The sequence below is a fragment of the Cavia porcellus genome, unplaced genomic scaffold (assembly GCF_034190915.1).
Source record: "Cavia porcellus strain 051 isolate PalLab524CR breed Dunkin Hartley unplaced genomic scaffold, mCavPor4.1 scaffold_8, whole genome shotgun sequence".
NCBI classification, from domain to species: domain Eukaryota; kingdom Metazoa; phylum Chordata; class Mammalia; order Rodentia; family Caviidae; genus Cavia; species Cavia porcellus.
The window spans coordinates 64,919,836-65,496,551 of record NW_026947491.1 but is presented as its reverse complement, the minus strand read 5'-3'; the positions used below and the strand labels follow the sequence as shown (position 1 = coordinate 65,496,551).

The following is a 576,716-nucleotide window of genomic DNA, read 5'->3' as shown; positions in this document are numbered from 1 at the left end:
AAGTGTTAAAGAAAAATGTGTTAATTAGCTGGCGAGTAGATCAGTAATGGAAGGTCCATTGCCTAAGGAAGGGCACAGTACCTACTTCAATAATATGGTCTTTTCTATTGCTTAAGGGGAGTAGATAATATTTAATAACCTGGCCATTCTTTTAGACATTAGTTGAATGCCTTCACCGAGTAGATATTTATTGACTTTTCACAGTGTCTGTAAAAGGCTTATTATAGAAAAAAATATTATGCCAAACAAGTAAGAGTCTTCACTTGGTTGCGTAGAAGAAACTCACAGTAAAATAATGCATAAGTTAATTAAAAACCATGTTCTCTACAGAAAATAATTTAAGATATAAAATGGATTTGGGCATTAAAATGTTGGGTAAGGGTTCAAATGGACCTTTCAGAAGTAAGGCAAGGAAACCTTGTTGTTAAAATGGGAAAGGAGCAGGAAACAGCTATGAGGGTGTCTAAGAGAAGGTATTCCGGGCAGAGGCAGTGACAGGTGGGTGTACGCTGAGGTGTCAGAAGAAATGATAGAAATGTAAAATAGCTGGAGGTGAGTGAACATCCTGAAAAGTGGCATATCTGGCTTCAGAGGAAATAGGAAACCGGTCTTCTAAAGCTTTGCTTCCTTTTCTTCAAGTGGGTATCAGAAGAATGCTTCCTGCCTAGAGTATCTGTGAATATGCCACAAGACAATAATATCATATTATTAGTTAACACCAAGCACACAGTAAATGCTTAAGGAATGTTCTGTTATTGTTTAGTATTTTATAGAAATGAAGTCAAATGATCAGATATCTGAATAAGTTAAGTGACTCCTTTTACTCTGACTCTACAACTGTGAGGAAACCATTGGATTATAATTCCCTTTTTTTTTTTAAGAAACATTTTTTTCTTTTTTTTCCTTTATAGTTCTGCCTACCGGAAGAATTTGAAAGTATCACTAATGTGGGCATTCTGATGTTAGATGACAGTGAAAGTTTCCTTCCTAAGTTGACAAATTTTAAACTTTGCTATTATAAGTCTAAGTGAAGTGCATTTCCCCCTGAGAATTAGTTCAACTTTCATTCATTTTATTTACAAAATCAAGTTACTAATTAGATCACCAGGCTCTGCCACAGAAGATTCCCTTAAGGTAACTCCACTCAGTGAGCCAGCTCTCAAGATGGTGCGAAATCTCAGAGACTCCCGGCAGCAGAACCTTTCTTCCTTCTCTATCTGAACCTGGCAAACCTGCCTAACCACTATTTTCCCTTACTTAGCGCTACCACTGTATCATCTCTGCATTTTCAGCAGATTTTTTATAAGTAGCCAAAACAGCAACTCCCACTTTTGCCATATAAATACAGACCTGAAATATCAAAAGATGAAAAGATAAATTTGGATCCTGAACCTCATTCCTCAAAATTCCTCATCCTGCATTCCTTCTGTCATTGGAAACCAGGAAACTTGAGATCCAGCCCCCTATTTTCCACTCTTAGATATGTGACTCTGAAGTACTCTATCTCTTTGGGTCATAAGTTCCACGAGAATTTGGACCAAAAACACCTAGAATGTTCTCTTAAGAATCTTTGGTTCTTAAAGCAATAGTGAAACAAACAAACAAACAAAAATTAACAGGACATTGCAGAAAGAATTTAAACTATTCCATGAATTAACAAAATATAAGCTACATTTGAACAAAAATACCTACTACCTGTAACCACTGTACAGTAAGCTAAGGATTTGCAAGAAACAGGAGATGAGCTGGCCCTGCACATTACCCAAGTAAAGGAATCCCAAATGCATTGACAGTTATTTTATTTTATTTTATTTTATTTTGATAGTGGGGATGAACTCACAACCTCATACTTGCCAGACAGGTGCTTATGCCTGCTGAGCTAAATCTCCAGCCCTGAATATTTTTCTTTTGTTTGTAAATATTGGAGTTATTTCATTGAAAAAATAAATCATTAATAAAAGTAGTTTCTAAGCAACGAGAATTCTAAAAGCCTGAGCATTCTAAAAATTACCTATTTAGAAAATCATGTGTTTTCAGTTCTTTACTTTTAGTTACATGTTTCTTGATGTACCCAAGCAGAAAAATTTTCACACTAGCTACAGCAATGTCGCTGACCTCTTCAGATGCCACCATGAAACCAACATGGTCTGTGCTGGCGACTCCTGTCTACTATCCCTTGGATCATTGATCTGTACTTTTATTGGACATATTAAAGAAGTCTTGTGGGCTTTAGTGGTCCAAGTCCTCCAGTGCTTTTCCAGCCTGTCATATTAAAAAGAAACTGCAGTGCATCATATGAAATCAGCCTCAATGGTGCTCTGAAGTGTCAGGGAGAAGGAGGCCAGTCAATGCCCCTCAAAAGAGATGAAATGCATTCTGGAAATTGGCTGCCTGGTCATAAGTCATCTGAATATCTCATATATTTTAAGAAAATACACATTTCCTGCACTCAACTATACTGATACTTTAGTTAAATACATACATTTGGGGCAAGGTAATTGAAAGGATCACAAATTAAATACACCTGTTTCAAATCAACATAGGACACTCCTTAGTATGCTGTACATAAAATGCCATTGTTTACAGCAAGTATATCTGTTCACTTAAAATCAGATTAGGACCCTCCTAGGGAATGCTCACCTATTTCTTAGAGAATACACACTTCTGTATCTGCACATAAAACAACACTGTCTTTTGATAGCAGGCTTTTATTTATATCCCAGGGAGGGAATGACCTACATTGATTATTTACTGGAATAATCCTGAGAGCATAAAAGAATATGATTCACACTAGTACAAAGAATAACATCCTTCATGCCTTTGGCATTTGCAAATTCCCCTCCCTTCTCTTCCTAGGAAGCGAGAGTCACTCAAACATCATTTAATGATTACACACTTTGGATAATCAAAATGGATTTCAAACATTCATATAATAAATGAGCATATGGAAGTCGCAGCAACTAAATTAGTCACTTCACTGAATTTCACTGCTTTATCTATTTCTGAGGTTTACTAAAATGAAAGCTTTTCTAACAATCTGTTTCTTACAATAGTATTTTAACCTTTTCCTACAATTGAATATGTATAGCTATTTTATATTCAGAATTTTCCATTTCTTTATATTATTAGGTTAAATCTATTTTCCAGTGAATTTCCTTTGAAATGGGTTACTAACAATTTCAGATAAATGGAACAAAAACAGGAATACCCGAGTAATATCAATGAAATACATTTACTGGGTACAGTGGTACATACCTGTAATCCAGTATTGTCAGAGGTTGAGGTAGGAGAGTTCCAAATTCAAACTCAGCCTGGGGAATTTAGCAACAATTCATATCAAAATATTAAAACAAAACAAAATAAAATGGGCTGAAGTTGTAGCTCTGTATCAAGGCCCTTTTATTATCCCTAGAATTGCAAAAATGAGAAGTAAAAAGTGAATTTAAATACCTTGTTAATTTCACATACATTTATAACAATAAATAAATTAAAAGAAAAACAATAAAATAAAAATATCATATAAGCCTAGTTCACATTAATAGAAAAAGTTAATGACATTTACATAAAAGTAGCCACAGAAAATTTGAGGGACCAAGATATAAAGTGATCTAAACAAAATCCACTTGCCCAAATCCAGTGAAAAGCAGTTGAATTAAAGTTGATTCAAAATGAAGACTAGATATAACAATGTAATAATTCAGAAACATACATTAAAATCGTGTATTCAGTAATTTTAGAACTAAAGAAGATAGTTTCCAGTATATAGTACAATAATATTATAAAAGGAACTTGATTGACATGAGTGTGTAACGCCACTTCCATTTCTCCTGTAGAATAAACATACTAAGTGAGATGGGCAATGGAAATGTCACTGGAGAAGAGGGACAGACCAAAGGATCACAGAATTCATGGTATCAATAAATTTAGAGTTGAAGAATTCTGTGCGCAACTCCTTGATAAAGGTGACATATGTAATTGTTTGGTTAGAGGAAAAGAGGCACAATTGAATAGCATGCTTCTTTTGTATTTCAGTACTTAAATTCCATATTTTAGGGCTCAGAGAAGAGCAATTCTTTTTATCAATGTTTCCTAAATGCTTGAGATTGAACTCTATCATTGCTTGTTTATTAAATCACCCATTTAAAAAGTCTATTAAAATACTCTGGGGATTATACCTATTAGTTTTGATTATTTAGACATCTTTGAGACATCTCAGCACAAAACCAAGATTAGCATTCACTGTTTTATTATCTTGAGATACTCAAAAATATTTATATTAAGGAAAAAAATTAATTCTGCTCTAGTGGATTATCTCTCCAAGAGTTTCTTGCTTTCCATCACAAATATGTATGTAAGCCACTGGGTATTTACTTCTAGAATATATGCTTTCCTAGGGAGGTTATTTTTAAAATACAAAATTAAAATGACTTTTGGTTTTCTTGTCCTTAAAAGACTGTTCACAAAGCACAAGTCTGAAGCAGTAAAGAACATAGAGAGAGAAATATGTGCTACTAAGGGAGTTTTCACTCATGTTCTGGTCATGTAGACAAGATTTACTGTCATTCTTGATTTACACCATATATTGTAGTTAAGACGGTAATTGCTATATCACAGTTTATAGCATTTCTAGCACCTCTGAAAGATGTTCTTTCTAAAATGACACTGTACATTAATAAGGTTTGGGGCCATTCCTGTTTTAGTTATTTTACTTTTTATACAGTGCTTTATTTTTAACAAATATAATTATTTATCCCTTGAGTTATAACAATCCAATCCTTTTATTAAATCATGTCAAAAATTCACTAAACTATCACAATGCAAGTATGGTTTGAATCTCGTACAAGTTGAGTGCTGCATGCATCCCTGAGGGATCAGGAATGAACAAAATATTTACTCTGCCATTAAAAAGATTCTATTCTCTTGGATGGTAAGTACAGGCAGAGAGGCCATTATGTGGACAGCTTCGATGTAGTAATAACGTAAGTGTAATGTGTTTTGGAATAATGCATAGAAACATTAGAAAAAGTCACGAATCTATCATGAGGCTTCTGGAAGAGTTCACTGAGAGAAGATAACAAAGTTACAGAAATAAAAATATTACCAAAAGATGGAAGTGCATATGCAAAGGTACAGGGGAGGGAGAGAAAAGTATGTCTGTTTGAGGAATTAAAAGTAGTAGGAATTAAAAGTAGCTCAGTCTTCTTGAAGCATATAGCATGGGATAGATGAGTCATTAGCACCAGATCTTAAAAGATCAGAACTTTACATTGAGGATAATGAAGAACTACTAGAAGGTTTTATGTAAGATACCTCTGTATGCACCATTATAGATTCATTTTAACTGAAATACTGACCATTTTTTCCAGCATCATGTATGAATCAGTTATCTATTACATTCTGACAAATTACCCACAAGATGTTGCAACTTAAAAAATAGACATTTATCTTACATAAGTGACAAATTCAAACTCAGTTCAACTGGGGGGCTGTGGTTTAGGGTCCCTCATGAGGTCACAAGTAAGCTGTCTGTCACAAGTTGCCATGACTTGGTGCAGCTCTCAAACTTCCTTGGATGGGGACCATGAAGGGTGACAAGAAGGTGAAGAAATAAAGATGAGACACAGGAAGCTTGGATCAGGTTCTCTGGACTCTCTCCAGATGGGAGGAAAGGAACTACTTGACCTCCAGAGCATGTTTATTTACACACTCAGGAGTTTGATGTCAATTTCACCTTCTGCTTTGCAACCTCAAATGGCTCCCCTGAGCACATGTTCTCAGAGCTGAAACAGCTTGTTTATTTGGCTGGTCTCAGGCTCTCCATGTTTTCAGGGCTGACCTTGCATTACCCTCCCCTGTGCAACTGACCTCTTGCCTCGGCTGCTCCCTAAAACAGGTAAAGCTTGTGAATCTGAAGGCTTCACTGAGACTAGAGGACCTTTTCTAATTCATTCTCTGTGTCTAGTCATAGAACATATCACTTTCTTGATTTTTGGCAAGGTGACTAAGTTTCTTGCCATAATCCTGTCTCTGTAGAGCCACCTGTGTATCCTATGACAGTTGGCCTTACTAAGAGCAAATGATTCAACAAAAAGTCACTGGACATTGTATTTATGAGTCTTAGAAGTCATCAGTTACACCACACTTTATTAGAAGTGAGACACTAAATAAATACAGGCCACACTGAAACAAATGGAAAGTAACTCTACCTTTTGAAAGTTAAAGTATCAAAGAACTTCTGATTTTCTGAATATTTAAACCACCACAGCTTAAAAGCATAGAAGACTTTGACTGTAACTAATATGCATACTCTTTCTTTCTATGGTTAGTTCAGCCTCACACCTTGAAGTGGCCCCCTGTGTACCTTTTAAACATCCAAATCACACATTCTACATTGGTTCACCCCTCCTACTTACAGTACACTCTTAACTAATTCTCAACTTTGAAGGTGCAAAAACCAGTCTTATGATCTGTCATGGAAGAGAAGACTACAGAAAGTGGTCTGTACAATTAAGGAAATTCACTGAACTGCTTGCACAGAGCATTGCAGGGGTCGACAAAGCCCACAAGATAGTTGGAGAAGGTGGACATGCATGCTGAGTGAGCAAACATGCAGGGTAGGTGATTTTTCCAGATTCCTTAGACTTTCTGTGTGTGTGTGTGTGTGTGTGTGTGTGTGTGTGTGTGTGTCTGACTGAAAGTACAGTTGAGAAGGAAGAGATTGGTATGGAATCTTATAAATTGTAGAATGGCCTCTCTGCTTTCGTTCAAGAGTGCTTTCATTCAAGAGTACTATTGAAGAAAACTTTGATAGATATAGAAAAGAAGGTGGAAGATATTTTCTCTCGCTGGAAGAGTGGCACTGTGCCTGTATCTCATCAACCTCTGCCATCCCTGACGCTAATAGGCAGCTGCTTCCTGTCCCAAGTGTTTGCCAGCTTTCACCCTCACTGGCTCTCTTTTTCTTTTTTCTTCATTTTGCTTTGTTTTTCCTTCCTAAGAGCTGATCTATACCTACATCCCTTAGTATGATTTAACAGATTATTTCTTGCCTCAGGCTTTGCTTGCTAAGGCCCTATGTTACAACAAATTTTGTACAGAAAAATGACATAATTGGATTATTTTCCTAATAAGAAAATGCATTCATTCATCTATTTAACAGATAACTTTAAAACCCTGGAAGATAAAGGTAATGTTTAAAACAGTGAGGATAAATAAATAAGAGTTATGGCCCTGCTTCCAAGAAGCATCTAGGCTAAGGGGAAACAGAACAGCAAACTGGCAGCTATGATAGAATTTTGCATGTGCTGAAGTGGAAAATCACAAGGCTCCTTTGGAAAGCAAAAGTGGACCATCTGACCTATTCTTCCAGGACAATGGCAAGGTTCCCGAGGAAATAGGAAGGGTGGTGTCTTCCATCACTTACACTCATCCATCCTCTTGTCTTCCCATTTATATATCCATTCTGTCATACTCTCCTTGTGCCAAGCACTCTCACATGTATATTGTCCCTTTGATCTGAAATATTTCTGCACTGTGTTCTTCTCCTACAGATTAATTCAGCTCCTTCTCCATAGAACTGATAGACAATTCTAGAGAATCAGATAAGGTCAAGACAGAGAGTAATTTATGTGCCCCAGTATTTGGGCTTCACCCTGTAGGGTGAAGAAACCTGCTATAATATGCTTTCGTAACTTTGGAGAGAAGATGGTGACTGTACTATGGTGAAATGGAGTGAGAGGCCTGGGGACAAAGTCCCAGGGAGCCTGACGTGATAGTCAGGAGAGAGAAGAAAAGTTCAGCTGAAAGCCTTGGTAGTGAGAAAGCAAAACTGAAGACATTCAAAAGAGATTTTAACAATATAAAGGTTGAGAATAAGTGAAATAAAAGGCAGAAACCAATGAATTAACCCAACGTGTCATTGGATCTAGTTTGTAACCTCGAAATCTGAGAAGGTATTATTGGGCAAATTAATGCCATCAGAATTACCACATAAAATATGCATTCATTTTCCTTATTTATTTTTATTAATAAATTTTGTAGCACATAATGATTACATTCCTCATGAGCAGTTGGTACATGTACATGAAACATTTTAATTCTTTTTAAGTTCACTTCCCTCCATCCACATCTCTTTGTCTCCTTCCCTTTTGCAAAAGGTATCTTTTTTTTAGTGTTTCATCTTGCACTTTATTAATATTTTGTGTTTTTCATATAAGAGAAATCATGAAATATTTAATTTCATGAAATATTTATTTCATTTAAAAGTACAGTCTCAAGGTACAACCATTTCCAACAAATTACTTAAGTTTATCTTCACAACAAAGTAGTGCTCCATTGGAGATAAATACTATATTTTCATTATCTATTCCTCTATTGATGGATGTATTGGGTGATTCTGGATTAAAAAAAATTTATTAAGCTTGGCAATCACAAGTGACAGGAGACATAGAGGATAAATTGTGTGTTTTGGGAAAAAAAATAGTTACCATGTCTACCATTATAGCTAGACATTAAAATTTTGGAATTTTGAAAATGATGATTCATTTTTCTAAGCTTCAGACAACTGAGGACAAAAAAAGAGCCGAGTATTAAAATACAACTTCTGATTAAACTTATGAGATCTTGTAGTGTAATGATACATAGCGATTCCAAAAGTAAAAGATCCACAGGGTAGAAAACTGTGGACTGATCCAATATATATATATATATATGACAGTATTTCTTGTTTTTCACTTCAGACCACTGCTTCTGCATTTTACAAATGTAGACCTTTGAACATAGAGTATAATCTACACAGAATGTGCTTATCCCTGTAGGGTAGTGAGAATAGATCCTGTTGTTGGTATTATCAACACAGAGAAACACACACACACACACACACACACACACACACACACACACAGGCACACACAAACTCATCCAAAGTAATATTTTAACATAAAAATGCATAAAACTTTAACAATAAAAGACTGTGAACGGAGAAAGTTTTTGTAGCAGACAAAGTTTCTATCCAGATTGAAATTAACAATGGACATGGGCAGCATTAGACAAAATTAGTAACGGTAGGATCAATAGGACACAGCATAGGGTTTCAAGGACAGAAAGAATCAACTGTGCTACCAAACCTGAGTGGTAGATAGGACATTAATTTATGGAACAAATAATACAAGAGACTTCAGAATTGAAAAATGGAAATCAGTTCTTATACACTGTACTCCTATGGGATGTGTTGCATGAAAGGCTCTTAAGAGACAGTCAAATTAAAACGTCCAGATAGTAAACTCAGGAAGTAAATTTCATGAGATTGCTAGTGTGTGAGGGTACATGAATGGATGTACGTGTGTGTACGTGTGTGTGTTGCATGGTCTAGAAGATGTATTTCTGGGAGGGTAGCGGGCATGGCAGAATCACTGAATTAAATATACTGAAACTCATTTCTCCATAGATTTATGGAGAACAAAAAGCTGTTCAAACTAAAACTGTATTCCTTGCCCTTTACTACAAATACCAATGAGCATGTGCCAGATGTTATGTCCAGTAAGGTATAAGAAAACTTGAATCTTCTTTCTCTTTCAGTTACACCTTATAGTGTCTAGAGTTTGAGCTTAAAATACTTGAACAAAAAATATTAGATGCTACTGATGATATAGCCTAGAAATACAATGTCAAGTGCAGTATAATCCTGCCTTGCCTTCTTCCTCAATTTTGTATTTAAAAATATTATATCCTGTTTTACTTAGTCCAAATGTGTGTCTGTTTGTTTATCACTGTAGAGTGCTTTTTTGTCATGTGAAGTCATGGGTTTGATCCATGTCATCACAGAAAGAGAGAAAATAAAGAAAGAGAGACTGGCAGAGAAGGAGGAGCAGGAGAAGGAGAGATGACAGAGGGAGAAGGAGAAGAGGCACAGAGGGAGAGGAAGAAGGAGAGCAGGAAGAGGAGCTGGAGGGAAAAAAGGAGAAGGAGGAGGGTGGGGGGAGTTGCAGAGAAGAGAGATGGAGGAAGCAACCTTGGAAAGTGTGGCAGAACTGAGTCATGGGGAAGAGAGCATAATACGCAGCAGAGAGTGATTCACCGCATAAATGGTGCACAGAGATGAAGAAAAGATTCCAGAACAGTTCCTTAGATTTAGCAACTAAAAGCCCATTACTGAAGAGCTATTTCAGCAAAATATTGGCAAAGGAAGCCATTTTATGCAAGTAAAAGTGTGAATGGAAGATGAAAAAATGGAGAAGAAAAAATTTGCACGTCATTGTTAAAGGTTTTTCTGTGAAGAGGAGAGGAAAGTTCAACAGCTATTGGACATCAGGCTAGTGAGAATTTTTCTAAAACATATGTACCCTACCTCGTGGTTAAGCATTTATTTGAAGTTCTTTCAGTGCTCTTACAAAGGCTACTCAGTGAACAGAGCCTCGAGAATGCTGTAGCTAGGCAGTTACAAGCTGCTGAAACATGTCTTCTATGAGAAAATAAATATTAGATTCAGATGTTGCTTTTTGTAATATGTCATAGGAGGTTGAAGATTTCCCTTCCAATAACATGTAAGAGGTGAGAACACCTGAGAAGACTACTAGAAAATTAAAGGAATAAGAAATATAAAATATGGAGATTTGAATGAGACTTAAAGAAAAAGTTGCTGAGTAAAAAAAAAAAAAAAAAATGAATTTCTGTATGCAACTAAGAAACTGCTCCCAACTGTAGAACACACAATTATTTATAAAAGCAAATATCTATATGATTGCAAAGTTTTGTCAGTGTGTTCTATGCTTCTTGAACATGGCTTGTACTCACTGGGATTAGGGGCCTGCTGCGATGTTGTTTGAAGCACACTGAAGAGCATTGTCTGGAGTACTACACACCATTATGCATGAAGTGATGAGCATGTTGGTGCATCTGTAACGGAGAGGATGGGCTGGGTTGGTAATAGAAAAGTTGAGAAATGAAACTATGTGATTCTTAAAAGGTGTAAAGAAGAGATAGGTTGGAACTCAAACAGAAAGTGAAATAATTTTGTTTATGAAATATGATTTAGTATAAAAAGGGAAAGTCTTTTGAGAAGTTCTGAAGGAAGGGCTACAGTTTTTATGATACTTAACAATTAATTGAGGTTTTGTTGTATGATTTTCTTAGCACACTACCTGTGAGAAATTGAGTTATATCTAGACAGCCTCCTGTCTACAAACATAAATGGTAAGTAAAATCATACCCACCAAAAGTAGGAAATTTATCAATTGCATTTTATGAGTTTTTTTTTTTTTTTTTTTTTTTTTAATTTGAGACATGATCTAGTTCAAGCTGACTTTGAACTCACTAGATGACCTCGGCTGGCATCAAACTCACAACGATACCCCTGCCTCAGCTCTCAAGTGCTGAGATTACAAGCAGGCACCACCACATCAGGCTTAAAAAGTTTTTATGGTTCTTATGACACCTAAATTTTTGTGACTGTGCATCAGTTCACATTAAGTAATCAAGATGAGTTAATTTTGGACATTGTAAAATGTTACAAAGAGCTTCTTTGGAGCCCTGTAGACAAACCTGCCAGATGATGTTTACTATCATATAAAGATGTCCCAGAAAACTCTCCCCATTCCTTGATTTCCTCCAATTCTTTTTTTAATTACTGATAAACATAAATAGAAAAGCAATTCAAACCCAGAGAGATCACTACTCTTATCAAATCAGATTTGCCTGGCAATGATTGCTGCTCTGACAACTGCTATAGATTTTTTAACCCACCACAGTAATTTTTCTAACTTTTCTAGAAGTTTGAAAATATATTATTTTTCAATGAGAAAATCATCGATTTGTGAAGATATAGACAAGCTAAGCTGGTTTGAAACTTGGGCAGCTGGACAGCCTTCATTTTCACTTATTACATGCCTGGCGTTTTATCAAAGGGAACACATGGAGACCTACAAATTATGTGTCAAAGAGGGAGGTCCACACGATATGCCTTCTGAGATACTCTTTTCTCACTTCTGATGCTTTGGAAATTCACAGGGTGAAAGTAAACAACTTATTTTCTTCCTGCGTGAAGTAAGAGTGAATTCTTCATAAAAGAACTAAAGAGACTAATACTGTTTTTGCTTTAATTACATTTTAGCAAGCAAAGCCCTTAGACCACTTTTGAAGACTTCATTCACTTTCTGAGGGTACTAAATGGTGCTTTAATGTTCTGTCATATCCAGAGAGCCTAAATTATAGACATTAATTATGGTATCAGTTTTTGAGGGCTATATATTATATAGAGAATATCTACACCTTTAACAGTAAAATCTTATACATACTAGTTTTGTATGTCAAAACATAATTATCCATATATCTGCTTTTATCACAAATTTTAAGTATTTTTAAGTGGCAAATAATTTTTAAATAGCTCAATTATATGTATGACTGGTGAGTGGGAAAGTTTGTTATTTTAATGGTCATGTACTGTTAAATTTTTCCCCTTTACTATTCATAGGTGCTATTTTTGCCTGGTTCCTAACCAGATGAAAAACACTTGAATTTTTTAATATGAAATAATCAAAACTATCTAATATGTATATTAGGATTTGATTTTAAAACTCACAAGCTGGTTTTATAGCACAACTTATAAGAAACCTGAGAAAAATTATAAGAAAAAAACTTATAAGAAAAGCTGTGGAATTTCCTTTTGTTTATAGGGTTCATATTTAGCTGGTATCCACTCATTGGTTCTTCACTCTATACTCAGGAAATCATTTTTATAGCATGTAAGAACTAGATCAAATGATTAGTCAACCCTTTTGCTTGAGAATGAGGGAGAATTTTCTTCTCAAGGAGGTTTCAAAGTATTTTACACACTTGAACTACCATAGGCTGTTTTAACGAGCTTCTGATTAATGATCATAATAATATAATCTCAGTTTACATTTGGAGAAGTTGATATTTGAAATCTTCACTTAGTGAAAAATCTAAAAATAAAAGTACTAAAAATTGGAAATCTCTACCAATCAAGTTAAAAATCCAACACCAAACTTTAGGTCTTCCAGGTTTCCAACCCATCAGAATTCAAAAAGTTTACGCCTGCTGTGTTTTTGACTATCGTTACTCTTTACCAATAATCTATTAAATGAACCAAAAAAATATGAAAAACAAACCGCCACAAATTATTAGCCATTTTGCCTAAACCTTTTCAGGGAAAAATGTACATTAGTGAAATGGCCTACATTGACTGATGGGCTTTAAACTTGAATCGTTAGGATACTCTATCTGAGCAGTGCATATGAACTGAGAAATGCTTGAAAAATGTTTACTATTTCAATATTTTGACAAATCTCTAAGGAAAGCAATGTACCACACAAAAATGTTCTCACTTCTCAGAGAATAGAAGTGATATATGCCCAATTTTGTCATTTGACAGAAAAATGAGACATTTTTCTCCTTTTCTTGAATAGCAAGGAAAATCAAAACAACATTTTTTTCTTGGATCAAAACAGGTAAAGACCCTTGTAAATCTCGTCTCTGCTATTAGAAAAGAGCTTACATGGATCACACAGCAGATAATTTGACTCTGTATTATGATGTCCATGAGAGCTGCACATTTTTGCTCTAGTTCTATAAAAGTATTGCTAACAAAATATACTTTGTACTTCTTGTTATCATTTTGCATCAATTTTTTTCCAGAAATGTATTTCATATAAAAAATATGTCATCTGTAATTCTCTATAATTTGCTATAACTATAAATAAATAATACAGTTTAATCCATGGAGTTTTATTTTACCTTGATTGATATTTACAAACTAGTGACATGTTTGTATTTTATTGTAAAAAACCACTTATTTCAGATATATATATATATATATATATATATATGTATATTTACATAATGTACCTCGATCCATTATCCACTTTTAAACTTGTTGCAATATTCCCCTGAAAGGACTAGCATTTTCCTTCCCAGATTCCACCTTAATGGTGAAATGGAGTAAGAACTGGTTTTCCCTAACCACCTCCATGGTCCATTATCATTAAAAAGAAACCCAAGTGACTCTGTGAGTTCTTCTTTACCCAGAGTACCCTTTCCCCATTACTGATGTCTTTATAAAAACGTTGAGAGCCTTAGAAAGATGAAGCTTCTAAATATTTTATCCTGACTAATGGCTTCACTAAGACAAAACAAGTAGTGAATTTATTAGCGTTCCATTCACCTGTCTCTATTTAATAGTTAATCTTTGTGAGTGGAGAATGCATACATCCTTGACAGAGATCCAAGTATGGAAATAGTGACTAAACAAAAGTTTGAATAAATTTTAAACTCCCACATGGATCAAACACATTTTCATTTAGAACCTTGAGTATTATAATGAACACAAATACTTTACAACAGTAAAAAAGAATGAATCGCATCATCATTCGTGAATATTCTTACAAAGTGTGCTCATAAAATACTGTGAATTTTAAATTTAAAATATCACAGTAAAAGAGACATTGCCATGAGCCTCCCTCAAAATACCCTCCCCATTTAATTATACATCTCATCGTTCTTACACTTTTTGAAGTGTATTTTCCTGAGCGGTTAGTTGTGCTCTCGTGTACCTAGATACGCTGAACTGATTTAAAATGTTTACCTTTCATGGCCAGATTGACTTGGAGGAAGACCCAGAAGTTGCATGCTGCCTGATCTAGTTAATAAAATGGAGACACATAGTATTGTTTTTACATAGCTGCCTTTCCATTGGGTGGAACATGGCAGTAACAGTCACTATATATTTTTTTACAATATGTAATAAAGACACTAAAGAGAATTTGCAGAACTTTTTCAGAAAATAGCAAGAATGAAGGCATAAATGTGTTTGAAGTGAGGAGGATATAAGGAGAAAATAATTACAATGTATCTTTCACTGTAATTTTTAAATACAAGCATTTGCTATATAATTTGATCATACCATTTATTATTTCTTAATTTTGACACTTATTGATGTTTCAGCCTTTTTAGATGATTCTTATTATACTAATAGCTTATGACTGATATTACTCTTTAACAAAAAAGAAAGTTATTTTCCTGCCTATTAATATTCAAACCCATTGCAAGAAACTGATAAATATAAAGCTCCAGCAATATAGAGCCTTTTCAGTAGAGCAGATGCAAATAAATTAATCTTTGTATTGTATCTTTTTTCACAAAACTTGAGCTTGTTTAAAATACCTACTGTAATGACAGTACCATACTATTACAAGATTTGTCTCCTAGGTATGTAGGTATGACCATCACAATTCTCCTACTAATGTATGAAGATAATTTTTATTCTATGTGATTCAGATGTTTCTCTCATATTTTTTTTATTGTCTTAGCACCTACTCATTTTAACTGTAGACATCTGACAATGGAATATGTACAGATTCATGGGCTTCAGAAACTTTTGCTTAGGGTTCTGCTATAACCCCAATAAGACAGAGTTTACCTAACAATTTCCAACATTAGTTTCTTTAGTGACTTCCTGGAATCAAAGCATTTTCCTCTTCACTGGCACAGTGGATGATGTGAGCTGAATCAAAAAGTAAAGTATGAGGGAAGGATGGCCACCATGTAGGAGGTGTCAGTGGGTCTAGAGCTCTTATAAGACAACAAAGGACTCCTGCCTAAGACTTCAACTACACAGAGAAGCTGGAATCACGTGTTGTGAAAATAAAAGCGTGCACCACAAAACATGGAGGTACATTTTAAAGTATTTCTTATTTTGTGAAAAAACTATGAAATTATATATCCCTATATTTTCAGCAAAATAAGTTCTTTTTTCAATGGAGCATCACTATGAGCCTCTTGACCAATAAACAGAATTGCATTTTGCTAAGGAACTTAGAAAACTTCAAGTTTATATTTAAGTGGCTCAGTGGCATAGCAGTTACCTGGCAAGTTCCAGATTATGAGTTCAATCCCTGGTACCTAAATAAATAAATAAGTAAATAAATAGCTGTGATAAAAATAAAATCATCCATTTTCAAATGTTCAAGACAGATGAAAACTCTACATACACAAGAAATATAATACATGCAAAGTATATTAAGTGTCAAAGGAGTTTTTGTGTAGATTTCATGTATTAAATATGATTATAAACATTTTTATTTTTTCTAATTTAAGCTAAGCGCTCTTATAGCTTATGCTAATGAAGCTAAACACAAAAAACGTTTATTCAATGAACTGAGGAGTAGTGAACATCTCCATGAGGGAGATGATGCAATAAGTTACAACGATTACTATTTTTTTCTTTAACATATGCAATTTTACTTGTTATTTGTCAAAGTGAACAATAATTTTTAGAATTTTTGAGTTATTTATTATATGGATAGTGACTTCTGTAGGGACCAATTATAAGACAGTGAGCAAAATTTCACAGTAGCAGTCTGAAATCACATTGGAAATTGATACATAAATACTGATTTACTTGACTACTTATACATTATCTCTTGTGGCCTCTGAACATTCCATTTCTGCAAGCAATATAGTGTCTCTGAAGCCATAACAGGACTCACAGCTCACAAGGGAGAGAGCCTGTTCAGAGACTGACTTTGCAATCAAGACTGTGTGACAAAAATCAGCCAGTCACGGCTCTCTTGTTGCCTAGTGAATTTGATCAACTTAACAATGAAAGTGAACCACAAGATTTTGCCAGTTGATGACACAAATATTAAGAAAAGTTATCTTTCACAGGAAAAGATTTTAACAACTGAAATATGACTTTAGGGGATAAAAGGGGTATTTGGAATTTTAGACAAGCAAATAAAGGGCACTTAACTCTGTCAGTATGAGTTTAGTTAATTTCATTTTGCCTCTCTATTAGTTCTCTAACTGAACTTATAAGCATTCATATTTTCTTTCAGAAATAAATGTAATAAACTTATTTTAGGTCAGGGAAGAGACCTTTAATTTCCATTACGAGAAAAAGAATTGGGTCACAGAAAGGAAAACAATTTGCAGCAGGTCTTGAAATTTTCTGCTTTTGCTTCTTATAAAAGAGCTCTTCTTTGTAATGTGCATTTTCTCTCTGGAATAGTAATCATCAGCCACTTACAGATTTGGGAGCTGGGATGAAACCAGTGCACCCTCCCAAGAAAAAAGCCAGCAACTGATTTTCCGGGAAGTTCAATGACAGTGATTTATCTTTCCTGTTATCTAAGAGTGCAGTGACTCCTGACAGCTTCCCCTGGTCCCCTGTGTCTTGTTGAGCGTTCATTTCTGCCTTGGTTTCTCTAAGAGGCTCTCTCTTATTTACTGTTCCTTCCTGGACTGAGGACCTGCACTTGAGGAGCTTGGTCTCACTGCTTGTTGGGGCAGAACTAACAAAAGGAAAACCATTTTGTACATTTTGACAATTTTCAGATGTCTAGCTGTGGCTATTTCAGCTGTAAACTTGAATATATGTGCTTGCTTTGCACTGCAAATCAAAACTGTTTCTCCAAATTGTCATTAAAACACCACGATTTTCTACCAAACTCTATTCATCCCAAAATATGGATAGTTTATCTTTTGAGAGTTGATGGCTGCTTTTATTTAGTAAAAATCATTTCCTTTGTTCCCTTTCTTTCTGTCACATTATTCAAGATAATAAATACTCTACAGCAGAAACTGCTCCTAAGGGAAGTTGCTTTAAACCCAATTGGGGAAATACTGAACTTCATATATTCAAAAGCTTTTTATCATCCAACATTGTAGTGTCTTGGCTGATTCATGTGAATTATATGTTCTTCATATCTAAAAAGGTGCCAGGTAAAAGTCAAATCTAGAGCATGTTTTAATTCATGTATAAGAAAATTTGAGCATTTTGCTAAACTTTGATATGTTTTAAATATCAGACCTAACAGGATAAAAATTTTCCAAGTCAAGATCAAAAGATAAAAATGTACAATTTCACTTTCTAAATTGATTGAGTTTGCAGCTTTTCTGGTCATTAACCATCTCTTGCTGACCTTTATGCCTTTACCTTGAGTAGAAATGAGTGAACTGAAAAATCCATGATTTCTATGAATGAAATAGGTTAATTAACTGTACAAATCAGTGTGAAGAATTTATGGATCATTATAGGAGATCTTTGCAACACATTAGAATTGGTGCTTTTGATTGCAAAATTGGAGGAGGCTTTGTACAAATTACAGGAAATATAAAACCGATTAACTGAATACGACAGTCAGATCATGAACTAGTTAATAAAAAAATGCAATTTTCAGCTTTTTACAGAAATTAAAGCTAAATGAACTTCATTGAACAATGTTCTTCACTCTTTGACTTAACAGTCCATTGACTTCCTGGGCCTTGTATTCACAAAATTTTGAAAATTATAGGCATAAAATTAAATATAAAAGAGTAACCAATACTTAAAGAAAACCCACGGTTGAGGATCTTTCACCCATTTGCAAATACAGAGTGACCTTATTCCCATTTTAAAATGTCAGTGTGGGGGGCTGGGGATTTAGCTCAGCGGTATAAGCGCCTGCCTTGAAAGCAGGCAGTTGTGAGTTTGATCCCTGGTACCGATAAAAAGGAAAAAGACAAAAAAAAAAAAAAAAAATATGTCAGTGTGAACTTGCTACTGATCACTGAGAAATTCGTAATATACTCATTAAGAGTTTCATAGTGGAATACAACTTTACAAATTTATGATAATTCTCCAGTTCTATTTGATTAAAAACTAGATTTTAGAGAATATAATAATCCAAGAGAAATTTAAAAATTAAAATTTATTATTAGAAATATTTTCAGTAACATAATTATATGTCAGAAATAATGAGTACCTCACATAAAATTAAATTATGAAGTGGATTTATGATTTTAAAATAAAAATATTTTCCAGCTATTGCTGCTTTGAAACAAACTACCTTCACATTTGGAGACATAAAACTCATTTATTTATCAGATTTTGTACAACTGGGGTTCTGTTCAAAAAATCTTTGCCTGTGCTTATGACTTCAAGAGTTTTACCTACTTTATCTTTCAGCAGGTTAAGTATTTCTGTTTTAACATTTAGATCTTTGAGGCATTTAAACTTCAGTTAAGTATGGTGGGAGATATGCGTCTAGTGCCAATCTTCCATGTGTGAATAATAGGTTATTCCTGTATCATTTACTGAACAACAGATCTTTTTTCCAACCTGTTTTTGACCCATTTGTTAAAGATGAGATGGCTGTATGTGTGTGGGGTTGTTTCTGTGTCCTCTTTACTGTTTCATTGATCTATGTGTCTGTGCTACTGTGTTTTTAATCACTATAATTTTGTTATATAATTTGAAATTCTTGCTTGTGTTACTTACTGATTTGCTTTGGTTACCCAGAATCACTTTTGCTATTCTGAGTTTACTCTGGAATCATGTGGGTGCAACTTGAATTCACAATGAAATAAGGCAAAATAAATGAGACATGCAAGACTAAATATCATAAGGTTACTTTATGTGAGAAACCCACAGTATAAATAAACAGCAAAATAAAATGTAGACAATAGTAAATGAGGAGCTAGATCTTTCACAAAAAATGAAGGAGACCAAGAGATGTTGAGAGGGAAAGGTAAGAGAAAGGGAAGGGGATATAAAAATAATTAATACGTACCAGTAATCACAATGAATGTTCAGTATGTAGCATGTACCTTAAAAAGAAACACCAGCCATGGTTTGCGGGTTGCTTCATGTACAAATTGCTAACATTGATGGTCGAGGACTGGAATCATCAAATACCCTTTCATTTGTGTATCTGACACTTACCTGAGACCTTAGTTTCGCTTCTTATTAGAGTCTCCATGTGGACCTCCATGATAATCTGGGTTTCCTTACACGACTGAAGCACCATGACTTCTTACACGGGGTCTTAAGACAGAGAAGACAAAGCTTAAGTTTACTTCTGTAAGTTGAGCTGCACAGTGAAGTCTAGCCCAATTACTTTCCTTCAGAAATGTGAGTAAATAAATAATCACTGTTTCAGACCACTTTCAAAGGTGGAAGATTGTTACATAGCAAAGTTTCCTTGATTTGTAAATCAAGAGAATCTTTAAAACTTAGTATGGTAACTCTTCTTACCCAAGGTTTCACTTTCTACATTTTCAGTCACTTGAAGTTAACTGCTGTCCATAAATATTAAGTAGAAAATTCAAAAAATAAACAAGTGATATACTTTAAGTAATTTGCATTTCAGTAACTTTATAACTGTCCTATTTTACTACTATATAGTATACTTAATTTTTTACTATGTTCATTTAATACATTAAACTTTTCCACAAATATGTGAAGACAATAGGAAAGATGGTACATATAGGACTAGGGCATCTGATGGTCATACATCCCCTGGGACTCTTGGAAGATATCTATTGTAAATAACAGGGGACTACCATATGTAGTTATCGATTATTAAACAATTATCGAGTATTAAACAATACTCATTACAGGGAAAAATAGAAGCAGTTTACTTTCACCAGTCAGAGAGAGCCAAACATTTCTTAATCTAACTTTAACTTTAGATATATCTCAACCATTGTCTTTTTTTGTCTTAATAGAGTCTTCAGGGAATAGATATCTGGCTTCTCTGTGGAGTATCAGTGAAATCCACTTTATTGATTGGACATAGTGAGCAGGAAATAACAAACATGCTAACCGTTCTAATGAGATACATGAAATCCAAATTGTAGAAAATTAATCCCAAATATAATTGAGGCTTTTGTCACACTGGAAAGTTTCTAAAGATCCAGTGGTGTGAAATTTAAAAGTGATACTTTGAAACACTTAATACTAAGAAAAACAACACAATAATTGTCAGTCTTTCAATTTTGCAGGTAACATTTCCCACAGTGTTCTGCTGTATCAACCTACTAATGGAAGTCGGGGAGCAGAGTAAGACAATTCTTTTACAAGTCCAGTGTCTTCCAACTCAGTAGACCACTACTATTAACAAAAAGTTGAAGGGCCCACCAAACTTCCAGACACACTGGAATAGGCTCCACAGGTCTCACAGGCCTAAGTGGACCACCCACAATGACCTTCTTTCAACCGGGGTAGGTGAGGCTGCATGAGTTGATTTCCAGCGCAATGGCATAGGCCCAGGAGAGTTTAAGACCATCTTTCCCAGAAGGTTAAGTGCCTGTCCAGCTTCCAGACACACTGGACTAGGCTTGGGAGGTCTCATGGGCCCCACAAGACCACACTCAGCGATCTTCCTTTAATCAGAGGAGCTGAGGGCACTCAAGGTGAGTTCCAGTGCTCTGGCGCTAGCCCAGAGAGAGCTTTGGACCATCACCCAGAATGTTTAGGAGCCCACCCAGCTTCCTGGAACACTGGAGGTGCACAGGAGGTTCTGTGGGCCTGACTGGACCATGATCAGCAGCCTCCATTCAATCCCAGGAGCCGAGCGCACTGGAGGCAAATTCCAACACACCCAGGGGAGCTTTGGAACATCACTTGAAACACAGAAATATAGGAAAATGACAAGATGAAACAACAAAATGCAATCTCAAACCTTCAGCCCATCCTAAGAAAGCCTAGGAGCCACATACATAGAAAGAAATATAAGACATACACTTGAAATGCCTGAAATAATAGCAACTGAAATAAGGAAGAAACTCCAGGAAGCTATAAAGCAATTCAAATTAGAAATAATCTCCCAGGTAAAAGAGAAATGATAAAAGCAATGAAACAATTGCTGAATACATCTAAAGAAGACACAGTTCAAAAATTAGAGGAATAATGCAAAAAGGTAGAATCCCTGGATGAACAATATAAGAAACAAACAGAATACATGAAGCAGATTCAAAGAGATACAAAAGAAATCAAAAATTCCATTGAGAGTTGTCAAAACCACCTCAAGAAAGTGATGGTAGAATTTCAGACCTTGAAGACACAATTGAAACTAGTAAACAGGAAAGGAAAGATCTTTTAAAAATAACAAGGAATCAGGGAATAACAATTCAACACCTGCAAGATGATGCAAAGAAAAACAACATAAGATTGATAGGGATAGATGAAAAAGAAGGGGACAACACAAATGATATCAAGAGGCTATTTACAGAAGAAATAGCTGAAAATTTTCCAAACATGAGAATGGGAACTGACATATAGATTAATGAAGCATATAGAACTGCAAATAGCCATAACCAAAATAAAACTGCACCCAGACAAATAATAATCACCATCCCAGAAATCCAACATAAGAATAGAATATTAAGAGCTATTAGAGAGAAAAGGCAGAACACCTATAAAGGAAAACCTATCAGAATCACAGCAGACTTCTCAACACAAACAACAAAGTCACGAAGACCATGGAGCAAAGTATTTCAGATCCTAAAGGAAAACGACTTCTAACCTAGATGTATGTACCCTGAAAAACTGTCCTTCAAAATGCATGGAGAAATAAAATACTTGCAAGACAAAGAACCACTAAAGAATTTCATGATCACCAAACCAACCCTGCAAAGAATACTGAAAGACATTCTAGATACACATAGGAAAATACCACTAAGCAAGGTGGACAATTAAACAGAATGGAAAGGTAAAGCTACAACAACAGAAAGATAACATGTCAAAATAAACCAATATATAACAGTTATAACCATTAATGTAAATGTTCTCAATTCACCAATTAAAAGAACAGACTGGCAGAATGGATCAAGAAACAACATCCAACTATATGCTGTCTATGGGAAACCCATCTAACCCAAAAGGAAACCCATAGACTGAAAGTCAAAGGATTGAAAACAATACCTCATGCAACAGGAACCCCCTAAAAAAGCAATGGTAGCTATTCTGTTTGCAGATAATGTGATCTTCAAACCAAGAATGATCTGAAGAGCTAAAGAAGGTCACTACATACTAGTTATGAAAAAACTTCAAGAGGAAGAGATAACAATCTTGAATATATATATATATATATATATATATATATATATATATCTGTATATACCAAATTTCAGAGCACCAAGCTATACAAAGCAAGTATTAACAGAAATGAAAAATTAAATAAGCAATAATGCAATTATAACAGGACAACTTAACACACCATTGACACAAAAGGACAAATCAACCAGACAGAAAATCAGCAAAGAAATAACAGAACTGAATCACACCTGCAAACAAATGTATTTGATAGATGTATACAGAGTGTTCCATACAACAACATCAGAATATACATTCTTCTCAGCAGTTCATGGAACATTCTCTTAAATAGACCATATACTAGATCACAGAACATATTTAAGTAAATGCAAAAGAGTTGAAGTTATCCCATACATGTTATCAGATCATGCATCATGAAACTAGAAATTAATGATAAAAGAAACTGGAAAAACCTCACAGACACATGGAAATTGAATAATACACTCTTGAGCAATAAGTGGGTCACTGGGGATATTAAATAAGAAATTAAACAATACCTACAAGCAAATGAAAACTCAAATACAACTTAACCAGAATTTGTGGGGTGCAATGAAAGTAGTCCTCAGAATAAAATTTATTGCACTGAGTTCCCACAGCAGGAAAACAGAATGAATACAAATAAACAAGCTGATGCTATACCTCAAACTTCTAGAAAAAGAAGAGCAAGTCAAGCCCAAAGCCAAAAGAAGGGAGGAAATTATAAAAATCAGAGCAGAAATTAATGCAATAGAGATTAAGAGAACAATCCAAAGAATCAATGAATCAAAGGTGGTTCTTTGAAAGAATAAATAAAATTAATAAACCCCTAGCCAACCATATTTTAAAAAGGAAAGAAAAAGCTCAAATTCCTGCAATAAGGAACAAAAAAGGTGAAATCACTACAAGCTCTGTGGACATACAGAAGATCATGAATACCCATTTCAAAAAACCTCTACTCTCATAGTTTCAATAACATAGAAGAAATGGATAGATTTTTTCCTAGAAACACATGAACTACCAAAGCTAGGTCAAGAAGATATAAAACTTCTGAATAACCCAATTTCTATTAATGAAATTGAAAATGTAGTTACGTCCTTACCAACAAAGAAGAGCCCAGACCCAGATAGATTTACTGCAGAATTCTACAAGAAATATAAAGAAGACTTAGTGCCCACACTCCTCAAACTCTTCAATGAAATCAAAAGGGAAGCAGTTCTTCCTAAGTCATTCCTGGAAGCAAATATTACTCTAGTACCAAAACCTGAGAAAAACCCAACTAAAAAACAGAACTACAGGCCAATCTCCCTAATGAACATAGATGCAAAAATTGTCAATAAAATATTGGCAAACAGGATGCAGCAAATCATCAATAAGTTTATACACCAAAACGAAGTGGGATGCATCCCAGGCATGCAGGGATGGTTCAACATACGTAAATCAATAAATGTAACCCACCATACCAATAAAGCCAAAAGTAAGAATCACATGACCATTTCTATAGCTGCAGAAACAGCTTTTGATAAGGTCCAACATTCATTCATCATAAGAACCTTATAGAAAATTGGGATAGATGATCTTTACCTCGATATGACAAAATCCATCTATGACAAACCAACAGCCAGCATCATATTAAATGGTCAAAAACTGAAAGCCCCCCTAAAATCAGGAACAAGACAAAGATGTCCCTTATCACTGATCTTATTCAACATAGTACTGGAAATGCTAGCCAGGGCAATTAGACAAGAGGGAGAGAAGTAAAAGGAGTAAAGATAGAAAAAAGGAAGTTAAATTATCACTATTTGTAGATGACATGATATTCTACATAGAATCCCCAAAATGCCATTGAAAGACATTTAGAAATAATAAATTCAGCAAGGTAGCTGGATACAAAGTCCATATTGAAAAATGTATAGCAGTCCTATACACTAACAACAAAATCACTGAGAGAGAAATAAGAGAAGCCACACCCATCACACTAGCATCCCCAAAAATGAAATACTTAGGAATTAAACTCAAAGAGAAGTAAAAGATCTATATAGGGAAAATTATACAATTACAAAGATATTAAAGAGGACCTCAGAAAATGGAAAGACATGTCTTGTTCATGAATAGGAAGAATAAATACTATGAAAATGGCCATTTTCCCAAAACTGTTATACAGATTCAATGCAATCCCAGTGAAAATACCACTAACATATATCACAGATCTAGAAAAATCACTCCTAAAATTCATCTGGAACCAGAAGAGACCTAGAATAGCAAAGACAATTATAAGCAGCAAAGGCAAGGCAGGAGGCATCATAATCCCTGACTTGAAGTTATACTGCAAAGCTACTGTAATTAAATCAACATGGTACTGAAATACAAACAGATCTGAAGATCAATGGAATGGATTAGATGATACAACCACAATTACAAACACACTCAACACTTTATCTTTGATAAAGGGGCCAAACATATTCACTGGAAGAATGACAGTCTCTTTAATAAATGGTGCTTGGAAAACTGACTCTCCATATGCCTAAAACTAAAATTAGGCCCTTGCCTGTCACCATGTACTAACCTAAAATCTAAATGGATCAAAGATCTGAATATTAAAACAGAAACACTAAATCTGTTGGAAGACAAATTAGATAAAAATCTTGAAGACATAGTGGTAGGTAGAGAATTCTGAATAAGAATCAAATTGCATGGGAAATACTTCTCAGAATTAATAACTGGGATCATGTCTTATTAAAGAGTTTCTGCATGTTGAAAGAAATCTCCAGCATAGTGTAAAGAAAATCCACAAACTTGGAAAAAAATCTTAGTGAACCGTCCCTCAGACAGAGGACTTCCATCTAAAACATAAAAATTAAAAAAAAAAAAAAAAAAATCAGACCCCTGAAGTTCAAAGACCCAATCCAAAATGAGCATCCAAAATGAATACAAAGTTCTCAGATGATGAAATACAAATGGAAAATAAATACATGAAAAAATGTTCACCATCATTAGTCCTTAGAGAAATGCAGATTAAAACAACACTGAGATTCTTTTCATTCCAGAAACAACGGGCAGGATCAAGAAAACTACCAACAACAAATGATGTGGGGAAAAAAGAATACTTTTGCACTGTTGATGGGAGTGTAGACTGGTGCAGCCACTGTGGAGGTCAGTCTGGAGATTCCTCAAAGAGCTGGGATTGTAAATTCCATTTCACCCTGCTATTCAATTTCTAGGCATATTCCCAGAAGAACTGAAAACATCATACCACAGTGATATATATACACCCATGTTTACAGTAGCACAATTTGTAATAGCCAGACCTTGGAAACAACCTAAGTGTCCATCAACTGAGGAATGGATGAAAAATTTATGGTATTTTTATACCATGAAGTACTACTTAGCTATAAAGAATGATCCATTGATATTTATAAATAAATGGACATAACTTGAGACCATACTCATAAGCGAAATAAATTCACATGTGTAAATACCATATAGTCTCCCTAGTATAAGATATAGTAAGAGTACATGAGATTTTATGGTAATCATGATTCCTCATTACATTGCTTTGAAGCCTTATAATGTTTTCATTCATCAGTTGGAATGGTTTTATTCTGTTTTGTTTGATTTTATTATGTGTGATGGTATGAACAGGTTTTTGAAGAAAACAAGACATTATGGCAGCCATTGATGATTTAATATCATCTTGCTTTGAAGTCCTACCATGCTTTTGATGTTCTGTTTCCATTGGTTCTATCATGTTGTGTCTTATTGGATATTAATATGTGTGATAGTATGAACAAGTTTTCTATGGAAAATGAGATAATATATTAGCCATTGTTCATTTTGTGTTATTTGGTTCTGAATGCCCTGTAATACTTTAATTCTTTTGAATGGTTTTATACTATTTTGTTATTTTTGATACTATTGTATGTGAAAGTATGCTCAACTATTTCAAAGAAAGAGACATTACGTTAGCTATTGTTAATATTCGGTTTTCTTACTGGAAATGCTGTGTTGCTTACTTTGTTTGCTCTGATCTTTGTTGTGTCCTCTTTCGTCTTACTCTCTTTAAAATAAAAAGTAAAAAAAAGTTATATCCTCATCTTCTACTAAGTTTTCCTTTTAACATTGTTCTGTATTGATACTGGCTTTTTACAGATAATGAATACTTGGCCATAGAACAACAAGAGACATGAACCTCTTGCAATCTACAATGAACTGGGAGTTGTTTGATTTGTTTATCTATAAGTCTCAACACAATAGATATGCTACATATGGTGTGGACATTGTGCCAATCTGAAAACTACAAGCAATTAGCATGAATAGGTGTCTTAGACATGTCATGCATACTCCTTCTGCATTACTAACATTCTTTAGCACACAGAGATGACCTCATGAGTTCCCTATGACCAGTTAGAGGGAAAAATGACTTCGTTTACAAAGGTCCTTGCAATAAAAAATGTCATTAACTTAAAATGGTATGCTGCTGACTTGTATCCCAATTCAGCGATAATCTAGAAAGACAACAGTGAAGGGAAATCCCTTGATAGGCAGATTTTTGAGCAGTAAATCTAGATGTCCTTTTTGCCTAGAAAGAAAAATGTCAAACTTTAGACCTACCTATTCATAGACATTTGCTCACTAAACAATATCCACTGCTGAGTGAGCACTTAATAAGTAGAAGCCCTATAAATATCAGTCAGCCACATTCTCCTAATACCCTGCTGTTGCTCAATGGACCATACGCAAAATAGCACTGCGGTAAAAAAGATTCTGTGAAGAATCCAATGACTTGTACTTCTAGTCAAAGTTAATTTATATTTCACTGCTGTTGAATGTGCAGCCTGCTGGATGCAGAGGTCAACATGCCCACAAACTAAAGGCATTATATCCTTGGAGAACTAGCTGGTTTCCTGATGGTGGTTTGCTATTTAGAAATCTGTTTCATGGTGGGGGGCAGTGACAAGCCCTTCTTAGAAAGACACTCATTCTGATTATGGATTTGTCTTTATTATCTTCTACTAGTATGTCATGAGGACCACTCATTATGCAACACCTTGCATCACAGATACTACACAAATATTTTGTCCACATACTAAATGCAGCAAAATGTCTTATGTCTGTGGAATATATTGAACTTGTCAAATACATGATTAACTACAGGTAGTTGATCTGACAAAATGATAGAATAAATATCTGAAAAAAGTCAATTGCAGTGCCACCTACGAGAAAAGACTACAGAATTGGAGTTCTGTCCTATTGCATGCAATGTATGTTGTGATTAATGAGCAAATAGATGGTGTGGTTTCTACCATGAATAGAACACATAGAATTTTGAAACAAAGGCTTGGAAAATGGGGTGGCTCCTCTCACTACTAGATCTGCTAACACAAAGCAAAGCACCCAGGTTCTCATCTGTGTAAACTTGAGTTCTTTTGTTCATAGATCTTAATTCTTAATGAAACAAAATTTTCACGAGTTCTGTGGAATAGAAATTGAAACTAATGTTTTAGATTTCCCTTCTCTTTGAGCAGTAATCTAACAAAGAAAAGAAAGAGAATGGAAGGAAAGGGAATGGGAGGAGATTTGGGGAGGGAAGGGAATGAAAGAGAGGGGAAGGGAGGGGAGGGAAGGGGAGCGGAAGAGAGGGAAGGGGAGGGGAGGAAAAAAGAGAAGGGTAAAGAAATGCTAGGGTAATTAATATGTAGAATTTTAGTACCAAGGAGAAATTAGGCTGCTACTAAAGAAAAAGAAAAAAAAAAGATTATTTCTAGAATCCAATGTGTTAATTTGATCATTGCTAGTATGTCTACTCTATTAGGCAAATTAAATGGAACATTATAGAAACTCAATAAAAGTAAGACTCCTCAGGACACAGAACTTTAGTCTCTCACCTCCAGATAAAGAACACTGGCTTTCTTGCTAAACTGATTTTCATACACATTTAAAGATTGGAGAGTTCCTGGGCAAAACTGAGTTTTAAAATAAAAGACAGCATCACACCATGCCTATAGATCTCAGTATCCTAGGGTTTTCCCGAAGTTGCTGAGTGTTCTCTATAGTTTCTAGTTCCATTAAGCACTGTTTCTTGTGAATGCATTTTATGCTCTTGAATTCTGGTGATACTTTTCACTGCTTAGTCTGACGATTATAGCATTTTCCTATTGTTGCTAATATCTGAATTGGTACAATATTCAGCATTTGGTTTTTCTGGCTCTCCCAAAATTTTAGAGTTACCTCCTAATACTACATCTTACATATTTGATTATATTGCATAGGATCTCTTTTTCTAAAAAGACCGATAAAATATTAGAAATAGGAAAATTCTCCAGTTCTTTATTTAAAACCTTTATTCAACTTTATCTGATGTCACCCAGTTAACAGTGACTAAATGCCTGGCACAGTAAAACTGGGACTTTGCCGTCCCATTTTCTCATGATCCTTTTGTGTTTATTGACTAGGTAAGGGGTCAGAGGTAAGCAAATTTAGAAAACTGGGAAATCAAAACCTATCCCCAAACCTTTTGCAAAACGGAAGCCCTTAGAAAAGACAGTCATGACAACTCTTCAATAATACACACAAAAAGATATCATATTCAGTGAGATTTTAAACAACAAAAATTTAAATATGCAGTGTAATTTCAGCCTAAGAATTGGAATTACTTATTATGCCACATATAGACTAAATCCAATGCCAGATTTGCATAATTACAAATATTATTTAGTGTTTTGATCTATTCTAAACTTATTTTATAATCATATTGTTTTTATGAAATAGCAACTTCAAAATGTAATTATAGACACGTTAAATATTTTTATACATCTAAATATACAACACAAATGTATTTCCAGAATTATTGTATTAATTTTCCTTAAAAATATTGTGATATTCATACTTACAACATATGATTGAATATTTATGTATAATATTTTTATTTTCACAAAATTTGAAATAATTCTACTTAAATTTTACGTATATCATTGATAACATAAACTTTTAGAATTTTATTCTAGTGGTAGTAATTAATTGTACTAGTTACTTTCCAAAGGACAAATGAGTCCTAATTCTTAGTTGTAGAAATTATGGCTCATAAAAAATGTTAAAATACACTTCTAAATTTATATTTTGGGAAAAGAGCCATGACTACACATAACAAATAATTTGTTTAGCTTCTATAGAAAGAACACCCTACATGTAAAAAGTAGGAAAAAATGATTTGAATGACCTGCTTCCCATAACTATCATTTTAAATCTCTCATTATTTCATAAAACAAAAACAAGAAGTTTCCTTTTTTCAAACAAATTCAATATAAATTTCATTATTCTACATTAGTAATGCAGTGTTAATAGGAGATTTACAGAGTATTTATCCTGATAGTTTAAGGATATTATCTGTAAATGTTGTCATTTAAAGAAAGCACAATCATTTTTATTATGATTGTATATTTAAAGCATATTTAAAGAACAGTTTAAAAGGTTGTATGAATATGATTTCAGCTTGTGATTTCCTACTTGTTTTCTATATAAACAAAGAAAATAATGCATTTAACTTTTTTATTTCCATACTTTAAGCAACACTTGTGTAAAAATCTAATTTTGTAGCATCAACAATTAAAAAGGAAGGGAAAGAACTTCTAAAGGAACAATTTTATATGTTATTCAAGATAATCTGGTAAAAATTAAATTAGAACTTTATGATGTTGCATATAATTTCATAAAATCATAAAGAATATACCTAGAGGTTGTATACATAAATGAAATGAAATGAAAAATAATTACAAACATATTTTTTTTTCCTTTTCCTTTTTATCGGTACCGGGGATCGAACTCACGACTGCCTGCTTTACAAGGCAGGTGCTTATGCCGCTGAGCTAAATCCCCAGCCCCTCAAACATTTTAATATAAAAAATCAAACACAAAAAATATTGATCTAGTAAATGAGGGATAAAGACCTGTTAAAACCTTGAAAACGAGTAGCAAAATTATTGTAGCACCCTTACTATCGATAATTATTTTCAATGTAAATGATTTAAATTTTCCAATCAAAACACAGAGACTGGAAGAATGAATGAAGCTAGAATTTATTGAAGGGTAGGGTAGAGTCATATAGTCTACCTAAATCTAACATTTGTATTTTTAATGAATATCTAGAATATTCTTAAGATCAGATAGCTTTGAAGTCTACTCTTCTAGGCTTGAATCCCAACAAACACAAAAGATCAGATTATATTTTTATAAAGCACTTCTTTTGAGTTAACTTAGTTTGCTATCTAAATTATGAGTATGTCTTTGCCTATAAAATGCAAAAGCATACAAATTATAAACCTTTCAAAATAGATAAACAGTGACACACTCATTTTTGCACACACCTCCCACATTAAACGGACAATTACAGCTGTCCCAAGCAGTACAGATTTCCAGAAGAAAAACTGTGTGCATGCATGTGTTTAAACAAATATTTACTCTTGCCTTTTATTTTAATTGCAGTCGCTTATCCCAACAAGTGGTTGTTTCACATAAAAGGCAGAAGTGATGCAGGCATGAAGCATGTCAGACTCTGAGAGTGTAACAATGAAAATGCAAAGTATTCTTAGCATTGAATAATGACAATCTAATGAAAGACACTGATGATGAGGTTGTCCACAATATCGCTTGGTTATCATTAACAAATCACATTATCTTCCCCTTTTCTCTATAGCAATCAGCCTCTTGAAGCAAAGTACACGGTAAATTCTTTTGACAGAAGGCAATTCCATTTCTCCATTTCCTCCTTAACTCCATAATGAAATCCTAATGAATACTAAAGGTTTCTCCTAGTAGTACAATAATCACCTATTGTATTACTGATTGAAAAGAACTTGCTGCATATTCAGAGAAATATAAAGAACCTGATTTTCAAACAAATAGTTTTGATAGACAGATCCAGGACAAATTTAAACTGTATTTAATTATGCTACTGTGCAGAGCTCTTGTAACAGTTTCTCGCATGTCAAGTTAATAGCTTTAATATCTTTAAGAACTATTCTAATATGTAGAATCTTTTTCTTGATTATCGACATCCATTCTAATACCATTTCTACATATCAGTACTCTGGGAATAATGGCATAATAGTCTAGAAAGTCAAAATATTGTGTTACATAAAATCTTTAGGGACAATGTTTCAGTACACGTGTTTCTATGAATATGGAGCTTTCATAGTATTAATTTGAGACCCTTTCTAAAAAGTGAAAATATTTTGCTTTTTATGTCCTCGTGGTTGTCTCCAGGTTTAAACTGAATTTCAGAAAGCAAGGTGATGTAGCAGTGTGACTGATTGTTGTGGCAGTCTCGACCTAATGGATGACAATATGTAACGACATGATTCAGGCCTCTAACCTGAATATTTTTACACACATATCATCCTTTATGCTCTCTGTAACTTGGCAATGTTAACAGAAAAATGCAACTATATGTAGAAGCATTTTACCTATTAGAAAAACCAATTTTTAAAAGTTAAATTTCTGAACAAACTCATGGAGAACTGCTGTCACATTAGAAACATTTTTGCATGCATTACAGCCTATGTCCTTATTTTTCAAAAGGCTCAATATATAATTTCCTTAAATGCTCAACTTTTGGTGTTATTTCCATTTTTATTAGCTCTCTCTTAATCCATCTTTTATGCCTGATTACATATTTGTTATTTGACAATTACTTTTTTTCCTCCAAATAATTGCAACATTTAAAAAGACTGTGAAAAAACAAAACAGGTCAAGAACCCAGTGGGAAAATGTTCTGAGTTACACTACTTAGCGTTTCATTTTTAATTGTTTATTTAACATGCAAAATAAATAACAGATTGTATACATGCCTGGACAATACTAGTTTATGAAGATACAATTTTAACTTGATTTTGTGATTAACTTTTTTATTCAATTAATATTTCCTAATGTTATATCTTCTGTGATTATCCAAATTTGACAATTGACAAATTCTTAGGTCAAATGATGGACTTTATGCAAGAAAAATGTTATGAACATTATTTTAAAATTGTGTTCCCTAAATAATTTGATCAAATTTGTAAGCTTTAGTAGAATTTATAAAATGGTATATGAGAAGAAATAATATAAGATAACTTTTAATGGTGGGTACTAATATGCTATATAATTGTTAAGACTAAGGGACTAAAATTCACTATACAAGTACATGAATTATTAGATACCTGAAGAGATTAATTACCAGTAAAATATTATTTTTAAATGTAAGATCGTGAGTTACACAACACTGAAGTACAATCAAGGTGATGAGAGTGTAATTTCTTCAGTTAGTACTAAAATATGATTGTAATTTAGAAAGGTAGAGCCCAATCAACTGTATTATGAACTACCAAAAGAAAGAAAGTATTTAGAGGAAAATTCATGAAAAAAAAATTCCAAGATATAAAAACACAAATGACTAATGAATAAAGTTAGAAACATAACAATTAAAATAATAGTGATATGCCATTTTATCTACTAAATTGTTAAAAATTATCAGTAGATTAATACCAAATGTGTGTAAGTGTTTAACAAAGGAAGTAATGTCATAGTTTTCTGGTGGAATGTAAATTTCTGCCTCACTTGAAATATAATTAATAAAAAGATGTCTACAAATTTTAAATATATTTACAATATGTTTGTGAAGTCAAATTTTAAAAAGGGGTAAAGTGACTCAATGATTTAGAAAACCATAAAAGAAGTTGTTCATTTGTAATTGTCAAAAATAAAATCCATCAATAACTTAAATATAAAACATAAGATATTAATGAAATACAGTAGCTAACATTGTAAGTTATTACCAGTCTTTAAGTATATTTTTGGAGAGCTTAATGTCATATAATACAAGTAAATCTAAGTATACAAACATAAGTTTACTATTCAATTGTTTTCTTACATACATTTGCATGTATAAAAGAAAAACTTAGTTGGGAATATGGAAATTCGGAAGGGTAGATGAGATGATGTATTCCTGTAACCCCATCTCAAGAGAATCATTATGAGTTTGAATTGAGCCTGGGCTACCTGGTAAGTTTAAAGACACCTTTACCTACAAAGCAAGACCCTGTCTCAGCAAAAAGAAAACAAATCCAAGGTTGTTATATTCACATTTTGAAATTTTGATTAATTTCATTTGGATATTTTTTGGCATAACAAATCACCCAAAAGTATAGCACTTTAAAAAACTACTTAATAAGTCACATTCTGTGGGTCAAAAACTTAAACTGAACGCCCAGGAGTAACACTTATGCTAATTTCACTGTGTATATGTATAGATCTATAATCAGCTTATGAGTTCATGTGGAGTAGGTTATCTAACAACGGCAGTTCTTCAAATGTGCAGTGATAAACACTATCTGATAGGATGTGATGGTTGTCAGCTCAGGATAATAAGGTTAATATGAATGTGTTTCCAAGCAAGTTGGCCTGGGTTTGTCCATAGTAGTAGTTTCAAAGTTCTCATGAGCTACAGTAGCTTTTGTACTTGAGATTGTACTCATGACCTCACACTTTCCAGGCCAGGTGCTTATGCCACTGAGCTAACCCCAGCCTACAATAACTTTTTAAGTTTGCTAGTGTCCCAAAAGCCAATTGACATGGCTGTGTCGCAATTCAAATGCAAATGTGCTCACTATGGATGTAGATTAAAGGAAGGATAAGCAATATTTAGAAATATTACTTCTAAAATCTCTATTCTCTTCTATTTTACTTCATATACAACACTAGTTATTCATGTTCCTGTCAACATACATTTAGGTGGTTTTGGAATTAGTCTTTATGTGGTGTTATTCTGAATGCTTTTGTACATGTCTTTTGTCCATAGGTACCAGAAATTCTCTTAGATACATAACCAGCATAAAATTGTTGCTAATTACGTAAATGGAAAATCAAGTAGCGTAATGTGATTTTCCTCCTTTAAAATTATTCCAGTTAGATTTCCACTGAAAACATGAAGGATAAATAATTGAAACACATCAATGCTAGTACCTATTTTGAAACAACACTTCATCTTCCTTATTGTAAATGTAAGCTGTATTGCAAAGTAACAAAAAAATTGATTCACATAAGGATGAGGCATGGTCTTTGCCTTCAAATCTTACAGTTCATTATCATAACTGTTTGGAAAAATTAAGCATTAACATGGATAATTAACACATAGAGTGGCTTAGTTACTTTTTTTGCTGCTGAAACAAAATATCAAACACCCAGTGTTAAAAAGAGGAAAAGTTTAATTTTACTCAAAGTATATAGAGGTTTCAGTCCATTGTTAGCTGGCTGCAAGGCAGGGTGGGATGACAGAAGGGCATTGAGGAGGAGAAATAGTCCATTGCAGGCAGGCAGATTAGAGCACACTAGCCCTATTTCTGTCTGTCATTTATATTTGATGGAGGTTATTCACCGTAGGATGGGTGTGGCACTCATACCTTTAATCCTAGCCAGAAGTATGCCATACCAATCAGTGGATTGATTTAGAAATTACCCATCTTTTATCTAATCACCATGCAATCTATATCCAGTCACCTGTGAAAAGACCGCCCTTTGACTACATAAGGCTTTGGGGGACCATCTACATACAAAACAGAATACAGAACTTTCAGTGTTTCAAATGGCCCAAGTTCTTGACAGATATTAACTCCATATCTACAGTAGTCCTATAAGAAGGATATTATTATTTTTGTTGTCTTTCATGGCAGCCAAGGGAGTACATGAAGATGGCTTTGTTTTACTACTGAGGCATGTGAATGGCACCCCAAGTATTGTGAAACTTGGCTGCCGCTTAGGTAATTTGCAGTCCAGGGGAATCACAATCCTGTCAGTTCACTACTTGTATGACAAAGCATTGTTTGTTTATTAAAATATTTTAATAGATAATGTAGTAAAAAATATTATAAGAATTCTATGCATCAGATATATATTCATGGATAACAGACTAAAGGTAATAGTTAAGGTCTAAGTATATTATATGCTATGGTAAGACAAAAATTAATCATCTACCTATTTGATCCTTAATCTTTTTTTTCCACATAAACACTGAGCTAGATTATATCTATCAGCTCCCTGCATTTACGTGTGGTCATACGCTACACTCTGGATCAGTGCAATGAGGAAAAAGTGTGGTACCCATATCTGGGACTAATTGAAAACCCTTCTTGATGTTCTCTACCTTCTTCCCTATTTTATCTGTCACTGATTACTGACTACTAGAACAAATTCAAAGTAAAATGAAAAGTTGGCAAATCCTTCATAAATCCTGGTTGAGTTGAGACGATGGCCACTGGTACTCCTTATTTCCTCTACCTGAACGCTGTACCCCAGTTACCCATAAATTGTATCACTACCCCTGTAGCTTTCTTCTTAAACACACCCAATCAGGAAGCCCTTAGTCTGTGCTCTTTCTTTCTGATCTACTTTTTCTATGACTTTACATTCTTGCATTTTCCCATGTATTGTGTACCCCTGTCTATACCTAGTAGAATATATGTTTTAAGAAAAGTGAAATTCTGTATTCAATCAACATTGTGTACCTAGAAACAAGAAAATCTATAATGAATATTTGTTGAATGAATGAATAAATAACTGAAATATTATTCTTAAATTTTAAAGACTTTATTAATAAATGTAAGTATGATGAAAAATAACTAGGGAAATCTGTTCTTAGAACATAGAATTAGAATCTAAATACAAAAAACTAGACTGTGAGGGATGATGGAGAATAATTACCAGGAAAGTTCAAAGGCAGACTGGTTTAAACAGTGCTTGCAAATTGTCTCTATTTTGATTAGCTAGTGATTCTTGCTCTGTCGAATGGATTACAGAGCAGGGAGAAAGGTGAAGAGAGAAAAGAAATACCAGACACTTAAATTATAACCCAGCAAAAAGGTCAAAGAAATGCTGGTTAACACTTTTCTTCTTAGGGTAGATGAAATATTAAGAGAGCAAGTAGCTGAAAAATAGAAAAGTCTTTGCCATATTCATGCCAAATTCAAATTGGTGCCTGGAGGAATAATAAAAATGGCATTCTTCTAGCAAGCCTACAAATACAGAAACATAAACATAATATTACAAATAAAAAATAGACATCACTATGACTAAGTGTCCTTTTTGTGTCCCTGCTTCATTGATTGTTGTGGTTTCCAACCAGTTATAGTGTTAAATAGCACCTAGCAGATGAAAATTCAATAGAACAGCAGCTCTAGCTAACTTGAAATTAGTCATGACAATGTGGAAAAAGAAGTTCTGGAGAGATCCCAAACTTCCTTTATCTGAAAGTTTTACGTTTCTTAATCTACATAATTTTTTAAGGTCTAAGCAGAAAGGTGAGAAAAGAAAAAGAAAAAAAAAAGAAATACAATTTTCACCATTTAAAATTTTCCTATTACTTTTATGAAAGAGAGGCAAAAATAATGGCAAAAAGCACATTATATGAGGCTGCAAACAGAAAAAAAGCAGTACAAATCATAAATGACATATAGATTTTTCTATCCTATGCTTGTACATAATACAGGGTAACAGATTGGACTGATATAATTTCCCACCATCTCAATAAACTTCAATTAATCTGTTTAATCCCACATCACATGTCCACCAAGCAATTGCTCGGGGCTCTGTTCTGGCAGTTTCTTACAATCAACCATACACTAAAATGTTGCCAGTAACCATAGCAGATAGGCAAAGTATCAAATCACACAGATGACATGTAACACTTCTACCTATGTTTTATTCACCAAAGTGTATACATTTCCAAAGGGTCAGGAAATTCAGCTAGGAGCATAGAAAGAAAACTAGAACTATTTGCTAGACAGAATTAGATCTGCTCATTAAAATTTATTTGAGTAATGAAATTAGCATCACGGAAGTTACATAACTTATTCAAAAGAACTAGAGATAGGCACATGATGAATTCAGAGGCTTGCTAGGCTCTGCAGTGTTAATACTATTCTCCTGCAAGTGTTGTCTGGACAATGTTATCAGGAAGTTTGCTGGGGGCGGAGGGTAGCTCAGCGGTATAAATTCCTGCTTGGCAAATGCAAGGTCCTGAGTTCGATCCTGACAACAATAAATAAAAAATTAAATAAATAAATATCCATTACTACTCAGGCTCATGGTAGAATCCACCTTTCAACAAGGTGTCCTGGAGATTCACATGCACTTTAAAGTTTGAGAAACGCTATCTCTGTGCAACATTATGTCTCTTCATCACTGACCACACATTAAGTCACACTGGAAATAATCCATCACGGTTACCAGCTCCAAGTCTATAGATATCCACTTACGAATTAAAATACCCTACTTTTTCCCACTGTCATTCAGTCAGTTTGGGAACATGTGTATGATAATACAATAAACCTATGTGTATTTTGCAGCACACACCTCCTTATTTTTTATAGGCTAAAATCTCCAGATAAAATAATATAACATATATATTCTAGTGTCTTTGTCAGGATTCAGAAAATGAAATCTCTAGAAATCATGCTAGAATTAACCATCTAGTTTCCCCAGCGGACTTACTTGTGCCAAATTCAAATGTTTTTGTTCACATACAGCTGACCTATCTTTTCATCGGAGTGAACTTTTCAAATGGTTCAGTTGAACAATAGAGTATAAGAAATAGAGATTGTGAAAACAGAGTGCTTCTCCTCTGTTATCCTTGCAATACTCTTTTCTCTCCAATAACAGTAACCACCAGAAACCATGCACACCCCTCACATACCTCAGCTCACTAAACAAATATGGAAAACTTACCATTCATATCAAACCATATAAATAGCACTCTGGTAAGAAATACTGCAAATGAGCAGAGATTATCTCGTATAGTTCACAAATCATATCAACATTACCAAATGGAAAAGTAAAGCTGAAGAGTTTTATTTAGGTCAGTGTCTTCACTTCATACTACGTTCAACCCAAATGCAAAGAGGATGCTGTCCTTGAGTCCCTTGAGATTTTTCTGCTAAGCGTTTTATATGTATATTTTGTACATTAAATTTTATCAGAAGTTCCATAACTAATAAAATAATAGTGATGAGGAAAAGAAAAGAAAAGCCAAATAATAAATGTTAATTAAAGGATAGAATACACTACATGAAATACAAATATAATTGAATTCTCCCACACAAGACATGATTTCTTCATTTTAAAAACAAATTCTTGTCAAAAACTTGGTCAAAAATGCCCATCAATGTTACATTTTCCAAACCATATGATCGTGGTTCAGCAACTCTCAACTCACATTCCCTTTTGTTTTGTTATTTTTAAAATTTACTTTATTTATTTTAATTTTTTGAGACGAGGTCTCAATATTATTGTAAACCCAAATAAAAAGTTCAATCATCCGAGTATTGTAATCCTCTTTCTAGCTTTCCTCTCAGTCCAAAACATTATATTTGCAATCGTATTGAGATGTTATTAGAATCCAAGCAAGTTAATTCCAATCTACCACCATCAATGCAACCCATGGTGAGAGTAAAGTGAAAGTTTCAAGGGCAGCCAAGGGGTCCTAAATCCAATCCTGTGAAGACATGCAGACAAAGGCTTTGATCCTAGCCCTCTCCCAGAATTTATTATCTTGTCAAGAAGAGGGGGGGCTGACTCAGGGATGAGTGACAGTGAGGATGGTGGGAATTACATGAGTAACTGGAGTTGGCTGGCCAGTGCAAGAATGGCATCTCTGTAAATTATAGAAATAAAGATATGCAGAAGGATCAATTTACATAATCCAATTAAGGTAGCAATGGAATTCTTTAGGGAGGCTGCCTCTTAATTTTCTGATATGCAAACTCTTGTGCCCTGAGGAGTCATAGACTCTTTATTTTGAGGCTAGTGCCCAATTGACATTCCTGGAGCTATTTGCTTTAACATCTCAGGTGCTCATACCCTGTACATATTCTATACAGAGAACACTATGAGAGGAAACAGGACTGTCTGTTGGCTTCAGAAATTACATACCAGCACTTCGGCTAGCCTTAATTGCAATGCTTTCAGCCAGTTGACGAGAGAAGAAAATACCCAGCCAGTTTTTTACATATCAGTATAAGGAAATGAGTCTCCAAATAATCAAGATCACAATAATTGCTTTGCATTCAAGGGAAGTCACTGGAGTTATCGCCCACAAAATATGTGATTCAAGTTGGCCTGGAATTTCCGATAGCCCAAACTGGTCTTGAACTCACAGTGATTTTCCTGCTTCAGCCTCCTAAGTGCTGGAACCACAGGCATGTACCACAAGGCCCAGCTCAGGTCATATTCTTTTTTTATTTTTATTTTTATTTTGAAGGTAGTAAAATACAACAGAACAAGACAGAATAAAGCCAACTGAGACAGTGCAGTAAAATTGGTACAGAACTTCACAGCAGGTTACCAGGATAACTGTAATAGGTATTGATAGAATTGGAAAGAAGTATGAAATATAAATGACCTTTACTTTAAGAATGCGGAGAGAGACCCCCCCCCCACCCACCCAGTGGGGTCCAGCATAGTCCCCAGGGGCTGGCATTCTCTCCGGGGTCTGGCAGTCTGTTCCTGGGGGTGGCGATGTCTCCCCGGGTTGGGGATGAGTAAGGGCATACATGTAGCTTAGGTTTGGGGTGGAGCCTAAGGGGCATTAGGGATGCACAGGTAGCCCATTGGTATTCATTTCGTGCCAGAGGCAAATTCCTAGGGGTGGGGAAGATGGAGCTCCTTGGTTCTGCCTCCAAGGCTTGTCTGGGCCAAAATCCTTTCAGGTATCACAGTACATCTCGTTATCACAGTATATCTTGTTATCTTCTCAATAGTTCTTTCAATCTTGTATACTAAAATAAAATGAAATACAGAACATTATAGAACTTATCAAAACAGAATATTGAATAGAGCAGTGCCATTAATTAGACAAGCAAAACAGTAATAAAAATATTTGCATTCAAAGAGATGGTAGAATGAAAACCCCCTTATTTGCTATGGTCAACCTCCCAAAGATGCTTAGATTTCTGGTTCCCATTTCTGGTTCCCATTTGCTAATGGGGGACAAGAGAAGGCGGGTAAGGGAATTGAAATGATTGACTCTCAGCATGTGCACCACTGGCTCACTATTGCTTAGCAGGGAGGGAGGCTGCTTGCTTGGTTTCCCAGTGCCCTAAGTTCCAACATGGTGCAGATCTCAGGAGACACTGGTGGCTCTTTCCCTGGTGTGGCCACAGCCTGTCAGGTCATATTCTTAAAAGGAAATTACTAATTATTTTTCTTTCTTTCCAAGCCTGGGAATTAGCAAAAAGTGGAGCAGTCACCTTGAATCCAGGATGGAATTTGTGCTAATGGTGAATAAGCAAATTTTTGAAATCTGATTAAATACCAACTGATTTTCATATAGAAGAGTAATAAATTTCTCATATTTAATTCACTGCTAATTGATCTCTTAAAGCATTTGAATTCATACTTTAATACAGGATTTAATTAAAAAACTTTCAACAAAACCCAATCTCAAGTACAACAGCTATAACAAAAGCTCTTGCTTTGCCTACTGAATAAAAACTAAAGACAACAAAACTACACAAAAGAAAACTAAGACAGTTGCATTTATGACTTTAAAAAGTAATTTTTCCTTTCTAAAAAATGAATTTGGAGAATAATGTTAAAATTTTCATATAGAATATCAGATTTAATTATGAACATTCTAACCTGTACTTGAGTGAAGACAATTTAAGTCTATAGTTTCTTTAACTTTTATTTGATTAAATGTACCATGCAGATATTTAGGTCTCATCTCTGGATTTTCCTGTGTCTTTAAATGTAGTGATAATTTTCTCCAAGTCTAAACCACCTTGCCAGTGTTTATTCTTCTCTTCTCTGCCATCTTCTTAGTAGCTGGTTTGTGGATTGTTCTATGCTAATTCTTTCTGTTTTAGTTTACACCTCTACCCAAAGACTTTTCCACTTCTTCAAAAGTTATTGAAATAATCATCTTGATAACATTTTTCAAGCTTTACTGCCTCTCACCTCTTGGCTTACTCTTCTTCCAGTTCAGAGCCCACAGCAGCACTTTAAAAGCTATTCATTCTGCAAATCATTCCCTGTTGCAAACACCTTCAAAAGATACAATTTTCCAAACTTCACAGATTGTTATAAGCTGCTCTTACAATCTGTCCTTTATACAATCCTCTGTGCTCCATCCAAAGACAACTATTCTTTATTCCTGAATAAAGCCTATAATTATACTACTTCCTATACTTACCTGTTCCACTGTCTGCCTGAAAAGCATTTGGGGAGTATAACATCCCCTAATACTCACTCTTCCTGAAAATTCCATATGGCCCCTATTTTTTCCTTAAAATTTTGTTCTGTAATCTTAGGACCAAATTCTGTGCTTCTGAATTTTTAGGCTTCTTATTAGCTGTTGCGATCATTTGGTCCTTGTAATTCTTTCTCATAGTGTCAACAGCAGATGCCAACCACTGATATCAAATCCACAGCCCAGGAAACATGACTTAATAGTGAGAATGCAAACAAATAAGAGATATGGTCACTTGATAGACTTCCTATTGTAAACATGTAAAAAGACATTGTAACAAAAGGTCATATGGAACTCTTGGGAGTTAGACATACAACACTTTTAAGGTTATGTTGCTTGTCTCAGTCTTTAAGGATGCTTTTATTTTGTTTTTCCTTTTCCTAAAATTAATTACTTGAAATCACATGGAAGAATGTGTATTGAAACTCCTGAACTGATGACAGTTTAAAAGATTTAAAGTTTTGATCACTGCCCAGGTGAAAGCAAAGCAGAGGTTACATAAGACAGGGCATGACTTTCTCTCAGAGGCAGGTCTCACACTTGTTCTGGTGGAGTTAGTGTTGCCTGACCCCGTGATTTCTATTCTTCTGTACCCTTTGGGAGTCTCACTCATTACTTGCTCTTACAATATGTTTCCTATAGCAATACAAATTAATTTTGGCGTTTGCGTATTCTCTCTTGACTTCTAGACACTTATGCCTTGTGTCTAGCTTCTCAGATGAATTCAGGTGCACACCTGGGGTGAGAGTGGAGGCTGGAGAAGGCAGAAACCTCCCCATAGGAGCAGCTGGAACAGGACCACACAGTGGTCTCACTTGTCTGTGTCCCACATCTGCTCAATGGGGGAAAACGTTGAATCTCTCCTCAGAAAAATAATGAAAGAATAGGTTCATGGTACATATGCATTCCACTGGCTCATCTCTCACCGTTAGATTCCCAAGGCATGTGTGTGACACTGTGTTGTGCAGTTCAAACTACAACATATCAATTAACTTTACCAGATTTAACAAATGAAATGTAAAGCTGCCAATCAAATTTGAATTACAGGTAAATGAATGACTATTTTTTAATGTAAACATGCACTCTGCAAAATTTTGGATATACATTTACTAAAAGGTTATTGACTATTTTCCTGAAAGTCAAATTCAATTTGTGTACTCTACATCTTATCTGAAAACTCTGTTCCTAGACTTTCAATTGATGTCCCTCTCTTGTCTTGAGATACAGAAGGGACTCCTCCAGTTCTCTACTTTGAGAACAGATCTCATGGCTCTATCAGTCCAGCTTTATACAAAAACTCTTCACAAGTCTCTTATCAATCTACACTCTTTAAAATATTTTAAATAATCTACTTCACATATCAAAACTTTTTGCAATGATTCCTCTGAAAAATTTAACCTTGATTTAATGGAGATGTTGAATAAATTTACTCATGAATTTCTAGTTAAAAAATCAGTTCTTACAGCTATGTTGCATAGAATTTGATGAAAATCTATTAAAATAAAAATTACATATACACTTTGGAAACCTCTCTACTGAGAAAAATTCATTGTGTCTCTCTTTTATACAGCTCTTTATATGGATATAGCCATTCTGAATTACATGAGTAAAAAAAGATTTCATTGCAAGAACATTATACTGGTTCAAAGAATCAACAGCAAAAAGTAGGAGAGTCAAGTAGGAAGGAATATTTTAGAAAATGAGCATAACAAAAAAGACTGAAAACTGTACATGTGATATTAAAATACGTATTTATACATTTATTAGATATAAAGTAAATTATTTTTTAAAATAACATTTTTCAGGTCGTGATGTTTTGCCTCCAGTAAAAATTTCTTTTCCAATGTAAATATTCTGCTTCCAAAGGCTCTTTTACAACATATTGATCCTTTCCATTAAACTAGATCTAGATCTAGCCTTTACTATTGATTTTAGCATACAACCTTTACCCTAAGGCTCCAGGCTAACTCTGTGTAAGAAAATTGTTCAATTATTAAAATACTTTAAATACCACAGATAGTAGTTTTAGTTATTTATAGGTGAATATGGTAATCAAAAAGTAACTCCACTCTAAATCTTAAAAGGCAGATAAGCTGATTTTAAGTGAAACAATAGTAAACAGAAAATTGAAACCATCCAACAGGAACTCCTTGAAATTGTTCCCACAAAATACAGAAGTTACAAACCTACTCATGCTGGTATATTATATATTATTCCCTCTTGTTATACTAGAAGAAATGGTATCTGCCATCTGAGTTCAGTCCCCTAGTCTGTGTTTGGAATCTATTCACTTTGGAATTTTGAGGACCTTGATTTTATTAATTATTGCTTCTAATTCTTCTTTGTGAACCTATTCCTTTCATTTAACCCTTGTCATCCTTTAGCTTCATGTTTGCCTGTGGCTTATCCTGCTCTTCTCTACCTACATTGAACTTTAGGAAAGGGTTCCTCATAGTTTTTATGTCCATTTCCAGGTACTCTTCAGTCTACTCCAAACTGGCTTTGTCACCTTTCTATAGTGAAAAATATTCACCAAAATCATCACTGGTTTTCATGCCACTGAAGACAATGAACATTTTTCTCTCCTTATCTTATTGGATATTTTCTTAGCATTAGATAATGTTGACCCCTGTAGTATTTATATTCCCTCTGAAGCTGTCCTATTCCTTTCTTTATTTCTTACAAAAACATAGACTCACTTATCAGCTGAAGGGTTTTTTTTTTCTCTTTTTAATTTCCTTTGATGTCTATTCTTCTCAATCTGGTTATTTAATGTTGTAATTTGTCATGATGTATATGCCTTTTCTTTTGTCTAAGCTCTCACTCAGCAAACAGGCTTGCATTCCTAAGTATGATCTATGGAAATCTATTACAGTTCCAACTGGGCTTCTTCTCTGGGCCATGAATTCAACTGCCTACTGACATATTTACTTGGATATCTAAAGTATTTCAAATTCTTCATATATAAGATTTGGTAGAATATTTTCCTTCCAAACCCAAATATACTCTCACTCATGTACAGCATCATCACTCTTTAGATATATAAATCAAAAACTGGGAATTTATTCAAATTACCTCTCTCTTCATCTTCTCTTATTTGACTGATCTTTAAATCTTTTAACACACTCATCCTGTATCACATTTCCATCTCTGTGAAAGTGCCTGAGAAAATCTACTTATAAGGATAAAAGTATTTATTTTAGCTGGTGATTTCAGAGGTTTCAGTCCACAATCTCCTGTTCATGCCTTCCTTATCGCCTCTTAGAGTTTTCACCACATTCAAACAGAGCTATCAGCTGAGGAACAAGCTTTCAACATATGAACCTCTGCGGGACAATTAGGATACAAACCATAATATTCTGTTCCTAATTCCCTCATATTAGTCTCACAAAGCAAAATTCAATCAGTCCATTTCCAAGAGTTTCTAAAATCTTAACAGCCAGTGTCCCTCAAAGTTTAAATCAAAAATGTCTTCTGAGATGCAAGGCAAGCTCAGGTGTCAGCGCATGTTAAAACAAAGAAAGAAAGAAAATAAAACAAGTTACATAGTTCCAAGTTACAGTGACACAAAGTAAACATTCTCATTGAAAATGGGAGAATGAAGGATTTTAGGATCAGGCCAAAGTAAAACCAGAAAGCAGCATAGGAAACATTAACCCTGTTAGCTGCCTGTGCTACATGTCCAGCAGATAGAGCACATGGTGAAAAGATGTGAATCCAAAGGGTCTGGGCAGCCATGAAGGTGAGGCCATGAGGACAGTCTCTTGGGCATGCTCTGCTGGTTCTGGATATTGCCTATAGCTTCCACTAGGCAGGCAGTCCGTGTTCCTGGCACCTCTAACGTCTGGAGGCCTTCACTGCGCATTGGATTCAGCCTTAAGGTTGGATTACCCCCCTTTCACAGCGAGGATTATTCTCTCTCTCAGGAATACTTGCATATATTCTGATGCTGTCACGTATTGCTTGGTTACCAGACTTTTCTTAAAATGTCAATGGAAGCCATTGTAACACTCTAGTCAAAGCAAAATCTTTGACATTAGTGTACTCTTTTGTGTCCTTGAGATTGTGTTCAACCTTCATGATTTCCGAGGGTATCTTTTCCATGGTCTCTGGGCAGAGTACATAGCTTTTTTCTAACTATACTAATTTCTTTACCAAATGCATCTTCCTTGGCCATAACTAGAAATATGGTCAAACAAAGTTTTTCATATCTTTTGGCTCAACTTTTGATTCTGACTTTCACTATAAATCTGACTAAAATCAGCCAGCAATACGCACGTTATCTGAATGCTATGTTTCCTTGAATTTCCCCCAACAGATTAATTAATCCACCTTAAAAGTTAGCCTCCTGCAAAGTTTTAAGGCATGGAAAAACTGGAGACAAGTTCACCACCACAGCATAACATGGATGGTCTCTAGGTCAGTTTCCATCAGTCTTCATTTCCATTGGAAACCTCATGAGCCTGGCCTGACTCCCTATAATCTGACTACTCTGTTGGTCTTAGTCTTCCCCAGAATTGTTCACTAAGCTCCACTTCTGGAATTCAACACTGTCTTGTCTGCTTTTTCAAACTTTTCCAAATTCCTCTAACAAACCAATTCTAAAATCATTAGAAGTACATGGTTTAGACCATGTCATAGCAGTGATCCCATTACTCAGTACCACTTTGTGTGTGTGTGTGTGTGTGTGTGTGTGTAACAACTTTAAGTTGCTGTAAAAAAACTTACAAAAAGGAAAGATGTATTGTTTCACAGTTTTGCAAGTTTCAATGTGTTATGATCAAAGAGCAAGGTGGAAGAAAGTTTCCCACCACAAGGAGTCAGGGAACATGGGCGAGAAAGGACAAATTATGATCTCCTCCACTCAAGCCCTACTTCCTAAGATTTCCACCGCATCCCAATAGCCATTAACTTATCAATCAATTGATGACATCAGAGCCCTCATAATCCAGCCACTAACCAAATTCACACACCCCAGCACTGCAACATGGCAAGCCAGAACTTCATCACACGAACTTACAGTAGGCACTTAAGATCCAACATGTAACACTTCTTTAGAGATGAAAAGTTAATGTGTAGATGTGAGTAGCTTGTAAGAAGGCGGTTCTAAGCTCAGAGAAAGTTTTCTCAAAGCAGTAGTTTTTCCAAAGGCTTTTTACTGCATAGGGTAACTTTTCACTAGGGCTACTAATTTCCACTGAGAAACTCTCATAGCTCCGGGGGACAATTTTGTGTTTTCAAATCTATAAAACTTTAATAACATAGTTTTTGATAGAGATTTTAGTCAACTGCTTTTCCAAAGGCTATTGACAGCAATCATATGTGCAGCAACTTAATTATAGCCTGCATCTTATTGTAAACAAAAAAGGTGAGTGTAAAACAGTAACAAAGTAATTTTTATCATTAAAGTAATGATCTTTCTTATACATTGAAAAAATGTCTGAAATGCTTGTGATATTAATAGACAAGAATTCAATTTATCCAATTAATACTAGTGAATAATCCACATATATATTTGTATGTCAATAACATATTGGTATTTTTGCACTGCATATATTTAATTCATTTTCAATTTTTCTTTGTTTTCATTGGTGCTTTTCACTGTGACAAAAATTGCCATTTTAACATTGAGAACTGTCAAATTCATATGTATATATTTATCCTACAAACTGACAAAATTAAGTGCCTAATTTTGACAAGGATCTAAAGTTTTATAATCAATACCAGACTCATAAGCTTTCTCATAATGGTCATTTAGTAGTAGAAATTTGTTGAAAAGAAGAAAAATAAAGATAGGATAGAGCTGAAGACTGTTTTGGAAATACATCGGCATGATGAATACATGGATTTGTGCAGGTAAAATGCCTTCTGGGATCATCTTTAGAATGAAGTGATGGAGACTTCCCTCCCCCACCTTGCAATTTACAGCTAATGTTATGGTGACAAGCAAGGGACATGCTGATTGAATAACAGAGAGAAAATATTTTGTGTAGTTTTTATCTTGCTCATAACCACTGCAAAATTTTTAAATAACAATATTAATGATCCAGAGAAGTAGCATCTAGTTAGTCAAAGCTTTATCTGTATTTTATTGGTCCATAGAGAGCAACTAGACTTACATTTATTTTAAACTACATAAATGTATAAAATCACTGCAGTAGATAAGGAGCTTTTTTAATTGGTATTTTTCAAATAATTCATTATATTCTTCAACCACTTGCCAAGAATATATTTGAGTAAGTTGAGGGGTATATGTAAAATTTTTTTCTGCAAGTATACCTCTTGGAAAGCTTAAATAGAATTGACACTACACTTCTACGTTTCTAAAACTTTTATTTTACAGTTAAGTCCCTGACGTACAAGAGTTTGTAAGTCAAATTTGTTTACAAGTCCAACAAAATAAGTCTTATCCAACTTTGACACATAAACAATGTAAAGAATAGAAAAAATGCACAGAAATACTATCAATAAACTATTTTTTTACTTACCTTAAAATGTTGGTACAGTACAGTATGACTCTAAATAAGCCAGTTTTATTTTATAATTGCCTTAAAAATGGTGGTACGGTAAGATACAACCGGTAAACAGGAGATTTCAAGGAATGACCTGACAGGAAGAGAGGAGGGAGTGTGGGGGGCACTGACTGGAGGAGGGAGTGTGGGCGGGAGATGGTGGAGCTGAGGGATCAGCAGCAGAGGTGACACAGGCAAGATGGAATTTTGCACATACCTGATGCTGATGACACTGGTTTTTTGGTGGATTCAATTCAGTTTACCTTCTTGAAAAAACGTCTAAATAGTAGCTCTTTTTTTTCTCATCATCAGTAATTCTGCAGAATGGCATTCTGACAGCTGCTGCATTTGTGTATTGTTCTACTCTGGGGTCCTGTATCTCAAAAACTAACAGGTCTCTTCAAGTAAAGGAAATTTCCTCGCCATCTCCTGTGTTATGAACTTCTCTTTCTTTAACTGCATCTTTCTTTCAGTTCCCTTTATTTATTTGCTGGGCCTCTCATCCCATCAGGTCCTGGTTAGTAAGCTTCTCCTGGTGAACAGTAAGGAGCTCAGTGAGGCCATTTTCTTGCAGATTTAGCTCCACCTGGTTGCGAAGAGTCACTATATTGTTGAAGACCTCTTTGGACGCCTTACTCAGCTCCTCAATTCCATGACATTCATGAAAAGAGGACAAAGGCTCTTCCAAAGCCCATTCATGATGACAGCCAAAACCTCACACCAAGTAAAGTTGATTTTTTTCATAGCCTTGTAGATGTTACAGTACTTCAGAAATCATCATGAGGCTTTTCCTGTTCCATTAATTGCCTTCATCAAAATGTGCAACCCAGATAACATTCCTTGGAAGTCACCAGAGGTTGAACGAGTGCCATAGTATTTAGTGGCAGATACAATATTTTGACATTGGTGGGAAAGTCATTCATGATTTGGAGGTGACCTGGTACATTGTCCAGCAGCAAAAGAATGTCCAATGGGCATCTTTCTCCAAAAAATATTTCATTATCTCTGGAATAAAGTGATAGAAAACCCAGTTCTTGAAAATGACCTTTGTAACCCAGAGTTTGTAGCTAGGCTTCCACACAACAGGTAGAGCTGCTGGCTATGCTTTTGAGGACTTTTCCATTCTCTGAGACAAGCAATGCCAGAAGCATTGCCACCAACAATAGACTAAGTCTCTTCTTCGCTACTTTGAAGCCTGAAATGGACTTTTTTTCCCCTTATGTAACTCTATTCTTTATCCTCTTCTAGTACAGCCCTGTCTCATGGGCATTAAAAACCTGTTAGTGTAAATAAGGACCTTCAACAGTAATTTCACTAAGTGTTGCTGGAAATCCTTGGGTAGGCCTGGTGTCTGCACTTGCAGCTTTACCCCTTTCTTTTGTCCTGTGAAGACTGGCTCTAGCCTTGAATCTGTTAGGCCACCTGCGACTGGCAGGAAAGAATAAACCCTGTTCACCCAACTGTTTGCTAAAGTCTCAAACAGCTTTTTGGGTTTTCCTTGATTAAGCATCAAGATGAGTGGGGCTCGATGCTGATGCTGACCCTGCACCCTCACACTGAGAAGTTTCTCCATCTCCTCTATCACCTTAGCATGGCTTCTGGAGATCCTTGTTTACTTCACTGGCACAGCAGACTTCACATGCTCCATGACCTTGTGCTTGTTCTTTAGAAATGTGCCAGTGGCTGAATGATTCGCTTTTTAAGAATGAGCAAACACTTTTCACCTTGGTCCAATCTCAATTATTTTTACTTTTGCTTCCATGGTTATTGCTTTGTACTTCCTAGCATCCCCTTCACATCACCACAGCTTTTCCTCTCACTTCCCGACGTCTTGGGCTCTGATTGAGTGCTGTACTGCTGTACACAACGGCACTGTGCAGTGAACACACAGCAGCACAACTGTGACAATGTCTGGCAGACACTCGACTATTTCAATGGCTTCTAGCATCTACCCTACAAATATTTGTAATTTGAGGACCATTCATATCTGTGAAGGTTCACAAATCGAATGTTCATAAGTCAGGTACTTACTGTGTTCTTTTTTTTTATTCTTATGAAAATAATATTTATCTAGATATATTTTAAGCAGTTTTTAACCAAGAAACTTGTAAGATTAGGAAATCTGTAGAACCTTATTGAAAACAAAACTAAAAAAAAAAGAGTTAAAATTGATATGATGTTTCATATAAAATGTTTATAATTATAAATGTTACATAATAGATAATGTACAGAACATGTAGGTCATGATGAAAGCATGAGGTGGCTTGAATACTTTTGAGAATGACAACATAGTCACTTTTATTTGTAAATATTGAGTAATATCTTATTCATCTTTTTCATCTTTCAGATGAGAAAACAATAGCACACAGAAACCAAGTTACTAGCCTGAGATAAAAAATCACCAATTACTAAAATATTCACCCCTAGAATCAACATTTCTTGATAAATTTTATAGCAACATTCTAAAGTTGTTTATTTTTTTCAACTAAATACTTCTTATTCTTCAGGGATGTTATAAAGAAACATTAAGTAGGTTCAAAAAGGAACCCATGTCTTGCCTATAACAAATAAATTTTATTTACTGTTTTAGATAAATTGAATCTACCATTCAATGGATTCTAGACAACCTACCAGCAATTTCTGAAATGTGTGTATATTTTTTAACTCATATTTTACTTTTAAACTACAAACTGTAGCAAAACATAGAAAATTAATTTTGCCAAAGGCAATAATGTAAAAATCGAATCAGATCCTATAAAGTATTTTCTCAAAATTATAATAGAACATAAATATCTAACAGTTAATAATGCCTAGGCATTTACTTTTTGTTTTCAACAGTTATTAGTCCAGAGGTTTTCTACATGCAGCATTTAGAGAGCAAACACAGATAATTTTCTGATTCTGATATGTCAAAATATGTTACCTGAACCAACAGTATGGCACTTAACACTACAAAGTACCTTAAAATTCTGATTATATTTTTTTAAAAATACATAATTAAGGTTGTGAGTAGATGAGACAAATTTTCAGGGACTGTAAACTAAGGAGGAAACAGAAAACTACAGTGACAAATGATTGTAAAATGTGTTAGAACCAATCACAGTGAGCTTCTCTGGCAAGACAAAAAGGATTCGATATTTGAATTAAGAGAGCATTGAAATTAAAAAAAAAAAAAAGAATAAATATAAAGAGGAGAAAAAAGCCATACGTTGTGGCAAACACTCATCCTGTAATCCAAGAATGCTGGGAAGCTGAGGCAGGAGGATTACAATCTCAGCCTGGGATATTTAGTGACTTAGGGAGATCTTGCCTCAAAATAAAAATTAAAGGTGGGAGATGTAGCCCAGGGTGAAGGCCAAAAATTCAATTCCCCATACTGCAAAAGAAAAAAAAATGTAAAGACAAGAAGATATCAGACAGTAATGGAAGAGTATTCAAAGAGTGATATGACAAAGAATGGATTATCATGTTAGACTGAGCAATCAGGGTCTCAGCATATTCCCTTTATTAAAACATGAAAAGCAGGAAAGGAGATAGTCATACAAAAGTCAGAGTAATGAGCATGTCAGGTTGGGACAATAATAATTATCCATCATATTTCTGTAATCATTAGAAGAGAAAAAATAATCAAAAAACACTCAAAATAAATTAGATTTAAAACTCACATTTCAAAAATCAAAATATGCATAGTATGATAAAGTTATATAGAGAAAAAGAAATATGCAGAAGCAAAAAATGATTGAACACAAAAATAGTGCTTTTAGTGGTTATAACTTGGAAGGAATTATAGATAATGCTTTATGCAATAAGTTTTACAATAAGCCTGTATTGTCTTGGAATAAGAAAACAGTTAATATTAAAACAGCACATCATACCTAAAATCAGTGCAGGAACACCACTATGATCAGTATGTCACTTTACAGCCATATATTGCCCACATCAAACCAGCATGGCCTTCCTTTCAAAACTAGAGTCTGCCTTTTTTTGTTTTTGTTTTTGTTTTTTGGATTTTTTTTTTTTTTTTTTTTTTTTTTTTGTCTTTTTCCTTTTTATTGGTACCGGGGATCGAACTCACAACCGCCTGCTTGCAAGGCAGGTGCTTATGCCACTGAGCTAAATCCCCAGCCCCTAGAGTCTGCCTTTGAGGTGTGAGTGATTAAATTAAGATTGCAAGAATGAGGGAAGTGTTTCTGTGGTAATCTCGGTAACTGTGCAACAGTTACCTGTTCCTGATTTCCTTATTAAACTTTCCAGAAATTGAAAATTAACTGACTACGGAATTAACACTAGTGACTCACAACAAGATGAGGTAGGAGTTTCCTCGCCAGCTGCTTTAAGGCCATCTCCCCACGCATGACACACCATTCATTTAAGCGCACAAATGACAGTCATTAAGGAGTGATCCAGATGTCCTAATAGGTACCTTTTATTTTCAGAATGAAAGCAAATCTGCAATTACTAGGAAGCATAAGCTGACTTACACTGGAGCAGGAGTTAAGAAATGCAGAAATCTGACCTATTTTGTTCTGGGAGGGTGCAGCTTGTGCATGTCTCTTCTCTGTCTCCGGGCTGGTTCTGCGTTGCTCAGGCTAGAGAGCTAGCCTGATAGTGAACATTGCCTCGCTCCCTGTCTCCTAATTTTCTCCAGGTGTATGTTTACAGGAGACTGATAAAATTGCATGGTACCATCTATAGTGACATAGAGAACATTATTTCTTTAGATTCATGGGACCACTTGCTAAGGGCGAGACTACTCACTTGTAATGTGGCTTGTTTCTGTTTTCTTGGGAGTCTCCCATGCTCAGATGAACACACCTGGGAAATAGTCCAATAACCTGCAGAATATCTATGAAAATGCTATTATTCTTTCATCAATGTAATATTTTCCTTTTCTTTGTTATTTGTTTCTGTTTCCTCTTGAGGCTTTTCTACAAGAATTTGTATTTCATCATTTCCATGACTGTTTCAACATTGCTATTATCTGCATAGAGGTTCAAGACTAAAGCTTTAATTTTCTTGATGATGGCAAAAACAAATTAGATCTTCATGGATTCTCTTTATCCATCTTGAGTACATACCACATATTCTATTTCCCAGCCTCCTTTGTATTCAGGTTAAGGTCAACAGATGTATGACACAAAAGTAGGCATGATGGACATCCCTTCTGAATCTGGTACCTAAAAATGCCCAGGTAAAGCTTTAGTCCTCTCTCTCTTCTCACCCTGTGTGACTCAAAGTGAACACTGAAATGGCTGAGCCTCATTGTTGCAGTACACTGCATCCAAGAATCCCTGCTCAGAGGAAATCAGGCAGTAGAGACTCCTGAACTCTTTCAGACTTAATGAAAACAAGACATAGTCTTCAGACTAGCGAGTTAGGTTAGGGAGGGCTGAGGAGAGCTTCAGGTAGTGCAGTGTCTTAACATACTGAGTCTGAGTTTTCACATCTATAATAGGAGCAATGTCATAAACACTGCAGGCCAACTGTAAGTATTCAATGATGTATTCAAATATATTCAAACAAGCATATCATCTACATTAGTGTGGTCAAATAGCCCATTCTATGAGATCATGACATTGTCTGGCTTGGTAAAAAGATAAGGATTGATTCCCCCACCCCTCCACTTCAGATCTTCTTTAGGTCCCCTCCAGTCACAAGTGTCACATAAATAAAAGCACCCTTCCCATCTTTTCCATGCTTTCCATCCTTCACTTTTTTTGCTTAAGATATTTCACTTTCAGACAGCTGGTCCATTAGAAACATTACTTGCAAGGCTTTAAAATTAACTTAAAAGGTAATCTTACCCAGGAGGCATTTGCATTTTAATGAACAGAGCTTAGTGATTGAGTGGCCTTTGAGACAAAAAAAAGATTGAAGTTCTAATTTTGTAATTTGAAGCAAGAAACCTTTGAGTACAGGGTAATTATAACAATTATATATTGAGTACTACCTATGCACTGCCTCTGAAGTACACATTTTGCATTTACTATTGCATTTCATGGTCATAGTATACCTTTGAGATGGCATAGCTAAAGGTCACTTTCTCAGAGCAAAAGCTGAGGCTGACTGTGGTAAAGAGGCAGACCAGAGGTCACATGGCGAGTAGGGAAGCTGGAAAGAGAACAATGTTCAAACTGACTGGCCAAAGGTCCTGTCTTTCATTTCCTAGACTGCTTCTTGAGATTTGGAGTTGACCATTTATAAATATTAATATTCCTTAGTCTTTTAAAATATTTTCCCTCTGTTCTTAATAAGTACATGCCCCCCAGCTCTGCATTGTAATGAGGACTGTTCTGGGGCTTGGCAAAGGGAATTTATGTCAATTTTGGCTAAGAGTTACAGAATTTCATCCTCTCCTATACGTGATACAAAACATCATTGTAAGAGCTGCCTAAGAACATACTTGCTTTTTTATAAAGTAATTTCCCAGACACCATTATTGGGGAGATATAATTAAAAACAAAATATTCTCCCTACTCTGAATATCTTTCAACAAAGACAATGAGAAAGCAAATAAATTTGTTTGTACAAGCATTAGCCAGGAAAATGAGGGATATTGCAGACAATCCACTAAGAGATGAGAAAGACAGAAAATAATCAACCCTTTACATTGTCTTGATACTTAAGCTGGACTATCAGTTTGATTGGTTTGAGAGTAATCTAGAGAATTAGCAAAAGGGTGTGTCTGAGAGAGTCATGGAAATGTAACATGGAATAGCATAGCTGGTGTGTGACCCCCTTCCTTTCCAGGGCTGGTACCATAATATATTTCTTGGCTGCCATGAGATAAGCAGCTTTAGTCTGCCATTCTCTTCTACCATGATGTGCCTGTCTCAGAGCCAGGAATCTCCTGAAACTGCCATCCAAATTAAAGATCTCTTCCTTTACGTTGTGGGTGCTGGGTATTGTGTCCTAGAAATGGGAATGGTGACTAACACAACAGCCAATAACTCACTATATACATATTCTCGGGATAAACAATACCTTCTCCTTAAGTAAGGGGACTAAGCATTATCACTTACTTATTACACACAGTTTATCCTATATTTATCTGGTAACTAGAATAACTGTCTCTGTTAATTGACTATACAAAGGAAAAGCAAACTCTTCTTTCTTTATAGTGGAAGATAACATTGAAACTTAGAGAAGAGGGCCCATAGAAATTAGTCTCCTACAGATAGTAGGAAATATTGGCACTATTTTGCTTCATGTTTATATTTCAAAGAGATGTCCTCTAGGTCCTTGAGAATGACATACCTGAGTTGTAAAATAGGCAAAGGTTTATTTAGCTATTAGAAGGATTTACATATATTTCAAATAAAGGGGAAATTACTAACATGTTTTCTAAAGTGAAAGCTCTAAAAAGAGAGAGGGCAATCTCTTTGCTCATTTTTTACATGGAGAAATAAGCTGCTTATTTTTACTTTGCATTTTCCAATTCATCATTCACCAACATGAATTGAATAATTTGCTTAATCTGGAACCAAGGACTCTGAATTCTGCTGAAAGTAGCATCTGAGATCGGCATAGACTAGTCCATCACTGTGCATGGCAACTCCCCAAACATAGATGTGAGCAGGAACATGATCACTTGTTGATTCAAACGACACACTCTCTAGTGCGAATTGTAATTGTGTCACAGAGAAGTTTGAGTCACTAAACTGTTCTGACAACCATTGGCACCAAGACATCAGCGTTACCGGGGCGAGGGTGCAGAGTGAGATCTCATGTGTATTACTTAAGATTTGAGAAACTGAAATTCAATATAAACCAATAATTTGCAAAATCTGAGAGAGGATTAAACAAAGTCATAGCAAGAATGAGGGTACAGCTCCCTGAATACTTTTATACTCTTTACATTTTTAGTGCACTCTATCCCCTATTGCTGTCATAAGGCAAAACGAGGGAAAAATGATCGACTGGTTCCATTAGTTACACCACTTTTAGATTCAGTTTATTATATATATGGCGAATAAAAGCAAGACAAAAGCAAAAGCACCAGCCTCTGAGACTTGTGTGCTACCCACCAAAGAGCACAGCACTGAAGCAAACATTCAGATAGTGGTGAGGAGGGTGGAGAGAAACCGTGTTTCTGAGAAACTGACTGTAGATTGCAGTGTTTACACCTCATATCACTACTAGTAGGGACACAAGGCAGAGTGTGCCATACCTCCTCTGAACCAGGAAGAAGCTGAGAAATTGGCTCCTGGCAGTTCCTTCCAGGCCCCTTCTTCTCTCTGCCCTGAAGGATTGCAAGGCATTCTGCCAAGACTTAGAACAGCAGCAGTTCAAACATTTGTCTGTGTGATCTGTGCAGATACAATACATGAAAGGTCACCAGGCACCATGATGGAGTCATCGCCCTATAACAGTGACAAATGAGTCCTGTTTTATAAGACCTTATTCATTCACTGGAAAGAATTTGATCTAGAAGCATGTTTATTAAGTCTATTTTGAAAACAAACACAAAATAGAAAAAGAAACTCATCAACACTGCTCAGTTAGGTACTCACAGTTGGACCAATCAAACTCTCACACTATACGCATTGTTCCTGGTGATTTAAAAGAAGCCTGGAGTGGGATAGAGGTAGAGAATATCTAGCTCCACACTCTTAAAACTCCAGTCTCGTTACTCCTAATTCTGCTTTCATTGTATGGAAGAGTTCCTGAGCACTTATTGAATAGAAATAAAATCCAAGTATCTTTAAAGAAAATTAGTAAATCCAAAGAGAACTTTGGCTTTTCCTGTTTCTCTCTGGCTCATGAGCCCAAACATGTAGAACTCATGAGAACCATTGTAGAGATGTTGTATTACAATCAGCAGCAGACACTGTGGTCTTAGTCGTAGATGGATGAGGCCTAAGTTTTTGAATCTCATAGACCATCCCAGTACTGGGATTAAGTGCAGGAAAGATTTTTCAAAAACATTACTCAATACTTTTGGGTTGAATTTGGGAACCAAAGAGATCCTGATATTCATCCAGAAAAGTCTTAGAATAGAAGGTTCCATGAAAAGTCACACAGCAGAGAGTCTATACTTCCGCTGCAGTGGGTCCCTTATAATGAGAAAAAACTCATGTAGAACGGCATGCCTGCTATGTTTAGGCCAGGAGTGCACCACTAGAAGACAAAAGCTGGAATACCCAGGAGGCCAAGAAGTAGAACACATCTTCTAGAGACTATATTGTAGTGCATTCTGTAAGAGGATATTGAAAAGACCAAGAAAGACAAATCTCTTTGTTTCAAGGACACCACTAATAATTCAAATTTTGAACATAACCTATGGCATGGAATACATTTGGGAAGACAACATATTGCACAGAGGCACATACACACATGGACACATACATATTCACTTTCTTAGAAAATCAAAAATTCACAAAATAGGCATTATCCTGCTGGAATAGTTATATTCTGAAATTTTCTAGTTCATTCTCTATTGTGTGAAATTAGGCTAGACTGTTTCATTTTAAAGTATTCCTAAATTCAATTAAATTAGATCTATTAATTATACTCAGGTCTTGGCTTTCTGGTTTCTTACACATCACAAAGCACAAAAATATTGGAAAGAAACAGTTAAGAGAAATAAATCAGAAATTTACCTTCTGTAAATGTACAGAGTTTGGATTCAAAGTTTAAACAACAGATTAACATGATTTGTTACTGAAGTGGAATTCTTTCCATCTTTTTTAACTTCCCCACAAATTTAGAAAATGTATGGCTTCTGTTCAACGTATTATACAGGAAGAGTGGGCAAGACATAAAGACTTAGCCCATTGGAGAGCAATATTTGAAAAAATGAAACAAAGCCGCTTTCTCTGGATCCACAGTGTTGAGCCCATGAATAAAGTAGTTCCATAACAATAGTTCGCATTTGAAAGGCCCTCCTATGTAAAATCTTTACAGGAGATAATCCTAAAGCATTCAATAAGAGGAGTCAAATGTTTCCAGTTTGATTACTTCTGCTTTGTTTTTCCCATTCTCGAGGCATAATACTCAGAGTCAACAGGTAGAAGTGTTTCTGACACAGCCAAGAAACAGGGAAAAGGAAAGAACAAATGCCCTAGAGTTAAGGGCTCAAAGACTTTTTTGTGATAATAGGAAAAAACAATGAGGAGATACTTTGAGTTGTGGTTCCTGCACATGAAAGTGGAACCTTACATTGTATGAATACTACCAGAAGTTAAGTACTTTCCTTCATGGGGTTCAAGAAAATCATAATGGGTGGAAATTGTATTGAAGTTAATTTTAGTTACATGAAGAGTTTAAAAATCTTTGCCAGCTGTAATAAGGGAGAGCCTGTACTTGAATTCCAGCTGAATCTCAAGGTTACACTACTGCGATTATTTTCATTTGTAGATAATACTGGATTTTTTTTTGGAGGTTGGTGTGTGATGTTTATGCATCAAAAAGTGAAAAAGTAAGGAAGCATCATCAGGATAAGGTGAAAAGCGATATTGTTATACATAAAAATCACTTGGAATCTCCATGACCTGGGTGAGAATAGTAACGTATATGAAATATCAGTTCCTTCCAGCTGTGAAAACAAGAAAATACTACAGGAAAAATATCTCTTATCCTTCTCATGAAAAAGTATACAGTGATAGAAACCAACATGCATAGAAAGGACTGATAATGTGCAAATTAAGAATTCTAATTTCTGGTAACAAAAGAAACTCATATGATTATAAAGCTTACAAATTTGGCTGCCCTTGTTACTTAACATGGTACAACATAAGTTCATTTACTACCCTAAGGAATTCTGAAGAGCTTCTTCAGTAATATTTGCTTTGCCACAAAAATCATCAGTACATTTGTTGACAAAACCTACATTGATTGACTCACTATACTTAAAGAGAATGCCTTGTTTCAATGTTTGTTCAAATCTATTTAAGATCCTGTTAGTGCTCAGGAGCCCTTCCTTAAGAGCACACGGGTAGACAAATGTTTCACTAAAGGCTGGGGGACCAAGAGCTACAGGAAGTTTAGAGAAAGAAAGAGAAAGGGAAAAAGAATTAAGATGTATATGTTCATGTACCATCTCCTTACAGTGAATGAAATCATTATGTACTGTAAGCATGTATTTATAAAAGTAAAAAATAGCATTTCATGTAATTTTTAAAAAATGTTTAGGTTGGTATAACTCAGGATTTAGATTATTAATACAACAATGTAATCCATTTTATAATCAGCTTCAAATGCTCCAAGAAAAAACTCAAAATAATTCCATGTCTGCTGTTCTGCTCTATTGCAGTAAAATGTAAAAATAAGAAACAGCTGTCTTCTCGTCAAAATATCTCTAGAATATTCAATGCAAATTAATAGAAAAGGAACAAATGTGTGAATAACACAGAAACTAGTATATTATGTCAAAATTTCTGGACACAAGGACCTCTCCATGTATTTTTGGAAAAGAAAAATGATGTAAAATTTAAAATGATACCTTCAAATCTGCCATTAGAATTTTACCTAATGATAACAAAGTCAGCTATAGTTAGCCTTTGTTGAGATCCAGGGTTAGTTGATGCTGATGTGATAGTCATTTTTAAAACTCAAACGTCAGTTAGTCAGAAAATGATTTCAACAAAGAAAACAAACAAACTTTCCCTTACAGTTTTAAGACAAAGGAAAGAATGAAAGAACAGAAAAATCTTTTAAGAGTTTTGTGATGCTATAAAGGAACATGCTGAAATTGGCATGGTAGTGGCACACTCCTCTAATCCCAGCACTGTGAGGGTGAAACAGAAAGATCAAAACTTCACAAATTATCTAGGCTCTGGGTCAAAAGTAAGAACGGCCTGGGAATGCAGCTCAATGTGAAGGTCTTTGGTTCAGTCCTCAGAATCACACACACACACACACACACACACACACACACACACATAAATAAATAAAATAAAATAAAACATAATGCTTTACATTCATTTATTTTTAGCAGGATATCTTTTCATTCTCCCACTACAAACAGAATACACAAAGATATTAACTCAAAATTGCTTACAATAAACAAAATTTAAGCCACAAACTTTCCCTTACAGTAATAGGTTGAATTCAAATAATTCTTATCAAAGTAAGACTAAAATACATTATACATTATTATTCTAATGATCCTAGTTTGTGTTAAATGATTTGATTGCTATTCTCTTGATTTTTAGATAATTTGATTTTTAGAAAAATAATCATTTCTTGAAATGTTTTGAAACTGTAACAGTATTTATCAGTATTATGGATTGTATTTGTATTTACTGGCATTTGATATTTTTCATCATTGTATTTTTGTAGGAGCTCTTTGGAAATATGAAGCATACAGAAGGAAAATCTAATTTTTGAAAATAATCACAGTAAGGCATATTGAGAAATTTCAGATATAAGAAAAACTTTAGAGATTATATACTCTATCTCATTTCACAAATAAAGAAAGTGAGATTCAAGAAGTATAAACGAAATTTCTTACCTCATTCACCTGAGATAACACAATCACAACAATTGCAATGGTATTTCTATTATTCCATATTGTCATTCTTTAAGAAATATCTGATTTTATAGTATTTTTCTTTCAGTTATATAGTTGATCTTGTGAGGAATGATTCTATCATTAAAATCATTTATTTATCTGTCTTGGTTGGGTAAATTATAGCTTTCAAAATTGATTGGGAGCTACCTAACCATGTAATTCAAGTGTAAATATCATCTTAATTTTTTTTTTATTTTAAAAAAGGTAAAACTAAACATAAAAAAAAAAAAAAAACACCAGAACAAAGCAGATCAGAAGCCAAACAATGTAAGTGACACAGGTTTCAAAGCTAGACAACAGGAGATCTACAGTGGCTACCATAATGTCTCTTGTTTTCTTCTAAAGAGGTGTCTATATCTTCACACACAATGAACTCATATGAAACAAAATAGTATAAAACTGATCAGAACAGAGTAATGAAGGCATTCCAGGCCTTCAAAACCAAACAATAGGAATTTTTTTTTTTTTTTTTTTTTTTTTTTTTTTTTTTTTTTTTACTGGTACCAGGGATTGAACTCACGTCCTCGTGCTTGCAAGGCAGGCACTTATGCCAAGTCCCCAGCCCCAGCCCCAGTAATAGGAAAGTTAACAATGGCTGCCATAATGTCTCTTATTCTCTTCAAAATAGCTGTCCATACCTTCATGTATGTTGAAATTAAACAATACAAAACAGGCTAAAACCACTCTGAACAAAGAATAGAGCATTATTGGATTTCACAGCATGATGGCATGGAATCAGCAATGGATACCGCAATGTGTCTTTTTCTTCAAAATAGCTGTTCATAATGCTGTTCATTTCATCATTCATAATACAATTGATTCCTATAAACTGTTTAGAAGTTCTAGATATGCATAATCCTCTACATATTCTGATATGTATAAGCCTCTACATGTACATCTATCCTTTCTACATTAGAGGGAAAAACAAAATAAAATGAAACAAAACAGATTACTAGAAAAATAGGAAACAAAAAGACAAATAACAATATCAAAGAGCTCAAAACAATGATAATATAGGCTTTCAAAATACAGTGGTAGGAATAAAACTAAGGTTGATATTTTACATAGTGATATTCAAGAGTTCCTCAACTGCAAATAATATTAATAAATTTTAATGATTATGTTAATAATCAGAACTTCTAAAATGACAGATTTTTTGTTCCAATTAAATGTAAATACTTTATGACAGTTTTCATAAAAGGTATAGCCTTTTAAAATATATATTATTATAGAATATCTATTATTGCCTTATAGATTGCTACTAAGTTTTCAGACTGTTTAACACATTGGATAATGTTTTTAAAAATTAGAATTTTTTTCTTTGTCTTTTGGAGACATGCTTCCCTTTGCAGTTAGGGCTGGCCTTGAACTCACAGTGATTCTCCTGCCTCAGCCTCCTGACTGCTGGAATTACAGACATGCGCCATCACAACTGGCCATACAAGTTGGAATTTTGATCTCAAATTTTATCTTATATCTATTATTTTAATTGTATGAGAAACTTTTAAACCATTTATTTGTAAATGATAATTTAATATATGCACATCTATTTTTCTATATTAATAACTTCAAGTTAGATCAGTCAAAATAGTCTAACACTAAATAGTAACAAAATAAAAGCACTTTTACTCTAGAGAATAATTTAATTCTGTGACTCAAGTTAGTGATGGTAAACAAATTAGCATTAGCTAGAAAAAATAGAATTCAAATACAGTAAAAAAAATCTGTACATAAATTCAGATTTATTCACTACACATTTTTCCAATTGCAAAGAAGGATATAAACTGTGCATATATGACCTACATAAAAAGATCAAGATGTGTTTCTAGTTTTTGCATGATTGGACAAAATACTAATGGATGACTAAAAAAAGGTAAAAATAGAATAACAAATATTTCTCTAAAAACTGCAAGTTAGAGCATGGTCAAAACTTTCAAGCTGTAACCACAGAGTGACATTCCCCACAATGTCTTTATTTGTAGCAATAACTCCTTTTATTAAACAAATACTTACTGAGTATTCTATTGTACCAGCACTTTCTTGATGCTATAATGTAGTAATGAAATTCTGTGTCTTCTTGAAGCTTTTATTTTATTGAAAGGAATAGGTAAAATATGATAAATATTGAGGATATAAAAAGAAATGTGATAAAGGGATCTTGGCACTGCACAAAAAGATGCTGTATTTCATAAGGATGTCTAGAGAAAATCTCATTGTTGGGTAATATTTCTGAGGAGTAATTCATGAAGATATCGGGAGAAAAAACTCTCTAAGCAGAGGAAATGACACATGCAAAGACCATGAAAGGAAACTGATTTGATCAATGGGAGCAACATCAACAACCCAGAATGCTCAGAGTGTTAGAATTAGTAAGTTAAACAGACAGGTGGTGTACATGAGATCAGGAAAACAGCTTGTCCGTTACACAGAGGGCCTGTAGACTAAGACTTCAGATTTCACTCTGGGTGAGCCAGAAAGCTTTAGGGGATTTTTAAGTACAAAGTTACAAAAATATGTCATCTTTTTTGAGATGAACCCTGTTGCTGTGCAGAGAATAATCCTTAGAGGCAAGAAAGAAGACAAGACCAATTAAAGGACAGAGGATGACCTTGGCAAGAGACAGTGGTCCTGAAACACAGTCAAACAATTTATGTTTAAGAGAAATGATGTAATTCTGATGTATTCAGAAAATAAAGTAAACAAGTCTCATTGTTGGTTACTGTAGGTAGCACATGTAGAAAAATTTGTCAATACTGAAAAAATTAAGTGGGATCAAGTTTCTGGGAAAACCAAAAGAACAGGATGAAAGACAAAGCAGATGGCTAAAGTGAAAGCTGGAATTTACTTGAAGCTTTGATCCTACAGGCAAGATGTGGTAAAATAGAGGGAATCAGTTGACGGTAAGGAAATGTTTGTCCTGTGGTCTCATAATTGGGACTACAACAATAATAATCATAGTTTGACTAAGCAAACATCTCAGCTTTTATCTAATGTCTTGAACCACTATTTTGTTGGCAGCTGAAGAGATAGGGTTAATGATCTACTTAGAAAACAATGGCTCTGAGGATCTCAAATCCAGAAGGAACTAATCTGAAGTCAACCAGAGTGGTAGAGATTAAAGATTTAGGTAGATTGTATTTGTTGCTGAATCTGTGACTGATTCTAGAATTCACTGTGCTTCTACACAGAGATGGGTAGGAAAATGGAAGAGCAATAAACATAATTATAGAGTTGAAGCTGGGCATGATGACACAGACCTCTGATCCCAGCACCCTGGGAGAGTAAAGCAGGAGAATGTGCCCAGCCTGAACAATTAGAGACTTGGTGACAACCTGCCTCAAAATAAAATATAGATAGGGCTGTGGGTATAGCTCAGTGCAAAGATTTAGAATCAATTCCACAAGACCAAAACAAAACAAAATCAAAGAACCAAAAACAAACAAACAAAGGAAACCCCACCAGAGCTGAAATTTAATTCTGGAAGATAAAAGGAGTAACAGAGTTCAAAGGAAGAAAGCATAAACTCCCAGAGATTCCTGAAAACCTCCTGTTTTTATTCTTCCTTGCAAAACTGAAGCCTTATGCAGCAACAGTAGAAGCTTTTCTGTTGTGTGCTGATCCTCAGGCTTCTTTGTATTGACTGTGTTTCTTTTCACCATGCTCAGAATGGGAGTTAACTTTATAAACTTACTAGGTGATTCTCAAACTATTCTTTGAAGAAATTTGTCATCTGGCAATAATTTAAGTTTTTCTTTTTGATGTATACCAGGCCTTGTCTTATATAGAATATTGAATGCCATTACAATGGTCTTATCAGAAAGCACAGCTTATTTAAAATAAATAAATTTTCAGATTGTAAACATAGCAATCGACACACATCAGTATACTGCAGTTGCTGCCCAGTTCAGTGTCCACTGCAGACATATGAAGTTGCTACCACTGAAAGTAGTAACCAAGGTGAGGAAACTGAGGCACTTGTACCTTAGGCACAAAAAATTAAGAGAGTGAGAAGTGTTGCAGTAATCATGATAACTAATATTGCCACATTTTTAGAAAGTCAATACAAATTGGCATTGATTGAGCAGATATAAAACTGATCGGCAAAATATCAAAATTTTAAATCAAGATTTTTTATTCTATTTAAAATCACTGATCTAAGAAGTTAGAATGTACTGTAAACTGCGTATTCACAAAAATTTTCCAGAAATAAAGAAGTGTGAAATGCCGTTATGACAATTAACTGCTAAAATTTGTTTCAACTGAAACTGTCAAATTATTTGCTCATTAATAAGTCACCAAATAGTTTGGAATCTTAATTTCATTTATTTCACATTTGTACTTATCACTTGTCTACACGCTTCCAGCACTTTCAATGGAACTTTGTTTTCTTATGGCCATGTCACCTTCAACATGCCTGATCTCACCATGGCACACTTTTGATATGAAGATTTCATAGATTGTTTTTCTTAAAAATGCACTACCTTTAGAACTATGGGAAATTTTTAAATGCTACCGAGGTATAACTTTTGAAGCAATGAAAATAAAATATAACTTAGTTATTAGGTGTTCACCACTTCTGTATAATCCACCTGGATCTCTCTAAACCCAAACTGACCCATAAACTAGCCCTAACATTTTCAAGAAAGCTAAACTCAAAGCATGTGTTACAATGTATGATGAATCACTTTGCACAATGCAGAGTAGGTCACAATCTCAGACTTGTCCTGGATTCCCTGGTTTTCTTCTAGCTCTAGTCAGTCCACAGACCATATTTTTCCCTTGATGGTTTCTGCTAGAGTAGGACTTAGGTTGTCTCCTCCTTCTCTCCCACCCTTCATGGCTTTGTCTCCTTTCCTTTTGCAAAAGATCTCCCTATCCTATTATCTATCTTTTACTTTGCTCTTGATTTATATTTTGGTTTCTCATAAAAGACAAACCACACAACATTTAAGCTTGCGCGTCTGATTTCCTTCCCTTATCTGTGTGGTTTCAAGGTGCATCCGTTTTCTCTGTGGCAGCACAACTTGCCTTCTTCTGGCAGCTGACTTACGAAATATGCTTTTAGCAAAGCAGACCACTTTTCCCAAGCAAACTTTGATATCTGTTTCCCAAAAGGTAAATATTAAACTGCATGGTTACATATTCCTAAAACACTGAATTTACATCTGATTTTCCCTGAAAAAGTGGCCCTCTTCTCTAGAAGACAACAATGCATATGTCAACCCTGGTCTCTCGTTTAAAGAACATCTCTTTGGCTACCCACTCATCTAGGTCTCGACAGATTTCCTTCTCTCTACTTGAACACATTTCCCAATCTAGCCAAAAGATTCCCTTGGCTGCTATTTCCTTCTCCAATGTCAGATTATAAAGAAGCTTTCAGGGATCCAGGAAGGAAACTACTTCAGTCTCTAACCACCCCACCCTGAGACATTTTCAGTGTTTCTTTCTTCTCAGGGTACAGCCTCATGCCTTATATAAACTCTTACAATTTCAGTGAACTACTCCAGAAATTTTTTTCCTAAAACAGGAGCTTTACTAAGATCCATGCTTCTAATTTTCCAACATTTACTACTGAACAACTAATTTATAATTATCTTTAGGGATTCACCGTCTCTTAAGATTACCATTCTTGTTCAACTCTGCTTTCTTTTGCTATACAAAATTCTAGGAATTTATCTGTATGTTATTTCTAAATCTACTCCCAAATTCAACTTTAGATCCCTATGTATTAAGACTTTAAGGCTTAATGAATGCATTGGTGCTATCTGCCCTAAAAATCAATCAGTTGTGCTAACTAGAAGCCAGACAGATAACCTAATCTCTGGACCATTCCCCCAAAATCTTCTGGGTAATGTCCAACAGAGGCAGACTATCTGGTCACTTATGTTCCCTGAGACTCTGCTTATATGTGACTGGACTCAGGAATCAGAAATTATTCTGGCAGTCCTCTCAGATTCATTAATCTGCATTGTTGCCCTCAGTTAAAATTTTAAAACTTCACTCTTCCAATCCTTACTTCTTTAGGAGTAATTTCTCTGCCATTCTCCTTTCCCACAATTTGCTACTAACAGTGAGAAATTGAGGAATATTCTGTACTTTCCTGAATCGTAGTCTCTTCGTTAAACAGTCCAAGCACAGATTTTCATTCCTGACATGATATTTTACATTATAATCCACAAAATTTCTAATCAAAAGGTGCTCAAGTCTCATATATATCCTAAGGTACTCCAAGTAATGGGCACATATAAACATGATATATAAATCTCAGCATCTACTTATATTTTTGATGAATTTTGTGACTGGTGCCAGGCATCCTATTTTTGAGGCATACATGGTTTTGACCTCTTTCATCTCCCAAGTTTCTACTTATTGCATAAACTCTCAACCAGGAACCCAAGTACAGGCTCTAGTTGCATTTTCAATGCAGTCTGATTAGAGTTAATAAGACCAATAGAATCTCTAAATTAACTCAAATATGTGCACAATATACTTCCTTTTTTTTTTTTTGCTTGACACATGCCAGTGTTCTAAGACATTATGTCAATCTTTATTTATTCAGAAATTTATAGTCACACACTTCATAGAGCTCCATTCTAAACAACTCACAAAACACTGGATGCATGAAATCCTCTCAATTAAAATATTTCATACCTAATCATGTATTGTTATAAGGGCTTTTCCTAAGCATTCTTTTAACTTTCAGTTTCTTTACCAAAGGCTAGCACTGTTCATAGAAGATCATTCTTCACGTCCCACTTCATGAACCAGGAGGAGCAGGCACTAGAGACTCTATAAAGAGTGGCAATTTAATCTGATAGACATCTAGATGCCCTTAGTAGATAAAATATCTCAGAAAATTCTCCAAGGTCCAGTTATCAGATACACACTTTAACAGTACAGGTTATCTATTTTTTTCCACTACCAATCCTGATTTTAAATTTGGAACGGATTCTTCAGTTCAAAAAATATTTAATCACATCAAGTATATTGAATCTTTTTGCTCATTTTAGCTGAGGTGAAGGATTATAGGGCCATGCCATTTATATTAATTCCTTAGCCCCATCCATTGATTCTTTTCCCTAACTTTAATCTTACCCATATGCAGATGCTGAGTAAGCAGTGAGCTACATCTGTCTGGTATGCAAGCAAGTTCTTTGAAGGGGACGTACATATTTGGAGATTTGCAATTTCATAAAATACAATAGTTAAAGCCCCTGAAGGATTTTAAATTTATGAATTAAAGGAAAAAAGAGAAACAACAAAAGCAAAAAGAAGCAAGCAGTCATTATGAAACCTGAAGCATGTGCAAGCCAGTGAAAATAATGTTTAAAGAAAGACAGCATTGGCAACTGTGCCACATAAAATTACCACCAAAGACTAAATAGGGTGAAGAATGAGAATTAACCTTCAACTTGACAATAAAGATAGGACATCTCTGGTTATCCTGACAATAACAACTTCAGTAAAGAGAGGCAAAGTCCTCATTGGAATAGACTCAAGAATCAGGAGAAGCCAGAGGCAGTGACTGCACACCATACTTTCTAGGACTTTCTCGGTAAAGTGAAGCAGGGATGAGATAAAAATCAGCATGGTAGATAAGATCAGTGTAAGGTTTATTTTTCATAATTAGAAAAAAATAACAGAGCTTGCATGCTTATGAGGGAAAATAAAAAGTTATAAGCTAAAGGGGGATTTGTTGGAGTAGTGGCATTGAGAAAGAAAATAAAAATGCATTTGTGTATCAGAGAAAAAGTGAGCCTTTACCAGAAGCAAAGATAGTATAGCTAGAGTAACAAGAAAGGTCCAGTTCAGGAGCCCATACATCCATATTAGATTTGGTGATGAATATAAGTAGTAATTCTCCTATGATAACTTGAAAATTCTCAGTGAAACACTATCAGGAGCTCAGTGACTAAGAGAATGGGAAGTTGAAAATTTAAGAGGAAAAACAAGGATACAAAAATTATCAAGGACAAGACAAAAGTCTATGGAACAGGAATCAGTATTATCTGAAACCCAAGAGATATTAAAGAGTCATTTGAGTATAATATTGTAATCACAAATTTAAAGAGAGAGTTAGCTATATTATCATTCAGCTTGATCAGTTGTATGAGCGAATGCATGCACTAAGGCAAGAATTTCATTTAAATAGAGTTGTGCTTTTCCCAGGTAAGTATCACAAAGTGAAAACTAACACAAAAGTTGAAATTGTCATGCAGTATAGTGACTAAAATGAGGGAGTTTCAATCATAATAAAAGGATATAAAAAGGCAGATGAGAGGAAGTACAGGAAGAACTACCACTTGATTAGAAGCCTGCTGAGCACTGTTTTTCATAAAAAAGAATGGTGATGAGTCATAATAATAGGTAGATTGCTGGATTGGGACAGCAGAGAAGGAGTGAGGTTTAAAGTTGAGATTAAGGATGAAGTTTGCTTTCTGGCAATGAGAAGGTCTAAACAGGACAACAGGAAAGACAGATGAGGAAATCCGTATGGGCAAAGTCACTAAAGGGAAGAATGTAGAGCAATTACATTATAAAACCATTTATAGAGATATTGAACTTATCAATAATTAGGAGTCAAGAAGAAAACACAGTGTATGACAAGAGCAAATACCTTCGGGGGATCAGAGAAAATGACATAAGCATTTTTCAGAAAACCAGTCTTTTCTGATCTGCTAACACACATTGATGAATTTCCTCCTTATTATCAAGTAATGATAAAATACAACAAGCAAATACAATCAGAGTATAATGAGCTGAAAACTACTACTATTGGCTGCCTACTAAGCACTATTTATTATTAGTCTTTCTCTTTATCATGTGAACACTGATTTTGTTCAGGTAGCCAAGCCTTGTTTGTGAAATCATGTGCTCCAAAGACTGTTGACACCAATTCTGATCTACAGGTAATATCAGGTTTAGAGGAATCATATGCTCCTTACCAAGGATTGGTTAAGAAATTACAGGTGATTGGCATAGATTTTTACTTTTGTTCCCGAAAGGGTTTCCAACAGTGACAACAACTTTTACTTTCCAGTTGTTAGTGTTTATGAATATGAATTTTGGGCTCTTTGTTATCATTCTGAGGATAAAGCAAAAGCAAGGAGAGACAAAATGAAGTAATCACAGGTTTTTTGTGTTTACTCTAAATCTAGTACTATGAAGAATTTCCATTTATATGAGCCAATAGATTTTCTTATTCTTTAAGGATAAGCCCCTTTGATAGGAATTTTGTCTTACTGCACTTGAATAAAATAAGATGCTCAATACATATGCAAAGAAGATAAATGTTGATAAAACTGTTTCCATCAGAAGCACAGAAATAAAAGTGGAAATACTGAGAAATCTCCTCTTGAGTGAGTCACACATTTGATGATATCTAATTTGATTATCTTAATTCCCCAGAAAACTTGCAAGTTTTATATGTGCTTTACTTTATGGAAGGAAAAATGTTCCCTAGTTTTAGAAATTAAATTGAGAATATTTAATTTTTTAAGATATGAGATAATTTTTGAAATATCAATCTGTCTGTAATCAAAGTAAATTGGTTGAGTACATGAGTGTATCTGGAAATCAGTGCTGATTATCAGAAAGTTTTCAGAAAATCTGTGTAAAAGTTTTGCGAGCACCACATCCATGATAATCTCATACAAAGGAATATAGATCCAAAATAAAATATTACTAGTAACATTTAACTGACTACATTTATTCCTTAAAATTAAGAAATTATTTGAAAGTAGATTTTTGGCTATGTATGTGGCTCTCAAAAGACATGTCATAAGAATATGCTATTAGAATTAATCAGTGATTAAAATAAAGTATAAAAATAGGCATAGTGAATAGGAAACCAAACATTACAACACCACAATCAGAGTAAACACAACGAGAGCAGAAAAAATGCTTTGGAAGATAAAAGTGAAACTGTTTTTTACATATATTCATTAACGTTATTAGACTACTAATCTCAGTTATTTCCCCAAGTGCAGTGAAAGGATTAGCTATCACTGCCAATCACTAGGTTATCTAAAGAGTCCTTCCATGTGATGCCAAGTAGGTCAATTAAATAGGAAGTAAAACTTATACAAAAGGGCTAGAAATATTATTAGGCTTTATGACTTTACTTTTCTCTGTCAAAATGGTAGGATATCATTTAAAAGAACATCTGGAAGCCAGCATGAAGACAAGGTGGATGATAAAGTCAAAGACAACCAAAGCAGATTCACAAATAAAATCAAAGATAATCTATATCAGAATAATTTTCAGCCATTTATTATTGCAGTATGACCCTACAAACATAGACTAATACAATGTGATCAATAACGTAGATATTTATAAGATCTAAATCATTTTAACAATTGCAAGAAAATCTAAGATAGCATCAACAAAGGACATACGAATAAAAGATCTGGCATTGTACATATAATGAATGGGACTAGCATTAGAGTCATGTTATAATCAACAATAAATATTATTTTATCTGCCCCACTTGCTACTCATCCTCCTTCTTCATGTAAAAACTCCTTTCTAATATTTCTGGAGATACATCTGGAGTAGAGGAAGATGAAAGAATAGTCTCCTGGTTATCACGCAATGACTATAATTTTTCTTCTTTTCTGGCTCAGTTTGCTGCACAGATGTCTTTTGTATCTGCCAATGTAAGAATGATTATTCCCATACTAGTTCTCACCAGGGGCACTGTCACTGCTGTTGGTATCTCCTGGAGTCTATGCTGCAGCTTCTGATGCCAGCTAACCAGGGTGCTGATGTCTGCAAAAGCAGCATGATCCATGTCCCTGCTAAAGTGACAACTGCTAAATAAATGCAAGTACTGAGTCATTTGAGCCCAAGACAGCAGATCTCCAAGAAATGTTGCTTATTATGTTCTCTCTCTCTCTCTCTCTCTCTCTCTCTCTCTCTCTCTCTGTCTCTCTCTCTGTCTCTCTCTCTGTCTCTGTCTCATGCACTTCCCTACCATAGGAAACTGATAATAAACCACTTCTAAATAAGTACCTTGATTCTGTATTCAAAGTGATCTATTGCCTTCCTTGAAACAAGACAAACTTATTCTTCAGGTAAGACCTCAGTCCCTTAAACACCTAGATCCTTGCCTCAAAGACCCTCTCATGAAACAGATATATTTTGAAATTCCACTGTATATTGTAAAAGATGATACATGGTGGATATAGGTTGATAACTAATAACTCAATTTCTTGATCTTAGAATTTAAGAAGCTTACATTTTAGGAGCAAAACCAAAAAGTAAGGAGAAAAATTTAATTGAGATAATTCTAATGCATTACAGGGGCTTAATTTTAATATGTTACAGTAATAAACTAGTGTTTGAATCAGGGGTTCCTGGAAAAAGTTTTGTCTAATCTGAATTCTAAGACATTAAGAGATTCACGCCACCAAATAAGATGGATAGAACCGGGACCTCAGGAGGAAGTTTATTTTGAAAAGCTAAGAATTGCGAGAAAGTGAGATCAGGTTGGAGAATTGATAGTCAAGATGCAAGATACAAGAAATGGCTCCATGTAATGTGTACATTCTGTGAGGACAGGACATTGTCTTCCCTGTACTTCTCCTATACACAGTAATTACTGACTAAGAACAAATGATTAAATCAATGTAGACTGTGGGGTTCTGAAAGATATGCAAGACACATGGCTGGAAAGCTTCATGGGGTTATTATAAGGAACTCTAAGTATTTTTACATACAAAATTAGTTGATAATGATTTCAGGTCTTTAATAATATGGAAGGTAGGGTTTAACTGTATGGTTATTATATTAAAGTTTTAGAGTATTAATGATTATGAGAAAAAAGGTCTACTTAAAGATCATTACACTCATCAATTAATACACATAATAACAAATCATTGTTTTATCTTTACTATGATAAACTAGACTAATGTTTCAATAATTTTCTCATGTTAAAGCTCAAAAACCTCAATGAGACAAGTAATACTATTTTGTGTAAGAGAAAACTGAATCAAAGGCAGGTATAGCAATCTGCTTACGATCACAGAACTAGGTAGTAGGTAAACGGACCAGGGCTCAAAACCAGACACTTGAGATTCTGTATTCTCAATTACTTTCCTACCTTATACATTAACAGAAAAATAAGTGATAATACTATTTTTTAAATATATCAAAGTAGTGGTGGGTATTATGTCTTAGAAGGATGCTAATTTAAAAATTCAACAATAGTTGAGTCAAATGAGTAGGAGCTGAACAATTAATATAGAATCAAGAATAAAACCCAGATTTCTGGTTTGAGTAAGTGGAGAAGCACAATTTACAAAAAGTGAACAATGGATTGTAATTGTGATAAGATAATCATTCATGAGTACTTGTTAGAAATCATGTGGAAAGTTTGGATGGGTAGTTAAATTATTGGTACGGATGGCAATCTGCAATGAAGTTTTAAATTTCACTTCAAAAGATCATAGAAACTATCTGATACACACTTATTCAAAGACTTTTTATAATGAGAGAAAGAGAAAAAAGAATATAATCTTGTAGGCCATGAAAATTTAAGGCACCCACAAAATAAACGGATAAAATCAGTTCAAGAAATGTGACAACATTCAAGCCAGAATAATCAAGTACTTCAAGGAGAAAGCAGAAGTTAACAGTATCAAATACTTCAGAAGATATCTGCTAAGCAGACTGAAACTATCCGGTGAGTTTAAACAAAAGAAGATAACTTAAGACCGTGAAAAGAAAAAAAAAAACTCAGAATCTTACTGATAGTGAGACATTTTCAACTGATACCAGTTTCTCTAAGAAAGGCTGACTTTTACAAAAATGCAATGAAAGGATAAGAAAAATCCAGTTAAGAACAAAGATAGACTTACATATCTTTCTTGGTTTCAAGAAATAGAAATCCATTTCAGCTAACTTAAAAGCATAGTGGGATTTTTTTTTCATAAACCTGAAGTGTTTCAATATAATCCAAGACACAAATGCAGCCAGACCTCTAGAAGGCAGCAGTGAATTGTAGGCAACCTCCAAAATAGCCTCTGAAGATTGCTGTCTCCAAAGATTCCTAGCTTTTTAATCCTTTCCCCTTGAGTGTAAGCTGGATTTTGTGACTCAATTTTAATAAATAAAATATGAAAAAGTGATATAATGTCATCTCCAATATTAAGTAACAAAAATACTGTGACATCTGGTTTGAGAGATTCTCTGTCTCTCTGTCTTGTCTCTTTCTCTACACACACACGCACAATCTCACACACACACACACACACACACACACACACACATCTACACACACATGCACACACACTTATGGGGAAGCCAGCTGCCATAAGAAGGCATAAACGTTCAGTATATGAGAGTAAATAACTGTACTCTTTAATTTTGCATATATACAGATCCATAGATAACAGAAACTATAGTTGAGAATTAGTATTAGTGTCTGAACTTGGTCTATGTAAAAGGCTTCTGGGTTTTGAAGATGTATTTTAATAGAGTGAGGCTTTGGAGAATCTTTGGAGGGGCTGAATCTCTTTGAATATTGTAGGGACATGAATTATTGGTAGCTAGAGGGCAGGTTGTAACCACAATCAGTAAAGCAGCACTTAGTGATGTTCCCTTCCTTGTATTTATGCATTTGGGTAATTGCTCCTTCGTGAATATGGGCTGGCCCTAGTAACTTTTTTGTAATAAATAAAATATAGCAAAAATGATGATATAAATTCCAAGGTTAGGTTACTAAAAGACTAATTTTCTTTTGAACCCTCTCTCGCTCCTTCTTTTTCCCTTCATGCCCTACCTTTGGGAAATCAGATCTAGAGAAAGCAAGTAACTCTGTAGAGAGATCCATATCACAAGGACACAAATATCTCAGACTAACAGCTGTAGAAGGCCTTCGGCCTGATAACCATGATATAAGTGATCTTGAAGTGGATCTTCAGCAACTGAACAGCCTTAGAGCATTCTTAGATTTTCCCAGCATGAGAGACCCTGGAAGACACCCAAGTCAGATCCAATTTGCACTCCAGGTCCACACAGCCTGTAGGCTATAAAAAGTATTATTTTATTAAGTTGTCTTTTGAGAAGAAATTTGCTACCATTGATAATTAGTACAAGAATCAGGGAGCAAAACTGTGATTACCTTTTCTTTTCTTTCCTTGTCCTCTGCATTGCTCTCTGTGTTTGTATTGTGGTAGAAAACACAGACATTCTTGAGGACGGAATTCTTTTTGAAATGACTGCAACACTACAAAGGGTTGTCTGCTCATTTTAAACATGGTCCTGTTAAAAGTTTTGGAGTATTAAAATAATTGGTCACATAAAAATAATGTTATAGTCTGAAAAGGCAAGAATGGTCAAAGGGGCAGGGTAACATTGTACATCACAGCTACCATTCTCTAAGGACGAAAGGAGGGACAGTTAAGTGAGGTCCTAAAGATCCAGGCATGTAATGTGACAATATGTACTGAGAAAGTTCCGTCTGGGTTTTCCCAAAGGCCTGTTTTTACAGTTTATATTGCAACCACCCCCAAATATGCATTAGGTTCAAATTTCTATATTTCCCCAACACAAAAACTCCTATCATAAAATTTAAACCATGTTAAATCATTCAACTATGTGGTTTTTTAATTGCTTTTGCATGCCTGGGGAAACTCTTTCTTGAAGTCAGAAATTATCGTCACTTTCTAAAATATTTAATATGAAGGAATATTAATCACTTCTGATCTGAGTTTCAGCCAAACACTCCCTAGGTAGCTTATATGGAAATAATAGAAAAATTAAAAGAGAAATACAGCCTTTCTCATGCCAATGGTAAGAGAATACTGGAAGGTAATGACTTATAATTATTTTAATAATAAAAAAGAAAAAGTTTCTGGAAAATAAAACTAAGATATGCATAAGATTAAAAAGTGCCAAACAAGCTCATTTTAAACATGATCCTGTTAAAAGTTTTGGAGTATTAAAATAATTGGTCACATAAAAATAATGTTATAGTCTGAAAAGGCAAATACTTGATTGAGGTAAAATCTTACTGGTTCTCAAACAATTAGAGAAGCAGAAAAATAAATTCTTAGGTGTAAAAAAAACCCTTAATATTATTATTATAAGTTAGGAGAAGATTTAAAAAGGCAAAGAACAATAGGGAATGTCAAAATGTTAGAAATAATTATTTTAAAATTAAAATGAAATTTTTATTCTTTTAGATATTACACATTGTACTTATTTACCCCATATACATTAAAGCCTTCTTTATACCAAGACTTCTAGTAAATTCTGAACAAGATAGGTGCTATACCTTTCCTCTTAGTATGTTAGGTTTTATTGTGATTCAGAGTTGTGTGGTTTGTTGAGCTTGAACGCTTTCTGAAGTTTTTCTTAAAACAAAGAGCGAGATTCTGAAAATTCACCAGTCCTGAGCAAAAGGAAAGAAACAGAATTTAGGCAACACATTTCTTAATGCAGAAACATGGCTTGGATTTCAGAGTCCTTCTCTCTGCTGTAACACTGATGGCAAATTTCCAGCGCACAGTACATTAGAAACTGTGAATACCATGATAATTACTGAGTTACTCTTAGAGTTTAAGTACTCAAGAAACGCTGCTGCTTGTATTTAGAGGATGTTCCAGTATTTGCTAATGGAGCTGACTGAATCCTGTTTTCACTCTGAATAGACAAAGCATTAATACGTAACCTCACATTCACAAACAGATTTTAAACCAATTTTTACTTAAATGGTTTTCCATTTGCTTTTAGCATAGTAGTGTGTATATTCATTTATTTTTTGACACAGAAGCACTCTGATACACAAAGAAAATAAAAATGATTTGAGTTAGCTGCCTTTGTGATAAATTATGCCACTCTTTTTTCTTCCTACTTGGAGGTCCATATTTTAAGACTTTCAAATGCCAATGTGAACTGAAAAGATACATATCCCTGAATATGCAAGAAAAAAAAGAGGAAGGTGTGCAGGAGAGGAAATACAGGAAATCAGAGAAGGGACATGTGACAAAATATATAGATTAACATAAGATTTCATAGGCTGTTTAGAATTTATTGTTAGAATACTAGTAAAATATCACGTATGATATTGTCATCTCCATTATTATCTTGTGGCGAAAGGTCATTGCTCTGAACTAAAGATTGATTACCCTCCCCCCAAAAGAAATTCTTATGTTGAAGTGTAAACTGATGTGCCTACATTTGGGGAAGCAATCAGGTTATGAGGATGAAGCCTTCAGAAATGGAGTTAGTGTCCCAGTCTCCTCTTCTCTGCGTGCATACCAGGGTTAGTAGGTGAGGGTCTCACCAGGAGAAGGTCTCACCAGGAGTACAAACTGGCAGCCCAATCACAGAATGTCCAGTCTCTAAATCTGTGAAGAATACAGATTTGCTGTTTAAACTGCCTGACCAGTGAACTTACTACAAAGCCTGGGAACCAACAATTTCAGCCCAAGTAATGCCTGCGCTTTCTAACCACATTAATGTGCTGGCTGTCTGTGTTCTTTCGTGTTGTTTGTAGTACTGTCATTCTCCTCTCTTGTTTGGTTTATTTTACAAACCTCCTTTGTTCCTTATTCAGTTGCTTGTAGCATTGATTTAGCATTTTTCTGTACCCAATTTTTTGTTCTCTGTGTTTTGTTTTGCTTGTCTTTTTTTGTTTTGTTTTTGTTTTTGTTTTTGTTTTTCATTTTGAGGTGGGTAGTGAGGAGGAAGCTAAGAACCTTCACACTGAGATATGTATCCAGTCATGCTTTTTTAAAATATTGTTATTATCATTACGATTATTTTATCTCAGTAAAGGCTTTCATTAAGTTGCTAAATTTCCCAGGCTGATCTCAAACTTGATTTTCTCTTGCCTCAACTTCCCAGAATGCTGAAATTATAGGCATGGCCACAATGCCTGTCTCCTGATTTTATTTCTAAATAATTTAATGTCATATTTTATTGCCCTTCAGTTCTTTACTTAGTCCTATTTACTCTTTTTTTTTTACTCTTTTAACTTCTTCAATTACAGTGAGAATGTGAGACACCTGCTATATATCTTAACCATCTTATTTATAGGTTCATTCTTTCTCCCTAATTGACTTCTTATTCTACTTGATTTGTTATTAGCATATATCTTTGCCACTCCTACTCTTTTCTTATTTTCTAACTTGCCAATCTGAATTTGGAAAGATTCTTTGTCTATTTTTGTTAATTGCTGTCAGCCCAGTCACTTTTCATGCTTTTCACAAGTTGGGTGAAGTGTGTACATGTATGTGCTTCTCTGTATAAATATATACATATACTTATACCATATAAATCTGAATTATAGAAACTTTTCTGAATAGATAGTTTTCTAATGTGAGTCCTTTGTAAGCTATATTGGTTTTTTTCTTTATGTTGCATTGACTGTTAATATGCTCAATATATGGGTCCTACATCTTTATCTCTAAGTGAGGGCACCTACTACTCCCTCAAATGGAGTAGGTATGTTCTACCTAATTCAGTTACCTGTTGGACCTGAGTATCTCTCATATCTCACATTCAAAATGAGTAAAGCTGGTTCTTATGATTTTACTCTATTTAAAAATCTGCAAGAGCAAAGGAAAAAGCTAAAATGGGTAGCCCCAGTAATGAAATTTTATAGCTGCATTTTCTCTATGTATGTTGAAATTCTGCCTAAGTGTAATGTTTTACCTACTGAGTTGGTAGAATGCACTGTTAAATGAAAGTAAATTATAAATCTAATTCCTGTCTTTGGACCTTCAATGAATAGTTTTTGAGAGATGCAGATCCTTTTAAGTGATACAAGTCTTGCCCTAAGATCTTTTCCCCTTGTTCATCTTTTGATTAAAAATGGATGTAACAGGTTTTTATTCAGCCCTGACTTATACCCATGCAGTGAATTGAGTAGTAGCTCCCCCAAAACAAAGTCGATCCACAAGCTTGTGAATGTGACTTTATGAGTAGTCTTTGCAAATGTAATTAAAATTAAGGCTAAACAAAGATTAAAGTTAAGTACCCACAATCAAAGGAGTCTAGAGCCAATAGAAGGCAAGAGATGCAAGAAAATATTCTCTTGACAGTTTCTGGAGGGTTCTAGTTCAGTGAACACCTTGATTTCAGCCTTCTCACTTTCAAACCTGTAACAGCATATATTTCTGTTTCTGTAAGCCATCCATTTGGTAGTGAAGACTGCTGGGGAAGAAGAGAAAATTCCCTAGTTACATGGATTCTGTTAGAATCCGTGAACTAAAATGTTACTATGACTTCAATATGACTTCAGGAGAGGAGTGTCCTGGTGGTGTGTCCCCTTCTTTCCTGTGTCTGCTCATGCTGTCCTACCTTTGCTGCAACAACTCAGCACTCTTGTAGCTTCATGTGTACAATGGCATTTGTGAAAATCTGTATTTCTTCAGTTCTACCTTCATATTGTTGCAATTTTATAAACCTGTACTTTGCAGTCCTAAATTTTTGAGAGTAACTTGTTTTTGCTCTTTTCTTCTAAGAAGATGGCGGACATACTGGCTAATTATTCTTCTTAAAGTCAATTTTGACTAGTACTTATATCAGTATTAATATATGTGCTATTAAATATAAACACAAATATAAATAATATAAAAATTTTGTTTTGTTTTGACATTGTTCATTGGCACTGGAAATTGAACCAAGGTCTTTATGGTTGCTAGGTAGGCATTCTTAAACTTAGAATATCAAGCCCTTATAAAATACCTGTGCAACTAACATAGGAAATCGATAATAACATAAACTTTAATGGTTCATTGCTTATTACACATGCCTATGATCAGAGTTTCTTTATGCCTCCCATATGTCCACTATGACTATCTCAACTTGTCCTACATTCTACATAGTTTGTGCTTTTTATATAATGTTGGACTTCATAATACCAATTGCTTGCTCTATCCAGTTCAGATGGTAGTGCATGGCTATACTCCAAAATACTTATTTCATCAAACTGCAGATTGCCACCTCCATCATAGAAGAGATATCTAACAAGATGACATACTATGTGCTCTAAGTAAAAGCAAAGTATTTCTTTAGCATATTTCCAAATGGTATATTTCCAAAATATATCCATTGCTATAGTATTTCAAAAGGAATGTGCATGGATAGAAATGCTATGCAGAAGGTTTTCCAAAAGGTCCCAATGGAACTTGCGATAAAGCCTGATCTGTTATGATTTAACCTCTTCATTATTGACCTGAGAAAGGGTGGGAGTCAACAGCACATTAGTTAAATTCACAGCTGTTTCTTAATTGAATGGTAGAGTATACAGCAACAAAAGGACAGAGACTCTGGGTTAAAAACAGGCATATAGAAATAAGCAATAAAATAACCTAAGAACCAAATTCCATGAGTTAAAAATGCATGGTAGAGAGTTCATAGTTTAATGACTATCTTATCAAAGATTAGAGTTCAAGTATGGCAATATTATGATGCATCTGATATGGATAAGTATCAATTTTAGAGAGAGGAGCATCCAGAAGGATATCATACTTACAGAGATCCAAATAATATCTTAAAATAGGTGTTAATCCCATTAGTGTACATGTAACATTGGATGTGCTTTTTAGAAAGTAAAAAGAGAGTATAGATGAAAGGACTAATGAGTTGTAAAAGTAAAAATTTATGGATGGTTCCATAATTACCTTGAAATTGCATAGGGAGTGGATCAGAGCACATGATTTCAAAGAACACACTTACTTCATAGGTGAGGAATGTAACATTAAGAAAGTTTAAAGTAACGTCTCAAGATCAGAGAGCAAATGTGTGACAGAACTTGGTCTGGAGTTTCATCCTCTGACTTCTCATCTCTACACTGAATACTCTCCATCTTTGTCAGGTTTAATTTAACTTCGACATCAGAATCAAGGACACAAACATATCCTGGTATTTATACAGGAGATTCCTGGTAAGGAAGCTTTAGTGAAAATTTAAAATTCCATACCAATTTCTTGGAGAAATAAAAGAAGCACAGAGCAGGTCTTTCCGTCAGGGTGAATCCAAGAGTGGTTATTTGTGGTCATTTCTTCTCTGTGGATCATTTAGTGCTATGTGTCCAATTGACTTAGGAGGCACCGAAAGAGTACCATAGTCAGAATCAGACAAATTTCATTTGAAACCTTGGACATTTATTTCAATACTGTGACTCTCAGCCTCCAAATTTGCAAATGAAGGTTAATATCTGTGTTAACCTCTTAACAAGGCTGCAGCGAATATCATTTTTTTAAAAGTTATATAGAAAGGATGCTGTGAAAAAGAAATGCCACATAATTCATGACACAATTTGCCTGAATGCTGATTCAATAATTTCCTCTGACATCCTAGAAAGGGTTCCATTCAATGGATCCCATAAATCTGAAGGAGGTTTTGCAGAAAGTCCATCCAGGGTGGGAGCATACTCCGAAGTGAGCTAAAGGAAGTTTAAAGAGATGTTATCCACTACAGTGCACATTTCCTGTCTCCAAGCTAACCCTGAACGTAGTGGATTGATACTCTGCATGTGTACAATTGAAAAGAAAATGAAAATGCTTTTAAATTTATTGATCAGTATAAACATGCAGAAGAAATCGACTCTAGATTTAGTACTCAGCCTCTAGCAAACTGTAAAGAAAATGGCACAAAATGAGTCTGAACAATTGGTGCCTGAATCCCAGCTTCATTCTTAACCCCTCATGGAAAGTATATCAAGTTTAATTTGGTTAATTTATAAAATAAACAATGAATATTATTTACTTTTAAAGTACAATCATTAAAGTACAAGTAAATTCTTTACTACAATGCTAAATTGATATCATAATAATTATTATACATTTCTAAAGCAACTATGTACACTTTTTGTCTAGATCAGGAAGCATAGTTATGAATTTCATGGGGGTCAACTTACAGAAGATTTTATTTCAAACATTAAGATATAAAGTAATGATAAAAAGATATAAAATAAGCCATCAATGTACAAAACAAGGAAGGCAAAAGTCATTGAATATGCTTAGTTTAATCCTATCAACAATATATAATAATAGTATGAGAAAAATCTTGCCATTTTACGATGATAATATTTGAGATGATTTCATAGTCTGCAGTACTGATTCCGTTGTCTGTGATTTTCTATTAAGGGAATAATTCAAACCTATGCTGAGACAGTTAGAAAAAAGATTGTTCAACTAACCTTTTGCTGTGCTATTAGTTCCATTAAAAGCATCTTATTAAATATAGGCAGGTCAGGTCCAGAGAACAATGAAAATTAGAAGTAATGTGTCAGATCTCTTAGGTAGTCTGAACTACGAAACAATCAGAGCCACGATTTTCCCAGAGCTAACTATTCATTTGCACCCTAGCACTTACGAATCATTATGTTATTGTTTTCCTCTTAGTGTCTGCTATGCATCAATGGTCATAATGGAAGGAGATTGATGGGGAATTGAGACTGAGCAACAACTTAGCAATTAAAATGCTCAACTGGTCTTTGTTCTAGTGTTCCCTGGTGGATATGGTCCTGTTCATTAATCTGCATGTTGATTACAGCCACTGTGTGCTATTGATCTGTGTTTCCCAGCTCTGTGATATGTAAGAGTATTAAGTTGCCATAGGCATCTCTAACAACTCATACCTCTGAATTTAATGCTTCTGATAATTAGGCAATGAAAAAATTATAACCACCATTTGTTCTGACTTGATGATAACTAAGAAAATTTCCAAATAATTTTTTAATTATGTTAATAAGGTAAATTCAAGGCTTATCTCATTTTAAGCAAGAAGTGGGTTTTCAAATTGTCTAGGTTATAACAGCATCTTTTTTCACTGACTTAATTTATGAATTTCAGTTAAATTTTGTTTTTGTATTCAATTATTAGTGACTCCATTGCATTAGTTCTGAATTTTTCTCCTCTGTTTCCAACATTTTCCTCTCTGTCGAGTAGCTAATGATGTGTAAACTAGCACTTAGGTTTGCTGAGAGAGCATGTTATTTCAAGGAATGTGATCATGAATCGTTTTGTGAAACACCTTTTAAAAATGTGAACAATTATCCTGAAATATATATGCTTATATTAATTTCCTTGAAGGAGAATACACTCTAAAATATGATGATACAGAGAATGAACCTGTTTTGAGTGACACACAAAGAAGTCTTGTTTTAGAACACTGTGATTGAGAAGAATGATTTTGTAAAATGTATATTTAGAAAACCTTAGTTATATCACACATGCTAAACATGAATATGTGAAACACTGATGAACTCATCAGCAGAACCTATAAATACTTCTACTTAAATATTTACTTTAATCATTTGTGGATTTTAACAATTTAGATATTTTCTTGGGTCCTGTTTGAAGACCAGTGTTAGCACCCACTCTTTCTTTCCCGGAGATGTAAGATACATATATTAGAAAAGATGAAAGAGAGTATTTGGCTTTTGAAAGTAAAATTAATTTTTGTTTGTAGCCAAAATAATGAACTTATATTAACATGATCATATGCCACTTAAAACAACTATCCTATACCTTTTGTTCACCAGAATTTGCATGTATCTTTAAGTTCTACTTTGTCTACTTCTATAGAAGGGAAAATAAAATAAATTAATACCTTTTAACATACTGAAAAAGTGGATACCAGGAGAGCACAGTTTGTTAATGCTGTGTGTGGACCACTAGCACAACAATTTATCCCAATTATTTCAAAAGTCATTTTGCCAAAGTCCAGTATCTAAACCAAGCTTCTCTGTTAGAACTAAAGTTTCTTTATAAAATTAAGGCAGCACAGGTAACAATTCACATTTTTTGACACTGCTTTATACTTACAGAAAACCACTTGACTAGTCTAAATCATCTTATTGAATTACCTCATGTTTCTGAAATATCTTAGATACTTTATTTACTCTTGAATATGTTACTTAGAATTATTTTTATTAGTTTTTCAATTAAATGATGATACACACTAAATTTTGGGTCAGCAGGATGACCTTAGAGTTGCCTGCATTTCAAAGACTTCTAGTATGTGTCTCTGAGATAGAGTCACCTGGAGATACTTTAGAAGCAATGTTGAATAGATTGGAGTGGAGTAACAGTTCCAGGAAGACATAATTTCAGAGGCATCTCAAGGTTTCACTTTTCAACAACCAAACAATCACCTATTTGCATGGCATTCTCTGAAACCCTCCTTTCATATCAATAAGCATAATTTCTTTGGCTTGGGAAATTTTGTCATAAAAAAGATTCATGCAAAACTAAAATGTTTTCCTTGGGCAGAGACAAAAATTCACAACTTAACACTAATTAGTCACGAAAAAGAAAACAGAATATGCACAGGTGAAGAGAATTATTATTGTAGTTGTGAAGAAAGTTGAGGATGGAATCCTAAACATTCAAAGAACCAGTGGGTAAAGGTATAAACAGGTGCCTAGGAAAAGTAACACATGAAATATTTGAAGGTCAAGAAATGCAAGAACTGAGGCATAGAATTTAATGTTCTGCCTAAAGCGTTTTCATTGTTTTGTATTCTTTCCAAGTGACCCCAAAGTTATATCAGCCTATATTTCTACATTTCCCAAAATAATCAGAATGCTAGGCCCTTAAATATCATTTAAAGCATAAAACACTTTATTCTTGAGATTTATACTCAAATTTCAACTATTTTAATATCTGTTTCATTTTTAACTGTAAGTAATAATGTTACACTATAATTCATTTACTTCAAAGTAATTTTAGTTTTAAGGTTTGGGATAATCCACTGATTTTAAAGGTAATAAAGCCTTCTTTGGTCTATAAATCAACACTAATTTCAATAATAGTTTAAATTCAGAAATCAACAAAATTAGAACTTTAATTCTTACTATTTTGTTTCTTCTTAGAATTTAATTTAAATTCTTTCATAATAACTTAATGAAGATTGGTTTCATTTGTATAAATTCAATGTTAATTCACATTTCTGTCTCAGAATTTTTATATACTCTTTAATGTAATATTTCCTTTTCTCATTTATGTAGCATTGAGAAGCATAAGTCAAAAAGATTGTTCAGCTGTATTGTAACCTCAAAACCACTTGATTTATAATAATTTGCTCCATAAAGTAATATGCATCTAACCCACTCCAACAAACATCCACCTCCTGTTCTCCCCATCCAATCTGTTGCCCACTGCACAACCAAAAATGTCACCCTGCAAGATCTTTATTGATAACACCATCAGATAAAAAGAATTAGAGCTTCTACTAGTCATTTTTCATCCAAAATCCCTATAGTACCTTCTATCATAATGTCCCGGTAATCAGGAGCAAGAGTTTTCTTTTCCTCTGCCTCTGGGTCCCAAAACTTACAGACATTATTTCTCTTGTTGAAAAGATACTCCTTTTACAATTATTTTTAGGTTTTCCCTAGCAAAAAGAGCCAGTTTAATTGTCCATAGACTCTTTGTTCCTCTCAATATTCTTCTATACAGCTGAATAAACTTTGTAGCATCCAAACTGTCCTGTCTTGTGCCTAATGTCTTAGCAACATTAAACAAAGACTAGCTGATTATGTTCTCTCATTTCTTCTGGACACCATAAAGACCCCATTCTTTTGGTCTGTGCCGACTAAAATATATGATTTGTATTGCACTTAATGTAACTTCAGCAAGGATAAATATGAACAAAATTTGATAAGGGATGACAACATAGACAATTATGCCTGCAAGTTGTTCCCCTTACTTTGTATTGTACATTGTCAATGCTACATGAGTCCTTAATTCTTATGAACCTGACTCTGCATGTACAGACTGCAGCTGTGTAATGTAGCTTTTCTTCTTAGTAATTGAGTGTGAGCCTTAAAGCAGAGTAATGAAATGGATGGAAAATAGAATCTGAGTTATACAGCTGCAAGCAAGTATTCAGATAATACAACTCATACAAAATTCATAAGAGAACTAATATAGCTAAAAGATAAAAATCAGATCTTAAGTATTCTGTGTAAGATAAGTATTTTCACTGAAGTCACATTTTTAAGAGGCATTAGAAGATCTAGTCTCTTAGTTGGCAAATTCAAAGGAAATGGAATAATGGGTATTAAGAAAGTAAGGGAAGGGATCAATACATGAGAAATTTAGAATAAATTTATTATATTGCTTGGCAAGACACTAGCCAAGAAAAAACTTGAAATAAGATTTTTGAGAGAGACAAGATACATGCAAGGCAAGATATCAAACAAGTTTTACAGGCTAGCTGAGCAAAAAGTATCCAGGAAAAGCTGATGATAGACTTAATAACAGAAAAGAGTGTTTGAAATCATGATGAAAACTCATACTGTTATCAAGAGACATGGTCCTAACCTTGAACAAGTGATTATTAATAAAAAATGTAATATCATCCTAAAAGTTATATTTTCCAGTGATTAAAAAGAATAAACCTTTACAGGTAGAAAAATTTTTCCAAGAAAATATTAGCAACCAAAAATTAAATAAAAATAATTAAGTATGACAGATTTACTAGTCAATAGGACAGTTTTCATCATCAATATAAATCTGATATGCTCCTTGACTGAGATAGACAAGTGTATCTGTTAAACTACTTATCTTCATAAGAAACAATGCAAAATATAATAGTGTGAATCAGAAAATATTTGTATGTGAATCAGCTGATCATTTCTATTAGTCAGGACCAGATTCAGCTGATCAAGGCCTCCACAAGACTGCGTTCAGCTGCTCAGGAAAGCCTCATTTGGAGTTACTAACCTCTGCTGCATGACTTGTCTCATTTTCCAGCAGAAGATGGAGCCAGGTTTACTCACAGGTATCAATGGGGCTCCAAGAGAGGTATTTAACACAGGCAAGACCTCTGCAGCCTACGGGTACAGTGTCAAATCCATTACTTTCATGACTAAATTAAGTCATTAGTCTATTTTGGATGTAAAAAGAAGGTAATATGATTCTGACTGCAAAATCACATCTGGAGGAAAGGGACAGTGTTACATTATAGAGGCCTGAAAGAACGTGACATTCAGAAACATTTAAAGTTTCTAATGATTGAAGGTTTAGGTTGAATAAAAAAGAGATAGCATGGTAAGATGGCTTGACTGTATCCTTAAAGAACTGTAGATTCTGTGAGAAGAGAGGAATTGGGGAAAAACTATGAAGTGGAAAGGCTGTAGTTTAGAACTGAGTTTCCTCCAAAGGCTCAGATGTTGATCGCTTGGTCCCAGGCAGACTCTGTCATGCAGTATTGAAATCTTTCAGAGGTGGGGCTTCATCATAGATCATCAAACCCCTGGTACATTCCCTCAAAGTGGGTAGTTGGACCACTGTCACTGCTTTCTCTCTTTTGCCTCCTAGTCTTGTTCCGCCAGGTGTTCCCATTTCAATGGGCTGCCTCACCACAATACCCAAAACAATTGGCCCAAGCAATTCTGAGCCAGAACTTTTAACACTCTGTGCCCAAACAAATCTTTTTTCTTTATAATTTGATTATCTCAGGGATGTGTTATAGTGACAGTATACAAACAATAAATAAAGAGACACTGATAGGAATCTGTTACAATACAAGCGAGAGAAGACCATAGCAGAAATTATGTGTCAGACTTATAGAGAAGTAAACAGTTGAATCGGATGTCTACTTGCATAAGTATTAATGGTTATTCTGAGGTTTCAGGTTTAGAAAATTGAGTTGATATATTTATCAACAAATTTTGCAGGATGAGTCTCTCTCTCCATCTCCTCTTCTTATTCCAAGTGGATAGGAAGAGAAGCTAGTAAGAATTAATAGAGTTTTGGAAATATTACGTATTTCCCTGCCTCTGATAATGATGTATTTCAATAAGGCAGGATAATTAGAAATCAAACTTCAAATTAAGGAAGCATTCGAGAGTTAAGATACCATACATAAGTTTTTTTTTTCTTCTGTGATGCTTCTTTGAAAAGATACAGAGTTGTAGAATATTGCTTTTAAAAAGAAGATGAAAGACCAAAAGAAAAGGATTTTTTTCTTTTCTTTTCTTTTTTTTTTACGTTTTATAGTTTCTTTGTTTTATTTTTAGGATGGAAAAGGTATCAGCATTTTTATAGGTTAGAAGAGAGGGAGAAATTAAATATATAGGTGTTGAGTGGGTTGGGGATAAGATACACTTTTGGAAATAGCAGGAAAAACAATGTTAAATGAATGTGCATCATACGCTTTTTTATGTGGCAAGATGAGGAGTTGAGATTTAAACTTCAACTTTCTCTTTTTTCTTTTCTTTTTTGCTCAGATAGTTTTGTTTGGTAGAGAGTAAGGCTAAGGAAATAAAATACGGAATTGCTCCTTTAGGAAATTTGTAGAGAGCAGCCAAGTAACTGTGAAGTAAGGTTGAAACACTCATAAAGGACGAAGCTTTATTTGCATTGCTAGGAAACATGATTGGCCTTTTCACAGAAGCTACTACACTGGAGTCTTTCATCAGCTCCTCCAGATGCAGGTAACCTCATTCTGCACATGTAAAAATGAAGGTTCTGGGTGGATAAATTACCTGGTGACTGAACATAGAGGATGAAGGAGCAAGGCTTTGAATCCAGGTTTGTTGTTCTCAGAAGGTCTTTCCGTCTCATACTTCCAAATTCATCTTCCATCTTTTTCCATGATAATTTCTCACACTGTGCCTCTGCACAGAAAGAGCTTCATTCAATATCACAAGCACAAGCCCAGATTGGTACCTCCTAGGGAATCATTTATAAAGATAGAAAGTTGCTGCAAGTCAGGAGGCTGCGATTTCATTTCCACCATCACGACCCCTGAGGGATCAGACTTGTTGATCTGCTGTCTCTGAGTACGTTCAGAAGTAGAAATTGCAAGACTGCATTACACAGCGACAGTGACCTAGCATGCATCCTACACTTTGGCACAGCAAATCTAAAGTGCTTTCTTTAGAATAACGGGTTTCTATGAAAAGCAACTCAGATTACACAGTCTTTCTATTATCTGCCCGAGATATTGTCTTCTGGGGAAGCAGATCTAAGAAAGAGCAGATGACAATATCAGAACATATTGCAGAATACTCCTTCCCTATTCTGGCAACTCTTTAGCAGTGGATTTTATTCAGAACCCCTGCGGGAATCCACCCATTTATGCAAACGTCATGGACACTGGGCACTCCACAAAAGAACACAACTATAAAAGAACAACTTCCAGAGCTAATCTAAAGAGAGAAAATCTGTTTTACAGAAATTTAAAATTAAAACTGTAGCCTGGAATAAAATAGACTATACTTTTCAGAATTCAAACAAAGCAAAACAAAGCTTAATTTTTTTTAATATGTTTAGTAGCAGAAATAAAAGTATCCATGGTTAAATATAATGACTGGAAAAAATAAAACCAATAATTTTTTATAGCCCCACTAAAATCAACTTCAGTGATAAACAAATTGCATGAAATCATAAGAAGTTAAAAGGACTCTAGAGATGGTTTTTTATATGATTTGATAACAGCTTCAGTGTTAAAATCAAGCCTAAAACCTCATCACCTTAGAGTGGTACATGTGATACAGAAAGAAGACGCATCCTGGCTTTAATGGTAAATGGTTTCTATGAGAGTTTTTTTTTTTGTTTGTTTTTAGTATTTTTCTAGCTGAACATTATCTTTTTACCATAGCCATTAGCTACACTTTAAGAAATGGTTTCTACATCTTGTCTACTTTTCTTGGTCTCAGTGTTTGGTCTTCACAACCAAGTACTACAACAATTTGTATTTCATGTAAAAATGTCTTTTCTATTTCATTTGTAACATCTAGATTTCTTGCATTTAAATTAGAAAAAGTTAATTATTAATCTTCCATTTCAAACTGGCTCTTTACTCTGATTTTTCTTTTCTGGTTATAGTTAAAAGATTAGATGGGCTGAAAGTCCTTTCAATGGACTTGAGGATGGCCAGAAATAGGCTCAGAACTCTCTCTCTGTCCTTGATTCTTGATTCTGGTTCTTCACATCAGTACTGATTTTTGAATACAATTTTTCCATAATTCATTATTTTTATAACTAACATCCAAATATCTGAAAATATTAATAAGTATAGTTGTTGACAGAAACAGAATACTGAGTCCTTTAACCATATTAATTGTAGCCAGGCCTAGGCATCCTAAGGAGTTTAGGAAAATAAATAATTCTTCAATGAAACCCTAGTGCTTCAGAAAAAAAATGGTAAAATATTGATATGGTGCCATAGAAAAACTACAGATCTTGGAAGGAATTAGATCTGAGTACAAATTTGTATACAGCCTATTGTTTTCATTTTGTGCACAAATACATTATCTTATAGTATTGATATTCACATACAAATCAGTTTCCCCAGCCTCAAGCCAAAGTGTTGATAGAATTTTCTTCTTTCCAGAAGATTTAGGGGAGAACCAAATGCCTTCAGCAGGTTCCCAAAGTTATCAACATTACTTGTTAGTAACTTTTTCTTTTTTTCTTTTTACTTCAAAGTCGGGATTCTAGTATCTCCTCTCCTACCTGATAACTGCTTTCACTGCTTTGGATAGAATGTTGGTAGAAATGTGGGTGTTTAAAGTGCTATTCGTGAGGGCTCAGAAAAAAGTGAAGAGCACCATAGAAGAGTCCATAAATTTTGTAGAATGAATGTATCATCTCAAAAAGAAAGCAGGGAGAAACATAAATGTTTAAGGCACTGGTAGTGAATGCTCAGGAGGAAATTAGGAACATAGTTCAGATATGAAATTAAAGCAATCTTGATACCTGGCAAAGAAAACTTGACTTATTGGTAGCCTGCATTTGTGTGAAAATAGAACTTGAAAGCAGTGAACTTGGATACTTAACTGAGGATTTTAAAAAAAAATCTTAAAGCTATGACTGTGTTTTCTTGTTCCTTGTCATAAAATGCTAGAGAAAAGAGATAAATTGAAGAAAAAAATAGTTCTAAAAAGGGAGGAAAGCGAAAACTGAATGATTTAAGAAATTTCCACAGTATCATTTTTGGGAAGAAAAAAAGCAAAAATTAGAAAACTCACTGTCAGAAAAGCATATTTTAGAGTGAAAATTAAAGATACAGTAATATGTTCTTTTGCTAGTGTCTCAGCAGTACCAAAAACTCAGATTGTACTATCACAGATGAGGCTTTTGAGGAAATTAGATTTATAGGTCTTCTTTTACATTTTTATCAGAAACAAAATACAAGATGTGATTACCTAGTAAACATGTGCAGGAGCTGCTTGTTTAATAGAGACGATTTCTGTGATGTGTATTTGAGATTCATAAATGATGAATGTAATATCTACAAAACACTCCGACAACTTGGATTGAAAGGGACAGAAAAAGAACAGAGTGAAAGAAATCAGATGAACTCCCAAACTTCTATAGGCAGGAAATAGTACTATAAAATAATATACCTACAAATGTGTATTACTCAACTATGAAACAAAGAAAGACAACCTAAAGGAATGAGCTGTGATTCAGAGAACAACGCGACAAGCCAAAAAGGATTGTCTTCAACAGTTGAAATTTAATGGAGTCATCTTGCTGGGATTTCAAAATTGCTTGTAGCTGACAACTTTTTTTCCTTTCTTTTTCATGTTCTCTTTTTTGAATGGAGGTGTCTATAACTGCTATCCTGTGTCCTTCTTACCATTTTATGTTGGAAACAAATGCCTCATTTTCTGGTTTCACATTCAAAAGATAGAAAGGAGTTTTGTCCCCAGGTGGATTTTGTCTCCAGTCTCACACTGACTTGATTAAATGGTGAAATTTGGGACATTTGGGCAGATAAGACATAAATGAATCTTTCAACTTGAGTTAATACTGAATAGCTGGAGACACGGGAATCTTGGAGTGAGGAGAACATATTTTCATGTGGGATATATATAAATCTTTGGAGGACAGAGGTTTTTAGCATTTCTTTCATGATTTTGATGTTATCAGGTGCATTCACATTTAAGATGGTTTTTGTCTTTTTAAAATTAATTCAAGTTCTGAGATAAAAGAAGCAAAAAGAAAAAAATCAATAATAAGACCAAAACAGGACTTATGTGACAGATTTTTTCCCTAAAAACTAATATTTTAAAAATAAATACGTAGTTCAGTAATCTGTCAAATTATCTAGAGAGAAATTTATTTTACATGTCAGGTTGAAATTTGTGTCACAAATTTAACCTCACTGTTATGAATGGCACAAATGCAGAGGAGGAGTCAGCGAGGTTCATTCATCAAGATACTTCTGGAAAGAGTTCCTTCTGAGCCACACTTCAGGCATTCTCTGTGTATAAATTGGCTCAACTGTAGACAGAGCTGTGCCTGGCTAGAAGGGGATGACTGGATTCAGTTTTATTTAGAGAAAGCATGTAAATTACCTCTTCAAATCTGAGACAAGAGAAAACACTGCAGAAGAGAACTGATGAGTAAACACTGGGACACAAGTTTTCTGACCTTTACAAATACTCTGTTTTCATCATATATAGATCTGTCTCTGCCTTACGTACAGTATTTTATTTATTGTTTGAAAACTTCAAAGGCAACCTGGCCAATTATATTCCCGGGAGGCTGGTTTGCCATCTGCTCAAGCAATAAAACTTCATAACATTTAGTAAATATTAGTTGCAGGCTCTGTCTACGCATTGCAAATAAAAGAGACAGACATAATACTCTAAATGTTTTTGGTTATCCAAATGGATTTTTGGTTTAGTATACTTTTAATTTTATTTGTGATTAATAAAATATGTTGTGGGGCTGAGGGTTTAGCTCAGCGGCATAAGCACCTGCCTTGCAAGCAGGCGTCGTGAGTTCGATCCCGGTACCGATAAAAATGAAAAAGACAAAAAAAAGAAAAGAAAAGAAAAAAGAAAATATGTTGTTAGTACCTCTCATTATTACTTTCCTTTTTCTTATCAAATGTGCTACGTATTGATGTTGTGTAACTAAAATGAGTTTATTAGGAGACTTACCCTGAATAAAGTTCATGCAAATAAAACTAATTGTATATTTATGTGTCAAACATATTTATTGTGCACTTATCATGTATCAGATAGAATTATGAACATTGGGATGTAAAAATAAAAAGATGAAATAAAATCCCTTCTTTCATATTTGAATGCAAATATAGTCAATAAGCAAATGAATGTAAAATGTCAGTTATATGAGCTAGTGGGTTAAATAATGCAGAAATATTTTGAGAAAATTTTCTCTGAAAAGGTGACATTTTAAAAGAAATATGATTAAAGCAAAGAAGTGAACTAGGCAGCTCTCTGGAGAGAAGCATTCCTGGGAAGATGCTGGTGCACATTCACTGAGGCAGAAACAGAGAGGGAGGTCACTGTGGCTCATGCAGTGAAAGTAAGGGACACTGGTAGCAGATAAACTGCGAGACCCCTGGTATGACGTCATGCCTTTGGGTTTTATCCCAAGTGTCACTGGAAGGCAGCATGGGGCTTAAATAAGAGATTGATTCGATGTGATGGATGCTTTGAAAATGTTGCTTAGGAGAGTGAGTGGGAAAGAAAATTCTCCACATGGGCGCAGCTGCTAAACTACCAGTTAGAAAGATACAGCATAGGTCAAATTTGGAAAAATGATGGGAAAATAAATGATAAGGAGCAGGTTTTTGGTTTTTTCTTTTGAGGAGCTTTTGATGGTATATGGAATATGGAAAGAAAGAAAAGAAAAGAAAGAAAGAAAGAATAAAGAGAAAAAGCATAAAGAAAGAAAGAGAGAAAGAAAAAGAAAAGAAAGCAAACTTAAATTTCTTGAGCATGATTAGGTCGACACTGGATAAATGGTTGGGGCAATTATTGAAACTTGGAAAATTGAAAGAGGATGATGGAATAGAAACAGAGGAAGATAAACAATTGAGATTTAGCTTTCACAAATGAGAAATGCTTATCATATATTTAAATGAAAAGTTAAACAGGAAATTTGTTCAATTCTGAAATATACTTTACAATAAATTCAGCAGTTAAATAGCAGCTCAGATAAACAACACATATATGAGCATATATCTGCTGGGATTTTTTGCTGTATTTAGCGGCAAAATAAAAGTCATTTTCTTTTTGCTTCTTTTCTAGATTATCAGTGTTGTGGGTTGCTGATGTATATAAAGAAAGCAGCTAATGATGTGGCTGACTGATATATTTAGATGTAAATCATTAATTAAGAAACTAATGAAGATATCGCTCAAAATAACCTATTTCTGGCTGATTAAAGAAAAATCATTCTGAATGTCTATTCTTTAAAATTTTGAATATTACTTTGGCATGAAAATTATTCAATGATTATAAATGTGGATATCCTCAGTCTAGACTTAACATAGGTGAAATTTTGTTTTTCTCCTCTATTAACAAAACTAAACCCTAAACACACTATCTCTATCTTACAAAAGCCAGTCTTTGTGACTTAATTGCTTAGACCTGACAGTGAGAGAACAGTATTAATAAATGGGGTGTAGTGGGTTGTAGAAAGAACAGATGTGAGTTTTCTGCTCCACTGTACAATGAATTAATTCTCTATCTCTCCATTTATATAATTCAGGACCTATGGAAGACCTGTATTTAAAAGACTGTATTGTGCAGTATTATTCATATCATCTCCACTATTTCAAAATTCTCTAGTGACACTTAAAATTTCTTCTTTATGATGTGGCCCTTTTTTACAATGTCGGGGTGCTTTCATTTGAAATGTCACTGAAATGCAACTTTTGTTTTTAGTTACACTGAACTACATGTTTTGGGAGCCCTACTGTACTGCCGGAAGAAACTAGAACTATATGACTACCTATAACGTCTCAGTTCAAAGTGTAGTCAAAGTACATTTTGTGATAAATATTGATTTTTATGTTTTCTCTGGCTCAAAGGATGACTGTCTTTCAGTTCCTAGGAATGTAGCATTAGTTTAGGGCTCAGAAAATTGATCTGTGAAACAAATGCACATATTTAAATACCACAGAGAAGTAAACACATACTTTTGTCATGGATTTCATTATTTGTTGTCAAATGTCATGTAAATCTGGTGGGTATTTACTGCTTTGCTGGGTACAGACCAAACATTTGTGTATTAAAAATATTGCTGAGACGTTTCTGTCTAGTAATCAGAAAAAATAAAGAATATTTGTTCCAGCTCCCTTTATGGTATATTCTAAGCATTATGGTAGGTATTCTCACAATAATGTACTATAATGATGAGGGGCTTTGTTTACATAGCAGTACTCACTTGAATAAAACTCAGTTTCCTCAAAAAAGATTGATTGCAGGTATGTTATGGCTTATATCTAGATGCCTCCCCAAACCCTCACTAGGTCATATATGGAGATTTTCAAAGGTGGCAGAATTAGGGTGTATGAATGTAGATTAAGGTTATTGTATTAGTTATTTTTTACCCATTGCTGAGACAAAGTATCTGATGCCCAAAATTGGGAAAGGAAAGGTTTATTTCTTACAGTTTTTGGAGGTTTCAGTCCATACTCAGTTGGCTCCAATGCAGGGTAGGATGGCGGGGCTGCAGTTCATGGAGTCTGTGAACAGCAAAGTGAGAATGGCAAGAGAGCAAGACACACCTTCTTCTTGCCATTACATTACATCCTGACTCCACCCCTAAGTGGGTGTAACCTAGACAAGTTACACCAAGCACTAGACAATGAACCAATCACAAATGCACAATGCAAATTCATGAGGCTTGGGGGCCACCGACTTAAACCATGACAGGTATGTATACCCTTAAGAGAATGTACAAATGTGGATTAAATTAACAGTATGTATAATAGAAACCCCATTCTGGGCATAGGTGACACAAATCATTAGACTTTTAACTTGTACTGTAAAGGGACAGAACAAAGGCTTGCTGGTGCTGGTTTGCTGCTTTGTTTTATTTTGTTCATTTTTTCTCTGTAATTCCCAGCTTGTGCCACCTTATCTTAGAGCTAACTGACTATGGACTGAAACCTTTACAAAATGTGAGTTAAATAAACTTCTCTCCCCTTAATTTCTGAGTGTTGGGTATTTTGTGACAGTAATGAAAACCATAACTAATATAGATTTTGGTACCAGAGAAGTTAGGTGGTTGCCATGACACTACTTTGCCTTGTGTGTTTCAAAAGTCTTTGGAAATGGCTTTTGGAAAGAATTTGGGAATATTTGGAAATGCTGTTCAGAAAAGCAGCCTTGAAATGCTATAAACTAAACTTGACGGGAGATACTGGTCAGAGCTCATTAGACCAGAATACAGATAAATGTGGCAGACTAATTAATCTGGTAGAAGAAATTTCATAGCAGTCTAATGTTAAGGCAGTGGCATGGCTATTGTTGGGGGCTTCTAGCCAGATCTATGCTGAGAATCAAGAAGCACAAGGCCCAGCAGGATGATTTAAAACATTTGAGTTTGGTGGGAAAGAAAAGTCTGGTAAAATTATCATCTAAAAAATGGAGCAGAGAAGAACTTGGTTGCTAAGAAAGGACAGAACAATAGAAAAGATGGTATGAGGGCATCACAAGAACCACTAGGTCTCCTCTTCTTGCAGTTTCAAGGTTGCAAAGGTGAAAACTAGAGTCCAGACTAGAGGAATCCTAGAGAATTTGTTTCTCAGGATTGGCCTCCTAATCCAGGCACTTGTCCCCTGCAGCTGAGAGAAGAGAACCTGGCTACTGCTCCACCTGGGGGAGACCTTGATGTCACATACATATTTCTAGTTCTAGGTGTGTGTAGCATGCAAGAGTTGTAAGGACAGGGAAGTTTACCTAGATTTTAGGAGAGGATCTGGGAGGCAAAGGCAGTGTCCCCCTGAGAGGACATTGTGTGAAACTGTGAGTCTGAAGCTGAAAATACAGGGGAAACCCAGAAAGTTGGAGAAGCCACAGATACGGATCATCAGAGGAAAGCTACAAGAAGTAAGCAAAGTCAGCCCAGGTGAGACGTGGTGGGAGCTGGAACCTCCGGCAATGTCATAGGGGTGAAACAACCCAGTCAGTCCCTTTGCAGGTGACATCTTGGCACAGATTACCCCAGATTTATGTTTAACTTTTTAACTTATGTTATTTTTTTTTTACATTTTTTAATCCAGAGAAAAATAAAATGGTCTCTACCAACATAAGCCCATGCCAAGGTACCTCATTTCTTTTTAACAAGATCATATTCCCACTGATTATTTTTCTAGGTAATACTGAATGAGAAGCAAAGTAAAATAACTAGAAATTTAGAGATAATATTAGCTACTTTACACTAAAAAGGTAGTGAGGATAAGTTATGATAATCTTAAAACTCTGACTAATTCCAAAGGACAGCTTGAGTGAACTAACATTTCAATGCATGATAAACAACTGGAAATTTTAGGAGAATATATTCTCTCAGTAATCACACTAGTAAGTATTCACACTTGTATATCTATTTTATTTTTACTTCTATTATTGTTTAAATACATTATCACAAAACTTTATTCTTATACATGGCTGACAGCATGTGATACACAACATACCACCTCATTTCTATTTGTACATTTCTGTCTTACTGTTCATCATGTTAAAAACTCAGGTGTGGTATATAACCGCCTTACAGTGGAAGAAAAAAAACAGAAAAGGTCTTCTTTCTTGTCAGCTTTATCATCATTGGGACAGAGTACTTCACACAAACATTTTAAATCTAACTTTATTTTGATTCATGGTTTCACTGGGTTCAGCCCATGGTTGACAGGCTCTAAAATAGAAAAAACAGAGTAGAGGTGCCTGGTGTGAGAAAGCTGGTCATCCCATATTAACCAGGAAAAGAGATAATGGAGAACCTAGTTACAAGAATAATTCCTTCCAGAACACATCTCCAGGAACCCACCTCTGCTTTCCACGCTCCGCATCCCCAACATATAATACTTCTGGGGATTTTTTCAGTCTAAACCATAGCAGTAGTAATAGGATGAACATATGATTAAGAAAACATGATACTATAAGACAGATTGGTGTCAGATTCAGCTCTGCCACTGACTCATTGTGCATTCTTCAGCAAAATATTAAATCTGCCTCAGCCTGTTTCCTCACTATTAAAATGGTAATAATAATTCCTGCCTCTTCTTTATGGCTTGTGTTTTAAGTGAGATTACACATATAAATAATTTTGGACAGAGCCTTATGCATAGCAATACATTTTTAGTCAAATAATTATTGTACTGATTGCACCAGTTAACATACAGCTTTTACCTTGTGCAAAAATGCTTTAAAAAGCTTTATTTCCCTGTGCAATTTTCTTCACCTGTACATAATTGAAGTTCAGGTACTGCCTAAATATGAGATGAGAAACAAAAACAGTTTTGTTCCAAGGGGGGTTAACACTAGAAGATGTGGAAAATTAATGATTGGTTATTATCTTTTAAGCTTTGAAAACTGCTAATGCAGGTGAAAGTTGGCAAAACAACTTCGTATAAGGTGTGATAAAAATATGAAGCTTAAATTTCTACATTGGCATTAAGATTTTTCAATATAGTCCCCCTTATTTCAAATGTGCTAATTCCCATTATTCTTGCCACTTGATGAAGAACTTTTGTAAGTCCTATTCATAAGTAATGTTGGGTTGTGCTGTCATGACTCGCTTGACATCATGAATCATTTCCAAACATTTACATTTCATGCTCATTTTGACTTCAGGATTGACCGCATATCACACGGTGTCAGGTCAGGTGAATAAGATGGAAGAAGACACACTTAACATTTTTGAGTTTTTCTAGTACATGGTGCTTCACAGCAGAACTCAATGTACTTGTCATCACACCTTAGAAAGTCAGTTATAATTTTCTTTGGAACTCTTGCCACTTTCCAGTTTAATTGGTCTGAATTGGGAAGCAAAAGAGAATTGGAAGGAAAGGAAAATGAAATTTGTGGAATTGCCATAATTTTTGGCTGCATCCAATCAAAACATATAAAAGCCAGCCAAACATCCACCCCTCAGCATCCAAACTGGTCTTGGTATTAATTGCTAGACGAAAACCATCTTTCAAAATGTTACAACTAAAATTAACCATTTAATTATTTTGCATTCTTATGGTTTCGATCTAAATTGTCCACCCAGAAATTTCCTGACTTCACAGGTGAGGCCCAGTCAAAACTGAGTCACTGGGACATGATCTGGAGTGATACATTTTTGTCATTGGATCCTCTTTCCTCTCCCTTTTGTCCTGAATCCCATGAAGTGAGCAATTTCCCACTGTGCCTTCCTACCATGAATTTTCTGCTCTGCATTCAATCATGTACCAAAATCTCAAAACCACAAGCCAAGTTAAATCTCTCCTTTTTTGAGTTATGGGTGTTGGGAATTTTTTGTCCAGGCAATGGGAAAGTAAGTAATTAAAAAAGTTGGTCTTTTACAAGTGAGGCTGTTGATAGGGTTTATACAAGTCCATATGAATCAGAGTCATTTGGGACTAGTTTATGGAAGGAATTTGAATTAGTGAGCTAAAGAAATCCTAGCAAGTTTTAAGTAATGGTTGATAGGTGATACTGGTTAGAGCTGAGAAAACCAAAATATTCATAGGAATGCTGACAGTTAATGATCAGAGTCATGAAGTTTCATTTGGGAATAAAAACTTTAGGGGCTGGGAATTTAGCTCAGTAGCATAAGCGCCTGCTTGCAAGCAGATAGTCGTGAGTTCGATCCCTGGTACCGATAAAAACGAAAAAGACAAAAAAAAAAAAAAAAAAAAGACTTTAACAGAAACTATACTAGAGGCCATGTGTGTGTGTGTTTTTTTTTTTGTTTTTTTTTTTGCAAAGACTTTCTCTATGACTTGCACATGTATTAAGAATTTTTAGAATTTGATTTATTTTTGATGTTGTAGTTGTTATTTCTGTTTCTTGTGTGATTGCATTGGCTAGTACAGACTTCACTAACATTCTGAAGATGAATATCTTTGTCTTATTTCTGTTCCAGGGGGAAATGCCAAGGATAGTTTATGCATGATTTTGTTGTTAAGTATGCTATCATTGTTCTAAAGCTTAGAACACTGAGGCTCAAAGAAAGTGAATAACTTGTTCATTTCATCAAGTCACCAAGTAACCAGGATCTTCCTATTCTGTAATTTCTGAAACTTCCTTGTACCACGGGTACCTCTAGGACTTAACACAGGATGTCCATCAGACCTATGGCTGAGTTATCTTTTAGTAATGATGCAAAGACTAAATTCAAATTTCTAATATTAAAGCCTGAATTTCATATTTTTTTAGCTTTCCATAATGATTCTAATCATCTGACAGCCAGTTGCTGATCTAGAAGCAATTTGAGTGCAGTTTACATCCCAGGGGAGCCCAGAACTGCTTAGTTTAATATTTGTATAAGTATACTTCTAGTAACCCTAATTTAAAGGAAAACACACTCAAATAATTCCAGTGGATCTGTCTGAAAATCTGCTTTATGCAAAAACAGCTTCTGTACAGAGAAATTATTTTATATTTTTACTTTTTTCATTTTTAAAATTTTATTTTATATTAATACACATTTGTGAAAAATGATGAATTTTGTTTGTGTTCATTATTTTTCACAAATGTGACAGGTGTTTGGCATATGTATATTTTGCATCTTAATCCTTTTTCTGCCCCTTCCCTACCCTAAATCCATTTTCCTCACTAGGGCAACCCCTAGTTTCCCTTTCCATCCGTAAAATGTCTGCCTCCCTCTTTCCTATAATCTGTCTTTTACTCTGCTCCTTAAATTACTTATACTTTGGGTTTTCCACACAAGAGAAACCATGAAATACTGAAACTTGTGTGTCTGATTTATTTCATTTGCATTATTATCTCAAGGTGCATCTATTTTCTTATACACAAATTTATCCTTCTTTATGACTGAGTAGCACTCCATTGTGTATATATACATTCTTTATGCATTCTTCAGTTGCTGGACCTACAGGCTGCCTCTGAGATTTAGCTATTATGAACTGTGCTGCTATGAATGCTCACGCGTGCACACACACACACACACACACACACATACATACATACATGTATCACTCTAATATGATGTATTTAACTCGAAGGAAAAAATTCTGCGATTCTAATTTTTTAAATTTTTATGAATCTCTATAATGTTTTTCATGCTGGTTGTCCTAGTTTATATTCCCACCCATAAAGAGTAGTTACATTTTACCCCAACAGTAGGATGAAATTGAAACAGTGTAGACTAATCTGTCAGATTTGAAGGAAGTCCAATGTTCAGGCGGCAGCATGATAACTGCTGGCTGCTTTTAGCTACATTTACAGTGATATCAGGATTAATAGCAGAGGGCATAATTAGCTGTAAAATTTGGGCCAAGGATAATATAGTTGCTGAAAAAATTAGCATTGAAAAGAAGCCAAGAATTTTGTTCAATAGGAAATGAGCTTTGCAGGCATCTCTAGAAATGGGCAGATCATACCCATCACAGGCTCAGTGATACTAAAGGATAAACTCCTTTGAAAGATTTTGTTTGAGATGAAAATCCCAGGATTCATTGATCATTCAGAGCCAACTAGCAAAAAATATCCTCAAGTTCTTTCATCCAGGTATTCCATTGCCTCTGTAGCCAGCCGTAGTTCAAGTGGTCCTGGTGGTAGACCTTAGCATTGTCCACATGGTGCTAGTTTTCCAGGCATGCAGACTGAAAAAATTGTGTCCTGGAGCCTTCCATACAGATTTAAAAGCAATGTTTATAAAAACAGGCAGTTTTCTACTGAGAAGGCAGCATATAAAGCTGTGAGAGTGAAAAGCCAAATGTGTGGAGGAGACCATAGGAACCTGGAATTGTCTGTAATATGAATTACAGCTGAGAAATCTGTAGGCATTGAGTACGTCCTGCTCAAGATGGAAGCTGTGTGGGATGTAACCATCATAGTGCTGGGACTACTTAAGATCTTTGAAGCACACATCTCATCAAAACTAGCCTCAGGTATAGACATAGAGATTCAGAACTTAATGTTTCCCTGATGAGGTTTCATCCAAAGTGCTCCTCACCCACCCTACCCCAATGTTTTCACTTTGGAATAGGAATGCTTACCATGTTCCATTGTATGTTGTAAGAATTTAACTTCCTTTTTGATTTTTAGACTGGCTCACTGCTAAGAGGTAGCAATGAAGGTTAGAGGACACTTTGGATTTGAACTTTTCTACAATGCTTGAATAATTAGATTTTAGCAACTCTTACAATGAATTAAATACATTTTATAATGCAAGATAGTCATGAATTGAAGACCACAGATAGAATGTTGAGAATTAAATCTAAAATGTCCTCCAATAATCTCATATGTTCAGAAATGGAGATTGGTGGGAAGAGGTTGGATTCGTAGGGTCGTGACCTGGAAGGGTGTCTGTTTCTCTCTGGCTCTTCCTTTTCCTCTGAATTCTGGCTGCCAGTAGATGAGAACCTTGTTCCCACCATGCTCTTCTGCCATGCCATTTTTGTCTTGCAAATGTCTGGTCATGGAGTGAAAAATTAAGGACCACAAAATTATGAACCAAATTAAGCCTGTCCTCATTTAAGTTGTGGGTATTGGGTATTATGTCCCAGTGACAGGTAAGTGATTCATATATTCATGGCTTGGTATGTTGTTTAGGATCAGCTGACTAGAATTTATGTTCACTGTAATATGAGTAGTGGTGCTAATCAATGAAGAAATCAATTGGGCTGTACTATGCAATATGACATAATTAATTTTTGTCTTGGCTAGTTGATTAGCTAGAGCTATTGTCCTGATTACCTGCACATAGCTACTGTATGTGGAACAGATGTTTCTTAGCACAGCTGGCTTCCAACTAGATTGTACCAATAGCAAGTGGTTCAAAATGTCAAAATGAAAGCTGCTACTCATTAAATGCTAGGGTAGAACTTCTAAAATGTCACTCCAACCACCTTTCTGTTGGTGGAGCTGTCAAATTTAAGGAATAGGGAAGTAAATTCCAAAGAAGTTACCTCTTGGTGGAGAGAATTCTGAAACAATGTGGTAATCTTCTATACACTCCTGAACCATCAGCGAAATGTGTAGAGAAGGTAAATGAGCCTATCATGGAAATACATGATATTGTTTCTGGTAGCACTGGGTTAGGGACAGGGAGCTAAATGTATAGATACTCAAATTTCTTTTAAAGAAGTTGGCATATGTAAATGTGAGCTCTGGTTAATAAATCTTAAATCCATAAAACACCACTTGTCCTTTACAGAAAATAATTTAATAACTAACCAAGCCTGCCTTAACATTACTGTCGGTCAGACTATACTTTGGTAGATATTTTTCCTTATCATGGGGCCTTGTAGTCCCTTTACTTTAAACTAGTACATTCTTTTTCTGTCACTTTCAGATGTAAATCTTTCACAATTCCAAGAATATATTTTTTCAAGACTTTTGGAACCATTCTTTGAAATGTAATCATCAAGAACAGAGGATCCTTATCTTCTAGTATCTGTGAAAGGATAAAAATCTGCAATAAATCCCACTTAGCAGACATAGATGACTTAATCACATTGACTCACTAATGTCTCAGGACTTTTCATTACCCCATTATGTAACTATCATGCTTTTTATATCAGTGTACTTGGGTTCAATTTTTGTGTCTTATAGCAATAGTCTTCAATAAAACCATCTTTGCTAATCTAACAAATCTTTGAAAATTTTATGCAAGATATCAAGGTAGCTTGTTAGTGTGTACTGTGCTTTTGTAGTTTGAAGTTTTCCTGGAGTGGTTTATAAAGTCTTCTTTACCAGGGTTTTTTAGTCCTACTAGTAAAATATAGTATGCTTGGGTGGCCTTTATTGACCATGTTTTATGCAGCAGGAATATACTTCTCTGACTGGTTGGAAGTTGAGCTTCTCTCAATCTTCTAAGCTCTGGAAGTTTTTCAGTTAAGTCCTGGTGTTCATTCTCCATGTGAAGTGTCCTCATTCATGTGCACAAAAAATTTCTAATTAAATACTCAAATAGATCCTAATATGGATTTCTAGAGTTATTGATCCATATAGCTCCCTTCTTTTTATGTACTTTGTTCTGCAAAATTTAGCTACCTTTATCTTGTTTCTGACCCTTAAATTCATTGAGACCAGACTCCGTCTGTTTCCTGTTCCCCCCACCCTACATCCCCATGTTGTTACCTGGAAATCTTCCAACGGAAACACATGATAGAGTAGTACTCACATGATTTGATTCCCTTTTCTCAAGAAACATCACGTCTTCTGCTCAAGCAACTGAAAATGTTACTTGAAATGTGCTGTTTTCATTCTAGTATTTGTTTGTTGTTGCTTTTATTATTATTGTTGTTGTTGCTTATAGTGGAAAATGGGTCAACACTCTTTTCTTTCCTTGATAGACAGAAGTGCAAGTCCTAAAACATTCCATACTTTGAAATGGCAAAAGATATGCACCACAGAGGAACTCATTAGAATTTCCCGTATCCTGAAGTGTTCATGCAAAGTATCCATTTTTTCCATTATAAAAACATACATTCCTGTATTTAAATGCACACCTGGTCAATAGCTTATAGTGATGATATCAAATGCAATTTTATATAAATACTTTTATAAATTTCTAACAAAGACATGGCATGTGCTTTGGAATTACACAGAGAACATTTTATAAATGTCCTTTTAAATATTTAAATTTATATGCATCAAATAACTATCATTTAAATCTAATAATAAATATACCATAAGAATACTAATTGAATGACTCTGAAGTTTTCAGAGAAGCATTTAAAACCTGTAAATATGTAAAAACTTATTTTTCTTAACCTCAAAGCCATCCTTAATGTCACTTTAACTGCCAGATTCTGTAATTCAAATAGAAAAATAGAACCAAATCTTAAGATTATACCTAAGAGCCAGAGGGGTGGTGGATTAAATGATAAAGCTAACAGCTTAGTTCTTATTGATAAGGTTACTACAGTAGGCAAAAATGCAATGATTTTCTTCCAGATTCAGACCTCTAGTGCAGTAACAGAACCAGAGCCTGAGTGCTAAACTGCAACCCAAAACCCCCTTGCTTATCACAAAGTGCCAAGATTGCAATTAAATCATAATGCTTGGCTGTGGAGCGATGCTGGGGCAACTTGGTTTGAGTGCCACCAGTGAGGGCTGTGTGTGCCTGCTGTGGCATACATGCCATAGGTTTGCCACCATTGCTCTAGTATATATGCACAGTATAATCCTTTCCTTTTGAATTTGGAACAGATTTGTGAATATGGTTGATGTCAATCCTGTGATTAGCTGGTTATTGTGAAGGAATCTGATGGATATACTAAACACCCATGAGTTTAATTAGGCAAAATGGACCTGACTTTATCAAGTAAACCCTTTATAAGTGGGATTTGGCCTTCCCTGAGGTTAAGTTTTTCAGTTATCCTATGAGAAACATGTTTAAGAAAACTTGTGAGAGGTGCACACTTGAAGGAACTGTGAGGAGTAGCTAGTAACTGAGGTTGGCACCTGGATGAAAGTGAGACAGCATCTCACTTCTACCCTAACCCACAAGAAAGTGAATTTAGGGGGCTGGGGATTTAGCTCAGCGGCATAAGCACTGGCCAATACCTGTGCAAGCCTATAACTGGATCCTATGCTACAGGGAGAATGCAGACTTTACTGCCTGTGAGACTTGAGTTGAAGACCAGTTATGCCTTGTCGACTCTTGGCCTATAAAATTAATGAAAGAAAATATATCATTTTAAACCACTATGTTTTTAGTAATTTGTTATGTTACCATTGCAAACTTACAACGTTCACTTGGTTAGGAAATTGTAAATCATCTACAAATTTGAAGCCAGTGTTACCCTAAACTCCTGAACACACTTCCACTACCCCACCTGGTAGGAGTCTGTTGCTGTTCCTGGAAGTATAATATGAGATATGTTCACAGCGTAGCAACTAAAGTATTAACGTTTGAAACCAGACACAGCTGCTAGAGATTTTCTTTATAAATATGACAGTTTCCTTTCTGGCTGGCCTAGGATCAGGTCACAATAGTTTAAGTATTTTGAATATCATACTTGTTCATATATCACAGCATTTAATGTCAGTTATATCATACAAATGGAATAATAATATGATATATTTTATATATCTAAAAGAGACTTCAAACAGTGGTAGAAACTGTAGAGAATACAACAGCAAAATCCCTCCTTTCTTACGATTTGCCTATGAGCAAGGGAAAAGCAAAGAAAGGAAAACCAGGCTAACAACTATGTTTTCTGACAGCGATCAATACTGTTAAGGAAGTAAAAAGTGTCTGTGACAGAAACATCTGCTTTAATGCCTGGAGCTTGCCAAGTGAATTTCATGAACTTCTCTTTTTCTCTCTTTTTTTTTTTTCATTTCTTCTTCTTCCTCTTCTTGATCTCTTTTTTTATTTAATGATGATATGATGGTGAAGATAAACTAGCAAAAACCACCAAAGTATGCATCCAATGATTTTTCCATGCCAGTCATGACAACAGTTGCTTTGTAGTATTTCATACAGTCCATACAACTCTGTGCGTTGAAAGTCTTTAAGTACTTGTTAATATATAGTAATATGTATAAAGTAAAATATCTAACACAGTGTGATACTAAAAATCAAGTATGACATGATTATTAACCAGGAGAACTCGTGGAACTTGATTAGCAGAGAAATAACTTCTCAAAAATGTTAACTTTGAACTAAGTCTTGAAAATTAAAATGGAGTCAGCCATGAAACTAACTGTGAAAGTCGATGTAAGAAACTTAACCTAGATCAGTTTATTTAAGACCATTCACATTCTTGTAAAGATAAGAAGTTTAATTTTTTACATAATAGATCGAGGTTTTGAAAGATTTTGACCATGAAAGTGACATAATGTAATTTACTTGTTTAAAAGATGCTGCTGCATCCTGATGCATTCAGCTCCCTGCATTTAAAACCACTCCATGTTGCTAGGATCTGCATACAGGGAGCTCCTTGAGAGCTCTTCTCTCTACCCATGCTACTAATACTCTCTCATAGCCTTGTAAGTGGGCAAGTTTTACTTAACTTCCTCATGCCTATGTCTTTTTTGATACCTTAGAGGTCAGGAGAGTTTTAAATCAAGTCACATAGCTTTAGTATATGTTAAATTTCTCAGTGTGTTAATGATCTGTCTTATTAGTAGAACCTCATGCCTTTAGTTCTTGGAGAAGCTGGATAAACTTTTTCACAGCTGTAATAGAGGAATTTAAGCTGAATTAATACATAGTGTAGCTACAAAAAAGTGCTGCCATATTTTACATCTTTTTCATGTCTTCAAAATTAATGTAGTGTTTGGATGAGGTCACATTTTTGACTAAGATCTAAATCATACACATTGTTCTAACCCAGAATGGGTCAGCAGATGAAACAAAAAGAATTGTGTTTAATGACCAGCTTAGGCTAGGCAGTGTGGGTGACAGTTTGAGGCTATGTGCACTCCTCCTGATTCATTATTAGCCTGGAGCAGTATCTTTAAGGATCTTTCTTTCGCTGGCAGCGCATGCTGAGGTTTGCATGACAGAAACACCTGCTTCATGCCCAAAGTGCGCCAGTTTGGTTTCCTAAACTGCCCTATTTTGTCAGTGCTGCATTACATTCCCCTGAAATTCTTTCCTTCTTGGCCTATTTTCTAATTCCCTGGTGATGACAATGATTGCTACAATGATAATACAATAATAGCAAACAGCAGTGTGTATTCTGTTTCCTCTCTGCTAGACATGGTGAAAGTTGCTTAGCACATAGCATGCAAATTAAACCATTGAACAGCTATGCAATTTAAGTATAATTTGTAAGCTCAGAGAAGAAAACTGAGGCCTAAAGGTTTGAATGTCAGTAGTTTTTGAGAAGCACACTCAGAATCCACCCAGAATCCTTTGTAGCCTGAGATATGTCTGCCCCTTCCTTCTTGGGCTGTTGAGTGTTTTGTCCCTTTAAGTTACAAATGATGACTTAGTTCGAGGCACTCAGAGTCCAGTAGATAATGATGCTTTCAGCTCTATCTTGCCCTGGAAAAACCTTTCAGCCTGTTAACATTTGAGTAACAAAGGCATGTCCGTGGATTTAACATTGTGAGTTAAGCACAATGCTTCTTACCATGTTTACTCAAGGTCATTTTTAACAGCACACAGATCAAATGGAACTATATTATGCAAATTTCATAATGTAAGAAAACTGAATTATTGAATTACTTTGTAAGGGTTGGAAAGCTTTTGCAGGAACCAAGAAGTATATTGTGTAACTGATTAATACCACATTTTTCCAAGAAAGGATTTAAGTTATTAGAAATATAATTTTAATATAATCTGAGGTTCTTTAACAAATTGCTATAAAAAGTTTACAGAAAATTAGTTGAAATTTACGCTATTAAGTAATACTGTTTAGATTTTTACTTGTCTGAAAAGCATGGTATATGTATTTCTTAGCCAAGAAATACCTGATGGATTTTAAAATATTTTTTCTATAATTATGTCAGTAGTAATAAAATATTTTTCCCTTCTACATTACTCTGCATTTGGCCAGGATTTGTACTTAAATATAGGAAAACCTTCTCTCTTCACTTTTGAACTGTAGTTAAAACACTTTTCAATTTTCATACATGACTTGAATTTGCTTGTATGTTAAATATTGATTTAATATCTTTTTCATAATTATCTTACTTTGATTTTTGTTTTGTTTGTCTATTTGCCATTGGGTAGTAAGGCAAGACAATTTATGCTTCTTAACAGCAGGTAAGATATATGATAGAATTTTTGGCACAGCTAAAAAGATAGAAATATGAAATAAAAGTGGCCTTTATTTTAATAATATGGAGAGAGACCCCCCCACCTCCTTCCTTCCACCCTCATCCCCACTACTGAGGTCTGGCTTTTTTCTCTGCTGGACACGTGGTGTGGGGGGCATACATATAGCTTAGGTTTGGGGTGGTGCCTAAGGGACATTACTAATGCACAGGTAGCCCATTGGAATTCATTTTGCTCCACAAGTAAATTGTCTAGAGGCGGGGAAGTTTACCTCAAGACAGTGCCCCTTGGTTCCGCCTCTCAGCCTCCTACTGCTGCAGTGTTTAGGGCAAAATCCTTTCAATATATTTTCTGGCTACTCTTGTAATGGATGTAGACTTGAATGCAACAAGATAGAAATATTTTTAAAAGTACAAGTATTCATATATCATATCCTCTGACTAACCAGAGTACTCCCACTGAGCGATTGTATTGTTCCAAATGGGAAGAATTCTTTAAGTGATGCTAATAGCATCAGAGGATAGTATAAGTAGTCAAATAATTTTCAATACTAACTTTTCATGTTTTGATAGCATGTTAGATGCACCTTTTTACACACATATACATAAAAGAAGATAGACCTGAACATTCTCATCCTCAGAAATTCCTTTGTAAATAAATAGATCATTTTTTCAGCAATAGCTTTAGATTTACAAGTATGTAAATTAAAATGTTAATTATTGAAAATAGAAAACATTTCAAAATATTTTTTCCTATTAATTGTTATGGATTAAAAACTGATGGTCAGCTTAACACCAGCTGGATTACATCAGCATGGTACTAAGCGTAGATGCTTCATCTGAGGAAAGTTGCCAGCATAAATAGAGAGGTAGAGAAGGAAGGCATTAATGCATTACTGCATTGAGGCATTGTGAGTTCTCCTACGAGTTGCTGTTTGAGCTATTGGTTCTTCTAGAGAAGCACTGGTGCTCACATAGAACATTGGTTTCTGACTCCAGAGAGGAAAACATGTGCCATTTGGTCTCCAAGATGAACTTGTCACGCTGGCTTCCTGGCATGTACTCAACTGTGCTTGTTATCAGAAGAGTTTGGGGTCTCCTTGTCACTGAGGAGGCTGTGATGTTGTTCAGGACAGCCCCGCTCTTTGTTGTGAGTGTGACTTCTAGGCTCCAGCCTAGAACCCTCATCCCGCCAGCACAGCTCCTTCCTCCTGCTGACCTAGATTTCCTAGCTTTCACAGCTGACATCGGGCCTTCCCATCACGGATCCGTTAAAGAGACTGGTCTGAGTCCTTGTGAGCTATAGACCTCCAGTTGGACTCATGCGAGGCATTGTCATGAGCTCTGGGTCTTCATCTGGACTCATGTGGGACATTGCTGTGGAATTTAGGCCCTTGACTAAATGTTCGATGTCTTTAGTGTTGTGGATAGATTTCCTGCATTTTCTCATGTTATGGCGGAGTGACCATCATAAAACAATATTATAAACTCCATGTCCTGATTCTAATTGTTCTCTGCACAACCCCTGACTACAACATTAATAATGGCAATAATACACTTTGAATGAATTTCTAACACATCTTTAAATGTTTTCCCTAAATTCTGTAAGTTCAGTGCATCATGTGACTGTTTGTCTTGCTATTTTATCTCTTAAGGTACAGGAGTAGCTACATTCAAAGAATACTGTGAATGGATTATCAAAAACAAGTTTGTTTTTATGTCCCTTTGAATATTTGTGCAATTTTTCAAAGATATGTTGTTAGTAAACACACCATAATGAATATGATAATTCATGTCTAAAAGAGAGGGTTGTGTAAATATTTTTAACGTACTGAACAAAAGAAGCATGTGCTAATGATAGGCATAAAATGTTCTGACAGATATTAATTGATTTTGTACTAATCTTATCAACTGATGGAATCCATATAAACAAATAAAATCAAATCTAAGATCATTCTCCTACCACAAAAAAGTAAATCAGAATTTTCTAAGGATACAAATACAGTTTAATTTTAGTTGCTCAGACATGTAGATAATAAATAAGTTATCTATAAAACAATATTGATTTTGGGGACTATGGTGCCTCGCACTTAAATAAGTTTACTTTTCCTACTTGTATATACATCTATTCAGTGTTTATTTTTTATTAAAATACACTATATTGGATTTTTCTCAGGCAACCGTACAGTGATCCAAGAAAGCTGATGCACATGAAAAATGTTAAGTATTTGATGAAATCCCTGACTCTCAGGATAATTTTGCTTAAAAATAAAAAATCGGGCTAAGCAAATTTATGGCTAAAATTAAAGAGATAATTGTGCCTATTTCCAGTTCTTTTGTGATCCATTTTCTTCCTCTGGAATCCTCATAAATGAACTGTCAAGATGGTTTATATCAATTTTTCTAGTTATTATTCACTTTATTCTATTTATTTCTCTTGAGATCCCAAATGCTGTTATACATTACAGTTATGTCCAATTATCTAATTACTCCTTATTTTTAAGAACTAAATTAATAAGGGCATCTGCCTAGTGGTCTATTAAAATTTTGCCAACTCCTAATTATTGATACAGCAGTAAAGCCTTTATACAGACAGTGAAATATTACCCAGGAGTGTCTGAAGTGGTTTCTGGGAACCAGAAGCTGTCTCCTAGGCCTCTAGTTGCCACAAATGCATATGCATAAATACATTAGGCTACAATGAATGTCATAAGAAGATATAAAGGCAATACAAATTGCCAAATTGCAGTAGGCAAAATTGGAGAGCCAAGTAGAAAGTTAGAAAAGTCTGATTTAACATACTGAATAAGATGCCAGAGCTCTGTGCCCAGACTCTCTGGACTTGAGCTGTTCTGCTACGTCTAACTGAACAAACCTCTTAATTTCTCTGAGTCTAAAATGTAAAGATCATATTAACCTCTATCTGACCGGGTACCATAAATTCTGGTAGGCACTACAAACATAGCAATGACAAAGTATAACGTCTGACTTGGGAGAGGTAATAAATAAATAAAGATCTAATTTATTAGAGATTTGTTTGAACAACAATAACAGGATACCAGAAGGAAAATAAAAAGGCAAAAATGATGGAGGCGATTAATATTTTTAAAAGGTAATCAGGGAGTAGAAATTGAAAGAAATATGATAACAGATCATTTATTTTTCTGAGAAAAAATATTCTAGGTAGGGAGTCCTGAGTAAAGAACATCCATCAACAGATGAACGGATAAAAAATGTGGTATTTGTATACAATGGAATATGCCTCTGCCATAAAGAAGGAGAAACGTGAATTATTTATAGAAAAATTCATGCACCTTGAGGCCATAATATTAAGTATGTCATACATATAAACTTAAAACTATCCCATGGTTTCTCTTATGTGTAAAGCCCACAATATAAAGAACAAAATAAAATCTTGAGGTTTCTGTTGTCTCTTACTGCCTGTCTGTAACAAATTTGCTTTGTGTGGCTTGCTGCATAGGAATGTATTCAGTCTCACCAGACAAATACAAGTTGATAGCCTGGCCCAAAAGCCTTGTATATAACAGCTCAATAAATATTAGCTAGTATTTCTTTGTACAATTGATTTTTATGTTCCTATGGAAAAGTAAATGTTCCTTTCTCATATTCCTTCTCAATCTCTTTCCTAAACAGTTCTAGGAGCACACAACTCTTTAGAAGATAAAGAAAAAGCAACTATCATAGTTTATGTCTGTGGCCCCCAGGCTTCATGCATTTGCATTGTGCATTTGTGATTGGTTCATTGTCTAGTGCTTGGATTGATGGTGTCAGTGCTACACTCACAAAGGGGTGGAGCCCAGCACATAATGTGTCCAGGAAGTAGGTGTGTCTTGCTCTGTTTTGCTGGTTTCTGCCTTGCTGTTTGTAGTCACCATGAACTGCGAAACCACAATGCCACCCTGCCTTGGAGCCAACTGAGTATGAGCTGAAACTTCCAAAAACTATAAGAAATAAACCTTTCCTTTCCCAAATTTGAGCTTCAGGTATTTTGTCTCAGCAACGAGTAAACAGTAACTAAGACAGCAACTTGACTTGAAATTGATTGAGGACAACTAAGTTGAAGAAGGAAATGTAGATAATTCAAACTCTATATTTTTCCATGAATTTCAAACCGCTGCATCTGACATTGTTAACCACGTCCTCTTTCATAAAATTCTTGAGTATCTTGATTTTTGTGACAACTCATACTGGTTTTTACACCTCACTGAGTATCTCTCTAAACTATTTCTTTCATCAAATACAGATTTTTTCCCGATATTCTGTCCTCATCCTTTGTCCTTTGTTTCTCCCTTAATGATATTAATATTTGGAGACACTTTTAATTCTGAGCATATACAAACTTCAATGCATTTTATTAACCCTGCATTATTTTTCTTACTTTGTCATTGTTAGAGTTAAAAATGTTATAAAATATTGTCATTTTTTTCATTTTCTTTCACTTATCCCTCCTTGTTAGGCCCTGCAGCTTACATTCTTATGTCTACTTATATAAATTTCATCTAATCCTTATGAATTTCAATGCTTTTACCTCAAACCTTGTCTTTTTATTTTGTTTGTTTGTTGGCTTGTTGTTTTCAGATTTTTTGCTGTAGCTCAAGGATATCTACAAAAAAAAGAATCTGATTACATCACACAGTCCATGATAATTTAAAGATCCAAATAACCAGAGAAGCTTTCTTTTTCTGGCTCAGTTTAATGTTAAGGTTCTGACGTAATAATGCAATATGTTTCAGAATTCAAAGTTGTCAAAAATACTGAGACTCAGTGGTTGACTAAAGGCAGTTAAATTACCAGGCTCTCTTCTATATTTTTTTTTGTATGTTTGGTTTTTGTTATTGTTTTCAGCTGAGGTCTTATTATGTATTTTGGGCTGGCCTTGAACTCATAACATAGCCAGGTTGGCCTTAAACTTGTGGTGATTCTTTGCCAAACATGCTGTGACTGCTCCTCTCCTTTGATGCTAGATTCAAATTTCCACCCATTGCCGAATCATCCCCTCAAACTTTGCATATCTAAACCTGTAATTCCTAAGGATTCCCCAACCCAGGAAGCATTATCTCCATTCAGCTGTAATTTCAGTTTTGTACTTCATACAGATCATTTTAAAATTTTTCTTACATGTTATACCTAATTCATCAGTGTATCTTTTATTCTATTACCAAAATGTATCTCTAAAATATCTTAATTCTGACCACTTGTCACCATTATCTTTCCTCTAAACTGCTGAAATAATCTGTAGACTAAGTAATCTCTGCAGCATTTTTGTTAACCAATGTTTGATTCTTTGTAAAACATGTTGTTCTCCAACCACTTGTGAAGTTAGACATGGACACATGTTTTGCCTTTGCAAGTATGCATACAGATATGATTTCAACTCAAGCAATTGCCATTGCTAATTCTTTACGTCTTTATCTTCTTCAGCAATTATATAAGCACTTGTTATGTGGAGGTGCCTTCACTTGAAGCAACCCACAATGTGTGACAACTTGCTTTGAACTATAGCACTCTTTGCATGTGTAATTACCTAGTTTGTGACTGATACAAAATATCCACTGATCTCCTTGATATCTCTCTTAGTTCCCTGAGCCTGCAGACCATTTTTAACAAAGCAGCCAAATGCACACATTCCACATAAAATGTATCTGTTCTCTGCTCCAAACCTAATGGCTTCACATCATATCTTGAATATAATCCAAAAACTATGACCCATACCTACAAGGCCATTCATATGTAGTTTTTTTTTTTGTTTTTTTTTTTTTTTTTTCCTGTCTGAAGTCTTTTGTACCTATGCTCTCATTCTTTACCCCAACTTGACCTGGCTTCTTTACTTCTTCAACTATGACAACATAATTTCAGAAGGCAAAATAGCATCCCTCTCTCTTCTGCCTTTCATTGTTTGGTCAGTGCTCACCACTGGCAAAGTTTAACCAAAACTCAGTGAAGAAATTTAAGAAATACTACTTGCAGACTTACAGTTCTAGTAACACAAACAAAAGTCTAGATTATCAACTGTAAGCTAAGAGTCATGAACAATAACCAGTGCCCTTTGCATAACAGAAATGATAAGACAAATATTTATGGGGAAGATAATATGGGTTCATTCTCTTCTAAATTTTGGCTATTAATCAGCACCTGGTTATAAAGTTATTGATAATACATAGAAACCTAGCTAATAACACTAGAGTTGGTGAGCAGAGAGCTGTACAATAGACAGATACAATATCCCCAAAAACCTTTACATTAAGCAAGTCAATATGAGACTCTTAGAGATGGAAATTGTATCAAAGTGCCTCAGATTAGCACTATTAATAAGAATTTCCTCATATGAAAATGTTGTATAAATTTGATTTAGTCTATCATAAAGTAAAATTACAATAAAATTGATTAAATATCTGATTGACTTTTATGCATGATTCATGAATTGGAGCCATCTCCACTCTTTAAAATAGAGAAGTTACACTGGGAGATACATAACAGTAGATTTTGTAAAGTAGAAAAAAGAAATAGAACAGTCAAGGGAAAATTATTGGCTAACATCAGATTACTTCAGATTTCTTTTCTTTTAAGCACTAAAAGCAGAGGAAACGTTCCTACTATGCTGGCTCAAATAGAATGAATACTTTCTGATTGCTGTGACTCTTCTGATTTTAGGAAAAATTTGTTTCCACCTGCCTCCTCCATAAAGCTTCAGTCTGATTATATAGCACTCCATTTTGGTTTTGTCTAGTCTATTGGGTCACAGCGAAGGAGTTTAATATGAATCAATAATCGCCTTAGGTTTTTTGTGGAAAAAAAATCTAGAAATCTACATATGAAAATTTGGGGGAGATGACATGGGCATGAACTAAAGCAGAAATAATTAATGATAACCAGAAATAGGCAGTAGTTTTATGAGGCTAGGTAGTAGGATAGCAGATGGGGAGCTTTCAGAAGATGTACGGTCCTGGAGCATAACAAGCTATAGTTCTTTGAAAATAAGTGTCTCTTTAGTCTCTTTGACACACAGTGAGATTAGGGAAGAACATGGAAGATATAAGCTAACCCAGTGAGACTCTAACTTCTAAGCACTGTGTTAAGCAGTTTCCAGGAATGCATCATATAATTTGCAATTCACACCTTCCCCTCCCCACAGATTTACAACTAAGAATAATGAAACATAGAGAAATTAAAACTCTTTGCCCAATTCACCGGAAAAAAAGAATGAACAAAAGTTAAATAACAGTTTGTTTTCATAGCCATCATCTTTTACAGTAGCAATATTTCTTGGTAAAACTTCCTAGTATTAAATATACACCTGTTTTGCAAGCACGATGCCCTGAGTTTGAGTCCTGGTATATATATTACTGTGTATATATATATATATATATATATATATATATATTACTGTATATATGTGTATATATATATATATATACACACAATAGATATACATACAACATTTCATCACTAAGACGAAAAATAATCAGAATTGCCTTTAGAATATACATAGTAAACTAATCTTTCTAATTAAATTTTCAATTTCTTAATATGAAGTTAATATTGAAGTACTTTCTTCATGCTCCATTTTTTGTCCAGCAGCATAGCATAGTCTAAGCCAAGTCAGAATGAAGGAGCACTCAAAAGATGTTGGCTACTAACAATAAACATTTGTGATAATAAGCAGCAAAACAAAGTACACATGGCTAATTGAGAGACTTCATTTTCCTACTTTTGTTTTATCAAAGCAGTGAATCATTTTGCATTAAATTCTGATTGATGATAAAAAATTCCATTGGCTTTTCATCATTCTTACAAAGAAAAAATCCCATAAGTTTGCACTTTTAAATTCTATTGTAGGGACACTGCAATTAGATGCTATTGAACCAGTCTTTGTAAATTAAAAACAGTTGTAGAAAAATACATCAGTTTATTTTCCACCTTTTCATCCCTTTCTCAGAGTGTAATGGATTTAAAACAATGGACCATCTCTGAAGAAAAACCTGGAATGTACCATTTAAATCTTTTAAATGTGCTATTTCCATCCATATTTTCTAGCAAGGTTCAAGAAGAAGCAATATAATCAAGACCGAATTCTATAAATGATTTAAAGATATAATCAGAAAACTAATTTAAAGCAGTAAGATATTTTCCTCACTCCTTACATCTTAAAGAAAGGTATCATTTCATTAGAAAATTGTTTTGTGTTTAAAAGCTAATATATGCAGCAATGATATGCAATTATTTCTCCTCAAATTTTTGTCTTCTCTGATAAAGTCCCACATTCTTTACCAAAAGTACTACCTTTTCTTCCCTTCCTGATAGCAGTGCTGATACCTCTAAGCCACTTTCTTCTCTCCTCTTCAACCTATTTTGATTCAAAACTGCCAACTATAGAAACTGCTCTTCCAAAATCTCTAGACTCACCTAAAGAGCACTTCATACCTCTTATCTAATGCACTTCTCTGAAACACTCGGTATTATTGAACATTACTTCCTCTTCAAAATTTGAGAGAGAATTCAACTTTCTCTCATTTTTTCCCATGACTCTCATTACTATTTCACACAATATTTAAGGGCTCACCATTTTTCTTTGTCAATACTGTCAGTGTTGATATTCAATAACATTTATTTCTCAACTCTCCTTTATAAATACTTTGGTTTGGTTTGGTTTGGTTTGGTTTGGTTTGGTTTGGTTTGGTTTGGTTTGGTTTTGGGGAGTTTTTTTGGTACTGGGAGTTGAACTCATGACCTTGCACTTACCAGGCAGGCACTGTGCCTCTGAGTTATATCCTCAGCCACATACATTTTTGTGATCTTCTCTACTCTTAATGATCATTTTAAGCTAGCACATTTCTAGCTTTGACCTGTCTGACAAGTTCTGCAACTGTTGACCGTATTGTATGCTGAATAATTTTGATTGTCTTTGTATCAACAAAACTAATCTATTTTATTGACAAATGGCCTACTCTTTCTCCTGTCTTACATTTTTATCTAACATCAGACCTGTATATATAGTTTTCCTACCATAAAATTTGGGACATATGTTTAGGCCTTCATTCACTTTCAACATCCAAAATATGCCAAGAAAAATGAGCACCTTTTTTTCCCAGTGGAATTGAACTCAAAAGTCTTCACACTGAGCTACATTTGCAACATATTTATTTTTTTATAAATTTTGAGATAGGATCTCTAAAATGCTAAATTCAGCCTGGGTTCTAACTTGCAAATGTTCCTACCTCAGTCTTCCAGAGTACTGTGATGTGAGTACTGTTGTGTGGCTCCATGATTGATTAATACTACAATATTATAATACGTGCTAAATATATCAAGTTTCTTTGACTTTATTACCTCGCTTGTTTTTATTTTAGCTGAATTACTATGATTGCTGTTTTTCACTTTTTGCTAGATTTTGATTTTGTTTATCCCTAAGAGCTCCTATATTTATTTGCAGTAATCTTTTCAAAATCACTTCTCATCATATTACTGTCCTCTTTATTATACCCCTTCAAGTAATCTACCTAGATAGCATATTTCCTGCCAAACTCTCAGGCACTGGACACCAATTCAATAAACTGACCCCAAATAAAATTGTTAGTGTCATAGAAAGAACCAGTGTATAGTGATTACCACTGAAAAGATAGGTCGGTCCAGCAGAGGCTCATAGGAACCAGAGAGCATACTCTATTGCAAATCTGTGAAGGAGATGTGCACTGACTGCGTTTATCACTTGCCTTGGTATGCTACTATGCCCCCTTTGAAAAGGAGGGGGAATTATTGATGTTGAGTCTTTTTGGTGTTTGTGAGTCCACAATTTATCTAAGTATTCTTCAAAGTTCCAGGTATTTCTCCTACTCTTGTGTGATATTCTATTTTAAAAAATGAATGGAGGAATGGGGTAAGGAAATGGATATTGAATGTGCTTTCTGTACATTAATTTTACAGAGTATTTCTTCATTTGCACTCTGAGTTTGAAAACTGGATAGGGTCTAGGACAAAGAATTGTGTTTTTCTATTACAGAAGTTGACATTAATCTTCTCACTTGCTCTTGACCTTGGATTTTTTAGGCCTGAGGTCAGCAAACATCTATAAAATTCTGGATAATAAATAGTTTATGGTTTTGCAGGCCATACAGTCTCTGCCCTTAGTTAATGTTGGCACTACAGCATGAACAGTCATAAACAGTAGGTAAATAGATGGATTTGACTGTGTTACATGAAAAAATTACTTGATATGACCCACGGGCTATAGTTTACTGACTCTGGTATATGTCAAGTAATATTATTTGTGGTGACCTATCTAGCTAATTTCTAGTTTCATGTGCTATTATACAGGATGGATCTCCAAAAGTAACTACATGCATGTCACTGGGACTTGGATTCCCATCATGAGATCTACTATATCACTGTTTTTCATTAAAGTTAGAATCTTTTTCAACAGTGAAATCCACATCACTTTATTAAATAAACATCTTCAGAGTACTACCAGGAAACATAGTCATATGGTAATTTTGATTCATATAATACATTCATACTAACATAATCAATTCTGAGTTTTTCAACACTTGTAAAATACTCTGCCAGGGTACCTCTAGTAAGAGAACTTTATTCACCGTGGTTATTCCAAGCTTCAAAGACTCATCTCTATTTTGAGAAATGCAGTAATCATATTTCCAGAATATTAATCCTGATTTATAAGAGACTATTCCTCATACCAATAGTCTCCACTCTCTAGTCCTATATTCTATTTTCTCATTCTCTTCCACCGGTATAATATTTTAAGACTCATTCCCAGGAATTCCCCCCAATTTTTGCTAGTATATTTTAGCCAAATCCCACTGATCCGTTGGTAAGCCCTTCCAGTCCTCCTATTGCTGTACAGTGAGTGCTTTACTACTTGGTACATACAGAAACAAGTCTATACATTTGCCTAAAGACACTGAAAGTAGGCAGACGAAGAGTGAGAAAGATAAACAGGCAAAGAGATGTTTGTGATGGTAGAATAGGGAACTTTTGTCCTAGAAAACTGACCTAAAAAACTCAGGTAAATGTAGGAATTCAGGCTTCCCAAGTCCACTCACCTAAATATCTTCATGTACCATTAAAAGTCTTCCTTCTTCAATTTGATGCAATATGTCTATAAATTCAATTTCTTGCACAACAGCACCACATTTAAAATCAGGAATTTCTAATTTTCAGCAGATACTGTACAATTATATGCAAGATTTATGATTCTGTTTACTAGGCACAGATAGAACTCATAACTTTTACTCAATCAGTTTGTTAATTAGGAGTTCTTTAAGGCCTTCTATGGCTGTTAACAACAGACAATCAAATGGAAGATTCATATATTTCTTTTTATTTTTTAATTTTAAACAGAATAAAACTAAAATAAAATAAAACAATAGAACCAATCAAAACAAAGCAGTTACAATGATACAGGACTTCAAAACAAGATAATAGGAAACCAACAGTAGCTATCATAATGACTGTTGTTATCGTCAAAGTAGCTGCCCATATATTCATACATAATAAAATCAATCAAAACAAAACAGAATAAAATCAATCTAAGCAAAACAATGAAAGCAACACAAGGTTTCAAACCATGTTAATAAGAAATTAACAATGAGTACCACCTTCCCTTTGTAGACATTTCCTCCTCTTTCACTTTTATAACATCTATTGTACATTTTGGATCCCACTAACTCCTTCAGGTTTTTACACTAGAGAAACAACACCATGTTCACTTAAGTGAGTCTGAACCAATTCACCCATGAACATGATCTCAAGTTGTATTTATTTACCTACAAGAGCCTCATGATATAGCTGAGTGGCTTTCTATCATATAAAAATGCCATATCTTATCCATTCTGTGGTTGATGGGCAATGTACACCTGGTTTTTTCAGGTTCTCTATTGAACTGAGCATTGTTTTCTCTCCTTTGAATTTCAGTCTTTGAATTTCCTTTCAAGTTAAATGCTCCTTGTATATCGCATATTGAGGGATCTTGTTTCTTGATCTACTCTGCCTAAGCTTCTTTTTACTGGTGGATTAAGGTCATCTCCATTAATGATTATGACCAGAATACACTGGTTCATATCTGCCTTGCTATTTCCATGCTGTTGACTCTCTTATTTTTCTCCTTCACTCGGTTGCCTGGTCTCCTCTTTGATCCACATCTGCCATAGTTCCTGGAACTATGATCATTTGTAACTTTCTCCAGAATGTCCTTCAGTGATTTTTGTAGGTTGTTTTGGTGGTTATGAATTCCTTCAGTTGTTCTTTGTCATGAAAGTATCTTATTTTTTCATTGACTTTGGAAGATAGTTTTGCAGGGTACGTTGATCTGGGTTGGAACATGTTTTCTTTCAGGTCTTGCAATACTTCACTCCAAGCTCTTCTTGACTTGATGGTTTGCGATGAGAAGTCTGTCACAGTTCTGATGGGTTTTTCTTTCTGATGACATGTTTCTTTACTCTAACAGATTTTAGCATTGTGTTCTTGTGCTGAATTTCTAGAACCTTGATTACTATATGTTTGGGTGTAGATTTATTTTGGTTATGGCTAGTTGGAATTCTATATGCCTCAGTTATATGTATGCCAAGTCTTTTTCCCACGCTTGGGAAGTTTTCTGCTATTAATTCTGTAAACAGTCTTTTATGTTATTGGTGTTGACCCCTGCCTTTTCACTAATACCTATCAATCTTTAATTATTTTTCTTTGTGTCATCTTGCAAATTGTTTGCAAATTGTTATTTCCTGATTCCTTGTTACTTTTAAGAGATCTTTCCTTTCATTGTTGCTAACTACAATCCTGTCTTCAAGATCTGAAAATCTATCTTCAGTTTCTTTCAAATGCTTTTGCCAGCTTTCAGTGGAGTTTTTGATTTCTTGAATATCTTTTTCAGTCTGTCTCATGCATTCCAATTCTTCCTTATATTGCTCATCTCAGGTTTCCCTCATTTCCTTTGTACCTCTTTTTATTTTTATTTATGTCTTTGTGTGTGTGTGTGGTACCAGGGATCAAACTCACACAATATCAGGCAGGCATTTACACTGCCAAGCTAAATCCCTGGACTCTAAGTCTTCTTTAGATATGCTCAGTAACCCCTTTATTATGCTTGTTGTTTCTTCTTTTACCTGATATATTATTTCTGATCTGATTTCTTTTGCAGCCTCATGAAGTAGTTTCTTTACTTCAGTTGGAAACATTTCAGAAATTTTAAGTGTATGACTTCCATTTTCTTCCATGTATAAACCTCCCAAACTGTTCTGTGTGGGCTGGAGGCCTGACATTGTCTTTTACTCGTTCATCTTGACATTTTCCTGGTTTCTTCCAGGTGAGCAGGTTGCGGGGTTCCAGGCAATTTCTGCATTAGCTACCTGTCTGCATTGCAGGGAAATGGGTCAGGAGCATGAGTTTCCTATCCTGAGTTCCCATGGAGGTGGTGGGGGATGGGACAGGATTTTCCACACATGTGAATCTTCTCTGGGGTATGGTTAGCTGGTTATGCCTGCCTGTGCTGGCTATAGCCTTTTGGCTCACAGGGACAGCGTGGGCTACTTCTCCCAGCCAGTGCTGGCTATCCCCAGGAGGGTCCTGATGGCAGCCTGTGTACATGACAGGATAGGGCCTGCTGTTTCTTCTGCTGGCCCACTATGTCCCCCATCAGCTTCCCTGCTGGCTCATACTGTTTCCTTTACTTTAGTCTTTTTTACTCTCCTATCGCCACCTGTCCATCATGTGCACTCTAGCTGGGGTTCTACTGAGTCTCTGGCTTTCTTGCTTGCCTCTGGTTCCTAAGTCCTATCAAGGGAGGGATTGCCCTGACTCAGATCATTTTCTAATCAGTTCAGTAGCTGCCATTCAATGGCAGGAAGAGGTGCCATCTCACATTCCTTTCACATCAGTCACAGCAGCTCCTGTTCAATGGCGGGGAGAGGAGCCTGTTTTAAATCTTTTCATACAATAATTATTACTCCCATCACCCCTCAATGTATAGAGTTGTACCATAATCCAACGTATCTGTCTTTCACCTATGTCTCATTGTAACTCATCACAGGTAAGATCTTTAGATTGTGCTACTGTGCATGACCACAGTATACATCTATCAGTTACCAAGCCATGTACTGTTTTCCAATGTTTGTTATTTCAGATCACTTTTTTTCTTGTGATATTTATTATGAAATTTACTGAATGAAATTTTCCCCTTTGGGAGTTATTTTCCCTCACCACTATCTTTTGGAGCTACTTCTAAGTGGCAGTTTTATGGGAGTAGAACTACTTCTTTTTGCAACAAAATATCAAGCAAACCATTGATGATCTAGGCCCAAGTGTTTTTTACACTTCTGCTAAGTCCACTAAGGATTACCCTAAAAGTTTATCACTAAGATCTTGAGGATATTTAGTGCTGGGACTCATTACCATCTGAGTAGAAAGCTCTCCAGTCACAGAATACCCAATCTAGAGCCATGCAATACTGCATCTTCCCACCCATCTGAAGTTGATTTCCTTTTATATGTATATCCACAGACACCCCAAAAACTTGAAGATAAGCAGTTTATTTAAGAGCAGTTGCCAAGAAGTACCACCAGGGGAAAGAGAAAACAAGATGCTTAAGGGAAGGGAGTCTAATCAAGAGTGTGGTATCAAGTTCCTGATGTGAGCTACTGTAATGCAGTCTTACTGTGAAACCTTTGGAGACAATGTAAAACATGCTTCAAAATTATCCTTCCTAGCAGTAAAGAAAGCTAAAGTATTTTTCTTCAGAATCCAGTTCATTATAAATCAAGGATCGTTCCTAAGGCGTTAACTCCCTGGTAGTTCCTGATGTGAAATGAGGAAAAGCTTTAAGACTGAAAATGTACTGTGCTGGCATTGCAATATGTACTGACAGAGTGAGAGCCAAGGGGGTTTGGGGCGGATGCAAACTGCACATAGAAGGAGAAAACAGTTAAACCGAGAAAAGACATGTTTTGAAAATATAAAGAATAAAGTAGAACTTGAATTGTTAATATGAAATAATATCTAAAACATTAACATAAAAGTAAATAAAGTCTATTTAATGCAATCATGTCAGTACAAATTAAAATGTATATGCATACAAACGTACCTAAATAAATTTGTTTATGCTTACAATTATTTTAAGAAAGATTGTTCATAATGGTGAGTATGATGAATAGAAACTTCTGGTCAGGAGTACTTATGAGAAAAATATTTTACTTTTTAGATTTTTTAACACTTTATTTTGTTCACACACACTTAAAAATCATTGATTGAAAAATTTATTGGACTAAAAAGACAAATGAGCTTTACATGTTTTAATCATGCAAGTAGAGCTGTGAACCATTTTAAAATTCCTCAGTGTTCACTGCAGCCGTCTGTCTCTCATCAGTTGGCAGAATCATTGGATTATAACATGACAGAGCTTCATTAATATGAGCAAAGTACTCTCTCTTTTTCTTCACTCTCCATCAGTGCTATCTGACTGACCTCAATCCAGTTAGAACAAGGCAGTTCCAAGTTAGCATGCATCCATTCATCCATTTATCAATTCATTCATCTCCTTAAAATTTCAATTCAGAAGGAGCAACAAAATCATTAGAAGCAGCTGATGAAAATATCATGATGGTGATGGATGGTGGAAAGAGAATTTCTAGACACAACAATGCTTGGGAACAGGTATTTGAATTATTTAAGGAGGCTCATGCAGCTCTCGCTATAGTTGGTACACAGTCTTGGCTTTGTTCCCAAAATCTTTTATTCTTTTTTACATCATGACACCTTTAGAAATAATGATCTCCTGGCAGTAAGTATCGACAAGTTGAAACGAAGATATTGATCAATAATGATTGCTTTTAGTATAATATATCTGTATGTGTTTTTTACCATAACAAAACTTCTATTTCTTGGTAATAAAACTATAAATGCTGTGGTTATTTTTACTTATTAGGTAGTTCATTGCATCCTTCCCCCCAAAGTGGTCATATTTGACATAGACTAATGCAGTTAGGTTTGTAGCCATTTAAAACATCACTTCAACCCTAATTTTGTATGATGCTTCTAATAAAAACACATTTGAGCTGTTCTATGATACATTGTCATGAAAATAATTGAAGTATTTATTCCTAAGAATTGGTAGAGAGATCTCCCATCCGAGCTGAAAGAATGGACAATAGCCAGTTCTGCTACACTGCAGGTCTTCGGTGCTTAGTGTTGAAGTAACTCATCATCTGTTCGCCTTTACCTAGAATCTAAAAGGCTTGGAATTGAATCACAGCCACATTAATAGTTACCAGGATCTTCTGCAAGTTTCATTAATTGTAAAAGGTAGTGCTCATCAATACTGAAGGGTTAAAATAGAGAAAAATGAATGTCATTAAGTGGAATGTGTGGTCTTTTTAAAAAAGTGGGTATGTCTCTGGTGAATATATATTTTGACATAATACAGGAGAAAAACTGGCCAGTAATCATTAATACAGAGAAAGAAAACTTGAGTTTCAATGTCTAAGTCTGAGACTTCCAGCCTGTGACAGGATCAGATCTGCCCTTGTCTCATTGTTCTTTGGGGTCAGACCTTACGAATTCCATTAATAAGCAGTTGAAGTCTGAGGTGTCATTTTGTAAGACAAGTAGAGCTGGCAGCTGTGACTTATCTATTAGTACTCTATTACTGCCTTAACAAATTTTCAAAAACCTAGTACCTCTAAATCCTAATTTATTATCTTGAAGTTTCCATGGGGCAGAAGTCTCTGCACTATATGTGACTAAGCTGTTTTGTGTTAAGAAATGTACACAGAGGAAATGAAGGTGTCTGTAAGTTTGCACTTTATTTTTTCTCTGGACTCTGAAGAAAGCCAGCTACTTCATTCAGATTGTGAGCCGAAGCCAGTCCTTATGTTTGTAGAGATGAGATGTCCTTGTGGACTGAGTTTCTCCATTTAGGTTATATGGGCAACATTAAGGTGCTTGTGGCTACAGGGATGTCATATTTTGTGCTTGCTCTCAGTAAAGTTACCATCACCCCATATCCCACTCCCTAGCTCCATCTACACAGTGATCCTTCTGTATTCGTACCAGTAATTGGGGATGTCTTTTTAGCTTTGAACATCTCTATCTTTCACTTTCCCTTATTTGAATTTTTTAAATAACTATCTACTTTTTTATCTCATTTTCCATAAAAAATTTATTTATACTATCACACATATTAAAGTCCAATAAGATACAATGATAGAAACAACGGAAACAAAAGCATGGTAGGACTTCAAAGAATGATGATATTAAGTCAGCAATTCTATCATAATGTATTGTTTTCTTCAAAATAGCTGTTCATAACATCACACATAATAAAATCAAACAAAACAGAATAAAACCATTCCAACTAATGAGTGAAAACATTATAAGGTTTCAAAGCAATGTAATGTGGAATCATGATTACCATAAAATCTTATGTACCTTTACCATTTCTTATACTAGGGAGACTGTAGAGTATTTACACATGTGAGTTTGGTTAATTTCACTTATGAGTATGGTTTCAAGTTGTGTCCATTTATTTATAAATATCTCAATATGATCATTCTTGATAGTTGAGTAGTACTCCATTGCATAAAAATACCACATCTTTTTTTTTATCCATTCCTCAGTTAATGGACACTTACGCTATTACAAATTGTGCTGCTATAAACATGGGTGCACATATATGTGATGTTTTCAGTTCTTCTGGGAATATGCCTAGAAGTGGAATAGCTAGGTCAAATGGAACTTCCAATCCCAGCTTTTTGAGTAATCTCCAGACTGACCTCCACAGTGGCTGCATCAGTCTATACTCTCACCAGCAGTGCAGAAGAGTTCGTTATTCCACCCAGACGCTCCAGCATTTGTTGTTGGTAGTTTTCTTGATCCTGACCATTCTTTCTGGAGTGAGATGGAATCTCAGTGTTGTTTTAATTTGCATTTCTCTAATGACTAATGATGGTGAACATTTTTTCATTTATTTGCCATTTGTACTTCTTCATCTGAAAACTCTGTATTCAGTTTGGATGCCCATTTTGGATTGAGTCTTTGAATTTCAGGGGTCTGATTTTTTTTAAACTTTATATGTTTTCGACAGAAGTTCTTTGTCTGAGGGACAGTTCACTAAGACTTTTTTTTCCCAGTTTGTGGGTTTTCTATTCACTGTGCTAGATATTACTTTGAACATGCAGAAACTGTTTAATAAGACATGATCCCAGTTATTGATTCTGGGAAGTATTTTCCTTGCAGTTTGATTCCTGTTCATGAATTCTCTGCCTACACCTATGTCTTCAAGATTTTTACCTAATTTGTCTTCCAACAGATTTAGTGTTTCTGTTTTAATATTCAGATCTTTGATCCATTTAGATTTTAGTTTAGTACATGGTGATAGGCATGGGTCTAGGGTTGTGTTTTTGTTTTTTTGTTTTGTTTTGTTTTGTTTGGCATATGGAGAGCCAGTTTTCCCAGCACCATTTATTAAAGAGACTGTCATTCTTCCAGTGAACATGTTTGGCCCCTTTATCAAAGATAAGGTGGTTAAGTGTGTTTGTAGTCATGGTTGTATCTTCTAATCTATTTCTCTGATCTTCAGATCTGTTTGTATTCCAGTACTATGTTGATTTTATTACAGTAGCTTTGTGGTATAACTTCAAGTCAGGGATTGTGATGTCTCCTGCCTTGCCTTTGCTGCTTAGAATTGCCTTTGCTATTCTAGGTCTCTTCTGGTTCCAGATGAATTTTTGGAGTGATTTCTCTACATCTAAGAAGTATAATAACTATCTACTTTTAAAACTCATGTAGTTAGATGAAGACTACAAAGGCAATATAGGCTAATCAATTTAAGGCCTCTACCGAGTACTTGCAACCTAATTTTATATACACACATTTCCTGTGTGATTAGTGTGGAAGTTTTATTGAAGGCCATTATTCTGCCAATCTCAGTTTATTTTCATTATGGAAACTGGAAGAAATGATTTAGTTGTGGTAAAAGGAGAGGAGAAAGCATGGCAAAAGGAGTTGACAACAGGAACTGTGACTGGTCACAAAGAAGTTTTATGTTTGTTGTTGATGCTTTACAACTGAATTTTAATGCTTCTAAGGAATGACATGTTTACATTTAACAATTTCTTACTTTTCCTCCTTACAGAATTAGCTTATGTCCCTGGCTGTGACAGAATCTGTGTTTGCAAAACTGTCTAAAGTGGGTTCTGTGGGAGAAAAATAGGAGGAAAAGAGAAACAAATACTAGTTGGCATTACTTGGTTAAAGGCCAACAGAAGTGTCATAAGCCTAACCTTCCCATCCCATAAGAATCTGAGACCACTAATAAACCATCCTTTGTAGAATATTTTACAACCAAAAGATAGTTTTCTTCCTTGAGTGCTTCTATCATGAATTCTCCTGAGACCCTTCTCCTCTAGAAAGGAAATAGCATACTCGAGCAGAGGAGAACTAAAATCTCTCCCAGGCACAACTAACTAGTGTATAGTAGGAGTCATTAAATGTCTATTATGAGTTCTATGAATCTGTGGGTTTCTTCATGAAGTCATTCCTTTATTGTTCACTAAAATGACTACAAATGAAGGTCCCTGTGCTTAGTGTCTATCTTATGAACAAATCGCAGCATGAGTAAGTTTATAAAAAGTGATGCAGAGATGCAATAGTTGAGAACACAGATGCTAGAGCCAGACTGACAAGACTGGAGTATTGGTCCTAGAATTTATCAACTGGTTACAAGGTGAGAAAATTATTTAACCCACTGTAGCTCACTTTTTCCATTTTTACATTAGGAAGAGTACTTATTATCAAGGATTTGGGGAGCAAGGAAGTTAGTACATATGAGATCATTTGATATATAGTACTACATAAATATTGGCAATCATGGTTAAAACCTCTTGTTTTATAATACCTGTGATTCCTTAAAAGTGTAATGTATTTGTAAAATAAATAGACAATTTTTAAAATACTTTGTATTTAGTATTTTCTTTCTAAAAATCCCCTGGCTTCTCACAAGGGGCTCAATGACCAAGCAAGATGTCAAAAGGAAACTATATTTATGGGAAGTGGCCAAATTGTCAATGCTGGAAGTACTGGACAAAAAGAGAAGAATAAATATGAATATTTAGAGAAATGAAACTTCACAGAATTATATCTTAGACATTTTGATCTTAGAGATTTTTGATGATAATAATGAATATCAAATTTTGGTAATTTTTTTAGTATTAAATTGCTATGTTTTGAATAAATTTTACTCATCATAATGTATGCTGAGTGTTCATAGCCAGAGTTGTAGCATGAAGAGGTGGAACCTAGTGCTAGGTATTTGAATAATGGTATCACCACCCTCTTGAATGAATTAAACACATTCACTTTTGCTAGACTGGATTAGTTAAATGGAAAGCAGATTTCTGGGAAGTGAGGATTCTTCCCAAGTTTTTCCTTTTCTACAGTTGCCTACTTTCCTCTTTCTCCTTTCCATCATGGGTTAAGGTAGCATGAATCCCTTATTAGCATCTTAGGAGAGATCAGTGTCATATTCTTGAGTTCTAAAATTATGAATCAAAAAATGTAATTATAAATTTTCCAGTCTCAGGTACTCTGTTATAAATACCAGAAAGTACATTAATAAAGGGACCCTTTGGAAACAAGAAAAGACATAGCAATACATGAGCCTAGTTTAACACTGATAATTTGGTAACTATTTTATTAAAGAAAGCATATCAGAAAAAAGTAGTCAGGTCTCCCCACATTTTATCCTGCTTCTCAAAAAGTATAAGGAATAAAAATTTGAATTATTTTTTAGGAAAATGAATGCACCTTGGATTCATAATGTCAAGTGAAATATATTAGATATACAGCCTTAAATTTCTATGGTTTCTCTTATATGAATGCCCCAAAGTGCAAAAAAATCAAAACACAAATAAAAGACATTAAGAAACAGTGCCATAAAAAGACAATTAGAAATAGTGTGAAAGAGCTGAGAGATGCTAGGAGGATGAAAGGGGAGAACAAAAGAGGTTATAGAGAGAGTTAAGATGTGTCATGAACATGTACCAGCAATACACATGAAGAATATGTCTACCATATTCTGCAAACATGTACTAAGAAAAAATTGTTCCAAGTGACTCTTTCTGTAAGTCTCTTTGGTAAGGAAATCTGTTCTATGTTAGGCTTATTGACCGGAAATACTCAGTTTCTCAAGCCATAAACCTACTTCTGACCAAAATTTCCTCCCCTATATCAATCACATTTAATAGAGGTTACATCTTGGAGTTTCTGCTTCCTAAAGATTTCAAGGACATTCTCTGTTCTCCATATTTGCTGCCATATTTTGTTTAGAGACTTACCTGCTTTTATTGAGTCCAGTGGCTTCTTTTGCAGGTGATGTCAGAGCCTTCACCCTCACCATTTCTGCCCTCCCTTTCATATTATCACTGTAAAATTCAAATATTCATAATATTCTATTTTATATAGCCCTTCAAATGCTTTCCACCTACTGTAAGATAAAGCGTATTTGTTGAAAAATTAAAAACCATCATAATCCAGCCAGCACCTCTCAGTATAGTCCATCTATGACCACTTGCTTCTTGCTCACAGGTGGAATGCTGAATTATTTATTTCCCAATATTTTCTCCTTCTTCCCAATGACTTTTTTGCCCATATTCTTTCATTCTTTTTTTGTCTTTTTTCCTTTTTATCGGTACCGGGGATCGAACTCACAAATGCCTGCTTGCAAGAGTCAACTATTTTTTATTAACATTTAAAATGATATTCTTAGAATTAGGCCCTTTCCTTCATGTGACCAATGTTTTTGTTTATAACTCCTTTTTGATAATTATATTTTATTTTTCCCATTAAAATCCCTAAGCCTAGCACATTTCAAGAAGATGGCATATCTTAATAAAATTTTGGTGAAGAATTTTAAGGAGTCAGATAGGTGACTAGAGATAAAGAAATGGTTGCTTAGAAATTACTCAAAAATAAATCTTGCCCTTTCTAGCAATATTTCACTACATGTGTTATTAATAAGAGTCTTTTCTTTCTGTATTAATCTCTTGAACACAAATTAAAAAATATATTGTAAATATTTAATTGTTTGAATATCATTGGCAAGAACAATGTAAAACATACTCCATTTGATGAAGCTAGTAAGGAAGCTAGAGAATGATCACTAAACGAAAATAGGGGCAAGCACAAAATAACTCCTATTCAGGGACTGGAGGATTCACTTCTTTCATCCTTAAAAGTACTGAGACAGGTTAAGGAACACAATATGAAGCTCAGAGAAGTTCTCATTGTCATTCGATGTTCTCAGTGACTAATCTAATTTAGATTGTTGTTTTTGCAAGGTTGGAAATATATATTTCCTATATTTGTGTTGATTTTGAATGTGTAGTTTGGGATCTGTGCAAAACATTTGTGGATATAATTTACTGCAGGAAGATTGCAAAAGAAAACTTAAAACTATTTCTAACTGCAATATAAACAAATATTAAACTAAAAAAGTAGGAACTTTAAAAACTTAATTCTTTTAGTGTTCTTTCTAAAATCCCATAATTAATTATGAAGTAAAAATAAAAATCAAATACTTTTCTTTCAGACATCTACACATTACCACAATAACGCATACAAATAGACTAAACTGAATAAGATACAATCAGGTTTTATATGTACATGCTAAATGTAATAATTAGTTCATTGAAATTTCTTATGTTTCTACATAAATATATTCTAAAAGAAATATATTTTGTCAATTTATGTCTCTAAAAATCTGGCATTCAATTCAACCTAAAATTGCAAGCATAAAATTAGCATATTATTGTAAATTATGCTGACAGGGACATGAGCCCAGCACATGATGAAATGCCATAACAGAAAAATAGGTTTTCTTCTCCAGGACATATTGGGATTTCTCTCTTCTTTATTATTAAAGAGGAAATAATCATTACCATTCATGCTTTTTAAGAACCACTTTTGATATTCCTTGCCAAGATTCTTTTCCTCCAAGTGGAGGTAGCAAATTATTGCCACTGAAATTACTTTGAATTGATATGAGATCACACTTCCCCAGGTCAGTGGTGCATGAGCTGCTATTTAGTAACTGTATAATTATGGTTTGAACTGTATTATAACTGTTATGTTAACAGTTACTCATCAAGAGTTTCATAGAAATGATTTAAAATCTGCACAATAGCTTTAAGTGCCCAATATTACTATCTTCAATTTCTCCAGTTGATTAGGCTAAGAATGTTCAAATTGTGCAAGAGTACACACTTAGAGAAGGTGTACAGCCAGAACGTATTTCAAATCACAGGCTTCCTCTGATCCAAAGGGTTTCATTTACTCTCCAGAGAAAGCTTGATCCCTTTTTTTTCTTTCCATTAGTCTTGTCATCAGGAGCATTTTGTTCCCTAAAACTCCCCACATCCAACGTAAGAATATTCCTTCCAATTCTGCACCCTAAGGAGGAAAACAGCTTGTCAGTACCCTCCATAATCTTAACTGATTCAGTGGCTCAGTAATTTTTCTTGAGAGATTTTTAAGCCCCTAGAGAAGCAAGTATTTACTCATAGAAAAAAAAATCTACAGTTAACTAATGCTAAGAACATTTCCCTACCATCAAGGAATATAGGTATGATTGATTGAATCAATAATGTAAAAGAATCAAAAGTAGAGATATTTTCTTACTTTTTTTACTTAAGTGTGTTATAGAACTTGCAGACTGGTGACAGAGAAGTTGATAGAAACTCAAAAAAAGGTTAAGAGAATATCTGTGCAAATATTTTCAGTGTTCACACATCTCCTAAATTTACCAAAAATTAAAGCATTATTTTAAAACATCATTACAAAAATATCTGTATTTCAGGTAAAATCCTTTTCCTATTCATCATCACCAATCACTTTACAATTATTCTTATGCTACAAATATTTCTGCTGGATTTGTATATCAGCTCCCTCCTCAGGCTCATCATCACTGTGGCTTTACTCATTAATCTTTGCCTCCTCCTCAAAAAATAATCTGCATCTAGTGACTGCCTTATGTAATATGCAAGAAAGCAGGACTCTCCCGTATGTTACAAGAAGAGCAGCATGAACACATGTCAGGGCCTCTCTTTGCATCAAATTCCATGCATTCAATCACTAATCTAGGAACATTCCTCATAGTGACAGCGGAGATTAAAATTCCAAATTATTCTGCCATTTTTCAAGGGATTACCAACATCACGGCAAAGATAAAAGTCATTACAAATTAAAATAAAAGGTGAATTAAAAATATATTAAATCACTCTGTACAACAAGCAGACAAATTTCTATGCTGGCACTGAAATCACCTTGAATTTTAGGTTTATTGGTGGCATCTTTTAATGTTTATAGTCTTGATGATGAATTCAAAAAGTAAAATGTATTTTCGTTAGCATAAATAAATGAGCTTCTGAGACCTATCCAATCCAAAGTGATTGGATTGTTTGATACATAACAAATTAACTCTCAAATGAATACAACAGAAAATAAAAACTGTTCAGTAAGGAGAAAAAGAATAAAATTCATCTTAGTAGATAACTCAATCATAATAAATGTTTAAATAAATGGATCACTTGATTATGATCCCAGTTTGTCTTTCTTTACTCCTTGGTTTAAAATTTTCAGAGAAATAAGTTCAGAGTCCATAGAAGAAGTTCTTGTGAAATGCAGTGCACTGTCCTAAAGTCTCTTTCTCAGTGCCACGCACTAATCTGCTATGTAGCTACTTGACTAAGGCATTAAACTCCTACTATGTACTAATCTTGGTAAATCATGAAGATATGAAAGTTGATGCAAATAGTCATTCCTTGTATAGTCCTAGTGAGTTCCTTCTCACTAGCAAGGAGAAAATAATTAAATCATTCTTCTTTAATGAGGGAATTATAATGCCTGACATATGATTCATTGTGAAAGCACAGAAGAAAGGTAACTATTCTCGTCACACAATTTTCACACACACACATTATAAACTCTTGTCATTTGACTCTTAAACATCTATGCATGATTTGCATACAGGTGATGTGTCAGCAAATATGGTGAATATTTAAATTAGGAAAAGATATTACAATCAAAGATGCATTGTCATTAATACCCCTCAGAATATTGTTTTTTTGAACACATTTGTCCCCTCATTTTGACACTTTCTTAAGTGGTTCTCAATATCCAGCAGTGAGTGCCTTTAGTTGCATAATCATGACTGCCTCAGTGTCCTGAATCAGTTCAGAATACTTACTTTTCCTGACCATTTTGACTTTGAGGAAGAGACAGAAGTTACATGATGATGTCAGACACAGAGCACACAGTGGTTAAGGGCATGTCTTAATGTTTTACCACACAAGCTTTCTTTCCATTAGATGACACTTGGCAGCAGTACCGATGCACTTTAGATAAAACTTTTTAAAGACATTTATGAAAAGAGGACTCCCACATAATTGCCTTAGAAAGTGGCAAAAATAATGAAATAAATGTGTTCAAAGCAAGGTGGAGTATTTTTAGAAAGATCAATGGCAATGGGTCTTTTGCTGGAATAAGTTGATTTTAATTAACGTAGTATATATATTTTGATCACATTTTGTATAAACTTGGTTTTAAAAAACTGTCAAATTCTTTCAGCTGAGTTCTTCCAGCTAAACTTTATTTATTGTTTAATTATACCCCAGGTACTTTTCTAAATTATTATGTGATAGCTCAGTTGACTTTCCCACTTCCCTATGTTAAGTATCATTGATTCATTTCATAGAAGAGCAAAGTAAGGCAAGAGAATATAAATTTCAGGACCACAGCACTACAAGGCAGAACTGAAGTCTGCTTTCACTGTCTGGCTCCAGATACCATGTTCTTAAACACTGCATCCCACTGCTTTCCAGTAATACAAAGTACAATAAAGTGAAGGGAATTTGGCTAAAATTTCAGCTAAGGACTTTATTAGATTTTTGATTTTAGGTGAGAGTCTCAATTTATCAACTTTTATATTTTTCAGTATAAAATAATGATTTATTCCTCTGTAGCCTTGAAAGTGATTCTAAAATTCTTTGCCATTACTTCCTACAAGAGGTGGGGCTGAAGTTTTTTACCTTATATCTGTATGCCACAACTCACCATCACAATTCACTAAAAGTGATAATGTCAGAGCTGGTCCTTAAGGAACTGCAGTTGCTATTTCTTCTTTTGGATAATCTTGGAGTAGTTTGAGAGGAAGCTCAAGACACGAGAAAATCTGTATATAGGTAACTCTAGTCTACCTGCCAAGCTGTTATTATAGGAGAAATGATATTTTGTATGAAAATCCTGGATCAAGACGTACCCATGCAGCAGTAATCTCTAGCAAACACACTTCAGAGTAATTGTAACCAATAAAGGAAGTGCCCACTATACTTGTCTGGAAGAAACTAGAAACATGACAAGAGGAAGAAACAAAAGGAAGTCTCCAGCATCCAACCCAAAGAGTACTGGCCCAAGAGAGGTAAACACAGAAGAGATCAGGGGTTGCACACCTGCAGTTTCTGAAGAAGCAGCATCTGATGTAAAGAAATATCTTTGTGACATTATAAAAGAAATCAAAACAGAAATATCAATACAAATAAAGGAAGATATAAGAAAAATAAAAGAAATACTAAACACTCTCAAGAAGACACAGATGGAAGAATGCAGGAGCAGAGAAAAAGGAGGAAAACCTTCAATGGAGAATATAAAAAGATCTAGAATACATGAAACAAATTCAAAGAGATTAGCAGGAAACGAAAAGTTCCATTGAAAGCTGGCAAAACTGCTTGAAAGAAACTAAAGACTAGTAGACCTTCAAGACAGATTTGCAAAATGTGATTGTGAAAGGAAAGATCTCTTAAAAACAACAAGGAACCAGGAAGTAACAATGCAAAGGCTAGAAGAGGGTCCAGAATAAAAGAATAAAATTTTTAAGAATAAAAAACGTGAGTGAAGAATCAGGGAAAAACACAAATGAAATACAAAAGCTATTTACAAAAATAATTAAAGAAAAATTCCCAAGCATAGAAAAAGGAAATAATATTCAGATATATGAGGCATAAAGAACTTCAGCCAGCTAGAATCAAAATAGATCTACACTCAAACAAATAATAATCAAAATCTCAGAAATTCAACACAAAAACAGAATATTAAAAGCTGTCAGAGAAAGGAAATAGATCATGTATAAAGGAAAACCCATCAGAATCATGACAAACTTCTCGACACAAACCATCAAATCAAGAAGAACTTGGAGTGAAGTATTCCAAGCACTGAAAGAAAATAACTACCAACCCAGATTGATGTATTCTGAAAAAAATATCTCTAAAAATTAATGGAGAAACAAGACGTTTTCATGACAAAGAGGAACTGGGGTAGTTTGTGACCACCAATCAACCCTACAAAAAGTACTGAATGACATTTGAGAGAGAGAGAGAGGGAATAAAAAGATGATAGTTGCAAGAACAGCAGCAGAGGGGGCTCAATGAATGGGGCAGACAGTTGAATGAAAGGGAAAAGTAGACAACCAATGGCAGAAAAATAGCATGGCAGAGATGAGGCCGAAGGCTGGTCATAATCGCTAACATGGATAGCCTCAATACTAATAAAAGAAATATAGGCAGAGAGGATCATGAGATAGGGTCTATTAGGATGCTCTATAGAAGAAATATAATTAACCTGAAAGAGATTTTATGGACTGAAAGTCAAAGATGAGAAAATAATGCTCTATGTGACAGGAAACGAAAAAGTCAGAGTAGCTCACCTATCAGCTACAGATATAACATCTTATACAGTGGAGAACTGCTTAGCTATAAGAAAGGAAAACCTTGAGGCTCTTGTAGGTAAATGGATACAACTTGAGAGCAATCTCAGAGGTAATAAGGTTTAGAACCACTTAGATAAATAGCAGGTTGCCGCCCTAATCTAAAAACTAAAGGAGTTAGTGGGATACAAAATGTACAATGCACCCTGTGAAAGTGAAAGGGGAGGAATTGTCTAAAAAGGGAAGGCAGAGGACATTGTTAATCTTGTATCATAACTTGAAACCCATATTGTTTTCATTGATCTGTTTAGTTTGGTTATATTCTATTCCAGTTTGTCTACTTGTACTATATATGAGGGCATAGATAGCTATTCCAAAGATAGCAGTATATACTATGGTAACCATTTTTAATTTCCTATTAACATAATCTGAAGCTCTGTATTGTTCACTGTCTTGTTTTGACTCATTTTATTTGAAACTGTTTTGTTTGATCACTGTCTTAACTGATTTTATTCGAATCTGTATAGGCAGCTACTCTGAGAGTATAGGTAGCTACTCTGAAGGCAATAAGATTCACCATGATACCCACAGTGGTACCCTCTTTTGAAGTCCTATGATGTCTCCAATGTTTTCTTTTTATTGATATTATTCTGTACTGCTATGTTCAATTTTACTATGCCTGATGATATGGGCAATTCTATTGAAATAACAAGAGATATCATGGTAACCATTGTAGATTGCCTTGTATTGTGGTTTTAAATTATGTACTATGTCCATTCTTTGGTTTTGAATGACAATATTTTTTTCTCATTTGGTTTTATTCTTTTCAAAATAAAAAATATACATAAAAATAAAAATAAGCACCTGTGCTTAGTCAACAGCATACCCATAAGAAATAATTAAAGAATTATTAGACTGCTTTGAACTTCTGTGTTCTGTGTTATATAAATGTAAAGAAATGATATTTAACTTTGTTAAGTAGATATAAGAAGACATGGACTTATAGGAGAGTACAACATCTCAGAGATATAACTGTTCAATACCAAGATGATTTGTTAATTTAATTTAAATCCAGTGGATATTTCTTAAGTGAGTCATACTTAGAGTGGCTTCTAACATACTTAGAAATATGTTAGGTCCCATGAAAGTACAAAAACCAGGAGTATTCAAGAATAATAACATTTGAGAAGCATTTTAAAACTAAGCAATAAATGAAAGGAAGTATTTTAACATAAAGATTTCTCACAAACAATGTTTTATTCCCTAAATTATTTATCTTATCTATATTGCATAAATTTTGGATTATTAAAGTACAATTGCATATTAATAGTGTAAGACATTGTTGTGGTTGATTTAAATGTCACCCCCAAAGCCTCATTTAGTCATGGAGGCAACTAAATCTAGCATTTGTGATTGGATCATTGTGGAACACTCAAATTGTTGGTGTGAGTGTTTCACTCACTCAGGGTGGAGCCAGTGTAATGGTGGGGAAAAAGTGAGTCTTTCTCTTTTGCTTTTGTTTTTGCTGTTTGCTGCAGCCTTGAATACCTGCCCTACCATGCCACACTGCCTTTGAGCCAACTGAGTATGGACTGAAACCTCCAAAAACTGTAAGAAATAAACCTTCCTCCCCTAAATTTGGGTATCAGGTATTTTGTCTCAACAACAAGTAAAAAGTAACTAAGATAGAAATTGGTAGCAGGGAAGTGGGGTCATTGCTGTGTTGTTGCCTGGCTATGTGGCTTATGAGTCTTGAAAATTAATTTGGAAGGTTTTTGAGAAACTGGCCAAAAAGACAATCCCTATATGTTGTAAAGTATATTGGAGATTTTGGTCAGAGCCAAAAAAGTCAGAGTACTAATAAAAATGCTGCTGGTTAGGAGAAAACTCAAGAGGCTTCTAGTGAGAAAGACTGCTTCAGCTGCTGGAGTCCAGGTAATATGCTGTCCTTTGGCTGAAAGTTGTTCTGAATTTTTCTTGTGTTTAGAAAAATTACTTAGGTGGCAAAAAAATTTGAGTGCAGTCCACTGTTGGGATGGTAGTATGGTTACTTCTCTTGGTTTTGACCAGATCTACATTAAAAATTTAGAGCAAAGAGCTAATAGAACAATTTAAAACATTTGGCCAGAAAGAAGGTTCCAAAAGAACTGTGGGTTTCAAAGATAAAAGATAGGAAAATATAGTTGTTTAAAAAAAAGACAATTAAAAATAAACTACTTTCACCTAAAGATAAAAATATATTTAAATTGCAGGAGATTCTTATATTTTAGTCTTGCCACGCCATGTTAAAAGTTAACAAAAGTCAAAGACTGTAATTGTTCTTTTAGCTTGATTTTAATATGTTTTTAACCAGATTAATTAATAAAAGTATTGTGTTTTAATGTTAAACATTGGCCACCCTTTAAATATTTTGTTTTTGGTACAGGAATAAATATAAAAAATTATATATATGTATATATATATATATATATATATGTAATTATATTAATATAAATCTGAATAGATAGGTTAACTTTTACAAATCTGCCACTAAAGACTAATTTAAGTAAAGGTGTGTAGTTATTAGGTTGAAAAGGAGTGGAATGTAATGTATTAAAAACTGGTGGTCAACTTAATACCAGCTGAATTAAATCATATGGTGCTGAATGTTGATGGTCCACTTGAGGAAAGCTGCCAACTTAAATAGAGATGTAAAAAAGATGAGCTAGGTGATATGGGTTTTCCTAGATGTTGCTCTTTCAAGCCATTGGTTCTCTGGGAGGAGCTTGTCATGACTAGCTTTCCTAACATGAGTCCAATCATTATCATCCGAGGACCTCAGGAACCTATTGGTGAGAATGGCTATGGTTCACTTTGGGGAAGCTCTGATCCTTACATTGAGCATCGCTTCCTGGCTCCAGAGGGGAAGATGTGTGCTGTTTAATTTACAGGAGAAGCTTGTCACACTGGCTTTCTGGCATGTACTCGACTGTTCTCATCACTGAAGGAGCTCGAGACCTTTGTATCACTGAGGATGGCTGCAGTACTTTTCAGGGCATCCCTAGTTCTTATTTTGAATGTGACTTCTCAGCTCCAATGTAAAATCCTAAACCTACCAACACAGCTTCACCCCACTGGCATAGACTCTCTAGCTTCCACTACTGATCTCTGGGCCTTCCCAGCACAGATCCATAAAATAAACGGGCATGAGTCTTTCTTGTGGGCTCTAGATCTCAAGTTGGACTCATGGGAGGCACAGATAAGGGCTCTAGGTTTTCATCTGGACTCAGGCAGGACATTGCTGTGGGATCCAGAGCCTTGGATGAACATTCTGGATCTTTAGTGTTCCGGACTGATTTTCTTCACTCTCTTGAGTTTAACTCTGAGTGACCATCATAAAATAATATTATAAATTGTGTGTCCTGACTCTAACTGTTCTTCTCATAACCCCTGACAACAACAGACATACAGTGATATGACTAATGGACAGCCCCCATGATAACTGGCTATTCTTGGTTTTGGTTTCCATTGTGAATTCACAGGCAAAGTCCATCCATAAATTTAGTTGGCTGTCATCATGGCTCAGAAATATGGTTGAAACCTGTATTTGTTCTTGCAATTCCTCTTTTCTCTGTGGTATCACACCGTATCAACAAATCCTGTTGATCCCACTTGTTAAAGTACCCTGCACAGATGCTTTTCATTACCTCCATCAGTACCAATCTGGCAAAGTCACCAGCATCTTTCCTGGGACTTATTGTACTAGCCTCCTATATACTAATGTGTAGGTCTTACATTATACAGTGGGTTACAACACAGACTCAGTGGATTACAACACAGAAATTTATTTTCTCACACTGTGAAGACTAATAGTCTAAAAACAAGGTGTCAACAGGGCTCTGTTGTTTGAGGACTTAACAGAAAGATCTGGAACCTCATCTCCTCCCAGCTTTGAGGTTGGCAGCAGTCTTTTATCATGCTTTGCATTAAGGCACCACCATATCATTCTAATTTCTGTCTCTGTCTTCATGGTGGCAGGCTCTAGTCCAGACAATTTCACTCTTCTTTTAAGAATGCCAGTCATTGATTTAGAGATTACCCTCACGCAGTATGATGCCCACTTCTTTGTTTGTTCACATCTACAAAGACTCTTTTGTAAATCACATGGTTTTCACTGGGATGAGACACAAGTCAACCTGTAAAACTTTCCACCTAGTTTCCCTGCTTTGCCTTTTATCTTTTTAAGACTATTTCCCTCAAAGAAACCAGAATGATTTTTCTGTTAAATTATGTTGCATCTCCACTCAAATATTCTAATGATGTGTCAGTTTCTTTCAAGGAAAAAAAAAAAAGAAACCAAATTTTAAAAGAAGATGAAAAGTCTGCCATGATCTTCCAACTCTTGTCAGTGCCTGAAACCAGTGCCATTGCTCACAACTTCTCTCCTTAGAACATGTTCCTCTCCTTAGAACATTTTACCTACAGCGGGGTGGCTTCCAGTGCTCCTGCTCATGCCTGCAGAGTTTTATATTTCACAGTCTCTGTGGACAGAATTCTCCCTTCTCCTAATGCTCACTGACTCATGACTCGCTGCATTTCTACCTGTTTCTACTTAAATACACCTTGCCAAGAGGCATTTCCTATTGCCTTAGAAATTAGTATCTTGTTTTGTTTTCTTCACAGACAGAACACATCTTTAAAACAATAAAGAAATTTATTTGCATAATATCATATTATTCCTAAGCACATGTGCACACACATACACACACACAATCCAAGAATGTAGGGATTTTTGTTTTATTATTGTATTCTCTGTGCCTAGAATGGTGTCAGCAAATGATAGATTATCTGATTGTATTACAAATGATTCTTGTCCGCTGAAATGCAAATATTGTCTCATGGAGATTTAGTTGATTATTGCCTTATTGATATTGACCAGCTTCACTGATATTTCCATATAAGTAAATTTATATCAGCATCCCTGGTGTGGTACTTAAGAATTCCTTTAAATTTATGACACTTTACTAATTCCTTTAAGAATCAAAATCCATATTGATAATATTTCTGACAAAAGGTAGCTGTAAATACAGTTTCAGAATGTGTGTACTGGAAGAGAATAGGGCAAAGGACATAAGGAACTTCCCAAGGCAAAGATGGCAGTGACAACTTAAATATACTAAATCCTGTCAATCATAACTTTAAAATGGGTAAAACTGTGTCTCTAATGAAAATACAAAATGAACCCAACTCAACAATTTTATACCTAATAAAAAATGAAAAAAGATAGTTTCAGTCTTCATAAGACCAACTAATTCTTCAAACTGACAGAAATGAGAATTACTGGAGTTGTTAAAAATGGAAAACATCTATATTATCATCAGCCTTTCAGAAAGTTAGTTCCAAAAGTGTACAAATACAACAGATGAAAACAACCCCAAATTGTGCACAACATAAAATAACTCCTGGGGAGTACTTTAGTTAACATTGAACATTCCTTGGAAAGGTTGCCAGTGACTTTTTTCAATAATCTTTCACATTTTACTAAAAGAATCCAAGTGGTGTAGATCAAATAACATGCTTATATGACGATTGTTTGATTGGATGAAGATGTGGTTTATTTGGTAGAAAATGATTTTTGCAAAGCAAGTTAGGATTTACATAACAACTTATGGGAAATTTTTCTAAATGCTCAAGCAAAGGGATGACTTGAAAAAATATTTAAAGGAATCTTTTTAGCGAAGATGTGCAGGATGAGATTTTAGAATTAGAGGAGAAGCATTGAGAAGGAAGGAAACAAGACACTTAGAAATCTTTGGTAAGAATTCAAAATAGAGGTTTGGCTTTGGATATTCAAATGGTCCAGAAAAGAATGTATAGTGAACATTGGCCTTTTAAGGCTAAACCTGAGTTGATTTGAGAAAGAGTCATGCTTCCTTGAATTTTACCAGACTATGGAAAGACTTTATATTTCTAAAATGTGTACTTGCTAACATTGACTGTTTATTTTTCTGCATTTATATTACCTTTACTTTGTATGCTAATAAGCTACTTTTCTTTTGAATTCAAAATATTGCATTCACCTTTTATTTGAGCCTTAGACTTTTGCACAGTTTGCTTGTCTAAAATGTTTTCTTCCCCTATCATTTGAGAAAGGCATACATGTATAAATATTCAAATGTATCTATTCCACCTCTGTGAAAGTATTTGTAATGTCCTTTCCATAACAGATGTTATGTAAATGTCAATGTCAACTTAGTAATATAATTTCACTAAAATTCATTTAATGCCTTATTTAAATGCAGTATTGAATGCTAATTAAAAGTAGTACAATACGTTCAGCCAGCTTACAGAAATCTATCTTCTCTTTGTAAGACAAATACATCTCCTTTTTAAATCAGTAGTTCCGTTGTATTGTGTGTGTATGCATGCTTGCATGCAAGGGTGTGTGTGTTTTACTAAATCTTAGTTGATGTGCAAAAACATTTTAAAAACATTCTATTCTATGCTAGAAAGGAAAACAAATCATCCAGGTCTTTCAAATCGGGAGCAGCATGTTTGGATTGTTGGGCTTATTAACAACTTTTGGAAAATTAAGTGCCAAGGAATTGTCCAATGATAACTGCAACTAAATCACTGACATACATGCCATGCTTCTGATCTTGATTTCAAGATGTTGTCTTTGGTCACTTGGATTTGTAGGTATTAAATAATGCTTTTTAATGCCTTCTTTGTAGCTTGACATATTCTAAGAAAATACATACCTTCTAAAAATGCATATCCAAAGTTAACCTTTTGAAAATTCACACTGTACTGAGGACATCATAAATGATTCACCAATGACAGACATACGAGTAATTTTATGACCTGAACCATGAATTGTTTAGCTCTTGATTCAAGTGACTAGTTATCACTATATTGAGCCACGATTCAAAAATAAACCTTCTGCTGAGAAGGAGATTTACAGAGAACAAAAAAAAAAAAAAAAAAGAAAAAAAAAAAAGAGCCTGAGTCAACTATTTATCTCGACTGAATTCTGTGAACTAAGCTTACTTCAAGCAAGAGAGGCTTTCTAAGCAGTTCATTTATTTTAATATGGTACAAGCATTTTGGAGTTACACTGTAGCTTATATTTGCAGTAGTCTGACAAAAGAAGAGTGGAAAGGCCTGGAGGTAACATTTCATGCATTCTTAGAGATAAGAATTAAGCACCTGCTAGAAGCAAAACTCACCACCTCATGCTTGGCAGATGCACAAGACCTACATTCCGACAGGCATAGATCTGTGATATAAAGGATATAAAACAAGTGTGCAGGTCATTATGTTATAATATAAGACAGAATACTATAAATACTATTGGAAGAGTAAAAAGCAAACATTGTTTAGAATTTCAATACTGAGGAATTATATACGTTTTCTAGGAGAATAAGAAAGACTTTGAAGCATTTGAATAGAACCACGCTTTTCAAACTTCTCCTTGCATGAAAGATGTCTGGCAAGCTTATTTACATTTGGATTTGGGAACCATCCCTGGAGCTTCTGATTTATCTGATCCACATTTCTAGCCAGCAACCCAGGTGACAGAGAGCACCATAAAGACAGAGTACCATACTTTAGGGAATATGTGTTTAGATCCTTAAATGATAAAGAGCATTGAGAAGTAGTGAAAAAAGGGAAAGAAAAAGTATCAGGATTAAAAGACTAATAGAATAAAAAAGGGAGTTAGAAAGGTGAAAATACATTTTCTGACCTCCACAGAGGGATTTGGAATCCCTTCTCCCACTCAGATCAGCACATTAAAATATTAATGGTTTTCTGAAGAGTAGTTCTTAAAAAAATGTAAAGACTTACAGTTCAGCAACAAATTTAACTGCCTTAAAGTTATCCCTAAATTCCTCCAAATTGATAAAGAGTAGAGTATCTAGAATATCTAGAATAAGTGGTCCTCAGATTGCAGAACAAGTTCTGAACAGCTACAGGACTCCTGGAGGGAGAGCAACCCAGGAAGGCTCACACAGGGAGGTCAGCTAAGTGTGAGGGCTGTTTCTCACCAGCGCTTGGTGTTTTTGTTTGTTATTGTTGTTGTTGTTTGTTTTGTTATGTTTTTGGCGGGGAGCCTGGCTCAGCTAATCCTTGCAGTCAATGGGTAGTGGTCATGAATGTGTGCTAAGGATCCTCTGAGAGTCCAGATCCATTACCTTCTTCCTGTATTCAGTTGTAAGTGATTGGAAGTTTGCTGCGCTCTTTATCTTTGCTTGAGCAGAAACTCTGACTTGCTCATTTACATTTTACTCTCACTCACAATCCTACTTTACATATTATCTGCCCTTGCACAATGTGTTACTACAGAAAAGGGACCCAGCACTCCTTATCTGTGAAAGCACAGGGCTAAAGCCCGGCTGGGACTCAAGAGAAAACATTGTATGTCGGGTAAATAGCACACAGAACCAAATCAAGCCTGCGGCAAATAAGAATTTGTTCAATGTCTGTCATCACAAAAAGCTTGCAAAAGAGTCAAGAACACTGTTGCCAAAGTATGGTGTAGAGCAGAAAATGAAAAGCAAAGAATAAACAGTATACCCAAAGCAAATTATGAAAAAGTCTTGAATGGTAGAGCAAAAAGCACTTTTTCAACACACCAAAGAAAATCATTAAACATGATCCAAAATGTGCTGTAGAAAAGTATGAACAAGCCACAGTGAGAAAAATATGGAACCGGTTAAGGCAAGGCAAACAGGGATCTGTAAATAGAAATACAGAGTGAGGATTGTTCTTACATAATCTGTTCCTCAAAACATCCCATCGTGAGCTGTGGAATAAATGCTTTTTCTCTAATTTGTCTCTTAAAGAGTTTTCACACAATACAAAAGCAGATTCACAGAGATCTTATGCTCAAATACTAATTTCAATGGTTGGAATAATTTTTAAAATACAGTAATGGAATATAATCTTGAAATATTTTATGTATATATTTTAAATTTTCTCTTCTGCTATGTAATTTTGTCTCTCATATCTTGATGTTTTTCTATATTTTAGATTGTCCCATTATAGACACTACTTCCAAAAAGAAAACCTCAAAACAAAATAGTTTGTCTTTATCAGATCAGATAGAATTAAGGGGAAACCAGGTAGAACCTTTATCTAATCTAGGTGGATAAAGAAAACAACCAGGAGAGATGTACAAGATCTTCAGTTTTCTGCATCATTATGTTTTCATCTTTCCTAGCTTTAAAAACCAAAGTTTTCATTGATTCTCACCAAAGCCACACAAAATAATGCTTTTTCTCCAATTCCTTTTTTCTACAATGGTCTCACAATGAGTTCATACATAATAGTGGACTGAAAACATTCATCATTGCTTTCCTATATTCTCTTATGACATGCTATTTCATCTATAATTGTTGCTCATTCAATCAGAAAAATTTCTTTCAGAGCATGAAGTATAATTTATATTACTTTAATGCCGGCACAGCATCTAATCTAGGTATGAGTCCACTATTGTCGATAAAAATTTATTATATTAATCTCATAGTGGTTATAACTTAAACCTTTACCATTTAATGAATAGTAAAAAGCATAATAAAGACATGATAAACAGATAGTTATATAATTTCACCTGCCTTTCCTTTCATGTTAAAATATCAAAAATAAAACAGCACAGTTCCCAGTTCATTCCAATATCTTGCAAAGATTTCCAAAGATATAGTGGCATTATTTTCTTGATAAACTACCATGCTATGGCAATAGGAAAATACTGTGAATGCTTTCAATACAGGGATAATTTCCAAAGGTAGCATATACACAAAACAAAGTATATTGAAGTTAGTGATATATTAAAATTGTGGGGTTTTAAAATTACATAACTTTCTTCCTTATTTAATAAAGTCTCTTTAAAGATAATATTTAAATCACACTTCTTATTTTACTTCTTGAGTTAGTTCTGTTCATCTAGAATGTCATTCTCCCTTGTGTATTTTACAACCTTTGGCAGCTTTACTGTTGAAAAGCCAAGGCACATTCATAGTTGTACCACAGTAACATGCATTAATCATTGACAAAGGATCCATACTATAAATGAACGACCTTAATTGATGTGTCATGAAATAGTACCTTGCTATGCTGCTCTTCTACTTTCTCTACCAAGCAGGTCAAAGTAGACAGCAAGTGCTACTCTCAAGTGATTTTTTTTAACAAATTAAAGGTATGGAGTGAGTTTTACAGCTTTAGCTTTGTAATACTTTAAAATGATTAACACCTTTTACTATAGCTATGTCTCAAGACCATAAAAAAAACTTCTTGCTTTGTGATGTTTTGCTTGTAACAGAAAGTTATTATTTTATTGTGACACTGGGCATTCTCAATGAAGAAAATGTGATTGAGAATTTATTATATTTAAAATTGCTGTCAAAATAGAAACAGAGCCATCTCTGTCCTTGAAGAATGTGTAAACTAGTTGAGAGGTAATGTTTTTCTATATCACATCACACATTGATATAAAATATCAAACAAATGTGAATCAAAGACATCAAAAAGAGAATCTGTTCAGAGAAAAATTAAAATAGATTTTTAAAGTAGTAAAAAATTCAGTAGTATTTAATAGTATAGTATATAATTTATTTCATACATTATAACCTCTAATTTTAATTACCAGTTGGTTTTGTTCATCTGTGTTTGAACACATTAGAAGATAAAAAATCCTCATCCCACCCTAAAAAATATTTGGTAGAATATTAGAGTGAAAAATATTTTTGACTATGCAATATGTTAATAGCTACCACTTCTATGTTTCTAAAGTAACTTGAAGTGATCAGAAATACAGAATAAGCATAATGTGTGCTGTTACCATGTTGACTCTCTTACTGAACCCTGAAGAAGACAAATGTTCCCTGCAAACAAATTGCAACCAAAAGCACAATGGCAGGTCTACTTATCTAACCAAGTGAGAAGCCACCATCACAATCTGCTGGTGCGTGGAGTAGGGAGTCCTACTGGTCTCATTTCTTGAAGTAAGTGAGGTCAGTGATGGAATTCTAGGCAGACTCAGTTTTATAGTGGTGGCAAGATACAAATTTCAAAAAGTTTTATGTGAAAACTTTTTTTTTCTTTTTGCACCAGGGATCAGACTCAGGACATCATGCTTGCCAGACAGACACTTATGGCACTAAGCTAAATCCCCGGCTCCAATATATGACAACTTTTAACAAAAACAAAATATTTAAGTAAAGGTGGGCTAGACAGAATTCAAAATTTGGATCTTTAATTGAGTCTAAGACCTATGTGAGTTAAGATAATCGTTTCAAGAAACTCTAAATTTAGACATTATTCCACATATAATACCTTGCTCAAGACAAGTGATAATTTACTCACTTCCAATTTGGTCACTTTAGAGAAGCTATGCATTAAAAAAATAAAATATGTCAAGGGGTAAGGACAGTAAAACTGTGGATTACTAGTAACTTCTTTTTTTTAATGTTCCACAAGACAAGCAAAATTTCTAATAAATTTTAATAGACAAGTGAGGTCTTGAAATACGAGTAATAAATGATGCCAAACTCGCATGATCACAACTGAGCCAACAGACCCCACCATCACCACCATCACCTGTTCTCTCTTTTGAATCATGAGTGATTGTCTCCTAGCACTATGGAGGAGATCTGTCTATAGAAGAGGAGAAAAAGATGGAGGAGTCACTCACTTTATGGCATTTGGGAGATGTGTAAAATATAAGAAACTACAAAGTTTTGTAGAAAAGCACCACCCAAGTAAGGCTGAAGAAAAGTGAGTGATGAATCTCTTTAACAAGGAAGCAATGTCAGATTCCCATGAAATTCTCAAAAGGAAACAAAAGTACATGTCATTAAATAGGTTCCTTGTTAAAACTAAGCACAAAGATTCTGTTGAGCCAATAGACAACAGCAATTTCCTTAGTGATAAAATTGCCCTACATAATAAACCTCTTCTTGTCTCCCTCACACCAGTCACTAATGTTCTCAAACATAAACACAGGTTAATTATTTTGTGTTTTATTATTTTATGTTACAATATTTTAATCATTTTATAAGAATATTTTTTGGGTAATAAAACAAATTATCTGAGTTTCCATTATTTCTTATAGGCAATTTCTGTTGATACAAGTGCTTCAGATTATAAGCATGTTTCTGGATTATGCTCCCAAATTAAAGTTTTATGATATTTTAAAGTAAGTTTCTACAGTCAGAAAAGCAAATGAGGTATATGTGTCCAAAATCTACACAAAGCTTTTGGCTTCAGTCGAGTTAATCCATGAATAACTAGAAACCTAACATATGGGAAGCACTACTTTGAAATGTCTGTGACAGAAGAAAATGCTCATAATCACCTCTAACTTTAGAGTTCTCATGTTTTATTACTAATTAAAGAGGGAAAATCTTTTTTTCCAGTTTCATTTATCCACTAATAGATTTTGATACTTTTTTTTTTTTTTTTTTTTTTTTTGTACTCAAGATAACACCCAGTTTTCAAGTACACAGATAGTTACTGAATCTTATTTGCCAGGTCTGGAAACTCATGTCGGTTTCTATTGAGCCAAAATCATATTAACTTCAGCTTAATGGCCCTTTCTGAATCACCAGCTGTTTATGTTACCATGTTTCCATATGTAAGGTAACTATTTTCAAACTACTAAATTGATTCAGTTGTGTCTTCATGTTGAAAAACTTTAATATTTAACATGAATCTTTAATGATTTTTCCTGCAGAAATATGCAGGATTTAAAAGATGTGTCAACCATTCTCAGCCTCTCTTCACTCTCTTCTTCATTTATACAACACACCACACACACACACACACACACACACACAAAAAAAAAAAAAAAAAAAAAAAACTCAAATACTATTTTTCTTTGTGTAGTATTTGAACAGGATTGAAATTAATATTTATTTTGGAATTTTTGTTTAGCATTTGAAACATTCTATTTCATATAATTATTTCACCCAGGTAATACTGAAAAATATTTGCATAAAGGAAGTACCAGAACAATGTTTGCCTCTGAAATACCTTTGCGATGCACCTGAACTGCCTGTAACTGCTTCCCTACCTGTAGATCCCGTGCATGTTTTTTTTTTGTTTGTTTGTTTTTTTTTTGCCAAAGCCGATGTCTTTCCTAAATGTTGAAAGTCTCATTTCTCTAATCTCTTCTTTTATGCTAAATTTTGGTCTGTGTCTGCCTAATAATGTAGGAATTCCTCTGTTCCTATTATTTCAATTTTAAGACCTCTACCCAGATCCGTGCTCACTAAACTGTTACACTTTGCACAGCACTTACTGGAATTCTTGGGTAGACCTAAATTTGTCTTAAATGTCTCCGTCATCCTAAGAATTATGATAACTGACAATCTGAAATGGCACAGAGAAAATGAGACAGATAAGAAGGAAACAAAGGAGGAGGCCTTTAATGTGAGAATGGGCAGCCTCACTGGGCAGGGGGTACAGAGGATTTCAAAGGACAACAAAGAAGTGGGACTACTTTTATCAGTTTTGGCTAGGGAAGGAGTTTGGGAGTTGGGTGAAACGACTGCTGATTTGAAGGAGCATCTTCCCGTGTAAAATAAGGACAGAAAGCATTTCTTGGGGACTGGAGGTGGAGGTTTGGGTGGTTGTGGAATCTTGGGATTGCAAAGGGCTCAGCACATGAGCAAAAAGGGAGCAGGAGGTTTATTTCTAGAATGAGGAAAAGGTAGAAGTTACTCTTGGAGAGAGAAGTTTTTCCTCTGGGTCTGGTACCAAGTTGGAAGGATGTAGCTAAACCCCAGGTAGCAGAACCTATCAATAGCAACGATAAGCTACTAATATGGAAGGTTTCACTTCATAGAAAAATTACTTTATATAAAAATTATTCCTTGCTCAATGAAACTGGGTTCATTGTTAAATTCCATAAAGAAAATGACACACACTGTGAAAGAGTATGGAAAACAGCAAAACTATGGTAATCAAATTGGGTGTTATCATTATTATATTATATATGGCTCAAGGATTATCCAATTAAACCATTCACCTTCCACGAGCTTGCTAAAATGTTCTAGGGGTGACAACATTTCTAATTCCCTTTACATGAGGTTGCTGGGACAGGAATAATTCAGTATTGAAATTTCTAATTAGCAAGAGATTTTAGGAAAGATGACGAAATTTTAACAACCCAAGGGAGGCCAGAAATAAAGGGCTGACAAATGAACACAGACTCAGGAGCACAACCTAGCAGTTTCAATGTACCAGAATGCCCTTTGGGTCCTGTTTGACAATCCCAGGAACACATGTCACTTGCTATTATGCACACTGATAGAGAACAGCTCAAAACTTTTACTATTCTTCTTGCAATGTCAAGTGAAAAAATAGTATGTGTTACTGAAAAAGACTCAGTGCTAAGCTGGCAGGTCACCTGAGAGAGAGAAACAATAATAAAGGTTAAAAAAAAAAAAAAACAAGAATGAGAAAAACGAATTATCTCTCAGATGACAACAGAACCTAATAATAGTTTATGGTGTGTTTATCTTCCTGCTGTAACGATTTTAACATGTCATATGTGATCATGAGTTTCAAGCACTTTCAAGATGAGCAGCAATAGAAGGATTTTTTTTCTGTTCTGTAGACCACAGGGTGCAGTTGTTGAATAGATAGGCTTTCTAGTGGACCTCTTTTTCATTTAAAATAAAGAAATTAAAGTTGAGAAGTTGTTGACACTGATAAGACACATGGCTATAGTTATCTACATAGGATTTAAATGAAAAAAATATAAGACAAATAGGTGAGGGAGGCATATCTAGGTCATTATACAAGGAAGAGAAGTCATCCACATCAGTGGCAAAGGACGACTCTTAGCTGTGCATTATGGTAGTGATATACCAGGGTACCAAAGTCAGCTATTTAAACTTCCTGTTTGTTTTCCAATATTAAGCTAATTGAGGATGTATTTTGCTAACATATTCGACAAGAATGTCAAAAAATACTAATGACTTCCTAGATTTCTAAAGTAGGTACTTCCAGCAGAGTTCTATAGCTAACAAACTACTTTATGTTCAACCTCTTCTGTTGGAATCCTCATGAAACTAAAAACATGCTGCTACTGAGGCCTCATGTCTCTTGATTCTTTTTTAATTGATTCAGGATGTAGCTGAAGCATTAACATGTTTGAAAATCTAATCAAGTGAGTCTAACAGAAAATTAGGATACGAATCATTGTTCTAGCCAATTTTTCTTAAGTGTATTATGGATGGATTGCTCAAGACAGATTCACTTACAAATCTTGTGTTCCACATGGAAATTGGAATATTAGAATCACTCAGGAGTTGGGTACCAGGTTCAAATTGCTTCTAAATAGGTTCCCTCTAGATTGTTGGAATCCTTGCTAGCATGCCAATGTAATTAAGCAATTGTTTGACAGTTACTGCGTATAAAGATGGTACCCATACTCCATACGCCAACATTTTGCACTACTTTCTAATTTACATGATAGTTTTTCAATAAGTATCATTGAGCAATGAAAAAAGATATATATCTGTACATTCCTGAATATATGTGTATATATATATGAATATATATAATTAACATACATGGAAAACTGTATTATATGAATACTATATAACATACATATTACTGGAAATATATATATACATATATATGGACTTTATCCTCTAGGAAGAGTACTCTGAATGCTTTCTTGGAAGTCCTACATTTCTTGCATTAATGCTCATAGCATAAAAGTATTACCTATGACTGTATAAAGTATTTCTCATAAAACTCAAATGCACAGCTATGCAGTTACTTCTAATGTTCTCTGACCAATTCTTAGAAAGAAAAAAAACCCAGAGGCATTGAAAAATACATTTGAGTACTACTTATGAGCCATGATTATATATATTTTATCGTTCTGTTGTTACTGAAAACTGTTCTTGAAATTCAGGAAGCCTGACAGTCTGTCAAATGCAGAAAACCTATTAAAAAGCAATCTGAAATGCATTTCAGGTGAAATCACTTTTACCAAAGTACAGATCATTTCATTTATTCTAAAGACATATAATTAGGAAGTAGGCTGAATTGATATTTTTTCCTACAATATAGCACAAATACATACTTCTTTATTTTAGCTTTACCATTTGTATTTTTTTAAAAGCCCATATCAGAAATGAGTGAATTTTTTCTGTTTTCATGGATTTCTACAGTGTGTTTATGCAAAATATGTTAAATGGATTCTCAAGTGAAAACAGACATGTAATTAAAAAGGTGGAAGTTATTGTTTATCTTAGTCTCATCTGCATGTTAAGAAATTAAGACAGTGAGGAATTACACATTACTGTACTAAATTTTATCATAGGCAAAATTCAAATGTGTTCTATTTAAAATACAGAAGACAAATTTTCTCATGTAGAAAAACCTATTATGTTAGCATTTTGTCAAAATGAAATAAAAATTTCAAGTTGAATATATACTGATTTAATTTTTCCTGAGTAATTTGAAATATATACTATACCATAGAAAACATTCATTAACTAAACTAAAACAAAGTTATTTATTTAGTTATTTTTTGGGGTTTTTTGTTTGTTTGTTTGTTTGGCACTCGGAAGCAAATTCACAACTTTGTGCTTGCCAGGAAGGTGCTGATGCCACTGAGCTAAATCCCTACCCTCTAGGGTATATATTTAATGAATGCTTTAGTACTTACTAGAGTTTTTAGTACTTACTAAAGCATTTGTGTTTACTAAAAGAGCAGTTTTTTAAAATTCTCCAATCAAAAATATTAGAAAGGGGAAAAATGCTTCCTGTGGCATGTTTTAAATACATGAGTTGAGTTGAAAAATAGATTTAAGAAAATAAACATTGTTACTGAATAAAATCAAGTTCATTAGATATCTGCATAGTATTTTTGAAATAGTATCTATTGACTTCAATGTTGTAAAAAAGTCAAATATGAAAATTTAAAGATAAATTTTCTCATTGTTCAAGTAACTGAAAAATACATTATCATAGCGCTAGTCTATTTTAGTTTTATAGTCCTAATATTTTCAAAGATTACTAAAAGGCAAAAGGGACAAATCATTGCAATGCAAAGTAGCAAACATATTCTCATATGGCAATGTACAGGTAGCATTTAAATAATTATGTGAATCTGCTATTAAATACTGTTTTAAAAACCAGAATCCAACATTGCAGAGAAATTATTTTTAAAATGTTTTGCATTTCAGAAATAACAGCTAATAAACCATTTTTAAATGAAGTTAATATCAAAACATTAATGAGTGTCTCAACCAGTAGGTCATAAGCTATGTGAAGGTGAGGACAGAGTTGTGCCTAAAAGTAAAAACAACAGTGTGAATCTACAGGAACAGTAATATGAGCTACTGAATGATTAACTTAGAAAGCAAATGCACGGTACTTTCAAGTTAAATGTTTTTAACTCCACTGTAATATTTTCTACAAAATGGCTTATTCATTTACTTAGATGACATAAGAAAAATGTGCACCATTACAAGCAAGTTGACCTGTGCAGGAGTAAGTCAAAGTAGTTATCTTAGTTAACTTATCAACTTAGTTATCTTGGTTATCTACATGCAGCAGGTCCACTGAGAATGTAGCTGCGAGTAAATTAAGCAATTGTAATCCAGCTATTTATAAGCAGAAAAAGAGAAACACTTCTTTTCCCTTCTCAATGCAAGGAAAGTCCTGATTAGACAAATTTGTCTCTTGTACATGCAGAGACCTAGGTGTAATCTCATCTTTGTGGTTCACTGGTGAAGAGCTGTGTAATCTTTCTATGTTTTCACTTATTTTTCATGGCTCATTGGTTGTTGTATCTGTTAAATTTTTGTTATAATTTAAAATCCACTACATAGGGGCTGGGGGTTTAGCTCAGCGGTATAAGCGCCTGCCTTGAAAGCAGGCAGTCGTGAGTTCGATCCCCAATACCCATAAAAAGGAAAAAGACAAAAAAAAAAAAAAATCCACTACACAAACACATGCATGTAAAATAGTCCCTGTGAAAACTTTTTATAGATACTATGAGGTTAGCTTGTTAAGAAATGAGTGGTAAATGTAATAATTAACAATTCTTTCAAATAAGCCAATCACAATGAGAAAGTGAAGTAAGATGATACAAAGATGGGTCTGTAGGGATAAATATGTTTTCATGAAGGCTGGAGGCAGACTAATTACTAATTTAAACCATAATGAGGTTGCTTTGGAGAATATTTTCAATACCTTTCCTATGAGTATTTAAGATAGTTTTAAAACTTTCTGTTTCTAAACTGCAAAATAAAATTTCATAAAATAAAACCAAAAATAAAAGCTATTACATTGTTAGATTTTTTCTCAATTTATGTCACATTAAAAATATTTATTTTATAAACTCCATTAATTAATAGCAAATGAATTGAATGCTATATATGTATGACTAAAATCTGAAATTGTAGAATACTTTACAAGAACATTTTGTAATCAAGTGCATCTATGCTAATTTGCAGAAATATATTATTTTCAAAGATAGATAAGTACTGTTGAGCCTGCTATAAAGAATGTATGACTAACATGCAATTAACAAATGTTAAATATGCAAATATCCTAAACCCATTTATGGAAACTTGAACTATATTTTTATAAGGAGATTAAGCATTTTCTCTGTAATTCATTAGGCAATATTGCTAAATTACTTATACAACTTTACTCAAGAATAAATTCTATATCAATTTCTGTTTCAGATATTGTCATTTTAACTGTAGGATTTTATTAAAATTTCAAATTGTTACATATGTCCACCAAACACAAAAATTGTGAAGTCAAACAAAAATTATACTAAAGTTTGAGAACTATTGTACAAAATATTTGAAATTATCTGTACCCAAAATGATTCACCATTTTTATAGTATGTAATTATTTTTCATATTGTCACTATTCTTGCTTCTTCATAATTTCTTTGGTTTTCTTTTTTATATGTGAATTCCTTTATCTCATTTTCTGTACCTTATTAAGTGCCCAGCTTAATAAAAAGCAGTCAGTAAATATTTAAATTGAATTATATCAGCATATAAACACCACTATAAAATGATTATTTGAGTATGACCTGTGATAAAAGAAAACTCAGGTGAGAAAATCTGAATTTCTAATTATATGTGCTTTTAGGACTTCTTTCATAAGTATTGTGATTACTTCATTGGTGTTCTCAGGACACCAGCTACTTTAAGTTTCTCCAACTTCTTAAAAGAGAATCACTTAAAATTGCAATTGATAATAGATTTAAATTAAATGTATTGTATGAACATCTTATGGAATCCCTTTATGGCATCTAATTTAGCACAATAGTTGCATAACAATGTTTTTTCACAATAGAGTCTACATAGACTTATTAACATTTTACTGATATTATTTTCAATGATTTAGATGGATAGTGTTTTATCTGCATTTGGACCATCTGTTACTACTGTTAGTGTGATCAGGGAAGTTTCCGTTGAAAGGAAAACAAATTATCAGTGTTTTAAAGTTATATTTAAACAACACTCAACAAGAGATTTTTTTAAAAAGCAAAATAACTCCAATTAACTATATTATTTCTTCCAATATTTGACTACTTACATTGACTGAAGAAAATACTGATTAAACATTTTTATATAGTCCTTTTAGAATACCACAAATCAAACAGTCTTTAAAAATATAATTATTGCAGATATATTTAATTATGTATTTTGGTGCTGGAATAGTATTTGCAAGATCTCCAATTAATGGTGGAGAGAGGTATGTTGAACATGTATTTATAATGGAAATCTATACTGAGAAACCTAAGTGATTACATCCACTCCCAAAATAATTACAATTCTAAATAGTTCATGTTGCTGCTCTAAGCTTCAGTTTCATCTTCAGGCTATGGAGCCAAATGGATGATGTTTTTGTGGGGAGCCAACAACAAAATAACACAGCATGTGTAACAGTTCTTGGAAAATGATATGCATTTTATAAATACACGGGACAAACTTAATAACCATGTATGATATTACCATGATAATATTTGTAATTGTTTACCATAAAAGTCTCAGTTCCATGATATAACTATTTTGGATATAAGATAAACTGAAGTGAACTTAAGGCCTTGAGAAAAGTACGTTACTTAAATTCTAATAGAGCTAGCAATGTACATTAGCCTTAAAAGACGAAATTTTCAAAATTTCAAAGATTATAGGGACATTTTAAGGAAAAATGTAAAAATGTCAAATCTTTTTTATTTATAAGTCATCTGGAGACAGTTAATATTCAGGGTGGTAGATAACTAGGTCTTTTCTAATTGAAACAATGGTTTGTTGTCATACATACACTGGCACAGTAAATTTTTAAGACTAAATGTCGGACAATTTCATTTGTTACTTCATGCACATATATGATTTGTAAAATAGACAAAGAAGAGAGGAAAGATAAAAACTCTAAGTAGAAAATATAATTTTATAACTACATTTTACAGAATATTCCAAGAGATATCATTGGCTCTTTTATTATTTTGAAAATATTACTTATTCAAACAACTAAAAATCTTAAATTTCAACATCAGAAATGATAAATTATTGAAAAATATGTAGAACAAAAATGTCATTTCAATGCCATTGGTGTCACTATACTGTTGAACAAGTACTATATGAGGTATTGAACATTGCACATGATTACACACTTAGGATTTGAATTGGAGCTAAACCAGTTGTTCAAGGCCACTAAAATACTGAAGAAGATTAAGATTATTAACAGTAGGGAGGATCAGAACTAGAAACGTTTATCTAACACAAAATTAGAAATAGTAATTTCACTAAAAAGTTGTAACTGCTAAGAATATTAATAATTTAAGACACAAAACAAGACGTCCACATCTAACTTTTTATCCTCTATTACATGGGCAGTGAAACAGTGACTATCTGGGACGTGCACAGTAGTATGGTACTTGCTATTGTTATGTAGTAGAACTTGCCCTTAAAGACCGTGTAACTATGATACATAGTAATTGTATTTCATCACTTTTGATGGGTGGCATAACCTCTACATTTTATACTAAGCATTAATATGCTTGATTAACACCACAGAAAACATTAAAATTTATGTATGAAAATACATAAATGAAAAGCATTGAAAGTGTGAGCAATATGTACTCATTGCTTAAATGTTAAAACTTATTTGGCGGTGGTACTTATAAATTCAATAATTAAGAAATTGCTCTTTTTGTATCAAAATCAAATAATTCTATGGCTCTAGTTTCATCCTAGTTTTCTTCAGTATTGAGTGACATATCTCTCAAATACATTCCTTTCAGTGATTTGCAAGAATTATAGCGTGAAACAACTCCAGAAAATAGTGGTCCATAAACATAGTTTAAGAATCATCGTTGCACTGTTTATAACAGTAGCTTAGACTATATCCAAGTATGACTGGAGACCTGGCCTACAAAATGAAAATATCCTTGTAAAATTCTCATGTCACATAACATAACCATGAAAATAGCTATGTACAATTCCTAGGTAGAATAAAGTTGTGAATGCCAAAAGAAAGACTTTGTAGATTAACAAAAGTAACTTTTTAAGGGATGGCACAACTGGCACAAAAGTTCTTTAAGTAGTAACAGACCCACTGAGGTATGGTTGCTGAATGCAGGACTAGAATAACACAGACACAAAGACCAACACACAAAAGAATGTTTAACTCTGTACCACCGAATACAGGGTGGACAAACACGATGAAAAATAAACTTTCTAAGTACTAATAATCATACATTTACACAACTGCTTTATGCAATGTGAAATTTGACCCAAACGATGACCGAATATATATGCAAAGTTGCCATTGACTCAGAAGAATTTGAAGAATGGTTGTTTACAAATAAATTTTGTTAAAATTCATCATGAACTACAGTCAGTTGGAAAGTAGATGAAAAATAAGGTAAGTAGATAAGAATTTAGGAGTTAGAGGATAATGTTGAGATAAACTATTTTAAACCTTTTGAAAATGTCCATTCATTTATAAAAAGAGATAAATTTTCTTTGATCTGAAGAGATTTTCAGCACATGTGCAGTGTATAGCATCCTATTTACATATGGCAGTCCCTATGTACATATGTATACACTATCTATATGCCTTTTAAATGTATACACAGTTTTAACTCAAAGAAAGTGAGTTATCAATGCAGTAATCATTGTTGGACAATCCAAGGGCCTAAATAAATAACAATGATCACTTAGAAAGCTAATTTACCCCTCCATCGTCCTAGACTGAGAATAAATTCTTTTCCAGTTTTTCTTTCATTGGAACACTGATTGTCATCAAAAACTGTTGTGCTTTTGCATAATGCCCATCTTGGATGTAACATATATTCACATAAAACATTGAGCATTTTCAATAAGCATGCTGAACACAGGCAGGACCATACATCCATGCACAGAATATTCTGAATACGTTTTTTCAAATTGACTGCAACATTGACATGCACCACTATTTGGTCCTATACAGCAAGGAATGTACAGCTGAAGCAACCACAACCCTTCACTTGAAAGGGTTTTTTAGACAACAGGGAGCAGAAAAACAAAACAGAATGACTGAAACAAATACAAGAAAAAAATCTCCAAAACCCAAAAACAAAGGACAAAACTGAAACAGAATTCCTCCCACATGTTAATACTGAAAATCTGGCCATTTTCCTCCTTCCACATAAAGCAGATCCTCTCACAAAATTCTGAGTTTAAATGTTTACAAAAGACATATATTAGTGCCTTAGAGCTTTCCTCAACCACTGGAAGAGCTCTTCTTGATAGAGCATTTTCCAGCGCACATTGGCTTCAACGGTTTCTACAGCTCGTGTGAAAGATGCAGCAGCCACCCCATCATAGTTCTTCATGAAGTTCTTTAGCTAGAAATAGAAATTTAAAATGATAAATTTGCATGTCTTAAAATGAGCTCATGTGCAATATGTGTAAGAATCTATTTGAAACAAACTGCCCAACTGTAAAGCTGAACAAATTCTTTAGCTCTTAAGTTACTTGCTTTAGTTAACTTTTTAAAATTTACTAGTACATATTTGCAGTACATGCATTTTGCAATCACCTTGGGGAATTGACTCTTGTACATAACATAGCTTGTTCCTTTTTTTAATCCTCTTCCCTCTCCCTCCCCTTTTCTTCTTCTAATTTTCTTTCTCATTTTTTTCTTATTGATATAACTTTAGTTCACATTTATAGCTTAAAATGTCCACATTCATTGAGTTTGTTAGGATCCTGTACCTGGCGTATCATTACTTTATATATTTCCTAATCCCCTTCCCTAGCCCCTTGTCTTTGGTCCCCTGGATCTCTTCCTGTCTCAAGAGAGCTTTTTCTCTATTGTTTCTTTATTTTTCTCCTAGCAGAGCAATACATGTATTATTAGTCTCCTACCCATGTTGCTATAGATAGCACTTCCGATGTGTAAGTCTTTAGGTCTACATTACATTTCAGAGACTTGAAGGATACTTGTTCAAACCACCTACTCTTTACCTGGGATAAAACATATTAATGAGTGACTCCTTCATATCCAAAAACCAAAAATTCCACCATCACATCATGATAGTACTGCGTTTTTCTGTACATACATCTTAAGAAGAATCCTAAGAGCTAAGACGGTTGATCACACTCAACTGATTATTTCAGATTCAGACACCTTTTCCTACATTGTAACTCATTCCATTTTTTTTTATCACATTAACACACGGAAAATCTGAGAGTCGGTTGCCCCAGCATGTTCACTTGCAGCCTCATGAAGAAATTTTCTTCTTTGTACAACTCATCATTCCAGAGATTGGCATATTATTTAGTAGGGAAAATGGGCCTAGTTTGATTTCAGTAGAGTAGATATAATATAACAAGCAATAAAAATTAGGTATATTACCATTTGAAATGAAAAGATCCCCTCTCCAAAAAGAGTGAACATCACATTTGAAATGGGTCTATACTTAGCTTCTTTTTTATGACTAGTGATTAAAAAAAATTTATCCTCCAAAATAGTTGGATGCTATTGTGACACAGACCAGTTAAAACTGTAGGGCATACATAATGTATGAAATAGCTTTTAAAAGTGAATATAAAATTTAAAGTTCACTTTTTGGTTTTAAAGAGAAAATTATTCTTCATCTTCTACAAGTAAATAATATAGAGTTTGGCACTATCATTGATGTCAAGGGATTAACAAATTTATTGGGCATTGGAAAAAAGTAATAGGCCTATGAAAATCAGATGATTAATGACATTGCAATCATCCGAGTAACTAGATTTAGAAAGAATGAAGGAGAAATATGGGCCTCTTTAGCTAGAGAATCTGAACATTTAAGTTACAATTTTAAGTGCTTTGTCATAATTTTTATTGACATGAGATTTTATATGAAGAGTTCACAGAATCTAGGAACATTCAAGCATTCCCCTCCCAGGAGTAAATACTAGCACTTTTTCTTTCTGCTCATGTGTCTTAAGAAACTGGCAACCAACCAGCAATTGCAATGCTAATAGACAAATGTGAAAAATCAACTTGCAAAAAGGAAACATTATGCGGTGTAATTAGTGTGGGATGTGATTCATCACATGGTGGGCGCCACATGGAAGATATGCCAGGAAAGAAATGTAGTGCATCAAGATAAGCTCAGGAGCAGGGAGAGGGGGTAAAGGGTATTAAAGTGTTTAATTATGCCTTTCTAAATTAATTTACAATGTAGTTCAGGGATAGCTTTGTTTGCTTGTGACAGTGTTTCTCTGATTACATGGTACTGACAAATTTTCTTCAAGTTTTTCATCTACTTTCTTAGAAAACCCTGTATCTGGCAACATTAGCAACTGATAATCTCCAAAATCATTGTACTTTTATCACAAACATGCAAAATACACAATGTATAACAAACAGTTTTCATTGTTTGTCCTAAAAACTGATCTGACCTTCGACAAAATGTACACATATTAAGAAAAAAGATTAAAAAAAGAAAAAGAAAAGGTAGGAATGCATTTTATATCCCAATACACGAGGCACTGACCTCCCAATACCAACAAGGAAGTCTAGAAGGTACTTAAATCATAAATCAAAAATTAACTAATTACACAACAATGCATTTGTATTGCCATATTCATGTTATGACTTTTTCAGGCTATATTTATAAAGCCAAAAACGATGTATTTTTCTATATTTTGATTTTTGCTTCATTACAGAAACATGACATTAGGTGTCATTATTTGCTACACTGTATGCCAATCAAAAATATACCTCTTCTTTTAAAAATATGTTCTGCATTGCATTTTTTGTAGACATTCACTAAATATTCCAGATAGTGATAAATACCCCTTTGGCAACTTTAACTCCATGGAGCATGCTCTTGGCCTCTTTGTGAAGCCAGCCTGAACACATGAAATAAAAGTCTTAAATCTTCCTTAAAGGCAACCTCTGAGTTTGAATATGAGCATATTATTGTCACAAGGATAGTAGGTCAGATTATCTTGCAAATGAGCTCTCATAGACAATGTAACTGGTTGGTCTCTAGAGATTCATTTCTTAAATCATTATTTAAGGGCATTAAACACTTCCCTAGTAAGCTCCGAGAGCCTGAGGTGACTCATGCATCTTAAGAGCAGCTTATCCATCAGAACACATCTGGCCCACATTGCAGGGTTGCCATAAATTGATGTGATAGCTCATATTCCTCTATGGCTCTCTCAGTGAACATGTGGTTCTCGCAGCCATCGAAGCACTTCTAGAGCATTTTTACAGCGCCTTGCAACCCCTGCTTAGGGCTTGGGGTAGATGGAATGCATTTAGCATTCCTGTTTGCTTTCGTTTTTCAATCTTTTGTAGGTTTTCTACTGCCGTTCAATTTAAAAATAATTATTGCTTCCAAGATATTTATGCTACATTTTTGCATTTATTGTTTAAAACCTTGAACACTTAGACGTTCTTGTAAAGTAACATTTAGTAAAATATTGGTGTTGTTTGTGCACTCTAGTTTTAACGTAAGAGTTGTACATGTTTAATTGATTAAAAATGTTTCAGTATTTTTTAAAAAATCTCTTATTTCAGTATACTCTAGACCCCAACATCGTAAAATTTTTTAGAGTAAACTGCAAAACACAGTACACTTTGTGAAATAAAAAAATTGGCTATTATCAAACATGAGGAATGAGTCTTCAACATTAAAAATGTAAATGGGATGCCTGTGCTGCACAGGACCCATTTGATCCTACAGCAGTGTTGTATATTCTGCTATTATTCACATGTCCCAGAAATAGGTGCATGAGAGAACTGCTTAACTGACATGAGAATGGAAGCTGGCCAGGGCCTCTGAGGTCCCATGAGGTCAGACCTGCATTTAGTAAAATTAAGTAAATGATGGATTGCTTCATGAGCAAATATTGTTCAAGCTGTTAGAGCCCTTCAATGAAAAGAAATTCAGTTTCAGGTAGAAGAAAGCAGGTTTGGGGAAGTGAATACAGAACAATATGAGTTTATCTCTTCTACATGTCACTAATGCTAATGAAGATCATTGAAATAGCAAATGAGTTTTCAGAATTCATAAATCTTCCAATTTCATTTTAATTTGTGACCTCTGGAAAAAAAGAATATGCTGTACCCCAAACAAGTACTTTGGATTTCCTGTTTAGGTTTATGGGGAACTGGGACTGGACTTTCTGTCCATGGTTTGGGGAACCAGCACTAGATTTTCCTTTGTGCTTTGTTTCAGGAAGGGAAGTTATGATCATTACAAATTAATGCAACCACCCTATTTATTTGAATATATTGTCCCCAACCCTATAGAGAATAAGGTTAGATGATGAAAGCATGAAAATGCCTCTGGCAAAAGTAGTTAAGCTAGAAAGCCATAGCAAGTCACTCTGTTGTGAAGGGATTTATCACTGATTCCACTGAGAGCTTGCATTGTGACGCTAGCTGCTTTGAAGACAATGAAACAAAGACACAGTTTAGCTTTAGTTTTGAAATTATACCTTCATGATGGAGGCACCTTGGGACATCTAAAATGACAATTAAATAAAAGATTAAAGTTGTATAGATAAAATGTAAAACAAAATAGTATGTGATTAAATCAATTAAATGTTGATTTAAAAGTTTTTCATGACGGGTATTTTCAAGTCAAGGAAAATATGAAAAGCAAACAGAAAAGGCATGAAAAGGGAGAAAGGATAGGAAAGAGGTATGAGGAAAGAGGACAGAAGGGAAGAAGAGAGGAGAGAAAAGAGAAGAAGGAAGGGAGTAAGGCAAGGGGGGAAGGGAGAGAGAATTTTCACTTCTGTTCACTTGATCTGCTCAGGGTGTGACTAAGCAAGACTTTTGTTCCCAAAGCATTGAATATAAATATCAAGACATTGAAAGTACTGTATTTAAATACCAAGAAAATTAGAAGCAATCGTCAATTTAAATGATTCTTTCTTCTGTTCATCGTGGTTATGAAAAAGCCCTTTCCATTTAGCTTTTTCTATTTGCAAAAAATAGCAAAGAAAAAAAAAAAATGCCCTGAAATTTCCAACCAAATCCTTCAGGCTTGGGAACACACATAGCAAGGATAAATACTGAATTTCAAATCACTACAATCAGAGCTGTGGCTTACTTTAGCTTACAGTGTGACAGCATCCCCCAAGTTAGCACATGGGGGATCATCTCAGGAAACTGGGCATTATTAGAAGATAGTGAGGCCAGGCTTGATGCTTCAGGGAACGAGGATTGATGGGATTAACTCTGAGTTACAGCAAAAGGGTTTCTATCACTGAGAACCAAGTAAAACATGATTTTCAATAATAAATAGCAGCTGTATTTTATAATGGAGAAGGGCAACAAAGGAAAGGCAATCGGTCTTTGAAGCTCAACCAATTATAGTCAATTAAAATAATCTAAATCCTGTATTTCTATCCTACTTCATAATTCTCTCCATCCTACATTCATCTCACTTAGAGTTAATGGAAATGGGGTGGATTTTTGGCTGCCAGCTTTGGAAATGATTGCATTCAAACACTTTTAAGATATTCAGTTCTCAATATATTAGAAATACTTTGCAAACAATGAATTGAGAAAACTCTTTTACATAGATGTGGTGATGGTAGTGGTGGTGGTGGTAGTGTGTGTGTGTGTGTGTGTGTGTGTGTGTGTGTGTGGCGTGGCGTGTGTCTAAAAGGGATTAGTATGAATCTGATGGAATCAAATGGAAAGAAATAATTTAAGTAAATGTATACTTACATATATTTATAAAAGGAAATAATTAGAATGCATATCAACATATTTACCTCTTTGAGTTCACCTTCAGTATTAAGAAACTCTGTAACTCCACTGATAAGTTTGGAATTCATAAATAATGCTTCTCCATACCTCAAAAGATTAAAGAAAAAGCCTCAGTCATTATTACAGGTAATTATTTAAGAAATATTTCTATAAATCAATAGTTCTACTGACCAAGAATATCTAGTTTTTCATTTGGATTGCATAAATCTTGTATTATCACACACTTACTTCATTTATGATTGAAGACAGTGAATGATATGAATTGGTGAGTAGAAAGAGTTCTCTTACCAATTTGTCTCTTTTATGCTAAGAATTTCTCTCAAGAACACTACTGCATCATATTGCTATCATACTTTAAGAAACAAGATAATTATACAATAATAAGACTGAGATTTTGGAAGCAAAGGTTAAACCACCTTTACAAGATGTTTCCTAATGCTTCTCTAATATAGGGCATGATAAGTAACTTAGCTTTTGAAGAACTTGGCTTTTTATTCTGTAAAATGTGGGGTATAAGTAGATGACTGATATAATTTCTTCTCATTCTATTATTTATGGAAAGAGCTAAAAACAAATAAGCACTCAATAACAATATCAGTGACCATACATAATCAGTATGTGGTTACAGAATTAGCCCACTATCCATTAATGAAAATAATTATTTTTTCTAATGGAATGTCAACTGTTTTTCATTATGCTCTCAGAAAAGATAAATAAGGCATAATATCTTTCTTGAAAGAGTTTTATTATCTAGTTGACTAGTTAAACATATAAACAGGTAAGTCCCACTTAACATAACTAAATGCGGCATTGATAAAGTTCCATGCAGGATTCAGAGCTGGTATGTACCTGCAAGGTTTTGGGAATGGTTTCAAGGAAATGACACATCTAGACTGAGTACGGGAAATTCTGAGAAAATAATTTTAGGTGTGTGCAGGGAATTATAAGCACTGATAGTTGTAAGTAGTAGGCATGAGTTCATAACTGTTAGCCCAGAAAGAGAATAATGAGAGGCTGATAAAGTTCTAAGGGGCTTAGATTTTAATATGGCATGGAACTATGGGAAGTTTTTTTAACAAGGGAATAATTACACTTGCTTTTCAGAAAGACTCTCAGAACAACTGCAAGAAGTTAATATATGTGTGTGTAGTCGTGAGTGTAATTATAAGTCAGGGAGACAGAAGACTATTGTAAGAGTATTGCAAGAGATAAAATCCTGCACTGGGAAAGGGGTAACAGGAAAAAAAAAGGAGGAACTCAACAAAAACTTTGGAAGTGTTAAATTTGAAAAGCCTCAGGACTAACTGTTACATAGGGCAAGGCAAGAGGGTTGCTCCTATAGATTTCCAGGTGTGGAGATAATGATAGATTGAGCTTGCAGGTACACTCCAATAAAGAATCGCAATGGGAACTTGTCTACCACAGAATGTTACTGAAATGAAATATTTGAGGCAAATACAGATTTGGGAGTGACTGAAACAAGAAGAGTAAATGAACACTAAAACAAGGAAAACCTTGCAAAGAAGAAAAGAGTATCTAGGAAAGGACTTCACCATACAAGGACTGAGAGAAGAATTGGAGTAGATGAAGAAGACAGTCTCTTTTTGTCAAGATAAATACTATTGTATTTGCAGCTACAGTGAAACTTCATACTTTCTAACTTCTCCATAGAGATCATGAACTCTGAGAAACAAATTAATCATACTAGAAACTAAATATTTCCGGTGGGCAATAAACAGTGTACATGTAGATGAATTCCACTGAACCCCTGATCTATAAAACCAATGGAGCTGTGTACATATTGGTAGGCATTTGACATTGTTTTGAAAGTGAACTGCTCATGTATGTCAATTTCACCTTATCAGCCTATTATATGGATGAGAATAAAGTGAGAATAAAGTGATTGGAAGATTAGATCTTCCAATCTTCCAATCTTCCAATCACTCCAAGTTCTGAACTTAAAATATAAAAAAAAAAAAATCAATGCTCTTTATAGGAATATTGGTACATCTGTGGATAGAAATACATTTAATATGACACTATTTCTAATTGAAATATAGTAGCACTATGCCAGTGCTACTGATAAAATGTGCTTAAGTATAATATTTTTATTAGTTTTTAAGACAGAATAATAATTTGGCTTAGCATCTGGGAACATTTATGTTTGAAAAGAACATCCAGCATTTACATACTCTGTAAGAAATTTAATTTTAAAATACTCTAGAGATTACTTGAGAAATACATTAGCACTTATTATAATATATTTAAATACATATTGAAATATTTTATAAAATTGAGGCTGAAGAATTTTCCCCATGAAACAAGACATCTTGGAAAAGAATTCTACTGCAACTGAAACCATACAATGATTCAAATGATTAATGTTTCTTCTCTGTATCGTGGCTTCATTTATGTCTTATGATATTTATATTTAGAGGAAATTTAAAACAATTATATAGAAGTACAGCTTCTTATTCTAACACTACTTATATCTTATTTATAAATAGATTTCTACGACATGGATGGAGAAGTCTTAGGATAAAATTTCCTCAAATGAACATTTTAATGAAATTCTTAGGAAAGTGACTCTACTAAATATTTTGTACTCTCTACATGTTCATATATAATTAATCAAGGTTATCAAAGTATAACACATGAATAATGCTATGTAATTGTCAAAATAATTCTGAATTTCAGAGTGGAATATGCATCTTGTTTGACTATTTTAGAAATATTACAGTATTATTTGAATCTTAGCTATAACATAAAACTTGGACTTCTTCATATGTATGTTTTAATTTATTCATTCAGACATGAATGACTGAATTCTTATTTCTACCTGGTATTTAATATCTTCCATTTATCTCGGAAAAACTTCCAGGCAAGATCTCGGCCATGTGGATTTCGAGCTACATGAATTATGACATCAATTGCATCTTGGTCCAGCACAACCTCTGAATTCAGGGACAGATTTAGAAGCCTGTAAGGGTAGAATTGTGGAGAAATTCTTAGGCAAAAACAAGTATATTTTATAATTTCAAAATTAAACAATCTTATTTCTTACACTCTTTGAAAGAATAGGTCAGTGCAAACATTCCTCATGAAATTTTAATAGAACAAATTTCTGTTAGGGGGTCAAATTTATAGTTTTTTAATTAAATACATTAATTTAACTCTAAAAGCTTCTACGGGACAGGGAATTCACAAGTTTGTTCTGAGATTGAAAATTCCCCTTAAATTTTTTTGCAGTAAATAGATCGTTTCTTAATGAAATATTTTCGTAAAAACATACATAAATTATGTAAAGTAATTTGTCATAAATGTATTCATCATCAAGCGAGTTTAGTAGTGTTACTAAGGAAGACCTCTTTATCTTTAGATTTCCTTGAGGGAATACAAGGAATTTCAGAATAGTTTGATTAGAAAATATCTACATTAAAGAAACAAATTTAAAAAATTAACTGACTCACCTATTTAACAAATTCCTGTCATCACTGCAAGTTAAGGCCTCCAATAATATCTTCTTTTCAGAGATTGCTGTGGTGGAGTGGAATTTCATCCATATGAATTCCCACACATCCTCATCGAGCAGTGACACTCCCGTACAGTAGACGATGTCTCTAACATTGAGCGGTATTCTGAGGAAGCAACCCATGGTGGTTTTCTATTAATTAAGAACTTCATAGTGCTGACAGTAAGTATCTTATTTTGTATATCTTTTATAAAGAAGTTTTCATCAATTGGCTTTTGCCCATATGAGAATCATACTGTGTAGTATTAATACTCAAAAAATTAGTGACCTGATGAATAAAAAGTCTTTTATTCAAAAGAAGTTCTGAAAACAATTTTTGAGCCCATTCTGTTGTTCAACTAGTTTAACTGATGTGTTTCAGATATACTTAATGATAATATTCATCATAGGGTTTCTGTATCTGTCCATGATGTATCTTAGTGCCTCATTTTTCTACATTCCTTTCCTCTCTCTGAAACTTCTCTTCCCCTCCTTATTTACGAATGTTTTATTTTCCTTTGTATCCACACTTGCAATTATATTTCAAGATGCTGGTGTCTCTCCTAATCTTTCCTTTCCCAGAGAGAAGAAGCCAGTGGTACTTTGCTCTGTTTTCTCTGTATAGAGGGAGGCAGGGGCTGTTGTGTGTAAGAGTTCAACCTTTTGTCTCTTCTCTGTTGTCCCCTGGGTGAGTAGACTGCATTGGATCCTTCAGAACTTCAAGGCTTGTAAATCAGATGTTGGTCATTTGGGAATCTCAAGAGAAACTGGGTGCTGGATGCTCAGATGCACTTCTTTCCTTTCTAAGTGAAAGCTAAGACCTGAAATTTCACCATAAACCCTGTTTGCTCTGTGCTGAACATTACGGAGGATATGTGCCACCATCTGGCTCAAACTGTCATCTCCATCTCCTCTTAGGAGGACTCACTGGACAGACCTGAGGAAGCTCCAAGACTAGGGAGTCATGTGCTGAATCTCTGGATTGTTTTGGAGAAGGTGGGATATTAGAGAGATGAATAAAATTTTTCTTTCTTAGGATGTATTTAAAATGGGTTTTTTAAATCTTATTTGACACTGAACAAAGAGAGAATCTATGGTCTCAAAAGTTCAAGTTTCTGTCTCCATTCTCCCGCAGGTGGAGAGGCTGTGTCTTTTCAGAGCTCAGGAGAAGGCAAGATAGCCATCCCTCTGGAGAACTTTCTGAGAAAAGTTTGAGTGTGTTAACCAGTCCTTTTTCCCCATTGAGAGCCTCTGGGACTTAAGAGTGTCTCTTTCTGGCCATGGGATGCTTTACTAGAGAAATACATATCCAAATATTATCCTGAAACTCCTACTGGGTTTGAAATGTCAGGCTTTACATTCTGCAATAGTAGAGGAGTTTTTCTCGTATTCTCTGGGTTTCTCAAAAGTATATTTGTCTGTGGGGTACTGATAAAAGTGCATTTGGGGGGAAGAGAGGGTCCAGAGCTTCCTACTTTACCATCCTGCTACATTACTTCCAGATTATCCTTTAAGAGAATATCATTTCCAGTCCTGGAGCCTAATCACTGATATTAGTAATACCAACATCTGATCAGTGATACAATAACACAAATTCAGCCAAAATCTAGTGCTCTGAGAATTTATCTGGCCACAGATACGGCCTTTCAGCCTTTTATAAATTAATTTTTAAAGCCAAAATTGATCATCGTTGTGTGATATTTGATTTTGGCAAGACTGGATTACCAATAAATGATCTTTAAATTCTGCTTCACTGAGGTGATACTTGGAGAAACACAGCTTCTGGTTGAATGAAAAGGAGATAAGTTAGCAGTAAACCTAAGGAGCTCATGTATGGGAAGATATAGAGGAATAAAATATTGATAATAATGACCAATATACTGAAAAAATTTAGCTCAGTTTTCCTTGGAAGGCCTAAAATAGGAGGATTTTCTCCCTCTGTGTTTACAGCTGTAAACAAAGAGAAAGACTGAATTATGCAATCCATCATTTGGATGTGCTTTGCACAAAAGTGTTGGTTGGGTTTGTCTTCTTAGCAGCAGTTCCGTGCCTAGCATGTGGGAAGCCGCCTATGAATGGCCCCCATTTCCTGCTTCCGGGTTCTTCCCGGCCTGAACAAGCCCGCCAAATTGTCATATCTGCCCAGTTACCCGTGACGCTAGCCTATCAGCTTGTTAGGCGCGCTTCTCTGTGATTGGATACTGCTTCCCCTTATAAGAGGTTGTTCCTGCCCCCAACGGCGGAAGAGGAAGCAACACTGAGGGTGGCGGACCTTGTCAGGTCCGGTTCGCTGTACGTAATAAAGTTTGAGAGCTGATCCTGCTCGAGTTTGGCCTCCTGTCTTCCGCGGCTCCGGTCATCTGGTGGCCGCCCGTACGGGGAAAAAGGTAAAAGACTCAGCGACGTGCCTCTTCGGCCGGGAGGTGCGATTGCTGTCACCTGCGGTACGACGGAGGACCTGGCTCAATAACAACGGAAGGCCGCGAGCGCCTCTTCTCTTCACCCTGATCAGCTACGTGAGATACAGCGGTTCCCGGGACAGGTGAGTACTGGGTCACCTGGGTTGGGTGGACGCACCTAACAGATTTTGAGCGCCACACGGGTGGACGCCGGTCTTTTTTTTTTTCTTTTTCCCTTTGCCTCTGTTTTGCTTTCGCTTCGCTAATACAGCCCGACAGGCTTTTGATAGAGCTCGATCGGAATGCTCAGAGGAGCCCGGAGCCACTGCCGATTGTGGGTCTCCGGAGGACCCTCAGGGCTCTAATTCTGATTCTGATTCGGAAGGTTCAGAAGAGGAGGTTGTCTTCGCTAAACAGGACCCTCCTGCACAGCTTAAAGAGGAATTCAGGGCTCGGGAAGATAAAAAGGGGAACCAAACACCCACGATCACCCCCTTCAGGGCGCCAGGCCCCACTAAGCCCTTCTGCCCTTTGGCAAGTTCGCGAATTCAGGGCTCGGGAAGATAGCACCGCTGTGGCCGGAAGAGGAGTTGCTCCCTGGGCTGCCACCACAACCTATGGCACCGCCCTGGTTAGAGGGAGAGCTACTTCCTGGGTTGCCTTCTGCGCCCCCATCTGGGGAGGGAGGAGGACGTTCCTTCCACCAGAGGGTATGGTCGCGGCTTCCCTTTGAGTGTTCCGGTCTCCATGCATTCCCGGTACAAGTAGGAGGCAGGGGAGGAGGAGGATATTATGAGCCCTTAGAAATTAAACAACTTAAAGCTATCAAGGACGCAGTTTCAGCTTATGGGCCCAATGCACCATTTACCATGGCGCTTTTAGAGGCATTGGCAGGTCTGCTTTTAACTCCTGGAGATTGGACCCAGCTGGCATGCGCCTGCCTCTCCCCCGGACAATATTTAGATTGGAAGTCCTGGAATGAGGAATTCTGTGTAGAGCAGGCGGCAGCCAACAGGGAAAATAACCAGAGAGAGTGGAACAGGGATATGCTATTAGGGCGAGGAGCCTTTGAGGAAGATCAAACTCAATACCCTCGCCAGGTTTATGAACAAATTAGCCGCTGTGGCCTCCAGGCCTGGAGACGGCTGGCTGGAAAGGGAGAACATACGGGTCACCTTACAAAAATTATACAAGGGCAGGGAGAGCCATTTTCAGACTTTGTGGCCCGCATGCTTGAGGCCGCTAACAGGATTTTTCCAGATGCTGAGGCGGCTCACCCTCTCATAAAACAATTGATTTTTGAACAGTGCACTAAGGAGTGCCGTGATGTCCTAAGAACTAACAAAAATAGGTCCTTAGAAGAGTGGACACGCCTGTGCCGTGAATTGGGTGGCCACGGCCTAACGCCCAAAGGAAGAATATCATTGGCACTCTTTACCATAAATTTTTTAAATCTTAATCACAGTAATCATTCCCCTGCCATGGAGCACAATAACCCGTCCCCGGCCGACAAAGGGCTGGTGAGATGGAAAGATGTCCTTACAGGACAATGGATGGGCCCGGATCCAGTGGTTAGTTGGACCCGAGGTGCGGTTTGTGTCTTCCCACAGGAACCAGGCTGCGAACCGCTGTGGGTCCCGGAAAGATTGACGCGAGCAGTAAACTCCCCACCAGTTCCTGATAAAGCACAGGAAGATAAGCCCGCGGACACAAGTCAACTCGACCCTTCTGGGACCGACGCTCAGCGCCGGAGACCATCTACAAACTAAAATGTCTGGTTTGGAGCTTTTTCTATTCTGTGGGTTCCTATTAATCACCCCTGTGATATGCTCAGATTCCACAGAACCACCACAATATCTTTGGGGTCCTTGGCACCACCCGCCCACATTGGCACCTTTTTCGGCGGCCTCGCCCGCCTCACCCAGGGTTTACACCATCAATCAAACAGTCCTTGATTATGCTAATTGCCATGGCTATCCTAGTAGGGCTTGTGGTTATTAAATGCTTGTTAGATCGCCTCATACAAACTCAGCAGCAGGTTAAGATCACAGCTATGGCAGCCATGCAAATGGCAGCAGGCCGCCGCATATCTCCTTCACATTGCAGAACATCAGCTATAAGAGCTGAGTGGGCAAGCCAATGACGGGTAAGACGGGAAAAGCCCTCCCAGTCAACCTAAGACAGGCTCCACTCAGATATATATGGCCTATAAGGCCAGGGATCCCTCCCGGAGTCAAATTATTGGCATTGAGATGCGAGACCAAGGGTACTGCAGTGCCATCCGCCCCAAAGGTTGGGGGGAAGGCAGGAATGAATGTCTATATGCATCCAGGTTCGGTTCACAAAAGCCTGGCCCTGCGAAAAAATGAACCACTCACCTTGAGCATGGTCCTGGCGCAAGGATATGCACAAAACAGGGTGATGCACAGCAGGGTATAGACCTCTACATTCTCTCATGCCTCGGCCTACAAGGTAGGCCCACTCCTAGGTGTCTAACAACAACAAGGTCATAGACACCTTGGAGGGACCCACAGACCATCCTATTTTAATAAATAAAAAAGGGGGAGATGTGGGAAGCCGCCTATGAATGGCGCCCATTTCCTGCTTCCGGGTTCTTCCCGGCCTGAACAAGCCCGCCAAATTGTCATATCTGCCCAGTTACCCGTGACGCTAGCCTATCAGCTTGTTAGGCGCGCTTCTCTGTGATTGGATACTGCTTCCCCTTATAAGAGGTTGTTCCTGCCCCCAACGGCGGAAGAGGAAGCAACACTGAGGGTGGCGGACCTTGTCAGGTCCGGTTCGCTGTACGTAATAAAGTTTGAGAGCTGATCCTGCTCGAGTTTGGCCTCCTGTCTTCCGCGGCTCCGGTCACTAGCAGATGGGTCAAATTTGATTATTATGCAAATTAAACACACATATGTTTATATATATAACCTCAAGTCTATTGATACTACATTGAGAAATACCTGTCAGCTTTAGGTACAAATCCCCCCAAATCTCAGGACAGAAATGACTGTATTAACAAGCTAGGAAATACAATTGCAGAGGCTCATATGGCTCCTTAACTATGAACTAAATAGCATGTTTCTTCTAGCATCTCTTCCCACCGCATCAATTTCTCATCTTTCTTACCCATCCACTAGACAAAGAATTAATGTACAATTCACAAGGTCGTTTTTAGTCATCACTGAAAACAAAACGAGATTGGTAAGCATTAAATATGCCTCAATTCCCAATGACTTCATTGTTAATGAAACCCCCTTTTGTTACTAAGTTTGTAAAGATGTTCTAATAACATTTTAGCAAAATGATTGCTCTGGAGAGAGTTTAAGATCTCTTTATATAAACCAAAGTCATTAGGAACAAATGAAAATGCTCATTTGTTTCTAAAGCATGAGCTAAGAAACCACAGAACCCATAGTTATGAACAGTACAAATGAGTCCTAGGAGACACTTGACATCAGAATTACGGAGAAAAGTGTCCCACCTTAGTGAATATGAAATTTGTTTATGAGGATGTGGGCATCTCAGTGGTCATTTCTTTTTAACTGCTACCTCAGAAGTATATCCTTTAGTGGAATTTTATCAACTGGAAAGGAAACCTGTGCTTATTTTTCTCTAGGCATTGTAAACACATGAGTAGTCTACTGGTCTTTCCTAGCCACTCTCATACATGATAAACAGGGTCATGCTTAGCAAAAATGAAGTGCCTTAATCGTTCTTAAGGTAGTAGCCCTACAAAAATTATTACCTAATTAATGTAACTCATATTATGGTCTTTATTCCATTCTTTCTTTAAAAAAGGATTAGGATAGTTTATTTACAGGATGCTAGTGCTGAAAGCACAGATGTTTGGTATATCATTTTGAAATAATTTATGTAAACTAAATGTTTTGGTGGCATATGTTAAAAATAAGTAAGTAGGAAAATAATGTTATCCATCATTCAGAATTTTTTTTACTGAGTTTAAAAACAATGATAGTTGCCTTAGCACTGCATTCACAAAGCACAAAGCACAGAAATTTGTTTCTCACAGTTCTTAAAGCTGCCGGTCTGAGATCAAGGTACCACTAAGGTCATCCAAGGTCATGTTCTAAACAATTTCTTCTTTAAGGATCCATATATGCTGCTGGTTTCTTATTTTGTCAGAGATGGCAGAAAGAGGGCTGGAGGGCTCTCTAACATGGTTTTCAATAAGGGTATTGAGATGAGGGTACCTTATGAGATGACTCCTTCCTACTGACTTCCTAATTACTTTTCAAACATCACACCTAATACTATGACATTATCGGTTTGAATCTTACCTTATGGATTTGGGGGATGGGGGATGCACAAACATTCCATCCATAATAATCACTGACTGAGACTAAATCATCAAGGTTGGTACTTCAGTTAAGAAATGAACATTTTGCAGTGTATTGATTGATTAAGGCAAATAACTAAAATAACTTCCTAAATTTACCTATAAAAATTTTTATTTCTGTATTATTTTTTAACACAAAAATTCTGGACTCATCCAAAATACCACCAACAAGATACTGGTTGAAGTTATGATACAAATAGGAGTTGAGCATAATATCATAGAGTAATATTTAATAACATGATAATGTTTATGTTTAAAGATAGAATACAATACATATACAAGCCTACAATATGTATAACACTGCTATGTGAAGCTTAAAAACTAACATGTTATTATGTTCTTAGGAAAAAAAATGAAAGGATGAACAAGAGAGTGTTAATATTTGCCTTAAAGTTTGGCCATTATAGGTAACTAGGTAACTCATATATTTCAAGTTTAGTAATTTAGTAATTGTTATTACTACTTTGGAAATAAACATATAATTATATTTATAAATATGAAATTATTTTAATAAAATACCTTCAATATATAGAAATATTACTGAATAATATATTAAGTGCCTCATGATAAATATCAAATACTTTCTATAAAACAATACTTGCTGAAGGAAAAAGTACACAACTTTAAGATATAAAGCTTACTATTTAATGTAAGTTTATTTCTAAGAAGATTCCCATTGGAAGCGATTCATTTAGTAACGGCCGATAGACCGACTCAGTCAAGGACATGGCTTTGGACTTCATTTTTTCACCCTAATTGAGCAGGGATAAAGTACATGAGTTCTAACGTCCTTTCTTTCTCTGTGAGTGTAAGATTCTTTTCATTGGTAATTGTATTAACATTGAAATGTGGATTTAATTATTTTCAAAGACAATGAGAAATATTATTCAAACCACTAGCTGCTTAAGAGTGCTCTTTTTTCAGTGGCACTGTACATGCCATTGATATAGAGTGGGATCTAACATTTAATTAATTTTAATTAATGTAAGATTAGTTCATTCATTTGAGAGATGGCTTGCCTACTCTAAACATTAAAAGCTTTCACTGAACTTTTACTGCCAGTGCCCCAAATCTTGTTCTGCCTTAATACTTACACTCTTTCCTCTTCTAAGACAGATAATCTATGACTTCAAATTATAAAACTAAAAATCTTCTTGCACTAACACAGGTTGGTGTTGTTCGTTGTGTCTTCTACCCATCCCTCTCCAGATGTTTTATTCAGGCTCTCCTCTGCTCTGAGAAAGTCATCCTTAATAAGACTTCAAGCTGCTTAGAAAGAACCTGTGACTTTGCCTCAAACAACTAACTTGTTTAGAAAAGGAGGATAATAATTTTTTATAGATCTGCTACCATGTTTGCGATAATCTTTCCACTGTGTGGCATAATGTCTGGTGCATTTATACACAGATTTAATCGTCATGGTATGTGGTCAAATGCTGGGGTCATACAAAATTATTTTGACATGAGATCATAAACTTTCTCTTCCTCGTTACGATTATTATTAGTATGAAGTAACAATCGATATTCCTTTCTAACCCAAATAAGTGGAATTCTTTTAAAAAATCAGTAGAAAATGTTTAAACAGTCTCACCAAATGTGAATGAGTAATTTATTTAAAAGCATGACTGACAGTGCAACTTCAATATAAAGTCTTAAAATAGAATACACTGTAATAAACCTACCTAACTTCATTGGTATAATTATCAATTAAATGCGTAACAATCCTTGTAACCAGGAGAAATATTATTTCCAGGCATCTCTACAATGTCTCCAGCAGAGGGACAGAATTCCACGTGAAATGTGCAGCCAGTGAGCAGAGGAGAGGTCACCAGGCAGCAATATCATTAGCAAGGCACCTTTCATGTTGCAACTAGGTTGGCTCCATTGCTGGAGGTTTTCTCACTTCATACACAGCGTTTGCTCATTGTCCCTGAAGCTTAAGTATAACATAAAGGAATACCAAAGCCGCTGAACAAAAGAAAGGGCAGTTCAAAAAGAGACTCCATGGCCCTTTGCAGCTCAAAGCTAGAGGAATGTGATGGTGAACAGAAAAACTTAATGTAAAAATAACTGAATGTGTTATGAAAGGAGGTCTGGTCCTTCTTGAAATTGTAATTTTGCATGTTTCAAAGTGCATAGGTTGCTCTTTCTGTGTGAAATAAAAGAGAACTGCTGCTGGTGCTGCTAATTTATTTAGGAATTTAACTCTCAACAACCTGAACATACCAAAAGGTTATGTTTTAAAATGACTGGACTCCCTTTAAGTGATTTAAAATTTAAAGTGAATCTGCTTTGAAAAAGACATTCAGTTTAAATTGAAATAATACAGGCAAATTTCTTGTTTTTGATATTTAAGCCCCACATGTGGAGTAGGTATATTTACTAACAGCTGTTCAACTTGGTGATCATGGAGAAAGAATGGTAATTGGGTTAAGTATCTGGGTTATAAGTCACTTTAAAAAGTATAATGTCTAAAGCACTAGAGTGTAAGAAACAGAGTGACCCAGGTAACCTTAAGAAGAGCAGAACAAAAAGGAAATTTCAAAGAAAAGTTACACAGAACAAAAAGAAGAATACACAAAGCCCAAGACATTCAGAGTGAACGACAGAGCCCTACAAAAAGGTGAAGTGGATAAAAGAAAATAACTGGAGGAGAATTTATAACGTATCTGAAATTGTTCAGTGGTATGAATTTTAAACTTATCTTACTGAAAAGCTTAGGACAAAGGCATTAAGCATCTAAAACCTTAGAACCCTTAAGACTTTCTTGAAATACAAACAGAATCAACTGTAACTATGAGAGCTCAGAAAAATGCTTTGTAACAAAAGTAAAAAAAAAAAGTTAATATATCTATAATGACTTATTCTAAAACAGTGAGCAGCAAGCTGGGGATAGAACTAGCTATAAAAACACAATCGAATTTAAATTTAAGAAGTATGCATAGTAGAAGTTGTTAAATGCTTGATAAATTGCTCTTATGGACATTTGTGGTAAAAATGAGATAAACAGCTTTCTGATAATCACTTGACTGTTACCCATGTTTTTTCAATTTATCTGGTCTATCATAGTTGAATATGTGGCTTCTTCTTTACTCATCTGGTCAGGGCACTGTAAATCTCAATGTCTGTTATACCATGAACTCAACAAATATACAACAGTTAATGATGTTGTCTGGATTACTCTAATTAGAGCTCAGTTTTTTTCGCTTACTTGTTAAGATGAAAGATAAATGATGAGTGTGGCACACCAACCTCAAGAGTAAATACATAAGCACTGTCATTCAAATCATGACCCTGACCTGAGTCTATGAACACTCCCTTGGATTACACTGGTCTCCATGTCAACAAATAACATCTACTTCCTTGGAGTAATTTATAGAAAAGTCATCATCTTTTCTATTTTTTACACAAAGTTTGAAAAATTGCAGAGATTCCTTGTGTTCATCAAAGTACTACTTCCATAATATGAGGGATTGTGGAATGCAGTTTACCTTCATTGTTCATGTACCATCCTGGTCACTGAGGCTAACTAGACTGATTCTCCAGTCTGGGAAGACTTGACTATCAGAACTTAATATTTTTGGAATTATGTATTACTAAGCTGTTAAACAAAGGCAGTATTTTTCTCACATAAAAGGTTCTAAACCAAAAATAGATTTTATTTTGGCTAAAGTAAACTTTACTATTTGTGTGCATGCGAATGTATATGCAAACATATATTGCTCAAAATAAAATTTTCAGATGCTCATGATTTTAAAAATACATTGTATTTTTAAACTATAGCATGATACATAAAAATAATCTGTACTTTCTAAAAAGAAGTATTCTTGTGCACATCAAATCTGAGATATTCTAAGAAATATTCTTTGACTTTCCTATTATCTTTTCATGCAAAGAAATCAGATGCTTGATAAACCTAAAATGCCTGTGTATTTTGAAGAATAATTGATTCAATTAAATTTTTAAAGGATACTCAAAATAGCTAGGAAAAATTTAGTTATGCTATATGAAGTGATACAAAATTATTGCAAATAAGCTGGGTTCTGATGAAAAAGAGAATGATATAATTAGATAAGGAAGTTATAAATTGGGGAAAAGACATTTTTCCTCTGAGAGGTGATATAACTGGGAAATCACATTAAGTTCTATTGTATAAGAGATGCTGTGAAACAGAGTAATTGTTCAAAAGGAAAAGGGAACTCGGGGCGGGGGGAATATCTCTTGATATTCTACCAAAGAAAACACTAAATATAAAGCAAATCTTGAAAATAAGGCAGAGACTGAAGTAACGCAGATTAGTTTCCTAATACTACCATAAAAAATTAAACAAGGTGCCTTGAAAAGAAATCTATTTTCTTCCACATCTCCTTGCAGAAGTCTGAAATCAAGCATGATTGGTTCTTTGTGGAAATAATGAGAGGGAGAGTTCACTCCATGCTTTATCTATTTTGGTACAGGGAATCAAACTCATGATCTTGTGGCTTGCCAGGTAGGTGCTGTGCCACTGTGCTATATTCCCAGCCTTCCATGCTTCTTTAGTCTGGTAGCTCCAGTAATATTTGGTGTTCCTTGATTTTAGATGTATCACTCCAACTGCCACGTATGTCTTGCATCACTTGCTCTCTCTCTCTCTCTCTCTCTCTCTCTCTCTCTCTCTCTCTCTCTGCCTTCTGTCTCTTTTAAAGCTATTTATCATTAGATTTAAGTTTTTCCCTGAATTTAGGATGATTTCATGTTGATATCTGCAATGGCCTTGTTTCTAAGTAAGATTACATTTCAAGTAGGGTTTAGAATTTTGAGGTATGTTTTACAGGCCACTATTCAACTCATGAAACCGTCTGTATGTACTTTTAATTTTCATGCTATCAACAGGAAATGACAAAATGTTGAATTCTAACTTTCTTACCCATATATATGTAAAGATATATGTAAAACAATAGGTTATACTTATATATTTTATGATTATTATGTTGTGAAATGTTACGCTATCATTTTAGAAAGAACATTAACATGAACTATTTTCATTTGTATTTGAAATAGAATGTATCATCTGATAGAATTAGTTCTAGACCTTAATTACAAGAGAAAAGTCTTTTAAAATCAGGAAATGTTGATATTGTTGAAAGTCTCTCCACATGGAGAATACTTTTAGCAAATTGTACAGAAAAATGTTATTGTAGTTGATAGTCATTGTAATGAGCTTTATAGAACTCAATGAATGAATTTGTAGGTATACTCTACTTTACTGTAATTAAGAATATTTTGGAAGCTACAAGGTTTCATATATATACATATATTTTTTTTTTACTTAGCCAATGTAGAAATATATATATATATATATATATATATATATATATATATATACACACACACATATAGGCTAAGTAAATGATAATGACTACTATTATAAGCTCAATCAGTATAACTTGTAAAGTTATTCACATAAATCTATATTCATTTCACACTTTTCTGATAAAAAGGCTTTTACTAAGCAGAACTCAGCATGGTTTTATTATACATTACCATTATTGAAAGCAAACTATTCAAAAAGTTTTATATAGATTAAAAACAAAACCTTGCAAACATATTATGTGTCTGTATACAGACACATAATATTTTATATTTTACAATTATACATATTTACAAGTGTACTATTCAAATTATTTTACAGCTTACCAAAATGAGAAGGCAATTTTAGAACAGTAAATGAATGAAGCTTTTAAGTAAAGGTATTCCAAAACTAATCAATAGGCATATCTTGTCGCAGATGACATCAAAGTCTAATTATATTTTGTCTGAAATTTGAAAAATACTATGCAAACAATATTAGTAAAATAAAAAAAATTACCACATGCCAATGTAGGGGAAAAATTATAAAACTCAAGAAAAAACTTAAATCACTTTCAAAAACCAACCTTTTGTAAAAATTAGAATATTCTTTAACAGTCATTGATTATTGCCTCTACATATGGTTAGCAAAATAATACAGTATTTTTAAAGAGTAAAATGTTAGAATGATATTTACTTATATAGTTTATAGAAAATGATCCTGTGGTAATGTACTCTAATTGTAAAAGGACTCTAATTTCAGAATAGAAATCCCTAAATGTGTTGGGAAAATGAAAATAAGTGTATTATTATTTTTGCATTTGAAATTAAGAGATAAAATCATTAATGCACTTAGATTAAAATCTAAATATAACCATGTAAGAATAGAAACATATACTTACTACATTTATATAAGTTTTATAGGAAAGTCAAGTCCCTGACATAAGTAAATTAAAAATATAACCAGATTCATTAATGGCTCAACAAGATGATTCAGTCAAATATTTATCCCATGGGGGACAAAATAAGTAAAAAAATATTAACTTCTCCAAATATCAAGGAAAAGTAACATTTTCAATGTGATTTTGGATAACCTTGAGGTAAAACTGACTTAATTCCTTTAGTTATCAGATATAAAAACTGTTTAAGCAATATTAATATAAGAAGAAATATAAAGATGCAAAGTGTGACTCAGGTAGTGAGCTAGCTAAAAAAAGATTTTCAATAACACAAAGGCACATGAAATAGGATACTTACTACATTCCATATGTTGTTTTTCTTCTTTCTATGTGGTTTATAAAAACGATTGTGTAGTAATGTACTCTAACCTTAATTTCAGAATAGAGATCCCCTAAACTTTTGATGAACGATTGTAATCAACTCAGATTTTTGTGCCTCTCAGCAAATAAAGCCAAAAATAACTAAAAAATAATTTTAAAAAACCTTATAAAACTTTTAGAGTATGTTATTGTGACAATATAGATTCTGCCCAATAAACTAAATTTTTTAAAGTCCTAAAAACTGATCTTGGAAAAGGACATTGAGAAGGAAGAGCATGATGCAAAGTGCTACCTGCCCTTAGGCCTCTTCCTTTCTACACCTGGGGAACATGCATTTTTCCTGTAGCCTTCAGGACAGTGACAGCCTGCAGGAAGGTCACCCTCACCAACCGGTCTAGTTGTCCTCTGCTTGATCTCCTTCTACCTGGCTACCAACCACAGTTAAAGTCTGCCATTATGTGTACTATTTCTCATTATACTGATGAACCCCATTAGATGGTAAGGCTGGAGCTATTTTGTTTGTTCAAGATCATCTCCCCGATGCCTTTTAGCAAGAGGCCTGGAACATGACAGAAACAGAATGTATTTGCTGTCTTAATCAAATATCATCCGAATTTTAATTAACACAAGTTAAACTAAGTAGATGTATGACTATGGAACATTATGCAAAGTACCTTATTTTATTCTTCAACAGTATCCTGTTACTCAAATGAGGACAGGGTACCTGGCCCTGCAACACTGTAGATGCCATAATGAGGGATATACTATGTTAAGAGTTTGCCTCTCAGTCTTAAAGACTATGGAGGGAAAAGTTGATAATGAAGTTTCGAAAATGATTATTTTAGATTAATCATAAAGTTTTGAAAATGATTATTTTAGATTAATCATTAACAGACTTAAGTTTGTATGTTATTTAGCAATTTGGATTTTTATAGATACATGTTTGTGGTAAATAACAAGTATATTCATCTTGGGAAGCTGCTGTGTATATGCAGCACACACTAATCACTTTAACTTCTCCTTCTCATACTCCCATTTCTTTCCAGATCTCTTTCCTATCTGCAAAAAGCCTACTTTCCTCTTTTCTGTCATCTATCTTTTTTGTTTTGCTTTTAAAATTATTTATATTTTGATGTTTTCATATGAGAGAAATCATGTGTTTAGCCTTCTGAGTCTCATTATTTCACTTATATCCAACTGCATTGCACTATGGTCTGATAATACTCCTGGGATAAGGCATATTCAATGCCTTTGCGTTTACATAAGCAGGTCCTATGGGTTTGTATATGGCCTATTTTGGAGAACAGCCAGGCATGGCTGAGAAGAATGTGCATTCTGATGTTGTGAGGTGAAACATTCTGTAGATATGTTGATTTTTTCACAGGTTTAGATCAATTCTGATATCTCTTTGTTGATTTTTTTTTCCTAGTTGATCCATTTGTGACAGTGGAGTAATGAGGTCCCCATTACAATTATGTTAGACATTAATATTTATTTTATATAGTTCTTCTCTTCAGTATTTGGTGCATATACATTTATGATTGTTATCTCTTCCTCTTGAACTTTTCCTTTTACAAGTATGTAGCAACCTTATTTGTCTCCCTTGATCAGTCGTGGGTTGAAGTTCACTTTGTCTGCAAATAGAATAGCTACCCCTGCTATTTTCTAGCTTCCTACCACACAGAGTATTATTTTCCATCCTTTGACTTATAGTCTACGAATTTTTTTAAAATTATATGTGTTTCTTTTACGTAACATGTTGATGGATATTTTTTGATCTATTCTGCCAGTATGTTTCTTTTGATTGGTGAGTTGAGACCACTTACTTTGCTGATTATAATTGGTGTGCATTGGCTTATCCTGGTACTATTTTCCTTTTGTTGGTTTCCTGTCTTTCCCCTCTGTTTACTTGCTTTCCTTGCTTGGTTAATTGTTTCTATCGGTATTCTTGGAATTGTACTTTTCATTATTTCATTTGGCATTAGGATGAGAACTGTGAATGCCAGCAGTTCCCATAAAACTTCCTGTCCTCTTTTAAGATTCTCATTGTGAGAGACCACCAAATTGCATGCCCTTGAGTAATAAGTCCCTTCCTTCCATCTTTACCTGACGTGTATTTCAACTATGTTTATTGAGATATGCAGAGCTGGCTCTTGGAAGATAAATGTTCCCTTAATTGGCCAAAAGAATGTGATTGAGTCCAGCCAAGGTGCCAACATGTCCAAGTGCAGCAAAGTGGGTATGAATCCCCATCCGACCCCATGCCAGCCCCCCACCAGCACTGACACAGGAATTGAGGCTTGATCAGAATCTGTTTAATTCCAGATATGAGATATGAAATAGCAACTCAGCTGAGGCCATGTGACTCAAAAAGAATTATATCCTCCTGGCAGTAAAAGAGTAAAGGTGCAGTGTTGCATAAATCAAGTTATCTGCTGCATCACTAATTAGGGAACCTCTGTGCCTGGTGCAAGAGTGCTCTGTTTCTCCCTACAGCCATGCCTGAAAAGTTTCTCTTCTCATGCACTGTGACATGACCTCTACCGACCTTCCTGACTGGTTACAATAAAGGCCATGAGCACTCTGACTGCTGGCCTTTTGTTCTACCAAGGACATTGGGTCATCCAGAGTCCTATCAACTGCAGATTTTTCTCTGTCTTCTTTTTCATCCATCAAAGGGTTTTGGGTACTGATGGCCAACTTCTAAGTCTCTGTGCTTTGGCTATGTGGACAACAATTTACAACTAGATAACCAGTTGCATTTATGGAAATCTACAATTTATAATGCAAAAAGGTAAGAAAAGAAAGATAATTTTCCTTTTGGTTTTTCTAGGCATATAATTCAATTAAACAAAAAAAAGTTCTCTAAGTTTTTCACTAACAAAAAGCAGATAGTATTATTTAAATCTACATTACTAGTACAGTTATTGACTGCATTTTGCTCTTCACCTCAGTGGACATGTTATGAAGCATGTTTAGAGTGGAACTTGCACATACAGGGTAAAATAAGGAATCTAGACACTGCTCCATATTGTGCAAAGTATGAAACAGAGACTAGCCAAACAAAATTAGTGTAGGGTGCTGTAGTACTTCAATTACAAGGAAAAATATGAATGAGTAAGAATATAGTTTAGTTTTAAGATATTTAATGTAATTGACTAAGAATACAAACACTTGGTAAAGACTCAGAAAGCTCTAAAAATTAAAAAGTAAATAATTTCTGATGCAGATAAAACACCATTTTCTATGACAGAGGTCAGCAGGAGATAAACTATTGCATAAATTAATTTATAAAAGCAGTAGTAGTAAAATAATAATGTTTAAACGTGTAAACAAAGCATGAAAAGTAGTTATAAATTGCATAAATCAAGTTATAAGTTATAAATTGCTTCCTTTATAACACAAATTAAGATAAATGGGTTATATATTCTAGGTGAAAATGAGTAAAGTTAAAATGAATAATTGCACAAAGTCCCTGAGAATGTCTATAAAAATAAATTTTAAGCAAAATAAATTCTCATCATACATAATATTTTCATATTAAATGTATCTATAGATGTACTCATATCTTTAAAGCTAGGTAAAAATCTTTGCATTTTTGTGAAAAGACAAATTAAAAGAATAGAGATTTATGAAGATTGAGAGAAAAATAAAACAATTTCAGAGTACTCTATAAAGGCTAAGTTTCAAAGGTCATAATGTGTACTAGGCTATCTGGAGCTACTCAAAATTATGATTATCTAACTCTTGGTAGTGAATGTCTCTTTTTATGTATATCCTTTGCTTGGCCAGTCTGTTTTTCTTGATTCTACCACTTAACAATATATTAGACTTCAAAATAAGGTGTTCATATCTCTGAGGGTTAGGAAAGACTTTCCAAATATTGCTCAAAAATATAAATTTTATTAGAGAAATCAAGTTCCAAACCTTCTTATGGACACTTTTTAATAAAAACCTTCCTAAATTCTCTCATATTGCAGTAGAAAAGTAGAATTCTCACTCTCTTTCATCTACCAAGGGTCATATGCTGTACTTCCAGTGGCCAGGAGAAAATTCTAAACATTGGTGTTAATGTTTAGAAAATGAGATTTTGACATTTTTAATTCTTTTTATGAAACTGGATGAATGACCTAACCACATTTCTGGATGAAAGTGGGCATAATGTGATATTTGGCACAAAACTTGGAAAGATTGTGATGAAGTATGCCACATTGATATAAAAACTCGTATGCCCATCTTATTTTCATCTCTGATTTCTCAGTCTTTTAACAGAAAATATTTTATATTTAACAATTTCCAATTTTATGTAAATATTATTTACAAGTTTAATGATTTAATTTACAAAAAATTAACAAGGTTTTTAATGACATGAAACTGATTTTCTTCTCATATATTTTTGTTTATATATTCTTTTACTGCAGGGAGGTATTATAGGGAGAGCCATAAGATTTCCAAGCAATACTGTATTAGAACAGAAGTAGGGAAGAAAGAGTATTGACACAAAATCTGTGACTATAAATGGGGCTAGGAGCTGTGGATATACCTAGCAGCACAAGTGTCTGCGTGGCAAGTGTGAGGTTATGAGTTCGATTCACAAAACAAAAAAGAGAAAAAGAAAAGAAAAAATGGAGCCAGTAAGGATGCACTTGTAGTCCCAGCACTCTGGGAGTCTGAGGAAAGAGGGTCACAAATTCAACTCGTCTTAGTAACTTAATCTCTTAGGAACACTCTGTCTCATGATAAAACATATTAAAAGGGATAGGGATATAGCTCAATGCACAGATCCTGATTCAGTGTACAGTACTAAGAAAAGCTGTGACCATTAAATAAGAATTAAGCATATTTTTAAATTAATAGGGTAAGCAAAAATTACAGCAGTGGTGTCTAGATTCCATGTGATGCATTTAGAAGACTTGAAGGGATTTTACATTAAAATGTCTGTTAACAACGTACAAGTAGTTAAAGATTTACAATTCTTATTTAAATGCATGGTAGAAAATTTTGGATGTGAATTCAAGCATATTATTTTAGGGTATGTATGTGCATAAACTTTGAGGCAGATTGAATTATTCTATTGAACTGACCTTAATGTCCTCCTTTCTCTCACTGAAAAATGCAGTCATTAACTCCTGTCAGTCTTCATTCCTCAGTAATGCTCAAATATCTTCATTTCTTTATTCCACTACCAGCTCACAGACCTAGATGTTTTTCTTGGTATCTTTGCATTGATCAAATTTCCCTATAAGAGTCTTTCAGATCACAGACCTCTCATTGATTGTACTTATCTGAATTGCATTTTTAGTTTTGTGTAGCCATTTTGAACTTTTGTCTCCTTATCTTCCCCCACTCCATGCTTCAGGAAATATAACGGCAGGATCTATACATTTTAATACCTACCAAGTATCAAGGGTAGGCATTCATTGGAAGAATAATTGCTGTATTCCAAGTGTCTCTTAATGTGTCTGATACGTAATAGTTGTTCCATATGTCCTTATTGAATGCATGAAAAATGAACATACACCCTTTGACTAAATAATCAAAAGAGAACCACAACTGGACGTGATATAGGGGAAAATGTACGTATGTGTTCACACATAGCAAGTATGAAAATTGGGGCTGCTAGAAACAATGTAATTACGTGAGGTTGGAAGGAAATTTCTGCATTTTTGAAACAAGCTGAGATTCTCAAGTTAACTGACTTGTCTAAAACCACATCTGCTTAACAATAAAAGTAGAAGCAAATCCTCTTCCTTGCCCCAGTTCACTGGAAGTCTTAGCAACCCTGTGGTTTTCATTGCCGTACAAAAACTCCCTACTATGTTTCCTCCTTTAGAGAACACTTATGCTGGTAACAGACACTGAACATGCAAGGCCAAGCTAGTGTTAAGAACTTTAGGCTAAAAACCTTTACGGTGGGACAATTTGGAATCAGCAGAATGCAACAGAAAATATCATTAATAACTGAAGGAACAGGACTACAATACCTTGGAAACAAGAACAAAAAGAATCAGTGTTTTAGTGGAGGAATACAACAGGTTTCTGATTTAGATTTATACAGATGCTAGAGAAAGAGACCTTTTCCACCTACACTGTTGCATAAGAAAAGCAAATATTGATAGTCAAGTAGTCCCACATACATAAATCTGTTAGCAACACACACTGTCAAGAGGACTTAAAATCTGTTACGTAGCATTTGTTTATTTTTTAGCCCTTTTGAAAAAAAATGCTGTTGCTCATATACAACAATTCTATATACCAGTGAACCTCATGCAGTAAAGATGAGGCACAGGGAGGTGGGCGGGATGGCTGCAGGGGAAAGCTCTGGGCTACCACCTGTGGTTATGTAATCACAGCAGACTGCATCACCCTCATAGTTTAGGATTGTCTTTAGCAAAAATAGAAATAAAGATTATGAGATTATACACAGAAAGAAACAACAGTGCCTGAAATGTAATAAATATCCAATAAAGTAAATATGGTTTTGTGGCCATAATTAAAGCCATTAATATTAGTAACATTATGATTAGTTGCATGTATATTGAAACTTATGAATTATACATGCTGCAAGCTCCAGAGACACTCTTCTACTTATGACTTTTATTGTAGAATGTTCCTAGTTTTTTCAATTTCAAAACAAACTTCCAATTGATTTCAATTCAATAACTATTTGTAATATAGAATACACTGGGCTGTTTCACGGTGTTTCTAAAGTACAACAAAGATTCCACTGTTCATTAATATTCTAGGAAAAGGATATCACTATCTATTCTGTAAAATTTTAAGTTAAAGAAGTGAAATCTTTTCCCTTTATTGGTTTAAAGCTTTTGTTGTCCCTTTAACTGACACTTGAAAAACAATCCAGTATTGTAAACACACATTTAATTTCATTTTAAATTTATTTCTTACAGAAAACCCCAAAATCCCATACCATAACCTCGGTATAATCAAGTATACAGTTTCAATGGTGATTTAATACAGAGATTTTCAACTAGAAATTCATCTGAAGTAATAGTACATCCTGTATATTTTACTCAGTGAAATTTAGGGCCATTGTTTTTTTGTTTACCTAAATCAACAAATGAAACAAACTAGTTTCTATCCCTTAATTATGTTTTTTATACAAGTAAAGACTATCATCTTTTCTTTTTTCCCACTTTCTTTCTTTCTTTTCTTTAAAACAAAATTCCAGGCCTTCCAAATTTGTTTCTGTAGCTCATTGTTGTAAGATCTTTTTTATCATTTCTATTGTCCTACACCAAGTGCTTGGCAATTTGTCTCTTTTCTGAAATGTGGCATTCTGCTAAACTTACTCTGCAAACTGTAGCCTAACAAGACCTAAATGTAGCTCAATCTGCTTTTATGCATGATATCACCATTACAATTCACCACACTGTAGCATTTGAATATTTTAACAGGAATCAGAATGTCAACTCATCCTATTTATCATCCACGGTTAACTCTTGAATTTTTCTCTGTTGCTACCATCTGTAGCTATTCAATGCACTACACAATTCCATTATCATTCTTTCTACTAACTTATGCATCTGTTCTGTATTTCTCATTCTAATGTGTCTGATCTACCTGTTGCCCCAATATATCAAGATTATGCTTCACAGTAGCTCTCAGCACCCAAAGATTTGCAGTCCCTACTTCCATGACACATTGTCCTGCAGACTTTTTTTTTTTTTTTTTTTTTTTTTTTTTTTTTTTTTTTGGTACCAGGGATCAAACTCATGACCTCACACTTGCCAGGCAGGCACTTTGGCCACTGAGCTAAATCCCCGCCTATGTCCTGCAGATTTATTAGCATTAGCATATATGTTCCAAAACATTTTATAAATTTAGTACTATACTACTCCTAATGTTCTCTTTTTCAATTACTTTTGCAAATCATTATTTTAAGGTTCAAGTAAAACAGACAAAAACAAATGCAAGGTCAGTGAAGCAAGCAAAACCAAAACCAAACAAACAAAAACCTTTTAAAAAATGACTAGACCTGTTCCTACAAGCACATTTAAAAAGAAATCTTATTCTTCTCTTCATTGGCTTAATTTAAAAACATTGAATTCAGCATCAACTACATGATGCCATTGTCCTATTATTCATATGTCATCCACAAAATAAAGATTAAATCCCAACACATAGGTATCTTGGTGAGTATCATATGCCCCTGCTACAGGAACACACTCGTTACATAGGGAATGTTAGATGGTTGGCTAAGCAAGTCTTAGAAAACACAGTTTGTTTTATTTAGCATGTTTGTGTCTCCATTTACCAAAGAAACTAAGCAGATAATATAAAAATAATGAAGGAATAATGAAACAACCTTCAAGTGTTTAGCCTTAATTTACTTATTTTATCATGAATAAATGGCAGAGCCATCGAAATCAAAATGACCTGATATGTTATATATGAATTAGTATTTATAAAGAAATTATGGATGTGGTAATTATTAAAGTTTATAATTTAAAAAATCATAACATTTGTGTGTGTATGGTGCATGCTTGTAATCATAGCATTCTGGGATGCTTAAGCAAAAAGAACCCAAATTCCAGTCCAATTAAAAAGACCCTGTCTCAAAATAACAAATAAAAGGTTAGGATTGCAGTTCAGTGCAAAGGGTCTGGGTTTCATCTGAGGTACCACCAGAATCCTCACTGTATTTATCAAATTAACAGTGTGCTTTCTGCTTGGAATCCCCATCCAGCCTCCTTGCATTACCTTACACAGTCACTCCTGCCTCTAGTTCAGCCTCTTTGATCTAAAAATGTTCTGTGTATCCTCCATGAATTAAAATGAGATTCCTCTAGGAGAGAATCCCTTCCCTTCGTTGTGTTCACTATCTTGTGTCTTCCTTCAAAATAAAAGTCTTTGTTTATAAAACTGTACCTTCTATTTGCAGTTACCTTTTCTTTTACCTTTTAGCTTGCAGCTAATATTGAGAGTTACTCAAGAAATCTTGTTAAATAGCTGAACTATTTTAAAAATAGCATATATTGAAGAATTATATTTTTAAGACATAGGCCTGATACTAGGCTTGAATGTTCTTTAGAGAAACTATGATAATACATTGATATAAATTTAATTTTAACAAAATGATAGGAAAATGTGTCTACCTGTGTAAATTCATTAGAGTTAAAAACAGTTAAGAAAGGGCAATGTTTATAAAAAATATAATAAAATGATGGTATAGAACATCTTTATTCTCCTACAAATACATACATTTTAATAAAATTTTAGAATACTGATTTTACATAAAACATTTCAAGGTGCATTTATATGTGGCAGAATTAAAGGAAATGGTAAAAAGAAAAAATAAAACATGCTATGATATATCCAGGTCAACTGCAGTACTATTGAGAAGACTTAGCAAAAAGGAAAATCATCAATGAAAAATTTTAAAACGAAAATATTTAATTCTAAACGATTTATGGCAGATTTAATTACTGTCTTCTAATACATGATGGAACAACTGACAGATGATAATGATAAAGTTTCCCTTCTTAGCTTTGTAGAAGATAAGAAACAACTAACAGGGCAAGTTGGAAAGTGTCACAGAAGGTGAGATAATAGGACAAATTACTAAATAATGCAGTGAGAGATTTCCCTCAGAGGCCTTTAAAATAGAATAGCTACTCTTTGATTTGTAGTCGGTAAAATGTTAAATTCAAATCCAAAGAACCCCTAACAAGACAAATACCGATTCATTGCTTAATTCTTACTGCCTGTGGTTCTCCATGCTTATCCAGAACAAGTCTCTTTCTTGTCCATGGGGTCACTGCCACCACCAACCTCAAGGATCAGACCTTTGTGGCATATAAAAGGGCATCATCTCTCCAGCTTGCCTGCTAGCTCCTCTTCCTTCCCCTCTGACTCTAGCTCATTAAAGAGGCCAGAAACTGGAAAGGAATATCAGCTGCCCAAAGTATACAAAGAAACGGAACATTAAAAATCCTTGGAAATACAAAGCATGTTAAGATAATTTAAAACACTAAAGTTAGAAAACCAATGACCTTTACTTTTTGTTCTTAATGTTTAGTATTCCTTTCATTAACATGCGACATTTAGTTACAAATTTTTCTCGAGTAGTTCCATTAAATATATTTTACCTCTTATTTGTATGAAAATTATGTACTATAAAAATTCTAAGATAAGGTATAAGTTTAAGGTCATCGTCAAGGGTCACGGAAAGAGCAAAGATCTCTTTTCATAACCTTTGCCTTTTAGTTTTTAATATTAACATTCCTTTTCCTACTTGTTTATAACATAGGATGGTGTTTTATGAATAAATACCACAACCTTTTTGAAGAACCTCACATAATTTGAACTGAATTTAATTATTTCATTGTTATGAGATGGCAAAGCTACCAGACTTGAATTAAGGTGATGTCTTACCTATGTGGATAATGAGGGCCTGGACTTGAAAAGTTATTTTAAAATTTGAGGAAACATCCAGAGATAAGTGTATAGAGGTTTTCATGTTGCTCCCTTATTATCTGTGAACCTGAAACAAAGTTTTGTTGTCTATCCTGTTGCTCTTTTTTTTTCAATTGAAACATGAAATGCATTATATCCACCAACCTGCGAAAGCAAAATGAAATAAATAACAGAAACGCAGTCTTCATTTCAGCTTACCTGTTCCTGTTGCTGGAAATCCAATCTGAAATAAGTGTGGACGCCTGTTGGTGACAATGCTTGTTGCCAAAACTGCAGGCCAGCATTATCACTTCTCTGCGTAGCTCTCTAGACAGCACAAGAGAAATTAAAGAGCACTGTAAATATCTGGAGAGAAAGGGTCATTCATTACATAAATACTAGATAAGTAAAGTATTACACAAAATAATTGTTAGATATGAAATTTCTATGTTACAGATTAAAAGAATTAATTAGACAGGTTGGAAGTTAAGCATTATAAATATTCCTGGGAGAGAGCATTCTACTGAGGGGCATGTGCTCTGATCTCAACATCACAATAAAGGCAGATCTTAAATTAAAACAGAGCAAGGAAATGCCTTTGTTCTTACAATCAAGCAGTAGAAACTGTGCCACCCAGCAGCAGTCCTCCCAAGAAAGTGAAATACAAAATGCAGAATGAAAGAAAGACAGTTTCATGCTGCTAGCATCACAATGGTACTAGAAGTATGTTATTGTACAACTCTAGGTGAAGAGAAGGGAATAAGAAAATAAAATAGTACTCATGTTGGTAGGAAGCTTGAACAAGAGATCCATTAAAATTATTTTTTGGCCATCCAAGCTTGATGTATGTTGTTGCAACTTGTTTTAATATATATTCCTAAACGAGGAATATAGATAGAATAAAAATGTCAGTTTCAAATTTCTCCATTCTGATCATTAAATTCTGTAATATAATAAATATTTTAAATATGTCTATTTTTAAAAATAAGTAAAATTATAGGTACAGTAATGTTCTAGTTTTATTCAACTTAGTATTTCAAATATAGAAAATAAGGATAAAATACTACTGGTAAGGAAAAATGTACTTTTTTCCCCTATCGAATGACTAAGTAATTTGCACTATTAAATATTTTAGATGACAATTTCTGCAACAAAATGAGGAAAATTAGGAGTATTGACAATGACACTAGGCATACATTTGTAGAAATGTGTGCAGGTACCCTTTATGAAAATGAATGGCTAATACTTATGCATTTCATGTCAATACAGTATATTTAATGCAAAACTGTTATGTTGGCCCAGCCAAGAGCCTAGAGCTATTGAAGATGAGGTACACGGAACACTTCTGTGTAATGATATGTTATTATGAAGTCAACAATCTATTCAACCAATGATATATTTTAAACTCAATACAAATGTAAGATATGCTCTCCTTCACTTTAATGTGGGCTTTGAATTTGTCAAAGGAATGAAAGCACTGAAATTACAGTAAAAAGCAATTCATAATACACTAAAAATGAGGTATCTGAGATGATGCATTTTTCTAAAGTACAAATAGACAGAAAATGCATTTTACTTTTCTAGAACTTTCATATTACGTTATTTCTGTGTTGGGAGGGAAGAGATGTGTAATAAAATTTTCTATAGCAGCTAAAACTTATAATTGCAATGACCTATTTCTTTGTATGTCTGCTGGAAGAGTTTAGACAAAACTAAAAATGTACAAGCAAGTCAGGGTATTTTCCATAACATTTTTTTTGAAAATAGTTACTGTTCTAGAGGTTTCAAACAAGAAAAAGGGAAGCAGCTGTGATGCCAAAGGCTCTAATCAGATTTCATATCATGATAATCCAATTTTGAGGAATTCCAAATGTTTGTAGGTTAATTAGCAGAGTCAGTATGTCATAAAGCACAGAGTGATTTTATAAAACAGAAATCAGAATCCAAAAACGAAAGAAAAATAGTGCACAAAATTAGTAGAAAGAACAGTGATAAGAAATGTAATAATCAAAAGCTCATTAGTAGTTCTTAATCCTAACATTATTCAAAAGGGTTATTAAATCAGATTAGGTGGTATCAACAATGCACTTGTGGTTTACCAGGTTTTGAGTTTAGACAATCTGGTCAGGTAAAATTTGGGATGTTTGTCATGTCTTTATGTCTTTTCGGATTATCTGTTGTTTGCTTTCCTCTATCCCCTTGGACCCAATTATGAATGGGCTTTTGCCTCAGTGTTGATCTTATCCTTGTTAATTAAGGAAGTGAATTGGATTCACCATGCCGTTTTGGGTAGAAATAATGACCAAGAATCTTTATTGAAACTGTCTATTTTTTGTTAAGATCTTTGGGATCCCTGTAACCAAGTTAAGTCCTTTGTGAACACAGAGCCCTTTAACTCTTGGAAAGTAAGCTTGAACCTTATGGATTTTCCATGTATTTTTCTTCTTAAATTCTGAAGCATTTAAGCTTACTTGACACTTTTAGACTAGAACAAAAAGTAACTTGTATTAAATTTCTTTAAATAGTCGTCATTGGTGTTACATAGAAAATTAAGACAAAAATGATAAAGTAAACTAACAGAAATGGCTAAAATAACTCAGGGTTAGTTGCATATATTAGAAAATGGGAAAACGGCTTATCATCTGAAAATGAAAAAACAGAAAATACGCATTTTTACATTGAAGACATTGTAGTTTTCCATGCGGTCCAGTAATTTATCTAGAGGATAAAGAGCTCGGCTGGCAGCATGCCAAGGAAGAAAATCTTTCTCCTCAGACAGGTATCTGATCATCTCCAAGGGGATATTCTGAGGCAAATAGCCAGCTCTGCATAGTCACAAGAAAGTTATTGTTAAATAGATGCAGAAAAGCTACACGATGATGCAAAAATGAAGATTTTATTCATGCAAATAAAAGGCAGAAAACAAGATTCATCTCAGTATAAAGAAAGCATACTCAGAGCTATAAAAATAAAATTACCCACTTTTTAAATATAGTACCACTTCAGATGCCAATGGCCCTCATTATATTCAGCTAGAGAGCTAAAGATTTGTATGAATACAAAAACACCAGAATGCATATTTATCTAAAAAAGGAAAGAGTTATGGAACTTTAACAAAACCCTAGGTCAGTGATGGCAAAACTTTTAGACAACTAGTGCCCAAACTGCAACACAAATAGCACAGTGCCAGTGCTGAGATTGAACCTGAGTGCCCCGCTCCTGGGACAGTGCGGGGGTCACTTGGCTGGCTTGAAACAATGAAAGCTCTGTGTGGCCACCATGCCACATGTGCTACAAGTTTGCCACCATTGCCCTATGTATTCTATGTATTTTCCTTCACAGAAATTCTTCAGATGTAACAAGCAATTGGAAATAATTTATTATACAATGTAACTTCATTTAATACATTTCCTCTTACTTTTTATGTAGTCCTGTGGAATAGTATTTCATCGTTTTCAGCAAGATGATCACACGGTCACTTTACAACGCTGAGTATGTACGTTAGATAACAACATAACCCTTTTTTCAAATCCATTTTAAAAACTTTCTCAAAGCTTACAAAAATCAGATTTAGGTTTTAATAAAGTCCAACTAAAAAGGCTAAAATATCACTCTTCTCCTTTTACTATAGATGTTGTGTCAACTGTGAAATAATACCAGATTCTTTAGAAAATAATAAAATGTAGTTTCTAAAAATTATCTGAATACATGTTAGTATTTTAAGAGGTCATATCTCAAAAAAAAAAAAGCCAAAAATATGTGTATATCTCTATTCTCCAATACATTTCATATGACATTCTTACAAAAATAAAAGATGATCTTAGCCTTAGTGTCTCTGCCTCATACACTAACATTAAATATTTTGGTGGATTATTTGACCTTAATTATTGCTACAGTCCAAATGTTGGCATCTTTTCAAAAATTATGCTTTAGAAACTAATAATTAATGGGATTAAGAGGCAGAGGCCTCTGGGAAGTGATTAAACCATGAGGGCTGCAATCTCATGAGTGAGATAGTGCCTTGTAAAGTAGGCTCAGGTCAGTTCCTCTGCCCTTTTCATTCAGTGCCATGAGGGGACACAATTAGGAGTCCAGCAAGTCCTGACCAGACAACCAATCTACAGGAGCCTTGATCTTGCAGTCCCCAGCCTCTGGAATTGTGAGTAAAAATGTTCTATTATTTATAAATTACTTAATCTAAGGCATTTTATCATAGAAACTGACAAAGAGAGACCATATTAAATAAGTGCAGACTTTCAACTACCCTGATTATCAATACATAGAATTAAAAGTTCAAGAGAATCAGATGACAAAATCTGAAACATTGGAAGCTTTTTTATCTTCTCTTCCCACATGCCATGGAGCTACACGATCTTATAATTAAAGATTTCTTTAGAATCCATTATTTTGTTGAAGTAACAAAAGTAATGTATTTTGTGAAAAGAACCTTAGTAAGTAACTAACTTGTTACAGATCTTAAGTAAGTGTCGAAAATCTGAGAAGTTTTTATCTATTTTCACATAGACTTAGATATGACAGCCTTGTATCAATCACAATTTACTGCATTTTACATCAACTCTGTAAATGGGTGAACATTATTTAATGACATGCTTTGTGAGCAACATGACTGCCTATAAAAAGTCATAACAAATAATGTTATGAAAAGAGGTTTGGGCTTGAGAAAGAGCCTGTATCTGACTCTCTGCACACTCCCTGCACTGCTAGGGAAATATTTCATCTCTCCAGCCCTCCCATTTCTTCTCTATAAAATGACAAGGTTTTACAGTCATACTTTTAAGGTAATTCTTTTTAGTGCCACAAATGATATATATATATATATATATATATATATATATATATATATATATACATATATATATATATACAATTTAAAGCTGATGAGCAGTTTTTATATCATGGGCATAAATTATTTTTTAAAAAACTTGAGAATATGCATCATAATATAGTTTTCATTCTTTAATTGTTTAATATATGCAAGCTAGGTGGCAGGGCTTACATGTAGGTTTTATAAGATACTTGGCATTGTGTAAAGAGGAATGTAGAAGCAAAGTAAGCATGAGACATGCTCCAAATAATGCTAAAGCATGTAAAATACTCATTAAGTAGAGAAACAGAGCAAGGTCTGTTGTGAGTTCTTATAGTAGAAATTGGTAACTGTTCACCAAATTCTATGCTTTCCACATCCTAAAATAGATTATAAATACCAATAGAACTGGAGGTGAAATAAGGTCGGGTAATTAACACATAGCCATTAAAATATGAATATCTCACTGCCAGGGTTGACAAAGACATCTCCTATGAGCTGCTCTACATTCTTTTTTCCTAAAGGATCTTCTGGGTATCCTTAGAAGTCTAGAACTGAATATATAAGAAATTTACCTGGGTCCCTATGTGACTGGACAGCCAAGTCTATTCCAAGCTCTGTTCCATCCATGCAGAGCAGAAAATAATTTCCATTGTATTTGGCCAAAAAACATGTTTGGGTCTATGTCCTAAAGCACTTAACCTTTTCTGATGCAGTTTTTTAATAGAATAAGAAACATATACACAAATTGCCCTAATTTTGCTCTATTATCAATACTTGTAAGTAATTACTCACTACATAATTCAATATACTTGCATTTAAGCCCACTGGATATATGTAGCTACACTTAATTGGACAAAAGGATGATCAGCTACATTACGAAGTTAAGAATCGTGGCAATAATGTTAGAGAGCAACTTACCTAGCTTAGATGTGTTTGTGTAATTGGCTGGTAATGAAATCTGTGATTACTACAACTGATAATGCAATCAATATAGGGCATGTGTGGATTCCACTGAATGGAACACTATATTAATTTAATCAGTCAGATAGGAAACTCATTTGGGGTCTTAGTGCTGAAATGTACTTTCCTTAAGTTTGTATCATCACAGGGAAGTGTTGCTAATAATGTGAAACAAAGAGAAAAATTTAAAGTGTATTCCACATATAATTGTGACTTATTGATATTGTAGGAAAAGGTTGTATATGTGATCAGTATTCTTCATTATTGTGAATGAGTTGGGCATATGAAATCATTTAGAAATTGAAGAACAGACAATGAGAAAGAGAAGCAAATGAAGACTGTTAATGATAGATCCTCTTTCTTCCTTTTCCTCTTCCTTATCCAATTCAATGGAGCTTCCACTGAAATATATTTTAGGCACACATGAAAGTATTTTTAGAAGATTAATGTCAGACTATATTAGGTGATGCTGAAATGCTCTGATCTTAGCTGGATTTGTTTGCATCTAAGATCCAAGACTGATTTTTAAAAGTTATTCTGAATTCCTGTGAAAGTTAACTTTTTAATCTACTGTTATCAGTCTTATTCACAAATAAATCATTTTACTGTGAATTTTCTTTTAAGGGAAACTATTCTTAGATGCATAAAGGTTAGGCATAGAAAGTAAAATATTCAGACTCTTCAAACAACCACAAACCAGTATTCATTAGTTAAATATTCATTTTAATCCAATAAATAGTCTGCTACATATTTGACAATGTATGCAGAAGACACTATGCCTGTTCCTTTGGCATAGATTTTTCAAACATTTGCTGGAATGCTTAATTTAAAATTTTACTAGATTTTATCTGCTATTCTTTATTGTATACTGTTTTAAAAGGCCTTTATATACACTCTGTAGGAAAAACAAGATTACTAATAGTTCTCAAAATATTATAGAACAATAAAGGGAGAAACATGGGGGAAGTAACTTTGTTAAACACTGGTACATTTGGTCAGTTTCTACACAAATAAAAAAAATGATACTCATACCCATGTTTATAACTACAATCCATTATAATGTACCCATTATCAGGGGAGTGGACAAAGACAATGTGGTGTTTATACACAATGGAATATTACCGTGCCAAAAGAAAGATAAACTTGAGTCATTTGTAGGAAAATAGATGCATATAAAACCATAATATTAAGAGAAATAAACATATGCTGAAAAACCTTATGCTTTCTCTTATATGAATAAACCAAAAATATAATAAAAAGCAAATTAAAAATAGATAATAGGAATTGGGGAAAAGATATTTCTCAAATGGGAAAGAGATCAAGAGATGCAGGGATGGGGAGAAAGAGGGAGAAAAGGGAAAAGGGATGAAAAAGGAATTAAGGTGTATTCTGAGCACTCCACACAAGGAATGTAGATACTACGCCCTGCACACACATACTGATAAAAATAAGAAAACACACAGTTTGTGTATTTATGAGCTATTGTCCCAAGAGATGAAAAGAGAAGCTATTTATTCTTAGCCCCGTAAAACTGGGGGCTAAATGTTAAATGTTGCACAGAAAATAGGTCTCAAAGGTTCACCTCCTCTGGCAATTTCCCTTTCAGGAAAGCCAGTCCCAATATTGACGTAGTCAGCTATTTTATGTGTGTAAGTCACACCATGACAAACCTCTAGTCACAAATTAGTATGGAGTTGGTAAGGATTTTATATTATAATTTTATCATTATATTTTTGTCTTCCACGGGAATTAGATCTTTAGAAAAGGAAAATGTGGCTTACTCATCTTTTCATCTACGTAACTCAATGCAGAACCTAGCAAGAAAATAGGCACTCAATCAATTTTCTTTAAATTTAAATTAAATTTCAGCAATAATTTCATAGCTCTTTAAAATAAGAGTGCATGCTGGGTTCACTAAAACTTAAAGACTAATCATAATTTGTTTGAAATTAGGCATTTTGTAGGCTAAAAGCAGCAGAACAAGAAAATCCTATGAGTGACTTTTATAGTAAGCTTACTCATCTGCTTTACTATTGATACATACGTAGACGATAAGTCTGTTGCTCTCCAGCCAAGAGCTATACATAAACCAGTCCCTGGCAAAATAAAATAGTTTCATAGCCACTCAGAAAGTAAAAGCATTATGTAAATATCTCTACCCTTTTCTCTGATTAGTAAATTACTTCCCTAGAAGGAGGACTATTATTTATATTATGAATTTAAATAATTTGATGGAGGGCTTAGAAATGTGTTTCTTCTGCTCAGTAGATTTACAAGGGAGGGCTATTTCATTTCTCAAGTCTCTTCTTCAATCAAAAATTTAATAATTTTTTAAAAATATGCATTTTGGACAATTTCTTCCCCTTTTACTTTCACAACTGGGATGAGAGAAAGGAGAAAAGAAAGAAGGGAAAACAGTATTTATATTATACTCTTTATTTATACTATATATGATGTATGATAGATAATTATACTATTGATATCTATTATTTTATCAAAGAGAACACTTTGTGCTTCTATTGTTTTGATTATTTTTCATGCTTATATCTTGTAATCTGAGCAATAGCTTTGAAGACAACAATATTAGCTATTATTAATCTCTTGTTATTTTGTTTAGGAATTCTGAATCTTAAAGTAATTCTTGTTGTTTTTGAAACTGGTATGATCTTACTTAGGGCAACACAACCAGCTTCTTCCCTTCACACACCCTCTTTTATTTCCAAACATAATTTCACAAGATATAAGCTGTTATATTAATACAAAGGGTCTTTTAAGTATTAAAATGTGTTAAGAAACAGCATTTGATCATTAATTGAAAAAGTTAATAGATGCCAATTATGTGGATAACAAGAGGTCCAAAGTTTAGTATTTACTTTAACTTTAGTTTAGTTTAACTTTAGGTCCAAAGTTAAGTATTTTTAGAGATCAATTAAAAAGCTTTACACTGTCATATACTGAGTACTTACTTTGTACCAGTTATCATATCATGGGAAAAATGGTCTATATTTGTTTCAGTTTACTAGCCTTAAGAATAATAATACTAAGCTTCAGGATCAGTACTGTGTATTAGATAAAGAAGCCAACAAATATAAGTACTTTGCCAACTCACCCAGATAGAAAGTGGCATAGATGGAATCTGATGCCAGGACTAACAAGAAAAGCTCCTGCCACATGAAGTTTCTCTTCAAAATACCATTTTGAATTAGTTTTAAGGGCCTTCTTTGTTCCTCCTTTAACATCTGTTTACATGTCACTTTCATAGCAGTTATCACATTAGACTCCATAAATAAATAAATACATGATGTGATACCAGATGCTATAAAGGGAAAGCAAGTTAGGCACAGAATTACAAGAGGAATGATTTAAATGGGGCGAGAAGGGAAGGCCTCATTTGCACAAAATGACAGAACGAGATGAGTGGACCTGGTGGGAGGAGAATTCTGCCCGAGGGAAAGCAAGTTCAAAGTTCCAAGGCAGAAACCAACTTGGGATGTTGGAATAATATCGCATTGTGACCGATCCGGTGGCAGCAAGATCAGAAAGGAGCTTAAATATTAAGGAAAGTCTTTGAATTATTTTTTTTCTTTTTTCTCTTCTATCCAGAAAATACATTCATTACCAACAGTGAGAGAAAAGATGCCAGTATTTATGATAGAGGGGACATTGAATACATGAGCTAAGGATCCTTTACGTTGATTATAAAGTGCTGGATTTACTGATGTAATCATAAAGAGTAAAAAAGGTGCACTCATTTTTGTTGTCTTACTTGCATAAATTAGTAAAGCTAATAATAAGTTAAATTGTAATGACTTTTACATAGTCAAAAGAGAAAAGCAGCACACACACAAAAAATAAGCCAACATGCCACAGCCTAGATAATTCTGCCCAGCACTGTTGCCCCAAGATTTATTGTTTGCATTTTTCCTCTTTCTAAACCAGTTTACTTAGCCAACCCCAACGCCTCAGGTTCATGAGAGGAGAGATTCACCAAGTGATGAAGACAGGTGAAAGAGAACAATTTTGAGAGTTAACAGAAGTGAGCAGAAAGTACGGAAAGGCAGATAGCACTGACTGTTTTTTCCAAATGGTTGCTGATGAAACTGTGGTGTGACCTACTGGGTTCACTCTCCTGGGCCTCGTTTCGATGGTCCTGTCTTTAAATGTGTTATTTTCTTTCTAGGAGAACAGAAGTTCTCCCTCTGGAAGCAAGACCAAAGGGGTTTAACTGCTTGATAGCATCTTGCCATTCCAAGCATACTCTGCTCTGAATGACGGACACACTGCCTGTGCTGGACGGCCAGAACAGAGCAGCAGAGGATCTGCTCCTGCGGATCAGCAGCCTGGATAAACTCATTCTCCTTGAATTTTGCTTTCCCGTTTCAGCAGCCTTCTGGTGGGGCATCCGGGCCTATATAGAACTCTGAGTTCTCTCCTTCAGTTTAATCAGTTGCCCTTCATAAAAAGAAATTCTGCCCAGTATTCTTAGTCACTTGTTCTTTCTCTCCCATCTGTTTAGAAAGGTGTTTGCTTTCAACCATTCCTCCTCCTCTGACATCCTCTCCAAAGAACACCTCATTAGCAGCTCTTTCCTGGTCCAGTTCTTTGTTGTGCTTTAGTTAATTCTAATTTTCAGATAATTTCTTGACTTGTTCCAGTGCCAGCTACTTAACCACTCTTTGCAATTCTTTAGTTTTAGTTTGTTTTGTTTGATGTTGGAAATGGAACCCAGGACCTTTTACATGATAAGCATGTGTTTTACCACTGACCTACAATCCCAATTCTTCAAATGAAACCAATGCATCACTATGGCAGAATTCCACAAAGTCTTCAGATTCAGTGGAGAGGATTCCTTGATTGTATCAAATCAGTCTCTGAAAGGTAGATGCACTATACAAAGATGTTTCATCGTTCTTTTCCACCTCGAATGTGACTTGGTGGAAGTGGCCCTCTCATGGTTCCTAGTTCAGACCCAAGATGGCTTCAGGCCCACTTGCAAACCCACAAGTGCAGAAGCAGACTTTTCCATTGCATAGCAAGATCCTGGATTGTTTATGTGTGATGGAAAGCCAAGGGAAGGTTTCGAGCTGGAAATGACATGATTTATGACTGAAGAGGAGGCCTGTGGCTGCTGTGAAGAGCAAACTCAAATGTGTGAAGTGAAATATTATTTTTAAGCTGAGCTTCTCTCACTGTACATACTATGCTTATGAGAAAAATATAAACTCAGGGAGTGAAATGGATGACATAAAAACAGAGCCTGTGATTTTTTAAGATAGAGCATGCATAAAATTTGTTATAGAAAAATTTTTATGGAGTGATACAAAAAATTGTAAAGCTCCTCTATGCATTATTTATTATTGCTTAACTCTCAAAAAGCAACTGTAGCTAATGTGGGGAAGGTCACTGATAAATCATTTAAAATAATTTATCATTTTAAATATCATCATTAATAAATTTAAAATGACTATATATCCTATATAAAGGGAGCTGTACATTCTAATTGGGTTAATTAGAGATAGTACAGAATACAGAAAAGAAACTGAATTCAATGCAAGAATATTATCTACAAAGCTTATGACATCCCTAGAAAAATACAATTCTTAAAAATAGCATGGAATTCTGCTTATTCGGCAGTGAAGTTTTCTAATGATCTGAAGAGCCCCATGGGAGCAAAAGGAATAAAAATTTCCAGCAGGATTTTGCCGAGGTTAGGTTTACTGCCATCAGGATATCAAATAATTAACCTACAGGTCTATAAATCAGTGAAGCTTCTAAATTTCTATATGGCTGCTTTATTAGAGAAATGTGATGATAGCAGGAAACTAAAGGAAAAAAAAAAAAAACACTTAACCCTAGCTACCAGTATATCCCCTCTAGTCCAAAGTATATGCCACAAGTCTTGCTTTTTATAAAGCTTTTGCTGTACTACACACAAAGGTTTATGTATTTAAATTATAATTTTACATGCTATTAAAGGATCACTTTTAACACTATTCTGTTGAAAAGATAAATCTAGTTAACTATCATCCTATATTTTGGTTATATATATTTTTTCAGATCATAAATAGCAGGGCTATGAACACTTGTGCACAATGCTTTTATGTGTCCTGAATTATTTCTTTTGGCTGGAATAATCAAGTTATAATTATCAGGGTAAAGATTATCATATGTTGTGATTCTTGGCAAATCTCTGACTGCATGTTTTCAGTCTTTGCCAAATAACAACTTGTCATAGACAAAGGAAAAGAGGGTCTTATGCAGATGAGATGGTTGCTGTGAAGGCCAACACAGATCAGTCGCTTTCTGTGTGCCAGTCTAGGTGCTGAAGCTTTACATGAATTGTGGCATTAATTCCTCAAAATAGTCCTCTGAAGCTGACAGAATTACTATCACTATTTTATTGATCAAAACTCAGGCTCAGAAAGGTTACCTACTTTCCACAGGATCTTATTGCAAATAAAAGTAGTCATTGTATTAGAACACAGCTTTCCTGTACCAAGCCTGTGATATTCTTACCATTGTTCCTAAACAGGTTGGCAATAATTCTGAATTTCCTTTCCCATAATCTAGTAATAGGAAAAATGGGCAGAGGAACATGGAAGATATCAAGAGAGCAGACTCCATCGGACTTCATGAGACAAAAATAAGAGCCAGGGATGAGGAATGGTTTGGCCCTTAACTGCGACTGAAATGGAGGTCTTAGTGGACTCTTTGTAGACATATTTTTTTGGGCTTAAATCATGTTTTTAGCTAAATCTATCAAGAACACTTTTATTGTCACAGATCCCTATAGCTAGGGATCAGGGTACCATTTAATATACATAAATCAGGTAATATCCTCAGCCAAGACTCTGGACTAGGGAGACTGACTCAATTAGCAACAGTAAACATACCATGAAGAGCTCGCACTACAAGAGCACAAATGTTTCAGAAATACTGTTGATGCAGGGAAACCAAAAGAAAGAAGACTGGTATGTGACACAAAAAAGAGAGGCAAGGTAATTATCATTAATTTGTATAAAAGGAATTGCTTCAAACAACAGGAACAGTTTTCATCCCAAGGTCCTATAATAATGGGAAAAATCAAGGCTGGGTGGTGGCTGTGAGTCTTATGTTCCAGAATGAAATAGAAAAGAGAAAGAATTCACAAAATTGTACATAGGGTATAAGGGTAATTGTTTCCTGGACACAACTGTAAGATATTTGGACCTGAAAGAAACTAAAAGATAATCAACCTCACTTAAAAATCTCAGGAAAAAAAATTCTCAACAGCAAGGAAGTTCTAGTTTACCTATAAGAAATCAGTACATATATGAGACCATTATAAATCCCTACACTTTTTTTTTTAAGTACAGCTAAGGTCAAAGTTTTAGAGTGAAATAAGGGTTCATAATCAAGCAAGAAGACAATATAAAAATCCAAAAGGCAGATACATTTTAAGAGAAAATGATTTTGCGAGTGCATCTTAGCAATGCAAAGGGAACGATGCCAAAAGGAGAAAAGTTTTGGGAAGGCAGCCAAAACAGAGAGAGGGAATCCAGCAACATCAAATCAGTGTGGTCATGTTTAATCACTTTTAGAGACATACAGTGACATCATTTTTATAAATTCATTTGGCAGCTGGAATTTGCTTCTTTAGGGTCTGGATGGAGACCTGGATGCAAAAGTAATTACATTCTTAAAATTTTATATATTTTAAAATTCATCATAATAAATAAGTAACAAAACAAAAACTATGTCTTAAATATATCCTTAGCCTATGTGACAAAACTTTTAAATGGTATACGCTTCGTAATAGTTTCTGAAATAAAAATCTTCAAGACAGGCAACCTCTCAGTCTTGATTTTATACTTTATACAATAAGAGTGACATTTACCTTCCAGAGTCATTCTGAAAGTTAAAAGACAAGAAAAGTAAGAATATTTTATAAACTGTACATTTGTGTCACACAAATGTGGAAAGCTTTAAGATCTAAGACCCAGTGCTACAGTTCAGCAACCACATTCCACATCTGCATTCTGACCTTGATTTGTTCCCTACATCCAGCTACTAAACTCATGTACAGATCCAAGCACATTCATTTTCCCCTTAGGGACAAAGTACCAAATGGTAGTGTAATTGCCAAGGGAAAATTATTACTCTGTTCTGAATTATTTCTATCATAAATCCAAAACCAGTCAAACAGGCTCTGTCACAAAAACGACAGGGTTGCTGTACAGTGATGAGATTCCCACATACAAGTGCCCCATAAATCCATGAGTATCGCAACCCTCCAAAGTCATTCTGAGTCATGTGTTTAAATCAGAAAGGGGAAGCCAGGCTGGCAGCATGTTGGTCAACACTGTGGAAAAAATGAAAATGAGGTGATTTACTCAGCCATCAGGTAGAGAAACATCCCATCATGTGTCTCATATGGATTGTACACCACGTGAAAATGACTTTGGTCTTTCCTTTAACATTTTTACACTTTTCTACCAGATCAAGTAAAACATTAGGACTTCTGTGTTAGTAATGATAACAGACGGTCATTCACATTGCTCTTAAATTCAGTCATAGCTGCTGTCAAAGACATTAGACTACAGCATGTCAAAGACACAATTTCAAGCAGCAATACATAACAGAAAAGGAAAATTGCAGCAAACATCTTTTTTATGTGCCATGCATTTTCTCTTTCTCTAATCTCAGTAAAATATTCATCTTTCCTCACAGAAAAATGAAATATCATCTAATTCTTCGTAGGTTAAAGTGATATTTTCTTGCCTCTCAGAATGTTATGTTCTATTCCAAATTAGAGTTAAAAGCCACTCTATACCATTGCAGATGAAATGTGGAAAGCAAAAAATACTTTTTATTACAAAGAGGATAGAAAATGGACTTCAACTATATAATTTACTGCATAGGAAAAGAACTAATATTGTGAATCACCTTTAGGGAAGCAGCCACGTTAGTTATGTTTTGGGTACTTTTGTATCCCTCACAACAGTACTAAATGACAGCTTCAAAACATAAAATACAAAGGTAATACAGCCCCTAAAGAATGACATCAAATAATGCTAGAAACTTATTTGAGAATTAGTACTTAGAAGTGTTTTTTTTTTTAAAGAGATTAAGACAAAAGAGGTCTTAACAAAGCAGATCAGAACAATGTAAGCAACACAGTGTTTCACCACAAGACAACCCATAATTAACAAGTAGCTACGATTTGGTTTGTAGAAATATTCAAAGTTTAGAGTTAATAATCATTGAAATCTTTTTGCAATCAGATAACAACTATTGTATAAGACAACACTGGAACTGTTTTGTTTTTTTTTTTTTTTTTTTTTTTTTTGCACAATAACTTGCAGATGATTTACAAATACGGGAGAAGCAGCTGCTTCTAATTACTCTTTATGTCTTGTATTTCTCAATTTTTTTCTGTACCTCCTAGTACTATAAAATTCAAGGCACATTATTTATGTAAAAATATTTAATAAATCCAGAAGTCGCAACTCAGAAACCAAAAACCTTAATTTTTCCTTGATTTTCTTTAATGCTGATAACGTTCAAATAAAAACTTAGGAAAAGTCATGATAGTGACATTCTAACTCCTCAATGATGATTAACAAATAGAGGACATTAATGGTGCATAAGTTTACTGTGTTCTTAGAGCAACACTGATTAATTTTAATAAGTCTCACAGTTGGGTTCCTTTCTACTGTCTAAAATTTTATCGCTCATTACTGCTTGTAAGAAGTGATTTTCTAAAGTTGAGCCATCAGTGAAATTACAACACCAAAAGTTTTAGTCAATTCAAATCAAGGATGTATATATATATATATATATATATATATATATATATATCTCCAAAATATGACCAAAATAGACCAGTTTTACAGGAATTATAGTTTAGAATAATTTATACCTTGCTCAAATTATCACGTATGGCTCAATAATATTACTGAAATTGAAAAATCTTCAATTGAAAAACACCCATGTATCTTCAGTAAGAGAATCGGTATTAGAAAAAACTCTAAAGTCTTAATAAAAAGCTTTATTGTTATTATTAATAGTAGTAGTAGTAGTATTTAGTGTTCAGCACAAGTAAAACAATAATTTTGTTTTGTTTTTTTGGTACCAGGGATTGAACTCATGGCCTCTGTGCTTAAATAATCCCCAGGAAAAAACCAATAATTTTCATAAGAGCAACATATTTAATATTAAAAGGTAAAAATAGGATCAAATAAAAAATGATAAAATAATTTTTAAAATGAATATTTTCAGAAAAATGACAAAAAAGAAACTGGGTATATTCCATGTGACTAAAATGCCCATGAAAACATTTATTCCAGCTACTTTAACAAAAGGAGCCTTATCTCAATTATTTTAAAATAATTTTTCTTATAGATTTATCTGTTGTTTTATCTTTTTATTAAAATCTCCTGCTAGGATGGCTGGAGAAATCAGCACACTTATTGTTTATACAACCTCTTCAATCCTCTATCAATTTTCATCTGTTGAATTATTTCTAAATTTTTCTGGATTAAAATTTTTCCTTTTATTTTCAACCATAATTTTCTTGTTACTTTTCCTTTGGTGAGACTCACTATCATCTTTCTTTTTTGTCCTGAAAGGAAAATTTGATTATAGAGTACAACTTTAAAGTCTACCCACTGGAGTATTTTTACTTATAAAAATGTGAGCTGGCTTGAATTTTCTATTTTCTAGACAGCTTACTTTGTTTAATCCTTAAATCCTAGGGTATTACCAACACACTTCTCAATGGTGATTTCCTTTAACAAGACTTTTTTCTAAAACGTAAGTGTCATTTCAATCTACGTACTTACGTCTTTAATAAAACAGTTTACTCCTCCAGTGTACTATATTTCTTTTCTTTTCCAATTTTTCTTCATCATGAATATAAAGTAAACATATACACAATGGACATCTCTTTTTATCTTACAATTTTCGGGGTTTTTTTCTGCAACTTACCTTAACGATCTCAAATTCACACTCTCCTTTGCCTGATGATGCTTATGCCTGTGTCTCTGAAAATATAACTGCTTCTAACACAATTTCATTCCTTTCGTGCCAGATTACTTAATTCTTTTTGTTGCCTTAACTCGCTATTACTTTGTATGATTCCTTCAAACCTTTCCCTTACAGGAGCCACACTTCTTTGTTTCAATATACATAAATGGATGTCTTTCATGTTCTGATTGATAACATTCCTCTGATGCTACTGCAATTATTAACTTTTCTTGTTATCTTTCTACAGTTCCAGCCCTCTCGTTCTGAGTTATGCCTAAATATAATTCACTGTTGGGTAGGAGAGTTTATAACATAGAAATAGTTACTAGTGGGTTAAGGCTAAAGAAAAATTGTAGTGAATAGATTGGAGCAGAAGCAGTTCACGTTTAGTGATGTTATTTCAGACTTGGTTCTGATCAAATCAGTGGTTCCATCTGTTTAGGGGCATATTTCTGCTCCATAGTCCCATTTCTGAATATGCTGAAGAGTTATGTGATTCACAGTTCAACCTCGGATATTGCAAGTTTTCATTGTGGTGATTTAGCATTTAATTGTATCATCCAGCTGTCTCAATTAAGTTTGCCAAGCCAGTTTCCAGATAGATGAGATGGAGATGGAGACAGGGAGATAGGGAGACAGAGAGAGAGAGAGAGAGAGAGAGAGAGAGAGAGAGAGAGAGAGAGAGAGAGAGAGACAGACAGACAGACAGACACAGACAGAAACAGACAGAGACAGAGAGAGACAGAAAGACAGAGACAGAGAGAAGATAGAGAGATCAACTGATCTTTCTATGTATCTATTTTCTCCAGCCCATCACCTCTGCCCTCTGCTTCCTGCAATACTTTGGGGTTTGCATTTCTTCCCTTTCAGGCTTAAATATGTGTCATTCTTTTTCACATGGAAAAGAACTCATCAATGTAACACAACATGCTTTCAGATTTCAGTATTCCACAGAAGGCGGTCTCTTCAGGGCTACAGCTTTTATTTTATAAATTTCTTTGTCCCACAAAGGATCTGTAAATGTGTTTATCTACATGGCAGTAATGCTTCAACACAGGTAGTGTAACTGAGGAGCAGAATCTAAAAGTCCAGCTCTCCTGTCTCAGTAGGTGAACAATTTAAGACAACTCTCTATGTGTGAAAAAACTATAGAATGTTTGAATGTCAAGTCCAAATAATTTTGGATGTGACTATTGCCTACAGAAGAACTACTAAGTATTTATGGAAGTTCTCCTGCCAAAGAAGCTATCATTTTATACTGAAAAGAAATGTGTCACTTGCTACGATCTTGAAACAATCCATCTATGTTCAATTTTCTACAGGCAGAAAATGGGACGATAAAGCTACCTGGCACCAGAGGAAGGCACATGCCTGATCTCCTATGTGTCCATGGGGAATGGTGGATAAGGAAGAGTCTCTCAAGGAGAAGCTGAGACTAAAACTGACCAGAGTCTAATTAACATACATTACTCATTGCATGAATACTTTACAATGACTTTTGGATCCTCAAATTTCCTGTTTTGAATGGCAGTTATTTTATTCTCAGCCCCACAACATAAAATTGATTGCCTAAACACAACAGTTTGCTAATTCAGAGGTTTCCATAACCGATAAAGAGACTATGCTTTACTTAAAAGTACAGAACTTTGAGCTTGGACTTTGGATTGTATTCCAAAATAAAAGTGCAGAAGGTATGATTTATATTCCCAGTTTGATGGCAAAGAATATAAAATAAGCACAGACAAGTGGGGCTTCATTTATTTAAAGGAAAACACAAATGCCATTATTTCCCTGAAAAGATCTAGCTAGCAAATAATCAGAGTTGAGAAGCAGAGATAACAAACCTCTGCCCCAAGCAGCCAATCTTGGCCTCACTGTCCTGCAGAGCAGCTACCAAGCAAGAGATAGCAATAGCAGATAAGGCAAGAGTAGGATGATACAGAATGCAATTTTGATCTCTACTTGTCAAAGCTGATTATTTTCGAGTTAGGTGTTATTTTTGGAGAAAGAGGATGAAAAATCTTATCTATTTCTTCTACTTTAGCAAATTTCTTTAAGATTTTTTCTAAAATTTCCCTAAGACTTTCTATAATGCAAAACATAATTTAGATGGAAAATTCAGAAATCAAATGTTGATAAAGTCATTAACTGATTCTGTTTCTCTGTGTTGCTGTCTCTTTCTCCATTTCTTTCTTCTTGCCTCATAACAGTATGATAATCATGAAAGAAAGTATAGTTTAAATTTTCTTATATTGGTTCAGATAATTTATTATGTAGTATTTGGTAAATTTTCTGAGGCAAATTGTGTTTCAACAATACTGCATTTTAAGAAATACAGAGATTTAAATGTTTTCCTTTCCTCATCAGTTATGACGCTGTATATGGAGAAATAATCTGGTCATCATATGGTTTTAAAGAACAAATAATTTTACAATACAAAATTTCTATTTTAAGCGTAAAAAGTATACACATGATTTTAGAAAAAATATATCTTCCTTTTTATAATCAAAGTACAAATTGATTTTACTACTAATTCAAGTCAAAAACGACCATGAAACTACTAATAAATGATTGCTAAAGAAAATGCATACACTAATGTTCTAAGCATTGACCCAATACTAAAGAAACTCTACGATCATCAGTTCAGTGAGATCTAATGGAGACAGACATCTGTATTTCCACATCACTGGTGAATTCTCACAGAGCTGAACCGAACTAGAGATACTCTTCAGTCTCCAGAGTGACAGTTTAATTGCCTATACTGCTTTCACATTAATGACATAATTGAGACATATATGGTTTAAATCTCAATCACATAAAAATTGCAACTTGGCAAGGGAAATATTCTAAGATAGGCTTCCTATTTTAGTAGGTCACTCTAATGAAGTAAAGCAAAAATCTGTGTATCTTCTATCATTTTGGAGACATCATCTAAGTATATTTCTTAATCCAAAATTGATAATATATTTTCAAGCTAATGATTCCTTCTTTATTTAAATTAACAAAGATTGTATCATCTTATTTGCATTAACTTATTTTTTCATGTTTGCTTCTCTTTTACTTGTATCTGTTCTAATGATTTTGAGATTTCTTTGAAAAGAAAAACACTAGTCACAGCCAAAGAACCTGGAATGAGTTACCAGTTAATACTGGATACAGGTGGCATTATATCATTTGCATGATGTTAGCTGTTTATTTTTTTCTAATCTCTTTTTCAAAGTTCAATCTAAATTCTCAAATGACACCTCTCCTGTCATGCACTAGAAAACTGTCAGTAACCTTTTCAAAAATGATGACTTCTTCCTCATTTAAATTTTAAACAGCCTAACATTTATATTAGATAAGCAATAAATAGACAAATGTATTTATAGTAGATAATAATTAGCATTAGATAATTGGGAAGTTATAATAGCCTTATAACTTCTAAGGCATTTGAAGATATTCTATGAAACTTTGCAATATTTTCAGAGAAAGAGTTGCAGTAGATCCCTCATAAATACTGACTTAGTGAATGAAAAATATATGTCTAATAAACATTTTCTAATAAAAGTGTGGTTTGTTTATGAAAGTTGTTTTAAGAGGTTCTTTACCCTCAACAGTGTGAGGGCACACTTATCCAGAGATTTTTTTAATCTCTCTTATTTATTTATCAGAAATATGAAATCTTATGTCAACATGCAACTTTCATATTTAAAATTACACATAGTTCTTTGAAAGTATTATTCTAGATTATAATATTTCTTATCTATATTTTATATATATATATATATATCATACTATGACGTAAAGAAAGCTAAGTTGAAGGAAGTGCTGAGAAAATGATTAAAGTATGTTATAGACATGTACAAGTCTGCCAAAATAAAACTCATTAATCTGTATAAACCATATGCACTTATAAAAAGGAGGGATGGATCAAAAGAGAAATTTATCAGAAGAAGACATCCAAACAGCGTACAGGTACATGAAATAGGCTCAATGTCACCAGTTAACAGGGAAAAGCAAATTAACACTACAATATCTGCCTTACCCCAGTAAGAATGGTTATTACCAAAACGAAATATAACAAGTGCTGGCCAGCATATGGAGAAACGTACAATGTTGTTGGAACTATATATGTGTAAATCCATTATGGTAAACAGTATGCTGATTACTCAAAAAATTAAAAACAGAATTAATGAATGGTCAAGAAGTTTCAATACTGGATAGATATTCACAAGAAAGAAAAGCAATATGGGAAGAGACAGAGAACGCATCTCTCAGCTCTACCTTCTATGATTAATCCCTGTACCACACATTATTAAAAAGATTTTTTAAAATTCAGCTATAGTAAAAAGATTTTAATCAAGACTAGAATTGCTTCCCCAAAAGCACTGTTTACATTTCTAACACAACTTAGAAAATTATCTGGAAAAATAAAGGGAAAACAAAAATTAATAATAATAAAATTCTACAATGTAATATGCAAAATCCCAAGAATATAATTTAAGATTAACTAATTTATGAGAAATAAAGAATTTAGGAAACATCAAAAGAACACAAATTTATTTCCTCCACCACTGAAATGAACCAGTATTGAGTTAACAAAAGCATTTTAAAGATGGCTATTATAACTATTCTAAAGAACCAACACACCATATTTTCAAGACATGTAAAGCTCAAAAGAAGAATAAGAAATCTCAGGAGAAAAACAAAAAGAGATCAAAATATCCAAGTGGTAATTCCATATATTAAAAAAAAAGAAACAATTGCACTGAATAGACAGCTGGCTGCACATGAGAGAAAGGGAAAAAAAAAACTTTATAAGAGATCTACAGAAATTATCAGTGGAAAAAGAGAGAAAAAATTGTGGATAATACCTAATTGTTTGACATATATGTACTTGAAATAATAAAAGAAAACAAGATATAGAAGACTGGTAGAAAAACAAAATTGACAAAATAATTGCCATTATTTTCCAAATTTAATGAAAAACAGAACTTACAAATAAATGATGCTAAAATATACCATACAGAATAAATGCAAACCCCATGCCTAGGTACATCATTAGGTAAACTGTTGGAAGTCAAAAATAAAGAACATATTTTCAGTAGAACAGGTGTAAAATATACATTATATTGAGAAACAATGGGAAATTAATGGCTAATTTCTCATTAAAAATCCTGAAAGCCAGAAGAGAATAAGGAAAAAAATGTTAAAACTGATAAAGAAAGAAACCATCAACTCAGCATTCTATCAAAAAAATCCTTCACAACTGAAGACAAAATGAAGAAGTATTTATATAAAAGAAAATAAAGGCAGTTTTGGGCGGCAGAATGTACTATAGGAGATGATAACAGAGGAAAAGAAGATTTTCAGAAGGCAATTAAGAGCATCAAAACTGGCAAATATCAAGGTGTGTAACCATTTTTATTATTATGCTGTTTTTCTTAATTTTTAAAAATAGTTATTCTTATATAATACATGTAACATACACAATTATAATGAAGATGAAATGCTTGTCCCCAAATATTTAAAGAACTCTAATGCTTCCTTAATAAAATAACCTAATGTTTCAAAATGGACAAAAGTTTTGAACAGATTCTGCACAAAAGAGGACCAAAAATAAGCCTATAAAAAGATTTTCAGTGTCACTGACCATCAAAGCAGTTTAAAACCAATTACAATAAAATAGACTATGTATCCAATATAATGGCAGATGTTTAAAAAGCATGCGTAGTAAGTGAGGGTAACAGGTGAGGCAGTTAGGATCGCCTTCTAGCATGTAAAGTGGTACATCCACTTTGTCAAGCTGTATTTTAGCATTTTATAAAGTAAGTTCCACAAGCCTACCATATGACCTAGCAAGCCCACTCTTGGTTACTTACTAAAAAAAAAGGAAAACTTACATGTTCACTTAAGTGTATTTACAAATCATTATACCAATATTATTCATAATATTATAAAACTAAAGCATCCCAAATATTCATCAAATAACGAATGGATAAAGAAATTACAGCATATTAATAACAAGTGGAGAAATCTATTAATACATGTAACAATTTGGATGAATCTCAAGAACCGTCTTCTACATAGAACTAGTCAAGAAAAGATATTTACTCTGTAAATTCATTTATGCAAAATTTGAGAAAAATTAAAACAATAATGAGAGTAGTTGATTCAATTGTTGCCTAGGGTCAAGAGGGAAGAAATTGGAATGGGCATGGAGAAACTTTTAAGGAAAGACAACTATTCAACACATTGATTATTTAGTTGTACAATTATACATAAAGAAATATATTTCATTGTGAGTGCATAGTACTTTCAAAAAATGTTTCAGTTTTAAAACAGTCTCAAGAATCAATTCTTAAGTCAGAAAACTAAGCAAAAATAAAATTATGGAAAGAATACTCATCAAGTATGCTTGTTGAGAAGAGAAAATGTAACAAATAGAGGAAACTGCCACAATTTTTCTTGCTGTTGTAAGGTAATGAGTAACTTTGCCAGGAAAACACTTCCTGGTTGTGTGTTTTAGGCAGTCCGATAGGCTGGACTTCAACCATCGTATGTGAACCTCTGTCACTCAGGAGGCTACCAAGTGCTGGGCACCAGCTCCCTGCCAGGTAAGTAGCCATGGTATGGTCCGCAGTGTCTCTGGATTTCGTGACAGATCTGTGCTTCCACAGCGTTTCCCCTCAGCGTATTCTTAGCAGAGCAATCAATGATCTTTAAGAAACATACTTTTGACCATGTCACTCTTCTCTTCAAAACTCTTCACTGGTTTTTCTCTTACTCCAAGTAAAAGCACTAGTCTCTTGATAGTCTATAGGTACGTGCATACTCAGAGACCTCTTCTTCCTCAAACTCCTCTAAAGCTACATGCACCTATTTTTCTAATTGACACATCCAAGCATATCCTCACTCAGCATCTTTGCATTTACTGGTCCTCTGTCTGGAACACTCTACTTAGTCTCCTTATTTATTTATTTCAGATTGCTTCTCAAATATCTACTGGTAAAGATAGTGTCTCTGACAATTACATTTAAAATATACTCCTATGTATCCATTACTCCCATTTCTTACCTTCCAGTTTTGACTCTGCAAGTACATATACTTAGTTATTTTCTTCAGGTTCTCATTGTGATCACTCTCGCCTGTAATGTAACGCCTGTGAAGACAACGTTTTTGACTTATGCACTGCTGTTCACTTTACTGCCTACTACAGGGAATGGTACACAATGTCTCTTTAATATTTGCTGAATAAATGAACTTTAAATGTGGGTAGAATATTTTGGGTTACACTTTACTTTCCTTTCTACATATATTTTTAGTACTTATGTGTTTCGAAATGTACAATGCTCTTATGCAGCAGAAAATATTGCTGACTATGTTTATATTATAAATTTGTCATGTGTGGATTATTCTTACAAATGGGCATTACAAAATTAAGCTAAAAAGGTTAGCCCACCCATTCTGAAGTGCTTTCTATGCTTTTCATTATTTTCATTTTTCCTATCTGTAAAAGATGCTTTCATATATTGTATCTGTAGATGATTAGAAGAGGACAGCTCATTTTAAGAATTTTTTTTGTCTTTTTCGTTTTTATCGGTACCAGGGATCGAACTCACGACTACCTGCTTGCAAGGCAGGTGCTTATGCCGCTGAGCTAAATCCCCAGCCCCCGGACAGCTCATTTTAATAACATGCATATATTCTTTACAAACTGATTACCTTATCTACAATAAACATAGATATTAAATGATGGTAGGATTTACAAATCATGTAATTAAATATTGAAAGATTTTCCTACTGGCTATTACGTATTTATATGTTTGACGAACAGACCAACAAATAAGGAACACCTATTTCTCCCTTATTTTTAGTTTGACATACCCTTTAAGTGACAGAATTTTTACATTTATAATTTTATATTGTTACATGTGACTTATATAATTCATGGATGTAAAACACCTATGAGTAATATCTTACTATGAAAATGTGAATTTATTTCAAGTAAACATCTTTCAATATTTTATCACCTAGATACTCTCATTTTAAAATTTATATTATTTTTCTCATATGATAGCATGACATAATGATCTTTTTAGGACAAATATGGTGATTTTCATTATAACGTGAAATAAGCATCATAGTTCTGTCTTTGTCATCCATTTATTTCCAGATACAGGTAACTGGTTAATGGCTGTGAATGTTCACATTATATATAGAATTTACTAAAACATCCTACATATTATTTCTGGATCAAATTAAACAAACTTTAACATAAAATCCTCAACTCTTCACATACTTTATATGCAACTGCTAGTCCATCAATATCAAAGTTCAATACAATTTGATAATATTTAAAAATGGAGACAGGATACCTAAGAACTCTCCACAAAAGAGTAAATTAGATACTACTATAAGATAGGAGGCCACCAGCTTATGTGCTCTGCACAGTAAGTATACTTCATACTAATTTTGGCCTCACTAGCTGTTGAAGAAGGACAATATCTCACTTGATGTGACACAAAATTTGTGATCTGCCCTGAGATTGTGCAGTGAACCTCCAATATATTTGAACATCATGAGTGCAAAACCAACAAGTTTCACCTGGAGGCCTTCTATTTGGCATTTCTGACGGCACTGCTATGAATTCTCCAGTAATGTAGGGTGTTCTTAAGTGAGTATTTACATAGAAACTCTGATTTTCAATAACTACTTTCTTCAAGGGCTATTAGCCTTTCTTGAATTTGTCGAATATAAACCTCAGAACTAAAAACATTTTTATTTTTTGCAGAAACTCTTTTCTCCCGTTTTTGAGGAAAGTGTTAAGCAACCAGAAGTTCCTGCCTTTAGTGTCATAAATCAACTGCACTCCAACAATTACAGTTTAGAAAGGAAGAATCCAATCTGTGATTTAAATGTTCTGATTCCAAAGACCCGGAACTACTCTATAGATTCTGCATTGATCTGTACTCCTCTCTTTAAATAACATTAAATAGTCTTTGGCGTAGTTGAAATAAGACAGCTTTCTATAAGCTGATGCTTTCTTACATCCGAAGCAGTGAAGGCCTCTTCACTGGTACCCCATTCTACATAAGGACATTTGAAGAATTCCACACGGAGTAGTTGAAATTGCATGCAATTAAGGTAGAACATCATGTGTTTCAAATCAACTCCCAAGGCTTTAAGATTTGCCACATAAGCAAATGCGTGTTTTCGTTATATAAAACATTGAAAAATAAATTTCCTTTCCTTTCCCTCTTGGCAAGACATTTAACTCTTCATACTTAGAAATGGAATCATCTATATTTTCATGACAAATTGAAAATAATTAAAAATATTTATTTTGCCAATATCTTTATTCTAGTTTAGTTATAAAAGAAGTGCTGCTAGTTTAGGTAAATGTTGAAGTAAAAAAATAGATTTGATGAGTTTTGGTAGGAAAAATCTATACACTGCTTTTTTTCTACTGGCTGATTAGGTTATATTTGTCAAGAAAGATTTCTATCAGAAAAATCACTGTTAAGAAGTGAGAAAAATACATGACAATTTAAAGTAATAAGTAATTACCCTAAGATAAAATCTGCATTAGTACATATACATACAATATTCTATATTAGTACATATACATGTATTCATATATTTCTTGTTCTAAAGATCCCATTATAATTTAATGCATCATAATAAAGAAGGAAAGAGGGGCTAGAGATGCAGATCTATGAAGGAGCGCTTGCCTAGGATGTAAAAACCCTGAGGTCCATCCTCAACATGAAAAAAAATTAAAAATATAAATAGGATGTTCTTAGAGAATCAACATTAATTTAAAAAAATCAGAATTCAAGGAAAATGAGACTTTTATATTGGCAGGAAAAATGTCCAAATATAGTTAGCTAATTTTTTCACAGATAAGATACACCTCAAGACTTTCAATTTCTTCTCTGTGAGACTAGCATATCCATTTTGTCTGGGTCAGACTTCTCACATTAGTTGAAAAGAAAGAAGCTTCCATCCTCTAACAGAAGTACAAATGCCTATGTTTTAGCCAGTTCCATTTCCTCTTAGTGTTGGCATTAAGATATGTGGAAAGATGTGGATTAGCACAGGTAACCAGTAAAAAGGTCTGTGCATAAGAAAGTCAACAAATGTAATGAAGATATGCAGGAAAGAACTACAATATCTAGTTGTTACAGAATGTTGTATGTGCATGATGATAGGAAAGGAAAAGAACAGAAATAATACCGGCTGAGGTCTACTAATTTGTTATGCTAGGTCAGTACCTATCGGATCTCCTTTAATCCTCATAAAAAATCCTAATCAAGCTGTTTGTAATTTATCAGGTGGGAATTCCAATTCTATCTTGATACTCAAGGTACTTACACATTAAGAAGAGATTTCAAATTAAACAGATTGGGGAGTGATCAAAATGCAAGACAAATAGGAAACAAGAATAAATTTCTAGAATACAAATAAATTCACATATAATCTTTTAAAGATTAAAATATAATAAACAAAAAAAGATTTTATAGAAGATATAATCCCAAACTAACCAGTTCCAAGCAATAATCATGAGTTTTATTCCAGGACACAGATTGGTCCTGGAATAAAGTGTAGGATTATGCAGGTGATAGTCGTCTGGTAAGTAGCAGAAATGATGAAGAGGCAAGTCTTCTCTCAAGGTGGGACCCTGAATTATGATGAGTTGATCAGATTTTCTAACTGTAGGAGAATACAAGGATAATTCACTCTTATCTTTAATCTAATATTATGATGGCTGGTAACATTTTGGGGACTTCTCTTTTACACCATAATTAACATATTTATTCTACAATATGTCAATTATAGTTTTATCTTATTATCTACCTTATCAAACATATATTGATCATCCACAGGGTCCTGGCATATTAAAACTAAAGAATAATCTCAAAATACTGCCTGTGTTAGTCAGCTTTCCTTTGCTGTGACAAAATACCTAAAAATAATAACCTGTTATTTTTAAAAGTTTATTTGTGCTTCTAGTTTCTCAGTTTCAGTCCATGGTCCTTGGACTCTACCTTTTCGGGCTAGTTTGAGGCAGGACATCATGGCAGGGAGTACACAGGGGTGAAGCAGATCACCTAGTGTGGAATAAAGGAAGTAAGGGGGAGGGACAGGAAGAAAGCAAAGCAGAAGACAGACAGACAGACTGCACTGGTGGGCTCCCTCCTATGTCTACCTTTGTCCCATCCTTACCCTGTTCCTGGGATGGCATTGCCTGTCTTCAGAGTGATGGCAATCATAGCTGGAAGCACTGTAGGGCACATGCAGAAATGTGCTTTACTAATCTCCTAGGTGTTTTTTAACCATCACATTTCTGCCTTTGAATAAAGGTACGATTAAAATAATACCCCAAAAAGTGAAGTTCTAAGATTCTATAGTATAGAACTTGATTTTTTCTTTTAGTTTTATTAAGGGTAACTCAGAGTGATAAGAATAGAATATTGGATGGGTTAATTCCACCTCCTATCACCAAACAGTTATGATATTCTAGGACAAATCTGAAAGAAAAGATTGCATCCCATTCATTTCAAAGAAGTAGTGTGGAAAAAAGATTTACGTAAGTTTAAAATGTGATTGAATTCTTAGTGACAAAGTAACTAGTAACACAAGTACTCTGATCACATCTGAAAGTAGAGAACATTTAAGATCAACCTCTAAATCTTCAGAAAACCAAAGGAATTGCTATCTACACATTCACACAACCGATGTGAATGCGAATGTGTAGATAGCAAGACCAGGATTTGACATTAATACACGCTTACCAAAACAAAACAAATGTAATCCAATAGACTTTTAAGAGTGTTAACAGTTCTGCAAAACACTAACAAATTTTTTTGAAATTTTAGGTTTCTAAATCACCATAATTCACAACTCCCTTTACATTGAAAATTATTCCTTGCTGGTGTAATCTATTATTGTTTCTCTCTTTCATCTTTTGAAGTTCCTCGGTAATTGCAGCTGATGTGGTCTGAATGCAGTGTCTCTCCAAGGGTCCATGGTCTAAGCCTTGGTCTCCAGGTAGCACTATTGGGAGGCGCTTATGTTCTTAGGTCTTTGAGATTGTCTACCTAAAGGAGATGCTAAGACCCCACTTCGGTTCTTTAGTGTCTCTCTGCTTCCTGACTTGTTATGTGGGCAACTGCTCTGACAAATGCTCCTGCTCTCAAGGACCACCCTGGCCAGAGGCCCAAATTAATGGATATTAGACTTCACTGTCTAGATAAATGAGACTTTGCTATATAAATGTGAGCTGAATAAACCTTTTCTCATATAGATTGATTACATCAAGTAATATTAATTACATTAAGTAATATTTATATTATAGTAATATAAAGCTTACTAAAATACCAGCATAGCCACGAAGTTTTAAAATGTCTTTTTTTCTTCTCTCAACACTTAATCCATGTAGCCAGACTGGCACTCCCTGCTTGTGTAATGAACACACTTGCAGGTTATTCTAGGCTTAGCAGCCAGGTTACCTTACAAGAAAATGTTGTCATGTCTTCCAAGGCACACTAATGAACACTTTACAATTTCGTATGTGGTTGATATGTGCCAGTCTGTTCACTGGAACGTGAAGGTGTTCCCTAATTACATAAGAACCCCGCCACTATATTTCCACATTTGGGAAAATTTCTAAGGTTCACATACTATAAGTTTTGCTTAAACTATCAATTGGAATATCTGAAATGATAACATTAAATAATGACATTTTAAAATATTTTGAAATACAACTGATTTCCTGATGTTCTGATGGTTGAATATTCAACATATGAATCTAGGACACAAACAAGTCACTATGGCTTTTAGAGAGCCATGTACATCCAAATTGTACAAAAGGTTTAATAAATGTGGATTCTCAGGTATCCCAAGGGGTATACAATTTTAAAGCAAACATTCCAGGTGATTCAATTGGTCAAAGAAGAACTGCACCTGAGTATGCAAAATATGTCTAGCAAGCAGCAAAATGAATAACTTAAATTCATGAAAAGAGAAACAGTAAGATAGAACTGTTCCCATCCAGGAATGTAAGGTCAAAGGATTATTCATATTTTTATGTTAAAAGTACATCTTACATGTCTCTTCCTGTGAAGTTGTTGACATAAATGTACATTTTGGAAGGAGATAAGGTTAAAGAAATTATTTATGAACAGATATCTCAAATTCTTGGAAAATTCTGAACAAATTCTTATGAAATCTCAGGTTTGGATGTCAAAGTAATTAGAGATACCAAAAAAAAAAAGAATCACAAATCACACACTTCATGACCAGAGAATATACTCTTACAATGTTATAAAATTATTTCTCAGATTTGAGATGCTAAAGGACAAATACATTGACTTACTTAAATAAATTTCTACTTGCCCTTACAAATTTAAACTATCTATTCTCACTAAAAGAGTGGTTAAATGCAAATCTATAAAACCTACATACAACGCCTGTGTTTGTAACTCAAGTGTAAAGGCTGTTTGTTATGAAAATGGATCAAACCTACCAAAAAGAAGTCCAAGTAGCTTTCTTTTACTTCCTTTTCAGAACTGTCAAGCGTCAGACATTAATACTAAAACATTTTCTTCTGTAGAGCTAAACACAAATTTGACTTCGCGAGGTTCCTACTTTGCTTTTGATTTAATGCAGCATGATTTAAAAATCCCTAAGAAAGTTTGCCACACTCCAGAGCTGCAGGCCTGCCCTTAATGCCTCCAGAGATTTGTACTTCTCAGAAGAACCGAGTATAGTTGTTCCTCATAAATCCTCATCCCAAGGACAACATCTGTGACTCCACCCTGAACAGATTTGTAAAGACAGCTCAAAGGAACATATTAACTCGGCCTCTAACCTTGAGCAAACCAGCATATGCCTGCAGGAACAGTGGAACTTGAAAATTCAGAAATATACTATAAGGTTTTACTGGTTTATAATAGAAAGAAAGCTGAATACTCCTGGCTTGTTACAGTGAAATGCCCTGAAAATTCTTTCCGACTATTTTTAACATTTTTCTGTGGCAAAGGAATGCAAAAATTAAAACTTACTTAGAGACCTTTTAGATATACATTTTAAAGTAATTGCATGCAAGAAGTTATATGAGAGGGCTTCAAGGTGCCTTTTTTTTTTGGTATGTCTCAAGATGTGCATTTGTCACTGATGACAAATAGATAATTAGAATCCCCAGCTTCAGGGATGTGAGAAATGTGATCTTTTGGGGATAGTCATGAAGCTCCTGGAATGATTCTCTGTGAGTCAGTGTGTGTAGTACAGAGCTGTACACACTGGTAGAAAGACTGAAAGCATGTAAATGTGAGCTAATTTTAATCACTTGGTCAATGGCAGAAGACTGGAAGCATATAGCCAACAGTAAATCTTCATTTACAATAAATAGTCTTGTCAATTTCAGGACCTCATAAATATTTAATTGTAATTCTTTGAACATATATTCTGGTGCTCTAACAAAAATAACAGCATAATCATACATAGACTTCTCCCAAATGTATGTAACACAAAAAGCTAACGCATCATCTTCCTTTCTCTGCCAATGAGTACAAACAACTTACACTAGAATAAATGCTTTGTTATTATTAGTATTTCATGATTCCGTTATACAAAACAATAAAGAAAAATGTTAACAATAAGGTTTTATGGTACTTTAAAAAAATGGGTACTATAAAAGCAGAGAAAATCCAGACTTCCAAGGCATTTTAAAAGAAAGGTTTCTCAGTTGCTATATTCATTATACATTTAAACAACAGAAATCAGAGTATAAATAGAAGCTTCTTGTCTAGCCAGGTTAAGGGTGCAGTCATTTTTCAGGCATAGCATTACCCTATTTTCGGCAACCAGCAATGAAATGGTCAACACATTTTACATGGAAAACTTTAAATAAGCTACAGGAAAATCATTCAAAGGACAGAAAAGAACTTCTATAAAAATTGTGCTGGAGAAGTCCTTTAAGGAATAGATTATTATCACATACTTTGCAAATACTGTTAAGGTTATTTTAAAGGTCTTTTGCAAACTTCAGTTGGAAAAATAATGTATTAGGCTTTTGAAACGTTCTAATACTTTTCTCATTCATAATTATATTTCCAATAGGTATTATGCCAAAAATATAGTTTTTAAGATATATCGCAGATTTAAAAAGCTGTGAAAGTCAATTTATAAAGTATACTAATTTTTTTTTTGTCTTTTTCCTTTTTATCAGATTCGGGGATCAAACTCACAACTGCTTGCTTGCAAGGCAAGCACTTATGCCACTGAGCTAAATCCCCAGCCCCTAAAGTACTAATTTAACCTATATATTCATACATATCGTACATTACTGATTTCTGTTCACCAATACTCTGAGCAGTTCTAAGAGTCCTAAATGAAATCTCGATATGTGCAGCTATACTTGTGTTTAAAACACTATTTCAAAATAACCGCTATCATATTCCTTATTAAAATTTGCAAACTGAATTGTAAGAACTCGTCTTATTAAGCCTTTGCAAATAACTGAATTTGTCACAGGATAGCTTATTATACTAATTATAAAAGTTATACAGCCTAAAAGTAAGTTATGATATTTAGAACACAGTAAATTGACACATTCTGCATAATGAATCTCAATAAAACTAGAGAGTAAAAATATCTATATCAGTGGTTCAGGACAAAAAAGAAGGTGAAGATAATGATTTATTTATGGAACTCTTTGAGTATGTGCAAATTTTCCAATCATTTTCATAAACTTTTAATGATTTTGATAAATGCTACTTGACTCCATAATCTAGTAAAACACTTTTATAGATTGTTTAATTCATATTTCAAGCATGCAAATAACATTGAATATTCAATTTAGTGAATATATTTCCTTTTATTATTTTTCCAAGTTTCCAGTTTCAATCATATATTAAATATATAATTTAAATAAAAAGTTTACCTTATCTAATATCCACTAATTCTACTCCTTACATACATCAAATTCCTTCTTCACTCAGTTGTCACCATGAAATTGTAACAGTCCTGCCAAATTTATATCCTATGATTTATATATTTCTTCTGGTCTGATTCTCTAACTTTTTAAATGCATTTCATAGCAAACTTTCACTTTCCCAATGTCACTTCCCATATGCTGTTTTCCATACTCTTTCTAGGCACATTAATACTTTAGTCTTTCACAGTTTCGTGTTTCATAACATTATATTCTTAGCCCTTACAGCCTGAACTTAGCTAATCACCCCCCATGCATCATTCCCACTACACAGGAAGCTCACCTGAAAAACTAGAGTTTTTTTTTTTCCATTTTATATCCCTCAATTGAACAGTTCTAAGTCAAAATCAAATGCAAATACACAATAACAGAAATATCTAGGAAGTGTAGTCACTGATTTCAAAGAGTAAGTCATCACACAACAAAAGTTGCAAGGCATTTTCTTAATTGATTTTTTATGCATATGCAATTAAAATGAGAATACATGAGTGTGGAAAGAATGCCACTTAGTACTCTTCTAAAATGAGGAAACACATTGCCAGAACTCATACACATAAAACCATAGGGTTTGACTTAGTGACCTAAAGAAATGGAGACAAGTACTATGTCCCATCTCTGGGAGGCTCAACTATGAAAAGATGTTAATAATCCACAAATTTATTTATAAGTCTAACACATACCAAGGCATAACTGTTGTGTATTTTAAATAGAATTTGTCAAACAAATACTAAAATTTATATTGAAAATATTTTGATTAAGGACAGGATAAATTTTTTAACCGTATCATATTATGAATCTAAATGAATTAAAATAATATGGTAGTAATGCAGAAAAAATAGTGATCAACTAAATGAAATCACATAAACTTCCTAAAATATCAACATGTACATTAAGGTAAAGACACTTCAAACATATGAAAAAATCACTTTAAATAAATAGAAATGGAACAGTTGGCAATAAAATCATTAAATAAAGTTAGGCCCCTATTTCATTGTATATTTAAAAAACTGACTAGGCAATAAGAATTGAGGAGGTGAGTAAAATCAAATAACATTAAAAGAAACATGGAACACTTTCAAAGCTTCATAAAGGCAAGGCCTTCTATGTGACACAGAACCAGGAAAACCAGAAAGCTATAAAAGGAATTACTTGACACATAAATGAAAAACTTTTAAATGAAGTATAGCACAAAGAGAAAAAAAAAACTGGCATATTGTTGAGATAAAATATTATAAAATTGTTGTTACCAAATGGATTATTACCCTAATACTTCTAAAACACATAACATAGGAAAAATTCCTTTGTTTACATTTCTATTAGTTTTTTTAATTTTCTTTTTGTAAAGCATAGCAAATGGGCACAAAAGATTGCTGCTAGTCAATTTTCTGTTGCTGAAACAAGGCATCTAAGAAAATCAATTTAAAAGGAAGAAACATGTATTTTAGTTCATGGATGCAGAGCTCCACTGCCTCTGGCTGTATAATTTTGAGCCTGTAGCATGACAGAACATCACGGCAGAGAGCATGTGGGACAGCAGGTCCTCCATCCCCTGGTGACGAGAAAGCGAAAGGGACCAGGGTGCCATCAACTGCACAGTATGCCTCTAAAGTTCTGCTTCCTCCAACCCCAGTCACTTTCTAATGCTTTCATATCTCTTAACAGCACTATCACTCCGGGACCAAGTCTTCAGTATGTGAGCCTTCAGGAACAATCCAGGTCCCAACTATAACAGATGTACAACTTCATTTAATCAGCAGTGAACAACTTTCAAAACTTGTGTTAACTAAAAACTTGTCAAAATCTAAAATACTTACACTATTTATTAAAATGAAGAACTGGAAGAAAGTGCAATACCTCATGTAGGGTTGATGAAACTTTAAATTAATAAGGCTTTTTGATGCAATTTCTAATTTTCATTTAAAATCCTATATGCTTAACCCAAAGTTGCATTACAAGAATCCTATCTATAGAATAAGCATATGCATAGCATAAAATAGCTCCAGTATAATCACTGCAGGATAATCTTGATTATAATTAAAAACTAGAAACAACAGAAATAATGCATTTCTGTGCACATTTGAGAAAGTTAAATTCTATGGAAATATACAGTAAAATAACAGGATGGGTACATACCAAATACTAAAACTGTTAACTACAAAGGGATAAATACTGGCAGAAAACATAGGGAATGAAAAAGGACTTGAAATTGTCTTTCTCTCTTTCATTTTTTTGTTTTGTTTTATTCACTGGGTGTCCTTCTTTATTAAAAAATTTTACAGTTGCAATGTACACCTTTATTTTTCATATATTTAAAAAAAGTTTAAAAAGAATGCTAAATTACAGTTTCTTAATTGCATAAAAATAATGTCATGAAAGATTATAATTTGATAAATTAATAATTTAGTAATTAATTATCAATTCATATTATTAATTCTGTATGAAACACACATATCAACACAGACCTTTATCAAAAGACTGTATATTAATAAAAGACGAGACAACATAGAGCCATCCAGATCATGCAAAAGCAATCAGAAACCCAGGAAAGTAAGTGGGGAGCAGTCAGGTGACGCTAGCTATAGCAGTGACCCACATAATATCACCTTACTTTTACTGGAACCACATATGAGGCTGTAGTGGGGAAGGGAAAAATAAATAATACATATTTTTTCCTTTTTAAGTGAATGATGATAGTCTGACCAGAAAACGAAGATAGTATGAAAAGAAACTTCGTGTAATGGAAAAATCACTTTGGTTTGAAATTGATTCTGCCATCCCACTCTTTGGTCTGACATCCCTCCCTGCTAGCCCCCCACAAGCAAGCCCGTCAAAGCTGCATAGCTGAACTAAGTGGAGAAAATCCCTTACTCTCCATATCGCTGTTATAAAACAGAAATAGTAACCTCTCTCATTCAACAAGTTCACAAAGATTAAGGGAGATAATCAACAATAGTACCTGGTGTACGTTTTAATATTTATTTTTTAAATTTTTATTTTTATTGTATTTAAATTTAATGTTTTGTGGTACCAACAATTGAACTTATTACCTTCACACTGAGCTAAATTCTCAGAATTTTTTATTTTTTTTAAACCAAGATTGCACTGAATCACCAAGCGGCCCAGCCTAAGCCTAACCTTCAAGTGCGCTGGATTACAGGAATGCACTACCATGTCAGGCGACTTGTTATTTTTAAAAAGCTAAGAAACGTTTCATGAGGGCATCAGACAGCAGTGTACTTGAGATGGATATGCAGAGATAAGGGACTTCTGGAGCATGCCCCAAACTCCCCCCAGCTCTTGGTAGAAAGTAACCTGCAGGGCTGCAAGTCCACGTTGGGTCAAACATTGTTGTAAAGAATGAATGCTCCCCTCACCTATATTCTGATTTATCACTTATATCAATAATGTAGCAAATCATCCTTATCCTTCCTTGTCCTTCCTCTGTCCCCTGCATAAATTTTGGCACAGATGTCATTCTTTTGTCCTTTATCCTTGCTCTCTGGTTCTATCAATAAAAAGCCACAGAAACTTCAGTCCAGGTCTGTCGTTATAGGACTCTCTCACTCCGAGGAGTCTCAGTTAAGGTTAAGGGCAATCCTTCCGGACTTTGACTCCAAGTAATCTCTCATCCTTTGCACAGGGGCATAGTTGGGAACAGTGACAGTGTCTAATGTGCTCAAGAAATTAGCAAAGGTTTGAAATAGATTGAATAGCAAAATTCTAAAATATTTGCTGGAATACAATGAAATACAACTAACAGTTAATTGAGATAAGCGCAAGTTATTTGTGTGAAAAAAGTTAATTTTATATTCATTTTTCTAGCTTAATAATAAAATTATTTCACAAGCAGTAGATAAATTGGAAATGTATATTCAATAAGATTTGCCTATTTTTCTGATAAATGTATAAAAATGGTTTTATGTATTTTAAACTTTTAAGTCTACCAAAAGTAGGTTTTCTTTTGCATTATTCTCTAAACAACATAGCATAACAACCATTAACACATCATTTACAATTTATTAGGTATCATAATCTGAGAAGGATTTAAAGAACACAAGAGAATATGTTCAGGTTATATGCAAATACTATACCATTTTATATGAAGATCTCAAGTACCCACAGATTATGGAATCCATAGGAGGTCCTGAGACCAATCTATACAGATACAGAGCTACATCCTATGTGAAACTTAACAGTTCTGGATCAGTCAAGTATTTTGTATACTAGTAATAACTATCATTTCTTTTCCTGCCTTTTCTGTTAGTTCAAAACCCTTTCTTTTTGGTACCTAATATCTCTCGCTTTATTTTCTCCTTCATTTTATTAGATTAAATATACTTTATGTTTCTGGGGTCTCTTAGCTGCTAAGCAGAAATAATTTTTCTGTTATATCTCATACTTTCTTAACAGGCCTCCATCTACCTCTTGTTCCTAAATTTTTGCTCAATAAGATGGTACTACGGTATGGAAGTGCCCTCATTTATTACAGCTACATTTAACTGATATGATTCCACTAGGAACTTCCTCACTGATAAATTGTCCTTAGATGTGCCATAGAGTAACCTGGCAAATTTGTGCCAGCAAAACAGTGTGTCCAGACAGGCTGATGCAATGACAATGGTGTCACTCAAGAAGGAGAAACAAAATAGTAATGGTTTTACAGCTCTACTGGCAAAAAAAAAGAAGGTCAATATTAAAACTTTGTTTTCTTTAATAGAAAAAAAAAGTTTCTTCTTTACCCTGTTTTATATGTATTCTTTCCTATAAATTATACATAGCTACAAAATCAGTTTCTTTTATTGGTCCCAGATTTTGACTTTATTTTTTAAAATAATTATCAAGTCTCCTACATGTGAGTTCATTAGTTTTGATAGATTAGAATACTACAGGGATGGCTGGGTGTTTAGTTCAGTGGCTTAAACACCTTCCTGGCAAGCATGAGGTCATGAGTTCAGTCCCTGGTACTTCTACAGGGAATGGCATATTTTTTTAACATATGGGATAGAATTGAGATTTGATTGAATACATAAATTTTAAAAGCAGTTTCAGGTCTGATGAATGGAACTATGCCTATAGCCCACATAAATTGTGTGTTCATGTCAGATATAACTAAATAATTTTACACAAATGTCTTAGGAGAAATGCGATAGATTATGATAATCAGGTAAATACAGAGAAATCCCCATGTCTAATTCTAGTGCATAAGATTAGATTATTAAAATTAAAACTATCTGGATTTGAAAGATTAAACAGTATTAAAAGGTTGAGTTCATTTCACTATTTAATCTCTAAAGCTAGTAAATAAATTGAATATATGGTCATCATTTCATATGATGACTGCTCAAAGGAACAACTGGTTTTAACATTATAAATCAAATTGTGAAACTAACTCAAATGTTGCTATAACTAATACAACTTAAACCTTCTGCTATAAGATTGATATATATTTTTTTCCAGCACAGTTGTACCCTGTGGAATATTTGTCTTGCCAGATGAGCTTTTCATAATGAATCACATTCAAAAACCATCAAAAAATGATATACTGACATATGTCAGGAAAAATATTGCTGATGCTTGAAGGTATTTTCCATCAAATGTTCAGTATGGCACAATGGTCATTTTGTAATTCATTAAAGAAACTGGGAAGAGCTTATTAACCTCCAGAGTGTTAAAATGAACTTGCAGTGAAACTGATCAAGTTTCTCCTGTGTCAGAAATACTTCATGGATATTATTGATCAAGAGCCTGGGACACTGAGTACAATTGACATCTAAAAACAAAGATCATGAGGTAGAAATTATTTTTTAAAAAATTCTTAAATTCAAAATCAATATGCTGCTTAGCATGACAGAGGAAATCTTGGTGGTGTAAGTTTTTATTATGGATCCACAGGAAAACGTACCTGGCCAGGCTGAAGGCATCGTCAATCAAACCTGCACGGTTACTGACAGAAAGAACCTAGGCAGCCAATCAGGAGGGAAAAGAAAGGAATCCTTTAGGATTAAGATGACAGGTGTTCAGATATAAAAGCAGATAGTTGATGAGCAAATCTAGACTATACCTCATGGTTCCTGATTAACTGATCAATTAATAATCTCCAATTCCTTAGGTCATAGTTGACTCTAAAGTAGCCAGTTTGATTGATGTTCCCCAGAAGCCAGCTTCCTTTGTCCAAGGAAGTTACTCTGTGATGCTCTGCAAACAGTATTTTGAGGGTAGATTTTAATTTTTAAGGCTTAAAATAGAATTATGTATGCTTTATTAATATCAGATGTAACAATAATTAAATGACAAAGCCTTCATAAATATCTAATTAAAACTTATTCTTTAATCACTTAGATCTAGAAATGCCTGAAATAAAATTTAGTTTTGTTGTTGTTATCTCAATTAATTATTTTCATATAAATAATATGTTTTGTTCTTCACAAAACCTCCATTACATAAACATAATTTTATTCATCAAAATAAATATAACCTGGAGATATGCCACAATATCCATGTGACTTTTAATTAGATTGCATGCTATGTGTGACTAGAATAAAAGAAACAATTTTAGGCACATATTTTACTTACTATATTCACTAGGAAATTGATTAAACCAATAGAGCTCAATTACTTGAAAGTTGATGTTGTTACTTACCTTTTTTCTCATGCTTTCTTAGAAATATTAATGAATAATGGACTTTCAAACATCGATAACATTGGAAAAAGTAAACCTCATTTGTTCAAGACACTAATATTTTCACACAGAATTAGAAACAAAGGTAAACTTTGTTTATTCATATCACTTCAAAAAATGGTAACTTATGTTCATCAGGGAATTTAATTAAGAGAAACCAGTAAAAACAATGTGTGTGTGTGTTTGTGTGTGTGTGTGTGTGTGTGTGTGTCCTTCAAATAAGGTACAGTGAGATAAATTTATTCTCTAGTGAGCTTTTAGTGATTCTTGAGAGCCAAGGTCCAAAATTATAATGATATTTTTGTTATCTTAAGAATTCATGCTTCATAGACTTTTCAATATGGAGTTGACTTAAACTTCACATGCACACACATACACACAAACTGACATGCATGCAAATTACATACAAAAGAACATACCAGAATATTCCAATTTCTAAAATGACTCAGAACCATAAAATGTACCACAGAACCCATGTACCTCAAAGCTGAGTAGTGAACATACATCTAATTCTTACTCGATGATCAAGAATTTTACTCATCAGAATTCAAAATAGAAAACAATATTCACTTTCATTTCTCTGAAGGACTGAATTAACAAAGGTCTCTCTGTCTCTCTGTCTTTCTGTCTCTGTCTCTCCTCTCTTTCTTTCTCTCTCTCTCTCTCTCTCTCTCTCTCTCTGTCTCTCTCTCTCCTACTCCAATTCCTGCCTCTTTCTCTCTCAACTGGAGGCTACACAACAAAAGATTATGCCAGAAAATCTGTTGAGTAGACATTAATGATTACTTTAGGCCTGAAATAAGATGAATTAATTAATCTGATGAATGTTACAAATTAGTCATTTCAAAATCTTCAGCAAAACAAAATGTACCTAAACCCAAAAGTACACTGAATAAAAAAATCTAATCTTTAGTGTTTCAAGTATCATTCAACTTCTTGCAACCGTTATAAATTGTGTCCACTGGAGCAGATAGAAAAAGAGGCTCAGACATGTTAATCAAATTAATGAAGAATGTTAGACATTTCTCTAAAATGAAAACTGGCTTCTCAAGTCTCTGAAGCTTTATAAATACATATAGTTTTCAAAATTTAATGTGATTATTCATAAACTGCTTTAAGAAATGTAGAAGGTCACCCCAACTTTACAGATATAACAATGACAAGAAATAGCTAATAAGAAAATATGGAATTTTAAAAAACTAAAAAAAGACTTAAAAGAAGAGACTGTAATTAATCATGTCTGAATTCAGGGGAAAAGTAGTTAAAACAGAATATTTTTTCTCTTGAGTAGCCCTAATTGCCTTTAAGTATAGTAAGCTTTTTTTTAAAAAATCACTATGATTGATTCATCAAATTAGATAATTTTCATTTCATAAGTGTTACAATGTTAAAGCATCAAGTTTAATAAATGAGAATGATTTAAATTTTTACATATTTGAAGTATTTATGGATTTCAATAATATTGTCTTTTTAAAAGTGGTTTCTTGTGTACATTTTAGAATGTTGCAATAATTTAAGATCTATGTGACACACAGCTCTGGTTTTTTCAATTTTTTCCATTTAAAATCTGAAAGGTAGAATACAGTCAAGTTGGAATTCACATGTATATTAAAACATGAAAAAATCCTGTAGCTACTTTACTGCTTAACTAATAGGAGAAAGACAGACATCTATTGCTATAATTACTTGATTATTAAATTTACAACTAAAACCTGAAGGTTATTACTTTTCATGAATACATTTATACCTTTGTTACAAATTAGATCTTTGGAGAAATGATTCTCTGAAAGATTTTGTAATAGATTTTTAAATATCTTTTCAGGTCTAGTTAATTATATCCCTAAAATGTTCTTCAAATTATCTAATGGCAAGCAATGAATTTTAAAGAGATCTTTTCCAATAGCCTAATGAGGTACAGTGTATGATGAGTATCATAATTAAACAGTAAGAAGTTATATTTTGAGTATTGGTAATAATAATTAAAATTTATATTTATGTACAAAATGCCCCAAAACTCAGACCACATCTAGGATAGAACTTTTTGTATTTTACAATACATTATATGTTTTACTTTTTTAGAATAAAAAAGGAAATGAGAATCATATCTCTATCCAATATTTTCTAGTTGTAGAAAAATTATATTTTTTGTTAGAAAGGGTTAAAATATGAGACTCAATCAGGGATAACAACAAATAGGGATTCTGTCACTAGAGTTTTGAAATAAAATGGTATAATCCTTTCTGGAGATTATAAATAAATATGTACATGTGTCCAAAAATATCATGTTGAATGACTGATAGAAACTGGTAGATCTGCAAAGCAATGTATCAAAGGATTAAATTCTCACATTGTGTGCATTTGTGTATATTCCTGTGTGTGTTGCGTGTATCTGTGTTATCATGGGAGGGTATACAAGAGAAAAACAAGATTCCTAAAGTCAGCTCTTCAACAAACTAATGAAAAGATACTCTGCTTATGTCTCAAGCCTTAATTCCTCACTTATAAAAGATGAAGACACTGGTCATTTTAAAGTTTACGAATCTCAGATGAGTCGGTATTTGAGGAAAGTGTTAAAACATTATGCTTATTTTAATGACTGTGTAATTTTCATGGTCAGTTAATTTTATTATGAATCTTTCCTAATATCTGGTATTAAAATTATTTTCCTCAATTTTCCATTAATCAAATAGTCATTGAGGATGCAAGTAACTACATTGATTTGTTGGTATTTTATAGCAAAAATGAAACAAAATTTTCAACTTTCCTTTAAAAGTAATAATGGGTTTAACAGTTGTTTTTAATCTACAATATGCCTTACCTTGGAATTCACTATTCATCCAATGTGCTTTAAAGAAATGAATTGCCAACAACATACGATGATTTAAATCAAGTTTATATTGTGCCTTGAAATCTCTTGAGATCAAACCTTTATTACTACTGATGGTGCAAATGATTAGAAATATCGATCTTGTTAATATGATTGACTATGTAATTTCTCCTTATATAAAATGATAAAAATTGACCAGGATATTTTATTTATGTTTTCATGAAAAAACAATTTTCATTGATATTAATTTACTATATTTTGAACAAGAACAGACATGGTGACTTACAATTATAAGTCATCAGAATGAAATACATCCAGAAAATACTGAGCACAATTAGAATGGAATTGAAAAAGCAAAAGAAGGTAATCTCTCTTTTATGTTCCTCTGGAAACTTTCTAACATATTTTTAGAAACATTTTAGCAGGCATTTATTTAACATAGGCATTCCACCAAAAGCTTCAACATTCATCGATGACAATGTTTATAAGAAACAAAGACTCTGCAGTGAGTTAATGTGAAATGATAGATTATGCCATTATACACATTGTATAACTTTTGGCTAGGGAAGTGTGGCACTCCTGTCATAGACTATGCCAATAACATCATTTAGAATTATATACATTGTAAATTACACAGTTGTGTTTAACAAACACAGGCATGATCAATATTTAAGACTAATATATATGGTTTAAACCAACACATTATTATTTTGCCTGGATACAAAAAATTTCTCATGTAGCAATCAATGCTGATGGGTCTGGGAAAGTCATGACACAATTTTTGATTTTATGTGGTATAAGAGGATACCATGAAAAATTAGTTAGAGGAAATGAACTTGGAAAATGCATGCAACAGAAATCAAAGAAATATTGGTTTAATCCTGACAGTTGATCAGCATCTTAACACTTATCTGGTTTTTCCCCTTTTTTATTCTATCTTCCTGGGGAAAACATTTCACCTGATTTGTAGAAACTTATTCTCATCATCTGTGATCTCCCAAAGAAGAGTGATTTCAGTCTAATATTTGTAGCATTACAATAACAACTCATGAATTCATAAAAGTTTCATTTCATTAAAAATTATTTAGATAAAATAACTATATAAGGGGAAAAGAGAAGTGTACAGAAAAATAATACAGGTATTGTGAGTCCTGGATTTATAAATGCTAAATCCAAGGAATAAAAAGAATAGATTATTTCTACTTAAAAGGAAAAGTGCTAGTAAATGTTAAAGTATTCCAGTACATCATTACATTACATATACATGTCTTTCATACAGTGTATATAAGTGAAAATACAGTTTGATAATAGATGACTAAGTATTAAAACACAATAACAAAATCCATTGGAATTATATATTTATAATTCTAGAAACTAAAATAGATTTTACTTTACTTTTCCTTGTGTCATTGCATGTATTTTGTATTAGTAAGACTCTCAGAAGTAAAGTATTTATTTATATCTTATCTTATTTAAAAAATAAGGTGTAGTCATTGAAATTTATGTAACAGGGCCAGGGATTTAGCTCAGCAGAAGAAGCACCTACCTGGCAAATGTAAGTTTGTGAGTCTGTTCCCAGGTACCAATAAATAAATAGATAAACAAATAAACTTATGTAACAGTAATTAACAGTATATGAGATCTCCTTTGTATTAGCAAGACTGAGGGGAATAAAAATATTTATATCTCATCTTATTTAAAAATTAAGATATGTAGTCATTTAAATTGATTAACAGTAATTAACAGTATATGTGATAGGCACAAGAAAACATAAAGACACAATTGATCATCTAAATTTAAATCAAATCTTACATAAAAAATGATAACTGGAGTTTTTTCCGACTCAATGGGAATAAAAGGGACCCATTTCACACTCTACTATGAAGGATATAGATTGGATTCAAGAAAGAGCTTTTCTGAACTAAAATAGGTCACTGTCTTTTCTGAGGATATTTAGAATGAGCATAGAATCTCATCACTCTCTGCTCCCCTCTGACCCATGTAGGATATGATTCAATGACCTAAATGCCTCCCCTCCTGGCCCTGTAATTATCTAATTTCAAGGGAAATATTGCCTCTCACATCTTTCAAAGAGACAACCTAGTCTAAAAAAAAAAAACAGCAAAAGTATGGTGTTAAAAATGAAGTTTGTTTCTTATTTCACAGATTGTTGCACCAGGAGTTATGATTAAACTTAATGCAAGTTAGGACTATAAAAATATACAATTAAAATGGTGAGATCATTACTACAAATACTTATTTTCTCTTACCATAAAATAAAACAAATAAATTTAATAATTACACAGACCAATTAGAAGTTATACTAAACTATCTCTAATTTTGTAGAAATGGTTGCTATTCTATTTTCTCTTTATAGTTTGTCTTTATTCACATTTTACAAAAGCTGAAAGCAGAGGTTAAGTTGCTAGGCAATTACTAGAAACCAAATAGTTCCTCAGGGGAGAATATATATTTTACCTGATTTGTTAGACACCCAAATAATTGCTTCTGAAGACACATGGCTTCTATTTCCTACCACAATAGTTAATGGAATCTGCCACAGGTAACTGCAAGATAAGAGAGGAGCTTTAAGTGTAAAAACATCTATATCAAAGAAATAACAAAAATATGTAACATTTCCTAAGCAATTGCTATGTAATTTCATTATTTTCCTCAGGAAAACAAATAAAAAAGCAAACAAATAAATCAACAAATGAATCCCAGTTGCACAAGCAAAGAATAAGAAGATGAATTTACTCTTTCACTGCCACCCAGAAGACTTGGCCTCTAAATTTTAATTTCAGTACAGAAATGCAATTGTTAACAAAATATTTCATATTAAAAACATAAATGCATTTGTATTTTGGAAATAAAAGTAAGAAATCTTTAACCATGACCCACACTATATTTTGATTAATATCTGAAGTGGATTCCTTCTCACTTTGTTTTATATTAGATTCATATATTTAAGTGATCTCATGCATTTATCTTCTAACGTTAGACTGTGAAGTTAACTATTAACATATTTTATGGGAAGATTAATATGGCAAATATAAAGTTATTCATCAAATAACAAACAAAGAAGACAGTTATTCAGCTGTTCCTAAAATCCAGAACCATGCAAAGAAGTGTTAAAATATTGACCAAACATGTAAGGTCAATCATGAGTATCAACTATAGGAGAAAAGCATTTTCTTACCTTTTCATAGAATAAAAAGTGGGGTCTATAAGTCATATCAGCCCTATCTCTAACAAATACTGGATGACTTTACAGTCAGTTCAATGACTACACTTTGTTTCCTTCCTTAGGACTTCGCCAGGTTAATATAATCTTTTGTTGTATTGCTGTCTGCACTATAGGAAATCAAAGTACTATATTTAAGATTTGAAATTTTAAAATTTAATGAAAAAATACTTTTTTATAACAACCATGCAAAGACACTATGTTATACTACAGTGAACTCTGCACAATAATTTATTATTATAAATAAACAATTTATAGTCATCAAATCTATACTGATTCTTTAGATACCAGTTAGTGGAATGTAAAATCTTTAATAAGTACTTTGATATTCCTAATGTAGGATGGAGAATATATGGCAAATATCTAATGCTGCATTTGTTGTGAAGATGCATAACGTTAATACATTTTTAATAGTTGTTCCCTAAAAATAATGAATCTCAATAAAGTAATGAATCTCTTTAAATTAGAATGTCTCTCCCTCTGAGTCTGCTTCTGAAGTTATATTATATACTCAGTTCGGAAAAGTGTAGAAACAGGAGTCATTTAATAATTGTTGCTGAAAATTATTGTATGAACATAGATTAAAATAAATGGGATCAAATTGAGGTAAGAGAAAGATTAACATTATGAACTTAAATTTTTAGTATATATCTTCCACACGGAATTGGGTAGACTAAAATGTTCAGTCAAATAACTATTGGTTGAAGAGTAAAAATACATAATTGAGACTATTTTAAAATTATCAATGATAAGTGTGCTTTTTTTGTGTACCATGAGCAAAAATTGTGAAATACAGTTTGCACTTAATACAAACATAAAATTGTATGTAGTAGAGTTACATTTTTAAAAAATAAGTATACATAATGGTAAAATTGGCATGTTTTGATATTTGAGTTTTTTGAAAAAGTCTCTAAAGTCCAAAAACATATGTTCGTATAAATAACTGCCTATTAATTCCAATCAATATCATATACATAAAGACAACTCACTAAATGGCAGAAACTGTATCACCTAAATGGTCACATTTAGAAAAAGTGTTAACTGTTAAAGATTTTGAGATGCAAACTTATAATATGTTATTAAAACTCTTAAATTAGTTTCTATATTTTCCTTAAGAATGTTTTCAGCGCTTTATTTTGTATGCATGTGCACATTCAATCTACATGATAACAGAGACCATCAAGTATTCCAAGTAACTAATCATATCTGAATTGTTGCACTTATTGATATTTCACAAGTTATTTTTCACAATTTTTAAACAGTATTTGGTCAGTTCAAAATATCACTTGCAAATAAAAGAAATCATGACAATTATGCTGTTTTCTTGTCTTATAGAGTGTAGAAGCTATAAAACACAATGGAGTGAAGGAACCTAACACTGCAGTGTGTTTACTTAAAAAGAAACTTAAAAAAAAAAAACCTCATGAAATCAGATTGTATTTTACCCATTTGACTTAAATTTTAGTCATCTCATTTTAAGCACTAAAAAGATTTTAGAAATGTATTTCAAAAGACTAGGATTTTTTTCTTTATTAGTCTCTAGCACTCCCCTGTTATCAGTAATTTACATTACAGTAAAGCAACACTGTTCTAATGATTATATCATAGTAGAAAATAAGAGGTACATTGTTTAACTGGTGTGAGAAACTTTGTAAACATATAGTATCCATATTAATGAAGATGGCATAGATTTTGTGATAAACTCTTTAGAACTCGCACCCAATTGGGGTCAATAAGAGAAGGCAAGTATCACTATGGAGAGACATGTTCTCTTAGTACAAAACCCAAAAGCTCCTCAGTGTGTGAGTGGACATGAAACACTACAATACACAAAGAAAAAAAGGCCAACACATCCCAATTACAAAAACTCTAACACACAATTTACACTGCCACTTATCAACTAACTTTATGCAATTTTTATCTGCATAATTGTACCTGTATCTGTATAAAGATCTGTATCTGTATAATTGTATATGTATTAAGATCTTTCCTTTTTATTATATAATACAACTATTATGAATGAAAAATATAATTATTGAATACACTAAAATGTTTCAGGCATGTCACAGGGATGTTCCTATACACCCTAGAAAGACAAAGACAAAGGATTGATTATCTTGGCTCAGAACATAACTATAGCCTACAGGATTGTTACCATGGATAGGCAGAAGGTTTTCCTACATTAACTATTTGTATTGTGTAAAACAACATTAGCCTTAGAAAGGCAACATACAAAGACTGGAAATAATTACTGTAGTAATGAATCCTTGACCAGAGCATCACAGTAAGTTAAATGATCAATAATATAAAATTGAAATACTACATTTTAACTAAAAGCTCTATTATTTCTTAATATTTTTTTTTGTCTTTTTCATTTTTATCGGTACCAGGGATCAAACTCACGACTGCCTGCTTGCAAGGCAGGTGCTTATGCCACTGAGCTAAATCCCCAGCCCCCTAAAAGCTCTATTATTTCAAGATAAAACATGACTTTTGAGACTAACAGGACATCCTGTATCACATTTCTCTTAATATTTTATATGCAAAGTGCTCAGAGTTCAAATCATCTATATCATTTTATAATTCCATTAAATACAAAAGTCTGTAGACATTACATATGCTTTTGCAGCCTGGTAGATATTTTTCCTTTATAGAGTAATTCTCATGGCTGGTACATCTGATGTATCTTACAGATTGACAAAGCATTTTAGCTCAAAATGTATTCTGTCATCTGTGTGTCCTTTATGTTTTTCTGCATCCATGATGCTGGTGTCAGGCTGAGCATTCTCAAAGATCTGGCCTGAATCTCTCTCACTTTGCCACAGTCAAGCAGTTTTTATGTACTTCCTGGCAAGGCCAGGGTTGATGCTTAAGCATGTTTAGCCTGGGGCCAGACGGTGAATGATTAGAAGCAGCACTTGCCAGCTGTGGGGAATCCAGGCTGGGTAGAGAATCAGTGACAGTCAGACCCTGACAGCAATGACAGTGTGGCAGGGTAAGATGGTATTACACAAATCCACCACTTGGATGGCAAGTCAGTGCTTTCAAATCTGTATATATTGTATAGATATATAATGTTTTATGTGTAGGATTTAAGCATGAATAAATGTTTTAGTCATATCTAAGATTTACGCATGTGCATGTATATTATGATTTATAATGCTGCTTTCCTAAATCAGAATCCAAAAGAAAACATTAATAAATGTTTCAATCACATCTCTATATATCCAAAGTCAGTAACAGCTGATTTGGAAACGATGTTTTTCTGTTTGAGAAAACGAAGTTATCTGTGTACTCTAACTCTTCTACCTACATACTGTGTTTGATAGTCAGAGTCCTAGTTTTCCATGGTAATACAAAATAGCACAAGGAACCTAATCCAATCAATTCATTTTACTTACTATACTTTTTAGCATAACCTCTCTCTCCCGGTTCACTTAGCTCAACCACTTATCAAAGCATCTTAGAAGAAATGAAACTGATTGACCTAATTCTACACACACTCTATCTCAGCCTTTACAATGTAACAAAAAATAGAAAATATGAAGTAAGAAAGAAAAAACCCAAGTGTTTAATTATTAGTAATTAAGAGTTTCAAAATCAAGATTCTACTTATAGTATCTGTTTAGTGATTTCAAGCACTAACTATACAAAAAAGAGAATATAGTGTGATGCCTAGCATTACACTTAAGATTATTTTAACATTACACCTAGATTATTTTAGGTATCTATTGAAAGTTCCTTTGACTAAGACATTTTTTAGTTTTAATTTTCTTAAAATTCTTTTTTCTGCATTGTTAGATTCTGTTCTCATTTGACTTGTAAATCTGACAGAAACACACCTTAAGTCTTGAATCTAACTCAAGAAATACTCATGTAGTTTTTTTTTTTTTGTTTGTTTTGTTTTTTTTTTGTAGATCACTATTATAACTTAAAATTATGTCTTCTGGAATAATGTGGTAAAGTGATAAATAATATAAAGGTGATAATTTTGAGAATTAAAATATATAGCAAATGGGAGTAAAGAAAAATCAACATGAAGTAATATAAATAAACATTACAAAATAAAAGTAAAAACATTTCATTTATAACATTTCAAAATTGTCTTATCAATACATTCTAAAATACTAAAAATGTGAATTAAAATAGAAAAACATTTTGTTCATGTAAATAAAGCGCATGGTACCTGTTATTTCGGAGTTCAAGTGCTTTAGTTTTAGCACTGATGTCATAAATAAAATGTTGTTGGGTAATTATTATTCTGTTTTCTGTTGTTGTATTTCCCATGATGGTTATAACAGGATAACCCATTTGCAGTGTCCACTGATCCATTACTTCTTGTATATTTATATATTTTCCATTTCTTTTTAAAGCCTTTAGAACCAAAATTGTATAAATTAGTTTTATAAACACCAGCAATGAGATAATTAACATTATGTATCTTTCATTTTTATCTTTCAATTTTCTAAAATATAAAAACATCTAAAATCAGGGAAGCAAACATAATATGCTGGTAAATTAATCTTTCCTGAAGTTAGCCATATTCATATATATGAAGGTTTTATTTAAAAGAATTACATAACAGAAAATAAAATAAATTTCATTGTTAAAACAAGAACTTGCAGGGTCATTTAACACCCTCATTATATTTATTATATAGAATAAAGATTCTTCAAAACATCTGTATTTTCTCCTTAACATGAATCTCTGATATTATATTAAATTTCAGAAGTATGATAATATTTGAAAGTAAATCAGACATCTTTTTAAATAATTTTAAATTTTAAATAATTTCAAATTCATTTTATTATATATCATATAAAGGACAAAACAAGAAAGCAATGTGATGAAAGCCAAAATACAAATTGTCAATTTTAATAATAATTAATAATGTCCTGAAATGTCGCTTCAGTTGTTCAACTTGACATTTTGATATTTGAATTTCCTATACATTACCTCTGATAACGTATTCCAGAGATCATTTCTGGCTGCATTGCCATATTTATGAATGGTTAGATAATCCTATAAAAATATGAAATTTGAATTACAATTCAAAGGTCAATAAATCACTAGTAAACACATTCTTCTCAATTCAATTAACCATTCTATGTGTTGCAAATGCATTAATAAAAAGCAAAGGTATGAATAAATCTCATCTAAAAATATTCCAAAGACATTTAACTATAGTATATTTCCAAATTAAGTCATCTAGCAATGTTAGTCTTTTAACAATGATTTTTAAAGCTATAATCTTTCTTATGATTTCCATGGTCAAAGATCTAACTGAACAAGCCAACCTTGGCCAATTTTAAAGAAAGTATTTCTATACAGAAATAGGGAGGATGAAATTTTTTTAGCCTTTTATATTGAATGACTGAAAAGAAATATATTTATTATGGCAAAAAGAAAAATATCCTTGGATAAAATATACTGTAGTAACAGGGATCACATTGTCAGAATAGCACTTTTATTCACAACTGTCTTCAATTCCCTGGTATCTCAGTAATGAAACGGTTATCTGTCACAAAAATGATAGTTATGCCAATGAATTTGAAATAAAAATTAGTTCTTTAAAGGAAACATAATTTCCTCAGTTTATTTAATATTTTTAGACCTAGGAGTTCCCTTTTCTAATTTTCTACCTTTACTGGTCAAATCTACACTTTCTGATTCATATGTTAGTCTCCTTTCTAACAAGTGTGGTTTTCTCCATTTTCAATGTGTTATTTATCACTACTTGGCAGTATTTTGTATGATTTCAAAGTGGAAGAATGAAGAGAAACTAGCTGTAAACTGTAAAGCAAACTCACCCCTCCTCTCTTTCATTTGAAATTATATTTTCTCTACAATATGTAAGTTGTAGACAAAAATTCTAATTTACATCAAAATACTAAAACTGAAAAAAAGTTGCTGACTCCTCTTAGTCCTTTATATAGAATGGGGTGATTAAAGTTAGGGAAGCAAATTTTCTGAAACATAAATTGTAGCACCTGTGACAGATTTGGTTTTTGCTGGCAATTCACAGCATAGACTATGGTAACCCCACTTACTCAGATGTCTCTAGATGCAATGTCCAACTCTAACTTAGCAACCACAAATTTAGCATCCTCCTCAGGTGTTATGAATAACTTTGTTAAAGAAAACCTTCAAATCCAATCTGCATCCCAATGAGGCATTTTTAACATAAACTCAGGGACCAGGATTCAACTTTTGAATTTATCTTTGTGATTTTTTAACACTTAAAGAATAAATTTGGGAAAAATAAGAATCATAAAGTTAGGTTTTTCTTTCATTTTTCCATAAGAAAAAGTGGTAAAATTAAAGCCATTTGCAATTGGGTTCTCTTTACAGCTAGTGCCATAGAAATAACACAAAATGGAAACAAATAAATACTATGAAATTCAATACAGAACTATCATTTATTTTTCTTTTCTGTCCTAAGGCAAATGATTTATGATATGAGTTGACAATGTTCCAATATTGATCAGCAGCTTGCGTTCTTGATGTCCTCCCCAGTTCATAATACCACTCAAACTTTTCTCTTTAAACAATTGAAATGGAAATGATCGATGTTTAAGAAGCAACTCCTAACTGGCTGCCTCAGTAGTCAGGGAAATTAGCACTTCTTAGCCTCACAACAGCCCTGACATTACAATGTTGTTAGAATTCCACACATGTCAACTTGTTTCAAGGTGTTTCCTTAACTGTTTTAGCATTTCTTAGGCACAAATGCATTCATATTTAAGTAAAGGAAATTCTGTTTTGTTTTTGCAGCATCACAAAGAAATATAAAAGGTACTGAGTATGTTTTTAAAGATTAATCATTCACTTCTCATAATGTAAGAGCTTTCACATTTATCACTTCATAAAAGTTGCGCAAATGGGTGGAAATGGTAAAGAAAACAGGTTACTGAGAACAACTACAAATACTGAGATGTGGTTTGCATTACAGAAATCTCTGTGACTAAAGTAGTAGGAATCTTGTTACAACTGCCATTTGGCACCATTAATTCAAACAAGGGTACGTGATGAATAAGATTATAAATTATTTTCAAACTTGTCAATGGATATGAATCTGAATAGAAATTTATGTTTATGATTTTGTGTTTGAAACTCAATCAACAGTAGACAGTATATAAAACAGAATGTTTTAATACCTTAAAACTTAAAAGTTAACTTAAAAGTTGTGAGTTTAATATAATTTAATTTAGGTATGTATTCCAGAAAATGTCTCATCATTATTGAAAAGGATCAGGCAAAGATGAACACTAGAACATTCTTATGTGACAAAAATAATGTAAACTCACTAAAAGTTAAAAGGTTATAAAGCAAGAATGTATTTTGATACATCTGCCTACGGAGAGGTGTGATGACAGGGTTTTCCTTTGTGTCTGTTTTCTCATCCGTAAGATAGGAATAATAAAAGTATTACTGCGTATATATGTGTGTGTGTGCATGTTAGAAAAGTAAAGAATGTCTAATACATTGTAAATATCTATAAACTGAGCTATTGTAATCATTTTTAATTATCTCATACTGTATACTGAGATAATTAAACTGAGGAGCAGAAAGGAAAATGTTACAAAGAACACAGCGCATGAAAACAGTGTTTGTCTCCTTCTTGGCATTGTGTAAGTTCCTATATATTTTATCCCATTCAGTTCACATCACAACATTAGAAGGTCAACAGTATCATCATCATTTAATGAACTTCAGACTAGCCCACATCCAAACCCCAAACCTGTGTACACAACTGCCTGCTCATATCCAAAAACCCAAAGATGCCATATACGTAAGAGTCACAACATCAGCTCCTTGTGGTGATGGCACCGGAAATGACCTTTCCATCCACCTCACCCACACAATCATCTTGATGCTCTTTTTTCCTTTTCACCTTCTGGACATGATTAGTGTTTATTTTCTCTCTTTTCTAGTATTGTGTTTGTATGATTATCATACTTTTTCTTTTGCCTATTAAAATTACATGCATATTTCAGGACTCAATTTTGATGCATTTTTCTAGGAATCGTTGCATATCATTCCAATCTATATTCAAATTCTAAGTGGAAAAACTTCGCATATTGAACTACATAAGAGCTTTTACCATACCATTACAATTGTGAATTTATTAGTCTGAATGTTCATATTCTCTATAAACTCCAAGATGGCAAGGAACCTTCCATACCATAAACATAGTATTGTTTAGCAGGCATATTTGTGCCAAGCCTATTATACAATAGATACTCAATATATGTGCTTGTAACCTTTCATTCTTTATACAGTATACCCCAATGTTAATAACTAACAAGATTGTAGACAAAGCTGATATTTTTTCTATGAGATTCCCCCTAAATCTTTCAATATAAAAATAGGGCATAGTTAATTACTTCAGTGTATAATTTAAAATGATTTATGTAATTGCATTTGAGATTACTAAAAATATGAATTATTGCATATAAAACCATTTTTGTTTAACTTCCTTTGACATGGTTCATAATGTTTCATGTGTAAAAATCAATGAGGCTAATAAAAACAATGAAAAAGGAAAAAGACTAATCTTTGGAAGCAAAAAGTGTATAATATTTTAAGATTTATATGAAAAAAACTGCAAGGTACGGTTGTGCATGCCTGTATTCCCAGCACTCTGGAAGCTGAGGCAGGAGGATCACTGCAAGTTCAATGCCAGATTGGGTTGAAATGCATAGTGAACTCTGTCTCAAAAAAAACAAATAATAATAACAATAATACTGATAATAATAATGGAATACTTAATCTTCTCAATGATTTCTTTAGGATGGAGGGTCTGAAAATTACTTCTTAAATTTTTTGTTCCTTGGGATATGGAGGAGTGGTTCAAGAAACTTTATGGACTGTTTTTTATGTGTAACAGCAAGTAGTGAAAATATTGAGAACAGAATAACTTTTAAAACATCAATGTTTTTCTGCCCTATTATAAATAGTTACCATAGGGCAACAGATGTTCTTTTCTAGGATTATTTGAATTCACCCTTATCTATATTTTACCTTTATCTTCATCTTCAGCCTGGACTAGATAGCAGCAAAATTTCCAAGCATCATACTTGGAGATGATTTGAACAAGGGAAAAAGAACTTCTGAAAATATCTTTCTGAAAACTAGGAATTCTCCCCTTCAAATCCTGCATTGAATTCATCCGCTACATTTTGTTTCTGTCAAGATTGCATCATGTGCCTTAGCAATCACATTACTACAACCAAAGCAGCACTGCTTTGGCTTTTATACAGTGTAAGACAAAGTCTTCTGAAGTAGGTAGCTCTTCCAAAAAGGGTGAAAACTTCCAATGTCAGAATGCTGCTAACAAGAAAGATGTGAATTTTGAAGTGGGCTCCCAAAAATGTCACTCTAAAGAAAAGGAAAAACAAGTTGGGGACTCAGGGACCCTAAGAAGCAGATGCTCTCTGCTATAGCACTATGTGGGAAATGCCAGAAAATTCAAGCATCGATTTTATTTTCCTATGTGACAAGAAGGCTGAAGGAAAGGTTTGAGATATTGTTGCTTTCTATCAAGAATAATTATACCTCCGAAGATCTGTAGTGAGCATTTGTCATGTTTTGGCTTTCCAGCATTTAAATGCCATTTGTAAAGGGACGATAACTCACCATGGAACGTGGGAGGACTCTGTCTCACACTATTGAAGGGCAGGAGACAAAATACTAAATAGTCTCTCTCTACTTTCCCTGGCAGCTAATGCATGAATATGTGTCCTGGCTTCAGATGTCCTTCCTAGGACTGTGAATTCTAAAAGAGGAATGCAAACGAGTAGTTACAAAATTATTTTCTGGGATGGTGCACTAAGGACTCTGACAGTGACAGTGGGGGCAGTGACTCAGTCAGCTACTCCTGGGGCATTACCTTGGGTAGATTTCTTAATTCTTGGAGCCTTGTACCACATGTTTTGTGAGTTTAATTCTACAATCTCCCTCATGAAGTTATGGAGTACTCTATATTTTTCCAATAAATTACTTTTTGCTTAATTCAGCCAGAGTTTTATTTTTCTGTTGCTTGCATCCAGATCTTTAACTGATAAAACACCCATGGTTAATATAAATAAAATAAATGAAGTCATTTCAACATTATTTTAATGATCTTTAATGAAAGAGAATAGAAACTATCTTTTATGACTTCTATAGAATAAAAATGAAACAACACCAAATTTTAGACTAGACTTTCATGGTATGGGGGGATGGAATATGTACTTTAAAGAAAAAAGAGGCAGACAAGGTGGGTAGAAAAAGAAAGGTCAAAACTAAGATGGGATGCAGAAAGCTCCACGATTAGGGTACACATAGATCAAAAACAGCTTAAAAAAAAGACTGAAGATTTCAGAGTACAGTTTCTAGAAGCCATAAGCTCTGTATTTAAATATGTATAAGTATGTGCATCATTACAGTTAGTTAATTGTAAAGGTATACATGAGCGACCAAAGTAGATTTAAAGTGCCAGATCAGAGTAATGGCATCCATGAGTTGGATAAAAGTCATTTGAAGCCGACCTCGGATGTTCTCACATACTTATATCTTCAGATACAGAGGCAAAAAATTGAAACAATCATGAGCAACCAACTAAAACAAAGAAATTAAATTGTTCTGATCAATAGAAAGTTAGAACATTATGTAAAATGAGCAGCAAAGGATTGGAAAAATATATGCAAAACTGAAGGCATATAAAGATTTTAAAAGACACAAATAATAAATTAAACACTTCTTTGTATTAAGTTATAGAAAGATTCCAAGAAGAAACTTTTGTAAAATAGGAAACAAAATTAATCTCAAACTTTTTCAAGTGCAGCAGTTTCAAGCCACCAAACACAGCTTTCAAAGGAGGAAGGAGATGAGGAGGCAACAGAAAAGGAAGATGAAGGGAGAAAGAAACAAGGGAAATAGAAAGAAAGAAAGAAAGAAAGAAAGAAAGAAAGAAAGAAAGAAAGAAAGAAAGAAAGAGAGAGAGAGAGACAAGGAGGGAGGGAGGGAAGAAAGGAGGGAGGGAGAGAAGAAAAAATATAGGGAGGAAAGAAAGGAAGAAAAGAAATTTAGGAAAGTAAGATATCTGAAGAGGTATAACAATAATTTAAAATTCAATTATCATAGCATGGTTTTCAAAATGTGTGTTTAAAGTTTCACTTAGAAGTTGTTTGTTTAAATATAGGAGTATTCAGTTATTTCTTTTGAAAAAAACATTTTGCATGTTTAACAATCCATTACCCCACTAAATGCATGTAATTTTTTAAAAATCAGAGTATTTTCATAAGAGGTCACCAAGTATAGCAGAAAATCAGAAAATTATATATCCAAATACCTTGACAGCATGTGAAAGTTTGGGTTTTTTTTTTCTTTTTGCTTACTTAAGTTATAGACAATGGCATATTTTTCACACCATTTCTGTTTTCAAATACCTTTTATGTAGTAATTATAGATCATGCCATCAATGCTCAACATATAGGCACATTACACAATTTACAGTAGGACCTGTACTCCATGCAGAGTGAATTGACAGGGTCTTCCAGTTGTCACTGCAATAATGTAATAGTCTAGAGGGATGTTTCAGGGAACTAAAATATCCCCATCTCTCACTTTTGTTGCTTGCCTGAAATACTGCTGTGACATAAAATGAATCTGTTGATGAAACTGAAGTTTGTGAATTGCTTTTTTTTTTTTTTTCAGAATGTCCTGATAAAGAGCTTTAACCACTACAAGCTCAGAAAAATCAGATAAATTATATCCTGGCTAGTAAAAATTCACTGAGTTTTATAAATCAAGATACCCACTGCTTCCAGAATGGTACACACAATTCCCTTTTCCGTTGCTTTTCTTACTTCTCTTCAGCCCTGGTGACCAATTGAGAAAAAAATATATACTTTATACTAGTATAGTTTTTTGAGAAAAACTAGCATATTTATTCATAGGAATTAGATAAGAATTCAGACTAATCCTTGTGAGTCTTAACATCTTGGCAAAGTTATTTTCTCTAAACCTTAACTTGAACAGAACAGTGTAGATAATATAGTATCTAATGAGAGTGCACGGAAAGATATAGAACAAATAAAGTTTCTGCCACATACAGGACCAAGGAAACTTTTGTTATTTTATCAGCAACCTCAATGCAAACAAATCCTACAGACAACATACATAGTTTCCAATCTTCCCTCTAAGGGAAACCAGAGGCCAAACAAGAAAAGCACAGGGCCTATCGTGAAGGGAAAAAATGCTGTTAAAAAACAAGAGTGAAAAGGGAAAGGAATGAAGGCAAGAAGAAGAGAGATGAGAAGAGAGAAGAAAGGAGAAAAGAGGACGAGAGGACAAGGAAAGGAGAGGAGAGTTTAGACTACTTTTCTACTTTTCCCAATCCCACCTCATTCATATTCACATACTCACCTTCACTCAAAACCACATTGAAAATCTAGAAATAATCAGAATGAATTTCCCTCATTACCCATTACCAGATCTCCAAATTTACAAGAAAGATGCTGATCTCTCCTTTCACCTCCTCAACAATCAACATACTAGAGATTCTCCAATATCACATCTATACTCCCAAGAATTTCTCTTTGCCACACTAAAATGGGTACAGTTATCTCTCATCTTTAAGAACAAAAATCTTTTCTAGTCCTTGATATGATTTAGATCTAAAATGTATTCCCCAACCTCATATGTTCAAAGGAAGGGTTTTGGAAGGTGAATAGATAATGGTGAATTATATTCATCAGTGGATTAGTTCATTATTAAGTTCATAGATAAATGTGCTGCCAAGAGTTGGTGCCCAGTCCAAATGGATAGGTCACTAGTGGTATGACATATAAGGGTGTATATATTCTTGTTCCCAGCTCCTTTTCCTCTCTGATTAAAACATCATATGTAAAAACTTTTCTTTCAACAGCCTCTTCCATCATATCATTTCTGCCATAGAGTTGGTTGATCATGTATGTACTAAATCCTCTAAAATTGTAAACCAAATAATCTTCTCCCTCTTTAAGTGTTTGATGTTGAGTATTTGTTCTCAGCAATAGGAAATTGACCAATAAGGAACATTAGTGCCAAGAAAGTGGGGTCATTGCTGTGACTGTACCTGATCATTTAGTTCAGAAGCATTTAGATATGGTTTGCAAAAAGAGTTTGGAAGATTTTGGAGATGCTAACTACAGAAGGCTCTGTACTGCAAAGTTAATAGGAATGTGTACATTGAAGCCAGGTTTGAGAAAGTTCAGTTAGTAAAAAGATTCCATGGGCAACTGGATTAGAGGTAATGTGTGTTACATTCTATTAAAGAACTTTTCTGTTTTGCCCATGTCCTAAGGTTTTGTGGGAGACTAAATTTAAAGATGGAAGACTAACCAACCTATCAGAAGAAATTTTTATGTTAGTCCTTGGCATGGTTACTGCTGGTTGCTTTTAATAAGATTTATAATGAGAATCAGGAGAAAAAGTAGAGCTAAAAGTTGTGAAAACTTTGCATCTGTGCATAAATAAAGTACATATAAATGTGGGACCAAGGAGAGAATGGTTGCCTTTAAAAGAAACCAAGTACTTTGTATAGGGAAAAAGAGGAAGTTATCTTATGGGAATTTCATTCATCAGACTGCATCCATCAGAGGCTCAAGAATACAAAACTGTCAGCCTCTCATTTAAGAAAAAATCCTTGGATTGGAAGCTGGGAAGATGGCAGATAAATAAACAGCAAAGTAAAGAGCCTCTTTGATACTAACAGCTCAGACGCTAGTTAAAAGCATCCTAGAGAAGACCTGAAGGAAGGAGATGGATCCTCTCAACCCAGGAAGAAACTAAAAGGAAAAAAAAAAAAAAACAGAAAGAAAGAAAAAAAGAAAAGTAAAAGGTTGCCAGAAGGCTGTAGCCTGACACGCTCTCACTGGAACTGGTCCCACTACGTACAAAATACTGCTGGAATCTGAAGATGCATGGTCGTGGTGAAGTTGGGGATTGGTGAGCCCCAGGGCCTCGGCAGGATGATGCAGTCTGAAGTGAAGTAGCAAAGCAGAAAACAGCACCTGCTTGGAGATCTGCACTGGCTCACAGTGAGTACAAGGGAGCTCAGTCCTCCTGCAGGAGCAGGTGATTGGCCGGGTGACATTTTGGAGTTGGGGAGGATAACTCCAGAGCCAGAACTGCAGCAGCTGCAGTCAGCCACTCCTAGTGCAGAGCAGAATCATGGGAATTGCTTGGACTGAGTCTTGCCCTGTGCATGATCCAACAGTCAAGGATGAGGTCTCCCTGAAGCTATCCCTAATTAGCCCCTTGTGCATGGCACACACTAAAATGGTGAAAACTCCTAGTGGTTGACCAGCTCCGAGGGGAAGCCCAGCCTGCCCTGTCCCTGCTTGTACTTCAGCGATCATCACAAACTGGAGAGGGCAGCAAACCCTAGCCAGCATGCTTCAAAGTAATCATAGCCAATACAGGAAATGCTGGGGATGCCCATTACCCACTTGTCTGGAAGAAAACATAGACAAGAGGGAGAAATAAAAGAAAGTCTCCAGCCTCCAACCCAAACAGTACTGGCCCAGAAGAAGTAAACACAGAAGAGATCAGGGGATGCACACATGCAGTTTCTGAAGAAGCAGCATCTGACATAAAGAAATATTTTTGTGACATTATAAAGAATTCAAAACAGAAATACTAATACAAGTAAAGGAAGATAGAAGGAAAATAATAAAAGAAATGCTAAGTACCTCTCAAGAAGACACAGATGGAAGAATGAAGGAACATAGAAAAAGGAGAGAAACCTTTGGTGAAGAATATAAAAAAAAACACTAGAATACATGAAACAGATTCAAAGGTATTATCAGACAATTTTAAAAAACCCATTGAAAGCTGGCAAAGCTGCTTGAAAGAAGCAAAAGATAGACTATCAAACCTTGAAGACAGGTTTGCAACACATGATCGTGAAAGGAAAGATCCCTTAAAAATAACAAGGAACCAAGAAGTAACAATACAAAGGCTAGAAGATGAAAAGAGGATCTTTAACTTAAGAATAAAAAATGTGAGTAAAGAAGCAGGGAAAAACACAAATGAAATACAAAGGCTATTTACAGAAATAATTAAAGAAAACTTCACAGGCATAGGAAAGGAAATGATATTCAGATATATGAGGCATACAGAACTTCAGCCAGCTATAATCAAAATAGATCTACACCCAGACATATAATAATGAAGATCCCATAAATTCAACACAAAAACAGAATATTAAAAGCTGTCAGAGAAAAGAAACAGATTACCTATAAAGGAAAATACATCAGAATCATGACAGACTTCTTGACACAAACCATCAAATCAAGAAGAGCTTAGAGTGAAGTATTCCAAGCCCTGAAAGAAAAAGTAGACAATCAACTGCAGAAAAATATCATGGCAGAGATGAGGCAGAGAGGGTCGACAATAATTGCTAACTTGGATGGCCTAGATCCACTAATGAAAAGAAACACAGGCAGAGTGGTTTAGGAGATAGGGTCCATCAAGATGCTCTATATAAGAAATATAATTAACCTGAAAGAGGGTTTATGGACTGAAAGTTGAAGATGACAAAATAATGCTCTATGTGACAGGGAACCAGAAAAAAATGGGAATAGCTCACCCATCAGCTACAGATTGGTTGGAAAGACATAACATCTTATACAATGGAGAACTGCTCAGCTATAAGGAAGGAAAACCTTGATCATCTTGTAGGTAAATGGACACAACTTGAGAGCAACCTCAGAGGTAACAAGGTTCAGAATCACTTAGGTAAATAGCAGATTGCCTCCCTAATCTAAAAACTAAACGAGTTAGTGGGATATAAAATGTACAATGCACCCTGTGAAAGTAAAAGGAGAAGAATTGTCTAAAAAGGGAAGGCAGAGGACATTGCTAATGATTTGAAAGCCATAATGTTTTCATCACTCCATTTAGTTTGGCTATATTCTGTTTAGTTTGTCTACTTGTACTAGATTTGATTGCATGGAAATCTATTCCAAATATATACTGTAGTAACCATTTTAATTTCCTATTAACTTAGTCTGAAACCCTGTATTGCTTTCGCTGTCTTGTTTTGACTGATTTTATTCAAATCTGTTATGTTTGATAGTATTAAGTCTGAGAGTATAGGCAACTACTCTGAAGACAGTAAGATTCACTGTAATATCCATTCTGGTTTGACTATTACCCTCTTTTGAAGTCCTATAATGTCTCCAATGTTTTGCTTTTATTGATTTTGTTCCATACTACTATGTTTAATTTTTTTGTACCTGATGATATCATCAATTCTATTGAAGATAACAAGAGACATCATGGTAACCATTGTAGATAACCTTGTATTGTGCTTTTAAATCATGTACTATGTCTACCCTTTTGTTTTTAATGACCTCATTTTTTTTCTCATTTGGTTTTATTCTTTTCAAAATAAAAATACAAAAATAAAAAAGGAAAAATACCTGAAACTCCTACTCAAGAAGTGCTCTCTCTCCCAGCGCTCACCCAATCAGGCACTGAGAGAAGGCTCAGCCAGGGGATGTAGCTACTGGTCTTACTGGCTGATATCATCCACATCATACTGGTTTTACAGGCAAGCAGAATGCAAGAGTTTTAGAGTTAAGGAAAGCTTCCACCTAGGTTTCATAGAAATGACGCGGAGGCCAGAAACCCCTGAAAGGGAACTGTTTGGAGTTGTAGGAAGGAAGTAGTACAGTGAAGACCCCAGGAAGGCAGAGATGCCAGCTCTATGGAATGCTACACCAAGGAACCCTGCAGGTCATGAGCAAAGCCAGACCAGGAGGGAGGGTATGCAGACTAAATCGGCAAGGACACAGGGACAAGGCTCCCCAAACATTTTGGAACTCACATCTGATCACTAGTTGCCCCAGTTGCTTAAATGGATGTACTGCTTTCCCTGTGGTAACTCAGTCTTGTTTTTGTCTGATTCTTTTCTTTCCTCCTACTTATCCCCCTTTGGAATGGGAATGTTTATGCTGTTCCACTGTAGCTTGGGATTATACAACTTTTCGTTGTATTTTTGTAGAGGTTCACAGTTAAAAATTTTCTTTGAATCTCAGAAGGGAATATGACTTTACTTTTGAGAAATTCTGGAACTGTTGAGACTTTTGGGGAAGGAAATTTTGTGTTTCTGGTTGTATACAAGATGCTTGTATCACATTAGGTAGAATTATAAATTTGTTATATTGTTCATTTTGAGATACATGTTTTTGGATGTCAAGTTGACTAGGTTTGGGACATGATAGTTAAGCTTACTTCTCAACTTGATTAGCTTGAGAGCTACCTAAAGTCTTACTGGGCACTCTACCTACATAGAGCACTCTACTGAGTTTATCTAGCTGGGTCCAGGAACATGGCTTTCATATCTGGTCCCTGGTCCTTTCTTTTCTGCACTGTTTTCCTGCTGCATTTCCTTCTTGTCATACCTTTACTCCATAGTGTTCCTGCTTTGGAGTCACCTCACTGTGGACTGAATCCTTTGAAACTAGGAGTCAAATTGATCTATTCTTATTTAAATTTCAGGCATCAGATAAATTTTTCTGGCAACAGGAAACTGATTGATATAGACATTATTCTCTTCTAATATTTGATCATAATTTTTTAATCTCCTATTCCGAGCAGTTTGTATAAAGTTTATTCTGCGTATTCTGTCTTTTTCTACATTTCCAATCAGTCTTTAACCTTTCTTAAAGAAAACAATAAGTTTACAAACTCCCAAAAAGTCTCTACACTTGTTCCTTCTGCAGTTAAGTTTAATGTTTCAGGCCACTTATTTATTCTTGATGCAAGCTCATCTCTTAGCATCAGTGGCTCTGACATCCTGTCTGCCTCTCCAGTTATCCCCTCTCAGTCCTCTTAACAGACTCCCTTCTCTTCACCTTCATTTACTACAGTCCATTATGACCTAGTTCCATGCTCTCAGTTCAAAACCTTTTACGTTTACTTTTCCTTCTTCACCTCTCATTTAACACTCTTTACTTAATAAACTCACAGATTCATTTAATCCCTCAAAAACCATTTGAAATCCAATTACAGCTCTGTATAACTACTATATAAACCTCCATATTGTCTCATCTGAATATAAAGGTATTCTCCTGACATTTTTATAACATCTTTCTTGGTATTCAGAGTATATTATGACAACTAACCAGAGAAATGTTCTATGTATAAAGTCATGTCACACCCATCTTGAAATTGTTTAATGGCATCAACTGTACTCAAGAATAAAATTTCAACTTGTTAGTTCTTCCATCTTCTTGGAATCTTCCCCTACCTGTTTCTTTCACCTCTTTCTTATCCTTATGCCTTCTTTTCAATTTCTTTAATTCCCAATCAAAAATTATTTCAACTCACTGATCCATTATGCCATCTAACAGCAATTTTTCCTACCTAGCACATAACGTGTTGAGGAAATATATGTTTGTTTTTGTTTCCTATTTGCGTTGTATCTCCCTTATCCTTTGATATGATTCATGATATAATCCATACCTCCTCTGTGAAGCATGCTCTGAATACTATGTTCTTATCATAGTGTCTGACATAGAGTAAGTGCCTAACAAATATGTGTAGGGTAAGTGAATGACTGGACATATCTGATGGCTGACAAATGTGGACTGCAGACATAAAACTATGCAAAGCCAGTGCAAGGAAAGAAACCATAGTTTGGTTTATTAGCATGAAGCATTAAGAAATGATTCTGAACATTGTGGTATTATTCTCAAGTAAAAAATGATATGTAAAGTACCACTGGAAAAGATACTGAGCATCGAAAGATGAACATAGGAAACTGATAATTATGTAAGGCAATCAGAATCAAAAATGGATGGATACCACCATTTCTTTATAACATGTTAATTTGAGACTCTTCCTTGGACAAATACAGTACATTAAAATGGAATGGGATTTTGCATACCTAAGTTTTTTTTTTTGCAACTCAAGTTCTAAATAAATAATTTAAGATAAGTCTATGCAATATTTTTAAGTCACTCTTTTTAAACATGTATCTTTTCATAAAAATATTAGTTATTAGGTACTAGCTATTCTAGGGAAAAATTTCTGTGTAAACCTGTTACAACCACTAATTATTAGGACCACTATGAAAAAGACAGTAAGAAATCAATTTTTAAATAAGTGAAAACCTGTATAAATGTTAGAAAAAACAAACTGAAAAGAGAATTATAAAATATTTTCAACCTTATTTGTGATAAAAATATAACTATAATTAAAAAACAACAGGCTATGTTTTACTTGGTAAGTTAGTAATGAATTTACATTGAAAACAAGAAAGATCCAATGCTGTCTACTTAGTGTCTAAACACAGAATCTTCATATTTTATTTTCAGCATTTTATACTGATTTAACATTTTGGAAGAAAGACTAATTATGAGTATCTAGAAATATATTTAAAATCATGTAAAATATAAAGAAACATTTATTATTTAAAGATTATTAGATTGCTATATAACAAAACTTAGAAAGCAAACTACATGTTCACAGTCAAGGATCAGGCATATTGAAGTATTGTACAACTATGTTCTATTACTGTTACTAATGTATTCCATAGTACCATCAAACAGTTATGAAAACATAGATAACGAGCAAAACATTTCTGCTTAGGAGGAATATTTTTGTATCAAAACTTATAACATTGTCATATATATAGTTCTAGGCTAGTACATGTACTTTTTGAAAAAGAGCATAAAATAAGAGAAAAAATAAATTTAATAGAGTGTTGGAAGCCATTGAACACATATGCAGGGCTGCTGCAAGGCCAGGACATGATAAACTAATGGCTGAGGACACCTGGCTCCAATTCCAATTAACTAGATAAAGACTGTAGCTGCAGGCATTTCGCCCCTGTAGTGAAATGCAACATGGAGATCTTCTCCTAAGATACTTCTCCTTGTTAACAAAATTTGTTACTTGCAAAGTCCTTGAATCACTTCAAGTTCCACTCAATTTCCTGCATTTTCCATTCTAAACCCCTAAACAAATACAGACAATGGAGAGACACACTCTGCCTCAGCTACCAAAGTCCCCAAACTCAGCAGAGGGTTTTAATCTTCCTGGAGTCCTAAAATCAAACCACTTATCTCATTTATTTAAGCCTTCACCACACACTCATTTGGGAGATTAGGGATCTATGCTAGGTCCCCTATAATAGGGGATAAGAAAACTGCCAATTGGAGAGAAAACAGTCTAAGGAAAATGTCTCTAACAGAGTTTATTGTAATTCTGAACTCCACAAATCTCACAAATCAGAATACCCACAAAGGATCAAAGACAGCTTTTAGATAGGTACGTGTATGTGTATTTATAAATCAGATACATGCAGATACAAATATATTTGCTCATCAACCTAATATATCTAATAATAATGTCATGTATTATCTTTTAAATAAAAAGCATAACTTTATTTGAGCTTCTCATATAAAAGAGGCCACAGAATATTTAAAGGAAAATAAATAAAAAATACAGAGAAATCAAATAACTCATCAAGATACCTATTTTGCTATTTCAAAATATTTTAGTATATATGCCAATTTGTTTCATTAATACTATTAGTTTCTTTTAGTTCACTGAAAAGAAAGATTTGTGGAATTACCTTCTTTTTTATTCATAAGAGAAAATCTTTTTTGTCTATGTCTTGTACTTGGATAAAGTACTTTGAAGATAATTATACACAATATATTAATTATTATTCTTTTATTATTTTGTTATGAAATTTTTAAATAAAAATCTACCAATTTGATTAGGTAAAATGTATAATAAATCTTGATCCTTAAACTAGCAGATGAAAGACAATAAATATACTTTTTTATATTTTTCCACTAAGTACAGTAAATGACTGCAATATGTCCAAATGGAGACATATTTCTCTACTAATAAAGACTTTAATAATTGCTAAGGTGGTCTTGGTGCAGCATTTAAATCAGAGGCAAAATAATGATTCAATCTGAACTTGCATATAAGAATTAAAACTGATGTCTAGAATTTACTTTTCTTACCCAGAATGATAAATAGCTACAAATATTTAATTTTTAAATGTACTTGTTTTGCTTGTAGATGTAATCTTAGTTCTCAAATCCATGGGATCTTTTCTAAAAATTAAGTATACATGTGTATTGTATAATATGCTACCTTTACTGGTAGGTTTTTAATGAATTAAATACAACTTAGGTCAAATCCAATTACTAAAAACCAGTTATGATAACATTATTATAGAGTATTGTGTGATCACAAAATACAGTCAAGTGTCAACCTTTGCAATTGCAACACATATAGAGCTACATAGCATTTTCAGTGAAAAATGTAGACATTTGAAAAAACTATGTATGCGCAATCACTTAAAATGGAGCCTGATTCAGCTATCACCTTGACAAAATTATAGTTCTACCTCTTTAGAAAGGAATCTGGGTTGACTCACTGCCTGTGTGTATTATTTTCTGATTTTTCATTTATCAGAAAATCGACATGCAATGCTGTTTCAGAAACATAATCCTGAAGTTTGCAAATAAAAATCCTGAGTGCACATGTTAGCACGTAACACCTCATTGAAACACAACTTATTGACTGTGTTGTTGCTACTAATAATCCCTATGGTTTCATGCCTGTCATTACGTTAGGGCTATCAGAATTTTATGAGCACAAACCAATAATAATGATATTTCCTTTTTGCTTTTTATCCACACCTCATTGCCTTACATTGATTTGCATAAGCAATTTCCACCCTGATAATTGGAGTAAATATCTTGTTGTCGGTTACCAATGCAAAAGAGTAGCTAAATACTAATTAGAAGAAATCCTTCTTTATTCAATCATATTTCAGATAATAATGAATCTCACCCCATCCTCTGGTTGAGCAAAAAGGTGACTCACTTTCTCACAATGATTTGACTAATATCAAGCTTGAAAATTATCTTTCTTCATAATTTCAACTCCCTCATGTTGGTTTTATAGCATGAAGAATGTTATTGCTGTTCAAATCATTAAAATAATATTTTATTATTTGAAAATAAAAAGCATTACTACTATGCAGTAATTATTTTTAGTTGATTCTAAGACAATCAGGGTTAACTGAGGATTTCATAATTTAGCTCAATTTAAATTCTAAAAAATCAGAGAAAAAGAAAAAATGTAATTGGAAGTTTTAAAAAGTAAAATGACATAAGTAAGGTTCATATCATGTAACAAAAATTCTAGCTAAAAGTACTGTTATCTAAATTACTGGAAGTAGGCTTGAACACTTCAATCGAATCAGAATTTAACTATGAGGACTTATCCTAAATTATAAAAAAGATAAAAGCAATTGATTTTAATTCCTTAGTCGTATGCATATTTTAACTTTAAGTATCATTGAGATATGGGCAAAAATTAGTCTATATGCTTGAAACAATCAGATATTTAGTAAATGGAAAAATGTAAAAATTTCCAAAAGATGCTATAAAGTGGCTAGCATTTTTGGAGGAGGAATTTAAAAGAACTACTTACAGGAGAAAGAAAGATTTCAAGGGGTATATAAAATCATCCAGAAACTCTAGAGAGACAGAAAAAAAATGAAGGGCAAAATTGGAGTATAGTTTGTATTCAAGATTTCAAATAGAAAAAAATTCAACAGCACTGAACACTGAAGTTTATCCAAGTGGAAGAAAGGTTACAGTGTGATTATTCTGCATGTGTTGCTCTACGTTGGGGTGTCCCATTATCTTTGTGGCATTGTATTGAGAAAACCACTTTCCAATTCCACAAATATTAAACAGATGTGGAAACCCCAAGTGATTTTACTAGTTTGTCCTTAGATGACCTAGAAAGGAATTTAGAAATGTTCATGCCACAGACAAAAGTGAGGGGCTAAAGTAAGAAACACTTTATATGTAAAAAGCATAACTTGGGCTGGAGTGCAGGGAGCTTCTGGTACTGCTGACACTGCTACTGACTGACGCTTTGAAGTCCTGATATATAATGTATCATGTAGTTGTTTGTTAAGTCATCCTTCCTCACTGGAATCTCTGGGAAGAGAAAATCCTGGGATGGGGAAGCACATCAGCTTCCTTTCCAGATATATCCTCTGTAGAACTGGCTTTAAATCAAAAACAATTTAGGCAAACTGCTGCTTAGGTACTCTCCCCATATTTACCATATCCCAGGGGCTGAGAATTGCTAACACACATTCTGGCACACTAAATCTACAGGTCCCTTCATTCTGTTAATCAAATATTACTTGCATTATTAGATTGTTTTGAGAGATTTAATAACTATTAACTCCTTAATTTATCTCTTCTTTATATTTATATTAAGAATATGCAATAACTAGCTAAGCAGGTAGAATAAGGAGCTGTAAATATGAGCTCATAGTTGTATAATGCAGTAATTACATTCTTCATGGGGAATATGTGTGTGTGTGTGTGTGTGTGTGTGTGTGTGCATGACATCTTAACAATTTTTATTTTGCCTCCATCTTCTTCCTTCTTTCCCTTTGTCCTTTCCTTATTTGTAAATGATCAATTTCTAGCTCCTTCTTTTACAAGAGAAATAACTAGAAATGTATAATTTTCTTATTATCAAAATTCATTCTCCTAGACATAAATAACATCAACTCAATTAAAAGAAATCTTATAGAAAACAGATCACAGGCCATTAAGAAGTACAGTTATGAAGTGAGTGAAATATGCTCATTGTTGGTTGGATTTTCCTAATTTTTCCCATCACATGTCATTACAAATTATTGAAATCATTCTGCTCTAGCTTGCTAGTTATTGCATATTCTTAATAGAGGTATAAAGGAGAGATAAAATAAAGAGTTAATAGTTATTAAACCTCTCAGAACAATCTATAACATAATGCAAGTAATATTTGATTGATAGAATGAAAGAACCTGTAGATTTAGTATGTCAGAATGTGTGTTAGCAATTCACAGCCACTCTCACTACCTCCTACACTCTTGTGCACTGTAGGAGCGAGATATCTGAAAGGTATATTCTCTATAACGCTTTATTGCTTAAAGCCAAGTTTAAATTTTATAAAACAAAAAGCACACATATGAGATATGGAAGTCAGTAGAAAAGAAGGAATTCTCATTGCTCAGAGAGCAGCAAGCAGGCGTGTCGACTTTGGCAGAACAGAGGTAAAATATTTCCAGTTGCTTCTGAATGAAATACTGGCAGCTGAAAATGGATATTAATTTGTTGTGCTACTCAAATTTCCTGCCTTTCTGAAACCCGGTAGTGACTTTCTTGATCTTTTCTCCCAAATTCTTCTCAGTTTTTGAACACATATATACCAACTTTCGAACCCTTTTTTGCTTGAGATACCCACGGTGACTTTGATTTTTCTAGTGGACCTGTATGTTCAGAGATGGCTATCTGTAACTGTTTTCCTCTTTTGATTAAATTTTTAGAAGATTATCAGTGATATCAGGTAATAGTAACATAACAATTTATGGTTTAGAGGGCCACTTTCTTAAATTATCACCAACAATTTCCTAAATTGAAAAATAGGATTTGGGAAAATAATAACTGGCTCAATAGAACATTATTATAGAATAGAGTCTGAGAAAAAACCGGATATTCCTGATGTATGTGAAGACATCATAAAAAGAAAATGCTAATCTTATCTTTTAAATTCTCATCTGGAAGTAGAGGTAAAGGACCAGAGATCTACAACTACAGCAAAAGAGTCTAGAACTCCTAATACCCTTAGAATCAGTGTCTTAAAACTTGATTATGGATTGAAGTGCTAAGTAACGAAATTGTAACTCAAGTAAATTTCCTGACTTTATTAGATTTTCTATGTGAAAGGAAGGATATTGACTGGGAAAGCTTAACACTGTGAGCATTGGAATGGTGGCCTAGAAGTCTAAGGTCTGTTGAACTTCAGATAGTGCCAGAAGCAGCTTTTCTGCCTTTCAAAGGTAAGTTTCCTCTTGTGTGAGTACCGTGTCATTCATCAACAGGAATGCTAATTTGTCTATAAACCAACCTCCAGTATACTCAACAACATGACACTTGGCAAGTCAATTCCAGATTTCAGGAGCACAAGTAGAAACTCTAGCTTTAGAAAGCACAACATTTGTACTGTACATAAACAAGAAAGTTCAGAAGTCTTTCACAAATCTTTCTTCACACAGTTGTGGCTTTCTCACAAAAATGTAAAGTATCTAGAACAAAACATGAAATATATAACTAAAAAGAAAACACAAGTTATTTCTTAATACCAGCATTTGAATCTTTTAATAGCAAAATCTCTCTGTAACAATAAATGATGTCCTGGTTTGGTTACTGTTACAGTCCAACATAAATTGATAGCCATTCAACCTTAAAACATAAATGATTACTTAATCATACAAGAGCAGAGAATCACTCTTACACATCCAGTTTATGATTTTCCCCATCAAATTAAAACAACTTTTCCAAACTAAAACAATCAATCTCAAATCATGACTAAATTGTAGATTCCGAGAATATGAAAGATGAAATGAATCTTGGAGTATTTAGTATTAAATTTCGTAATTATGGAGTCAGAGGCCAAGAGAGATTTGGTGAGTTGTAGAATGCCAACATTAATTAGGAGGAGAAAGGAAAAAAATATTTTTCCCTACTAATTCAAGCTTCCCCAAATATGGCTGCTATAATTCTGTAAAATAGATTGCAGAGAACAGTAGACATGTGGAATTTTGAAAAATGGAATCACATGTTTAAAAAATATGTTATTGTATGTAAAGGTATGATCAACTATTTCAAAAAAAAACAAGAGACATTATGGTAGCCACTGTTGATATAGTTTCTTGTTTTGAAGTCCTGTGTTACCTGCATTGTTCTGTTCTTATTTTCTTTGTTCTGTTTTGTTTTGTTTCATTCTCTTTAAAATAAAAAAATTAATGTTATTTATAAATGGTACACATAATCTAACCATACAAGGTTTCAAGTGTGATTCACTCAAAATGTCACTTTGAATTCAAACAATAAAACCAAAGTGAGTTTATTAATGGTATCAGGGGACAATTTTTATACCTGTATGTATGATTTATCTATCAAAAAAAGTTTTAGATAATTTACTCTTAAAAAACATACAAGGTAAAAATCAGACTGAAACCACAAGAAAAATAGGAAATCAGAAAAAAGAGGTATGAGAAATTCCACCACAAGTCAAGCTGTGACTATCTGCTATGGAATTATTTTCTAGACTTTCTAATAACTAACTGAATGGGTTAAATACTACCAGAAAAAAAGAAGACTTCTCAGAATTCTCTACAGTTCTTTCCTTCTGACAAATACATGTTTGATTTGAAATTTAAAATAAATGTTGCCATTTAAAACATTATAAAAGTCATAAAAATACAGTTGACTCAGCAGTCATTACTTTATAAGTAATATGTGAATATTTGAATTGACCAGAAACTCACTGTCTTCCTATGTTATGAACATAATATATGTATTTTTAAACATTCTTTGCCTTGTCCCTAAAGAGCTTGATGTGAGTCATAAGTACACACAAAATTACAGAATACAACTTTTAGGTAAATGATAAATCAATAAGAAATTGTCATTATGACTTCTGTGTAGAACACAAGGGGTCAGGTCTGAGCACAAGGGGACAAAAAGAGAAATACAAAGAAAAGGAAAGAAAGTAAAAGAGGGAGGGACAAGTAAAGAATGAAAAAAATACACGCAAACACATTATTCACAATTTGGAATTGCCAAAGCATAGAATCCTAACCCTGGATTTGTCTGCAAATAATAAACTTCCATTTGTTGACACAGCTATAGCTATGGCTAAGGTGAAAACAATAAATAGATTTTTCCAGCAAAGGTAAGTGCTGAAAACCCAGATTAGCTCTTTCAACAGCTTGTAAACCAAGACTCCCCAAAGCTTTGTGGATAGGAAGCATATTAATATCAGCTCTGACCACTCAGCACCATGATATGAAGTATCTGTTCAGGAGGTCATCTCCAAAACGTACCCCATACATCTTCATGTAGAGATGATAATTTATCACCTAGACATGGAAATCTACTGTAAACAAATCCAAACTGCTGATGATACACTAAATCAGTTTGAGCGATGAGTATAAATAAAGCTGAAAGCCAGGTACTGAAGGAAACAGATCTATCTGATCAATGAGATGTCACAAGGCAAATGAAATGCAATGTTGACAAATATAAAGTTCCCTCAATTGAAATTAACCAAATTAAGAATAAAAACAAAAATGCACACAATAATAAAAACTTCAAAAGAATTTAATACGAATCACAGGGTGTTTTCTGCTTCAAATAATATTGAGCAAAATGGGTCAGTGGGAAAACATGTATTTTAAAATGATATATTTTGTGTGCCATAGAAAGTAGCACAGGTTAAAGAAATATGTTGCAAAACAAAAATATTCTCCAAATAATGTAAATGTAGTTATTCAATCTGCTGAGCAAATCCATACAGTCAAATAGAAAAAAAATATAAAAACTGTACATAGAAAATGATTTCATATAAACTTGCTACACGGAAATCAAATTCAATTTGTGTTATCCTTGTGAAAGCTTAGATATTTTCTGAAATTGTCATGCTACAACTTTGATGGGAGAAAAACAAAGGATTGGTGATAAGGAAGGGCATTCTCCAGATAGTTGATATTCATGGAGGGCACTCCTTGAGGGGGGAACAAAGGTTTTCCCAACTATGTGATCAGAATAGCGCCTTGAACATTTTACAAATACGCTCAATGGATTCAGCTATTCTGAAGGTGTCCCTGATGGAAAGAGCTGATTAAAGTAAATTTCAACCCCTGCTGAAGCAAATCTGTAAAAATATTTTCTAAAGGAAGTTATTCAAGATATTTATATTTTTTTATTGAATTAAATATATTTTTTATCATAACACATTTAACTCTTCCTTTGTATTTTTATCTTTCGGGGTGTATTTTGGGTAAAGATACAATAATACTTCTAAAATATGACCTGATCCAAAATGTAGTTTATTTAAATTTCAAAATGAAAAGCTTACTAAGAACAGATAAGATTGATTGCTCTCTCTATCTTAGCATAATTGTATTTCAGGTGAACATCAATTTACTTTAAAGGACACTTCTAAGTAGCAGAATGCATCATAAATAATTCATCAATCACAGCTACCAGGAACATGATTTACTCTGGCAGATTCAGTGGAATAAAATTCCATATTTCTATATTTGTATCTGCTTTAAATTTAATAATTTTCCTCTTCTGAAACTCCATTCTTAGATTCTATAATTCTTTTTAAAGATATAGTATGATAAACTGTTTCTTTTTCCTCAGTTTCAAAAAGCAATATTCTCTAATTGAAATATAAGCATATACTTATCATTGAAACAAATAAGAATCCATGCATACAGATAGTCAAACATAAAGGAAACATATCTCAAAATAGCCCCATGATTTTCTGAAGTATGTAAGTAGCATACGTTTTCAGTATATGCTACTAATAAGGCCAATAATATTTATTTTCACATTATATGAACTTTTAAATGAAAAGAAGGAGAGTAGAGCTTTTTTGAAAATCTTATATCAATTATTTAGGATCTGATATATGTGGAAATTACTTCAATTTACATTCTAAATTGTATTGACAGCCCATTTTTTCAGTTAGCACACTGAATATTCTATCTACAACTTTTGCTGCTCACAAAGAAAGATATTACTTAGCTTACACATCTCGAATTTTCCATCAAAATCATCTTTTTGTATTAGCAAATTTCCAATTAGTGAAATATACTTAAAATAAATACATTGACATGGAAAATTTAACAGAAAATGGAAAATATTTTACTTACTTGCAAACCCCTCTGAAAAACTGAGTGGCCCATAAAATTAGCTAGCATCCTAATTAAAGCAGCACCCTGTTAAAAAAAAGAAAGAGTATTTAAAACTAAATAATTTCAACAAGATGTGATTCAAACAATCATTCTGTCAATCAATCTGAAACGTGCTTCATTTATGCTACATTATAATATTTAATAAGACAAACATGAAAACCACATCATACTTAAAAATAACAATTGTGCTTAAGTTTCGACTGTAAATCTTACAACTACAAAACACAAATCTCCTGGAAAGAATATCTACAGACAATAATAAGTTGTAAATCAAGTGCAATTTAAATATTAGCAGTTTATTGAAACAATGTATATGACAAAGTGAATAAAATGTGGTTATTGGGCTCACAAGTTTATAATTTATTCATAAACATTCCTATTAAGACATACTTAGAAATATGTTAAATATCTTTATTACTCTGATTGTAGTAAGAATAGTTCAATTGTACAAGTGAAGAATACAGAGTACTTAGGAATCAGGTTGCATGGTTCAGATTGTCACTCTGCCACTCATGTACCATATTCAGTTGGGAAAATAATTTAACTTCCCTTTTCTCATTTAATTCTTTTGCAATATACAGGCAATAATAGTATTTAATGTAATTGTTCTGAAATTTAAATGAATCAATGTGCATAAGGCAGTTTAAAATGGGTCTGTAAAACAGTAAGTAATTTAGGAATGAAAGTTAATACAAATTTGCTAACTATTTTTATGCCTTGATTTTTTCCTTTAGATACTGAATTTAACCATATAGATTCATACAAAAATAAGACATGTGTGGTCAACATAAATATTTAGAATAATAAAGTATATCACTAACTTTAATCTACTTCACCTTAAGAAACATTACTATAATGTAGAACATTTTTACTACAAAAATGTAAGAATTCAATAAGAAACATTACAAGTAATGTTAATTAAGCCTAGATGATCACAAATCTTTATTAAAGTGTAAGTAAGTTTTCAAGAAGATTCTTCAGTTTACACCAAGTTGTTTGAACTATGGAGCAGTGAATTTTAAGCACTGAATATTTAATAAACCTTATTTTTTAGTGGGGTGTGAGATTTTTTAATGACAACATATCCTACTTCAAACTCATTACAGATACACTCCAGCAATTTGTTTTTGTAATACATTTTTCTTGGCACTGGGGATTTAGCTCAGGTATAAGTGCCTGCCTGTCAAGCTAGAGGTCATGAGTACAATCCTTGGTATCAGAAATCAATCAATCAACCAATAAATAAAAATTTGCTTAACAAGTAAGAATTGTATATATTATTGGTGTCAGTGTGGGACTTCAATACATGGATACAGGGTAAGATGATCAAAAGTATCGCTTTTTGCAAAAGACTCATAGGACTCACAAACAGATTCATCCATCCTGGAACTGTACCACTGTAGTCAATCCAGAAGTACAATAATAATTTTCCATTTTCTGATATTTAAATCATTTCCTACAATTCTTGTAATTTAATGAGATATAATACTCATAATTCATCAATTAACCATCGTTAAAGCAATATCTCAGAACATTTAAATTACCACCAAAATTTTCTCAATTTATTGTTATTTTATTTCCACCTCAACAAATCATAAACTGAAAAACAACAAAATTTTATACCTCTCTTGATATTTTCTCCTCCCACACTTTTTACTCTGTCTTTCGCCTCTTCCTCTTAACTTTGCACACTTGTGTAAGTCCATAAAATACAAACATTTCTCATTCAATCTGGGGACCAAGTTAGAATTCCCTTTAGAACCTATCAGCTCTGTTCCTTGAATTTCTTTGACAAACTCTCCTCCTGTACATTTTTCAATCCAATCTACCAACCCTGAGGGTGGAAACTGTCAGTTCTTCAGCACAAGTGACCCTTGTCACCTGGAGTGTTAGACACAGAATCTGAAGTGGTCGACTCAAACTTTGATTCAGAACAGATCAGCCATCTTCAGATAATTTAAGTGTTTCCCTCCAGATAATGATGACTTGGCCACTTGTCAGCTATTTAAAAAGGTATCAATTTTAGCATGACCCAATGGCAAAGCAATACTTCTTAATCTAAACAATGGGCCAATTTTCCAGTCTGGTTTAAGATGGAGCAGAGTGCTAACAAGAAATGACACCTAAAAATATAATCAATACCATGCAATATCATTGAAACTTTTATTATATCTCATAACTTAACTTTTAGAAAATTTGTGCTGACTTGAACATTTTAATGTTCTCTGGAGCAACACACAAAATTTTACATTTAGTCTTTCCTTTCTAAACTAAATTTTAAAATCCCTATTTCATAGAAGTTCACAGACATATAGGTTTACCAACTGTCATCATTTAGTCAACACATACTGAACCCTACTATGTACAGGTTATTAAAATTCACAACCGCAACATAGGTATATATCATCACAGTTCAAAAAACAAAAGGCCCTAAATTTCTTTCATCTTGGCTTTAAAGCATTATTCATCAGACTACTATTTTTTGGCATATTGGAACTTACATTACAGTTCCAGACCCAAACAAGGTATTTATGGATATTTAGGCAGCCTGAGAAATTTATGAGAAGCAACTAAGTTATTTCAGCAAAGTTTTAACATTTGAAGTTAGCACAAGCATACCTATCATGATGTTTGATAAGCTTAGGCTCAATGGGACTCTAGAATAATTGATTGATTTCTTCAGGGTTTCATAAAGAATATTGTACACAACTATGCTTATGAGCCCACTCATTTTTATGAGTTTTTTTGTATTTGAAATCCCTTTTTTGTATAAGCTCCCAACTAATTTTTTAAAATGTTTCAATGTATTAATTTGAGTGCATATTATTAGTCTCAGCGACAGTAAATATCCAGAGGAAAAGCAGTGTCTTTGTATTTGGCATCACTTTTTCTCTGTGTCTAGCTCAGAAGCTGTTCTCCCTCAGAGCAATTAGTTGAATGAAAGATGCAAATTATCATATGCATAGCAATTACTTTGTATTTTTGAAGACTATTTATTCAGCCAGGATATACAGTTTATTACTTCACTGGTGTGTTCTCACAATAAGTAATCACTTTAAAAAGGGAGATCTTCTTAACTAATTTTTTTAACATATGCTTATTCAGCAAGGTAATGTATTTGGTATCCTATACAACATGAATGGCACAACTTTCTATCCTCAAGGACTCAAAATTTAAGTGAAAAGAGATTGAAAACACTGTGACACATATTTTTCCTGTGTTCTAGACTACAAAGAGGTTACCTAGGGGTGGTCGGGCAGGATGGAGGTGGGGTGAAAGCTCTAAAGAAGTGGAATTCATGTTTCCAGTAAAAGACTGGTTAACAATTAGAAAGCATGTGTGTGATAGAGCAGGAATATTTTTTTCAACAATCAGATAGGTGTGGAGGTGAAAAATAATCAGGGAAGATAACGTAGAAGTACACATGTATGAAACCAGCAATGGGAAATTGCATGGAAAATGAGAGTCAGGCAGTTATAAAGTAAAATAAAATTGAAAAAAAGAAGAAGCATCAGCAAATGGGAGCAATGAGGATAAAAGCCAGCAACAGACTTAAGGAATATAACAAACATTAATTTGAACTCCATAGCCTAAGTAGAAGATGATGTTAACAAATATACAGAATTTAGAGAAATTGTGGATTGAATGAATATAGCAATATTCACTTGAAAAATAAGGGATTGAAGGCTAGGCAGAGAACTAGAGGAAAGGGCAAGCACAGTAATGAGGTCCATGGTACTTTATAATTGAAGACATATATTGGGATTTGAAGTAGGCACGATTGACAGAAGAAAAGTGCTTCAGAAGTAAATGGAAGAGAGAATCATAAGAGCTTCTCTTCAAATTCTGTATGATATGCTCTTCACCACTCAGGATAGGTAGTCAGTAAACACTGTTGAAGAAATCAATGAGAAATAAAATTATGTGCAAAGGAGGATGATAAATTGTGGTGAAAATCAGAAGGCGGCTCAGTAATACTGTCCCTAAAGATGTGTTTAAACACTAGGGTTTCAGATTTCAAGGATAAAGTAGCCAACAAAAGGGGATAGTGGGTCAAATTTAAGAGAAAGCTATTTTAACAGACTTGTAGAGGGAAAACCCAGTTTGGAAAGCAAGTGAAAATGAAAGAGAAAGCAAGACATATTCACACAAGGTTTGTTTAAGATTCTTTTTGGAAAATGAGAGAAAATTTTGTGCAAAGCAAAAAATCTGATCCAGGGAAAACAGAGATTGGAGACACACTAGCACAAGAGACGACAGGTGAAGTAAGATTCTGAATCCTACTGAAGTAAGATCTTACTGAAGTATGATAACTGAAAAGTAAATTTAGAATATCCTTGGGAGAACAGTGAGCCTGTTTTCTTTGAGGCAAGACTAAGGCAATAAAGTAAGGAAAGATAAACAAGAGATTTTGAAGTTCAAATCACAGAAGCTGGGGAACTACAGTGCACACAATAGACTATAACACTACAAAACAGCTGATTTGGTCAGTCTGACCCACTACTCGGGCCACATCACCCAAGACAGTTCTTAGCACATAGATTACTGGGCTATCACTTCTCAGTAATACAAGAGAAGTGGTCCTGAGATTACATCAGTTGAAAACAATGAAACTAGATTTGAAACAACTAACATAAGAAGGCAATAAAGAGTCAACAAATATAGAAATATGCTGAAAGTTTGTAATTTATTATGAAGTCAGTAAGAAGGCATTTGCCATTATACAGTCAATTACTACATGCTACTTTCCTAATTGTATATAAAGATACTTTGTGTTTGTCAAGTTAGAAAAGAAAGACTTAAAGAATTATTTAAATTATCAGGAAGGAGTACGAAGTGGCACTCGGGAATTGCTGACTTCCAGGAGAACATGGCAAATAGATAACAGCAGCTATAGAGGCTCTCTGAGATAGCCAGCTTAGAATCCAGGAGTGGTGCAGTGTGAGGAGTCCTAAGCAAGGGGAGATATACCTTGCCAACCTAGGAAAGAACTAAGCTGAGAGAAATCAACTGGAAATGCAATCCTGGTGCTACAACCAGAACAGATAAAATCTCAGTGCAGAAGCTGGAACTCACACCTCTGGAAACTGCAATTTGAATTTCCTGTCACTGCTGTTGCATCTGAAACGGCACAGCAGGAAGAAAGACGCACGAAAGCTCTGAGAGTGGGAATCAGCGAATGGAGTTGAGAGCGCGACTGGCAGGAAGCCCTGCATCAACCTGCAGTGAGTGAGAGGAACGGGGACCCTTCCATAGACTAGGAGGCTCCTACAGAGGACATTCTGGGACCAGGCAAACTAGCCAGAACAGCATGCTGCAGTGACTTTAGTCGCATATTCCCTTCTCAAGCAGGATTGGTGGGGAGCACTTGGCCTGGGTGATGCCATGGACTAAGACCCAGTAGGCTAGCCCAAACTGGGTCCCAGTGCCTGGTGGTGCACCCTAGCAGTGAAGCCTTCAGTAGGTTGACCTGGAGGGGCAGGCCCAGCATAGGCTGCCCAGGTCTGTGTCTCCCTAGTACACTACAGTGGGCGGGAACACCTAGCTGGCACGACTCAAACAAACTGTAACCAACAAAGAAACTGGGCCTCCTATATACACTTGTATGGAAGGAACAAAAAGTATGGGAAGAGGAGCAACAAGAAAGGGTCCTCAGTCCTCAATCCTGAGAACACTGATCCAGGAAAGGTAAATGCAAAGGAGAATAAGAGCAGAAAACATGCAATACCATACACGGCACCAATAGACATAAAGTGATATCTCCGGAGCCTCATAGATGAGTTCAAGAGTGAAGTATTTAACAAAGTAAAGCAAGATATAAGTAGAATAGTTAGAGAATGCTAAGCACCACCTAAGAAAAAACAGATGGTAGAATGGAAGAACAGAAAAAAGGGGAGAATTGTTTGATGGAGAAAACAGAGAAAACATAGAATACGTGAAGCTGGTTCAAAGAGATTACCAGGAAACTAAAAACTCTATTGAAAGCTGGCATAATAGCTTGAAAGAAACTAAGGATAGATTATCTGAACTGGAGGACAGATTTGTAATGCGGGAGCATGAAAGGAAAAACTTCTTAAAAATAACAAGGAAACAAACAGCAATAATACAAAGGCTAGAAGATGGTAAGAGGATCTATAACTTAAGAATTAAGAATGTAGAAGAAGAAGTAGGGACAAAAACAAATGAACTACCAAGGCTATTCCAGAAATAATCCAGGAGAATTTCCCTAATTTAGCAAAAGATAAAGATACTCAGATGTATGAGGCATACAGGACCCCAGCCACCTACAACCCAAACAGAGCTACACCCAGGTGTATAATAATCAAAATTCCAGAAATCCAATATAAGAAGAGAATATTAAAAGCCGTCAGAGACAAGAAACAGATCACTTACAAGGGAACACCCATCAGAATTACAGCAGACTTCTCAGCACAAACCATCAGATCACAAAGAGCATGAGGGGAAATAATTCAAGCTTTGAAAGATAATAACCTCTAGCCAAGATAGATATATCCTGCACAACTGTCCCTAGAAGTTGATGGAAAAACAAGGTGCTTCCAGGATAAAGAGGAACTAGGGGAACTTGCAACCACCAATTCAACTCTATAGAGAATACTGCAGATATTCTAAAAAAGAAAAATACCAAGATTCCAGAAACAGTGGCAGAGAGGCCACAATGAATGGAGCAGAAAGCAAAATGAAGAAGACAAACTGACAACTAATGACAGAAAAAGAGCTCAACAGAAATAAGGCAGAGAAGGTTGGATGGTAGGAACAGCTATTTTGGAGAAAACAAGACATCATAATAGGTAGTGCTGATTTAATATCCTCTTGTTTTGAAGTCCCATCAAGCTTGTGTTCTTCTGTCTCTATCGGTCTTAACATGTGGTATCTTACTGGATTTAATTATATGTGATAATATAAAGAAAAACTTTTATAGACAAGGAGATTATACAGAAAACGTTTATTTTCTGTTAGTTGATTCTAAGTACCCTGTAATACTGTCATTCTCTTGAATGGTTTTACATTGTCTTGATATGTTTGATGCTACAGTATATGAAATTATACTCAAAGATTTCAAGAAAAGAGACACTATGGCAACTACTTTTATATCGGGATATCTTGTGGTGAAACACTATTTTGCTTAAATGGTTAGGTTTTGACTTGTGCTGTCTTGTTGTTATGCCCTCTTTTATCTCATTTTCCTTTTTTATTATTTACTTTTTTATTTTTATCTTTTTAATTAAGGGGAAAATAAATATATCCCTTTAAATAAGGGATATATTATAGTAACCTACTTTGATTTCCTATTAACTTGATTTGAAACCCTGTATTGTTCTCACCATCTTGTTTTGACTGATTTTCCTCCATTATGTTTTGCTTGATAGTACCAAGTTTGAAAGCATAGGCAACAACTGTGAAGACAATAAGATTTAATGACACCCATTCTGGTTGACTTCTATCTTCTTTTGAAATCCTGTAATGTCTCCAATGTTTTGGTTTTATTGGTTTTGTTTTTTACTGTTTTGTTCAATTTTATTATAAATAATGATATAGGCAATTCTTTTTAAGATAGCAAGAGGCATTATGGTAACCATTGTTGATCACCTTGTATTTTGTTTTTACATTATGTATTATGTCCATCCTTTTGATTTGACTGACTCTGTTTTGTTATGTCACATTTGGTTTTACTCTCTTCAAAAAAAAATAATAAGAACTGTGGGAATAATAAAACCTAAAATGTGTAATTGTCATTGTACAAAAGAGAGGAAAAGAAAGTGCTCTAAATGATATAACTACATGTATATTTAAGTGTATAAGATAGATAACCATATTACCGAGTTTTGTTGGATCATTGAATAGAACTGTTTGCAGTCTCACTGTTTGAATGTCCACTCTATAAGCCTTAATTTTGTAACTTGAACAACTATTTCTAAGATGACAAGATGTAATCTATTAACTAGTGATTTCCTACTGTTTATTTTTACTCAAATTCTGTATAACTTGTACCCTTTTTCTGTTTTTTTTCTTTTTCTCCTTAAATAAAATTTTAAAAAAAGAATTACTTAAGTTGCTGAAATTTACTTATAGAAGTAGTAATAGGGCCAATATTAAAAACTCACGTACATCCAATTCAAAATCAGTAACCAATATAGGTTACTTCCTTATAATACTAAATCAAAATAATAAAATAACTTTCTCTAAAAGCATTAAACATAATAAGAACTGAGAAGAATAACATGACATTCTTACTCAGATTTTAGATCTGAGTAACTAGCAGTAACATGCTCCCAGAGGACAATGAAGCAATGTCTAATTCAATGATTCATAACTGAATTGGCTGAACAGTATGCCCACAGTCACAGATAGAAAAAATACATAAACAAGCTGGTGAGGTAGGACATGTTCATGAGTAAAGAAATATAAAGCTCCTTAAAGCACTTTTAATGAAATCAAAAGATTACTAAAATTGAAAACTGATTTCTAAATATCAGATGCTATGGCACCTGGAAAAAACACCTCATATTTCATACTGCTGCCTCTCTGCATTTACCATCAGGAAGAGTCTAAGTTATTTAATGTCTGCTGACTGAGGACAATGAAACAAAAGTAGACCAATCTAGTATGGCTGGAAACTCCACAACACAGCTGGCTAGAGACCCCCACACTGATCTTAACATCAGAGCTTCAATCTGAAACTCTTCCACCACAGGCAATTCTTCCTTCCTTCTCTCCTTGTATTGCATCACCTGCAACATGTTCTCCCAATTTTTTTGATTCCTTTCATAAATAAAGACTTTACACATTGTGCTATTTGCCTCCTAAAAGATTTGGATAGCTCAGTTTTTAGCAGGAGACCTACACAAACAGGAAGCATTGGGTGACAGACCATTGGAGTAAGCTAGGAATGACATGGGGACATTTGCACCAAAACAACAGGATCTTTTTTTTTTCTGTCTTTTCGAGACAGGGTCTTTCTATGCAGTTCAGGGTGGCTTTGAGCTCACTTTGTAGCCCAGGATGGTCTCGAACTCCAAAGGATCCTCCTGCTTCAGTCTCCCAAGTGCTGGGATTATAAGCAGGAGCCACCACACCTGGCTAGGATCTTCTTTTCACTCTAGTCAAGAAGTTGTTGGCTAGGCTTCTGGGAGAACATGGCAGACAGACAACAGCAACTACCTGAGGCTCTCTGAAAGCCTCGGCTCAGAGGCCAGGAATGATGTGGACTAAGGAGACATGAACCGGTAGAGATATGCTCTGCTGACTCAGGAACGACCTGGGCTGAGAAAAACCAACTTAGAATACAGTCCTGGCGCTAAAATAGGAACAGAAAAGACTCGGTGTGGAGGCTCGACCCCGCGCCATTGGAAACCGCGATTTGGGATTCCCGCCGCCCGGCGGCTGGCTGCCTCCACAGCAGCTCGGCAAGGAGAGACGCGCAGAAGCTCTGTGAACAGGAGTCTGCGAACGGAGTCGAAAACAGGACGGACAAGGAGGCGTACACGAAAACTGACTGGTGGCGAGGTGAGTGAGAGAAACTGACCCCCTACCACAGTTTGACTCCAGTGGAGGACTTTCTGGGCTCGGGCAGTCCTGTAAGAGCAGGACACGGTGGCAACTCCAACCACACATTCCCCTCTCGGACGGGATTGGTGAAAAGTGCCTGGCCTGCGTGATGCTGCTGGCGGACTCAGTAGGCTGGCCTAACCCAGATCCCAGAGCCTGACGGTGGCCCTGAGGAGCGACTGACTCCCGCTTAGGCTACCTCCTCCGCAACTCCCTGGTGCGCAGCGGTGGGTGGGAACACCTAGCCAGCGCAATTTGATCAGGCTGTGGCTGAAAGGCAGGGAAGCCGGGCCTCCTATGTAAGCTTGCATTTTATAAGGAACAGAAAATATGGGGAAGGCAAGCAACAAGAAAGGCTCCTCGGCCCCCAAATCTGAGAAACAGGCAATAGTGGACACCACACCAATATACATTAAGCGCCATATAGAGAGCCTCATAGATCAATTCAGGAATGAAGTTATCAACGACCTGAAGCTAGAAGTATGCAGAATAGTTAGAGAAATGCTAAGCACCACCCAGGAAAAAACAGATGGTGGAATGGAAGAACAGAAAAAGAGGGGAGAATTGCTTGATGGAGAAAACAGAGAAAGCATTGAGTATGTGAAGCAGGTTCAAAGGGACTATCAAGAAATTAAGAAGTCTATCCAAGACTGGCATAACAGCTTGAAAGAAACTAAGGACAGACTATCTGAACTGGAGGGCAGACTCGTAGTATGGGAGAATGAAATGAAAAACTTCTTAAAAATAACAAAGAAACAAACAGCAATAATACAAAGACAAGAAGATGATAAGAGGAGCCATAACTTAAGGATTAAGAACATAAAAGAAGAAGTAGGGACACAAACAAGTGAACTACAAAAGCTACTCACAGAAATAATCCAGGAGAATTTTCCTAATTTAGCAAAAGGTAAAGATACTCAGATGTATGAGGCATACAGGACCCCAGCTACCTACAACCCTAACAGAGAAACACCCAGGCATATAATAATAGAAATTCCAGAAATTCAATACAAGAACAGAATATTAAAAGCTGTAAGAGACAAGAAACAGACCACTTACAAGGGAACACCCATCAGAATTACAGCAGATTTCTCTGCACAAACCATCAAATCACGAAGAGTGTGGGGGGAAATAATTCAAGCTTTGAAAGATAATAATCTCCAGCCAAGATTGAGATATCCTGCACAACTGTCCCTGGAAATTGATGGAAAAACGAGGTGCTTCCAGGATAAAGAGGAACTGGGGGAATTTGCAACCACCAATTCAACCCTACAGAAAGTACTGCAGGATATTCTAAAAAAAGAAAAATACAAAGAACCCAGAAATAGTGGCGGGGAGGCCACAATGAATGGAGCAGGGAACAAAATGAAGAAGACAAACTGACAGCTACTGACAGAAAAAGAGCTCAACAGAAATGAGACAGAGAAGATTGGATGATAGGAACAGCTATTTTGGAGAAAATGACATCTTAATAGGTAATACTGATTTAGTACCATCTTGTTTTGAAGTCTCATCTAGCTTTTGTTCTTCTGTCTCCAATGGTCTAAACAGGTTGTATCTTATTGGATTTTATTATGTACGATAGTATAAGCAAAAACCTTTTAAAGACAAGGAGAATATACAGAAACCATTGTTCATTTTCTGTTAGTCAATTCTAAATACTCTATAATGCTGTCATTCTCTTAAATGGTTTTACATTGTTTTGATATACTTAATGCTACAGTATACGAAGTTGTACTCAAGGACTTCAAGGAAAGAGTCTATATGGTAACTACTTTTGGGTCGGAATTATCTGGTGGTGAAACACTATTCTGCTTAAATGGTTATGTTTTGATCTGCCCTGTTTCGCTGTTATGCCCTTTTTTTTCTCAATCTCCACTCCATTATTTACTTTTTTATTTTTATCCATTTAATTAAAGGGAAAAAATAGCAGGATATAATATAGTAACCCACTTTGACTTTCTATTATCTCGATTTGAAACCCTGTATTACTCTCACCATCTTGTTTTTGACTGACTATTCTGTTTTGCTGGATAGTATCAGGTTCGAAAGTTTAGACATCAGCTGAGAAGATAATGAGATTCATTATAACGCCCATTCTCGTTGACTTTTATCTACTTTTGAAGACCTACAATGTCTCCAATGTTTTGTTTTTGTCGGTTTTGTTCTTTACTGTTTTGTTCAATTGTATTACAACTAATGATATAGGCAATTCTATTAGAGATAGCGGGAGGCATTATGGTAACCATTGTTGATCACCTTGTATTATGTTTTTATATTATCTATTATGTCCACCCTTTTGACTTGACCGATTCTGTTCTGTTATGTCACATTTGGTTTTGCTCTCTTCCAAAAAAGCAATAAGAACCGTGGGAGCAATGAAACCCAAAATGTGTAATAGTCATTGTACAAAAGAGAGGAAAAGAAAGTGCTCTAAACTATATAACTGCATGTACATTTAAGTGTATAAGATAGAAAATGATATCACAGAGTTTTATTGGATCATTGAACAGAACTGTTTGCAGTATCATTGTTGGAATGTCCACTCTACAAGCTTTAATTTTGTGACTTGAACAATTATTACTAAGATGGCAATATGTAATCCATTAACTAGTGATTTCCTACTGTGCATTTTTTTCTTCTGTAAATCTGTATAACTTCTACCCCTTCACTGTTTTTTTTCTTTTCTCCTTAAATAAAAAAAAAAGAAGAAAAAAAAAGAAGTTGTTGGCTAGTAAATATTCTACAAAATTATAAATGTTTGCCTTTTGTTTTCTCAGCACTGTACAGTAAAAGATAAGTCTATCATTATTTTCAGTTTACATAAGGGAGATACTGAAGCAAAAGGATTAGAGAATTTGTCCAACATCCCACAGGCGTAGTGGTCACTGAAATAGCATCCATCCACTCTGTTCTTTGATTCTTATGCACTACTGTGAGGTAACAAATTCTGCTATTTTTTGAGTTACTACAATAAATTGATTCTGAAATGCAAATTTCCAAAAGCGTGGATATGTGTAGAGATTCTACAATCATCTAACATAATTTGTAAATGAAAAACATGCTTTTGTCTGAAGTAAAAGCATATTTTAAATCCTCCATGGTTAATTTTTTTAAAAGACATGTTTTCTCCTTGGTTTTTTAAGTAGAAGAAAGGTATATTTAGCAACCAGGGAGGAAGCAAGAAAATATCTATCCTTGAGTGTACCTCATTCACAAATTGATTGCCAAAAAGCAAGACTATAGAACAAGAGAGAAAAAGAAAATGAAAAGGGAAAGACAATTAATTTCACATAATAAAATCGAATCAATGTCCAATTGCTCCAGTCACCTGTGCTTGGAGCCTTGGGTTCCTCTTTGATTTATGACTTCCTGAGGCCAAGCCTCTATCTCTGCATGACCAAATTATTTCACAGCTCCTAATGACTACCCTAGATGCATTGTCACCACAAGTCCATTCCATGAGCCATGCCAGACTAATTTTATAAATTACTTTAGAAGCACAATATTTGATGAGTCCTAGCCCTTTTATCCACTAAGACATGTTAGATGATCTAAGTATCCACAATTAACACACCATAATAAAAACAGTAATGACAACTGCACTAATGTATGTCATTAAGAATAATTACAATAGGGGCTGGGGATTTAGCTCAGCGGCATAAGCGCCTGCCTTGCAAGCAGGCAGTCGTGAGTTCAATCCCCGGTACTGATAGAAAGGAAAAAGACAAAAAAAAAAAAAAAAAAGAATAATAACAATAAACCTACAGTAATATTATTTTTAAGAATTAATTTAAATTTTACATAGAAAGAACATAGAACATATCTGTTGAAATATAGATTTTTTTAAAAAGTATACAGTTACTTATATCATTCTCATTATTATTACTATCATTATTTGTGTTTTACCTCTCTGCCACCTAATATCTTTATTTATAAAATACTTCCAATAGCAGTAATCAAACTCTGCATAGTGAGATTCACCAGTGTTTATCTCTTTTTCTCACATAATCTAATAACCAGCTTTTACTCTACTGAAGCTAATGACATTATCCCAAGAAGATGTTTTATACTTTCATGTTTCAGTCATGCTATTTACTCCAAATGAAAGAATATTTTTTCAACCAATATTCTATGGTTTATACATTATTAAAAAATAGGAGCCAGGTGTGGTAATTCCAGCACTCTGGAGGCTGAGACAAGAGGATCATTGCAAGTTTGAGACTGGTCTAGGCTACAATGTGAGCCCAACGCCAACCTGAACCACACAGCAAGACTCTGTCTCAAAAAGATAGAAAAGAAAGGGAAAGTCTATACTACGGTATGATACATTCCATGTCTATGTCAGCACTCTTTCTCTCTCCTTAGGTCTAAACTGCATAATTTATCATATTTTTATATCAATTACTAATCACTTCATGTGTTTTTTCTTTTTTCTACAATTACATGTTTAGCATTTTATGTGAGCATTGTAGCACTTCTACTTATTATTGAGGCCATAAATTTCCTATTGACAGTGAAAGATGATATTATCTAGGGAAAGTATTACCAACTCCTGACCAGTTTCAAATCAGCAGTCCAGACCAAGAGACTGAATCCAGCACAAAGAATCAAATCTCTCCTGCTATGATTTAACATATATCCATCACTTGAACTATGTTTTTTCAGTATTCCCAGACAAAGACATTCAAACAAAAGAACCTATATTCAAGTAAATGAATAGGAGATTAAAAATATCTAATGAGAGGAACACAAATCTTAGGTAGCAGCAAAAACGAGTTAACTTTTAAGCACAGCAGAAGTAGCCCTTGTAGATTAAGCATTCAAGTTACAAAGGTTGTAACATCATGATACTACAACTAAATTACTGTATATAACATAAGACCAAAGTTAGCAAAAAAAGAAAACAAATGATTAAGACATAATAAAATACAGAAATCTATAAAATTACTGACAAAGTAGTAAAGCTCTGAGCATAAATTTGATCAAGGTGAATAAAGAAGGAAAGAGGCAAATGGGCAACAAAAGGAACAAAATTAGTCACATAAATACAGCAAAAGTTAGAAATTAAAAAGGGTATTCTACAACATTTGTTAATAAGTATGAAAAATTTAAAAGAACTACATAAATTTGAAACTGTCTAAAAAGTAGAATTTTTAATCAGTAGTTAAACCTAAAACTCAAAATAACGTATACACACAGACATACTCACATACACCCACGTAATGTAATTCAGGCCAGTTTTTCATGCATATAACATCCTAAAGGCATGTCATAATATGTCACCCTCACCTTTGACAAATTTCTATGAAAGAAATGAAAATGAACAACGTGTTACTGACCTTTGTGATGATGGTTATGTAACTGGTATACAAACTAGACAAGGTGAAATATATACACAGTCCAATTATCTTTATGTGTATATATATATATATATATATAATATTCATAATATGTAAAAAAGAAATATTATAGTTAATTATTCAAAAAGTATTATATAGATAGGGAGATGTAGTAGTTAGTCCCAGAAATTCAATAATAATTTAACAATAAATATAATTTATCTTATTAATATATAAAGTAAATAAATTAATTTCAATATCTAAGGGAAAAATATTTTATATGACCTAACATCAATTTTAAAAATATGACTTTTTAATAAAGTAGGAAGAAGAATGAATTCATTAACAGCTTATGGACATTTTTCAAAATTATGTGCAATGGTAAAATATTATATGTATTCTCTTTAAGATGGAATAAAATAAGAATTTACTATACTAATAGTTACATTCAAAATTACAAAAAACAAACAATAATATGAAGAAATTAGTTAAGCAACAAGTTAACATTATTCAGGGATAATATGAAATTTCCCACAGGAATCTAAGATAATCTACAGAACCAGTCTACAAAATTAATAATTGAATGTAGTAAAGTTGCCTAACACAAGACCAACAAGCAATAATCAACAGTTGTATGTACCACCAAAAACAATTTAAAGAATTAATTCACAGTCTCATTCTCCAAATCCAAAATAATAAAACTAAAAACAATGATGAAAATTTCACTCATTCAGAGTTTTCATGCAGAAAATACAAACACATAAAGTCCTAAAATTTAAGGCAGAAAGAATTTTTATAAACATATCAAATTTTCCCAAATTATATAATCTTTTGTTTCAAAAATTGTCTTGACCTGAAAATCCACATGAATTACTAGATTTTGTAGCAATTTTAAAGCAGAATAAAGAATCATTGCTTTTGAAAAACCAGCCCATAAAGTTGTAGTTGACCTAAGACAGTGTTGTTGAAGTAAAAATAAGCCTGTAAACCAAAAAATTAGGATAAAGGACTGCAAAAGTTAACCAATACTGATACCAGTGATAGGTGACAGAGATGGCACGCTACACCTGTGAAACAGGCCAGGGAATTCAGCAAGCACTGACATGATCGATTAGCCAAACAAATTCAGTTACAGTGTGCATCACAACATAAACAGTGCATCAACAGTGAATACCCAAAAGGATCACCAGAAACCTCAGTGTAAACTACCGAAGTTAACAAATGATTAGGTGAAAATGGAGAATATTATTTTTAAAAGTCACAGAAGATGTGAGGAAATGCAGTCTCTTCAAACACTCCAGTGGAAGTCTGTAGATAGATATAAACACTTTGTGGGGGTGGCATGCTAATATAAATTTAAACATGAATTTTATTTGAGAATTTAATAATTATTGAGTATCTGCTGTGCCAGGAACTGCTAGAAAGCCTGAGAATAATGCAGAGTTAAATCCCAATAGAGTTTTCATAGAGTTGATGTTGTAGACAGAAGAGGCAGTTAACAAACAGAGACAGCTTAACGTAATAACACCAAACAGCAATTATTTCCGTGAAAATAAATAAAGCCACACAATGCAATAGAAAGTCTTGGAGGAGATAGGTGGCCTCTCCAGTTGGTGCAGTATAAACTATTAAGGAAAGATTTCTCTAATAAATTGACATTTGAGCAGACATAGGAATCCAATAAAGAAGCAAGTCACACTGAGAATTTAAGTAAAGCACTTCAGGCAGAGAAAACAAGCAGCTGGATTTTGTAGTTTAGAATGTAGAAGAGAAATTGGGACAAGATATGCCAAATGCTCACATGGAGCATGTAAAGATGGAGAACACAAAGCATGAGTCACTCTAATATTGGTGGGTTGAGAAAAGTGACAAAATTTATCAAAAAATGAAGGAGAGGTGGCATGTTAGTAAAAAAAAAAAAGAAAAGAAAAGAAAAAAACAGTACTGTGAGGAGGAAATGATCATGGTGTAAAGTATATTTGAGGCAAGAAGTCAACTAACACGAGGATTAACTGGATTTTAGAATGTGAAATTAATTTTTGACTGAAAAGTCATGGTTTGCTCAAATGATAAGAATAACAACATAAGTATTTTAAAAGAGAAATAGAAAAGGAAAAAGTGTGGCTTTGTACAAATGATATTATTAAAAATAGCCAAGGTAGACGTAAGCCAAGGAAAAATTTTATTAAGATCAAAATGCAATAGCATTCTACAAAGATAAGTGGAACTGAGGGGAGAAAGAGAAGTGGCTGATTTATGAGAAAGCAGACACCCCGCAAGAATCTTCTCTTCAAATTGACAAGGAAAAAGAGCCCTAGCACACTGGAGGCACTGCTCTAGCCCACAGGACAGACGTGCATCTGGTTTCATAAAAAGTAAAGGAAACAGGCTACATGGGAACTGACAGGAGACAGGCACAGATTTGGAGGTGGGAGAACATTGATTTGCTTATTGTTTCTATTATTTCAGAGAAATAAAAGCAAAGTTGTCAGATGAGAGTGAGGAGTAGAGGAAAATATATACATATACCAGCGGGAAAGAAGAACATCACTATTTGTTGTCTGGAAATGGTGCGTTGATTTGGGAAATGCTGACACAAGGCTTTAGGAGCCAGGGTTTCCTCCAGCAGGTATATAACGTGCATATGCACATCATTAGAAGCAGTCACACAGGAACTCACACACAGATGGAGAAAGACGTCATTTGCAACACTGCTGTACCTGAAATTTGTAATTAAAATTTCAATAGTTTCTAGTAAACAAAAACAGCAAAAATTAAGTCCATGAAAGGACCTGGATTTTAAATTGCACTTTATTCCTATTGCAAGGTGTAAAGGTAAATGATGAAGCATGTGTATAAGAATACAGATAAAATAAAGTCTGTGCAATAGCTGGCTTTCTGTTACTGTAACAAATATCTGAGAAAAGCAATTTATGAAAAGAAAAGGTCTATTTGGCTCACAGTTTTATAAGTTTCAGCCTATGACTGGTAGGTGCTATTGTTTTGGGGCCAGTAGCAAGATAATACATCATAACCAAAGTACCCAGCAGAGAAAAACTACTCACTGTTCAAGATCCAAACTATTCCACTGTGTGTAACAGTTATTTCTGGGAAGAAATAGGGGCACAGGAAGTAAAGAAAGGGACTAGAAGGCTTCAACTCAATCTAATGTTTTATTCCTTTGAAACAAATCATGAATACATTTTGCAAAAAGGTAGCCGTTAACTTCGATTTTGAGGGCATGTACACCTGATAATGTTCTCCATATATTTAAAAAAATTCTTCATTGAAATTTTAATTTAAAAACAAGAAATAGAGGTGTTTGACAAAATTGCAAACCCAAAGAATTTATAATTAATACCACTTAGTTCAATCTCCTATGTTTATGTACATTTCTTAACTCTCTTAATTCTGTGATCTATATAGAGAGATTTCATAGTATTCCATGTTATAGTATTTTTAAAATTAAAATGAACTTAGCTACTAGTGAAAAAATGAGATGTATGTTAAATTGTCCAGAAACTCACTAACTTATCCTTAAAGAATTAAAATCTTATGAATGATGTTTTCTTTTAAAAGCACATTAGTTAGAAATATAATACTATTAAAATATGGAAGCTTTAATAATCAATTGTTTAAGAATAAGCCACTAAAATACTTATTTTATTTATTTCCAGGTGCAACGGAAATCTGAAATTCCCCAAATCAATAAAAGTGAGCACAAGGAAATTTAATTTTACTTTAGAAAGTTCAGGTAATACCAATTCTTCATAGAAATCTAAGTATTTTTAATACCAACCCTAGGTTTGAATTTAAGAACAAAAAGCTGTAAAATAACTGCACAAATCAGTATTATTCATGTTTTTGAGTGTAAACCAACAAATGGTATCTCTATTGCTTATTGAAAAAAAAATTTTCCATGTCAAAATTATATTATCAAAGCTGGAAACACAAATTTAGTATATTAAGAAAAACACAACATGCATGAATGCACTGATCAAGGATGCCAAATGTACTACTACATAAATACTTTCAAAAATAGCTTAAACCAAAAAACAGCTTACAACCCAAATATCCAGCAACTGAGGAATGCATAAAAAAGTTGTGGCATGTTATACAATGGAGTACTCTTCAGCTATAGAGAAAGATAAACCCAAGGCTTTTATAGGCAAATGGATGCAACTAGAGACCATAGTCATAAGTGAAGTAAGTTAGACTCACATGTGTAAACATTGTATTGTTTTCCTCACTTAAAAAAATAAAAGATTAAATGAGGTCCAAAAGGTACCACGGATAGTGTGAAAGGGAATAAAACTGTTCAAAAGTAAAGAACAACTGGAAGAGGGAAAAAGAGAAAAGAAGAAAGGGAAGATAGTTAATATAACTGTATTATTGATCCTACTAGTTCAGGGAAAGAAATTGTGATTGCTTACATTGTTTGACCCTATTTTGTATGGCTGTATCTTATAACCTGAGCAACTTTTGGAAGATAATAATGTGCAATATAGTGACTATTGTTAATTTCCTATCAGTTTGTTTCAAAATCCTATAGTGTTTCTACTATTTTGTTTTCTTGTTCTTATTTTGTTTTCTTTTAATCTACTTACAATAAAAATACTAGCAAATGTCACAAATTAAATACTTAACAGATCATTACAAATTAGGCTTAAGATACACATCTCTAATTCGGTCTGGTAATATAAAAAAAGACCTGTTCTTAAAAGTGGCCTGACTAGATTTAGCCAAATGATAACAACTTAAATAAACACATTTTATTGTATTTAGGTAGTTCAATGGTTCATTAGGCAGCAACATTGCTACAATAAATTTTGTTGTTTGACATTATTTCTGAAAATGATAGTATAGCACTAATCTTTTAAGTTATTTATTATAATGTATGTTTTCTAAATAATCCCAACATTTATTCCTGCAACTAATAATAAAATGTCAAATGCTCAAATGTGTTAAATTTATTCAAAACTATTTTATAAATACACTTAGTTACATGGTTCAAAGTTCCTTTCCAATTCTTTTCTTTCAGAATTATACTGTAAATATAAAAATGTATATAATATTGAGATATATAAAACATATTTAGCATGTGTTTGCTTCATAGACTTTGATATATGAAATAATGAATTGACGATTTTCCTAGATTTTTAAAAATTTAAATTTATTTTATTTATATATTATATTAAAACAAAAATATGCATATTAATGGGAAAACATGTTTTGATATGTGTATACCCTATGTAATGTTTAAATAAGTTTAAACATTTATCTCTGCAAGTATTTCTAATTTCTTTTTTTTAATTTTATTTAAAAGGAAAAAGAGAAAAAACAAAACAAAACAAAGCAGTGTAAGGGTACAATTAATACAGAACTACAAAAAAAAAAAAAAAAACCAGAAATCACCAGTTAATAGATTACAATTATCATCCTAGAGACACTTGCTCAAGTCACAGTATCAAAGCATACAAAGTGGACATTCAAACAGTGAGACTGCAAACAGTTGTGTTCAATGATCCAACCAAAAACATTAATATGGGCATCTATTTAACACCCCTAAACACAGTATTTCTAATTTCTTATGGTAAAAATTTTCAGTGTACTTTCTTGATACTTTTGATGTGTATGTTCACTTTTATTTCCTACTGTCACCCTATTATGCAAAATATCATACCAGGACTTCTTGCTCCTAAGCAACTATAATATAGTGCACATTAATCAACCTTTTATCACCCCTGTCTTCCCTCTATTCAACTTCTGGGATCACCATTCAATTCTCAGTATCTATGAGGACAACATTTTTAGATCCCATGTATGAATTTAACCGTGCAGTACTTGTTTTCTGGGGCCTGGCTTATTTCACTTAAAGTAATGATCGCCAGTTCCCTCCATGTTGTCACAATTGAGAAGATTTTTATGGCTTAATAGTATTCAATCGTATATACAAGCGAGATTTTTTTAACCATTCATCAATGGTTAAAATTTGTTTCCATTTTTTACAGTGCTATGAGAAACAGGAGTGTAGATTTTTCTGAGATACTAATTTCATTTTTATGTCTATGTATCTAGGGAAGAAATTACTGTTCTTGTTTTAATTTTTTGAAGAAGTGCATTGCCTTTTGTAAAACTATGGAGAAAACTATCTTATCTCGCTGTTTCTGATGTTTCACTTCCCTGAAACAGAACTTTCACTTCCTATCAGCTTTGCTTGTGTTCAAGTTCTTCACGCCAAAACTTAAACCAAAGTCACAACTTTATGGTTCATGACTCTAACATCACAGTTGTTAACAAACTCTTCCCAATTCAAGTCAACAGTAAAACAGTCCCCACTGTCACAAAACACTTGTTTGTGTATACATTAGCAAACAACAGTCTTATCCTGAGAGCCATATTTATCATACCAAAAGAATCAGAAGGGGAAAGGTCATGTTCTATACAACACAGCATTTTGCTGCATGGCTAGACATGAAACACATACGAAACTAAGTAACTGAATACATTCATGGGTGAAATATTGCCAGGAAATATTAAGGGAAAAAGAAAACAATATGTAAGTGTAAGAGCAGACTCATTTAGACTGTCTCCAAACTGGATCATTCTTTAATTTAGTCATTATTCATCATCTTCCTACTCATGCAGCTGATGATCCAGAGCCTTATGATCCCCTAGTCCTCATGCACTCCTTTGGGAAGAAGACAGTGGCCTAAAAATTATCAATTTTCTCTTTGTCTCTTTCTCTCTGTCTCTAAGCCACACACAAGTACATGCACAGGAACACACACACACACACACACACACACACACACACACACACAAAGTGTAGTGGAGTATCTCAAGGTTTTATTTGATTGAAGTCAAACAAGTCCAAGTCTGACTTTCCGTAGTATCTTCCCAAGTTATACCAGATAGAATAGTTTATTTGAAATTAGATTTTGAAAATATCTGATATTTAAATGGATCATTATACTGTGTCATTTTTCAGTCTTGAAATGGATGATAATTGTAGAAGTGGATACTCTTAGGAAAAATAAAAACAACTGGATTTTGGATTAAAGACACATTTCAAAAATTTAAAACAATGTACATATCTAAAGGACAGTTATTTTATTCCTATTTCTAAATGGAGATTCTAACAATGACAGTACAAACTTTTTACATTTTGATTTTGTGACTTGAGCAACTACTTCTAAGATAACAACATATAATTTATCAACTAGTGATTTCTCACTTTTTAAAATTCTGTACTTTTTTCTGTTTTGATTTTTTTCCCTATACCAAAAAATAAATAAATGGAGATTCTAGATTTTTCAAAACATTTTTCTAAAACATGCATATATGCAAATGACTTTTTAAAAGTGACATTAGAATTACTTAAATCAGAGCACACTATATCCATAGAATAGCTCACATGCATATTCACAGCTTGTTGGACTATTTCAGAAATTCTAGAATCAAATGTAACTTATCATAACTTTTTGTCTTTGATTGATAAATGCATCATTAAGGATAGGTGTTGAAAGGAGACTCCATGGAAAAGTAGAAAAATTCAAGTCAAGCAGACTTGAGACTTGGAAGTCAGCTGTTTAAAACAGTGAGCAGACTTTCCACATGAACAAGATTCACTAGACATAACCATAAATAACTCTGTCCTTCATGTGTGCTCAGGACTGGTTTTTTCTGTGAAAACCAGGATACACAAGCTACTTACTCATTCAAACAAAATGTCTCTGGGCTTCCTCTTACAGCCAAAGCTTTATTTAGCAGTTGTGCTGAGCATCTCATACATTCTGACACCACTAACAAGGACAAAAGCATAGCATACTTTTTCATTAACCATCCATATGAAGAACTCTTCAAGGATGGGCTCACATAAGAGGTTGATGAGATTATTTATGCAGATGGACCATCACTGATTTCAAGAACAATATTGAATAAAGACACACTTATCAATTCCACTATGCTATAAAACTGAATTTACCATCCTACTAGATCCATAATAAATAAAATATGTATTACAAGCAAATAACAGCATAACTAATGCTTAGGTCACAGCAATTAATCTGCAGAGGAAGAAGCCTCAATGAGAGCTCTACTTGTTCATTTCATCACTCACATACAAGTTGAGAGGCAAAGAAGAAAAATATCTTGTCGTGGGCATGGACTTGATAACTGTGTGACACTTTCTAATCTTCATTGTTAGATTTATTCATTCAGGATCTGAATGGTTTTGTGAAAGTTAAAGGAGCTACTTTAATGCACCAATATTCCCAAAATAAGGGAAATAATTGCTTGAGTAAGGTTTTCTCTGCCTTCCTTGCTCTAATTTTCACTTCCAGGACAAATTTACAAAATGAATGAAATGCCCAGGTTAAAGTTTCATCAAACCAACCTCAGTTGTTCTCACAAAAAGTATTAGCCTGCTCACACATTCCTCTGAAAAATGCATTATTTCTTTCTTCATTTTTCCTTCAAAATAGTAGACATCGTAACTTCAGTTTGGATGCTTTTGGGCTGCAGAGTGCAATGGAGAGCTGGTTAGATAACATCTAGAATTCAGTCAATGAGGGAAACGTTTACCATCTCCACTTGTAAAACCAAAGGACAGCTTTTGCCTCCAGCTTTTAATTTTTGTATTCCCTGTGGCAAAGCACAGATATAATCTGTTCCTTGAGAGTTTCAAGACTCAAAAACATGTCGTTGAGGAAACTAGAGAAGCAAAGCCATTTATCATGAAGTAAATTCTTCTGACAGTGGTAGATCATGAGCAGAAAGAATCAGTCTGAGTTTTTGTATCAAGACAAATACAGATTTATTAGATTGAAAATAACCAGTCCACATTAGAACACCATTTTTTTTCATTAATAGTTTCACGTAATGCTATTAAGCTAAATCATTGAAATCAGAAGCTAGTATCTGAGTTACTATAAGAAAAGAAATTGTTAAAATATTTTAACAGAAAATGCAGAATTTAACACAATTGCAGAATTGTGATTCTACACATAATAATTTCAAAAGATCAGCTTTATAGAATAAAACTTCCCAAATACATATATAAAAAATAATACTCTTTCTCATAAAATTTTCCACTTTTCTTGCGAACATCTACACCACATGTCCTGGTATTAGCTTCCTAATCTTTCTGTTCTTGTATGTGGTGACACATTTCTACCTAACTTTCCTCCACCCTTCTTGGCATTCAGCAAATATGAGAGACACCAACTGTTGTTCTATCAGATATCTAGAAGAACTAAGTCACTATAAGAGATGGTGGTTAGCATTCTTTCATATTAGGACAGTGAAACACTAACTATGCTCTTATGGTTCAACATGGAACAAATATAAAAGAGAAAAAGCAAGCTATTCTTAGGTCACTTATCGAGAAAAATAAAAATTGTTCTACGGCATTTCTGGAAAATTTCTGATGCATTTTACTAGCAACATCATGGCTTCAACCTGCAAGGGTCACTGAGAAGAGACATTAAAATGAGGTGATAAAAAACATTTGGCCCCAAAGCTATAAAATTGTTTTCTCTAGCAGAGGTGGAAAACAGTAAAAGATTTAGCTCAAAGTAAACAACAGTGGAAATTAGGAGCAAAAATGCCATAAAGGGGCAGATCAATGGTCTGTCAGACAGTGGGATCTCTAACAAAGGCACTAAGGGATGCTGAGAGGCAGGTACGTTCATTGCTTTCTGTGACCTTCATCTCAGATGTGAGACATATGTTCTGAACATTCCTATCTGCTCCATCAAAATTGTCTAAAAGAATCACAGGACACTAGAAATACTGAGTATCATCTGATGTCTGGTAAAGTAATTTAGGAAAGGCAAAAGAAGTTTCACTCTGCACTATTTTTCAAGAAAGATGTAAGTAGTTTGAACTAAAGAGCTCTTTAAAAATAATACACATATATTATAAAGCATGACTTTGCTTAATATTACAGTCATTTTACTTCCTTTTCTTGAAAAATGTTGAATGTAAAAAACAAAAGCTTTTCAAAACTCATCACTGGTAGGAATTTCAAGAAATGATAAATTAAATTTGCACCATTTTCTTAAACATTATGAGGATTTAGAGGACAGGATTAACTACTGTTGAAGTCATTAAACTATAAGCATTTATTATTGCTCATTACTTTAAATTACAGACCAAGAACTAAATAATAACTAAGATATCTCTAAAGCTCTTATTCTAAAAGGTTAATTAACCAGGTATACACAGATAATCATAAAGTATAAGAACTCTGTTAAGAAAACAAATTGAATATATCTTTATATGTTATGTGTAATATGCTCTCTAAACATTAAACACATCAAAGGATAACCAGTCAAGTGTAATTGATTAATAGCACAAGTAGAGCTCTGAGTGTCTGAATCTTAATCACTTACTTACTTTGGGATATTGGATATATTACTTCATTAGCATCTTAGTCTGTGAAATAGGTATGTAAAAACTCATCTTGTGGGGGGTTTTGAGAAATAAATGGCTAAATTTATGCAAAGTACTTCTACATAAGTTTTTGGTATAGTGTTACACAATATTAAATCATCTTATTATTTCAGTCATAAATATGTTTAAACATGCTAACTTTTCCCAGACTCTACCACCACATTCATTTCAAACTGCTAAAACCCTTTCTAGACATAAAAGAATTTAACCCATTTACATTTACTCTTAATGGATCTGCTTGTGAAATAGTTTCAACGGCTCCAATTTATTCACAAGTTTGCTGCTTTGAGAGATGCCCCTCCAGGAGCAAAAAGATGTGGCAATAAATGTTTTCATATTTCATGTTAAAACTGCGAGGCTGGAAAACAGTTTGGGGAATATATAAGCAAAACACAGACATTGAACTCCTCGGTCATTATTTGGCTTGAGCTTATAGTACTTACCAGGGGGAAACAAGACTTCTCCACTTCTGGCCAGATATTTTTATGGTAAATTTTAAAGTAAATTGCATCCTATTGTGAAATGACAACAGAGAGCCAGCAAACAAATGCACTGCAGGAGCAGGCTTGCTTTTGGATGTGCTTAGCCCTGTAGAAGCTTCCAGACTCTGAGACCAGTACAGCTCCACCCCAGCCAGCACACATTTCCTCCTGGGGTCATTCAGCTCCAAAACTGGCTTGGCCTAACATTCTATCTAAGGATTTTTAGTCTACTGACTAAGTGGCAAAAGTAGATATGCCAGGGAAAGCTACCTTGGGGGACATAGGAAAGAGGAAAACAAAGCAAACTATATTAGGAAATCAAGACAGATGCCTCAGGAACTACAAATGACGAAACTGGATTTTTAGGCAAGAAAGAATTTTTATACGAATTTTTCAAAAGAAATTAATGGACAGGTAAAAGGGAAAGTTATTTGATTAAATGTATAATCTTTTCTGTGAAAGTCAACACTTGTTTTGACTACAGGACTAAGCAACCACACAAACGGCAGAATTTAAATTTCAGGAGAGTGAGTTGAAATCTCGGTTCTGTTACTACTGTAAGCTACGTAAACTTGGGCCAAAACATGTCATTCCCCAGGCTTGATCTCAATGCAGCGTTTAAATGGGATACTGTACGGTTAAATTCCAGTGAGAGGGAGTGCTCAATAAATAAAAAATAATAGTCTGAGGAATACAGAGTTTTTTAAAATTAGAATCACTATTTTATCTTGCATAAGCTTTTAGAATCATAGTTAAAGTAAATAAAGGTGATAAAATGGGGTTTTATCAATATATAAAATTCACTGTGGTAAGATAAAATCTTAAATCAAATTCTAATAATAAGGTTGCCACCATTTCAGGAAAACCATTTGAGAAATTTCAGGCAGCAATTTAAGAAAGAAAGATGAAAAAAATAAAGTGAAGCTAAGCCTCAAGTCTCCGTATTGTACATTCTCACTCTTTCTCCTAAGTGTTTTGTTTTCTTTGCATTCAATATTGTTTATCTCACTATCTCTGTGTTACAATTTCATAACATCATCCGTTTTGTCTTCAAGTTTACAACAATCTCCTTAGCTCTTCTTAAATCTGTGATAAACCTATTATACCTTTTGTATTTTAAATGCAGTTGCTACATTTTCATTTCTAGGAATCTGAAATAGTTGTTCTTGCTAATATTTTAAAATCTGTTTCATTTCCTCTACTTATTAATATACAGTAATATCTCAGTTCACGAATGCTTCTGTTTGCCAACTTCCCCTGAAATTTGGAACAAATTAATTTTGTAAACAGAATTGCCATTTACTATATTGTGTAATATGTTGATAGCCTACAAAATACATGTATACCTGTATAGTACACCCAGTAGTCTACAAAAGTGCATTTAATGTTAGTCATTTGTATAACTGCTCTGCCCTCAAATTTATTTTTCGTTGTAGCCTGTTCAAGGAAATACATTTCTTTGTGTGACTGGTGATATATTTTTTATGTCACGTTTTTTCTTTAGAATTTATGTGTAGAAATCACTTGAAATATGATGTGTAGGTGGGTTTTCTGGATAAGATTACTTTTAGTTTCTGGTTGTTGTCTGGGGAAACTCTAGTCCAAGACAACCATTTTAAAGTAAATCTTGGCTTGAGGTCTACAGTGTACCAAAGTACTTTTAATGCGAGATTCTATGCCAACAAAAATTGCTTGTAGTTGCAAATTTTTAAAGATAATTTCCACTTTCTCTTCACTTGCTGCCAAAGTTGGAAGAGGCAGGTTCTTTTTGGTCCCCTGAGGATGAAGGTAGGTTTATTTATAGTTCATCTGTCTGCAGAAGTGGAGCTCTTTAGGATTCTGACTTTCTGGGAGGGCTCCCATTAAACTTCTCACCATCAGTTTTGTCTTCTTTTCTTATGTCTGTGAAACACAGAAAATTTTGTACTCAAGTTCTCCTCCTTGGGAAAATCCTCTAAAGACAGTTACAACTTTTTGCATATTCTTTGTTTTAATCTTTGTTCTTTAATGGTAAGAAATGTTGAATGAGGTCATAGTCAAGCCTCTTATACCAATATAAAGACAGCTCTAATAAAAAAGTTACAGAACTATCTATTCTTAAAAGTAAAAAGACAAACACTGTGATTTCAGTGTTACAAAGAAATATGCAATAGCATATGTGGCAATATATGTGGAAAACTTGTAGTCTCTAGACAATTTTCCCAATTGGTTTTTCTTCCCTGAAAGAGCCCCTGAAAATATCTGTACAAGTGTGCCCAAAAAATATTTTCATCATTGTAAATGAAATAGCATATTTACCTTCAAAAAGGCTACTTGGTCCAAACAGAAAGAGTTTTGATTGTTACTTAACTAGCACTATATCTCCACTATGTGGTACAAAAGTTTGATCCGTTTGACATTGAAACTCTGCTTGAGTCTTATGTCTTTGGTGAAATAATAAGGTGAACAGTACAAACTTCTTAAATACAAATATTAATAATAAGAATAGAAAATCTTTAGATTTACTATTTAAAACAATAGTTAAGGAAAACTCTAGTAGTAAAACAATTAGGAAGCTAATTCTTTTGTACAGTACATGCAACACTCATAATCACATAGGGTTTTCCAAGATGTTTGTGAAGTATTATATCCACATACATCCTAGGAGCTGATTAAAACTGAGCATTCATTGGATACTAAAACACAACTTCATTACAATTATCCTTCAGGATAACTCAGTTCATTTTAGCATCTGAACATTTACTCCATTATTACAATCACACAAACTCCTTATATTCTGAATTTTTTCAAAACATTCTTTTTGGGAAAAGGAAGCTTTATCTCTGTCCTCCTTATCCTTCTTTCTAATTCTCATTTATAAATATATCAATACTTAATGCTAGTTACCTTGCTTATTCATCTTGCTTTTTCCTAATTGCTGTAGAATTCTGTCATCCTAAAAACCTATTGAAAATATTAAAGCTTGCCCTCTTCTAATTCCATTCAGGAGAATATACATTCACTAATTCTTACTTTTTATAGTTTTGATATTGAATTGCTATTTCTTCTTTGAATATTCAGTATGAAGCAATTTGATATTCACAAGCCTCCTAATTGAATGACCTTGTACTGTTAACCAAAATCCTATCCTTTTTGAAATGCACTGTGCCTCCTAGCTGAATGGTATCAGTGTTGCACATTAGACACACACATTACAGAAGTGAATTACTCTTTGCCTATTTCCACTTATGCTAATTGAAACAGTAACTTGTATTCTTAATTATAACTATTGACAGAGTCTAGCATAGGTGAACAACCATTGCAAAAGTCATTAGAACCAGAACTTCTGCATAAAGCAAAGCACTAAAAGATATGTTGCTAAGGAATTTTAGAAAGCTGCAGAAGCTCATGCAGTCAACTTCTGCAAGCTGACTTATATAGCACTGACTGTTAAGCTTCTTATATTGTGTGATCACTACTCTGGCTTTCACAGAAGAATAAAGTCAAAACCAACATTGCCTCTTCTTAAGCAAAGTTGAACAAATAGAAACTGTGTGCAATAAAGGAATTCAAAAGCAACCATCTAAATCATTCATTAACTGCAAAATGATGTGATGCAGAGGAGCAGGAGATAAGAATCCTTGGATGGGATTAACCCATTCCTTACACTGTTGAGTAACCTGCCACCTGTGTTCAGTTTCACCGCAAAAATGCTAAGCTAGAAACTATCATCTTGTGGGAAGCAGTAAAAGTATAAAGAAAAGAAAAGCATAAAGAAAAAAGTAAAAGCATAAAGAAAGAAAAAACAAGCTGTCTTTAAATACTTAGTATTAACATTTGTGTAAGAAAAAATTTTAAAAAGAAAGCAAAGCTTAAGGAATCAAATAATTGGGAAAAAAACTTGCTTCCATCAGCAAAATTCACAGATTAATAATTTACCAGTAAGTAGTAAAGGTATTCATCACAAAAATATCAATGAAATTATCACCTACTGCCACTTACATGGTCTTTAGAAAGGCAAGACATTTCTTCTTATGATCCTTTAAAATCATCTCTGGTCCAATAAAATAGCGATTCATTCCAAATGCAAAAATAACAATGACTGGTAACATTCTTTAGAGTCACTAAAGAGTGTGCTATGTGGAAATTCTTTTGATGATTTTCACAGATCAGTAGACCATTCAAACACAGATGGGAATTATCTTTAAATTTGCCAATTCTACTTAAGAAGCAAATAGTTTACTTTTTTATCATTTGCATTTTTATGTTGATAGGAAAGTAGAAACCACATGTAACAAACGTAAGTGAATTCAATTTTAATTTCTAGTAAACACTGAATTTTGTATTATATTGTTGAACCACAATGTCTCAAGAAGCCTAGTTTCTAGAGAGCTTTTTGGAGAAATCCTCCAGTTTAGTTTGCTAATCTGGGAGCATACTTTCTATCTTACTTTTAAGTGATATCAAATACTATTAAAATAATGTCAAATACATTAAATAATGAAGATTTTATAATCCTAATCATATTAAAGTGTTTAATTATCCCTTATGGTAGGAAGTCCCTCCTATTTTTAACTGAAGTTTCTTTCTGTAATTTAAGGCATTTATTTTACTTTGACCTTGATGTTGACCAAAAGTGATGAGCAGGGTTTCTCCAATGATCATTTATACATTAAGCCAATTGTTATCTCATCTTTTAGCCTTTGATCCTCCGGGGTGGAGATTTGCAAGATTTTAGCCATTTCTGACAGGCTTTATCTCAAATATTTCAAAATCAGTCTCTCTCTTCTGCCTTCCTTTTCTCTTTTTTGCTTAATTTTTCTGTATTGAGCTTGTTCACTTTTTTTAATTAAATGATCATAGTGATTATTACTTTCCAGAGTTCATAGCCCTTATTTTTTAATTTGAATGCCAATGTGTTACTTATTTTACAGTAGTAAAGTTTTTTTTTTCATTCATGGAAGATGCCTTAATTAATATATGTCAAAGGCTTGTAAGTCAGATCATCATTCCTGTTAAAACAACTGCAACAAAAGCAAATATCCTGGAAGAGTGGTGTCATGGTTTATGTCTGTGGCCTTCAGGCCTCATGAGTTTGTATTGTGCATTTGTGAGTGGTTCATTGTCTAGTGCTTAGATTGACGATGTCAGTGCTATATCCACATAGGGGTGGAGCCAGGATGTGATGTAATGGCAGGAAGAAGGCGTGTCTTGCTCTTTGGCTTGCTGTTTTGCAGCCGCCATGAACTGCGGCCTAGTCATGCCCTCCTGTCTTGGAGCCAATTGAGTGTGGACTGAAACCTCCAAAAACTGTAAGAAATAAACCTTTCTTTTCCAAACTTTGGGCTTCAGGTATTTTGTCTCAGCAACGAGTAAAAAGTAACTAAGACAAGTGGAAAGAGCATAATTTAGAAACAATGAAATGTGAATCTCAGCTCTGACACCTGGGAGCCTACACACATCATTAAGATAATCTTAGATGAACTGAATATTACAACATACCTTACAAGGATGGAAATTTAAGGAGATAATAAATGAATGTCCTGTGGCAAAACAGACCCTCCAAGAACAACTATGATTTTAATAACATACTTGACTAAAAGTCCAACTGTGTAGTATATATGAATAAGTCTAACTGCTTTAGGGAAATGACTACAAGTGTTATGATTAATAAATATGTCAAATACTGTACAGTATGTACAAATGTATCAAAGAAAAAATAATGACCCATTACATTTATTTGATAGCACATATACAGTTGATTGTAAATTTATAGAGCAAAATCTAGGAGAAAGCAACCATTTAGAAGAATAAGATCTTAAAGGCGTTGTAGAACACAGGCTAACTGTGCCTGATGCTGACAGAAATAGCAAGAAGAAGCCGAGCTGACAGAAGAGGCCTCATGAGCCAAGGGCTGGGGTTCAGGCCACGTGCCACGAGACCCATTAGAAAACAGAAGGTCCTTAAAACACAACCTTCCTCCCTCTCTAGAATTCATACTAAATGACACCTGTAATTTCTTAATGCCTTTTCAACTGCCAACAATTCCTATAAACAGGGCTTTTTCCCACTGAAACACCAAATATTTAACCTTTATTGTTGTTTTCCAAAATTTACCTTAAAATTTGTCTTAATTCATGCTTATTAAGTGCCTACTACATAGAGTAGTGTAATGGGCACTGAAAATATGTCACTGAACAACTTAAGTACAGATCTTTGCTTTTATTATGCTTTCTGCTTAAGAAAGCAGAAAGCTATTTGTGTTATTTGTGTAATATTTGAGGTGATCAGTGCCATAGGACACAATAGTAAGTGGATAAGAAGAAAGAAAATGGTTGGGAAAAAGAATTATGACATCAATTGTCATTCTGAGGGGAACTCTTGAGAAGTTGACATAATAGTAAAGTTTCAAGGGAAATAAGCTCAATCCATGATACCCTTTGGCATAACATCATTTTAAACCTACTATACAGTTAATTAGAAGATCCTGGTTTATTAGGGACTTGAGTGGAATTCAGGAAAATCAAAGAGGCTGCAGTAACAGGACCATCATTGAGGAGAACATTACAAGAATTAAAGAAGGGAACAGGTACCAAGGGTCTACATGAGCTCAGGAAGCATGGGGAAATGCAAGCCAAGGGTATGGTCTCATGGGCCATTGTAAAGACTTTGCCTTTATCCTTATTTTTGGTGTGGAGTTATTGTAGCTTCCAGAGAAGGAGTGGCATTATCTGACAGGTTTTAGAAACATCAGTCTGTAAACTACAATTAGAAGCAAAGAGAATTCTTAGAAGACATTCATGCAGCAACATGCTAGAAATTCAGACCAGGATGGCAAAAATGAAGCTGGTGAGGAGAAGTAAGATTCTAGAAATATTTGGACACAAAATGCAAGATTTCCTGACCACTAGATAAGAGAATATAGACTGACCTGAACACAGGAGTCACCATCCACTGAGATTATTAATGTCATAACTTGCCTTGAGGTATATTACTTATGAAAGGTTTTGTAGATAAGAGCCTAGAATTTGGACATAGACAATTTTAACATCAAATGCTGTCATGTTCACGTGCTAGATGCCTGAGCCTGTGGCAATCACTTAACTAAGTCTCAGTTTCTGCAATACTAAAATGACTTAAAAGTGCCTACATTACAAGTTTTCTGTTAGGAGTAAATGAGGTAATACATGTAAAGTATTTCCTAAAATGTCTTGCACATAGTAATTAGTCATTAAAGGATGGATGTGATTTATGGTTACAGTTACACTTAGCATAATTACTACTTTAATTTCCTGTGATTTATGTCTATTGTTATGATACATTTTTGAAATAAAGCCTAGAATGTTTTACAGAAATAAGGCATTTTGGATACAAAGTTAGTATATCCTCTCTACAAATTAATCCTTTTCTATGCTGTGGATGAGGAGCCTAGTGCTGTAAGAGATGACAGATGTCAGTGAGTTACCATGCAAAGATTTTCAAGTTTTGGGTATGGAATATATTAGCAGAACATTCCAAATTAAAATCAGAATCTCCTTTTTAAAAATATGTGTTCATCATGACCCTGTGGATATTCTCCTACTTGCCAATTCTTTCCTTTCACTCACTGTTTTGGTTTGGTTTTGAGTGTATACTTTGATATAAGAATTGCTGAAAAGTGTTCTGGTTTTTAAAAGATCTTCTTTAAAAAGCTGCAGTCATCGTGAAATCTGTTCCTCTCCTCAAGCTTGTAAGCAACTCTCATTTCCAGTGGTGTCATATGTAAATTTAATGAGCATTCACTAACTTTCCTCACCCAGGTCAGTGGGTCATTGATTCTTAGTCCCTGTGTGCTTTTAAAGCAAAGACTGTTTCAATACATCTTTCCACTTCTTCCTGTCTATTAGCAGTGCTTTTTTCTTTCTAATACATTTTTAGGATAAAAGTAGCCTCATCTTCAATTATTCAAATGAAAAACAAACTTGTTATTTTACGATTCCTAAATGTTTTTAATAGAATAATTCTCAGATATTTCCTGTTCCAAAAATATGTGTAAGTTTCAGAAATTTTTTTTTTCTTTAATATCAGGAATGATTCTCTACAGTAATACTTTGTAACTTTGCTATACACTTCTCTTTTCAAAAATTTAAATGTAATGAAATTATCACAGCATAAAAAACAAGTGGAAATAATTAGGACAATTATTAAGGAATTAATTACAAGGGATTTTCAACTAGTGAAACAGATGTAAAGGGAGTCGACTGTTTGCAAAGGTTAATGTCGGCTAGATCTTCAGGGAGGAAATCACAGAAGTGACAAATGGTTTTATTAAGTTCTATATACAGCACTTCAAAAAACATGCTGCACTTTTTACAACTCCAGTCTCTATAATCTTGTCTGAATTGACATTTTCTATCATATTAATTCCATCTCAGCTGCATCTACAGGATGAAATCTAATTAATTAATTTAATTCATTAACTCATCTACTTTAAATTCTTGTTTAGTTCTTGGCTTGCTGTGTAAAATATGGACACAACTATGGCAATAACGTCTTCCAATTTCTTGCTCAGCTTATCTTACCTTTTTGCAATCACATTGGAATCTTTGACATTCCAAATAGTCAAAATTGTGCTACTTTTCTGGGCCTCCTCTGCACAATCATTGTTCTTCCTAACACTCCCCTCATAAGGAGGATGAGCGCCTGACCCATGCTGGCTTGTCCCATTTTTTTATCCCAAGGGACGTGGGGATTGGTTCTTGCCATTCTATTACCTGATTGAAATTGAAATAAACCATAGCACTTACGGGAAACATTATAGATTCTACTGGGAGAGAGTTAATTTACTTTTTCTCTGAACTCACACATCTGAGATCATACATCTGAGGACACTATTAGCTTAAGAGATCACACATTGATCTCTTAGTTTAAACTAGTTTGAAGCACCTCTCTAAAAATCATCTAGAAATTATATTGAGACAAAGAGAACCAATGAACTGATGAAATGTAAAGTCTAATGGTACTGTTAAAATACCTGACTCAACCATTTTTGAAGTTGCTACTTAACTCAGATTTATGAATTATTTGGTCAATAATTTTTAACTGCTTAAGGTTTTTTATTCAGTTAGTGTTCTATATTTAAAAAGAAAATATTGCTGATTAATATTCATATATTACTGAATTAATTAGTTTAAAAACTGGCTGTATTTTATGTATTATTATTGTTATTATTATTATTATAGCCTGAGTTCTCCATACATGGTTGAGTATAAGCAGAGGCTTATCAAAAGATTTTGAAATGAATGTTCTAGCCAAACTTACTGATCAGTATAATAATGATTAAAAATACTGGCACTAAAACTTATTTTCTGAGCTAATAATGAATCAATGTGCTCATCTTTATATTGAAAATTATTACAATAAAAATTTCCTAAAGCAATTAAAATAATTACATTAAATTAGTAAATGTGAAATGTTGGCACAGTGCCTACGACAGTGCCTAACACAGAGTGAACATTCAATAATGGTTAATCATTGTTCATTATGGCTCCATAATATTCTGTATTACTAAGTCACAAAATGTCATGGCTTACCCATCCCCCAAAGTTTAATTAGCTGTTCCATGTTAACTACATACTAGGTTTCTGATAGGAAGATCCTAAGTAAAACCAAATTGAAAACTAGACTCTGGGACTGGGGATTTAGATCAGCGGCATAAGCGCCTGCCTTGCAAGCAGGCAGTCGTGAGTTCGATCCCCGATACCAATAAACAAGAAAAAGACCAAAAAAAAAAAAAAAAAAAAAAAAAAAAACAACAACAACAAACTAGACTCTGACTGTACATCAAGTCCTGATATTAAGGTTATCATATAATTTCCCTGAGATTTTATCCTGTTTTTATCTTTTCACATTGCAATTTAAGCTTATTTTTTACATATATGAGCTGAAAACAAAGCCACTCTTTCTCTATATCTTTAGACAGCTCGTTTGGTATTATGTGAATGAAACCAAACAATGAATTCACATCCAGAAAACATGATGAAATGATAGACAGAAAATCAATAAGGATATGAGTGACTTGAACAACTAACTTATCAGCCAATTTGGCCTTACTGGTGGTTATAGAACAATCCAGCCAACAGCACTGGAACACATTTTTAAGAACATGCAGTACCTATACCAACAGAAACTAATGCCTGGGCCACAAAACACACCTTACTACATTAAGAAAACTTATGTCATAGTACATTTACTAGGCTCAACAGAATTAATAAATTAATCACAAATTTTTCTAATATTTTGAAATGACATAATATAATTTTAATAAGTCAAAGAACAATTGATAAATTAAATGGCAAAGTATCTACAAGTAAAGAAAACAAAATTTCAGTATATCAAGCTTTTGAGGATCACTTGTGAGGCTGGGGATTTAGCTCAGCAGCATAAGCGCCTGCCTTGTAAGCAGGCAGTCGTGAGTTCGATCCCTGGTACCAGTAAAAAGGAAAAAGAGGATCACTTGTGTGGTCAGTTTAGGAGAAAATTTATACAACAAATGTCTGCATAAAAATAAAAAGCCTCATGTCTGACTTTCTTGTACCTCAAGAAATTTAAAAAAAGAATAATTAACCACAAGTATACGAAATAAGAAAACAGTAATTATTGGAGAGAAAAATCTATGAAATATAAAACAAGAAAGAAAATCAATGGCACAAAAAGATGTTCTTTGAAAAGATCAATAAAATTTATAAACTTCTAGTGAGACAAATCAGAATAAAAGGGATAAGACACAGACTGCCAATATGAAATCAAAGAGGTTACACCATTAAAGATTCTGTGGCTATTACAGGACTAACCAGGGAAATATATCGTGTACAAGTCTATGTCAATAAATTGAACATCTTAAGTAAAATGGGTCAAATCCTTGAAACGGAAACAAACTACTGAAGTTCACTGAAGAATGAATTAATAACCAGAAAAACTCACTACATGTTAATGAAATTAAATTATTATAAAACACATCATGAAAGAAATTTCACATCTATATTGCTGTACTGGTAAATTCTACCACATATTTGGAAAATGATTACATTTTCCAGCCATAGTGACATACCACTAGAGCATCTAAAATTAATAGACTTGATTAAACACAGTTGATGTAAGTAAAGAAGAGAAAACACTAAAAGCCTAATATACTATTGGTGGAAATGTACAATACAATGGTAAAATAATAAAATTTAATATTTGGAAAGCAATTTAGTAATGTCTTAAAATATTAAACATATATAACATATGACCTGGATATTTTATTTCTTAAGTATTTACCCAAAAGTCATAAAAGCAAATGCACATACAGACATTTATACATGAGTAATACATGTAATAGCCCAAAACTGGATACAACAAATGTCTAGGTGAACGAATGAAGAAAATGCTTCCTAATTCTGTATTCCTCAACTTTCATGTATCTTGAAATAATTATATTGGCTGAAGAAAGGCAAATAAAAATAGCATGCATTATATGATTACATTTATACAAAACTCTAAAAAAGTCAAACTAATCCACAGCTTAAAAAACAATTAATGGGAGAGAGACAGGGAAAAGGCTTTAAAAGGAACATTAGACAATTTCCCTCAGTGCTGGGTAATTTCCAACTTGATTATGGTATTTTCACAGCATATGTATGTCAGAACATATAAAATTATGCCTTTTAAACATGCTGGTATACAATTTATTGAATTTCAATTACACTTCAAAACAGCTATCAAAGAAAAAAACAAATTGTTTTTTCTTGAGAAGTATTCATTGGAAATGGGTAGATTTTATCATCAGGTGAAACCCCCAGAGAAAGAACTCTATATCCAGTGGTCTTTAAACCATTATAATGTAAAGTTAGATGCTGGTAACTCAGAACTGTTTACAGTGGTGGTTCTGAGCATGGTAGAATAGATTGCTCATTTTTCATATTTGTACATTGACAAGGCTTTAAATAAAATGTAGAGAATTTAAGGTAATAATCATAGCATTTTCACTCTTTTCTACTGTTCTGAATCTTAACCGTCTTGAAAAAAAATTGAAATTTCCCCAAATCTTTGGGATTTTGAATGGATGTTATGTGCAAAAATGCATTCATAACATATCTATTCAAAATATTTTCCTGATTTTATGAATGCTGAAGTAAAACTGGCAATTACAAATAGCCTTAGAATTGAGAACAGGAGAGAGAAACTACAGATGTATCTCTAAACCTATTTCAAGCTATGTTAATGCATTATTTTCTGCATTATATTATGTTTAAACTGAATTTATGTCCAATAAAACTTAGCCCAAACCCCTCACATATGAAATTAAAGTTTTTATTAAATATGCCATAGTCTCAAGGTCCATCCATACAGTAATAAATGCCTCAAGTCTACTCTTCTTTATAGCAAAGTAGTACTGCATTGTATTAAAACATATTATCTATTCATCAATAAGCATAAATAAGTAAGCCACTGCCCTAAACTTCCAGCAATTTTTAAATTTAATTAAGTTTATTGGTGTAATTTAGGTATATGCAATGATCACATTCATCATAGGGAACTGGTATCTGCACATGATATACATTGTCCTTGTTTTCTCCTATCCCACTCCCCTGCAACCTCTCCTCCACTCTATCTGCAGTTTTTGTTTCCAATTTATCCTTCTTTTCTTATTTTTTTCTTTTCCCTTCCTTCCTTTTCCCTCCACCTTCCTGCTTTCACCTTCCTTTTAAACAGTTTCTTCCCATTTCTCCACATCTCTTACACAATTTGGTTCTTATTTACACTTTCAGTTTCTTATACCAGTGAGACAATGTTACATTTACACATGTCTAATTTATTTCTCTTAAGAGTATAGACTCGAGATCTCTGCATTTGACAATAAATGTCTCAAGTTTATCCTTCTTTATGGCAGAGTATTACTCTATTGTATTTTTAAAAACACATTATTTTCATCATACCATAACAATATATGTGCACCTATGTGCATAACAACAAAATTTATAAAACCTAAATTTTGGAAACAACCATTTATTCTTATAAAACATGAAAAGTAGCCTCTTTGAGCCAATGCAATGAGAAGTCACTGGAAAGGATATGTGTAACAGTTTGTATATTTACATATTATATACTACATTACTAATTAATAACATTTGAGATAGTCACTGCTTCCATATAAAACCCAACATCCAAATTATCATACCAAGGACTTGTGTATTATTATATGACTTTTAGTTATCAAGAACAAATATATTTCATAGAAAAATTAATATTAATATTTTCAAATGCATATTATTAAATCAATAAAAAGTACATAGAATTTCCAATAAAGGTATTTGAACATACACTATACATGACACTACTGTTTAAACATGTCTTAAATATTAAGTGATAAGCGTTAATCACTAAAATGTACACTTTCATGTTAAAATCAGAATCAGCTAGTGAAGATATGAGGAAAAATTTTAGTTCAGGTCACAATGGAAAAAACTGATTTCGCCTTTATTTTAAATCTAGTCACTTTTCTTGAAAGACTGGTTTTTAAAATTTCACTTTGTATCCAGGAAACATCCTTAATATTCTTTAAATAATATTTGTAAACTTCACATGTCATAGCACTGTCATTTACATTTGCATCAGTCCATCAAAATAAATATTCAAGAGGCATTGGTGAAAATAATTTGTCACTAGATAGGTCAGCTCTCTTACTACTAATAATAAAACTGATATTTATATGCCACCATTTGTATAGCAATTTCATGACATCTCTAGACATTTATTCATTAATATTTTCAGTATTGCCATGCATTAGTTAACAAACATTAATCTCCCTTTTACTGATTGATACAGCAGATTCTAACTCAGAAAATGACATAAACCTAGTGACTCTAACCATGATCCATTTCTGTTCACCAAGAAGAGAAAAATATAACACATCCATTATGAAATCATCTGATTACAGCAATTGTACAATATCAGTTGGCATGTGGTCTTATCTATCTAATCCCACCTTTTTGTATGCGATCCAGTCAAACACTCTGTCAATATCTGTTGCTTGTTGCACTTCCTGGGACACTGGATGTGAGCTGGCCAAACCATCAAGCAGCATCACTTCATGCAGAACATCTGTAAGAAATCTCTGTTTTTCCTGCAATACAACAGATAATATAATATTAGAGACCATTCATGGTTAAAATAAAATGTGCAAAACACAAAGACATAGTCTGGTCATATAAATGATATTCACCAGTATTATATGTTGAGACAAAAACCTTAAGACAGTCAGCATATTAAGTACCCCCATGAGAATTCTGTAAAATAGAGGTAGCACAAAGGAGTCAAAAATCCATGGATTGCAACAGGCCCTAAATACTATGCACGAAAAATAGAGAACTCTGTTTCAGCAGTGGTTAAAGCAAATTTGGAAAGTAACACATAGGAAAATGATAAGCTGCAGCCCTATTATGCCTTCTACAGGACTGAGAACACAATTTACTCCAGAAAACATTTTAGGTAAATTCAATATAAGAACATTATCTTGCCATTTAACATCACGTATTTGTAGTCCATGAGGACAGCTCCTTCTCTATAAGATTATGCCTCCCTATATGTGATGCTTTCGGAAAGAAATCCAAGACACAAAGACATACAGCGAAAGACACTTTTACATCAATTCACAACACTTATCAATGTATATGTGAATTTAGAAGAATGAACACAAATAGAATCATTAGGTGTTAATAATCCATTTGTGTTAATGAAAACAGATAAAATCATAAGACTTTCAGTCTCTGCATACAGACACATTAGTATTTATTCTAATAAAACAGATTGGTTATGTCAGGAGGTGATCCTCTGTTGTTTTAAGAAAATCCACTTTACAGTTTAGACTTTCTTTTTTTTTTTTTTTTTTTTTTTTTGACTAGGGATCAAACTCACAACCTCGCGCTTACCAGGCAGGCACTTGTGCCACAGAGCTAAAGCCCAGCCCCAGTTTGAATTGCTTAGCAAAAATGCTATTCTTAGCTTTCCTGGAATTCTGTCTTCATTGATGGAGAAAGGGAAAAAAAAAGTTGCAAGAGACAACAAGGGCTAAATAACGCCTAAAAAATTGGGACCCAAGATGTATCATTCCAGAGATTAAAGGTTCCAACATTCAAATTGTGCTACTTAATTTGAAGTTTATTCTAAAAGCCTCCTAGTTTTGAGATTGCAGATAAATAACAAGTTATTTCTGAATCCTAATTTTCAGATGAGTGCAACAATGAAATGTAAAAAATGATTAAGTATGCTAAGGAAAGAGTAATTAACTGGGCATGTATAACCATATATATATATATATATATATATATATATATATATGTATGTATATTCAAAATCTGGCTTTAGAGAATAGTTTTGGTCATTTCAACTATTCAGTGACTTGCTAAGTTTAGTTAGTAGCTAGCTACCCAACTGTATTGTGTGAAGTTTATTTGCCAACAGCTTAGCCAGCACTGCCTCTAACACTGAACTAGACTCTGAACCCTGTATGAGACCTTACTATATCTGTTGGGGAGACTTAAAATAAGAAATTTAAACATTAATCTTCTTATTCTTAAAGAAGATTTAAATCATCATTCTTTTCCCCTTAACTTTTACAGGGTAAGGAAATTAATTTGTGAAGTATAATATTAGTTTATGTCACATCCCTGAGATACCAAAGATGAAGTTCAGATATAGCCTGAATTAAGTGACAAATACAACATAAACTAATTAAGAGCAACGCACCATTCCTAGCACCTAAAAACAACCATACATATATGCATACAAGAAAAGACTAGGCAAATGACTTGGAATGCGAGAATAAGACAAAAATGATCAGCCTCCAGCATTGACAAAAAAAAAAAAAGAATCATGCAATTCCAAAATAAAGCAGAAAATGTTCTTTTTAAGCAAATATGTAACCCTGTAACTTAATTTAAAAATACATATTTTTTGCTGGGGATTTAGCTAAGTGGCATAGGCGCCTACCTGGAAAGCACTAGATCATGAGTTCAATCCCTGATACTAAAAAAAACATATTAAAACTATCTGAGGTTAGAATTTGTGGATAAAAATTATGCAATATATAATACTCATTCAATGAGCAATGAACATCTTAATTACCAAGAAGTTCCAACTGAAGATATGAGTCTATGCTAAAGATAAAATCACATTCAGCTCTTTCAATAGTGACTTACTGCTCTACTACAAGCCATTCAAACATCTAAAGTCACATGAAAAAGAACTTAAAACAATGCCTTATTCAATCTTAAATTTTAATACTTAGCAAAAATAAGTATGTATAGATAACATTAAAAATTAATAAATGTATCTTTGTCTTGCTAATGATGTAATTGTTAAAGTGATATAAAATAAAAGGCTGTGTAACTTTAAAAATGAAATTAAATTTCAGGAGTAACTTTCCTATTAAAAAGCACATATAAATTATATAATATTAAATTATTTCAAGCTTCTGGGGAAAAATGAAAATAAACCTTTGCCTAATGAATGGAATTTTGATAAGTAATATTTTAATTTAATGGAGTAAAATTATTAGCAAAATATTCATCTTCTACACTGTTAGAGAGAACTATATGATATGATGGAGTAGAAAATTTATACACATAAAAAGGCTAAGAGTTTAGAATAGATGGTATCGGACCGTGGCAGGGTACACTCATAAAACACAGGAAAAAAGAGTATTTTAAACTGAGGGGAAAAAAGAAGAGAAAGACCTTCTAAAAAGGAAGTTGTGAATATTTCATAAAGGCCTATGTAACTATTACATAATCGATGACCATAGCTCATCAGGCCTGATTAGAGTTCTCATCATTATCAATAGCAACATCGACAGTAACAATTGTGAAATTATCACATGTAGATTAATTGCTTGAAAATGAAGTAAGACATAGCCTAGTTCTAATGCTGCATCAGAGATAAAACAAAATACATGACCACAATGAAGGAAAATAATACTTTTCCACCATGTGGTAGAAGTGTTAAAGGGATTGTAAGGAAAAAAAAATCTATAAAATACAATTGTTCAGTTTTTTCTGGAAGGAAACTTGTTTTACTCTTGAAGAACACTTTAAATTTGGTATTTGTGTGTGTGTGTGTGTGTGTGTGTGTGTGCATGCATATGCCTATTTACTCAGGGAAAACTATATTTATCATGAATATTCAACAATTAGTTCTTAGTTTACTTCATATGTTACAGTTTGTGTCTAGACATCCCCCCAGAGCCTCATGCAGTCATTGAGACATGACCCTGTGGTTGATTCATGGTGCAGTGTTGGGATTATGGGTGTGAGTGCTACATATGCCTGGGGTAGGTAGCTTGTATACAATATAAGGGGCAGAAAGAGTCCTCCCTGTCCTTCCCTTTTCTCTTATTGCTTTTGCTGTCTACTGCTGCTTTGAACAGTTGCCCTTCAACATGCCACCCTGCCTTGCAGCCAGCTGCTTGTGGACTGAAACCTCCGCAAGTTCTTTCCTTCCTCAATTTTGGACATCAGGTATTTTGTCTCATCAAATAGAAAAAAGTAACCAAAACAGTCACCATGATTGGTCACATATGACTTTCAAAAAGCAACACAATAAAGCAAAATGGAGAATTTTAAAATCTGTTTAAAAGAAATTCAATGTTAATAGTATCCTTAAATCCTACCACCTTACTGTTCACACTTTGTAGAGTTGCTATGTACTCTAACTTCACGCAAGGAATCTCACAGAGAGCATGAAAAAGAGGTGTGCAACACACAACTCAAAGTATAAGCCTGAGTCCAAGAGGCAAGTGTTAAAATCCCTTTGTCAACACATATATCTGTATATGAGGCTTCAGAAAGAATTCATCCTTTTAAAAAGCTACTTTGATAATAGCATTTCATATGTTGGTATGAAGGATTATTGTGAAGAGAGTTAATCCTTGTCACAGCATGACATAAAACTGAGGAATTATATCTCCAAATATCTCAATGTGGCTTCCGCCTCTATATGGTAAAGTCTAATGAGTCTAGCCACAATCACGAATGGATGGGAAGACAGTTAAAGGAAAAGGCATGCAAGTTCCAACAGGGATGCTAATTTTAGTGAAGAGTGATATGAGGAAGATATTTTGACATCAGGAGAGACAGACAAAAAAAATCAGAATCATGATTAAGAAAAAAAAAAAAACACATCAAACCAGAGACAAGTAGATGACATCCAAGACTGGGCCAACTCAAATAGTGTTGGAGTGTACACAAGCATAGAGAAAAGAAAAAAAAAAGAAAAGTCTCAAGACAGACATGGGTTGCATCAGAGCAGTCACAAGGACTCAATTAATTTTCTAGGAGGATGGATCTGAACATAAATGACTCTTTCAATATTCCTAGGAGAAAAGACAAGCACACTACTGCAAAGTTGGTGAAAAAGCTCTCAAGTGGAAAAAAAAAAGTCATTCACTAGCTGCATGACCTTGAGCGAGTTGCTCAAACTTTTTAGACTCTGACTTCCTCATTTGTAATCATGTGTGGCTGCAAAGATTAAATAAGTGAAACCACTCTGCAAATATTTATTAAGTACCTGCTATATCTAAAATGGTATGACTAGTTCTGAGGACAGGCAGATACAAAGAAATGGAGTCTACATTCAAAGACGTAGGAGAGGCAAAGATGAAAACAAATATTAAAATACAAACCATTTTAAGTAAAACTGTAAGCAGGTTCAGAACATAGTGTGAATACACTGAGAAGGCTGTGATTTGTTCTGCCTGAGTGAGGGCAGGAAAGCTTCTGAGGTGATAGTTTAAATTGAATTTTTAAGGATGATTTGATCAGAGAAAAGGGTATTTTGGACCAAAAGGGATTCATTGAAAAAGTCAAGGAAAGCTTTCAGCATGGTTTTGCAGCACATCTACAGAGTTTTGTGTAGCAAGAGTCATGGAATGAATTACTATAATGAGCATAAAAAGATAGACAAGGACAAAATCATCAAGGATTATCTATGCCAAGTAAGGAAACAAGTTAGGAAGTGACATCATCAGATCCACATGTAGAGAAGTACGAATAAATAGAGGGAAAGTGAACCGACTGATGAGCAAATGGAAACAGAGAACTAGAACAGGACTGGGTAATTATGCACAAGTATTATACAACATAAGCTTTGTGATCACAAAATATATCAATTATGTCTTTAAAATGTAGTTAAATTTTATGCTAATCCATGGAAAGCATACACAGTATTTATTTTAAAATCCTAATAGCTATGAATTAAATAGAGATATAAACAGAAATATTGACATAAGTGTGTATTAATATGTACTTAGATATATAAGCATATATATGTTTATTATCTATATGCAAATATTTCCTTTTCTAAGTAATTTCAAGTTTATGTAAAACAATATTTTATTCCAGCTTTCAATGTTCACAATGTTGTATCACACAGATATAAAGGCAGTTTTCCATTTTACAACTCACACTAATAATAATGCCTGGCTGAAATTACTGGAGCAATATAGTCTAATTTCACATATCTTTTCTGCCCGTTTTCTATACAGAAGCCACGTAGTCTGTAGTCTGGGGAACCACAACTGAGGCCCATGGCTGCCTCCAGCTTATTCATGGCATGTGATAGTTCAGTATTTATAGCTTCCATGGAGCTCATAAAGTTATGGGTACAAATGCTGTGAGTCTCTGTGACAGTACTGATTCAGCCTATTTATCATAAAAAGAAGAAATATATTACCACATGCAATTTGCGATTTACCTGTCTGAAAAACTGTCACTACCACAGGAAAACAGGTTTACCATTCTATAAGTTAAACAGTGTACCACATGAATCAATGCTAAACTGAACCTCTTGCCAATGAAGGGTAGAACAAGCGACATAGGCATACTTAACATTGCAGAGTTGGAATTTTTACTCTTGTATTTTATGACCTACTCAAATTATGACAAGAGGTTAAAGCAGAATAATATGAACAAGAATTCAAACAACAAAAGTTAATACATAGGGGAAATGTTCGATCAAGTTTTATCCATGTAAAATAGCAATGTAGCCTGCAACTGTCATCTGTTGTAAACACATAATACAGCATCGTATTTGTGAAAGTATCTGTACTATAAATTTCCCATGTCATTAAGATATCATTACTCTGTAAATTTCATATTGCTGTCCTGTTTTTGAAAGGTTCTAAAACATCTGAAGGTATTTTCAGCTTTCCAGTCAATACTTATATAGACTTACTTATGAAGAATTGTGTCATCTTTTACTTGACTAATTCATATTTTATGCATAACTATATCATACTGATAAAACAAATAAAATTAAAGAGATCATGAAATCAAATGGTTTTTCACATACAAATGTATTTTAAAATTAAAATTTCAAAATCTCGTTTAAAATACAGATGCCTAAGATTTTAATTACATTCATATGTTACAGCAGTTTATTTATATTAAAATCAAATTTGTGAAAAGATATCTATATACAGTATGCATTGAAGGATTTCAAAGGATCATCATTGGTGCCCATAATAAAGAATGCACTATACCTAGAAGTCTATATTTGTTTGTATAACCTCTCACAGAAAGCATCACATGAACACAAAACTGTAAGCTTCTCTATTGATATAACATTATTGTGGGATTTCACATAAAACTTAAAAGTAAGTAAAATAACGTGTTTTATATGTTCTAACTTTTTAACGATCAGCCACATTGTATCCACTGCCAAACCACAAATTCTCTAAGAAATATTAATCAATGCACACACTACAAAGGCAATCATGTTTCTAGAAGATTATCTGGGAGGATTTTATAAGCCTCCTACAGCTCCAGATAACCCTCTGCACATGTCTTTATGATCCATAATACTTTCAAACAAACAGAGAAAGTAGATTATACTGTGAATCACTGCAGTGACGACATCCTTCAGCTGCTGATGTTTTGTTTTTAGCATCCAGGCTGAATGTGTCATGTCTCATATTATCCAAGATGTGATGCAGCTAAGGGAAATGCTAAACTGGAACACAAAATTTAGTGCATTACGTACAACCACACTCTGTAGACTTGCAAGAACTATAAGCATACAGCAATACTGACGTGGTTGAAGTTACTTTCATGTTTTCATTAATTATGGTAAACCTGAATCTTGCAGAACAATCATGCTTATACACCACAGTGTCAATCAAAGTATTAATATGAGTAGCTTGTTTAATAGATCATTCTACTACTAGCATCACCCTCAAACAAATCACTGTGAATAGTAATTTCCATATGTCATGTATGCCACTTAGCTTCTCTTTGTTTTTGTGAATTTCTGACACCTTCACTGTTTCTTTCAAACACGTATTCAATAATATTTGTTGTATTTTTAACTTAATTTATAATCTCAATATCCTTTTTAGTTCAATGTCAACATAGAGGTTATAATCTTTCATGAGAGATGTCCAACCTCATTCTATAATTTTCTCTAGGTTTTGGCCAGACTTCTTTGCTGAATACCTTATGCATGCCACAATTTGATGCTGAGAAATGCTGTGAAATAGCCTCTAACCTAATAAAGCATTCCATCTAGTAAGAGACTTACTTCTCCTTTGCTAGTTAACATGAATTCTTTCCTGCTCTCCAAGAGTGTCACTTCAGGAACCTATCCATAGATTTATAGTTCTGACAGGTACCACTTCCTTCATCTTTTCAATGCTATCTCTGCTTTGGCAGGAAGATATTTTCCTTCTTCACTACGTTTAATTTTTGACAGGCTGATGAGACATTTCAATAAAATTAAATTTGCCAATCAAAACTTTTAAAAAGCTACTCATATTGGATATTCTCATATCCATCACAGGAGTCATTAATATTTGGAAAGACACAGGAAGTAGACTCATTAAGGCACATTAATATTTCATTTGTAGTACGTAATTCAGCATATTTTTAAATAGATATTGACTAATCATTTTAACAGTTTCCTTTTTTACTTAAACACTAATGGAAACATTCTCATAGTATTCAGATCTGAAAGGATTTCCAGGGGTCAACGGATCAGTTCCTGAAAGTTATTAATATGTTTATCAAGTGAATTATTATTTTTATGTTATTTTTATTTGTGAAATAAATAATAATTCAAATAATCTTAATTCTGGAACAAAATTATTATTAACTTAATGACTGGATTTTACAAAATGGCATGTTAATTATATAAATGCTCTTTTTATCAAATAACCTAGCCAGATAAAAACTTTGTGTCACATCAGAACCGTCTTTATGCCTTCAATGGAAACAAAAGACACTAGTTTTTAACTTAAAATGTTTAATAAAGTATAACAAGCAATAGCATTTCACCTTCAGTATTGAAAGCCCAGAAAATTAATCAATTCATATGATATACATTTAAATATACATTTGAATATAAATATGTGTAATTGCATCTCAAAATAAGTTGATTATATATAAAAATATTTGCTTCTCAGATTACTTCAAGAGGCTGAATCTGAAGCAGCAATGCCTTAATAAAATGCAAAAGTTTAAAAATAGTACCATCTCAAACTCATTCAGAAAAGGAATAGTTACACCTAAATCATCCTTGTTATGTTATTTACAATGCACTATACTAAAAATACTTTTTTTTTTTTTTGGTACCAGGGATGGAACGCATGATCTCATGCTTGCCAGGCAGGTGTTTATACTGCTGAGCTATACCCTCCCCCCGGCAGCCCTGGAAACAATTTTAAACCTTAAAAATAATACCATGTACTTAAGTACCAAATACTAACAATAATAATGGCAACAACATGGCAGCACAGGTATTTCAAACCTGCTTTGAAGATAAAGCAAAAAGAGGAAGCAGTTATTAAGTGGCAAAGAGTCAAATATATAATCCATGGGATGAAAAAAGGAATTAACCTTCGTTCTAGGAAATAATAAAAATAATACAATAAAACTAAACTGGCAAAATAGAGCTGTGAGGCTTTGAGAGCATTCGATGTTTTATTCTCTTCAGAGAAATTTGCAAAAACTGGACATTCAATAAAAGCTCGTTAGTGAAAAATGAACAAATCCATACAGATAATCTGTGAAAATAGTGGTCATTTTGAGACTAAGAAGTACCAATATGCTGCTTAGCAAATGGGAAGCCAAATTATTTATAGGCCTATTGAGTGATATCAGGATAACCTGTCATCTCTCAAAGTCAAAGGTTTTAAAAAATGCTTCTTGTAGTCTTGAGAGTAGGGCAACTAACTTTGTTTAGAGAGGTTTTTAGGTTTTAATCTGTCACAAAAAGTGTGATCATGTTTCAAGTACTTCACATTGAACCAGCCATGTGGATAGTTAGGAATACAATGTAATTAATGTCAAATTTTGCTCTTAAAAGGTGATTGATCTATACATGTCTTTCATCAGACAACTCAGGAAACAAAATATCATACCACCAACTACTCCAACCAAAAGAAAATATTTACTTTTCAGAGTAGAAAACTATCATCCAAAAAAAATGCTGTAAATTTTACAGAGAACAACAGCACTCCAATCAGAATTTACCTGAGCAGAAAGATACCTGGCATCTAAACAAATGAAATGTCCTCTGTGACTAAATCAGTCCGAGAAGATATTGGAGTATGTGCTTGAGCTGTGTACTGTTTAAAACTGTTTAACACTGGTTATCATACAGTGGCAGAGCTTTTGCTAATAAGCATGATGTCATGTACTCTAGCCTCAAAACTACAAGGAGAAAGGAAAAGAGAAGAAGGTGAAAGAGATAAATGTCCTTATTACTCCAGGATTTAGTCAATCTTCTCAGACTGTGTCTAAAATTCATTTCAAATGAAAAAAAAAAAATATATATATATAGAGAGAGAGGGAGGGAGAATATGAAGAAGCTGGGGAAATTTATGGCTTTGTGGTTTTGCTGCTCTACAAATCAAGCAACTGTTAACAGGGGCATGACCAGTCAACTAAGAGTCAAAAGTGAAAAAGAAAATAAATGTATTCATACTGCACCAAAATAATTTAAGATAAAATGTAATGTACATAAGAAACCGATATACAGCAGTTTCATTGTAATATTACCATGAAATGTATTCTACAGAGACTAGCACAATCAATGGCGCATTTTGGATGTTTGTTAAATCTGTGAATTTAAGTAGGATGAATGAAATGAGTAAAACGTATGAATGAATAGAAAGGGAAGGAGTCCCACCAGTACAGCAAACTAATTTATGTAAAACTATTGAGCTAGTGTACTATTAACAGCACTTAAGAACACTGCCACTCAGCTATAAATAAAACCTAAAGATGAAAAAATAAAATTATTAAAGATATTAATTGGGCATAGGTGTCCTTGAAGACGGTTGGTGGAGGAATTTCCACATATCTTCATTTTCAAGGACAAATGTGACACAAACTGATAAAAATAAGACTAATCACTATAATTTATTTCAATTGAATTAAGATATAAAAGCTAAAGAAATATAAATTTTCAAGATGGTTTCCCTTAATATGTTAATGGTGAATTAATAAAGGTTGTTCAGCTCAAAGTCAAAACATAGTCTACCAAAAATCTTTGGTATTCATGACTGAGAAGAGCTTCTGGCAGAATAATATAGTCAATGTGATATTCTTTCAGCTCTTTTAAAAAAGACAAGAGAGATGTACATCCCAAGATATCCAACGAAATGTCTTAGCCCCATACCCCAGTGAGCAGATACATGTAAAGTGTTTAGGGGTGCACAGTGCTTCATAGGTTTTTATTATTAAAACTGTTACAAGAGCAACTGAGGCAATAGTTTCATTAATCTATTTTTTTTTCTTTTTTAAAAGAGCAAGTTATTTTAGGTATTTACATTTGACCACTTTAAATCACTACTTTTACTTTTCATGTTCTTGTCTATTAACATCAGGGCATTCAAACTAATCTTGATAAAAAGAGGGGGGATCTTATAAAGTGTTACAGACTGAGATGGTCACTCCTTGCTTAGAAATAAGTTGTACTATAATGTTTTCTTAAAGGATAATTGTCTGGGTAAAGATAATTACTAATTAGAAAACTAACAACCTTTTTCTTAGTTCTATTCTAACAGAAATTTGGTTATGTTCATATTAGAGGCTTTATGAACTAATTATTCTTTGAATAGAAAAACAATATCAGATGTTGGACAATTCATGTATTATAGGAGCAATTCATGTATTATATGAAGACAATATTTTTAATAGGGATAGTAAAAGTGATTGAAAAATAGTAGTATAATTTTCTCTGGCAAATATCATATATTTAGGAACAGTGATGCCTCAAGAATATTTAATCAGTTTGGTATAAGTTTCTGGCATGTCAAACTTAATTTTTCAGTAATATTTGACAACTTTTTAGAAAAGCTACAATATTCTGCTTACAAACTTCCCTTACCTGAAGAGATATATGTAAACTAATTTTCTCTGCACTATTTCTAGACATGAGAAAGGATGGCCTTGCATTATTGTTAAGCTGCAGGTTCACTATAAGTTGTCTTCTTAAAGAATGTCTAATCCTATAAATTAATCAGTTAGTTTTGAAATCCTAAAGAAATGCAGAATGACCTTGACACCATTCAAATCTGAACACAGAAGAAATACACTATTCCACATGGAATGCTCATTTATCTTTTATCTGTAGACTTAAAGTATAAAAAAAAGTGAAATAATGTCTTTCTGATCAAAATGACTTCACTTTTTTAAAAATCACCTTTTAAAAATACATATGAAATTTTCAATTTATAGCTTTGTTTTAAATTCTAAAAATCCATACAAGATAAACTGAGAGTGAATGCAACTGAGAAAAACCTCTCAGGCACTTACCTGAACAGATTATGTGAAGATATAAGAATACTAATGAATTATTCTTTTTTCTTTGCTTTCTAAAAATATCATACCTAGCCAAAACGATTCTTTCAAAATGAGACTTAACATCACTTGATAACATTGAAGCTCTTCAACAGTTTCCATTTTCCAAACAACTGTGAAGCCACCTTGATTTTTATTTGAAAAGTACACGTGAAAGAAAAGTGTGAATATATTAAACATTCATCATCTATAGCATTAAACTAAAAAATATAGCTGTGCTACAATGCTGTAAGTCAGTTAATATACTTAAACAGTTAAATGACTGTCCAGCTTTACTCATTCTTGGTAACAGATGTCTTAACGTGGTTACTAACAAAAGAAGATAATATATAAAAAGAATGGAGCTATTCCTAAAATGAGGGAAGATGTAAACACAATCTGTTATTTTATTTAGCCACATTGAAAGCCATTGAAACATGTTAATATAACAGATGCAGCTCCCATTGTAAAGTTGTTTCTTGCTAGGAAATTCTTAATATTTTTTCACTCACTATTCTTTAAAATCCAAGGCTCAGGCCTGCTTAACACTAACGTTTTCATATTATCCTAATTTGTGTTCTCTGAAGAGTGTGAGCATAATCCTCACTGTAAAGAGTATTAGGATGCATCCTAATGCATCCTCTTCCTCCCCTTACTCTGAGTGCAGATATAACACTGGAGAACGTTTCCTCCAAAGGCATTAGCTGCTGTCCGCATTGTAGCTCTCTGTCCATTTTATATTTTCTTTATCTTTGTTATAGTCCCATTACTGCCCATGCCAAAAACTGTTCCGTCCACTGATCCTGTAGAAATAAACCACCCTTTCTCCCAGAATAGGAGCTGCAGGGCTCCAGTTCCTCCCCAATGGGAAAACACCTTTTCTCCTCTAAAAACAAAGTGTTTTCCGTAGGAAAAAAAAAATGCGTGCAGAGCAAGGAAAAGAGGAAAGAAATCACAGTCAAAGAAGAGGTTTGTTTTGAAGACTGAAGCCCTCAAGAGACCTGGGCAGTCACTCCTGCTCGCCTTCTTCTCTTGCAATGTAAATGTCACTTTCAAGTTACTGAGCAGGATCAAAAAGTCCACAGGCCCTTGGGACTAAGCCTAAGAAGTCTTTCATAATTTTCACATTCAATAGATGAGAGTCACTTGAGAATAAAATATCATAAACCAGTTAAAAACAGTTGGGTTACTTTCTAATTTAATAGTCCTCAAGATTTAGATGTCACATAAGGGCTTTGATTATAATAGACAAATACAACTGGACTAGGAACCAAGAGTATATTATATGTACACATTTATTTAGCACAAAGAATTTACAAGGTGAGATCTAAGTCAATTTGTAATTTCCAAATGTTCTATCTCTAGTCCCATAGGCTTACTGAACAATTATGTTTTGATTTTGTTGAATCACAGGAAATAGCAATACTATATCAAGTACTATTGGAATGTATATTAAATAAGTATAAAGTTGTGTGAGGGCGTTTCCCATTACAGACTTTAAAAATGAATACCTAACCACGTAAACGATTAGCCAAAACCAAATTCTTTTCTTTCTACTTTTCTGATTTCCACCTTTGAATAAATGTTCATTATGATTTAGAATAATCAAGCAATGTAACTTTAAATTTAATGCAGAAAAATTTAGCTCAGAAAGCTCAATATTTCAATATGCTATTTTTTAAAATTTTCTTTAAAAATGAAACAGTTTGAAAATAAGTATGATTTTATTCCAATATCTGTTATAGTCTAACAATTTTTGTTGAAGTACATTATAATACTGTTCTCATGGCAGGAATGAATTTTTACTGTGTTAGTCTTACCTATGATAGAGACAACTGAGAACATCTGTTAAAGTTTAGGCAACCCATTTTAGATAATATTATATTATTATTATTATTATTTATTATAATATTATTATCATATGATTATAAGTATTTAGCATAATGAAGTTTAGTTGCATGGCTCTCCATTAATAGTTATCTTTGTGTCTAGTGTTCTTTTAAAAATCTGGGGAGAATTCCAGTCTGCAGAGTTTATCATCTATAACTTTAAAGCTATTGCTATGGAAGACTCAGTAACATAGTGGTCCCTTTAATAAAAGAATATACACTTATGTTTAACAACTCTCATTATAGACACACTTCCTAACATTGTTATACTCTAAAGACTGGAGGTGGCACCTATATTATATACTATAAACACTATCATGAAAATCTTTACAATATGCTGCATGGAGGTGTGACTTGATCTAGTCAGCATCATACATATAAATAAGTTCTTCACAGCATTATTGCATTAAAATAATTTTCTCATATTAAAATGACTTTATCACTGACCCTTCCCAAAGGAAATGACCAAGAGGTGTTGAAGAATATGTTGTGTTATATGTTGTTAGACTTTCCTTTTTGTTCTTTCTGAGGAAATATAAGAAGACTTAAATAACCACCATCAATAACATACCATGCAATAATCTGTTAATGGTATCTAATAATGTACACCATCTAATAATACTGTCACTAACAGCCAACACTGGTAAAAGCAAAAACACAACTCACCCCATGAAATGTACCTTATACCTGAATTGAGAAAGCTACTTATAATGATCTGGACACCTCTGCCTGTTGAATGATGCATTATCTGCGTCATATGTTCCTACAGAATAGTTTATGTTGCCACTATAGATAAAATTGATTTGGTGAGATTAGACATAGACATAAAGTTCATAGAAATTATTTTATAATCTACATATAACCAATATAAATCTAAGGTGTCAAAACATATTAGTGGGCTGGGAAACACTAGGGCACCTTTACATAAAATCAATGCACCTTCTAATGGAGTACTCGGCTCCCAGCTCCATGATGCTGGCTCATATTTGTAGTTGCTCAAAGGTTTTCAAAGACTTCATGAAAATTATGGGCGTCAGTACAATTGTCTCACTTTTCAAATGATAAGGATGAGTTACAGAGGTGTAATTGCCTCCCTAGGATATGAATTTCTTATTTCCTATCCATTCTCTTTACCTTACTGTTGGCCCAAAGGAGATTTTCACAGGGGAGGTCACAGGTGAAGTAACATAAATGCACGTGTGCAAAGCATCAACAATAACAGCAGGGAGTGTGGAGCAGAGCAAAGAGCCAGAACAAGAGAGACGCTTGTGTCTTTACTGTATGATTTTTATACATTATGTTATATTTATATTTCGTACAGTGTTGTAATCACTGAATGCACGTTTGCCTGTGTTAAGTCAATTATATAACCGCATCCCACTGTGCACCTGCACTACACAAGTGGAGTCTTGTACTCAGGTGTCCTTACATGTCCCTGAGCTTTAAAGCTGTCTCAGTGGTTCCCCACATCCCACCCCTCCAAAAGGGGTGTATAAACGCAACATTTTATGCATAATAGGCACAAGTACGTCCTTGTATTGTGGTTAACAAATCAAGAACCATGTGGTTTTGCAAAACCACTTTCCTTTTGTGAAAACATAAAGAAAGGGGCTGGGGATTTAGCTCAGCGGCATAAGCACCTGCCTTCAAGCAGGCAGTCGTGAGTTCAATCCCTGGTACCGATAAAAATGAAAAAGACAAAAAAAAAAAAAAAAAAAAGACATAAAGAAAATGAAAGGCTGGTATGTAATATTTAAGGTTAGCATCATAGGTTGAGCAAGGGCTTCATCCTGGAGGTCTGGGTCTATAGTCCTTGCGCCTGGTCAGATGCTATTCCTAGCAGTCAATTATTGCAATGCCGGGTCAAGGTATCTGATAAGTCATTTCCTGGCAAGAGGAGGGGCTTATTTCCTGCACCATAATACCTTATGAGGTCAGCTTTATGGCTACACTCGCTAGCATATCACAAAGGACAGTTCCCTGTCACTCCTGAGCTGCACCAGCCAGCAGCCAGAGTGTCATCCCCTAAAGACAGCCCAACTGTCTGTGCACACATGTAGGGGGCCTGTTTCATACATCACAAGTAGCCATGCTGGCTGCAATTCTGTCCATTGGCTTGACCGTCTGTTTCAGTTCCAAACAAGAATACCATCATACTGGGCTGTAAAGCAACTGCTGTCTATTGTGAGACTGGGTCACACTAGAACCATCAGTATACCAGGTGACAGCCAGAGGTCCCTCTTTTTCTATTGCATAAGGACTAGTGTATGTTTTGCCCATCCCCCTGAACAGATTCTTGGGCTATGTACATCAAAAGTCCAAAAACTATTGCCAGTTTGGTTCCAACAGGATAGTCAAGAAAGAGGCCTGCTGTTGGATGTATGTCCCTCAACACGTGAGGGTGGGGGCATGCACCACACCACTCCTGGGTTGGGCTGTTCATGTCCATATCCAGCTCTCTATCTGTCCCAGGTTTTATCACAAGCATGCAAAGCAGTGTACAGCGTTGCTGATTCTCAATCAGGGAATACCAGCTCTGGGCTCCCTTCCATAACTGTGACCAAAACGCAGCAGGGTGCTTTTTTGCCATAGGCACCAGCCAAATCCATCATCATCCACACTGACAGAATAAATGGCAAGTTAGAGTCAATGACCCATGGGGCTTGCCCCATGCAGCAGCCCTCTTTGAGTCCTAAGAAGCAGCTTCCATTGCACCTACCCAGTAAGCAGCTTCTGCGGTGTCTACCCATGTTGTGCTCTTTTTGGTCATCTGGCATAAAGAGCACAGAAGGGTATCTAGCTGTGGCACAACCACCAAAAAACCTAATAAGATCATCTACACCTGAAAATGGTGTATTGTCATAGTTCTGGTCTTACCCAACCATGTAACATCCAAGAATTGACAGAAAAGCCACTTCCCTAGACCTTGTTTTTGTCCACGCCCCACCCCCATGTCAGCAAAGCTTCCTTCAAACTGTGTATGGCAGATTTCAAATCTGCAAGGCAGTCAGAGGTTAACATAATATCATCAACACAAAACAGTGACAAATGTGTGGCTTGACCCAGGGGATAAGATCCTGGGCCACCAGGCCATTTCACAAAGTTAAAGCTATGCAAACAGCCTTGCAGTAACACCTTTAAAATTCATTGCCTGTCCTCCCAGGTGAAGGCAAATTGGTCCTGACTGCCAGCTCGGGGTGAGACTTCACAGTCATGTGCCATGACTCATCTGGCTTCTACATGGGCTATTTGGGAGTTGAAGGGATTACAGACTACAGTTTTTACCATGCAAATTCACAACCCAAATTCTGCCTGTGTGGTCTCCAGGCAAGGATGTCCACCCCCAGTGTGTATTCAGCAACTGGGGAAACATAAACATCGTACAGGTGTGGGGACAAGTGCCCGATACCTAACATCACCTGGGCTTTCCCGGCCGAGATGTACTGACCTCTGTACACTTCTATGTATGCAATAGTTCCTGTAAAACTGTCCATGCTGCCATACATTACCAATGACTCAACTCCAGAATCCAGCAGTGCTAGTACACATTGCACATTCTTTGGGGAACAGTAAATAGTTCCATATGTGGTCTCCAGTCACCTGGGATCCCCAAGACCTGGGTACCTTGGCCTATCTCCTAACTGGGGTAAAAGGAGGCCAGTATCACTTCTTCCTGATTCACCAGGGCTGCTTTGGCCTTCTGGCCCTGGCCCATTAGCTCGTATTGCTGCTCAGGGTGTGACAGCCTCCACGGAGTCAGCAACACATCTGAAGGCTGCCAGTCTAACTTAGCTGCAGCTAGGATGGCAACCAGAAGGTTTATCCTGATCTGTGCCAACCGACCCTCAGGGTTTCACAGCCTGTCCTTTAGGGGGCAGCCACGCTCACACAGGCGCCCCCTTTTTCTCATTTGTCAGTACATGTTTTGCAGATCTCACCTTACCTCAGCACTTTAGTTTCATATCTCTCACCTTGGCCACGGCATCCATAGCATCGTGGATTGGGTGATCTATAAACTGGGCTAAAAGGGCTGCCACTGACCCAAACGTGCCAGCTGGCCTGCTCGCCAGGAACATATCCTTCATGTGTCCCACAGGCATAGCAGCCACATGGGCACTATTTTACCCACCTTTTGTCTTAATTGTCCTGCTGGCTGCAGATCTATGGTTTATAGACAGTGTATGCCGTGTGCGGGGTAGAGCAGGCAGCCCTCCCAGTCTTCTGCCCTAGGATAGGGGTGTCTCTACAATCTGCTCTTTAACAAATAGTTGACCTAGCATGCAAAACCAGAGAGTGAAAAACAGCCAAGCCATCTGTCCCACCATTTCATGGTGAGCGGAAGGAATTTGTTTGTCTGTAGCTTCCAAATTTTGCAAGACATCCCTGGGCTCCAAAAGGACTGTTTCGCAGTCCTCCAGGGCCTTCCAAGCTGCTGAGAAGATGGTTACAGGTAGTCATGGTGAGGCTAGGGTCCCCGGGGAGCTCTCCTTTGCCTTCAGGCACTGCTTTCACAGCCCCCATGGGACCACGCACCTCAATATACTGCTGACTATGCCAGCTGTCAACCCACTTGGGGTGCTCAAGGGAGATTTTCACAGGTGAGGTCCCAAGGTTAAAGAACACACATGTGCAAAAATCAGCAACAACAGCAGACAGCATGGAGCAGATCAGAGAGCAACAGCAAGAGAGTCCTACATCTTTAGTGTGTAATTCTTATAGAAGGCGTTATCTCATATTTACAATCCTGTGCAGCACTGTAACCAGTGCATGCATATTCACCTGTGCTAAGTCAGGTTTACATAACTGTGCCTGTGCAAGACAAGTGAGCTCATGTCCTCAGGTGTCCTAAGATGCCCCTGAGCTTAAACCAATCTGAATCTGAGTCGTTCCCCACACGTACATACTACCAATATCTATAAAACGGCAAACTCAATTAGTTTATTGGGGAAAATATTATCAAAAATATGTTTATGTCTTGTAGTATCCCCAATGTAAAACTGATTACTTCTATGTTAGAAAGTGGCTCTGAAAACACAGCCATCCCTAGACAACCTAACTCTTCACTAACTGTTAAGCAGTTAATATATTCATCTGAATCAAAGCAAGAGCTTCCTAACAATACCGTGTAATTTGGGGCTTCTTTATTGATGTTCCATGGAAAGCAGATTGTCACAGTAATCTCCCTAGCAAATTGAAACTGCATTTCAGAACTTGAGCTCTGGTGTCTAAAAATGATAAAAGCACTGTTTTTGAGATTAGAGGCAAAAGAGGTCAACTTCTTGAATTTCTTTACTCCTGACATGAGCCTGAATTCTGGTTTTTCTATTTTAGGCTCAGGTCTGCTGAAACTCAGGCCATACGCTCATAGATAGGTTTCTGTATGTATCACAGGAGCATGAGCTGCTCCTGACACAGCCACATACTTTCATTTCTCTCACTCTTGCTGATGCTACTATGAAAAACAGTGCTGGCCCAGACTTAGAGTCACTTAATATCCTCTCTTATTTATATAGCTGCATTACACTTAAAATTCTATTTACAAAGAAGATATTAAAGATACATAAAAACTCAATTTGTCTATGGAGTTTCTCAATTTACACTTTGTGAATACAGTAGAAGGTGGTATTCCACAAGTTACAGGAAGCTGTTAGAAAAGCAAAGTAATCAAAGGTCAGAAAGCATTTGTAGTCTTACAACCTGAACATAGACACTACAATAATAGTTGTTTTCCCCTCAGTGTTAATTATCTAATTAATTGTGATGTAATTCATTCTTTCATTTATTAGCTTGACAGGGTGAGTCTTCTGTGTTACTGTAACTGTGTCATCATTAACTTTCATTTCTTAATATTAATAAATACAATTTTATGTCTTAATCATCCCAAGACTTTTAAGCCTCCAGTACATAGTTTGTGTTCTATTAAAAGACAGAAATCTCAATATGTTATTTATATTCTACATTCATTTTTAATATCTTTTGAAAAACTTTCTCTAGAACATAAATTTACAATTTAACTGATGAAATAGTTAGAAATGCGAAAAGAATTCTTCAAAGACAAAAATAAAAGGACACTGAAACTGATGATATATGGTTAGAATATATATATATATATATATATATATATATGGTTAAAAACTCTCAATTAAAATTCTGTTGTATAATTTTGTTGATTGCTTTTAGTCCAAGATGGACTTTTCATAATGATGAATAAAAAAGGATATTACCACAAGTGATGCATGAACTAAAAAAAAAAAAAAAACTTCAATGAGTAACATGTTATTTGTAAGGAGAATATCTTTTAATATTAAGACATAATGAAATTATAAACCAGTAACAATCCACATCATAATGAAAATTTTAAAGTTGCTTCAAAGTCATCTAAAACCCAAAAGATACTTTTGGAAATGTTTCAGTAAAATTAAAATTTTAGGTTTTAAAAATTCACTCTCATTAAATAATACTTCAAATATTGTGTTCACGGTATTAGTGGGTTTTTCAAAGTTTTTAAATGCATTTTAAATTACTTTTAATATCAGCAATTAATTTCAATGCATTCTATGTACACACATACCCAGATAAATGAACCATGTGGCCTTTTCAAAATATGAGGAAAACAGCATGCACATAATTAAATATTTTCACATAGTATTACTGTTGTAAATTCTCCTTTGTGAAATAATTTAACATTGTTTGCTCAGTAAAAATCAATTGAATCTGACGTAGAGAAGTTATATGATGTCTTATAGATGGCTTCATACTTCATTTTGGCTTACAAGCTCTTCAAATTATACTTGGAATGACAACAATAAACTAACAATTATTAATGAGTTAGAACATCAAAAGAAAGCAGTGTAAAAATATATGAAAACATGGAAGCAAGCCAACCATTAATGGAAAAAGGGATAAAGAATATTATATATATAAAACATATGTTATAATATGAAATATTCTTCAGCCTTAAACATAGAGGAAAAATAAATCCTGCCACATATAACAATGTGGGTGAACCTTGAGGACATTATGCTAAATGAAATAAGCAAGATACAGAAAGACCAATATTAATTAATCTCACTCATATGAAGAATCTAATTTAGTTGAATTCATGTAAACAGAGATTATAAAGGTGGTTTCCAGAAGCTGGAAGAGCAGGAAATGTGAACTATTAGACAAGGACCCAGAATTTCAAACACAGAAGATGTGTAAGTCCCAGAGTCCTGCTGTATTGCATAATGCCTATGATCTATAACAATACATTGTATACTTTAAATTTTCAGAGGGTTACACCTAATGTTAACTGATCTTATCACAAAATAATAATAAATAAGATGATGAGAAGGAACTTGTAGAGGTAACAATTATACTTATGAGATAGATTGTGATGAGATTTGGGGTGCAAAATTTGTCAATACTCGTCAAGTTGTACACATTAATACATACAAATTTTTATATGTCAGTGATATCTACATAAAGAAATCTAATATCATTTGAGAGTTCCAAATGATCAGATGAAAGCGTGCTTACCATGTTCCAGCCAGGGTAGAGATAGTCTGTCCCCACAAATTCGAAGTAGTGAGCAAAACCTTCCTTCAGCCACACATCTTCCCACCACACAGGCGTTACAAGGTCACCAAACCACTGCAGTAACAAAATGGATGGGATTCAGATATAATCACTTTATCTAGAACAATTGTATCTAAAATTAAGTGTAAACTATGATTATCATAACTGGGAGTCATTTTGTAATTGATTTTGTGATTTTAAAATGTATCGTGGTAAGACTATTGATTGATTTGACTACCTGTGTGACACTAGTTTTTTACAAATGCATTCAGGGAAGAACAACAGTAAGAAAAGCATCAGGAACACAGTAATAACATTTAATGAGGCAAAGAAAGGACTCAAGATAAAAAAAAATTGATGAGCAATGTCTTCAAATGTCTGAGGCTTATGTGTAAAATAAGGGAAGCTTTGTATTAATTTTTGGTTTGGTTTGGTTTGGTTTTGTGGTCTTAGAACGGACAAACTGAGAATAATGGATGGAAATGTCTGCTGAAATGTAGAAAATCTTCAAACCAACTGAGATGCCCAGTTTGAAAATACTATCTTGAGAGTAACTGGTCACTGCAGATACTAACGCATCAGCTTTCAACAGAGACAGTTCAGAGAAGACTGACCAGTAGGTCCAACTGCGATGTTTTGTGGTCCTCCACATCTGACCCTTCATAATCTATGGCAATGTAAGTTTGGGCCAAAAGATAACTTCATGAAAGATAATACTGAAATTTTAGTTGGTGTATTAATTAAATCATGATTTTAGCCTAGGAAAATATTAAGAAATTCTTTTTATTTTTATTTCATTAAAAAGCTTATATTACATGCCAGAGACTATTTTAAGATTTAAAGATTTGATAATGAATAGCTGATAATGTCGCTTCTCATGCAGGTGATTTATTGTGGAAGTAGAGAAGAGTTGAGGCAGAAAGTAAAAACTACATAAGCAAATGAGCATCATAATTTCATATCTTAAGAGAGTATTAGAGAAGAGGACTGTTATTGGCGTGTTAGAAGCAAAAATACTCTGTTTTCACAGGTAACATTTTGAGCTTAAACTTTTTTTTTTTTTTTGAGCTTAGACTTTAATGGTAAGAAGTCAGCCATGAGAAAGCCTTGGGCAAGAGGATTCCAGGCAGACTTAAGTAACTCACAGTGTGAAAACCCTACACAGGAATCAGGTATTTAAGAAGAAGAAGACCTATCAGTCTGGATTATAGCAAAATAAGAGGAAAGCAGGGTGAAAAAATTCCTGAAAGCCAGACAGATACCAGATCACAAACAGCTTTAAGAGCCACAGTAATGAGTTTAGTGACTGAGTTTTATTTAATATTAATATAGTATTGTTTCTTTGAATATAAGTAAAAAATAGCTCAAAATATGTTGATGAAAATAACATATATTTAACTTTCTTATTTTTTTATTAAAAATGCATGTTTTTTAAACTGCACTGTCTTCAGAATCATCATACAGATAAGATATAGGTGGCATAGAAATGAATGTGGCAATGATTGTAAAAATTATTAGAAGTATTTCTCCTAGCTTCTGGTTGATTCCTTTACAGTAAATAACATGGCACTACTAAGCTATTACACAAAGCACCTTAAATTATAAAACAAATGAAATTCTTTTCTTAACAATGTAACATTATCAATGTGCTTTCATTTCATAAGAACACATCTAACTTGTCATTTACAAGAATTTCAAAAAAAATTTTTAAAAAGAATTTCGAAAAGTATAACTTCTTTGCCTCAAAAAATTGTAAGTTTAAGAGGAAACCACTCTCATTAGCATAGAAGAGGAGCTCCAGTTTCTATCTGTAAAGGATTCCCTATTACTTATGAGGTAAGAAAAACATGTCTGACCTAGGCAGTGTAACAGGTACAATTTACAGGGTCACTACAAAAAGGTGACCTTTAAGTAAATGATCATACAGTTTGGACCAATTCATCTTTAAGTCATTTTCATTAATTAACATTTATTCAACAGTGCTCCATTTTTTATTATTGTTCCTTTAGTTGTTCTAGTGTCCATAAAAGTATTTGGATTTGCAATATATTGAAGTCATACTAGATCACAATAACATTGCTGGTGTTTCAAGTCAAAAACTATCCATAGTTACTAATAACCAGGACAGATACTACTTTTATTAGCAAGAGCATTTACTTTACGTGGGCTTCTTTTTCACTAAACTCAATATTCAGATAAGCATTGCAAAACATTTCTCTGGTACCTTCCACTTGTGAGAAAGTACATAAAACAAAATAAAATTAATTTTATCATGGCTTAGCTACCAAGCTGCCTAATTTACATACGAATTTCTAAACATGCCAAGGAAAAAATTATCAATCATTTGAGAACAAAAAGTCTACAGCTAAGTTAGTGAAAGACTTCTTAAGTGTCTACGTGATGGAACAGGGGGAATAACAAATTGATTTCAGCAAAAGCGAATTTTGACACATACACAAAACTCAGCTACATCTTGCAACAGTGCAATAAATCATTGCTATCACTAGTCTTACAATATATGCACAGTAATAATCACAAGCAAATAAAGCAAAATTGATAAGAAATAGCAACCAGATAGAGGCTCCAAAGGGACAACTGTTAGTTCGCCATCCTAAACTGAATGACAGTTGCTTATTGAAATTGATCTGTACATTCATTTTTGTTTGTGTTGTCATCTGAGAAAAAATGATGCATCTTCCAGAAAAAAGCTACACAGTGCTTCAAATAAAACTTAATAGGGAAGATATTTTAGTTCCTAATTTAGGTATCTGAAATCATTCTACTTTCTCAATAGTTTGTGCATTATACTCATACCTGATCTTTTTTCTCATACCTGGTGACATATCTCATGAACAATGACCATGGTGACATCCAGCAAATAAGAAATAGATGAAACACTGGGATCCAGCAGTATTCTTTGTTCCACAAAAATACTTAGTCCCCAATTCTCCATAGCAGCATATGGATGCTTAGGCACAGCTAAAAGATCTAGAAATAGAATAAAACAGTTCCAAAGACTTTAACAAAGATACTAGATTCTATATTTTTATAACGTACAAAATCTCCAGAAATCCTAACTGAAGGGCAGCATGCTCTTTCATAGAAGTTTCTTTTTTCTAAATTAAACAAACTGCTATTTCTACATGACAGCAGAAATACAGGCTATCACTCTAAATGCTGTTCATATCATTCACTACAGTTCATTTTCAGACCTGGCACTGTAGGTAGCTGGAAGGATCAGTACCATTATTGATGGGCTCATCCTATAAGTTTCAGAATGCAGCAGGACCCCACCAAGGCAAAGGCACTGTGCCTTCTAATTAAAATATGCTCAGCTCTGTGCAAGAAATACTACATTCTTACTTTTACTTCAATATGTTCCAAAAGATTTCGTTTATATTAGTTTAAAAATGTAGTGTCATTGTTCTTATTGCTTAAATTCTAGTGTATTTTTCCAGGTCTGTTTAAACTAACATGTTGCATGACAATTTAGTTTATAAAGAAAGCTGATTGTGATATGACAGAAGAACTGTAGAGGAGACCCAGGGACTTTGGTCTAGCCCTGCCACTATCAGCTACATACATGTCATCAATACATCACTGAATTTCTTGAGACCACAATTCCCTCACCTATAAAATAAGGTTACCAGCCTTATCTCTAAAATGCCTTCCAGTTCAAAAATATATATATCTATGATTAGGGTATTCTAAAATTGGTGCTTACTTTAAAAGGCTGTAAAAGTGTTATCAATTTCTGGTTATGATGACAAAAAGTTCATGCTCTGATGTATTCCCTTTGCTCTTGACACACAGAAATGATAAATAAAATATTAAAACTAAAATCATCTGCAGGCTCAAAAATATATCTCTCCATGGGCCCAAAGTGGTGCAGAAATGCAAAATGGTGATTGCCTGTGAAGTCACAAGCCTGCTGGGTCCTGGCACCAGAAGCAGGAAGTGGCAACTGGGAATTAGCTCCTGCAGCGCCCACAAGCGCCAAGCGGACTAAAGCCAAGGTAACTGGTTGAGGCCAGGGGTTGAGGTAGGGCGTGCCCACTCACAAAAAAAGGATGAAAGTAGCTAGTGTGCTCGTTGCTTCCTGGGAAAGCTAGCAAGTGGAAGGGCACAGATATGAATTCAGGAACATGGTTCCTGTACCTGTTCCCTTAATCATAATGACGTAATGTTCACAGTCTCCAGATAAGAAGTTCTACATCTCAATATAAGCCTGGAATAATTCCCCAGGATATCACAAAGGGACTGTACAAAAATACTTATGGTACCATTGTTTGTGAAAGTGCAGAGGGAAAACTAAATCTCTTTGGGGAAGATTATGGGCAAAGAAACTATGAAAGTGTTGTGTAAAGGAGTACTGTACACCAATCAAAATATGCTATCTTACCACTAAATTCTAATACCACAAATACTAACATGGGCAACCTGAGAAACGTTATATGGAAGAGAGAGGTAAGGAGTAAATGACCCATGCAATATACCACGTAACAAGAAGCAGAATAACAAGAAGGCAGAGAAGTAGGTATATGGAGATTGTGTGTTCACAGACACGTGAACAAACACGGAGAGAGTTTATAGTGACAAAATGCACATAAAAACTCACAAATAGAACACCAATGAAGACTAAACTCATGATCATATTTGCTTCGGAAAGGAAGGATGAGAAAGGGATGGAGGTGGTCACTTCAAAACTAGCAATGGGCACAGGGGTAATGGTTTATTTTTTATTCTCCTATGTATACATTAAATATTTCAAAATAACTGAAAGAATAAAATAACAATCAGTCTCAAAAAAGGTTAATTTTCACTTATCTCTGATCTCAATAAAAACCATATATTAAAATCAAATACTCCTATGTCCCCTGCATTCTCCTCTATTATAATGAAGAACAAAGGCATGACAGCTATAACACGAAGGAAAATTGTAAGAATAAAAAGCTCAATGAGAGGGCAATGAAAATAATTTTGGTGGAGAGATTCTTGCAAAAGATGGTACTTGAATTGGACTTCAAAAGGTAAACAGGATTGCAACAGACAAAAAGAGAGGGCGAAGGGGAGGAGAAAGTAACAAGAACTCAGATTTGCTCTGTACATGTACCAACTCCCCATGAGGAATGTAATTATTATGAGCTACTAACATATACTAATAAAAAAATGTTTAACTTTTAAAAAGAAAGAGATAATGTGTGCATTCATGTATACAACGAATATTTACTGAGCATCTCCCTTGCTTGATGCAGGTATTGCCTTGTTATGCCTTTTGAGATCCTTGCTCCCTGCTCCTGTGGTGCTTAAGCTACACATGGATGTGAATTGGAGGCCAACAGGCAAGTAATACATGAATGAAGAAAGTTAGCAAACAGTAAATGCTACTGAAAAATACATGAGTAAGATAATGGTTGGGTAGTGAGTGGATACAATGAGGTAAATGAAAGATTCTCAGAGATAATGTCAGCCAAGATGTGATTGTTGTAGAAGTCATTTTGCTCAAAGATCTATGTGAGTGAATTCTAACAAGAAGGGGCAACAAAACCTAAAGTGGGCCTAAGACAAGTGTATTGGAAAAACAGAAAGGAGTCTGGTATAGCCAAACCAAATAAAAGGGAGGTTAATACCAACCCACTGGAACAATTTAGAGGTACATAACAGTTAGAAACTCTTCTACTTCCGATTTTAACTTAAAATCTTGACTAAATATGAATACACAACAGAACCACCATGTGTCAATTTTGTCTATTACCAGCAGATGGCGCCAGCAGTAGCAGGCCCAGAGTAATTTACATGCAGGACCAAGTGATTTAATTCTTAGAAACAAAGACTGTTGCAAAGCAGAGGCAGCTAGCTCTGTATTCTGTAGTCCTTCAACAGCCAAGAGAAGCCAGGTTCCCAAAAGCAAGCTAGAAAATCAACCCAAACATTAAAGTTTGGATTGGCTCAAATGGCACAGAGAGAAGACTCCAAACATATGAACCAGATTTAGAGCCCAGGACTTTAAAATGCAAAGAAACGTGCACTTAGGATGCAGTTTTCAGACAGCAAAGGTCTGTCTAGCAGCATAAAATTGTGAACAGTGAGGAAGCAGTTGCAGATTTGTGTCAAAGCTGTCAGACATTGGTGACCCAAGCAAGAAAATGGCTGCATATTAGTATCTGGAGCTATGAAAGCTGGGAAGTCCCATATGGATGACAAAATTATAGACTAGATTAACCAAACAGGAATCTTCAGCAAACTGAGTCAGATTTAGGTAAAGTGATTAAATAACAGAATAAAACACAGGCTGTTTAGTACCCAGGGGCAGCTTCTTAGACACAGACAGGCTGTATCTAAGAGATGGGAAAATATATTTCTGAATTATAGAGAGAGGAAAAGTAAATTTAAATGGCTCAGATTGTGCTATTGTACATATAATAATCATATGAAAATGTTTTGTAGAAATTTGATCAAATAACTGTGGAGTGATATTTTAACATTCCTTCTATGCTGTCACAATTTAAGGAATCTCATATGATAGTTTTATAATTTGAGAACACTGGTATAAAGTATATATCTGCCCAAAGACATCACAAATGTTCACAATAGCTTACTTTCCAATAGTTTAAAACTGAGAATAACCCAAATGACCATCAATAGGCAAATAAGGAAAGTGTGGTACATCCATAAAATAAATTCATCAAAAACAAAGAAATGAGCTGTAAAAACAGACCACAACATAGACAAACTACTGAGTTTCAAAAATTTTACAGTATATACTGTAAAACTGATGTCATTCTGGTGTATGAAATTCCTGAAAATACAAACTGATCTTCAGTGTCAAAGACCGAATCAGCAATCACCTGGGGACAAAAATGAAAAGCATTGTACACAGTCAGAACCATTTGGAAGGAAGACATCAGTTCTTTCTGGTGATAGTTTCACAGGTATATACATTTGCTACAAGTTATCAAATAATACATACCAAAATCATACATATATGATCAGTTTACTGTATATTACCGTAGCTCAGTGGAGCTGTTAGAGAAAAATCTGTGATAGTAACTAAAATATTCTTATGCTTACTTGAAGTAGATAATCATTCACAAAGAATTAAATTATTTTAATTATTGTAAATTAAATTAGTGAGAGTATATCCATTAAACTGTTCGCCCCTAGCTCTTTAATTTGCCTTGAAAATAGAAGAATACTCATGTTTCAGAATCTAATTTACTTAGAAATTCAAAGAAAATCCTAGATAAAATTATGCACAGTAGTCTGCTTCTAATTAATTACCATAGCTTAAAAACTATAGACAGAAAAAAAAATTCACATAGTACTACTGAATGTGATAACATAAATTAACATAAAAATTTGGATTTCTCAACTTCTATCTTTCTTGCCCTCAATGCCCCACAATTTAAAACTTTGTTTTAAAAAACGTTTTGAATGACAAAAGTCACACAATCTCAGGGCTACTTCTGTTTCTATCTTTTGAAACATTGCTCACAGTTTTGAGGTGGACACTATTGATGGAGAATAGAACGGAACATCCACGGTTTGCTACTGTTGTCAGATTAGCCCTTCTTGGTCTTGTTTTGTTTTTTACTTTCTTTTTACTCTCTGACTTTTAGAAATAAAAGTTCCCAGTACTCTTACCTCTGGTTTGGATGTTTTGTTTCGTTTAAAACAAAAACTACCTTTAATGCTATTGTCTGAATGTGTCCCATTCAAAATTCACACTGAACATCTCCATTATGGTGGCATGAAGTGGAGGCTGGTTTTTGAAAAACTAATGAAGCCAAACTCTGCACTCATTAATGTATTACTGCCTTGTAGAAGGATTTGAGGAGGTCAACTGGCCCTTAGGTCATTTCTACCAAATGAAGAAATAGGTCTTTTCTTGTCCCTCAAACAAGGGACTAATATCTACAACATGTAAAAAAATGAAAAAACAAAATCAGACCCCCACCCAATTTAAATACCCAATCCAAAAAAGGGGATCTAAAATGAATTCACTCTTCTCAGAGTAAGAAGTAGAAATGGCAAATAAAAGTATATAAAAGTGTCACTGCTCATTTAAGAGATACAAGTTAAAACAATGCTGAAACAAATTCAATTCAGTTATTCCCCCTTCTGGGTATTTTCTCAGAAAAAATTGAAAACATTGTACCATAGCAGCATATGTGCACTCATGTTTTTAACAGCACAATTTGTAATAGCTAAATTTTGAAAACCCAAATACCCATCAACCACAAAATGGATAAAAACAATGTGATATGTTTATACAATGGAGTACCACTCAGCTGTAAAGAAGGATAAACCTGAGGCTTTCATAGGCAAATGAATGCAACTTGAGACCATCCTCATAAATGAAATAAATCAGACTTGCATGTATAAATACCATGTTATCTCCCTAGTGTAAAACACTGAAAGAGTAAATAAGGTCCAAAATGCACAATAGATATTGTGAAAGGGAAAGAGAAAGAAACTAACTGCTCAAAAGGAGAGAAAACTGGGATGGGGAAGAGGAAAAGAAGGAAAGGAAAACATTACGTGTGTGTGTGTGTGTGTGTGTGTGTGTGTGTGTGTGTGTGTGTATGTGTGTGTGTGTGTATGTGTGTGTGTGTGGTTGTGTGTGTGCGTGTGTGTGGTTGTGTGTGTGCGTGCATAGATAGATAGATAACTATAATACTAATCTCTGCTAGTTCATCAAGAAAAATGTTGCTTTCACTGATTATCTGATCATTTTTATGATTAAAATAAATTCATGGTTAAAATAAAATTCATCTCTGGAGGGATGCATCAATGAGACACCATCTTGGAAACAGAAAGCAGCCTTTATCAAACAGCAAATCTTCCAGAACATTATCTTGCATTTCCTCACATCCAGAACTATAAAAATTAAATTTTTGTTATTTATGAAGTATCAGGTCTCAGCTATTTTGTTACAATGGCACAAATAGCTGAAGATACACTACTACTTATTTCCTTTTAGTGTTGTCATTTACCTCATGTATCATTATCAGCACCCACTTGCCCATATAGCTATCTTTGAGCCTTCGATAAAAATATCTAAACATCTTCTAATACAACTTTACTTGATGGACTCCCCAGTGCTGGATAGTTTCCTGGAGTACAGCCATCGCCTTGTAACATGGCTTGAACATTAAGAAGTTCTACATTTTTGCATTTTGGGGAAAGTAAGCCACCATGAAAACAAATCTACTACTACCCTGTGAGTACCTCAAGAATCTTAAACCACAGAAAAAGTTCAAAAAATATCAGCGCATGAAGCCTGTCTGATGGTACATATGACCAAAATTCAGCCTCCAATGTTACAGGCTGTGGTAGCATTATTAAATGCATTACCATATCAACTAGAAATGCACTCTGCAATAGTCTACATTATTTTTGTGGTTTAGAACTAGAATATTCTCTAAGAGCAGACCGTGTTCAGATGTGGGGAAGGTGATTAGATCACGGGTGCACTATACTCATGAGTGCATCGATCCACAGATGGGTTTGGTAGTTGAATGTAGCCTTAGGAGGTGGACCTAACAGAGTCTCTAAAACCTTCAGAATGCCAATAACCCAGACTTCAACCTTGAGGTTGAGAAAGACAGAAAATCCTGGAATACAAGAGGCTTCATGCCATGGTAAGAATGGCAAGTGCCCACCACCTCCCTCAGCAAATCAGAAACAGGGCCAATCTCCCTACACCTGAGCAGAGAAAAGACCCCTGCCAAGCCTGCAGTATGATCAGAAAATGTAGTATTGTCCTTAGAACAGCACCAGCCCTTGGCTGCTTGTGGTACGTTTCTCTGGAAATCTAAAGTGCTGTGTATCTGGTTTTAAAACAGAGGGGGAAATCCTTAGATATTTTCCATGCAAACAATGGGTCTTCCTGATTATCCCCACACATGTGCTATAGTGTGTTTCTTAGAACCATTCATTCAACTACAAATTCAGTCACTTATTCATTCCTTAAGTTTTGCTGAATCCTTACTCTTTCCTGTCAGAGAAGCGAACTGATGAAGATCCCGCTTTCAGTCAACTCACATTCCATCTTTGGAATGATGAAGAGTAAGATGGTACAGGGAGCGAGGTAAACATGGTACACAGATAGGAAAATAAACCAACATTGTAACACTGGATTGTGGTTGGTGTGTTTTCAAATCCTTTTGTTTCTGATTCAACTCCTTTTTGTTTGTATCTTTTGTCACTTTATTTCACTCTTAAATTTCACCTTTATTAATATTTTCCTTACTGTATGTCATGGTTTATGTCTGTGTCCCCCAGGCCTCAGGAGTTTGAATTGTGCATTTGTCCTTCCTTCATTGTCTAGTGCTTGTATTGATGGTGTCAATGTTCACCCACAAAGGGCTGGGGCCAGGATGTGATGTAATGGCAGGAAGAAGGTGTGTCTTGCTCTTTGCTGGTTCCTGTTTGCTGTTTGCAGCCACCATGAACTGAGGGCCAGCCATGCCCGCCTGCCTTGGAGCCAACTGAGTGTGGACTGAAACCTCCAAAAACTGTAAGAAATAAACCTTTCCTTTCCCAACTTTGGGCTTCAGGTATTTTGTCTCAGTGAGGAGTAAGAAGTAACTAAGACACTGTACCCTAGCAACATTTTAATCTCAACACAAATTATTTTGCCACCTCCACTGTCCAGGCCGTCTTGGTTGAGGGCAGTGAACATAGCATTTAAGGGGTCAAGCTCTGGAGTTCACACCCTCTGGGAGCCAAACCTAGACCTAACACAAGCTGAATAATACTTGCTCAGTCTCTCTCTCTGCTCATTTCCTCATTGATAAACTGAGGAATTTAGTGATACTTGTCTAAAGTTGCTGTGAAGATACACTGCTGCACCATGGAAAGCACTAGTCTGAAGGAGAAAGCTTGTGAAATCAGCCTTATTATTATTTTTTTTTTGAGAGTTTCCCATTTCATTCTTACCTTGGAGAACTGAATGAATGACTTTAAAGGTCTTAGAGAAAAAAGCATCTTGTCTCTGAACAAAGATGAAATTTTGGTTAATATGGTACACTAGGGATTTTTAACTTATGAATTTAAATTTCATTTTGTGATTTTTAAACTAACATCAGACTTAAGTAAAAATTAGCCAAAATAACACAGGGTATGCCTTTGTGATCATACCGGTATGCTAAATAAAATTTAAAATATAGCACATAAAAACCACAAAATGTTATGCCACGATTAGCATTTGCAAAAGACACTATTCACATACACAAGATTTGCCCAGGACATACACAATTTATGCTTAAGTATGGAAATAAAACTACTTTGTGATTAGTAAATCAGTATACAAATTGTATTTGAAATAGCAGAAAGAAACTTGTAGATGTTTCCCATTCTTGATACTTATAACATGAGAACAACAACCTTTTTTTTTTTCTTTCAAGTGCATATTTTGAATTTTTAACTCATGGGTTAAGTTCTAAACAATTATTCTGATTTGCTAAAGAGCTTAAACTTTGTTATTCTTGGATATATTTTCACCAAATCTAAAAATGAGTTAGTCCTTCAAAGCTTTAAAACTAAATATGCTTTCTTTTCTCCTGCTGGCCTTTCTATCTGAGCACCTTCACTCAAAAAAAAAAAAAAAAAAAAAAAAAAAAAAAGAAAGAAAAAAAAAAGCCAACTAGTTTCAGCTACACGTTTTGGCTGGTAGCAAAATTTTCATCAGCACTACTTGTATTCACAGGCTCGGCTTTTAGTTCTCAAACTTTAGCATTCTCCTGAATTAGCATTAGGCTACAATACGCAGTCAGTGTTTTTGCTGATCCTCCTGCCACACTCTCACTCTGCAATCACTTTTCCTCAGCACTCACTGATTACTGTCAATTGCAAAGAAAAAACACTTTTCATGTATGCTTAAATTCTCTCTTCCTCAAAAAAGAACTTCTATGCCAGAGGACTTATCCCTATGCATGGGAAACATATGTCAGGCCCTCACCCAGCTAATTTTTAAAATTACATCTACTTTAATTTCTATCATCATAGTGTACATTTTCTTTATTGTACATCAAGTGCATTCAAACGTATGGGCTTTGCTTTAAAGGACATGATTAGGCATGGACACAAAAAGCACAGTAAATGACCCCAGCCCCATTTGTTGGCAACAGGTCAAATTGAATAACTCTTGTAATATAACAGATTTTCCATTATCTAGGGACATAGAAATTGAATGTAGAGTTCCTCCGTAATAAAGTATGCAATTAGATTGTATTTCCATTCATTTCAAATTTAATTGCTCATTACTTAATATAGTCTGCACTTGTGCAGTGATCTGGGTACTGGACATATAAACCTTAAACAATAAAGATGTGTTTCCTTTAAAAACTCCCACAGATCTTAAAAATCAATTGAGGATACAATTAAGATAAAAAAATCACATAATTATATACATGTATGAAGGTAATTACACTACAGTGTATGTGCTATGATGAATGTATGGTACATTGCATATTAAGAACACATGGGAACAAATACATGGGAGGCTGAATCGAAGGACTCAAAGTTGGAGTCCAGCATGGACAAACTATTGACTTAGCAAGACCCACGCTCAAAAATTAAAAGGAGTGGAAGGCTGGAAAGGGAGATTAGTGTGAAGGCTTCGGATTCAACATACAATAAAACAAAAATAAAATAAAATAAAATAAAGGAAAATGAACTCAATCCTCTTAAGGGAGCACATCACTAATTGCCTTTGGTAAATGGAGATTAATAAAATTGCAACTATTTCATGTGATTATTGTAATGACCGTTACTGGGATAAAATTCTCAAAGGTCTCACATATTCTCATGTATTTTATGAGCACAAATATCGACAATCTTGTGTTCTATATTATTTTTCTAAGAATATTTAAAGCAGAAACTGAGATAGTGCCCGCTTTGGAAGAAAGGGCAGGCATACATGCCATGACATGAAATAACCAGATGCCCCAGGATAAGGGCTACTTGTGTGTTATAGAATCCATTGCATGTGTGGGTATCACCTGTGCTTCTCTGTGTTACTCTTAGGAACTGAGTCTTAAGGGACTGACACCAAAAATGTCGAGGCTGGTTACTGCTATAGCTGGAACAATAAAGTCTTTTCTTTCTAATCTAAAAGTTTCTTGTCTATGACAGGCTGGCTCATTAAGATTACAAACAGGTTAATGTAAAAATCTCAGACTGTTCACAGTTCTTATATGAATTAATATATATAAATTACTTAGAACATAGCCTCATAAAGAGTAAATTCTCAAAAAATATTAGACATTCTTGTAAACAGAAAAATGGTTCTCCAAAGAGATCCATATTAGCTTACTTGGTAAAGGAAATTAAGATTGCAAATGGAATTAAGGTTGCTAATGAGCTTGCCTTGTGATGGGAAGAACACTCTACATTACCCAAGACCAGACCAAAACCAATCACAGGGGTCCAGAACAGTGAAAGCAGAAATGCAAAACAGCTAGTGAGAAAGGCCATATCAGACATTGCTGGCTTCAAGGAAGAAGGGCATCATAAGCCAAAGAATGCAAGCAGTCTCCAGAAACTGAAGGTCTCTCTGAAAGCCTCTTGTAAAAGCAGAGTCAACTTCCAATTGCATAACTTTTAAGAAAATAAATTAATGTTGTTTTAAGGCACTAAGTATATGTTAGTTTGTAACAGTTTCAGTAGGAAATTAAAACAATTAGTGTCATCACCTTTATCATCGTTATAGTTACAGTATAAACTAAACCTAATATTGCCATAAGAATAAAGAAAGGCTTCCCAGCAAAAGTCAGTCAGGTAGTCCAGCGAAAGTTTATGTTATCCTAATAAAGCAATAAATGCAAAGAAGTAAGAGAGAATGATGAAATTTCAACAAATAAACCAAATGGGTCAAAAATATATAGAGTGGTGTTGGATAAGGTGAATTTGAGTTGTTTCTGTAACACCAAATTGACATATGTAATAAATATAAGATGAGCTAAATACAGACATCTAATGTATTGGGCAAAGATGTGGGTGAAGGAGCAAATTTCCAAAGTCATGAACACTTGGAGGAGAACATGTCTAATGCTGAGTGAGAGCAAGGCTAAGATGTTTGAAGATCCCTGAAATTTCAGGAATTGGCAGGAGACAAACAGAGCAGGTTGACAATGGCAGAAAATCACCATAAAAGAGAAAAAGAAAATAAAATATAAAGAGGAAAGGATAACTTAAATAGTATGAAATTACATCTGTCAAGAGCAATGATTCAACCAAAGAGAAAGAACTGTGTTCTAGTTCAGATCTAAAATGTTCCCCGGAGGACCAATGTGTTTGGCAGGTACTTGGATTGAGGCAGCACTATGCCCATCAGTGACTTCATCCATTGATGAGTTGGTGGCTGAATGGTCGCTGAGGAAGAGGGGCCTGGTTGAGGAGGGTTACTGGAGTGTGACCTGAAAGGGGGTATTCTTGTCCCGGGATCTTCTGGTCTCTCCCTGCTTTCTGGCTACCATAGTTTGAGCACCTTTTCTTTAGCAGTGCCCCTCTACAATCCAGTTTTGCCTTGGAGCTGACTAACCATTGACTGGGAGCCAAAGCAAAGCATTCCTTCTTCAAGTGGTGCGTGTTGCATATTTTGGCTCAGTGATGGGAAAATAATTAAGACAAGTTGACAGTCTATGAATATCTTACAAATATTGAAAAAGCATGGGTAATGCATACTGAAATATTTAAATTTGAATGAACACTAGTTTACCATTTAATATCTTTTTCAATTGAACTTCAAAATAAATAAAGCATTTTAAACAGCACCAGTATTGGTACCATCACCTGACAGAGGAAAAAATTCAAAACAGTATTCTCCCCTGCTCACATTATCTGTGAAGTATAAGCTAAAAAATCCAGTATAAGTTTGAAAATGCAGATGGTACAAAATCCTGTATATACTATGTTACATATATACCTATGATAGTATAACTTATAAATTAGGAATACCAACAGACTATGGTCAATAACCACTAATAAAATGGAACAATTAGAATGTATTGTAATAAGTGCTAATAAATGTGGACTTTCATTCTCAAATTATCTTTTTCTACTATACTCTCCTTTCTTTGCATAATGATACATTACCCTATACTTTGAGATGATACAGTACCAAACTCATGATTGATATAAAGCCAGATGAATGACATAAGTATTGTGACCTAGAATTCGGTTACTTTTTAAAGGTAACACACAGGCACTGCAACACCTATTTTGTTGGTCTGATAACCCAGCTGGCTAATAAGTGGCTCAGAGGCCAGAAATATAAAATAAGGAAACACTGCACAAAGAGGTTATTGACTTCCCTGTGGAGCTTAGCACAACAGCATGAGATAGCATCACACTACTCAGAATTGGAAGCTATTTAAAACTTACATATTGTTTATATGTGGAATTTTTATTTCATACCTTCTGACAGATTTGTCTATAAGTAACTGAAATTTCAGAAAGCAAAACAAATATGTTCATTAATTAGCTTAGTTTAATGAGTACCAGTTCGTGTAGGGGGCCCATCATGCAGCATGTAACTCAAGATTTTCTCTTATTTTAAATTCCTGAGATAACTGGTAGTTATTTTAGAGATTTGGATGGCTCTTCTACAATCTCTAATTGACAGATTCACATTTCCAGCAGAAGAGAATATGAAAATAGTTCTATTTATAAATGTGCATTCTCAACTCTTAAAATTTGGAGTTGTCAGTAAATGTATTTCTGAATTCATGTGTGCTTTAGACAGTCAGAGTACAAAGTGAGTACTAGAAAAGAATCATTTATAGAGGTTTGTGAAAATGGAAACAAGGATTCTGTGCCTTGAAGCCAGTTCTTCTTAGCATAAACTGTGCTAGTAGTACACACAATATTCAGGAAAAAAACACTATAGCCATAATTCAAAGAAACCAGTGTTAGCTTTCTATTCAAAAACTATATAGCATTAATTTCAAACAAATTCAAATACTTGTCTAAGCCCCTGAGAGAAAATACACTGGCATCCAATGGTTGTTTTTTTTTTATTTTCACTTCTTTTTGCAGTACAAAGTATTACCTGATATTAACTGACATCTAAACAATGAACAAATTTTCAGAGCACTAGTAATATAAGCAGGAGATATTGAAATTCACTGCAAATTTTAAAGGTTTCTAGGGAAATCTCTGAAAGTGTTTGGGGTAATAAGGGAAGATCGAGAAGAAAATGAGAAAAAAAATAAAGTTACCAAATAAGAGCAACTATAGAAATAGAAAACATGGAGTATTTTTGTTGTTTTACTAAATTTTGACACCAACACAAAGTTAATTTGACTTGAAACTAAAAGAGAATCTTATCAAGTTAGTTTTTATCCTACATAGTACAAAAAGACAATCTTTTTAAAATCCAAACCTGCACATTTACCAGTAGAAATAGCATCAAGTCACTCAATGTCATGAAGAAAAATGAATGCCGTGTCCTATTCAGGCTGAATTACATATCAGCTGGGAGGTATCGATCAAAATGTGAGCAATGTCTTTCATTACTAAAGGAACCTGATGCCTTGTTATAAATATCTTCTTGAGAGTATAAAGAAACTGCCATTTCCGAATTTTTCCACAGAAAAGTTTCTGAGAACTTCTATTCAGTGCTATTTTTTAAATGCATTACTAAAGTTCCAAATATTCCCTCATTCAAGTTACATTAGATCAAGAAACGTAGCACAGAAATAACTAAATAAGGAGCAAGAGATTGAACTGAACCGTGTTCAAGAATCTAACATGCATCACAAAATTGTGCTCCAGTAGTGTATTTTATAAGAAGGAAATAAGTTTGTACTTATAAAGGGGAAATGCTGAGAGAGAGGACTTTTGTATTTTGTGCCCATTATTAAAAATTGTTGGTCCTCATGTAAATAATCTGGGAATTGGCATGATAGAAAATTGCCAGGAGCCGTTCTCCTAACACTACAGTTAACAGGGCATGAGATTCCATACCCTGAAACATGAGTGATCATGGTGCATTTGTGGCAGGCAGACTCATATATACACTCATATATATATATACTCTCTTAAACACAATCACACACGTAGCTGAATACTACTTAACATTTCAGTCAGTGACAGGTTGAATATGCTTGTATGATGGGTAGTCCTGTAAGTAAGATTATATTACTAGAGACATTCCATCTATGTCACTTTGTGTGAGTAAACCTTGTGTTGTTCCCACATAACACATTTCTCAGAATGCATCCTGTGAGGTGACAAACGATTGTGTTTGTGGTTCTGTGTATGCATGTATATATTTACATCTAGATGGATGGAGAGATAGAATACCTTTAACTTTTCTTTTTGACACATCTAACACTTCAACTTGTTTTGCTCCTGACTTACTGATCTCTTGCAGTCTTAAAATTTTGTCAGTTAATGGTGACTAGGTATGTTGTTCCAACACTTCCACTTGTCATTAGAAACAGATCTGTCCATTAAAGACATGACACTCAACTCAAAATATACATGATATTTCAGGAAAAATTACTTTCACATAAGATAATTTCACAATATATAATAACTGAAATGTCTACATTTACCTTTATAAAAAGGACTTTTCAAAACCCTGAGCATTGATATATGCATACATTTTAAGGGTTATAGCTATTATAAATACTGATATATATTTACATTTATATAAATATTCATGAAGCATTTAGATTTTGTGCACTATAAAACAATTGGTATATGAGTGCTAGTTTAAATGAGTGTATAGGTTTGTTTTCATTACATTACAAATATTTGTCACATTATAAGATTGCACAGGATTTTTTTTTACAAGATAAAAATATACCCAAAAAGATTTTGAAGTTCTTTTTCAATGATAACAATCTACTAAAAAAAATTTAATGTTTGGCAGTTTCAGAAACAATACTTGCATATACATAACAAAGACATTAAGTTTCAAATTTGAGATCATCATTGATTTTGAGACCCTATTAAAAAATCACTTCTTTCTCATTCCCATCTTTCTCATCCCACTGATTGGCTCCTGGAACACAGGTATAAAAGAGCATTATGTTCAGTGATTCAGACATGTTCTCTGTGTTCTGAAACACAAGATACATGAAGAGAAATCTCAACAAACAAATCAGAATGGAAGAAAATAAATATTGCAGAGCACTGTAGAGTTATGAGTTCTTACTCAAGTAAAAACGTGTGTGATTGTGTTTAAGACAGTATATCTATGAGTGGTAGATGGCAAGCAATTTATGTTTAGGGAGAAAATATTTACGCTCAAGTAGCAAGTCCACCCCTCAACCACACATGGTCCCAACACAATGATCTCTCAACAGTCACCCTGCTCTTAAGCTTTCACTAACAAGGACAATATGCCTTCTTTTGTTGGTGAAAAGGGACCCCATGAAATAATATTCATGGGCTTATAAATTAATATTGTGCAAACCAAATATATATTGGTCAGAAGATACAAATTTTCAGTTAGAAATGGAGGAATGAGTTCACCAGATCTACTGTGCAACGTGGTGACTGTAGACATAACAAGGCATTGTACTCTTGAATACCGCTGATTGCAGATGTTAAATATTTTCACTCACAAAAAAGTAGGCAAGTATTGTTTATGGTAATTAGTTGGATGTGTATGTATTTTAAAACATATTATATATGATAAACTTATAAAATGCTTATTTTTTCATTTAAATTAATTAATAAAAGTTTATGCCTACACCTCACTCCCAGACATTCTAAATTTCTTCTAAGTTAGGACCTAGACCTCCTTACTCACTAAAAGTGAAGTGAGGGTTGAAAACCATTGCTTTTGATGAGAGGAGCAGAAGCAGAAAGACCGGTTCACAGATTATCATAGTAAACCAGGCAAGAGACATAGAACCCAAAGTAAAATACAGAAGTGTTCCAGAGATCAAAATGGGGAGTTCTTGCTAATCAATGAAAGGCTGAAGATAAAAAGCTCACTAAAAATGCACAGACCATATTATTCAGTAGAATAAATATGAGAAATGATGAGGATCCTTGTGTCTCACCAACCAAAATTACAAATCCAGGAAATCACAAGGGGAAAGTGAGAAAAGAGATGAGAAACAGTGGCAAAATAGCTTTATGTTGCAAATAAAAATGTATTTCATATTGCTATGCAATATGAAATTCCATTTGTTGCTAATAAAGTAATACAAAAGTTTCTTCCCAAATCCTTTTAAATAGTTAAAACCTAGCAAGGCTGCCTGGCTTCAAAGCCCTTATTTGTAATCTCTGCTCTATGTTGGATCCTACTCTATTTTTATACTGATGAAAAAAGAACTCAATTAAAAGCCAAACAATAAATCAAAAATAGCAGGAGTTAACACCCAGAATATGAGATACTTAAAAGATCATGTCTGCCTTGTCTATCCTTTTATTCTTGATGATGTGATCTGAATTAAAATCTATTTTGCTTTATAAAGCTTTTTGAAGAAAAAAATACTAGAGGCACTGTTTATGTAGTGCTTGGAAAAATGAAATTTCAAATCACACGGACTTTGGCTTGTATCTAGAAAGACATAAAATAAACAGTGTTTCACGTTTATTATGGATTAACAGTGTTGATTTCCACAAATGTTTAATCTCATTTTACAGAAAAACCAAGACTGCATAAATTTGTACTAAATTCCTTTGCTTAAGTGCCAATACGTTCATGAAGAAATATATGAAATTTCTATTTTAAAAAAAGTTTGGCTACTGAGAACTTGTATTTTACATGGCATATTATCTAGTATTAATGAAAAACTTGAAAAATGCATTCCTCTGTACATAAGCATGTCTTACCAAGAACTAGTGAGTGAGCTGGATCAGACACAAACCATGCTCTGTTGACATTCGCAAATTAAGAAAATATATATGGCAGGCACTGACTGCCACAACACACACACACACACACACACACACACACACACACACGCTTCATTTCCACTCCGAGGGAACATAACAGCAGGTGGTAAAGCGGCATGGCAAGCCAGCCACTTACACTTTAAGCCCAAAGGCAAAGGTTCTGCTATTTGCAGTTTTAGCTTAAGTTATTTGCCTTTCTAAACAGAAAAAAAAAAAAAAGAAAGAAATGAAAAGAGAAATCTCATTACCTTCAGAGGCAAATGATCTCTCTCTCTCTCTCTCTCTCTCTCTCTCTCTCTCTCTCTCTCGCTCTTCCTCCTCTCTGATTCTTTCTCTTTTCTTTCTTTCTCTTTCTTTCCTTCCTTCCTTCTTTGTTTCCTTCTTTCTTTTCTTCTTTTTTTATTCTTTTCCTAAATTGCATTCTCTAAGGCTATGCTTCACATATTGGACTAACCTGTGATAGCACCTTGGATACTCTAAAATGTTGTAGAAATACTGTTATTTCTTAATTATGCCATAACTCAGAACATAGAACATAAGATACACAACTTTCAAAAATAGTTTTAAAATAATCAAGTGAATAAAGTATTAATATCTGGCCTTCAAATTATTTTTACCAGATTCCTACCACTGTAAGTTTACCAAAATATTACCTAATTAATTACTAAATTTATTACTCTGAAACATATCTACTATTTGATACTGATACTGAACAGAACCAGTGCTTATTTCCCAAACATGTGGGAAGTAATTATTAAATTTTTCCAACTGAGATAAATCTGCTTTGTCACCAGTTTATACTGGTCATATTTATTAAACTAAATATAACTCTACTGTTAGCACAAATGAAATTATAATACAATTCAGAAATAGTCACCTCTCACAGGGCATGGTGGGATTATGCCTGTAACACCAGCACACAGGAGGCTGAGGCAGGAGGATCGCCATGAGTTCAAGATCAGCCTGACTACACAGGGAGTTTAAGGCCAGCCTGAACTCAAAAGAACAAAAAGTGATCTCTCACTCAAGTCACTATCATACCATCTTCCAGAAAGCAGCCTTAAAAAAACATACAAATCTATGACTATAAACACTGACAGTGTCCTTCTAAAGTTATGCAATGCACAATTTAATCAGTGAGGTTGTGTCAACAGAATTAACAAGAGGTGTTTCCTAACCCATAAAACACCAAAGTCTAATACTCTGTAATACTCTACAAGGAAATAGTGAGACAATCTTCCAAAAATAGCAATGCTTTCAAAAATAACAGATATACTCGTGAAGAGATGATGTATGAAATATATTTGATCAAAGGACCCAGTGATCATTCAGAACATGATGGGAAGTCAGTTACATTTTGCTCTTCAGGGGATATAGGGAAAACAAATGGATTTAAGTTATAATTGTTACAGTTTTAAATTTTCCTGACAGGAATGCTATTGAACATTTAGCTAGTGTGCCAAGACACTGTCTTCACTGAGCATGATTCTCAGCTCTGCTCTGTTAGAAGGAACTGAGGATCTTTTAGAAATACTGACCCCTAGACCTCACTCCAGACTAGTTTCTCTCCAGTCTCCAGGAGTGGGGTTTGAGCATCAAACTTTTCTGGAAATTCTATGAATGATTTCTGATATCCAGCCAGGCTTTATAAATCTCCAAATTCACTGAGTTTTATAAATAATATTCCTACCCAAGATAGTTTAGAATGGTGACTTTCAAATGGGCATCAGAATCATCAGCTGAGTTTCAGGAAGGTTGTGATTCAGGAGATGCTAATATTTCTGGACAAAAACCACATCTAGAAGCAATGGTCTGAAACTTCACTCATGGCGACACTAGTTGGACACTATCAGAAATGTAGAAACAATTCCTACCCATCACTATCTATATATATGGATTTTATCAAAATGCCATGTGATTGATAACAATTATAATTTGAGGAGCAAAAATCTTTAACAAAATCAGTTGAAAAGACTACTGGGACTAGGAAAACTGTACATGAGGAGGAAATAATTAGGGAACTTCAAACATAGTAAAACCCACCCCCGTCTGTGGCTCTTATTTCTGTACTTTTAGTTACAGGGTCAATCTCAGTTCAAAATATTAAATGGGAGATTCCAGAAATAAACACATCATAAAGTTGTAAATTATGTGACAGTTTGAGTAGCATAATAAACTTGCACACCTTGTAGCTCCATCCCAAGCAGTACATGAATCAGCCTTTTGTCCAAAATATCCATACTTGGCTACCTACCCAGCAGCCACTTAGCAGCCCCCTTTGTCATCAGATCAACAGCATCACAGTGCTCGTGTTCCAGGAACCACTTGTTTCTTTAACAGTGACCCAAGATCGTGAGAGTAATGATTCCACAGTTATGGAGCATTACTAAGAGAATACTAAAAGAGAATAAGAGAATACTAAAATTTTTAGTTCTCATAAACCAATACCCATGTAAGAATGCAGGCCTCCTTTCCAGATAGTCTAATATTTTTAGAAAGTCCAGGAAAGAAGTAAAACCAGTAATTTGAATTTTCATATAAAATTTCCCAAATATAAAATATTTATAATTGATTCAAAGGTTTTACAACTCTTTAAAAATGAAATTTAATATATCTATGTGCCACTTCAAACCTGTGGCATGTCCATACGTGACCTCTGATCTAGAAAAAGCCAATAATTATTTAAGACTTTGAAGTAAATCACTAAAAATCCCCTAATAACACTTACTTTAACAACTGAAGATGCATGATCTATTTGGCGATAATTACTTTTCATAAAGCACACTTCTACCTGACACGAACTCAGCAAAGCATCAGAAATAGGTGTTAGGCAAGGCAGTTTGAAATAACAGTGATGGAAGAATAAATATGCAGCTATAAGGCAGGACACAAAAGAGGCTGCTAAAACAACTTGGGATTGTCTCTGAAGAATCTAAGATGCACCAGCAATCAATCTCAAGCTCATAAAAGCTTAAGTATTTGACAATGTTAACTAATAAAGTCACCTCTGGACACTGCAAAATTTCTAAACATAAACCTTTCAGAATGAATGAAAATAGTTGTACAGTATTACAGTTGTAGAATTATTTTCACCTAAGTATGGAGACATGGTAAACCAGCCTTGGTTCCAATACCTCTGTATCTGTGTTTAATAACATTAAACTGTATCATCACCTTTAAGAAGTACTTTGAAAATTTTTTTCTGAGGCATACAAAGTACTCAAAAGTACTTTTTCATGATTTCTTGGTCAGTAAGTATTTTTGTTTAACCTTTTTATAATCACTTGGTAAAGACATTTTAGAAGCTATCTGGAGAAGAAGGTATTTTTAAGAAAGGTCGCGTAGGAATAGAAAAACACACAGGGTTAGTCAATCAAGCTGAAAGGAATCATGAAAGTCAAATTAAATAACTGAACCAGGTATGGTGGCTCTGTCTGTAATCCCAGCACTCGGGAGGCTGAGGCAGCAGGATCACTGCACGTTCCAGACCAGCCTGGGCTACAAAGTGAGCTCAAGGCCAGAAGTGCATAATAAAATCCTCTCTCAAAAAGACAAAAAACCCACATTATATATCTGAGTAAGACAGAGGAGAATAAAGAAGTTATGAAAACTTACTACTATGTTGGAATATCAGTAAACAAGCAAAATTTCATAAAGTACATAAGAATAGCACAGAAAAGGACTGAGGGAAATACCCACTTTCTTAAACAGCTACCTTCCCTAAAACACTCTTTTCATTGTGTGATCCTTAACTCTGAAACCCCAAATGGCTCTCTTCAGGACCACTAAACCATTTCTTAGCCTGTGGTTAATGACATTCATTATATAGTTCAATTTTAATCCCATTAAAGTATTTATCACTATTTCACTTCCCTCCAAATCCCTTCAACAAAGCCAAAAACTAGGACAACAAATGTTTTTTCTGTACTCTATGTATTCCCTTATAAGGTTTTCACGTTTCTGCCACTAGAATAAGCTAAGTTTAACAGGATGTTCTTCCTGGTTCAATATTTGAGAGGCTCATTACTACCTCTTATATTACTTTGTTTAAAACAATAGTGGACATATTAATGACATTGAACTAATGAACATAATATCACATGAAATGATTTCTTTAAAAATAGTTTTCTTTTAAAACTAAACATAGCACTTTAAATGACATACATTAGGAGGTGAGGGACAATTTTTATAACACTCAGTGTAAGAAAATTTGGAGTTTAATTTACTGATATTAGTAGCTACACATAGGATTATTTCCTAAAACATCTATTACAAAAAAGAAAGTTTCACCTTTGAATTTTCTCTTTTAAAAACTTGAAATTAGAGTATGATAGATAAGTACAGTAAAATAAAAAACAACTTGAGTTGGTTTGGTTTGGTTTGGTTTGGTTTGGTTCAACCTTTGGCCACAAGAAACTGCTACCAAAGCTGAGGTGTACGGTTTCTTTATTGTAAACTGATATTACTTTTTCACTTTCTTTAGATGCAAAAGAAAAATTTAACATTGGTCCACTACTAGATTTTGGCTTACTATATGTCAGGCTGTGTACTTAGCAAAATACTCACTCCAATGAAAAGAAAACTTACAGAGCCTTTATGGTACTTTTCATTGAAAAAAATCTCATTTCTGTGTAACATTTAATTAAAATGATATGTACCTCATATATGAATCATCATCACAGTAAGTCACGCTGGGACGATGGCATATCTATTCTCTTCCTATAGCAGTTTCACCCATCTACAGGGAGTAGCTCCTTTATCTACTTGTTAGTACTAAATCGAGAACTACAGAAATGATACATGGCAAGTACTAAACAAAATATTTCTCCATTCTTATACCTATTGTCATGATATATTATAATTTACCAATAAGGAACAATAAGAAACATTTAATGCAAAATGTTACAATTTCTAGAACCCCCCAAATTCCCCTTTATATTTTACCAGCTTATTTCCTTAATATTGTTAGGCTGATACTAGGGAAACGAATTGAATAACATTCAATCTGGGTTCCTACTTTTTCAAACTCAAAAGAATCATTTAAAATGAGAGTTTAAGTACATACTAAGTATGTTATACTCAAGATGCTAAGAAAATATGAAACATGGTATTGAAGGAAGATTTCCTAGAGAAATGATGCTTCAGTAGAAGGCCCTAGAGATAGAGCAGGAACATGAACAAGAAAAACAAGGAAGTTTAGGGAATTCCAAGCAGCAGTATTAAAAAGAAAGGCATGCATTTAAGTAGCAGCCCATGTGTAAGTTGTAGAACACAACTAACTGGCTGGCACAGAGCTAGAAGCAGAACAAGGGGAAATGCAGTTGAAGCCCTAAGTAGCCAATAGCTAAATCTTGGAGGACTTTACACTTCATGCTAAAAGTCTGGATTTTATTCCAGTGGCATAAGGATGCCACCGAAGGTTGTAAGATAACAAGACCAGCCTTTGCCTTGGTTTGATGTTAAAAAGATGGCTTTAAGGAGGAAATGACAGAAGGCAAGGAAATCAGTGAAAGGACAATGCTTTCGCTATGCAGGACTGTAGAATAGATAGAATTAATAAGCAATTCAGATGTAAAACTGGAGAGCAGCAAGTTAGGGGAACCATGTTTGTGATTTCCAACTCCAGATACAAGAGTAAAAATACCCAAGGACACAGACCAAGCAGCATGGGGAGGGTATGATGTGGGGAACAGGGAAGCCGCACTCTGTTTGCATCTGTTACAAACATGAATCACAATCCATGAAGGAAGATCCAGCAAACATTAATCAAAGCATTCAAGAGAGAAAGAGGAGACAGTGCTATTGAAAAATAGATAAATGAAGTTCCAAGAATGAATGAAAGATCAGTAAATGCTAAGTGCAGGAAGGTATGTACTACACTGAAGAAATGCTTATTGCATTTGATGGTTTTTATCTTTGCCAAGTAGTTTCAATGAGCTACTGGGAATGGCAGCAAAACCTTGAGAGGATGAAGTATCAAGGAGGTGAGATTAGCAAATTTTCCAGAGATTAAAAATCCATGTGAATGAGTGAAGCTTGCTCAAATGTCTCTCTCTGCCGTGCCTTTATGGACCAGAAATCATTGTATTTCATCGGTGAGGAAATCTATTAAGATGTCCTAGAAAACTAGAATCATTTTATTGAAACTGAATAAAAGCTTTAATCACACTTAAAAGTCATTGTGAATAATAGTCATCAACCATCTTAGTAAGTGTCCTGCAGAACAAGGCAGGATCAATTAGGAACTACATTCTTCTTGAAAAGTAAAACATTATCATAAATACACTCCAAGCAGTATAAGTAAAAAAAAAAAAGAGAGAGAGAGAGACCACTCTAGTTTTTGTTCAGTCTTTACACTGGATGTTTCACAGAATTCTATTTCTCCCAAACTTACTCAAGGAAAGTAAATGGCAGGAAAGGAAAAGATTCTCAAGCAGTACTGCTGAAATATCGCTCTATTTTAGAAGCATCAGCTTTATTATCCTTTTTATCCCTAGAGTCTGGTGATTAGAATAAACATGTATGTGATACACTTAAGCTAACATCCACAACAGGAATGGAATCACTTCTAGTTCTTTGGAAATGAGAATGCACCTATAACAGCCCTCTTTATTAAGCTCAAATCTCATATTACTTTTACTTTATGATTCTCCCTTGAACAGTAAACCACTTACGGAAATTTTGAGAGATTTTTCCTCCAGGAGGAGTAACATCGGGCTGCACTTCTCATCAGTCTCTTGCCTCACTCCTGTCCTTTCCCCTTTCCCGTCTGTCCTACTCGATGTCCACCACCTGTGTACAGCATGGTGGACAACATTCGGATTCTCATCACCACAGACTGCGGGGAAAAGATGGTCAGTAAGGGGTAAGAAAGGGAGCAGGAAATGGTAGACTTTGCATCAGACAATGTTACTACTGCTTCACTCAAACAATAAATTAGATTTTCTCTCTGCAAATGACTCCATAACTTCCAGGACAGAAAGGGAATTATTATCCTGAGAGGAGAGCAATGTGCCAATGAGAAAACAAAACAATGCAAATAAAATACTAAATAGAAAAAAAATACGAAGAATATGTCACAACCCAGTCTCTTTAAATTGTTAGTGGTTCCACATTAGCTTTTTTTCTTTAAATCCTTACTGCCTCATACAGTACTAAAATGTACAGGAACAACATGGAACTGAGTGAAACAGTGTTTTGTTTTGTTTTGTTTTGTTTTGTTTTGTGTGAAATAATATTTTGACCCTCCTAATTCATAGATTTCCCTTGTTAGAAATTCATAATACAGAAAAATACCCTTCATCCCCAGAACTACCAAGTGTTTATTGCTTATTGAATTGTTACTAAATTCTTTATGAAAATCCATTCTGCATGTGTACACTGCCATCCTTTGCTGTCACAGTAAAGGTGTAAGGTCACCAATAATGGAGTACTGGTTATCGTTAACAAATACCTAGCAAGCATCTACCTGTGACAGACTCTGTACACCCCAGTATTTTCAGCACACCACGGCAAGTAAGTTCCACTAAGAATGCAGCAAAAAGATTTGAGGGCAGGCTGCCTAGAATTAAATACTGAATCTGCTACTTACTGACACTGCTTAATATCTCTCTCTCTCTCTCTCTCTCTCTCTCTCTCTCTCTCTCTCTCTCCCTCTCCCTCTCCCTCTCCCTATCTCTCTCTCCCTCTCCCTCTCTTGTACACACACATATACATTCATATATACATAAATACACATATATACACATATGAGTATGTATTTTTCATGTCATAGGACTGTTAGATCAAATAAGTCAATACATGCGTTATAATATAATAAATGCTTAATATATTTTACCTATCATTATTAGGAGGAATTTTAAGAGATGAAAATGTCTCTCAGCCTCTACAGAAGAGGAGGTTTGCAAAAAAAAAAAAAAAAAAAAAAAAAACTAAATCATCTCACATTCTGGCTTAACTATTAAAAAGTATAGGTAAAACATGAATAGAATCAATTTGTATTTGTGAAAAAACGAATTAAAAATTGACTTCCAAATATTCCTACCATGCTATGATTGTATAGCAATTACCAAACTATGTAGTAAGCTGAAAATGACTACAGTAATTCCAAATTTATCTGATTCTGACTTCTAAAGAGCTTTTTTATTCTATTTGCTATTCCTGGGCAAAAATTACATAGGTCCTGAGGACAGCACATTGGGAATAACAAGTTTCTTACAGCCTGCGGCCTGACATGGACAAAAGCTGGATTAGCAAAGACAAAACTGAACAATGGGTGAGGCTTGAGCAGAATGGCCTTTAATTGACTAAAGGAAAAGAGGAATAACAGTTACTTTCATAGAGGGTTCGTTCTCCATCAGGTAAGGTTCTAAGTGCTTCACTCACAGTAACTGACTTCAGCCTCACAACCCAAATCCATAGGAAGGTTCTGTGGTTATCATCCTGATTCTATGTCTACGGAATTGGATGAATTAATGTGCTCTTGGGCTTACTACAGCCAATAAGAGGCTGTTCATTCAGATATAAAATGTCCCACAAAATCCTGACCTTTGGAGGTGTGGGACAGGTCACTGACCTGGCACCTTGCACCCCTTCCTTCAGGGTCTCTCTTTCTCTGCTTCCAGGCCACCATACATGACACGAGCAGCTCTCTTCCGCCAAGCCCCTCTGCCATCTTGTCCTACCTTGCAGTCAGCCACCCATGAAATCAAAGCATGAACCAAAACAAATCTCTTCTTCCTTGAGTCGTGGATGTTGGCTATTTTTCCCCAGTGATGAGACAAAAAGTACAATACAGTTATAGACAGGAATTGTGCCAAATCTTTATTTGGCTTTTTTTTTTTTTTAATCAGTACTGGGGATCAAACTCACGACTGCTTGCTTGCAAGGCAGGTGCTTATGCCGCTGAGCTAAATCCCGAGGCCTCTGTTTGGCTTTCTTTAAGATCTGGCTTTTTGGTGATACTACACTTCCTCCCTCAAGTACGAAGTGATATAAGTATTTAATTCAACTTGTCATATATAAACTGAAATTACAACTATTTTAAATAGTTAATGGAGGTTGTATGCCGTGGTATATTTATCCAACTAGATATTAAGGTAAAGTTAATGTGTAAATGAATAAGTGGTTGATGTTAAAATTTTCCTTTAATAATTGTAGCATGTATTAGGATCACAACATTGCTTGGTTATGACACTCAGAAGGGGTTTATACCGCCTTTCACCTACCTAGATGCCTCCTATATGGCACAAAAAGAATGGGCTTCCAAAACCCAGAGAGAAGATTTCAAATAAAAAACTCACTGCCCACCATCCTTAATACTGGAGGACACATCGAGCCATCTCTTGGAACATTAGTAAAGTAAACATTAATATGTGTATTCACTATGCTCACTTCTCAGCCTCACCTCATGAGACCCCACGGAGCCAGGCAGATGGGGTATGTTTAAATAAACAAAACAAAACCCCATTATTTTGTAGTAACACCTTCAAGTAACCCAGAGAAATAATTAAGATAATGCATTTACATAAAGAACCTCTTAAAATTGTTCTGAATTTGAATTATGATTATTAAACCAAACTGAAAACCAACAAGACACAAAGGAAGAATAAATGATTAAGTATGTTAAACAAGCTACTGAATTATCAGGATTAGAAATAAGTCTGGTCATAACCCATATCTTTATTAATGACCCAGAAAAGCCCATAACATGTTAATTAAATCTATAAATGCGACTAAACTGACATGGTATTTCCAAAGGTTAAGCAAGGGCAAAATTTAAAAGGAAGCATCTTCACCTTAAGGAAAATATTTTTAATATGTAAAGGTACTGTCATAAACGCTCACTCAAAGAATCATCAATTATCATCAAACAGAGGTGCTCTTTAAATAAAGGTCAAACTCCACATAATAAAACACTTGAGGACAGATGCATGGCCCTGGATTTAAGAAAGTATTCATCATTTATATTTTCACTTAGTGTAGAAAAGCTCTTTCTTGTTTTTATTGATCAGGAGGAAAAATATGTGAACAGTGAAAATATTAAATTTTCACCTTTATCATTTAATTTTTTTTGCCTTTCCTACTTAATGAACCAGAAACTCTGTTTGCTAGTAATAACATAATTATGTCCTTGGAAGCTGGTTTTTATGTTGTAGCTATTTATTCCTTTATCTATCAGGTCATTAGTTCAGAATTATATGTTTCTCTTGTTACAGCTGATAATAATAAATTCTTACATTGCATCTCTAAAGAATTACAAAAATACTTGTTAACCACTTCATTCAGAGTAAACACAAATACAACAATGGATTGGGAAAATTTTAATCAGGGGAGAATGCCTAACTTTGGATCTATATTCATTGAAGTATCTACAAAATTGAATAAAGTAGGTTATGAATAATTACAATAAAAGCCGGACAATATTACTAATATCATAAGATAAAAGCATTTTGCATATTCTAATCAGACATGTCACAACATGATATGAGAACCCCTTAATCCTAAGTAACTTCCAATTCTAGTGTAAGATTGGCCTAACTCCCCAGCATATGGAGTACTCAACCTAAAAGATCACTAGTGCCAAATTCCCTCCAAGATTAGTTAGGTAAGTTTTTGCAATCTGAAGCAGATTCCCATCCTTCTGGAAGGACAAATTATAAAAGTAGATACTAATTCACAGAAGGCAGTAAGTTTTGCTTGATTGGCAAGATTTCTGTTGTCATTATTACTGTTTTATTTTCCTTTGCTTTGTGATTAGCTGACAGTAACTATAAATTTGGGAGCTTTCATATGATATAAACCGGGATTTCTAGCTCCTTTTAAAGACTGACAAAATCCGACAATGACAAGTGCAAAGAAATAATCAGCTCCTGATGAGGAAGAACTTCTCCCTTGAACTGGTGACTTTTCCATTTAACCTTAATCCTCAGTTCTCTAATTCTCATTATACATTTAAATTTGTACAACGTATTAAAATATTCAAATTTTCCATCTCCTCAGCACAGTCTAAAGACCAAATGTGACTGCTTTTGTTCTGCTCTGGAGTGGGACTTACTTTAACAATAAGAAGAGAATAGGGAATGATAGAAATAGGAAAAGTGATTAAGGTTAATTCCTATAAAACTACAAGCAAGTGGGAGGTGAAAGTAATTCAGTAGATGAATTAAATGTTTATTTATTTATTTACATGAATCCTTGGTTTTCCCATACCTTATAATCTGAGATACACAAAGATAGGACCTTTTTATTAGAATGAACATAAAAGTCATTTTTTTCCATTCTTCTCCAAATTGCTCCATTATACAAAATGTTGAGAAAGTTTCATTTTCTGACAGGAAGTTCAGTAACGAATGAAAATCTAACCTAGGGATTCAGAGTATACTTAAAAGGTAGTATCAGAAGCTCTACCAAAACACTTCTTTAAAAAATACTGCAAAAACTTATAAAACAAAAAAACATAGCGTTTGGAAACTGTCTAAAAATTTACAACCAATAAATGAAATCTGAGAAAGTCTACTAATTCTCAGTAAGAATAGGGATTATCTGTGGCATTTTAGATACGACCATTCGCTCACTCACATCTCTCCAGTTGATCATTTTTGGAACTATAGGTAAGTGTAGGCAGTGAGGAGCCCAGGACTTTCACTTATGTTAGCTCCCAGTCAGGGTCCACGGTGGCTGATCTGGAAGGACAAAATGCCAGTACTTCTCCTCACCCTCACTTCCATGTTGCAGAAGCTACATTCTAGACATGGGAACCAAGGGATCAGGGGCTTCCTCTACAACTGGTCCCTATGTTAAGGGTAGAGGATCCAAGTCGGATGTGCAGGCTAAGAACAGTGGGTCCTCAACTGCCTCTCCCTCAGCTCATTTGAAGCACAAAGGCTCCACATCAGCAGGCAAGCCAGGAAGACAGAGACTCCTGCCCCTCTGGAGCACCTTACTCAAACACTAGAGTCAGAACAAGCCACAAATTCTCTATTTGTAATTTAGTCATACAATTAGGCCTGAAGTGAATTTGACTGATTATTTATAGAGATACCAAATCTTCACAGAAAAAGAGATAATACTTCCCAGTTCATTCTATAAGCCCAACATTACTCAGGTATAAAATAAAACTAAAGGCAGAACAGACATTTTTGAAAAAAATAAGAATAAAGAGGAAGAAGAAAGAAGAAAAGGAAGAAGGGAAGAGAAAGAAAACAAAAGATAAAGAAAGAGAAAATACACAAATCAAATTCTCTTATGGACATAGACACAAAATATATGAAGAGGTTTATATAACACAATCAAGTGGGATTTATCCAAGGAATGCAAAGTTGTTTTAATATTCTAAAATTATCAAGATAATTGATAATTGCTTAGGAATCAACTATGATGAAAATACTTAATTCTCAAAAATAATCTGTTACTGGCATTTTTGAACATTTTCCCCATGATGTTAAAAGATACCTAAATATAAGATTAGAAGTGGAACAATAAGTAACAATAATCGGACATTGGCAATATTCCATTTTCATTTGTGTGTGAGCTTTTAACATAAATGTACGGACATTAAGCATCCATGTAAATTAAAATGCTTCAGTGAAGCTTTAGTGTTCAAATTTATATATAAAAACCTATTAAAATAGTTTTGGACAACATCAGCATTTAGATTTTTTAAGAAAAGTAAAGTTCTTATTGAAGGTAATTAACTGATAATTGCTTGTCTGTAGTTACTGTTGTTTTCAGTATCAAGGATTAAACCCAGGACTCATGCATGCGAGGCAAGAGTCCTACCACTGAATTTTACCTTGAGCTCTATTTGTAGCAGTTTAACACATAGTAGATTTTATCCATTCACTATATTCTCCTAAGCTCTCCTACATGCAAGTTCATGTTTAATACTGCTTATCTTGTAAGCTATTTCTGTAAATTTTCTATCAGTACCCATAAAAAAGAGAAAATTCTAAAGAATCCATTCAAAACAGAAGTAGCAAGCTCAGCAAGTTGAGCAACTATTAAATTCAAACTGAAAAATTCTGAAGTATTTCTATACATTAGAAATGATTTGCCTGAAAATGAAATTGAAGAAATGGCTCCACTATAATGGCAGCAGAAAGAAAAACACTGCTTAGCTATAATTTAAAGAAATTATATGGTCTTGGTTACTTTTCTCTCATTATTGAGACAAAATATCTGATGCCCAACATGAAGGAAGGGAAGGTTTATCTCTTGCAGTTTGTGGAGGTTTCAGTTCATACTCAGCTGGCTCCAGGGTGGCATGGCAGAGGAGCAACCGATCATTGAGTCTGCAAGCAGCAAGAGCAAAAGAGCAACACAGGGGGAAAAAGCACACCTTCATTCCTCCTTTATATAGTATGCCAGCTTGGCTTCTGGGTGAATGCAGCACTCACATCACTAATCCCAGCATTAGACAACAAACCAATCACGAACGCCATATTCAGCCACCTCCATGACTGCATAAGGCTTGGGGAGAGAAGTATCCAAACACAAATCATAACATGCATACACTGAAACCATATAACATGTGTACACTGAAACTATAAAACATTGTTGAGAGAGTTAAAGATGTAAATAAATGGGGTGAAATTCCATATTCATGGGTCAAAAGAATTAATATTAAGATGATAATAGTCCCTAATAATCTTGCAGTCTCATATTCCCTGTCAAAATGCAAACTAGTCTCTTAGCAGAAACTGACATGTTTAATCTAAAATTCATGTAATAATAATTCAAATAATAACCTTGAAAAAGAATAAAGTGAAAATACTAATAATTTATAGTTATAGGAGTCATCACTTGTAATACTGGCACAAAATAGACATATAGTTAAGTGTAACATAATGCAGAGTTCAGATATACATCTTCCTATTTATTGCCAATTTTTGACAAGGGTGCCATAACAAGCTAAAGTCTTTTCAATCACTGATATTGGGAGAACTGAATATCGGCATGCAATGGATACAGTTGGACTCATTCTCACACTCCCATTATGCACCAAAATAAACAAACTGGCACATGGATCTAATGATAAAAACTAAAACCATAACACTCTTGAAAGTAAACACAGGGGCTGGGGATTTAGCTCAGCGGCATAAGCACCTGCCTTGCAAGCAGGCAGATGTGAGTTCGATCCCCGGTACTGATAAAAAGGAAAAAGACAAAAAAAAAAAAAAAAAAAAAAAAAAAAAAAAAAAACCCAAAAGTAAACACAGTTACTTTGAGTTAGAAAAAACATTTCTTAGACACAACATCAAAAACAAACAAAGACAACAACAAACTAGATTCCATCAAAAGTTTTACAAACATATGCCTTAAATTATAATAAGAAAGTTAAAAAATATGCAGGATGGAAGAAGATATAAATTTTCTATCCAATAAGGGACTTATATGTCGAATTTACAATGTATTCTAATGCTTCAAGAATAAGAGACAAATACCTTAATAATAGACAAAAGCATGGACATTTTATGTTGATATTTATCTGTCTCTCTCCTCATGTACTTGTATGGAGGAATTTTGGATAGGGATTGGATCAAGGGGCATGAAAAGCACTAGTGGATCAGTCCATTGAGTTTATAGGTAAATGTGATTTGGAAGGAGATGATGGTTTGAGGATGTACTTCATGGGGGATGTGCCTAGAAAAGTCTGTCTCTCTCCCTGCTCCCTTAATTCTTCTGCCTGCCACCATGACATGAGCTGATCTTCTTGTATCACACCACCTTAGAGCCACCTGAGTTGTCGTTCTACAAACTGTGAAACAAAATAAACATCTCACTGAAGCTGCATCAAGCATTTTGTCTCGGTGAAGAGGAAAATAACTGAAACAAGACATCTCTTCAAAAATATATAAATGGTCACATAATTACATGAAAAATTCAACATCACTATCAGGGAAATATAAATCAAACCACAATGAGATTGTGCATCACAGTGAGAGGTTACAAAAGAAAGGAGAGGCAGTAAAAAGTATCTGCAAAGTTGCAGAAAACTTGGAACTTGCACATTCTCGTTGAACAGTAATGGTTCATTTTATTTTTTTAAAAAAAATCTGACAATTTCTCAAATAGTTAAATACAGAGTTATCATATGAACTAGCAATTGTACTCAAAGCTATCTATACAAAAAAAGAGGACATATGTCTAAGAAAAATGTTATTAGCATGATTATTCACAAGAGCAAAAAGTATTTCCCCAGTGGCCAGGAATTTAGCTCAGTGGCCTAAGTGCCTGCCTGGGAAGTGAGTGCTAGGTTCTGAGTTCAATCTCTGGTAATAAAAAAAAACCAGTATTTACCCAAATATCCTCTATATGATGGGTGCATAAATAAAATGTGTTATATCCACAAAATAGAATTTTATGCAGCAATAAAAATGAACGAGGTACTGATTCACACTATATGTGGAAGATCTTTGAAAGCAAATGCTAAGTAAAATCAGCTACAAAAATAATATTGTGTTAACCTTTTATTTGACAAGTTTAAAACAGTCAAGTTAACACAGCAAAGTGTAAGTTACCTAGATCTGCAGGTAGGTAATCATGAGAAAGGTAGAGTTTAGTTCTGGGGTTGTGAAAATGTTCTGAAATTGACTATTTTGGCAACAACTGTATAGCTCTCTGAATATTCTAGAAGTCATTTGACTGTACACTAAGTAGATGAATTGTATGACATGTGGGTTGTTCAGATATTTTTCCATTGCCTCTGCAGTATACATTCCTCCCTTCTAATAAAAACTAAAAGTAAAGTTATATTAGAAAAAACATAATAAAATTTTATATTAAAAAGTTTCAACTGAGGCTTATGTCAATAAAAGTTTCTTTATCCTTTTAAAATCATTTCCATATTCGACAAAAGCATTTAAGCAAGTGTATAAATATATATATACACTTGCATAGATATAGATGTATAAATCCACACAGAAATACATACTTATGATATAACACAACATATACATGTTCACCATCTTTATCACAATAAATTATGGAATTAGTGACAAACTATGTTCAAAGCATACAATACAGCAGTACCTTGGTTCACAAATTAATTTCTTTCCAAAATTCTGATTGCAACCAAATTATAATTTATGAGGTTTACAATGACAACTATGGAAGGAATTAAGTCTGTGAAATGAGGTATCACTTTTGTGATTTATGTCAAATCATCAAGTGCATACATTTACTTTTATGTGTTGAGTGTAAAATGTCTTCCTATCATATTGTTAGTATTAAATATATATTACATATATTTAAATATGAATATGTATGCATATATAAAAAGTATAACACCATATGTATACTGCTTAAATTTTTGAAAAATGATAAATTCATGAAATAATATAAACAAAAATATTAGCAGAAATATTCAGCTGTTGGGACTGCTATTAACATGTAATTTTATTTTACACTTTGTATGTTGTCTGAGGCTTTAATGATGTGAAACTTTATAAATTTCTGGAGGTATGGCATAGGAATATAATCTTTGCACAAATTGTCCATGTCATGTTCATACCTGATACATCTATGGGATAAAGAAATCTTTACCCTATCTAATGTATGACTCAACTGAAAATCATCCCTGCAACTTCTCAAAAATATGACCATCAAGTCTATGTATGAACACATAAAGTAAAAGTGACTGCTCAACCTTGGAGAGTAGATTCTCATATCATCAGAGAGTTCTACTTTTTAGTACATTCGTTTTATGCTATCTGACCATATTTAAAGTCACTCTTTTGGTGCTAAGTCTGCATACTTGATTCATCTACATTATAATAAAAGTATATTAAATCCATGTGACAGTATGAAATACTCTATGGCAGATATTTTTTTTCCTGATCTCCACAAGCACCATCCCCACCACCATCACCATCCCCACGTATATACACCAGGATACAGACAGAAGGCGGTAGCACTGAGACTTAAAGAAGAAAAACTCATTGACTCTTTCAGAATGGTACCTTCCCTGAGTTCTCCTAACAGGAAATCACCCTACACCGTGTACTACACTATCCAGAAGCTAAATAAAGGTGGCCTTGGAAGAAGGAGATTTTATTGTATATATTTATTTTTGAACCAGGAATTAAACTCGGGACCTCACACTTGCCAGGCAGGCACCATGCAACTGAGCTATGTCCCCAGCCTGAAAAAGAGATTTTAAAGGGCTGTAGGTGAAGGTCCAAGCAGAGAAGGGAGCTCCTCCCCCGTAATAAGGTCCCCTTTATCTCAAGCACTGTGGCATCATATGCAAATCAAGGAAAGGCACCTTTTTTCTGGATATCACCCCATAGATCAGAGGTTGGCAAACTATAACCTGTGCAAACCAAGCTTGACCAAAGTCCTTTATTTACATGCAGTTTGAGGCTCCTTTCAGGTTGCAATATGAAGTAGTTTCTACAGACAGTGTATGGTCCACAAAGCCTCAAATAGACTCTAGAGTGTAGGTAATACAGTTTGTCAGGATTTGTTTTAAAATCTGAATGACTGAAGATTCCTTTTTATTCTCCTGAGGCATCAGAGGGTCAGCACAATATATAGCTGACATCTGACCACTAAGTGGAAATGATTAAGATGCAGGGGAATTAATTTCCTTTTTATGGAAAAAGAGACTTGACAGGGATAAAAATATAGAAGAAAAAGAATGAAAACAAATGTAACATTAGCAATAATTTTCTCTCAGTCTTACTGAAGGCTGGTTTTCACTTTCTGACAAATAAATCCCTTCTTGGAAAAATGATTCTCAGGAATGTAAATTAAATAAGAAATGAGGTTTTTTAAAGTCTGTTTTGTTGTTGCTGGATCTTCAGCTCTTTGCACATACAGACACTCAGTAAATATCTGCTGATTCCAGCTCCACTGCTCACCAGCCAGGGCACCTCTAGCCAACCACCTACATTTCTTGCCCTCGAGCTAAAAATGAGGAAAATAATAGTTCCTACTGCATATGTTATTGTTAGATTAATAATTAATACAGTTTATATACATAGCTTATTCGTGGTACTATTATTTACGGTAGTGTCTAGCATAATGTATTTACACTACAATCAAAACACTGAAGTATTATTCATGGAGATTTTGAAACTTTACAATCACTTTTAGAGATTAAAAATTTGAAATTTATAAATGTGTAAATTGGAAAAGCCCAACACATTATACATTCTTATGTAGACATTAGAAATCATTTTATTATTATATTTAATAAGAAAATATATACACCAATAAGATTATTTCCTCAGTTACCCAAACATGTATGTGTGTAGAATGTCTACATGTTACTCTGTACTTTGAAGTCAAATCAAATTGAATTACTGGGATGTTATTACATATTTTAATCAATCATATATAACTGCATTTACCACACACAATAGAAAATTAGTCCTTCATTGTCTCAGTTGTTCATTTTGTCACCAATCCCTAATGGCATGAACACTCAATGTCTTATTTTTCTCTCAGATTCTCTATAATTTTATAATCTGAATTTGGACGGCTTTCATAGTAGCAAGGATCCTTAATTTCATGAGTTAAAATTTATTACAGTTGTTGCTACTGCTACTATTGTTAACCACCACACTGAACATAGTTTGTCACTGACAGTAAAAAGGAAGAAATAAAATTAATCAATTACTTTTTTCCTTCAATAATATTAAACAATCTTAGGGGTTTTTTTTCCTTAAAACGCTTTCTTCAAAAGGTCTTAGAGAGATGGCACAGAAATTGCAATTTTAATGATTGTTTAAAATTTAAACAAAAAAATGGGCTTCCTATTTATTTTCAATCTTTCTAGTAATGAAAAATTCTTTTGAAAGCCTTCCATCTGTTTCCATGCAGTAAAAATCTTCAGTGAGGACAAATTATAGAATTTCAATTGATCTAATAAAGTACAATTGTTCACCTACAGAAGCCAACACACATACACTCACAGTTGATCCCATAAACAATTTCTTTCAAACTCTTCTGTAAGTATGAATTTGAAACATGAATATTCTACAGGAGAGTTGGCAACTACAAAAAAATGAAAATTGATATGAACTATAACTTACAGAATATTTAATCAAGAATATGCAGGTGGAATCAACTAAACCAAACTTAATGGATGATAGCTTGTTAAGAAAACACACTGAAGGTTTTCTGGCCCATGGGATGCCAACACTTTCTGTGCTGTATTGCAGAATACTTAGAATATAAACCACACCATCAAGAACAAAATTCATATGCTGGTGCTCTTTTCATCACGACATCCTAAACTCACAATAAAACCTAATGTAAAACATACCAATACGTCTTTGCATTCATTTTTCTTAGGAGAGTAAAGGTTTATAGTTTTATAGACTGATAGATACAATGCTTTACCTAGCTACTATAATTTGGCCTCATAGTACATCTTGAAATTTTTTATTTTTTTATATTTTATATAAATAAATATTAAAAATAAATATCTTGTTTTAGTCTCAAAGTATTTATTCTGAGACTATTACTTGACACTAAGAAATTATATTCTGAATAAGAATTTAAAACTCTAATTACTTTTTGAATGGTTATAAAGTATAAAAAGATACAAAGATAAATAAATTATCTATTCTCTCAAGAATTTTAGCATTAGATATAAACCAAAACAATAAGAGGATGATCAGTGATTAGTATTTAATTAGAGAAGTATAAACAAGCTAATGGTTCAGGACATGGTATTTGGCAAGGACACTTTGGGACTTACTGTAGAGATGAGAACACGTGTTGCTAGACCACAAGTCAGTTCTGTGGCAGCACTAACAAGTGACCACCAGTTTAGTTCTTCAGACTCCAGGGATTAGAATCCAGCATGGTGTGCATGCCTGTGCTGTGGCCTCTCAAGCTCTAACAGTGTTATGGGTGAAAAGTATTTGTCAACAAGGATATACACATGTGTTTTAAAAACTCAACATGTGTTTAAATTTTTTAAATGTATGATAGTAATGACAGGATCTCCTTCACAATCCTTCCCCTCACTTTGAACACATTCATCCCATCTTTCTGAAGTACTTGTGAAGCCATTGTGGAAGCCCTCTTTCATGCCTTTGATGTACCACTGTCATGATGGCCTAAATGTATAAAAATTTGCCTTCATGATCACTTTGACTTTGGGGAAGAATCAGGGGTCACACACTGGTCAGGGTAGAGAGCAGACCAGCGCAGACTCCCTTGTCCTATAACTAGTAGCTTGAGAGAGAGCCCTCAGCGAAATTTGGATCCTATCACCTCTTTTGCTGGAAAGGAAACTGGAATGGCACCAAGCAGTCTTCTTCTGCCTCTGCAGCAGGACCCGTGAGTCAGCCCACATCACCCCACCCTGTCACAACCTGTAACAAATCAAGAGGACAGAGGTGTACCAGTGGACGTGGAGCAAAGGAGGCTGCACAAGGACCTGCAGGAGCCAACTATACCCGGGGCTGGGAGCATCCGTGGGCTGTCTCTGTCTGCGGGAGACAAAGGAAAAAGAGTGGGCAGGTCACGGGAGACATGCAGAGAGTCCTGGCTGAAGATTGGCCCCAGCCCCGCTTCCAGAGACCAAAATCAGCCCTGCACCTAGCACTAATCCTACTGCACGCTTGATGGGTTCACCCAGCACAGAGCTGGACTCTGGCTTGGACACTACCATGGAATTGTGAACCCCAGAGGAACTTTATTTTAAATTCTCTTTGTATATTTGTTTCATTTTACTTTTTTTCTATGCTGGCTTTCATTTGTTGATTATTTGTTTGTTTAGATTTTCACTTATTGCTTGTTGAGCTCACCTCTGCTGTTTCTTCCCTCAACTTTCTTGATTTTTTTATATTTTCTACCAAAGAAACAATATCTCTAGTCTTTCTGATTTGCTTTGCTATTCTTCTGCTTTCTGCTTCATTCCTTCTCCCTTATCTTCCTCTCCAGTTTCCCAAAGCTTGGCTGATCATCCTTTGTTGTCCAGTCATGCTTCTACTGTATTTCTGTTTAATTATTATTGTCTGTTTTGACTCTTATCCCTCTTAAATTCCACCACTCCATACAGGGTAAAATAACTCAACTAAGGGGAAAGTCATTGCACAAATATTCCTGGTTTATGTTGGGTTTCATCATACAGTTGTAGATAGTGTTCCTATGGTTAAAGGTACCAAATTAATAACTACCATAGTTTGTCAATTTCTAGGCTGTGCTTGTTGCTAATATTATTGCTAATTGCACTATTTTAGCCAAGGTCTCACAGCTGTTATAATCAATTGTTCCCCCTTGTACGACAACACTGTGATCACTTGGGATGGTAACCATCTCCATAGTACAATACCAAACAAAGTCGATAGTCCTTTACAAACATCAAGAGATGCAAACTGAAACAACACCAAAATTCCATCTCATTCCAGAAAGAATGGCAGTTATCAAGAAATCAACTAATAACGAATACTGGCAGTGCTGTGTAGAAAAAGAAGCTCTTTTCTACTGCTGGTGGGTGTGTAGACCAGGGCAACCACTTTGCAAATCAATGTGGCAATTCCTCAAAAAATTACAACTAGAGATGCCATTCAAATCAGCTGTTTCCCTTTCTGATATTTTCCTGAAAGAATTAAAACAATCACACCAGAGTGATATATGCACACCAATGTTTACAGCAGCACAGTTTGTGATAGCTAATCCTGGAAACAGCCCAAATGCCCATTAACCGATGAATGGATAAATTTAAGATGTGGATTTTGTTTATACAATGAAGAACTACTCAACTACAAAGAAAGATAAACTTGAGATTTTTTATAGGTAAATGGGTGGACCTTCATACCATATTCTTAAGTGACATAAAGCAAACACCAATGTGTAAATATTATTTTGTTCCTCTGGTGTGAGCAACTGAAAGTGTAAATAAAGTCCAGAATATATATCAGATATTTAAAAGATGAAGAAAATGCTCAATTGTAAAGAGAACAAGGGAGAGGAGATGAGAGAAGGAAGGAAGAGGAAAGGAAAAAAAAAAGAAAAGAAGGAGAAAAGGGAAGCAAATGTTTTGTAAATCAGAAAGGGAAGGTGGGTTCATAGGATGGAAAGGGAATGGGAAACAAAAAGAGGAATTGAGATAAGCCATATACAGGTACAAAATTCATATTCTGAAAGTGATAATTATGTATATTTAAAATGTACTGATACACTTAACTAAGAAAAAAATTATATGTTGCCAGATCTGGTGAACAAAGTGGAAGATTTCCTTCTGTTGGATGGCAACTGGCAAAAGCTTTCACAGGATTTTTTTTCCCACCTTGTAAAGACACCATTTAAAGGGTTTTCTAGAATAGCTTCAGAAACTGGCATGACAATTGGATACGTGTGTTTAAAGCAGGGAGAAGCATGGGGGAGGAAGGGTTAATGACAACGTGTCTTTTCCTGTATTCATCTTCTAAATTTAAACATTCATCTTGTATTTTGATCACTCTTTTAAAGTCTCAAGCCATGATATGTGAACGATATCCAATTTAGATACAGGCTCTTCAGAGTTATAATCAAGTTAGCATTAGAATGGAATCTAATTCATACGACTGATAAGTTCATAAAAAGGGGGAAAGACCACGTGAAGACAGAGACACGAAGGGAGAATGTTCTGTGATGACAGATTGTAGTGACACAGCTGCAAGCCACAAAGTGCCAGGGATCAATAGACATACCAGAAGCCAGGAAGATGTAAGGTTTTTAGAGTTTCAGAGCAAAGATGGCTCTGCTGAACTTTGATTTTGGACTAATTGCCTCTGAAACTAAGAGAATTCATTTTTGTGGGTTTAAGCTACCCAGTTTTCTGTACAGTGCCATAAAAGCTGAAGAAACTTGACATAGTACAAAGGCTACATCTGTGTCCTTGCTTTCTCACCTTCCAGCATCCACCTTCATTCCTTGGCTTTATTGCCTTCTGTCTTCAAAGTCAGCAAGGATTGGTCTAGTCTTTTTCAGGTAGAAATACTCTGACATCTATTTCTTTGTCATATCTCTCTATCTGTCTGATTTCTCTTTCCTTTCCCTCTTTCATCTTTAAAAATTTTGGAAATTCCACATGACATGCCCAAACCTTCCAGGATTATCTCCCCCATGAAAAGATCCACTAATGAGTAATTTTCTTCCATCTGGTACGTAATTTTTTTTGCATATAACATATCATCTCCATAGGTTCCCAAGACAATGATGAAGACTTCATTGACAAAACATAATTCTGCCCACCACAATCCACAACAAAGTATGGTTGACAAGAGCATCTATATCAGAATCACTTCCCTACGTAAAAAACAGATTTCTAGCCATCCTGAGCTATATTCTGAGTGGGGAGAAACACACACACACACACACACACACACACATTTTAAAAAGTAAAAAGTATTTTTGACTAGTGGTCTTGAAAGTAGTCCTTCTAGTGAAAGAACTTGAAGCCTATACATAGAAAGAGGAAAGCAAATACTGTAACCATGGAAATGTAATTTGTGAAGTTGCGCAGTTACCATAATAAGATTGCTCTAAATTTTTTTTTTTAAAGTTTGGAAGCGAGGACAGGATCAAAGCCAAAAAACTTTGAGAGTTTCTTAGTCCATTTGTACTACTGAAACACAATACCTGAGATTAGTAATTTATAATAAGAAATGTATTGGTACATGGTTCTGGGATGGAGAAGTCCAAGCAGAGTCTTGATCTAGAGAAGTTTTCTTGCTACCTCATCCACAGGGCATAGGCAGGAGGGCAACAGTGCAAGAGAACATACTTATTCCCATAACACTTTCTTGTAATTGCATTATGGTTCATGGTTCCATGTCAAAATTGGACCTCAAAGAGGCGATTAAGCCACAAAGTATGTACCTTCCTAGAGAAGTAATACCATTATCATGGAACTTTGCTCAATAACATGAGAGTGGAGTGGGTTCCTTATAAAAGAATGAGTCAGTTCCTCTCTGTCTTCCCCTCCCAACTCCCTAGTCCTTTCCTCTCCAATCTCCTCTCTCTCTAGTCTCTTGTGTCCTCTCTTGCCCTTCTATCTATTGCCATGGGATGACAAAAAACACACGGCCCTTGTCAGATACTAACTCCTTAACCTTCCCATCTCTAGAATCATAGCCCCCAAAATTTCTATTCTTTATAAAATTACTCAGCACCATGTATTCTGTGAAAGCTGCACAAAACAAGCTAAGAGAAATGGCATTAATACATTTATGAAGGTTCTGCTCCCATTATCTAAACTCACTCCATTAGGTCTCATTTCCAACACTACTGCATTAAGGATTTAGTTTCTGACACATAGATTCTGGGGGAAATAACCAAGCTCTAATGTTATATGCAACTCAGTTAGATAGAAATATTATAGGCAGTCAGACATTGTTATGTCCTGGAAGGACACCAGAGCAGAAGACCAGATATCCTATAATTTTGGAGGAGGCAGACATTCCTACTGTGGGCTAGACCTCAAGACCGAAAGATCAAACAAGTACACTCACATCCTAAGTAGGGCTTTATCACCCCGAGGAAGCTGAGTGTTACTAAACCAATGCCCCACAGCCAAAAGCCCTGTTCCTATTCATGCCGCTTGCTCTGTGACTCATTTGCCTCAACATTTGATACTGATTTAACCAATTTTATCTGAGCAATTACATTTGTAATCTTATCAGTTGACCATAGTTCTGTCCCACCTCATGCCTACCTACCTTACAAATTCCCATTTTTCCCCACCTAAGACCCACCTCACCTATGGCTTTGCTCTATAAAAATCCCTAGAGAAGGCAGGGTCCTCGACAACCCACTGGGGACCACTTCTGACTCTATCTCAGACAAGAGCTTTCTTTCTCTTGATAAATATATTCTGCTGTTAACTTATATTGTTCCTAAAATTCATTCTTTCATTTTAGCGAATACAAACTCACACCAGACCTCTAGTAGGTTGGGAGGTTATGTTCCATATATCAATGGCAGATGACCAATATAAGTAAATTTTCCTCCTCTTGGAAGCTCAGAAAACTACACACCACAAAAAGAGCCACTTTTTTTGTACATGTTCGATCTCTCCAGATAGAAATTTGTGCTAGGAAAAGTAAAATGAAAATATTCTGTAGCCTTTGAATAGATAACATCAAAATAATATCATTGTTTGTTCATAATGAGGTAATAAAAATTACTATTCTTATCATAATATTTTTCTCTAACAATAAATCACTAGCTAAACTTGAATAGATAGATTGCTAATCAAAATGTTTCAGTCACTTGCCACTAGATATCACCAGAACACAGTATTTTTTTTCACTGCAATTAATATGGACTTGGAGGATTGCACAGAGAATCCAAAATTAAATGGTGCAGTTGCAATAAATATTACCCCTTTTCATTTCATCATGATGGTAGCTGCTAGTTAACCGATTTTTTAAAACCTTGCTATTGTTTAAAGGTTCACTATAAAGCTGGGAAGATTTTCATACTCTTGTACCTATAAACTCTCAACTGAAACGAAACTATTTCTATACATAAAAATTTAATATAATAAGAGAGATGAACAGCAGCAACTCCAGAACATTTTAAAACAATTGTTTCAGAACTAGAGAATAATGAATCACTGCAGCAATGAAAAAGACACTAAATGTGTCATAACGATAAATTTGTGTCAATATTAGGGAGTAAAGGTAGACAAATATATCTACTCTCTCTGTACCATAAAATATTTGGCATTCTGTTTTACACAACATTTCTATTTAATAGGATACTTGAGTATTTATGCACGACAGCTTTTACAAAAATATCCTGAAGCAATAGAGATCTTAAAACTCACAGTCAAACTGCCATTACTACCATAAATAAGTATAAGAAAGCTCAAACATATAACAAGAAATAATTTATAAGTTTTCCTAGAGGTTTTTGACTTTATTCATTGTCCAAATAAAACAAAAGTTAAACAAATTAACCAAAAATATCATAGTATGGCAGGTTGCATTTTTTCCAGACATGACCACAAAACTGTCCCTACCCCAGACCTTCCAAGAACTTCCACAACATGATTTTGTCAATTTCCAACCTCCCGTTTGTACCCAAACTGGCTGTAGAAATTCTGTTATAACCAGAATGTAACAAAGTTAGTGCACCATGACTTCAGAGTCTAGGTCAGAAAAAAATTTTATAAAAATCCTGGCTTCTCTCTTGGAAAGTCCATTCTCTGTGCCCCTTACTCAAGTTAGTATCTCTCAGAACCAGATACCAGAAGAGGCCACTTGTATGTACTTTATTGGCCTCTGCAGTCAAGTTCAATTCCTTTTGGCCCACTTATTAGATTTCTGAGTAAAGGTCCTCCAAATGATAACCCAGGCATTCAGCAGACACTATCAGCTTCCAAAATTCCCCACTGAAGCCTCAGGCATCGTGGAACAGACCCAAACTATGCAGGCCATGCACAGGGTTGATACAGTGATGCAACTAAAAGTTCACTTCTTAATGTAGCATGAGAAAACTGAAACATTCAGCCTGGGTCAGATTTGGAACAGAAATTATACTAATTCCAAAGTGAGTCTGTAAAAAGAAGAAATGAATGCATAGGATGTATTTTTAGGAATCATGTAACAAATACTAAAAGTCTACCGTTTTAGGTTCATAATCATGCCCAGCCTTAGATGGAGTGTCACAGTTTAGCATGAAAATATATTAGTTGTTTTTCCACTAAATATTGGATTCTACTTTCCACATTTCATATCCTAGGGTGAAGACAATCTCAGTATGTGTGAGATTAACATTGATCCTCCCTCCCTCCCTTTGATGTGTCCAGTCTGAGTGACTGGTTCCATGTTCTAATGCCTGAGAAAGTGAACACAGTTTATTTGTGTAGTCTCCTATCCTTGCAGATGATTTTTATGACCTCTTCTCCAAGGAGGGACTCTGTTTCCAAGGAGTTCTCCTGATTCCCTGTGTCTAAGACTGATAGTAGACCTACTGTATAAAATATAGATAATATATTTGTCATGCATGCACACTGAATATGCGGATAACTAGGATCAACAAAGTACTAATTCCTCCAAATATGCTTATGTAAATAGCTTCCCTCTACTAGACAGGAGATAGTTCTTTCTTTATCAAGATTGTTTCCCAGCTTCTCACTTCTGTCCCATGAAAATTAGGATATAAGGTGTGGCTGCCAAGATGAAGCATCAAGAATATGAAACAAAAGAGCCTGGACTTACAGAGTTCCAAGGTACAGCTCAAAAACTGCATCCAAACTTAAATTCAGAGCTGCTCTTTGAAATGTGAAAGTACATGTAAGGTCAAGTCATACTACAAGAAGTGATTATAATATGCAGTGAATGTGTCAATTTTGCAAAAAAATTATTATAGCAAATGACATATTGTCATTAACAACTCTCAAACTGTTCTTCTTTGTCTCAAACTCACTGATCTTGCCACTTTCTATAGCAAAGACTTTTTTGTGTTTCCCAGGTGTGAAAAAAAATAGTTACTACTATTGCCGAATGTCATCCAGTGGAAAGAAAAAGCTAATAAAAACATTTCAGTATATCCCATTCACCTTATTCATGAAATCTCATAGCATGCATCTTCCAGTTCCTCCCCAAAGTAAAAAAGATGACAAAAGGTAAACTCTTCGAATGAATTCACGATATCAATGCAGCCATGACAGCATAACTAAAGATATTCATGAGAGATGACTTTCAGAACTGCTTCAAAAGTGGTAAAAAATGATGAGATGTGTGTCGAAATGAGGAAGAATATTTTGAGGGATATTCATACCAATATGTCTTTTACTGTGACAAATTTTTTAAAAAATTTTACATATTCACCATATTTTCCAATCAAATATAGTAGGTGTGGGGTAGAACGGAACGTTAGTAGCAAAAACATCAACACCTAATTAAAGGAATTGTTGCATGGTAAGGTTCATGATGAGAAAATCTCTGAAATAATACTGTATTAAGTAGCCTTCCTATTGCTAGACAAAAATACCTGACACCTACAACTAAGAGAGAGAACAATGATCTTTGGCTGAGAGTTTCAGAGGATTCAGTTCATGATCAGCTGGCTCCAAGGCAGTAACATCATGACTGAAGGCTTGGTGGGGCAAAGTTGCTTATTTCATGGCATCTGAGCGCCAAAGCAGATGAACAGAGTCAGAGAAAAAAGAGCCAGGGACCCGACACAGTATGTAAAGTCACACGTCCACAATGCACACAGACACACCCAGATGTATACTGGACTAATCCCATTGGCCGCTCTCAAGCTAATCAGGTTAACAATAATTTATCAAACACTCTACCTTAGTTATCTCCTTTTATTTACTCATTTTTAGGAGGCTGATGTACTTTTTCCTAATTGTCAGGTATGACTTTTAATTTTATGCACCAATTTGAGAGGATCATGGGATATCCACATATCTGGTTAAACATTGCTTTTGGATATATCCCTGACAGTATTTCTGGAAAAAATCAGAATTTAAATCAGTAGATCACATAAAGTGGCATATATTCCCCAATATGGGTAGCATCATCCAATTCTTTTAGGATAGAAAACAATAGAATAGAAAAAAATAGGCAGAAGAAAGAAGACACCCTTTCCCTGGTTCATTGAACTCATTCTCCTGTCCTTTGTGTTCCTAGTTCTCTGGACAGCAGCATCAGATGGGAATCTGCATCTCTGAATGACCAGCCTTCCTGGGTCTCCAGCTATTAGAAGATGGATCATGAGATGACTTAGCCTTTGTAATCACATGAGCTAATCTTATGATGAATCTCTTTTGAAGCAATAAATTTCTCTTATTTTTCTGGAAAACTCTGACTAATGAGCCAAAGAAGGAAGGTTATAGAACTTGCCTGAGTTCTAAAGCAAAAAAATTTCAGAAGCCAAGACTTCAACCTACATTTGAGTTCTCCAGAGGCCGTGCATCTTTCATTGTAGGTCAGTACCATTGTAGGTCAGGTTAAAACTCATTTGTGGCAGCTATTTTTCCTGCCATAATCTTCCACATCATGAATTTCTACATTTTTCTTCATTAATATTATTCTATTTGGTCAGATCATTATTTTCCTTCACATAGAAGATGAAAAAAGGAAAAATTAAAGCTAAGAAATGTGGTTCTTTCTGTCTTCTGTCTCAGTGAGTAACACCCACCCCCATTTTTTTTTTCTTGCTCCAATCACAACTCATCTTTTGGATATTCCCCTTAGAAGCCTCACTGTATTGTGCTCCTTATATTTAAGATCTGGTTCACACAGCTCCATGCCCCCCTCTTATATTAAAGCATGACCCATAGCAACTTGCTTAACTTCTGAGAAATTCAACTGTCTCATCTCTAAAATGGAATAAAAATAATATGCAATTTACAATGTACCATAAGATTAAAAAGGTACAGTTATGGTAAATTCTTAGTAAATTTTACATATAATTTCTGTTGTTGTCCTTGGTACATGGCCCTCCTTTCCATCTTTGTGCATATCTTTTTACATCTATTCTCTAACAAGTACATCAAGGAACTTCTTGGATAGACATGTCAATTTATTCAAAATGGATTATGCTGTCAAAATTGTATTTAAAGTCATTTTGCTTGTTCTGCCCATTCGTTCTTAAGTCTCTGTCAGAAGAACACAGGTACTGTTTCCTGTAACAACTCTGAATTGTAATGGGCTCAAACATCTTCTCCCTGATTAACTCTTGGGTAACCCGACTGCTTTTCCTCCCGTTACTTCCTATCTCTTCTCTTTTAGAATTTAGTGGCTCCTTCCAGACTTAAGTCAGACTAATAGTATTCCTGTTATCTCCAAAGAAAATAAAGTGACTTCTACTTAACATCACTATCTGTAAGTTTCCTTGATAACTTTTTAAAAAGAAACTATTCTGAAGCCTTCTCTTCTGTTTCAGCATCTAGACCTACAGGACACAGCCATGCACTGTAAAGGAAACAAAAGAAAAAATTCTATTATGAACTTGATCTCTGACTCATCTCATGATTTGAAACAATAAGGCCTCCTAGTGCTTTGTTTTCTGCACTGAAATACTGTGACAATAATGTTTTCCAATTATTGGATTAATGAGACATTATTTGTAAATCACCTTGAATGAAAGGTTCTCTATTATCACTCTGACTTTGGCTCAAAAGATGGAGAAATCGATTCATTAGACTCCATAGAATGTTTTTTAAAATTCTATTTAGTAACTTTTTGTAACAGCTGAAGGACAAAGAAGACATTCTCAGAGGAAAAGACTCAGTGATTTTTTTTTTACTGTGTTCTGTCATCAAAACTGTGAAATGTATTAGCCTTCTTTTGAATGCAAATGACACTTTAAATATTTTAATTATATATTTATTTAAAAAACAATAATCATTTTGTAGCATGTATCATGTAGTTTTCTAGCATCTAAGAAAATATTTACCTTATCCTCAGCCACTTAAAGAGACAACAAAAAGAAAAAAACTGAAGTAATAAAAACTCTGAATTATGACGGAGTAAATGTGAGAATTAGGAGTTACTCCTAAGAACCATTCATGACTCACATTTCATGCCTCAGAGAAACTAAACAATAGGCTCTCTTCCAGTTATTTTTGAAAGTAAGAGTTAATAAACAAAAATTATTGAGAAAGGAAAATTTCAACAAAATTTCTACAATACCTTCAAAAAGAATACAGAGGACATCTGAAAACACAAGACAACCTAACTGTCTTCATAATTTCTATCAGACAAATTCCACACGTCAAATGTGTATTTTCTACTACATCCTATAAATAATTAATGTATTCATTAAGTTTGTCAATGAAATTGAGAAAGACTAAAGAAAACTGCTCACTGTACTTAAATAAAATATCTATATCTGAAATACATTACCATGATCTAAAATTATCTAAGCTTTATTCAGATAATTGGATATAGGAGCCATGGTATCTAGGAAATTTAGGTACTATACCAGGAGAAAAATAATTAAGTTATATGCATCAAATGGAGCTGCATACCCCCCTCCAAAAAAAACAAATATCCTAGTGATTTTGGGAAACAAACTCTAAAAATTTGTCATAAAGACCAAATGGAAATAAAAACCAATAAAGAACATTTTGAAAGCCTTAACCTTCCAATGCTATTTATTTCTCTTGGGGAAGTGGGGTAATCTTTCAAATTCAAAATCATCAGTATTGTACTAAACAGAATCAATTGCTTACAGTAGGGCCAATGTGTATAATATGGCTATTTTGGAGATTCAGAAGTATGTTGGTGTATCACAGATTGAACAGGGCACAAAGGAAACGCAGACTAATCAAATAAGTCAAAACTGAGATGAAATTGCAAGAATAAAGAGTCTAATCATTAATTTCCACCAAGGCTGTGTTTTCCCTGATTCCAACCACATGTCCATTAAGCAGACACAGTTTAAACTTAAGATTATCAAAGCCATGTTCCAGGCTCTTTGTGGTTACTACAGTTACGTCCTGCTTAGTGACAAAACCAAAGGAATTAAGAACTAATTAATAAATTCATGAACTACTGTATAGCAATGATTTCCCAAGTGAGCTATTGAGGAGAGCTAGGCAGTGAGAGACAGCGTCGTATCACCTACAGAGGTCTTATTTGAATAAATTTGTAGAAAAGACTCCACTGCTGGCTTTGGAATCAGATAAGTATAACTAAATTCAAATTCTTGTTCAAACCCTATTTGTGTGACTGTAGACGATTTACTTAGATTTTTGGAGTCTCGGTTTCCTCATTAAAAATAAAAGCATATTAACACTGCCTTCACAGAACTGTTATAATGATTAAATGCTTTAATGTATGTAAAAGATCAGTAGAGACTAGTAAATGAATAAATTATGTTTTCCCCAGTCCCTGTCCCAGAAGACATCAGGCAGAGATCAATTTATACGTACATCCTCATTTCTCCACCAAAATGGAACACTATATATTCTAAACACTTTAAGGGAGAGTAATTTTACCCCTAGCCATCCCTGGTAGGTTACCACACTGATTAATCGCCTTATTGTCAGGATGCTGGTTCCCTCTGGTTATATAACTGCAAAATGAGTTACTTTTTTCTTGACATTATTCAGCTTCTATATTCCATTCCCGGTTCTAGGCTTTAAGACAGAAAATGGTTACTGAGCTATACCTTGTCTTTTAAAAAAATTCTCTGTTTAAAATTAAAATGTATAAATTTTTTCTAATGTTTTCTTTTCTTACAATTCTATGCAAAGGAGCAATCACATTAGGTAGCTAGTAACTACCATTGGGTTAGTGCACAAATTTCATTGTCTTTATCTCCATAATCTTTATCTCTCAAACTTATCCAAAGCTGTGCCTGGGCTCTGAATGTGCTCTCCCTAATTCATAAAGCGATCAGTTTCATTACTGTCTCAAAAATACCATTCTAAACTTGACTTCTACTTTATTATCGATTTGCTGTGATCCTAGACAAGATCATGCCATTGGGCTGGGATAAGGCACAGCAGCACAGCACCTGCAGCACAGCATCTGCCTGGCAAGTGCAAGGTCCTGAGTTCAATTCCCAGTACCAAAACAAAACAAACTCTATGCAAAAAAAAAAAAAAAATCACACAAAGCAGCATTTTATTATGAGGTAGACAAGATCAACCAAACATAATAATGTAAGACATTAGCATGAGTAGGCCACACAGAATGAGCAGGAACAAGAGAATCTGTTTCCTCAAAAGGCTACTGGATTTATCCAGGTACTTGCCAAAATATATGTCTGTCACAATTACAGAGGCATAAGTTTTGTTGCATGATTTTAAAATTTGGCTCTGAAAACATGTTTTCATATTTAGAAACTTTTCTTAGAATGCATCTACCCACAGCAGCTTGGAAAACATTTGTAGAAGTAAAATAAAAACAGAAGTAGTAATAAGCCGCAAACCAAACACAATATAAAAATGAATGGAAAATTTGATAGCAAGGAGAGCCCATTTAAGTGGTAAAACAAAATCATCTAAAAATATATTCCAGGAGCCATCTTGCCAAGAACAAACTGAGGTATAGTTTGAGAAGGACCCTCAAAGGCTCACCTGCCGAAGGCTTGATCACCAGCCAGTGCCGCCACCCTGGTAGATAGACAGAGGTCACTTCAGGAGGTGAAAATGGTGATGGAAGTTGTCAATGGAATGTGCCCTTGAGGAAACACTGAGACCTCCATTCCTCTTTCTTGTCCCTCTTTGCTTTGTGGTTGCAGTGAAGTGAGAGGCTTTTCATGTTATGTGCTCCTACTATGATGTATTTCTAAACATAGCCACAAAGACCCCAGCCCCAAAGCTCACAGGCCATAATTCTGAAACTCATACAGAACCAAAAAGACCCAGAATAGCAAAAGCAATCCCAGGCAACAACAGCAAAGCAGGAAGTATCACAACCCCAGATTTCAAGTTATGCTACAAAACTACACTGATAAAAATAGTATGGTACTGGCACAAAAACAGACATGAGGACCAATGGAAAATACTAGAAAACATAGAATGACACATTCAACTATTTGAAAACTCATAGTGGAGGAAAGATAGCCTCTTTAATAAATAGTGTTGGGCAAATTGGCTATCCATATGCAGAAGAGTGAATCTAGACCCCTGTTTCACTCATACTAAACTAAAATCAAAATGGATCAAAGGACTAAATATTAAAATAGAAATACTTAACCTTCAGTAATATAGAATAAGTTGCATAACTATTGCTTTTGAAGTCATAGGCATAGGTAAGAACTTTCTCAACAAACCTCAGTTTCACAGGAAACAGTATAGAGAATCAAAAATGGTTCTTATGAAATTAAAAAGCTTCTGCACAGCAAAATAAACAATCAAGAGAGGAAAATAAAACCTTAAACAATGGGAAAAATTTGCCAGCTATTCCTCAGACAGTGAGCTAATAGCTAGAATACATAAGGAACTCAAAAATATTGGACCCCCACCCCAAATGAAACACCCAATCAAAAAATGAGCAGGTAAAATCAACAGTCATTTCACTGAAAAAGTCCAAATGGCCAATACATACAAAAAATGCTAAAAGCACTTGCCACTGGAGAAATGTAAATAAAATAGCACTGAGATTCCATTATAACCCAGAAAGAATGGCCATCATCAAGAAATGAAATAATAACAAATGTTGGGGTGGCTGCATGCAGGAAGTTCCTACATTGCTGTTGAGAATGTACACTAATACAACTGCTATGGAAAGCAGGATGGATAACGCTTAAAAAAATTAAACTACAAATTCCAAATGCCCCACCTATTTCACTTTTAGCTATCTTCAGGGAAAAGTTAAAGACATCATATGACAGTGATACATGTACATCAATGTTTATATCAGGTAATTCATAATAGCTACATCTTAGAAATGGCCTGCACGTTCATTAGTGGGTAAACAGATAAATAATATGTGTTATTTACACATAATGTAACACCATAAACTTAAGTCATTTGTGAAAAAATAGATGCACCCTGAACTCAAAATGTTAAGTGAAATAAATCAGACACACAAGCTTGACTATCATGTGATTTCTCTTATATGAGAAACAAGAAGTATAAATAAAAGAATAAAAGATAAAAAACAGATAATAAAAGCTAGAAATTAGGATGTAGGGAGGTAGACCTTTTTTTCTAATGAGAAGGGGATCTCGAGATTGAGAAAGAGGGGGAGGAGAGGATGGAAAAGGGACAAACAAGGAATCAAAATGTCCTGTACACATCTACCAACTCCCCACAAGGGACATAAACACTATGTACTGCAAACATAATAAAAATAAAAATAAAATGTTATTGTTCAGATAATAAAAGTTGGGATCAAATAATTCACTATTTGAAACTCATTGTGTCATCTCTGAAATGTCCCAGATCAGCTTTGTTCCTTAAAGAGGCAATGTGCACACACACAACATAAAATTTTTTAGCAGGGCCTGATGGCATAAGCCTGTAATCCCAGCACTGTGGGAGGCTGGAGCAAGAGCATCAGAAGTTCAAGCCCAGTCAAGCAACTTGACAATTTAGCAAAAGCCTATCTCAAAATACAAACTTAAAATAGGGCTAAGGATGCATCTTAGTGTGAAGACCCTGGGTTCAATCCCCAGTTCCACAAAAATCAAAAACAACAAAAATGCAAAGTTAATTTTAGTAACACTTCACTGTGTCCTAAATATATGATTTTAGTATCTATATAAAAATTATTAATGAAGTATTTCCATCCTTTTTCACAATAAATTTTAGAAATCAACCATATAGTTTAGGCATTATATATATATATATATATATATATATATATATATATATATATCATTTGAGCTGGCCACATTTCAAGTCCTCTCACTAGTGACATGTGGCAAATGCAACAGTAGATTATAAATCCACAAGTTCTCTTTCACAGTAAATACCTAGAAATTCACCAATCTATAGTTTGCAAAATAATAATGGACCAAAGCAACTACAAAAATTGTACTACAGGATTGCCATGGAAACAAAGTAGCATTGACACATATATTGTCTAACTAGGTTTTTTTTAAATGCTAATTTTAAAATAACATATGAAGAAAAAGCAAGATTCAAATGTAATCTTAAAAATATTAGTACATTGTAAACCTTTGTATAACCACTATCTATGTCAGAAAGAAAATTTAATGAACCATTTCATAACCAGTCACCCAAGGTGTGTGCCATCTGATCACTGCCCCTTTCTGCCCTCTTAGAGGTAAATGCAATCCTAATTTTTGTAATAACTGTTTCCTATCTTGCTTTGGAGTTTTATCACCTAGCTGTGCATTACCCTAACAATACACAATACTTTTAATTTGGCTGTTTATTAATTTCATATAAGTGAAATCACAGTGTATATGATTTTGTGACTTGCAACATCTGCCCAAAGCTATCTATGTTTATAGTATTCATAATTGTTTTAAAGATAGTGTATTTGTCTTTATGGCTGTATTCACGCCTGTGTGCTATGCCATTCTGCTATTGATTAAATCTGACTTCTTTCCGTTGTTGGACTATTAGGAACAATTCTGCTATGATCATTCCCACCTACATGTCTTCAGGAACGTGTGCCCACAGGTGTCTCAAGAGAATCCTTGGCCATAAATTTGCTGATTTAGAGGACAGACCCAGCTTCAACTGCAGAAGAAAGCATGATGGCTTCCTAAATTGGTAAATGAATCTACATTTTCATCAGCGACAAGTCCTACTATAGCCATGCAAATAATTAGCATTTTCACAAATGAGTTGGGAGTATGATTTTCACCAATCAGTTGGGAATATGATGTTTCATCTTAGTATTATTTCAAATGTGCCTAATTATTAATAAAATTGGTCATATTTTCATATATTTGTTGAGTATTTGGATTTCCTTTTTTTTTTTTTTTTTGTCTTTTTCGTTTTTATCGGTACCAGGGATCAAACTCACGACTGCCTGCTTGCAAGGCAGGCGCCTATGCCGCTGAGCTAAATCCCCAGCTCCTATTTCCTTTAAAATCTTTTCCTTATTGATCTATATCTCTTTATAAGCCCTGATTTTTTTGTTCTACCTATGGTTAATAACTCTGTCTTACCATGTTTTACTAGCATTTTTTGATTGACAGATCCTGTTGATTTTGATTAATTCAATATACTATTTTCTTTTATGAGTTTATTTTTATATATTGTATAAGAAAGCCATTCCTAACTGAAGTTTGTAGATATAGATACAGAAACACACACACACACACACACACACACACACACGTAAATATCTCATAAAGCAATCTTTCTCATTTTGTTTGTTTTCCAAGAGTCTTGATTCTTCCTAGCCTTTTGAAATTCCATATAACTTTTGAATCATCTTCTTAAATTGCAAAATAGCACATGCTAGGATTTGGTTTGAAATTTATTAACTGTACATATCACCAGAGACAAAATTGAAAACTTTATAATTTTGAGTCATTCTATTAATTTTTTCAACTAATTTTAATATAAATTTTATATTTTTTTACTGAACTTGTACACACCTTTATTGGGTATATTTATAGGCACTCATATTTTTAAGCTAAAGTAAAATGTATATGATTTCATTTTAATTGTTATGTTTTGAATATACAGAAATGTAGATCATTAATGAATATTATTATCGATCTACAACCTTATGAAACTATTGTTAGATATACTAATTTAAATACTTTGATGTTGTTATATCATCTGTAAAAGGGGGAAATTTTGGTTTAAACCTCACATCTTTTATTTCTTGGTCTGCTTTTCTGTAGAGTTTTAAGTGAATCGTGTGATATGGATAGACATGGTAGACAGCGCGACAGTATCACTATTTGATTCCGAACCCAAAATAACAGATGTTCAATGTGTCTTCCTAAACTTGACTCTGATACATAATACTTGCAGATAATATTTTGTCATGTAAAAGATGTTGATCGTGGTTTGCGGAACAATTTTGTCATGAATCAGATATTGACCTTGACCAAATATTTTTGGACTTCTATTGAGAGAATCATGTTTTCTTCTCTGTATTTCTGTGCTGACTTACACTCTTTGATTTTCAAATGTTCAAATAACTTCACAGTTTGAGAATAAATAAATTTGTGATGTGTTTTTGTTTCCTGCTTTTTTATGTAGTAGCTTTTCATCTATGTTCTTAGACGAGTAAGACCTGTAATAGTCATTTTTTTATAATGGTCATGTACAGTTCCAATATAAAAGTAATGCTGACCTCACAGAATGAACTCTTTCCTACAAAGATTATTAAAAATAATACAAAAATATTTTTATTCCTTGATAATTATAATAAAATTCAGTAAAAAGCCACTAAACTCAGAAATTTTTGTAGAAATATTTTAATGTCAATTTAACAGAAATAAGACTACACATATATTCTATTTTTGTCAACACTAGTAAGTTTATTTCTCTAGGAATTTGTTCATTATACTAAACATTCAAAATCAAAGGCAAGAAATATTAACAAACATAATAAAGCAAACGTTATTTTTAACATATACAGAAGCAATCATCTTTTTAGTCCTAAAGTGTATTATTTGTATATTTTTTATTAATCTCATCTGATATTTTAAAATTTTACTTTTATTTTCCGTCTTTTTGAGCCAAGGTTTCACTATGAAGTTCAGGCTGGCCTTGAACTCACTTTGTAGCTCAGGCTTGCCTTGAACTTCCAGTGATCCTCCTGCCTCAGCCTCCTGAGTGCTGGGATTACAGGCATGTGCCATCATGTTATATTCTTAAATTTTATTACCTTTTTAAGAAAACTAATTTTTGGCCTATTGATAATTTCTTTTGGGTGGTTTTTAGTTCATTGATTTCTGTCCTCTTCTTGAATAATGTCAAGACTTTCAAATACTTTGTTTATTCTATCTCTCTGTCTCTGTCTCTCTCTCTGTCTCTCTCTCTCTCTCTCTCTGTCTCTCTCTCTAAAGATATATATGTATGTAAAGTCACTACCAATTACTATACTTCTACTTGTAGTCTCATACTTGTTTAAAACAAGAAATTTAATTTAAATTTGCCTACATACTTGGAAATTCTTCCTCTTGTCATTCAATCAATTTCTAGTCTTTCCATCTGGAATCATTTTCCTTTAGCCTGACAGACATCTGTCCACATTATGTTGCAATAATAGATGAATTCAAAATTGTATTGGCCTCTACCAGTGAAGGTTTATTTGGCTTTCACATTTATATCTGCAAAAGACCAACTACAGCTATGCTCATGAACTCTGCGTTTTGGAATCAGTGCTGAAGGAGCATCCTACCAATCCCATCCAGGATTCCAGGTGCCCTGAAGTATCACATGTCAGTTCCACTTCTATTGTGTTGGCTGATAAAATGACACAGTCAAATCCAATGTATTGGGAAATCAGATCACCATCAGGAGGAACCAGAAAACCTAAATTAATAAGATCTACTCTATAATGTTTTGGTATTTCAAAACATAGTATTTGTTAATGAAAACAGTATTTTTCTGGAAAAAATGTCTTTTTTGTACTGATCTTCTTAAAAGATATTTGTACTGACTATATGATTCCTTCAATATGTTTCTTTTTAATACAATAATGAGGTCATTCTATTTTGCTTGAATTCTATTGTTATGAAGAAGTTAGCTGTCAGTCTAACGCTTACTACTTAAAGATAACTCATTTTTGTCTTGGAACTACTTTTAAGATCTTAACTTAATTCGATGTACCAGTGTCACTATGATAAATCCAGGTGTTTCTTTCTACTTAATCATGCTTGAAGTTTGCTGGGCACCTTGAATCCACGAATTGGTATTGTCTTTTGTTTAGGGAAAAATTGCAACTGATATTTTTTCTAATATTTCTTCCCCCTCACCCCCATTCTTTCTATTTCTTTCAGAATTCCAATTAAACATAGTAAAACATGTACTAGACTTTCAGCTCTCCATCTTTTAGTATTTCCTTAGACAATTATTTATAAATGTTCTTTGAGCATAAGAATATATTTCTAAAGAAAATATTTTAAGTTGCCTCTGCATAGTTCCTATGGTATTAGCAGCCTAAAAAATATTAAATAAAGCTTAAGTATATGGAATCTACCAAGCTAGGTAAATTTTGGTTTCTAAGAACTCATGAGAATCAGATTGCAGATATAACTTCTGATAGTTCCCTTCTTTTGTTTATTCAGTATCAAAGTGATCTTTACTGACCCATGGTACTGAGAGAGGAAGGACACTTCACTTCTAACCCTCCATTACCTCTGGAGAGTTCCAGAAGTCTGAGAAGAGAACCATCAATTTGAATTTCCACAAGAACAGGCCCAGAGTTTCTTTAGTGTTCACATTGTATCACTTTCACTCGTTTGAGTCAGTGATAAATATCTTCAATGAAAAATGGACACAATATCACCTTCTAGTTTGAAGTTTTCATTTATCTTATAAGTTGGGAGATCTTTACTGTCTAGGTATTTGGTGCTTTTTTTAAAAAGAAATTTTCTATTTTCTATATCATTTTTAATTGTTTCATTTTAGTGTAAACCGTGGTCCAAATAACATCTTCAAGCCTCCTTCCTCTGAGAGTAACTTCTGGAAAACTGATCGCAAGTCAGTTCTCTCTTGTGTAGGCAACAGTCAGTCTTTGGGAAATTCTTTTTCTTTTGACCTGACTTGAAGTATAGGCCAATAAAACACATCAACTCTGTTGTAGCCTTTCAAAAGTAATCTTTAAATCTCTTAACACATCAAACTTTCACAAGCAGGAGTCAGACTCCAGTCCAACATCTGTTCTGCTCTCCTCATGTGTGAATCAGGCATGAATCTTTATGACATTCAGCTGAAGAAATCACATTTAAAATTCTAAGGTGCCTCATTAAAATCCTCTCTAACTTGACATGTGGGGAGGGAACAAACCACTCCTCTCTCAAACTTAGCTGAATGGAGATTCACTACTGGACCATATTCCTCCGAAAAGAAACCTCTTTTGACAACATAGCTTCACAAATCTTCTCGTACCCTTTAAATCGGTTTTGGTAAATGTACAAGAATCACAGAACAGCTTGTTATTCTATAAATTCTGCATGAAAAACAAACTGTCTTACTCATACTCAGAAGCCTTCTCTCAAAAATTTTGACACTCAGTGTTGTAGTCAGGGGTTGTACAGAGAACAATTAGAATAGGACCTGGAATTTATAATATTGTTTTATGATGGTCACTCAGAGTTAACCCAAGAAAATACAGGAAATCTATCCACAATATCAAAGACATAGAATAGTCAGCCAAGGGCCTAAATCCACAGCGATGTCCCACATGAGTCTGGGTGAAAACCCAGAGCTCATGACAATGCTTCCCACGAATCCAACTGGAGGTCTAGAGCCCATGAAAAGGATTCAAAGGTCCTTGACCCAAAGGTCAGCAGTGAAAGCTAGAAAGTCCACACCAACAGGGTGAAGGAACTGTGCTGGTAGGTTGAGGATTCTACGCTGGAGCCAAGAAGTCACATTCACAACAAAGACAAGGGCTGTTCTGAAAAGCACCACAGCCATCCTCAGTGAATTGGAAGCCCCGAGCTTCTCTAATCGAAAGCACAGTCGAGTACATACCAGGAAGCCAGCATGATGAGTCCATCCTGGAGACCAAGCAGCACATGTATTCCCTCCAGAGCCAGGAAGCAATCAGTGCTCCATGTGCGGACCAGAGCTTCTCCAGGAAAACCCAAAGTTTCAAACAGCAACACATAGGAGAACCCACAATGCCTCAACTCCTCAATGCATTTCAATGCCTTCCTTCTCCTTCTCCATGTCTCTATTTATGCTGGCTACTTTCCTCAGGTGGGACATCCACACTCAGCACCATGTAATCTAGCTGGCATGAATTTGACCACCAGTTCACAATCCGTAACACTCAGTAAAAAAATGGAGCATGTAGTTGATGTACTTTTATATCACTTATCATAATGAGAAACTAAATATGAAAATTTGGAATTTGTTTTGTTTTTAACTCTACTTTTAAACACGATTTCTGTTATGTTTATGATTAAAGACTAGAATATATTTATACCAAATATTTGATTTAAAAAATTACAAATACAAGGAAAAGTACACAATATAGTAAACTGTAATGAGTTGTGAGAATTTTAGAACTGCTAACTTTCAAAGCATTCAAACCCTAAAAGAGGAAAGAAAAGTAACAAATATATTTCTTATAAAGAAAGAAGGATGGGAGAAGACCTATAAATATTTCAAAAGTATCAAGAGATATTTCAACAATGATTATGAGAAGTCACTCTCTGGAGCAGAAAAAAACTTACCTTCACTCAAAACATCCAGGTACATCTTTACTCAATTTCTATTAGTGCAACCAACATCCCCCAGTAAAAACCCTATTTCCTCTAAAAACTGTGTCTCTTGCTTGAGAAGAAGCCCACATATCTTGACCTGTGAGCAGAATCAGCGATATTACAAGCCAAGAGGTTTTCACGAGGCCTTGGTAGACTTCCACGGGGCGCCTCAGGGGAAGCAGCAATCCGTTGCCATTATAGAGAGCACTACACGCTGCACTCAGAAACCTTAATTCTCATAAATCAAAAGTTCTACTTGAACGCAACTGATCTATTTTAAGGAAGGCAATCTTGCTCAGAATCAGATTTTTCACAGCACATTCCTTTAATCCTTAGTAGTATAAGCTCTGTAAACACAGTATTTGAAGTAATATAACACATTATTTTATATATAAAAAACAGAATCCTACAGTGCTTTCCAGTAAAACAGCTAAGTTTCTTAAGCAATTGCTGCTTCTTGTTCTCCCCCCACCCTCATAGGAGAGAAGTCAAAGATCTATAAGCCAGTGAGCAAAAAATTTGAATAATCAGAGGGGGTAATGAGACAGGTAAAGAGCTGTTTCAGTGGGCAAGTCCTACAAAGCAAAGCAAAGCAGAGGTAACAGTGACGTTAATTGAAAACATAGACACTGACCATCTTTGTGATCTTTACACCCCTGGAAATGTGTGCACAGAAACAGCTCCATGAACACAGCACTGCCAACTTGCTCGCATGTATAATCCTCATGACATGTTGTTTTCCTTTATACCAACCAAGCATTCACCCGTTTAGAATCATCACAAAGAACTTTCTGTGAGGTTTTAAAATCAATCTACATAAACCTTTTTTGAATTAGCCAAATGGTTTTCATTTTGTTGGATTTTAATTTTTCCTTCAGTTGTCACAGTGCTTGGAGCCTGGATTTAAGAGAAAACATGGGATGGAAAATAAAAGAATAATAGAAAATCCTTCAATGATATATGCTTAAGATAAGTGATACTTGCAGGAAAAGTATAACTCAGAAATATTCAAATATTAAAGACCAGACATATCAAGATCCATTGAAAAGGATGGACCATAATTCAATATAACAAGTCCTGCTATACAAAAAGGGAGATTTTTTTTAATTTAAAAAAAAATAAAAGCAATGATACAAAATTCAAAACAAGACAATAAGAGAGTAACAATGGTTAACACACTACGTATTGTTATTTCCAAAGTAATTGCTCAGATTACAAGATATAGGCTTGAAAAAGGGTCAAATACTATAAGCACAAACTTTTGTTTTCAGTGAACTAAGAGAACTTAGTCTAACTATTTTAACTATCTTCTATGTGTATTTTTTTCTTTTCCCTTCCTTCTTTTCTCCTTTCCCTCATCCATCATTTTTGAACAGCTTTTTTTTTCCCCATTTCACAATATCTGGTATACATTTTAGATCTTACTTATCCTTTCAGTTTCTCATACTAGGGAAGCAATACAATGTTGCATACACGAGTCTGATTTATTTCACTGGTGAGTATGGTCTTAAGATGCACCCATTTACCTATGAAATCCTTGAGTTTACCTTCTTTACAGTGCCTGCCTATACCTATGTCTTTAAGATTTCTACCTATTTTCTCTTCCAGAAAATTTAGTGTTTCTGTTTTAATATTTAAATCCTTGATCCATTTTGACTTTAGAGCATGATGATAGACATGGTCTAATCTTTGACATGTGGAAAGCCAGTTTTTCTAGCACCATTTGTTAAAGAGGCTTTTGCCCACTGTACATGTTTGGCTCCTTTGTCAAAAATAAGGTGGCAGAGTGTGTTTGGGGTTGTATCTGTATTTTCTGCTCTGCTCCACTGATCCTCAAGCTCTGTGTTTTTGTTTTGTTGCCAATACCATGCTGCTTTTATCACAGTTGCTTTGTAATATAATTTCAAGTCAGGAATTGTGATGCCTCCTGATGTCTTTGTCCCATAGAATTCCTTTTGCTCTTGTAGGTATCTTCTGGTTCCAAATGAATTCTAGGAATGTTTTGTCTAATTCTGTGAGGTATGCTAATGGATTTTGATTGAAACTGTGTTAAATCTATATAACAATATTGGTGGTATGACTATTTTCACTATGTTGGTTTTTCCTATCCATGAGCAAGGGATATCTTTCTATTTTCTAATATTCTCTTCAATCTAAAAAGCCTATGCAGAAAAAATCACGGCAATTAAAGGCTGAGATCAGTGCTCTGCAAGCCAAAGAACACAAATGGTTGTCAGCAAACCACAGAAGCTAGGAGAGAAGCACGGAACAAGTTCTTCCTCATTGCTAAATCTTGATCTCCGACTTTTAGTCTCCCAAACCATGAGACAATTTCTTTTAAAGCCTGCCTTTTGTGGCACTATGTTATAGTATCCTCATCAAATAATACATATTTGTGTAGAAAATGAGAAATTTCAATACATTCGGATATAATCAAGAAAATAAAAAAATGTAATTGAGATTAATTCAAATTAAATCCACTACTAAGGACATTTTTAAGGTTCCAAAATAATAAAACAGGGAAAGAGATGTTACTCTTTCTTGCCAATGATTCTGCCTACCAGCTTATCATCCACACTTCTAAAGAGGGTCTCGAGGTCCAGCCCCAGTTACTACCATTCCCTTTCCAAATGTTTGTGGTCCATTTTGACCCACTATTTATTATTACTGTTCTGTCAATTAACTTTGAAATTATTCTGCTCCCAATTTTTTAAAGTTATAGATAAAATTATTCAAGTTGATTTCTAAACACTGAATATAAAATTTAAATTTCTCTTATTGACATATCCATTATTTTACAAAATCATTCATTAATGTGAATTTGATTAACTTTATTACGTTTAATTTGCCAATTGCTTTGATAATAGAAACACAGACTTCTCTTTGTGCAATGTTCTACTGATACTGCTGGAGTACAGTAATACTTAAGTACACATGCAAACTTTTCCACTTGCTGCAAATGTGACTCTGGACAAGGTACATAACCACTTCTAGAAGGCTCAGTTTCAGCTGAGGTTTCTGCTCAGCAGCACAATACCTGCCTAGTAAGTGTGAAGTCTCCTATGAGTTTGATTCCCAGGGGCGGGGTGGGTGGGGAGTCAGTTTCCTCATCTGTAGAATGAGAGTTATTTGTTATAGGCCACTGAGTTACATAGAAATATTATAGGTAGTCAGGCATGGCTAGGCCCTCAAAGGAGCCAGAACAGAAGACCAGATAACTGTGAGAGAGAGATACATCTCCTGCTGTGGGCCAGGCCTCAAGACAGAAGACAAAACAAATGCAAAAAAGACAAAATCACCTTGAGGAAGCCCAGGAGTCACCTTCTAAAGCCCCTACAGGAAGAGTCACTGTTGTTTAAGCATACCAGATTGCTATGTGACTGGCTTCCTAGTGATTACACTGGTAATCTTATTGGTTGACTATATCTCTGTCCCACCTCAGACCTTGTGAGTTTCCCATCTGGGACCCACCTACCCTTGAGGTTTTACTCTATAAAAGTTCTTAGAAAAGACCACATCTTTGGCAACTCACTATGGACCCTCTGTGTTGCTCTGTCAGACAGAAACTTTCTTTCTCTCAATAAATATATTCTGGTTTAAACCTCTGCTGTTCCTAAAATTCATTTCTCAATTTCAGAGAACATGAACTTGTACCGGACTAGGTTGGGAGTCTCTTTCCCTTATATCAATATTATTACTACTTCTTATATACAAATGTTAAAACTAAATGAGATAAAACATGCAAAATAGCTAACATATCCCTGTATATAGCAAGACCTTGGTGAATATTAACTATTTCTGTTGCTGTCATTAAGTATGAATAATTAATTTCCTTATGAGGAATTGGAATAGCAAAAATTGTCACAGAACTCAGTTTAAAGAAAAATAAGACAAATATTCTCTAAAGCCAAAATATAAAAGAAATTGCTAAAAATAATTCTTAATTTAACATTTTCCCTAGTGTCACTCATTTGTAAGCCAAGTAAAGATGAACAATAATAAGGAATAAAAAGAGGGCAAAGTTGGATGGGTAGGACTTTCTTAACATATTTTATTTTTTTAACATATTCTCGACAGATTAGGCAGCATCTTTCAACTCTGTGCAATTTATAATAATTACTGAATCCTATTTTACTGTATTAATGTTTTCCTTTTCTTGCTGAAAGCCTCTTTTAGCAAGAAAATAAAGTGCAATAGCTAAGATGATACAAGAGAATATTATTCAACAAGAGAAAGTGTTTTAGCAGTCACAGTTTCATTAGTAAGACAATTTTTCATCAGACCTAAATAATGTAAAATATATAATGAAATCAAACGTGTGATTTAATAATAAAACCAGTAATTTGATTTTGTTATGGTTTATTTAAAATCTTCTTTAAAAACTAGGGATGTGATTCTCATAAGTTACCTATAAATAGATAGTAATAGTTTGAAAAGTTTTCCATCAATGTAGCTACAGAAGTCCTCAATACTCTTTCAAGATTTGAGAATGCAGAATACCTGTTAAACAGAAGCTCCCTAGACACACAGCTGCTAACGTGCATAATTAACACCAGTTTACAGCAAGAATTGTGTTTGTCTGTGTGCAAAATCTGATTTTGCTTACCGTTTCACATGAATTTCTCTTCTGAGCAAAAGAATCACTCATTCCAATAGCAGACAGTTTTCTACATTGCAAGTAAAAACTCTCTCAAGAATCAGGAAATAATGTTAATGCTAATAAGCTTAGTCACTGCAAAATATCTTCTGCTGCAGTGTCCTACATGTAGATTTTCAATATAATTCTTTTTGTTAATATACACAAAGACATACTTCATCTAATTGCATGGAAGAATTTAACGTAGGTGTCTAATCTATATTCACCAATATGTCACTCTCTGACTCAAAATGCTTAATACTCATCTGTCAATCACCTACATAAAATAAGTATGACAGATAAATAGATCCCCATTTATTAGACTAAGAAACTGAGGTCTAGGGAGACTTTCCACAAGATTAAACAGTGAATTAGTGGCACAGTGGGAAATTAAAACTGAAATCATTGCACCCCATTTTTTTCCTGGATAACCTCTTCCTCTCCATCTCCATTTTAAAACACACCACAGACAAATGAGATATGAATAAAGAACCTAGAAATCTGCCAGTCATTTATTATCAAAAGCTTATTCCTTAAAATAAAAAGTAACTCCGTTTTAACCCTTTTAAAGGGCACAGAAATTACTACACCTAAAAAAGCAAGAAGAAAAATTAGTTTTTTATTAAACTCATTCAAAAAGCATCTAAACCCAGTGGGAATTATTTTTGCAACTTAGACTTCTCATCAATTATAAACTTGATTAAATTTGAATTTTCTGCATGCAAATTGTAGCTTTTGCCAAGAATTATAGTTTTTCATGATAAAAGTTTCTTAGTAAAAACTATAGCTTGCAATATTGACATTTACATTATCATGTGAAGAATATAATAAATAAGTCATCCTTATTTCCAGTATATTTTTAAGTAACTCATGTGATTTATAGTTACTGATAAATGGAAAAGTTATCAAATCTCAGATCAGATGATTCCTGAAACCAGAAAATATCTCCATTTACTGGATAAAATAGTTTATACTTTCCCCAATAAGAACTAGATATCTTTATTCTGAAATTTTAATTTCATAATCCAATAGCTGGAAGGTTTTCCTCAGCCACTATGTGTTTTCCAAAACTAGCAGTTGTGGGGGCTGGGGATTTAGCTCAGCAGCATAAGCACCTGCCTTGCAAGCAGGCAGTCGTGAGTTCGATCCTTGGTACCAATAAAAAGGAAAAAGACAAAAAAAAAAAAAAAACCTAGCATTTGGGTGATATTTAGTTTTAATTTTTCTATTAAAATGGGAATACTTCAAGCGTAAAATATTTCTATAGCAATAAACATGCAACATTTCAATTTGTACCTCCTGAAAATAAATAAAATAAGAAATACCCTACCATCTCAATCCCATTAACCACAAAAGCTTGTATTGGTTGTCTATATTTGGGGTCCAAATAAAATTTAATTTAATAACAATTGGATTCTGCTGATTTAATTGAAAAGTTGTCAAAATTTTCAGAAAGTAAAAATTAGTAAATTCAGAATAACTTGATGTAAAGCACTGATATTTCACTTATCCAATACACATTTATGTAGTGTATCAAATACTCTTAGAAGCACTGAGAGTATCATAAGTTGTGTTCCAGCTGTCTGTCACTGACTGTAACAAGATACCTAAGATAAAGACCCTGAAAGGATGAATTTGGCCCCGAGTTTCAGAAGTTTCAGCCAGAGTTGCTAAGCTAGGTCACTCTGGCCTTGTGGCAGCCCAGTATCTCCTGGAGGAGATGCAGGGCAGAAGAGCCTGCACAACTCACTGTAGTCAGGAGTGGGGGGCTGCAGGGAAAGCAGGACCACAGTCCCAACAGTCCTTTGAGAGACACACCCCCAACAACCTGATTTCTTTCCACTCTGCCCTGCCTCCAAAAGGTGTCATCTCCCAGCAGCAGTGCAGATGGCTTAGGGAGAGAGAGAAGATTCAAGCCGTATGAAATAACTAACATAATAAAACTCCTGCCCTCATGCAACTTCAGCTGACTAAGTAAACATTGCTCTGTCAATGGTAAAGCACATGATACGATGAAATATAAGAAATGTTACAAAGAAAAATAAATGTCAAGGAGACAGTGTCCACTGGGCAGTTTCTCTTGATAAAGTCATGAGACATCTCCCACTCCCTTCCTGGGAAAGTACGGTGCTTGAAATTATGTACTCATTTGAATGTAGAAAGATCATGAGAATAAAGTGTAGGAAGTAGGAGGAGAATGGTAGATAAGGTGAGAAAGTTAACAAGGACAAGATTGTAGAGGATGTTACAGGCTTACGTAAGAACTTGTTCTTAATTTGATGGGAAAAAATAGAGGAAGGTACTGATGTTATGTGATTTATATTTTTAAAAGTTTAGTTTTTGTTGTCTGGACAAAAGGATAGGTAATAGGAAAAGTCAGAATATAAATTGGGAGAACAATTTGGAAGCTGTATCTGGACTACAGGAAGAAGATAGCAAGTTGACATGGAGTAGCCGTGGTAATGAAGAAAGTAAGTATGATAGTGTGGGATATATGTTAAATTAGAAGCCTACCAGGCTAGCTAATGGATTATGTAAAAGGTTTATATGAGAGAAGAACCAAAGCTGACTCTTAAATGTTTGGCCTGAGCCACCGAGGAGGCAGGGTTGGCATTCCCAGTAATGAAGATGGAAAAAGAGTAGGCTGGTCCAGGAAAGCAAAACATGTGAGGGGTGTTCATGGAAGAGGAAAAGATATAAATGAAAGAGAAGTAAATTCATCAGGACATCACTAGCTTCAAAGTCATGGAATTTAATAAGAAAAATAGAGTTTCAGAGAAACGAAAAGAGCACGGATTCTAATATTGGAATGTCAAATCGAGAGATACTGAAAATATGAGGACGAAAGAGGCACAGTTGGGAAACAATAACCAACAAGATAGAAAGAAGCAGCACAGTTTTCTAGAAGTAAAAGTATTATTGTGGGGCCAACTAAAATAACTGAGGGTGAAACAGTCATTGGAGTCATTGGTAACACTCAAAGAATTAAACTGAAAGACCAGCAAACTAAAGAACGGAGATGGCACAGAAACACTCTGAAGAACTTTGCTATAAGTAGGAATTAATAAATCACAGAGTCTATCTAACACAGGAAATCTTTGATGAAGACACGGTATACTGAACATTGTTTAAAATAGTAGCCTAGATGAAATGAGAAATAAATTCTGATGTTGCAAAGCAACAGCCCAAGGATATGGGATTAAGACCATTGTGAAGGAGTTTCCCTGATATATGTGCACAGAAATTTCCTACAATGTTCTAGCAGGGAGGATAGGATATATAAACACAGGCAGCTGGAATAGAGAAGAAAATTCACTTCTGATTGTTCATGTTTTAACAAGCATGAAATAAGCATATAAGTGGCTGATAATATGGAAGAGAAGAGTACAGCAGAGGTTTGAAAAAAAGATATAGATGTGATATTTTCTTAAACAGTGTGACAGCAAAATAAGTATATATTGCATAATACACACACATTTTAATAACTTGAGATGTATAGAAACTTTAAAGGGATTGTCATAATCAAGTTAATGAAGACACCAAATAGGTATGGAGTGGGATTCAGCAAGAGTGAAAGTTTTTCCAGGTATGACAGAGGAGCAAAAAAGAGTTGAAGATGGGAGCCATGGAACAATACACAAATGCATGCTACCGTTTAACCTGGGTGAAATGTAACGGAGGACATGAGAAGAGCCATGACCATGAACATGTGCGGAAATAAAAGATTAAGGGTTACAGTGAGGAAAAGGACGAATATTTACTGGAACAAAAGGACTGGAAGAGCAAGCTGTGAAGATAAGAGGATGAAGCAGAAAATAAGATGCTTGAAATGAAGATGTTTCAAAGTGGCACCATTAGCGAACATAACAAGATCTGGTGTATAACCACGGACTAAATGGAGCAATTATAAAGGTAAACAGACCTAATCTGAAAGTCTCTCCAGGGTGCTGAATAGATGATCAGGGTGAATACTGAAGCCATCAAAAAGGATGACAGTTGTAGGATGCCATTGCTTTGAGATCATGAATAAAACATCACTTGAAAGGTGGTTGAGATTTTGGTCAAAAGATACAAAATTTCAGTTTGGAGTAATAAGTTTAGGAAATCTTTTGTACAACATAGTAACTATAGTTAAAATAATATATCGTGTTCTTGAAAGAGAGAAAATTTGAAGTGTTCTTATCACATAAAGAAATTGTATGGATGTGAGGTAATCCATGTTTATTAGCCATCCCATAATAGAAGGGGGTATGATCAAGGTATACAAGACTGATAAAATTTTGAAAAATATATTACAGTAAAAGACACATCATCATTAATCCTGCTCAAAATACTCCTCCTTGCTTGGAATACACTTATCCCATTGTTCTTGTCACTTTCTGCAGCTATCCTGGAAGTGTTCTTTTGTGAGGTTTTAGTTACACTTTTTGACCACCTTAATGTCCTGAGCTGATTCAAAACATTTATACTTCATGGTTATTTTGACTTTGGGGAAGAGCCAAAAGGCATACAATACCAGATTCCATGAAAAGGGTGGATGAGGCCATACCATAGTATTTTTATAAACCTGTCTTATTAGATGGTACTTAACAGCAGCATGGGCCATATTTTCAATCATAACATGTAAAGACACAGAGTCCAGAACTGCTTTAGAAAATGAGGAATGATGGGATAAGTATACATGAAAGAAAGAGCATTTTGAGGGGGATTAATACAATATGTCTCTTACTATATTTTTTTAAGTGTAAGCATAAGCCACATTTCTTTTATCACATCGCATCCACATATTTCAAAATATCATAGTGGGATGGGGGATGTGGTGGTAAAGTGCTTGCCTGATATGCATAATTTCTGGATTTGATGCCCCAGAATAAAAAGAAAGAAAAGAGAGAGAGAGAGAGAGAGACAGACAGACAGACAGACAGAAAATAATTATTCACAACAAATATATTTTTTCAATTAAAATGTATTGAAAAATATATTTTGGTAGAATATAGTCCCTAGGAAACAATGGCAGACATACTCAGCCAAAGTGAAGGAGTAAAAGGCTTCCTTTGCTCAGCAGCCAACGTTTTCAGGAAGGAGATAAACAAAACATTAACCTGGATAGAACTCTAAGTGATTCCAACGACACCTTCTCCAGCTGCGGGCATGCATGTGGGGAAGCGTGAAAGAAACCTGCCCCCAATTTGAGGCAGTGATACGGAAAGAGGTGTCCTCAAAAGACAGCAAATTTTCTGTTGGAGTTAGAAGGTAAAGGAAACATTCAGGAAGGAAAGTAAAGACAAAGAAAATTTGCTAGTGATACACAAGAAGTGCTAGAGTATGAAGCAAGCATCTGGAACAAAGTGCATTTGAATGAGATAGAATTCACACAGATAAGTCTCAAAGTGCTGAAGGATGCCCTGGAACGCTTGGAACTATGATGCTGATGAGTTTAAGCAGGGCCGAACCTCTCCCAAGGAAAGGTTAATAAACACGGCTTTTATCTTCATGCTGATTTTAGACATTTTGTTGTGGTGTTAGGAGGTGAGAGGATGATAAATCACACCAAAATACTGGCTACCTTGTATTTCCCTTAAATCCTGCTGAAAGTGACATCTTCCGGCTTTGTTATCTAGACTATTAATCCTCTGTACTTAGAATTCTCAGAAAATTTTGTCTTGTCTCATTTGTAAACCTGTGGTGACTACTAACAAATTTAAATTAAGTGTAATAATGCCTGGTAATAATTTATTTCAAGGTCGCCGAGTAAATGTCACTACTTGTCTTTAAATTATATTTCTTACCCAACCTCAGTACTCCCAATGAGTAATTTATACACAAGCATATTCATATGTGCCACATCTCCACATTTACAATTATATTTACTAATATTAATTTAATTTCATTCATTTTCTCCCACATCTCCACATTTACAATTATATTTACTAATATTAATTTAATTTCATTCATTTTCTCCCAACAAAGCATGACAGAAAGCAAGTGCCTGGGAGACCCATAGACAAACAATCATAATTCCAACATTTCTGAAGAAAAAAAGACTCACAGCTAGCTGTAATATTTCCATGAAACTATAGCATTATCTTTGTGATACTTGTGACATACTTCACAGCTGAGCTCAGCATCCTAAGATTCACTCTCTAAAATCAGTGTGGAAGAAACCAAGTCAACTCTAACACAACATTATATCAATCAACACAAATCAATTGCCAGCCAAGAATGAGGATCGGTGTATTTTCTCTGTTGTGATCATCTATTTGTGGTTTTCTTCATCTCGTGTCTTCAGTGACTGATATGTTTGACAACAGATATACAAAATCTGACACTGGGGAAACAGATCTTCAATTTTACCATTTTCTAGATTTAAAAATGTGTCAGATTCTGAAACATGTTATGTGTTGCCTTGAGATTGACTGCTCACACTGCCCCTCCTCGCCTCTCCACACTGCACTGCACAGGAAAAACTTTGTCACAATGTAAGGGGCCACCAACCTGGAGTCCCGCTATGAATCAAGCCTTGATGAACTCAGTACTTGGAGAAAAAGTATTGTGTAAATAAAATCATGTCTATTATTATTAGATCCATATCTGAGATTTAAGACTAACTGCCTGATTCAAATGTTTCCTTGATTAGCCATTACTGTCTCCTGTCTCCTTCTTAATTTGCAGATGAGGGGTTACAGAGAAAAGTAGTTATCTTAATTCTTGAGAGAAAATATTAAAATTTCTAAATGTCATTCAGTTCAGGTGAGCATGTAAAATAACTACATAAAGTAAAAGTCTTCATAGGATGATGTCATTTAGGAATGCATATGCAATATATAAAATATATGCAGTTAGATATGTGAATAAGTTTGTATACAAATACAGAGCAGATCATTTTATAAGTATTACCAAGTGATATATTCATAAAAAGCAGTAATAGAGTATATAATTTTTTATTAATACAAATGTTAATGTATATACCATTAATATGATCTAAAATGGGCTTTTATATAATATTCTGCATATATTTATCAGCAAATGGATATCCTCAAAAAGAAAAAAATTGTAGTAGTTTTCTATAAAGTAGACCAATTAGTTTCTCAGGCATATATAAGAACATAGAAAAATTAAATCTATAATAAGGGCCTTTGATGAATTTGTAATCTTTGTATTACAATGGAATAATATCGTTAAGTCTTAGGTTCAGTGGACTACAACCCATGGGCCAAACTGAGGCACCATCTGTTTTTGTAAATAAAATTTTACTGGAATGCAGCCACTTCATTCACTTATATGTTGTCTATGACTGTTTTCCTGCTCTTGCATCAGTGCTGGATAGTTGTAGCCATGATGGGACAGTTCAAAAAGCTGAAAATATTTTGTAGCTAGTCCTTTAAGAGAAAGTTTAATGACTGTGATATTGATTCTGGAAGCTTCTTTACATGATTAAAATTCCGTTTAATCATACACATTTTTACCACAGATGAGAAGGAAGAAAGATTCATAGTGACAGACTTTTAAGAGAGTAAATCAATAATACTTCTTAAATAAAGTAATTTGGGCAAAACAGAATTGTGCTAGAAAGACCTGAATAATTTAAGTATTTGCCATACTCATTATTTTTTTGTATATCCTCACTGTTAACTCTGTCATAAATCTAAGCAAACAGAATTGAAAATGACCCAAACTCTAAATAAAGGTACATTAGTTCAGGAACTGTGACAAAATATCATAGACTGGGTAGCTTAAACAATAGCAAACTATTTTCTCACAGTTCTAGAGTTTGAAAGTCCAAGTTATGAGCCAGCATGGTCAACTTACAGTAAGGAATTTCTTCCTGGCTTATAGATAATCATCTTTTTGTTTTGATGGAGGGGGAGAGAGAGAGAGAGAGAGAGAGACAGACAGACAGACAGACAGAGAGACAGAGAGACAAGGCTGTTCCTTAATGACATTTAACCTTAACTACCTCTCAATTATCTTCTATGTTCAAATATACTTAAACCTTGAACTGCAGCTCCAGCAAACAGATTTAAGTGGAATATAATTCAGTTCATTGCATTAGGTGTAAGAAATTACACCCAAATTTTTGTGACAGACATTTAGTGTTGGCTTTTTCCACCATAAGACTTTAACTCATCAAGTTTCACATCACTTACCCACTAACATTTTTAATATTAATAAAAATTGACAGAGTATATCTCAATGTATTTAAAAAACTAAATGATCCTAAACATTATCAAACCACCAATTATTTTACAGCTCAGTGAATATTTTTCAATCTGTAAAATAAAAAGTATTGCCAAACAATTTAAAAGCTCAAAAAATATCCTATTCTATGTGGTTTAAGATACTGTAGGTCATTCATGAATTATTTCCCATATAAAGACAGAACCTGTAAGGAAAAAAATAAAGCCAATAAAAAATAAATCTAAGCTACAAACCATTAAAATTCCTCCAACTGAAAAATGGCATTTGGGGCTCACCCTCTCTTTCAAAATTACCCTTTAAAAAGCTTCAGAAATGCCCTGAAGGCTTCATTTACAACTACCATATTGGATTTGCTCTGCTTGTATATTGCAACCTCCTTACAGGCTAACGTTTGTTTTATACTGCAATCTGTTTTACATTTCAAAGTACATAAGCAGCAGCATCAAACTTCTCAGACAGCAATGAAAGATTTTAAGACTAAAAGGTGGACCAGGAGTATATTTTCCATTTGAAATTTCTCTCAAAGTTTTAGTCTAGCTCCTAGGTCTCCCCTTATGTTGTGTTGGTAAAGTAATGTTTAAAACATTTAAAAATAGTTGATTTTATAAAAATAATCCACTCTCAAAAATGATCCCATTGCTTTTATACTAGCTGGACATTTTTCCTAAGTATGTTTTCTCATGCAACTACCTGAGTTGAATTTTACAGTGCTCTGGGGACTTCCTGCCTGCATTAGGCAAACAGTGACCAAAATAAACATCCTTCCTCAGCTTGCAACCCCACCTTTGCTTCTTGCATCAGGAAAAAAGCAGAAATTTCACAAGTTCCACAGCAATTTACTTTTTTAAATTACTATTACTATCCTATTACCCTTCACCCTTCATTGTCTGATAAAATCATAACACTGCAATGTCAAAGACAAAATGATGATACCCTAATTATGACAAAGACCAGAGTCCCTTAGCCTTAGAAATTAAAAGTAAGTTTTATTAAGTAAGTTATTACTACATATATTTCCAATGCAAGCATCCTGCAAAGTTATGAGTTGGATAAAGAATAGGTACAAAAATCCTGAAAAAGAGAAGAGGAAAAAGTGTATTTTGACCATTTCTCTATATAGAGCCTTTTGCTTTAATGCACCATTAGATGCTTAACCCTAATTTACATAACTATCCCTCAGTCTCAGTTTCCTGAAATAAAGCTAATTTGAAAAAAAACTTCTGATCTCCATATAAGCTATTTTAGCTCTAAAGTTGATGGGAATGGTCACCTTTCTTATAAAATTGCCTGATTGGCAGTGCTTCTGTCAGCAGTAATCCCCAACAAGACTTTACTGAAATGTTCCTCCCTTTCTTCAGGGCTTTGGATTGCTATTTGGCTATAATTAACTCCAGATTGACCAATGGTCAGCGAAGGAAGCAATTCACTTTAAAAAGAGGATTATTACCACCATTATTTTGTTCTAAATACAGTTCCTCTGTTTAGAAAATACAAATTATTTACCTTACGATGTTACCTTCAATTAACCAATAACAAGAGAAAGAAGCATCAAAAAAATAAAAATCATTTCACTATAGTTGCACAGGAAAGTAAGCCAAAAAAACCTCAGTTTTTCATTCCTATTTTAATCTTCTAAATTGTAGAATTTAGCCAGGGATTTAGCTCAGTGACACAAGTGCCTGCCTGATAAGTGTGAGCTCCTGAGTTTGATCCCAGGTACCAAAAACAAATAAAAATAAATTGTGGTTGAGAGAAACCAACATCAAAACTTCATTTGAAGTCCTATAATGATGCAGCAACTTTTGTTAGTTCTCTGAAATGTATCTTGAATCTGCCCACTTCTTAACACCTCCTTTACTACCAGACTCATCCAATACACCAATATTTCATAATTAATGCAGCAGCTTCTCTCTGCTTGGACTCTTCTCCCATCCCCTCAACAGTCAGTTCTACATGAGGCAGCCAATGTGGTCTCAAAATTTTTCAATCAGCAGATCACACTTACAACAGGTTTGATAGTATACTTCCTCCACTCCTATACTGAAGCCCTAGTTCCATTATGATTGTGTTCAGAATTGGTACGAGGGAAGATAATTAGGCTTAAATGAAGTTATGAGGATAGGGTCCACATAATGAGATTAGCACCTTATTAGAGAAACATCAAGGAATTGGGGGTGTAGCTTAGCAGTAGAGTCCTTGCCTTGCAGGTGAGAAGCTTTGGTTTCAATTCCCAGTACAGCAAAAATAACAGAAAAAGGAGAAGGAGGAGGAAGAAGAACAGCAAGAAGAGGAGGAAGGGGAAGGGGTGGCATCAGAGAACTCCTCTTCCTTTCGTTGTGTGAGAACTCCATAAGAGGGCTACCATCCCTAAGAGCTAGGGAAAGATGTCTCATCAGAACCTGGTAATGATGACAAGCGAATCTTGAACTTCCAGCCTCTGAAACTAAAACAAAAGAAGTCTCTGTTGTTCAGCACTCCACCAGTGGGTGACACTTTGTTGCCCCAAGTCTAGAGTGACTAGAATTGTGCCTCTGCTGGAAATGATATCACTTAGCTTTCAATTGCCAGCCAACAAGCTCCTTATGCTCAAAGACTTCAACTCACTCTACCCTTGGTCACTCTGCTCCAAACATACTAGTCTCCTTGCTATTTCTCCAGTAAATTAGATGCTCTCGTCCTTAGGATCTCCTCATTCCCCCAAATTTTAATTCAAAGTTATTACTTCAGGAAGACATCCCTTGAGCATCCATCTTTTTGAAAACGCAAACTCCTCCCCTCCACCAACACTTCTGAAACTTTCTTTCTGACTTTATTTTCTCCACAATTACTGTCCCTTTCTAATTATAACTAGAGTTATTAGAATGTGTCTGTGTGTGTATATGTGTGTGTGCGTCCCATAAAAAATAACATACCCAGTGAGTAGACTGCTGTTCCTCTTGTTACCTACTTATTTTCTAGAACCCAGTAGAATAATGTCTAATAAACAGTAGGTTCTCAATAGCTGTGGAAGCCATGAATAAATTTTGTCCGTATTTCAAAGAACAAAAGACGAGACATGATAGGTAAATATTTTATTTCCAAAAGCATGCCAGGGATAAAGTATAGTTTCTTCACAATCTCACCATTAGAATGTCATCATAATAAACAGGCTGAGCACGTCTTTCAGTAACCAACTCACTCAGTTTTCATTGTCAGTCGTTATGCATAACTTTAATGAGAAAGTAGCTCCTAGCTAAGTCATTTTTCATCCCTGCCATTTGAATTTACCAAAAACAAGCCTCTTTAGCAGTTTATAAGGTACATCACTATTATTTGTCCATTCTGTTAAAAAGTGTGTTTTATTTAATTTACAAAGTGGACAGAACTTTGCTTTTCTGCCTTCCTTTCTATGTAGTAAAGATTGCTGAAACAGGAAGAACTTGGAGAATTACTTATTCATAAGCATTTATTGAGTGCATACTGTGTACCAGACACAGCTGTAAGCTGAGGGAACCAGAGCAGTGAAAATGTATACAAGAGTGTCTGTTCTCATGCAGATTATATTTGGGGAAAATGGAGATTGAAGGGCTAGGTTCAAGTAATAAAGAAAATTAATAATGCTTTAAAAAAAGTACGTGCTGGCTGAGATAACCAAAAGGGCATAAAATAGATAATTCAGGAAATGAGAAGTGAGCACCCCGGCTGCAATTTTAAGTGGGAGGTCAGAGAATATGTCATTGAAGAAGGCAATGCCTCGGTCACGATGTACATGAAGGAAAAGGTGAGGTCGAGCATGACTGGGGGGCACAATGACCAGGGGGAGCAGGTCATTTGGTTGAAGAAACCACAAGGAGGTCAGATCAAGTGAATCAGAAAGTGGGCAGTGCAGAAGCTGGAGATGATAGCAGAGCCGGCCAGGGACCAACTCTATGAGAAATGGAAAGCCATGGACCGTTTGACCAGAAGAACATTGTCAGGTGAATCCAACATCAATTACGAGAACTCTGGACAAATGTTCCTCAACTTACAATGGAGTTCCATCCTAAAAACTCCAAAATAAGTTTAAAATGTTATAAATTGAAAATGCAATTAATATACTTCACCTACCAAATACATAGTTTATCAACCCAGTATACTGTGAAGTATGAGTTGTTTATCTTCATCATCACATGTTTGACTATAAGCTGTACCCATTATTAAAAACGGTATACACATAACATATCACAAACCCAGGAAAATATCAGTAATGGTTGATACACCATCAACATGAAAAGGTTAGGAGTTTAACTAAGAGACTCAGCTGGAAGCCAGTGTTCTCACTTTGGAAACATCGTCATCCTGTGCAAGAGGGGGGCATGGAGATGTAAGTGCTACCCTCTGGGTGCTTACAATATAAAAGAGGAAAAGAAGCTGTTCCCCACATTTCGCTCTTGCTGTTTTGCTGTCTTGTGCTGCCTTGAACTGTTGCCCCAATGCCAAGTCACCCTTCCTTGGTGCTAGTTGATTACAGACTGCAAACTCCACAGACTGTGAGCTAAATAAACGTTTCTTTCCTTAATTTTGGTTGTGGGGTGCTTTGCCACAACAAGAAGAGAAAAGTCACTAAGATAATATCAAAAGTCAAAATTCCAGGATAGTTTCTAATGAATGTGTATAACTTTCACACCATTGTAAATTTAAATATCTTAAGTTGAAACCCCATTAGTCAGATATTGTCTGCACGTTCAAATAGCTAATGTTTTCATACCACTTTAAGTTCCAATTTCAAGTAGCTTGAACTCTTAACCCAATGAAGAGAGCGTGGTGGATGCAATGAGGGTAACAGCTATGAAAATGGTGTGAAGTGATCAGATTTTGGATTTATCGTGAATGTGGGCCCACAGGAATTCACTGATAGCTTGGATGCATGACATGACAGAAAAAGAACATAAGTTCACAGTTTTTACCTAAATAATTTTTAAATGATGAGGTTACCCTTTACTGAGAAGAGGAAGACTGTGGAAAGAGAAAATAGCAATTATCTGATATGGCATTCAAATTTCAGCATGTTAACTTGGCATACCTTTTGGCATCTATTTTTCTTTAGTGTATCAAGGCCATCTATATTAGAGATTATAGCCAAACTTCTCTGCCTCATTTCTGTTGTGCTCTTTTCCTGCCACTGACTGTGCTTTTCTTCTTCATTCCACTTTCTGCTCCATTCATTGAGGCCCCTCTGCCACTGTTCCTGGAATCCTGGTACTTTTCTCTCTTTCTAGAATGTGCTTCAGTATTCTCTGTAAAGTTGGATTGGTGGTCACGAATTCCCCCAGTTCCTGTTTGTCTTAGAAGCATCTTGTTTCTCCATTAATTTCTAGAGACAGTTTTTCCAGGTATATCAGTCTGGGATGGAGGTTATTTTCTTTAAGGGCTTGGAATACTTTGCTCCAAGCTCTTCTTGATTTGGTGGCTTGTGTCAAGAAATCTGCCATAACTTTGATGGGTTTTTCTTTATAGATGATCTGTTTCTTTTCTCTGATGGCTTTTAATGTTCTGTTCTTATATTGAATTTCTGGGATCTTGATTATTATATTGTGGGTGTAGCTGTTTTGGTTGTAAGTGACTGTGCTTGTGAATTTTTTCCTATGCTTGTGATGTTTTCCTTAATTATTTCTGTGAATAGCCCTTGTAGTTCCTTTGACCGTAGCCCTGCTTCTTCATTCACATTCTTTATTCTTAAGTTATAGATCCTCTTGTCATCTTCTAGCCTTTGTTACTGCCTGTTTCCTTGTTATTTTTAAGAGATTTTTCCTTTCATGATCACACATTGCAAACCTGTATTCCAGTTTGGATAATCTATCCTTAGTTTGTATCAAGCAGTTTTGCCAGCTTTCAATGGAGTTTTTTATTTCCTGGTAAGCTCTTTGAACCTGCTTCATGTATTCTATATTTTCTTTATATTCTTCATCAAACATTTCTTTCCTTTTTTTGTGTTTCCCCATTCTGTCAGTGTCTTCTTGAGAGATGCTTAGCATTTCTTTTATTAATCTACTTATGTCTTGCTTTACTTGGTTGAATATTTCACTTTTGAACTCATCTATGAGGACCCAAAGATATCTCTTTATGTCCCCTAATGCCATGTCTGATATTGCATGTTTGCTGCCCTCAGTCTCTTTTGTATTTACCTCTCATGGATCAATGTTCTCAGGGCTGGGGGCTGGGGACTTTTTCTTGTTGCTTCCTCTTCTCATGTTTTTGGTTTCTTCCATATAGGCGTATAGAGGAGGTCCCAGTCCCTTCCCTTGTTGGTTACAGTTCTTCTGAAGTGCACTGGCTAGGCAGTCCTGCCCACTCTAATGTGTTATAAAGGTGCAAACAGGGGTGGAATACGCTGGCTCCTGCCCTCTGGGTCAGTCAACCTGCTGAGGCCTTCACTGTGTTAGTGTGCATCACCCATAGTGAACTGGTTTGGGAAAACTTATTTGGTCTCAACTAGGGGTGTGACCCAGGCCAAGCATATCCCACCTATCTGGTCTGGGAAGGGAACAACTGACTGAAGTCTCTGCTGTTCCTTGTTCTTGCCAGTCCTGCCCAATTCCAAAATGTTGTCCTGTTGGTGCCCCTTTCCGGTGTAAGGGTTTTATTCCTGGCACTCACCACAGGTCAATGCAGGTCCCTTGCCGGCTCCATTCTCTGCTAGGCTCACCGACCTTTGACTTCAGTGCGACTGCACTTCAGTGAGATTGCAGTTCTAGCAAATCAAAGCTGCGGGAATTCGGGTGCATGAGAGAACAGAATCTTATCTACCTCAATAGTAGCCCTGGGACTGCATTTCTGAATGGTTCTTTTTGGTTTAGTTTATTCCTGAGTCAAGAGGATCCATCTCCTTCTGTCCAGGACTCTCCACACTGTGTTTTTTGGCATCTGAGTTGTCTGTCTCAGCGAGCCTCTGTATTCTGCTCTTAACTATCTGTCATCTTTACCGGAAGCCCCCACCCCCACCCTTTGGTATATTTAACCCTATAGTATACATATTTTGGTTGTTGTCCATGGTTCTTAGGTTATAACTCACCCCTTAGGCAGGCTAAAGAAACTAGAATTCCTCCTTTACCAGAAAAAACATAGACAATTAAGCTTTTCTCACCTTTCTGTCCTAGACCTGGGCAAGTTATCTATCTGATCTACCTTGACTTACAATAATTCATGAGACCTCTAGTTTTCAGAAAAGATGCAACAACGTATCCTAGAAGAAGGAATGCCATACAGAGAGCCCAAAATGAATTTAAATAGCCATGATTGAATTTTTTACCTATTTAGCACTTGGAGAGACTTTTTTGGTCCAATCATATTTCAATAATTCAGTCATACTTATGTAATGAAGTCTCTGTAAAAACCCAAAAGGACAAATTCAGAAAGCTTCAAGATAGTTTAACACTGGGTATGGCAGCAGTCAGGAAATGAGGCAGGAGGATGAATGTCAGTTCTAGGCAAGCTTGGGATACTCAGTGAGTTTAAGATCAGTCTGGAACATACAATAAGACCCAGTCTCAAAAAAACAAAACAACAATAACATAGCTATAGTTGAACACAGAAATTCCTTGAAGGTGGTGCCCCATAAAGGCCACAGAAACACTATACACCTTCCCCAGACCTTGTCATCTCTTTATCTCTTTATCTATATCCTTTGTAATATCATTTATAGTAAACCAGCAGATGTAAGTAATGATTTCCCTGAGATCTAAACGCTGTTCAAACAAATTTCAAAACTCTGAGAAGATGGTTGTGGGAAACTTTATATTATATATGAAAGCATGGAAAAATCAACCTGAAACTTGCATGAGAATCCGAAGAGAGGAGACCATCTCAGGAATTGGCCCTTGCCTGTGGGATCTGAAACTATTGCCAAGACAGAAAATGTGAGGACTGAATTAAATTAGATGATGTTCAGGTGGTGTCCACTGTAGAAGTGATTGTTTGCTGGTGTGGAGAAATCCTCACACTTTTTAGAGTCACAGATGTGCCCTGTGTTGGTCACTTTGTGAGAGAATAGGAAAAACAACAGTTTAGGGATTTCTTTCCCAGAAGCATCCAAATTCAAATGTAGGTAAATTGTACAAGTATAGAGTTGAGGAGAAAGAATAAAGTTAGAGATGTAGATTTAAAATAGAATCAGCAAGTTATCCTTAAACTATGAGATTGAATAAGGTCACCAAAGGAGGGCACTGCCAATGTAAGTACCAAACAAAAGAGGTAGTCCTCAAATATTAAGCAACTAGGGAGGTGATAGGGAGGGGAAGACTGAGAAGGAATATCCAGTTAAAAGGAGAAAATTAAACTTTAAATGTGTTGTCCCTAAATACAAATTCTTAAAAAATATGTTTCAAGAAGATACAAAAGGGACAAGAATCAAGAGATCAAAGGGAGGGGTTTGAAAAAGAATTAAGGTTGTCATGTACATGTACCAATTCCCCATGAAGAAGGTAATCATTGTGCACTGCTAGCATATACTAATAAAACATAAAAATTAAAAAAAATACTAAATAAAAAATTGGGAAAAATTATATAAAAAAATTATATCAGAAACTACTGATTAAGCTACCAAGGACTGAACATTCAGCAGTGGATTTAGCATGCGGAGTCAATATTAAACTTAAATGTTTTGGGATAGTATTGAAGGCAAAATCATGGTGTACACTACATTTAAGAGATGAAGGAAAGAGAGAAATTGTAGTCAGTGCCCAGAGACAATCCTTTCTAGCAGTTTAGCTGTAAAAGGAAAGAGAAAAATAGTTCTGTAGCCAGAATGAGTACATGTGTGTGTTCAATGCAATATCACCATATTTATAAAGTAGATTGGAAAAGATCAAATAAAGACAGGATAAATGGGCATTCAAAAAGAAAAAGGAGGACTGTTGCACTGATGTCCTTGAGCAGGTGAGAGTATGGGATGAGATATGTAAAAGGACTATCTGTAACCAGAGCAAGACGATGGGTCAACACCAGTTCATCCAGTGTAATAAGAAAGAAAGCAGAGCAGAGGATATAATGCTTATGTGATGACTAAATATGACAACACTGGAAATAGTTGTTTCTTACCTTAAAAGCTATATACCTCTGCTGGAACATGTTAAAACAATGCCTGGAAGGACTACGCCCTGATTAAGTTAAAATCCTGATTGAACTAGTAAAACTATGCTGGGGGGCAAGTCCTAAAATGTGAAGATCTCAAACCTAAAACTACTGATAAAGGTAGAAAGGCTGTAAGCAAACCAATCCTGCAGCAGCGCTGACAAGTTACAAAATAATTGTCAAACTTCTCTTTACCTAGATGTTAAGCCTCTGAGGAAGTGGCCACTTCCTATCATAGCTTAGTATAATGTACAAAGCACTATTCAATAAATGATGTTTGAATTAATTAGTCAATTCCATCATACAGTTTGTTTCTGTTGTATTAAATACCCCACCCAGTGGATCTGTGGTTTGCTGGTTTATAGTACTAATAATCTCATGTATCATTCCCACTAAAATGCATTGTTTTCATTGATTTCTTTCATCTTTACTATCCTGTTTATTTCTTTCCTGCCTTACTGGTTAAATACCATAAATACTAAGTTATATATATATATATATATATATATATATATATATATAGTTTGTTAGGGTAGCCTTAGAAGTGTAATAGCTACAAAATAGCTTAACAAGAGCAATTAAATGGCCCCATTATAGAATAATTAATGAAGGAATGAAATCCTTTCTTAAAATAACTGTTCAATATTGAAATAACTTTATTTTAATAGGATTTGGTGTTATTTTAGCACACATAGTTGTCAGAGTGAGGTTAGGAAAACATAAAATATCTTCTGCTGAAAGAAGTAGCTATTCTTTGGTTTTTAGAAAATCACCAGATAAAGAATTACCATTGTAAAAAAGGGAAGGCTATATTTGATTTTAAAAGGAAAGGATAGGGGCTGGTGATATAGCTCAGCTGCACAGCATCTGCCTGGCAAGTGCAAGGTCGTGAGTTTGATCCCTGATAGAAATAAATAAATTAATAAATAAATAAATGTAAAGGAATGGTACTCTGTTAAAATAGTGTTGCACCTAATTTCTTGACAAGGCATAAACCTAAAGAGAGATTTGTTAATCAGTTTTAACAGATAAACCCCATAGTTTAACAAGTGTCAAGGCAGATATTTTGAGGAGTTCTGGTTCAAGAAGGACACTGGGAGTAAGTTCACCTTATCTAGAATTAGATCAACCTGTATATAGAACAAGCAAAGTTATAATTTTAAAACAGAGTATTACTTCAGGTCACTGACAGAATATATACATCAAATTCAGTATTTTCTTCATCAAAAGGCAAGAAGAGTCATACTGTAAAAAACATTGAGATAAATCTCAAATTCAACTTTCTATGTTAAGATGTATAACTGAGATAAAACAGAATTATATTTAAATTTTCAATTTGTTTAAATAAAAACAAATATACCACTTATTTTTTAAAATATAAGGAGATAAAATGTTTAGCGGCTAATACAAATACTTTATGAAAATGCAATGTAGAATTATCTATTTCAAATATATTTGTATGTATATATTTGTTACATACAAAATAGTCAAGTATAATATGTGATATTCTATGAGAAACTTTGTTGCTTGTAAGTAGCAAATTATCCTCATCACTACATCCTTATTGATCATCACGATAAGTCCATCATCATCACAATTTACAATACAATGTGAATATGTCTTATTATAGCTCAAGTAAAAATCAATCATTCAAGGCAAGCTACCTTATTCATGAACTACAATAGGACAACTTATCCTATAACTTATATATTGCATTAGAAAAATTTTGGGTTCATCAACGTGATAAATAAAACTCACAGGATGCATGGACTTTCTAGCCTACACAATTCTCAAAATGCCCTTTTTTTCTCCACTTAAACTCCTATCTGTATTGCGAGGACTGAAGTGAAAACTCTTTTCATGTATATTTCATGCCTGTATCACTGTACAATGATCCCACACTCCTAATGTAACACAGTGTTAAATATTTACTCAACAAAATTTAGTACTTGATGATATTCTAGATTATGTGCGTCTCTAATCCATTAATTCCTGTAAATATTGTAACTTTTTTTTAACAAAACAACAGTCTCCTTGAGGGCAGAAATTCTTATTACAGAACACCTGTGTTCCCTCCACAATCATAGCCCTGGTGCCAGGTAGGTAATGAATTTTTCATTAAAGCTCTGTAAAAGCAAGGTGTCTTGAAGAGAAGCAATCAAGCACAGTCTTTCACAAAACATTGATTTACAAATTACAGAGTATCAGCAAAAGGAGACTGAAAGCTATCTGTGATAATTAATTGAAATCTAAATACAGTAACAAAATATTTTATCATTTTATCTGCCACCCAATTAACTATAAAACATCTATAATGAAAACACATTTGCAATACCTAGATGTATCTTCTGGTTGATAAAATTCTGAGTTACAAGATTTATGCTTCTTCATGCTTTTTTTTTAAGTTTTCAAATTTTCTACAAATAAAGTATATTATTTTAGGATCTTCAAGATATTAACAAAACCAGCTATTACCTTGTTCCTCTAATATTGAGGCTCTCTAATTTACTACGGTGATTCACATTTAAAATCACTAGATTCTCATTATTGGAATCTGTTTTAGCAGAATCCCAAGATTCTGAATATAATCAGAATTAAAATTTAGTTTGACTTCTAAATCCACTAACTCCTGCAATGTGAACTATGCGTACTAGTTATCATTGAGTGTCTAAATGTCTAAATGTCTTGTCTGGAAAAATTTGAAAATAATATGTACTACCTCAAAAGTCTAGGAGAAAGATTAAAATGGGTTGTAATGCACAAACCCCTTAAGTGTAACTCACATTTTGTAAATACAAACACATTTGTCAGGGCTGTTGTCAATATGTTTGAAAGATAAGAGGAAGGACATAATTCTCTGTAGGTCTACAACTTCATTTTAAAGCAATTCTCCATGCCTTTAATGATGCTCATGAAAATATTTCACAGAATAAGAAAGGCTTATTCTATTATACCAAGTAGACTCTATACTCTGGTATAGAGTCAAACAACTTAACACCAAAGAAATAGAAAACCTCTACAAATCTCCTACAAATACTACTTTTAATTACCTAATTTAGAAATTTGAAATCAAATCTTCACAGATTGTACACTGGTTGCTTATATAGGATTAACAATAATAAAGAAATGTCTTGTGTAAAAAGGAAAATAAATTATCCTACCAACAGGCATCAGAACTCTTCTTTGGGAACTCTTCTGATAAACTATTTGGGATGAAAATGCAAATCCTTAGAGATGAGTTAGCATGAGATGAGGCTAGATAGAGCAAGTTAAAACTATTTAGCTTTAGGAATGTGAAGAACATAAATGGAAGAAGAGGAAAGACATTGAAGAGTTTATGGCAAAGGACAAAAGGACTTTTCAGAAAAGGATAATCCAATATTAAACTGTAAGTGTTTTACTTCATTTTGCAGAGTAGCATTCTAATATTTACATAGACCCACACCCCTTCTAAAGTTTCAGTAAAATTGACTGCTGAAGAATTTTCCTATACTTTGCTTATTTCAAATTTTAACTTCCTAATGCAAACTAAAGAAAAGTTAATCCCACACCTTCTTCACATGTTTGGGACAGGGACAAACTCTGAGAAGAGAATGTTGTCACTTCAGCAGAAGGAACTCTTTCCCAGAGGTAAGTCTTATTGGAGATATGCCTGTCTCCCTCTTCTATGCTCAGAACCCTCTCCTGCTGGAAAGTGTCAGAAATGTCACTGTGGTTCATGTCACTGTTTCTGGTCCTTGTTTGTCTCCTTCTCTCCCTGCCCTGTCCCTCCTCATTTGCTCTTGAACACTCATGTAAACATCATTAATGACTTCATACTGTTACCAACAGTGATAGGTTAATTCACAGTCCTCATCTAACTTGATTACCACCCATGGTGCCTCTTTTTTGCTTGTGTCAACTATCCTGTTCATTAATAACTTCTGCAGTATCAATTTTCAATATGTATCCAGACTTGGAGTACTTCTATTTCAGTGCTAATATCTTGGTTCAAAAAGCAGTCAACATACTTCGCTTAAATTTTGCCATAGCTTTTTACCGAGTTTACCCTGCACTCTTTCCCCTATATCATGTCTCTCAACCTTGGCATTATTGACAATTTAGGCTATTAATCACTCCTATGATAGCCTATCCTGTGAGGTGCAGGGTGTTTAGCAGTTCCCCAGCCTCCACTCAGTAATGCCTGTAGCACACGCTCTACCTTACCACCCCAAATTATGACAAACAGAAATGTCTCCAGATATGGCCAATTACCCACGAGAGAGAAAATTTCCCTCTCACTGGCTACCACTGCCTTGCAATATATTCTCAACATAGTTGTAAGAATGACCTTCATAACGTAAGTCAGATTGATTGTGTAATGTCTCTGATCACAATAGACTAGGAGGTGATGGAATTTGGGGGAAAAAGAATCAAGATGTATTGTATATAGATACAAATTCCCCATGATGAATACATTACATAAATCTAAAATGTACCTATAAGTTTTAAAACAAATAAATACTAGAATTTTTTAAAATGCTGCTTCTGCATAATTTGCCGTCCACCTATCTCATCTGTATGGTGGCACCAATTTCTCACCCTGTTATTCACTCAAATACATTAGGACATCTCACAGCTCAAATTCTAGGCACTTTGTTTCCTCTGCCTACCGTCCTTGTACCATGATATATACTGAACTCAGCTCCTTTGTTTCCTTGAGTTCAGTGTTCAAAAGTCTTCCCTATAAAGCTTTCTACGAGTGACCATCTAAAAAACTCAGATCCTTTCCTATCTGCCACACATATTTGTCATCATTCTGTTCTAGGTTTATTTTTAATGGTGCCTGTCTCCATCCAATAAACTATACATGTTATGGAATTCTTGTCTCCAATGAATAGGAAGTAAATCCCAGGAAAACAGTTTTACCTATTTTATTCACTGTTGTATCTGCATCATATTAAAAATGCCTATGACAGACACTCAGTAAGTGTTTATCGGATAAATGAGGGAATGCAAGAGCGTAAACTAAGTCTTTGAAAGCATCATAGATAATCTAGGGGCAGCCTCAGTTAATACCTATGACACATCTATAGGTATCATTAATAAAGAATTAATTTTTTATCCATATAATATTAAAATACAATTCATAATGTGCCCTGAAAAATAACAATTGTAAAAACGCTTCTGTACTTGAGGATTGTTATGCAGAGGGTATTTGAAAGCATACTTACAAGCTCATTATAATATCATTCTAAATATCCATAGATATGTAAAATAAATATAACTTTTAGAGGAATTTTACAAGACACAATAGGCTGTGGCAACTGCCCTAGATATATAATAAAGAATATGCTGGGGTAAGTCAAATCATTCATTCATATACACAGTAAAGTAGTTTAACAAGTAATAGTAACAGTGAGCAAAGCTCTTTTTTATTTAGATGAAAGCATGTGTGGTTGAATTGTGAGTGAAACAGAGGAATAGACATGCTTCCTACCGCAACCCGATAGTTACATGGAACCACCCCATCCCGCCCAAAGTTACAAATTGAGTTTTTCTACTAATTATAGGTCTGAAGGGGACAGAGAAAGACCCACATTTTATTTCTCTTGCTGACCTTGCAACATAAGCACTTGCATTAAGGTCAAGCTGGGAAGTTCCCAGCCAGTTTTACCTGACGAGAGTAACAGTGTCACCTGCCATGCAAATGAGGTCAGGTATTCCTTTCTGCCTTGGGTGACTACCAGGGAGGTTTCAGTGTAACAGATTCTAACAGGGAGGTAGATGCAGAAGGGAAAGAGAACAGAACAGAGCAAACCTTTGAAATAAAGGTTTGCCTATTGATTCTAGAAACAAGTATTTCCAAACATCTTAGAATTTTGTAATATCTCATAAAAACTGTATGCTCTTTCCACAGACAACAATATCAGGATTCCACCTACTTTCTGAACTAAATTCGCATTGTAAGACCAATAAAGCTACACAGCAGGCAGGCGCTTTAATGAAACAGACCCAGTTCTCCAGGGAGGAGAACCTGTGGTTTCAAACTAATACTTTTGATCAAATAAACACTGCATTCTTACCAATGAAAAATTCCTTTTTAAGTGGATCTGATCAAAAAAATACTCATGGGGAAAAAAAGGATGGACAAAGAAAGAGGGGAATGAAAGTATTATTGCAATATAATAGCCCACAACCCATTCTCTGAGAAGGAAATATAACTTCAACATTTTGAATTCATACATATATACCTTTCTAATGATGGAACACCATAGATCACCCCCTTGTAAAAGTAGAAACTTTGTTCAAATTAGTGTAACAAATTGATTCATTTATTCATTTGACCAACAATCTTTAAACATACTCCTTTTGTAAAAGGAAGAAATGTAAGAACATTCACAGAGATCATAATTTGTATTATCGCTATTTCTCTCCCCTTTTTATTCTATTTATAGTAACTGTGTATTAGCAATATGAATGAACAAAAAATAATCTAAAGGACAAGTAATTCATTAAGATGTGACATCTGAGAATTTGGAAAAGTAAATTACCCATGGATGGGGAACTGCTCTATGTAAAATACTAAATAACCCTGGGAGTCATCAAAACCAAATTTGAAATCCCAATCCTTCACTTAGTGTTTGTCTAAATAAAGAGAAAATCTCATATCTCAATTTCTTATGCTGAAAATGTTCGGACTATAGCTACCCACATGGCAGTTACGATTCAATGTGATGTTCTCAAGCACCCCTTCATAGCACATATTCAACGAAGTACAGCTTCATGGGTTACCTTTTGGAATCTCGGGTTTACATAATGCTTTCCTTAATTCCCACAAGTACTCACTGGCAAGATTCCAGAAACACTAAATTTTATTTCATCTCTTCAGAAGAAATTATTTCTCATGTTCACCACTGCTAAAAATATAAACCTTTGAATTTTAGTGCTTCTGGGTGCTTCAAATGCATGAAGAAGAAAATGTCACCTTCAAGGAGCTCTTCCAATAAAATAACCAAAAAATTCTTACCTAGTTTTGGCAAGGAATAGGGCACTTTAAAGTAGTCTTCATAAAATTCTATTAATCTCTTTGTAATATGAAGAGCATAGTCCCCAGATCCTCTTCTGATAGCATCAGGTCTTGCATATAATCGCACCTAATTAAAATATATATGAAAGATACTTTAGCCTGATGGTACTCAAACATTTATCTTCCCTGAATATATGAATCTACACAAAGCACTTTGAATATAAGTACTGTAAAAGTTAAATAGGATTTTTGCTCATATATCAAAACGCACTATAGCTGAAAAGAACTAAATTAAACAATTGAAGTAATCAAACTGGGCAAGTCACAATTCCCTTGCTTTACAAGACAACACAGAAAAGATTTATATACTTTGTATCGAATAAATATTCAAAGGAGTCACTGACACATGCTTGTGGGAGATATGAAGGTGTGCGGGATTAGTGTAATGGGTCACTGACTATGCTGAAGGGAAGTGGTGCAGTGTCTCAATAGGAGAGAAAAATTCATGGTTTATTAAAGGCACATCCTATCAAAGTTTGGAGGTAGTACAACACTGGGAAAAAATACACAACTTATGCTTCCTTCTTATTTTTGAAATCCACTGTCCTTACTCCCAATAAGCAAGCAGGAATAGGAAACTTTTCATGTACATAAGCAATCACCATTCTGGAAAGCTGTCTGCAACTGTTCCTATCTTCAAACCCAGCTTAAGTCATTCATATTTCTAACACTAACTGGATATTTAACGTTGATTTTGAAAGCAAGCATCCAAAAAAGATCTAGTCCTTGGTCAACAGAAAGCCTAAAGCAAGAAACATAAAACTAAACAAAACTAACAATTGCATGGAAAATGTTAAAACAAGATCAGCTTTCATAAAGCTATCAGCATCATTTCCTTCTAAAGACTAAATCTATTTTTCACAGATGTGGTCCCTAATCCTAACATCAATTCTCTGAATAAGAAATATGCATTTTGAAGAGCAATAGAGAGCTCTGTTGCTTGAGAGTTAGATTTTAGTCCTACTCTGCCACTAACCAAGCTGAGAGATATTGAACAAATTACTTAACCTCTTTGGATTTAAAAATTCTCATTTACAAAATGAAGGTGTTGGTCACCATCTGGTTGCTGAAGTTTTTTTCAATTCTAAAATATATTACTTCCAATTCCATTTTCCAGATAAGGGAGTTTGTGTCCCTTACAAGTTATGAGAAAAATAAAATAGTTTACTAAGTAAACCAAAAAGGATATTTATATTCAGAAAGAAGATAGACAAAAGTCGTACTCAATCATAACATAAATACCGTACAAGTAACTACAATTCATTCTTACAGAAAGAAAACAAAGATGTGTATAATCAAAAAGAATAGACAGTGAAGGGAAAATAGCTTCTAACTTTGTTTAAAAAGACTTGTATCATGATAAGGGATGTACTATATTCAATAATAATTATTTAGCAAATTATGAAGCTACTTCCATGCCAGCAACTCAATCAAAGGTCGAGCTAGTTGTAGTCACCAACATTTTTGGCTGACTGTGGTATAAATTTAAAACTTGCCAGTAGAGAGGATCTGCAACAGCAAAATACCTACCTCTGAAATAAGCTGTTTTTGTAAACAAGCAATGCCTTAAATTTCTCAAAGAGCATTAGAGAACTCAAATGATTCCATAAGGCTGTGCTCTCAGGAGAAACTAACAAGGGAGTGTGAGGAGCAGAATAAGGGATACTAAGCCAAACAAAGAAACAGCCTGAATGATATGAGCAAGTCTGCAGTACCTTGAGGCAAGGGAACTAGGTCTCCATGCTCTTGCATCTCAATCACTGGCTACCGGGTATCAAAAGCAGGATATAAAAACGTAAGCATTTCTGGTATTTGAAGTGTGAGGGTGACATGGGTACAAGTCATCGAACAAGAGTGCTTTGGAGAAAGTGTTTGGTATGAGCTATTAGATACAAACAGCAAAGGTAGGGACTAGGTACACCAGACTGTGACGGGGACTGAATCTGTGCACTGATGGCATCCACCAGAGACAGGACTTGGTCATGGGTGCATCATTCATTCAACATATACTGATTTGGCACCTGCTTTGTACCAGGATCAGGGCTAAGAATTTCTAATTTATCACAAGGAGATGTGTTTTCTCACCCAAATATGGACAAAGCATTATTAAAACAAAAAACAATAGATTTGTAATTGTCACGCTTGTATGCCTCTCTTTTGCTTGGTATGTTAAATGGTGACAACTGATAATGACAATAGATAATGACACACATGTATGGTGGTAAAATACAAATGGCAAATGAATGCTGAGAGAAAATGAATACTTTTCAAAAAGTTCAGGTGAAGAACCAGCCAATTCATCGTAAGACTATAGTGAAGACTACTGCAAAACGAACCGAGTTAGGGTCAGCAATTTCGCACCCAAGAAATATTGATTGTAGTGGAAGCACAGTCATCTTATCAATCAACTGTACCCGTTAGTCAAACATACTGTAGGCCCAGACAGGAGAAACATGATTATATCAGTCCGCTTGTCAAGTGTGATGGAATTATTCCAATTCAAGTGAAAACATAAAACACACACATGCTTAGGACAGTGTTTGCTCATTTCAACATTTCATTGCATGCCTGCCGTGCGGTAGGCATTGTACTAGGGAATACAAAGAGAACAATAAAATTCCTACTACAAAATGAACACGACATTTATACTTACTGCTCTTAAGAGGTTTGCAATATGTGGAAAACAAACAAATGAATCAACAACAAAAACACAATGTGAGTAGTGTAACAGTGCACTCTGCCTTCCCACTGGTTGCAAACACTCTACATTGCTAAGCCCACAATATTCTAACTCCTGTTGCCTTTTCAAAGATCTCACTCCCAAAATTATCCCCTTTATTTCCCACATCACCAACTGTCCATCCATACTAGGTTCTCATCAGCAAACATACACACTGTATTTTTTCCTGCCTTTTGAAATAAATCTTTCTTGACCACAGTTTCTAGCCATGCACTGTGAAAACATTTTTATACAATAGGATGAAGATGTAAGTAATCGTCCACTAGAAAGAATGAAAGGGAGCAGTTAGAGCTTCAGACAATAGGTGGAAGTAGGGCATTTTCTGTTTACCTCCTCCAATTCTACTGTGTCTCTTAAACGTACAGCAGCATTATTCAGCACCACCTGCCATCAGCAAGGTCAGTACTGACCTCACAATGCAAACCCGAAAGCCAACTGGACACTTTTCCTCCTCAACCTATTAAGACCATTTGCACAGCTGATCTTCCTGTCCTGAAACACCCTCTTCACCTGGCTCCACTTACTGCTCCTTCAATCACATTGACCATTCCTTCCTAATCTCCTAGCTAATTCCTTCTTATTCTTATCCCCATCACTTATTAACTTTGGAGAGTCCCACATTTCAACCCACATAGCTCTTCACATCCTTCCCTACATTCAGCCACCTTGTAATATGGTTGTAAATGTCGTCTAGACATCAAAGAGATGCTCAGTAATTCTGTATTTCCAATTTCATTAACCCAACTTTGCACCTCCATTTGACTATATTAACAGGTCTTTCCAACTTATCATGTTTAAACCAAACATCTCTCGCCTAAATCTCTCTCCCTCTCCCTCTCCCTCTCCCTCCCTCTCCTCCTCCCCCCACTGCCTTTCCCTCCCCCCCCACACACACACTTCCATCCAACACATTTCCATCTTAGTTACTTTTAATTCCATACTCCTTCAATCTAGTTATCCAGGCCCACCTCAGCACTATCTTTGTTTTTCCTCTTCTCCCCACATTCCAGCAAGTCTTTTTGGTCACATTTTAAAAACATATGCAGAATCCAGCCATTTCACACCATCCCACTGTTACCGCTCTGGTCCAAGCCACCACTATTTTTTGCCTGAATGAATATTCTAACTTTCCTATTGATGTTTCATCCTTTACTCCTTTCAAGCTGTTCTCTACAAAGCAACCAAATTTTTCCAGTTAAAATAAGCATCAATTCATGTCACTCTTCTGTTTTTTTATTTCTCCCCCACTGGCTTCCCATCTTATTCAAAATGTCCTCCAAATCCTCACATAAATCCAGGCCCCTTTAGTTCCCTAACTTCATCTCTTACATTTGTGCTTCACACTAACTCCAATTCAATCATATACTAGTCTCTTTGACATTCCTTAAACAAAACAGACATTCTCTATCAAGGCTTTTCAGTTTCTCCCTAGATAACTCTGCGGCTCATCCTTCCGTCTGCTTTATATCCTTGTCCAAATATCTTACTCTCTATGAGGATTTTCTTCTTGCCCTAGAAGGGTCTATTCCTTGGTTTATTGTTTCTTGAAACACCACCATTTAACAAAGTATATACTTTACTTACATGTTTTGTATCTCACTGCCTCTTTTCCAATAATAAAAGCTGGCTGCAAGTGAAGGCTTTGATCTGTTAGATCTAACCATTTGAAAGTGCTGCTTTTATAATTCAAAATACTTTTGTTTAATTTGTCTATCAAATTCCATGTAGATAATTCTTTGATAAATGAATAAAAAATGAATGGATTTCATAAGTACATGAAGGACCTTAGAAAGTATATGATAGGGACCCACTGCAAGGGAGAGGATGTTATGTCTGAACTCTTAAAAATAAACTAGATAAAGAAAGCCACGAAACGGAGGGTAATATTCCAGACAAAAGCAACAAAATGTAGTTAAGGCCATAGCACTGAGCAAGCAGAAAGTGACTTTTAAAAAATATTTGGGCTTTATTATGTTAGGTATGAAAATTCACCAGAGAATATTAAACCAAGAAGTGATTTGTTTTGCATTTCAGAAAGATAACATCAGTAGCTACAGCCAGTGGCCAGAGGTACAGGAAGCTGCTTGTGAAGATTACAGACAGAGAGACAAATTAGAAAAGTGAAGGGATATATAGCGATAGGTATGATTGAAGAAGCAAAGAAAAATTGCAAACCATATTAAAGAAACTCCTGTAAACCAAGTTGCAAAATATGAATTTAACACCATGGGCACAAGCCAGTTGTTTAAAGATTTTAAGTCACAGAGTGACACGATCAGAATTAGGTTTTAGTAGATTACACTGGCTGTAGTGAGAATGATGGATTAGGAAGGAATAGGAACAAATAAAAGAAAATGAGTTAGACTATTGTGGAAGCCCAGGTAAAAGATGAAGATGGTTTGGACTGGACAGGTGGTGGCAGGAATGCAGAGACATGGGTAGCTTTACTCAATTTGCACTAACTCTGTTGAACAAGTCCTTCAGATACCAAGTAAAGCCAACTATACTTGGTCTCACTTAAAAACAACCATTTGTCTAAACCATATTCCAGTATCTCACTTCGGTGCCCTGTTGAAACAAGTAATACCCAATTGACGTGTTGGGGAAAACATGTATAATATTTCACAAGTTGAGATTCCTCTGTGATTAATCCAATGAATTTGGAACAATAATTCACTTTATACTGTGTTGGAAAATCACACTTATTTTCTTCTTTTAGAGAAACTGGGTTCTACTTCATCATAACATAGAAAGTAAATCTTCATAAACACAGTTATCACTCAAAAGCAATGAAATATAATTTTATTACACCTGCTTATTTGCATTTTCTGACATTTTATGATAAGCGCCCAGCTCTGAAAATGTAAATTGCTTACCAGGCTTTATCTCTCCCTCTGCATAGCTGCTTCCCACAACCAGTATTAACTGAACTCTATGGACACTTAGTTCCATTGAAAGGACATTACACCAGGAACTGCCACACAGGGATGGGAGGTCCACTTTTCTCACTACCTACTTTTGCCAAATTGTGACAAGCAGTTAACTTTCCTAGGTCTTCTCTCCAAGTTCTTTTCTAGAATAATAGTTTATCAACATCTTTTCATGATATATACCTGAGAAACATTGTATTATATTGGCATACTAATTTTCTGAAACTTTCATCTAGTCATTTCTTAAATTCAGATAAAACCAACAAAATTGCTTTGCAAGTTTTATTCTTCAATGTTTTCCATTTCTCTTAAAAACACAAAACAACTATTCAGTTACCTTTCCCCATCATTTACTCTTAAGCGATGCTCCTCTTTCCCTGAACTGTCTGCACATGGTACTGATTAAATAGAAATTACTATTGAAACTCATATGAGATAGAAGGCAAAAAATATTTTGGAAAAATATTTCCATGGCCACACCCCTGTGACAATACATAGTCATAAGCAGAAGTAGAGGAGTAATTCCTTAGAACAGGAAGAGATTTTCTGTTAGACACAGCAATCTTTGCTCTATAGTTTCATGGACTTTAAAGTATGCTTGTTTTAGTTCTTTACTGGTTTTAAGCATTTTAATCACTGAAAAGAAAAAAACAGTGCTGTAGATAGGTTTCATCAGTCTCTAATTGTTTCACTTTCTCACAAAAACAGGGATGTCAATAGAGTTTCAGCTGTGCCAGTGGCTAAACTGGATATTCAGAAGACATTTTGAGATGATACGTGGGCTTGGCAGGAGAAAGTGTATGACCCATGTACCACGGTGCCATATGCTTAGAGGTAGGGGGATAACACTGGTGCCAGGCATTTGCAAGTGTTAGGGAAGTCATGTGGAAGAGAATTTCAGATCTGAGTTGATTTGTTTTCTGATAGCTGTACAATTTAGAATAAGAACATGAAAGACCTTATGGATTTCTTTAAGAGACATTTATTTGTTCAGTTACTATTTAATAAGCATCTGTTAAAGGTCAGGCTGTTGTTCACTTGCTGAGTATATGTAGGTAAACAAAGGAAATAATGTCTCTCCTATCCAGGAGCTTGCAGTCTGCTGGGAGAAATACAACAACAAGGTCCCATCATTTAGTATAACAAAGTGCATCTAATTTATACTGGTTCTTCAGACAACTTCCCCGAGAGGGCAGGGACAAAGTGGGACAGGGACAGAGAACAATGCAAGTGAAGATGAGCAGTCAATTACTCAGATTCTCACATTCAAAGCTCATTTTTCTTTTATTAAAAATTCCCAGAGAAAGGTAAAAATACTTAAATAATTGAAAGACAATACAAAAGACATTTTTTAAAAAGCACCCATAGTTACCAGAAACAAAAGGAAAACATCCACTAAATAATTTTGTACACTGTCTCTGAATAATTTAAAATGTTTCATAGATTTGTAAAATTTTACCTTTACACAATACCTGTGGAATAAGGATAGAGTCACATTAAATTTTACATTCATAAATGAAGAATTTGAAGTTATTTTTCACAGTCATTGACTGACATTTAAAAAACAAAATTAAGTCTCCTCATATTTTGTACATGGTTTTTATTATTTGTTCTGTAAGAAACAATTTTGGCACTTGTTTGGTAATTATGAGAAACAATGTATAGTTACATCAAATATCCACGAGAAAAGAAAATTCATGTATAACTATAGTGCACCTGTTAAAGACTTGAATAACATTTGCTCTGATTTGACATTTGTAATTTGGTACTTCAAGTTAAATAACCCCTCTGGCTTGCCAAAATTCTTTCTCCCCAAAATTTTACACCACAAGAGTATATTAGCAACTTTGGAAGACACAGTAATTATCTCACTGCTTTAGGACATCACTACAAGAATAAATATACTTTTTCTTCCATTACACTACAAAATCAGTACTTTTTAAAAATAATTGTAAAACGGTGTGTTATTAGTAAATTCTCAGCCAATAAAGCTGAATTAATTCACCTGTGTGAATATAATTTGATTTGCTAGTTCTTCCTAAAAATCTGTAAAATAGAACAAGACAGAGAGAAGAAGCAGGTGCTTTTGGTTTTAAGTAGAACACAAATATATTGATACAGAGAGAGAAGGATGTTGTAAACAAGTAATGAAAAGCCCTGGAGTTTTAATCTTATTTAAAATTCAGAAGATAAAGTTTTTTCTAAGTGAAAGGGAAATAAATACACACAAAACTCTGACAGAAATAGGAAACAAGGACCCAGATGCCGGAGCCCATAAACATGAGGAGAGGCTGGAAGGAGGGCGGGAAGGGATGCCTGGCTGGAGCAGGTGGCGGAGGCCCAGGAGACGGGAACCTGTAAAGGACCCTGACACTGCAAGTGAAGAGACTGGATGTGTTGCTTTGAAAAATCGAGAGCCACTTTAGGGTCTAAAACAGAGTGACGTGATTGAAAATGACAAAGGGAGATTATTCAGGCACCAGAATTTAAAATGTATTGAGACAGGGAAGCCTTTGAACGGGACAAGCTTAATATACAAATGAAAATTTTGTTCTGTAGCTTTCAAAGTGAGAATAACCATTAATAGGCAGTCTCCACCATGACAGCCAAAGAACTCTTTCTGAGAAGGAGGAGAATCTAGAAATGGGGATGAATGAGAAGAAAAATCTCAGTACTAAGAATGGGGCTCATGGAGATATTAAAGTCACAATTATCTCAAAATCTGTAATTTGAACAAGAAAACATAAAAAACAGAGAAATATCAGAGCCCCTCAGCAAGTCTAATCTTGGAACCCTTGCAACAGACTTGCAAGGTAGATATTTTGAGAAAAACCACTGAAACATCAATAGTGAGGTCTCAAACTAGCCTTACACTAAACTACACTCTACCAAATACTGGCATATCTTAATCACTTCCTCGTGGCTGAGACTCTATATTTGACATTCAAAAGCTAAAGTAGGAGGGTTTATTTTGGCTCCCAGTTTGGAGAGGTTTCAAGTTCACTGAACTTGGAGTCTTCTGGTTCAAAGGCAGGGCAGCATGACACAGGGGCATCACAGAGGAATAGTTGTTCAACACATGGCAGCCAGGAAACAGAGACAGACAGACAGACAGACAGACAGACAGAGACAGACAGACAGAGACAAGCAAACAGACACAGACAGATAGATAGATAGAGACAGACAGATAGACAAGGAAAGAGCTAGAGAGAGACAAAAACCTACCCATGCCACATCCCCAGCAACCCATCTCTTCTGTCCATGCTGTACCTCTTGACACAAATCAGGTGTAATGTCCCATAATACAATCACCTTCCCAAATCCCTACCTATGGCCACAGGAGACTTTGGCGGGGGACATCTAAACAGAAATTATAATATGGTATAAGGAGAATCCAGAGTATTGTCACTAATAATATTGCTCTAATGGACTATCCATGCTTACATTTTCCCCCTTCTTCTTTAACAGAATTTTACTCAGGATTCATGAGAAAAACACCTACTGAGAATTCTGAGATAGGTTTGTCACACTCTATGGGCTCTGGTGCTGTAGATTAATAGGCTGTCATATGTAAAGTACATTTCCTCGTCCTGTAAAAGACTTAAAATTCTTTAAATACAGAGTCCATCTTCCCAGTCCTCACGGTGTCTGATGCAGGCCCCTGAGTCCAATAGGAACTGGGACCTTGTTGCTGACTCCCATACAGTGGCAATAAATGCCGAAGGTCCTTGCCCACTCACGTACTAAAACGCTTCTATAGTAGATGGATCACATTTTCCAAACACGTTTTGCTTCACACAGGAAAACTACACAGTGGCAAACTATACAGTCTCTTCTTGTAAATCACTTCACATATATTTACTAAGCATGGCATTTACCAGTTTGCTGTGGCACTTAAGAATCCAAGTTATGTAAAGGAACTTCAGGGAAAGGGCAAAGCTTTGCTATATTCACACTCTTCTGAACATGTGTAGTTAACTGAATAAGGGCTCCCAAAGAGAGCTACAGCTCACCCTTAAAGTCTGTTAATGGTAAAAGAAATTGTAACTAGGTAAAGAATCCCGTGAAAGGAAGATTACCGTGGGTTATCCAGGTGGGCTCTACATCTAATCACAAATGGCCTTGTCACAGATAGGGGGAAGGAATTCAACAGGCAATGGGATGACAGAGCAGAGAAAAATATGAAGAAACAAAGACTGCAAACATGCCTGGGAACCACCAAACCCAAAGTGTGTAGCTTTAGAATGTCAGGAACCAGTCCTGAGGATTCACTTTGGATCACTCTGGATCTCTAAGTCCCAAAGCAGGAAGAAAATAAATTATGCTAAAAGGAAAGAAAGAAAATAAATTGTGCTGCTTTACAGCCACCTAATATGTAGTGATTTACCTAGGAAATTAATAAATGTAATTTTCTTTAATCTGGCTGCTAGTTAATATCTCAATTTATACTTGATTGCCCGCTTCTTGTGAGAGTACATCTAGTTTGGATGCCTCTTTCTCTATTGTAGATATGATTCTTTATGTCTTCCAAACTGGTAACTTTGATGTACTATGTTGATGTACATAATTTGTATATGAAAAAACTGAAGTGATTGAAAATAGTCATCTAAAAGAGTTTTTCCTACGTGTTTTCTCACAACATATGCTCTAAAATCATTTAGACTAATCCTTTACAATTCAGATTCCTGGGCCTGCACTATACCAGAAGTTCTATATCTATCTCAGGTGAGGCCCTAAAATATGAATTTTAACGAATTCATCACCTAAAAATATACATTAAAGCTGAAGAACTTCTGGTCTACGGCCACATAAAGAAGCTTTTTTTCAGCACCATAGCATGCAAACCTCAAAGCATGCAAAAAAAATTAACAAGTCTAATACATAGGAAACCATTATTCCTTAGACCTCTTGAACATCAGAATATTCAGTGAAGATACATTCAGTATGGCTATTATTATACTTAACTCTAAAAATGAATCTTCTTTATCCTGCACAATAAAATATCAACAACAGATGAGTCAGATCTAATGTTTGGGAAACAGAAAAAGTTGCTTAAGCTTGTGACATCCATAGACAAAAGAGCAGCATTTAATTCCTCTCTGAGATAGACTGTGACTTTTGTAGTACAGGGAATTGCTATTTTCTTTTTGCCTTCAAAAAAACCATGATTTTCAAAGCATGAGAGAATAGATTTGGGGAATTTCCTTATTAAATTATGTACTCTATGCCTGGTCAAACTTCTTCAGCAAGACTGACAGCCAAATACATCTACTTGCAAATACAAGGCTCACCTCTCAGTTGAATTCTGTTTCAATTTAGTCTGCCCCACTGTCCTTCTACTCCCTGATTCCCCACTGCCTGCTGACCTCTCTTTAAGATAGGGCACCTTCTCCTCTCTGTCTGCATCTTTCCAGGAAAGCACATCATTCTGCCTACACCAACCATCCCTCTGCGTCGCTTAATCATGCTGCTGTCTTTCTGTCTCCTGGGGTCACAACTTCAGAATTCTGTTGTTCAGCTGTTTAACAAATATTTATTGAGAGGCTACTCTGTGTCAGGGATATACAGTAAATCAAACAGAAACTCCTGCTATGCAGGGCTCATATTCTAGGAACAAAGACAGGCAATAGACAAGATTAATACATACAATATGTGCCATGTTAAGTAATAATAAGTTTTCAAAATAAGCACAAATCAGAGAAGGAAGTTAAGAAACACACTGGAGGCCAAGGAGAGGCCCACTGAGATGACATTTCAGGAAATACCTAAGAGAAGAGATAGACAGTGTAATGCAGGTTCCTGAGGTAATGAATTTCAGGTGTACTCCCTAATCAGCAGCCTTAAAATCATCTTCATTTCTGTCCTCAAGTCTCTCCGTTTGACTCCTTTCTTCAAATAAATACAATGCTTAAAGAAATAAAAATTTCCAATTACATGGCAAGGTGCAAAGAAATGTATAACATTGCATGTATGCCTCCAACAAATTTAAATGTCTATAGTTTTGTGCATTTGATTTAGTTATTTTTTAACTTATAAAAAGAATTACAAATTTTTGAAGCAACACAATCTCATTTGTCTAACTTCCTTCCTTCCTGCTCTCCAATTAACCACTTCCATAAAATATTGGCTTCTACAATCAATTGCGCCGTCTTCACATTTTCCTATTCATTCTTTGCCTTTCAGTTTCACTCTGTATTTCATTAATTTCTCCTCAGACATTTCATATTTTGAAAATTTTAATTAGTGGATGCTAAATTGTATTTCAATTGTTAGTTGCAATTTGAATCTTTCTAAGCGTGAGGTTGAGCATCACTTTGCTTGCTTATTGACCCTTCAATTTTCCCCTTCTCCACACTGCCCAGTTCCTTAGCGTCCTCAACCACTAGGTCATTTATTTTTCCTTCAGAGGAGTAGCAGTTTTTGTGTACTCTCGTAAGTAACCACCTCCCAGTGTGTGATTTGCAAAAATCTTCCCCCAGTCTATGCTAACTTTATGTATCGTGTCCCTGATCAAATACAATTTCTTTTTACTTTGAATGTAGTCAAATATCAAATGTTTCCTTTAGGATTTTTGCTTTGTGAATCCTTTTAAAGAAATTATTCTCTGTCCCCAAGGCAAAAGAATATTTTTTCTATATTTTCTTCTGAAAGTTTTAGACTTTTGATATCAAGTCAGAGCTTTAACCTCTGAGGAGTGTACCATAGAATGAGGTGGGCAGAGACCAAATGAGGGTTTCTATGTTTCTATGTGGGTAATCAATTGCCTCTGTACTATTCAATGAATACTCTTTGTCTTGCCCACTGATTTACAATCTTATGCCAAGTTATCATAGATGCTTATATCTTAGTTTTTGTAGGTTTTGTGTGTTTGTTCATTTGTTTGATGTGGGTTTGAGCGCATATGTCTATGATTGTGACAACAGCACATTATCTAGTCACTAAAACTAAGTAATAGGTCTCAACCCTAATAAAACAAGTAATTTGGCATTCTCTTTCAAAACTCCCTTATGGAGCAAATAGAATCCAACATCTACAATAAATATTGTGTAAGGGTAAGAAACATCTTACCTGTGTATGTATATATATATATATATATATATATATATATACACACACACACACACACACACAGGTATATTGTGTGTATATATATATATATATATATATATATATATATATACGTAACATAGCTAAGATGGCTATAGTACTAATTCTCTTAGTTATTGGAAAAGAACAGTTAACACTCATATGATTAGATCAATTTTACATGTCTATATCTGGTATTCTAAGCAGCCCTTTTGAAGGTAACAATATGCACTATTACAACCATTATTAAATTCCTATCATCTTGTTTTGAAAAGCTATACTGTTACTGTTTTGGGTTTGTTGTTGTTTGTTTGTCTCTTTTCCTTTTTGTTTTTCTTTTCTGTGTTTTTTCACTTAAAAAATACTCCTTTACAGTATGAACTTTAGTACCGTTTCCCATACTTACACAGCTACAAGTAACTTTACTAGAATTGCACTAGATTGCATATTAATTGGGCAATTTAAGATAGCAAATCTTAACATCTATATTCACAAAATATTTCCAGATTTTTGCAGTCCTTACCCCACTTTTAAATTTTACAATTCCTTCCACACAAGCCTTAAGTGTCTTCTATTAGATTTATTTCTAGATATGATATGAGTTTCTGTTATTATGAATGAGATTTGAACAATCGTATTTTTGATATTAGCCGCCAAACATTGTAAAGTGTCTTTGAAACAAGTCAGCTTTCTGAATTAATTGTTTTTCTATGTTGTTTTGTATTGGATTTTCTCAGCCAGGATTTCTGGAACAATGCCCAAAAGGAACAGGCAAAGAAAGCAAAGAAAGCAGCACTCTTATCATAATTCTGACTTCATTTGGAACACTTCTGTGTCACTACCAATTATAATTCCTGTTCCAGATAAGCAAGTTTCCTCTATTCATTGTTTGTCGAGAATTGTACCATGAATAAGGTTGAATGAATTTTTCTAATTTTTTCCTATCTAGATATACTGCTGCTTCTTTGTGTATGATCTGTTGAGATACTGAATTATACTCATAAGTTTTCCAGTGTTAACTGCTTCTTTGAAGTTGGAATACCTTAGTGACCTTGAGACACTCTCTTTTGTTGATATGTGTAATTTTTAAAAAGTGAATGTTTAATTTGTTAAAAATTACATAACTTGCAATTAATCTTCAAAATACTCCCTCTAGTTTCAAGTACACTTATCCTGTTACTCCTGCCACTTTCTCAAACAGTTCTGCAAATTTTCTTTTGTGTGTCTAGTTATGTTGCCATGATTGCTTCCATGTCCTGAATTGATCAAAAATGTTTAGCTTTTAGTTAGTTTGGAGTTGCAGGGCCAGATCTGGTGAATACTGTGGATGAAGATACACTGAAACGTTCTCATTTGACAAAATTTGCTATACCAAAGGGATGTGTGATGCGGAGCTTTGTCATGATGGAGAATGAAATGGTGTGCCCATTTCTCAGACCATTTTCTATGCACATAATTTTTTAAGTGCTCTAATATGCCTTTATAACAGTTACAGTTTACTATAGTCTTCTTGGGTACACACTCAGTTCACAAAATTCTGACAAAGTCTAAAAACATGATCAATATATCACCCTGATGTTGAATCTTGACAGGCTTTTTGTTTTTGTTTTTTCATGAAGAGAACTAGATGATTTCTTTTGAGACACTAGGTTATTTCCTGTGGTGACATTTCTTAAGTTGTAATCTGAAGTTGTGTGATCTTGCAACTCTAATAAAACTGACAAAATTTCATGTTAATGCATTGTTTGTGGTTCATGATTTACAGCACCTTTTAAGCACATCTCTCTCAATAGTAACTCAAAACAGATTGCAACAAACAAATTGAAATCTGTCACACACTTGTGCTAACATTCAGCATGTTGCTTCTTAAATTGAAGATTCTTGCCTTTCTACTGGATGGCACAGATAAGTAATCTTTATCTAAATTTACTAAGTGTATCAATTTGCTGTATAACCATTGATTTCTAGATTACATTTTCTTCTTTGGTCTTGCATTCTTTCCTCAATAGTCTAAAAATAGAAATTTCTCAATCCTTCATGTATGAACATATACAAATTTTGCCTTCATTAATAATTAATAATTATGAAGGTCTGGAGGCCTTGATAAGCTGTGACTTTGATTTCTCTTAACACTTTGAAATATGTATTATAATAACACTAAGGAACTCTTTGCACTAGTGAGAACTCAACTTGAAATTTATCTCCTCATAAGATACCCTTATCATTCTGGTTACTTTTTCTAAACTATGAAAAGTTTAAAACATACACAAAATCATACGGAATAATGAATCTCTTTATGACAGTCTCTATATGCAGCAAATTATCAGGAATTTTCACTTATATTCTTTTCCTTTCTAGTTTTATAGGAAATCACAGACTTTATGTCATTTTTACCTATACCATATGCAACTCCAAGAATGTAATCTTTTTTGCCTTATGCAACAACAATATCATTATACATTTAATAATATTATCGTAACCTGCTTTTAAGGTCTTCCCTTTGTATTTGTTGTACTCTGCTTCCAGATTGGCTCCTTTATTACTTATTCTGCTCCGGGCACTCTCAATCATTCCTTCTACCTATAGTATAATCCAAAATCCAAATTCTTTGAATTTTACCTCTGTGGTGGGTGTTTGACCACTCACCACTTGCCCCTGCATCCACCACAATCATTGTCAAGTGACGCTACCTCTCAGGCAGACTAGTATAACAACCTCATCTCCTCTCGTATCCATTTCTTCTTCCCTCCATTCTCTTGCACAGTGTGCCAAGAAAATTATTTTTTGACTACAAATTGGATCATATAACATCCACTTTCAAACCTACAATTGTGGGGGGAAGGCCTCCAAGGTCACACTCTGCCTGCTTAATTTTCTACATCGCAGAACTACTTTGCACCATATCCCAACCAGTTTCTAATTACATTTTTAAAAAAGTTTTTTGATACTAGTACTCATGACCACCTGCTTGCAAGGCAGGTGCTTATGGCACTGAGCTAAACCCCCAGCTCTAATTACATTGTACTAAGGCTCTGAATTTCTCTCCTCTTCTTCAGTAAAATCATCATTAGAATACAAATATAGTTACAAATTTTTTTCATTCTTTTTCATAGATTCTCATAACGAATAAGTAACACAAAAGCGATTTTGCACTTTCCTTAAGTTGTGTGATTATTTGTCTGATGCCAGTCTCTCTAGGAGTGTGGGTTCCACAAAAATTCTTCATTGTGTCTCCTGCATCTAGAGAAGGAACTGATACAAGGCACGAACTCACTCATTGGTCAAACAGCTAAACAAATGAATGAATGTATATTCCTACCTCTTCTGTACTTTGACTCTTTTTCAAATTCCTTTTTAATACTACTCCGCACTTCATGAGTAGTAGGTTTGCACTCACTTTGACCAAATACATTATAGCCTGAGGGATCAAATGATGACTTTGATTCACTTTGCATCTTTAAGTGGGCCACTGGTCTAGTGCCTATGCAGATGTACACACAGAGAGGAAGGGGTGCCCACTTTTATTTGATTCCAGATATTCCAGGTAGATGAAACTGAGATGATGATTTTTCTTAATTATACATTTATTCTTCTTTCACATTTTATTTATTAGAGTATCTGTCATGTTGTAGACACAAATTTAGCTATAAAATAGACTAAAAATTCTGCCTATATTGAACTAATGGTTATGCCTTTCTTTCTGTAGTAGTCTGTCAAAGTTTTATTTTGTCCTAATCATCATCATTATCACCATCATCATCCTCTTCACTGTATGTCCCAAATATCATTCTTCTCTCCTTATTGGTAATTACCCCTGTGAACTTTCTATCCACCCAATGTACTTGTTTTGCATATAAGAATATCCAGGAAAATATACAGTAAGTAGTACCTGCAGTTTATGCTCAATTTTTTGTTGTCATTGTTTTAAATAGTATTATCATATCATGCAGTAATACATTATTCAGCTAATTTTGATAGCTATTATATTCCTAAATACAAAATACAGTTAATTTCTGCTGAATATCCCATAGGATACTACCTTTTGAATACATGAAGGTACTCATCTCCCTCCAAAAAGGTGCATATGGTATTTTCACCTCTACCATGAGTACAATAAACACTCCATGCATGTGTCCACGTTCATAAACTTGAGCGGTTTCTCTGGCACATGATCACCTGCAGAACTTCCATGACATTTGGACTAGCATGTCTGAGTTCCATGAAAGCTACAAGCTGCTCTCAGAAAGGATCACCCCTCTCTACACTCCAATCAGTAACAGAAGAAAGCTCCTCTCATCCTTCAAGCCGCATCAGCATTTGTATTATTCATTGTTCACATCTCTGCAAATTAGATTGTGGTATTTCTTCATTATCACTTTCATATGCACTTACACAGTAACTACCGAGATTTGTATCCATATACATACAAATTCCAAAATCAAATTTCCACCTGTATACAAGTCGTCACAAACATCTTAACTCTTTGTGACTCAGCTGCCTCTTCTGTAAACTGTAGCTATAATAGCAGTTAACCTTATGAAGAATTAAATGGTAAAAACCTTAACCACCAAGAACAAAATCTAGCACAAATAAGTGCTTAATAAATGTTAGTGGTGAGTATCATTCACTATAATTATTACTATTTTTCAATCATATATTCTCTTCTTCAAATTGCTCATGTATATCCTTGAACCATTTTTCTACATTTCCTGTGTATTCTAATTAGCATGAGCTTCTTAAATATGCATTTCAATCTCCAACAAACTTTTAAATGAGTTAGTGAATGCAGATTGAACAGGCCATTTCTGTTTTACAGAGCTCTCTTTACTCTTTCCGCTCCCTGCCTTGCTGGGTCATTTTGTGAACAAAGTTTTGAATCTCAATGTACTTTTAATCTGTTCAATAAATTTTAAATAAAATTTAGTTTATATTCCATTTTTCTGTGTCAACAATATAAGATCCACAATTGTGGGGGGAGATAAGAAGTAACTTCACATTGAAAATTAAATAATTGCATTTATGAGATTTATTCAATATTTTTAAATTAGAAAGGTGGTACATAGGAACTATGAATTATATCAAGCCCCGTGAGACACAAGTACTCTTTCTCAGTTTCAAATTCATTATTTAACTAGACTAACCACCAAAACAGGCTGCCAAAACTGTCATTCTCTGCAAGATTACCACAGAAACTACTTATCATTGCTAAAACATCATATTTAACAGAATTCTTAGAAATCATTTATAAAAACATACAAAAATTATTCAAAATTTTATAATAGAAGATCAAAAGACATTTGGTAAGAATTGATGTTCAAAGAAAATCTACATGGAGAATGCTAAAGTTTGTGAATCCTGTACTTACACAGAATCTCAAAACAGAAATCAATATCAGGAACACACAAACAGCCAACACAGATGTACTCAGCAAGTATACTTATACTATGAATTCACTAGCCTATATTTTATGAATATATTCCAAAGTATCTTCAAGCTTGGTGTTGTGGTAAGTTGTAATCTCAGCACTTGGGAGGCTGAAGAAAGACTGAAAATTTAAGGTCAACCTGAGTGACACAGAAAGATGGGGGAAAAAGAGAAAAGGAATTGTCATGATCTTGAAAAGTGTAACTCATGAAAAAATGAAGGGCAGGCCATCACAGCTAAATAAAAAGTGAAAAAGAAATTAGTTGCCATGACTTCCACATGAATCGCAGGTTTGTTTTAATACCTGAGGTGATTATTATGTTTGGTGTTTCTTTTGTCAGGTGCAGAGTTAGGTGATCTAGATAAGAATTCACACATTGACAGAGAAAGCATTCTGGTGAAAACTTGTTTGTAGCTGCATTAATGATATTCTAAGTGGATACAAAAACTCAAAACTTCTTAACTTTTTAATTACCACATGTCTGTAGTACCTGATGTTTGCATGCATCTCAGGGATTAGGTACGTGTACTTAACATACCTTAACCCCTTCTGTCCCCTTCCCCTCCACATTCTCCACCCTCTCTCTGTCTCTGGATTCCCTTCCCCAGTTTCATTTTAGCTCATGTATTTCACACATAATAATTACCTTTATTGTGGATGGTTGGTACATCTATATGACACATTTTAAATCTTTTTAAGTCCTCTACCCCTCCCCATCTCTTGGTTCCTTTCCTATCTGCAAAATATTTATCGCCTTGTGTTCTTTTACCAACCTTTGCTTTTTACTTTATTTGGACTTTGGATTTCTCATATAACAGAAATCATACTGAATGCAAGCTGAAGTGTCTGATCTATTTTGCTTAACATTATGCTCTCAAAGTACATCCATTTTCCTACAAATACCTCAAATTTATCATTCTTTATAGCTGAATAGTATTCCATTGTATATATAGATTCCACATTTTCTATATCTAGTCATCTGTTGATAGGCATATGGGTTGCTTTCAAAACTTAGCTATTATGGGTTTTGCTGCTATAAAAATTGATATACATGTAATGTTATGATACATGTTTTACTCTTTTGGGGAAGAAACCAAAAAGGGAAATAACTGGGTCAAATACAATTTCTAGATTTAGTTTTTGAGAAATTTCCATACTGTTTGCATGAGTTTACATTCCCAACAGCTATGTAGAGCAGTTCCTTTTTTTACCACAGTCTCACCAGTGTTTGTTATTATTTGATTTCTTGATGACAGCCATTCTTTCTGGAGTAAATGACATCTCGACTTTTTACTTTTCATTTCTCCAATGACTGGCAAAGTTGAACAATTTTACATGCATTTATTGGTCATTTTGACTTCTTCTGAGAAGTTTCTATTCATTTCAGTTGCTCATTTGTTTGGGGGACTTTTACTCGGGTTCTTTATATGCTTGAAATCTTAGACCTGTAGTCAAGGTGTAGCAGGTAAAACATTCTTCTCATTCTGTGGAGTTGTCTATGAACCCTGTTTGCTGTTTCCTTCTCTGTGCAGAAACTTTTTATTTGATATGATTCCATGTATTGAATCTTGCTGTTATTTCTTGCATAACTGGACTAGTCAGAAAGTCCTTGCCTATAACTATGACTTCAGTGATTTTTTTCACCAATAGGTGTTTCTGATTTAATATTTAACTCTGTGGTTCATTTTGATTTTAGTTTAGAATATGGTGAGAGACATGTGTCTATAATCACTCTCAAGCATATGGATAGCCAGTTTTCCTAAAACCATTTTCTAACAAGGCTATCTTTCCTCCACCATATGCTTTTTGATTTCTCTGTCAAAGATGAAGTGGTTGCATGTCTTTCTATTCTGCTACATTGAGTCACATGTCTATTTTGTGCCAATACCATGCTATATGTATTACTGTTGCTTTTTAAAATAATTTCAAGTCAGGTATTGTGCTCCATCATACTTCACTCTTGTCGCTTCGGATTGCCTTTGCTACTGTGGGTCTCCAAATTTTAAGATTGTTTTCTCTTGTTCTGTGAGGAACGCTATAGATATTTTGATGAGGATTCCGTTGAACTTATATATAAAATTTGGAATGTTGATGATATTGGTTCTGCCTATCCAGGCTTTATAATTTAGGTCTCTCTTTCACATCGTTGGTTAGGTAAATTGCTAAGTATTTAACTTTTCTTGATGCTATTGTGACTGACACTGTTTTACTAATGTCTTCTCAGAGTGTTCATTATTTGTATATAGACACACTATTGATTTTTGTGTGTTGATGCTGTATCCTGCTGCATTGTTCAATTTGGTTTTAATTCTAGATGTCTTTATGCGAAATTCTTGGGTCTTCTACATAGAAGATCAAGTCATCTGACAATACTGATAACTTGATTTCTTCCTTCCCTATATATATATCCATTCAATTTTTTTCTTGCCTGATGGTTCAGGTACTAAGTTAAACAACAGTGGTGATAGTGGACATTCTCCCCTTATTCTTGACTTTAGAAAGAAAGGGTTTAGGTTTTCCTCATTTAATACAATGTTGGGTGTTGGTATGTCATAAATGGTTTTTACCATTTGGAGGTAAGGTCCTTCTATACTTATTTTCTTCAGTTTATTTTCTTCAGGGTTTTTTTCATAAATGTAAGTAGGACATGGTCAAACCATTTTCTGTGTCTATTCATATGATTTGGTTTTTGCCCTTGTTTCTGTTTATGTGATATATTACCCTTGTTGAGTTACACATGTTGAACCATCCTTGCACCACTGGAATGAAACCTATGTGATCATTATTATGATTTGTTACACTATATTTTCAATCTTTTATTGAAAACTTTTGCATTGATGTTCACTAAGGAATTGGCTTGTAGTTCTCTCTTCTTAATTGAGTTTTTGCCTGGTTTTGTGATAAAAGTAATGCTGGATTCCAGAAATGAATCAGAAGTATTCCTTCCCTTTCAATTTCATTTAAAGAATTTGAACAATATTGGTGTTAGAACCTCTTTAAAGGTCTTGCAAAATTCAGCAGTAAATACATCAGGTCCATGTTGACTGAATCTCTTTTGCAACACATTAGAAAGTTTATATGCAGTCATTCAGTAGTCATTCAATTTATGGTTGTGAACATATACTGATTTCTGAGATTATAACAGGGAGCAAAATCTTACAAAAAATCTGGGATTATGACAGAATGAAAACAAATGTTCATTTTAAAATCATGAAAATTAAATAATTCTGAACATCAGTATCATGGACAATGTTACCATAAAATCTTTTAAATTTTTATTAGTACATGTTTGCAGTACATGATTACATTCATGGTGCTGATTTGGCATCTTAATTTCTTTTATGTTCCCTATCTCACCTTCTCTCCCCACTTCTCCAATCTTTTTATTTCTATTTGCAAAAGATCTATCTGCCTATTTCCTTTCATATCTATTTTATTTTGCTTTTTAATTTATTTATACTTGGGTTTCTTATATAAGAGAAAATATAGAATGTTTAAGCTTGTGTGTTTGATTTATTTTACCTAACACTATGGTCTTAAGGGTCTTCCACTTTCCTAGAAATGACTCAAATTTATTCTTCCTCATAGCAGTGTAGTTCTCTATGGTGTTTAAGCACCCATTTTATTTACACATTAATCTGTTGTTGGGCATACAGATCACCTATGAGATTTAGACATTACAAAGTATGCTGTTATAAGCATGAGTAAACACTTTAATATGATGCATTTAAGCTTTTCAAGAAGATAGCTAGAAGGGGAATAACTGGGTCAATGCAATTTTTATTTTTAGTTTGTTGCTTGTTTATTTATTTATTTATTTATTTTGCTTTTTGTTTGTGTGAGGAATCTCCACACTGATTTTCACAGTGGTTGTACTAACTAGTATAGATTTCTGCCACCACTGTAATTCCTCCCACTCCCACACTCCATCACAGCCTAGTCAGCATTTGGTATTGATTTGTCCATCACAGCCATTCTTTCTGGAGTAAGATGGAATATCAGTGTTGTTTCAATTTGTAATTCTCTAGTTCCCCGCAAAGAATTTGAAATTTTTCATGCATTCATTTGTACTTCTTCTGATAAGTTTCTATATTCGTTTCAATTACCGATTTCTGATTTTGAAAGATCTGACCTAGTTGAGAAGGTCAAAGAAGCTTTCTGAGCCAGTATTTGCAGGAAAAGGGTACATTAAGCTATCAAACAGATTCAGCAGGGGAACTGTATGTTCAAAAGTCCATTATGCCAGTGTATCTACAGCTATAGCTGGGAGAGAGAGAGAATAAAGGGGATGCAGGGTAAGTTGGAGAAGAGTGTTGTCCAAATGTGTCCAGCTATTTGACTATTTTAAATATATATTCTCTAAGTACAATAGAAATCTATTTATGGGCCTTAAGAAAGAGCACTGTAATGCAGAGAATGAACTAGAGAAAAAGCATGAATGGAAACCAATTATAAAGATGTTGTCAAAATCCAGCTGAGAAATAATAGTAACTTGGACTGAAGCAGTTGTGAAGGAGATGAAGAGAGGTGCAAGAAGTCCAGAAAATTGAAGAGGCAAAATCAATAGGACAAGGCAGGAAAAGGGAGATGCAACAAAACCCCCTTTCATAATTTCTCCGTGAATCTTTCTACGCATTTTACTGCTTCTTTGGCCATGGCTGCCAGTTGGTTGCATGCCTATAATTTCAAAGGAAAATGTTTGCTTTCGACTATTTCAACACCAGACAGAATTTTCCACACATCTATAAAAGAAATATATTCAGATCAAATTGCAGTAAAGAATGCCATTAGTTTTGAGTATTCCACAATCTACACTTCTGTAACATTGGAGAACTAACTTTAGACCCGGACACCTGATCCTCTGTAGCCCTGTGGGGTATGGGGTATTTTCATTGCTGTTAATCTCATTTGCTTCTTCAGCATATCTGATTATAACACCTAGGAGGTTTGCTTCCCATTATTTCATTAAGATTCACTTTTTTTTCTAAAGATTTGTCAAACTAATAAGATATTTTATCTGAAAAAAAAAACCTGTAGAAATTTGGAAAAATTCTAATGTTTTCCTCTGGCTTTTCATTAGTTGAATAAGAAACGAATATGTTTAATAATTTTGCTATGATTTCTCCTTCAAGCTCACAGTCGACTGTATGCAAATGGTAGCTCTATTCACTAGACGTAAATTCCTTTGGTAAACACTCTCATCATACCATCAATCAAGGGCCTGTCTTTCTGAATAATTTCACCTTTACATGATTTTTAAAGTGAACGTTTTTATCTCTCCTCTAAATCAAACTCACTAGGGATGTTGTGTTGCTAAGCTCTTGCTCAGTTGGAATATCAGATTTATTTGTTAATATTCATCCATATGTCATGAAAGTCTACACCATTTTAATCTTTAGACTATAGCTGTACTCCCATTTTTTCCTATAAAGGGTCATTTCTAGCAAACAATTTCAGAAATGGGGTTTGGTACTCAGAAGACTGAAACTTGGCCAACTACACCTGGTCATCCCAGCCATCTTCTGAAATTCCAAGCCCATCCATTAGCACAGACAGGCACTGTTTAAACACGTTGACTCTGCTATCAATCTGATACTCTACAACTTAGGAGCTCTGTGTTTTCAAGCAAGTCATTTAATCCTGTTTCCCACTAAAGGAAGATTGTAATGCAGTATAGTGCATCCTATTATATGTTTACAGTAAGTGACATAGACATATAATAGTAGTGTGTTCCCACATTGTGTGACATATGGTATAATGAGACACATAAGACACATGAGACAGTACTTACAACAGGGATATGTACAGGAGGTATTATCATTGTCACTACTGTCATCGTTGCTTCCTACAGATATGACCATCCATCAAAGGGAAATGGATATTCAACTAGCCACAGTTATGCCAGTTATCTTTGGCTCCATGGCATATTTAAAGATACAAGGTTAAATAAACCATATAGCATTTAAGAATAAATTTAAAGAATTAGGTTCAATGAGAATGTGGAGAAAGAAGAAGGCATTAGGTATTTGTACAAATGAGGAAGGAAATAGGCAAAAAGGGAAAAATTACAGCTCTCGAGAAAAAATGCGCATCATATATACAAAGTATATAAAGTCACACGTATTATTGTAGAAAAAGATAGAATAGATAAGATTCTACTGCCTTTGTTACTTTATCTTTTTAAAATTGCAAAACTAGCACATTCTGCTTTATAATAGCTATACATAATATATTCTTGATAACGGTCCCCATTTCCAGATGAGGCAATTAGGTATCAAAGAAATCTCATGGATAGTCACATATCTAGGAAATAACAAAACAAGACCAGAACAGGTTTTTTTCACTTTGAAGATCATGCTCTTTTTACTCTACTAAAGTCTATCATAAGGACACATGGCTTGACCTATTTTGTTCAGAGCTGCATATGCAATTAATTATAGTCACAAACCAACATACTCAGTGTAAATAAATATTGTCAGGTTTCCATGTAAAATAAGCAAGGTCTATTGCTTAGAACACTTAAGCATATTTATCTATTGTCAGAAAGAGTTAAAGAAAAGGCATGCTGATTAGCTTTCATGAAATTCCTTTCATTAAAAACAAAACAGAGAAAGGAAGAACAGAAACATCTTTGCATTCACTGTTGCCAGGCATCAAATAAAGTCACTCGAATCACTGCTGCTCATATTCCTTTCAAGATTACCATATGGTAATGTTTAAAAATTTTAGAAGAACATCTACTTGTCTAATAACAGTGATAAAATAAACTTAGATATATTAAAAATAAAATTATACATTTTCATGATGATTCAGAATATTTACACAAGAAAAGGAATTTCTGATACATATGGCTAGCATGTTTAGGAATGCAAAGATATTCATGCAAAAAAAAGGTTGTAGAAATGTGTGCTTAGCTAAACACAACTTTAGGTATGACAAGTTATAACTGTGGTATAAATCCATCGCAGAACTAAAACAGGATTACATCACTGATGATTGCTAATATTAATGGACCAAAGGGGCCTACGTTCCCTGAAGCTAGAAATATGTCAGAGGAGAAAGACATACAGTTCAGCTTGAAAAAGCAAAATCCATTAACCATGAAATAGGGAGACAAAAAAATCAAACTTTCCATATACCATATCATACTAGGAAAAATCTATTAGTGAAAAAGACCTCTACTAAATAAAATGTTTCCAACTGAAGACAAATGTAAAAACAAATTATTCAAAGTCAAGGAAAATTCCAGAAAATTCATGTAGTTCTTGTTTTGCCATTACACATCCATCAAAGTACTAGCAAAATTCTCTCAGTGTACAGATTTCAAAAGAATGCATGTGAGCTAGAATATACTTGAAGGCTTTCAAGTTTCGTTGCTTGCCTGCTCTTTTAAGAAAACATCATATTTTTCATATGTGTAATATTATGTATTACATATTTAATGTAAAGCACTTCTACATGTTCGTTTTCATTGTGAAATTGGTCTGAAAAACATTGAACATGAAGAAATCTTAGCTTGTCTAATAGGAAGACAGGCCCAATTAGAGAAACTCGACCATCTCAAGTAGCTTTACCTTTTCTAAGACTTATACTGACTCCTGGAATGATTTTTAAAAATATTTCCCACCAAAAAAAGGAAAGAAAGATGGCCTATACCAATTAAAGACTTGCTCACATAGTAGGACTCCCAGATGAAAAAGATAAAACCCTTTGCCAAGGATCTAAGCAATCAATGCCTCACCTGTGGTGGAGGGTGATAGGAGATGTGGAGTAACGTGCACAGGCTGAAAATGAATCCAGCGTACCAAAGATTACTACTGCCTAAAGGGATTTCAAACCTGGGTTCCAAGACAACTGACACACACACAAATATATTTCTAAACTTCCCAGAATAAAATTTTAGTGCTGTAACCACAACAAAGCATGTTAGGATACATTTATAAGCTTAATTTAGCTATTCCAAAATGTGTCAGAATATCATCTTGTATATCATACGTGTATATAATTTTTACTTTTCAATTAACATATTTTTTAAAGTTAAGCAATTATGTCAAGGGCAAATTTTACTTGCAGAAACAATTATGCATGCGTACAGACAGCTTCTCTGCAATGGCACCCAATGATTGTTGTCTGTTGGTCATGTCCCCTCCTCTTGCCTGAGCCTGGTAGTGTATTTCTAAGACCAAATATTGCAAAAGTAGAATGTCAATTCTAAGACTGGGCTACAAAAGGCTTTGGTTTCTGTCTTGTACTCTCTCTGCTTCTAACTTGCACACTCTTGTTAAGCCAGTTTTCATGGTGTGAGCTGTCCTATGAAGAAGCCTACCATGATAAAAAAAAAAAAAAAAAAAAAAAAAAAAAAAAAAAAAAAGAATCCCTAATCCCAGCAAGGAGGGGAAGGCCTCTGTCCAGGTGTCCATGGGAAAATGCTTTCTTCAATCAACCACAAGTAATTTAATGGCTCCCACCCCAAAGGACGTTAGGAATGATTGCAGGCCTGACCAGTACCTTAATTACAGCCTCCTGAGAAATTTGGAGCCACAGAACCAAGCTAAATGTGTGCAGATTGCTGGTCCATGTCTATTTGTAATAAACGTTGCCACTATATTTTAAAGAAATTTGCTATAGCCAGTAACAGATACATATACAAGTAAGACAGTTTCCTAATTAACAGTCTCATCCATGACTAAACATATTACTGATTTAAGAATAAGAAGACCCTTGTCTCCATCTCAATTCTTATTACTCAATCCCAGGACCTCAGTATCCCTGAGTAAGACTTGACTACTTGTTCCTCCAAATCTATTTGTTATGGGTATAACTCCCTTAGAAATTCGCGTATTTCAGGCCTAATCCCAAGATTTTATTTGAAAATAAAATCGTTGCATATGTGATAAGTTAAAATGAGATCATATGGGAGTGAGATGGTCCCTAACGTAATATAACGGATGTCTTTAGGAAAAGGATCAATTTGGATACAGATTTATGCACGAAAACAATGAAATGTGCATCTATGCTTGTGCTGCTCTAAGCTAAGAGACATTTAATTTTCTTGTTTAACACACTAAGGTTGCTATATTTTGTTATAGCAGCTCTGGCAAACCAATACATCATCATCTACACAGCTCACCATAAGCAATACACTTGAAATATGAATCTTACCATGTCACTTGGAGTCATTCATTCACTCATTCAACAAATGAGAGCTTCTACCACACCAGACTCTTAAATTTGACACTGGACATTCAACAATAAGCAAGATATGTGTCTGTAGCACATAATGCACTAGTACTTCAGAGGACCTTTGTGCTTCACAGAAAAGGTAAAGAAATTGTAAAATGGCACCCCCTTGTGGAAGATGAATTAACTCCTCTGTGAGGAACACAGAGGCAAGAACCTCAAATGAGCAAAGATCCCATGGCAAAGGTGCACCTGCTGGATTTCAGCCTCCATTTCTCTTGCTGGTTGCTTTATAAGGAAACAGCTTGCAAAGCCAGTAATGACAGACATAAGTAAAGATTGCTACGTCCCTATTCTTACAGATCCCTCAAAACTTAACTCATTCACAGCTCCACATTACTTCTTTATTTTACCCAAAACACTAGATTCCTAGCTCAAACAGGCCGGAGAGTGAATTGCTGGAGTCAGCTCCTACAACAGATCTCAAGGCCACTGAATAACCCATAGCAGCAGAAAGAATGATAGAGTCTTCCAAAGAAATCCAGAAACAAACATGTATGCCTGAAAATTTCAGTTCTATATGGTTTTGCTTTGAAAAATAAATACAAAGTTTGCGTACTATTCAGTTATGTATAACATATTTTCCTCTTAAAACTCTGAGAAACACTGTCTATAGCTTCACTCAACTAAGGGACATCTGTCATTGTATAAGAAACATAGATGGCAAATTTGATAGCACTGTGTGATCTGGCTCCAGAACCATTCTATAATGTGGGAAAGCAGCTCCCCAACACTGGCCTTGTGTTTTGGGGAACTTCTGTTTCTTTTCCAGCTGCACTATCCCTAAAGGGTAAAGAATATTGGAGTTTAAGGAAGTGTACCCTTATAGCTTGTTTATTCCCCTGCTCCATTAGGTAATGCTCTCAATACCCAAAAACCTGAATTCCATAACCAAACAATGCAGACAGTGGTTATTACTATTGGTTCACAGAAGTCCACCGTCAAATTTTGAGAATTTTCAAGCTGCAGGTTAAACATGGGCATTATTAAAAGTAAATGATATAAACTTAAATAAATTAAATTGTTTAGGTACAGTACTTGTTATTCACATCTATTTTACCTGTGTGATGGAGACATCACGTAGCGGTGTGATTTCATGCATCTGTCCGGCTCTGCAGTCAATGGCCACCCTGTCAGTAGCTTGAAATCAGCCTTTTGGGAGGCTCTACACCACAGAGATGAGCAAATGCCACAAAGCAGAATATGGCTTATTGTATTGTTTATTGAGTAGGCATGAAAAATTGGAGAAAATATTAATAATGCAGGTTAAATTTTAGATGTGTCATTTCAGGAGTCATGTGTTCACCAAAATTTTGAGGAACTATTTGAACAATATTCAAAATTATCTACTACATAACATAAAAAAAATCACACATGTCACTGATGAACAAGTGGTGCTCTACTTGGTTACTTTACTTTTACTTTTTTATCAATGAAAATAAAAATGGCAATCACTGTGTATGTAGGCACTATACTTCAGAGGGTTGGGGAAGCATAAATTAAACACTTCCCAGCACATAGGTAGGCCCAGATGCCATTCCCAGGGCCAAATAGGCCACTTCTTTGATGCTTATTTATAAGTGTAGGCCATATTATCTGAGGTCTACATTCTCACAGGACAGATGTCCAGCTAAAGGTGTTCACCTATAAACAGTGTACCCCTCTTAATGCTTCACTAAGCAAAGATAGAAAGTTAATCATATCAGGAGCAAGCTAGAGCTCAGGAGAGGAGCCTGGGAGTCGCCTCTACTTGCCTGTGACCCACTTCTTTGTGCACAGGGATAGTCAGGTCACAGGACACTTTCTGTCTGCCTTGTCTTTTACATCACTCCCTGCACATAGCTACCTGTAATTCTCAACACTCACCACACCATGTGATCTCACTACACTCTTGCTCAAGTTAACCACTTGCATAGAATGCACTTCATTTCCATCAGTCATCCTGCGGCTAGAACCCAAAACAGGACCTGACACACAGTGGCACTCAAAACTTTAATTTTAATCTAAGTATGAGCGAATTTTATGGACTCCAGTTTTGGTCCATTGTAAACCCTGGGTGGTATTAGAAAAGACCTCAGGCTTCCATTTCTTCAGTAACACATGAAGATAAATTTATCTCTCCTTCTGATAATGATTAAATATTATGTGTTAACTATTTTAGCTACATTTACCAAGTATTTGCTTGTAGTTATTACTTCTGATGTTTCACACAGATTAGTATATTTTAATCCTTTCACTCTCATACGTTAACTTCAAGACATAGATATTATCATTTGGGCCCATTTCAGAAATGCAGAACCTAAAGTTTAAAAAAAGTGTGCCCACATAATCATGATAGGACTCCAATAATCACTCTTTGTCTCTGTCTATAAAAGCAATAATATATTTGGGTCAGTGTTTAACTTTCACTAAGTTCCAGAGGAATCTTTACTGAAATATTAATGAGATAGTTAATCTGTAATTCGGTTATATGGTTAGTAAATTTTATACTAAAGAGTAAATATTAGTGAGTACAATAAAAACAAATTCTAAACATGTAATCAGTATGGTTAAAAGTGATTAAATGATTCTATTGTATAATTGGTTTAGACAAACACCACAAAGTGAGTTTTACAGTGTAAAATTGCAAAAGCAATACAGTATAAATTTCAATAAGATGTTCTCCAGTTCTGAAAGGATTCTCTCCTTCCAGAATAAATTAACTAGAAGATTTTTTGAAAGTTTAAGCCTTCTTTAGAATTTGTAAATATCACAATTCTATATTTATAAGCACATTTCATCCTTTTGCTTCAAAAAATCTGTAAGAAAGTATGCCCATTAAGAAGAGTACTCTCTAAGTTATAAACTGTCTAAAACAACATTAAACACATAAATTCTTGGCATAATAAGCCAAGAGGAGGAAATATACAAAATTAAATTTAAAGTGACAGATAATAAGGTTGACAATTACACAGCCCAAGACAAAAAATAAGTGCAGTGTTGGAGCCCACAATAAGAACAATGTAAATCTTCACGATGTCGAGCTTTGCAACTCTACACTTATATTGGGAAGTGCTTCCTCTGGCTTTTTCTTTATGCCACTCAAGTTGACATCCAAAATATACATTTTGTATACCACAATAATTATTAAAAACATAGACTCTGAACCCTGACTGTTTATACTCGAATCCTAACTCTGATAACTGTGTAACTTTGGACAAATTATTCTTTATTCTCCACTTTGTTTATGTTAAACATGGAGATACTAACAGGGCTCACTTCAAAGAATACTAGGATTACTATGTCTAAAGCATTTGGGATGGTATCTGGAACATGATAAATGCAGTATATTGGCTGTGATTATTGGCATTGTCATGGAAATTAATTAATATCTTAAAGCCCACCTCCTACAATGGATGAATTCAAAAAAATGAAAAACATTCCATCCAAGGAGCATGTTATAAAACTATAATACATGCTACTACAACAGAGAGAAAAAATTCAATAACTATATCATAATTCTATATATACAGCTTCATCTTTCTCTCATATTAAGAAGGACAATAGAAACAATTTTTTCTTGGAGATATGAGTTGTCCATTGATTATATGAATTATGCCCTTTCTATTTTTTAACTATCTCATCAATAAAAATAGAAAAGATTAATTCTTCTTATTTCATTTCTCAATGACTTGTACAAAGTATAACCTCATGATTTCTTTTCTTTAGGAAATGAACAAGTAGACTCAAAGATACTATTTAAAAAGGAATATATCTCAATTTTAGTAGGTAACAGAAATCTTCCCTTTACTTGAAAACTCATTTTGTTTTCCCATAGTTCAAAACACTGTAAATTAGATTAGGGTGCACATAAAGAAATGATTATTTGGGAACTAAAATAAATGTTTAGCTATGGTAGATTTAAATTGTTTCCTTTACACTTGTTTCCTTTATACTTGTTTCCTTTATCTAACAAAAATGTTAGAACCATGGTTGTCTTTAAATTATGTAATGATAGATGTCTTTAAATTATGTAATGATAAAATAAGTGAATAAAATCAAAACATAATAACAAAACATATTAATAAATTAGAAAGAGAAGTGCCAAATATGGGCAATTCTTTCTCTACGTGAGCTCCAATTTTAAATAATTCCATAGAAATTTGTGTTAAAGCCTGTTCTTTGTACTCACATTGTATTTTGAACACTAATTTTTGAATTGTGTTTCAGTCTTTCATTACAGTTATTTATTTTCTGTTCTTGTATAACTTGTCACTTTTACAGACTAGTTCTTCCAAAAACATTTGAAAGTAATTTTGGAGTATGTCCCTCTAATTTACTAGCCCAAAATTTTAAGTAGTATTTCAGTCATTTTTTAAAGTTTTTTTTAGAAGTGACTTTGTATACATCAGGCTCATTTTCTATTAATAAAGATTATTAGCTCACGGATGTACAGTTTTTAAAACCTATTCCACATCCTAAATATCTCTCAAACACTGACTTTTAACTTGATTCTCGTTGCTGTTTTAAAATTCAACTCTCACCACTTCTCATCTAGATCAGGACCCTCCAGTTTCTGAACTCTTTCCACTTCAATCTTATTTTCTTCTAATTCACCTAATTCTCAAGTTTTTATGTCAGCTTGGAATCTGATGACATCATCATTCTACTTTAAATGCACCAATGCACTCTTTAATGCATACGATATCAAGTCCTTTAATATGGATAATATGGTACACTAGGTAAGAAATTATTTGCAAGAAACAGAAACAACTTTGAGCTGGAGAAAAGATACAGATTAGGTCACAAAAGTCAAAGGAAAGACTGATGAAGTAGGCTAGAAAAGGAGATTCTGGGTTGCAGGAGCACGTGGTTGATTTGTTCACGATGCCTACTAAGGGACCCGGGGTATAGTTCAGCAGTGCAGTGCCTGCCTGGCAAGCATGAGGTCATGAGTTTGATTCCCAGCTTCAGAATGTCTACCAAATCAGTCTTTGGATTCACATGTCATGGCAAAGCAGACAAATGCCATGGACGCACCAAATGCTTAACTGACCTCATATAAAATGTCTTGTAATAAAGGCTGTATCTCACCTTCTCCCACACAGTATGCCAATGTGACTAAGTTCTGGCCAATGGTACACAAATAGTTCTTGTGTGCTGCTCTGAAAAGGACCCTTAAAGAAGCAGACCCTTTTTCCTTCTTCTCTCCCACTGACTGGAAGGCAAGGAGAATGCACAGGTCAAAGCTGCCATCTTGGAACATCAACTGGTTTTAAGAACAGAAGACACAGAATAACACCAGTGAAGCTAGCTTCCTGACATCACAAACCATCATAGCAGCACTAAACTATCTCTATACTCCTTTTACATGAGAGATGAAAAGATTCATTTGTAACTTCCGCCATTTTAATTTCCGTCCATTACTTATACCCAAATCCAAATGAATGAAAATAGTTCTTCAAAGCAAATTGCATGTGTGAATACTGGAATAAAGGGTAAGGGACAAGTAAAAATAAAACAATAAAATGTCCACCATTGATAGTCTTTCATGACTTTGCTCTACTGCCTTTTTCCCTAATTTTATACAGAGTTCATTCCTATTGACAGTTGCACAGATATTTCAAGCTCTCTTAAGGAAAGCATTTCTGTGACTAGACTGCTTCTACACTTTTAACTGAATGGCTAGCTTCTACCTACTGCAAGTTTCAGGACATAATTTTGACTCCCTTAATATTTTCTGAGTTCCATACTTCAAAGTGAGGTCCTTCTAACCGATCTTCCACATTCTCATGTGACTCTGAAGTTCCACCAGCATGCTTACTGTCCTTAAATTTAGCAACTGGTGTTCTTGTGATTTATACTAACTAAATGATGAACATCTAAAAAATAGCACCCTAGACTGGACAAGCTCTCAGAGTAGAGCTGCAAAGAGAAAGTCCATGAGGATGTCCCTTTTGGAGACATATGTGGAAGAGAGTGGGAAGGTAGCTCTGAACAGAAAGGTGACTGGTCTGTCATATAGTTATATCTGAAGCCTCAGTCAGTCTGACAAGAGCTCTGGGGCTGGGGTAATTCTTCAGAGTCATCCCAAATAGAGACAAGAAGCAGGCCTTACTATCTTTACAAAAGCCAGCCTTGCATCTTCCCCGTACCACTTCCTTCTTGGCATAAACTGTGGGCAAGAAAGATCATGTTGCTAAGAGCAATTACACAATGCAGGACTCAGATATGATCCGTTAGTAGGAGGCATCGTCCACACCTAAAGGTTGTGTGAGTAGCACAATATACAGTACAAGAAGAGTGTGTGCTTTATTCACCTTAAATATGCAGTGCTTAAAATAATAAATCAATTATTTTGTTTGGGATGGGTAGATTGATGGACAACAAAACCAGTAAATGATGATGTCTGTTCTCAGGCAGAGAAAATCAGATCAGTGAAGGGGAATGAGAGGATGCTCATGAAAAAGGTAATTGTGGAAGCAAACTGCTGCTAAAGAGAGCAGAATAGAGTTGAAATACCCTATCAGCACTACCCTGGATGCCTAAGACATGAGTTAAGAAGTTAAGCAGCCTTAACAAAGTCTACTGCCCACATGAAATCACATGGTTTGCTGGGATAGTGAGGATCCAACAAGAAGCCAACCAGCCAGTCTTTCTGTTAAACAGTGCAAGCCACACAGCTTCCAGGGAAAGTCAGCACCTCCTTGAGCCCACTGTCTCTGGGGCTGAGAATCAACTCCCTCCCCCAAGCAACCCTCTGGATTGGAGAACAGGCTGAGTTAATAGCAACTAAGGTACATAAAGCAACTAAATGCTTGTATTGTTTGGTTGATTTTGCAGGTCTGGGGCCAGAGGTCTGAGCATCTCTTTGGAGATGATCGTATGCAATATATCAAATATGGGGGGTTTCCTTCTATCTTGTCTTTGAAATCCAAGATTGTTTTCATTGTTTTGCTTTGTTCTGATTGTTTTTTTTTTCTTTATTCAATATTATGTTTTGATTAGTTTTATTCTGTTTTGGTTTTAGTTTGATTTTGCTACACCTGATGGAATGGACAACTATTGTGAAAATCACAAGCTATACGATGGCAGCTATTGTTTTCCTGGTATCCTGCTTTATTTGCTGCTTTGTTTTGATTGGTTTTGTTATATTTTGTTTTGTTAGATTTTACTGTCTTTACAATACAAAAGTCACTTCCTAGCCTTTTGGCTAAGATCAAGTGTAAAATAAATTTAAAAAAAACAAATAGCATGACTGATAGATGTGCAAGTTGAGGCATATTAGACAAACTAGTCTTAAAAATAAGGAATGATATTTCATTTGTTGAGCTAGCAGGAAATGAAGCTAGTCTAGATTCAAAGAAAATGTAGGAAAAACAAGGAGCATTTTTAAATGTAAAATAGTAAATGCTTCAATATTTTCAGTAAAATAAATAAAAATTAGCAAAAGTTAAATAAAAGTCTATAAAAATTATAACAGGAAATATTTGTTTTTAAAAAGTACATATTAGAGGATTATCTCAAAATCAAGAAGAGTAAAGAAGGTGGACTTTTGGGGCTGGAGATTTAGCTCAGCGGCATAAGCACCTGCCTTGTAAGCAGGCAGTCGTGAGTTCGATCCCTGGTACCGATAAAAAGGAAAAAGACAAAAAAAAAAAAAGAAGGTGGACTTTTACATTCCAAGCTGGAAATTCAGTTAAAACAAGAAAGCAATTATTGTCATGTATGAGGTCACAATATTCCATGCTAAAAATTATTTCTAAAATTTTCATACTAAAAATATTTATAGGCCTTTTCCTTTTTAAAATCTTAAATGCTATTTAAGATTATTATACATTGGAATTATTATTACACATTGGAATTCTTGGAGGAAATACTATATACAACAGTCTCCTTTTTTTTTAAACTTTCTGAAGATCTAAAGATGAGTGGTAGGTAAGTTTACAGAATGCATTCATTTAGAATGCATTCCTGTGAGACATTAAGTTACATTAACATGAAGAGCAGTAGCAACATCATCATTACTTGCTACTGGATATGTTTATAGAGCATCACTGTTTGCAAAGGTTTTACATATATCAACCGCTGGTCCTCCCTAGTCCCTGTGAGACAATAAACAAAAATGAAACCCTCAGAATTAACAAGTGACTCTGGAAAGGCAATAAAGTAGTGCTGGGTAGGGCCACAGATAGAATTCCACCCTAATTCCTCCTTGCCAAGTACTTCTGTCTCCTGCAAACCCCACATTAATACTTGAATACCTTGTTCTTTATCCTGCTATCAGTGATTCCCAGTTGTGAGGATCAACTTAAACGTTAAGAATGTATTTCTTAATCTTTCTCAAATTACTTAAAATTTACTAGGTAAATGCCACAGTTAAGAGATACTCACTGAAAAGGCCACATTCTATTTTCAAGATCAGTCCAGACCACTGTCGTAACAGCTGTCAAATGGGGAAAAAAATCACTATCACCATCCTTCATTAAAAAACAACAGAATTTTTTGCCTGAGGTGAGATGGTAGAGTAAAGCCCCAAATTGGCAATAAAAAAGATTCAGAGGAAATTCCTGGCGTCAATCTAACAAGTAAGTATAGCCAAGAAAAGGAAAAAGCAATTCTTGCCAACATTCTGTGTGAAAACATAAGCAGGCACAGTGACACTTGTTCAAAAAGTCATCTGAAACATATTTTTGAGTTCCAATTAGAAGAAAATTCCTGCAGAACCAAAATTTCCACAAGTTACTTTTTTCCCCAGTATCTGCTTGAGAATTTACTCACTTTTAGGTAGGTTTTCAAAGATCTCAAATTTCTACCTCGTAGTGTTGTTACTATCAAAGTACATACAACAACAACAACAACAAAACCTGTATTATCCCCTCTACTACCTTTAAATGGCTGCTCTGGAATGACAATGTAAATAAATAATAATCCCAGTGCATCTTTCAGATATGCATATTAGAAAAAGCATGCAACACTAGAGACGCAGCAATGACTCTAAACCAGCCAAAGGCCAAAAGCAGGAACTCTTCTGACTCTTCTGAACAGTTTAGGAAGAACACAGACAAATCACAGCAAGCAAAGGGGACGAGAATGCATCTTAGACTTGGCTCAGAGGAAAGGACATATGAAACACACTTGGGAAAACTCAATTTATACGATCTAGAGAATGAACTATGAGGAAGAAATCTGATCATGACCTATAAATACCAGCAAGAGAACACCATAAATAATTAAGGAAAGAAACCTGTCTCTGGAGTAGGTTTAAAAATTAAGCTTTTACCTCTCCCTTCCTTTCTTCTTGGCATCAAAACATATTCGTATTGAGAATCATTTGGGATATATAGTGGCAGAAAATTAGGAAGAGAGGTGCTGATAGCTGCTCTTCCCTGAATGAAGAGCATGGCTATCTCCCTTTACTTCCTACCACACAGTTCAGACTTGCCTGAAAAAAACAGTGTGAGCAGAAAGGGAAGATTTCTGTAAGTCAACACCCCTGAGATCTGGCTCTGCTATATGGGAACCCAGAGCAACCACTGCTTCCTCTAACCCAAGCACAGAACTGGGCTACATGTAGCTTACTATTGCATCATGTTTGCCCAAATGAGTGTTTATCATGTGCTAGGACAGTGTTTTTGAATTTAAAGTGCAGACAAATCATAGGGAAACTTCTCTAAAATGCTGACTCTCATTCACCAGTTCTAAAGGGAAGCCTATGATTCTGCACTTTAATCATGCTCACAGATGGCTGGTGCTGACAGTCTGGAGACTGCAGTTTGATGAACAAGGAACCAGAGCTCAGTGTCCCTGGGAGCAGACACAGAAAGGGATAACAAAATACACCATGTTAACATGCCATGGGCCAGCGGGAGAGGCACAGAGAAAACAAGCTTGTTGGAAAAGACAACACTTGAACTAAGGAAGCATATTTGTGAAATTGTCAAAAAAAAGCATCCAGGAAGTTTCTATGATATTTTTATTCAGAGATAATGAATACAAGTAACTTCAGAACTAGAAGAAAATCTTTTAACTGCTGATTTTCTTTATAGATGGTCTATGATTTTACAGTTTTTTAGCATAGTTCAATTTGGAGTAAAGGAGCACAAGCTTTGAAATTGATGCCTCTGAACTTTAGTCTCCCAGTAGTAAGAGAATTATAAATAAAATCTGATCCTAGGATTTTAGAAGGGATAACAAATGTAAGTTCTTAAATGTTAAAAAAGCTTTTTCCCTTTTGCTGGCAGTTAAAATAAACTGCATCTCCTGCCTCACCATAAATACTTCTTCCTCCTAACCTACACATCCACTTCCATTCCTGATTTCTTAAATGTGCTTATGTCTAAGGAAAATTATACTAAATTTACAAATTTTACTTCTTCTTTAAAAATGTGTTAAATATATTATACTACTTGCTCGCTGAGCATTTTTCAAATAATTCCTCATAAACCTACTCTTTAATGGAAATATAGATACGGAATCACACACTCTGAGTTTTTCAAGGCAGTTCTGATTTCAATTATTTTGTCCACTCATCAGACAAGTGCTTCCAAATCAGAAGTAAAAAATATGGTCATCAAAGATGTAAAGCCAAAATATTGTGAATTTCTGAAACAGTTTTTGAAAAATATTTACCAAGTTTAACAAACTCAATTATTTACTTCCTACATATTAGGAACTGTCTAATAAACTGTCTACACAGGAAGATGTTTTCACTGGAGCTACACACAGGGCAGGGCTCTCTGAGTGTGAGATTGTCACTGTTCTCAAGTTGTCTGTGGTTCTCTGTACAGGGAGGAGGCTGGCAGGTTACAGAAAAAAGTCTTCTTAACTTGAAGATGACCCAAATATAGCACGATATTTAGGACCAAGTCTCTAAGTTGGTTCCTACCTTTATGAAGTCTCTAGAACATTACAAAAAAGACTGAAACAAAAGATGCTTAAATGCCAAAGTGATTTCTAATGTCATATATGTGTGCCTGTGGTCCATTTGTACTTAATGTCTGCAGTTCAAAAAACTGAATCTTCTTGAAATAGATGCAAAATAGATACAGTAGTAATAGAATGTGCTCCCTGGAATGTCTTGCTAGCATCTACAATTTTGCCTAAGAGAATACAAAGAAAATGCTGTGTTTGGCAAGCTTCTCAGGAATATGCATGCAAAAACCTAGACTTTGAGTGGGAGTGCATTTGGAAAAATATACTCTTCTTATCCCTGTTTATCATAAGGAATCAAACTGAACCCTATAGCTACTCTAAATCATTTTACTGAAGAAAACTTCTGGCAGGAAACGAAAAATCTACAAATGAGCAAAGTGTCGAGTATGGCAATTATGATGATGAATGATTCGCTGAACAATATATTACAGAGATTTTTACTCTCTACGAGCACTATAATGTTACTGTTTCATGCAGCAACCCTTGAAATACAATTCTAGTCAGAGAAACCACTGCTGCTCTTCTCTTTTCACTTTAAAAAAAATTAAAAGAAGAGAGAGTAATTAAGAAGGCCATTCAATAAACCTCAATAAACCTCAATAAACCTCAAATGATACTCATTCCACTAGCTATGGGAAAGCCTAAAGGTAGGCTTTAATCTTCAGATAGCTGGACCATAAAATGTCACTTTCTGCCATGCACTGTCACTTAAATTTATATTAAGCACAATAATGCTTTTGTAAAAACCTATGCTTTTTCAGTAACAGAATTTCCTATAGAAAGTTTATACATTAGTAGAAAAACACTGTAAGATGAGTAAGGCTCAAAATATAGTACTCTCTATATCCTTGGAGGATATGTTCCAATTCATTCAGTTGGTGCCTAAAGCCGTGGATAGTAGCAAACTTTATATATGCTTTTTCCTGTCCATACACAGTAGGTACAACAAAGATTTGTAAATTTGACCCAGTAAAAGACTAACAGTAATTTACCATAGATCTTAGCAACCTCATCAAATGAATTTTTTTAAATCACAAACTTACACCTTTTCAGTTAAGAAAGCACTTTACAGCTTCCTTTTGGCCAGCCTGAAATGCCAGTGTCACCACTCTTGAACAGTATGGCCATTATTAAGTAAAATAAGGGTTTCTTGAAAAAAACATTCTGAGGATACTGTGACAGTGAATCTGACAACCTGGACAGCTACCAACTAACAGGTAGGTGGGTAGCATGTGTAGCATGAACATGCTGGACAGAGCGGTGACTCCCCAACAGGATGAAGTGGGGTTAGATGTTTCAACACATATAAGATAAAAACATATGAATTCTTCATTTCTGGAATCTTCCATTTAAAAAATTCAGACAGTATTTGGCCTTGCATTATAGAAGCTGTGAAAAATCAGAACTGCAGACAAATGGGGACTCCTGTAACACTTCATGTGACCACAATTCCAAATTGCCTGAATCAGTCTGATGGGATTTCTTCCAATTTTTATTTTTAGGAATGTGTTCATTCTATGTGGGTGTTTCGGTTTGTTTAAATACCTCCCTCAAAGCCTGATGCAGTCATGGAGTCTAGTGTTTGTGAATGCTTCGTTGTCTAGCACTGAGATTGGCAGTGGGAGAGCTGCACCCACTCAGGGGCAAGTAACCAGTATGCAATATAGAGGAGGAAAGAAAAAATGCTTCTCCCTTTGTCCTTTTGCTCTTGTTGCTTGCGGCCACTATGAATGGCTGTCCCTCAGCCAGGCCACCCTCCCTTGGAGCCAGTTGAGTGTGGTCTGAAACCTCTGAAAACTGTAAGATAAATAAATCTTTCCTTCCTTAATTTAGGGTGTCAGGTATTATGTCTCAACAATAAGAGAAAAGTAACAAAGACTGGGCAAGAGGATCAAACAAGATTTATGAATGGTGCAGTCATAGTCCTACCTATTCGCCTAATCTCTGAGATTTGTGAATTTCTATTACTGAGCCCTCAGCCTATGTCCACCCACTATTACTGCAAAGACAAAAATTTCACTAGTACTGATCAACTATGTTTAATTCCATTACTGCCCAAAATTCTTCACAATCTTTTCTTAAATCATCTTCTTTTCTAAAAGTCACTTCAATTACCCTACCTGGACTGTCACTCTTTCCTCTTTTTAATCTTTTTAATCTTTCCCAATTCAGACAAATTTCAAATATCCTCAAAATGTCTTTCCTCACTATTTTTATCCCAGCTATAAATCTTATTGTAAGAGATCAATACATAGAAATATTCAAAACACTGTGTGTTTTCTGATTTTACATGTACTAGTTTCTCCATCATTTGAATAATCCATCAATGTTCACTAAGCACCACCAAAGTTCTTTGTCCTAAGTTAGGAGCTGGAGAAGAAATACCCAGGTAATGAACATGCTCCCTTCAATCAAGTATTCAATCAAGGTCTAACAACCAGTAAATCATTTCCATTATGCACACAAGTTTCTATATATTTCAAAAATGCATTTCTAAGATATGTGTTCATCTCCCTCAGACTGTCCTTCACAGTCAATAATAATTTCAGTGCATGAGAAAAGAGCAAAGTATTAAAAGTTGAATTATCTATTGCTTCTCAAATGTTAATGTCCTTATAAATTGCCTAGGAGACTTATTTAAGTGTAGATTCTGATTCAGTTGTTCTAGGCCATACCTGAGATGCTACATTTCTAAACCCCTAAGTGGTCCCTCATATAGATGCCGCTAACCATCGACTAGCTTCATTGTAAGGACTCTGCAGGCAATGTCTCTCTCTGTCCCTTATGCCTCTCTCTAGTGTCTGGCCCAAAATACTACCGTGGCCTACAACTTACTGTCAGTAAATGGTCAATAACTATCTTTGAGAGTGATGATTAGTTGTTAGGCATAATCAAAGAAGAGTAAACGATAACAGAGGAGGGCATTCATTTTAACCAAACTTTTCTTACTCAGAGTTGCTTCAAACATTTCTATCCCCATCTTCTCATCATGGTCATCAACCCAGTCCAAACTTGACTCATTATCCTCATCCCTCTGTTTCTTTCCTTGCCACTTCCCTCCTTGGGCCACTTTGCTCAGTGAACATAAATAAATGTACAACAGAAAACCGTACACCTTTTTCCTTTTCCCTCATAGTCCTTGGTCCACTGACTCTTGCAGCTCAAAGACATCTTCATGCCCTCTTCCCAGGAAGCCTATATCTCCCAGTTCTTTCTTGGGTAGTAGAAAGGAAGAACAATTGCAGATTAGTAGCTCTCTGGCAGAGATAGTCAGTATATTTGGTGGTATATAGTGAAATGTCTTACTGTCAAAGCAAAAATCACTGAGAGTGTTCACTGTCATATTTTCGTGGTCCTTGTTAAGTAAAAAGAAAAAAGTTATCCTCTTCATTAGCTTTTTCCATTCATTTCTTGTGACAAGGGGCAGATAAAAAATTGAGTAAAGCTATTTTTTAAAAAGACACAGGGAAGTGCTCTAGTATTCTGATTAGAATGTGAATTTTAGAGCTCGATACCTAGGTTTAAATCCCAGCTCCATCACTTGTCATGTTTATGGCTTGGGCAAGTTCTTTGGCTTGTGGGGGCCCAAATTTCTACATTTCAAATAAATTGGTGATATAATCAAAAAGTTTTGTAAAAATTAAATGAAGCAACAGATGTGGAGTAATTAGCAAAGTGCCCAGCACGTAACAGGTGATCAAATTTTGTATTGCTACCATAGCCACCAAGAATTATTATGTAGACAACAGTTATCAAAATGTAGTCTTCATTTATAGGGAAATAGGTGCAGCTTCAGACCATACTTACAAGAGATAAATCAGATTTTCATGTGTAAACATCATATTGTCTCCCTAGTGTAAGAAGCTGAAAGAGTAAATAAAATCCAAAATGTAAAACATATACTATGAAGTGGGAAGAGAAACTTGGATTGGAGAAATGAAAAAAAAATGAGAAAGGGAAAAGGGAAATAAATAAATATATATATATATATATATACACATACACAAAATACTTAAGATAGTTAGACTACTAATTCCTATTACTTCATTGAAAAGAAACATTTGTGCCTGTATTATTTGATTAGTCTTTCATGTCTGTATTTTGTAGTATGAGCAGCTACTTTAAGGTTATAGTGCACAGTGTACTAACCATTGTTACTCCCCTACAATCTTGTTTTGAAATTTTGTACCACTGGTTTTATTGGGCATTTTTTCTTTAAAATAAAAAATGGAGTCTTCAGAGAAATAGCAGCAACACCTAGAAATTCACTACAGAAGTCCATTCTCAAGTTTTGTCTCAAACTTCTTGAATTAGAATTCTGGGAACAGAGTTCAACAACTTGTGTTTTAACACACCTTCCTTGTGAGTCTGATGCACGCTAGTGCTTGAGAAGTATTATTCTAAATAATAAAGAAACTACAGGTACAAACTATCTAATCTTAGTGTCAGGCACAGGACAGGACACCCATTAAATATCTCATATTATTTTTTGATATGATTTTGCTCTGAAATTGTTCTTTCCTTTTCTCTACTTCCTAACAATAAAGTGTCCTGCCCCATGTATCAAGATTCCTAGTTACTTCAGTGACAGAGCTGCCTAATTGCCAACCTTTGAGAGTGCCCTAAATTGCTGCTCACAGTGATTTAATTGCCTATCCAATTGCCTACCAGAACACCCATGTGTCTAATCCCAGCTACTGACACCTGGCTGAAGGATCTGACCCAGAGCTCTTGCTGCCTGCAAACACAGAGGCTGAAGCTCAGCAAGGCTCTTCCACTCACACCGGTTAATGTCACAGGGATCACACGAAACAGCTAAACATGATTTTGAATTGCTCTGACTTTTTTCAGTTTTGATTCAGATTTCAAACTTTTCTCTGCTATTTTTTACTCCTTAGGATTGTGGGTGGGGTTGAGGAGGTTGCTTTTGTTTCCTTAACAGCAGAACAGTAAAACTTTTCCATAAAAACTGTGTATTGCTCAAGGCCAGACCGTTAAGCAGCTGGGGCATTTTGGGCACTGCCTGTTACTGATTTTATTTCCTTTTCACTGCACTTGCAAGCAAGTAATTTATCTTTAAGTTAGCAAGCAAGAAATGGGAAATAAAAGAAATATGTTTTATTTAAAGCCGTGTTTGGAGCTAGGCATGATGAGGGAAATGGGACCAGCCTACACCGATTTCATTTTCATTACACTGTACTGACAGGGAAACCATTTATCATTTTTCGAGTCCTACTTTTGTTTCTCATCCCCTTGTTTCCCTTATGCTTCTCTTCTTTCCTTCTCCTTCTCACCTCCTACCATACCAGCATTCTTGAATTTCATTAAAAACACATTGGTGCTGCAGAGGGCAAATGATTCTTTTAGATATCAAGCCCCAAGATATCCTGTTCCTCCCTGAAGGAAGTGACATGGGATAAATCAGTCATCTTGCTAAGGTAAAAACTGGGAGAGAGTATTTTTTTCCCATCTAAATAGGCTGAACAATAATCAGAGAAAATGTTCCACTTCCACTACTTACTCGTTTTGAAAGAGAGATATATGATTCTGCCATCTATCAATGTAACCTGTGATGCAGCAATAAAACAAAATTGCAACAAGCAAGACATTTCCTCAAAAATCAAAGCAATCAATGTTCTTTAATAAGTTCTGTGCACTTGCTTTTAAGAAACTGTACAATACCTACTTCAAAGAGTTGGGAGAAAAAGGTATTGCATTACTACCAGGAAAGAAATAAATGGCTTCAATGCACTGAATATCATGAAAGTAATTTTCATATTTCTAAAGACTTGTTCTAGATACACTCGATTTGTATTTCCAAGTCAAATGGAATTTTCTTGTAGCTTCATTTTTTAATTGTAGTGCATATTTTCTTCTATTTAAACATTTAAGAACTGATTTATTTTAAATGGGTAAACTCCATCCTCATTAATCTCTATTTAAAAGTAAAAGGTACACATGTGCCTCTAACTCTATCATCATGCCCTCTGCTCTGTTTATCATGGCACATAATGTATGACAATCACTGATCTTCATATCTGTCTCCTAATCAGTCAGTTGCAAGTTGAGACATGCTAACACCCCAGAACCAGAGCAAAAGACATGAAGGGTGCTGGTTATTTATAAATATTTTTGTGACAGAATGGATGATAAAACTTTAAGACTGTTTTGTGTTTCTACTCAATGACATCAAGAAAGAAGCCAGAAAAGAGGGATAAATTATTATCCTTATCATCTATAAAGGATAAGCTACTAAACAGAAGCTTGTGATATATATACATATCTGTACATATATATATATATATGTATATATATTGCAACATGTATGCATATGCTACAAGTAATGAACTATTACTCATGTTAGGCTACACCAACCTGGAAGATCCTGTGAAATTATGCCACTTGAAAACTAACAGTATAACAAAGCAAAATTAATAGTAAAGAAACATTTTATCTTCATCAAGTTGCTTCATTTCATCAAAAACCAAACATTCTCATGTTAAATCATTTCAGCAAAAAAAGAAAATTAGCCCAATCTACTTATGATATATATATATATATATATATATATATATATATTATAATTTCTCTCTAAAATACAACATGATAGAAATGTACTAAAATCTTAAAAGTGTCTAGAACAACAGTGATCAGTCCCCAAGTCATACAAGTATAAACTGTTTTCTTATTTTGTCTCCCTAAGATCATGACAAATTACAACATCAATAGTCCACAAATAAATGTAAGATTTTTTTAGCTATGCTATAGGCTTATACATAGCACTTAAAAAGAACATGAATAGAAATGTGAACATTGTCTTTGAAAACGAATACAGATCAAATTTAAATTTCAACCATTAAATTGTAGTAAAGGGACTTACTGCAAAAAAAAATCCAAATTAGACAATTATTTATAAAGTGTAACACTTGGCTTCTGTTTTAACTGTCTTTGAATGTCTAAATTACTCTATCCATTACAGTCTCTGTGGAAATCTAATTTTAGTATATGTCAGTACACTGCTAGGTGAAGGTACACTAAACGAGCATCACCCGGGCTTTGGCGGTCTCATTTTTAAATATTTTGGCTTTGGTCAATAGAAATAATAACCTGGCAAGGTTTAAATCTACTAAGTCAGATCTCTCCCTCTGATATTCCTGGGCCATTCACAAAGCATGTCAGTATGTAAAAATCAGAGCGCCTGGTGTTGATTAGGCACGAACCAAGCAAAGACAATTAATGAATCTGGGCTGCTTTCCCTGTATACACTTCTGTTAAGAAAATTGATGAGGTAATGTGTGAAAGGCAAGTGGCAAAAATAAGCTTTAGAAGAACAAACTCCCCAAATAGTCTTTGAAAGTCACAGCTGGCTCTTTTGCATTTAGAATCTGATATGTAATCAAATGGCTTAGGTGTTAATTTTATGTTATGTCTTTCTTTTTCTTTTAAATGTAATCCTATAAAGAAGAACAACTTCTAAGCATTAGTTTCATCTGGGATTTAAGGAGCTTCAAAGGAAAAAAGGGTACAAGCAGAAAAGTAAAACAAAGTGAAAATCCCCTAACATGATAAACAATATATCTTAACTGTGATCTCAGGGCAGCTTCCTCTATTGGTAGAGTCAGTACAAATACAGAGTTGAATTCTAAGAGAAATTTCTACGACCAGCTTAGTGGTTCACTGTGTTCCATTAAATGATGAACTAATCTCTGCACTGAGTGTAATAATGTCTCAAATAAAAATAGTTTTCTAACATTGTAAGTCTAATTTAAGTACTTTAATCAGGAGGAAGAATTAATGATGTGAAATGGACATTCATTGATTCACTCATTCATTCTATCAATACTTATTTTGTTTTTGAGGCAAGTCTTGATTTGTAGTCAAGGCTGAGCTTGAACTCACCATGTAACACAGGCTGGCCTCCAACTCTAAACAATCCTTTAGCCTCCGCCTCCTGAGCGCTGGCATTACAGGTATGTACACACACTTTATGCTGTACCAATCAATACTTATTAACTGAGAAATTTATAACATATTTATGTCACTGTGCAAATCTCAGGCTTTCCTCTCTTACTTGTTCTTTTCAAGAGGAGTCGCCTAAGAAAAAAATAAGGCTCCTCTACTTAGGTTTACTCTCACTAATTAGAGCTTCAGCTCAGTATCCCCAGCCTCCATCTCCTGCCTCTCACTGAACATGTCAACTCGAACCATTTCCTGAAACACCTTTGATTCTCTGGACATATGATAAAAGCCCTCACAAGGATTTTTTTAAAAAATCAAAGTCTGATAATAGCTGTTATTTCTCTACTCTGAAAAATCTATGTTTAAAGCAAGGAAGATAACTTAGAATCATAAAAATCAAAGACCTTTAGAGCGTACAGAGATGCAAACATCTAGATATAAAAATAGAGATGTCATCCCAAATAGGGGTTCAAAACTTGCTTCCACTCCTTACAGAAGTGTTCACCGTTAAATCAGAATGAGAAAAGTAAGGGAAACAGGGAACTTTGAAAAAGTTCACTTTGTTCAAATGTGGAGTTATCTGTTATTATGAGAAGATGCTGACAATTCTTGGATGGAATGTGTGCAGTATCAATGACAATTTGCCAGAGTAAGTCATTTGTCACTATTTGATAAACTGAAAGTTGCCAAATCTATTGGACAAGTATATTTCCTGTTGCATGAATTCTCTGGAATTTACTTAATTCAAACCCTATCATTTTATAGATGAAGATATCACTCGGTAATAAAAAGATACTTCAACAAAGTGACATGACAAAGTGCCAGAATGGGACATAGGAAAAGTCTCTTTTGACTAAAGGAATACTTCCTGTTTTTCAATCATATAGATGTCCTTTAAAAATAACAATAATAAAACTGTGTTCCTCCTGCATATGGAACAGTTGGTAGTTAAGAATAAAGCACAGATTCCCACATGCTCTATTTGTTCCAATTGTCTCTATGCAATTTGTTAAAAATGTCAGCTACTTTGAGAAAGGAATTGATACCATTTTGCATGGTCTATGAGGAAAAAATTACTGTCCTCCAGCAAATTATCAAGTTATTTTACTAGATATGCTATATCAAATGCTGGATTATGGTACCATAAACCATAAATAAATGTTTTTTGTGGAGTAAATTGTACAACAGGTTAATGTCCAGCAACTTACTTGAATAAAAGTCTCAAACTCATTACTAAAAAAAAGAAACTGCTTGGACTGTATTATCAATTTCATTAAATAGCTCTGCATTTCAAAGTAATTTAACTTGCCCTTCCAATGGGAAGTTTTCAACATATTGTTTAACACAGATACTTGTATTTACAATTACTGATTTAAATGTTTGTCACTGGATGAATAGATAAAAATGTGGTATATATACACAATGGAATTACTATGACATAGTAAGCAGCCATGAAACAATGTTTAATAAATATAAGCTCGTCCTCTGTAGCAAGATGAATGAACCTAGAGGATATCATGTCAGGTAAAATAAACTAGAGCTATACACATAAATTACTGTATAAGCTCATTTTTTCTGTAGAATCCAAAGAAGTTGATTTCATGTAAGGAAAGAGTAGAATAGTGGTTACCAGAGGCTAAGATAGGATGACAGGAAAAGTCTCTTTTGACTAAAGGAATACTTCCTGTTTTTCAATCATATAGATGTCCTTTAAAGGACATATAGATATCATATAGATATCCTGGTCAGTGAGTAGAAAATTAAAGTTAGATAAGAGTTATAAAATCTAGAGTTTGAACAAGTCAACTAGCCAGCCTTTCTGGTAAGCTGTGCAAGCCACATAGGGCCCAGAAAAGAAATGTCAAACACTGGTTCCCATGAGCCTACAGGTACAGGGACCGAGAATCACCAACTCCTCTCTCCACCCGGACTCTGGGCAGCTGGCTGGTTCAGAAGACAAGCTAAACTGGTGGCAACTGAGGTACAGGAGGTAGCTAAGGGCTTGTATTCTTCGGTTGACTTTGCAGGCCTGGAGCCGGCAGTCTGAGCATCTATAGATAGGTTAAGAGTGTACAGTATAGCAAATGTAGGGGATTTTCTTCTTATCTTGTTTATGCATTGTTGCCACCATTTTGTTTTGCCCTGATTAACTGTTTTTGCTTTGTTCAATATTATGTTTTGATTTTTTTTTGGTACCAAAGACCACACATTTGCAAGGCAGGTGCCTACCACTGAGCTAAATTTCTGGCTGTTTTGATTGGTCTTATTCTGTTTTGTTTTGGTTTGATTTTGCCATATCTGATGGAATGGACAACTATTGTGAAGAGAATAAAATATAGTATGGTGGCCACTGTTGTTTTCCTATTGTCCTGTTTTGAAGCTCTGTGCCAATTTCACTGCTTTGTTTTGGTTGGATTTATTCTGTTTTGTTCTGTTGGGTTTCATTATCTTTAAAATAAAATTTTAAAAAACTTAAAAACAATAAAATCTAGAGTTCAATTGCACAGTAGAGTGATTATAGTTTACACTGTTGTATTGCATATTTCAGACTAATCATTAGCAAAGGATCCAAATGTTCTTACCACAAAGAATTACCTAATGTATGATGTGATGTATATACTAAATACTCAAATTGTACTACCATACAATGTGTACACATATTGAAATACTATGCCACATAAATATGAAATGTAGTAAAATATTCCATAAATATGCCAATTAAAAGCAAAATCTTAAATATCTGAAAAATCTCTGAAAAACTGGAAAGAGGAGATCTACAGAAATAATACATACATTGTAAATACTTCTGATAAAATACTTTGGATAAAATGACTGCAATACCTTTTTCTTAGACTTCATTTATTGTAGGTCCTATTTGTTACTCCTAAAGCATCAAATTCTGGCTACAACAACAAAATCATTATTGTTTTTCTTTGCACAATGCACTTAGGTAAACAGAACTGTTTATTCAACTTAGTGGCTTTCAATCCCTAGGTTTTCCCTTCCTGGGATTTGAATAAACATAAAAAATACATAAATCTCTGAAGATGAAATCTAAATCTCTTTAGTGGGCAAAGCTTTAAAATATGTGAATAACTGTTGAGAGAAAAATGGTGACTATGTATAAATTAAACAGGAGAGTACACACTTACACTAAGAAAATAGGATTTAATCTAGAGTTGAGCCTTTTTTAATAACAATATTATGTCTACATGAAAAAATGAAGTTTTCCTCAGGTTAAAAAAAATAGTGGAGCAAATGGCTATAGGCAATGTTTCATGCCAAAAGAGTTCCACTGAGTTTTATTTTGTTTGACTCTTTTAATTCTTTTTCTGTTTTGTTTCAAACAGTTTGCTCCTTTCTTCTTCGCGTCCTGAGAGGAATACCTTGCCTGAAAGGCTCCCAATTGATGATCTACTCAGAAGCACAAGTTACCATACATTTAGCATTATCGTCAACACATTTTCTAAAAAGTCAAACTAAAGGTCTAAAATGATGTTTGGGACAAAAAAGTGATAGAATAATACTTGAGCCCTACTACCCATTGCTATGGTTTAATATGTTCCCAGAAGGTTCATGTGTTAAAATTCAAATATTAATGCTATTTAGAGATAGATCTTCTAGTTCAGGGACCTAGCATCCAAACTGCAACCCAAAGCACTTGTTTAATGCAAAGTGCCAACACTGCAATTACTACTGAGTACTGAGAATTTAGTTTTAGAAAAACTAACTCTTATATTAACATAACAACATTTTATATTAACATATTATATATAACATATTATATTAACATATTATATATAACAACATATTATATTATATTAACATACTTTGTCTTAAAAACAAATAATACACATGGCGTGGGTTCATCATCACTGCTTTAGGAAGTTAATAAAGGTTAGTAGAGGTCATGAGGAAGAACTCTATTGTGAGATTATTGGTTTTAGAAAAAGAGGCGAGATCTGAGCTCAGCTACCCCCATTTTCTTATTGTGTGATATCTTCTTCCATGACATGGAAACAAGCTTCTCCCCAGATGCCAGCACACTGACAATGGGCTTTCCAGTCATCACACCTGTAATAAACTTCTTTTCTTCATTAAAAAATAAAATTCTGTCTCCAGTATTCTGTTGTAGAAACACAAAGCAGACTCAGACATCCATTAAGAAACTTTATAAAATAATACTATAGATGTTATAAGAGGGTTCCTTCTGATACAAAAATATAGAGATGGAAATGAATGTTTGGCTAAAGAACCAAAGGGAAATAAATATTGTATATTCTTTTTAAAAAAAAGTTCCCTCAATATAAATTTCTTGTTTATGCAGCAGAAATCTGTCCCTCTCTGACTTCTTCAAAGATCCACCCCACCGATAACCATGTCACAAATGAGACATTGTCTCTCATAGCCACTGGCGTCTGAACTTGCCTATCATTGAACTCTTCTATGATGCATCCTCTAGACCATACTAACCAACAGGAATATTTGGTTTATTTCTGACTTTTCCTCTTTCTCCACATTTATCATTCCTTTTTGTACTCCGTGATGTTTTTGCCTTGATACGAAAGACTCACCTCTCCTGTGCTGTAAGTCCTCTCTATCTGTCACCAGCATGCCCATCTCTAGGAAGCCACCCTACATTCATGGAGGCCACACATAGAGAACAAGGATTATGGCATGAGGCAGCTCTAGATTCTCTTTCTTTCTTGACATGTTTATTTGTGATTTTATCACTTAACTCTTTTGAGCCACAGACACCTCTGGAGTTCTTGACCATTCTAACTGATATATAGTACAAAGTGTCTATTAAATACTAACATTAACATTTTTAATTACACCAGTTTTACCATTCAATTTTTTAAAGGACTTTTGTGTTCCCAAGCAGCAAAAGTCAGCCAAGGGACAATATCACCAGGAGAGTTACTGTTAGGATTGAAATACACAGGCAATACTGGATCTTCTGGAATCCGAGAAGGCAAGATGTATACAGGTTTGAGTCTTCAAAATCATAAAACTCTATGTCAAAGCTGATCCTTGGGGTCTATAGTAAATATACTTCCATTAACATGACTGAAGCAGTCATTCTGTATCTCCTTCTCGGTCTGTCTTCTCTACCAGTCAGATGGATCTCTGTCCACAACCCTTAAAGCTTCATCTTACAAGAGACTCATTGTACACCCTCCAACCTCTCTGACTAATCTTCAGCTTCAGTTTTCTGCCTCATTCTACAATTATTTCCTTATCCACATTGGCACCGTCACACTGCTTGTCAGAAGTAGCTAGTGAGTGGCTTCTTCTGACAGGTGCCTTCATATAATCCAATCACTGGAGCAGGGTCTGCACTATCAGAATCACTGAAAACAAGATGTCTGCAAAAAAGCAGCCTCTTCAGAAGTACGACTGCCCTGGAGCTGTGGGAAAGACAAACCCTGAGCACAACAGCAAGTAGACTTTGCTTGTCTTAGAATGTATGCAGTCTGGGCATAGTGGCACAATCCTATAGTCCCAGCACTCAGGACACTGCGGCAGGATTGTTGTGAGTTAGAGACCAGCCTGGGCTCCAAAGTGAGCTCAAGGCAAACCTGAACCACATGGTAAGAACCTGTCTCAAAAAGAAAAAGGAAAAGAAAGAATTTATGCAACTTTTATCACCAAGAGTTCCAAAGTATTTTTATGTTACAACACATTTTAGGGGACAGCACTGAGTGGAAAGGAGGCTTCTGTAAAGTTAATATCAAAATTCAGCCCCACAGAAGATGAGTCTACCATGACTCTTTCCACAATCCACACCAGGATGAAACCACTGCTCAATAGAATCTAATTTATCACTTAATTTTGCATCATTTCTTGTTGTTTACTGTTTCAATTTTAGTATATTCTCTAAAATTGGTTGTAAAATTCTTAATTGTAGGCACTGTGTGTTACCTAGACACATTTTTGTAACCTTTCGCATTCCCTTTCCTCCAAAATCACAGGGAATAACAAGTACTGAATTAATAGTTTCATATATATTGAAAGATTATGAAAATGGGTTAGCCAAGATCACACAGCTAATCAAGGCTAGAGCAAGAATCTATGTGGGGTGAATGCTAAAGTGAAACCCTTATATTCACTATTGACTGACACACAAAAGTAGATAACTCAAGTCTAAATATTCATTTATAGTTGATCATATAGTTACCACTGAATTTGTCAGGTATGACTTTCAACACATGAGTGGTATCTGCAAATATCTTTATCTATATCTATATCTATATCTATATCTATATCTATATCTATATCTATTGATAAAATATATTGTCAATTATCTCAATGCTTTCACAGAAAGTCAATTTGCATTCTTCATTGTAGTTAGGTTCTATAATGTAGACTGAGACACTAAATCAGTAAGTACTGAATCGTTTTCCTTTGGGAAAACACAGCCTCTGGATACATTTTTTTTTCTCAGTATGTAACCTTATTTTATCTCTGATCCTGATAAAGACAGCTTATTTAAAACACAATGTTCATCCATTAGCACTGAGCTAATTGTCAACAACAGTACAACTCTTGCCTGAACAATATTTATCTACACATATATTTTCTCTGTGAAACATATGGTATCCTTATTTTAGTAGGAAATACACTTGAGCATCATTTTATATATGAAATCACCAATAGAAAGTTCTCCAAATAAAGGAACAGTTCCTTAACAGACTTCAAAAAGATACATGTTTATATCATGTGAGCTCAAACAAGTAGGAAGTGTCCTCTTGTTGGACCTCAGCTGGGAAGACACACACCAAGTGACTCAAATTTTCCTGATTCTACCCATGTTCATGAATGACAATGAAAGTAACAGAAGCACTTTTTTGGGGTTTGCCAATAAATTTTAGCAAGGACAGTTAGCAAATAAAAAGCCTGAGGATAATGATCCACTGTATTAACCTACAGTCTGAATGATAAAACTGTGATTTTTTTCCTTATGAATTTGTGTCCATAAAAATCACTATGATAAAATAAGAGATGACCAGTTCCTTTGATTATGGTGGAATACAGACCCTGAGCTACTGTTTGATTTTGGAAGGTTTTTTTATGTTATCCACAAATAGAGCGACAGTGTCATCACTAAGAAAAATTGTACATCATTTACAAATAATTATTTATAAATGATGTTACTTGTGCTATACAGCTACATTAACCTTGTGGTTTTTATGCACACTGCTATAATGCTTTCATAATAAAAGAATTACTTTTACAAACAAAACTGAACATATTTAGAACACAATGTATAGGTTTAATGAATATTCATTTTTTTAAAAAAGGCTGTAACACTTGGTAAAACAGATGCACAAATTCAGTAATGTAGCAGGATACAAAATCAACACACAAAATCAATAGTGTTCCTATACACTAATAATGAACGTAAACCCACTGAGAAACAAATTAGGAAAAAATACCATTCACAATAACAACAAGAAAATTTAAATATTTAAGAATTAAACTAACTAAGGTAGTGAAAAATCTTCATGATGAGAACTACAGCACTCTGTGAAAGGAAACTGAAGGGGATGTCAGAAAAAGGAAAAATATCCCCCTTTCTTGGATAGACAGATCCAACATACTTCCAAAATTAATATATAGATTTAAAATAATCCCAATTAAAATACCAAACACATTATTCACAGAACTGCGTAAAAGCATCCTAAAATTAACAAAAAAGAACCAGAAGAGACCCAGAATAAGAAAAGTAATCCTGGGTAATGAGAGTGAAGTGGAAGGCATCACAATCACATAACTGAACTTACACTGCAAAGCTACTCTGACAAACACTACATTGTATTGACACAAAAACCAACAGTAGGATCAATGGGACAGAACAGAAGATGCAGAAACACTTAACTATTTGACAAAGAGAAAACAGAGCATCTTTAATACATGGTTTTGGGAAAACTGGCTACTCACAAGTAAAAGATTAAAGCTAGACCCGCATCTCTCACCATGTAATAAACCAAAACCAGAATAGAACTAAATGTTAAAGTATAAACAACCTGCTGGAAGGTGAAATAGGTAAGTTTTGAAGTCATAAGTACATGCAAGGACTTTTTCAACAGGACCCTCCCTGGTTGCATAGGAAATAGTACAGAGAATCAACAAATGAGAGCATATGAAATGAAAAATCTACTACACTGCAAAAGAAGCAAACAGGAGAATGAAAAGAAAACTCTTACAGGATGGGAAAAATTTTCCCTGCTATTTCACAGAGGACTAACGACTAGAATATATGAAGAGCCAAAAAGCATGCATGTTCCTTAAAACTAAAATTCTATGTGACCCAGATGTTCTCTTTCTAAGTATCTTCCTTTAACTCTTTAACCAAGAGTTAAAGACATTATATACCAGTGATACATGTGTCTGATTCATTTCACTTAGCATTATAATCTTGAGGTACCTTCATTTTCCTAAATACGACTCAAGTTTATCTTTGTTTAGGGCAGAGTAGTACTCCCTTGCTATAAACAATGCCATGTTTTATAGCAATATAATCCATAAGAGCTAAATATTAGCAGGGATCCATAAGACCATCAAAAGAGGAATGATGGCCCCATGCATAGACCACTAGGGGGAGATCCAGAGAGTTGGTGCCATTCATAGGGGAGGAAAACAAGAAGCCAAACTGTCTTTGCAAGTTGGTGCCATGCCCAGGTCCCTGGGGAGAGAACCAGACCCGAGCCCCATCCAGCACATGGGCGGGGAGACTAGAAGAGCCAAGGTCCTCTCCCTCCACCCCTTAAGTGATTGGCTGATCCAGAGAAACACCATGATAGCTATTGAGGTAAAATACAATTTAATGCCTGTAGTGTTTATAAGGATAACAGTACACGGCATAGCATCTATGGGGGAATCTCCTCCTGAAGGTTGGTAGGCTTCAGAATAACTCCTTATCATCATGTTTTGAAGTCCTGCATCATTTTTGAATTTTTTTCCTTTTTTTTTTTTTGTCCCCAGGATTTAACCTATGACCTTGCACTTGCCAGGCAAGCACTTTGCCATGGAGCTAAATGTCCTGCCCTCATTTTCATTTTTTGTTTGGTTGGGTTTTATTCTGCTTGTTTGATTTTATTATATCTGATGGCATGGGCAGCTTTTTCAAAGATAACAAGATGTATCATGGTAACCATTTTGGATTTACTATTTTCTTGTTTTGAAGTCCTTTATTGCATTCATTATTTTGTTTTTAGTAGTTGTATTCTGTTCTGTTTTGTTTGATTTCTACTGTGTCTGAAGTTATGGGTAGCTATTTTGAAGACAACAAGAAGCATTATAGTAGCCATTGTTGATTTCCTAGCATCTTGCTTTGAAGTCTTGTATCACTTACTCTGTTTTGTTTTATTGGCTTTATTGTGTTTTACTTTGCTTGGTTTTATTTTTTTAAATAAAAATTACCCAAAAAAAAGGAATGGATGAGAAAAATGTGGTATTTCTGCAAAATGGAGTACTACTTTGCCCTAAACAAAGATAAGCTGGGCTCATTTTTAGGAAATGGAGGTACCTCAAGACCTTAATGCTAAGTGAAATGAATCAGACACACAGCTTAAACACTGCCTGGTTTCTCTTCTATGAGAAACGGAAATTATAAATAAAAGCAAAATAAAAGATCGATAATAGGAAGTAGGGAGACAGATCTTTCTCAAATGGGAAGGGAATCAAGAGATGGAGGAAGGGGAGAAGAAAGAAAGGGAAAGAAGAAGGCAAAAGGAATTAAGATATGTGACACACCTCTGACAAATGACCAAGAGGAATGCAGATACTTCATACTGAAGACACATAGCAATAAAAATAAAGTCAAAAGTAAATATAAAGTGAACTTACAAATGTACTCTTGGACCTGGGTAACCTTGAGCACAAGGGGAGTTTTGACACAGAGACAATGAAACAGGAGCACAAAGACTGAATATCACATTTGTTTTAACTGAGCAACATCTTCCCAAAAGACGTACTATATAATTTGAAGTTGATTGACAAAAGTGATGAAGTGGAGTAGCTGACAAAATCCTGTGTTTTCTAGAGCCTTGAGAAAGTCAGTGAAGAGTTCTCTCCTCTCCTGCACCCTTAGCTGGGGCTGAGGAGCTGCTCCCATCAGCCTCCGCTCCTGCCGCGCCCAGAACGCAGTGTCAGGTGCCATTTTCCTGTGGTAAAATTAAGAGAAGTAAACTATTTCTGTTACTAATGATTCCACCAAAAATGAGACATAAATTAGTGGAGAATTACTAGTTTTCTTTCTCCCACATCCTATCCATTCATGTTGGCATCTGAGTTCACCAATTCCAGTTGCTTTTCTTTTTTTCTTCTTTTCTTTTTTGAGACAGGGTCTCACTATGCAGTTCAGGCTGGCCTTGAGCTCACTTTGGGGTTTTTTCGGTTTTTGTTTTTCTGGTTTTTATTTCTTTTTTTTATTTGAAAGAGAATAAAACAGAACAAAGCAGATCAGAATAAAACGATGCAAGCAACACAGGATTTCAAAACAAAACAACGGGAAATCAATAGTGACTACCATAATGTCTCTTGTTTTCTTTAATAGTTGTCCATATCTTCATGCACAATGAATTCAAACAAAACAAAATAATATAAAACTAATCAAAACAAAAGAAAGAAAGTATTACAGGCCTTTAAAACCAGACAGTAGGAAAATCAACAATGGCTACCATAACATCTCTTTTTCTCTTCAAAATAGCTGACCATACCTTGACATATATGGAAACCAAATAATAGAAAACAGACTAAAATAAATCAAAACAAAGAATAAAAGCATTATTGGGCTTCAAAACAACATAATAGAAAATCAACAATGGCTACCATAATGTCTCTTTTTCTTCTAAGTAGCTGTTGATACCATCACATTTAATAAAATTACTTCTTGTAAACTCTAGGAAGAGATCTAGGCATGTATGAGCATATACATGTACATCTATCCTTTATGTATTAGAGGGAAAAACAGAACAAAATACAAGAAACAAAAAAGAAACAAACAAATAATAATGAAGAGCCCAAAACAGTAACAATACAGGCTTTCAAAACAAGGTGGTAGGAATGTAACTAAGGTTGTTATTTTGCATTGTTACCTTCAAAGAGTTACTCAGATTATCAGATATAAACATAAAAAATTGATCTAATCCTATGAATATTACCTGTTCTGTTCCAAGAACTAAGAGAATTAATAGTGCAATCATCTTAGCTATAATATCTTAGCCGTATATATACAAATCTTGGCTGTATGGATACAAATTTATATCTTTTTTCTTTTCGCCTTCTCTTCTCCTTTTCCCTGAGTTCTTTTTCCCCTTTGAGCAGTTTCATACCGTTTCACAATATTTATTAAAGATTTTGTGTCTTATTTACTCTTTCAGTTACTTAAACTAGGATAAAATACAGTATTTACACATATGTTTGATTTATTACACTTATTACAGTCTCAAATTACATTCATTTACCTATAAAAGCCTCAGTGTGATCCTTCTTTATAGCTAAGTAGCACTCCATTTTATAAAAATACCACATCTTTTTTATCCATTCCTCAGTTGATGGGCATTTGGGTTGTTTCCAAGATCTGGCTATTACAAATTGTTCTGTTACAAACATGGATGCACATACATCAGTGTGGTATCATGTTTTCAATTCTTCTGAGAATATGCCCAGAAGTAAAATATCTAGGTCAAAGGGGACTTCCAATTCCAGCTTTTTGGGGAACCTCCAGACTTATTTCCACAGTGGTTGCATCAGTCTACACTGCCACCAACAGTGCGGAAGAGTTCTTTTTTCCCCACAGCCTCTCCAGCATTTGTTACTGGTGGTTTTCTTGATCCTGGTCATTCTTTGTGGAATGAGATGGAATCTCAGTGTTGTTTTAATTTGCATTTCTGTAATGACCAATGATGCTCACTTTGTATCCCAGGCTGGTCTCAAATTTGCAATGATCCTCCTGCCTCAGCCCCCTGAGTGCTGGGATTATAGGCATGTGCCAGATCTAGTTGCTTTTCTTAACTAAAGACACGCATCTGTCTAAGTCAGTTAAGATAGGAGCTTTTAAAAGCATTTTCACATATAATAATTGGGTGTATTTATGGCTTACAGTATGATACTTCATGCCTAAGTTACATACTAACCAAATGAACATTTTCAGCTTCTCATTAGCATAAGTGAACATCACAATGTGCTTTGAGCTAGGCTCCTCTTTTCTTGTTATTCATAAAATGCACCTCATATAGTACGTTATTACCACTACTAACTCCACCATGCTGCAGAAAAAAACTTACTGCCTCTGTCTAACTGTGTTTTGGTAAGGAAATGAAAACATTAACTACCCTGAAATGATTATCATGCACTGTAAACATGTGTCAAACTAGCATGTTTACCTTAACGGTTTACAATTAAAAATAATTAATTAAAACAATGTATCTTATAATAATATAAAATATAAATAAAATACGATTTTTAAAAAGAAGTTAAAATGTTCTCCACATAAAATCAAACCCTGGATAATAATCTTACCTATAGCTCTTTACAGTTTACAAAAGTCTCCTGCATTATTTAATTTAATCTTTGTAATAAAAGTAACACGGATAGAGTATACATTTTCAATCTCCCACTGCTAAGAAACTCAAAGCTCACAAAGATTAAATGGCTTGCCCAAGGTCATCCAGTTAGTAACGGAAGAAGAGTGAAATCTAATCTTATAGTTTCAAATCCAGAGCTTTATCTAATACACTCTGCATAGGAACAAAAACGCTGACACATTTTGTCACATATTGCATTTTTAAATACATTCTGCCACCAAGGTAATACTCTGAATAACAGGAACTAAGCTGTTGCTTTTATCTTCTGTATAGATGAGCCAACTTTCTTGACTGAGCACTTCTATTCACATTATGTGCTTTCTCTTAAAAATACATATATTTAAACTGAGTTAAATATGACATCATACATACATGTACCAAAACATCACATGGTAGCCGTGCTATATACAATTGTTATGTTTTAAATGTTTTAATTAAAAATAAATATAATTTAAATTTTAAAAGTAACAAACATATATGTATTTGCTTCTGTGAGTGTGCACATGAGTATAAGTGTGCATTTATAATATATATATATATATATATATATTCCTTACTCCTAACAAAACTGAAGTAATTTAGCATGACAACAGTAAAATAATTGAGGAAATTATGTGTATGAGGAGATAAATGTGGAACAGATAAAATAAATCCAGAAGTATCATTAGTACCATAATTACACACTTTAATTGTCAGATGTTTTCCATCAAAATCATATATTTTTTCTGAGCTCTTCTATAAATTAATGCAAAGAGGAAATATCATCAGTTATTCAATTGTGCCCAGGAAAAAATATTTTATTAATATTTTTAAAATATTATTTTATTAAAATATTTTATTAATATTTTATTAAAATCTTCGAAAATCCTTCCATCCAACAATCCTCATAAAGTAACCTTTGTGCTACATAAAGATTCCCCTTTATTCCCCCTTATTCCCCTTTAAGACAGTGAATAAAAAATTAACCATGGTTCTTACAAACCTCAATGAAGACTGACAGAATAATGCCAAATCACAGTTCAGTCACAGTGGTCCCAGTAAGAGCCAGTATAATGCAGTCCAGTCAGTTGCACAACAAAGCAGGTAGCCAAATTAACAAAAGCAGACAGATGATGATACATGATAGATTGGTAGATACATGGACAGACGGATAAACAGTAGGTCAGTAGGTGGGTGGAAGAGATAGATAGATTCACAGACAGATAGATGTACATAGACATATTAGAAGACAGATTGATAAATACATTGATACAAAATGCACAGACAGATGATAGATATAATAGGAGATACTCAGGGAGATAAAGAAGGAACAAAAAAGAAAGAAATAAAAAAGAGGAAAAGAAAGAGGGCCTGGGGATTTAGCTCAGCGGCATAAACACCTGCCTGGCAAGTGAGAGGTCATGAGTTTGATCCCTGGTACCAAAGAAAAAAGAAGGAAGGAAGGAAGGAAGGAAGGAAGGAAGGAAAGAAGGAAGGAAGGTAGGAAGGAAGGAAGGAAGGAAGGAAGGAAGGAAGGAAGGAAGGAAAGAGGGAGGGAGGGAGGGAGGGAGGAAGGAAGGAAGCGAAAGAAACAAAAGTAAAAAGTATCTACAAGTAGCACAACTTTCAAGCATTCCATACATACCATTTTTATATCCAGATAAAAATATGAATGATTCAGTATGGTACAGAAAGTGTTTAAATTTTTAAAATCCTTGAAAAAAATCTTAATATAAAAAGATTTAACACTGTTGACTAAAGAAAAACGCATGACTTTGGTAGTTTACTGAGTTGGCCCCAGGCATAACGGCACATATGAAATGGTAAAATCCCTAAGAGTCCCTAAGAGAGGAGCGAAGGGAGGCCTAGTGGTCAGTGTGAGCGGCACTGAGCTTCTCCCTTAGACAGCTGGATCCTCCGTGAGAGCTGAGAGGATGACAAAGCTCCAGTGGAGCGCTCTCCTGTGGGCTTCAGCACTCTGGTGAACATTCCCATCTGGCTGTGAAGTCTGCCCTCCAGTGTGCCTTTCTGTGTAGGTATTTCCATTCTCTAGTGGTGACCTCCCTTCCTGCCTGCTCATCCAATGCAGATTCTTAGTAAATTATTATGCTCCCGCTCCTTCCCTTAGCTCTCCCAAAGGTGCCCTCCTGCTAGGCCTGCTGCTGCTGCCCTGGGCCAGGAAACACACTTGTCACCCACCTTCAGAATCACCCTCCTCACCCTGTCCCTGCCCTTTCCACCTCCCAACCACTCTCAAATTCTGGAGCAGTAATTATTCCAAAATAACAGCAACAGAATTTCTAAAAACTTTTGTGATTCTGAGAACTGAAGCCAGGGCCTTCACCCTAAGATACCTTCTCAGCCTTTTTTATCCTTTATTTTGAAACAGGATCTCATTAAGCTATTAAGATGCCCAGGTTAGGCTTACACTTGCAATCCCTCTTCCTCAACCTGCAAGAGGCAGGCACCAGCACACCTGGATAACATTTCCTGACTGAGCCGTTGCCTCATGCCAGACACTGTTGTATGTATAATAACTATATTATCTATATATTCATCATAATCTTTGAAATAGCCCTCAATTCAGATAAGGAAAATGAGGTACAAAGGAAACCATTTTTCAAGACACTCGAGCAGAATATAGCGGAGCTAGGATATAGGAAGGATGGCTCTGAATTTATACACTGTGCCCCTAAGCACTACCAAGAAGAAAACAGCCCTTGATGTTAGGGAGTTGGCCTGACACTCACAGCTGGAATTTGGTGTTCTTTTCTTGGAAGAAACAATGGGCCAGGGTCACTGTGACTGTGACAAGGTGATGCTGATAACAAGAACACAGACAAACAAGGCCACTCAGCAAACAACAAAAGTATAAAACATCTCTTTCTCCTAGCCTCTAAGAGTGACCGCTGCTTCTTTGCCAGACAGACTTAAGTCTTCTTGTCCACCTTCCCAGTGGATGCAATGTATCTGGTACCCAATCATAGCATTACCATTTCCAGACAAACCCTAGCCCGGAATTAACAGAGGTTAACTCCTTTGGATTCTCCCACAAACTACCCATCCATTACCCAAATTCAGCAAATCCTTGCCACAGTCTTCCTTCTGCCACTCCCTTGAGTGTCTCACTGCAGCAGTCCCCCAAATACCCCATACCTTGCACGTGCTGTTAACTTTTCCCCATTCCATTCTACAGCTCCTCCTTCCTCTGTAACTGGCACTGACACCCCTCCTCCTTGTGCTTACAGTTGTCTTTCTTGTTGCTGTGATTTCAATATTTTTGCCTCTCCAAAATTCACACCTTAATCCTTAACAAAAGTTTAAGCAGCTGGGCCTTAGCAGGTAACTAGGGAAATCCTCATGAATGGGACTAGAGCCTTGGTCAAGGGGCTTGAGAATACCCATTTGGTCTTTTGCTGCCTTTCAATCCACAAGAAGATACAGCCTTCCTTCCTTCTGCCACATGAGGACAAAGTACCAGTGTGCCATCCTGGAAGAGAGTGAGCCTTCACTAGACATCTCCCAGCCCCTTGATCTTAGATTCCTCAGGCTCTATATTGTGCATCATAAATTTATTTTATCGGTAAATTAAACAGTCTGTGATATATTGCTATAGCAATAGGAACAGAGTCTAACACCTGTATCACAGTTTTTAGCCATATATTAAAATTCTCTTTTCCTTTTCTGTTCTGCTCGCTTGATCTCCAACTCCCACCAAAATACAAGCTCCACATGTGCAAGATTGTGTCTTTATACTCTTTAAGAGAACACAGCCATAAAACCATGAATTTTAATTTAGGTCCCCTCAGAAGTGTGAAAACGGGCAACTAACTTTAACTTTCTGAGACTCTGTTTCCTGCTTCCACAAAACAAAATTATAGTACCTCATAGAGTCATTGTGGGGAATAAAACTAATGCAAGTGTCTGGCGTTCAGTGCATGTTTAGTGAATCCAACAGTCTAGGGCATGTCAACATTAACATAAATTTTTGGATACACATTACACCCACATATCTTCACCTTAACAAGTTGCTCTATTTTACTTCCATAAGAATTTGAATTGATAACAAATGGCGATACAAATAAGCTACTACAAGATAACCATGTAATTTATGCATCTGAAAATGTCTCTCCAATCAGTTGGTTATTAACTTCATACTAAGGAGAGACTGCAGAGTTAGTTAATCCAGTTCCTATTTCTTGAACACATAGGTCAAGGTATTTTCGTATATGATAGAAGCTTTTCCTATACGAAACAATGTCCACACATACCAGTGAGCGAAACAAGTCAGAAGCAAAAGGGAAATGAATCATTCCACTTGCTAACGTTAAGAAACACACACAAAAAATTAACTTCAGTGACAGAAGGCAGGCAAAAACTTGCCTTTGGAAATGAGCAATGCTTTAGTGACCGAGAGTAGTTGGAGAGGCCCTTGGTGGGCACTAGCGAAGTGCAGTTTCTCCATGTGAGCAGTGGTGTCCTGAGTATTTTCACCTTGCAAAAATTCGAAGTATGCATACAATTTCAGCATTTTTATATGATTATTAAAACGTTTATTATTAAAACTTGGTAGCCACAAGCATGTGCCATACCCAGGGCGGCAGCCAGGCTCCCATGGAAAATACACTCATTTCTGAAATGAAAAGGATGCAGCAGCATAAGTAACTACCCCAAAGTCATATAACAAATCCATGACTCAGAACTAAAACCTGCAAGCACTGATTTTCTTGCCAGAGCTCTTGATTTATGTGTATATAATGCTATTCCAAGTAAATATATCAGTGTCTTCTCAAGGAAAAAGTTCCCTGGATTTGTGCATTCGGAAGCTGGAAGAGAATATATTCAATGAAAAGCTGCTCTTTGGCCATATCCCAGCTATTACGCTGGCTGCTGGCAGAACATCCTCTGAATTTGTGAAAATTTGCAAATCAAGGCCAAGCCTCAATCTGCAGCTGGTGCAACATATTTCTGTTTAAAATGAAATTTAGTTGCATCCTCCCCACCCGTACTAAATTACACATAAAGGGGAAAAATTGTTGCATATCCATTTAAAGTAACCATAATTCCAAGGCCACACAATGCAATTAAAACGCTGCAGAAAATCAGGCTGCGGGGCAATGATGCTTCATTGCCAGCTCTCCTTTCCATCCATACTGAGAAGCTGCTCAAAATAAGATAGGGCCTCCCATCTTACTTATGGGAGGACTCTAAGGTAAACCAAAAGGAGGCCAGGCACTAGGCAGGATCCAATGGCAGGTTGCTCCTGCCAGCCACGTGATCTGGCAACTCTACAGATATTCTTCTTAGAGGTCTTGATTTGCGGGTCATCTGCTCAGGTACAAGAGAAAGTACAGATCATAATTTTCAATCACATGTCCTAATATCCTACGACACTTCACTGTTTTAAGCAGTTAGACTGCACTAAGGTTGGAGCTATGCATAACTAGATGCTGATTAAAATGCACAAGAAATCATGAGTTATGGCACAGATGGCTGCTTGAAGAAAAAATCTAAAGTAGGTGCAGACTTTACAAAACACAAACTATTTGCTCCATAAAATATTACCCTTGAGGAACTTGTGTAAGACCTGTTTTTTCTTTTTTTTTTTTTTTTTCCTTACAAAGGAAAGTGGGAAGCATCTCTTACCTATCACTTTGAAATATTTCTTAATATCACCAAAGTCTAAAGTACAAGTTTGTTTTCCTCAAATAAATGATGCAAATAAAAGGCTGAGGCAAGTGGCTGAGGAAACCTTCAAAACATTGATTTAAAAAAAAGCACATTAGATAGTTTTCCTTTAAGTGGAGTAAAAACATTCTTTAGAAAAGCTATGACTTAAAATGCTCTAAGTAAACTACAAAACATGATATTAATACAGTTTATACAAATAAATCTACCTAAATAATATATTTTTAACTAGGTAGCACCAGGTTAATCTGATACATTCTCAATGAAAACATGAGTTATATTAAAAGAGGCTTAAAATTCAGCAAGCATAAGCTTGTCACCTAACTGTCTAACACTAGTTCTAAATGAGGTGTTTTTAGAAGTTTTTGTAAGTGTAAGCACATTTCCAAATCTCAACTCCTAATTTCTAGCATTTAATTGGTGGTGCTAAACCCAAAAAAATATAACATAATGCCAAAGCAAAACATTAACCTCAAAGTCACCAGGCATCTTTATATTTTAAAACCTCAAAACAATTATATACACTCGGTACAATTCAGGGGGGAAAAAAGAAAAAAGAAAAAACCTGCAACTCTGTCAGACTAAAAAGTCTCCAGAGTTGTGCAGCATTACATGCTGTGGCTCTATCAATCCCTAATGTACTTTGGTTCAACTACATTCATTTGAAAAAGTAGCAAATTTACATAAATAAGATTAACTTCATATTCTCATATTGTGTCTACAGTAAATGGTGCCATAGTAGATGCTATGTAACAAATATTGTATTTATTTCTCCGTGCATTTAATTTGCAAAATCAACCAGAAATTTGGAGTAACTGCAAGTTTGAAATTTATAAGGTGATTTTGTTTCTCTTTAAAAAAAAGTAAAAGAAAAAAGAAACCAAAAAGAAAGACCTGAAACTGCAAAATTCAATTCAGTTCAGATATAATAAAACAGATTTTGTCAATATAATAACTTCTAAAGATCTGAGATTTTACCTTTTTTACAGGGTAATAGTTTGATCAATCACAGTTTTGGAGAGACAGACAGAGAACTTTAAGGCTCCTAAAAGACCAGTGCACTTGATTTACATATGAGCTCCCCTCCCTAGGTACCCTATCTGCAAGATGGGTGTTTGAGGAGCTTGGGAGACCCTCGATCTGTCTCAGAAAACTGCAAGCAAATTTGCCCAAGCTTCATCCCTGAGAGACTTTGTCCTGGCCCAGGAACAAATCTGCCCTCATCCCCAGAGAGATGGCATCTCCAGCTTCAAAAACTGATAGCTGGACAAGGTAACACAGGCTTGTAATCCCAAGATTTTTGTGAGGGTTAAGCAAGCTGTATCTAAAGTGTCTTCACACATGTGGCAGAAACTCAACAAATGCCAGTTCACTCTACTTCACTATCCATCTATATTTGTGCTAATGCTACAATCCCAACATTGAAATCTATGAATAGTCTTTATGAAGAAACCAAAAAGGAAAAACAGAATTGTAAGAAAAGCAACTTTTCTGAAAAGAAGATGCTAAATGATTTGGAACTATAACAACAGGTAGATATTATAATGAGTTTTATTCGCTTATATGTGTTATGGAAAGAATTTCTACTGCCTTCAATTTACCATTTGCAGTTAATTTTGATTTCTCCATTGTCTATATCATTGACTATTTACCAAAAGTACTGACTCGCCTATGACAATGCAAACTGGACAACATAAGGGACAGAAGGATATTGACACTTTGATTATCATCACTCTCATCACACCGATTACCTGGGTTGTTCCGTGGGAGTTGTTAAAAGCTATTTAGTTGGTGTTCTATGGAAGTATCATTTATTTGATGAACAGTCAGCAATACTTACTGAGTGACAACTGAAAAGACAATCTCTAACTTTTTCTGGGTTTCCAGCGACTGATTCGCAAATCGCATGTAGGATAACACAGGACTAGCCCTACGTGCTTTAAATTATGAACAAAGCCTATTGGAAGATTCATTATACCATCTTCATTCAACTCCCTCGGCCAACCACAAATACAGAGATGTACATTCACGCGTGCACAGATTATGAATAAATGTGGCGTGATTAAGAATGAAGCTTGGTTACAGATTTCCAAAATGTGTTTTAAAATCCAGTAGAACACTGGTTCCTGAACTTAATGTGTTCTACAATTCTGGAAAAGATGGGCACATCATGTTTGTGTGGGGAAAGTGGCCAGAGATGTGTTGGTCACTTGATGAAACAAACAAAATCAAAATTTTTCAGAACACTTCTGTTTGTAAACAAAGTTGTTCACAAACAGAAGGACTCATGAACTAAGGTACCACTGCAGCTAATTAATATGAGTGACATTCTGGAAAAGAAAAAACAATAGGAAAACACACATATATCAGTAGCTGACAAGGTCTGGGGTCTGGGAGAAGAGACCAACCAGGAATAGTCATAAAGTAACTTCTGGGAGTGATGGAAATGTTCTATATCTTAACTGTGGATGTAACTATGACTATGAACTTCTCACTATACAAGTAACTATATATCTAATATTACTATATAAAGATTATATATAAATAGTTTGACTTTATTAAAAACTGATTAATTACAAATGGTAAAAGAAAGTAGAAGAACAATAAATGCTGTAACTTTTGTTGCAATAATGTTCCATAAACTGGAGGCAAGAGTCACCACACATTTTTAAACTATCTACAACATCCTGTACATGAATAAATTCTTAGATGCAGTATCATTATAGGTCACGATCAACTGAAATTGGTATTGATTAAGTCCTGTCAAACTTCAACTTCACATGCAAAGGTAAAGGAAATGAGACCTATAAAGAAAGCAAAAACTTCACTTTAATTAGAAATCTAAATGGCTGCCTTCTCACCAAAATTTTTTCATCAGAGCTATAGATTAAAAATATGGTAGTTTTTCTTTTTTTTTTTTTTTTTGCAAAATGGAAATAAACCAGGGGATGAATAGAAGACAGAAGGGAAGAGAATCCAAAAAAAATTAAGATGTGCTATGTACATGTGTGCTAATTCCCCATGATATGTATAATCATTATATATAGCAAAAATGCTAATAAAAACTACTCATATAATTATATAATCAAAATTCCTATAATAAAAGCCATGCTAAAACATTTCCACTTCCCTGTTGTGCTGCTCTATATCTGCATAAACACCTCACATTTCACATTATTTTTACATTCATTACTTGATACAGTTTCTACATAAGACTGTAACCAATATAATATTTAATGTAACCATACAATATTTTAAAACATAGTATTTTATATAGGAATATGTTGTTTCAGAGTTATACAGCCCTTGTATGTTCTTCAATTGTCACTAAAACATGTACAGTGTAAGTTATTAAACCTGTTTTTCAGGTGAAGCAAATGAAAAGCAATTAGCAATGGTTGGATGGTTTGCTCAAAGTTGCAGATCTAGGCTCTGAATTTAGACATGATACTTACATTCAGGATTTTAGACTTCTAATAATAACAACTAGACTTAGCTACTGGCACATACTAAAGCACATAATTTTCACAACACTATAAAGTAATGGAAATCTTCCTATAACATGTGAAAAAACTAAGATATCAAGAGTTTATGTAACTTGTCCAAGGTCACACAGCTAGAAAACTGAGCCACCAGAATTCAAGCATAGGCAGTAGGAAGCAGACTCCGCGGCTCACCACCAGGAAGTTCTCAGTAGACAGCATCTGCTAGGATTGCTCTGCAGAGCACAAGGCTGACTCTAACTAATATAACAATCCCTCATTTGTGTTGCTAATAATTGTAGTAACAGACAAAAACTTAGAATGCTCCATGTTTCACTTTTTTTTCTTTAGTGAAGCTTCAGATGTGACAGAGGAAACACAGTGTTCTTGACCCTGTCCTCACTACTGACTCTGACTGGTGCCCACCCCCACCCCCGCCAGTCCATTGAGCTGTCGTGATACCTAAATCTTATCACAAATACTCAAGTTCCCAATTCTCACTTTTGTCTGTGCTCCTTTTGCCGCTGTTTCACAATACTGAAAATTTTCAAAAAAAGAAAAATTTTATTTTCTTCTTTTGTATCTATATTCCAGCCATAAAGAAGCAAATAAGAACAAAATACCCCACCATATGATTAGTTCTACCACGAAGTCTTAACCTCCAGTTTCAAACAGGAATTAACATCATTCAATGATCTTGTTAAGAGGAGTCCTACTCCCACTTCCCTAGAGTCTGTATTCCAAATTTTCATTCTTTTCCTATGTTTTTCAGTCATCTTTTCACTCCTACATAACTTGCAACAGACAAACTTGCCTTGCACTTTACTGAGAATATTGCACCATCAGATAAGAACTTTTTAACTCTGTCTCCAGGTATAGTGGTATACCTATTATCTGCTTCATCTCATACCACCTCAACTCTACTTTCTGAAGAAAAGCTGTTTTCTTCCAGTATCCAATAATCTTTCAATTGTGTTTTCTATTCGGAGCCTCTGCCCCCTTCCTGGCCTCTTTCATCACTCATCTCCAGTACTGCCTGTAGCTTTAAAATCTCATTTTGCACTGGTCTTCCTATTTAGGACATACACGTGCTAAACTATCTTTAATTTTTAAAAATATCTTTCTTAATGTGTGTTTGATTAACTTTCAGACTTTTCTCTTTACAAATATTATGAAAGAATAAATATTCACATTTCCTCCTCTTTTCCTCTCAAGCAAGAAACAATTGTCTTCTACATAAAAAATGAGTTATCAGTGACTTGCAAAATTAAACTCAGTGCAGTCAAAGCTCCTGTGAAAGAGGAAATTATAAAGATCAGAGAAGAAATTGATGCAATTGAGATTAAGAAAGCAATACAAAGAATCAATGAATTGAGTTCATTCTTGGAAAGATTAAATAAAACTGATACACTCTTAGGCAACCTTATCAAACAAAGCAAAGACTCAAAATTTGTATAATCAGTTATTAAAAGAGTGAAATCACAATAAATCCTACAGAAAATCAGAATATTATCAAAACCTACTTCAAATAACCTATATTTTAGTAAGATGGAAAATACAGAAGAAAAAGGCAGATTCCTACATACATGGACTACCAAATCTGAATGATTTGAACTACCAAATCTGAATTAATAAGGCATAAAATTCTAAATAAACCAATATTGGTAAATGGAACTGAAGATGTAATTAAAATCAACCAAAAAAGAGAAGCTGGGGTGGGGGGGAGGAGAGAGAATGAATTCCAGAGCCTGACAGATTCACTGCTGAAGTCTACAAGCTTTACCCTTTACCAAAACCAGAGACGGACCCAAATAAGAAAGAGAATTAAAGGCAAATCTCACAAATGAACATCAGTGTAAAAAATGCTAAATATGATACTGACAAACAGAATATAGCAAATCATCAAGAATATTACATACCATCACCAAGTAGAAATATTTCTAGGAATGCAAGGATAGTTCAACATATGCAAAACAATAAACATAATACACTATACTAAAATGGTACAGAACAAAAACCATATGATAATTTCAATATATGCAGAAAAAGCATTTGACAAAGTCCAACATCCATTCATGATTAAAGAAAAACCCTACAGAAAATTGAAATAGATGATCTTTATCTCAATTTGACAAAAGCCATCTATGACAAACCAACAGCCAGCATCACACAAATCAGACAAAAATTGAAAGCTGTCACTCTATAATCAGGAACAAGGCAAGGATATTTATTGTCACCACTCTTATTCAACATAGTTCTACAAACATACCCAGACCAACTAGATGAGAGAAAGAAATTAAAGTATAAGGATAGCAATGTAGGAAGTTAAATTATCATTATATGCAGATGACATGGTACTCTACATAGAGGACTCCAAAACTCCACCAAAATACTTCTAGACTTAATAGCCAAATTCAGTAGCATAGTTCAAAGTTAGCAATTCAAAATCAATAGCACTCCTCCTATGCACAAATAATGAACTCACTGAGAGATAAATTAAAGTGACAATGTTTTCAAAATAGCATCAATCTGTGGTGGCCTTGGACCACCACCGCTTGGCCCACACCTCAGCTGAGAACACCCAGCCAGCTCCTGGCAGGCCTGGGCCACTTGGACTACAACCACAGGTCCGCCCCTTGGGGATCCCACCCATCTACTTGACTTAGTACTGCAGTTGATCATTGAATTCAACCACCTACCCCAGAACCTTGGAATACAGTGGATTACCATGCTGCTTGGATGGGAGACTCAGGAACCCCCTCACCCAAACAGAAGACCTCAGCAAGCTCCAGTCAGTGTGGTGAGTTTGCCCTTAAAATAGAGTCTACAGTGGGTAAATAGGAGTGGAAGTAAAACTCCCTCCAACTGTAAGACCTTGGCAAACCTGACAAGACAGTGGGTAATCCTCTCTTCCACACAGAGACCATCAGAAAGATTGAGGAGTGTGCCAATAAGGCATCCCCCAACTTGGAGAAAATTAAAAGAGCTTATGAGACCCTCAGTGACACAGTAGGGCCTCAGCTAACACAAACACTATAGACTGGGAGATCTGGTTACCTGCAACAACCTAAAGACATAGTAACAACAGGAACTAAGAGTTGACCTACATCAATACTTCTGGGCTAGATAGCCCAGAAAGGATATAGGACTCACCCAGCAGGCCCTGTAAGAGGAACTCAGGTGACTGGATCCCCTCTTCATTGTGGTATCCAGCAATTGGACAAACATCAACTACACAGCAGGACCCTAAAATCCATACTATTGACAGTTGAAACTGTTGGGATTGAAAGACCTAATATTTACTGAAAAGGTGAACATGACAAAATGAAAAGGCAAACTGCAATCTCAAACATCTAGTTCATCAGGAGCAAGTACAGGCGACATTGAAATAGAGGACTTTAAAAAGTCATGTACCAGAAATCTCTGAAAAGATAGCAAATGAGGTAAAGAAAAAAACCCATGAGGCTATAGAGCAAATCAAATTAGAAATAATAACTTATGTAAAAACAGAAATAACAACCTTAGTAAATGAGTTGCTCAACATAGCAAGAGAAGAAATAGATGAAAAATATAGGAACATGAGAAATTGATTGAAAGTTTGAATGAACAATGCAGAAAACAAGCAGAATTCACAAAACAAATTCAAAGAGATATCCAAAAAACAAAAAAATTGTATTGAAAGCTGGCAAAATCATTTAAATGAAGCTGAGGATAGAATTTCAGACCTTGATGACACGATCACAGTTAGGATCATGAAAGGGTAAAAGTTATAAGAACAACAAAGCAGCATGAAATAACAATCCAGCAGCTTAAAGATGATGCCAAGAGAAACAATATAAGATTAATAGGCATCACTGAAGATGCAGGAGTCAATGCAAATGACATAACTAAACTATTCACAGAAGTAATAGCAGAAAATTCCCCACACATGGGGAAAAAATCTGATATACAAAAAGTGATGCATACAGAGCATCAAATAGTCACAACCAACATAAATCTACACCCAGACATGTAATAATTAAGGTCCCAGATATACAGCATAAAAACAGAATACTAAAAGGTGTTAGAGGGGCTGGAGATTTAGCTCAGCGGCATAAGCACCTGCCTTGCAAGCAGGCCATCGTGAGTTCGATCCCCGGTACTGATAAAAAGGAAAAAGACAAAAAAAAAAAAAGGTGTTAGACAAAAGTCACAACTCACATGTCAAGGAAAGCCTATTAGAATCATTGCAGACTTTTCAGCACAAACCTTCAGATTAAGACGAGCTTGGAGTGAAGTATTTCAAGACCTAAAAGAAAACAACTTTCACTCCAGGCTGATGTACCCAGAAAAATTGTCTTTCAAATTTAAAGGAGAAACAAGATACTTTCATGACAAAGAACAACTGAAGAAATTCATGTCCACCAAACCAACCCTAGAAAGAGTACTGAAAGATATGCTAGATAGAGATAAAAATGACCACAATCTCCAGAACAACAACAGAAGGAAACCACCAGGCTAGACAAGAAATGAAACAAGGGAGAAAAATAGGAAATCCACAATAGGAACAGAACACGGCAAAGTCAAGCCAGTACATGTCACTGATATCCATAAATGTAAATGGGCTCAATTCACCTATTAAAAGAAACAGGTAGACAGAATGGATCAAGAAACAGGATCCTACAATACGCTGTATACAAGAAACACATCTGACTCAAAAAGAAACTCATAGATTAAAAGTCAAAGGATGGAAAACAGTATTCCATGCAACAGGAACCAGAAAAAAGCAGGGGTAGCTATTCTGTTTGCAGACTAAGTGAACTTCAAACCTAAAAGGATTAAAAGAGATAAAGAAGTCCACTACATACTTGTAAATGGAAAACTAGAAGAGGAAGATCTAACAATTATTAATATATTCACACAAAATACAGGAGCATCCAACTATGTAAGACAAATACTAAAGCACATGAAAAACCAAATACACAAGAACACAATTGTAATAGGAGACATTAACACCCCACTGTCACAAAGAGATCAACTAGACAAAAAGTCGGCAAAGAAATAAAAGAACTGAATCATACCTATGAGCAAATAGACTTAGTGGATGTTTACAGAATGTTACACCCAACCACAACAGAATATACATTCTTCTCAGCTGCACATGGACATTATCCAAGATAGACCATGTATTAACCCATAAAGCATTCTTAACTAAATGCAAAGGGAGCAGAATTATCCCATACATAATACCTGATCATAGCACACTAAAACTGGAAATCAATGGGAAAAAAAACTGAAAAACCTGCATAAATACATGAAAATTAAATAACAAACTTCTGAACAACCAGTGGGTTACAGATGAAATTAAAGAAGCAATAAAACAATGCCTACAATACAATTAAAATGCAGATACAACAAAGCATATGGGATGCAATGAAAGCAGTCCTAAGAGAGAAATATATAGCAATAAATAGTCACATCAAGAAAATGGAACAGGGGCTGGGGATTTAGCTCAGCAGCATAAGCACCTGCCTTGCAAGCAGGTGGTCATGAGTTCGATCCCTGGTACCAATAAAAAAAGGAAAGAAAAGAAAATGGAACAAACACAAATAAATAACCTAATGCTACACCTCAAGCTTCTAGGAAATGAAGAGCAAGTCAAATCCAAAGCTCATAGAAAAGAGGAAATTGTAAATATTAGAGCAGAAATTAATGCAATTTAAACTAAAAAACACAAAGAATTAATGAATCAAAGAGCTGGTGTTTTGAGAGAATAAACAAAGTTGATAAACCCCTGGCCAACCTTATCAAGAAAAGGAAAGAAAAAACTCAAATCCATGCAATAAGGACCGAAAAGAAGGAAATTACTACCGATCCCATGGAAATTCAAAAGATCATGAACACCTACTTTGAAAAGCTCTACTCACATAGGGTGGAAAACACAGAGGAAATGGGCAGATTATTAGGAAAATACAAACTACCATAGCTCAGTCAAGAAGATTTAAAATTTTGAATAATCCAATATCAGCTATTGAAATCAAAAACGTGATTAAAAACTTACCAACAAAGAAAAGCCTAGGTCCTAACGGATTCACAGCTGAATTCTATAAAAAATTTAGAGAAGATTTAACACCAATACTTAAACTCTTCAATGAAATTGAAAGAGAAGCAGTCCTCCATAGCTCATTCTTGGAGACAAGTATTACTCTGATACCAAAACCAAAGAAAGACCCAACCAAAAGGGAGAACTATAGATCAATCTCACTAATGAACATTGATGCAAAGATTCTCAATAAAATATTGGCAAATAGAATGCAGAAAATTATCAAGAAGATTATACATCAAGACCAAGTGTGATTTATTCCAAGAATGCAGGGATGGTTCAATATACGCAAATCAATAAATGTAATACACCACATCAACAGAGCCAAAAATAAAAATCACATGATCATCTCAATAGATGCAGAAAAAGCTTTCAATAATGTCCAACACCTTTTCATGATAAAAACCTTACAAAAACTCTAAATAGATGGTATGTACCTCAATCTCATAAAAGCCATCTATGACAAACCAACAGCCAACATTATACTAAATGGACAGAAACTGAAAGCCTTCACTCTAAAATCAGGAACAAGACAAGGATATCCACTATCACCACTCCTATTCAATATAGTTCTGGAAATATTAGCTAGAGCAATCAGACACGAGGGAGAAATAAAAGGAATAAAAATAGGAAAAGAAGTTAAATTATCATTATTTGCAGATGACATGATACTCTACATAGAATACCCCAAAAACTCCACTAAAATACTATTAGAGGTAATAAACAAATTTAGCAGTGCAGCTGGATACAAAGTCAACACTCAAAAATCAGTAGCATTCCTGTACAAAAACAAAAAAAAAAAAACTCCATAAAAGAGAAATTATGGAAATATTGCCTTTCACAATAGCAACTAAAAAAATGAAATATCTAGGAATTAACCTAACCAAGAATATAAAAGACCTACATGATGAAAACTATACTACTCTAAAAAAGGAGATTGAAGAGGTTATTAGAAAATGGAAGGATATTCCTTGCTCTTGGCTAGGAAGAACCAACATTGTAAAAATGGCCATACTCTCAAAACTCTTACATAGATTCAATGCAATCCCAATCAAAATACCATTAACGTATCTTACAGATTTAGAAAAAATATTCCTAAAATTTATCTGGAAACAGAAGAAACCTAGAACAGCAAAGGCGATTCTGGGCAACAAAGGCAAGACAGGAGGAGGCATCTCAATTCCTGACTTGAAACTATACAATAGTATAATAATATAGTCACAGTAATAAAAATCAGCATAGTATTAGCAAAGAAATAGACCTGAGGATCAATGGAACAGATTAGAAGATGCAAAGACTGCTACAAAGACACTCAGCTATCTTATATTTGACAAAGGTGCCAAACATGTACACTGGAAAAAAGATAGTTTCTTTAATAAATGGTGTTGGAAAAATTGGCTTTCCACACGCCGAAGACTGGAAATAGACCCATGCCTATCATCAGACACTAAACTAAAGACAAAATGGATCAAGGATCTAAATATTAAAACAGAAACACTAAATCTACTGGAAGACAAGGTAGGTAAAAATCTTGGGGACACAGAGGTAGGGAGGCAATTCATAAATAAAGTGCAAGCTGCACTGCAAATACTTCAGAGAATCAACATCCCGGATCTCATATTACTAAAAAGTTTTTGCACTTCAAAAGAAATCACCAACAAAGTGAAAAGAAAACCTACAGAATGGGAAAGAATTTTAGCCAACAATCCCTCAGACAAAGGACTTATATCCAGAACATATAAAGAACTGAAAAACATCAAGCCCCCCAAGTCCAAAGATCCTCTCCAAAAATGAGCATCAGTTCTTAAATAAAAATATACAAATGGCAAACAAATACATGAAGAAATGTTCACCATCATTGGTCATTCGAGAAATACAAATTAAAACAGCACTGAGATTTCATCTTACCCTGGAAACAATAGCTGCCATCAAGAAAACAATTGATAACAAATGTTGGTGGGGCTGTGGGGAAAATAGAACACTTCTCCACTGTTGGTGGGAGTGCAGACTGGTACAACCACTGTGAAAACCAGTATGGAGATTTCTCAAAAAACTAGGATTGGAAGTTCCATTCAACCCAGCTATTCCCCTCCTGGGTATTTTCCCAGAAAAATTGAAAAGGTCATGTCCCAGTGATATATGTGCACCCATGTTCATAGCAACACAATTTGTGATAGCTAAATCTTGGAAACAACCAAGATGCCCATGAACTGCAGAGTGGATGAAACGCTTGTGATATTTTTATACAATAAAATACTAGTCAGCTATAAAAAAGATGATCTTGAGGCCTTTATTGGTAAATGGAGACAACTTGAGAATATCCTCATATGTGAAATAAAAAAGACTCAAATTAGTAAATATCACATTGTCCCTCTAGTGTAAAAAATAAGAAGTGGCAGAATAATGGTATCCTAAAGTATAATAGCTATAAATGTATAATAGGTGTAAAAGTTTAATAGATATTGTGAAAGTGAAAGGAAAGAAAAATGCTCTAAAGGATATAACAGTATGCATAGTGTGTAAGATCAATGTTCATATTACTAAATTTCCAGTACATCATTGAAAAGAAGGATTTGCACTGCCAATATTTGAGCATCTAGCCACTTTTTATGCTTTGATTTTGTAATTTTCATAACTATTGTTAAGATGACAATATGTAACGTACCAACTAGTGATTTTATGATGTTAATCTTTTTTAAATTCTGTATTCTATTTTTTTCTCATTTTTTCTATTTTGTTTTTTTCTTTAATTTTTTCTTTCTTTCTTTAAACAAAATTTTAAAAAATAGCATTAAGAAAGTAAAAGATATGTATACAGAAAACCACAGCACTACTCTGGAAAGGGTGAGCAAACAGGATTTCAGAAAATGGAAAGATATCTCTTGTTCTTGGGTAAGAAGAACCAATATAGTGAAAATGGCCATGCTTCCAAAAGTGTTATATGGATTTAATGCAACCTTGATCAAAACACCAAAAGTATATCTCACAGAATCAGGGAAAATAATTCTAAAATTCACTTAGAATCAGAAGATACCTAAAATAACAAAAGCAATTCTGGCCAACAAAGGCAAAGCAAGCAGCATCAGACTCCTTGACTTGAAATTATACTGCAAAGCTATTGTGATAAAATCAGTATGGTTTTGTAAAAGTAACAGACCAAAGATAAATGGAACAGATTAGAAGATGCAGAAACAAACTTCAAACAGACTCAGACACCTTATCTTTGACAAAGGGGCCAAACACATTTGCTATAGGAAACATAACCTCTTTAATAAACGGTACTGGAAAAACTGGCTTTCCACATGTCAAAGCTTATAGCTGACCAATATCTTTCACTCAGATTAAAATGAAAGGGATCAAAAATCTCAACATTAAAGTAGAAACACTAAATCTGCTGCAAGATAAAATAGATATAACTCTGGAAGACATGTATGTATGCAAAAACTATGAACAAAACCCCACTCACACAGAAACTATCACAAAGAATCAACTGAAATCTCACATTATAAAGCTTTTGCACAACAAGCAAAACCCCAACACAATAAAGGGACAGCCCATAATGTGGGAAAAAAATTTGCCAGCTGTTCCTCAGAAAAGTTCTACTATCTAGAATACATAAAGACTTTTTAAAAAAACAGACACTCCAAATTTAAAGACTCAATCCAAAAATGTGCACCTAAAGTGCACAAACCGCAAATAAATACATGAAAAAAATGTCCATCATCACTGATCATTTGAGAGATGCAAATTAAAACAGCACTGAGGTTTCATCTCACTCCAGAAATAATGGCTATCATCAAGAAATCAATCAATAGAAAATTCTGGAGGGGCTGTATGGAAAAAAAGAACCCTTCTCCAACGAGAGGTAGACTGGTGAACCCACTGTGAAAATCAGTGTGAAGATTCCTCAAAAACTAGACCTACAGATTCCATTCGACCCAACTATTTCCCTTCTTGATATCTTCCTGAAAAAATTTAAAACATCACGCCACAGTGACATATGCACATTCATTTTTAGAGCATCACAGTTTATAATAGCTAAATCTTGAAAACAGCCCCAATGTCTATCAATCAATGAATGGGTAAAAGAGATAAGGTATTTCTAGTCAAAAGATCTTATTCTTCCATAAATAAAGATAAGCTTGAGACATTTCTAGCTAAATGGATATACCTTGAGTCCACACTCTAAAGTGAAATAAATCAGACATATATTTAAATACTACATTGTTTATCTTTTATAAGAAACCAAAAGTGTAAATAAGAACCAAAATGTAAAATATTAGGAAATGGAATTAAAATGTTCAAATGAGAAGGAGAACAAGGAATGGTAGAGGGAAAAGGAAAGAAAAGACAATAAGAAATAATTTTAAAAAATGGAAACAAATATTTTTATGAAAATGAGGAGTTGGGGGTTGAAGGGACAGGAGAGGAATAGGAAGAAAAGAAAAAGCAAGATATACAGGTACAAATTCCCTATACAAATGGCATCATAGTGTGTCTCTAAATGGACCAATGAAATTTTGAAAAGGCAATAATAAATAAATAAAATGCAGATAGCCAAAAAAGAAAAAAAAACTATTTTTATTTACCTTAAAAAAGTTTAACACAATACAGTAGTTACCTGGGGTTAAAGACAGAGAAAGGGACATGGGAAATTTTGGGCAGCGATGGAAGTGATCTCTATTTACATTATTCCAGTGGTTTCATGTCTATCAAAACCAAATGCACAAGCACACTTAAAGCAAAAATCACATTTTTAAAGAGAATCATTTATTGCACATGGTACCTCAAGAAACCTGATTAAAAATAAATTCAGATGCTTTTGGTCAAGATACACTTTATTAATAATTAGATACACTTTATTTAATAATTAATTTAATAGTTAATAAGATACACTTTATTTAATAATTCTGATTAAAAATGTGACAAGTTGTAATGTTAAAAAAGAACAAGAAATTAAGCAAAAGAATGTTGATTAGAGCTATCAAGTTGTAAAATAAGATAAATTATGCATCTAGACACTACATTAAAGTTAGAATTTCCTCTTCAACCAAGTCAGAAAGAAAATAATACTTGGTTAGAGATGTTTCTCCTTGGTACAGTAATTCAGTGAATCAAGTAACATCTCTTCTTTGTAGACCAGATATAAGTAACTTAATAGCTTTGAAAATTATAGAAATAATATTTAATTGAATAGTTCATGTATCACCTTCTTTTTAAAAATTAGTATGTGAAACTACATTATGACTCAAAAGCATTTCTACAGCTTCTGCTCTAACCTGCATCAGGATTCCTATTTTCTGACAATACAACATACTGTAGGATAGACAAGAATTGAAGAAAAATCATCTTTCACACGCAGGCACCTTATATGTATAATCTCATTTCACCTAACAAGCTTTTATTATGCATGTTAGTTGAAATGAAATCACATCAAGCCATTAAGTAACACAGCTAATACATAGTAGATCAGTTCTAGACATCAGACCTTAAAATACATCCTCTATGCCATGTACATCTACTGATCAAAAGGAGTAGATGTCCACATGCCAATTAATGATTTCTCTCGGCTGTCAATTGTCTGAAAAAGTCATTGGCAAATGCTAGGTCACAGGCAATTTATTCTCACATTCACCAATGTGTGCATGGAATACCAATAGTATATGGTACTACAGGAAAAATAAATGTGCTGTTGCTGGCAAGAAAGAAAGGAATCAAAGTTATCCCACTCTGAGTGGCCAACTTGGATTCTCTCCTAGTCCTCCCTTCATAATGACAGGAGTCAGGGAGGATCTACAATAAGGCAAATAAATATATTATCAGTCTTGACGTTAATGAAGCCTTCAGGCAGTTATTAGTTGAGTCCCAAGTGTTCCACATCATAAAATATGGAAATGACAAGGACAACAAAAAGTGTATCTTGACCAAAAGCATCTGAATTTTAATAAAAGCTGCATTTTATAGATATACAGAAAAGATATTAGCTGAGAAATTTATCCAGAAGGTCAATTAATTACTTTGTTGAGTGCAGTTGCCTAGTATTATGCATTTAGAGAATGGAAAGATTTCAATTTCAGTTTTAACTAAGCTGATTTAGAACTTTTGTCTCTAATAACAAAACTATCTCACTTGTTCTTGTGTAACTTGAAAATTTTAGATATCATATCAGCACAAAAAAACCAAGAGGGCCATTTGAGCTGTTTCATTTCCTCAAAATCTATACCAACATTATCATGAAACCCAGCAGTTGTACCTTCAGATTATCCCAAATCTTATTATTTATCTTCTCTCCAAGGCCCATATACAGAATTGTTCTCTCTGCCTCCACCTTTACCCTGCTACAGTGTATTCCCATCCTGCATTTAGAAGAATCCTTTTAAAAGACAACTCTGATACCTCTTTCCTATTTGAAACCTTTTCAAGACTTCCTATAGAACTCAGTCTGAAAAAAAAAGCCCCTGTAATCACCTATAAATCCTTCTTACATGTGCATATGCACCACACCACACCCCACACACACGCACACTTCTGACCTCATCACCTGCTCTTCTTTTCATCCAAAGCACTTATTGTGGCATCTCCTATACTCATGGACTCTCCTACCTCGATACTTCTGCACTTGCTGCTCCTTCTGCCCAGAATCCTCTTTCCCCAGACATTCCAAGGCTCGCTGCCTCCGCATCAGCGTTCCCTAGTGTCAGCTCTAGAAACACGTTTCCTAACCACCCTATTTCAAATTGTACCAGTCTAGTTTTTGTCCTTCCCCTTAGCATATGGAATCATTTAGCATACTGGGTTTTTCAACTTTTTGTCACTCTCATACTTATTGGCCACAGAATAGAGGTCTATGAAGTTTTGTCTTTTCAGTTCATTGCTGCGTCCCTCATAACTAGAATGATCATATAAAAATGTAAGTAAACATCTATTGAGTGACCATTATTATATTGCTGAATAAGTGAAACCATGATTTCTGCACAGCAAAGAATGCACTTTTTCTTTTGCTAGACCCAATGTACATCTGCTTCCTCTAATATGATTGCCAAGTTGTTTGGTGTAAGGGTGTAAGTTTAGTTTTAAAAAGGGGCGGGGGGGGCTGGGGATTTAACTCAGCGACATAAGTACCTGCCTTGCAAGCAGGCAGTCGTGAGTTCGATTCCCAGCACCAAAAAAAAAAAAAAAAAAGAAATTAGAGGAAAAAAATCTGCTTTACATGGTACAGTAGTGAAATGTTGTATATAATAAAATAATTTCTGCTTTCCCTGATTTAAAAGTTATTATGCAGATTTTAAAAGAACATTTACTAGCCTATGATTTATACAGACATTATGTTTAGTCCATAATTACTCTCTAACATGGAATCAAAAACTGATGGGAGAATTAATGAGTAACTGTCCTTTAGCTTGTTTGCAGTGAAAACTACAAATAAGGAAACATTCATAAGAAAGTAATGTGTCTAAAATCTATTCGTACCTTCTGCAAAACATTAAATTATTTGATCTCACAACTTTATTTTACTTTTTATTAGTACAATACATAAGAGTTACATTAGTAAATGTAGGGAAGTTTGTTAATATAACGAACACATCCTCTGTTCCCTTTCCTTTCCATCTTTCCCTGTTTCCTCCAGCTCTTCTTCTTCTTCCTATTTTTAAAAGCTCTACTTGCAATTTTTTTGATATTCTCTCTCTCTCTCTCTCTCTCTCTCTCTCTCTCTCTCTCTCTCTCTCTCTCTCCTTTTCTCCTTCCTCCATCTTTTGTTCCTCTTCCCATTTGCAAAAGATTTGCCTACTTCCTATTACCTATCTTCTATTTGGCCCTTTTGTTTACATTTTGGGTTTCTTTGAAAAGAGAAACTGTGAGATATTCAAACTTGTGTGTATCATTTATGTCACTTAACGTTATGGTCTTAAGGTGCATCCATTTACCTAAGAAAGAGTTTCGATTGGACATCTACCAGCAGGAAAAAAAAAAAAAAAAAAAAAAAAAAAAAAAAAAACTCTTGCCCATCAGGCAAATGGAGGATACAGAGACAACAAAACAATTCCAAGGCATAGGACCAGTTTTAGACCAGTGTATCTCACTAGAAATAAACCAAGCAACTTACAATTGTTTCTATGACTAACATTTCAAGTAGAAATGGAGTAAAAAGAGTCATTGACAGACACAACACAGAGACAAGCTTGCCAAGCATAAATCTCAGATCGTCTGCTAAGATTTGATGTGTGTAGAAGGCTAATAAATACATGTTTGAGAAGAAAAAGGGGAGCTTTAGGCACAGTGAGTGGGACCAATAAAATTACTGGAGAAAATGACCCATCTTTCTCTGTCTGCACTAACTCATTTCAGCAAACATTGAATCCTCAATAATAACACCTCTTTCCTGGTAGGGGTATTTTGTCTGGTTTGAGAATGCACCCCTCCAAAATATTACATGGGAAAGACATATGTCTTTCCTCTAATTGTTGATACATCCACATACAACTGATCATATAATGACAGTGAATCCCATTCACCATATTAGAAACTATTACTGAGTAGGCAAATGATACTTGCAGCCAAAATCCTTCTGGCTCCACAAGTAAAATTAGTTGGTTAGTTATTTAATTTGCCACCAATAGCAACTTATGTCGACCTTGTGATTTCATTTGAAAATCCATTCTATGAACAACAACAATAATCCATCATCATCTTCTGTAATTGTACATAATGACCTAGCTTAGAGTCCTCCAGGAGAATTTAGTAATCCATTTTTCAGGAAGAATGAACTATTGAAGTGATTTCCTAATTTGTTGAATAATGCTTACTGTTTTCTACTCAGTATGCCAAAATTGTTTTCTTCATACTATTGAGATTTTGATGCTTTTACTGAAAAATTTCTTGAACAATATAACATTCACAAAATTACTACCAGAATAAGGATTTTTATACGGTTATCAAAGTTTTATCAGCATTTTTGAGGGGGTCAAAAAGTCATTGTCAATTTCTTACTCTGTCTGCCCCCCCCCGATTTGTCTAATTACAAGATAAGATGACAGACACAGGGGGTAACAAGGCAACCACCTTCTATTTACCACCCTATGGAGACTACCTAGAGAGAAAACATCTTCTAAAGAGATCAGCATGCTGTGAATTCTTTACTAGACAGAGCTACCTCTATACATCATAATGTAGGCCAAGAACCTCAGAAGTCTATCTTCCAGAGCCGTGGTGCTCAACCACGAGTGATTCTGATTTTATAGACCATAGTTGGCAATACGTGGAGATATTTTCAGGTCTCATAGCTAGATGTGCTGCTGGCATCTAGCAAACAGAGGGAAGGCATGCAGCTAAACATCCCACAATGCACAGGAGGGATATATGTAACCCAGAAAAAGGTTATCTGGACCAAAATATCAACATTGTAGAGACTCAGACACCTAGCTCCAAAGGGTATGGAAGAAATTTTTCCTCCTAGGGATTAGTGGTTAGACTGTTCTGAGAAGTAAATATCTCAGACAGAAATTAAGGTCCCTCACGAGGGTGACCAAGTTTGTTATGTTACCCTGTGTCTGTTTTTAGGATTCAATCTTAACTTTTACAGGGTAGCAAATTAAAGCCAGAAGGAATAGGGGACTCTGCAGTCTCACTTCTGGAACTTGATCCCGAGCTCCAGCATTTAAAATGGGCAAACTTTGTCATCTCTGAGCCTGAATTTTCCTGTCTGTAGATTATTATTACTGTAGCAGAAAAACTTTCATGTACAAATTAAATGGGATAATTCTTGTAAATGTCATAGAACAGAAACTGACACACAGTGAGTGATTCTTAAGACAATACTATTTTTAATTGGATGAATTAAAAATGTTTTGATAGAAAATCATCCCTTTTCCATCTTTTTATATATATTGTATTATCCTGTACCTCCAAAACATCTTTAATCATAACCTGATAGCTAGGAGGGCATGACTTCTGTTTTATATATAAACATAGATAACAGGCATAGACACCTTAGTGTTACTGTTTTAATCTATGTATTTCTTCAAACTCTGTCCCTTCCTTGGTTTCTTTGTGAAATAATTTTTCCATAAACCTAAGAATATCCCATCTTCCCACACATGGAAAAACTATAGAGCAATGTACCTCGCACATATCTCAGCTCCTCTAATAATTAGGTTATAAGCATTTGCACAATGTTGGTAATTATAGGAAAAATAAACACTTTTCAATGTGGCAATATACTGGAGGTTCGGATACAAAGGCTGTGTCTCCCATCATCATCTCATAAACAACTTTGCAAACTACCTTTTGCACTTTTCTCTGATTAAGACACCCATTTTCACTATCTATGCTCACTCTCCTTCACCCCCTCCTACTCTGTCCACCCCTAAACCATACCACTGCTGTCTCTATTGATGCCAAGGATTGAGGATTCTTAACTGTCAAGCATTTTGATGGGCATTTCGTTTACACTGTCTCTTTTAAGCTTCTTAAAAGCATTACAATGTAAACACTGTTGCTCCATCTTATATGCAAGACTATAATTCCGTTTAAGAAATTTACCCTGGTAAATAGTAGAATCTAAAACCCAACCCCAACTTACCGAATAACAATGCTACTTCTTCTAAATTTCTCTGTCCACCCTGTGCTTAACTCCTCTATATCCCCTAGAAAACACGTCATTTAATAGAAATTGTGCACTCTCAGTTGATTCTTTAATGTAGAACTGAGTGTCTCTTTAACCACTCACAGTACTTCTCCCTAGAAAAAGGTAAAGTAAAAGGATTGGCTTTACCATAAGCATCTCCTACATTCCCAAGAGCCCCTTCAAATGATATTTCTCATTGTCCAATGAAGTACTGAAAAGGAAAAAAGTATAACCACCACCCCACTGAACAAAGCAATCTTGTTCCATACAATTATTTTTCACTACCTGAGTGATGCTAAGAGACACTTCTACATTAATTCTAGGCATGGATGCAGATAACTTAACTTTCTTCCTAACTTGCCATTTAAAAGATTTACATTCCATCACAGAGACACATATAATAAATTTGCTATATTTTTTAAAAAGAACTCTATATTTCTTCATTTTCTCTCACTGCTGTGACAGGATTGTGTAGTGTTACATTTTAAGGAAATAAAGCCAGTAAAATGCTTTACTCTGGCTTGCTCTTCTCCTGAACTAGAAACTCTGCAAAGAAAAGTGGAAGAAAGGAGAAGAGCGGGGGATAAAGGCAAACAGAGAACATCCCCACAGTGCGACTACAGCAGACACACTCCATCCTCTCAGGCAAGCTCCCTGAAACTTCAAGATTTTCTCTAATTCACTCTTATTCCTTTATCATCCTCATCAAAGCACTTATCAACACCTATTGATTTTTCCATCAACATGCACCTTATATCACCCATGCTTTGAAAATCTACTGAATAGCTGGTGTGGACAAAGAATTATGCTGTGTGCCCCTGGGAGGGTGTGGGGGGGGGTAGGTGGGTAGGTGTGTATATGTGATGTATGTGTGTATATATATGTATATATAGTGGATAAATATACAATGTATGTGTACATGAATGATTTTGTGCTATTATATATATATATGCCATGTATAATATATTGGTGTGCTTTCCACTAGAAACAGTTATTTTACTTACCAAATTTTCAATCTAATAAGAATAGAAAACAACACAAAGCATTAGAGAGTTACAAATAATAGTCTATTATAGCTCAAAGAAGGGAAAAACCTCGAGCAGGATCAGGGCTTCACAGGGGAGATGAAGCCTTAAGCTGACGGGAAAAACGGTTGTCCTCCTGTGCCAGCATACTTCCTCATTTTTATATAAATGTTCTTTAAAATCTCAATTCAGTGATTAGACCACAGCATTTCTTGGAGCTGTGTTTGAAAAACAGGTTTCACTGTCATGTGGAAAAGGTGTGCGGGTTGTCGTGGGATTGGCTTTACTAGTCTAAATGCTCATTACCCAGGGTAGATTATGGCCTTCCGGTGGGCTTTCAAAACCTCAGATTTTCTCTCTCTACATTATCTGACATGCTTCTTTAAAATAAATAGCAAAACCTCGATTTAATCATCTCATTGTTTTATCTTTTTGGGGTCCTTATTTCTGTTCCTTTCTGATCTAAACGTGTCTTCTGATCCTGCTCTACTCATCCAATTTTATCTCTGCAGCTCTTCATCCAACATCTTTCTCTGGATCCTTCACACTTAAAGAGCGTGAGTTCTACAGCTCAATTGCACAGGTGTGAATGCTGGCCCTGTCACTTAGGAGCCAGAAGTTCATGGGAGGCCGTATGTTACCTCTTGCAGTATCACACTGTCCTCATTTGAAAACTGGAGGGTGTGAAGTATTAGTGAAGCAGAACTTATAACAGTGCCTTGCAGCTAGTAAGTATTCCATAAGTGCTATCTACATTTATTGTGATATATTTGTTTACAGAATATACAGTTGAAGCCAATGGTTAACCTTCTTTTTGACACTCCATCTCATGAAGAAGGCTCTTTAATTTCCCCTTTATCTATCCATATACATCCATCCTTTAAGCCTATTGCTTTTCAACTATTATCCATACTCTTGTTTTTACTCTGAATATTTTTCTCTGTTGCTGACATCTAACTTCCCACCAAATTTATCTTTTCTTTATGATGAAGAGCCTTGCACCTTCCAGTGTGTAATAATGTATTTATCTTATCAACAGACTTCTAAAGCTCTTAAAAAAAATATGAGCTTTACAAATTGATTTACACACAGTGTTTAACATGGTGCCACTCCCATAGAGGACTCTGGGTAGGTCAGAGCTTATTAAAGTTATTAAAGAACTTTCCCTCAACCTGTCACTCAAAGTCCTATATCTATGTGAACACAGGAATTCTGCCCAGTCTGTTCTCTCTTTGATCTTCTTAAATTATGACATAATTTTTCAAATACCCCAGTTTATTATTAAACATGGTGGCACAATATATATTCATGAATGTAGGAATGTGTTGGGAGCCGCGGCCGAGCCCGGTCGCCTTACTTGGCGGACGTGAGGCCTGTAGGAAAGAGCAAAGCCTGAGCTAGATTACCCCTCCCATCGAGTGTGCTAAGATGGCGCTTATCTCCTGCTTCCTACTTGGTAAACAACCCGCCCTGTAAGATCTCCTGCTTCCTGCTTGGTAAACAACCCGCCCTGTAAGATCTCCTGCTTCCTGCTTGGTAAACAACCCGCCCTGTAAGATCTCCTGCTTCCTGCTTGGTAAACAACCCGCCCTGTAAGATCTCCTGCTTCACAACCCGCCCTGTAAGATAGTCTGCCTAGCAACAACTGAACCCTATAAAAGTGAGTGCCTCTCCCGCCAAGAGAAGAAGAAGAAGAAAAAGAAGCAGAAGAAGCACGCAAGGAGCCGCGGAGAGCGGACCGGTAGAGGCTTCGGGACAGACTGTAGGGAGAAGCACGCAAGGAGCCGCGGAGAGCGGACCGGTAGAGGCTTCGGGACAGACTGTAGGGAGAAGCACGCAAGGAGCCGCGGAGAGCGGACCGGTAGAGGCTTCGGGACAGACTGTAGGGAGAAGCACACAAGGAGCTGCGGGGAGCGGACCAACAGAGGCTTCGGCCGGGAGGATTCCCGGGGCAGGCTGTACGGAGAAGGAAAATAAAAGAAAAGGTTGTCCACTGCCAGACTTTGTTGTGTGTCCTTCCTGCCGGCCGGGAGTGACACCGACAGGAATGGTTTTGTGTCATTTTAAGAAGTATTCCAAGAAATAAATAATTTTCAGCACCATGTGAACAGTACATTTGGATGGTGATTGGTTTAAACGTTCATCATTTCCTCCCCAAACTAACTCTACTCAGCAAACAACAGCATCACACAGATCTAGTGAGTTTGTATCCTGCCATCTGGTCTGATAAGAAAGTCAAGAAACATTAGTAGTTGGCAGAGGCTGAGTACAGATAGTACTATTAGTACTTTTGATAACTTCTTCCACTATGAATATTCAGCTATTTTATATATCTGAATACAAAGACTCCAGGAATATTAGATTTTTCAGAAATGCACATTTCTTTTTGTTTTGCTCAATCCCCAGAAATATTAATTCATCTCAACTAAATACTATAGTTAATCTTTCTGAAATTTAACATCAAACTTATGTGAATCATTTTAATATGCTGTTAATCTCTAGAGTATGATTTTGTCTCGTCCTTTGTTATGTATCACGGTTACATAGAGTGTTTTCTCTGGACTGAAGCATTTTTACTTTTGAGACAGAGTTTTACTGTATGGTTCAGGCTGGCCTTGAATTCACAGCAGTATCCCACCTCAGCCTCCCCAGTGCTGGAATTCTAGGCATGCAGTACATTTTGTATCAGGCACCAGTGTGAAAGTTTGGCTCCTCTTTTCATGCTAGCTACAATCTATCCAATTAGTACCTATTCCTTAATCATCAGGGAACTTGAGCTAAAGGGACACTAAAGTTTTAATCAAACTAGAAAACAGATCTTGGTCAAGTAAATAATGAGGAAAAGGAATCAAGGTGCTTCAGGCAGAGATGATAAGACATTTTGTATAATCTTCATGTTTCTAGAGAAAGCTTCTGATATGATCTGAAGGCCTCCCATGCTCAAATCCATTAATGATACCCTTCTGCCTAAAGAATAAGATCAAAACACCTTGAGGTGACATACAAATCCCTTATAATCCACCTCCTGCATAAATCTCAGCCTCACCTCTCACTCCTGCCCTGTTCTCTATTCTACAATATTCTAACCTCTCTAAGATTAAAAAGATTTAGCCAAAACAGTCCTTCAAAGTTAAAGTTCTAAGACATGCAGGAAAGTGGAACATGAAAAAATAATAAATCTGAATTAAAAAGGAAAGTAAACAGCACAAAAAGGAAAAATTTTTATCAGATTAATTATTTTCTTCTAGACCATAGCTATGCGAAGACCATAGCTAAGAAGCAACTGAATTGGTAGCTTTCTCTGAAGCCACCCAAAATCTTTCTGGGAAGACTAATGAAAGAAGGACAGCAACCAGAATCTTCTCCCTTCTCTCTCCCAACAGAGAAATACCTAGCCAGGCACAAGGCAATCTATCAGACACATCACGGTGGATAAACACTACAGCGAGTAAATACATTAACCAAATTGTTCTGCAGGTTTGTTTGCTTTTTTACTTAAGCTTTTGCCCTTAGCTTCTATTAGCATTTTTAATTAAAGAATTCTTATACTTGAAGTCATTGTGGGTTATGTACTGAAACCCCTTACTGTTCATCAATGAAGCCATTATCAGCCCAGGGCAGCATCCTGGGATGGCTAAAGCATACGCATTATGCCAGGACCCTGGGACTGGACAGTTGTATCAGCTCTTCCCTTACCAGCATCTGCCCTGTTCTGCCCTCCCACTCTTCTGTTGTTAACACATCCCTCCAGTCTACCATTCTGCCTGCTGTGTAAACAGTCCTATTTTCAACTGCTCTCAATCCTTTAAACAAACCTCCGACTTCCGGTACTTCTGCCCACATTCTCATCCTTATGTAGATCTGCTTTCATCAACCTTCAGAACCCGAAAGAAGGAGCAGCTCCCAGCTCCTATCATCACTGCTCCTCCACTTCTAGGAAGAAGCTCTCCGTTTTTCAGAGTGCGTGGCTTGCACTAAGCCTCTCTCTTCCCGAGAGGCCTATGGGTGATCCTCTCACACTTCTTGGAGGTCTGAAGCCTGGCCCTCAGCTTTCCAATCAATATTTCCAAGGTTTCTCCTCCATATTATTGATGTTTGTTTCAATGTAACCTCAAATTTATTTTATCTCTGCTCAGTCCTTCATTCTATCTTTAGTCGCCTTCATCCATCCAACTTTCCAACCCAAGCTGAAAATATTCCCAACTCACCCGGAAATCTGAAATCCTTTTTTCTCTCACACCGTCTTTCCACTTTAGCTCTCTACTCTTACTTCTTATTCTGATCGTAGCCTCAATTCTCCATTCCTCCTTATCTACTTTTCATGACTATTACTCTCATCTTAAATCCACTGCTTCTCTGGATACTGCAGCCAGCGATTCCAGCAGTGCTCTCACTGCCATTCTAGATGTTTCACCTCCTGATGTGGCCAGCTGTGCCTTGTCAACACCCCAGATTCAAGCTCCCCACATCTGCTTTCTCTGTCCCTGTCTCTGGGTTCTTAAAACCTGCAGGAAGACAAAAAGAGTACTGTTATTTCCCCAAATGACATAAGGCATTAAACATCAGGGTAATGTTTAGCTCCTGTCTGATAACTGTTCTCTTACAGATTTAGCTCTCAGATAATCAGAAAATCACTTGAAATAGGACCTGCATAAATGCATTTTTATTGCTTCCCTTAACTAGCACAATGAAAATAGAGACTATAGTCACTACATTCATTTCTTCACTCTATATTCACCCTTTAGCAGAACTATTGACTCTGTTCCTACCACACTAATGAAATTTCCAGTGGTTCAATTTGCTTTTTAAGTGCTCAAAATAGTTCAGATCTCTTAAGTGCTCAAACTCTGACTCCAATAAACCCCTGACCTAGCCATTTAACCTGCGCATACCACGGGAGACCTGAATGTGTGATCCAAGCCTAGATCAAGCAACACAGGTGAGATAGAAGTCATGACCCCAACTCAGGCAATTCCATGGTTTCTGGCCACACAGCCAACTCAAGCCCATTCAGCTACCTACAAACTTTTGCTAGCCAACCAACAACATTCAGAGACTTTGCATTCCCAATAGAGAGCCGTGAGCCCACTGCTTGTTTTCAGTCCCTGAGAAGCACCTCTCTTCTCCTCCCACGCTCCAGAACCCCCACAGCCTCGTCACTGCCATCCATTCAGTTCTCTACTTGGCAGTAAAGCTTTGTGCCTCTGTTCTCTTTAGCAACATTTCTCAAATACATCTTCCTTTGGAGTTCCATAAGTGAGAATGCCTGTGCTTAAGTTTCAGTATTTGTCAGATTTCCTGCTCAAGAATCTTCATGCCCCACATATTAACTTAATCAAAGAGTTTCGCACACCCCTGACACTATGATGTCTCTGAAGGGAACTCATCACCTAGGTGTCCAGTGGAACTTCACGAGTACTTGCCATTTGCCTGTCGATAAAGTGGCGAGTCTAGAGAAGCAAAGAAGTCAGCAAAAAAAAAAAAAAAAAGATGTGCAGCAGCATAAAGGCTACAAAACTCGATGTGCAAATTATTCTAAAAGTACAGAGGAGGAGGATGACTAACTCAGCAGGGGTAGGCAGGAAGTTTCCACTTATATTCCTAAATAGTTTGTAAGCCATCTCTTTTGAAATTATTTCTTTTTCTTTCTTTATAATGCAATCTAACCAGAATATCTACTGGCAATAGGACTATTATTAATATCATCTTTTAAAAAACTAGAATATATACTTAGAGTATATTAATCTACACTCCCCCAGTTCTCTTGTTAAGTTGTGACCTAATCGTGTTTTGAGTATGAAACTATAAGGACTACTGGTCTCAGATTTTAAGGGTACCTGCATAAACTAAGACAATAAGTATCAGAACTGTGTATAATATGTATACACATGTGGGCTTTTCTGGATGTTGGCACACATACACATATACCAACACTGGAAATGTTGTGTATTCTTATTTTAGTCAAATTAGTAATACTAAAAATCATATTTAAGACACTTATAATTCTTTTTTTGTTCCAACATCCCTTTTCTAGAAATCCTTCTTCTTTGTGCCACACACTCCCATCCACAAGGGTAAGCAGAAGATGTCATATTCCCATATGATGCCACCTGGGCACTCTATTCACAATGACTAAACGTGATGACTTGACTCAAGGCGGGTCATCAATATACTCTAAGAATCTGGGAATGGATAGAGGTCATTTTCTCTTTTGGAGTCTGCACAGCAAAAATGTGGAAACTTCTAGCAGTCACAATCTACCATGTAGATGGGAGAAACACTGTCTACCAAAAGAGAGTGCATTGATGCATAAGAAACCCTAACAAGGATCCTTTAAATAGGATTCCCAAGTTCGTCACAGTGTTCTAGGGCTCAAGTCCACCCTTGACCTGCAACCTCTTCACATATTCTAATTTCTGTCTAATAAACTGTCCTTTTTGCTTGAGTTTAAGAGATTTTCATATGTTACAAAATGTTAATAAAATTTTATGTAACTATAATAGAATAAACAGATAATGTGGAAGTATATGTCATACTTTCAAAATATTAGCCAAGGAAAACAAAAGTGCTCACTGGTTACAGTAGCCAATAAAAAAATGCTCATGCACAATAAATGTAAAGCCAAGAAACTACGGAATTGCTTTACCTTAAATGTTAAAGTCATTCTCCACTCGATCTGTGATTTTTCTCCTTCATTTCCCTGTCTCTTGGACCTTACCCAGTTGCATCAATTCTTCTCTAAGAATGCTTTTCACATCTGCATTACTACATTTCAAGTATAACTACTTTACTTCAAGGTTTCCTAAGGATGCACCCCTGATTCCAGTCTCTTACAATTCCACATATGTTGCATGACTTTTCTAGGTAGATTATCGACATTACACATATCATGTCTACAGTTTTAAAATTTCCAAGTATCCTTACTGTCAACTAAATGAAATTTAACAGCATCAAGCACTTTTATAATACAGTCTCCATTTATCTCTCCAATATACATAGCACCACTCACCTAAGTGATATCTGAATGTATCATAAACTTAAATGTCATCACCAGGTACTGTGCTTATGTTCTTATATACATCGTCTCCCATAATATTCCTAACAACTGCAGTAGTTTGGGAAGTTGTAAATTCTGGGAGACTATTCCCATTAAATGATGGAACTCTATGTCCTGTATTCTAGAATCTGGGCCAACGGGCTTTAATGAAAAAAATGAGCCAAAAGTAACAATGCTTAAATTCTTACTTTGGATCAGAAAGTGTAACACAGCTAAAAGGAAAAAAGAAAAACTGGTGACAACTATAGTCTATATATAATTTCTAATGGAAATAATGGACACTGTCAACTTCCTGGTATAATCACCTTTGGAGCCCTGAATCAACATTAACAAGTCCAACATCAGACTGCAAGAAATGGAGACCACATAATGCGACATTCATACACATCCCAACTGACAGCCCCAACTGTGATTCCATGGACAACCAGCACCGAGGAAAGCTGCCAATAGATCGCTCTGGCCACCAACTATCAAGTCTCCCTGAGTAAATGAGGCCCCCAAGCTGAGGATCCCGACACTGGGAAGCAGTCATGTCATTCAGAGCTTTATATCATCTAAACTCTTGGCCTTCAGCATCTATGATCATGAAAAGTAGTTTTTATTGCTAAGTTTCAGGAGGCCTTCTGATTCAGCACTGGACCAAAACGGAAGCATGGCTCTGCCATAACAAAAGCCTAGATATATGGGACATTGGCTCCAGATGTGTGGGACTAGACTGTGCAGAAAAACTGGGAAAGCCTCAATGGGATTTTTAGTATAAGCTTATGAGTCTGAAGAGGCTGTTGGTGAGGGCTGAAAGGACAATAAGGCAAATATTATTGGAAGCTAAAGACAGTGGAACCTTGTTATACATTGGCAGAAAGTATGGCAACCAACCCTGTCACCTGTAGAATTAAAAAATAAAACTAATCCCCTATATTTTTAGCTAAGGAGACAGTGTTTCCAGGCAGACAGTGAAAGTGCCATCTGTTTCTTTTCATCAACCATGATTTTACTAAAGAGAAGAAACAGACTTAAGAATAAACTGTCCAGTTTTCAAGCAAAACTAAAGGGAATATTAAAGAGCCAGGGTTCTCTAGCTTTGAAATTAAAACTCATTACCCTTCCCTGTCTCACCAGGCAGCAGAGAATTCCTAAAGTAAAGAAGCTTCAGCAAAAAAGAGTCCCATGCTCTAGAGACGATGCCAACAGCATAATGCTTTGAGAATTTAGAAACTCTTAAAATGGCAGTCCATAACTCTTCCCAAAGGACAAAAAGACTTTATAAAATCAGAGGGCATGCCTCATCAAGTGTCTCTGTCAAGTAATGAACATCTAAGAATCTTTATTCCACAAAGCCTCAGAATAGATTCATTTTAAGGAGACCTGAGAGCATAGTTTTATCTAATGAAATTGGTGTAACTTGCTAGATTAAGAAGCCAATAGTTTGTTTTTCACAAGTTAATTTACTTAGATTTTTTTGTCTTTTTTAGATAAAGTCTCACTACGTGGTTCAGGCTGGTCTGGGGCTCACTTTATAGACCAGGCTGGCCTTGAAGTTGCAGCAATCCTTCTGCCTCAGCCTTTCAAATGCTGGGATTACACCATGCTCCGCAATTTAGATTTAAGTAACACCTAACACAAAATAAACATTTGCCTTTGGGCCCCATGTTTTTTACTTGCAGGAATAAATTGAAGTTATTTAATTGCAAACACAAACTATTTTTACTCAGTCATTTTTATTTACTGCAAACATGAACCGCTTTTCACTTGGAAGAGAATGGCTTCAATGACAAAAATGAGAATTCTAACTGAACCATAATTAAGGAATTGACCAACCAAACATCAGAATTTCTATGAACCAAAGACTACTGTTGTCTACTCATATGCCTCATTCTTTTCTTTTTTTTTGTGGTGTGTGTGTGTGTGTGTGTGTGTGTGTATGCGCGCACACAGGTGTATGTGTGATACTTGGTACTGAACTCAGGCTTTGCGCACAGTGGGCAAGTCCTCTACCACTGAGCTACATTCCCATTCTTGAAAGCTATTACAATAATCATAATAGCCTCACTATTATTATGTTGGTGAAATGGAGAAGGAAAGTTAACATTTTTATTTAGGTAACAAGTCTTCAGAATGAGAGAAACCATGGCTGAAAAATCAAACCCAAATCATTTCATCTAGACCTAAACTGGCTGGTAAGATCATGGATCTCAAACTTCAGTTCATTGTTTTTGATAAGATGGCGCCCACTGGCAAGTATATATGGCACATATAATCATTATAAATAATTTATGGGCAAAGAACAGACTGTCAATTTTAAAGGAAGTCCATAAATTCTTAAGACACTCCTTTCTTTCAAAGCTGAGGTCCATGCCTTCTACTGAGTCAGGACTATCCTGAGTGACACACACATATATAATCAACAGAATGTAGTAAATGTAATGTCATGGATTTCCAAAACTAAGTCAAAAAACACCATAGAGATTCACCAAATTCTTCTTGGGATTCTTCTTTTTGTGCACTGATCTACCATTTTAAAAGTTCAGCCATCCTAAGGCTACTGTGCTTTGAGCAAGTCCAAGCCATATGGAGAAGTCACACATAGATGTTATGGTCAGCAGCCCCTAGTGTCATCCCAGGAGGCTAAGTATAAACACTAGATAAACATGGTTCCAAATGATCCTGGCAGAAGGTGTCAGGTCATGGCCTGTCACATGTATTCTAACTGACACCCAGACATCACTGTGCACAGACAAATTACTCACCACTATGTCCTTCAAATTCCTGACTTATAGTAATTTTGAGCATGATAAAAATGGTTGCTTTATGCCATTACATTTTGAAGTAGTTTGTTATGCTATTATAGTGACTAGAACAATACTGAAAAGGAAGAATTCATACTTTGAATTCTCAAAGAAACAAAAAAAGAAAGAAGAAAGTTAAATAATAAACCAAGTAACAGAAAAAGAAGCCTAAAGTTCTGAAACGGACTTACATGATTCTAAAATCCAGTTCATAACCATACTGCTACCGTATTGTCCACGGAGATATCCCTACCTCTTTATTTTTCTGATTTTCTTATTCACATTTCCCTTGCCAAGAATAATATGGATGTTACCTGCTTCTCTTAAGATCAAATCATCATTCAGGACCTTATTGGTTCCTTGAAGTGCTTATCTAGACTCCAAGCCTCAGGAATTTCTCCCTTCTTCTAAATCAGCTTATGTTTTATAACTCTTATTGGACGATTAACAAATACTAGTGACACTAACTCACAACTGATACATTCAGTGTTTATTCCATGCACATTTCCTGCCTAACATCCTGAATTATGCTTGTGGACTGTACCTGAGAATTCAGATACCTACAGGATTGCAGCAAGTAATACATACAGTGAAGTGGAGCAGGCATGAGGGAGCACATGTGGTCTGGACTGAGCTCTACCATGGAGCAAATGTGTGATGTAAAATAGACGGCCACTGCCACACCAGTGTATTGGTATTTTCATAGTGTGTATCACCTCCTGACAGATTACACATTTATGTGTTTATTACTTGTCTCTCTTCAGAACATAAGCCACCTGAGAGCAGAAGCTTCTGTTTTATTTACTGCTAAATCACCAGAGCAAAGAACACTAGCTGATATTCAGTCAATGAATATCTGTTGAAGGAGAAAAATGAATTAAAAAATATTACCGAGTGAGAATATAGGTCTGGTACTATAATACCTTTGGGTTGGTTTGTTTGTTTGTTTGTTTAGAGAAGCCAGAAATAAATAATTTTATTTTCAAGCTCTCAATTTTTAAGTGTTGACAACTAATTAGAAAAATGTCAAGTCATATCAGGTATGCATAAACAAAACATATATACAGATTTGAATTCAATATCAAGGTTGAGTTTGCAATCTCTGTAAGAGGACTCTTAAGACTTTTTAATCTTTCTAATTATTTAGGATAGTGCTTTGCAAAGTGTAGGTAGCTTGATAACAAATAATGATAGTGATGATTATGCCTCAAGCATTCACGCTGAGGACACTGCTACAATTCAGTTGTGTATTATTAATAAACTACTCAAGTTCCTTTCCCATAACTCAAGGAAAATTGCTTCAGCTTGTGATTTGAAATGACCACCTGGGCTTCATGAGATAGTCCCACATCCAAGATTCTGCAGCTAAACTTCCTCTGCTTACAGCTGTTAAGAGTTGAGAAATGTCATTCCCATAGGCTCCCAGTAATAAAGGGAAAAGCAACTGCAAAGAAAGCAGATTGAATTTCAAAAGGATGACAAAAAGAAAAAGAGTCAAGTTTCAAACTGTATTTCCACAGTTGATAAACAAGAGCTCCTATGGTAATTTTGTTTTCCTAGTTTATTGATTTTAATATTTTTAGATTTATAAACTCTAAAAATTTATGTATTGACCTTTTAATGTACTCAGTAATATGCATTATCTTTTCTACATAAAAATTATTAGGCAGGAATTTTAAAATGTTTACTAATTACTTAGAAATTCTCATCTCCAATAAAAAGCCACATCTAAATAGTTAGCAAGTCTGGTTTTTAAAAGGGGTCACTTAGCAACAAGCATATAACTGTGTATGGCTGAGAACATTTTTAGGCTACTTTAAAGAAAATATACTAAGGAAAACCATTTCCAGTGTGCCTTATGCTAGCTGACCCACAGCAAGTCAGTGTTCACAATCTGAAGACAAAAAGGAAATGAGATGTCTTCCTGTTCCTTTTCCGAGTATGGTCCAGTAACTACATCTTTGAAATGCTCACAGAAGACACTGCCCAAATCAGAGGAATTCAACATTTCAAATTGTTATAAGCCCCAAAAGTAAAATGTCTGCCACCCCTTGTATAGTGAACATTTAGAATATTATTTTGATGACGATACAAATGAAATCAATTTATATATTTCTTCAATAGTACCATTATTTTGAATGCAAGTAGAGTCTACTTTTAAGCAGATTCTGCAGTGATTTCAATTAAAAGTAATAGAAAAATGTCTTCAACCAAAGCTATTTTTCAAAATTGAGGTTACTAGGTAGCTATGAACTTTCCACAAATTGAAAATACAAATTTGAGTTCTCCTGTTATGTTTAAGCAACACTGAATTATAAGATGCATCGTCTCACAGGCATACAACCACTGTGAAACACAGAGTTCCTGCCGCCGGGAGGGAATGCCCAAAACTTGGGATCAAACCAGCAGATACGACTTTTGGCCCTTCCATTTTATTATTCTTTCATCCTGGCAAGTTTCTTAATCTCTTTAAACTTTAATTTATTCATTTGGGTAAAAAAGAGAGTCATAATACCTTGCTTTATAGTTAACATGAAAAATAAGATGCATGCATATTTATTGTGTAAGCCATTGAAATGAAGAAACCGTTAATTTGGCACAGCCTTGTCTAACACAACACAGTGCAACAGTATTTTGGAAAGTGATAAAACACAACAGCGTCACAAATGATAGCATTCAAAGAGAATCCAATCAATCCTTATTATAAATTTAATACAGAAAGTGCTCTCTGTACTTTACTCAATGAAAATGAAATAAAATAATCTGTAGATGACATGTATAATATAGTATAGTGCAGTGTAGTATATATAGTATAGTAAAATCACTTACATTGAATGTTAAAAGCATGATACATACTATAAATGGAGGTTTTATACACACACACACACACACACACACACACACACACACATAAGGATGTGGCAAACACCAAATTTTGGGCAGTGATTGTCTCTAAGGGAAGGAAGAAGGCAATGAGATCAGAGAGGGCTACCCAGAGAGCTCCAACTCCATTCAATATATTTTACTTTCTCAACAATTAAATTAAATAGAACAAAGATAATAACATATTTAGAGTCTACAGATCTGCCTACAGGTACCTGGACTTTAATATATTATTTGTCACATTTTCAGTACATCTGAAATAATTCACATAGTAAGCAGTGACTTTGTCAGCCATGCAAACAGAAACAAGCAATTTTTCAGAAGAGACAAAGGCAGTCCTCGAGATACCCAGGAAGGGTGTGGAGACAAAAATAGGGATATGAGTGAAAGATGCAAGTGGTTAAAGGAATAAGAGGGCTAGGTGTAGAAAAGAAATTCCTCTTTGACACATTGAAATCAGGAAGATGCTTTGCACCCAATAATTAAAGAAATGAACTATTTGAAATATGAGAATGTTATAGGTAATTATTTGTTATTAAGGTTAGAAAGTATACAGTATCCAAAAACATCATTAGGCTGAAAATACTTACTACAACCCCACTCCTGGTGGTGGTTTCTCTGTATGTGAAGTTGCAAATCGCCCAGGCTAAATAATACGTGGACATGAGCGGGGTCTGTGAGAAGTGGTCTGTGACCCATCCGTCTTCCTCAAACACAGAAGTCTCCACTGGCATGTTTGATAGTGACAAATAGGTTGCCTGATGCTTGATGCTGATTTTGAAAGTGGCCTTGTAGATTGGCTCGTCAAAACATGGAAATGCCTTTCTGGCATGTGTAGGCGAAAACTGAGTCACACCAAGGAATCTGGAAGAAAAAAAGAAAAGTGACATTCTATTTCATTATGGCTTGAGTTAGCTTATGTCCACATTATACACTTTTGCTGATAATATGTTTTGTAAAACTGAAAAAATATTTTTTCCAAATGAAGCCTGAATCCATTAATAGCATAAAAGCACAATTCATACACCATATACTTCCCCAGTGACAAAGGTTCTTTAGAAAAGTTTTTTGTCTCAAAGTAAATTCTCTAAGCCTAGAACAGGGCTTGTTAGATGAAACATTATATGCTACAGAAAAACAAGTGAAATCACACTGGCAAACATGGGAACACAATGATTTTGCTTTTAAGTGTTCCACTTTCCTCCCTGAGACTGGGAAATACAACATACAATGATAATGGAACTGAAAGCCAAAGGTTATCCTCAGATACATATATAGCACAAAGATCTCTACTGAGAAACATCTGTAACCTCAAACTTCAAGATATAGGCTGAGATTTTAACAATAACGACTTTGTAACTTGTTAAATCTTTGTGTGAATTCTGCCTCAATGACTTTCTTAGCCCTTCCACCTTGGACACTTTTTTAGGATATAGTTGTTCACTGCTTTAAATGGAAACAATTAAGTCTAACTCTAGAAGTACTGCAAAGCTTAGAAAGAAAGAGGTAAAGTACGTATCACTGCTGCTTGCCGTAGGCAGCCAGCAAACAGGCGTCACTGATTCACCATCTCATCACCCTTTCTCAGAGTCCATAACACACACTGATCCTGAATAGGCCAGCGATCACTGGCATCTGCAGTAGCAGCCCTTCCCTGTGGTTTCACTTTCCATGGCTTCGGGTGCCCATGATTAAGTGCAGTCCTTAACATTACTACACTGTAATTAGGAATTAAAATATTTTGAGAAACATCACACTTATATAACTTTTATAAGAGTACACTGCTATAACTGTTATATTCTGTTACTAATTATTGGTGTTAATTTCTTACTGTACCTAATTTATAAATTAAGCTTTATCAAAGGTATTTACTCACAAAGGAAAACATAGTATATATAGGGTTTAGACTGTCCATGATCTCGGGCATGCACTTGACATCTTATAATGTATTACCCATGAACAAAGGGGGACTATTGTATATATAAATATATACTGTACTACATTAACAAATATTAATAAAATTATATATATATAATAATGTATTGATGCATATACATGTATGAAATATATAAATAATGCATTAAACTTCCAGTTCATAATTTATTACATTAAAATTCTTAATATAAGTGGCTTCTACATTCCTTCATGGTACAAATGCTTATAGTACTAATGAGGCCACTCAAATTATATCCTTAAGAAGGATGCTTTTCTGAAAAGAAACCTTTCATGAGGGCTAGGGATTTAGCTCAGCGGCATAAGAACCTGCCTTGCAAGCAGGCGATCGTGAGTTCGATCCCCAGTACTCATAAAAAAAAAGAAAGAAACCTTTCATGACAGAGTAATACTAGTTGTAAAACTGGATATAAAGCAAACCAGAATCAGATCCTTCATCAAACACTGCAAAGGTATCAAGTAATTTCTTTAAAAGACACTTTTCTCTATGAGTATCTCACTCTCATCCCCTGTCTCTTGCATACTGTCCAGGTCAGCTTGGAGCTGGCCCACTCCCAGCATAGGACTTCATGCAGCTGATAGCAGTCAACATAGGCTGAAATGCATATTTGATTTTATAGGCTAATCCTAGGTCAAACCCATAAGCACAAATATTAGCACCATTTAAAAATTACAAAGTTTAAATTTTTATCAAAAGACTACTTTAAAAGTTTAATTCTGAAATAGAGAAAAAAGTCATTTTTACAGATTGCTTACTTTTCTCAGAGAGATGGTAAATTTCATGTTGTTTCAGAAAGAGCACTGGGCGGCTACGTACCAGGCTTAGTAAGTCACTTAACTGCTTGAGCTTGTTTACTCATTACAAGCAAGAAAATAATGTTTTCCAGGCCTTCCTTACAAAATTGTAAAAATGATAAAATGAGATAATATATAGGAAAGAAGTTTAACTATAAATCTTCATGCAAATATAAGGGCAAGGATGGAAGCAATATTGGAAACAAAATGTCCCACTTTTGCAAATTTTTTAAATGAAAAGTAGATCCAGCAAGGTTAAGTGATTTGTCTGAAGATAGGCAATTAACAGAAAGCTGGGTCTAGAATTCACATGCTGGATTCTAACTGGAAGCTAAGCATACTTCAGCAACAGTAGAATTAATTTTTAGCTGCAATTTATAATGTTTTAATTTAGCTGTATACAACAAAGAATCTTCTCTCTGAATTTTCCAGAATCATGGTAACAGTTTTGCTAAATATTTTCTACTAAGAGTAATAGAGTTTTGGCTTAATAAAATGCCAGTACCTTTCAGTTAAAATGCATCCATTTGCAATTTTGTGTTCCTGTACTTTTATCTCACATAATGCTCATAAATCTTATCTTGCAATTTATTAATTAAAAATCTACTGAGCACAGTATTTCTCTCTTTTTATTTAACCAACACCCATGGAATTTTATGTGCACAGAAATGTTGCCTTTAACATTCAAGTATCTGAGAACTCCAACTCCAATCACTGAACAAACAGATACTACCTGCCATATGTCAGATCTTTACTATATTGCATCTTAGTAGGAATTTTTTTGTTGCTTTTGTTTTTCTAGTTCTGGGGATCAAACTCATGACCTCGTGCCTGCCAAGCAGGTGCTTATGCCACTGAGCTATACCCTTGGTCCTGGATTTTAAATATATATATCCATTGTTATCCTCAGGGTCTCTACAATCTAATGTGTGTGTATGTGTGTGTACACATGAAAAGAAAATTAATAATAGTCTAATGAGAGGTGAAAAGTTCTGCAAAAGTTCAACAAAGAGACTATAATTAGAATACATTAGTCTTTACACAAAAAATCAAAGGTATCTTTGACATTAAATAATTAATGGGTAGGAGTTTATTGGATGTATCTAAATACCTCTGAGCTAATGAGAAATTAATAAACCAAATATTTATGCAGAAAAACACATTGTTCAGTCTCTTTTTGCCTTACTTAGTAAATATGTTAGGCAAAAGAGCAATTTAAATCACTCATCTTTGGAGTTGAAGAGAAATATCAAGAACATCTAGGAACTTTTTCTGCAATTAATATTCTTAATGAATTGATACACGTAGTATATATCTTTGCACAGAAGGCTGCCATACATCCTGATAATATCTAAATGAGGAAATACCAATTTCACAGTCTGGCACTTGAGGATTATTACAATTGAATTTCAATTCCGTATTTAAAAAATCAAAAGGAGTCTCTCATAGTAAAAAAAACAATCAGCCTGGAGTACATTTAAAATGTTTTCCAAGCTCTAGATTTTATAACTAAACAAAAATTAAACTAAAATATTCCTCCAAATTGTATAAGTTCTTTTTAAAATGTTAAATTATATTACCACTAAATGGATTTGTTCTATAATGCTTTGCTTCTCTTAACCGTTCATTTTTTAGTTTTCAAAAGTAGGCCAAATGATACATAGCATGTACTCTCCCAACAAAGAGTTTATACTCCAATAAAATAAGTTAAGTATTTATCTACATAGGCATCATACTAAAAGCCATGACAAAGAAGGAAAATGTAGGAAGTACATTCTCCTTAGGCAGGGTTCTCAGACATGTTATCACTGATATCATAGACTGGATAATCATTCAATGGGGAAGGTGGGCAATCCTATGCACTACAAGATGTCTAGCGCCACCACTGGCCTCAACCACTAGATGCCAGTAACATCCTCTCTCCAGTTGAGATGACTAAAACCGTCTCGGGGCAGAGCAAGTGATCCCTGCAGGAGAAATGCAAGTACAAAGTCCCACCAGCCCAGGGAATTCAAAAAAAGCTTTTTTGAGAAGGAAACATAACAACTGGTCATGAAACATTTGGAGAAATGAAAGAGTTTCCTATAACTAGTGCAGAAATAAAACTTTAAAAAGCTTCAGCATGCATAGCTAGCCAAGGCCCTGCCTGGAGTCTTGCACACTTGGTTCTAACACACCTTAGTAACACCTCTCTCACTTCCACATTCTTTCTCCCAAACAGCCACTCTTCAGGCCAGTACCCTCAAAAGGCAATATGGCCTGTAGGATTTCGAAACTACAATTTCACCTTTGGTATGTATATTTTACGGTTGCCTTTCACTAATGGAAGTGAAATTTTTCTTCCACTTACTTTCCTAAAAATACCAGTAACCCACAGGGAACAGTGGAAATGCTGAAACAGAAGGGTCTCAGTGAGAGGCCAGCCCGGGCTACAGAGTGAGTTCAACACTGGCTTGAATTACATGAGACCCTGTCTCAAACAAAAGATCAGAGGCCTCAAAAAAGGATGTCTAGAGAAGGAGACAGTGATTTTGTGTCTGAGTGAGTCTGTGGTGAGTTTGAGGTAATAGCAAGACACTAGGTGTGAATTGAAAATTAAAAAATTTGAATGGATAATACGTATATGAAATACATAAACATGTATAAGCACAACAAAAATGAAAAAAAAAGCATAAGGAAATGCAGACCAATATTTTGTCTGTTTTCTCCTGCTTTCTTAAACAAAATCATTTTTATCTTTTAATGAATCACTTAATTACCATAAAAAGAAATTCCACTTCCAAAAGTGACATTCTGGAAGTGTCACTCCATGAATGTCATTTCAGCATAACTAGAAAAATGTGAATAATAAACATGTATTTTAATTTCCTTCTATCTAACATAAATTACTTGATTTCCTTAACAACTTGTCTATGTGACATTTTTGGTTGAGCTAAGAAAGCGGACTCACAGCTCAGCTTTATACAGAATTGATTTCTTCTTATTTCTTCGGAAGTTCAGTAGGCAAGCTTCTTGTGTCAAGTCATTATGATAACATTCAGGAGGAGCAATGCATTAATGCTGGTTGATATTGCCAACAAATTACAGTATGTGATACAAAACAATTTCTATGCCATTATTTTCAGTTTGCCTTTACAAAAGGGTAAAATATGCAGAGTAAATGCACATTTGCATAACACCGTTAGTATTCAAATTGATGCGTGACTTTTCACTGTGGGTCCACCAAAACTAAGAGGACCTCACAAATGGCATGAAATATTTTCAACATTTCCATTTTGGCCACATGTATGCACACTGTATGTACAACGCAGCAAAAAGTGATCTTTGAGCTTCTGAAGCAATCACAACTTGCCTGGTATTACAATTGTTCAAGATTTATCATAAAAACTCTCAAGACTTGAAAATTCTTATGAAATATCTAGTTACTGTTCAACTGTCATAAATGGTCAAGTCCAGGGAGTTGCACACATCCCACTTACAGTTAAAGAAGTTACAAGGTCATGGGACTTACACACATGCTACTTAAAGTGAACTACGACACAAGGTCATGGGTATTATACATGACCTGTTTAAAATTAAAGTTGTTAATCAAAATGCAAATTGTTACTCGATGACAAAACATTTTAAGCCAGAATGGGTCGTTCTTTAGACTGTGTGTTTTTATGTACTTCAATGAGTCATTAAACCTCTGCCATTTCAGAAGAGTACTCCTGCTGAATATTCAATGCTATAAGCAAGTGTGTAGTCTATTTTTAAATAACCATTCTAGTAAACTAAAAACATAATGCAATAATGCCAGCAATATGTATGTAGGAAGTGGTGCATATGTGAATAATCGTGTTATAAAAACAGAGCATAATGTTCATAATTGTTTTCTCATTTATGTAGTACTAAACACTCTTATCAAAAATGAGTAAAAAGTCCTGGACCACCATTGATGAAGAGTATTATAAAGCACTAGAATTATTTTCCCAGGTCATAATATTAGATTTTCATATGAATAAATAAAGGTAGTGTCTGAGATTCATTTGTTTTATATTGGAAAGAGGCAAAGCTTTATGTAAGGATTATAAAGTCCTACTACTGTCAGAGCTCACATAAAGTCTTGGGGGCAATATCTAATGATTAGATACTCTCTCCCTGGTGCTTGGGGTTTTTCTGTTGCTGTACAGACACTGTCACAACCCTCAGTCACTGGTCCTCACTATTCTCACCGCTAGGTGACAGGGGTACCATAATCAGAGTCCTTGTTTCCCAGTCTTTTTGCTCCCTCAATCCTCTTCATCTCACAAATTTTAATCCAAACTTTGAATGTTTCTAGCCTTAAAATCCTACTGCCCCTCTTCTCCCACTTGTGGTCAAGGGCTCTGCTGCTTCTTCCGCCTGCCTCCCTAAATTCTGCTCGGGGGAAGAACAAATAGCAGCCAGAGGGATGAAAACAGCGACTCTTTCTCCGCTGCCCTGCCAGCAAGAGAAAACCCCAAAGCAAAACAAAGATCACACACTACCTTGTACCGACCCAAAGAGCAGGTCACCATCCAAGGAGACAATACTGAATACACACAAATACACTTATCAATTGCCAGACAAGGTCTCAGTGCTTTATTAGACACACAGTCCTCACAACCCTATGAAATAGAGAATCATTATCCCCATTTTCCAGATGAAGACATCAGACATGGAACAAATAGGAAATTGGCCAACCTTATAAAACAATTAAGTGGCAGAGTCTAAAATCAAATAGTCTGATTGTCAAGTCCCTAAACAAAAGAATGAGTACAATTCTCTCTCTCTCTCTCTCTCTCTCTCTCTCTCTCTCTCTCTCTCTCTCTCTCTCTGTCTCTCTCTCTCTCCTCTCTCTCTCCTCTCTCTCTCTCTCCTCTCTCTCTCCTCTCTCTCTCTCTCCTCTCTCTCTCTCCTCTCTCTCTCTCTCTCTCTCTCTCTCTCTCTCTCTCTCTCCCTCTCTTTCTCTCTCTCTCTCCTAACCAGGGATACAACAAAAACGGTTCTAACTTATTCTTTAAAAAAACAAAAATATAAAGATAAAAAGTAATCCACGATGGTAATTTTAAACTTTGTCTATTCTCTGTTTTTTTGTTTTTTTTTTTTTTTTTTTTTTTACTTTGGCAGTCATGGAGAAAGACCTGAATAATCAAACTAAAACAACTTCTGGCCGGAGTCCCACCACCAGAAGTAAGAGAACGGGAAGACCAGGGAGAATTTTTCACTTTTGAATTTTATCAAATTCTCTCTAGCAAAGGTTTTTCGATGACAGAGCCTCCACCCTAATAGCAGACAGTAGAATGGTATTTTTACAAATCTGAAAAAACTGTGAGAGAATCTAACTACTAGATCTAGAAGAATGTAAAGAATATGCGAATAATTTTTTAAACGATGATCATGACAGCAAGGATGATGGTGGTGGTACCATCATGGTGACAACCAGTATTATTGCTGGCGGTGGAGAATGAGCTTAGAAGTAAATGAGAGAAGCCCTTCCTTCCAAACTGTTTATGTTTTAAAGGTAAATTATATTTTCCTCATTGCTTCAGTCCCACGCTTGGAGTCATGCTTGAAGATGTGAGTCCTAGTCTTGTGGTCATAGTCACCAAATTTTACTATCTTCAACAAACCTAAACCACTGTGCTGTTGTGTTGTCTCAAGCTCATCCACACACATAGCAGCAAAAAATAAGGGAAATAAATAAATTTACTGGGAATGCCAGTAGCAGATCTATCTTGGTTTAAAAGAGAGCCAGAGTAGATAGGCTCTGTTCAAAGTTGCACTGAATAAATAAAAACAGCCTAATTTAACTCTTTCAAAGAAATTATGTATTTATCACTGTTCAGGATGAACAAATCAGATGACACCAACAAAGTACACAGCAAGACAAGCACCAATTACATGAATTTTCATCCCTGAATGAGACATTATTAAATGACCAGAGTTTTTTTTTTTTTTTTTTTTTTTGGACTATATACACAGGTACTCTTTAGACTTGGTTTACAGGTAGTATTTTGAATTGTAAGCAAAATTCAGCACTGGACACAGTGTTACTACATGGTTATGTGTGCCTGACAGAAAAACAAGCTAAATCAATCAAGAATTATATAAAAAGTGTTCTCACAGAAATAAATTGTTCTCATGGTTTTTCAGTTCACAGCCTTCTAAAGAGGGATGAAAAGCCATGTACCCCCACTTGCTCGTGTAAAGTGACCAGGAAAAATGAGGCTGATTTCAGCATAAAAGGATTGTGTTAATTTTCTTACTTTTATTAAGTACCACAGACATTAATCCACTCCCAGGAAAACTACCAAGCACCAACCCATGTACACTAATGCCAGAAAAGAGCAAATGCCTACTGAGACAAAATCCTCCAAGCTTTCCTCAAGATTTTGCCAGAGTGGTCCCAATTCTCCCTGAAAACTGAATTATTAATGTTTTCCTTCTGCTCAGAGATCATGATTTCTTCTAATCACTTACAGATAGAAACAGAATTTCTAGTTTCATTTTGTCTTCTATCGCTCTGACATATTACAGACCCAGTCAAAGTTTGTCAGAGAAAGACAGCTGCCTTGTTGAAAGTGAATAAACTCTTCATTTACTTTGGGTAAATTTCCTCTTTCAACCTGACCATCTGGATCTAAATTAAGGTACCCTACTTTGAACATGGGTGTTCACCATCTGGCTACCCAAAAGCAGCAATTACTTCAGGTAAATGAACATTTTGCCTAATTCTAAGCAAGTGTATTTCCTATAAGAGACTATGACATAAATACACATCCTTTTATCTTCCTGCTGCACACTTACTTGAGGAAAAAGTGAATAAGTGATCTATCTGCCTAGTAGAGACAGCTCACTGCTTATGTGAAAACATTTCAATTTTAAGACTTATTTTCAATATTCAACAAGTGCCAAATTTTCTCTCTTAGCCAAATGAATAATAGAGAGTAGAGGACTTGCTGAAGGTTTGAGAATCTTTGGCTTCAGTGGGGAGCTTGTCTTCAAACCTTTACCCACTACAATATGGGAACCAGGAAAAGCAAGTCTTTCATCCAAGGTCAGGGTAGGGTACAGACCCTTCCAGAGGTGAAAGACACAATACAGAGCAGAAACTAATTTTCTTTCTCTCACCAAAATTCTTTGTCTCTGATCTCTGAGGAGACTAAGAATCAGAGTGATAGGATACAAATTATTTATTGTTTCCACAGAGGCTAAGTGGACTAAATTGTGTATTATACTTTTAAGTATTTCCAGTTGCTCAAGACAACCCCTTTGGCAGAGGAAGTATTTGTCTTCATTACAGAAATTATCCTATAATTAAATTGGCAAAATGATGACTAACTAAAGATCACCATATTTAATCATTAATCAGATGAAAATTCAGTGTTTGCATCTATCCTTTTTTTTTTTTTTAGTCTGTGTCCCTTTTTTTTTATCTGTGTCCTTTAAAGAACTGGGCTTGAAAATGCCAATTGGCACTGTATTTTGAGGACAAAAAATTACCATCAATACATGTCCAGCTTTGGCTGAATTCTTGATATTTGTTTGCTTAAAAATGATCCAACTAGCCACAGTAATAGAAGTTTAATATATGGAATGTTAATACATTTTTGAAATCACTCACTAGATTTATTTTGCTTAACCAGCTCCAATACAAGCAGGAATGAAATTAACAGATTTGCTCTAGTATTGAAGGAGAGGGTGGCTTTCTCTAAGATGCTATTTAGAAATGAAATCATGCTGGAATCTAGAAAACAGTGAATTCTGAGTTTCTATTGGGATGCAGAGTTTAGCCACACATGAACTTGGTTAAACTTCCACCCAAGTTATTTACATCTTCGAGGAAAACTAAAAAAGAGAGTTTAAACACAAATATGCACTAATGGCACAAGAAATCAGCTCTGGGTCAAACAGAAACATCTGTTTGTTTTAAGAATCCGCCTCTTTTGAAAGCACTGGCCAAAAGCAGATTAGTTCTGCCAAATACATTTCAGCATGTCATGGTTAAGACACAGAATTTCCAGGAGCATTTGTTTCACGGCAAGATTTATCAGTAATGATATGCAACTCCTACTATTGACATTTTGACATGACAAGCTTGTTTCTAAACCTAACATGCAAATTTGTCCTATGCCTTTCCTGCATATTTGATATAATTTTGTGCCTAAAAAACACTTCGCATCTGTGTTGTTTAAATCATGTTGGAGGAAGTGATAAAGGGGAGTTTAAAATATTCATATCTGACCTTACAAATTAGAAAGTGAATATTTTATACGTTCACTTATCAAAGGTTTCAACTATCATACAACTACTAGAGCATGAGGTATTTTGTTTATATAAAGTTACCGCATAGCACACTGTGAATAATAAAACTTTTGTGTACTTCCCTAACACATCATAATTTTCCCAGCCTCTTACAAACTAACTTCTTCAGAGCTCTTGCAAGTACCATGACTCCTGGTCCCAGACTCAGTAAACCAAAGTCCAAGTGCTAGCTCTCAGACCCCAAGCCCTCTACCTCAGGTCCCCTGGGCTCCTCTGAGCCCTACTTTCTATATTGTGAGAATCATCTGAGGAAAAAAGAGGCTCTGCTCCCCAGCTCCCCCTTACAAGTTCATGATTTCATTTTAAAGTTCACTTCGGTTGTTCATCTGTTCTCTAGTCATTTAACTAATAACTTATTTGAGATGCAAAAAGCAAGAATCAGTGCGTATTCAGCAATATATTCAAGGGTTCACCACCATCGCAGGACACTCATGGGGGCTTGGCATTTACGTGGACACTCTACCGGCCAGCCACAGGGCTAAACATTTTTCAGTGTGTTCATGCATGAAAATCTGCATCAATCCCCTAAAATGAATTTTATTATCTTTCCCAAGTTAGAATTAAAATTACAGGCTCAGAAGCCAAACTACTTTCCTTGGCAGTTTCCTTTGTGTATGTGACTTTTCTGGGTCTTTCCTTCACCACCTGTAACACAGGGAGTGCTGATAACTGCATTACCCCCATAAGGTTCTAGCAGGATGGAGTTCATAAACAATGGGTAATACGCATGTGAGGTACTCGCTGGCAGAACCGGCCACTTACACTGCACATTTTCCTCAACCCTGCACCACAGCTGGACAAACAGAAGATTTGAACCCAGTTCCACCAGTTTCAAACTCGAGGTTTTAAACAAACTGTCAAGGCCTTTCAAAACTAAAAAAAAAAATAGGATACTGCCCAAAATTCAAATCACAAAAAAGCCACACACTAACCAAGCATTTAAGACAGACTGACTGACCACTGGTTTTCCCTGCCTTCACCACGGTAATCACTGCCAGAGGCAGCAACTTAGGAACAAACCCCAGTCTTGGTAGAGCTCTCTCAAAGGCTGTGAGGTCTCTTCTACCTGGCTTTGATCATGGCCACAATCATCCCTGCCTCCCTCAACCTGTTCCTGGGTACCGCTCTTTTTGCTCCAAATTGAAACACTAGTAGTTTGGAAAAACTTTACACAGGCAGAGCTCACCTCTGCTCTACACCTGCCGGGGAATTACTAATAGGGACTGCAGCAGGTGCCTGCTTTGCCTGAAAACTGAGTTACCCTGCTGTCCCGGTCTTTGGCACTTAGACGTTTTCCCTGAACAGTAACTTGACAAGCCTTTGATGTCACTGTGGAATCACTCTGATTACAGGTTACCCTTTTAGGAAAGCCGCGCGCCCTGCTGGCTAAACAACTTTGACCAGGAGGGGGAAGGTCCTGACTTGAGGAGGGGCGACACTCATCTTTTGATACCGCTGACTCCGTGGAGTTGCAGCAGTAAAAGATCAGGCATCTGGGAGACCCTAGAAGGTTCGGAGCCACCATTGTACCTCGCCTTGGCTTCCTTCCCCCACCTCTGGCTTCTTGGGCATTGGAAGCCAGTTAAGTCCCGGAGGACCCGGCCGCCACCGGTTCGGCCGCCCGGCGGGGTGGGGCAGCGCTGGGCACCGCCTCCCTCCGTACCTTCTCTCCCCGTGGAGCACGTAGGAGCTACGGAAGAAGCCCAGAAGCTCGTTCTCTATGAGGGCGTTGTAGATGATCTTCAGGTTATAATTTCGCTGTGCGTCCAGAGTCCTGTTGAGCACTACTACCAGAACCTGGGTTTGCGGGTAGAGGAAAAAACCGGCCACTGGGACAGCCCCAGCAGCCCGGTCCTCCGCCACCTGCACTTTCTCCACCGCCACCCGGGAAGCGTGCAGCACGACGTAGCGGGTGGCGTTCCGGCACGCGATCTCCACGTTGACCTCCCCGGAGAAGGTGAAGTTCTCCATGAAGGCGGTGAGCATCAAATTGTAGTGAAGCGGCTTGAGATGGCCCGACAGGCGCAGCTGAGTCCAGGGGGGCCGCTGCTCCCGCTCCTCCTCCGACGGCGGCGGGGCGGACGGGGTTTCTGGGGTGCCCACCCCGCCCGGCTCAGGCTGCAAGGAGTCCCCGCCCGCGTGATGGTTGCGCCGAGCAGGTCCCGGGAGGCTCGCGTTGCCGCCGCCCTCTGGGAAACTCGCGGGGCGCCCGTCGGCGCCGGGCGCAGCGCTGGCCCCGCACTCGTCGAAGCGCAGGCTGAGCAGCACCGCGAGCATGGTGACCGCCAGCAGCGCCACGATGGACACGGCGAAGGCCAGCACGAGCCGCTTGTGCACCGCGATGTGGCGCTCGGTGGTGCGGGGTCGCACTCCCACCGAGTCCGCCCACGGGTCCGAGAGCCCCCTGCCGCCGGCCCGGAGCGCGGCGGCATCTTCTCCCATGGTGGCCGCCAAGGGTGAGCTGCTGGTCTGGGCCCCCTCCTCCTCCTCCTCCTCCTCCTTCTTCTCCTCCTCCTTCTTCTTCTTCTTCCTCTTCTTTTTCTTCTTCTTCTTTTTCTTCTCCTCCTCCTGCTCCCCCCGCTCGCCGTCCAGGGCCATCACGCCGCCTCCTCCTCCTCCCCCGCCCCCTCCGGCACCCCCCGCGGGCGGGCCACCCGGGCCACCGCCAGCGCAGTCATTAGAGAGCGCACGCGGGCCAAGGGCGCGCCGCGGCTGGGACCCCGGGGATGCCGGCGCCGCTTCTTTTAAGACTGGCTCAGGCCGCGGGCGGCAGCCTCGGCGCCCCCCATCGGCCCCGCCTGTCTCCCGACACCGCGGCCGGGGCGCGGGGCGCCGGGCTGGGAGACGCGCCCAACTTGGAAAGCGTCCTGCCCGCCCAGTGCGCGCCACTTGCCGGGCAGCACCCGGCGCACGCTGCCCCCTCCCCCGTGCGCCTGCGGCTGGCGGCTCTGCCCGCGCCGCGCCTGCCGGCCGGGCTTTCCGCGGGAGCTCTGCGGCCGGGCTGCGAGCCCGGGAGCGCCGGGAGAGCGCGGGTGTGGGAGGGAAGTTGGGGCTTCCGCCCGCTCCCGCCTCCTGCGCGCCGCGCGTCCTCCGGGTGGGCTGTGCTCGCAGCAGCGGTGGCGACGGCGGTAGCACGGGAGGCGCCCGAGCCGCACACCCGCAGTCGGAGAGGAGACAGGAGACGAGAAGAGAGGACAGCCGAGAGTGGTGGAGAGGACGACTGGAGTGAACCCCCGGAGGACGTCCCAGGGCCGCGGAGCTGCGCCGCCCGCCCGCCCGGAGAAGGTCCTGGAGAAGCCTGGTCCTCCACCCTCAACACTTTAAGCTGCGGTGGCGGCGAGCAGCGTGAGGTTGCAGAGCGGACGGACGGCGCGCCTGCCTCGTTCAGATGTTGCTCTGCCCTCCGGAGATGGCAAGTAGGGGAGAAGTGTCCAGCCCGGCCGTCCACTTCAGGTAGATGAAGGGCTGCTCCATATCCCCGGGGAGAGAGCCTAAGTGTCTGCGTGAGAGCGAGGTTGCGTGTGTGCGCGCCTGTGTGTGTGTGTGTGTGTGTGTGTGTGTGTGTGTACACAAGCTCCGGGTGCAGATTGCCAAAGCTACTCCAGCTGCATTCAGGGACTGAAACTCCCGGAGAAAGGCAAAGGAGAGATGGAGGGAGCGCGAGGAGGCAGGGAAGGCGGGAGGGAGGGGAGTGGTTGAGCGGCAGAGGCAGAGGCAGAGGCAGGCACTGGGAGATTAGAGAGCTTTTCTCCGCTCGGTCACACCAGACACCCACAGCCACGGAGGGGGTTGCTGAGCTGCCTGCAAGAAGTACATTGTAAATCTTCAGCGCAACAAGCCCCGCAGTCACCCCTCTTCAGACTCCTTAGCCCCACTGCGGCTCCCCAGAGGGACCATTGGAGCCTTTGGCTGTTAACCAGGAGAGCAAAGGAAGATCCTGCTGGGGGAAATGCTGCTGTGTCAGATTTCACATCAAGCTCGCCTGAGGTTTTGGAGGATTGTATGTAAATTGAACTAAATTCTCCAAAGCCTGACTTTGTATATTGCACTGTGTTGTGTGCAGGTGTGCAGTGTTAAAATAATGTCTAGCTATGAAGTGTTGGAACCCTGGAGAGAGACCCAAAGAAAGGAGACATATTTCCTCATCGGATACATTCTATTTTTGCATTGCGAAATTGATTAAAATATAATGCTTGTAGGACAAAAATAGGAAACACAGTAACAGCAAAACTGAGAAACACTAGGGAAATGAGCCCCCTTATCTTTAAACTTACTAAGACGTTGAACAAATACATTCCATGATTGGCTAGTTTTTCACTTCACCCAGCCAGGATTACTTTTTCGCAGCATTCCAGTGTTATCCTGACAATTGTTTTACACTTTGTTGGAACAGTTATCCATAAGAAGTGATAGAAGAGTCAACAAAAGAGGTTCATAGATCATTAGCTGGCTAAGGATTCTTCTGAATTTATTGGAGTTTCAAATTATAGTGAAGAGTCTATATGAGTATATGGAATATGCAACCTTCAGAATTTGTGAAGAAGTTTTATTAGCATGATACTTAGGTAACTGCCTTTAAAGTGGTATTCATCTCTAGGTTTTTAACAAAACAAAGAGTTACTAGTTTCAGAGTCAAAAAAAATTAAGTAGATAAACATAAAGTAAACAAAGTTTCTCCTTTCTACATATTCCTTTGGTGTCTTTAAATCCCAGTGGCACTTTAAAAAGAAGCCCAGCATTATTTTTCTTACAAAAAGAACTATTTAATGCTACTGGCTTTGGAGTGCTGGAAAGGGACAATGAAAATATTGTGTTTGGCTTTAAAAGTGTGGCTGAGGAGGAGAAAGCAAATGTACATCAACTTAGTCTGATAACCAGGGAAAACACAGCCCTGCTTTGGGAAGTACTGGGCCCTGTATTTCCAGATTAGATACATGTTCATACGTCCTAGATGTCCATTTGAATCACTCTTAAGTGCTGATGAATACCAGTGCCAGGGTGGGTTTTGTAAGCATGTTGTATGTGGGCCGTTAGCACAGACCAAGGGAAATGCCACATTCTGTTCAAGTTACTTTTTTCTGCTCAGTTTTAAATGCCTGTGCTCTTGCTGTCCATATGTATCTGCCTATACATTTTAAGAGTTGAGTTGGCTTCATTAGATTGTTTTCACAGAATTACATAATCTTCCACAGGTCACCAGACTTTTCAGACTTCAGAGATCTAATCTGGTTGTTCAGGATTACTGACCTAAGTACCCTGGATTTAGCACCATAGAGGGGCAGAGCATTCTGGAACCACACCTGTGAATCTGAGAACCTCTGCCTAAATGAAGATGTTGCCCACTAAGTGATCTTTAAGACTTCTTTAAGTGATATTTGTCAAGAAAGTTTCAAAGAAAGCTTTTTTTCTGCTCTTTACATCTTATAAATGTGTTTATGTACTACTGGAAATTACTGCAAATCAACTCTCAAATTATTTTAGAATTAAATAATGCATTTACCAATTAGTAAAGTCTCTAATGACTAATTAAATTAGTAAATGGGTTACTTTCCAGTACCCAGCTGAAACAGACACAAGTTTATTAACATGAAGTGACCACAGCTTATTAGCTCATTAATTCCCCTTAAATGTAACTTACCCAATAAACTCAGTATCAAAGTCAAGTAAGTACTTCTCCCTTCCTACTTGTGTTACAATGGTCCCAGTGATTTTTCTTTTTGAAAGTATGTAGTACCCTTCCCCTAAGTGTAAGCAGCTAATGAAATAAATTTTTAATATTATTTTCCTAGAAAATGTTCTTTCCACTTTCAAATGAAAAAAGGTAAAATTTCAGATTATGTATCTTAACAAAAACATTAAAGAAATTATTCATTTATATTTCATTTTAAAATGCCTTTAATATTTATGTCAATGGATTAGAGAAAGAATTGACTTTTCCAATACCAGAGTCATGAGTCACACAGTGTTCTAAATAAGGGAATAAAACTTAAATAGGCTGATGCTTGTGTCAGAAACATTTGTTCTGCAATTTCTGGGATTATTTTATTTAACTAATAAATGTCATTAAAGTCATGTTGTGGCCATATTTGATTCAGGGACTTGAAAAAATGAATGCAATCAGAATGTTTAATATTCATGAGTCCAAAAAGAAGTGGCTTATAATTGAATTTACACCTTGAACATGTAAGTAATCAAAATGAACCATCTTCCAAAAATTTCCTATACGTACTAATTTCTGTAGACAAGAACAACTTGAGTGTCCTTATTTACTTAGTTCCTTCAAGTGTGATTAGCACTTCACATCCAAAAACAACTTAGCTCAGAAGAGTGCATCCAGCTCTGCCCTTGCCTCCTGCTATTATCCTAAGCCACTTACTAAAAGGACTCAGTTTCCTGAAGTGCTAATGTTAAGGAGTTGTGCTAAACAAACTTGGAGGTCTCCCATAGCTCTGAAACCTGTGAAAGAAATTCAAAAGCATGTAGGTACATTATCTTCATTGTGCTTTCAAAGTATTTATTTTCAAAGTATTTCTTTTCCATGAAAAACAAAAAATATTTCAACAAAAACTAAAACTTTAATGGGAAAGACTTTATAAAATGTATTTTACCAGCAAAAGTGTATGTGAGGATAAACAAACAAACGGTACTGTACTATCAGTCAGAACAGAGCTGGGTGTTTCAGGATAGGAATGTGTTGCTGTTGCCTTCACACAGTTGAAGACCAATGCTGACAACAGATGCAGAAGTCTCTGTTAATCAGCTAAAGTGGTGCCGCCATGTGGCAATAGCAAAAAAAACCCATTTGAAATAGTAATACTTTGAAAGTTTCAATTTAAAAGTTCATCTTGCACATTTTGTTAATACATTGTGTGATCTTAAAGTTACACAACATTTGTCCCTCCTCCATCACTGGCAACATTGGTAAAAAGGTTTCATACAAGAGTCACCTTTCCTAACAAAACATTCCTCAGGACCTTGAGAGAGAGAATTAATTAAGATTAGCTATAATTGAGTTAGTGATATTTCATGATGTCTATAGTTCACCAAGTAAAAGAACCATCTTGATTTAACTGTCAGTTATCAGTTTAAAGGGGGCCTTTCAAGATAGCAAACCTAACATATCTGAATAACCCCTGATACAATTCCCATCTGTAGTATTGTCATATCCTGAGAAGAATACTAGGATCTAAGGAAAGTTGTGTTTTTCTTTGGAGGATTCTAATGCTAGATTTAAACTCTTTGGTTTATGATCTCTTTAAGAAAGCTCCATAAAAAGCCAAGCATGCATCATGGAAATGTTTATAGTTAATTTATGAAAGCTACAAAGATAAACACTAAACTCTACAAACAGAAGTTAGCTCACTTCCCTAAGATGTTTCTGTGTAGCTAGTCAATATGTCTACTAACTCAAGAAATATACGAAAATACAGTAAATTTACAAATATTAGCTGTTACTATGGCTATTATTTTTGCAAATCCACGTATCTAGATAAACATGGCAGTAACAATTAATGACAGTAATAACAATAATAGCTAAATTTTTTCAATAGCTTAACTTATGCCAAGTATTTAAGTATTTTGTGTTATTTAGTTATAACAATAATCACCATAAGACCAATGCTGTTATTTCTTGCATTTGATAAATGAGGAAACTAAATCTGAGAGAGATTAAGCATCTTGTACAGTCATTTAATTAGTAGATGGCAGAGGTGTAATTCAAAACCGAACAGTAATACTGTCTCCATCACCTGTACACTTAAACATTATACCATACCATATCCTGAAAAGTAAACCAAATGCAAACTAGTTAACTGCATAATTGATATTTGCTACATAAATTATGAAGTCACTACCAGACATGACAGGAGGAATATAGCACTGACCCTAACCATCCTATCATCTGCCTCCATTGGGGCAGACATATTCCATCTGTTCTTAAATGAAATTAATTAATAATAATGTAGGAGAGCCTTGAGATGAGTCATCATTTTATAAAATAATGATACAAAAAAGGAAAGAATTAGCCTGGATTGGGTACCAAGTTGAAAAAGTGAACTCTATTTTCATACTGCAAAAATGAGCAGTTTACATAACTTGCAAAATACTCCTTGAATTCATCAAAAATTATACTTCATTCTCAATCTCATTTGCTCACTTAAAACTGCTTGATTTTAATGCCTCATCTCTTTCAAGCCATGAAAAGTATTTCTTTTCCATAGATACTAATGTAAATTCATATAAAAACATTAACTGTCATGTTTCATTTCTTCAGTACGTATCTTCTAATCTACATATTTCTTCTCTCTTCAAATAATTCATCTCTTCTTTCTTTTAATAATAAAAATACTGTTTAATCTCCTAATATTTTCCCTTATTACAGTTAAGACACTTGTTTGCTACATAAATGTTTATCAACATAGCTTTTAAACCAGGTAATTAGGATATTTTTAACTTTACTAGAAAGTTATATTATAAATGGGTTAATAAAAATTGAGAGATATGTTCAAGTTTTTTTTCCTTTAGATAATGCAATCTCACCAATATTGAGGTCATATACCTATATGTGCATTTTAAAAGCTAATTTGGAATTCCAGCATTTTGTGTGTGCAATAATATAACATAGTCTATAATATAAAGATTTTCTGAGTTCACATTCATTCTGGTCAAACATGCAGTCATTTACAAATGAAAAACACATTCTATTAGAAAATTCTGACAAGACATATGTCATATGTATATATGACACACCATAGTAATAAAATTAAAACTGCATTATTTTAAAATCCCACTTAATTCCCACTTGAAAATGAAGGAAAAAGGAGTAGCCTTTGTTTTTCAAGTTTTAGGCCTGTGCACAGGTAACATACCTTCTTAGTCTGAATTGAGAAGGAGTCTTTTTGGACCATCTCTTTCTTTGCTTATATTCAGGGGTATTAGATAGAAAAAGACGTAGCTGTCCCACCCTGTGCACTAAAACTGAGGACCATCCATACCTCTTTTATTTTAGGGGTACACACCCAGTCTGTGTCAACATCATTAATATTTTTTTCTTTCTCCACAGGTTTTTCTAAACCCTTTCCCTTCACACCCCTATTTATTCAGGCTGCGAAGTTACTCTCCAAGTGCCTTGAAAGCTAGGAAAAATATGTGTCTTGAGGTCCAGGAATTACAGTTGAAACCTCACTAGACTTTGACCGAAATTTTTTTTGCTTGATATTTAGAATGTTATTTATGTTTACTTCAAATATGAAAGGCCTAAATGTATCTTGTTCTACCAATATAAAATTAGTATGTAGGATTTTTTAAATTTATATGAAGAGCATTAAATATTAGGCACTATAAAATAGTCATTGTTTATAACAAATAATAGTACTGGAAAAGAAAAAAGACTTCCTTACCTATTGGTAAGGAACTAGAAACATCAATCATGTTAACTCTTTAATAAAAATAGCCTACTGCTTAATTGAATAAAATGTTTGCTCCACAAGAGTCTGTGGGAACAAAAGCAACAAGCCTGAAGGTGACTGCTCAGAATCATAAGCATATTAAAATTTGTATGACCATTTCATAAAATAAATTGAATTCTCACAAATGATGTCGTACATACCTTGCCTGTGATCTTTGCTATTATCACTTTTCTCTTTAGTGCCACCTTGTGGGTAACAAACAATTTACTGCAGGGTTTTGAGGTTTGGGGTTTTCTGTTTTCTCTGTATTGTTAAAGCTAGTTTTAGAAAGTAGTACAAAAAGACTGAAATGTGAGGCAATCTCTTTGTTTTCTCAGACAAGCAACCGCTTCACCAGAAGATATTTGCCATAATTCTTCAATTGACCATTCAGGACACCAGAACAGTTTTTCAGAGATTGAAAATATTGGAGTCTACATAAAAATCGATGTTCATTTACAGGATAATCACCAAACTTATCTTGGATAAGTGGCAAGCTCTGACTTGTAGTTTTTTTTTTCATAAGAAAAATGTTTCTTTTTAACCCAGTATCATCATCTGTACAAGAGTGTCCCATGAGAATTGGTGATTTGAAACCTTCCTTAATCCTGTTTTGGAAAAAGCTCTGGTATCTGATTTAGTGTCTTATGCAACTTACTTTGAACATCAGATTGCATTTGCATTGGGTTACCTTACTCAGTTTATTTTAAAATTATGTTGCAGCTTCAGGAAAAAGTCAGAGCAGTATGTCAAAATGTCTCTTTTAATTGAAAAACACAGGAAATGTGTTACATGTTCTCCACAATTCTCCCTATATTAGAGATGCTATAATAATCTTTTGTATAGCCAGAAAAATAGAATGGTTTCACCTGAACATGTTGCTTTTATTGCTAGGGTTTTTTTGTGTGTGTTATGGTGGAGAAATAAATTTTAAGACTGCAATTATGAAGGTATTTCAGAACAAGCAGAAATCATATAATCTGGTCACTTTGAATGGGTAAGTAGTCACATCTGAACCTCTTCTGCCCTATTAAGTGTTGAAGGTTGCACCATGTGTTATTCAAAAAGTAATTTTCCCTGGATGTGCAATAAGGCCTGAGATCTGACCTATAACCCAAATGTCATAACTATACGTTATCTATACTGGGAGCACATGAACAATAATATAAAATTTTACGCTTTTTTATAGGCTTGCTAAAACCCGATTATAGAAACCAGGGCAGTCAAATACGACCAGTAATGCTGCAAAAACCTTACAGCTTAACTGTCTTGTCATTTTTAACTTGAATGAGACTTGTTCTTTGTCTCTGAAAGTAATGTATTTTCCAATTTTAAAAATGCAATTGTTTATTTGTACATCCTTTGATATTTGATTCTTTACCTGATATTCTGACGCAGATACCATTTCTCACAAATTTGGCGCAGGTCCAAATTAGAAGATGTTTCTAAATGGTAATATTGAATCTGAAGTCCTCCCTGTAACCTTTGTATCATTAAACAATCCTTGTTTGTAGAATTGAACTCAGTGAGGCAGAGAGATGACAGAACTGAAAGACTTCTGCTTGCCTGGGGGCCACCGTTTCTCCTTTAATAGTAAAATTGTGTCTTTCTTCAGTTAAACTAAATAAACTTCTCCATAGCATCTGCTGGAAAACCCCTTGGCCACACAGCAGTTGTGGAAGTATAGTCTACAGTTTATGCAAATAAGTGATACCACCTTTCAACCCGCGACCTAATTCCAGTGGTGAATTTTGTCTTCTCATGTTTATCATATCCTTGCTAAATGTAAAAGGTTTTACAAGAGGCTCCGAGAAACAAAACACATTTCATCTTTACTCTGTTACATGTTCCAAATTAAGCAGATTTTAATTAACAGAGTTATATTATATACCAACAGCCTTTTCCTTTAATGTCAAAAGCCTTTTATGATCTTTTCAGTTCCTCTTAAAGTGAGACTGCACAAAATATTTTTTGACATTTTCTCAGAATTTCATTTTCAATCTTGAAGGATCATTTACTTCTTTCATCTTCCAATGCAAGATAGTAATGAATATTGATCAATTTTTAGAAGCGCTAACATTCAACTAGGCAAACTTATTAAGTGATAGCTGTGAATGTTCTCTTTTGTCTTTTAGACAGGAAATCAAAGCTACTTAAAGCATAAGTTTTAAATCAATGCATGTCCACAAGTTAACATTAATGTTTACAAACACTCTCTGTGACCCCTGTGTCTTATTTGGGTATATATGCCGGTCTTTCTTTACAATGGTAGAGCTCCAAATAGGTAAGAGTTTCCATAGAGTGTGACTGAAAGTGTTTGACTTGTCACTGTGCTAACCTATAGTGTAATAAAATGCACAAATAGTTCCTTGTGCTACTATTTCATTTCCAGTGCTGGCAAAGATGATCAAATTAAACAACTGATATCATAATCATCCAAATGTATAATTCTAATGCTTCGATTATGGGATCATATTTTTATTTCTATGAGATTTACCCATAGTAGTGCTCTGTGTAATGTTCAGCATTCTGCAGAAGTTATCTTTTAAATGTTTAGAACACATGCTACATTTTATAGGATGTACAAATGACCAAGTCTTAGCAACAGTTATGAAATATAAGCCAAACTATGAATCGAACAAAATGAGCCCTCACATGACTGCTTAAAACTCAAAATGTTAAGGCTCCTGAAACACCTTGTGCATATGCATTACTAGTTGAATGCAATTGTATTAACATAGGAGAATAAATTGTCGCCTGGCCCTCAGTCTCACTTCACCAGTCTCTGCCTGCTGCTGCTGCCCCCTGAAAGGGGAGCTTCTGCTTTGTGGATTCTCACCTCCTGTGTGTTCCCACATTTCCAGGAAGAAACAAACCCCAATGTCCCACAGTGAAATGACATCAGTACATTTTTTATAAAATGCAATGCTTCCCAGTTGTATCTCATGAATCCAAATTGAAGAGGCACTAAATCAAGTCTAAAAGAAATGAAAATTTAAGCAAAGAATTCAAACAAATAAATGAAGCACTATGGAATTTTTCAGTTCCTAGGTACTTAGAGTCTAGAAAAGTAAATCATTCTAAAATATCCACCTGCTGTATTTTCTTTGTCTAGAGCTTTTCCCCAAGGAATTATTTGCATGCTGTCATTACTTGCTTCTCAAACAACTTTTTGTCCACAAACTCTGTAAGGCTAAAGCAAAGCAGGTTAGCAGAAGTGCGCACACTGCAAGCTCTAAGAAAAAGCCCACTACAAACAAGAACGTACTGAAGTGTAAGGGGATATGACTGGATCCCATTTTTAAAAACCAAAATGTACAGGTTATCATCACAGATATTTCTTATTTATTTCTAACCCCTTAATGATAATTACAATTTTATCAAATTCTCTGTAAATGTCTTTTACAGAGAAGCTTGTGGTGAAATAACTTCGTGAAGTCCACAGAACCCTACATGAAAACAAACCACCCTCTTTTCCAATAGCCATTCCAAAATTGCAGTGAATGAACCCTACAAAAATAACACATTAACAGTACACTAAGTGCAATTTTTTTCCACACTCTTTGAAATCCAGTCCAGTGCCATCAGTATCTAGAGAAACACAGCCAATGGCACTTTGGCTTTTTCTCAGAAAATCAGTATCTGCTTCCTTAGGATTGATTTAACAACCCAAAAAAGGAAGAAAAAATAAGGAAAACACCCTAAATAGGTCCTAAATTCTTATCCAAATCCTTCTTGAATATCACCTTTCAAGTACACACAATTTTGCGTGAATGGCGTTTTAAAAGCTGTAGTTAGAAATCACTTTTCAAATCTATGATTACGAATTGGCATAAACCTCATGAAAAGTAATTTAACATCAGCTGTCAAACTTTTAAATCTAAAGGCTATATGAAGAATTTTTAGATAGCTTGTATTGTAATTATTGGCATGACCCTCTTCTACTGGAATAATAGCTTTTTCAGGACAGGAAAAATGTATATTCATTTATGTATTCACAAAGCAAGCATAGTCTGGGATCTGTATTTAGCCCTTTATATACATAGGATGGGCTCCTCATATGTAGATGCAACCACTGTGGGCCACAAATACTCAAATGCACCTGTACTAAAATTGCACAAACATTTTTCTTATCATGACTCCTTAAATAGTATAACAATTTACATTGTATTAGGTATTATATATCCTCTAGAGATCATTAAATTATACAGAGGAATGGTGGTAGATTATATGCAAATACCATGCCATTTTAATAAGGGACTTGAGCATCCATGGACCTGGATATCTGAAGAGGACCCTGACACTGAATCCCATGGATGTGGAGAGATGACTGTACTGAGCCCTTCACTAAGTATACATTCAGTGAATGAATGCTCCATCAGCCTCTTGGCCCTTCTTATTTCTCCCTCTGGCTTAGGATTCAGGTCTACCTTTCTGCCCAGGACTCTTTAGCCTATGTGACTGGTAAGGATGACCTTCAGTTGGACCTCTGAATTGTCCCAATGGGAGTGGTCTCATACCAGACTTTACTTCCTCAGTTTAAACCTAGAAATTTGGCATCAGAGTATTGAAAGCACTTTCATCTGCATTTTAGACAGGATGAGCTAAGCAACAAAAACAATATCATTTTCCCTGAATATTCATTAATAAGTAAGAAGTTCTTGAAACATTTCCCACTAACCAAATCAGGGAAATTTGCGTATCAAAATAAGTAATGGAAGTAATGGGTTATAACCTATTATATAAGAAATAAATCCAACCTGATATAAGTAGACAAATGGAAAAAACAAAAACTTCTGTCTTAGGCTACAATGCCAATAAGTACAGAAAGAAGTCTAGTAAGATACCAGGAAATTTTTTAAATCATTGGGTTATGTGAGCTAAAAATAAGATCTTACATGGTCTCAAAGTACCTTCCTCAACAAATTTTTATCACTAGCCAGGAGAAAAATTAACCTTAGAATGGAGAAACCTAGCAGATACCCTCTGAATCAAGCGATCAGAATTAACAATACCAATCAGTAAAGAAACGAATCAGTATCATGCGTCACCTGGTGGAGGGTGATGAGCACAACACTTCTCTAATAGCCCCAAATTTAAACCTGGCTATAATCAAGAGGAACTATCAGACAACAACTTACAAAATTCCCATAATGACCTAAAAAGCGTTAAAGTCATGAAGTCAAGTAGAGCTTGAGGGACTCTCCTAACCTTAAGGAGGATAGGAATACAAGATACCTCAGTCAGTGTGTGACCCTAAAATGGACCTTTTGAGTATAAGGACCTCATTAGAACTGTTGGCAAACTTTGAAATAGGTCTTTCAGTTCAGTCTTCAGGTACTAAGTGTGAAACCTAGAAATAAATTTGAAAGTATTTGAAAATAAAAAGTTGAAAAAGATGAATTCTCATTAATATATTTTTAGGCTTCTAGTGTGCAGCTTGAAAGTCACACAAGCAGGTAGAAAAACATTAGTTGAAATTAGTAATAATAGCATCAGCAAAATGAAAAGAAGATGAATTATCATGTGTTGTCAAAACATCATTTCTTAATAAAACATGTTTTATTTGGCAGAATTTATCTATTCTTCTGGGATCTTGTAGACACCAGAAACTTCTGCAACTACTTTTATCTTTTGTATTTATTTCTCTTTTTCTTTTTTCCTTCCTTATTTATTTCTTTTTGGAAGGAGTGCCACCTTACTAGGAAATATATTCTAAACTGAAAGTGCTTTGCATTAATTCATGCTCTGCTCAGCCCCATGGCAGATAGTTCAAGCAGCATCCAGAAACAAAAAGGAAAAAAAAAGCATAATATACTTCTTCCTCACTCCACCCAGAAATATCTTCTGACCCTTTCTCTTTATGTGTCTTTTACTTTTTTCTTTTGGACCAAGGCCATAAAACTGCTTGAAATCAATTACATAGAAATGAACCTATGGCACTTCCCCTTCCCTATAACTTAAAGGCATACACGTTCCTCACTTAAAACTTGGAAATAATGGAAGCAGGAATGTAGACATCCGCATTTTAAAACTTTTCTATTTTCTAAACTATTCTCCTCTGCATTAAGTCAGGGCTATGAGACAGTCTGCCACTCTAAATATCACTTGTCAGAAATGTGAGAAATTGTTAAAAGTGAAGAAGCTTTAGAAGATCTAAATTCAGATTACCTTAACTATAATTAAAATAGCCACCACTCTTTCATTATGACAAGTGAGGTGCAAAAAGCCAACAACAATCAGATGATTGTCTAAGAGCTCAAGCAACAAGCCTATCAGAAGCAACTGAGAAGAATAGACCCAAGATTATTTGCAGAGGTATGTAAGTTGACCTGCCTAAAAATGCCTTATAGGAATGTGGTGAATATACTGTTAAATACTTTGGTGCTTCCCTCCTTATACTTCCAAAGATGTTAATAGTGACTATGATGGTAAGTATGATGATGTCAAATATGACAATATGGCTCAAATAACACAAAGCAACTAGGCAGCTCTATTTGTGACTCTCCCCAAAATAGTCCCAGATTGATTCCCTTTGAGATTCCCACAGTCAAGAGCCATTGTAGTGTGAACTGCATTCTAGAGATATTCGTGATTTCACATGCTTCGATGTTCAACTGTAAGTGTGAGAATGATGTTGCCTGGTTTCATCCAGTGGAGCTGTTAAAGAAAGCTGTGATAGTGAGGACCCAAAATGTTCTTCTGACCCAAGATCTGCTCTGTATCGCTCAAGTTATTGCACTCCTCCTTACGTGCTCTTGGTACTGTAAGGAGGGAGCTTGCACATGTTTCTTAACTTCCATGAACCTCTTTCCTACATTCACTCATTCATTTATGACATTTGTTAAGCACCAGATAGGTGTGAGGTACTGCTGTTTCCATCATGCCAAAAAAATTTTTTTAATTCCTGACTTCATAAAATTTACAATCTAATAGGAGATACAGACAAAAACATTTTTAAGGAAAATAGATATTGGTCAGAAAAGGCAAATAGGGAATGTTGGGCCTAGTAAAAGATGTTATAATATTAAATATCACATTTGGGGAAGGACTCACATTTGAACAAAGACCTGGAGGAACTGTTGTAGGTAGGAATCTGGAGAAGAGAAATGTGCAAAAGTGGAGCACTGAGACAGGAATATGACCAAATGCCTGAGATACACCAGGCAGGTAGAGTGAAATATTATAGAAAGGAAATAAAGAGAGTGAGGTCAAAAATAATGAGGGACCAAGATAGTTTCTTAGGCCATTATGAAGACTTTGTTTTTTATTAAGATGATGGGAAACAATATGAGGATGATGATTTAAGGAATAACATCATCTGACACAGGTTTTAGAGGAGCCCGCCTGGTGATTTTAATGAGAATTCATGAAAAGAACAAGAAAGAATGAGAAGCTTTGAGGCAATAGAATTAACCCACATGAGAAATGGTTATATCTTGGACAAGGGTGGTAGCCAAATTGGTGTTGATAAATGATTTGGTTTTGCTAAAGAATTATGCACAGGCTTATATGTGAGAGACCTGAGGGTTGAAATCAAGATGTTTGCTCTGAGCAGCTGCAAGGAAGGAGTTGAAATTTATTGTAGGATGGTTTCCAGCTGACCAATTCTACACCAATTTCTTTCACCTTTTTTATTTGTAATTCTTTAGACTAGCCATGTAATATGCTGACAATGCAGTATCTTGAGACAAGGAAGAATTGCATGAAAGAAGTAAGACTTTGATTCCTTTCCTTTCTAGGCACTGTAGTGTCCCGAGTTAAGAAGAAACAACATGAGATGACTTGGACTTCTGTCCTTCTGGAAGCAAGATCTCCTTGAAAAGCGTTACGCAGGAGCCATACTGTTTTTTAGGTTAAAAACCCAGGGCAGGTTCCCTTTCATGTTCCCTTCCCTGCACTGAAAGTGGACACCTAAGCTGTTTTCTTGGGAATTTGGAGGACTAGTTCACAATGGATCCTAGCTTCTTTTGTTCCTTGATACCTACTTGTAAATGATAAACTTCCTTCTATGACTTGCCACTGGTACACATTGGTAATACTGCAGCCCAACGTGTGTGATGGGAAGGGTGCTAGAAATGTGGATATTAGTTTGAGATAATGATCTGTAAAAACCATTAGGAAAATGCTTAATTGGGTGTTTGAGCTAGCAGGTGCTGTAAATACTCTTTTCTGATTGGTTCTATTTTTTTCAATGAAATAGAAAATGAGAACATCAACCAAGTAAATATGGGGAAGAAGATGGTGAAGTTGAAGAGAAAAGAAAAAATATGACTTAATAAACTAAGAAGACAATTAAATAGAAAATGGAAATTTTGGGCCTTCAGAGTATTGGGCGTCGGAGCCTACACAATATAGTGGTCACAAATTTAAAGGTTTTCTGAAGTCATTTTTTGCCATGTGGATGTAGACCTGGAGTAGCTGGACAGTTGCACTTAATAGGATAGAGTAATTACAACAGGGGAGGGGGGCAAGGAAGACATAGAATATCGTAAAGGGAGAAATTACAAAAATGGAACTTAGAATTAAAACTAGATGGAAAAGAAAATAAGGACAGAGGAAAACAAGATAGGGCCACCATAAATTTGAGAATGTAGTACTTACTAGTGATTGAAATGAGATCACTACATTTAAGGCATCATGAATCCTAGAAGCAGTAGCTTTTAAGAAAAATACTCCGTTTTGCTACAGAACTCAAATGCACATGTATTCTTTAAATCACTAGTATTTATGAAGAATTCATATTTAATTCGACTGGCTGTCATTCGATTTTATTGTAAAATAAAGAATTCTTGCACTATTTGGAGTCTGTTCCTTGTAATTTTACTTTCTTCTGATAGCCATTACTAACAGCTCTCCACAGAAACTATTTTCATAATACATGTCTTCATCATAAATCCCCAAATTATGAGAGGAACAGGATTAATTGGCACAAAAAGATGATTGTTTCAATTAATGCAAAAAGGACATTTTAAAAATCTTATTCATAATTAAAACTCTCAGCAATGTACATACAAGGTAAAATGTATCAAAAATCAAATTATTTTCATCACTTACAACAAATGCACCATTTTAGAGGGGATTATTTACAACTGGGGAAGCCATACATGTAGAGAGAAAGAGAATATGTGGGAAATTCCTGTACTTTTCACTCAATTTTAACGTGTACCTTAACCTACTCACAAAAAGTCTGTATTAATAAAAACTAGAGCAACCGTTGTTGATGGTAAAAGGTAGAATGCTTTCCCCCAAGACAGGGAACAAATGAGGATTTGGTTCTCACTACTCTTCTCAATACGGTACTAGAAGTTCTAGCCACTTCAAGAAATAAAAGATCCAGATTCAAATGAAGAAACAAAACTATCCTTACTATCAAAAGTGACATTATTCCTTATTTAGAAAATCTGTGAATTCTAAACCTTCTTAAGTCTGAAACCTGATTTCAGCAATGAGACATGTTAAAAGATCAGTACGTACAACAGTACATTATTTTTGTATATTAAAAAGAAATCAGGTAAATCTAAAATTTACCAATAAAATCTGATTTAATGAACCAAATAAATAATAGATGCATTGGAATATTATCCAGAAAAGCAAAATAAACCTGAAAAGAATGAGAAGCAAAAATAGCACATATTTATATAGTTTAATTTGTATGAAATATCCAGAACAAGAAAATTCCAACAGGCAAATTCAGTAGGTTATAGGTTATCAGTGGTTGGGTGAGAAGGGATGAGATATTATTACCCAATGGCTAAACTTTTAGTTCAAGTATAAAAATTCTATATATAGTAGTAATTGTTATACACTTGAATGTAATCAGTGGTATTCAAGTGTATTCTTAAAATATTTAAAACAGCAAAAAATGAAACATAAGAAAATCAAAACTAGAACACAGTTATAATTTGTCTAAATTTGTCTAGGTATGAATTTTAAAAGCATGTACACTATCTGTAAGCAGAAAAATGTAAATGCTGCTGAAATGACTCAACAATGATCTAATTATAAAAATATACAATGCTCATGGATTTGAAGATTAAACCTAGTAAGGACTTCATCTTTCCCTAAATTGATTGGCAGGCTTAACATATGCATCAAAATACAAAGAAATTCTTAAAAATAAGAATTAGCAAGATTTTTCCAAACTTTATATGAAAAGGACAAATTTTGGAATAGCAACAATTCAAAAAGAAATATAAGGTGTGTGGTGTCAATCTACCAGATATTAAGTTTTACCATATAGCAACAACAGTCAAGATATACAGTATTAGTAAAAGGATAGACTCACAGATCAATGAACAGAAGAGAAAACCTAGAAACAGACCTATAAAAATGTTTCCAATTGATGGTTTTCAAATGATTTTTGGACAAAGTGCAAAAGTTATTCTGTGCAGAAAAGATAGCTTTTTCAACAAATTGTGAGCAGTGGAAATCCATAAGAAAAATGAAAAATCAACCACATCATTTTCAAAATCAGTGTGGAGACTCCTCAAAAAACTAGGATCAGAGGACCCATTCGACCTAGCTATTCCCTTTGTAGATATTTTCCCAGATAAATTAAAAGCATTATACCACAGCGTTATATGTGCACACATGTTTGTTTCAGTACAATTCAAAACAGCTACAACTTGGGAACAACCCAAATGCCCGTCAACTAAAGTATGGATAAAAAAGATGTGGTATTTGTATATAATGTAGTACTATTCAGCTGTAAAGGACAAGGTCAAAATTTGTACAGGTGAATGCATACAATTAGAGTCCATGTAAGTGAAATAAACCAGACTCACATGTGCAAACATCATCTTATCTCCCTAGTATAAGAAACTGAAAAAGTAAGTAAGATTCAAAATCTACAATAGATGTTGTGAAAGGGAAAGAAACAGCTCTCAAAGTAAAGAACAACTGGGATGGATGAAAGGATAAAAGAAGGCTTGGAAAAGGAAAATATATATGCATATAGGTGTCACAACAAGATGGCTAAGATAATTGTACTACTGATTTAGTTAATTGAAGAGAGTGGTTTGTGCTTAGATTGTTTAATTGGTTATTCACAGATAAATCTTGTAATCTGAACAACTACTTTGACAGTAACAATACGCAATACATTAACAATTGTCAATTTCCTATTACCTTGTTTTTGAAATTTTGTATCTTTGTTTTTATTGTTTTTTCTCTTTAGAGTAAAATTTAAAAAACATAACACCAATCTTAACCTCACATTTTATACAAAATTAATTTAGATAATGGGTTAAGGCGTAAAATATAAAACAACAAACCTTTAGAAGAAATGTCTCAGAGTAGGCAAAGAATTCTTACATTTAATATCAAAAGAAATTCATAAAAAGCTGATAAACCTCATCAAAATTTTAAAATTTTGTTCTGAAAAAAATCCAATTGATAAAATGAGAAGTTACAAAATAAAAGAAAATATTTGAAAGCTGCATATATGACAAAGGACTAGTATTTAGAGTAAATGAAGAATTTCCAATACCTGGTTAAAAAGAATAGAAAATAGATATAAACATATATGTCACATAATAGGACATACCAAGAATCACAAGTAAGCACACACAAAGATTTTCTTCCATAAGCCATTTTAGGGAAATGTGAATTAAATCACAAATAGCTACTACCATGTTTCTATCCAAAAGTGGAAGAAGAGAAACACAGCGAGCATACCAAATGTCAGCAAGGTTGTAAAGAAGCTGAGTCACTCATGCTAGTGAGACTATAAGGAGGCAAAGCCGCCATGGGAATAATTTAGCAGTTCACTCTTTAAAACACTAAGCAGTTACCATGTAACCCAGAAATTCTAATCTTCAGCATTTATCTTAGAAATAGAACATTACAATTCTTACATAAAAAAGAATGTTCATTACAATGTTATTCATTGTAGCCATAAATTATCATAAACAATGAAGGTGTCCTATAGTGGCTAGGTGAATGGCTAAACAAGCTTTGATACATCCAAATACCTAAGTGCCTACAGACATATATCTATAACATATACTATATACCTATCACATGAAATATAACTCAGTATTTATTATCATTATTAATATTATTTGTAGCACTGGGGATTTAAACTCAAGGTCTTTGCACTGAGCTATATCCTCAGCCTATTTATTTGTTTTTATTTAATTTTGAGATAAGATCATGCTAAATTGCCCACACTTGGCTTGAATTCAGCCTCCTGTAGTGCTGTGATTATAAGTGTGCAGCACCCAAATGATAACTAAAGAGCATAATGGAGGTTAGACACTGGAAAGCAAGAAGAGTATGTTCAAATGGGGAGGGGAACAAGGTAATGGGATGGGAGAAAGAAGGGAAAGGAACAAAACAGAAGAAAAAAATGAAGACAAGCTTTTGCAAATAGAAAAGGAGAGAAGGGTTGCAGGGAGGAGTGGATGATGGGAAAGACCTAAGATATATTCAGTAAAGGTACAAATTTCCTTTGAAGAATGTGATTTTTATAAATGACAAATATGTACTAATAAATATATTTTTTAAAAATATGCATAGCAACTTAGATGAATTTCACTGATTGAAAAACAACAACAACCCCAACAGGTTTCATGCTATGAGATTCCATTTCTGGACTAGAGTTGATAGAATTATAGAAACGGAGACCTGTAATTTCTAGGGATACGTATGAGTATGTAGTATGTAGTAGTTTCTAGGTGAAGTGGGAAAGAAGAAGTACAGATAAGAGCAACATAAGGAATCTCATGGTAATAGCACTGTCCTGGGTTTGCCTCTGATGGTCACAAGTCCATGCATGTGATAAAATTACATAGAACTAAATACATGTATACATACCAAATCCATGTAAAGCCTGTGATATCTGAATAAGGGAATGTAGTCAGTGTCAATTTTTCAGCTATGATATTATACTATAGTTACATAAGATATAAATATTGGGAGAAACCAGGTGATAAACATACAGAAGGTTTTAATTTTATTTTTATTTTATAATCTCGATTATCTCAAACAGTAAGGTAAATAAGTGAGAGAGGGATAATTGAGTGTCTTTCCTATGGAAATCTGAGTTAATTTAAGCAATCTCATGCTTTAAACAAGGAAAGTATGCAATAAAATCAACTTTAATCAAATGTGTAATCATCCAATGACGCATCTAAATATATTGATAATTTCACATTTGAAAAATTTGGGCAAAATTCAGAGAATTGAAAAATGCTAGTCTTCACTTTCAGCTTTAACAACTGTCTTTTATACTATTTCTTTGGCAGTTTCTCTGGACAAAAAGAAAAAATTCTTCAGATCCACTCTGAAGTCTTGAACTGTGAAGCCACTGATAGCTTTTAAAAGCAGCTTAGTGACATTCTTTGAGCAACCCCTGGAGTCTGTTTGCAGCTTGATGGAAAGTTTTTGTTTTCTTTAAGTTGATCTCCAACCATACACAATGAGTTCTTTTTTTAAATCTTGTTTTTGCTTACTCTTAGCATTCAGCTTAATGGAGAAACATCTTTCAGCCCTTTCCAATCTACAATCAAATTTACAAGAGAAGAAGCATCCTCAAAACTGGATTGTAAACAGTTTGTGAGAACTGATTATATCACACATGATGAAATGAACAACTACTTTGAAGAAAAAGAGACACTGTAGTACCCAGTGCTGATTCCATAGCATCATGATGTGAAATCCAGTAATACTGTTATTCTCTGTTCAGAGTGATTTTAGTCTGTTTTGTTTTGTTTAATTTCAACATAAGTGAAGGTATGGATAGCTATTTTGAAGAGAATGAGAGATACTGTAACAGCCATTGTTGACTTCCCTATTGTCTGGTCTTGAAGACCTAAAACGCCTTCATCATCCTGTTCAGGTCAATTTTATGCTATATTATTTTTATGAATTCACTGTATGTGAAGATATGGACAACTATTTGGAAGAAAACAAGAGACAATATGATAGACAGTGAAGATCTCTGATTGTCTTGCTTGAAGTTTATGCCTGTTATGTTGCTTTATGTTGTTTTGTTCTGTTTTATTGTGTTTAATTTTACCCTCTTTAAAATAAAAAAAGTAAAAAACTGGATTATCTGACTCCCAGATCAGTGTGGCTTCCTGTGGCTTCAGAGGCTTTTCAGAGCATTCATCTGGACTGGCTTGTCTACACTGTAAATCAGCAGTCTTTTAACGAACTCTCACTCTAAACATTTCATTCTATAACAGTTACTAGCTATGCTTCTAAGCAATAAAAAGCATTAATTTTAACTGGAAATTTAATGCATATTGGCAAATGAATTCACTCTTGTGTAACAATAATCATGATCATGTTATAGAATACATCTATTTCTTGCCCACCTTCTCCAGTCACCAGGGCCAGGTAACTATTAAGTATTTTTTCCCATCACTATAGGCTAGTTTTCCCTAGTCTAATATCTTACTTAAATAGTAGCATAAAAGGTATATTCTTTTGTTGTCTGTCTTTTTAACCCAGCATATTGTTTTTTATATTTAGCAATGCAGTTTTAGGTATTAGTAGTTGTTTATTTGCTCCTGAGTAGTAGTTTATTTTTTCTTATCTAAATTATAATTAATATATTTTACATACTCATTCACTTTTTCATGGATATTTGGGTCATTTATAACTTTGAATAAAACTATTCAAATAAAACTGCTATGAATATTCACAGGCAGGTCTTAATACAGTCATATGCATTCATTTCTCTTGAGTAAATACCTAGAAGTGGAATAGCAGGATCCAGTGACAAGTATGTATTTACTTAATTTTACAAGAATTTTACAGGAAATGCAAGCTATTTTATATTCTCACCACTAACATATGAGAGTTCCAGTTGCACTCTTGCCCACACTTACTTAATCTTTTTAATTTTAGCCAATCTAGTGGCTGTGTAGTTGTATATCATGTGATAACAAGTTGAATTTCCCAAATAATAATGTTTCAAATCTTCAGTATTCTTTTTAGTCTTCATATATCTTGTTTTGTGAGTTTTCTGTTCAAATTATTTGCTTACTTGTCAAATTTAGATGCTTTTCTTCTTATTACTGAATTTATATACTCTGGAAAAAATACTTTTTTAGGCACATATTTACAAATATTGCCTTTCAATCCATTACTTACCTCTTTTACTTCAAAGTGTCTTTGGGAGTCAGATGTTTTCATTTTAATAAGACTCAATTTATCCTTTTAAAAATTTTTATGATTAGCATTGTGTGTCTTGTCAACGAAATGGTTGCCTAATCCAATATCCTGAATATTTTCTCCTACTTTTTGTATAGGTGTTATAGTTTCACCTTTATCTTTATGTCTGTGATGCATTCTAAATCTTTTTTGGTTTAAAAATAATAATAAAGTTCATTGCCATCAATACTCAACTTTCTTAAACTGAGTTTATTAGAGATTCTATTTTAAAAACTGAAGTATTACCAAAAATGTAACAAATAATATTCATCTTTACCAAATGAGGGTTCTAAACATGTAAACTGCATAGATTTTTAATAAAAAGCTCATATTTCACATTTGACAAGGCAAAAACACATTAACTAGAAAAATTTCTGCTTTAATCACATTTCATCAAGATTTCTGTCCCTAGCCCTCTCCTTACTTTTGAAGTTTTCACCAATTCAATAGATTTCACAAGGAAGAAGTGACAAAAGAAGAACTCAGTAACAATTCCCTCTCTCCTATATTCAAGAGCTATGAAAACCATCACACGAAGAGTAAATTCTGAACCACCGACTCGTGTTACAGCTCCCCTTCCCTGATGTTCTAATGTAGTTGCAGCAGTTTATTCTTTGAAATGAATTGTGCTCAGGAAATGAAGGGAAGAGTTTCAAAATAACTTACAAAAAATGTTGTTATGACAATTCTCATATATGTACATATAAATAAGCATTTTACTATTTAAGTATTTGATTCTATTAGCTTGATATACATCCACATACATGCATGCATATATACCTGTATACTGGAAGATTGATAGTAGCATAGAAATATAGATTATAGATAATTCATATGTAGGTGAATACTAGTAGTCTATTCCCAGTGAAAAATGAAGTTGCCAAACACCATTGTGGTGTGCATAATATGAAAGAGAGATCTTTAAAATTGTCCTGACTCAACACATCACACAAAACAATTCTAATCTCATAAAGTATCCCAACAGTGTTTCAGTCACTTTCTTATTCCTGAGACATAATACCACAATACCAGACATCCTCAACTTAAAGGAAGAGAGATTTATTTGGGCTCATGCTTTTAGGCAGGAAAGCATAGGGCAATTGCTTATGTCATGGCAGCTAGGAAGCAGACAGAGAAAGGAGGAGCTAGGGTGGAAGACACAGCCTCTTAGGTCAGTGACTTGCCCTTCTTACTAGGCCTTGACTTCCAACAGTAAGTTAGCTATAGCACCCCTATAACACAATCACCTCTGAAAGCTCCAGTTCTGACTGCGTAAAGCTTTTGAGGAACATCTAGCTTTAAACTTTAGCAGAGGTAGTAACTGACTTTATTTCATATTAATTTTTTTGCACTTGCAGACAGTTTAGAATGATACTCAAAATAGATTCTGAGTGTTTATAATGAAAATCACTGTGCGACACTCTGCAGGAGCGATTTGGAACTCTGGTTGCACGATCAAATAATCTTGAGGATTTTTATAAAATATCAGTGAAGGAGACTATCTTAAACTAATTGCTAGATTTGTGTCTGGGTATCCCCACAAAGCTTCATGCAGTCATGGAGGTAGCTGAGTCTAGCGTTTGTGATTGTTTTGATGTCTAGTCCCGGGATTAGCAGTGTGAGTGCTGCACCCACCAAAAACTATAAGCTAGATAAATCTTTCCTTCTTTCATTTTGGGACTCAGGCATTTTGTCTCAGCAAAGAGATAAAAGTTACAAAGACAGTAATTGAATCAAAATTTCAGGACTGAGACTCAGATTTCAGTGATTCCATGTTCAGGCACAATGCTCTAGATTAGTGGCTCTCAAAGTATAGTTAATGAATTATTAGAGGTCCCAGAGATCCTAAGGAGGTATGTGGCATCAAAATCAAAACTTCTCCCCAAATTCCTATGTAACTGCTAAATAAAACTTTATCATGCAATATATATATTTCATAAAATTGAACTGATTTACTATAATTTTTACTTTCAACTAACTGAATACAGAGCTTAACCAACATACAGAGATTACATATTGACAAAAATATATCCTCATGCTTTTAATTTTACTTGAAGATTTAACATAAGAAAAACAAATTGTTTACAACTTCACTCTTCCCTGCTTAGCAATTTGAAAGGTTTCAAAAGCACAGCCTTAACATAAAAAAGAAAATAACTTTTCCAATACTTGATAACAAAGTGTTAGAAACTGTCCAAAAGCTAGAGAACTGGAAGGTGAGGTGATTATTCCTTAGCCCTCAGGGAGAGTCTCTAGTTTGTGTTCTTGCCAGAAGCAATATCCAGCTATTTATGCTAAATGAATCAGCTACTTGAGGTTAAGACAGGCAAGCCTGAGGAGGACCTCCATACAGTATATCAAGAAAGACAGACAAAAATAAAAAAAGGAAATGATCCAAAAAGAAAACTGAAAATATGGGTTTTTAGAGTCAGAGGGGAATCAAAAGCATATCCAAACACTACTGAGAAGGTAAATATGGCCTAGAGGAGAAAGAAAAGTAACTCAGTGTTACTGAAACTCAAAGTAAATGCATGCCATTTCTCACAGAATAATGTACAGACATCACAGCTTGCTCACAATTAATCATTTGTTGCCTGTTTGGTAATTATCTTAAAAATTGATTGCATGCATTTTTGATGAAAGCATTAGGAAATATATATTTCCTCCATTGGTAGCTGAATGTAAATGGTATAATGGTCAATATCAACTGAAGGTGAAAATTTACAGTTGTTGACCCAACAGTGCTACTTACAGGAATCTATGTTTGAGAAATAACCAAACGTGAACACAAAAGTACATGTATAAGAATGCTCTTCACAGCACTGTTTGTGATAAGACTATATATTGAAAGCCTTCCGCAGGTCCACCATGCGGGAATGGTTAAACCATATGGCACTTTGTACTTTGCCTCTGTTAAGAACACCCACATAATTGCTCCTTAACTTTATTTAATTAAACACTCATATTACAAAATTCTGTAAATTCTAAAAATTATTTCTATGTGCATAGCTTCTATAAGTATTTGGGTAAATGTAGACCATTTGAGAAGATATCAATATCCTGATATAGCTGATAGGAATCAGAAATGAAACATTGCTACAGAGAAAACTTGGGAAGTTTCTGTGAAACCAGGAAAATAACACTAAAGTATTTTCACTCAGGTGGGATTGCAGGAAGATGAAGTGCTTTCTTTTATCTTTCCCTCCCCTGTGAGTTAAAGATTGGGATTAAGAAGGTTAAAGTAGTATATAGGAGGTGGGTTGCTAGAGACCAGAGAGACAAGAAAATGAGAAAAACACACACAGATCCAGGGATGTCTACAGACCAAGATACATAACCAAAGAATGGGGTTTGAATTTCCAAACCATAAATACAGTAGAGTAAAAATGTAGTCATGTTATACAGTCAGTATGAATACTGACTTACATGGTATCTGACTTTTTTAAGAAGAATTTTTATGGAATAGGATGAGCTGGGGGGAAAAATCCAGATAAAACCTGACAATATTTACTGTAGACCAGCAATTTTCCTTGTACATCATAAAATAATTTTTTAGTTATTGATATCCCTTTCACATTCTTAACATTGAAAATTTTAATATAAATATAAATGTTGCAAATAATATTTCTTGTATATTTTAAATAATGGTATTGTTAAATAAAATTGCTCAAACACAATGTAAATTATATGAATCTAAATATCATAATAATTTGAAGAATATATTAAACAAGCTCTTTTTTGGCATTTATAAGTTCACATGATTCTTTTTACTTATGAAATCATGTTTTCATTTTTCAGCCCCCACAGAATTTGATTTCAATGTAATATACTGTTCCGCTTAAATCTTTTATTGATTAACATATTATATTTTCTTTAATAAAATAGTACATAAATTTAATTTTTCAAATTTTATGGGAACACTAATTATAGCAATGCCTCTGGATTAGATGAGGTTAAAACCTTTAATAAATCAAACAAATGTATTTAAAAGCACTATTATTGAACAGTATGAAAGTGAAATTTCATTGGGAATTCTCTTATTGAAATGATGACATTTCTTTATTTTCAATTAGTTCACATAATCATGGATGATTGTATATTTTATTTATAATGAGATGACTGAAAATTTTTAACAACAAAGAGATGGATTAAGCCATCTTAAGAGCTGCATTTACAAAGTTTTGTTAAATGTGTCTTTATAAGAGAATCCACAATGTATGACAGAATTAGCTAAATCAAATATAAGGTCTTTTTAAAAAGATCATTTACCTCCATGGTTATAATATTGCAGTTTGAAGAGCATTGTTGTGGAATGACATCAAATCATGAAGTAAGCCCAATAGGCAACATGAGAAAGTCACTAGGAAGTAGATCGGTAATGTCAGAGGCAGTTATCTATGTAAGAATGCACAAGCAAGAATAGAAATCTGGGGCTGGGGATTTAGCTCAGCAGCATAAGCACCTGCCTTGCAAGCAGGCAGTCGTGAGTTCGATCCCTGGTACCAATAAAAAGGAAAAAGACAAAAAAAAGTCAAAAAAGAATAGAAATCTAATCACATAGGGTGATACAAAGGGCCTCATGAGCACTACGGCTAAGGAAATGAAGTGAAAGGATGGAAAATTACAACGTTAAATGTTGTAGATAAACAGATATCTGAGGAAAATTGGGGTACAGATATATGTCACTCATTCCTGCTACAGCTTGTCAACAAGTGTTTGCAGAAAATACAAAGGTTTAATTATTCACTGCCTGAAGATGGGGCTAGAAATATTTTTGCAATAAGTCCTCAGGTAAGGTCTGTCATGTTTCAGACCAGTTTAGCGCTTGGCAAAAGGAATTTGGTAATTCACAGGGAAAAGAGCTCAAAACTGATGACAGGTCAATGTGGTTGGGAAAGCTCTTAAAACAAACCTGATGATATAAATATCATAGTCCAATGATATAAAAACAATTACAGAAATCTATGCTATTCAAAAGAAATACAATGAGCACCCTGCAGTATATGCCATTTGAAGACATGTAACTACATTTAATTTTTTGTATCTACATTTTTAAAAGTTAAAAGAACCAAGTAAAATTTATTTTGATAGCATACTGGCCAACATTTCTAAAACATCATTTAACATGCAACAAATATAAAAATTTATGAGATGTTATACTTCTGTTTAATCAAATCTTCAAAACTCCATGTATAGTTTATACTTTATGCCACATTTCAACTCAGAATAGCCACATTTCAAGTGTTCAGTTGCCACAAGTGAATACTGGCTGTCTTTTTTGCAAAGCACAAGTATAAAGAAAATAGATGACAATAGAGGGGACTCTCCAAAGTTCAGATTTTTAAAAAGAAATTGTATAAAACAGAAAGAAGAGCATTGAACTTTATGATAGAACAAGTAAAAGCCTCAAATCTCAGACCTCAAACAAGCTTAAAGAGAAAAACAAGTATCATTCATAGCTGGAAGACCTGAAACAGGGCAGATTCAATCATTTCTTCAAAGATCAGGTTTCTTTTATGTTTTATTCCACTATCTGTGTGTTGCCTTTATCTGAAAGTGGGATTGGGGATGCAGGAGTCCTGCATGACATATTTTGGTACAAGAATATTCAGAAGTAGAAGAAAGTGAACATCACTCTTGAGTGTCTCTCTTAGCATGAGAAAACTTTTCTGAGACTCTCCTCTACTTCACAGGATTCTTCTTATATCTTATTGACTAGAGTTGAGCTGAAAGCCATTTCTTTTCAATCATTGTCAAGAGATGGATACTGAACATTCCAATTCTGGGTAAGATGAAGTAGGAACTCTCTACCTTCTTCTCCACTGAGTGCAATAATAAAACTAGAACAAAATACCTTGAACAAAATGCAAGTATCTTCTCAAGGACTCTTAAACGTGGATAGCAGCAGGCAGATTTGGGAAGGAGTTTGGTATTCAAATCAGCAGGTACTGAGTTTTCCGCCAGTTTCCCATAACTTAATTTCAAAGCAGCCCAAAAGCTAGGTGAGGACAGTGGTATATGTAGAGACGCTTTAAGAAACCCTCTAGCTTAGGCTCAAAGAGCAGAAGAGTCTATGGGTAGCAATGGTCATACCAGCAGGAGCCCACAGTAACCCAAAATTTAAGAAAGTGGCTTTTCTCTCTGACTAGAGGAATCATGGTAGAAGAGTGTGGCAAAAATCTCCACTGATGCTTTTCTCTCTGACACTCTCTGGAGTTGAAAACATGTGACAGAACAGGCTAAGTCAAGCTCCAGCTCTCTAGACAGGAGATCGTAAAAGGGAACTCCAAAAAGTACTAAAAAGATAGTAGAGAGAAGTTCAAAAAAGCACCTTTATTACTACATGGAAAGAAATTCTGCATGACCCTACATTAGGCAGTTAGGCAAAAAGCAGCATTAGATATGACAACATAGGCAAATTCATAAAAGAAAAATTAATAAATTAAGCTTTATCAAGTTTTAAATTTCTGCTCAGTGAAATGCACTGTTGAAGAGAAGTTGCAGACAGTTGTTTTAAGCGATATACCTGACAAAGACTTGTATTGTAATATATAAAGGACAGTCATAACTCAACAGAAAAGTAATTCAATTTAAAAATTGGCCAAAGACCTTCACAGACTCTTTATCAAAGAGCACATGTTTGAAATAAATAAGTATATAACTCATCAGGCACACGAGAAATGTAATTCAAAATTAGAAAAGAATACTTATAAGAATGGCAAAAAATTAAATGTTAAAAGATTGATAATGCCTTAAGCAGGCAAAGACACAGAGACTTTGCCAACCTGCCAATATCAATTCAAAATATTTTAGCCACTCTAGAAAACTGCTTGGCAGCTTCTTTAGAGTTAAATAAATGCTTGCTATATGACATCAATCTTACTTTTGGATGCTTATAATAAGGCAATATGCACTCAGAAACTTGAACACAAATGTTTACTTCAGTTTTGCTTATGGTCCCCCAAAATTAGAGACAATCTAGATATTCTTCAACAGGAAAATGAATTTAAAAAGAATGAATGTAGAATAATATATTTATAATAAAATACTACTCATCAATAACAAAATATTGTTATATACATCTTGAATGAATTTCAAAGGCCTTCTGCTTATTAAAAGAAGCCTACCCCAAAAAGTTACATACACATACTATATGATTCCATACTATATTATATGACATTCCATACTATATTATATGACATCCTCAAAGATATAAAATGTTAGAAACAGATTAGATTGGTACTTGCCAGGGGTAAGAGGGAAGGACCAAGACTAACATGTGACTATAGAGGAATAGAACAATGAAATGTTTTAGATGAAATTGTTCTTTATCCTCATTATAATAACAGGAACATGAGTCTATACGTGTATGAAAAAATTGTGGTGCTGCATACTAAAAAATTCAACTGTATAATAATTCATGAATTCATTGAGTACCAGAGTGCAGCATTATGGAAGGTAGGATGCACAAAAAGGCTAAGAATGATTAAACCAAAGAGGAGTCCTATTAGGGAGAAGGAGGCATGAATATTGAACACCCGACCAATATGATCACTATATGCATGAAATAATGTACAAATGATTCTTGAGAGAGTGTTTTAGATCTGTTAGATATCATGGTTAAAGTCTGAAATTGAATTGAGGTGTGTCAAACAAAATGTCCAAGCAAATTTGACTTTTTTAAAAGTTATTTGGAGCAGAAACCAGGAAGCAATAAGCCCTCTGCTAAGAGCAGATGGTATAAGGTTAACAGATGACAGAGAGAACATGGAATTATCTAATTGTTGTTATGACTCCATTTTATCCGTTAGAATGACCTTCTGTAAGTGAAAATGGTGGTTCCAGAAACAGAATGTTCAAAATAATTCCATTTAATTTAAAAATATATGTATTTCACCTGAATATTATAACATTTATAACATAATATTACACATACATAATATGTATTAACTATTTATACCCATGTCTATAATATGAACAGGAAATATAAGAAGTCTTATTTTGGGTGTAGGATTTTAATCTTGCTGCACATATATAATTCCCTAAATACTCTGCAGTTCACTCACATTATTTTTAAAATAAAATAGAACAAACAAGTCATTCACAGATAACAAAAACAATGAAAGAAACTTTAAAAATATAGGCACTCAAGTGAAGTGATTTCAAAGGAACACAGACTTTTATTAAAAAGTTACAATTACATACTCCTCCAGACAACTGCAAAACCTATTGGAGAATGGGAGACACTCAATAGCAGTTCTAGTCTTCAAACACAAGTAAGTCAGATGCTAAAAAAAAAAAAATTTAAAAATTCTATGCCTAATTATTGAAATAACAGATTTGGAAAATTTAGAACAGAAACACCATTAGGACATGAGATTAGGCTCACTAAAAATAAGTCCTGGCAGACAAACCTCCCTGCCTTTTCTGGACAGATCTACTGTGTGAAATGCATGCTACATCCTCAGACTGTCCTTTTTCAACACATTCTCATCTCTGCTGACAGACTCTCCATTTCATTGAGAGGGACTATTCTGGTTATTTCATCTCTCTAAACACACATTTACACATCTGGAAGTCAATTGCTTTCTCCCCCTAGATCCCACTCTACCTAGAATCTTCAGCATTGCAGGAAATAGCACCTGTATCCTTCTACTGCTCGGGCCAAACATCTTGGAGTCTTTCTTTGACTCCTTTCTCACACACGCACACATTCCACATTAAAATCCATCAGCAAAAAGAACTGGTTTTACCTTCAAAATACATCAGGGAACGGACCATGTCTCACAACAGGCAGTGCTGCCCCTCACACCAAGTACTGTTCACCATCCTTTCTCACCGATAACAATAAGAAGCTTCTATTCTAAGAAAATCCCTACTTCTAGTTTAAGCTACCCTCCACAATTACACATCAAGTCACATAACTCCTCTGATGAAATCTTCCCATGACCCTTAATTTCACTGCGAGGTAGTGCCAAGCCCTTATCAGGACATTATCACAGCCTGAGATCCCTAAGGAGATCCCTATCCTCCTTCTCTTCTTCCTGGGCTCTTCCTTGCTCATTGGCTGTAATCACACCATCTTTGCTGGACCCTGCACTGTCCAGCTACCCCATCTGCGAGGTGTTTGCAGTAACTGTCCTCTGCCTGGAATTCTGAATCCTGCGTAGCTGATGTGACCACACAAATTTTTGGTTTGACTGAGTCACCATTTGTACCTCTTGTCTCAAAATAACAGGCACAACTTTTGAGAGTTCCAGCTTGGATGATGAGTTATGTGGTCACTCTACTCATGGCTCAGTCCTTCATCTCTTTTAAGTCTACTCAGTCTCACTTCTCACTACTCACTAACCACCTGATTTAAAATTATAATCCCCAGCCCAAAGCTTCTTCCTTCCTTTTCTGTTTTATGTTATGATATGTTGATATATTCTGTCACTTTATTACTTATTATAATTTGCTTTCTATTTAAATTCCATGAAGCCACACATCTTGCCTTATTTTTCATACTATATCCCTAGTATACCTAAAATAAATTATTCATTTGTGAAGGGGGCATGAATGAGTGCCTAGAAATTTGCTCTCTCACTAGAAAGCAAAATGCAGTAAAATAACAATTCATCTTTGAGAACTTTGAGGATAAGTACTTTATAAAATATTGCTGGAAGTCACATAATCCAAAATGCTTTATTATTCAATTAAAGTGAAATTTATCCGTGTAGTCTTAAAACATGTTGGAGTTTCAATTCAAATATTTTCTTGAATCAAATGAACATTTTCATAAGCATAAATAATTATGTGGAATATATAGATATGCCAAGGTTTGTTTCATTGAAAAATATGGAAATTTAACTTTCTAAAGCAAAAGAACAAATGAGGGGTACAGAGGAGAAATGTTTAATGGAAGGATCCTGGAAGTCTTACAGAAGCAAAGGAAATGCTGAAGGACCTTAGACGGCAGTTGCTGAGATCTTAGAGCCTAGGCACAGAATCCAAACACAAGGTTCTTTCTTTAGTCTTCTCTGCTATAATTTGGCCTTGATCCATCCTAACACATCTGATTGTAGCAGAAACTTCTCTCCAGTGCCTTGCTATCACAGAAGGAACAAACAGAAGGAAAAAAAAAAGCAAAAAAGAAAAGAAGCAGAGATGGGATAGGAAGGCAGGGCAGGAAGTTTGAGAAAGACTGAATCTTACTGACCCTAGTTTAAGTCATGTGCAATGTGGAGAAGGAAAAAAATACTAGGATTGGCTCAGGTCCTCCACTCACCTCACTCCATCCTAACCATCAGCATCGCTAAGATTGGAAATGTTTGTTTCTGTCTCAAAATAACAGCAACCTTTCCCACATGAACATGAGAGAAAGAGATATTCTTCAAAAGAAACTGAGTTCTTTTCCCACAAGTAATGAGCAGTGCTGAGAAAACAAAAAATAGAAGTCCCTTTCCATTCCTTCTTTATATTTTTAAACCCTCTGCACACAATGATACAACCTGTTACAGAAACTAGTAAACCCTGATATATTGTTTGTACCTAAATGTGTATGACTTTTTCTCTACATTATCTCTCATTCAGCACTTGGATAAGCTCTTTGGGATTTTCCCACCCAGTAACCAATTTATTTTGCTTTAATAAGATATATTACCAAAATGTTGCACATCCCTTAGTGCTCTTTTCCTTTTCTCACTCTTAAATAATGATATATATTTTCAGTTTATATATGGTGAATGCTAGAATGTGACAGCTGTATTTGTTTTTCGCAATGCAAAGTGACTGATAATATCTCACAGACTGATTTATTTCCTTCTTTTCTATCCACAAGGATCTCACTATGCTATTTCAGCTTCAAAAATATAGATATCAAGACACCAGTTGTTTTAACTCTGGAGAACAGCTCTTTCTCATCAACCAACAATTTTACTTAAAAGAGGAAAAAGACACACAGAAAATAAGACATATTTCTCAAGACTGTGAAGTAAAATAAATAAATAAAAATTCCCCAACACTACATAAGCTTTGGCAATACTGCAAAAGGATTTCTTTTGTTGAGTATAAGACGTAGAAATTCTCATGAAAATTGCAAAATGAAATCATTATTTCTCATAATTAGTTATGATTTTACCATCATATCATTGAGAGAAAAAGCCATCCACATTCCCACTTAAATTTGTTGCATAGCTTGTGTCAAGAAAATGCTAGAAATTGAATTAAATATTTTGTATATGATAAAACAGAAAAACATTTTTGCATGAAGTTCGTTTTATGGTGCTTCCGCTGTGAAGGAAGCTAACAGATTTTTGTCTCCCTTTAGAAAATCATGCATGCTGGGCCCAAAGCATTGATTTACGCTGTGGCATAATATGTTTTTGACACAAAAGTACTTGTCAAAATGCTAGACACAAAGGCAACTATTCTGAGTGTTTGAAAGTGAGCAAGGAATACCTTAACTTTCATCAATCAATATTATACATCTGACATAAATAATGATTGAAAACTGACAGCTACAGAGATGTGATTTAGATGCTTCAAACTCCTGAAAATGAAATGGTGGGAAACATCAATTTGGTATTTTATAGTAATTTTACTGTAATGTAATTGAATCTACTCATTGAAGTAGGCATTATAATAATTGTATCAGTAATTGGTGAGTCATGTCATGAACAGCATCTCTAATTGAATACTTATTTTCATAGTATAGCTACAATTCTGCCTCAAAATTGGGTTCGATTTGGCATTATAGAAGAGTGATTTAATCTTTCATCTTCTGTCTGTCTCTTATGATCAATCTCACATTTAAAAATGCCTCCAAAAAGGAAAATCTAAGTAATTATGGAGAAGTTTTACTGGTCGTGGTCAACAAAAATGGTGACCACTAATGTTGGAAGATATGATTTGTCTGAAACCGAGAAGAAATATATTATACATTCATATTACTAGAGAAAAACATCTGCTTTAAGTGGATTTCCTTAAAAGACTTACTCTGCCTTGGGATTTCAAAACTTCCTATTTGCACACACTGGTGCAAACTCTGGGCTTTCACACCCCAGCGTCATTTGTATAGGAGGAGATTAAAAAAGGAATCAGTAGAGATGGTATCCTATTTTGTCATGACTATCCTGCCCACTCAGTTCCCCGAGTCTGCCTATCTTTACAAAGACAACTTTAACTCCCAGTTCTGGACATTTAAGGGCAAGTTACCAGCATTGGCTAAGCTAGGGGGAGGAAGGACCACCTGGCAGATGGCATCTAAAAACAGAAATGTGTATGAAAGAAAGAAATCATGTCACATAGCAGGAAGCCAGAAAGTAGCTCAGGAATCCGGTTCACTCTTACAAAAACTCATTCAAAGGTCCCAAGAGAGCTACCCTAAGGGAGCTACTGCAATGAGATAAGGTCCTCCCACTAGTCTCACCTACTAAAAGTTCTGTTGCCCTAACATTGCCATACTAAGGCCCAAGCTCCCAAAATATGAGACAAAAAGCCATGTACTATATGCTATAGCACTACCAAGAGGTGTGGTGAAACCCTTAGGTGATGGGGCCCAGTGAAAGGAAGTGAGCTCACTGGTGGTGTGCCCATGGAATGTAAGTAGGACTGGGTCCCCTTCCTCTCTCCATCTGTCTTTGTCTGTATCTATCTCCCCCCCCGCCTCCTTCCTCTTCTCCATCCTGTTTTCTCTCTTTCTCTACTCCTTCTCTTACATGGCTACCATGAAGAGAACAGCTCACTCTGCCACATACTTCTTCCATCATCCCCACCTGCCATGAGACATGCAGCCAATATCTGCTATAAGTTCCTACAATGACCCAAAAGCAATGAGCCAAATGTCCTTGGACTGAAACCTCTAAAACTATGAGCCAAAATAAAATTTTCTTCTTCAAAGATTGAATATCATGGGTGTTTTGCTTCAGTAATAAAAAGCTGACTAAAATTCACACACTTGGTTTCTGGTGCTCCATAGCGTAGGATTTTCAAGAGATACATGAACAGATACATGAACAATGAAGCGCAAATGACATTCTGGTGTGAAAGCCATCTGACCTACAGCTGTAAACAAAGCCATGATAGGCTAGCTATTCTACAATTAACCTAAGGACCTGAGTAAGAAAATTATATGCTTCCCTTCACTGAGTTTAAGAATCGTTTGTTAAAGTCACAGGAAACTGATTTTAAAAAGGGAGACTTAGCTAATGTAGTTAAGAGAACAGTACAAGGTCACACTCTTCTATATCTAATCTATAGTTTGTTAGATGTGTTTCCTTGCTCAAGTTAAGTCCATGACTCAGTTCTCTCACTTATAAAATGGGATAATAATGGCATGTTTCCTACAGTTAATATTTATGAAGTGCTTAGAATGTTTTCTGTATTAGCCTCAATAACAGCGTGTGTAATGGATAAATAAAAGAAGTGTCATTAAGTCATAAAAATGCCAGCTCAGGTCCCCATCAAGGACACAACAATTTCGGTATTAGTTGTTTCTTCCAGGTGGTGCTTGATTCTCCAGAGACAGTCTTCCCTGTAATCAAGAATCTGTGCTGCATAATGTTTAAATTTTCCATATGTTGAAAACTTCCTCCAATGAGTCACATTTTAACTTGGATTTGAGTTTTTGTTTCATCATCTAAGTATTGCTCCATATACCAATTTTCTATATCCTCAGTAAAACTGTTCTTAGCTTTGCAGAGTTGCATTATATTGAATGCTTCATAAAAAGCATTCCAGGACAATGGATAATGCATTAAAAACTTTAGTATTAGTTATCCTTAATTTGGACAAACAACACTGTAAATGACATCACTTTTAGTTTTAGATATGAATTTTAACTTCAAAGTATTGCTTACCAAAAAGCAAAATTTTCTGCTCTATTTAAGCAAAAGTAGGTTTTTAAGAAAAAAAAGGATGCAAAATACAAATGAAAACAACACTACAACATTTCTTTTTGGCCATCACAAATCCCCTTAGCTCTTAGTTTCACTTTTCTCTGATGTGTCCCTATGATACAAATCAGAAAAATCATAAAAATAACTCCTGTTATTATGTCTGTGTTATCTGCACTGTTCTGATGTAAATAATGTTGTCTATCCTTTCTATTGACTAACAGTATTTCTGTTATGAATCAAAAGAGCCCTCAGATCACATTCATTTCAATAGCAATTTAATTTGAAAGGTAAGATGTGGATTATGTGAAACACTAAGCCATAATGTGTGTGTCTTTTACATGAAAATAACCTTAATTTCCCTGTTGGACTGAGAAAAGAAATAAAAAGAGTGATTGCTATAAATCAGGAAAAATTCATAACTTGCTGGAGGTGTAACAGCTGTTGATTTAAGGTTCACATCTCTGATAACACGATGCTGCTGGGAAGATAACATCTTTTTGACAAAGCTGTGAACATAAAAATTACAAGGCTTTAGTCAACATTTAAATGTTTCTCTATATCACTGGCAGAAAAAATATTCCCTTTATTCATTTATGTTAAAATGTTTGAAATATATCTCATCAGCAAGTTTAACATTAAATTTAGTGTTTTCTTGTTTGGATCTAGAGCAGGGTTACCATTGCACAAATAAAACTAACTTAAATTATCCTCAGTTTAGAGAAACAATCTACTATTGTTATGCACAGGAGTTCCTACCATGGGTAATACACATTCAGAATTGAGCGTACACTTGGGATATTATTCATTTTTTATTATCAGCTAGAAGTAGGTGATTGAAAAATTGTGTGACAAAACAAAGCAAGTCTTGCACTGACTAGAGTAAATATCTCCAAAGTGGAATCTGGAAAATATGTGAAAGAAAATAACTTTGCCAAGCACTTAGAAGCAATTGCATTGCTTTTATTTATCAAAAGCCTGCTTCGTTGCTGTATGTTTTCTTGCACTTTGACACACAACTATGAAATTTTATGCTGAGCTTTCATGTTTCTTATTCAGCAGTGAATACACTGAAAATATCATCAACAAATGTACCGGGAGTAACGCTGGGAACCTTGTCTCCTCACTTTTTCACAAAACTCAGTGGACTTCCTTTCTTCTATGATGTGCATTTGCCTTAGAAATAGAGTCAGATTTGTTTAATATTAAATGTTTTCATGTTTGTTTTACCTAAGACCCATCTGCAGTGCCACTGTAACACCAGCCTTCTACCATCTTGAACCACTTTTTCTTTCTTTCAGCCACCTGGATAACTGAGAAACAGTTTCTTGGTATTCTGCATATGTCTCCTTCTTTGATTTTATTTTGAACCTCTGCTCTTGCCAAATTCGTGATCCTTACCAGCGGTTTCTTCTCCTATGGCTACCACCTCCTCCTTGCACCATTTCATTCCATTGAACACAAGCCATTGGCTATTGGCCAAAGTACCATTAGCAAAGGTTACGTGCTTAACAGAATTATTGGAAGATGAAAGAAAATAGAAAACAGTTTTAAGTTGAAGACTGCACATCACTTCTCATTTACTTTTTTATCCATTCAACAAATATTTATTAAGTACCTACCAGGTATAGGCACTGTTCAAGATCAAGGAGATAAAGCAGTAAACAAAACAGATAAAGCCTCTTGCTTTTGTAGAGCTCTCAGTCTATTTATGGTGGAGAGATAATAAATATAAATGAGCAAAGTGTATAATTTAGAGAGTGATCTTATCAAGAAAAATAAGGCAGAAAACTCAGAGGGACTGTAAGAAGGTTATAAATTCAAATAGAGTGAGAGAAGGAAGATTTACTGCCTTGTAGGAACACACACAAAGCACACAGAGAATAAGGGAGGAAAGCTGGGGATTTGTTTGTAAGGAGAAGGTTATGGAAAGGAATTAGCAGTGCAAAGGCCCTGAGATTTCACCTCCTTAGAAGGTTAAGAGTTATACCAAGGAGCATGGAGAAGGTAAGTCACTACATTTATTGTGACCCTTCTCCTCATGCCAGAGTCAAGTATTAACTGTTTTCTTTTTTTTTTTTTTAATTTTATTTAAAAGGAAAAAGAGAAAAACACAAAACAAAACAAAGCGGTGTAAGGGTACAAGTAATACAGAACTGCAAAAAAAAAAAAACAGTAAGAAATCAGTTAATAGATTACACATTATCATCTTAGAGATAGTTGCTCAAATCACAGTATCAAAGCATACAAAGTGGACATTCAAACAGTGAGACTGCAAACAGTTGTGTTCAATGATCCAACCAAAAACATTAATATGGTCAGCTATTTAACACCCCTAAACACACTTGCTGTTGTATCCTTTAGAGCTCTTTTTTTCCCTCTCTTTTTTTACAACAAAATTTACACATTTTGGGTTTTATTACTCCTTAGTTCTTATTACTTTTTTGGGGGTAGAGAATAAAGTCAAATATGGCAAAACAAAGCTGTCAGTCAAAACGAAGGATAGAGATAGCACATGATGTAAAACAGAACTGTGTTTTCTTGGTTTCTATATTTTTGGTGCCATGTTATCTGGACCTCATTCACTAGAGTGGCTGCCCCTCCAGAACTAACCAAGTTTTAGGAACAGCAAACTGCCTGCCGGCCCTTGAAGGCACTTTTCTTATGCAAAGTAATTAAGCCACAAGTGTCCCTACTCAGAAACACCTCTTCTGAAGTTTGCACTCCTAGAGGTAGTATTCCCTTGCCTTGATCTCCCTGGGGCCAGGTACTAGACAACTGAGAACCATCGCTATAGACCAGAGTCTATAGAAATTATTCCCACTCTCCATTCCAAAGTCTGTTCACTGTTTGCCCTGACCTGCTCATTTCTTGGTGTGAAAACAACAGTAAAGGCTTTATTTGTGCTTGCCCCTGGTTTCATGTCTCCTGAGGGACCCTAATATCTTTCCACATGGTCCTATGTGGTACAGCAGGAATAACAAATTATTTTCAGGCCAGTCATCTCTTCTCATACGCAGGATGTCCACTAAAGAGGTGAGAAAAATCCAGCTAAATATATCCTGACTGGATCTTGTGCCCGAACAAAGTTTATAGTACTTTTAGAATTAACCATATACAGACCATAGTAAATGGTTTCCTTAGAGTTTCTAATGTCCTCCATTACTCAGATTCAAAGAAAACCAATTGCTTCATTTGATAAGGCAGGAGTAACTAAGGCAGGAATGACCTCATGTACCACTCTTAACTCTGGCTGGGAATTTAATGAGTTGAATTTCCTAACCTGGTCTACCATAGAACTCCACTAAGATCTGTTTTCTAGAAGTAGTAAGGTGAGAGACTTCCTTGGGCAAAAATAATTTTATAAATATTGCATAATGTACATTACAACCTTGGAGACTGATGAGGCATGTTAGAGTGTGGTAATTATATGATTTTAATGGAAAAAAGACATTAATATTAGAATCTATAAGAATCAAGTCTTAAAGTCTAACTATCTCAGTGACTGAGGAAAAATAAAACTTTCTCTGAATATTTTGTATATGTTTTGATATTATTTTAAATTTCCGTGCTTATCTTTTATTGCTAAATAGATATATGTACTTTAAATTGTTTTCTGAAAAGATAGTTAAAATTCTTAATTGACTAATTTCTGCATAGTGTCAATTAACTCTATGGAAGCATCATAGTCTGATTTCCAAGTATTAACAAATGCCTAGATTCCAAAAAGTGACAGTATCATTTCTGTTACCACTTTATTTTCACAGTTTATGGAAATTTATGCACCTAGTCAATTAATTTCTATAACATAATGAAAACAGAACCTTGATTCATGGTAATAGGATGTCTACTTTAAAAACAGGTGCTGCTGAAGGAAAAAACTTACATATCAGTTAACACACTACCACAATTTTTGGTTTATAAGCTGTGGTCATTTACTAGGCACAACCAACTGTTAGAAGTATATTTGAAGGAGAGGTAGAATTTTACAGTAAGGAAAGTAGTGGAAAAATCCATTTTCTACCCTGACAAAGCCAGTGGTCTTTCTTCCAAATCAGCCTGAGAGTTTGGCAAGCAACCACTCTGGGAAAAACTTAAGGATCTTTGTGGGAAGCCCTGGAATGCATTAAAATATTGGTGTACAGTACCACCAAAATGTTACAATCTAGTGGTAGCAACTGCAAATTATAGCTATTTTCCCTGAATGAGAAATATTTTGGATATGTGACTGAACAATTTACTTCTATCTGCAGCTTTTATATAACTGTGAATTTCCATATTGTAAATGAATTAAATGTGATGAGATTGATAAATTAGAAAGCATGTTTAGCAAAACACAGATTATTGGTTATATTAGAATTAGGCTTGGTTGCCAACACATTTATGTAAGAAATAAATGGAAGCAACTGTTACAACAGCTGCTTTCTTCACCATAATAGAAGTAATAAGGGTGATAAGAATATATGGGATCACTGTACCAACGGTACAGTGCATGGTGATGACACAGTGAAGATCACTAGTAATGGTCAAAAACTGGATGAAAACTAAGGCAATATTTATTAAAATTTCTACAGGAAATAAAATTTTAGTTCTGCAATTTTTTCAGTCCTTGGGAGGTTTTTGTTACATATTTGCAGACACAATCATTTTTATAACAAAAATTATAACAACCTATGGTTTTCCAAGGAACAAAACTATCAGAACTTCTGCAATCAGCAAAAATAATCTCTTGTGACAGACCAGGCCGTCTTGCCAGCACACTGATACACATTTACATCATTTCTCCTATTGAAAAATTCTCCTCTTTCCATCTCTCTAAAATGCATGCTAACACCTTACATCTGAGAAGTTCATTCTGTCCTGTACCATTGTGTTAACACCTCATCCTTCTAGTCTCAATACTTCTCATTGTCTTCAGGGACCAACTCTTCCTTCAGGGACTATTTGGGACATTTTCACATTCCTTTTTCCCAAGTCTTATGTGGCCACTAAATCTGGTCTCCTTAATTTTTATTTATGTGATTATTTCAGGTTATACGCCACTGTACATAGTTAAGCTAATTTTAATTAAAATATTAAATTAAGCATTCATAAGACATAAAGGAAATGATCTAGTAAAGTCAAGATATAGCACATCTACTGAACCCCTTCATCCACTGTGTAATTTGATGAAAAAAATGCCATAGCATATGTCTGGCATGATCTGCTCTCTACATGATCCCCATGGTGTTTATCACCCCAATACTCACTACTTTCCTGATGCATAGATCAGATATTTTTCTTAATATCCTCCCTGATACTTTATTAAGAAGTTAAGAAAATAATTATTAGGAGGATTTGTTTTTCTGTTGCTTGTTATTAATTTCTTTACTTTTCCCATTGTTTTTGAAATACATGTTCACTGCCTCAATCACAGGAAATATCTCCCAGTGGAAAAACAAATGCAGTGGGTAATTTTCATTATTTATTTATTTATTTTGAGAATCAACTTAATTGCTGTTTCATGTTTTCATTTTTAGCCCAAATTCAAATGGTTTATTGATGTTATCATTAATCTTGGGTGCTACTCTCATCTTTTAGGTTAATTATTCCCTCATAGACTCATAAGAAAAAGTTGTAGTTTCTGAATCGTTTGCGAGTTCAATCAGAGACTATTTGTCTGTTGTCCGTTTTAAAGAACTTTTAAATACTTTAAAAACATTCCATGACATATCAATTATGCCAGCACCAGCATATTTAGATGGTGATTCTATTTCACTTTCTTGTACTCTTCATAACAGAAAGTCAAATAATTATCAGTTGGCCTCTGGAAATTCACAAGTAAGTATTGAAGGCTTACTGTATGTTTATTTTATGTGATAAGCTAAAAGTCATGGCTGAAATTTCTACTAATCAGAAATACCTTCTATTATACTAATAGAGCATATTTATCAATATAATTATCAATTCTGATACAATGAAGTTAAAATTAATTGTGCCTATTTTCCCACAAAATAAGATTGTTTCCACATTTCTGTATGTATGGGAACTTACATGAAATGAAGATATCTAGGAATCTAGATTATTAAGAAATAAGTTTAAATTGTTTTATTTTAAAGATAATAAAAGAGAACAGAACAAATCAATGCAGAAAAAAACAACGCAAACAACACAGCACTTCACAACAAGACAGCTGTATACAACAGTAGCTACTATAATGTCTCTTTTCTGTGAAACAGTTGAATATACCTTCACACACAATAATATAAAACATAACAAAATAGTATAAAATCATTCAAGAGAATGAGAATATTACAGGACATTCAAAAGCAAATAACAGAAAATGAACAATGGATACTACTAATTTTCCTTAAAAATTTGTTTATACTATCACACATATTAAAATCCAATAAGACACAACAGGATAGAATCAATGGAAACAGAAAAATAAAACCACGGTAGGACTTCAAAGCAAGATGATAGTAAATCAGCAATGGGTACCATAATATCTTGTTTTCTTCAAAGTAGCTGTTCATACAATCACACATAATAAAATCAAACAAAATAGAATAAAACCATTCCAACCAATGAATGAAAACATTATAAGGTTTCAAAGCGATTTAATGGAAAACCGTGATTACTGTAAAATCTTATGTACTCGTACCCTTTATTACACTGGGGAGACTATAGGTATTTACATGTGTGAGTTTGATATATTTCACTATGAATATGGCCTCAAGTTGCATCCATTTATTTAAAAATATCTCAATGTGATATCCTGCACAACTGTCCCTGGAAATTGATGGAAAAACAAGGTGCTTCCAGGATAAAGAGGAACTGGGGGAATTTGCAACCACCAATTCAACTCTACAGAGAGTATTGCAGGATATTTTAAAAAAAGAAAAATACAAAGAGTCCAGAAATAATGGAGGCCACAACGAATGGAGCAGAGAACAAAGTGAAGAAGACAAACTGACAGCTACTGACAGAATAAGAGCTCAACAGAAATGAGGCAGAGAAGATTGGATGATAGGAACAGCTATTTTGGAGAAAATGACATCTGAATAGGTAATACTGATTTAGTATCATCTTGTTTTGAAGTCTCATCTAGCTTTTGTCCCTCTGTCTCCAATAGTCCAAACAGGCTGTATCTTACTGGATTTTATTATGTACGATAGTATAAGCAAAAACCTTTTAAAGACAAGGAGATTATACAGAAACCATTGTTCATTTTCTGTTAGTCGATTCTAAATACTCTGTAATGCTGTCATGCTCTTAAATGGTTTTACATTGTTTTGATATACTTAATGCTACAGTATACGAAGTTGTACTCAAGGATTTCAAAGAAAGAGACAATATGGTAACTACTTTTAGGTCAGGATTATCTGGTGGTGAAACACTATCCTGCTTAAATGGTTATGTTTTGATCTGTGCTGTCTCGTTGTTATGCCCTCTTTTATCTCAATCTCCACTCCATTATTTACTTTTTTATTTTTATCCTTTTAATTAAAGGGAAAAAATAGCAGGATATATTATAGTAACCCACTTTGACTTTCCATTACCTCGATTTAAAGCCCTGTATTACTCTCACCATCTGGTTTTTAACTGATGTTCCCCTATTCTGTTTTGCTGGATAGTATCAGGTTCGAAAATTTAGGCATCAGCTGTGAAGATAATGAGATTCATTATAACGCCCATTCTCGTTGACTTTTATCTATTTTTGAAGACCTACAATGTCTCCAATGTTTTAGTTTTGTCGGTTTTATTCTTTACTGTTTTGTTCAATTGTATTATAACTAAAGATATAGGCAATTCTATTAGAGATAGCGGGAGGCATTATGGTAACCATTGTTGATCACCTTGTATTATGTTTTTACATTATCTATTATGTCCACCCTTTTGACTTGACCGATTCTGTTCTGTTATGTCACATTTGGTTTTACTCTCTTCCAAAAAAGTAATAAGAACCATGGGAGCAATGAAACCCAAAATGTGTAATAGTCATTGTACAAAAGAGAGGAAAAGAAAGTGCTCTATACTATATAACTGCATGTATATTTAAGTGTATAAGATAGAAAATGATATCACATCACAGAGTTTTATTGGATCATTGAACAGAACTGTTTGCAGTATCATTGATGGAATGTCCACTTTACAAGCTTTAATTTTGTGACTTGAACAATTATTTCTAAGATGACAATATGTAATCCATTAACTAGTGATTTCCTACTGTTCATTTTTTTTCTGCAAATCTGTATAACTTGTACCCTTTCTCTGCTTTTTTTTCTTTTCTCCTTAAATAAAAATTAAAAAAAAATATCTCAATGTGATCATTCTTTATAGCTGAGTAGGACTCCATTATATAAAAATACCACATCTCTTTTATCCATTCCTTAGTTGATGGGCACTTCAGTTGTTTCCAAGATCTGGCTATTACAAATTGTGCTGCTATAAATATGGGTTCACATATATCCCTGTGGTATGATATTTTCAGTTATTTTGGGAATACGCCCAGCAGTAGAATAGCTGGGTCAAATGGGACTTCCAATCCCAGTGCACATATATCACTGTGGTATGAAGTCTTCAGTTCTTCTGGGAATATGCCTAGAAGTGGAATAGCTGGAACAAATGGGACCTCCAATCCCCGCTTTCTGAGAAATCTCCAGACTGACCTCCACAACAGTTGTACCAGTCTACACTCTCACCAACAGGGCAGGAGAGTTCCTTTTTCCCCACAGTCTCTCCAGAATTTGTCGGTAGTTTTCTTGATCCTGGCCATTCTTTCAGGAGATGGAATCTCAGTGTGGTTTTAATTTGCATTTCTCTAATGAGTAATGATGACCATTTTTTCATGTATCATTTGCCATTTGTATTTCTTCATCTGAGAATTGTGTATTCATCTCAGATGGCCATTTTTGGATTGGACCCTTGAATTTTGGGAATCTGATTTTAATTCTTTATATGCTTTAGACAGAAGTCCTTTGTCTGAGGGACAGTTCACTAAGATTGTTTCCCATTTTGTAAGTTTTCTCTTCACTATGCTAGAAATTTCTTTTGATGTGCAGAAACTTTTTAATAAGACATGATCCCAGTTGTTGGTTCTGAGAAGTATTTTCCATGCAGTTTGAGTCCTGTTCATGAATTCTCTACCTACTCCTATGTCTTCAAGGTTTTTACCCAACTTGTCTTCCAATAGATTTAGTGTTTCTGTCTTAATATTCAGATCTTTGATTCATTTAGATTTTAATTTATTACATGGTGATAGGCATTGGTCTAGTCTTAGTTTTCAGCATATGGAGAGGCAGTTTTTCCAACACCATTTATTAAAGAGACTGTCATTCTTCCAGGGAACATGTTTGGCCCCTTTATCAAAGATAAGGTGGTTGAGTGTGTTTGTAGTTGTGGTGGTATCTTCTAATCTATTCCATTGATCTTCGGCTCTGTTTCGATTCCAGTACCATGTTGATTTTACTACAATTGCTTTGTAGTATAACTTCAAGTCAGGGATTGTGATGCCTCCTGCCTTGCCTTTGCTGCTTGCAATTGTCTTTGCTATTCTAGGTCTCTTCTGGTTCCAGATGAATTTTAGGAGTGATTTCTCTAGATCTATGAGGTATGTTCATGGTATTTTTATTGGGATTGCATTGAATCTGTATAACAGTTTTGGTAGAATGGCCATTTTCACAATATTTATTCTTCCTATCCCTGAGCAAGAGATGTCTTTCCATTTTCTGAGATCCTCTTCAATTTATTTTTCAGTGTATTATAATTTTCCCTATATAGATCTTTTACTTCTTTCGTGAGATTAATTCCTAAGTATTTCAATTTTTTTGGATGCTAGTGTGAAGGGTGTGGCTTCTCTTATTTCTCTCTCTGTGATCTTGTTGTTAGTGTGTAGAAATGCTATTGATTTTTGAGTATTGATTTTTTAACCCAGCTACATCGCTAAATTTATTTATTATATCTAGGAGTCTTTCAATGGAGTTTTGGGGGTCTTCTATGTAGAGTATCATGTCATCCACAAATAATGATTATTTAATTTCTTCTTTTCCTATCTTTACTTCTTTTATTTCTCTCTCTCTCTCTCTCTCTCTCTCTCTCTCTCTCTCTCTCTCTCTCTTTTGTCTTTTTCGTTTTTATCAGTACCAGGGATCGAACTCACGACTGCCTGCTTGCAAGGCAGGTGCTTATGCCGCTGAGCTAAATACCCAGCCCCTATTTCTCTCTCTTGTCTAATCACTCTGGTTAGTATTTCCAGTACTATATTAAATAGGAGTGGTTGATAAGGGACATCCTTGTCTTGTGCCTGATTGCAAGGTAAAGGAGAATGGCCATTTCCACAATATTTATTCTTCCTATCTATGAACAAGGGATGTCTTTCCACTTTCTGAGGTCTTCTTTGATTTTTTTCAGGACATTATAATTTACACTGAGTAGATTTTGCACTTCGTTCATTAGATTGACTCCTAAGTATCTCATTGTTTTGGATGCTA

General features: G+C 34.8%; 1 protein-coding gene across 1 annotated transcript; it reads right to left on the bottom strand.

Annotated features, from left to right (window-relative positions):
• Positions 1-156,691: 156,691 nt before the first annotated feature.
• Trhde (thyrotropin releasing hormone degrading enzyme) lies at positions 156,692-530,369 on the bottom strand. Its single transcript, XM_063255150.1, has 19 exons — positions 529,420-530,369; positions 517,271-517,544; positions 418,128-418,254; positions 330,410-330,564; positions 327,538-327,651; positions 306,280-306,417; positions 266,402-266,467; positions 242,548-242,613; positions 241,778-241,965; positions 236,826-236,914; positions 230,903-231,036; positions 230,744-230,799; positions 194,742-194,889; positions 192,844-192,941; positions 192,284-192,391; positions 168,238-168,405; positions 167,607-167,747; positions 164,773-164,854; positions 156,692-159,383 (listed from the first exon to the last, which is right to left on the bottom strand). Exons 1-19 carry the CDS (start codon positions 530,352-530,354, stop codon positions 159,240-159,242), a joined length of 3,231 nt encoding a protein of 1,076 aa, XP_063111220.1. The 5' UTR covers positions 530,355-530,369; the 3' UTR covers positions 156,692-159,239.
• Between the last annotated feature and the right edge of the window lie 46,347 nt (positions 530,370-576,716).

Excerpts from the sequence above, each read along its gene's own strand:
- Trhde (XM_063255150.1), bottom strand. The coding sequence starts at position 530,354 with ATGGCCCTGGACGGCGAGCGGGGGGAGCAGGAGGAGGAGAAGAAAAAG. Across the intron at positions 418,255-517,270 it reads CCACCAGGAGTGGGGTTGTA|GTGCGATTATATGCAAGACC; the intron begins GTAAGTATTTTC and ends TATTTTAATTAG. Across the intron at positions 330,565-418,127 it reads CTATTCCTTGCCAAAACTAG|ATCTTTTAGCTGTGCCTAAG; the intron begins GTAAGAATTTTT and ends TTCTATTTCTAG.